The sequence below is a fragment of the Parasteatoda tepidariorum genome, chromosome 4 (assembly GCF_982258835.1).
Source record: "Parasteatoda tepidariorum strain Cologne lab strain chromosome 4, Ptep-v5.0, whole genome shotgun sequence".
NCBI lineage: Eukaryota > Metazoa > Arthropoda > Arachnida > Araneae > Theridiidae > Parasteatoda > Parasteatoda tepidariorum.
In genome coordinates, this window is record NC_141758.1 from 102,781,178 (window position 1) to 103,338,478 (window position 557,301).

The 557,301-nt window shown below is 30.6% G+C and overlaps 2 protein-coding genes and 415 non-coding genes across 421 annotated transcripts; 3 read left to right on the forward strand and 414 right to left on the reverse strand.

The window, feature by feature from the left end:
• Positions 1-2,049: 2,049 nt before the first annotated feature.
• On the reverse strand, positions 2,050-75,560 carry LOC107452498 (patatin-like phospholipase domain-containing protein 4). Of its 2 annotated transcripts, none has more exons than XM_087161842.1 (9): positions 75,426-75,560; positions 15,514-15,746; positions 13,733-13,798; positions 12,896-13,045; positions 10,742-10,859; positions 9,058-9,153; positions 6,112-6,247; positions 4,876-4,977; positions 2,050-2,810 (listed from the first exon to the last, which is right to left on the reverse strand). In XM_087161842.1, exons 2-9 carry the CDS (start codon positions 15,712-15,714, stop codon positions 2,804-2,806), a joined length of 876 nt encoding a protein of 291 aa, XP_087017968.1. In that variant the 5' UTR covers positions 15,715-15,746; positions 75,426-75,560; the 3' UTR covers positions 2,050-2,803. The 2 variants fall into 2 exon arrangements, with proteins under 2 accessions (XP_087017968.1, XP_042908193.2); XM_043052259.3 differs by lacking the exon at positions 75,426-75,560 and adding an exon at positions 53,832-54,187.
• Positions 75,561-85,467: 9,907 nt separating this feature from the next.
• Positions 85,468-85,540, reverse strand: TRNAA-AGC (transfer RNA alanine (anticodon AGC)). Its single transcript has one exon. It is a non-coding gene; the product is annotated as a tRNA-Ala (tRNA).
• A 2,444-nt stretch (positions 85,541-87,984) lies between these two features.
• Positions 87,985-88,057, reverse strand: TRNAA-AGC (transfer RNA alanine (anticodon AGC)). Its single transcript has one exon. It is a non-coding gene; the product is annotated as a tRNA-Ala (tRNA).
• Positions 88,058-88,433: 376 nt separating this feature from the next.
• TRNAA-AGC (transfer RNA alanine (anticodon AGC)) lies at positions 88,434-88,506 on the reverse strand. The gene has a single exon. It is a non-coding gene; the product is annotated as a tRNA-Ala (tRNA).
• A 156-nt stretch (positions 88,507-88,662) lies between these two features.
• On the reverse strand, positions 88,663-88,735 carry TRNAA-AGC (transfer RNA alanine (anticodon AGC)). Its single transcript has one exon. It is a non-coding gene; the product is annotated as a tRNA-Ala (tRNA).
• Positions 88,736-89,554: 819 nt separating this feature from the next.
• On the reverse strand, positions 89,555-89,627 carry TRNAA-AGC (transfer RNA alanine (anticodon AGC)). Its single transcript has one exon. It is a non-coding gene; the product is annotated as a tRNA-Ala (tRNA).
• Positions 89,628-90,000: 373 nt separating this feature from the next.
• TRNAA-AGC (transfer RNA alanine (anticodon AGC)) lies at positions 90,001-90,073 on the reverse strand. Its single transcript has one exon. It is a non-coding gene; the product is annotated as a tRNA-Ala (tRNA).
• A 602-nt stretch (positions 90,074-90,675) lies between these two features.
• TRNAA-AGC (transfer RNA alanine (anticodon AGC)) lies at positions 90,676-90,748 on the reverse strand. The gene has a single exon. It is a non-coding gene; the product is annotated as a tRNA-Ala (tRNA).
• Positions 90,749-90,904: 156 nt separating this feature from the next.
• TRNAA-AGC (transfer RNA alanine (anticodon AGC)) lies at positions 90,905-90,977 on the reverse strand. The gene has a single exon. It is a non-coding gene; the product is annotated as a tRNA-Ala (tRNA).
• Positions 90,978-91,796: 819 nt separating this feature from the next.
• On the reverse strand, positions 91,797-91,869 carry TRNAA-AGC (transfer RNA alanine (anticodon AGC)). Its single transcript has one exon. It is a non-coding gene; the product is annotated as a tRNA-Ala (tRNA).
• Positions 91,870-92,242: 373 nt separating this feature from the next.
• On the reverse strand, positions 92,243-92,315 carry TRNAA-AGC (transfer RNA alanine (anticodon AGC)). Its single transcript has one exon. It is a non-coding gene; the product is annotated as a tRNA-Ala (tRNA).
• Positions 92,316-93,586: 1,271 nt separating this feature from the next.
• TRNAA-AGC (transfer RNA alanine (anticodon AGC)) lies at positions 93,587-93,659 on the reverse strand. Its single transcript has one exon. It is a non-coding gene; the product is annotated as a tRNA-Ala (tRNA).
• Positions 93,660-93,814: 155 nt separating this feature from the next.
• TRNAA-AGC (transfer RNA alanine (anticodon AGC)) lies at positions 93,815-93,887 on the reverse strand. The gene has a single exon. It is a non-coding gene; the product is annotated as a tRNA-Ala (tRNA).
• A 376-nt stretch (positions 93,888-94,263) lies between these two features.
• Positions 94,264-94,336, reverse strand: TRNAA-AGC (transfer RNA alanine (anticodon AGC)). Its single transcript has one exon. It is a non-coding gene; the product is annotated as a tRNA-Ala (tRNA).
• Positions 94,337-94,492: 156 nt separating this feature from the next.
• On the reverse strand, positions 94,493-94,565 carry TRNAA-AGC (transfer RNA alanine (anticodon AGC)). The gene has a single exon. It is a non-coding gene; the product is annotated as a tRNA-Ala (tRNA).
• Positions 94,566-94,938: 373 nt separating this feature from the next.
• On the reverse strand, positions 94,939-95,011 carry TRNAA-AGC (transfer RNA alanine (anticodon AGC)). The gene has a single exon. It is a non-coding gene; the product is annotated as a tRNA-Ala (tRNA).
• A 373-nt stretch (positions 95,012-95,384) lies between these two features.
• On the reverse strand, positions 95,385-95,457 carry TRNAA-AGC (transfer RNA alanine (anticodon AGC)). Its single transcript has one exon. It is a non-coding gene; the product is annotated as a tRNA-Ala (tRNA).
• Positions 95,458-95,830: 373 nt separating this feature from the next.
• On the reverse strand, positions 95,831-95,903 carry TRNAA-AGC (transfer RNA alanine (anticodon AGC)). The gene has a single exon. It is a non-coding gene; the product is annotated as a tRNA-Ala (tRNA).
• A 595-nt stretch (positions 95,904-96,498) lies between these two features.
• Positions 96,499-96,571, reverse strand: TRNAA-AGC (transfer RNA alanine (anticodon AGC)). Its single transcript has one exon. It is a non-coding gene; the product is annotated as a tRNA-Ala (tRNA).
• Positions 96,572-96,950: 379 nt separating this feature from the next.
• TRNAA-AGC (transfer RNA alanine (anticodon AGC)) lies at positions 96,951-97,023 on the reverse strand. Its single transcript has one exon. It is a non-coding gene; the product is annotated as a tRNA-Ala (tRNA).
• Positions 97,024-97,173: 150 nt separating this feature from the next.
• Positions 97,174-97,246, reverse strand: TRNAA-AGC (transfer RNA alanine (anticodon AGC)). The gene has a single exon. It is a non-coding gene; the product is annotated as a tRNA-Ala (tRNA).
• A 150-nt stretch (positions 97,247-97,396) lies between these two features.
• TRNAA-AGC (transfer RNA alanine (anticodon AGC)) lies at positions 97,397-97,469 on the reverse strand. Its single transcript has one exon. It is a non-coding gene; the product is annotated as a tRNA-Ala (tRNA).
• A 150-nt stretch (positions 97,470-97,619) lies between these two features.
• On the reverse strand, positions 97,620-97,692 carry TRNAA-AGC (transfer RNA alanine (anticodon AGC)). The gene has a single exon. It is a non-coding gene; the product is annotated as a tRNA-Ala (tRNA).
• Positions 97,693-97,839: 147 nt separating this feature from the next.
• TRNAA-AGC (transfer RNA alanine (anticodon AGC)) lies at positions 97,840-97,912 on the reverse strand. The gene has a single exon. It is a non-coding gene; the product is annotated as a tRNA-Ala (tRNA).
• A 150-nt stretch (positions 97,913-98,062) lies between these two features.
• TRNAA-AGC (transfer RNA alanine (anticodon AGC)) lies at positions 98,063-98,135 on the reverse strand. Its single transcript has one exon. It is a non-coding gene; the product is annotated as a tRNA-Ala (tRNA).
• Positions 98,136-98,285: 150 nt separating this feature from the next.
• Positions 98,286-98,358, reverse strand: TRNAA-AGC (transfer RNA alanine (anticodon AGC)). The gene has a single exon. It is a non-coding gene; the product is annotated as a tRNA-Ala (tRNA).
• A 150-nt stretch (positions 98,359-98,508) lies between these two features.
• On the reverse strand, positions 98,509-98,581 carry TRNAA-AGC (transfer RNA alanine (anticodon AGC)). The gene has a single exon. It is a non-coding gene; the product is annotated as a tRNA-Ala (tRNA).
• Positions 98,582-98,731: 150 nt separating this feature from the next.
• TRNAA-AGC (transfer RNA alanine (anticodon AGC)) lies at positions 98,732-98,804 on the reverse strand. Its single transcript has one exon. It is a non-coding gene; the product is annotated as a tRNA-Ala (tRNA).
• Positions 98,805-98,954: 150 nt separating this feature from the next.
• On the reverse strand, positions 98,955-99,027 carry TRNAA-AGC (transfer RNA alanine (anticodon AGC)). Its single transcript has one exon. It is a non-coding gene; the product is annotated as a tRNA-Ala (tRNA).
• A 373-nt stretch (positions 99,028-99,400) lies between these two features.
• On the reverse strand, positions 99,401-99,473 carry TRNAA-AGC (transfer RNA alanine (anticodon AGC)). The gene has a single exon. It is a non-coding gene; the product is annotated as a tRNA-Ala (tRNA).
• A 150-nt stretch (positions 99,474-99,623) lies between these two features.
• Positions 99,624-99,696, reverse strand: TRNAA-AGC (transfer RNA alanine (anticodon AGC)). Its single transcript has one exon. It is a non-coding gene; the product is annotated as a tRNA-Ala (tRNA).
• Positions 99,697-100,291: 595 nt separating this feature from the next.
• On the reverse strand, positions 100,292-100,364 carry TRNAA-AGC (transfer RNA alanine (anticodon AGC)). Its single transcript has one exon. It is a non-coding gene; the product is annotated as a tRNA-Ala (tRNA).
• A 379-nt stretch (positions 100,365-100,743) lies between these two features.
• TRNAA-AGC (transfer RNA alanine (anticodon AGC)) lies at positions 100,744-100,816 on the reverse strand. The gene has a single exon. It is a non-coding gene; the product is annotated as a tRNA-Ala (tRNA).
• Positions 100,817-100,966: 150 nt separating this feature from the next.
• TRNAA-AGC (transfer RNA alanine (anticodon AGC)) lies at positions 100,967-101,039 on the reverse strand. Its single transcript has one exon. It is a non-coding gene; the product is annotated as a tRNA-Ala (tRNA).
• Positions 101,040-101,412: 373 nt separating this feature from the next.
• On the reverse strand, positions 101,413-101,485 carry TRNAA-AGC (transfer RNA alanine (anticodon AGC)). The gene has a single exon. It is a non-coding gene; the product is annotated as a tRNA-Ala (tRNA).
• A 147-nt stretch (positions 101,486-101,632) lies between these two features.
• TRNAA-AGC (transfer RNA alanine (anticodon AGC)) lies at positions 101,633-101,705 on the reverse strand. The gene has a single exon. It is a non-coding gene; the product is annotated as a tRNA-Ala (tRNA).
• A 150-nt stretch (positions 101,706-101,855) lies between these two features.
• TRNAA-AGC (transfer RNA alanine (anticodon AGC)) lies at positions 101,856-101,928 on the reverse strand. The gene has a single exon. It is a non-coding gene; the product is annotated as a tRNA-Ala (tRNA).
• A 150-nt stretch (positions 101,929-102,078) lies between these two features.
• TRNAA-AGC (transfer RNA alanine (anticodon AGC)) lies at positions 102,079-102,151 on the reverse strand. The gene has a single exon. It is a non-coding gene; the product is annotated as a tRNA-Ala (tRNA).
• Positions 102,152-102,524: 373 nt separating this feature from the next.
• Positions 102,525-102,597, reverse strand: TRNAA-AGC (transfer RNA alanine (anticodon AGC)). Its single transcript has one exon. It is a non-coding gene; the product is annotated as a tRNA-Ala (tRNA).
• A 150-nt stretch (positions 102,598-102,747) lies between these two features.
• TRNAA-AGC (transfer RNA alanine (anticodon AGC)) lies at positions 102,748-102,820 on the reverse strand. The gene has a single exon. It is a non-coding gene; the product is annotated as a tRNA-Ala (tRNA).
• A 373-nt stretch (positions 102,821-103,193) lies between these two features.
• On the reverse strand, positions 103,194-103,266 carry TRNAA-AGC (transfer RNA alanine (anticodon AGC)). Its single transcript has one exon. It is a non-coding gene; the product is annotated as a tRNA-Ala (tRNA).
• Positions 103,267-103,416: 150 nt separating this feature from the next.
• On the reverse strand, positions 103,417-103,489 carry TRNAA-AGC (transfer RNA alanine (anticodon AGC)). The gene has a single exon. It is a non-coding gene; the product is annotated as a tRNA-Ala (tRNA).
• Positions 103,490-103,639: 150 nt separating this feature from the next.
• On the reverse strand, positions 103,640-103,712 carry TRNAA-AGC (transfer RNA alanine (anticodon AGC)). The gene has a single exon. It is a non-coding gene; the product is annotated as a tRNA-Ala (tRNA).
• Positions 103,713-104,085: 373 nt separating this feature from the next.
• Positions 104,086-104,158, reverse strand: TRNAA-AGC (transfer RNA alanine (anticodon AGC)). The gene has a single exon. It is a non-coding gene; the product is annotated as a tRNA-Ala (tRNA).
• A 150-nt stretch (positions 104,159-104,308) lies between these two features.
• Positions 104,309-104,381, reverse strand: TRNAA-AGC (transfer RNA alanine (anticodon AGC)). The gene has a single exon. It is a non-coding gene; the product is annotated as a tRNA-Ala (tRNA).
• Positions 104,382-104,752: 371 nt separating this feature from the next.
• Positions 104,753-104,825, reverse strand: TRNAA-AGC (transfer RNA alanine (anticodon AGC)). Its single transcript has one exon. It is a non-coding gene; the product is annotated as a tRNA-Ala (tRNA).
• Positions 104,826-104,975: 150 nt separating this feature from the next.
• On the reverse strand, positions 104,976-105,048 carry TRNAA-AGC (transfer RNA alanine (anticodon AGC)). The gene has a single exon. It is a non-coding gene; the product is annotated as a tRNA-Ala (tRNA).
• A 373-nt stretch (positions 105,049-105,421) lies between these two features.
• On the reverse strand, positions 105,422-105,494 carry TRNAA-AGC (transfer RNA alanine (anticodon AGC)). Its single transcript has one exon. It is a non-coding gene; the product is annotated as a tRNA-Ala (tRNA).
• A 149-nt stretch (positions 105,495-105,643) lies between these two features.
• On the reverse strand, positions 105,644-105,716 carry TRNAA-AGC (transfer RNA alanine (anticodon AGC)). Its single transcript has one exon. It is a non-coding gene; the product is annotated as a tRNA-Ala (tRNA).
• Positions 105,717-106,087: 371 nt separating this feature from the next.
• On the reverse strand, positions 106,088-106,160 carry TRNAA-AGC (transfer RNA alanine (anticodon AGC)). The gene has a single exon. It is a non-coding gene; the product is annotated as a tRNA-Ala (tRNA).
• Positions 106,161-106,756: 596 nt separating this feature from the next.
• TRNAA-AGC (transfer RNA alanine (anticodon AGC)) lies at positions 106,757-106,829 on the reverse strand. Its single transcript has one exon. It is a non-coding gene; the product is annotated as a tRNA-Ala (tRNA).
• A 150-nt stretch (positions 106,830-106,979) lies between these two features.
• Positions 106,980-107,052, reverse strand: TRNAA-AGC (transfer RNA alanine (anticodon AGC)). The gene has a single exon. It is a non-coding gene; the product is annotated as a tRNA-Ala (tRNA).
• Positions 107,053-108,316: 1,264 nt separating this feature from the next.
• TRNAA-AGC (transfer RNA alanine (anticodon AGC)) lies at positions 108,317-108,389 on the reverse strand. Its single transcript has one exon. It is a non-coding gene; the product is annotated as a tRNA-Ala (tRNA).
• A 595-nt stretch (positions 108,390-108,984) lies between these two features.
• TRNAA-AGC (transfer RNA alanine (anticodon AGC)) lies at positions 108,985-109,057 on the reverse strand. The gene has a single exon. It is a non-coding gene; the product is annotated as a tRNA-Ala (tRNA).
• Positions 109,058-109,207: 150 nt separating this feature from the next.
• Positions 109,208-109,280, reverse strand: TRNAA-AGC (transfer RNA alanine (anticodon AGC)). The gene has a single exon. It is a non-coding gene; the product is annotated as a tRNA-Ala (tRNA).
• A 373-nt stretch (positions 109,281-109,653) lies between these two features.
• On the reverse strand, positions 109,654-109,726 carry TRNAA-AGC (transfer RNA alanine (anticodon AGC)). The gene has a single exon. It is a non-coding gene; the product is annotated as a tRNA-Ala (tRNA).
• Positions 109,727-109,876: 150 nt separating this feature from the next.
• TRNAA-AGC (transfer RNA alanine (anticodon AGC)) lies at positions 109,877-109,949 on the reverse strand. The gene has a single exon. It is a non-coding gene; the product is annotated as a tRNA-Ala (tRNA).
• A 371-nt stretch (positions 109,950-110,320) lies between these two features.
• On the reverse strand, positions 110,321-110,393 carry TRNAA-AGC (transfer RNA alanine (anticodon AGC)). Its single transcript has one exon. It is a non-coding gene; the product is annotated as a tRNA-Ala (tRNA).
• Positions 110,394-110,989: 596 nt separating this feature from the next.
• On the reverse strand, positions 110,990-111,062 carry TRNAA-AGC (transfer RNA alanine (anticodon AGC)). The gene has a single exon. It is a non-coding gene; the product is annotated as a tRNA-Ala (tRNA).
• A 150-nt stretch (positions 111,063-111,212) lies between these two features.
• On the reverse strand, positions 111,213-111,285 carry TRNAA-AGC (transfer RNA alanine (anticodon AGC)). Its single transcript has one exon. It is a non-coding gene; the product is annotated as a tRNA-Ala (tRNA).
• Positions 111,286-112,549: 1,264 nt separating this feature from the next.
• TRNAA-AGC (transfer RNA alanine (anticodon AGC)) lies at positions 112,550-112,622 on the reverse strand. Its single transcript has one exon. It is a non-coding gene; the product is annotated as a tRNA-Ala (tRNA).
• Positions 112,623-112,995: 373 nt separating this feature from the next.
• TRNAA-AGC (transfer RNA alanine (anticodon AGC)) lies at positions 112,996-113,068 on the reverse strand. Its single transcript has one exon. It is a non-coding gene; the product is annotated as a tRNA-Ala (tRNA).
• Positions 113,069-113,218: 150 nt separating this feature from the next.
• TRNAA-AGC (transfer RNA alanine (anticodon AGC)) lies at positions 113,219-113,291 on the reverse strand. Its single transcript has one exon. It is a non-coding gene; the product is annotated as a tRNA-Ala (tRNA).
• Positions 113,292-113,664: 373 nt separating this feature from the next.
• On the reverse strand, positions 113,665-113,737 carry TRNAA-AGC (transfer RNA alanine (anticodon AGC)). The gene has a single exon. It is a non-coding gene; the product is annotated as a tRNA-Ala (tRNA).
• A 373-nt stretch (positions 113,738-114,110) lies between these two features.
• On the reverse strand, positions 114,111-114,183 carry TRNAA-AGC (transfer RNA alanine (anticodon AGC)). Its single transcript has one exon. It is a non-coding gene; the product is annotated as a tRNA-Ala (tRNA).
• Positions 114,184-114,333: 150 nt separating this feature from the next.
• Positions 114,334-114,406, reverse strand: TRNAA-AGC (transfer RNA alanine (anticodon AGC)). The gene has a single exon. It is a non-coding gene; the product is annotated as a tRNA-Ala (tRNA).
• Positions 114,407-114,556: 150 nt separating this feature from the next.
• TRNAA-AGC (transfer RNA alanine (anticodon AGC)) lies at positions 114,557-114,629 on the reverse strand. The gene has a single exon. It is a non-coding gene; the product is annotated as a tRNA-Ala (tRNA).
• Positions 114,630-114,779: 150 nt separating this feature from the next.
• On the reverse strand, positions 114,780-114,852 carry TRNAA-AGC (transfer RNA alanine (anticodon AGC)). The gene has a single exon. It is a non-coding gene; the product is annotated as a tRNA-Ala (tRNA).
• A 150-nt stretch (positions 114,853-115,002) lies between these two features.
• TRNAA-AGC (transfer RNA alanine (anticodon AGC)) lies at positions 115,003-115,075 on the reverse strand. Its single transcript has one exon. It is a non-coding gene; the product is annotated as a tRNA-Ala (tRNA).
• Positions 115,076-115,225: 150 nt separating this feature from the next.
• Positions 115,226-115,298, reverse strand: TRNAA-AGC (transfer RNA alanine (anticodon AGC)). The gene has a single exon. It is a non-coding gene; the product is annotated as a tRNA-Ala (tRNA).
• A 373-nt stretch (positions 115,299-115,671) lies between these two features.
• On the reverse strand, positions 115,672-115,744 carry TRNAA-AGC (transfer RNA alanine (anticodon AGC)). Its single transcript has one exon. It is a non-coding gene; the product is annotated as a tRNA-Ala (tRNA).
• A 150-nt stretch (positions 115,745-115,894) lies between these two features.
• On the reverse strand, positions 115,895-115,967 carry TRNAA-AGC (transfer RNA alanine (anticodon AGC)). The gene has a single exon. It is a non-coding gene; the product is annotated as a tRNA-Ala (tRNA).
• A 596-nt stretch (positions 115,968-116,563) lies between these two features.
• On the reverse strand, positions 116,564-116,636 carry TRNAA-AGC (transfer RNA alanine (anticodon AGC)). Its single transcript has one exon. It is a non-coding gene; the product is annotated as a tRNA-Ala (tRNA).
• Positions 116,637-117,456: 820 nt separating this feature from the next.
• On the reverse strand, positions 117,457-117,529 carry TRNAA-AGC (transfer RNA alanine (anticodon AGC)). The gene has a single exon. It is a non-coding gene; the product is annotated as a tRNA-Ala (tRNA).
• A 379-nt stretch (positions 117,530-117,908) lies between these two features.
• TRNAA-AGC (transfer RNA alanine (anticodon AGC)) lies at positions 117,909-117,981 on the reverse strand. Its single transcript has one exon. It is a non-coding gene; the product is annotated as a tRNA-Ala (tRNA).
• A 373-nt stretch (positions 117,982-118,354) lies between these two features.
• Positions 118,355-118,427, reverse strand: TRNAA-AGC (transfer RNA alanine (anticodon AGC)). The gene has a single exon. It is a non-coding gene; the product is annotated as a tRNA-Ala (tRNA).
• Positions 118,428-118,577: 150 nt separating this feature from the next.
• Positions 118,578-118,650, reverse strand: TRNAA-AGC (transfer RNA alanine (anticodon AGC)). Its single transcript has one exon. It is a non-coding gene; the product is annotated as a tRNA-Ala (tRNA).
• Positions 118,651-119,246: 596 nt separating this feature from the next.
• On the reverse strand, positions 119,247-119,319 carry TRNAA-AGC (transfer RNA alanine (anticodon AGC)). The gene has a single exon. It is a non-coding gene; the product is annotated as a tRNA-Ala (tRNA).
• Positions 119,320-120,139: 820 nt separating this feature from the next.
• Positions 120,140-120,212, reverse strand: TRNAA-AGC (transfer RNA alanine (anticodon AGC)). Its single transcript has one exon. It is a non-coding gene; the product is annotated as a tRNA-Ala (tRNA).
• A 1,041-nt stretch (positions 120,213-121,253) lies between these two features.
• On the reverse strand, positions 121,254-121,326 carry TRNAA-AGC (transfer RNA alanine (anticodon AGC)). Its single transcript has one exon. It is a non-coding gene; the product is annotated as a tRNA-Ala (tRNA).
• A 373-nt stretch (positions 121,327-121,699) lies between these two features.
• On the reverse strand, positions 121,700-121,772 carry TRNAA-AGC (transfer RNA alanine (anticodon AGC)). The gene has a single exon. It is a non-coding gene; the product is annotated as a tRNA-Ala (tRNA).
• Positions 121,773-121,922: 150 nt separating this feature from the next.
• TRNAA-AGC (transfer RNA alanine (anticodon AGC)) lies at positions 121,923-121,995 on the reverse strand. Its single transcript has one exon. It is a non-coding gene; the product is annotated as a tRNA-Ala (tRNA).
• Positions 121,996-122,368: 373 nt separating this feature from the next.
• On the reverse strand, positions 122,369-122,441 carry TRNAA-AGC (transfer RNA alanine (anticodon AGC)). Its single transcript has one exon. It is a non-coding gene; the product is annotated as a tRNA-Ala (tRNA).
• A 373-nt stretch (positions 122,442-122,814) lies between these two features.
• On the reverse strand, positions 122,815-122,887 carry TRNAA-AGC (transfer RNA alanine (anticodon AGC)). Its single transcript has one exon. It is a non-coding gene; the product is annotated as a tRNA-Ala (tRNA).
• Positions 122,888-123,037: 150 nt separating this feature from the next.
• TRNAA-AGC (transfer RNA alanine (anticodon AGC)) lies at positions 123,038-123,110 on the reverse strand. Its single transcript has one exon. It is a non-coding gene; the product is annotated as a tRNA-Ala (tRNA).
• A 150-nt stretch (positions 123,111-123,260) lies between these two features.
• TRNAA-AGC (transfer RNA alanine (anticodon AGC)) lies at positions 123,261-123,333 on the reverse strand. The gene has a single exon. It is a non-coding gene; the product is annotated as a tRNA-Ala (tRNA).
• Positions 123,334-123,483: 150 nt separating this feature from the next.
• On the reverse strand, positions 123,484-123,556 carry TRNAA-AGC (transfer RNA alanine (anticodon AGC)). The gene has a single exon. It is a non-coding gene; the product is annotated as a tRNA-Ala (tRNA).
• Positions 123,557-123,706: 150 nt separating this feature from the next.
• TRNAA-AGC (transfer RNA alanine (anticodon AGC)) lies at positions 123,707-123,779 on the reverse strand. Its single transcript has one exon. It is a non-coding gene; the product is annotated as a tRNA-Ala (tRNA).
• Positions 123,780-123,929: 150 nt separating this feature from the next.
• Positions 123,930-124,002, reverse strand: TRNAA-AGC (transfer RNA alanine (anticodon AGC)). The gene has a single exon. It is a non-coding gene; the product is annotated as a tRNA-Ala (tRNA).
• A 373-nt stretch (positions 124,003-124,375) lies between these two features.
• Positions 124,376-124,448, reverse strand: TRNAA-AGC (transfer RNA alanine (anticodon AGC)). Its single transcript has one exon. It is a non-coding gene; the product is annotated as a tRNA-Ala (tRNA).
• A 150-nt stretch (positions 124,449-124,598) lies between these two features.
• Positions 124,599-124,671, reverse strand: TRNAA-AGC (transfer RNA alanine (anticodon AGC)). Its single transcript has one exon. It is a non-coding gene; the product is annotated as a tRNA-Ala (tRNA).
• Positions 124,672-125,267: 596 nt separating this feature from the next.
• Positions 125,268-125,340, reverse strand: TRNAA-AGC (transfer RNA alanine (anticodon AGC)). The gene has a single exon. It is a non-coding gene; the product is annotated as a tRNA-Ala (tRNA).
• An 820-nt stretch (positions 125,341-126,160) lies between these two features.
• Positions 126,161-126,233, reverse strand: TRNAA-AGC (transfer RNA alanine (anticodon AGC)). The gene has a single exon. It is a non-coding gene; the product is annotated as a tRNA-Ala (tRNA).
• Positions 126,234-126,612: 379 nt separating this feature from the next.
• TRNAA-AGC (transfer RNA alanine (anticodon AGC)) lies at positions 126,613-126,685 on the reverse strand. Its single transcript has one exon. It is a non-coding gene; the product is annotated as a tRNA-Ala (tRNA).
• A 373-nt stretch (positions 126,686-127,058) lies between these two features.
• On the reverse strand, positions 127,059-127,131 carry TRNAA-AGC (transfer RNA alanine (anticodon AGC)). Its single transcript has one exon. It is a non-coding gene; the product is annotated as a tRNA-Ala (tRNA).
• Positions 127,132-127,281: 150 nt separating this feature from the next.
• Positions 127,282-127,354, reverse strand: TRNAA-AGC (transfer RNA alanine (anticodon AGC)). Its single transcript has one exon. It is a non-coding gene; the product is annotated as a tRNA-Ala (tRNA).
• A 596-nt stretch (positions 127,355-127,950) lies between these two features.
• Positions 127,951-128,023, reverse strand: TRNAA-AGC (transfer RNA alanine (anticodon AGC)). The gene has a single exon. It is a non-coding gene; the product is annotated as a tRNA-Ala (tRNA).
• Positions 128,024-128,843: 820 nt separating this feature from the next.
• On the reverse strand, positions 128,844-128,916 carry TRNAA-AGC (transfer RNA alanine (anticodon AGC)). The gene has a single exon. It is a non-coding gene; the product is annotated as a tRNA-Ala (tRNA).
• Positions 128,917-129,066: 150 nt separating this feature from the next.
• Positions 129,067-129,139, reverse strand: TRNAA-AGC (transfer RNA alanine (anticodon AGC)). The gene has a single exon. It is a non-coding gene; the product is annotated as a tRNA-Ala (tRNA).
• A 1,048-nt stretch (positions 129,140-130,187) lies between these two features.
• On the reverse strand, positions 130,188-130,260 carry TRNAA-AGC (transfer RNA alanine (anticodon AGC)). The gene has a single exon. It is a non-coding gene; the product is annotated as a tRNA-Ala (tRNA).
• Positions 130,261-130,856: 596 nt separating this feature from the next.
• Positions 130,857-130,929, reverse strand: TRNAA-AGC (transfer RNA alanine (anticodon AGC)). The gene has a single exon. It is a non-coding gene; the product is annotated as a tRNA-Ala (tRNA).
• Positions 130,930-131,525: 596 nt separating this feature from the next.
• On the reverse strand, positions 131,526-131,598 carry TRNAA-AGC (transfer RNA alanine (anticodon AGC)). Its single transcript has one exon. It is a non-coding gene; the product is annotated as a tRNA-Ala (tRNA).
• Positions 131,599-131,748: 150 nt separating this feature from the next.
• TRNAA-AGC (transfer RNA alanine (anticodon AGC)) lies at positions 131,749-131,821 on the reverse strand. Its single transcript has one exon. It is a non-coding gene; the product is annotated as a tRNA-Ala (tRNA).
• Positions 131,822-131,971: 150 nt separating this feature from the next.
• TRNAA-AGC (transfer RNA alanine (anticodon AGC)) lies at positions 131,972-132,044 on the reverse strand. The gene has a single exon. It is a non-coding gene; the product is annotated as a tRNA-Ala (tRNA).
• Positions 132,045-132,417: 373 nt separating this feature from the next.
• TRNAA-AGC (transfer RNA alanine (anticodon AGC)) lies at positions 132,418-132,490 on the reverse strand. Its single transcript has one exon. It is a non-coding gene; the product is annotated as a tRNA-Ala (tRNA).
• A 373-nt stretch (positions 132,491-132,863) lies between these two features.
• On the reverse strand, positions 132,864-132,936 carry TRNAA-AGC (transfer RNA alanine (anticodon AGC)). The gene has a single exon. It is a non-coding gene; the product is annotated as a tRNA-Ala (tRNA).
• Positions 132,937-133,086: 150 nt separating this feature from the next.
• TRNAA-AGC (transfer RNA alanine (anticodon AGC)) lies at positions 133,087-133,159 on the reverse strand. The gene has a single exon. It is a non-coding gene; the product is annotated as a tRNA-Ala (tRNA).
• A 150-nt stretch (positions 133,160-133,309) lies between these two features.
• On the reverse strand, positions 133,310-133,382 carry TRNAA-AGC (transfer RNA alanine (anticodon AGC)). Its single transcript has one exon. It is a non-coding gene; the product is annotated as a tRNA-Ala (tRNA).
• Positions 133,383-133,978: 596 nt separating this feature from the next.
• On the reverse strand, positions 133,979-134,051 carry TRNAA-AGC (transfer RNA alanine (anticodon AGC)). Its single transcript has one exon. It is a non-coding gene; the product is annotated as a tRNA-Ala (tRNA).
• An 819-nt stretch (positions 134,052-134,870) lies between these two features.
• Positions 134,871-134,943, reverse strand: TRNAA-AGC (transfer RNA alanine (anticodon AGC)). Its single transcript has one exon. It is a non-coding gene; the product is annotated as a tRNA-Ala (tRNA).
• A 150-nt stretch (positions 134,944-135,093) lies between these two features.
• Positions 135,094-135,166, reverse strand: TRNAA-AGC (transfer RNA alanine (anticodon AGC)). Its single transcript has one exon. It is a non-coding gene; the product is annotated as a tRNA-Ala (tRNA).
• Positions 135,167-135,316: 150 nt separating this feature from the next.
• TRNAA-AGC (transfer RNA alanine (anticodon AGC)) lies at positions 135,317-135,389 on the reverse strand. The gene has a single exon. It is a non-coding gene; the product is annotated as a tRNA-Ala (tRNA).
• A 150-nt stretch (positions 135,390-135,539) lies between these two features.
• Positions 135,540-135,612, reverse strand: TRNAA-AGC (transfer RNA alanine (anticodon AGC)). Its single transcript has one exon. It is a non-coding gene; the product is annotated as a tRNA-Ala (tRNA).
• Positions 135,613-135,985: 373 nt separating this feature from the next.
• On the reverse strand, positions 135,986-136,058 carry TRNAA-AGC (transfer RNA alanine (anticodon AGC)). The gene has a single exon. It is a non-coding gene; the product is annotated as a tRNA-Ala (tRNA).
• A 150-nt stretch (positions 136,059-136,208) lies between these two features.
• TRNAA-AGC (transfer RNA alanine (anticodon AGC)) lies at positions 136,209-136,281 on the reverse strand. The gene has a single exon. It is a non-coding gene; the product is annotated as a tRNA-Ala (tRNA).
• A 150-nt stretch (positions 136,282-136,431) lies between these two features.
• On the reverse strand, positions 136,432-136,504 carry TRNAA-AGC (transfer RNA alanine (anticodon AGC)). Its single transcript has one exon. It is a non-coding gene; the product is annotated as a tRNA-Ala (tRNA).
• An 819-nt stretch (positions 136,505-137,323) lies between these two features.
• Positions 137,324-137,396, reverse strand: TRNAA-AGC (transfer RNA alanine (anticodon AGC)). Its single transcript has one exon. It is a non-coding gene; the product is annotated as a tRNA-Ala (tRNA).
• Positions 137,397-137,546: 150 nt separating this feature from the next.
• TRNAA-AGC (transfer RNA alanine (anticodon AGC)) lies at positions 137,547-137,619 on the reverse strand. The gene has a single exon. It is a non-coding gene; the product is annotated as a tRNA-Ala (tRNA).
• A 150-nt stretch (positions 137,620-137,769) lies between these two features.
• Positions 137,770-137,842, reverse strand: TRNAA-AGC (transfer RNA alanine (anticodon AGC)). The gene has a single exon. It is a non-coding gene; the product is annotated as a tRNA-Ala (tRNA).
• Positions 137,843-138,661: 819 nt separating this feature from the next.
• TRNAA-AGC (transfer RNA alanine (anticodon AGC)) lies at positions 138,662-138,734 on the reverse strand. The gene has a single exon. It is a non-coding gene; the product is annotated as a tRNA-Ala (tRNA).
• A 156-nt stretch (positions 138,735-138,890) lies between these two features.
• TRNAA-AGC (transfer RNA alanine (anticodon AGC)) lies at positions 138,891-138,963 on the reverse strand. Its single transcript has one exon. It is a non-coding gene; the product is annotated as a tRNA-Ala (tRNA).
• Positions 138,964-139,790: 827 nt separating this feature from the next.
• On the reverse strand, positions 139,791-139,863 carry TRNAA-AGC (transfer RNA alanine (anticodon AGC)). Its single transcript has one exon. It is a non-coding gene; the product is annotated as a tRNA-Ala (tRNA).
• Positions 139,864-140,019: 156 nt separating this feature from the next.
• On the reverse strand, positions 140,020-140,092 carry TRNAA-AGC (transfer RNA alanine (anticodon AGC)). The gene has a single exon. It is a non-coding gene; the product is annotated as a tRNA-Ala (tRNA).
• A 1,049-nt stretch (positions 140,093-141,141) lies between these two features.
• TRNAA-AGC (transfer RNA alanine (anticodon AGC)) lies at positions 141,142-141,214 on the reverse strand. The gene has a single exon. It is a non-coding gene; the product is annotated as a tRNA-Ala (tRNA).
• Positions 141,215-141,593: 379 nt separating this feature from the next.
• Positions 141,594-141,666, reverse strand: TRNAA-AGC (transfer RNA alanine (anticodon AGC)). Its single transcript has one exon. It is a non-coding gene; the product is annotated as a tRNA-Ala (tRNA).
• A 2,851-nt stretch (positions 141,667-144,517) lies between these two features.
• On the reverse strand, positions 144,518-144,590 carry TRNAA-AGC (transfer RNA alanine (anticodon AGC)). The gene has a single exon. It is a non-coding gene; the product is annotated as a tRNA-Ala (tRNA).
• A 1,054-nt stretch (positions 144,591-145,644) lies between these two features.
• TRNAA-AGC (transfer RNA alanine (anticodon AGC)) lies at positions 145,645-145,717 on the reverse strand. The gene has a single exon. It is a non-coding gene; the product is annotated as a tRNA-Ala (tRNA).
• An 824-nt stretch (positions 145,718-146,541) lies between these two features.
• Positions 146,542-146,614, reverse strand: TRNAA-AGC (transfer RNA alanine (anticodon AGC)). Its single transcript has one exon. It is a non-coding gene; the product is annotated as a tRNA-Ala (tRNA).
• Positions 146,615-163,790: 17,176 nt separating this feature from the next.
• Positions 163,791-163,863, reverse strand: TRNAA-AGC (transfer RNA alanine (anticodon AGC)). The gene has a single exon. It is a non-coding gene; the product is annotated as a tRNA-Ala (tRNA).
• Positions 163,864-164,247: 384 nt separating this feature from the next.
• Positions 164,248-164,320, reverse strand: TRNAA-AGC (transfer RNA alanine (anticodon AGC)). Its single transcript has one exon. It is a non-coding gene; the product is annotated as a tRNA-Ala (tRNA).
• A 156-nt stretch (positions 164,321-164,476) lies between these two features.
• On the reverse strand, positions 164,477-164,549 carry TRNAA-AGC (transfer RNA alanine (anticodon AGC)). Its single transcript has one exon. It is a non-coding gene; the product is annotated as a tRNA-Ala (tRNA).
• Positions 164,550-164,705: 156 nt separating this feature from the next.
• On the reverse strand, positions 164,706-164,778 carry TRNAA-AGC (transfer RNA alanine (anticodon AGC)). Its single transcript has one exon. It is a non-coding gene; the product is annotated as a tRNA-Ala (tRNA).
• A 156-nt stretch (positions 164,779-164,934) lies between these two features.
• Positions 164,935-165,007, reverse strand: TRNAA-AGC (transfer RNA alanine (anticodon AGC)). Its single transcript has one exon. It is a non-coding gene; the product is annotated as a tRNA-Ala (tRNA).
• A 385-nt stretch (positions 165,008-165,392) lies between these two features.
• Positions 165,393-165,465, reverse strand: TRNAA-AGC (transfer RNA alanine (anticodon AGC)). The gene has a single exon. It is a non-coding gene; the product is annotated as a tRNA-Ala (tRNA).
• Positions 165,466-166,072: 607 nt separating this feature from the next.
• On the reverse strand, positions 166,073-166,145 carry TRNAA-AGC (transfer RNA alanine (anticodon AGC)). The gene has a single exon. It is a non-coding gene; the product is annotated as a tRNA-Ala (tRNA).
• A 155-nt stretch (positions 166,146-166,300) lies between these two features.
• On the reverse strand, positions 166,301-166,373 carry TRNAA-AGC (transfer RNA alanine (anticodon AGC)). Its single transcript has one exon. It is a non-coding gene; the product is annotated as a tRNA-Ala (tRNA).
• A 614-nt stretch (positions 166,374-166,987) lies between these two features.
• On the reverse strand, positions 166,988-167,060 carry TRNAA-AGC (transfer RNA alanine (anticodon AGC)). Its single transcript has one exon. It is a non-coding gene; the product is annotated as a tRNA-Ala (tRNA).
• A 1,306-nt stretch (positions 167,061-168,366) lies between these two features.
• TRNAA-AGC (transfer RNA alanine (anticodon AGC)) lies at positions 168,367-168,439 on the reverse strand. Its single transcript has one exon. It is a non-coding gene; the product is annotated as a tRNA-Ala (tRNA).
• Positions 168,440-168,595: 156 nt separating this feature from the next.
• Positions 168,596-168,668, reverse strand: TRNAA-AGC (transfer RNA alanine (anticodon AGC)). The gene has a single exon. It is a non-coding gene; the product is annotated as a tRNA-Ala (tRNA).
• Positions 168,669-169,053: 385 nt separating this feature from the next.
• TRNAA-AGC (transfer RNA alanine (anticodon AGC)) lies at positions 169,054-169,126 on the reverse strand. Its single transcript has one exon. It is a non-coding gene; the product is annotated as a tRNA-Ala (tRNA).
• Positions 169,127-169,511: 385 nt separating this feature from the next.
• On the reverse strand, positions 169,512-169,584 carry TRNAA-GGC (transfer RNA alanine (anticodon GGC)). The gene has a single exon. It is a non-coding gene; the product is annotated as a tRNA-Ala (tRNA).
• A 614-nt stretch (positions 169,585-170,198) lies between these two features.
• Positions 170,199-170,271, reverse strand: TRNAA-GGC (transfer RNA alanine (anticodon GGC)). Its single transcript has one exon. It is a non-coding gene; the product is annotated as a tRNA-Ala (tRNA).
• Positions 170,272-170,427: 156 nt separating this feature from the next.
• TRNAA-AGC (transfer RNA alanine (anticodon AGC)) lies at positions 170,428-170,500 on the reverse strand. Its single transcript has one exon. It is a non-coding gene; the product is annotated as a tRNA-Ala (tRNA).
• A 156-nt stretch (positions 170,501-170,656) lies between these two features.
• On the reverse strand, positions 170,657-170,729 carry TRNAA-AGC (transfer RNA alanine (anticodon AGC)). The gene has a single exon. It is a non-coding gene; the product is annotated as a tRNA-Ala (tRNA).
• Positions 170,730-170,885: 156 nt separating this feature from the next.
• TRNAA-AGC (transfer RNA alanine (anticodon AGC)) lies at positions 170,886-170,958 on the reverse strand. Its single transcript has one exon. It is a non-coding gene; the product is annotated as a tRNA-Ala (tRNA).
• A 156-nt stretch (positions 170,959-171,114) lies between these two features.
• On the reverse strand, positions 171,115-171,187 carry TRNAA-AGC (transfer RNA alanine (anticodon AGC)). Its single transcript has one exon. It is a non-coding gene; the product is annotated as a tRNA-Ala (tRNA).
• Positions 171,188-171,343: 156 nt separating this feature from the next.
• TRNAA-AGC (transfer RNA alanine (anticodon AGC)) lies at positions 171,344-171,416 on the reverse strand. Its single transcript has one exon. It is a non-coding gene; the product is annotated as a tRNA-Ala (tRNA).
• A 155-nt stretch (positions 171,417-171,571) lies between these two features.
• TRNAA-AGC (transfer RNA alanine (anticodon AGC)) lies at positions 171,572-171,644 on the reverse strand. The gene has a single exon. It is a non-coding gene; the product is annotated as a tRNA-Ala (tRNA).
• A 1,072-nt stretch (positions 171,645-172,716) lies between these two features.
• On the reverse strand, positions 172,717-172,789 carry TRNAA-AGC (transfer RNA alanine (anticodon AGC)). The gene has a single exon. It is a non-coding gene; the product is annotated as a tRNA-Ala (tRNA).
• A 385-nt stretch (positions 172,790-173,174) lies between these two features.
• On the reverse strand, positions 173,175-173,247 carry TRNAA-AGC (transfer RNA alanine (anticodon AGC)). Its single transcript has one exon. It is a non-coding gene; the product is annotated as a tRNA-Ala (tRNA).
• A 156-nt stretch (positions 173,248-173,403) lies between these two features.
• TRNAA-AGC (transfer RNA alanine (anticodon AGC)) lies at positions 173,404-173,476 on the reverse strand. Its single transcript has one exon. It is a non-coding gene; the product is annotated as a tRNA-Ala (tRNA).
• Positions 173,477-173,632: 156 nt separating this feature from the next.
• TRNAA-AGC (transfer RNA alanine (anticodon AGC)) lies at positions 173,633-173,705 on the reverse strand. Its single transcript has one exon. It is a non-coding gene; the product is annotated as a tRNA-Ala (tRNA).
• Positions 173,706-173,861: 156 nt separating this feature from the next.
• TRNAA-AGC (transfer RNA alanine (anticodon AGC)) lies at positions 173,862-173,934 on the reverse strand. The gene has a single exon. It is a non-coding gene; the product is annotated as a tRNA-Ala (tRNA).
• Positions 173,935-174,089: 155 nt separating this feature from the next.
• Positions 174,090-174,162, reverse strand: TRNAA-AGC (transfer RNA alanine (anticodon AGC)). Its single transcript has one exon. It is a non-coding gene; the product is annotated as a tRNA-Ala (tRNA).
• Positions 174,163-175,234: 1,072 nt separating this feature from the next.
• TRNAA-AGC (transfer RNA alanine (anticodon AGC)) lies at positions 175,235-175,307 on the reverse strand. Its single transcript has one exon. It is a non-coding gene; the product is annotated as a tRNA-Ala (tRNA).
• A 385-nt stretch (positions 175,308-175,692) lies between these two features.
• TRNAA-AGC (transfer RNA alanine (anticodon AGC)) lies at positions 175,693-175,765 on the reverse strand. Its single transcript has one exon. It is a non-coding gene; the product is annotated as a tRNA-Ala (tRNA).
• Positions 175,766-175,921: 156 nt separating this feature from the next.
• On the reverse strand, positions 175,922-175,994 carry TRNAA-AGC (transfer RNA alanine (anticodon AGC)). Its single transcript has one exon. It is a non-coding gene; the product is annotated as a tRNA-Ala (tRNA).
• Positions 175,995-176,150: 156 nt separating this feature from the next.
• TRNAA-AGC (transfer RNA alanine (anticodon AGC)) lies at positions 176,151-176,223 on the reverse strand. Its single transcript has one exon. It is a non-coding gene; the product is annotated as a tRNA-Ala (tRNA).
• A 156-nt stretch (positions 176,224-176,379) lies between these two features.
• Positions 176,380-176,452, reverse strand: TRNAA-GGC (transfer RNA alanine (anticodon GGC)). Its single transcript has one exon. It is a non-coding gene; the product is annotated as a tRNA-Ala (tRNA).
• Positions 176,453-176,608: 156 nt separating this feature from the next.
• On the reverse strand, positions 176,609-176,681 carry TRNAA-AGC (transfer RNA alanine (anticodon AGC)). The gene has a single exon. It is a non-coding gene; the product is annotated as a tRNA-Ala (tRNA).
• A 156-nt stretch (positions 176,682-176,837) lies between these two features.
• On the reverse strand, positions 176,838-176,910 carry TRNAA-AGC (transfer RNA alanine (anticodon AGC)). Its single transcript has one exon. It is a non-coding gene; the product is annotated as a tRNA-Ala (tRNA).
• Positions 176,911-177,066: 156 nt separating this feature from the next.
• On the reverse strand, positions 177,067-177,139 carry TRNAA-GGC (transfer RNA alanine (anticodon GGC)). The gene has a single exon. It is a non-coding gene; the product is annotated as a tRNA-Ala (tRNA).
• Positions 177,140-177,295: 156 nt separating this feature from the next.
• TRNAA-AGC (transfer RNA alanine (anticodon AGC)) lies at positions 177,296-177,368 on the reverse strand. The gene has a single exon. It is a non-coding gene; the product is annotated as a tRNA-Ala (tRNA).
• Positions 177,369-177,524: 156 nt separating this feature from the next.
• On the reverse strand, positions 177,525-177,597 carry TRNAA-AGC (transfer RNA alanine (anticodon AGC)). The gene has a single exon. It is a non-coding gene; the product is annotated as a tRNA-Ala (tRNA).
• A 156-nt stretch (positions 177,598-177,753) lies between these two features.
• On the reverse strand, positions 177,754-177,826 carry TRNAA-GGC (transfer RNA alanine (anticodon GGC)). Its single transcript has one exon. It is a non-coding gene; the product is annotated as a tRNA-Ala (tRNA).
• A 156-nt stretch (positions 177,827-177,982) lies between these two features.
• TRNAA-AGC (transfer RNA alanine (anticodon AGC)) lies at positions 177,983-178,055 on the reverse strand. The gene has a single exon. It is a non-coding gene; the product is annotated as a tRNA-Ala (tRNA).
• Positions 178,056-178,211: 156 nt separating this feature from the next.
• TRNAA-AGC (transfer RNA alanine (anticodon AGC)) lies at positions 178,212-178,284 on the reverse strand. Its single transcript has one exon. It is a non-coding gene; the product is annotated as a tRNA-Ala (tRNA).
• Positions 178,285-178,440: 156 nt separating this feature from the next.
• TRNAA-AGC (transfer RNA alanine (anticodon AGC)) lies at positions 178,441-178,513 on the reverse strand. The gene has a single exon. It is a non-coding gene; the product is annotated as a tRNA-Ala (tRNA).
• A 156-nt stretch (positions 178,514-178,669) lies between these two features.
• On the reverse strand, positions 178,670-178,742 carry TRNAA-AGC (transfer RNA alanine (anticodon AGC)). Its single transcript has one exon. It is a non-coding gene; the product is annotated as a tRNA-Ala (tRNA).
• Positions 178,743-178,898: 156 nt separating this feature from the next.
• TRNAA-AGC (transfer RNA alanine (anticodon AGC)) lies at positions 178,899-178,971 on the reverse strand. The gene has a single exon. It is a non-coding gene; the product is annotated as a tRNA-Ala (tRNA).
• Positions 178,972-179,356: 385 nt separating this feature from the next.
• Positions 179,357-179,429, reverse strand: TRNAA-AGC (transfer RNA alanine (anticodon AGC)). Its single transcript has one exon. It is a non-coding gene; the product is annotated as a tRNA-Ala (tRNA).
• Positions 179,430-179,585: 156 nt separating this feature from the next.
• On the reverse strand, positions 179,586-179,658 carry TRNAA-AGC (transfer RNA alanine (anticodon AGC)). The gene has a single exon. It is a non-coding gene; the product is annotated as a tRNA-Ala (tRNA).
• A 156-nt stretch (positions 179,659-179,814) lies between these two features.
• TRNAA-AGC (transfer RNA alanine (anticodon AGC)) lies at positions 179,815-179,887 on the reverse strand. Its single transcript has one exon. It is a non-coding gene; the product is annotated as a tRNA-Ala (tRNA).
• A 385-nt stretch (positions 179,888-180,272) lies between these two features.
• On the reverse strand, positions 180,273-180,345 carry TRNAA-AGC (transfer RNA alanine (anticodon AGC)). Its single transcript has one exon. It is a non-coding gene; the product is annotated as a tRNA-Ala (tRNA).
• A 156-nt stretch (positions 180,346-180,501) lies between these two features.
• Positions 180,502-180,574, reverse strand: TRNAA-AGC (transfer RNA alanine (anticodon AGC)). The gene has a single exon. It is a non-coding gene; the product is annotated as a tRNA-Ala (tRNA).
• Positions 180,575-181,875: 1,301 nt separating this feature from the next.
• Positions 181,876-181,948, reverse strand: TRNAA-AGC (transfer RNA alanine (anticodon AGC)). The gene has a single exon. It is a non-coding gene; the product is annotated as a tRNA-Ala (tRNA).
• Positions 181,949-182,104: 156 nt separating this feature from the next.
• Positions 182,105-182,177, reverse strand: TRNAA-AGC (transfer RNA alanine (anticodon AGC)). The gene has a single exon. It is a non-coding gene; the product is annotated as a tRNA-Ala (tRNA).
• Positions 182,178-182,333: 156 nt separating this feature from the next.
• TRNAA-AGC (transfer RNA alanine (anticodon AGC)) lies at positions 182,334-182,406 on the reverse strand. The gene has a single exon. It is a non-coding gene; the product is annotated as a tRNA-Ala (tRNA).
• A 5,950-nt stretch (positions 182,407-188,356) lies between these two features.
• On the reverse strand, positions 188,357-188,429 carry TRNAA-AGC (transfer RNA alanine (anticodon AGC)). The gene has a single exon. It is a non-coding gene; the product is annotated as a tRNA-Ala (tRNA).
• Positions 188,430-188,585: 156 nt separating this feature from the next.
• Positions 188,586-188,658, reverse strand: TRNAA-AGC (transfer RNA alanine (anticodon AGC)). The gene has a single exon. It is a non-coding gene; the product is annotated as a tRNA-Ala (tRNA).
• A 156-nt stretch (positions 188,659-188,814) lies between these two features.
• TRNAA-AGC (transfer RNA alanine (anticodon AGC)) lies at positions 188,815-188,887 on the reverse strand. The gene has a single exon. It is a non-coding gene; the product is annotated as a tRNA-Ala (tRNA).
• Positions 188,888-189,272: 385 nt separating this feature from the next.
• TRNAA-AGC (transfer RNA alanine (anticodon AGC)) lies at positions 189,273-189,345 on the reverse strand. Its single transcript has one exon. It is a non-coding gene; the product is annotated as a tRNA-Ala (tRNA).
• Positions 189,346-189,501: 156 nt separating this feature from the next.
• Positions 189,502-189,574, reverse strand: TRNAA-AGC (transfer RNA alanine (anticodon AGC)). Its single transcript has one exon. It is a non-coding gene; the product is annotated as a tRNA-Ala (tRNA).
• A 156-nt stretch (positions 189,575-189,730) lies between these two features.
• Positions 189,731-189,803, reverse strand: TRNAA-AGC (transfer RNA alanine (anticodon AGC)). The gene has a single exon. It is a non-coding gene; the product is annotated as a tRNA-Ala (tRNA).
• Positions 189,804-189,959: 156 nt separating this feature from the next.
• TRNAA-AGC (transfer RNA alanine (anticodon AGC)) lies at positions 189,960-190,032 on the reverse strand. The gene has a single exon. It is a non-coding gene; the product is annotated as a tRNA-Ala (tRNA).
• A 156-nt stretch (positions 190,033-190,188) lies between these two features.
• Positions 190,189-190,261, reverse strand: TRNAA-AGC (transfer RNA alanine (anticodon AGC)). Its single transcript has one exon. It is a non-coding gene; the product is annotated as a tRNA-Ala (tRNA).
• Positions 190,262-190,646: 385 nt separating this feature from the next.
• Positions 190,647-190,719, reverse strand: TRNAA-AGC (transfer RNA alanine (anticodon AGC)). Its single transcript has one exon. It is a non-coding gene; the product is annotated as a tRNA-Ala (tRNA).
• Positions 190,720-190,875: 156 nt separating this feature from the next.
• TRNAA-AGC (transfer RNA alanine (anticodon AGC)) lies at positions 190,876-190,948 on the reverse strand. The gene has a single exon. It is a non-coding gene; the product is annotated as a tRNA-Ala (tRNA).
• A 25,845-nt stretch (positions 190,949-216,793) lies between these two features.
• Positions 216,794-463,414, forward strand: LOC107444341 (uncharacterized). 4 transcript variants are annotated; one of them, XM_071181675.2, is made up of 5 exons: positions 216,794-217,011; positions 266,634-266,734; positions 395,776-395,880; positions 429,863-429,908; positions 459,808-463,414. In XM_071181675.2, exon 5 carries the CDS (start codon positions 459,828-459,830, stop codon positions 461,289-461,291), a length of 1,464 nt encoding a protein of 487 aa, XP_071037776.1. In that variant the 5' UTR covers positions 216,794-217,011; positions 266,634-266,734; positions 395,776-395,880; positions 429,863-429,908; positions 459,808-459,827; the 3' UTR covers positions 461,292-463,414. The 4 variants fall into 4 exon arrangements, with proteins under 4 accessions (XP_071037776.1, XP_042902875.1, XP_042902876.1 ...); XM_043046941.3 differs by having other exon boundaries at positions 216,883-217,170; XM_043046942.3 differs by lacking the exons at positions 216,794-217,011; positions 266,634-266,734; positions 395,776-395,880 and adding an exon at positions 409,871-410,663.
• TRNAA-AGC (transfer RNA alanine (anticodon AGC)) lies at positions 241,519-241,591 on the forward strand. The gene has a single exon. It is a non-coding gene; the product is annotated as a tRNA-Ala (tRNA).
• TRNAL-UAA (transfer RNA leucine (anticodon UAA)) lies at positions 289,471-289,554 on the reverse strand. Its single transcript has one exon. It is a non-coding gene; the product is annotated as a tRNA-Leu (tRNA).
• TRNAL-UAA (transfer RNA leucine (anticodon UAA)) lies at positions 289,702-289,785 on the reverse strand. Its single transcript has one exon. It is a non-coding gene; the product is annotated as a tRNA-Leu (tRNA).
• On the reverse strand, positions 290,164-290,247 carry TRNAL-UAA (transfer RNA leucine (anticodon UAA)). The gene has a single exon. It is a non-coding gene; the product is annotated as a tRNA-Leu (tRNA).
• TRNAL-UAA (transfer RNA leucine (anticodon UAA)) lies at positions 290,395-290,478 on the reverse strand. The gene has a single exon. It is a non-coding gene; the product is annotated as a tRNA-Leu (tRNA).
• Positions 290,626-290,709, reverse strand: TRNAL-UAA (transfer RNA leucine (anticodon UAA)). The gene has a single exon. It is a non-coding gene; the product is annotated as a tRNA-Leu (tRNA).
• On the reverse strand, positions 291,089-291,172 carry TRNAL-UAA (transfer RNA leucine (anticodon UAA)). The gene has a single exon. It is a non-coding gene; the product is annotated as a tRNA-Leu (tRNA).
• On the reverse strand, positions 291,320-291,403 carry TRNAL-UAA (transfer RNA leucine (anticodon UAA)). The gene has a single exon. It is a non-coding gene; the product is annotated as a tRNA-Leu (tRNA).
• On the reverse strand, positions 292,013-292,096 carry TRNAL-UAA (transfer RNA leucine (anticodon UAA)). The gene has a single exon. It is a non-coding gene; the product is annotated as a tRNA-Leu (tRNA).
• On the reverse strand, positions 292,475-292,558 carry TRNAL-UAA (transfer RNA leucine (anticodon UAA)). Its single transcript has one exon. It is a non-coding gene; the product is annotated as a tRNA-Leu (tRNA).
• Positions 292,706-292,789, reverse strand: TRNAL-UAA (transfer RNA leucine (anticodon UAA)). Its single transcript has one exon. It is a non-coding gene; the product is annotated as a tRNA-Leu (tRNA).
• On the reverse strand, positions 293,399-293,482 carry TRNAL-UAA (transfer RNA leucine (anticodon UAA)). Its single transcript has one exon. It is a non-coding gene; the product is annotated as a tRNA-Leu (tRNA).
• TRNAL-UAA (transfer RNA leucine (anticodon UAA)) lies at positions 293,630-293,713 on the reverse strand. Its single transcript has one exon. It is a non-coding gene; the product is annotated as a tRNA-Leu (tRNA).
• Positions 293,861-293,944, reverse strand: TRNAL-UAA (transfer RNA leucine (anticodon UAA)). Its single transcript has one exon. It is a non-coding gene; the product is annotated as a tRNA-Leu (tRNA).
• TRNAL-UAA (transfer RNA leucine (anticodon UAA)) lies at positions 294,554-294,637 on the reverse strand. The gene has a single exon. It is a non-coding gene; the product is annotated as a tRNA-Leu (tRNA).
• On the reverse strand, positions 295,016-295,099 carry TRNAL-UAA (transfer RNA leucine (anticodon UAA)). The gene has a single exon. It is a non-coding gene; the product is annotated as a tRNA-Leu (tRNA).
• Positions 295,247-295,330, reverse strand: TRNAL-UAA (transfer RNA leucine (anticodon UAA)). Its single transcript has one exon. It is a non-coding gene; the product is annotated as a tRNA-Leu (tRNA).
• On the reverse strand, positions 295,940-296,023 carry TRNAL-UAA (transfer RNA leucine (anticodon UAA)). Its single transcript has one exon. It is a non-coding gene; the product is annotated as a tRNA-Leu (tRNA).
• TRNAL-UAA (transfer RNA leucine (anticodon UAA)) lies at positions 296,171-296,254 on the reverse strand. Its single transcript has one exon. It is a non-coding gene; the product is annotated as a tRNA-Leu (tRNA).
• Positions 296,402-296,485, reverse strand: TRNAL-UAA (transfer RNA leucine (anticodon UAA)). The gene has a single exon. It is a non-coding gene; the product is annotated as a tRNA-Leu (tRNA).
• TRNAL-UAA (transfer RNA leucine (anticodon UAA)) lies at positions 296,633-296,716 on the reverse strand. Its single transcript has one exon. It is a non-coding gene; the product is annotated as a tRNA-Leu (tRNA).
• On the reverse strand, positions 296,864-296,947 carry TRNAL-UAA (transfer RNA leucine (anticodon UAA)). Its single transcript has one exon. It is a non-coding gene; the product is annotated as a tRNA-Leu (tRNA).
• On the reverse strand, positions 297,326-297,409 carry TRNAL-UAA (transfer RNA leucine (anticodon UAA)). The gene has a single exon. It is a non-coding gene; the product is annotated as a tRNA-Leu (tRNA).
• Positions 297,557-297,640, reverse strand: TRNAL-UAA (transfer RNA leucine (anticodon UAA)). Its single transcript has one exon. It is a non-coding gene; the product is annotated as a tRNA-Leu (tRNA).
• On the reverse strand, positions 297,788-297,871 carry TRNAL-UAA (transfer RNA leucine (anticodon UAA)). The gene has a single exon. It is a non-coding gene; the product is annotated as a tRNA-Leu (tRNA).
• TRNAL-UAA (transfer RNA leucine (anticodon UAA)) lies at positions 298,481-298,564 on the reverse strand. The gene has a single exon. It is a non-coding gene; the product is annotated as a tRNA-Leu (tRNA).
• Positions 298,712-298,795, reverse strand: TRNAL-UAA (transfer RNA leucine (anticodon UAA)). The gene has a single exon. It is a non-coding gene; the product is annotated as a tRNA-Leu (tRNA).
• On the reverse strand, positions 298,943-299,026 carry TRNAL-UAA (transfer RNA leucine (anticodon UAA)). The gene has a single exon. It is a non-coding gene; the product is annotated as a tRNA-Leu (tRNA).
• On the reverse strand, positions 299,174-299,257 carry TRNAL-UAA (transfer RNA leucine (anticodon UAA)). Its single transcript has one exon. It is a non-coding gene; the product is annotated as a tRNA-Leu (tRNA).
• TRNAL-UAA (transfer RNA leucine (anticodon UAA)) lies at positions 299,405-299,488 on the reverse strand. Its single transcript has one exon. It is a non-coding gene; the product is annotated as a tRNA-Leu (tRNA).
• On the reverse strand, positions 299,867-299,950 carry TRNAL-UAA (transfer RNA leucine (anticodon UAA)). The gene has a single exon. It is a non-coding gene; the product is annotated as a tRNA-Leu (tRNA).
• On the reverse strand, positions 300,098-300,181 carry TRNAL-UAA (transfer RNA leucine (anticodon UAA)). The gene has a single exon. It is a non-coding gene; the product is annotated as a tRNA-Leu (tRNA).
• TRNAL-UAA (transfer RNA leucine (anticodon UAA)) lies at positions 300,560-300,643 on the reverse strand. Its single transcript has one exon. It is a non-coding gene; the product is annotated as a tRNA-Leu (tRNA).
• On the reverse strand, positions 301,022-301,105 carry TRNAL-UAA (transfer RNA leucine (anticodon UAA)). The gene has a single exon. It is a non-coding gene; the product is annotated as a tRNA-Leu (tRNA).
• On the reverse strand, positions 301,484-301,567 carry TRNAL-UAA (transfer RNA leucine (anticodon UAA)). The gene has a single exon. It is a non-coding gene; the product is annotated as a tRNA-Leu (tRNA).
• On the reverse strand, positions 302,408-302,491 carry TRNAL-UAA (transfer RNA leucine (anticodon UAA)). Its single transcript has one exon. It is a non-coding gene; the product is annotated as a tRNA-Leu (tRNA).
• TRNAL-UAA (transfer RNA leucine (anticodon UAA)) lies at positions 302,870-302,953 on the reverse strand. Its single transcript has one exon. It is a non-coding gene; the product is annotated as a tRNA-Leu (tRNA).
• TRNAL-UAA (transfer RNA leucine (anticodon UAA)) lies at positions 303,101-303,184 on the reverse strand. Its single transcript has one exon. It is a non-coding gene; the product is annotated as a tRNA-Leu (tRNA).
• On the reverse strand, positions 303,332-303,415 carry TRNAL-UAA (transfer RNA leucine (anticodon UAA)). Its single transcript has one exon. It is a non-coding gene; the product is annotated as a tRNA-Leu (tRNA).
• TRNAL-UAA (transfer RNA leucine (anticodon UAA)) lies at positions 303,563-303,646 on the reverse strand. The gene has a single exon. It is a non-coding gene; the product is annotated as a tRNA-Leu (tRNA).
• Positions 304,025-304,108, reverse strand: TRNAL-UAA (transfer RNA leucine (anticodon UAA)). The gene has a single exon. It is a non-coding gene; the product is annotated as a tRNA-Leu (tRNA).
• TRNAL-UAA (transfer RNA leucine (anticodon UAA)) lies at positions 304,256-304,339 on the reverse strand. The gene has a single exon. It is a non-coding gene; the product is annotated as a tRNA-Leu (tRNA).
• TRNAL-UAA (transfer RNA leucine (anticodon UAA)) lies at positions 304,487-304,570 on the reverse strand. The gene has a single exon. It is a non-coding gene; the product is annotated as a tRNA-Leu (tRNA).
• TRNAL-UAA (transfer RNA leucine (anticodon UAA)) lies at positions 304,718-304,801 on the reverse strand. The gene has a single exon. It is a non-coding gene; the product is annotated as a tRNA-Leu (tRNA).
• Positions 305,409-305,492, reverse strand: TRNAL-UAA (transfer RNA leucine (anticodon UAA)). The gene has a single exon. It is a non-coding gene; the product is annotated as a tRNA-Leu (tRNA).
• Positions 305,640-305,723, reverse strand: TRNAL-UAA (transfer RNA leucine (anticodon UAA)). The gene has a single exon. It is a non-coding gene; the product is annotated as a tRNA-Leu (tRNA).
• TRNAL-UAA (transfer RNA leucine (anticodon UAA)) lies at positions 305,871-305,954 on the reverse strand. Its single transcript has one exon. It is a non-coding gene; the product is annotated as a tRNA-Leu (tRNA).
• TRNAL-UAA (transfer RNA leucine (anticodon UAA)) lies at positions 306,102-306,185 on the reverse strand. Its single transcript has one exon. It is a non-coding gene; the product is annotated as a tRNA-Leu (tRNA).
• Positions 306,333-306,416, reverse strand: TRNAL-UAA (transfer RNA leucine (anticodon UAA)). The gene has a single exon. It is a non-coding gene; the product is annotated as a tRNA-Leu (tRNA).
• Positions 306,564-306,647, reverse strand: TRNAL-UAA (transfer RNA leucine (anticodon UAA)). Its single transcript has one exon. It is a non-coding gene; the product is annotated as a tRNA-Leu (tRNA).
• On the reverse strand, positions 306,795-306,878 carry TRNAL-UAA (transfer RNA leucine (anticodon UAA)). Its single transcript has one exon. It is a non-coding gene; the product is annotated as a tRNA-Leu (tRNA).
• On the reverse strand, positions 307,026-307,109 carry TRNAL-UAA (transfer RNA leucine (anticodon UAA)). The gene has a single exon. It is a non-coding gene; the product is annotated as a tRNA-Leu (tRNA).
• Positions 307,488-307,571, reverse strand: TRNAL-UAA (transfer RNA leucine (anticodon UAA)). Its single transcript has one exon. It is a non-coding gene; the product is annotated as a tRNA-Leu (tRNA).
• Positions 307,719-307,802, reverse strand: TRNAL-UAA (transfer RNA leucine (anticodon UAA)). Its single transcript has one exon. It is a non-coding gene; the product is annotated as a tRNA-Leu (tRNA).
• On the reverse strand, positions 307,950-308,033 carry TRNAL-UAA (transfer RNA leucine (anticodon UAA)). Its single transcript has one exon. It is a non-coding gene; the product is annotated as a tRNA-Leu (tRNA).
• Positions 308,181-308,264, reverse strand: TRNAL-UAA (transfer RNA leucine (anticodon UAA)). The gene has a single exon. It is a non-coding gene; the product is annotated as a tRNA-Leu (tRNA).
• On the reverse strand, positions 308,412-308,495 carry TRNAL-UAA (transfer RNA leucine (anticodon UAA)). Its single transcript has one exon. It is a non-coding gene; the product is annotated as a tRNA-Leu (tRNA).
• TRNAL-UAA (transfer RNA leucine (anticodon UAA)) lies at positions 308,643-308,726 on the reverse strand. The gene has a single exon. It is a non-coding gene; the product is annotated as a tRNA-Leu (tRNA).
• TRNAL-UAA (transfer RNA leucine (anticodon UAA)) lies at positions 308,874-308,957 on the reverse strand. The gene has a single exon. It is a non-coding gene; the product is annotated as a tRNA-Leu (tRNA).
• On the reverse strand, positions 309,105-309,188 carry TRNAL-UAA (transfer RNA leucine (anticodon UAA)). Its single transcript has one exon. It is a non-coding gene; the product is annotated as a tRNA-Leu (tRNA).
• On the reverse strand, positions 309,568-309,651 carry TRNAL-UAA (transfer RNA leucine (anticodon UAA)). The gene has a single exon. It is a non-coding gene; the product is annotated as a tRNA-Leu (tRNA).
• Positions 309,799-309,882, reverse strand: TRNAL-UAA (transfer RNA leucine (anticodon UAA)). Its single transcript has one exon. It is a non-coding gene; the product is annotated as a tRNA-Leu (tRNA).
• On the reverse strand, positions 310,030-310,113 carry TRNAL-UAA (transfer RNA leucine (anticodon UAA)). Its single transcript has one exon. It is a non-coding gene; the product is annotated as a tRNA-Leu (tRNA).
• TRNAL-UAA (transfer RNA leucine (anticodon UAA)) lies at positions 310,723-310,806 on the reverse strand. Its single transcript has one exon. It is a non-coding gene; the product is annotated as a tRNA-Leu (tRNA).
• TRNAL-UAA (transfer RNA leucine (anticodon UAA)) lies at positions 310,954-311,037 on the reverse strand. Its single transcript has one exon. It is a non-coding gene; the product is annotated as a tRNA-Leu (tRNA).
• On the reverse strand, positions 311,185-311,268 carry TRNAL-UAA (transfer RNA leucine (anticodon UAA)). Its single transcript has one exon. It is a non-coding gene; the product is annotated as a tRNA-Leu (tRNA).
• TRNAL-UAA (transfer RNA leucine (anticodon UAA)) lies at positions 311,416-311,499 on the reverse strand. The gene has a single exon. It is a non-coding gene; the product is annotated as a tRNA-Leu (tRNA).
• On the reverse strand, positions 311,647-311,730 carry TRNAL-UAA (transfer RNA leucine (anticodon UAA)). Its single transcript has one exon. It is a non-coding gene; the product is annotated as a tRNA-Leu (tRNA).
• On the reverse strand, positions 311,878-311,961 carry TRNAL-UAA (transfer RNA leucine (anticodon UAA)). The gene has a single exon. It is a non-coding gene; the product is annotated as a tRNA-Leu (tRNA).
• Positions 312,109-312,192, reverse strand: TRNAL-UAA (transfer RNA leucine (anticodon UAA)). The gene has a single exon. It is a non-coding gene; the product is annotated as a tRNA-Leu (tRNA).
• TRNAL-UAA (transfer RNA leucine (anticodon UAA)) lies at positions 312,802-312,885 on the reverse strand. The gene has a single exon. It is a non-coding gene; the product is annotated as a tRNA-Leu (tRNA).
• Positions 313,033-313,116, reverse strand: TRNAL-UAA (transfer RNA leucine (anticodon UAA)). The gene has a single exon. It is a non-coding gene; the product is annotated as a tRNA-Leu (tRNA).
• On the reverse strand, positions 313,264-313,347 carry TRNAL-UAA (transfer RNA leucine (anticodon UAA)). Its single transcript has one exon. It is a non-coding gene; the product is annotated as a tRNA-Leu (tRNA).
• On the reverse strand, positions 313,957-314,040 carry TRNAL-UAA (transfer RNA leucine (anticodon UAA)). The gene has a single exon. It is a non-coding gene; the product is annotated as a tRNA-Leu (tRNA).
• On the reverse strand, positions 314,188-314,271 carry TRNAL-UAA (transfer RNA leucine (anticodon UAA)). Its single transcript has one exon. It is a non-coding gene; the product is annotated as a tRNA-Leu (tRNA).
• TRNAL-UAA (transfer RNA leucine (anticodon UAA)) lies at positions 314,419-314,502 on the reverse strand. The gene has a single exon. It is a non-coding gene; the product is annotated as a tRNA-Leu (tRNA).
• TRNAL-UAA (transfer RNA leucine (anticodon UAA)) lies at positions 314,650-314,733 on the reverse strand. Its single transcript has one exon. It is a non-coding gene; the product is annotated as a tRNA-Leu (tRNA).
• TRNAL-UAA (transfer RNA leucine (anticodon UAA)) lies at positions 314,881-314,964 on the reverse strand. The gene has a single exon. It is a non-coding gene; the product is annotated as a tRNA-Leu (tRNA).
• Positions 315,804-315,887, reverse strand: TRNAL-UAA (transfer RNA leucine (anticodon UAA)). The gene has a single exon. It is a non-coding gene; the product is annotated as a tRNA-Leu (tRNA).
• TRNAL-UAA (transfer RNA leucine (anticodon UAA)) lies at positions 316,266-316,349 on the reverse strand. Its single transcript has one exon. It is a non-coding gene; the product is annotated as a tRNA-Leu (tRNA).
• On the reverse strand, positions 316,959-317,042 carry TRNAL-UAA (transfer RNA leucine (anticodon UAA)). The gene has a single exon. It is a non-coding gene; the product is annotated as a tRNA-Leu (tRNA).
• On the reverse strand, positions 317,883-317,966 carry TRNAL-UAA (transfer RNA leucine (anticodon UAA)). Its single transcript has one exon. It is a non-coding gene; the product is annotated as a tRNA-Leu (tRNA).
• On the reverse strand, positions 318,499-318,582 carry TRNAL-UAA (transfer RNA leucine (anticodon UAA)). Its single transcript has one exon. It is a non-coding gene; the product is annotated as a tRNA-Leu (tRNA).
• TRNAL-UAA (transfer RNA leucine (anticodon UAA)) lies at positions 319,423-319,506 on the reverse strand. Its single transcript has one exon. It is a non-coding gene; the product is annotated as a tRNA-Leu (tRNA).
• Positions 320,347-320,430, reverse strand: TRNAL-UAA (transfer RNA leucine (anticodon UAA)). Its single transcript has one exon. It is a non-coding gene; the product is annotated as a tRNA-Leu (tRNA).
• TRNAL-UAA (transfer RNA leucine (anticodon UAA)) lies at positions 320,963-321,046 on the reverse strand. The gene has a single exon. It is a non-coding gene; the product is annotated as a tRNA-Leu (tRNA).
• Positions 321,656-321,739, reverse strand: TRNAL-UAA (transfer RNA leucine (anticodon UAA)). The gene has a single exon. It is a non-coding gene; the product is annotated as a tRNA-Leu (tRNA).
• TRNAL-UAA (transfer RNA leucine (anticodon UAA)) lies at positions 322,041-322,124 on the reverse strand. The gene has a single exon. It is a non-coding gene; the product is annotated as a tRNA-Leu (tRNA).
• TRNAL-UAA (transfer RNA leucine (anticodon UAA)) lies at positions 322,734-322,817 on the reverse strand. Its single transcript has one exon. It is a non-coding gene; the product is annotated as a tRNA-Leu (tRNA).
• On the reverse strand, positions 322,968-323,051 carry TRNAL-UAA (transfer RNA leucine (anticodon UAA)). The gene has a single exon. It is a non-coding gene; the product is annotated as a tRNA-Leu (tRNA).
• Positions 323,661-323,744, reverse strand: TRNAL-UAA (transfer RNA leucine (anticodon UAA)). Its single transcript has one exon. It is a non-coding gene; the product is annotated as a tRNA-Leu (tRNA).
• Positions 324,046-324,129, reverse strand: TRNAL-UAA (transfer RNA leucine (anticodon UAA)). Its single transcript has one exon. It is a non-coding gene; the product is annotated as a tRNA-Leu (tRNA).
• TRNAL-UAA (transfer RNA leucine (anticodon UAA)) lies at positions 324,739-324,822 on the reverse strand. The gene has a single exon. It is a non-coding gene; the product is annotated as a tRNA-Leu (tRNA).
• TRNAL-UAA (transfer RNA leucine (anticodon UAA)) lies at positions 324,973-325,056 on the reverse strand. The gene has a single exon. It is a non-coding gene; the product is annotated as a tRNA-Leu (tRNA).
• Positions 325,663-325,746, reverse strand: TRNAL-UAA (transfer RNA leucine (anticodon UAA)). The gene has a single exon. It is a non-coding gene; the product is annotated as a tRNA-Leu (tRNA).
• Positions 325,894-325,977, reverse strand: TRNAL-UAA (transfer RNA leucine (anticodon UAA)). The gene has a single exon. It is a non-coding gene; the product is annotated as a tRNA-Leu (tRNA).
• TRNAL-UAA (transfer RNA leucine (anticodon UAA)) lies at positions 326,587-326,670 on the reverse strand. Its single transcript has one exon. It is a non-coding gene; the product is annotated as a tRNA-Leu (tRNA).
• On the reverse strand, positions 327,047-327,130 carry TRNAL-UAA (transfer RNA leucine (anticodon UAA)). Its single transcript has one exon. It is a non-coding gene; the product is annotated as a tRNA-Leu (tRNA).
• On the reverse strand, positions 327,382-327,465 carry TRNAL-UAA (transfer RNA leucine (anticodon UAA)). The gene has a single exon. It is a non-coding gene; the product is annotated as a tRNA-Leu (tRNA).
• On the reverse strand, positions 328,306-328,389 carry TRNAL-UAA (transfer RNA leucine (anticodon UAA)). The gene has a single exon. It is a non-coding gene; the product is annotated as a tRNA-Leu (tRNA).
• TRNAL-UAA (transfer RNA leucine (anticodon UAA)) lies at positions 328,997-329,080 on the reverse strand. Its single transcript has one exon. It is a non-coding gene; the product is annotated as a tRNA-Leu (tRNA).
• On the reverse strand, positions 329,228-329,311 carry TRNAL-UAA (transfer RNA leucine (anticodon UAA)). Its single transcript has one exon. It is a non-coding gene; the product is annotated as a tRNA-Leu (tRNA).
• On the reverse strand, positions 329,690-329,773 carry TRNAL-UAA (transfer RNA leucine (anticodon UAA)). Its single transcript has one exon. It is a non-coding gene; the product is annotated as a tRNA-Leu (tRNA).
• TRNAL-UAA (transfer RNA leucine (anticodon UAA)) lies at positions 330,152-330,235 on the reverse strand. The gene has a single exon. It is a non-coding gene; the product is annotated as a tRNA-Leu (tRNA).
• TRNAL-UAA (transfer RNA leucine (anticodon UAA)) lies at positions 330,383-330,466 on the reverse strand. The gene has a single exon. It is a non-coding gene; the product is annotated as a tRNA-Leu (tRNA).
• Positions 331,305-331,388, reverse strand: TRNAL-UAA (transfer RNA leucine (anticodon UAA)). The gene has a single exon. It is a non-coding gene; the product is annotated as a tRNA-Leu (tRNA).
• Positions 332,458-332,541, reverse strand: TRNAL-UAA (transfer RNA leucine (anticodon UAA)). Its single transcript has one exon. It is a non-coding gene; the product is annotated as a tRNA-Leu (tRNA).
• On the reverse strand, positions 332,920-333,003 carry TRNAL-UAA (transfer RNA leucine (anticodon UAA)). Its single transcript has one exon. It is a non-coding gene; the product is annotated as a tRNA-Leu (tRNA).
• Positions 334,075-334,158, reverse strand: TRNAL-UAA (transfer RNA leucine (anticodon UAA)). The gene has a single exon. It is a non-coding gene; the product is annotated as a tRNA-Leu (tRNA).
• TRNAL-UAA (transfer RNA leucine (anticodon UAA)) lies at positions 334,753-334,836 on the reverse strand. Its single transcript has one exon. It is a non-coding gene; the product is annotated as a tRNA-Leu (tRNA).
• Positions 334,984-335,067, reverse strand: TRNAL-UAA (transfer RNA leucine (anticodon UAA)). The gene has a single exon. It is a non-coding gene; the product is annotated as a tRNA-Leu (tRNA).
• On the reverse strand, positions 335,906-335,989 carry TRNAL-UAA (transfer RNA leucine (anticodon UAA)). Its single transcript has one exon. It is a non-coding gene; the product is annotated as a tRNA-Leu (tRNA).
• On the reverse strand, positions 336,828-336,911 carry TRNAL-UAA (transfer RNA leucine (anticodon UAA)). The gene has a single exon. It is a non-coding gene; the product is annotated as a tRNA-Leu (tRNA).
• On the reverse strand, positions 337,290-337,373 carry TRNAL-UAA (transfer RNA leucine (anticodon UAA)). Its single transcript has one exon. It is a non-coding gene; the product is annotated as a tRNA-Leu (tRNA).
• Positions 337,625-337,708, reverse strand: TRNAL-UAA (transfer RNA leucine (anticodon UAA)). Its single transcript has one exon. It is a non-coding gene; the product is annotated as a tRNA-Leu (tRNA).
• TRNAL-UAA (transfer RNA leucine (anticodon UAA)) lies at positions 338,087-338,170 on the reverse strand. The gene has a single exon. It is a non-coding gene; the product is annotated as a tRNA-Leu (tRNA).
• Positions 339,008-339,091, reverse strand: TRNAL-UAA (transfer RNA leucine (anticodon UAA)). The gene has a single exon. It is a non-coding gene; the product is annotated as a tRNA-Leu (tRNA).
• TRNAL-UAA (transfer RNA leucine (anticodon UAA)) lies at positions 339,239-339,322 on the reverse strand. The gene has a single exon. It is a non-coding gene; the product is annotated as a tRNA-Leu (tRNA).
• Positions 339,470-339,553, reverse strand: TRNAL-UAA (transfer RNA leucine (anticodon UAA)). The gene has a single exon. It is a non-coding gene; the product is annotated as a tRNA-Leu (tRNA).
• On the reverse strand, positions 340,392-340,475 carry TRNAL-UAA (transfer RNA leucine (anticodon UAA)). Its single transcript has one exon. It is a non-coding gene; the product is annotated as a tRNA-Leu (tRNA).
• On the reverse strand, positions 340,623-340,706 carry TRNAL-UAA (transfer RNA leucine (anticodon UAA)). Its single transcript has one exon. It is a non-coding gene; the product is annotated as a tRNA-Leu (tRNA).
• On the reverse strand, positions 340,854-340,937 carry TRNAL-UAA (transfer RNA leucine (anticodon UAA)). Its single transcript has one exon. It is a non-coding gene; the product is annotated as a tRNA-Leu (tRNA).
• Positions 341,316-341,399, reverse strand: TRNAL-UAA (transfer RNA leucine (anticodon UAA)). Its single transcript has one exon. It is a non-coding gene; the product is annotated as a tRNA-Leu (tRNA).
• On the reverse strand, positions 342,009-342,092 carry TRNAL-UAA (transfer RNA leucine (anticodon UAA)). The gene has a single exon. It is a non-coding gene; the product is annotated as a tRNA-Leu (tRNA).
• TRNAL-UAA (transfer RNA leucine (anticodon UAA)) lies at positions 342,687-342,770 on the reverse strand. Its single transcript has one exon. It is a non-coding gene; the product is annotated as a tRNA-Leu (tRNA).
• Positions 342,918-343,001, reverse strand: TRNAL-UAA (transfer RNA leucine (anticodon UAA)). The gene has a single exon. It is a non-coding gene; the product is annotated as a tRNA-Leu (tRNA).
• TRNAL-UAA (transfer RNA leucine (anticodon UAA)) lies at positions 343,609-343,692 on the reverse strand. Its single transcript has one exon. It is a non-coding gene; the product is annotated as a tRNA-Leu (tRNA).
• TRNAL-UAA (transfer RNA leucine (anticodon UAA)) lies at positions 343,840-343,923 on the reverse strand. Its single transcript has one exon. It is a non-coding gene; the product is annotated as a tRNA-Leu (tRNA).
• Positions 344,302-344,385, reverse strand: TRNAL-UAA (transfer RNA leucine (anticodon UAA)). The gene has a single exon. It is a non-coding gene; the product is annotated as a tRNA-Leu (tRNA).
• On the reverse strand, positions 345,330-345,413 carry TRNAL-UAA (transfer RNA leucine (anticodon UAA)). The gene has a single exon. It is a non-coding gene; the product is annotated as a tRNA-Leu (tRNA).
• TRNAL-UAA (transfer RNA leucine (anticodon UAA)) lies at positions 346,021-346,104 on the reverse strand. Its single transcript has one exon. It is a non-coding gene; the product is annotated as a tRNA-Leu (tRNA).
• Positions 346,252-346,335, reverse strand: TRNAL-UAA (transfer RNA leucine (anticodon UAA)). Its single transcript has one exon. It is a non-coding gene; the product is annotated as a tRNA-Leu (tRNA).
• TRNAL-UAA (transfer RNA leucine (anticodon UAA)) lies at positions 346,714-346,797 on the reverse strand. The gene has a single exon. It is a non-coding gene; the product is annotated as a tRNA-Leu (tRNA).
• TRNAL-UAA (transfer RNA leucine (anticodon UAA)) lies at positions 347,077-347,160 on the reverse strand. Its single transcript has one exon. It is a non-coding gene; the product is annotated as a tRNA-Leu (tRNA).
• On the reverse strand, positions 347,539-347,622 carry TRNAL-UAA (transfer RNA leucine (anticodon UAA)). The gene has a single exon. It is a non-coding gene; the product is annotated as a tRNA-Leu (tRNA).
• On the reverse strand, positions 347,770-347,853 carry TRNAL-UAA (transfer RNA leucine (anticodon UAA)). The gene has a single exon. It is a non-coding gene; the product is annotated as a tRNA-Leu (tRNA).
• Positions 348,001-348,084, reverse strand: TRNAL-UAA (transfer RNA leucine (anticodon UAA)). Its single transcript has one exon. It is a non-coding gene; the product is annotated as a tRNA-Leu (tRNA).
• TRNAL-UAA (transfer RNA leucine (anticodon UAA)) lies at positions 348,463-348,546 on the reverse strand. The gene has a single exon. It is a non-coding gene; the product is annotated as a tRNA-Leu (tRNA).
• TRNAL-UAA (transfer RNA leucine (anticodon UAA)) lies at positions 348,826-348,909 on the reverse strand. The gene has a single exon. It is a non-coding gene; the product is annotated as a tRNA-Leu (tRNA).
• TRNAL-UAA (transfer RNA leucine (anticodon UAA)) lies at positions 349,288-349,371 on the reverse strand. The gene has a single exon. It is a non-coding gene; the product is annotated as a tRNA-Leu (tRNA).
• TRNAL-UAA (transfer RNA leucine (anticodon UAA)) lies at positions 349,519-349,602 on the reverse strand. The gene has a single exon. It is a non-coding gene; the product is annotated as a tRNA-Leu (tRNA).
• TRNAL-UAA (transfer RNA leucine (anticodon UAA)) lies at positions 350,210-350,293 on the reverse strand. Its single transcript has one exon. It is a non-coding gene; the product is annotated as a tRNA-Leu (tRNA).
• TRNAL-UAA (transfer RNA leucine (anticodon UAA)) lies at positions 350,545-350,628 on the reverse strand. The gene has a single exon. It is a non-coding gene; the product is annotated as a tRNA-Leu (tRNA).
• TRNAL-UAA (transfer RNA leucine (anticodon UAA)) lies at positions 351,007-351,090 on the reverse strand. Its single transcript has one exon. It is a non-coding gene; the product is annotated as a tRNA-Leu (tRNA).
• On the reverse strand, positions 351,342-351,425 carry TRNAL-UAA (transfer RNA leucine (anticodon UAA)). Its single transcript has one exon. It is a non-coding gene; the product is annotated as a tRNA-Leu (tRNA).
• Positions 351,804-351,887, reverse strand: TRNAL-UAA (transfer RNA leucine (anticodon UAA)). The gene has a single exon. It is a non-coding gene; the product is annotated as a tRNA-Leu (tRNA).
• On the reverse strand, positions 352,035-352,118 carry TRNAL-UAA (transfer RNA leucine (anticodon UAA)). Its single transcript has one exon. It is a non-coding gene; the product is annotated as a tRNA-Leu (tRNA).
• TRNAL-UAA (transfer RNA leucine (anticodon UAA)) lies at positions 352,497-352,580 on the reverse strand. Its single transcript has one exon. It is a non-coding gene; the product is annotated as a tRNA-Leu (tRNA).
• On the reverse strand, positions 352,728-352,811 carry TRNAL-UAA (transfer RNA leucine (anticodon UAA)). Its single transcript has one exon. It is a non-coding gene; the product is annotated as a tRNA-Leu (tRNA).
• Positions 352,959-353,042, reverse strand: TRNAL-UAA (transfer RNA leucine (anticodon UAA)). Its single transcript has one exon. It is a non-coding gene; the product is annotated as a tRNA-Leu (tRNA).
• On the reverse strand, positions 353,421-353,504 carry TRNAL-UAA (transfer RNA leucine (anticodon UAA)). Its single transcript has one exon. It is a non-coding gene; the product is annotated as a tRNA-Leu (tRNA).
• On the reverse strand, positions 353,652-353,735 carry TRNAL-UAA (transfer RNA leucine (anticodon UAA)). The gene has a single exon. It is a non-coding gene; the product is annotated as a tRNA-Leu (tRNA).
• On the reverse strand, positions 353,883-353,966 carry TRNAL-UAA (transfer RNA leucine (anticodon UAA)). The gene has a single exon. It is a non-coding gene; the product is annotated as a tRNA-Leu (tRNA).
• Positions 354,114-354,197, reverse strand: TRNAL-UAA (transfer RNA leucine (anticodon UAA)). Its single transcript has one exon. It is a non-coding gene; the product is annotated as a tRNA-Leu (tRNA).
• On the reverse strand, positions 354,345-354,428 carry TRNAL-UAA (transfer RNA leucine (anticodon UAA)). The gene has a single exon. It is a non-coding gene; the product is annotated as a tRNA-Leu (tRNA).
• TRNAL-UAA (transfer RNA leucine (anticodon UAA)) lies at positions 354,576-354,659 on the reverse strand. The gene has a single exon. It is a non-coding gene; the product is annotated as a tRNA-Leu (tRNA).
• On the reverse strand, positions 354,807-354,890 carry TRNAL-UAA (transfer RNA leucine (anticodon UAA)). Its single transcript has one exon. It is a non-coding gene; the product is annotated as a tRNA-Leu (tRNA).
• Positions 355,038-355,121, reverse strand: TRNAL-UAA (transfer RNA leucine (anticodon UAA)). Its single transcript has one exon. It is a non-coding gene; the product is annotated as a tRNA-Leu (tRNA).
• TRNAL-UAA (transfer RNA leucine (anticodon UAA)) lies at positions 355,373-355,456 on the reverse strand. The gene has a single exon. It is a non-coding gene; the product is annotated as a tRNA-Leu (tRNA).
• On the reverse strand, positions 355,835-355,918 carry TRNAL-UAA (transfer RNA leucine (anticodon UAA)). The gene has a single exon. It is a non-coding gene; the product is annotated as a tRNA-Leu (tRNA).
• TRNAL-UAA (transfer RNA leucine (anticodon UAA)) lies at positions 356,170-356,253 on the reverse strand. The gene has a single exon. It is a non-coding gene; the product is annotated as a tRNA-Leu (tRNA).
• Positions 356,632-356,715, reverse strand: TRNAL-UAA (transfer RNA leucine (anticodon UAA)). Its single transcript has one exon. It is a non-coding gene; the product is annotated as a tRNA-Leu (tRNA).
• On the reverse strand, positions 356,863-356,946 carry TRNAL-UAA (transfer RNA leucine (anticodon UAA)). Its single transcript has one exon. It is a non-coding gene; the product is annotated as a tRNA-Leu (tRNA).
• Positions 357,325-357,408, reverse strand: TRNAL-UAA (transfer RNA leucine (anticodon UAA)). Its single transcript has one exon. It is a non-coding gene; the product is annotated as a tRNA-Leu (tRNA).
• Positions 357,556-357,639, reverse strand: TRNAL-UAA (transfer RNA leucine (anticodon UAA)). The gene has a single exon. It is a non-coding gene; the product is annotated as a tRNA-Leu (tRNA).
• On the reverse strand, positions 357,787-357,870 carry TRNAL-UAA (transfer RNA leucine (anticodon UAA)). The gene has a single exon. It is a non-coding gene; the product is annotated as a tRNA-Leu (tRNA).
• On the reverse strand, positions 358,018-358,101 carry TRNAL-UAA (transfer RNA leucine (anticodon UAA)). Its single transcript has one exon. It is a non-coding gene; the product is annotated as a tRNA-Leu (tRNA).
• On the reverse strand, positions 358,249-358,332 carry TRNAL-UAA (transfer RNA leucine (anticodon UAA)). Its single transcript has one exon. It is a non-coding gene; the product is annotated as a tRNA-Leu (tRNA).
• TRNAL-UAA (transfer RNA leucine (anticodon UAA)) lies at positions 358,711-358,794 on the reverse strand. Its single transcript has one exon. It is a non-coding gene; the product is annotated as a tRNA-Leu (tRNA).
• On the reverse strand, positions 358,942-359,025 carry TRNAL-UAA (transfer RNA leucine (anticodon UAA)). The gene has a single exon. It is a non-coding gene; the product is annotated as a tRNA-Leu (tRNA).
• Positions 359,173-359,256, reverse strand: TRNAL-UAA (transfer RNA leucine (anticodon UAA)). The gene has a single exon. It is a non-coding gene; the product is annotated as a tRNA-Leu (tRNA).
• On the reverse strand, positions 359,404-359,487 carry TRNAL-UAA (transfer RNA leucine (anticodon UAA)). The gene has a single exon. It is a non-coding gene; the product is annotated as a tRNA-Leu (tRNA).
• On the reverse strand, positions 359,635-359,718 carry TRNAL-UAA (transfer RNA leucine (anticodon UAA)). Its single transcript has one exon. It is a non-coding gene; the product is annotated as a tRNA-Leu (tRNA).
• TRNAL-UAA (transfer RNA leucine (anticodon UAA)) lies at positions 359,866-359,949 on the reverse strand. The gene has a single exon. It is a non-coding gene; the product is annotated as a tRNA-Leu (tRNA).
• TRNAL-UAA (transfer RNA leucine (anticodon UAA)) lies at positions 360,097-360,180 on the reverse strand. Its single transcript has one exon. It is a non-coding gene; the product is annotated as a tRNA-Leu (tRNA).
• Positions 360,788-360,871, reverse strand: TRNAL-UAA (transfer RNA leucine (anticodon UAA)). Its single transcript has one exon. It is a non-coding gene; the product is annotated as a tRNA-Leu (tRNA).
• TRNAL-UAA (transfer RNA leucine (anticodon UAA)) lies at positions 361,123-361,206 on the reverse strand. Its single transcript has one exon. It is a non-coding gene; the product is annotated as a tRNA-Leu (tRNA).
• Positions 361,585-361,668, reverse strand: TRNAL-UAA (transfer RNA leucine (anticodon UAA)). The gene has a single exon. It is a non-coding gene; the product is annotated as a tRNA-Leu (tRNA).
• Positions 361,816-361,899, reverse strand: TRNAL-UAA (transfer RNA leucine (anticodon UAA)). The gene has a single exon. It is a non-coding gene; the product is annotated as a tRNA-Leu (tRNA).
• TRNAL-UAA (transfer RNA leucine (anticodon UAA)) lies at positions 362,278-362,361 on the reverse strand. The gene has a single exon. It is a non-coding gene; the product is annotated as a tRNA-Leu (tRNA).
• Positions 362,509-362,592, reverse strand: TRNAL-UAA (transfer RNA leucine (anticodon UAA)). Its single transcript has one exon. It is a non-coding gene; the product is annotated as a tRNA-Leu (tRNA).
• TRNAL-UAA (transfer RNA leucine (anticodon UAA)) lies at positions 362,740-362,823 on the reverse strand. The gene has a single exon. It is a non-coding gene; the product is annotated as a tRNA-Leu (tRNA).
• On the reverse strand, positions 362,971-363,054 carry TRNAL-UAA (transfer RNA leucine (anticodon UAA)). The gene has a single exon. It is a non-coding gene; the product is annotated as a tRNA-Leu (tRNA).
• On the reverse strand, positions 363,202-363,285 carry TRNAL-UAA (transfer RNA leucine (anticodon UAA)). The gene has a single exon. It is a non-coding gene; the product is annotated as a tRNA-Leu (tRNA).
• Positions 363,433-363,516, reverse strand: TRNAL-UAA (transfer RNA leucine (anticodon UAA)). Its single transcript has one exon. It is a non-coding gene; the product is annotated as a tRNA-Leu (tRNA).
• On the reverse strand, positions 363,664-363,747 carry TRNAL-UAA (transfer RNA leucine (anticodon UAA)). The gene has a single exon. It is a non-coding gene; the product is annotated as a tRNA-Leu (tRNA).
• Positions 364,355-364,438, reverse strand: TRNAL-UAA (transfer RNA leucine (anticodon UAA)). Its single transcript has one exon. It is a non-coding gene; the product is annotated as a tRNA-Leu (tRNA).
• On the reverse strand, positions 364,690-364,773 carry TRNAL-UAA (transfer RNA leucine (anticodon UAA)). The gene has a single exon. It is a non-coding gene; the product is annotated as a tRNA-Leu (tRNA).
• On the reverse strand, positions 365,152-365,235 carry TRNAL-UAA (transfer RNA leucine (anticodon UAA)). Its single transcript has one exon. It is a non-coding gene; the product is annotated as a tRNA-Leu (tRNA).
• Positions 365,487-365,570, reverse strand: TRNAL-UAA (transfer RNA leucine (anticodon UAA)). The gene has a single exon. It is a non-coding gene; the product is annotated as a tRNA-Leu (tRNA).
• Positions 365,949-366,032, reverse strand: TRNAL-UAA (transfer RNA leucine (anticodon UAA)). The gene has a single exon. It is a non-coding gene; the product is annotated as a tRNA-Leu (tRNA).
• On the reverse strand, positions 366,180-366,263 carry TRNAL-UAA (transfer RNA leucine (anticodon UAA)). The gene has a single exon. It is a non-coding gene; the product is annotated as a tRNA-Leu (tRNA).
• On the reverse strand, positions 366,642-366,725 carry TRNAL-UAA (transfer RNA leucine (anticodon UAA)). The gene has a single exon. It is a non-coding gene; the product is annotated as a tRNA-Leu (tRNA).
• On the reverse strand, positions 367,104-367,187 carry TRNAL-UAA (transfer RNA leucine (anticodon UAA)). The gene has a single exon. It is a non-coding gene; the product is annotated as a tRNA-Leu (tRNA).
• TRNAL-UAA (transfer RNA leucine (anticodon UAA)) lies at positions 367,467-367,550 on the reverse strand. The gene has a single exon. It is a non-coding gene; the product is annotated as a tRNA-Leu (tRNA).
• Positions 367,929-368,012, reverse strand: TRNAL-UAA (transfer RNA leucine (anticodon UAA)). The gene has a single exon. It is a non-coding gene; the product is annotated as a tRNA-Leu (tRNA).
• On the reverse strand, positions 368,264-368,347 carry TRNAL-UAA (transfer RNA leucine (anticodon UAA)). The gene has a single exon. It is a non-coding gene; the product is annotated as a tRNA-Leu (tRNA).
• Positions 368,726-368,809, reverse strand: TRNAL-UAA (transfer RNA leucine (anticodon UAA)). The gene has a single exon. It is a non-coding gene; the product is annotated as a tRNA-Leu (tRNA).
• Positions 368,957-369,040, reverse strand: TRNAL-UAA (transfer RNA leucine (anticodon UAA)). Its single transcript has one exon. It is a non-coding gene; the product is annotated as a tRNA-Leu (tRNA).
• On the reverse strand, positions 369,419-369,502 carry TRNAL-UAA (transfer RNA leucine (anticodon UAA)). The gene has a single exon. It is a non-coding gene; the product is annotated as a tRNA-Leu (tRNA).
• On the reverse strand, positions 369,650-369,733 carry TRNAL-UAA (transfer RNA leucine (anticodon UAA)). Its single transcript has one exon. It is a non-coding gene; the product is annotated as a tRNA-Leu (tRNA).
• TRNAL-UAA (transfer RNA leucine (anticodon UAA)) lies at positions 369,881-369,964 on the reverse strand. Its single transcript has one exon. It is a non-coding gene; the product is annotated as a tRNA-Leu (tRNA).
• On the reverse strand, positions 370,112-370,195 carry TRNAL-UAA (transfer RNA leucine (anticodon UAA)). The gene has a single exon. It is a non-coding gene; the product is annotated as a tRNA-Leu (tRNA).
• TRNAL-UAA (transfer RNA leucine (anticodon UAA)) lies at positions 370,343-370,426 on the reverse strand. The gene has a single exon. It is a non-coding gene; the product is annotated as a tRNA-Leu (tRNA).
• On the reverse strand, positions 370,574-370,657 carry TRNAL-UAA (transfer RNA leucine (anticodon UAA)). The gene has a single exon. It is a non-coding gene; the product is annotated as a tRNA-Leu (tRNA).
• Positions 370,805-370,888, reverse strand: TRNAL-UAA (transfer RNA leucine (anticodon UAA)). The gene has a single exon. It is a non-coding gene; the product is annotated as a tRNA-Leu (tRNA).
• TRNAL-UAA (transfer RNA leucine (anticodon UAA)) lies at positions 371,496-371,579 on the reverse strand. Its single transcript has one exon. It is a non-coding gene; the product is annotated as a tRNA-Leu (tRNA).
• Positions 371,831-371,914, reverse strand: TRNAL-UAA (transfer RNA leucine (anticodon UAA)). Its single transcript has one exon. It is a non-coding gene; the product is annotated as a tRNA-Leu (tRNA).
• Positions 372,293-372,376, reverse strand: TRNAL-UAA (transfer RNA leucine (anticodon UAA)). Its single transcript has one exon. It is a non-coding gene; the product is annotated as a tRNA-Leu (tRNA).
• Positions 372,628-372,711, reverse strand: TRNAL-UAA (transfer RNA leucine (anticodon UAA)). The gene has a single exon. It is a non-coding gene; the product is annotated as a tRNA-Leu (tRNA).
• TRNAL-UAA (transfer RNA leucine (anticodon UAA)) lies at positions 373,090-373,173 on the reverse strand. The gene has a single exon. It is a non-coding gene; the product is annotated as a tRNA-Leu (tRNA).
• TRNAL-UAA (transfer RNA leucine (anticodon UAA)) lies at positions 373,321-373,404 on the reverse strand. The gene has a single exon. It is a non-coding gene; the product is annotated as a tRNA-Leu (tRNA).
• TRNAL-UAA (transfer RNA leucine (anticodon UAA)) lies at positions 373,783-373,866 on the reverse strand. The gene has a single exon. It is a non-coding gene; the product is annotated as a tRNA-Leu (tRNA).
• TRNAL-UAA (transfer RNA leucine (anticodon UAA)) lies at positions 374,014-374,097 on the reverse strand. The gene has a single exon. It is a non-coding gene; the product is annotated as a tRNA-Leu (tRNA).
• On the reverse strand, positions 374,245-374,328 carry TRNAL-UAA (transfer RNA leucine (anticodon UAA)). Its single transcript has one exon. It is a non-coding gene; the product is annotated as a tRNA-Leu (tRNA).
• On the reverse strand, positions 374,476-374,559 carry TRNAL-UAA (transfer RNA leucine (anticodon UAA)). The gene has a single exon. It is a non-coding gene; the product is annotated as a tRNA-Leu (tRNA).
• TRNAL-UAA (transfer RNA leucine (anticodon UAA)) lies at positions 374,707-374,790 on the reverse strand. The gene has a single exon. It is a non-coding gene; the product is annotated as a tRNA-Leu (tRNA).
• Positions 375,169-375,252, reverse strand: TRNAL-UAA (transfer RNA leucine (anticodon UAA)). Its single transcript has one exon. It is a non-coding gene; the product is annotated as a tRNA-Leu (tRNA).
• TRNAL-UAA (transfer RNA leucine (anticodon UAA)) lies at positions 375,400-375,483 on the reverse strand. Its single transcript has one exon. It is a non-coding gene; the product is annotated as a tRNA-Leu (tRNA).
• Positions 375,631-375,714, reverse strand: TRNAL-UAA (transfer RNA leucine (anticodon UAA)). The gene has a single exon. It is a non-coding gene; the product is annotated as a tRNA-Leu (tRNA).
• Positions 375,862-375,945, reverse strand: TRNAL-UAA (transfer RNA leucine (anticodon UAA)). The gene has a single exon. It is a non-coding gene; the product is annotated as a tRNA-Leu (tRNA).
• On the reverse strand, positions 376,093-376,176 carry TRNAL-UAA (transfer RNA leucine (anticodon UAA)). Its single transcript has one exon. It is a non-coding gene; the product is annotated as a tRNA-Leu (tRNA).
• TRNAL-UAA (transfer RNA leucine (anticodon UAA)) lies at positions 376,324-376,407 on the reverse strand. Its single transcript has one exon. It is a non-coding gene; the product is annotated as a tRNA-Leu (tRNA).
• On the reverse strand, positions 376,555-376,638 carry TRNAL-UAA (transfer RNA leucine (anticodon UAA)). The gene has a single exon. It is a non-coding gene; the product is annotated as a tRNA-Leu (tRNA).
• On the reverse strand, positions 378,371-378,454 carry TRNAL-CAA (transfer RNA leucine (anticodon CAA)). Its single transcript has one exon. It is a non-coding gene; the product is annotated as a tRNA-Leu (tRNA).
• Positions 379,963-380,046, reverse strand: TRNAL-CAA (transfer RNA leucine (anticodon UAA)). The gene has a single exon. It is a non-coding gene; the product is annotated as a tRNA-Leu (tRNA).
• A 49,593-nt stretch (positions 463,415-513,007) lies between the features above and the next one.
• On the forward strand, positions 513,008-513,080 carry TRNAA-AGC (transfer RNA alanine (anticodon AGC)). Its single transcript has one exon. It is a non-coding gene; the product is annotated as a tRNA-Ala (tRNA).
• Positions 513,081-542,074: 28,994 nt separating this feature from the next.
• TRNAA-AGC (transfer RNA alanine (anticodon AGC)) lies at positions 542,075-542,147 on the reverse strand. Its single transcript has one exon. It is a non-coding gene; the product is annotated as a tRNA-Ala (tRNA).
• Positions 542,148-557,301: the final 15,154 nt, after the last annotated feature.

Consider the following 557,301-nt stretch of genomic DNA (forward strand, 5'->3'; position numbering starts at 1 on the left):
TTGAGCATAAAACAAATATTAGAAAATTAATATAACAACATAAAGTCTTAGGTTTTATTTTATTTTTATAACCGTCGTTGAACAGCCGACCCAATTTTATGGGTTTACGACTACTAATTTTCAATTCTGTAGCCTTGTAATTTTGAACCTAATCCAGAAGACTAGGGAACTCCAGGATCGAGTATTGAGAGAAATTTGCCTTTGTGGAGGACTTTTTGATGGAGCTAACCCGCATTTGCATTACATGGAGAGGAAGACCACGAGAACCTCCCATGGTTAGTCTAACGGCAAGGGGACTCTAACCCATTATCCGTCAACCACTGAGGTTATTTCTGGTCAGCACTGTGGTCGGTGCAAGCTGGATGCGTATCGACTGGGATTCAAACCCGGTTCGCCTCAATTCGAAGGCGAACGCTCTATCCCCATAGCCATCGCGGCTCAAAGTGTTAATGTTTTGAGTGTTATTCCTTATTTGGCTATATTTGTGTTATTTTCTGGGTAGCATCTTGCAGGTCATAGCATGCTTATGGCGGCTTTCGAATTCATTTGTTGTTTATTTTGTTGAAATTTAAATTTAAAGAAAGTGTTATATTGTAAACACTACAAACGTAATAATATGGGATGGATTGATTTTTCAAGCTTAGGCGTAAATATCAATCGGAAGTAGTAACCCAGAATGTATGATAAATTTTTCCCACTAGCGCCCTCTCTGCTTAGCTTCACACAGACAACCATCCATTATTTATGAATAAACCTTAGCAGTACATGGCTATGTTAATTTTTTTTAATTTGATTGTATTTATACAGTTTTCTGAAACTTGATTTATTTTTCCTCAAAAAGAAGTTGGTATTTTAGCTGCAAAATTCAATATGATGGTGCTGACGTACTACTTGAATGTATGCTGTTCTGGTGCTCACTTATGTAGAAGCCATATTATGGTTGGTTGACTGTGTAAAGCTAAGTGCAGATGGCGCTAGGAGTTAAAATTCGTGGTAAGACTTCCAGGTTACTAATTCCAACTGATTTTTATGCCTAAGCTTGAAAAAACGCACCATCCAATATTATTACACTTGTGGTGTTTTCAATATAACGCTTTCTTTCAACTTAACTTTCAGTGAAAGTTACCTCAAGCTTGCTATGATGGTATTAAAAAAATAACACATAAAACATGGTTAGTTTTACATTTTATTTATGATATGATATTATGTTTGTTTTGGACTCACAACTAGTGAGAATTTATAAATTACAGAAAACTCTTATGAATGGTAAAATTACACGTAAATTTAAACACATCACAATAATTAAACTTCCTAGAATATTAGGCCTGTTCACACATCGCCTCGTAAGCATAACATAAGCGGAGGGATACACCAGAAGTTTTCTAAATTTCTTCCGGTTTTGGGAAGATTGCTATTGTTTGCATTCAGTCAACCATCCATTCCCCACAACCAGAGCCAGATTATACCTTTCGTAGGCCCTAGGCAATTAAAGATAAACTTGTGAATACTTTTCCTAACGTTCACTTTGCATTAAGAATATATTTGTCGATTCTTGGATCAAATGCAGAAAGATCTTTCTCCAGATTAAAATTGATAAAAAATTATTTGCGTTCAACAATGAATCAAGATCGTTTGGCATCGCTCGCACTTATGTCTATTGAATACGACATTTTGCGTAGTTTGGAATTCGACAGCATAATACAAGATTTTGTTGAATCCAAAAATCGCAAAAAGTTATATATTAGATCATAAGATTCTGCAAAATAATTTATTACCGAAATATATTATATTTTTATTTGTATCTTCATAATTTTGTGCAAAATACACTTGTTGTTTTTAAAGCTAAATTATTTTTGTCAACAAATTTTTTTCTCCCAAGATTTCGTAGGCCCTAGGCACGTGCCTAGTGTGCCTATAGGTTAACCCGGCCCTGCCCACAACAAAATTGATCCTATGCTATTTTATTGGAAAGTGCTTTTTCTCCCTCATCATCTCATCAGCAATTATATGTCAGTAAGAATTCTTAAGAAAATTACTCATAGAAACTTGTTTTACTTTTAAAACATTTATTGTTCAAATAAATGCAGTAAGAGCATTAGACAATGATGGCACAGCCAAATTCTTATATAACAGTTTCAAAAGAACACATTCAGTTTTGAGTTATAATTCATTAATATATGCAAAGTGTTAATAAAAGTTTGAAATAAAAAAATATTCAGTAAAGACTGAAATTGTTAATAGTATGCATTAAAATATAAGTAGACAATTTCTTAAAATGGCAATAACAAATAACTAACGTTTTCAAAGAGATCACAAACAAGAAAGACTAGTGGTTTGATTTAGCTAACTTTTAACAGCTCTATACAGAGTGGCTTAAAAAACCGACAAATTCAAAAAACACAGAAAAGCTGGAAATATATTCTTACTTCTTGATTTTATTTTAGCCATTCTGTATAAACATAAGTGCATTAATTTTAAATAATAGCAGTCTATGACAGTTTCATTGAAAAAATGAAATTTTCGACTAGCAATTTTTAGGGTTTTTATGCACTATACTTTTTGATCAAACCAACATGACACAAAAATAAATTTTGGCATAAGCAAAATAAAACATAATATGCTCAACATAAATCAACAAAATTGTTTTTGGAATGATTATTCATAAAATATAGCCACATAAGCAAAAAATGCTTGACGTCACTGATTCGTACGGCGTAGGTCTCAGCTTTATTCCAGTTGCAGTTCTCATATTGAATCATGCAAACACAAGTTTCAATGTGAAGATTTCTTCTAAAGTTCTGATTCATTTTCTAAAAATAAAATACATAGTTATCTACAGTAACACTCTACACTAGTTATCTACGATACTTCGCGTTCTAGGACTCCATCTTCATGGTTCGAGGGGGTGACCTCAAAAATGATAATTAGTGCAGAGGATATTTTAAGTTACGAAATCAGATATAAAAATGTCTATTTTCAAAATAAACATACCTTTTTTTCGATGAATTTGAATTTTTTTACTAAAAAAATATAGGGGTAGCCTCAATCTGCAAAAAATTGTACCTTAAGTTTGGACCCTTTATGTTAATTTTACTTTTTTGCGTTTTTCATCGTATCTCGAGAACTTTTTAAGTGAATTGAAAACATTTTGCTCACAATTATAAAATTAGTTTACATTTCGTAGCTTAATATATCATTTGCAAGAATTAATCAGCATATTTGAGATCATCTCCTCAAACCATGAAGATCCGATCATTAGATAAAAAGTTATGCGGAGTGGTCCATTTTTTGCACCCTGTACATCGCAACAATATAGAAATTCAAAAGTTCGTTGTAAATATGTCATAAGTTTTGGAATAAATAACAAATAGAGGTTTTAATCTTCTGTGTCTTTGTGAATAAAGACACAAGAACTACCTCAATGAGTGATGGATTTGGCCATTCACAACTAATTTGAAGTTTCAAACCGAGTTTCTAAGATCACCTGAACTGAAGCAAAAGTGCTTTGACTGCATATCCCTTACGAGGAAAATAGACTGCAAGCATTATGAATGGACGCAGATTGATCACTTATAACTAGAATTCACGAAATCATATAATAATGATTCGGAGGAAATACTGGTATATGTGCATACTACACTACCGCAATTCAGATTGAAGGGGAGATGGTGGCAGTAATCATCCAACCCCCTCAACTGTACATGGAATATTCCAATTACAAAATGACCATGTTTGATTAGATTAGATTCTTAACCACTAACAGCGTGCATAGCATTTTTAAAAAGTACTTAAAGTAAAAGTACTTTAAAGGTGCTTTTTTTATTGGGTGTTTTTAAAAAGTGTTAAATTTTCGCTTTTCGAAAATTAGTTTTTTTTTCTTTACCATGTCGATTTTTACCACACATTATGTAATAGCGTAGTCTTTACATTGTTCTATTCAAAGTTCTCACAAATCACTCAAACACAATGCATTTCGGCGTATCGTTGTTCCGTAGCGTATGAAAGTGCCAATCATCTTACATGTTTGATGAAATGCTTGCACGTCCACATGTTCATGTACTCATCTGGATTCAGTGGGAATTATTTTTGCACTCTCATGTGCAACTCGGCTGCATTTTCCTCTTTCTGAAATCGAACCGAAAAAATTTTCTATCTTTTTATAATGGCAAATATAATCAAGAAAAGAGTTCTTTGTCAGAAACTAGTTATTTTATCATGATCATGTAAAGTCTCTGAAAATTATTTTGGCATTTTTTTAATGTATATAGTGCTTAAAAATATTTTTAAGTGCTTAAACGGTGCTTATTTTATGTTGAAAGATTTGACTACGCACCCTGACTAAGATACGAGCACATCAAGTACACCTAGCCTTTAACACAAAGCACAAGGAATGGAGCCCTAGCCCAAGTTGTAGTAGGTGAAGTTGAAAACTAAATCCACCATATGAATGGACTGGCCAAATCATTCTCATTGTATATGAAAAGTAAGGCATATCTGCAACAAGCTCTATGTGCATCAGAGGAACCATAGAGGTTGAAGTAATACAATTTATCGACCTATAGTATGATTATGGTAATGAAGTCAGCATTGCGCACATGCTGCCTTTATTTCTCAGAAATTCTGGTACCCATCAGTCAGAAGCTATATGGGATTCAAGTCAGCACAGGGAATCAAACCCCTGTTCTTCGCAATGGCAATTCAGTGCCTAAATCGACTGCGCCGCAGCAGTTTGATACATTGTTTATTATTAAAATTTTGTTTATAACAAAAAGAAAAAATTAAAGCTATTAATTACTATTTTAAGGATTTTTTTTCGAAATTTAGAGAATATTGTTATGAATAATAATGAAATAATTTAAGTGTTTCACTACTTACTGTTGAGCTGATCTAGGCCCATATAATCCTCCCTTCAATACATTCAAGAAAGTCTTCCATCTGTCATCCAAACCAGCTCTCTTTTGAACTTTCTGCAAAATCCTGTAACAACAATTTAAAAATTTTTTCCATCAAGAATAAAAGCAATCAGTTTTATGAAAGTGTACTAGATGCAGTATCTCCTTGATATTGTATTGCACATTAGGACATCTTACATTTTAAGGCGATGGAATTCTGTCTTGCCATGCATTTGATCAAAAGTTAGATTAGATGTTGTATCAATGGGAAGGTGACCGGAATAGCCTGGTTGGTAGGGTGCTGGACTTACTCTCATAAGAACGGGAATTCAAATTCATCCGATGAAAGACCCCTTGCATAGTAAATAGTGACTGGTGCACGTTAAATCTGTCGAGTCACAAAGTCCCCCATGTTCCCATAACAAATTATACCACTGAGGGTACTGGATTAGAAATTTTATTTTATACTCGTTATTGAACAGCCGACCCAGTTTTTCGATTTATGACTACTAATGTTCAACTCCGTAACCTTGTAATTTTGAACCAATCCAGAATACGAGGAGGCTCCTGGATCAGTACCGCTAGAGGTATGATTTGTTATGGGAACATGGAGGACTTTGTGACCCGTCAGATTTAACGTGCATCAGTCACCATTTACTACACGGGGAGTCTTTGGCCAGCGGGGATAAAACCCACGATCTTTTGGACATAGCCCCAGTACCCTACCAACCAGACTATCCCGGCCCTAGATTAGAGATTGACCGTATCCTGGTTCAGGTCAAAGTTATGATTTGTGGATGTATGAATGAGTCCTCCCTGTAAACGGGTGTGGCAGAAGTCGAAATCTTGGCCATGGATGGCGCGATTAGAAAACAAAAAAAATCGCACCCCCGATTGCCTTAATGACCTACGTCAACAACGACATCAATAGGGAGAGGGTTGAAAATCCTATTAATCAACTTTTTTTGTGCATCCAGAATGTCTTTATTATTATTATTTTTCCTTGATAGCATGCTAAGGAAATTTTAATAGTTTTTATAAACAATATTGTCCTAATACATATTTAATTGTATATAAAATAATTTTGCTAAAATATTTTATGGTATAAAACTCAAAATATTGTAATAAAGGAAGAGATTGTCATAATTTCTTGTAATTCATTTTTTTAGCTATCACAGTGTTCTCTCCTAATTCAAAATATTCTTAAAATAAAACTTACATTGAAATGGCAATATATGCAACTTTTGCTGTAATAATGGAGGGCATGTTAAAGTAGTACAATATTTTCATCGAACGATACTGCAGAAGTCTGTATCCAAAATCCTTGTTAAATTCCACAATAGCTCGCTCAATTTCTGAAAGAAAAATAATTTTTTCAGGACATTTAAAAGTACAAAATGGATAATGACAAGTAAAACTCAATTGAAGAAGTACAAGTATTAGCTTTTATTACTGACTCAAAAAGAGTTATATACTACGCCTGAAAAAAAAACGTAATGCACTGTGCATTGAGGTTGTGCAACCATTTTTTATGTAAAAAATCCTATCACTATATTCACAATAACTTATTATAAAATGATAACCATTAATTGAATTTATTTAATCTAACTCAAATGTAGTCCCTCAATGGACTGATCAGTGGGGACCATTAAAACACTGGCTGCAGTCAGTAAGCGGGGGTGCCATCCCCTCTGCAGAGGATCAAAATTGTGATGGCATGTCTTTGGATCATCCTCAGGGATGTTTCTCAGACCGTCTCCATTAGCTCACAGCTCTAGTGTGATGTAATTAAAAAAGTACCTAAATCAAATGTAATTGATTTTTAGAGATTAATTTTTTCTTTCTTCCAGATATAACTTGGAAAAAAAAGGGACCAAGTGTAACATAAAATTTTGATATCAAGCAATATCAGGGTATCAGTGAACCTGGAAAGTCATGAATTTTAGTATTGGACAAAATTTGTCATGAAATGTCATGATTTTAACTATTTTTTAAAGAAAAATCGTGGAAAGTCATGGATTTAAGTCGACGAAAAATCTAATTTTCAAAATGGATTTTACCTCTCCCCCTAATTGTTCGAATATCTGAATGTGTAACAAAATCCCCACTCGCAGTCATGTTTTATTAAAATATAAAATGTTTTTATCATGTTCTTTAAAAATTATGGTGTTCTTTTTAAAAATAAAGAAAAGGCATTATTTCGAGAGTGAATTATCTTTTAAACTTCTGTGATTTCAGAATTTGTATTATTATTTTTATTTTATCAATTTAAAATTTTAGCTAAAGCAAGCCAGTCATTGACGAAATTTTTTATTCCGAAATGAGAACAGAAAAATCGAGAGTATTTCTTTCCTTTCCGATGAACAAGAAAAGCATCTTTAGAATGTAATTCTGCAGAAAAAAAATAATTGCTTTTGTATTTTTTTCAGCTATTTCATTGCTTTAACTCTTTCTTTACTCTGTTTTTTAAATTTAAAATCTATAAATATGAAGATGCAGAGTATAACAGTTTTGGTTATACCTATCATTTCAGTGAATGTTATTATAATGCTTTTTTAAATTTATTATTGTGTTTTTGTCGGAGAAAATAGTAACTTCGTTAAGTCATGAAAATTCTTGGAATTAGTCATGGAAAGTTATGAAAAGTCATGAATTTGAAAATCTAAAATGTAGCAGATATCCTGAATTTTTTAAATAGATTTTGACATGTACAATATTCAAATATGTTATTTATTTTGAGATCATTTGACTTATTCTTTAGATACTCTCATAGAACATTCTATGTTGATTTAAGAAAAATTGCAGTCATTATAATGTTCCAGTGGTGTGTTGGGAAAATTTGTGTAGTTCCATGATGTTGATTGTACAAAACGACTTTCTGCTTATTATTAGTAAAAACTAGTATTTTTATTAGTATGAATATTTAAAAAAAAAAACATAGATTTAGTATGCTGTATACATAGTAGTTCCTGATCATGTGTACTTTTTTATATATTGATACAATTTTATATTATATTGAAAAAATTTTAATTGAAATTTTTATTATTACTCTATTTTTGATTGGTAGACTGATGTCCATTTACCAGAAACCGCTTATTTAAAATGTATGCCTGTTTTTAAGTGTCAATCTATCAAAGTGACACATATACAGTGACTTCATTTTCAAGAGGTTCTGGAGAAGATTGTGCAATCACCGTAAATTTATTCGAAAATGAAAATGTATAGAAAATATTCCACAAACCAATATGAGATTGTTTGTTCTAAAAATGGTATTATTTTTGTCACTTTTATATTGGAATATGGCACAATAATACAAATTCATGACTTATGATGGACTGTACAACATCATCAGCAAAAGTGTTACAAATTCCGATTTGCGACTCTGAGATCCAATGGAAATTGGAAAAAGAAAGGGGGGGGAAGAAAGCTAAAACGATAAATCTTAAGTGATATGACAGGGTTTGAACTTTACACCTCATGAATACTAAGAACAAATATCCAAACTTCACCGCCAAGATATAACAAGAGCTTCAATAATTTTCTCCTTGTTATTCAGTAAAAAAAGTATTTTAATGAACAACTCAATGACTTCTATATAAATATCACATTTTAATCCATTGTCTCAAAATCTTTCTAAACAATTTTATGTTATCTTAAGTGGAATTTCCTTGTTATTATAGCTATATGAGGGAAACATTACTTTCTGCTCAGAATTCATCACATAAAAAAGAGGAAAATCTGGTTCACTAACTTTTTTCTAGGGCTTTATATTTTATTTTATTTCATAACCGTCGTTGAACAGCCGACCCAATTTTATGGGTTGACGACTACTGATGTTCAACTACACAACATTGTAATTTTGAACCTAATCCAGAAGACAAGGGAACTCCTGGATCGACTATCGGGAGAAATTTGCCTTCGTGGAGGACTTTTTGATGGAGCTAACCCGCGTTTCCGTTGCATGGAGAGGAAGACCACGAAAACCTCCCACGATAAGCCTGACGGCAAGAGGACTCTAACCCATGATCCGGATATTTCACGCCCGCACTGTGGTCGGTGCAAGCCGGATGCGGAATTCAAATCGACTGTGATTCAAACACGGTTCGTCTCTTTGGAAGGCGAATGCTCTCCTTTGTTTTATATTATAAAAATGAGAAATTTATACCATTCGTGATTTCAGGCTGAACTGTATCTTTCGGAGGTTTACAGCTTAAGTGATCTGGTTTTCCGCTACCTTGGCAATCAGGACAAGGTACTAAACCTGAAAAATTTTTAAAAATATATTAATACAAAAACAAGAAAGCCGAAACTGTTCATAGAAATCTCCTTTTAATTAACAAAACTTATATTTTTACAAAAATTAATTAGTGGATGATCCCTTTTTAAGCCGCATTAGAAAATCCATATTGACAACATCTGGCCCAAACCTAAGGGCTTAAATTGAGTTTTATATCTTTTGAAAACTGCATGATAGAAAATTATTGATGCTGTATTTACTCAAAATATAACAAAAAATTGGAAAATGATTTAAAAGAAGACTTGGAAAATTATGACACTCCTAAATTGGAGAAATAATAATGCATGCCTGAGAAATGCTTGTTTTGGTTTACTATATCATGAGTTCCATTTATGCAGAAAGGTATTCTATTTATTTCTCCATGTCTCTCGGGGAATTAATATGAATGTGCTTTCTTAATTTAAGCTATCTAATGAATATTTTTGAATACATTGAAATGTATTCTATAAAACTAGCAACCAAATGTTAAGATTACAAATACTTTTTCCAACTCTTTCAAAGTTTAAAATTTTTTTAAAGTTTGAACTTTAAAAAATATTTACATTCATAAAATTTGGTTATCTGTTCTATATAGAACCAAGTCATCCAATTTTAAGATAGAAAATATTTAACTATTTTATTAAAATACTTGAAATCTTCAAACTTAATTACTAGGTTTCATGAAACAAATTTCAATGAATAAAATGTAGCAAAAAATATTCTAAAATCGTAACTATCAATAGTTTTGCTTTTCCTTCAAGGTCATTTATTATTTTTAGGTTGAGCTTTGTTTGAGCTGCATGTTTTTCTAATGTCTGTGTCGTTTCAGAATCCTGCATCCTCTACATCACACAGCATTTCAAACCAAAACACAACTCAAAAGTTTCAAATAGAATATTTTAGAACACCCGTCATACAGCCCAGACCTTTAATTTTTTCCTTTACCTGAAAGAGCATCTTGCAGGGCAAAACTTTCGCGACAATAATGAGATCAAAACATACGTTGAAAAGGGGTTCGATAACAAGCAATAAAGTTCCATAGTTCCGAAAGCTTGTACCCACACTTAACAAATGCTTTGACAACAGCGGCAACTACATAATAATAAGGAAAACTAGGCATGTTACCAGTAAGTAATTTGTAATGTACATTTAATCAGTTTAAATTTTTTAAAGTGAATATGTGGCATTTGTATTTTTGCTTTTCGAAAACGCATCGTAATTCTTCCTAGTTTAACATGAGGGATCTTAAATAGATAAAGAGCAACATTTTTGTCACAAGCTTCTTTGTCAAAATTTCACTTTAATTAAATTATTTTGTGTACGTCAAACAAACAATAGTTTAAAGGATATTTAAACAAAATTTTCATGATAAAACTATTGCATGCTAAAATTTTTCAATGAATTCTTACGAAAAAAAAATCTGTATTTTTTTTTTGCCCCCATTGGTATTTGTTCTATAATTTTGCACAAATACTTCTTTTTGTTAAAAATAAAATAAAAATTAAAAGTATGTCACCAGATTATTGTAATTTATTTTTATACAAATTGATTATCAAAAGAAAATATTTCCTACCATTATCTCTTAAGAATCGTAGGGCATCATCAAAACCTTGCTGGCATATCTCTTTCTGAATCTCGGGAGCTGCAGGGAAAAGGACTCGGAACAGCATGTACATGTTTTTAGGAGACAGCTGAAAACATGTTTCTAAACTTAATTTTAATACTCAAATTCAAAATACAGTACAGAACCCGTTATCCGGAAACCAAAAAACCGGAACGAAATTCGATAAATTTTCCCGCCATTTTTTCTTTTTTTCAAATTTTTTTTCCTCATAAGATTTTAGGATTTTTCTTTCGTTTTTGAAAGATGTTTACCTTACCATCATTTTGGAAATAATCATTAGTGTATTACTTCATCGTTTTTCTTTTTAAGATTTCAAAATATTGTTTTGTTTTTTTTTAGTTGGGTTTAACAATTGAAAAAACGGCTTTTTGTAGCAATTCAGAAAACCGGAAAAATCAGTTATCCGGAATAAAGATGGTCCCGATCATTCCGGACAATCGGTTCCCTACTGTAGTTATTAAAATAATTTTAGCACAAATAATAGGTTTTGTAATTATTTGTTTAAAAACTGGTTTTCCCTTTTAAAATACATCCAGTATCAAAATTTTTGGAACTGGTGCCCCATGTCAAAAATAAAACACAGTGGAATAAAATTTGAAGGGAGGCACTGGCCCACCTTAGGCTCTCTGGTGATGATGTTGAAAAATTTAACTTGGTTAGCTTTAATTACTTGATTTGATTTGATTCAAAATAAAAATGCTTTTAAACTTTTTTCTTACATGAATGATCTATCTATAGATATATTTTTCTGAATGTTTGTTGAGGTTAATAGTTTTTAATTATATGAAAATTTTGTCGAACAAAATTCTTTTCAACTCTCAAGAAAAAATAAATAAAATTGGAACTATGAAATAATTTTTTTAACGTTAGGTAATTTTGTTGCTTGACTGATTTTTTTCTTTAATACAAAAATGTCTGAAATGTTTCAACAAAAGTTACTATTATTGTGAAAAACAAAACAAAAATTATGTTATTTCTAACCCCCAAAAATATAGAAAAAAAAAGCAAGAGCAATTTTTGTTTTAATTTTAAAAAAAACGGGTATAAAAAAGGTTAAAGCAAAATATTAAGAAAAAAGAATTTTTTAAATTTTATTTAGAAAAAAAATACAAGCAAAAAATTTTTTAAACTCAAAAAATTTTTAGATATGAAAAAAATACATGATTGCTTGCAAACAAACCGGATTCATGTTAATTTCCAGTTATTAAATGTAAACTTAACACGATTTTGGTGAAATATTTTTCAAAGTGGTATTAATTTGTTTTAAACCTCTCGAATATTTAAAAACTTCACTGCGTGATTATCAGGTGTTTTGATATATATTTTTGAATTTTTACCTGACATAGTGGTCAACAAATTAAAATATTAATGAAGTAAATAACGAGTTACATCAATAAATAAAGAACTAAATATTAAAAAGTAAATATTGATTTCATTAGAAATAATGGATACTACTCGAATATTACTGACGATTTGAAAGATAAGTTAAAAAAAGTACAGGAAAAAATGTATAGTTTGCTGTATTTTATGGAGAAAAAAAAACTAGGCTCTACGCTATACATTTTTACGAAATTTAAAAATTAGTAACTATGACCTACTAACTGAGAAAACTATAAAACAATGAAATCTGTTGCATGTTGTACAAACTGCACAACGCTGTTGCTGCAGACGATATTCATTTATAATCAAGAACATTGTTTATATTTTTTTCTCAGCCATCTGTTGACAAACTTAGTAACGAACTGCGTGGGGTAAATCCTAGTTTCCTAAGTGGAAGGCAGCAAATCATTCATTATTCATTCCTATTTCTCTCATTTTACTTTACTTTTTCAAATCATCGGCCATTATTTCCTATGAGCTGCACAATCGGTCTTCCCGATGAGCAGACCTAGTGCGTTCGCCAGAAGTGGTATCCACTCTTTCAGGACCACCACAATGGGTGAGATACCGTTGGCCATGTTAATTTGGACGTCTAGTTTTTGCCACACTAGATGGCAGCACCGAGACTAATTGGATGCTAAAGTGCAATCATCGGCCATTATTGTGGCCGTCATTATACTATATCAAACAGAAATAATTATGATATAAAAGAAGAGATCTTACACCAATACTTGTATTAGATAAAGTAAAAGCTTTTAGGAACATTCCATCGTTTTCTGGACATATGTCAGAATTTCCAGAGAAAGGTGCCACAGTCACGGTATATTTATTCAGCCAAGGTGAATTGTTGCTTAAAGCCGCATCTACGTATCTCTGAAAATATAGGAAACCAAAATTATTTGACAACACCTAGGTGTCAGAATACAATATTTAAATAAACTGCACACGTTTAAAGATATCTTTTCTTGGACACATTCCATTAACACAGCTTTTATGTTCCTAAATTTTTATCAGTTTTTTAGAGCAAATTTTCAGAAAAAAATACTGAATAAAATTAAATTTTTTTTATCAACAATTTTGCATGTAATTCTACAATTTGAACCAACTATATTATTTAATGCTAAAAAAATTTCATTTTGTATTGCTAGTTTTTGGTGAAAATATGAATTTTATCTTAATGGCAATGAAAATTATAAAAAACGAGACATTTTATTGTTTTTGTGATTCAGATATTTCTAAATATTACAAAAATATGCATATAAATTTTAGAAGATTACAATGATAACTTTTTTGGGTTATCACGTGTGCTAGACACATCACTTAAAGAGAATTAGTTTGAAACAAGTTTTCCGAAGAACTTAACCATGTAATTTTTTTTTTTCAAGCTGTGCCTAATTATTCTGAAAAAAAAAAAAAATTTAAAAAATTATATTATGCGCTGAATTGAATATTGAAAAAAAAAAAGGGGGGGGGGGAAACAGCAACTTAATTGTGTTCAGTCTCCTTAAATATATATTTTTTTAACCTTTAATAAAAGAATAAGTAAATTGCAGGTCATACCTCACCATCTATGCAGGGGGGCTCATAACCACAATAGAGAGGAATGAAACAGCTACACATTAATGACTAGAAATAAAAGAAGCATTAATAACAGAGATAATTAAGATTTTTCTTATCTAATAATAATAATAAAGCTTTTTTTTCCTAAGAAACCGTTAAAGAAATTTTTTTTTATTTTTTAAGAAAAATAAAGTTTTGCTTATTTTTTTTTTATGATTGTTTAAGTATCCTTCAGAAATTTATTCATTTCATTATTTGCGAAAGCTTGACTTAAAAATTCTTTAAGCAAAAATATTTAATAATGATAGGTGTAAAAAATGTTTCTTACATATCACAAGCTTGTTGGAATTGATTTGAATTAAATTTAAGCTGTCTTTTTTTTTTTCTCTCTCTCCCCTTAACTATATCAATGGCAGGCTTTATTAAACTTTTTGTTAGAACTGAGCGGCATATCGTTAAAGATCTTTATCTAATATAGTAATATCTATCTAACATTTTAAAATGAATTTTTAATAAGTATTCACAGAATATTCCATATCATACAATAAATATCAAATATATACTAGTTACCGATAATGATAAATCTCAAATATGATAATATCGCATATTTATAATATCGCAGTATCATTTTAAAACGATATAATGATCAATCTCATTTGGTTAGCGAAATATAGACCAATGTAAGAATAATATTAATTAAATTAAAGAAGAAAAGAACGAACGTTAAAATTCTGAAATCACGTGGCACAATTTGATAAGGTTGCCTTTTTATGTCGATGTCAAAGAGGTAAGTTGCTCATTTTTTAGCTACCAATAAATATTCATAGGGCAAACATTTTAGTAAACTCAACTAACTAGTTCGAAAACTTTTTTTTGACTCGCGCATACTTTAGAATTTTCGAAAATTGTAACAACTTTTTAGGCTTCTTCAAAATAAAATAAAAAATGAGTAAAGTAGCATTTTTTCAGTAATTTTCTATTTGATGAATAAAAAAAAATCCTTAAATTGCGTTTTTAGGTCGCTAACAAAAGTAGCGCTAATAATATATTGATTTTTGAACAAGAATTTCAAAAACGATCGCGAAGAGCGGTATTTTAAGAAGATTTTCTGTTAGTAGGTATTAATATAAATTATAAATACATAACCTTTTTAGAAGGCAGTAGAAGAAAGTTCTGACTATTTTTTGAGGGGAAAGAATGCAATAAATTTAGTTTTTTTATATATATATATCAATCGATAATAACTTCATAGTGTAATAAAGACAATTTGCTTTAAAAAAATTAAACGCAACAAATACAGCAAATAATATGTAAAATTTTCAAAGCATGTGTATAATATTTCCCTTTGAAATTTTTCACCCTTAATCATGTTTTAAAATTTCACTATATAAAAAAAAAATTTCTTTACAAAAATTGATTACTTCTTTTATTCTTAAATAAACTCTTGCACAATGCATATTTGTTTTGGACATTCTTTCACTGAAGAAAAAAATGTCTAAAGATTTCAATATTTTAACACCTTCCATTAGTACCCCTACATATTGGAATTCGAATGTTATAAATTCAGCGTTTTATCGAGATTTATTGAAATTAGTTTGAAAAATAGTCGAAACACTTTTTATGCTAGTTATGGTAATTTTGTTTTAATTAAGTTTAGGTTAGAGGCCGAGTACCGCTTTTTAACCAGCTGCAGGTTATCCCTATATTAAATGAATAATTAACGCATGTCAATTAAAATAATTGCAAACCAGTTTTTAAGAAGACTTTTCGAAAGCTCATACCCTTAGTAGCTCATCTCTGCTGCTGAAACTGTTTAAAAGAACATTTTTACCAGAATCGAAATGGGTTGCAGACGCATGTAATTTTCCATCGCAAATACTATGGGCATCAGGAGGAAGCATTGCATTCATGCTTTCATAAAGAACACCCATGATATTCAAATCAGGTGACATTGGACCTAGAATACCATTTCGAACTTTCATGGAAACATCGAACACGTATCTTGCACACACATCTGAAATGAAAAAAAAAATGAACGTTTATATATATTTTCTTGATTTACTAACAAATCAAAAATATGCCATTCAAATTATATATATGTAATATCAGGGCTACAACCCTGATGTCATGGGTTGATTTTAGCTCAAATAAACCAGTCGTGAACCAAAATACTCCTTTAACAGCTTTATTTATAGGTAGGTTGTTGGTGGTAACAGTTAGCACCCATTCTCCACACTGGAGGCGGGTGGACAGCACTCTCGGACAATTCCGACAGAGATTATCAGGATCACATCATGTTGAAAAAGACACGCAAAAACGATTGTTCCTGCATTATATACTAACGCAAAATGAGGTAAAAAGGCTCAAGTCGTGCATACCTTGTAACTCAACGCATCATCGATAATCATTTAATGCTTCCTAATATGGAAGTGAAAGAGGGAAAGATTTTGAATATATAAATCTAATTATAATTCATTGGTAGGTTTTCAGCCTTCAAGTTTCAAAATAGAATATTTCTACACCTATTCTTTACCAAAGACATTTTATGAAAACGAAAGAGTTTTAATGGTTTTATTAATACAAAAGTACTTATAATTTTTGAATTATATATACAGGGTGTTTCAAAATTATATTTACATCACCTGGCTTGAAATTGGTTACAGATTGGAAGTGATTAGGGCCACCAATGGTGCGCATGTTGAAGTGTACTAAACAAAACTTTATTAGTTGCAGTAATACATGCAAAAGACAGAATATAAATATCTTGTTTATTTTCGAAGTTATGAATTTTTGAAGTTGTAAAGAGAATTTTGGAACACCCTGTATATATATATATATATATATATATATATATATATATATATATATATATATATATATATCACAGGAAAGATGTAATATAGATAAAATCAAATTTGAAATCTTATACCTTTGTACTTATTGGATTTTTTAAAATTTTTTTTTTAGTTGCAAATAGACTACTCTGTTTTTGTATCGTTTAGTAGCAACTAGACTAATTGGATGAAGATATGGTATATTTAGTGCTATGAGTGAATAAAGCACAAATATAGGGAATAGAAATGGACATACTATAGTTTCGGTTCTGTAAAAATGTTCCTCAATTGTTGAATTGCTTAGTGTCCATTTTGTGTTACGACACTGTGAGAAAGTTTTATAATTTATTGAACCAGAACTATTTATAGTTTGTCTACGGTAAGAACTCCGCCTGCCACAAAATCTGAGGCTATATGCTGCTATGGAAACAAGAATAGCGTTTTTCATGGAGGATAGCTTCTCTTCACTCTAGGGCAGACATAATAGACCGAAGAAAAAAAATTTCCTTTTTGTCACGGACCCCAGCCAAAACCTGTCCTCAACAGTGACCCCACACCCCTACTTCAAATAGTTAGGCCACGTTACCATAGTCACCACCACGGCTCCAGACGAATGGCTCGGGGAGTTCTTACTTCAGACAAACTATAAGTGCGTTTTGTGCCAGTATTTGTGTTTTATTTACACTATTTTGATATATTTAGACGAACTGGCTTAATATCTTTTAGTCGCAACTAAACTAATCAGTATTTAATACGATTCAAAGTAGTTTGTCTTATCTGTTTTCATATCTTTCTTAGTAGCAATTGGACTGATCAGTTTTTATATTTATCAGTTTATCATACATATTATAATATATTATACTTATAGTAACTAAAATGTTCCCAATTCGACCATAAAGTTAGAGGGAATACCAAAGATTCTTATCAACAATAATATAATTAAATACATTAATTATATTAAATTTCTTTAAATTAAATATTATTTTTAAGAAAATGCAGAATATAGACCTGATAATGGAAATATCAATTTAAAAAAAATATATTAATAAACAAAATGCTAATACCGGACGTTAAGAAGTTAAATAATAATAAAGAGTAATTTATCAACTTTTTTTTGAAAGATAAGAGTTTTCAAATATCCAAGAAATAGCTGTCAGTTATTTTGAAATGGTATTTGAATAATTAGCATCCTCATACAATGAACGCTGGCATTAGAAAAGGAAATTTCAATCAGAACTGTCAAAAGCACGAGTTGAATCACATCGGAATGTCCAAACACGTTTTCAGCATTAATTAACCGAATATTATTTCATTTAAACGCAGTTATTTAAGATGGAAAACTATTTTCCTTATATTGCAGTTCTTAGCTTTATATTATGCAATTAAATTTTAAAGAAAATAATAACGTCTTTTTTGTTGCACAAAATGGGAACTGACAACACAATCAAATAATAATCTTTACACAATATAATAATTAATTAATCGGGAGTTTATTTTTTATGTTAGTTTAAACGCACTCTGTCGCATGTTCTAAAAATTATTCAAAATAAATAAAGTGTATGAAATTGATAATTTTGATGAACATAGTATGGGGACTTTCAAACATAACGTAAGCATGTTTTGGGCTCTTTTGTACCCCCCCCCCTTGTCATGAAAAATAAACAAATCAAAAACCCTTCGGATGCTAGGGTAACAAAATTATAAAGTAATAAAGTCACAACATCATCCCTTGTTTTTAAACTCTAGTAATCAAGATTAAATTTAAATTTTTTTAAAATTAACTTTTCGTGTAACAAAAGTTAGTTTACATGAATAAAATATGGCCAGGATAGCGTGGTCGGTAGGGCGCTGGGCCCATGTTCGTGGTTTCGAACTGAGCCGGCGAAGACTCCCCGTGTAGTAAAGTGACTGATGCACGTTAAATCTGTCGAGTCGCAAAAGTCCTCCATGTTCCCATAACAAATCAAAACCTCTGGGGGTACTGGATTGGAGATCGATCGTTCTCTGATTCAGGTCAAAGTTACGATCTGTGGATAAATGAATGGGTGCGACGTATGGTGTGGCAGAAGTCGAATTCTTGCCCATAGATGGCGCCACTGAAAAACAAGAAACGCACACTCTGCCTTAAATTTGCTCGGTTTCACCAAGCAGGCTTGCCCGTGTAGCAAGTAGCATTAGCTTGGCGAACGGCATTAGAAACAATAACATGAATAAAATAATCTTTATAGGAATCTTCTGAATCTTTTACTTCAGAGATCAAAGGTCTTGACCAAAGCATGTAGGAAAAAATAATAATTCTAAATTTTTCTTAATTTTAAAACTGTAACAAAGAATAGCGAACATTTAAAATTCTTTTGCATTTATAAAAATTTATAAACTGAAAATGAGGTAATATTAAAACATTTATCATACCCTTCCCACCCCCGTCGTGCAAATAAAAAAACTTTCCTCTCATTAGCATAATATTTGAACACATCCTGTTTCGTAATGACCTTCCTTAATATATATTTATCCTTGTCAAAATTGAATGCAAGAAAAGTAAGTTCCCAAATTAATATTTAAGGGAGAAAAAAAAAACTTCTTTAAAATCTGTCAAATCAAAGGATATAAAACGTTAAGACCAGTTTGATTGCTTAGAGAAATTTCGAGGTGCTTTCATTTATCCCTTTTCAACCACTGTTTTCTCAGGCAATAAAACTGATTTTCGATATTTTCAAGTTCCTATTTTCTTCAACCTGCATCAGCGTTACATGCATAGATAAATCACAATAACACCCCGCTGTTTACCCGCCAACAAAGAAACTTGCCTGTTTGTCCCTTTGTTGGTATTTAGCGTCAGAATCTCAAATTAGAAAAAAAAGTGTGATTTTTTTTTTTTTTTTAACTTACGTAGTGATTAAAAATTTTCAGGTTTAAAATCTTTACAATTGTTGAATAACAGGGTCATTAATAATCCGTTTTTCGAAACGTTGAAAGATATACTCATTATGATCATTTCAAAATCAGCATATTAAATGAGAGAAAAGGGAATAAACAACTTTATCTCTCTTAACTTATTTTGGAGATGAACTATTGTCAAGTCAGTTCTTATAAAGATAACTCTTATGAATTCATGGCTGACCACTTATTCGAAAGGTAAGATCTCTTTATCTGCAGAAATAATAAGAACAAGTAATACCGGCAATACAGCGATTGTTGTTAACATGTTCCAGGGACAAATTTAATTGGCTTAAACCTCGGGAGGAAAGGAAGTAAAAACATATAGAAAAAAGTTCACAATTCGACTTTTCGCAATGATATAACAAGCTAAAATGAAACAGTTAATTGAAAATTAAGACGTCAAATTTTATCCTAAACAATAAAAATAAAACTCCAAAAGCCTAAATTCTTCTCTCCCAGGGGATAGAGTGCTCGCCTCTCAATGCGGTGACCGGGGTTTAGATCCCAACGATAGCTGGTCGACCCTAAAACTGCATCAGGTTCGTGTCCACCATAGTGCTGGCATAAAATATCCTCAGAGGAAGACGGATCATAGATTAGAGTTTCCTTATCGTCAGGCTAACCATGGGAAGTTTTCGCGGTTTTCCTCTCCGTATTACGCAATTGAGGGTAGTTCCATCGAAAAGTCCTGCCATCAAATTTCTCCCAATACGTGATTCAAGAGTTCCAGTTGTCTTCTAGATTGGGTTTAAAATCACAAAGCAACGGAGTTGAACATTAATAGTCGCAAACTCAAAAATAGGCTCAGGCTGTCCAACGACTGCTATAAAATAAAATATTACGCATGAAGCCGCAGTGGGTCAGGGGTTAAAGCGCTCGCTTCCCAATGAGGTGACCCAGGTTCGGTCTCAGTATTGGCTGGTCGACTTGAATTCTGCTCCCGGCTAGTCGCACTGACCATAATGCTGACATAAAATATCATCAGTGGTAGATTGGATTAAACTACGCTTGCAGTCAGGTTAACCGTTTGGGAGGTTTCGTGATTTTCCTTTCCATATAACGCGAATGCTGGTTAGTTTCATTAAAAAGTCCTCCACGAGATTTGGTTTGTCACAATACTCAATTCAGTAGTTTCCTTGTCTTCTGGATCAGGTTGAAAATTACGAGGCAAATAAATTGAATAGAAATTGTTACTGACATAAAATATCATCAGTGGTAGATTGGATTAAACTACGCTTGCAGTCAGGTTAACCGTTTGGGAGGTTTCGTGATTTTCCTTTCCATATAACGCGAATGCTGGTTAGTTTCATTAAAAAGTCCTCTACGAGAATTGGTTTGTCACAATACTCAATTCAGTAGTTTCCTTGTCTTCTGGATCAGGTTGAAAATTACGAGGCAAATAAATTGAATAGACATTGTTGCTGACATAAAATATCATCAGTGGTAGATTGGATTAAACTACGCTTGCAGTCAGGTTAACCGTTTGGGAGGTTTCGTGATTTTCCTTTCCATATAACGCGAATGCTGGTTAGTTTCATTAAAAAGTCCTCTACGAGAATTGGTTTGTCACAATACTCAATTCAGTAGCTTCCTTGTCTTCTGGATCAGGTTGAAAATTACGAGGCAAATAAATTGAATTGAAATTGTTGCTGACATAAAATATCATCAGTGGTAGATTGGATTAAACTACGCTTGCAGTCAGGTTAACCGTTTGGGAGGTTTCGTGATTTTCCTTTCCATATAACGCGAATGCTGGTTAGTTTCATTAAAAAGTCCTCCACGAGATTTGGTTTGTCACAATACTCAATTCAGTAGTTTCCTTGTCTTCTGGATCAGGTTGAAAATTACGAGGCAAATAAATTGAATTGAAATTGTTGCTGACATAAAATATCATCAGTGGTAGATTGGATTAAACTACGCTTGCAGTCAGGTTAACCGTTTGGGAGGTTTCGTGATTTTCCTTTCCATATAACGCGAATGCTGGTTAGTTTCATTAAAAAGTCCTCCACGAGATTTGGTTTGTCACAATACTCAATTCAGTAGTTTCCTTGTCTTCTGGATCAGGTTGAAAATTACGAGGCAAATAAATTGAATAGAAATTGTTGCTGACATAAAATATCATCAGTGGTAGATTGGATTAAACTACGCTTGCAGTCAGGTTAACCGTTTGGGAGGTTTCGTGATTTTCCTTTCCATATAACGCGAATGCTGGTTAGTTTCATTAAAAAGTCCTCTACGAGAATTGGTTTGTCACAATACTCAATTCAGTAGTTTCCTTGTCTTCTGGATCAGGTTGAAAATTACGAGGCAAATAAATTGAATAGAAATTGTTGCTGATATAAAATATCATCAGTGGTAGATTGGATTAAACTACGCTTGCAGTCAGGTTAACCGTTTGGGAGGTTTCGTGATTTTCCTTTCCATATAACGCGAATGCTGGTTAGTTTCATTAAAAAGTCCTCCACGAGATTTGGTTTGTCACAATACTCAATTCAGTAGTTTCCTTGTCTTCTGGATCAGGTTGAAAATTACGAGGCAAATAAATTGAATAGAAATTGTTGCTGACATAAAATATCATCAGTGGTAGATTGGATTAAACTACGCTTGCAGTCAGGTTAACCGTTTGGGAGGTTTCGTGATTTTCCTTTCCATATAACGCGAATGCTGGTTAGTTTCATTAAAAAGTCCTCCACGAGATTTGGTTTGTCACAATACTCAATTCAGTAGTTTCCTTGTCTTCTGGATCAGGTTGAAAATTACGAGGCAAATAAATTGAATAGAAATTTTTGTAAATGTGTGTTTAACGCCAGTTATAAAGTAAAATATAAATTTAATAAATGCATTTAAATATATTTGGAAAAAAAGGAGGGCATTAAAATAGTATAGGGGAAAATGTAGTTTTCCAAAGCTTTCTACAATTCCACAGTCGTTTCAAAAATTCGTCGAAATTGCAAATAAGTAATCATACTTGAAGCATAGCTTTTTGACTTGAGAAGTTATATTAAGTTTGAAACACAGTATATAATCTGGTTTTAAATATAAAATATTGGTTTTGGATGTTAAGTGGAGCACTATGGTTTTAGTTTTCAATATTAGTTCAGCATCATACAATGTGATACCAATGAAAGATTGTAATCTGTTAGGTACTTGGTTATGTTAAATAAATGTTTTCTTATACTAAGTACAAAAATAGCAGTAAGGAAATTCACAAAAAGTAGTCTGTAAATTGATAACAATCCAATAATAGAGATTTTTTTATTATTATTGTTTCTTAAATATCAGTTTTTTTTTTATTATAATGTATCAATACAATTATAGCTGAAATTATTCCATAGCAATAGTTAGACTTTTTTCTGTCAAAATAATATTATTTTAAAATGATAGAAACAGGTGATTTTCTTCAAATCAGCGATTCCAAAAATGACAACAAAAAAAAACGAAGAAGAAAAAAATTCCTATTTTTTAATTTCGATATTTCAAATTTTTGAATGTATTAAGACAAATCAACCTACTTTTTTTGAACAATAATTTATTTCACGATAATAATTCAACAATATTTTTATTCAAAATAATAGTTTTTAAAACGAGAAAAAGAGTAAACGATTCTAAAAATTTATTTTTTTTAATCATTTTAAAACTAGTTAATTTAAGTTTTCACAGTTAAGTTTTTCTCAAAAACTCATGATTAAGTTCTGGTTTTTTGAATCACATTAAAACTTATGAACAAACTTTTTAAGATATTATTCTACAGAAAAATTTTAAAATTACTTTTTACTTCTAATTTGAACAAATTTCTCATAAAATCATTAATGATTTTCTATGCCTTAAAATAAAGAATCCACAGTTTAAAAAAATAAATAAAAACTAAGTTCATTTAGTATTATTTAGCATTAAGGGAAGCATTGTTTAGTATTAGCCTAAAGGGAAGTACACCCCCGTAAAATTCATATTAAAACGAAACCCAGCTTTAAATAAAGAGCATAAAGTGGAATAAAAATTTGCTGCCGTTGCAGCTCCTGGGTCAAGATGTGGCTCTTCAAAGTTTTAGCTTACTTAATAATTAGAATAAAAAATTAAGGTTGTAAATGGTTTAAGTATCTGGTTCGCAGTTAAAAGAACTCTGGTTCTATTCTATTTACTTAAATTCTGTTTATTTTAATTTCCTAATATTGTAAAATGTGTATAAATGTTGTAAAACATATTTAAGTGTAAATTAGAAAAAAAATATGAGGAATCTTTTTTTTTTTTTGTAAAATATAATAAATTTTATTTTATTTATTTATATTTTCATATCAGCAAAAATTTTGATTTTAAAACCCTCAATTTAATTTCTTAAAAATTATTTGTTTTAAGGAACTATTTAGCTAACGAAAAAGAAAACGTTATTTGAAATTAATAAGTGAATTAAATGGTTATTAAATAAAATGAGTAGTATTTTTAATTTAAATAAAAATGCGCTTTTGAAAGGCCACTTTGACCTAGAGGCAGGTTTTGTCTCGATAGCAATTTTAAAGATGTGTACTTCCCTTGTTATACTCTCGATTTGTAGTTTTTCATAAGAAAGAAAGAGTGGTGCAGAGTATCCACAACGCTTATAAAGCCACTATTTTATTTCAACAGTATTTCTCCCCATCAAAAGGCAATGCCTTATCAATACACGATATTCTTTTATACCCATTGTTTTAAAAATTACAAAACTAGATTTACTAAAACCACTTGTAACCTCTAAACAAATAATCGGAATATCATGAAATGTTAATAATTATCGTTTGAAAATTGCTACTATCCGGAAATCGTATTGATTCTTTTAGCAGTGATGACATTTATGTGACAAACCGCAGACTTAATGAGTGGTGAGTAATTTATTTGTGTTAAAAACATCGCTATACACCGCTGTAAGTGAAAAAAAAGACCATTGTGAAATAGGATTAAACTAATTCGCGACTGCATATAGTTCCGTTCTATTTCATTATCAAATTATACAAATATGCTTTCAAAACAATTTAAAAGTCAAACAGACAGAAATTTAATTCGAGCTATCTTTTTCGATATATATCATAGAATTATTGAAAAAAGTTTCACTTTCGTAGTCTTACTCAGGGCTAAAGAGAATAGAAGGGCTAGTTCACTCCGCTCTTAGAGCTGAAGCTACGATTTTCCTCCTCATGACGTCACTGTGTCCACAGATCTCGGAGATCGCAAGCTAAGATATTAATAACTTTGCATCTTTCTCTTTGTAAAAATTAGTTTAGACTTTTTCTGGTTATTAGCTTTCAAACTTTATGTAATTAACACATTATTTCCGTTCACAAACATAGTTCAAAAAACCTTTCTTGGCCTTATATTAAAAAAATTACCATTTTAAACTTATAAAAATGTTTTACAAGTTGGAGAAAATGACGCTATAAATACTTTATTTTAAAAAGTTCAGTTTTAACTTTAATTATTAAGAAAAATGAAAGCATATATCGAAACTTTTTTTTATCTACATATTCTTTTATAACAATAAGTTGAGTTAAATTTAGAATCCCTGATTTTAAAATATGCCGTTAATAGCAATTTGTTCACACTTAATCATTAGGAAACATCAACCTTAAACGCTAATTACTGAAACAAAATAATAATTTAGGTTCATAATGACATTAGAAATTTTACAATTGTTTATAGACATTTAAATTTACGATGATATAATTTATAGATATTTAAATTAAGAAAATGTAATTTTTAAAAAAAATCATAAATATTTAGAATAATTACATTAAAAAATATGTTATGAAATTAGGAGAGTTCCTACTATATACTATATATCTTATTTATACTTTTTATTTACATTTTAATTTTCTCTGACTTCATCCATTTTTTAATTTTTTTCACCTGCCTTTCTTTTTGAAGTAACGAGGCGGTTTCTACTTAGATAATGAATTTTTATAAAAGTTCTTAACGACAGAATAAACGTATTGCTGTTTTATATTAACTGTGTCATTTCGGAATCCATTCTTTACATAGTTGTTCATTTACTTCAGGGAACACGCGGAAAATTATATTTTTTCCTTTTGTTTTTATATCAAAATTTTTTCAAGTTGCAATCGCGAAAACTGGCATTTCGATAATAGTTTTAAATTCCTGTAAATTCACTGCAAAAACTAAAGAAAGTCATTATAGAAAATAACGAATGTCTTAGAATATCTCGCAAAAAGAAATGCTCCAATATTAGTTAGAGCTAGTGAGGCCGAACTTCTTGAAGTAAAAGTGCGAGCTTTGCGCCAAAGTGACGTCACTAGAGAAAATCGGAGGATTGGCGCGGCGAGAGCTACTTCAAAGGAGTGAACCAGCCCTTCTATTCTCTTTAGTCCTGAGTCTTACTGGATTCCTAGACTTTACGACATGTTTCTATAAACAAAGAGAAAGATCGCTCTTTAAAAAAATAACTACAATAAGTTGCAAAAGCATTGGATTTGACTGGACCACTAAAAATGGCACGTCTTACGCTGACATGCTTTTAATAAATCAAATGCTAGATAAAGAATTTTTATTTTTGCTTCGCAGTAGAAGGAAATCGTCTGCGAGAAACAATATTTATTATTCTTTCAACAGTTACTTTAAACAGAAAAACGTGTATTTGTTACGATTTTTAGATAAAATTTTTATTATTTGTTATTACTTCTTAATTGATTATTGTTGTTAATAAGAAAGCAAGTAAAAAGGAGGCCGTGCAACGTTGTTTCAAGAGTTGGAGATGTTGATATACGTTCGCGCTGGGAGCTTGGCATCCATTTGGCGAGCACTTGATGCAAACATGGTTCTTCTCTACATAGGGATAATGGTTTTTTCTTAAATTGCAACAAAGTATATCATAGCATATTTTACATTATATTGCCTGCATTACGATGGGAATATAATAATTTTAAAGCCTTCATTTTAACAATATGAATGATCCTATTCAATTTCTTTTCAGCTATTAGTTATTTTTTGCGAAATGCATCTCTTATAGTTCTTTTTTAAAAAAAATCATTCTAACATTTATTAATGTGGAATTTTTCATGCGCTATTCATTTAGTTAAGACAGGGAATTCAAGTGGATTGCGTATTTGCAATTCAATTGAGCTCTCGTCATCTTTAACCTAATAACCTGAGATTTCAAATTTCTTTTTTTTAAAAATAAATAAATAAAAATTGCTAAGCTTCCTTAAGATGAAACCTTGGAGTGAAAAATAATACATTAACATTCGTATTCCATAGCGTGTAAGATGTTAGAGCGTCTTTTATTAACACGGAATGTTACAAAATCCGTCATTTTCAACCTTCAGTTACTTATTTTTTTTCCTCGCTGCACGAAGCAATTCGAGCTTTAGATCCTTTAATGAGAGAATTTCGATTTCAATTCTTTTCGTTAAAAGTTTTTGCATTTTTCATTTTGTATTTAAATAGTCCTTGAAATAAATTTCAAGGACTTTTTAAATACCCCAATTAAAAAATTTCGAGTAATATAGTGATTAGATAAGTCTCATTTTCAAGCTGTACAGATCGGCAGTTTTTATGAAGAACAATACCATTATTTACGTAGAAAATTAAATGTTTCTGTATATTTTGCTGCTATCAAGTTGGAAAATTCCAGAAACTAGCTAAGTACCACCTTGGAAATAATACTAAGGAAAATAAGATATAAAAACGTCAAAGTCTGGTTTATGATTATATCTTTCAAAAAGAGATTATGCGATTACTTTGAAAGTTAAATTCAATAGTAAAATGCCGGAAGCGACGTAACGTAAACGATAATGCGTACTCCAAATAACTAAATTAGACTGAGTTTTAAACTAAACTTGATGCAAAATAAAAGACCTCTTAGTCATATTTGTCAGAAGATTTAATTGAATAGACATAGTTTAATGACACAAAAGTCAGATGTGGTTATGCTACACTGAACTACGGGTAATTGAAAAAAAAATTATCAACGTTGGATAAAAGTTTTTTGAGAGTAATTTTAAAATATTTCGGGGGGCTTTAAAATAAATAACAATTGAATTCAAAATATCGAAAATCAATAAGTTATTAATACAAAGTCTGTTAAAAGTTTTAGGGCACTTATTTTATCAAGAAGCGTCAAAATATAAACAGCATATTTGAGTTCAAAACAAATGAGGTTCAGTCGGTTTGAGTTCAATCATCAAATGTCGAATAAAAGTATTTTGGGGATTTATTTAAGAACCAAGAAGCCTTAAAATAAATAACATATCAGAATTCAGAGCCTCGAAAATTAATTAATAAATAATAATAAAATGCGGGACAGAGTTTTTTTTTTCTTTTTTGGAGATTTTCAGAATGAAGAAGCCTTAAAATAAAATATTAAAATTCAAAGCAATAAGAAAAGTTCAAAACAATAAAAATAAATAAACCATAAATAATACATTATGGGATAGAAGTTCTTGGTATTTATTTAGGAATTAGGTGCTAAAATAAATATTACATTTGAGTTCAAAACCTTAATAAAAATGTTCGAATAATTATAATACCATATGGTAACCATAGAACAATGAATAATTGATTATAGAATTAAAATAAATAGAATCGAAAAAAAGCAAAGCACAACGGAAATACTAAGTTCCGTTTGCTCAGCAATAAATGCTTTTGCTCAACAAAATAAAATAGAACAAAGATGGAAGGAAGTTCTCTTCCTTATTGATGGCGTGAGTCTTGACCTAAAAGTCTGAATGTCAACACCCTGCGGAGTTTTCAGAGAAATTCCGTTTTAAATCTGGCGAAAGTCTACCGAATTGATAGGTAATTTCAAAAGTGTTTTGTAACATGAAAAAAGTTGCACAACTGTTGGGGCTCCCTTCTTTATGCTTCAGTTTTAGTTTTTTAAGTTGAGCATCTGTTTCAGTCTGTTTTTGGTCAGTTACATCATTGGACTCATTAGACAGTGTGACAAGCGCATTTCGAATTGTTCTGACACTTAGTTCGGAAACAGCCGAAAAAGTTGAATCGGTTTTATTTTCAGCGAAGGGAGAAGGTGCACCATCCTGTTCTTTTTGTTATAAATAAACGATTTTGTGTTGAATTAAAATGTTTCAAAAACTAACTTTAAATTGTTAAATAACAAACAATACATCAAATAATCATTAACAATTGTTTTAATTAACAAAGTATTTTCAAACATTGTATTTTATTTAACTCTAACTGGGGCATTTTGAGCAGCACGATTAAACAAAATCTAGTAAGAATATTTTCTCAGTTTCTAAATATCAGTTATATTATACTTTAAAATGTTAACTTAAGTTTTATTTTCTGATCGAATTGTTTAAAATATTGATAAAAGAATTGTTATTGAATTAATAATAATTATGCCACGTCGAAACAATGATCAAATACTTCGTTATTAGTTAAGTGCTTAATGCTCTATTATTTCTTTTATGAAATTAAGCACTTCGAAAATATATTTCTTTCCATTGAAAAAAACATCAATGTTTCATTAGTGTTCATTCATTCACATGTGAAAGTGTGACCTAAGCGATAAATTATTGCTAATGTCTAGTTAAATTATTAGTTTTACGTGATTCTAAACACGTAATTCTTGTTAATTCACAATCACTGGAATCAACACCAATTGACGGACCCGCGAAGATTTGAAACCATCAAATTCGGAAAATTAGTTACGTTAAGTACCCTGTTTCTTGACAAAACTAAAGTAAAAATTTATTGCTACAAACTACGTTTTTTTTTTTTTTTTTTTTTTTTTTGTATCACACTACTCACTACACTACTATTTTTAAAAAAGTAGCACACTACCCTACAAACTACGAAACTATAACAGTAGTTTCACTATGTAGTGCGTTACTTCCGACCACTGATACTAGATATTGTGTATATCTTTCTAAATAATCATAATCTCCTTTGTGTAGTGGGTTCACTGAATTCGTTTCCAACTAAACTTCGTTTATTTCTTCCAAAAAACAGACCAACAAATTTTTGCAGACAAGGTTTGTAGAGAAATTATCAAGATTATCATTAAAACTACTCTTGAGGAACAAATGGAATTAATAAACAAAATTGACAATAACTAAAATTTTAACCTGCTTAATCTAACCACCTTGCCAAAACTTTTTTTTGGACCACATTGCCATTTTAGTGTTTTAATTTGACTTTTAACTTGACTTTGCATTTTATACATGCTTTAGGTTTGTTTACAACCTTTGGATTTTAATACATTTGGTAATTTACATTGCGATTGTATTTTATACATGGTTTTTAGATTGTTATACACCCCCTTTTAACTCTTACCTTTTAGTATCTATTGGTATTTTGTCCTCTGTTTTTTTGTACTTTAATTGAATTTACTGTGCTTTACTTGTTGTTCTTCATTTTAACTACCTGTTACTACTTCACCCTCACTATTTTGGTTCCACCAGCAGGATTCAAGCTGGCTTGATTGGCTGGATCCTTTCAATGCCCTATTGGCAAGTGTATACATCTGTGATTTTGTCTTAGTTTTAACTTTTCAATTTTAGCACTATATTCATTTATGTCATTTTATCCTTTCACCTTTTGGCGGTTTTATGAGCTGTATTTACGGCGGTTTTTGGTGAATTGTTAGATTTTTTGTCTTGTATTAAGGGTTCCACCAGCTCTGGCTCACAGCTCACTCAGTTTTTACTGGTTGTCTCAGGGTTCACAATTTTTGTATTATATATATATATAATTTTTTTATTCTATTTATATGAGGGTTAATAAGTTTTGTATTGTATATATACATATAATTTTTGTATTTTATTTATATAAGGGTCTGTTGACCTTTTAAATGATTCATTGTATTTGGCGTATGGGCCTATTGGCCTAGGCCGCTGTATATATATTAAATTAGTAGTCGTAAACCCAAATTTTGGGTCGGCTGTTCAACGACGGTTATAAATTAAAATGAAATCGACACAGGAAAAAATGTAAATAAATAAAATAATCTACAAAAATAAATAAATAAAATAATCTTTCAAGGATAGCGCAAAAATGAAACAAAGTAATAGCATTTCTATACTCAATTAAGTTACATTAAACTACTAGAAAAAGATTCATTTTATATTTAATAAAACTTCGAATAGAATGTTCTGAACCTTGAGCATCGGTAATTTTTCAACCGCACTGTAATTAATTTTTGTAACGGGCAACCATTTGACCTCGTGCGTTTAAAAAAAATGACATCAAAGCAAGAGTTAAACGTTAAGTTCGACAACCTGCATTTGTTTCATCTCTTCAAAAAAGTAACATAGATAATACGGATTTGTTTACCATTTGATAATATTTTATCTACATAGGTTTAGTTTGGACTTGCTTTCACGATCAAGGTTTCAGTTTCTAAAATAAAAAAAAGAAAGAATTTCACAGTATTTTGCTTGCAGTAGCATTTAGAAATGTTTAATAAGCAAAAAAAAAAAAAATATTGCATTAAGGGACATGACAGAATTTGCTAGACTTAGCTTGCTTTTTGACCGTAAGCAGAATTATTAAACATAAGTTAAAAATTGATATCCTGCATAATAAATCTATTAATACAGTATGCATCCATATAAATAACTAACTATAAAAAAATAACTAAAATTCTTTGAATAGATATTTTCAAATTTAGAATAAATAGATTTTAAAATAAATTCTTAGACAAAGATAAGCTAAATACAGACTAGACTAAAAATAAGTTAAATAAGCACAATAACGTACTTTGCCTTTTTGTAATAAGACATATTTTTTTTTTTCAAAAACAAGTTAAAGATGTCTGGTGCCGGTTTTAAAAGTTAAGATTCAGATTAAATCTTATCTTTTAGTTATATGGTCGTGTTTTTTACTTTTTTGTCTGAGATTAATTCGGACTTTTTTGTGAGAGGTCTGTTTTTGCGGAATTTTCAAAAAACCTACCCATAATTTAGTAAACTAGTGGGCTGTGCCCCCTGCTCGCTAACGCTCGCCAACCCCCAAAAATTGCTACGCAATCTTATATGGTTTGCTTCGCAAACCAAGCTCGCTTCGCTCGCTAGTAACTTAGGTACATTGCAAATGCACAAAAATTTAAGAATTCAAAACAATCATTCAAATCCATATCACAACTTTTTTTTTAAAAAAAATTACATCTTTTTAGTAAATACTTAATATTTTATATAATTATTTTAATAAAGTCATTAAAATAAATTTGAATTTAAATAAATGTCATGTAATTCGTTAAACCTATTAGAAATGTGCTATAGTATAAAATCTTAAGATAAAATTTCTAAAACTAATATCTCTTTAAAAAGGTTAAAATTTTGGCTATAATTAAGCCTATTAAAAATTGAAATAAGTGAATTGCAATGGAAAAACATTGAATTTCGGAAGAAATCTCACTTGGTGAGAATGCTCTCTCTTGTAAAAAAATACAAAATAAACTGACCTCAAATAAAACTCCAAGGACTTCGAATCAAATAATTAATGAAACTACTATCACGTTTAATATAAAAGAAAGATTTATTATCTAAACAATAAAATTACAGCATCGCAGTTCCAAAAAACAAATCTCACACTCTCTCAAAAAAACAATTTACCTTCTAATTAGTCACCATAGCAACCACAAAACTCTTCTCGTTACCATCTATAAACTGATATATAATAAATAAATTATTTAACAAAAAATACGATGCGCATAAGCACATAATATTTTACACTCTGGTTATTTCAGTTTCCGTTTTTATAAGCGCTATACGTTGAGCCATCTAATATAGATTTAGCATGTGACATTTTTAGCGGCAATCATTGGCTGATTTTCTAGCGTTGCCATTCGGGGAGTTGTAATGAGGCCATTTTTTATCGCCGTGTAAGAGAAATATATATATAGATATGAGAAAATGAGGTCCTATTTTTAGACAAATACACAAAAATCACGTCTTTCAGAAAATTAAAAAATATTTTTGCGTACCATTTTTGCATATATACAAATGCGACTTACTTCATAAACATAAAAGTGGCTTTCAGTATCAAAAACAACTATGAGAACTAAAAATGAGTAACACAGAGATGAACAGTGCGCAAAATAATAAAGATATCACCTTTTGTGGGGCAAGAAAATTTAAAAATGTATTTTTCAAAATTTAAAGTTGTTAATTACAACTAGCTTAGCTTAAAAGATAAAAGGACCGAGACCTGGTTGGTAGGGCGTTTAGCATATGTCAAAGAGGTCGTGAGTTCAATCCCCACCGGCTGAAGACTCCCAGTGTAGTAAATGGTGACTCTTGCTAGTTAAATCTGTCGGGTCGCAAAGTCCTCCGTGTTCCCATTACAAATCAATACCTCTGGGGGCACACTGAATTGGCGATTGATCGTTTTTTGGTTCAGGTCAAAATTACGATCTGTGGATGAATAATTGGGTCCACCCAATAAACGGGCTGTGACGTGTGTGTGGTTGAAGTAGTATTTTTAGCCATAGATGACGCGTCTGAAAAACAAGACGCATTCCCTCTACCTTGAATTCGCTTGATTTCACTAAGCAGACATGCTGGTATTGGCAAGTGACATTAGAAACAACAACAAAAGATAAAAAATATTAAAATTTTAATGGTTTCTATTATTGTGTGTATTGTAAGTACTTTTAACTGTTAAGTATCAGAAATATGTACTTCCTTTAAAGAAGCATGCCATATTTTTTCTCGGTGGATTTGAATATTTTACCATCAAAATATGGAGCGTAACCATTTGGAATATATACATATATATACACATATATACATCGAAAAGTTTTTGCACACGGTATTAAATTTGATTATCCAAAGATAACCAGACTTAATATTGTTCGCAAAAATTTAATATTTTTATAACATATGTTATATCTAAAAAATACTGAAACGAATTCTTACGCAACTTTAAACTATGTATTTTTCAATAAAAAATACAAAATTTGAGAGAAATCTGTTTATTAGGTTCTAAACTATAAAATTTCAAAAAAGAAAAAAAAGCCTATAATTCTATTTCGTAAGAATAATTTGTTCAAATTTTATATTTTGACATTTAAAATTAAATAGCTGAAAATGATGTAAAATGATGTCTTTCATGCAATAGTAAATTTTTTCGATTTTCAATGGAATTAAACATTAAATTTAAAAAAAAAATTACATGGAATTATATCTTTGGATAACCGAATTTTGTAGTAAATATAATTTAATATATATATAGTTTTCAATTAAAAAAAGTTTCAATAATAGGGGCTTAAAAGGGAGGGGGAAATTTTTTTTTTCCTCAACCAAAATATGTTTATCAAACAAAAATGAATCTTGTGCGGCTAGACAACTTTTATTTGTTTCTTATCTTTTTTACTAAAATTAAAACGAACACAAAGAGCTAATGATATAATTTTCAAAATCTTGTTTCTTATGTTCTGAGCACCTATTTACATTAGTTTGATAATAACTGTAGTTGAAAAATGAAATATCAAATATCCAACTTATGATGGCCATGCCCTTCTCCATATCCTCTGACGAGGTTCCTGCAAAATAACCTTCCAAACACCAGAGGGAAAAAGGAAAAGATGAAGACCTAGAAAATGATGGTTAAATAGAGTAAAGAAGTGGTTAAAGGACTGGGCAGTTAACGGATGGAGAAATAAAGCATAAAATAGATGGGGTAAACTAACTGAGACGGCATTGGTCGGTAACAGAAGAAGTGCTCTAGAGTGAAAAGTTTAAAAACAAATCGAATTTTTCTAAAACTTTTATTGGAACTTAACATTATGATCATTTTCTCACCTTTTATGAATCTGTTATAGTTACTTGTATGTATTGGTAGACAAAATTCTTTCACTTCTAATTAATGAAAATATTAAGTCATTACTTTACTAAGAAGTCAAAGAACGTGTGAAAAAATTATTTCCACTTAAAAAAATTATATATTAATTATATAAAAATTAATTACGTAAAAATTATTTATGAAATTTTTAAATACATTTGTGAAATTGCGCTAATTATATTAGTAGTTGGAAGGTATGTGTGTCGCCTTTAGCAGTTAGAAAATAAAATTGTTTGTGTAGTAATTAGTAGTAATTCATTACAGTTACAAAATTCTTTCATTCTAATTAATGAAAATATTAAGTCATTACTTTACTAAGAAGTTAAAGACCAATTGAAAAAATTGTTTCCACTTAAAAAAATTATATATTAAGGAAAAATTATATATTAAGGAAAGATTATTAATTATATAAAGATTAATTGCATGAAAGTTATTAAAAAAAAAAGAAATTGATACAGTACTAAAAATTATTAATGAAATTATTAAATGCATTTGAAAAACTACGCTAATTTAGTAGTTGTTGGAAGGTATGTGTGTCGCCTTTAGAAGTTAGAAAATAAAATTGTTTGTGTAGTAATTAGCAGTAATTAACTACAGCCTTTAAAGCTAAGTGACCAGTTTAATCACATCATTAATGATTCTAGAGTGACCAGTAACAACAAAAATGAGCTCACGCTTTCTCTTTACTATGATCCATTCCGTGGTATAAGAGACGAATTGACCCCATTGTGTTCTTTCTTGGCCACATTTCGGCCTACTTCAAGTTATGTCCATAATGAAACATAACTGTCCACTCTTCATTTCACTTCCTGTTTTTACTACTTGGCTAAGAGACATTTGTGAGGAATTCGAATGATTGGAGAGGTTCTAGAAAGATTTCAAATAACTACTCTTCATTTCATTCACTCACTTTTCCCGCGCCATCCAAGATTTTGGGTTAAATTTCTGACTTTTTGTGGTTATCTCGATATTTTTTTTAATTTTTGGCTTTTGATGATAGAGCCAGATTTCAGAATTTTATCAAATATATGAAATATTTGAGTCAAACCCCGCTATAGTGAACCTTCTAGGAGCCGAAATTTCTGTTCACTATAAGCGGGAGTTCACTATATCCGTTCCGCAAACAATTTTAACTAATAATTCCAAACACCTTTTTATTAATACATTATTTAAATAAATGACCCATAAAATGAAATACAAAAACTACTGAAAAATAATACGTAGTAAAGAAAAATGTGTTAACTTGCTTTTATTTTTTGTTACTCTTCGTCTTGTGTACAAAAAAAAAATTAGTGATCTTTAGCTGATGCAGGGAAAAATTTGTCCATACATCTGCAAGCGTTCAGGGATGAAAAAGTGTGATAAAAGAAGCAAACAAGAGAAAATACTTATTGCTACATTCCATTCCATAAATGGTTTCAAAATGAGTACAAGTATTTATTTTAAAGTAGACATTTCAAAATTATTTTTTAAAAAAACGAAAAATCAGTCGAAGACAGAAAAAAGTTCTTAATATCCAACTTCCTCACTTTTTTAGTTCACTATATTCACAAAAAATAACATTATACGTGCATAGCAAGGCACGGGACCGAACATTTCGTTCACTATATCCGGGAGTTCACTATAAGCCGTGTTCACTATAGCGGGTTTTGACTGTATATCAAATAGATCAAATCAAATATAATAACATAAATTTTACAAAGATTCAAGTATCAATGTTTCTCGAAGGAAAAAAAAAACAGCATTTAACAGAACCTTTAAAAAAGGGTGGAGAATAAGGGTCTTGCTTCATCAAATCAAGAAAAAATAGTGCTTAATGACTTTTAAAATTTTCATGGATTTTTTTCAGTAAACATTTAAAACAATGACGTAAAGCGGTTAGTAATTTTGGATTCATAATTTAATAATGCGCATGTGTCTGATTTTAGATTTTCAAAATTTTCTTTCATGATTGTACTTTAAAACGATGAAAACCGTGATAATGCTTAAAAAATTATTTTAACACAGCATTTTTAGAACTGTCATTATTTGAATAATCATTGGCCAAAAATCAGCATTCTTTGATAAACAGTTATATACTGTAATAATTTTTCTTTTTTTTAATGACCACCCGATTGACACTCGTCATTCAGGTATCAGTTGTAGATTTGTTGGTCACTCTTTCAGGAGCACCCTATTAGGTGGGCCAAAGTTGCTCCCACAGTAAGGACAGATAGTACAGAAATGAAAGAACATCTTTGCATTGTCAGTCCGGGATTCGAGCCTTGGACCTTTCTGGTGTGAGGTCAGCTCCCTGACCACTACACAGACAGGTCGGCATTTACTGAAATATAGAAAGGATTACTTTTCGTCATTTTGTTACTGTTGATTGACTGTGAATTGACGTAATATGCGAACGGATATATATTAATATAAATTACAAACGACAAATTTTCAAAAATCTAAAAACAGAAAAAATGTATAACAAGATGCCTGATTAATAATAATACTTAAGTACCTTTCTAAAAATGATGATGGCAAAATTATACAAACATAACTTAGTCTTAAAAATACTGTTGAATTTAATAAAGTCCGCTATTTATTTTCTATACTTATTGGTCCTGTATTTTAGATGTATTTAAAGGTATCCCCAATTAGAGTAAATATACATTATCAATTTATTGGTGAAATTTAAATGGAAGTATGATTAAAAGTATCTTTTATTATTTATTTAGCAAATTTAAACGGAAATTACACATCGAAAAGCAAAATTAATGGTATAATAGTACTTATACGTATAGGAGAAACATAAAAAATTGCCCTTCTATTTTTGACGCCAATGATGATTAGCTACATTTGGTAATAGCTAGGTTTTAATTGAAATGGAAAATTAAAGTATATTCCAAAAAGCAAAATTAATGAAGAAAAGGAGTTTACTTTTTAAGCGGAACCGTAAAAAATTACCATACTATTGCTATTTCGGTAATAAGTAAAAGTTAAAAAAATAAGTTGCACACTAAAAAGAAAAATTAACGAAAAAATAGTACAAATTCTTTTCAGAGAAGCGTAAAAAATCAAACTATTATAGATGCCAATGAAGATTAATTTATTTTTTGTAATAAAAAAAAATATGTTGTGTACTATTAAGTAAAATTAATAGAGTAATTGGAACTGAATAGTTTAGGAAAAACGGCCATATTGTTATTGATGCTATTGAAACTTAATTCATTTTGGTAATCATTACTAATTGACATTATGAAATCCACTTTCGTTTGAACGAAATGGGTCGTTATATCGAGTGTCGACGACTATACTTCTCTCCCACTTTAAGGAGCATCGAAAATCTCTCTGACCTCAATTGAAGGAAAAGTTCTATTGAAAAGAATTTGATAATCGGAACTCCAAAAGTCTATCAGGTTAAACTATTTTCTGCTTATGACGTGTTTGAAAGATCTCAAAGTTACACCAACAATACGATACAATTCATCATTATTTCAAAAGAAAAAGAATTCAAAATTGGAATAAGTCACGAATAAAGCTCGAAGACAATGGACAAAATTATGCTGCACAATACTCCTGTTCTAAGCTTGAATAATCAGCGAAGCCTGAACAGTTAAGAAAAAAAAAAGAGCAAAAAAGAAAGGATTGCTTATAAATTTGTAGGTATTCTACAGTAAAAAAATATCATATTTCTAATTTTTAAAATTATATTATCTTTTCCCCTTTATAGCGGTGCACTAGGCGTTCTACTCTTTGTTAAAATTTGTACGCAGTTGGCGTAGCTAGATTTTTCAAGAAAAAATAAGCACCTCTAAAGTATTTTTTAAGCACTCAAAAATTATTTTCAATCACTTTCCAAAAAAAATCATAGGATCTGTGCAGCAATGAAAATTATTTTTTTCTCCATCGCTTAAAGTTCTTGATTTATAGACATAAAAATCAATAAAATTTAAAAACATTTTCAGAAACTTTATGTAATTATGATAAAATAACTAGTTTCTGATAAATATTGAAGAGAAAATTGTGAAAATCATGCCTTTTTTGCAATTTAGAACGACTATTGATACAGCAAAGAAAAAATCTATTTTTAAAGGATAGAAAATTAAGCACTTTTTACAAACCCCGAATAAAAAAAGCACCTTTTTGAAAAACGAGAATCAAAAATAAGCACCTTTAAGCACTTTTCTTTTTTCGGAAAATGGAAGCAGGAAATTTTCAGGTTATAGGACTCAGTGCCGTAGCGAGCTTAAATCGCGCCCGGGGCACAATACCTTTTTAGCGCCCCCCCCCATTCGAAAACCATCTAATATTATAAGTAAAATATACTTGCAAAGTAATAAATAAATAAAGTAAAATAAATAAAGTCATAGGCTCAAGCTAGGCATTAAATTTGAGACAAAAAATGTAGTTGAGAAAACAAGACTAGATTTTGAAATGTATATGATCATCTAGAATTAGTTCAAAAAATACCTATTATTTATTTTACATATTTATAAAGAAATATTTTAAACACGCAGTTTTAAAACAATAAAAAAGTAAATATTTATTATCTCTAAGGAGATACATATATTTAATAATATGATTATAATACATTAATAAAACTAATTACTATGTTATAAATTTTCCACTTTTGATGAAGTTGATCATTTCAAATTTTTTCATACCCTATTCACTGAATAATAGAATCGTCGAGTAGATGTAGTAAGTAATCTTATTTGTTTTATTACTAACCAAGAATGCCTTGAACTTGAAAGGTAGCAACATACACTAAAATTTAAATATACACTAAAATTTATGCTAACATTAAACTTATAACATTTAATAACATTTCATTTTTATTCCAATCAGAGCGCGATGACAATGACGCAAAACTGAAAAATACAGGCACAAAATAACTTAAACGTTAATATTTCGGGTATTTACCTAACTTGTAGCGGAATTCCACAACCTGTCGCAAGTGTCACGGATATGTACAGTCACGGAAAAAAGTATCCGGAAAGTAACAAATAAAGAATCATTTATTTTTTGAAACAGATAATTCTCAGGTACAGAACAAATACGGCGTTTGTGTCCTTTCCTAGAAACAGCAAAACGCTGTATTTGTTGTGTGTCTGAGAAGTATCTATATTAAAAAATAGACCATCTTTTAGTTGTTATTTTCGGGATACTTTTTTCCGTGACTTTACATATAAGTACATTTGAGTGCTATTGTTATCGTTTTAAAATAACAAGCGTAAGCTACATTGCGTTTATAGAAACAAAAATAAATAGTGTTCTGAAAGAAAGAATGTTTGTACACTGTACAAACATACAAACACTTTGTACACTGATGCTTGTACTTTGTACACTGCAAATATTTGGAGATAATATATGTAACCACACAGCGTAGATGCCATAAGGAAGTGCTGACATACACAGGTCGAGTCAGCCCTGCCATTCGAAAAGACGTGTCATTTCTATTATGAATATATTATTACAATTTGATTAGTGTTCCTTTTTATTTACGAATTACATTTATTATATTTCACCGGCACTAAATTTAAAATATATTTTCCAAAAATAAATTATAATAAAAATAAAATTCATCCAACAATTTTTTTTGTTTTGCTGACCATTTGGCGCCCCTGTGTGTGTAGCGCCCGGGGCATGATGCCCCCCCCCCTTGCTCCCCCCTCGCTACGCCACTGATAGGACTCAATCATAATGGTTTCAAAGAGGTGACCTCAAATATGTCAATTAATTAGTGTAGACCATATTTTAAGTTACAAAATCAGTACTTTCTCTGAATACAGTACTTTCAGTACTTTCTTCAGTACAGTACTTTTTCTTTTCAACGTATTCGGATTTCTAACTCAAAAAATATAGGGGGTAGTCGCAATCTGTGAAATACGGTCCCAATAGTTTGGTCAGGAGAGCTGTCTAAAGTTTGGACCCCATCATATTAATTTTGCTTTTTGCGTATTTCATATCATCGTATTTCGAAAGCTTTTTCATCGAATTATAATATTTTTTATTTATTTTTGCACACAATTATAAAATTCTTTTGTCCGAAGATATTTCCATGCGGAAAATAACCTTTAATAATTATTTAGTATTTTTTATTAAAATTTATTTAACATGAGTCGACAAAAAAGGTATGTTTATTCAGAGAAAATACGTTTTTGGGTCTGAATTTCGTTAACTTAGGCGCTCATTCATTAGCAAAACTTATTTAGTGTAACAAACATGAGCAACAAACAGGGTAAAATAATGTTGTTGCACTTGAGATAAGAGGAAATAATCAGCGGAGCGTGGAACCATGACATATATTGATAGGAAATCACCACCTTAAAATGAAAGCTTACAAAATGGCATATTAGTGAGGGTCAAGATTGAAAATTGTGTTATCCTTAAAAAAAAAAATAATAATAAATAAATAAAAGAATAAAAAAAGGAGGGGAGTTATGGAAGCAAATTGATAAAGTTGATGTCTCCAAACATTAAAGTTTAAGTAAATTCGTCGTTAATATATATCTTATGAAAAATATATTAAAGTTTGACCTATAAATGTTGTGTAGCTAGCAAATTATTTGTTGCGCAATTTGCAATCCATTTCTTGCATAATTTGCAATCCATTTCTTGCATAATTTAAAATCTATTCGCCACATAACTTAAAATCTATTCGTCACATAACTTGCAATTTATTTGTTGCATAACTAGCAATCTATTTCTTTCATAACTTGCTATTTGTTGCATAATTTGCAATCTATTTCTTGCATAACTTGCAATCTATTTCTCGCATAACTTGCTATCTATTTCTCGCATAACTTGCAATCCATTTCTCGCACAACTTGCTCTTTGTTTCATAACTTGCAATCTACTTGTTTCATAGCTTGCAATCTATTTATTTCATAACTCGCGATCTATTAGTTTCATTATTAACAATCTATTTCTTGCAGAGCTTGCAATCTATGTTTTATAACTTGCAATCTAGTTCATTATGCAACAAATAGATTTAAGATCTATTTGCTGCATAATTTTTAGTATATTCTTTGCAATCTATTTATTGCATAATTTGCAATATACTTGTTGTATGATTTGCAGTTTATTTGATGGATAACTCGCTATCAGTTTGTTGCATAATTAGCAATCTGTTTGATGAGTTACTAGCAATTTTTATTGCATATTATTGTTGCATAACTTACAAACTGTTGTGTAACTCACAATCAGTTTGTTGCATTACTTTATTTTAAAAGTGTCTCATGTGGATCGTTTTATTTCGAAACAAAAGATTAAAATTAAAAATTAAGGAAGGTCTTTGAAAAACAACAATTACAGAATCATTTGATTAGAAAATTGTTTTTTTAAAATTCCATTTAAAGCATTATTTTATACTTAAAAATGTCTTCTTTTTTTTTGCGGCAATTTTTTCTACAGCAACAGAATGTAAAATAGGCAAAATTTTCAAACTCAATCTCAGAAATTGCACACAAAAAACAAAAACAATATGAGTGTTGATTTTCATTTTTATTTTAACAATCAGGCTGGTCTTTCAAGACTTGTGTCTTCATATGAAAAAAGCTTTTTAGTGAATGATACACTATTTTTATAACTGTTATGAGTTTGTAGTTATATAAAAACTCTTATGTGAGATTTTTCCATTTTTAGAAAACGACCTTCATACTTTTTATGAAAATCCTGCAAAATGTCAAATTCAAGATTTTTGGAGAAATGTTAGTGATTCAGATTTTTTTTTTATTTTTGAAAAGTTACTCCCACCCTGTGTCGTTTGGGATAGTAAAAATATGCAAAAATAAAGAATTATTCATTAATTTAAATCTGTGCAGGAAATTCTCAAAAAAATGTTGAGATTTTTTAAAACTCTTGTAATTTTTATTTTAATATTTATGTTGTTTGTTAGAAACTCCAGACAATTCTTTTCAATAACGAAGAATGCTTAGTTTAAAAGAAAGAACTTCGCTTTAAATTTAATCTAATCAAGCTGGAACCTTTCTTAATTTCTTCAGTTTAAGTGTCTGACACTAAGGCAAACCTATAATTCTAAACTACGTGCACCATCTTGTCGCAAAGAATTATCTGGGCTATAGAATGGAAAAATAACTTGCATATTTCAAAAGTTAGCAAACTATTTTTAAAAAATGAATTGAAGATTTTGCGAAATTTTTCAATTAAGAGGAAAATTATCAACATCAAAGAAATAATTCTAAATTTTTGCAAATTTTTATGAGCTTAAATAAATGCTTTGAAGTAACTTTATAGAAATCAAAAACGTATTTTAAAAAAATACTTTTTATTTTTAGAAAACTGTGGCGTTTCTTTCTATTGGTGATTTGCATCCTTTTCAGAATTAACATAGAGGGCGCTGGCTGAAGATAAGTTCAACTTGACCTAACAATCATGAATAACCTAACCATTGAAAATTCACAGCAAATATGAAAATAGCACAAACAAGTGCTATTTTATATAACGACAAAGCCTTCGAAGAACAACATATACAAGAAAAAAATACAACTAAGTACATGACATGAACAAAATTATCATATTATCTTTAATTCTTAAGATGCAAAATCTTTGAAAATAATTGGATTTAAAATTTGCACAATGTGCATGAATTGCACATTGCGCAAATGCTTGCTTTAACAAAAGATAATCGTAAAAATCTTAATCTCGGTAAATTCATGTAAAAACTCGAAAACGAGAAAAAAGAAATAAAAAGCTGTAGAGTGGATTGAAATAATTGTATGTCAACATTATCGCTTCTTATCCTTGTGTCAAAATAAATAAATAAAAAAGTTTCTTTTCTTGTTATTTCTTTTTGACTATAAGTGAGAGTTCGCGAAACGCATACTAAATGCACAAACTTTAAAAATAAATTTTACGTAACTTCCCCTTATTTCTGTATTTCATTAGTTAGCTATCTTAGCAATTCCTAAATAAGTAAATAGAGTATATAAAAACAAATCACGCACGTTATGTGTAAATTTCCTTGAAGAATTTGTTTTATATTATTATTAAATACAGGTTTTTATTATTATTATAATTTCTTTGCACGAAAAAGAAAAGAAGCTATAAACGTAATAAAAGAAATCCTACTTGGACCGGAAAGCTGCTTTAGTTTTAACTTCCTGAAATTTAGTGTCCAATAAAATTGGTTGCAATTTTATCACTAAAGAAAAAATAATTTATGATATTTATTGTTTAATTGCCTTTGCAAAGCAAGTGTCTATGTAAAAATATTATGGAGGAATAAAATGTATGGAGGAATATTTTAGTCAGCCTACCTAGGGATAAACCTTTTGATTTTTTTTCAGTCGGCTTTAGTTTTATATATATATATATATATATATATATATATATATATATATATATATATATATATATATATATATATATATATATATATATATATATATATATATATATTTTTTTTTTTTTTTTTTTTTTTTTTTTTTTTTAAATTAACAAGGTGGTCGACTACAAAAATATTTTGCGAACGACGAATTCCTTTTCGCTTTTCTGTGTCAAAGTTGCATTAAAAAAAATTAAGTCGGCCTATTAATATCGGTGATCGATGTTTTATTTTTGGTCGAGCTTGGTTCCTGATCATTTCTTCTTCAAATAGCCGACTGAAGAAACTATTTAACCATTAATATTTTTTTCTGCTTCTTAGGTCTATATTGTAATAATTTTCCTTCATTTTTTTTTTTTTAACCATGAATTATGCGTCATAATTTCGTTCGCTTCCGCATTTAGTTGGATTAATGCGCGTGAGCCGAACTTCTGTATAAATATAATTTTATGCTTTCACGAATTTGATTTTTATAAAGGGATCGGTTTTTCGTCGTAAGTAAACTACGCTATAACTAAAAATAGTCTATTTAACGTTAATTCTTCAAAGCACATTGATTTTTGATTTATTGAGAATACAAAGTATTTTTTTATTGTTTACTGTGTATTGATGCATTACGTCTACACAAACATTTTTGAAGTTAAGTAATTACAAGGGGAAAATTCAGGAGTTTCAAACGAGACATTTTTTATTATCAAAAGTATTATAACGTTTAAAATAAATTATAAAAAAAGTGCTAATAAAATATGAAACAATTAAAAATCTCTGAGGTTCTCTAAATTGACCATTAGTTGGGTTTAAAGCGAAATTGAGTCGGGTAATTTAGCATTTTGCCCCCCAAAATCTATCTTTTGCTACGGCCCTGCTATAGTGGGTTAGGTTTCCTGACCAAAATTGAAGAAATACACTATGAAATTATCTTCGAATATGCAAAAAATGCTGAAAATTAAAATTTATTAATTTTAATGTGCAATAATTAAATAAAAATAAAAAATGCAACTTAATTAAAATTCTTTCAAAAAATATATATTTTATGGCATTTCTGAATTCACTTTCATCTAAGTTGCTTATTTGTAACTAAAATTCACATTTTTTGCTATTATTTACAGCTAATTAGGTCTCAAGAGGATACTTAATAACGTACATTAATTTTAACTAACTATATTTTTCCAATAAATACAAAACGTAATTGGGTACTTGCAACTCGAGAAGAAGAATAAGTGTTTTGCCTAATCACGTGGTTGGGCATGGCGGGTTAACCTTAGAGCAATTATGATAAGTTTATTATAACGCTCAATAGATTTTCGGATCAGATTTAATTGGATACCTGTAAGCAACGTCACGTGTGTGCGTCGAACCTGATTGGCTTCTGAATCATTGCCTAAATAAATGTCACTATTTACCCTCGATGACGTCGTTATCAAGTATCCAATTAACTCTTCGCGTGTATATAACCAGGCAAAGAAGTAAACTCCATAAAGTAATTTAGCAGACAACAGAGTTTTATTCTAAAATTTTCCTTAATAAAATTAATTTTCTTTACACGCGATCATCGCCTTACACTTTAACCACATTTTATTAGAGATTTGGTATAAATTTTCGGATTCAATAGTTCCGAACCACCTCCTACACTGATTTTGACTTCTAACGTTTTTAAAATATAACATCTTATATTTTATATATCCAAATAATTCCCCAAACAACTCGTGTATTTCGTATAATACGATACAGATACGAAATTTTGCAAAAAAATTTTAGTTTTGGAGCAACAAATTCAAAACATACTTCTCTCTATCTTTTTTTTTATGACCAATGTTTTATCAAAGAAATTAATTTAAGCAATTTTACAAGCATAAACTTATCGTATTTTACAAAATTTATCGGGCGAAAGTGTATACATGCTGTAAAACGATTTATAAATTCAATTGAAAATTATAGAAGTCATCGTGGTTTCGCAGAACAGAAAAGTTCTTAAAAATGTTATTCATATGCTAGAAGCTCGGCAATAGTTAGAGAATCCTATTGTACCTCATGGACTTATTCAAATTAGGACTTCATTTTCGTCGGACTTCACTTTTTACACCTTATAAATATATAAAACATATGAACTGGCACCACTTAATAAAATGTTCTGCTCACTTTTGTTTAGACTTCATAATTATTCTAAGACCGTTTCAAGCGGAGTTGAATATCCGACAAGGTCAGCTGACATGAAGGTCAATTAAAAGCTTAAGGTTATTTAACTGCATTCAGTTTTTTTCCCCTTTGTCTATAATGGGGTCAGATACAAAGTGAGAACTAAATCATAACTGTTCTAAGATGCGATTATTTTGAGTTTAGTTAATTGTTCCTGCATCAAAAATAATCGTCTGCTTTTGAATAACTTCAAACGATTTTCTCCCACAGTATGCTACAGTGAAAGAACGGTTAAGGAAAAAAAGATCTACGAATTGCTATCTTTTGTGCGGAAAAGGGATTTCTTTCACGGATTAGTCGATAGGTTAACTATCAGATAAAGGAATTATTTTACCTTATTTATACCTATTTAATTTGGGAAAATTTTAGAAATGATCACTTTCTTATCTTGGCAGTCTATTTTTGGAGTGAGTAAAAGTTGAGAATATAAATCGATATTATCCTTAAATATTTTTAAATTGTTTCTAAAACTTATAAAGGTAAAACCTATTTTTATTCAAAAATTACCTTTTTAAAAAAGTACTTTTAAAAATACATGTTTAAATATTAATTTAATAATTAAATGTGTATAAATGATAAAATGGCGAAAATTGGCTGATAAAGTATGATACGTGCGATAAAGTGTTTCATTTATTTTCTGGTCATTCTATAGAAAGCTAAATGAAAAACCAGATAAACATGAAATGAAGCAGGCATTCTAAAGAACGCCAAATAAAAAATCGGATAAATATGAAATACTTCAGGCGCTCTACAGAATATCGATTTAATAAAAAAAAAATTTTTTTTTGAAGACATTTATTTAATTTTTAGAACTATCGATAAAAATGATGCAGACTCCCTTTGTTTTTTTTCCCCTTAATCAAAACAATAAAAACACATTTCTTATTATTATCAATGATGCTAGTAATAAAAGTTACAATAATCGCTAATAATAATTCATAAACAAATAATATATCTAAGTTAAAAAAAAAAAGATGGAGACAAGAAAGTATTATATTTCAACAAATTCGATGTGCGATACGACGCTCTATTTAATATATTACTAAACTCAGTGGCTAAACTCAGCCCATAGAGGGCCAAGGCCTACTGTGCCCATCTCAGTTTTCTTGACCTTAGGCTATGGGGTGCAAGAGCAGATGTTCCGGTTAGGTGGTCAGCCAAACGTTGGGCTTGGTACTCCTTTATCGACCCACTGAAGGGATGAAAGCCTGAGTCAACCTTGCCCGGCCCCGAGGATCGAACCCAGGACCTGTGGCACGGGAGCGCGAAGCTCTACCACTCAGCCACCGGGCGTATTTAATATATTAACTTCACGTTAATTAACATTCTAACTTATGTGGAGAAACTTAACTAACACGCCATTTTGCTTAGAAACGATCATCTGGCACTGACGCCATAGGTCACATGTGTGGGTATCCGTGATCTTCTTCGTCTTGAAGTGCAAGTACCCAATTATGCTTAAAATACAAATGATAGTTTTCTGCATATAATACTTTACAAATACTGTAAAAATTACAAGTAACTATAATACTTTACAAATACTGTAAAAATTACAAGTAACTATCTTTCACATTTGAATTGCGTGAAATTTAAAAGTGACCTAAAACGAGATAGTAAGGCTCGTTTAATTGATTGATTTATAACGTGTAATAAATAGGTGCATGAGACTAATGCAACAATACAGTGCCGAACTAAAGGTTAAATCATACTTACGTATTTAAAGTAACGAAATTAAAAGGTGCTAAAAACTATGTCTAACGAAAAATTAATTAGAAGGAGGACGTTGTTACTTACAAAAATGTCAAGGTCACTACAGGGGATAGGAATTTATCTGAATGAACTTCCCTGAGGTAACATTTTTTTTAACAAATGAGAAAAACAAAACCAATGTTAGATATTGAGATATCCGGTCTAATTATAACAACTGAGATATTTTTTTTAAAAAAAATCATGCCCTTTGTCTTTATTCCAACAACATATGAATTGCTACAGTTTCTGGTAAGTACAGATTTTAATTAATTTGCACAAACTGTAAAATTAATTTTTATGATGTAATTTTAAATAAAATTAAATTTTTTTAAGTGCATGAGAACAAGACGTCATCATTGGCGGAGGTTCCGGGGAAGAAGTGTAAATAAGGAACCTAAGCTACGCAGATAGTATAGTTTGTCTACGGTAAGAACTCCCCCTGCCACAAAGTCTGAGGCCGTCTGGTGCTATGGAAATAAGAACAGCGCATTTCAGGGAGGGTAACTCCTCTTCATTTTAGTGCTAACACAATAACTACGATCAAGATTCTACGATACAAATATACAATATGTCTCATTGAACGAAAATAAGCACGTGTAAATATCAGGAAAATTAAAATTCAAATTAATAATGAATATATTAATATCAAACACGAGCACTTGTAATTAGGATAAAAATTAAGATACAAATATAATTAGTCTCGTATTGAAAACATATACATGTGATTAGGAGAGATGTTAGGATACAAATATCCAATAGATTTCTTATGTCTTAAACCGAATACAAACATATATAAATGGGAGGGAAAATACGCAATTCGATAACAAATTATCGAATACAAACACATTTTGAAGGAAAATTAAGATACAAATTTGCAATAAATTTCTTATGTCTTAGATCGAATACAAACACTTGTATCGATATAAGACATAAGAAATTTATTGTAAGATTGTTTCTTAAGGAAAATTAAGATACAAATTTACAATAAATTTCTTATGCCTTATATCGAATACAAACACATTTTGAAGGAAAATTAGGCTACAAATTTGCAATAAATTTCTTATGTCTTATACGAATGCAAACACGTGTAAATGGAAGGAAAATTAAAATACAATTTACAACGAATTTCTTACGTCTTATATCGAATACAAACAGGTGTAAATGGAAGGAAAATTAAGATACACATTTATGATAAATTTCTTATGTCTTATATCGAATGCAAACACGTGTATCGATATAAGACATAAGAAATTTGTTGTAAATTTGTTTCTTAAGGGAAATTAAGCTACAAATTTACAATAAATTTCCTATGTTTTAGATCGAATACAAGCACTTGTATCGATATAAGACATAAGAATTTTATTGTAAGTTTGTTTCTTAAGGAAAATTAAGATACAAATTTACAATAAATTTCTTATGCCTTATATCGAATACAAACGCATTTTAAAGGAAAATTAAGATACAAATTTACAATAAATTTCTTGCATCTTATATAGAATGCAAACACGTGAACATGGGAGGAAAATTAAGATACAAATTTACAACAAATTTCTTTTGTCTTATATAGAATGCAAACACGTGAAAATGGGAGGAAAATTAAGATACAAATTTACAATAAATTTCTTATGTCTTATATCGAATGCAAACACGTGTAAATGGAAGGAAAATTAAGATACACATTTATGATAACTTTCTTATGCCTTATATCGAATACAAACACATTTTGAAGGAAAATTAAGTTACAAATTTACAATAAATTTCTTATGTCTTATATCGAATGCAAACACGTGTAAATGAGAGGAAAATTAAGATACATATTTACAATAAATTTCTTCCGTCTTATATCGAATAAAAACAGGTGTAAATGGAAGGAAAATTAAGATACACATTTATGATAAATTTCTTATGTCTTATATCGAATGCAAACACGTGTAAATGGGAGGGAAATCAAGATGACCTCCAGTAGGAGGAAATAACTACAATGCCAAAAGTGATCAATTAAAAAACATTAACACAGCCTAAAAAGCGGAATTTATCAGATGACCAAACAACATTGAGATAGAAAGACGTCAGACAATTATAATAAAAATGCACGAAAACGAGTAGGCGATCGGAACAGGCGGTTTTTTAATTCACATGATTAGCCATTCAAGACGAAATTTGTTTTTACGCAAGGCCGTTTAGTTTCGGTTTCGAATTACTTTCGTTCTGGATAAGCGAGTAAAACTGGAATTGGGAATCACCATTGTTTGTTTACTTACAGAGAATATTTCAGTATTATTACAGGGTTTACATTTGAAATTTTATATAATCTAATATGTAAGACGATAAAAAAAAAAAGATTTAGATTTATATCTTATTTTTTTCCTTCTTTTAATTCGTGAAGTCGGTAATTTTCCAATTAAATTGATAAATAACTTTAAAATCATTATTTTTTGATAACAATTTACTTGGTTTCCACCAAACTTGATTTATGTAAAATGGAACAAACAAAAAAAAACGATATTTGATGAAATGAATATTAAAAATGAGAGTCACTATTTTTTTTAAGAAATAAACTTAAATTATATATTGGTTCAAATCTTAAGTTAACAGCTAGAAGTTGCAAAGAAATATTAAAATAAACTTTCTGATAATTGCAAGTATGAATCAAAGTTAATAAAAAAAAATATATAGCAATTTCTTAAAACAAATTAATGTAGAAATATTTTTAAAAAAAATGCTATTTAAAATTTTTCCAAAAATAATTTTAGACAGAATAGTTCTTAAAACAAAATTCGGTCATTTGTTGACAAGAACAATTCTCAGATTAGAGAAATAGTTCGCTAAGATTTCGCAAACGTATACAAGAAAAGAAAACGGATCCACAATTAAACAATTTATATATATTTAAAAATCATTAAAAAAACAAAAATAATTCACTTAATTCAACCGATTAAAAAAAACAGCTGAAGAAAAATATATTCCATGAATTTTATAGTAAATAAATCTGAAGAAATTAAGATTATTTCACACTTTTAATCAAAATAATTATTTAGTGCATTTTCCTTAAGTCGTCTTTTTTTAAAAATTTATAATAATTAACTAAATTAACAAACATCTGGATTAACCTGAATAACCACCAGTGTTCCCCCTAGGCATTTTTAAAAGGGTTGCCCGCCCCGCCTGTCTTTTGACCCCTATAAATGCGCCCTCCTAATCTTTTTTATAAAAATAAACCGCCCTCCCTTAAAAGCACTGCCTTTTTATTTTATTTTTACAGGAAAAGGTTTTCTTAAATACCAATTTTGATGCAAAGTCGACTTCGATTTATTTAGCTATTTGTAATTATTTAACTTTAATTTCATTCCTTCATGTTAGTAAGATTTCTCTTACTAAGATTTTACTTAGATTAGATTTAAGTTGTCTAGTCCAAGATTTAGTCCAGTTAAGTTGTCTAGCCTAAGATTTAAGTTAAGTTGTCTAGTCTGAGATTTAAGTTGTCTAGTTATATAAATGAAATTCGCATGACATTCGGTCTCAGAGATATTTACATCTTTTATTTGTACATTAATAAGTTTTTAAATGATTTAAAATTTTACCATTATTTTTTAAATAAATACCTTTTATTTAAAAATTCACCTCTAAATGATTATTTTCTCATAATATTTCGTTTAAAATATTTTAAAAAAAAGCTTTCAAGTTGTTTATCCATTAATTCTTTTTTTAAGTTCACTTTTTCTTTGAAGAAAATTTATATACAGAGATTGTCTTTTAACTTGCCTTTAATTATTTTTCAAAAGTTTCAAATTTTTATGTTATTTTGATAAGGCGAGAGAATTATTGTGGGAAATATATACAAAAAATAGTATTTAAAAATCGAGGATCAAATGCAATAATTTTACAATTTTATTTTATAACCGTCGTTGAACAGCCGACCTAATGTTTTGGATTCGCGACCACTAATGTTCAACTCTGTAGCCTTGTAATTTTGAACCCAATCCAGAAGACAAGGGAACTTTTAGATCAAGTATTGGGAGACATTTGCTTTCGTGGAGGAATTTTTTAGACTTAACAAGCTCGCATTTGCCTTACATGGAGAGGAAGACCACGAGAACATCTCACGGTTTGCTTGACAGCAAAAAGGGGCTCTAACCCATGATCCGTTTACCACTGAGGATATTTTAGGTCAGCACTGTGGTCGATGCAAGCCGGATGCTGATTCGTATCGACCAGCCATTGCTGGGGATTCGAACCTGGTTCACCCGGCGAAAGCTCTATCCCCTAAGCCAGTGTTTCCCAAACTTATGGCTTTTGTTAACCCTTTCTAAATTTTTCGTAACGCTGTGTACCACTAATAAAAAAATGAATGTATTTTTTTTTTTTAGAAACATTTTTCTTTTTGGTACAAGATTTTGTAGATACTAACCAGTGATCCATATTCTATGTTAGTAATAAATATTATATTTTATAAAAATAATCAAAATAAGTAGAATTTATTACAAACCTTTACTATAAAGAAATTGCATAAAAGTTAAAAATCACAACTATCTGTTGACATCACCTACTAATTATTAGCTGTTAACTCTGCAAAAAATAGAAAATAGAAAAATACGCAATCGTAAATTTTCATGGCTAGCTTTGTTTTTAAATAAAATTTTTTGAAAATAAACTGTTCCCGTATCGCTGGGTGTACACGTACCACACTTTGGGAAACACTGCCCTAAGCCATCGAGGCTCTTCAAAATGCAGTTATTACATAATATTGCACATTTTGATTAATTTTAACGGTAGTAAGTGAGTGCGCTTCCTGGCAGAATCTACCTTTTCTGCGAGGAAGCACCCAGCCCTTTTTTATCCCTAGGGAGAACTCTTTAATCACTGCCCGGTATTTACTACATTGATGTAAATTTAAGAGCCATTGCCCAATATTCCATACACTCATGGTTTTCCCAATCAGACATTATTAATAATAACTAAATAATCCGGCTAAAGTAAAATTTGTGTTTCATAAAAATTGCTTTATTGAATAAAGAAAAGGTTATTTTTCTTTTTCATCAACTCGAAATATTTTCGAAACGAAAAAAAAAAAAAAAAAATGAAGAAAGAAAGCTAGGAAGAAATAATATGCTGTTTCTTTCCTTGCAATTTACGTTATCTATAGCAAAAAATATATTAAATTACAATCTTTAAACGATCAGGGAATCATTTAGATATCTCAGAATCAAGAAAATCTAAATAATATCAAGATAAAATACACTACAAATACATTTAAAGAGCAAAATCGTAATAGTTAACATTAATAATAGTTAGTACAGTCAAGTGTAAATAGGGATCTTAAATTTATAACAGGACTTTCTCGGTTTGGTAGATTCTTTTTCAGTTTGACAAGTAACATTCTGTCTGAAATTTTCCTGTTTTTCCAGATTTTTCAAACTTATCAGGAATCAATTTTTTCACGATATTTTCCTAAATTTACTAACTAGGTAGTAAAATATTATGGGGTATAAAATCAATAACTCAAATTTATACTTAAAGCTTAATGTAATTAGACTTTTTTTTTACACCAATATTACAATATTATTTTTAGCAAAACTATATTAATAAACGGGACAATTTTTTTTTGCTGTTTAAATGCGTTTTGTTCTTACGCACAAAAAAAAAAACTAAACTTGAAAAAAAAAAAAACTTTTAAAATGAATGAATTTCCTATTTACATGTTGCGTTTAAAAATTTAAAATTTGCATTAGGGAAAACATTTTTTTTTTCTGTAGAAATTTCAAAAATATAGTCTAAATCGAAATATTTTTTCTTTCACATAGAAATTAAATATTTTCCTGGCTGAGGTATCTGAATATTTCCCTCACTTTAGGATATAAAACAGCGTCAACAAAATTCCAGCTTATCAACGAAATTTTAAATATCTTCGACTTTGAAATCATAAATTTCTCTTAACTTTTCCATGCATCTGAAAAATGACCCAAATGGAAAAAAAAGGGTTTAAAATAGTATTTAGAAAAAATTCTATTCCTTTCTCAAAAATTTCAAAATTCTTCTTTTTAAATATTTTTTATTCTTCGATTTTACGAGGTAATCCAGATCTCTAGATATCTTGGATTTAGAATAAAGTCTTGTTGTTTTGAACGATAATTTTATAGATTCGAACAAAATTTTAAGAGATCATATTTACATCACATTTAGAACAAAATAATTAAACAAATTTAATTTATTATTCGGACTTTTATTTCTAATTAATAAAATATAAATAAAATTTATATTAACATACCCAAAGGCACATCACATAGAAAAGCACAAGCAACTAAAGCACCCACGGATCCGCCGGATATTTTATTTTTTAGAATTTGAGGACAATATTTTTTGATGCAACTGCACACTCCGACATGGTAAATTCCCAAATATCCACAACCATTCAGAGATAAATTAATCTCATTCACATTCATTGTAAAGTTATTGTTTGATACTTCCATTTCGTCATTTAAAAAAAAAATAAAAAAGTTTTAGTCGCAATTTAAAAAACAGCCGCTAAGAGCGAAATAAAAACAAAGTCACTGAACGATTGCTGACTCTACAAATGCACCGTTCGAAAACGATTTGCGGAGAATGAGGTTAGTCCGCAAGCAGCTGTTTTGTTGTTGAATGAAAGTGACGTAATTCATAATTCTGCGCATGCGCAGTCTTACTTGCGGAGTTCCTATCTTTCTTTTCTCTTTTTTTTTTTCAACCTCTCTCGTTTCCTTTATTTTTCGAAATTGAGTTTCAATACATAGCATAAAAATTATTTCGTTGCTTTATTATTTGAGAAAAGATTAAAAAGAAAAAGAAAAAAAAAACCCGAAGATATCACAATATTTTTTAGTTAGTGACAATGAAGACTAACTCACGAAAACCAAAGTAACTATTTTTTAATCACATGTTTTTATTAAATGCTGCGAAAGCAATTGGAATAAAAACGAAATAACTCCTACCTTAAAATCTTCTGTTTTATTTGAAAAGTAAATAATCGCAAAATGCCTGAAAAAAAATTTAAAAAATTAAAATTATGTCATATTTCCAAAATAAATTTTCCCCACAAAGTTAGTCCCGCAGTGGACTGATCGCTAAGACAAAGTTCCCAGAAGATCACCGAAGTCAAGCATCACTGGCTGTGGTCAGTGTACGAGTGGGAGACCACTTGGATCAGTCTGCGTAGGGACCGAGGGTGTGCGGTATGGGTCCTCGTTAAACTGTGCTACCGCAAAGTGCTCGACTTCGCGTGCAGGTCGTTGGGCTGCCGAAGCGGGGGTGCCATCCCCTTTGCAGAGGATCAAAATTGTGATGGCTTGTCTTCGGATCATCCTCAGGGATGTTTCCCAGACCGTCGCCAATAGCCCATTGTGCAGCTCTAGTGCGACGTAAATTAACTACAACAACAAATCCTACAAAGTTACTATGATTTATACTAATTACAAATAAATTACTTAATAAGTAATCACGCAACTTTAGCAGTTTTAAAATCAGTGCTTCCAGAGAAGTAAGGTATTTAATCCCATTTAGTATCGCTATTCAATTTCAGGTTACTGCGAAAAAAAAAAAAAAAAACTCTTGTTCCTAACTAACTAACATTTCTTTTCTTATTTTTTCTTAAAAAAAATTTCAAAATTGGGGTACTTATTGTAAACAAAAATGTATGCGAATTTTTAAAATTTCACTGACAGACATAGAGTGTTAAAATGTGTACTCAAATATGCGATTTGCAGTTTTTTCACTATACAACTCTAGCAAATAGAAAAGTAAAAACGTCTAAAAAAACAATGCTTTTATTTTCAATAAAAATAGAAAAGAAATAAGGAAAAGAAAAGATAAACAAAAAGGAGAAACCAAAGCAAGGAAATAAAGAAGAAAGGGAAGAAAAAAAATCGTTCTCTAGAATAGCATTCTACAGAACGAATTCCTTTCGCTTAAAAGTTAAAAAGGTATCTTAATACTTTAAAATGAAATACCCACATTTAATAAACTGTTAAAACTTGAATGGTTCGGTTTCTTTATCTTAAACATTTTATTGCAAATGAGGAAGAAAAACACGAGGGTGAAAGTTCCGAAAAACAAAAGCGAAACAAATATTTACAAATGCTATCGTTTTTTTTTTTTTATTGTTTTTTTTTTATCTACTTTCAGAATACCAAAATATAATAAAAAAATAATAACAAAAAAAAGAAGGTTTTAATAAGTTATTTCCTAGTTACAAAATGCTATACGCATTGTTTACAATGTTTAATCTTTTATCTATAACAAATTTAGCCTCATTTCCTAGATTTTAAATACTGTTATAAGTAAAAAGGGGGGGGGAATATAAAGAAAAATTACATAATCTGTAAAATGCAAAAATCGAGATGATGAAATACTCAAAACTCTGTAAAACAAATTGTTAAAACTTTTACACATTAAAGTTTTGCAGCATTAAAAATCATTTTTGTCATTATTATTTAATGTCGAAGTTCTCTTACAGCCAGAATAAAATATTCTTTTTCAGAAAATTTCTACTGGTTGAGCTTTTAATGCCTATTTTGCAAATTTACGGTTTTACACAAAAATTTTTAACCTGATTTATGGTTAACCAGATATAACCTATTAACTTATCGATATCGTTGTTCCCAGAAAAATAATCAGTATTGCTAACAATTTGGGATTGGGATCGTATTTTTTTTCACCTGACGATTTTACTTCTATTTCCAGAATTATAAATTCTAATGCAATGAATTATCGTATTTTATATTTATATATATATAATACTGACATACTGGACATTCTAGTCTTTTTTCTTCCGACTTGCGTATTTACAACTGCTGATGAACTTTTTTTTTTACATGCAATCCCGGGGTTCCGCCAAAAGGAACACGAGCATTTAAAGTTCCATGACCGAAAGAAATTGGGAACCATTGCTTTGAATTCCTACCTCGACAAATTTAAATGCACATAACAAGAACGTCATATTACGCGAAGACCGGTATTACGACTAGCTTCCAAATCATCATCAAAATTCTTACATTAAGGATGCAAAAACTAGAGTGATTAAAAAATTGTTTTCGTTCAGCTATAGAGGTAATTTGTTTGGATCGTAGGTTCCCAACGTGTTATCGCTCCTCGTTGGGCAGTGAAGACGCTCTTTAGCAAGATAGAGGATACTTTTATGGTGTGAAGGATTTCATGGGGATCATAAACAAACTATTTATGAAATTAGTATTGAGTGGGCATTAAAATTCTTTTTTTTTAAATTGTTGTCGTATTTTTTACATTTTTAACTTAGCATATACAAACACAATTATATTGCTACTAACTAAGGTAAACAACGTTAAAGAGCACATTAAACAACGTTAAAGAGCACTCATAAAGAGCACAACGTTAAAGAGAACGCCAATTATATTGATTTCTGAAATTGATTGTCGTAAAAAAGTAAAAATAATAATAACAATAAAAATTAAAACTCGACCAAAAAAATTAAATAAACTACTTTAACACCCACTTTTAATGTTGAACTGTGACATAATTTTCATGTGAATTTAAAATTTTGGTGTCTCTTTCTTGTTCTAATTTTGTTCTAAATTCTTTCTTGTTCTAATTTTGTTCTAAATTCTTTCTTGTTCTAAATTTTGCCTAAAAGGCTGATCTAGCTCAGTTCAACATGTATTTTTAAGTCAAAAATGTATTAATGAATTATTTAAAAGTATGTAAATCTTCATTAACTTTTTTCTGATTTTTAACTTGCTTTATGAACAAGTTTTGAATACCTGTGCGTTTTCACCTTTTTTTAACTATTCAAAAAAAAAAATAATTTTTTTTTAATGTAATTAACTTTGACATCTTTGATTTACTCATAAAATTATTTTACTCGTAAAATATCTCTTAATATACTCGTAAAATATCTGATAATATACTCGTAAAATACCCGGAAGACATTTTTTTAAATTATTTCCCGTTTCAATATAAAGAAAGAATTGAGAAGAAAAAAAACTTTGTTATTTCATACCTTATTTACTCTCAACAATTTTAGCACTTTTAGTTTTTAAAGCGAACATGTGTGGGTGACCCCCGCCTCAGTTATCTTCCTTCCCACAAAAAAGAAAGAAAAAAAATTGTTTTTCGAAATCCTGCAGCCCACTGCTATAGAATACACCTCATGTTATCCATATTTGCCTGCTTAGCATCCAATGTCATCAGTGACGTTGAAAGCACATTTATTTGTTAAAATAACATATAAATGTACTTTCGAATGTATATATTTTCTATTAACAACCAGCTTACTACAACGCCAATTCCATCTGTTACAGTGAGTTCCAAATGGGCCGGAATAGCCTGGTTGGTAGGGCGCTGGGCCCATGTCCGAGAGTTCATGGGTTCGAACCCCGCGGACCGAAGACTCCCCATGTAGTAAAGTGTCTGATGCACGTTAAATCTGTCGAGTCGCAAAAGTCCCCCATGCTCCCTTAACAAATCAATACCTCTGGGGGTACTGGATTGGAGATCGATCGTTCTCTGATTCAGGTCAAAATTACGATCTATGGATGGATGAATGGATGTACGAATGGGTCCACCCTATAAACGGGTGTGACGTATGGTGCGGCAGAAGTCGAATTCTTGGCCATAGATGGCGCCACTGGAAAACAAGAACAATCACACTCCCTCTGCCTAAACAGGCATACGCCAACAGCAACAACAGTGAATTGTCGTTGTAGCGAACTTTTTACTATATATCATAGTCATTTTTTTTTTACATGTCCATGTCCACAGGGTGCATAAGCTGGCAAAAGTCACCATGAACAAAGATATTATGGGATAAAATTACTGGCCACAGAGCGACTAAATATAACAAATGGCGATTATAAAATTTTCTGCCAGTTGCCACATGATTGCCAATTTTTTTATTTTTTGTTTATTTATTTATTTATTTTGTGCAGAAAATGCCTGCATTTTATTATTATTTTTCCTTAATAAATATGGAATTAATATGGATAATTTATAATATTCAGAACATTTCTTTCCTTCGCACATGTTTCTTGAAGATGCTTCTCAATTTAAGAAATAAACCTTGCATTGGGTACCATATTTTTAAAAATGCTCCAAAAATACCTTGCATTATAATTTAAAATTTTTTTTAGTCGTTTGAAATGTTCAATTTTTTTTAAAAAAAGGGCAACTTTTAAAATAGCTACAACTGACCACTGGCCATGTTGTAGCAAAATCTCGTAATTTCTTCCTGCAACAGATGACTCAATATTTTCATAATTCTTAAATTTAATTATAAGTTTCATACTATGCTGGCGTAGTAGTCAGAATGATTCTTAATTAATAATAATCAAATTTTAAAATTCATGGCTTCTAGAATTATTTCTAGCCTGTCATGAGAATTTTCCTTTCGTTTAGAACTTACGATTTTCTCATGCATAAACATTCCATTATTTGAATTTCGACATTTCTTGTTTTATCTTTCGACCATTGTTTTCTGTTTAATTTTTCTCCTGTGACCCTAATTCTATTTCAACTATTATGTTTCCCAATCTTTTTCTTTATAGAATTCGTTCGGTGGTAACTCTCGGGTTCAATAATTTTAACACCATGCCAGCTAAAAGCAACACATATTGTTTTTTTTTTCCTCGACGAAAGAAATTTGTTGAGTTACTTTAGTTTTTTCCCTTTACAATTTAATCGCTAACATATATGCAAATCAATTACCTTAATTTAACCCTAACTCTATTTTTTTGCTTCCGCAGTTCCTCGCAATCGCTTCCCGATCTGGAATAGTATATCAAAACAGCATCAAAAAATCAAGATATTGAAGTGGAATGATATTCGATCATAAATAAAAAAGTAAAAACGTGACTTAACTATTTAATTGCTTTAAAACTAATCAAAAAATTTGAACATTTTAAGCATAGCTCTGCAAAAAAACGTAATTGGACTAATAGTCCTTGCTTAACTGAATCACGCAAAACTAAGGACATGAAATAAAAAAAAAAAATAAATAAAACCATTTTCTCTTACTTTCGTTCTTTTTAGAGGTTAAGCATCCAAATCAGTCTCCATCAGTTACGACAACAATAAAATTAAATTACAAAAAACAGATGATTTCATGCATTCGATTTTCTATCTAAAATTAGGCTGCGTAATTTTATTCTTGTGAAGGAAAAAGTTAAAAAAATCCAAGAAAGTTTCTAAAACTTATAAAACGTTATTTATTAATCAGATAAAGCGAAGTTTTTATTCCCACCTTTTACTTTTTCAAAAAGTATTCATCTTTCGAGTGTTGCCCGATTATGAATTTTTTTTAAGAACAAAGTAAATAAATGAACAATAAAAAATACATAAAATTGAAAGTAGATAGCGTAATTAGTGCCCAAACCCGGGCTGAATGTGAACAAAACAAGCCGTGTACAGCGCTAGTCCTTCAATTCTAAGCTGACTCCCTTTGGAAAATGAATCGCTGCATTTCTTTTGCAGGTAGGAAATGCATCGTGTTCCTATTACTGATGTTCTGTTAAGATTAAGTGCCATTACTCAGTATACACTTGCCCGGTATTCCATACACTTATGTTTTTTTTTTTAAAAAAAAAGAAAGTGTAAGAACCTTTTATATGCATCACTGTTGTTTTTTCTAATACAGATTGTCTAAAACTCGCAGCCACCATTGGTAAAAAATATATTCAATTACAGAAGAAAAGGAATTATTGAAATTATATGAAAAATTAATACATAGTAGGTCAAACTCGAAACATCGGAATGCTTTTAAATGCATTTTGGAATTAGAAAGGTAATATTTTAAATACGATTTTTCCAAATTCTGAAATTGAAAATTGATTCTGTCTCCTGTATCTATTTCAGGAAAAAAGCATGCACGCCTCGACGCATCCCCTACCTTTCTAACCTAACAAACGAATGCAACCCATTACCCATTGAGAAGTAACTAAGATTGAAATACTAGCTCTGTGTGCAAAACCTTCAGGTTTTGAGTTTCATTTTGAGCACTAACTTAAACATATCTTACGGTATATATTCATAATTTTTAGTTATTCATTGGTATACAGTCATAATTTTCAGTTATTCATAGATATATATTCATAATTTTCAGTTATTCCTAGATATATATTCATAATTTTCAGTTATTCCTAGATATATATTCATAATTTTCAGTATATATTCACAGTTTTCAGTTATTCATAGATATATAGTCATAATTTTCTGTATATATTCCTAATTTTCAGTTATTCATAGATATATAGTCATAATTTTCAGTTATTCATAGATATATACTCATAATTTTCAGTATATATTCATAATTTTCAGTTATTTGATGTCTCATCTATCGCTGCGACCAGTGTCTCTATTTTATACCTTCTATATCCGAAGCAATATTGTTAACTTTCAGCTAATTATGATTACTACTACATTGTAATTTTTTATTATTTCCTGTAAATAATTTTAAGCTTCATAAAAAAGAACTCATGACTAAATAGAAAAACTCATTTTTATCACCTATCCACGCAATCACGTGCATATCAAGACTTCAATGCCATGTCATGTATTTCGTGGCAATTTCTGTTGTTGCCACCAATCTCAAAATATTAACTTAATTCCACTCATAACACAAAACGTTTTCATTTAAAAACGAAAACGATTGTTCTGCTTTTTCCCCCTATTTAATGAGCCTTTAAGTGAAGAATATAGGCCTATGTAAATTGCCATACAACAGTGAAAGTTTGTTTTTTTCGGCATTAATTAAGAAAGATTGCTTTTATATTGTTTCGTTGTATTGTTTCAGAAAAACGTTAATTCCAGAAAGAAACGATTTCTTTTCCTTCAATTATTTTTTATATACTACTTTAAATTATTGTTTTTGATCTTGAACTTTAAACATTGCCAGTTCAAATGTAAGTAAATAACAAAGGTAATGACTGCTTCGTTGCAACTATTTTCGGTTTTTTTAGTTAATTAATCTATTTTGATAATAATTGTGCTATGGTATTATGCTCACTAATTTATCTAGGCTTTTTTTAAATTTATGAAAAATAATTCTTTAGCACTTTTCAACAGTAAAACAAAACATACATAAACGGAAAAATTGTGTAACTATACATTTTATAGTTTCTTACAAAGAAAAAAAAAGGAGCCTTTGTTTCTGAACATGATTTTTTCCCCCAAAGTTGCCTCGATTTTCAGTACTTGCGGTTAGTTTCCTCCTAAAATTCTAATTTTGCAATCCTACGAAAAATCTTCCAAGGGAAAGCAGCAATTTTATTTTTAACGATTGCTACCTTTCGCTACTGAATGGGTGATTGTATACAATTGACTACAAACAATACAAAACACCTTGAGTTTAATAATTGTTATTATTGTTGAGCAGGCAAAACAATATCCGAATTTAAAAATCACTTTTATAATGATCGTAAACGATCTTAGCAGGATAAAAGGAAGGGGAAAAAAAACTAAACATAGATTTTCTAAATTATCACTTTCAACATAGATCTAAATTGTTGTGATTTTTCCTCAGATTACATAAAATCGATGCTACAAATTTCCAATATTTATTTACGTTATTGTTATATGGAGAAAGAAAAGCATTCTGTTTAAAACTGCAAGATCAAAACAATAATGGTTTAGTTCTTAATTTTTTAATCATCAACAATAAAGGACTTACATGTTACTTATGTTATAAAATATATTTTTAAAAACGATTAAGAACATTCAGAGTTCTTAATTATGAAATAAAGATGTAAACATTTCAAGATTAATAAACTTTAAAATATAATACACAATTATTTTTCAGAAGTTTTTAGCGAAATACTGAGATTTTTTTTAATATTTATTTATTGTTTTACTCTTATATTGAAAGAACGAGAGATTTAAATGGCTTAAATCCACGATTTTTAAGAGAATAATTTAAACTTGATGACGATTTAAATTCACGTCTTTGTTTCATTTCAAAGTTTGTCAAACCTTAATCAAGAGATCTAGATCAAGCATTTAATCAAGATTTGCGATATTTCTGTTACATATATTTAATGCTTTGACGCAGAATTTTTATTAAACACATTTTTCATACTTTTTAATTATATTGTATTAATTTAGGTCAAAATAAGTTGGTAATATTAAATTTAGCATTTTAATAATTTATGGTTATGAAATACAGCATGAAACATCGGTGTCTTTTTTTTGCATTAAAAGTAAAATAATCCAAACACTGCTTACTAAAACGATAATTTTCCAAATTTGCTCTTATTTTGATCTTCCAAAACATATTTTTGCCTGAAATTTAAGCATCAGAAAGAAATATATCATCTGCGTCAAACGATTTTATAGTTTTCCCGTCAAATATTGAGGAATAAAGCTAAGCTACTGTTCTTTTTACCAATATCTGAATGCAAAATAGTATTTCACTTGTTGAATTTCCCACATAAATATTTAAAAAAATCGTAAGACCTACGCTTGAAAATCTGAATAGAACAATATATAAACACATATAAAGAATTTTTATTCTTGTCTTTGTTTAAGTTCTTCCTGATACAATTACATCCCATGAATATCAAAATTACGAATAAAATCACCAAAGAGAATTCTTTCTCTCCCACAATTGTTCGAAAGCACAATACAAATTCCATGCTCAATATCACTTGTCCTAGTTTTTAAGCCTCGTTTTTTTCTTCTTTTTCGCCAATTTCTTTCAAGGCACACGACCTGTAATCTCCATTTTCGATTTCATAACAGAAGCGTAGTAATTCCATATCAGACGATATAAAATCTTTTTATCAGTGAGCAGTCACTGACCTCTTATTTCTTTTGATTTCTTTTTTATTCTGAGTGGCAACACTTTCCCTTTCTATGTGCCTCTTAATAATATCACGATCCCGCCTTGCTTATGTAATGATGTTGTACCCATAAAACCTTTAAGATAACTGTTTCTAAATGTCTTTTTTCTTAACTGTTCAAAAATTTGATTAACAGTTTCATCATTTTTCTCAGTTAGAGAAAAATGATGGTTCGTCTTGCAAGACTGGTAAGAGAGGCTGAAGTTGAATATTGTTTCAAAAAGTAGTGCTCATACCATATAAAACATCAAAGTTTGAAATTTTTTAAAAAAATATCCGGTGTGCTAATAAATAATATTTGGGTAAATTTTTCCCACCTAAATGAAAAGAAAAAAATGATAATGGTGGAGCTGCTAAATTAATTTAAAAAAAAAAAACATGATTACATTCATAAAAAAATCTTAGGTTTTAGTACGCTAGAATACTTAAAATACTGAACTTAGGAGCATCGTTAGATGTAAATACAATGTGCAGTGTGCAAAATAAATAAATAAAATAAAATAAATAAATGAAATAAAAAAAATAAATAAAGAAAGAAAGAAAGAAAATAAATAAAGAAATAAAAAAAAAATAAATACATAAAAAAATAATAAATTTAAAAAAAAAAATTGACCACCCTGAAATACTTTTGATCCTAATGATCAGATTTTCACATTCTAGGACTCAATCTCAAAGGTTCGAGGGGGTGTTCTCAAGTATTCTAATTATTAAAATCAGACGATATTTTAAGTTACGAAACCAGACACAAAAACATACTTTCTCAGAATAAACATTCTTTATTTCGACGGATTCGGATTTCTGATCCCCGAAATATAGTGGCTAGCAGCAATTTGGAAAAAACGGTTCCAATAGTTTGGTCATGAAAGTTTTTACCCCTTAATGTTACTTTTACTTTTTGCGTATTTCGCCATATCACGAGAATTTTTTAAACGAATTGAAAACTTTTTACACTCAATTATAAAGTTCGTTTATCGAAAGATAATTTCGTGCAAAAAGTAACTTTTGGTAAATATTTATTAATTTTATTTCTTATTTAAAAAGGGTCGAAAAATTTTTGAATGTTAAAGTGTGCAATTTTTTGCATCATTTTAAAGACCATAATTTTACATGGCAAAATACAAAATTTGTGCAAAATCGTCCGAATGGTTACTGAGAAATTGAAAAATTAAATTTTGAAAAAGTTATTTGAAAAGTCCTGAAACTTGAAAATCAGTTCATTAGATCAAAAGTTATTCAAGGTAGTCCGTTTTTTCTTTTTCTTTTTAGGGGCACTCTATAAACGTGGAATAATGTAAATGAAAATGTTAGAAACTATATCTGTTGCAAAAATAATTAAATTAATAGCACGAAATAAAGAGAAATGACGTGAAAATAAATAAAAGAAAAAAAAATCATATCCGTAAAAAAAAAAGAACACTTTAGAACATTTATGGGTCTTATTTGTATTTGTAACTAAAAATATCGTTTGTACTAAGCACTAACTGAACAGCATATTCCAGATTTCTGTTCAGGATGGTAACTTTTAGCGAATGAAAATCCACCGTTATAACAAAAATAATTTAACGTAGACTTTTTTTAAGTGCAAGTATATCAGCTGTCATGCTTTTAATTTTATTAAACCAGATGAAAGTTGAGAAAGTTATCTATAAAACGACCAGCGAATATAAAATGGATTTTGAGGAAACCTCATTTAAAGTTCGATCCACGATCAAAGAATATATAAGTATAAATTTGCCACGATGACTCATTTGTTGTCATTGTGAATAGCAGGTGTTCGATCCCTACCTCACATGAAGCCCACTCAGCTTCAGATAGATGGGTACCAGTTTGTTTGAGAAGTAAAGGCGGCCTGTACGCAATGCTTGCCACATTACTACAATCCTGCTATTCTACATGGTAATGAGGAGCCTTATTCGCCATTATCCCGTTGGAGATTAAAGCTCCACATTCCTGCAAGAGCCCACAACAGGCTGTTGCAGAAAATACTCTTCTATGTTTTGTTTTTGCATTTTAAGTTTGCAAAGATTTATTTAATCTAGCTTTTATTTATTTGAGTTTCACTTCAAGCTTTCAAGAAAAGTTTCTCTAATAGACATATTGTCAAATTAAAAATATAAAAAAGACATTTCTTTAAAAAAAATAAGCAATTAAAAAATTTCATTATTTCAAAAAATTGTTTTTAGACTGCTTTAATTAAATGTCATAAAAAATTAATTTTATGACAATTAAATGAATCTTAATTGAATGACATTTTAAAGACCAATATAAAATTTTATAGAATTAAGAAAGATAAATACAGTCAAACCCCGCCATATTGAGCCTTCAATGGACCGAAATTTTGGTTCACTATAACCGGGAGTTCACTATATCCGTTATGCGGGCAATTTAACTAATGGTTCCCAAACTCCTCCCTTTTATTACACATTATTTAAATAAATTACAGTAAAATATTATTTAGTAGCGAAAAATGTGTTATTTTTCATTACTCTTCGTCTTGCTTACAAAAAAAAATAATTTAGTAATCTTTAGCTGATGAGCAATCCTGACAGAAAATTCATATTGATCCCACTGCCACCTTACGGGTGCACTATCTGCTTGGTTTGTTTAGGGATGGGAAAGTGAGATAAAAGAAGCTTATCGATCTATAGATGGTTTTAAAAATCGGCATATGTATTTATTTTAAAGTAAAAATTTCAAAATTATTACAAAAGAAATGTAGAAAAAAATCAGTTAAAGACAGAAAGAAGTTCATTATATCCAACTTCCTCACTTTTTTGGTTCACTATATCCACAAAAAATAACATTATGCGTGTATAGCAAGGCACGAGACCTAACATTTCGTTCACTATATCCGGGAGTTCACTATAAACCGTGTTCACTATAGCGGGGTTTGACTGTAGTAAAATTTTTTAACTGGGTTTAAAAATTTAATTAATATAAATGAGCTGCGCATAATGCACTTAATAATCGAAAGCAATTTGCTACCAGAAGAAAAAAAGTTATATGTTAAATTGGTTGAATTTCTTACTTATTATCAAACAAATCTATAGAGGGGGGGGGGAATAAAAGTGGGAAAATGTCCAAAATGAATATGTCAAAGATCCATTAAAGAGGGGAAAGAAAAAAGAACGGAATTATCTGAAATGCAGTTCAAGAAACAAAGACAAAAAACATATTTATGAATAGGTTATAAAAACCTGACTAGATATTATATGTTTTGCTAAACAAATGCATCGCATATTTCTACCATGTTCTCATGCTGAATTGATCATTTTGCTATGATTTCAAGATGATTAACTGGTTTTGGTTGTAGGAGCTGGTTAATGCAAATCCCGTTAGACGGATGATTCAGCATGTGTTTTCTACCAACTCGTGCTTTTTGAGGCTGGTTTTAATTATTTATTTTTTTCCTCATTATTTCTTTAGAAGAAATTTATTTTATTATTTTTAATATTTTATTACTTTCCTTATCTTATTATCTTATTTTATCTGAGTTGTATGGTATTTTAAACTTCTCTGTTTTAATCGTTTTTTTAAATTAAGCAATTTACTTCTGCCAGTAAATATGGAATCAATTTTAATAGTGCATCTAAAATGTTGCAACAAAGTTACATTACATTCATTTTACTACAAGGATTTAAATACAACAGAAAAAAGTCTTTTTTAGTAACATCTGTTTAGAAAACTTCATGAAATATCCCCTAAAATCCGATATGGTTTTAAAATGTAAACAAAGAACTGATAATTGCCGCTCAGTACACAATTTTAAAAACATTAATAAAGATTTTTGTTGAGCATTATAACCTCATTTAGACAAAAAGAATTTTTTAAATTTTAATAAAACACAAAGTAAAAGGTAAACGTGATTTTTAATTTTTATTTCTAACTCTAAATTAACGTTTGAAAAAAAAAAAGATAAATAAATAAATACAATTAATAAATAAAACAAAATAATTATATAATAATTTTTTTTTACTTAAATATCGTTAATTTTCATTCATTTTTTACTCTTACTATTTATAATTTTTTTCGTTATAATATTTTTCTGGATATTTACACAATGATTATATAATTAATGATTGAAGGAATCTGAAAAATGAAGTGATTTGAGTAAAATCAATTAATTTTTTTTTTTTTTTCGTTTTACTCAAATGAAGATTTTCTTATTTCGTCATTTTTCCTCTCTTCAATTTTTTTGTATATTTTTAAATAAATAATTTATTATTATCACTATTTTAAATTCTGATATTTTCCTTGTTTCCATTGCTTTTAATTAAAAAGAATCAAGAAGAATTTTAAATTACACACAATTCTATCATTAGTTTATAGTTTTTGCCTTTTTTAATGTATTACTCATTTTTCAAACACTTTTAATGCACATTGATACTACTTTAGAAAGAAAAATTGCATCATAAAATTGTAAACAATACGTGAATTTTAGAGAGTCTACTATATGAATACGATAAAAAAAAAAGAATTCAAGAATCGTTTCAGAATAACAATAAAAAGTATTTTTTTCCACAAATAAATGATTGGAATGGAATAAATGAATTAATTAAATGAATAAAGTATTTAGTTACCGCTACACTTGATAAAATCCATAATTCAAATGGTAAAATTCGTTATTCAAAATTCTATATTCCCTGTCTATGTAACTATAATCAAATTCTTATCTAATAGAATTATTATTATTTTCTCTTCTCTTTAACATCTTAATCGGTTTAATATCAATTTTTAATGAGATAAAATAATAAATCAATCAAAATGTTTAACAAGCTTCAATAAGTTGCTGTCTTAGTATATAAACGTAAATTATTACAATTTGATCGAGCCCGGATAGCTCAGTCGGTAGAGCGTTAGGCTTTTAACCTAACGGTCCAGGGTTCGAGTCCCTGTTCGGGCGGAATATTTTTGCTGAAATCCCCAATAAAATCTATTATGCAAATACTTTCTTGCCTTTTTTTTTATTGTCCGCAAACGTATTAAAAAAGTGTTGAGGAGATTTTTTAAAAAAAATTATTACGCAATTATCATATTTTTATGAAAGATGAAAGGAGTTAGTCATATTTATATTAAAAAGATAATTCTCAATACTTAATATAACTGTCAGTTTTGACAATTTAGGAAATTACTTTTCAGCTTTTATTAATTACACTTGGCAGCTCATGTTTAAGTTAAAAAAAAAAATGATATTCCATTTTTCAGCTTTTTACTTTATACAAAATAAACGAAAAGGACAGTATTTTGTTCTCTTTTTGACAATGTTTTTAAAAATAATTTATTATTTCCCTTTTTCTAACTTTTAAATTTTGTTTTACAACATGCATTTACTTCTTCAGTTGTGTTAGATTAATAAATAGAAAATTAGATAAATACGAAGGAAGGATAAAGCTAATGATTGTAGCTCCTAGTAGCAAATTATTTTTATTCCTGCGGAAGTTTTTTTTTAGAAGAAACATGCAAGTTTTTGAACGTTAAGGCATTTAAGAATAAATAAAAAAAAATGTGTTTGATCGTATGCTTGTACAGTAAATTAATTTGATTATTTAAAAAATTCCTTCTAATTAATTTATAAATTTTGAGGTATATTCTTAATATGGAGCTTCATAAGATGGCAGCACATGTTCTTTTCATGTTCTGTAAATATTTTTTTTCATTTAAAAAAAATCATCATATAGGAAATATTTTAAAAAACTGCAAAAGAACGCGGCACGGTAAAAAAATTTTTTTAACTCGTTGTTTTAAAAATTATGCAAAAACTTTTACTTTTTTTTTTTTGCAAACCAGTTTAAATTCGTAATTTCACTGAATTAAACCTTTTAAAATTTAATAAATAATTTATAACAAAATATTTTTTCTTTTCCATTTTTAATATTGCGTTTTCAAAATTTTAAAATGCTACTTTAAGCTATATCAGCTTAAAATCTTACATTTCAAAAAATTACTCTTGATGCATAATTATAATGTTTCAAATGAAGTCCATATTTTTCATTACTCTCATTATCAATTAATTTAACAATTTTTGTTTCATTGTTATGTTTTTAAACTTTTTTCCACTTTTAATATATTACTTGTAATTTAATAAATTTTATGTTGATTGATAAAAAAGATATTGATAGGATGTTCTTACTTTCTAAAAATAAAATGAGCTATCAAATATGACTTCAAATTGTCTGAGTGAGAGAAAACACAAAAACTTTTTGAGTACTTTTTTTTTCTTTATTTATTTATATAAAAAAATCTCCATTAAGATTATTATAATTCTCTTTTTTTTTTTTTATCGAAACATCGTAACGCGTTTTTAAAGCTTAAGGAATTATTAATAAAGCATACCGACCTTTATCAGGGAGTTAAATGTTCTTTTTTCTTCATTTTTCTTAAATTAATTTTTTCTTAAAAATTAATGTTTGAGATAAGAGATAAAAAAAACTAATAAAAATTAATGAAAAAATCTTCTTGTCGAAAAAAAATAAAAAAAAAAAAATAACAGAATTGAAAATTGCATTAAATCAATTAGTGTCGCCATCTACTAAGATCTTTTAAAAACTTTCTACAGAAACATAATTTTTAAAAGTTAGAAACATTTTCATAGTGTGTTTATAAATAAGTTTATGCTTTTATGCAAAAGAAATTGAATTTTTCGAGATCCTTAAATAAAATTATTTACAAACTTTAATTGACAATTTTACTTATTTAGTTACAATTTAAATTTAATAATATTTTTTATTTAATATTATTAAATTATCATTTTTAGCATTATACAATCTTTTTTAATATCTAATCATCGCGATTTTTTAAATGGGGTAAATAAAAAATTTTTAAAAAATTGTTGTGAGAAACAGACGTCAGTTAATGACATTGAATTTATATTGCATTTGGTTTCATAAGAAAAAGATGGAAAAACCCCTTGTTTGGTGGTTTCTATCTATATCATTTGTTATTATTGATGTTTTAAAAACTCGAACAATTTATTTCATATAATAAACACAAGCTATTTATGTTACATTAAGAGAGAAAATGAAATGTTTTTTACTGTTTCGTGCACTTATGTTTACATAATATAATAAAACATACAATATAATATATTATATAATAAAATATATATATCATAAAGAAATATTGTAACGAAGACTTAAATTAGCAAATTTGTCTTTTAAAATACTTAAGAATTGAAATATTTTTCATTTGTATTTTTTATTTATTTATTTATTTATTAACCCCTTTACCAAAAACTAACGTTAATCGCATACAAAGCAAGTTATATATTCTACAAATAAATGACATACAATTCTTTATTTTTAATTATGCCCACTAGATGGTAGCACCAGTAATTTCAAAACTGTTGCTTTCTACCCTGTTCTGTCTTTCTCTTTGCTTAAAATTAATTCATAAAAAAGTTAACAAATATTAAGAAAAAAAAATACATGTCAACTAAAACATGGCGTCACATACATCAAGCAAACGAAACGTCTTATATTAAACATCTCGGAAAAGTAATTTTAAGCAAAAAATTTTATTGAAACAAGTTATATATATGAATGTAAGAAAATGTAAGTTAAAAAACTGAAAGCGTTCGTTAAATGTTCTTGATTATTTTTTCATTCGCATTAGATATTAATCCTCATTTTTTTTTTATCATTAAAAAGAGCTGATTTTATTGTACTTAATAATTTTTTCACGACCTCGTCCTTTTTATTATTTTTTTATTAATATTTGAAAAGTTAACCTTAATTAAGCAACAATTAAAAAAAAAAAAAAAAAAAAAAAAAAAACGATGACTAAGGAAAAAAAAGTTCAAAATTTCCTGTTATAAATCAGGTAGCTAATAGCAACTTATGCAATTTTTTTTCCAAAATTATATGCTGTACTAAAAAGTATTACATCACAATAGCATTTATATTTTACCAAATAAATTACTTTATTTAATTTTTATTTTTTATTATGGGATTTTATTGCATATTCTCTTATATATATTTTTTAAAACCAGCGTTGAACAACCAACCTAATTCTCAGTTAACGACTAGCAACGTTTAACTCCACAGTCTCAATTTTGAACCCAATGCAGAAGACAAGGGAACACCTGGATCAAGTATTGGGACGAACTAGTCTTGGTGGAGTACATTCTTATAGAACTAACCCGCATTTCAATTACATGGACAAGAAAACTTTCCTCGGTTAGTCTGACACCTAGAGGATTCTAACCCGTGAACCGTCTACCATTGAGTATACTTTACGTCAGCACTGTGATCGGATTGAGCCTGAAGCAGAATTCGTATCAACAGTCACAACTGGAATTTGAACCTGAGTCACGTCACCTGATTGGGAGGCGAATAATCTATCGCCTGAGCAAACGCTGCTCATTCCCTTACATTTTATTACCGTCGTTGAACAGCTGACCCAAACCTGGGCTTACGACTACTAATGTTGAACTCCGTAGCCATCTAATTTTGAACTCGATCCAGAAGACAAGGTAACTTCTTGATCAACGTATTAGGAAAAACTCTAGGTTTGCCTGTACTTGCTTTTTCTGTAAATTAGTTACGTAGGTGAAGCAAAATATATTCTATTCCGAACAGTTGTCGGAGGGTTGTTTAAAAATTTATCAATTCTTGTTAGTTATATAGTAGAAATTTTTTTTAAAAATTTCTTTTTGACACACCTTCAATTCCCATACCATTTAGAATATGGGAAGGTAAAACCCAGAGTAATGTTCTGTTAAATATGTGTAGAAACAGTGTTTGATTATCGCTTGCTTCGGATGGAAATAATTAGGGTTCTAATACTTATATTATACATTTCAATAGCATTAATTTATTTTTGTATAAATTTAAATATTTATATTTTATGATACTAAAGCGGTAAACAAGGAAAAACAACGACTGACCAATTGCATACTATCAGACAGATCTTGGAGAAAACCAAAGAGTATAACATTGACACATACCACTTATTTATTGACTTTAAAGCTGCCTACGACAGCATCAACCGAAGAAAACTACTTGAGGCTATGTTGGAGTTTAACATCCCAAAGAAGCTAATCAGCCTCACAAGAATGACACTCAAAAGAGTTTCGTGCAGAATAAAAATCTCGTCAAGTCTCTCTGAACCATTTTTCACCGAAAAAGGCCTCAGACAGGGTGATTCCCTTTCTTGCCTGCTATTTAACATAGCTTTGGAAAAGGCCATTAGAGACTCTGGTATCAACACAAATGGAACAATCTTACAAAGAACTGTCCAACTACTCGCTTTTGCTGATGATATCGACATAGTTGGAAGAACAAAGCGCTCAGTTATTGACGCTTTTGTAGCGCTTGAGAGTGCGGCGAAGGAGATGGGACTAGTTATAAATGCAGACAAAACCAAGTTTTTGATCGCAACAAATAAAACTCCTGATCGATCTCCTCTGGAGATAATGACTTACTCTTTTGAAACTGTTAACCAGTTCAAGTACCTAGGAACCTTGATCTCTAGCCACAACAACCTGAAAATCGAAATAAATAACAGAATTTCCATGGCTAACAGAAGTTTCTACGGCCTCAGAAACCAACTGAAATCCAAGTTCATCAGTGTGAAGACAAAGTTAAACATCTACAAAACTTTAATCAGGCCTATAGCTACGTATGGAAGTGAGTGCTGGACCCTAAGCAAAATAGAGGAGGAAAAACTGCTAATTTTTGAAAGAAAAATTTTGAGGAAAATCTTTGGATCTCTTCAAGAGAATAACGTATGGAGAATTCTTTACAACCAAGAAATTTACAAAAAATATGACAAATTCGGTGGGACCGACATTGTGAGAACTATTAAAGCATCACGCATTAGGTGGCTGGGCCACCTCTTCAGAAATTCTGATGACGTCCCTGCCAAAAAAGTGACTTTTTCCACAATTGAAGGGACGAGACGTAGGGGACGACCACCTACAAGATGGATAGACGACGTTGAAAAGGACCTCAAGCTGTTGGGAGTCAACCGATGGCGGGCCGTCGCACCGGACAGGGCCAGATGGAGGAAAATCTGCGAGTCAGCCTTGGCCTGTGAAAGGCTGTTGCGCTTATGAAGAAGAAGAAAGCGGTAAACACTTTAAATTAATTTCAATTTCCGAGGAAACTCAAGGGGGCCCTTCATGGTTCAAATTGTGGATATTTCAGAATTCTCGTGTCATTATTGGAATGTTCTTACTCTTATCTTTTATTTTTGGACAGGCAAAAATTTCTTTTTCATATTTTTTAAGAAAGTTACTATTCAGAATTAAGTTCTCTCTCTCTACATATTTTTTAATTTTCAGAAATTGGGTTAACGTGCAACCGCTCTGCTTATTGCACGTGAAATTGTTCAGAAATGTAGAAAAATGACAAAATGCCAAAAGATTGTTGCATCTAATTATAAGTACCAAATGACTAGCGATTTTAAAAACCAGTTGACGAAATACATCATTGAGATGTACTATTTACCGCTTTCTGTTTCGGAAGCCAACTAATTAATTCGCAGTAGATTTCACAAATATCTTCAAAGTCTGTCGAAAGATGGCGCCGCTGACCGCATAAACTTTACAACTATGTTTTTTGCTGCATGTTAGACTATTTCAACGGACATATTTGCACGATTATCATCTAGGGGGTAAAACTTCGCCAAAATGGTGATTTTTTTAAAAAGCATACGAACTACCATTCGATTCGAACTACATACGATTTTTCCATTCTATAACCAAAATTATGACAAGATGATAAATGTATCGCAAAAAACTGCAAGTTTGCCTTAAAAGACCTGAACTGTGGATTTTTTTCTTTATTTTTATTGGCGAAAGAGGTTCAAAAAACGGTCTTAATAACGTCGTTTCTTTCGCCAAGAAAAATAGAAAAGCTTCAGTTAAAGTACTTTAAGCTCAAGGCAAAGCTTAAATTTTTAACTATACTGCCAAGCGATTGAAAAAACAACAGATTTCGAGAAAAGTGGCTTGGCAACTATTTTCTTTCTGTTTGTAATGCTATGAAATAGAATTTCAAAAAACTGCTAAAACAAAATTTATTTTTGAAATTTTTATTTATTTATTTATTCATTTGCAGTAGGTAGCTTATTATGCGAAACTGCTAATTATATATATATATATATATATATATATATATATATATATATATATATATATATATATATATATATATATATATATATATATATATATATATATATATATATATATAAAAAAAAGCATAATTTTGAATTTTTTTGTCACTTTCATAGATTTTTCTGAATCTTCCGTTAATTTTTCTGCTAAGAAGAATTTTCTGGCTTTAAAGCAGATAAAAAAAATAGCATAAATATTAAGAAAAATAAATACTTGCTCTTAAGACATGAAAAAGAAATGCAATTTTTCAGGATATTTCTATCGATATAAAAATTATTGAACAATTCTTAATTTTACGAACAATGCAGAGTTGTAATAACTATTCAAGTATATGTACATATAAATCAGAACTGCTTTTCATCTTGTTCCGCAGTAGACAGATCGTAAAGACACGGTTCCCAGGAGAACACCGAAGTCAAGCATCACTGGCTGCAGTCAGTAAGGTAGTCGTTGACCACTTTGATCAGCCTGCGTAGGGACTGAGGGTGAACGGTATCGGTCTTCGTTAAATTGTCTATTGTAAAGTGCTGGACCTCACACGCAGGTCGTCGGGTTTCCAAAGCAGGGGAGCCATCCCCTCTGCAGAGGATCAAAATTGTGATGGCATGTGTTTGGATTATCCTCAGGGATGTTTCCCAGGCCATCGCCAATAGCTCATTGTGCAGCTCTTGTGTGACGTAAATAAAGTACCTACTTACCTTTCTTTCTTCTTCTGAAAATAGAGATTTTGTTCTATTTTCATAATTAGCAGACAGAGCGATGACTGAGAAGGAAAAAACGTAATCTAACAATAACTGTTATGCTAATAACCGTTATGAACTAGCAACAGTGAAAAAAAGACAAAAAACAAAATTGTATTAAAAAAAGTTGGAATAGAGCTTTAAATTGGTAAAAAAGGAAAGCTTACCGGACAATGCCACGTCATCATTCTAAAAAAAAATCTCCCTGACCTAAATTAAATATTAGATGTAGTTTAGACAATTTTTCATAGAAGATTAACGTTTATTTATGAACAGTTGAAGAAAAAGAGTGTCAAATTTGCTCTGTAAAAAATATTGGACAGTTGTCGAGCAGGTGCTATAAGATAACAATCTATTTTTGAAAGCATAATTTATTGCGACTCTTCTCTACTCCGATGACTTCATATAATGAACAGGTGATAAAGTTTTCTTGCCGTGTGAGTTTCAGGCGCTCATTAGTTTGAACGAATACTTGTAAAATTTTAGTCCAAATGCTTTTGTTTTGAAGTTATTAAAAAGCTTCTTACTTCGTTTCAGAGTTGAGTCGGTAAAAGAAAAATAATGGAATCGTTTAATACTCGTGAAATTGGACAATGAGTAATATATAATTGTTCTAAAACGGCGACGGATTGAATCAGTGAAAGAAAAATAATGGAATCGTTTTATACTCGTCAAATTATTCAATGAATAACAACATACAATTGTTCTAAAACGGTGTTCTAAAACGACAACGGATTGAATCAGTAAAAGAAAAATAATGGAATCGTTTTATACTCGTCAAATTATTCAATGAATAACAACATACAATTGTTCTAAAACGGCAACGGATTGAATCAGTAAAAGAAAAATAATGGAATCGTTTTATACTCGTCAAATTATTCAATGAATAACAACATACAATTGTTCTAAAACGACAACGGATTGAATCAGTAAAAGAAAAATAATGGAATCGTTTTATACTCGTCAAATTATTCAATGAATAACAACATACAATTGTTCTAAAACGGTGTTCTAAAACGACAACGGATTGAATCAGTAAAAGAAAAATAATGGAATCGTTTTATACTCGTCAAATTATTCAATGAATAACAACATACAATTGTTCTAAAACGGTGTTCTAAAACGGCAACGGATTGAATCAGTAAAAGTAAAATAATGAAATTGTTTAATACTCGCACAATGAATAATATATAATTTTTCTAAAACGGCTACTTTTATCTTACTTTTAGATTTCTGAAGGCATTTTCAAACAGCAACAGTTATTTTAAATGACAAATTGAAATAATTGTTCTAAAACGACGAATATTTTTCAAAAAGAAACAGTTATTTTAGTGACAAGCTTAAATATCCAGTTTAAAACAGTGATTTCGCTTAGTTACGTCTCTAAAACACTCATTTTTAAAGAAGAAAAGTTACTTGCGAAGTAACAAATAGTTGTTCCAATCTGAAAACTGTTAACTTCACGTGTCTTCGATCGATTAGTTCTTTTGAAAATTGTTCATATCAGTTGTTATTGGACAGAAAATATTACACTCTAAAAACTCTTAGTTAGTAAGCATAACAATCACAATAAATTTTTGAATAAGCATTCGGGACGGCTTGGAAAATGTTCAGAACAGTAAGAAAATATTACATTAGGAACTCAGTGTTCACTGCAACAACAACTGGTTAGAGAATAACGATTGCAACAATCAGAATCGTTTATGGAGTGTCATTAGAAAATAACGATAATTATGTTCTGTATTTGATGGAAAATGCTCATAACAATCGCTTTTAGTTCGTAACAATTGCTTTCGCATTTAGAATGGTTTGAAAGGTTGTGTCAATTCGTTGTGGTGACAATACGTCGCTGACAATTTGAAGGGAGACAATTCGTCTGGAGCACAATTCGTCTCAAAGATAATTCGTGGGTACATTTCTTCCTGCGACAATTTGTTCTGGTTACAATTCATCACGGCGAAAATTCGTGAAGGGCACAAATCATCGCGGCGAAAATTCGTCATGGGCACAATTCAGCGCGTCATCGCGGCGAAAATTTCTCGTGAGCACAACTCATCGTTGCAACTATTCATCTCGAGCACAATTCATCGCAAATTCGTTGCAACGACAATTCGTGGAGGGCACGATTTGTTGAGAGCATAATTTATCGCAGGCACAACTCTTCGTTGCGACAAATCGTCAATTTCTTGAGATTTGGATGAAATAGATACATTTACGAATAAAAAAACTCATGCATTGCAATCAAAAGCTAGCTAAATATTTAATTTGTGACCCTTAAAGTATTACCAAAGCACTTTGGGAAGGAGTGATTAATGATTTGTCTATTGTTACTTACTTCAGTTTCATAACTATATATTTTTACTCAAACTATTAACATTCCATGGTAGTTAACATTTCTCAATTCATCCAGAAATCAAATCGGCTAAAATTATCAACATTCTTTTAACACTATTTTATTTATTATACGACACCGAGACGGTTGGGTTTAAGGTTATTACGAAATAGTTTATGAATGATAGTTAAACGTTGTGGGAAATTTTGAAAATAAACAAAACAAAGAAAGTGTTAAAATCTTAGCAAACAATTAGTATTTGAAACTGTAGTTTTAAACAGCGCAGGTGCGGAGATAATAACATTTTCCTCCGCTATTCAATGACGATTACTCTTACTACCAGTTGTGCCTGCGGTGAATTGTGCAAGTGACAAATTGTCTGCTAGTAGTATTCAGAACGATTTAGAAAGTGTTTTGAATAATCGTTTCTGGTTAGTACAATAACTAAATAAACGATAACTGTATACGGAATGGTTAGTAATAATTGCAGGTTAGAGGATAGCTACATACGGATCCGTTCATATATTGTTTCTGTCATTCGCTACTGGTTATAAAATAAACAATAATTGAATTCAGAAATGCTTGTAACAATTGCTATAAATCGAAATATAAATAACGATTGTTGCATTCTGAGGGTTTAGGAGATTGTTGATAACAACTAAGACTGATTTGAAGAATAAATGATAGTCGCATTCGGGATGATTTAGGAACTGTTCTTAACAAATGATATTGGTTTGAAAGCAAATGATAGTTAGAAAATAAATAATCGTTGAATTCAATGAGGCTTAGAAATCATTCATATCGATCGTTATTAGAGTATTTGATTAGTTAGGTCAATTAGTTAGTTAAATTGATAAGTTAGTTAAAATTTTTGAAAATGAGTTTATTATAAATTTAGAATTCCTGTACTCTTAGCTTTCTAAAAACACTTTACTTTTGCTCGTACTACAATTATGTACAAAGTTATAGCAGTTTTTGTGCTATGTGATAACCGTTGAGAGACTAATGATTTCAAATATTTAAATGTGCATATTTCAAAATCAGATTTTTTCCCATTTTACACCACCTTAAATCCGATATCTCATATCGTTTTTAAAATAATAGTCTAAAATTTTTCTTGAGTGTTTATGATTATAGCACGCATGTTTTGAACCACAGACAATGAGAAAAAGAGGATTTTCATTTTTTATGCATGTTTTTTCTTTCTCAAAGATCAAAAATTTGGTTTTTAAACTACATTGATCCCTAACTCAGTAGTATATATACTTGCTTTTAAGGAAATAGTTCAAAACATAGTTCATACTAAACATAGTAGTCTACTAAATAAAAAAAATGCTTTATTTTTACCTAAAAATATGTATTTAAAAATAATAATAATAATTTTTTACTAGCTTTATTAATATTTTACTCATAATAAAACAAATAAACTAGTTTTTCAAAATTTTATATTAATATTTTTAAAAAAAAGTTGTCGAAACTAGTCGGATTCTTAATTGCAAACTATAATTATAATTATATTATATATATTATAATTAATTATAAACTATAATTGCACTCAGAACGGTAAGGAAATTATTTACAACAACCACAACTGATTAAAAAAACAGATAATAGTTCCATTCGGAATGGTTTCGAAGTTGTTTATAACCGTTACTACTGGTTAGAAAGTAAACAATAAACAACATTTGGAACGGATTATAAGTTGTTCATAAAAATTGATATTTTCGGAAAATAAACGATAGATGCCTGAAGAATATTTAAGAAATTATTTATAATAATTGTAAAGAAACAATAATTGAATTCGGAATTGTTAAGAAGTTGTTCAAAGTAATTACTGCTAGTCAGAAGACAAACAATAGTTTCATTCGGAATGGTTTAGAAATAATTTACAATAATTTTGACTGGTTAAAAAATAAACATTACTTGAATTTGGGCTGATTTAAAAGTTGTTCAAAGCAATAATAATTGTATAGAAACAATAGTTGAATTCGAAATTGTTTAGAAGTTATTCAAAGTAATTGCTACTGGTTAGAAGAAAAACGATAGTTGCAATCGGAATGGTATAGAAATTATTTACAATAATTTCGTCTAGTAAAAAAATAAACATTACCTGAATTCGGGATTGAGTCAAGGCAATTGCTACTGATAGAAAATATACGATAGTTACATTCAGAACCCTTTGGATATTCTTCATAACTATCACTAGTGGTTAGAATATAAAAAATACAGTTGCATTCGGATTGGTTTAGAAATTGTCCATTACTATTGTTTCTGGTTAGAAAATAAACAATAGTTGCACACCAAATCGCTCTGAAAATGTTCACGACAATTGCTTTTGGTTGGAAAATTAACGATTGTAATTCGGAATGGTAAATTAATCATTCATAACTATTGTTATTGCTACTAGTTATAAGACAACACCATAATTACATTTGGGTCGAGGAATTTTTTTCACAAAAGTACCACAAACGCAACTATAAAATTTGTATAGTAACAAAAACGTAATTAGTAACATAAAGAAAGTCAATTTTGACTATCGTGGAAATCAATTTTCAACATTAAAATCAAACTGCAACTACAATGGTTTCAGCATATTGATGAAGCTTTTGTGCGCAACTGGTAACGGCGGATAATTAATTCTTTTAACTAATAACCCCTTATCCATACGAATTATCAAAGATGATTAATAATAAGATGATAAAATTCGATAGGCGTCGTCCATCATATATCTTTTCTGTCCCCCCAATGAGTGCAAAATGGCATTATTAAGAATTCCTTGATTTACGGGTTTGAGATTATAAACGTCAGAATTTCTTCTCCAATTTGTAAGGAGATAATCGCTTTTCCAGCCTTAAGACTATAATTGAGCAATTTGTAAGTAGTCTTAATTGGGCAATTATGGTTTCATTTCAATCTTAATCCTCGGGTTCGAATTGTTGAACCATAAAATGGATCCGAATGCGATTTTAATTGATAGCTGATTCGAATTTCTTACCAATTGCCTGTAACTGAATAAATGCTGTGGTCGTTTAAGGTCCCATTTGCTATTAACTTGACGCGTTGACTACAAATTAACTGACTTCATCATTGATTGATTTATTGATTTTTAATTTCATTTTTTTTTATTACTGGGAATGAAGTGATCCAAATTTTGTATCATTTGATGAGCAGTCAAATGTTTTTTTTTTTCTTCCTTTTTTTTCGTAACGTAAGGGGGATGAAGTGATTCAAATTTTGAATCATTCGATGAGTGATCAAATTTTTGTATTATATGATTTTATGAGTGTATCATATGTAGATTTTTTTAAAATTCTTCTGTAATTCTGACTGCAATTTTTTTAAAATTCTGACTTACTAATTAATTTGACTTCCCTATTTATCATTTGAGCAGTAGTGATATTGCTGTATTAAATTACTTACTAATTTGACTTAATTTTGACATAATAATGACTTAATTTTGACTTAAATTAATGAACTTAAATTTGACTTCAACAAATTAATTGACACTCTGATTAATTAATTTATTAAATTTTAAATTCTGTTTTTTTTTTTCTTTTTTCGTAGTGGGAAAGAAGTGATCCAAATTTTGGAGTAGTCAAATTGTTGTATTCAATGACTTTATGAGCGTATAATAAATTGATTTTTTTAAATTCTTCTTTAATTCCGACATCAATTTTTTTTAATTCTGACTACAAATTAATTTGACTTCCCTATTGATTTATTTATCAAATTTCAAGTTCCGTTTTTTCAAAATTTATTTATTTCCTTTTTTGATAGTGGGAATGAAGTGATCCAAATTTCGTATCATTTGAGGAATAGCCAAATAGTTATTGATTTTTTTTTTTTTTAATTCTTCTTTAATTCTCTTTTTAATTTTAACTACCAATTAATTGACTTCCTTATTGATTTTAATTTCTGTTTCCCCCCCTCTTTTTTGTGGAAATAAAATCCAAATTTTGAATCATTTGATGAGCAGTTAAATTTTTGTATTAAAGGACTTCATAAGTGTATAATATATTGAATTTTTGTTGCTTTTTTTCCGTATTTTTATATAGGTAGAATACTACTACCCAATACCCTTGTCTTATTGTGATTATTGAAGATTATACCAAGATTTTATACGTTTTTATGTCATTGCTTTATTCTATTTTAATTTTTTAAAATTTTAATATTTTTTAATTTTAATTTTATTTTAATATGTTCTTTAATTGAAATAAATTTCCGCTCAAAAAATAGTGTTTCTGAAATAAAGCTTTCATGACATTTCTACAGAAACGTTTCCTATAAAACAGAAATGAATATAAATTCGTTGAGAAATTTTTTGAAATAAACTTATACTTATTTTACATAAATTGAAACTTTAAATTAGCAATTTAGTGATGATGAAGATTGCTCAGAGATCGTTTTTTATTTCATGTTGTTTCATTTTATTTTAACTATTATGTTTAATTTTTAATGTTATAATGTTTTTTTTTTAAATTTAATAAATTTCTGTTTAGGTTCGGATTAAAACTATTCAAATAAAATTATAAGAAATATGAATGTTTTTGAAAAACTTCCAAAAGAAGCTACATGTAATATGAAGTGAAATTAAAAAGTTAGTACTTAAAATATTGTTGAAGATTGTTTAAAATTTTTTTTTATTTTGTCTTGTTTTATCCTATTTCATGTTGTTTTATTTTATTTCATGCTGTTTTATTTTACTTTACATTGTATTTTATTTTTTAATAAGTAATTTAATTTAATTGGATTCCGGTCCATTTCTGAATAGTTTATCGAGCATCTTTAAAATTTATATAGAAATGTTTCTTATAAAACTGGTAAGAGTATGTTATTTCTGAGAACATTTCTAAAAGAAACTTATTTAGTGCAAAGTGAAACTTTTCCTGTTTCTACTACTGTGATTATAAAAGATTGCGCAAAGAATTTTTTTCTCTTTTCTTATTGTTGTTCAATTTTATTTGTAATTTTCGAACTTTTATTACACTACATTCGCTAAATAAAATAAATTTCGACTTCAAAAAAGCATTTCTGAAATTAAGTTTTTATGACAATTACGTTGGACTGTTTCATATAGAACCAAATAAGAGTATTGAGTTATAGATTATCTGATAGATACTTATACAGTTATTACAGTAAACTTTTCCAGTTTGAGTCACAGTGACTGATGAAGTTCATTTAGGGACTTATACTTCTTATTTTTTAAAGTTTCTTTAATGAGTTCTTTAATATAAATAACATTCTGATAAAAAAAAATATTGTTTCTAAAATTGCATATCTTGCGCAAATGAAAGCATAGCGTTTTGTGTTAAACTGAAAAAAAAAGGGATTTTTGGAGGACATTTTTGCAGGAAACTTATAACTTATGTAGTGCAATGCATAAGTGTGATTGATGGAGATTATTTAGAGATTTTTTATTTAATTTTATTTTACATATTTACCTTTTTCTTTTAATAGTTTAATTTAAATAAATATCATCTTGAAAAAGGCGTTTTTGAAATTGTTGACTGTCTATGAAATGAATGCTTGGTAGACCTCGCAGTTATGCATTTTTTAAAAAAAAAATAAATGAAAAGAAAAAGGACTTTTTGGGAAACTTTTTGAAACAAACTGATGCAAAGCATCAACGTGAAGGTTTCCACGCTTGAACTTGAAGTGATAAAGATTGTTTAGAGATTCTTTATTTTATTTTATTTTACATATTTGTTTTTTCCTTTTAATAGTTTACTTTAATTTAAATAAACATCATCTTAAAAAAGGCGTTTTTGAAATTGTTGACTGTCTGTGAAATAAACACTTGGTAGACCTCGCAGTTATGCATTTTTTTAAAAAAAAATAAGTGAAAAGAAAAAGGACTTTTTGGGAAACTTTTTGAAACAAACTGATGCAAAGCATCAACGTGAAGGTTTCCAAGCTTGAATTTGAAGTGATAAAGATTGTTTAGAGATTCTTTTTTTTATTTTATTTTACATATATGTTATTCCTTTTTAATAGTTTACTTTAATTTAAATAAATATCATCTTAAAAAAGGCGTTTTTGAAATTGTTGACTGTCTATGAAATAAACGTTTGGTAGACCTCGCAGTTATGCATATAATTTTTTTTTTTTTTTTTTTTTTTTTTTAGAAAATAAATGAAAAGAAAAAGGACTGTTTTGGGAAACTTTTTGCAACAAACTGATGCAAAGCATCAAAGTGAAGTTTTTCAAGCTTGAACTATGATTGATGAAGATTGTTTACAGATTTTGATTTTATTTTGCTTTGTTATTGCTTTTTCCTTTTATGTATATATTTTCAATTTCTTATCTTAATCTCTGTATTGTATTTTCAATGACTTAGCAGTATTCAAAAAATTTTTTTTTTCTTCCCTTAACTATAATCACAATTAATAACGTGAAAGCATTACTTATATATATTATATAAAAATAAATTTGTATCATATTAAACTGAACTGTGGGTTACATATATATATAATTTTTCAAGAAGGAAAAAAAATTAAAATATTGATAACGTTGTCTACCAATATAACCACCAAGTCTTTAAAATTAGTTGTTTACAAAAGCAAAACAATTACTTGATTTAAATAATTCTGTTTTAATGAAATGTATTTTTCTCCTCCTAAACACGTTCCCTTAACAAAGGTGAGCCTAAAAAATGAGAAAAAGAAAGAAATTTCCTCGAATTTAATGTTTCGAGCTAATTTTTTTTCAAAACTTTATTATCTTTAATAAAATTGGAATTACTAAGGAAATCGAAACAATGTTTGAAGAAAAATGAAACTTGGTATTTTTTCATATTATTTAAAAAAGCATGGAAATCGTTGATTTGTTTACTCTTTTATAATTATCTATGTTGGTGTTTTTTTTTATTATTATTTATTTTTACTGTTTGCCTTGGTTTTTTTTTTTTTTGATTATCTCCTTAACTCTCTAAACAATTTAGATTTTTTTTAATTTTATCGATCACATCAAAGTAGAATGCCGATTAATTTATAAAACTAATATTGCTTTCCACGCATTGATTATGTATAAGAATTTTGAAAATTATTGGAAAAATAAATGTAACGGAGATAGGGTGATAGATCTAGGCTGGACATTTTTTACAAATTTATCGAAAAACATATTATTATTTTTAACTCATGAAGTACTCTTTTCTAACAATAATTTGGGCATTTGCCTGCATTTTGGTTTATATATGGAACTACCAATTTTCTTAGTTTTTCAATAATAATTTTTCAAAAATAGGTTGCTGTTGTCTACTCTGCACGGTGAGGGAGGTTATGTAGACAGGTTACAGCGATGATGAGGTTAGTGTAGATAAATTTAATAACTTATTAAGTAGTCGTTTATAACAACTGTTTGTCGAATGCAAAAATGAAACTAATTTCAATCAAAGTGTTATTAATGAATGAATGATGACATGGTTGAGTAGAAATACTAATTTGTACTGCAATATTTCAGTTAGTTGGAAGGTACTACATTTACGTCACACTGGAGCTACACAATGGGCTATTGGCCGCGGTCTGGGAAACACCCCTGAGGATGATACGAAGACATGCCCTAGCAATTTTGAGCCCCCGCAGAGGTTATAGCTCCCCTGCTTTGGTAACCCGACAACCTGCGCTCGAAGTTGAGCATTTACGAATAATAATAATAGCCAAAGTATAACAATTGTTAGTACAATAGTATAATAATTTTGTCCACAAGAACGATAAATGTGAAAAAAAGATATGATTTTTAAAAAAAAGATTGAAAAAAATTTATGCTGGAAAGACAGATTTTCTGTCTGATGAGACAGATTTTCTGTCGGGTTGTTCACAAGTACTCATTAAGTGTGTAAAAATCTTAATTTAATATCGTTTTTAATTCTAAAAAGAAAGTGGAGGCGCCGGGTATCGATCCCGGTACCTCTCGCATGCTAAGCGAGCGCTCTACCATCTGAGCTACGCCCCCTACACCGAGTGTGGAAAGTATACATAAATGCAATCAAAGTAACAACAGGTGTGACCATTAATTAAATAGGCCACACAAGGGCAGTCGTCTGACAAGTTGAAAACGAAACTGAGGAAAGGTAAGGTAATTACGTAGTGAAGAAATTCACTTAAATAATGTATTCTTACTTTCTCTCTTAAATAGAGAGAAAAAAAAAATGCTTTATTTTATGTGTAAAGTTAGGATAAAAACATCCTTTTTTGTGTAGATATTTTCTTTCATTTAGTCTTTTTAATTTTTAATCGCATTTCATTGTCTCTAAGGTCCATTTCACATGAAATAAGGTTTTTTTCACTAGTAATATCCAGCTTTTGTCATTGTCGCGTTTTGTGCAAAAGTTATTCATGAGTATTAGGTGAAGTTAAAACTTATAGCTAGTCAGCACCCTCTATGCTAGTTCTGAAAATGGTGCAAAACGTTAGCATGGGGGAATGGCGCGAAAGTCGCAGTTCTGTGAAAATGATAACCATTTTTGATCTAATTTTTTTTATTACGTTTATATTTAAGAATTGCCAAATCTAGCTAAACTGGCAATTTAAAAAAAAGAAAAAAGAAAAAAGAAGAAGATTTTTTAAATATGTAAGTTATTTGAACTTTCTAAAACCAATAATAATTATTTAGTGGCCAGGTTGGTATAAGTAGTTTTTTTCAAAGGTTCCATGCAAGGAACCACGGAAAAGCAGTACGATGGTTTCTAGACTCCACCGCTGCAAAGTTAAGATTCTTTTTAACTAAAAATGATTTTTGATACCAGCAATTATGTTTGTATCTAATCAATAACTAATTATTTATTTAATATTTCTAGCATTATGAATTTATTAAGTAATTTGCCTGCTGAAAAAGCAAAAGGATATGCATCTATAAAAATTTGCATTAGTTTGAAATAAAAAAATCAAAAATATATACTTCTTCGATGACCATTCTTAACATTCTTAATAGGTCTTTTCGATTTCCACTTCCACCAAAACTCCAGCTAATGCATACAACTGAATGATTCTGAACTTGCATAAACTCCGCTCAGGATCAGTGAGGATAAAATCATGGACAAATTTCATTCTTTAATTTTTTTTAATAAATGTCGCTGAACAGCCGAATAAATTTTCTGTGTTCGCGTCTACTAATGTTCAACTCCGTAGCCATGCAATTCTGAAACCAATCCAAAAAAGCAAGGGAACTCCTGGATTAAATATTGGGTGAAGTTTGCCTTCATGGAGAACTTTTTGACGGAACTAACGCAAATTAGCGCTACATGGAAATGAAGATCACGAAAACCTCTCACTGTTAGCCTAACGGCAAGGCGACTCTAACCCACGATCCGTTTACAACTGAGGATATTTTGCGGTCAGCACTGTGGTCCGTACATGCCGGATGCGGAATTTGTATCGACCAGCCATCGCTGGGATTCGAATCCTGTTCACTTGATTGGAAAGCGAACGCAATATCCCCAGAGCCATCAAGGCTCATCTACGATAACAATTTTATAATATAGTCATCCTCAAAAAATCCAATCCAATCATCAATTTTGTGAAAGGTGTAAACTAATCGTCCCTCGCCCTTGATCTTCCAATCATTATTATGCACTGCATATCTTGCGCCATGGGTCGGATCTACGATCAGTAGATCCGGGATCCTTAATGCTCGCATAGTTTTGAGGTAAACGATCATAAAAGAGTCTATTTTCTTATTTCATAATAGTATTAGGTACATGCACAGTATATTACAAGATATGTAATTATTTATAATTTTTTGGTAATTTTTTTATTTACCTGTTTGATAGGAGCTGACACCCAGTTTAAAATAAACTATCTCTAAGCACATTGCAAATAGTATGCTACTGCCATTTGGTGTAAAAAAGGTTTAAATAAATATGATTCTGGGTATAAGAAATAAATAGTTTTAATTCTTTTTGACTCATTACTTTTGAACAATCCAAACCGGAAATACCACGAGCACAATAAACAGAAGGCGAAACTCCTGGTGGAATTGTTTAGTATATGAGTGCGATAAATGAAAAAAAAAAAAAAATATGATTTTTAAAAATATAGAAAATAGTTTATATTTTAGCAAAAGACTTGAGACTTGCAACTATAAGATAGATTTTCCGTCAGTCCGTTCAGAAGTTTTCATAAAGTGCGTAAAAATCCTAATTTTATATTGTCTTCAGTTCTAAAAAGTAGAGGAGGCGCCGGGAATCGATCCCTGTACCTCTCGCATGCTAAGCGAGCGCTCTACCATCTGAGCTACGCCCCCTTCTTCGGATCACCATAAATGTCAGTATTGAGATCATAATTAATATCAAGTGCATGTATTTTTCAAGTTATATATCTCCAGTAACAAAAATGTTCAATACCGTTTATAGGGATTTCACTTTTACACGAAAGAGTATAAGCAGATAATAAAAAGTGTGGAGGCGCCGGGTATCGATCCCGGTACCTCTCGCATGCTAAGCGAGCGCTCTACCATCTGAGCTACGCCCCCTTCTTCGGATCACCATAAATGTCAGTATTGTGATAATAATTAATATCAAGTGCATGTATTTTTCAAATTATATCTCCAGTAACAAAAATGTTCAATACCGTTTATAGGGATTTCACTTTTACACGAAAGAGTATAAGCAGATAATAAAAAATGTGGAGGTGCCGGGTATCGATCCCGGTACCTCTCGCATGCTAAGCGAGCGCTCTACCATCTGAGCTGCGCCCCCTTCTTCGGATCACCATAAATGTCAGTATTGTGATAATAATTAATATCAAGTGCATGTATTTTTCAAGTTATATCTCCAGTAACAAAAATGTTCAATACCGTTTATAGGGATTTCACATTTACACGAAAGAGTAGATCGATAATAAAAAGATGGAGGCGCCGGGTATCGATCCCGGTACCTCTCGCATGCTAAGCGAGCGCTCTACCATCTGAGCTACGCCCCCTTCTTCGGAACACCATAAATGTCAGTATTGTGATAATAATTAATATCAAGTGCATGTATTTTTCAAGTTATATATATATCTCCAGTAACAAAAATGATCAGTACCGTTTATAGGGATTTCACTTTTACACGAAAGAGTAGATAGATAATAAAAAGGTGGAGGCGCCGGGTATCGATCCCGGTACCTCTCGCATGCTAAGCGAGCGCTCTACCATCTGAGCTACGCCCCCTTCTTCGGATCACCATAAATGTCAGTATTGTGATAATAATTAATATCAAGTGCATGTATTTTTCAAGTTATATCTCCAGTAACAAAAATGTTCAATACCGTTTATAGGGATTTCACTTTTATACGAAAGAGTAGATAGATAATAAAAAGGTAGAGGCGCCGGGTATCGATCCCGGTCCCTCTCGCATGCTAAGCAAGCGCTCTACCATCTGAGCTACGCCCCCTTCTTCGGTTCACCATAAATGTCAGTATTGTGATAATAATTAATATCAAGTGCATGTATTTTTCAAGTTATATCTCCAGTAACAAAAATGTTCAATACCGTTTATAGGGATTTCACATTTACACGAAAGAGTAGATAGATAATAAAAAGGTGGAAGCGCCGGGTATCGATCCCGGTACATCTCGCATGCTAAGCGAGCGCTCTACCATCTGAGCTACGCCCCCTTCTTCGGTTCACCATAAATGTCAGTATTGTGATAATAATTAATATCAAGTGCATGTATTTTTCAAGTTATATCTCCAGTAACAAAAATGTTCAATACCGTTTATAGGGATTTCACTTTTATACGAAAGAGTAGATAGATAATAAAAAGGTGGAGGCGCCGGGTATCGATTCCGGTCCCTCTCGCATGCTAAGCAAGCGCTCTACCATCTGAGCTACGCCCCTTTCTTCGGAGCACCATAAATGTCAGTATTGTGATAATAATTAATATCAAGTGCATGTATTTTTCAAGTTATATCTCCAGTAACAAAAATGTTCAATACCGTTTATAGGGATTTCACATTTACACGAAAGAGTAGATAGATAATAAAAAGGTGGAGGCGCCGGGTATCGATCCCGGTACCTCTCGCATGCTAAGCGAGCGCTCTACCATCTGAGCTACGCCCCCTTCTTCGGTTCACCATAAATGTCAGTATTGTGATAATAATTAATATCAAGTGCATGTATTTTTCAAGTTATATCTCCAGTAACAAAAATGTTCAATACCGTTTATAGGGATTTCACTTTTATACGAAAGAGTAGATAGATAATAAAAAGGTGGAGGCGCCGGGTATCGATCCCGGTCCCTCTCGCATGCTAAGCAAGCGCTCTACCATCTGAGCTACGCCCCCTTCTTCGGAGCACCATAAATGTCAGTATTGTGATAATAATTAATATCAAGTGCATGTATTTTTCAAGTTATATCTCCAGTAACAAAAATGTTCAATACCGTTTATAGGGATTTCACATTTACACGAAAGAGTAGATAGATAATAAAAAGGTGGAGGCGCCGGGTATCGATCCCGGTACCTCTCGCATGCTAAGCGAGCGCTCTACCATCTGAGCTACGCCCCCTTCTTCGGTTCACCATAAATGTCAGTATTGTGATAATAATTAATATCAAGTGCATGTATTTTTCAAGTTATATCTCCAGTAACAAAAATGTTCAATACCGGTAATAGGGATTTCACTTTTACACGAAAGAGTAGATAGATAATAAAAAGGTGGAGGAGCCGGGTATCGATCCCGGTACCTCTCGCATGCTAAGCGAGCGCTCTACCATCTGAGCTACGCCCCCTTCTTCAGATCACCATAAATGTCAGTATTGAGATCATAATTTATATCAAGTGCATGTATTTTTCAAGTTATATATATATCTCCAGTAACAAAAATGTTTAATACCGTTTATAGGGATTTCACTTTTACACGAAAGAGGAGATAGATAATAAAAAGGTGGAGGCGCCGGGTATCGATCCTGGTACCTCTCGCATGTTAAGCGAGCGCTCTACCATCTGAGCTACGCCCCCTTCTTCGGATCACCATAAATGTCAGTATTGTGATAATAATTAATATCAAGTGCATGTATTTTTCAAGTTATATCTCCAGTAACAAAAATGTTCAATACCGTTTATAGGGATTTCACATTTACACGAAAGAGTAGATCGATAATAAAAAGATGGAGGCGCCGGGTATCGATCCCGGTACCTCTCGCATGCTAAGCGAGCGCTCTACCATCTGAGCTACGCCCCCTTCTTCGGAACACCATAAATGTCAGTATTGTGATAATAATTAATATCAAGTGCATGTATTTTTCAAGTTATATATATATCTCCAGTAACAAAAATGATCAGTACCGTTTATAGGGATTTCACTTTTACACGAAAGAGTAGATAGATAATAAAAAGGTGGAGGCGCCGGGTATCGATCCCGGTACCTCTCGCATGCTAAGCGAGCGCTCTACCATCTGAGCTACGCCCCCTTCTTCGGATCACCATAAATGTCAGTATTGTGATAATAATTAATATCAAGTGCATGTATTTTTCAAGTTATATCTCCAGTAACAAAAATGTTCAATACCGTTTATAGGGATTTCACTTTTATACGAAAGAGTAGATAGATAATAAAAAGGTAGAGGCGCCGGGTATCGATCCCGGTCCCTCTCGCATGCTAAGCAAGCGCTCTACCATCTGAGCTACGCCCCCTTCTTCGGTTCACCATAAATGTCAGTATTGTGATAATAATTAATATCAAGTGCATGTATTTTTCAAGTTATATCTCCAGTAACAAAAATGTTCAATACCGTTTATAGGGATTTCACATTTACACGAAAGAGTAGATAGATAATAAAAAGGTGGAAGCGCCGGGTATCGATCCCGGTACATCTCGCATGCTAAGCGAGCGCTCTACCATCTGAGCTACGCCCCCTTCTTCGGTTCACCATAAATGTCAGTATTGTGATAATAATTAATATCAAGTGCATGTATTTTTCAAGTTATATCTCCAGTAACAAAAATGTTCAATACCGTTTATAGGGATTTCACTTTTATACGAAAGAGTAGATAGATAATAAAAAGGTGGAGGCGCCGGGTATCGATTCCGGTCCCTCTCGCATGCTAAGCAAGCGCTCTACCATCTGAGCTACGCCCCTTTCTTCGGAGCACCATAAATGTCAGTATTGTGATAATAATTAATATCAAGTGCATGTATTTTTCAAGTTATATCTCCAGTAACAAAAATGTTCAATACCGTTTATAGGGATTTCACATTTACACGAAAGAGTAGATAGATAATAAAAAGGTGGAGGCGCCGGGTATCGATCCCGGTACCTCTCGCATGCTAAGCGAGCGCTCTACCATCTGAGCTACGCCCCCTTCTTCGGTTCACCATAAATGTCAGTATTGTGATAATAATTAATATCAAGTGCATGTATTTTTCAAGTTATATCTCCAGTAACAAAAATGTTCAATACCGTTTATAGGGATTTCACTTTTATACGAAAGAGTAGATAGATAATAAAAAGGTGGAGGCGCCGGGTATCGATCCCGGTCCCTCTCGCATGCTAAGCAAGCGCTCTACCATCTGAGCTACGCCCCCTTCTTCGGAGCACCATAAATGTCAGTATTGTGATAATAATTAATATCAAGTGCATGTATTTTTCAAGTTATATCTCCAGTAACAAAAATGTTCAATACCGTTTATAGGGATTTCACATTTACACGAAAGAGTAGATAGATAATAAAAAGGTGGAGGCGCCGGGTATCGATCCCGGTACCTCTCGCATGCTAAGCGAGCGCTCTACCATCTGAGCTACGCCCCCTTCTTCGGTTCACCATAAATGTCAGTATTGTGATAATAATTAATATCAAGTGCATGTATTTTTCAAGTTATATCTCCAGTAACAAAAATGTTCAATACCGGTAATAGGGATTTCACTTTTACACGAAAGAGTAGATAGATAATAAAAAGGTGGAGGAGCCGGGTATCGATCCCGGTACCTCTCGCATGCTAAGCGAGCGCTCTACCATCTGAGCTACGCCCCCTTCTTCAGATCACCATAAATGTCAGTATTGAGATCATAATTTATATCAAGTGCATGTATTTTTCAAGTTATATATATATCTCCAGTAACAAAAATGTTTAATACCGTTTATAGGGATTTCACTTTTACACGAAAGAGGAGATAGATAATAAAAAGGTGGAGGCGCCGGGTATCGATCCTGGTACCTCTCGCATGTTAAGCGAGCGCTCTACCATCTGAGCTACGCCCCCTTCTTCGGATCACCATAAATGTCAGTATTGTGATAATAATTAATATCAAGTGCATGTATTTTTCAAGTTATATCTCCAGTAACAAAAATGTTCAATACCGTTTATAGGGATTTCACTTTTACAAGAAAGAGTAGATAGATAATAAAAAGGTCGAGGCGCCGGGTATCGATCCCGGTACCTCTCGCATGCTAAGCGAGCGCTCTACCATCTGAGCTACGCCCCCTTCTTCGGATCACCATAAATGTCAGTATTGTGATAATAATTAATATCAAGTGCATGTATTTTTCAAGTTATATCTCCAGTAACAAAAATGTTCAATACCGGTAATAGGGATTTCACTTTTACACGAAAGAGTAGATAGATAATAAAAAGGTGGAGGCGCCAGGTATCGATCCCGGTACCTCTCGCATGCTAAGCGAGCGCTCTACCATCTGAGCTACGCCCCCTTCTTCGGATCACCATAAATGTCAGTATTGTGATAATAATTAATATCAAGTGCATGTATTTTTCAAGTTATATCTCCAGTAACAAAAATGTTCAATACCGTTTATAGGGATTTCACTTTTACAAGAAAGAGTAGATAGATAATAAAAAGGTCGAGGCGCCGGGTATCGATCCCGGTACCTCTCGCATGCTAAGCGAGCGCTCTACCATCTGAGCTACGCCCCCTTCTTCGGATCACCATAAATGTCAGTATTGTGATAATAATTAATATCAAGTGCATGTATTTTTCAAGTTATATCTCCAGTAACAAAAATGTTCAATACCGGTAATAGGGATTTCACTTTTACACGAAAGAGTAGATAGATAATAAAAAGGTGGAGGCGCCGGGTATCGATCCCGGTACCTCTCGCATGCTAAGCGAGCGCTCTACCATCTGAGCTACGCCCCCTTCTTCAGATCACCATAAATGTCAGTATTGAGATCATAATTAATATCAAGTGCATGTATTTTTCAAGTTATATATCTCCAGTAACAAAAATGTTCAATACCGTTTATAGGGATTTCACTTTTACACGAAAGAGTATAAGCAGATAATAAAAAGTGTGGAGGCGCCGGGTATCGATCCCGGTACCTCTCGCATGCTAAGCGAGCGCTCTACCATCTGAGCTACGCCCCCTTCTTCGGATGACCATAAATGTCAGTATTGTGATAATAATTAATATCAAGTGCATGTATTTTTCAAATTATATCTCCAGTAACAAAAATGTTCAATACCGTTTATAGGGATTTCACTTTTACACGAAAGAGTATAAGCAGATAATAAAAAATGTGGAGGTGCCGGGTATCGATCCCGGTACCTCTCGCATGCTAAGCGAGCGCTCTACCATCTGAGCTGCGCCCCCTTCTTCGGATCACCATAAATGTCAGTATTGTGATAATAATTAATATCAAGTGCATGTATTTTTCAAGTTATATCTCCAGTAACAAAAATGTTCAATACCGTTTATAGGGATTTCACATTTACACGAAAGAGTAGATCGATAATAAAAAGATGGAGGCGCCGGGTATCGATCCCGGTACCTCTCGCATGCTAAGCGAGCGCTCTACCATCTGAGCTACGCCCCCTTCTTCGGAACACCATAAATGTCAGTATTGTGATAATAATTAATATCAAGTGCATGTATTTTTCAAGTTATATATATATCTCCAGTAACAAAAATGATCAGTACCGTTTATAGGGATTTCACTTTTACACGAAAGAGTAGATAGATAATAAAAAGGTGGAGGCGCCGGGTATCGATCCCGGTACCTCTCGCATGCTAAGCGAGCGCTCTACCATCTGAGCTACGCCCCCTTCTTCGGATCACCATAAATGTCAGTATTGTGATAATAATTAATATCAAGTGCATGTATTTTTCAAGTTATATCTCCAGTAACAAAAATGTTCAATACCGTTTATAGGGATTTCACTTTTATACGAAAGAGTAGATAGATAATAAAAAGGTAGAGGCGCCGGGTATCGATCCCGGTCCCTCTCGCATGCTAAGCAAGCGCTCTACCATCTGAGCTACGCCCCCTTCTTCGGTTCACCATAAATGTCAGTATTGTGATAATAATTAATATCAAGTGCATGTATTTTTCAAGTTATATCTCCAGTAACAAAAATGTTCAATACCGTTTATAGGGATTTCACATTTACACGAAAGAGTAGATAGATAATAAAAAGGTGGAGGCGCCGGGTATCGATCCCGGTACCTCTCGCATGCTAAGCGAGCGCTCTACCATCTGAGCTACGCCCCCTTCTTCGGTTCACCATAAATGTCAGTATTGTGATAATAATTAATATCAAGTGCATGTATTTTTCAAGTTATATCTCCAGTAACAAAAATGTTCAATACCGTTTATAGGGATTTCACTTTTATACGAAAGAGTAGATAGATAATAAAAAGGTGGAGGCGCCGGGTATCGATTCCGGTCCCTCTCGCATGCTAAGCAAGCGCTCTACCATCTGAGCTACGCCCCCTTCTTCGGAGCACCATAAATGTCAGTATTGTGATAATAATTAATATCAAGTGCATGTATATTTCAAGTTATATCTCCAGTAACAAAAATGTTCAATACCGTTTATAGGGATTTCACATTTACACGAAAGAGTAGATAGATAATAAAAAGGTGGAGGCGCCGGGTATCGATCCCGGTACCTCTCGCATGCTAAGCGAGCGCTCTACCATCTGAGCTACGCCCCCTTCTTCGGTTCACCATAAATGTCAGTATTGTGATAATAATTAATATCAAGTGCATGTATTTTTCAAGTTATATCTCCAGTAACAAAAATGTTCAATACCGTTTATAGGGATTTCACTTTTATACGAAAGAGTAGATAGATAATAAAAAGGTGGAGGCGCCGGGTATCGATCCCGGTCCCTCTCGCATGCTAAGCAAGCGCTCTACCATCTGAGCTACGCCCCCTTCTTCGGAGCACCATAAATGTCAGTATTGTGATAATAATTAATATCAAGTGCATGTATTTTTCAAGTTATATCTCCAGTAACAAAAATGTTCAATACCGTTTATAGGGATTTCACATTTACACGAAAGAGTAGATAGATAATAAAAAGGTGGAGGCGCCGGGTATCGATCCCGGTACCTCTCGCATGCTAAGCGAGCGCTCTACCATCTGAGCTACGCCCCCTTCTTCGGTTCACCATAAATGTCAGTATTGTGATAATAATTAATATCAAGTGCATGTATTTTTCAAGTTATATCTCCAGTAACAAAAATGTTCAATACCGTTTATAGGGATTTCACTTTTATACGAAAGAGTAGATAGATAATAAAAAGGTGGAGGCGCCGGGTATCGATCCCGGTCCCTCTCGCATGCTAAACAAGCGCTCTACCATCTGAGCTACGCCCCCTTCTTCGGAGCACCATAAATGTCAGTATTGTGATAATAATTAATATCAAGTGCATGTATTTTTCAAGTTATATCTCCAGTAACAAAAATGTTCAATACCGTTTATAGGTATTTCACTTTTACACGAAAGAGTAGATAGATAATAAAAAGGTGGAGGCGCTGGGTATCGATCCCGGTACCTTTCGCATGCTAAGCGAGCGCTCTACCATCTGAGCTACGCCCCCTTCTTCGGATCACCATAAATGTCAGTATTGTGATAATAATTAATATCAAGTGCATGTATTTTTCAAGTTATATCTCCAGTAACAAAATATTCAATACCGTTTATAGGGATTTCACTTTTACACGAAAGAGTACATAGATAATAAAAAGGTGGAGGCGCCGGGTATCGATCCCGGTACCTCTCGCATGCTAAGCGAGCGCTCTACCATCTGAGCTACGCCTCCTTTTTCGGATTACCATAAATGTCAGTATTGTGATAATAATTAATATCAAGTGCATGTATTTTTCAAGTTATATATATATCTCCAGTAACAAAAATGTTCAATACCGTTTATAGGGATTTCACTTTTACACGAAAGAGTAGATAGATAATAAAAAGGTGGAGGCGTAGGGTATCGATCCCGGTACCTCTCGCATGCTAAGCGAGCGCTCTACCATCTGAGCTACGCCCCCTTCTTCGGATCACCATAAATGTCAGTATTGTTATAATAATTAATATCAAGTGCATGTATTTTTCAAGTTATATCTCCAGTAACAAAAATGTTCAATACCGTTTATAGGGATGTCACTTTTACACGAAAGAGTAGATAGATAATAAAAAGATGGAGGCGCCGGGTATCGATCCCGGTACCTCTCGCATGCTAAGCGAGCGCTCTACCATCTGAGCTACGCCCCCTTCTTCGGATCACCATAAATGTCAGTATTGTGATAATAATTAATATCAAGTGCATGTATTTTTCAAGTTATATCTCCAGTAACAAAAATGTTCAATACCGGTAATAGGGATTTCACTTTTACACGAAAGAGTAGATAGATAATAAAAAGGTGGAGGCGCCGGGTATCGATCCCGGTACCTCTCGCATGCTAAGCGAGCGCTCTACCATCTGAGCTACGCCCCCTTCTTCGGATCACCATAAATGTCAGTATTGTTATAATAATTAATATCAAGTGCATGTATTTTTCAAGTTATATCTCCAGTAACAAAAATGTTCAATACCGGTAATAGGGATTTCACTCTTACACGAAAGAGTAGATAGATAATAAAAAGAAGGAGGCGCCGGGTATCGATCCCGGTACCTCTCGCATGCTAAGCGAGCGCTCTACCATCTGAGCTACGCCCCCTTCTTCGGATCACCATAAATGTCAGTATTGTTATAATAATTAATATCAAGTGCATGTATTTTTCAAGTTATATCTCCAGTAACAAAAATGTTCAATACCGTTTATAGGGATGTCACTTTTACACGAAAGAGTAGATAGATAATAAAAAGATGGAGGCGCCGGGTATCGATCCCGGTACCTCTCGCATGCTAAGCGAGCGCTCTACCATCTGAGCTACGCCCCCTTCTTCGGATCACCATAATTGTCAGTATTGTTATAATTAATATCAAGTGCATGTATTTTTCAAGTTATATCTCCAGTAACAAAAATGTTCAATACCGTTTATAGGGATGTCCCTTTTACACGAAAGAGTAGATAGATAATAAAAAGGTGGAGGCGCCGGGTATCGATCCCGGTACCTCTCGCATGCTAAGCGAGCGCTCTACCATCTGAGCTACGCCCCCTTCTTCGGATCACCATAAATGTCAGTATTGTTATAATAATTAATATCAAGTGCATGTATTTTTTAAGTTATATCTCCAGTAACAGAAATGTTCAATACCGTTTATAGGGATGTCACTTTTACACGAAAGAGTAGATAGATAATAAAAAGATGGAGGCGCCGGGTATCGATCCCGGTACCTCTCGCATGCTAAGCGAGCGCTCTACCATCTGAGCTACGCCCCCTTCTTCGTATCACCATAAATGTCAGTATTGTTATAATAATTAATATCAAGTACATGTATTTTTCAAGTTATATCTCCAGTAACAAAAATGTTCAATACCGTTTATAGGTATGTCACTTTTACACGAAAGAGTAGATAGATAATAAAAAGATGGAGGCGCCGGGTATCGATCCCGGTACCTCTCGCATGCTAAGCGAGCGCTCTACCATCTGAGCTACGCCCCCTTCTGCGGATCACCATAGTTGTCAGTATTGTTATAATAATTAATATCAAGTGCATGTATTTTTCAAGTTATATCTCCAGTAACAAAAATGTTCAATACCGGTAATAGGGATTTCACTTTTACACGAAAGAGTAGATAGATAATAAAAAGAAGGAGGCGCCGGGTATCGATCCCGGTACCTCTCGCATGCTAAGCGAGCGCTCTACCATCTGAGCTACGCCCCCTTCTTCGGATCACCATAAATGTCAATATTGTTATAATAATTAATATCAAGTGCATGTATTTTTCAAGTTATATCTCCAGTAACAAAAATGTTCAATACCGTTTATAGGGATGTCACTTTTACACGAAAGAGTAGATAGATAATAAAAAGATGGAGGCGCCGGGTATCGATCCCGGTACCTCTCGCATGCTAAGCGAGCGCTCTACCATCTGAGCTACGCCCCCTTATTCGGATCACCATAAATGTCAGTATTGTTATAATAATTAATATCAAGTGCAAGTATTTTTTAAGTTATATCTCCAGTAACAAAAATGTTCAATACCGTTTATAGGGATGTCACTTTTACACGAAAGAGTAGATAGATAATAAAAAGATGGAGGCGCCGGGTATCGATCCCGGTACCTCTCGCATGCTAAGCGAGCGCTCTACCATCTGAGCTACGCCCCCTTCTTCGGATCACCATAAATGTCAGTATTGTTATAATATTTAATATCAAGTGCAAGTATTTTTTAAGTTATATCTCCAGTAACAGAAATGTTCAATACCGTTTATAGGGATGTCACTTTTACACGAAAGAGTAGATAGATAATAAAAAGATGGAGGCGCCGGGTATCGATCCCGGTATCTCTCGCATGCTAAGCGAGCGCTCTACCATCTGAGCTACGCCCCCTTCTTCGGATCACCATAATTGTCAGTATTGTTATAATAATTAATATCAAGTGCATGTATTTTTCAAGTTATATCTCCAGTAACAAAAATGTTCAATACCGTTTATAGGGATGTCACTTTTACACGAAAGAGTAGATAGATAATAAAAAGATGGAGGCGCCGGGTATCGATCCCGGTACCTCTCGCATGCTAAGCGAGCGCTCTACCATCTGAGCTACGCCCCCTTCTTCGTATCACCATAAATGTCAGTATTGTTATAATAATTAATATCAAGTACATGTATTTTTCAAGTTATAGCTCCAGTAACAAAAATGTTCAATACCGTTTATAGGGATGTCACTTTTACACGAAAGAGTAGATAGATAATAAAAAGATGGAGGCGCCGGGTATCGATCCCGGTACCTCTCGCATGCTAAGCGAGCGCTCTACCATCTGAGCTACGCCCCCTTCTGCGGATCACCATAAATGTCAATATTGTTATAATAATTAATATCAAGTGCATGTATTTTTCAAGTTATATCTCCAGTAACAAAAATGTTCAATACCGTTTATAGGGATGTCACTTTTACACGAAAGAGTAGATAGATAATAAAAAGGTGGAGGCGCCGGGTATCGATCCCGGTCCCTCTCGCATGCTAAACAAGCGCTCTACCATCTGAGCTACGCCCCCTTCTTCGGAGCACCATAAATGTCAGTATTGTGATAATAATTAATATCAAGTGCATGTATTTTTCAAGTTATATCTCCAGTAACAAAAATGTTCAATACCGTTTATAGGTATTTCACTTTTACACGAAAGAGTAGATAGATAATAAAAAGGTGGAGGCGCTGGGTATCGATCCCGGTACCTTTCGCATGCTAAGCGAGCGCTCTACCATCTGAGCTACGCCCCCTTCTTCGGATCACCATAAATGTCAGTATTGTGATAATAATTAATATCAAGTGCATGTATTTTTCAAGTTATATCTCCAGTAACAAAATATTCAATACCGTTTATAGGGATTTCACTTTTACACGAAAGAGTAGATAGATAATAAAAAGGTGGAGGCGCCGGGTATCGATCCCGGTACCTCTCGCATGCTAAGCGAGCGCTCTACCATCTGAGCTACGCCTCCTTTTTCGGATTACCATAAATGTCAGTATTGTGATAATAATTAATATCAAGTGCATGTATTTTTCAAGTTATATATATATCTCCAGTAACAAAAATGTTCAATACCGTTTATAGGGATTTCACTTTTACACGAAAGAGTAGATAGATAATAAAAAGGTGGAGGCGCAGGGTATCGATCCCGGTACCTCTCGCATGCTAAGCGAGCGCTCTACCATCTGAGCTACGCCCCCTTCTTCGGATCACCATAAATGTCAGTATTGTTATAATAATTGATATCAAGTGCATGTATTTTTCAAGTTATATCTCCAGTAACAAAAATGTTCAATACCGTTTATAGGGATGTCACTTTTACACGAAAGAGTAGATAGATAATAAAAAGATGGAGGCGCCGGGTATCGATCCCGGTACCTCTCGCATGCTAAGCGAGCGCTCTACCATCTGAGCTACGCCCCCTTCTTCGGATCACCATAAATGTCAGTATTGTGATAATAATTAATATCAAGTGCATGTATTTTTCAAGTTATATCTCCAGTAACAAAAATGTTCAATACCGGTAATAGGGATTTCACTTTTACACGAAAGAGTAGATAGATAATAAAAAGGTGGAGGCGCCGGGTATCGATCCCGGTACCTCTCGCATGCTAAGCGAGCGCTCTACCATCTGAGCTACGCCCCCTTCTTCGGATCACCATAAATGTCAGTATTGTTATAATAATTAATATCAAGTACATGTATTTTTCAAGTTATATCTCCAGTAACAAAAATGTTCAATACCGGTAATAGGGATTTCACTTTTACACGAAAGAGTAGATAGATAATAAAAAGAAGGAGGCGCCGGGTATCGATCCCGGTACCTCTCGCATGCTAAGCGAGCGCTCTACCATCTGAGCTACGCCCCCTTCTTCGGATCACCATAAATGTCAGTATTGTTATAATAATTAATATCAAGTGCATGTATTTTTCAAGTTATATCTCCAGTAACAAAAATGTTCAATACCGTTTATAGGGATGTCACTTTTACACGAAAGAGTAGATAGATAATAAAAAGATGGAGGCGCCGGGTATCGATCCCGGTACCTCTCGCATGCTAAGCGAGCGCTCTACCATCTGAGCTACGCCCCCTTCTTCGGATCACCATAATTGTCAGTATTGTTATAATTAATATCAAGTGCATGTATTTTTCAAGTTATATCTCCAGTAACAAAAATGTTCAATACCGTTTATAGGGATGTCCCTTTTACACGAAAGAGTAGATAGATAATAAAAAGGTGGAGGCGCCGGGTATCGATCCCGGTACCTCTCGCATGCTAAGCGAGCGCTCTACCATCTGAGCTACGCCCCCTTCTTCGGATCACCATAAATGTCAGTATTGTTATAATAATTAATATCAAGTGCATGTATTTTTTAAGTTATATCTCCAGTAACAGAAATGTTCAATACCGTTTATAGGGATGTCACTTTTACACGAAAGAGTAGATAGATAATAAAAAGATGGAGGCGCCGGGTATCGATCCCGGTACCTCTCGCATGCTAAGCGAGCGCTCTACCATCTGAGCTACGCCCCCTTCTTCGTATCACCATAAATGTCAGTATTGTTATAATAATTAATATCAAGTACATGTATTTTTCAAGTTATATCTCCAGTAACAAAAATGTTCAATACCGTTTATAGGGATGTCACTTTTACACGAAAGAGTAGATAGATAATAAAAAGATGGAGGCGCCGGGTATCGATCCCGGTACCTCTCGCATGCTAAGCGAGCGCTCTACCATCTGAGCTACGCCCCCTTCTGCGGATCACCATAATTGTCAGTATTGTTATAATAATTAATATCAAGTGCATGTATTTTTCAAGTTATATCTCCAGTAACAAAAATGTTCAATACCGGTAATAGGGATTTCACTTTTACACGAAAGAGTAGATAGATAATAAAAAGAAGGAGGCGCCGGGTATCGATCCCGGTACCTCTCGCATGCTAAGCGAGCGCTCTACCATCTGAGCTACGCCCCCTTCTTCGGATCACCATAAATGTCAATATTGTTATAATAATTAATATCAAGTGCATGTATTTTTCAAGTTATATCTCCAGTAACAAAAATGTTCAATACCGTTTATAGGGATGTCACTTTTACACGAAAGAGTAGATAGATAATAAAAAGATGGAGGCGCCGGGTATCGATCCCGGTACCTCTCGCATGCTAAGCGAGCGCTCTACCATCTGAGCTACGCCCCCTTATTCGGATCACCATAAATGTCAGTATTGTTATAATAATTAATATCAAGTGCAAGTATTTTTTAAGTTATATCTCCAGTAACAAAAATGTTCAATACCGTTTATAGGGATGTCACTTTTACACGAAAGAGTAGATAGATAATAAAAAGATGGAGGCGCCGGGTATCGATCCCGGTACCTCTCGCATGCTAAGCGAGCGCTCTACCATCTGAGCTACGCCCCCTTCTTCGGATCACCATAAATGTCAGTATTGTTATAATATTTAATATCAAGTGCAAGTATTTTTTAAGTTATATCTCCAGTAACAGAAATGTTCAATACCGTTTATAGGGATGTCACTTTTACACGAAAGAGTAGATAGATAATAAAAAGATGGAGGCGCCGGGTATCGATCCCGGTATCTCTCGCATGCTAAGCGAGCGCTCTACCATCTGAGCTACGCCCCCTTCTTCGGATCACCATAATTGTCAGTATTGTTATAATAATTAATATCAAGTGCATGTATTTTTCAAGTTATATCTCCAGTAACAAAAATGTTCAATACCGTTTATAGGGATGTCACTTTTACACGAAAGAGTAGATAGATAATAAAAAGATGGAGGCGCCGGGTATCGATCCCGGTACCTCTCGCATGCTAAGCGAGCGCTCTACCATCTGAGCTACGCCCCCTTCTTCGTATCACCATAAATGTCAGTATTGTTATAATAATTAATATCAAGTACATGTATTTTTCAAGTTATATCTCCAGTAACAAAAATGTTCAATACCGTTTATAGGGATGTCACTTTTACACGAAAGAGTAGATAGATAATAAAAAGATGGAGGCGCCGGGTATCGATCCCGGTACCTCTCGCATGCTAAGCGAGCGCTCTACCATCTGAGCTACGCCCCCTTCTGCGGATCACCATAAATGTCAATATTGTTATAATAATTAATATCAAATGCATGTATTTTTCAAGTTATATCTCCAGTAACAAAAATGTTCAATACCGTTTATAGGGATGTCACTTTTACACGAAAGAGTAGATAGATAATAAAAAGACGGAGGCGCCGGGTATCGATCCCGGTACCTCTCGCATGCTAAGCGAGCGCTCTACCATCTGAGCTACGCCCCCTTATTCGGATCACCATAAATGTCAGTATTGTTATAATAATTAATATCAAGTGCAAGTATTTTTTAAGTTATATCTCCAGTAACAAAAATGTTCAATACCGTTTATAGGGATGTCACTTTTACACGAAAGAGTAGATAGATAATAAAAAGATGGAGGCGCCGGGTATCGATCCCGGTACATCTCGAATGCTAAGCGAGCGCTCTACCATCTGAGCTACGCCCCCTTCTTCGGATCACCATAAATGTCAGTATTGTTATAATAATTAATATCAAGTGCAAGTATTTTTCAAGTTATATCTCCAGTAACAAAAATGTTCAATACCGTTTATAGGGATGTCACTTTTACACGAAAGAGTAGATAGATAATAAAAAGATGGAGGCGCCGGGTATCGATCCCGGTACCTCTCGCATGCTAAGCGAGCGCTCTACCATCTGAGCTACGCCCCCTTCTTCGGATCACCATAATTGTCAGTATTGTTATAATAATTAATATCAAGTGCATGTATTTTTCAAGCTATATCTCCAGTAACAAAAATGTTCAATTCCGTTTATAGGGATGTCCCTTTTACACGAAAGAGTAGATAGATAATAAAAAGGTGGAGGCGCCGGGTATCGATCCCGGTACCTCTCGCATGCTAAGCGAGCGCTCTACCATCTGAGCTACGCCCCCTTCTTCGGATCACCATAAATGTCAGTATTGTTATAATAATTAATATCAAGTGCATGTATTTTTAAGTTATATCTCCAGTAACAGAAATGTTCAATACCGTTTATAGGGATGTCACTTTTACACGAAAGAGTAGATAGATAATAAAAAGATGGAGGCGCCGGGTATCGATCCCGGTATCTCTCGCATGCTAAGCGAGCGCTCTACCATCTGAGCTACGCCCCTTTTTCGGATCACCATAATTGTCAGTATTGTTATAATAATTAATATCAAGTGCATGTATTTTTCAAGTTATATCTCCAGTAACAAAAATGTTCAATACCGTTTATAGGGATGTCACTTTTACACGAAAGAGTAGATAGATAATAAAAAGATGGAGGCGCCGGGTATCGATCCCGGTACCTCTCGCATGCTAAGCGAGCGCTCTACCATCTGAGCTACGCCCCCTTCTTCGTGTCACCATAAATGTCAGTATTGTTATAATAATTAATATCAAGTACATGTATTTTTCAAGTTATATCTCCAGTAACAAAAATGTTCAATACCGTTTATAGGGATGTCACTTTTACACGAAAGAGTAGATAGATAATAAAAAGACGGAGGCGCCGGGTATCGATCCCGGTACCTCTCGCATGCTAAGCGAGCGCTCTACCATCTGAGCTACGCCCCCTTATTCGGATCACCATAAATGTCAGTATTGTTATAATAATTAATATCAAGTGCAAGTATTTTTTAAGTTATATCTCCAGTAACAAAAATGTTCAATACCGTTTATAGGGATGTCACTTTTACACGAAAGAGTAGATAGATAATAAAAAGATGGAGGCGCCGGGTATCGATCCCGGTACATCTCGAATGCTAAGCGAGCGCTCTACCATCTGAGCTACGCCCCCTTCTTCGGATCACCATAAATGTCAGTATTGTTATAATAATTAATATCAAGTGCAAGTATTTTTCAAGTTATATCTCCAGTAACAAAAATGTTCAATACCGTTTATAGGGATGTCACTTTTACACGAAAGAGTAGATAGATAATAAAAAGATGGAGGCGCCGGGTATCGATCCCGGTACCTCTCGCATGCTAAGCGAGCGCTCTACCATCTGAGCTACGCCCCCTTCTTCGGATCACCATAATTGTCAGTATTGTTATAATAATTAATATCAAGTGCATGTATTTTTCAAGCTATATCTCCAGTAACAAAAATGTTCAATTCCGTTTATAGGGATGTCCCTTTTACACGAAAGAGTAGATAGATAATAAAAAGTGGAGGCGCCGGGTATCGATCCCGGTACCTCTCGCATGCTAAGCGAGCGCTCTACCATCTGAGCTACGCCCCCTTCTTCGGATCACCATAAATGTCAGTATTGTTATAATAATTAATATCAAGTGCATGTATTTTTAAGTTATATCTCCAGTAACAGAAATGTTCAATACCGTTTATAGGGATGTCACTTTTACACGAAAGAGTAGATAGATAATAAAAAGATGGAGGCGCCGGGTATCGATCCCGGTATCTCTCGCATGCTAAGCGAGCGCTCTACCATCTGAGCTACGCCCCTTTTTCGGATCACCATAATTGTCAGTATTGTTATAATAATTAATATCAAGTGCATGTATTTTTCAAGTTATATCTCCAGTAACAAAAATGTTCAATACCGTTTATAGGGATGTCACTTTTACACGAAAGAGTAGATAGATAATAAAAAGATGGAGGCGCCGGGTATCGATCCCGGTACCTCTCGCATGCTAAGCGAGCGCTCTACCATCTGAGCTACGCCCCCTTCTTCGTATCACCATAAATGTCAGTATTGTTATAATAATTAATATCAAGTACATGTATTTTTCAAGTTATATCTCCAGTAACAAAAATGTTCAATACCGTTTATAGGGATGTCACTTTTACACGAAAGAGTAGATAGATAATAAAAAGATGGAGGCGACGGGTATCGATCCCGGTACCTCTCGCATGCTAAGCGAGCGCTCTACCATCTGAGCTACGCCCCCTTCTGCGGATCACCATAATTGTCAGTATTGTTATAATAATTAATATCAAGTGCATGTATTTTTCAAGTTATATCTCCAGTAACAAAAATGTTCAATACCGGTAATAGGGATTTCACTTTTACACGAAAGAGTAGATAGATAATAAAAAGAAGGAGGCGCCGGGTATCGATCCCGGTACCTCTCGCATGCTAAGCGAGCGCTCTACCATCTGAGCTACGCCCCCTTCTTCGGATCACCATAAATGTCAATATTGTTATAATAATTAATATCAAGTGCATGTATTTTTCAAGTTATATCTCCAGTAACAAAAATGTTCAGTACCGTTTATAGGGATGTCACTTTTACACGAAAGAGTAGATAGATAATAAAAAGATGGAGGCGCCGGGTATCGATCCCGGTACCTCTCGCATGCTAAGCGAGCGCTCTACCATCTGAGCTACGCCCCCTTATTCGGATCACCATAAATGTCAGTATTGTTATAATAATTAATATCAAGTGCAAGTATTTTTTAAGTTATATCTCCAGTAACAAAAATGTTCAATACCGTTTATAGGGATGTCACTTTTACACGAAAGAGTAGATAGATAATAAAAAGATGGAGGCGCCGGGTATCGATCCCGGTACCTCTCGCATGCTAAGCGAGCGCTCTACCATCTGAGCTACGCCCCCTTCTTCGGATCACCATAAATGTCAGTATTGTTATAATATTTAATATCAAGTGCAAGTATTTTTCAAGTTATATCTCCAGTAACAAAAATGTTCAATACCGTTTATAGGGATGTCACTTTTACACGAAAGAGTAGATAGATAATAAAAAGATGGAAGCGCCGGGTATCGATCCCGGTACCTCTCGCATGCTAAGCGAGCGCTCTACCATCTGAGCTACGCCCCCTTCTTCGGATCACCATAATTGTCAGTATTGTTATAATAATTAATATCAAGTGCATGTATTTTTCAAGTTATATCTCCAGTAACAAAAATGTTCAATACCGTTTATAGGGATGTCAATTTTACACGAAAGAGTAGATAGATAATAAAAAGGTGGAGGCGCCGGGTATCGATCCCGGTACCTCTCGCATGCTAACGAGCGCTCTACCATCTGAGCTACGCCCCCTTCTTCGGATCACCATCAATGTCAGTATTGTTATAATAATTAATATCAAGTGCATGTATTTTTCAAGTTATATCTCCAGTAACAAAAATGTTCAATACCGTTTATAGGGATGTCACTTTTACACAAAAGAGTAGATAGATAATAAAAAGATGGAGGCGCCGGGTATCGATCCCGGTATCTCTCGCATGCTAAGCGAGCGCTCTACCATCTGAGCTACGCCCCCTTCTTCGGATCACCATAATTGTCAGTATTGTTATAATAATTAATATCAAGTACATGTATTTTTCAAGTTATATCTCCAGTAACAAAAATGTTCAATACCGTTTATAGGGATGTCACTTTTACACGAAAGAGTAGATAGATAATAAAAAGATGGAGGCGCCGGGTATCGATCCCGGTATCTCTCGCATGCTAAGCGAGCGCTTTACCATCTGAGCTACGCCCCCTTCTTCGGATCACCATAATTGTCAGTATTGTTATAATAATTAATATCAAGTGCATGTATTTTTCAAGTTATATCTCCAGTAACAAAAATGTTCAATACCGTTTATAGGGATGTAACTTTTACACGAAAGAGTAGATAGATAATAAAAAGATCGAGGCGCCGGGTATCGATCCCGGTACCTCTCGCATGCTAAGCGAGCGCTCTACCATCTGAGCTACGCCCCCTTATTCGGATCACCATAAATGTCAGTATTGTTATAATAATTAATATCAAGTGCAAGTATTTTTTAAGTTATATCTCCAGTAACAAAAATGTTCAATACCGTTTATAGGGATGTCACTTTTACACGAAAGAGTAGATAGATAATAAAACGGTGGAGGCGCCGGGTATCGATCCCGGTACCTCTCGCATGCTAAGCGAGCGCTCTACCATCTGAGCTACGCCCCCTTCTTCGGATCACCTTAAATGTCAGTATTGTTATAATAATTAATATCAAGTGCATGTATTTTTCAAGTTATATCTCCAGTAACAAAAATGTTCAATACCGTTTATAGGGATGTCACTTTTACACGAAAGAGTAGGTAGATAATAAAAAGATGGAGGCGCCGGGTATCGATCCCGGTATCTCTCGCATGCTAAGCGAGCGCTCTACCATCTGAGCTACGCCCCCTTCTTCGGATCACCATAATTGTCAGTATTGTTATAATAATTAATATCAAGTGCATGTATTTTTCAAGTTATATCTCTAGTAACAAAAATGTTCAATACCGTTTATAGGGATGTCACTTTTACACGAAAGAGTAGATAGATAATAAAAAGATGGAGGCGCCGGGTATCGATCCCGGTACCTCTCGCATGCTAAGCGAGCGCTCTACCATCTGAGCTACGCCCCTTTTTCGGATCACCATAATTGTCAGTATTGTTATAATAATTAATATCAAGTGCATGTATTTTTCAAGTTATATCTCCAGTAACAAAAATGTTCAATACCGTTTATAGGGATGTCACTTTTACACGAAAGAGTAGATAGATAATAAAAAGATGGAGGCGCCGGGTATCGATCCCGGTACCTCTCGCATGCTAAGCGAGCGCTCTACCATCTGAGCTACGCCCCCTTCTTCGTATCACCATAAATGTCAGTATTGTTATAATAATTAATATCAAGTACATGTATTTTTCAAGTTATATCTCCAGTAACAAAAATGTTCAATACCGTTTATAGGGATGTCACTTTTACACGAAAGAGTAGATAGATAATAAAAAGACGGAGGCGCCGGGTATCGATCCCGGTACCTCTCGCATGCTAAGCGAGCGCTCTACCATCTGAGCTACGCCCCCTTATTCGGATCACCATAAATGTCAGTATTGTTATAATAATTAATATCAAGTGCAAGTATTTTTTAAGTTATATCTCCAGTAACAAAAATGTTCAATACCGTTTATAGGGATGTCACTTTTACACGAAAGAGTAGATAGATAATAAAAAGATGGAGGCGCCGGGTATCGATCCCGGTACATCTCGAATGCTAAGCGAGCGCTCTACCATCTGAGCTACGCCCCCTTCTTCGGATCACCATAAATGTCAGTATTGTTATAATAATTAATATCAAGTGCAAGTATTTTTCAAGTTATATCTCCAGTAACAAAAATGTTCAATACCGTTTATAGGGATGTCACTTTTACACGAAAGAGTAGATAGATAATAAAAAGATGGAGGCGCCGGGTATCGATCCCGGTACCTCTCGCATGCTAAGCGAGCGCTCTACCATCTGAGCTACGCCCCCTTCTTCGGATCACCATAATTGTCAGTATTGTTATAATAATTAATATCAAGTGCATGTATTTTTCAAGCTATATCTCCAGTAACAAAAATGTTCAATTCCGTTTATAGGGATGTCCCTTTTACACGAAAGAGTAGATAGATAATAAAAAGGTGGAGGCGCCGGGTATCGATCCCGGTACCTCTCGCATGCTAAGCGAGCGCTCTACCATCTGAGCTACGCCCCCTTCTTCGGATCACCATAAATGTCAGTATTGTTATAATAATTAATATCAAGTGCATGTATTTTTAAGTTATATCTCCAGTAACAGAAATGTTCAATACCGTTTATAGGGATGTCACTTTTACACGAAAGAGTAGATAGATAATAAAAAGATGGAGGCGCCGGGTATCGATCCCGGTATCTCTCGCATGCTAAGCGAGCGCTCTACCATCTGAGCTACGCCCCTTTTTCGGATCACCATAATTGTCAGTATTGTTATAATAATTAATATCAAGTGCATGTATTTTTCAAGTTATATCTCCAGTAACAAAAATGTTCAATACCGTTTATAGGGATGTCACTTTTACACGAAAGAGTAGATAGATAATAAAAAGATGGAGGCGCCGGGTATCGATCCCGGTACCTCTCGCATGCTAAGCGAGCGCTCTACCATCTGAGCTACGCCCCCTTCTTCGTATCACCATAAATGTCAGTATTGTTATAATAATTAATATCAAGTACATGTATTTTTCAAGTTATATCTCCAGTAACAAAAATGTTCAATACCGTTTATAGGGATGTCACTTTTACACGAAAGAGTAGATAGATAATAAAAAGATGGAGGCGACGGGTATCGATCCCGGTACCTCTCGCATGCTAAGCGAGCGCTCTACCATCTGAGCTACGCCCCCTTCTGCGGATCACCATAATTGTCAGTATTGTTATAATAATTAATATCAAGTGCATGTATTTTTCAAGTTATATCTCCAGTAACAAAAATGTTCAATACCGGTAATAGGGATTTCACTTTTACACGAAAGAGTAGATAGATAATAAAAAGAAGGAGGCGCCGGGTATCGATCCCGGTACCTCTCGCATGCTAAGCGAGCGCTCTACCATCTGAGCTACGCCCCCTTCTTCGGATCACCATAAATGTCAATATTGTTATAATAATTAATATCAAGTGCATGTATTTTTCAAGTTATATCTCCAGTAACAAAAATGTTCAATACCGTTTATAGGGATGTCACTTTTACACGAAAGAGTAGATAGATAATAAAAAGATGGAGGCGCCGGGTATCGATCCCGGTACCTCTCGCATGCTAAGCGAGCGCTCTACCATCTGAGCTACGCCCCCTTATTCGGATCACCATAAATGTCAGTATTGTTATAATAATTAATATCAAGTGCAAGTATTTTTTAAGTTATATCTCCAGTAACAAAAATGTTCAATACCGTTTATAGGGATGTCACTTTTACACGAAAGAGTAGATAGATAATAAAAAGATGGAGGCGCCGGGTATCGATCCCGGTACCTCTCGCATGCTAAGCGAGCGCTCTACCATCTGAGCTACGCCCCCTTCTTCGGATCACCATAAATGTCAGTATTGTTATAATATTTAATATCAAGTGCAAGTATTTTTCAAGTTATATCTCCAGTAACAAAAATGTTCAATACCGTTTATAGGGATGTCACTTTTACACGAAAGAGTAGATAGATAATAAAAAGATGGAAGCGCCGGGTATCGATCCCGGTACCTCTCGCATGCTAAGCGAGCGCTCTACCATCTGAGCTACGCCCCCTTCTTCGGATCACCATAATTGTCAGTATTGTTATAATAATTAATATCAAGTGCATGTATTTTTCAAGTTATATCTCCAGTAACAAAAATGTTCAATACCGTTTATAGGGATGTCAATTTTACACGAAAGAGTAGATAGATAATAAAAAGGTGGAGGCGCCGGGTATCGATCCCGGTACCTCTCGCATGCTAACGAGCGCTCTACCATCTGAGCTACGCCCCCTTCTTCGGATCACCATCAATGTCAGTATTGTTATAATAATTAATATCAAGTGCATGTATTTTTCAAGTTATATCTCCAGTAACAAAAATGTTCAATACCGTTTATAGGGATGTCACTTTTACACAAAAGAGTAGATAGATAATAAAAAGATGGAGGCGCCGGGTATCGATCCCGGTATCTCTCGCATGCTAAGCGAGCGCTCTACCATCTGAGCTACGCCCCCTTCTTCGGATCACCATAATTGTCAGTATTGTTATAATAATTAATATCAAGTACATGTATTTTTCAAGTTATATCTCCAGTAACAAAAATGTTCAATACCGTTTATAGGGATGTCACTTTTACACGAAAGAGTAGATAGATAATAAAAAGATGGAGGCGCCGGGTATCGATCCCGGTATCTCTCGCATGCTAAGCGAGCGCTTTACCATCTGAGCTACGCCCCCTTCTTCGGATCACCATAATTGTCAGTATTGTTATAATAATTAATATCAAGTGCATGTATTTTTCAAGTTATATCTCCAGTAACAAAAATGTTCAATACCGTTTATAGGGATGTAACTTTTACACGAAAGAGTAGATAGATAATAAAAAGATCGAGGCGCCGGGTATCGATCCCGGTACCTCTCGCATGCTAAGCGAGCGCTCTACCATCTGAGCTACGCCCCCTTATTCGGATCACCATAAATGTCAGTATTGTTATAATAATTAATATCAAGTGCAAGTATTTTTTAAGTTATATCTCCAGTAACAAAAATGTTCAATACCGTTTATAGGGATGTCACTTTTACACGAAAGAGTAGATAGATAATAAAACGGTGGAGGCGCCGGGTATCGATCCCGGTACCTCTCGCATGCTAAGCGAGCGCTCTACCATCTGAGCTACGCCCCCTTCTTCGGATCACCATAAATGTCAGTATTGTTATAATAATTAATATCAAGTGCATGTATTTTTCAAGTTATATCTCCAGTAACAAAAATGTTCAATACCGTTTATAGGGATGTCACTTTTACACGAAAGAGTAGGTAGATAATAAAAAGATGGAGGCGCCGGGTATCGATCCCGGTATCTCTCGCATGCTAAGCGAGCGCTCTACCATCTGAGCTACGCCCCCTTCTTCGGATCACCATAATTGTCAGTATTGTTATAATAATTAATATCAAGTGCATGTATTTTTCAAGTTATATCTCTAGTAACAAAAATGTTCAATACCGTTTATAGGGATGTCACTTTTACACGAAAGAGTAGATAGATAATAAAAAGATGGAGGCGCCGGGTATCGATCCCGGTACCTCTCGCATGCTAAGCGAGCGCTCTACCATCTGAGCTACGCCCCCTTCTTCGGATGACCATAAATGTCAGTATTGTTATAATAATTAATATCAAGTACATGTATTTTTCAAGTTATATCTCCAGTAACAAAAATGTTCAATACCGTTTATAGGGATGTCACTTTTACACGAAAGAGTAGATAGATAATAAAAAGATGGAGGCGCCGGGTATCGATCCCGGTACCTCTCGCATGCTAAGCGAGCGCTCTACCATCTGAGCTACGCCCCCTTCTGCGGATCACCATAATTGTCAGTATTGTTATAATAATTAATATCAAGTGCATGTATTTTTCAAGTTATATCTCCAGTAACAAAAATGTTCAATACCGTTTATAGGGATGTCACTTTTACACGAAAGAGTAGATAGATAATAAAAAGGTGGATGCGCCGGGTATCGATCCCGGTACCTCTCGCATGCTAAGCGAGCGCTCTACCATCTGAGCTACGCCCCCTTCTTCGGATCACCATAAATGTCAGTATTGTTATAATAATTAATATCAAGTGCATGTATTTTTCAAGTTATATCTCCAGTAACAAAAATGTTCAATACCGTTTATAGGGATGTCACTTTTACACGAAAGAGTAGATAGATAATAAAAAGGTGGAGGCGCCGGGTATCGATCCCGGTACCTCTCGCATGCTAAGCGAGCGCTCTACCATCTGAGCTACGCCCCCTTCTTCGGATCACCATAAATGTCAGTATTGTTATAATAATTAATATCAAGTGCATGTATTTTTCAAGTTATATCTCCAGTAACAAAAATGTTCAATACCGTTTATAGGGATGTCACTTTTACACGAAAGAGTAGATTGATAATAAAAAGATGGAGGCGCCGGGTATCGATGCCGGTACCTCACGCATGCTAAGCGAGAGCTCTACCATCTGAGCTACGCCCCCTTCTTCGGACCACCATAAATGTCAGTATTGTTATAATAATTAATATCAAGTGCATGTATTTTTCAAGTTATATCTCCAGTAACAAAAATGTTCAATACCGTTTATAGGGATGTCACTTTTACACGAAAGAGTAGATAGATAATAAAAAGGTGGAGGCGCCGGGTATCGATCCCGGTACCTCTCGCATGCTAAGCGAGCGCTCTACCATCTGAGCTACGCCCCCTTCTTCGGATCACCATAAATGTCAGTATTGTTATAATAATTAATATCAAGTGCATGTATTTTTCAAGTTATATCTCCAGTAACAAAAATGTTGAATGCCGTTTATAGGGATGTCACTTTTACACGAAAGAGTAGATAGATAATAAAAAGGTGGAGGCGCCGGGTATCGATCCCGGTACCTCTCGCATGCTAAGCGAGCGCTCTACCATCTGAGCTACGCCCCCTTCTTCGGATCACCATAAATGTCAGTATTGTTATAATAATTAATATCAAGTGCATGTATTTTTCAAGTTATATCTCCAGTAACAAAAATGTTCAATACCGTTTATAGGGATGTCACTTTTACACGAAAGAGTAGATAGATAATAAAAAGATGGAGGCGCCGGGTATCGATCCCGGTACCTCTCGCATGCTAAGCGAGCGCTCTACCATCTGAGCTACGCCCCCTTCTTCGGATCACCATAAATGTCAGTATTGTTATAATAATTAATATCGAGTGCATGTATTTTTCAAGTTATATCTCCAGTAACAAAAATGTTCAATACCGTTTATAGGGATGTCAGTTTTACACGAAAGAGTAGATAGATAATAAAAAGATGGAGGCGCCGGGTATCGATCCCGGTACCTCTCGCATGCTAAGCGAGCGCTCTACCATCTGAGCTACGCCCCCTTCTTCGGATCACCATAAATGTCAGTATTGTTATAATAATTAATATCAAGTGCATGTATTTTTCAAGTTATATCTCCAGTAACAAAAATGTTCAATACCGTTTATAGGGATGTCACTTTTACACGAAAGAGTAGATAGATAATAAAAAGATGGAGGCGCCGGGTATCGATCCCGGTACCTCTCGCATGCTAAGCGAGCGCTCTACCATCTGAGCTACGCCCCCTTCTTCGGATCACCATAATTGTCAGTATTGTTATAATAATTAATATCAAGTGCATGTATTTTTCAAGTTATATCTCCAGTAACAAAAATGTTCAATACCGTTTATAGGGATGTCACTTTTACACGAAAGAGTAGATAGATAATAAAAAGGTGGAGGCGCCGGGTATCGATCCCGGTACCTCTCGCATGCTAAGCGAGCGCTCTACCATCTGAGCTACGCCCCCTTCTTCGGATCACAATAAATGTCAGTATTGTTATAATAATTAATATCAAGTGCATGTATTTTTCAAGTTATATCTCCAGAAACAAAAATGTTCAATACCGTTTATAGGGATGTCACTTTTACACGAAAGAGTAGATAGATAATAAAAAGATGGAGGCGCCGGGTATCGATCCCGGTACCTCTCGCATGCTAAGCGAACGCTCTACCATCTGAGCTACGCCCCCGTCTTCGGATCACCATAAATGTCAGTATTGTTATAATAATTAATATCAAGTGCATGTATTTTTCAAGTTATATCTCCAGTAACAAAAATGTTCAATACCGTTTATAGGGATGTCACTTTTACACGAAAGAGTAGATAGATAATAAAAAGATGGAGGCGCCGGGTATCGATCCCGGTACCTCTCGCATGCTAAGCGAGCGCTCTACCATCTGAGCTACGCCCCCTTCTTCGGACCACCATAAATGTCAGTATTGTTATAATAATTAATATCAAGTGCATGTATTTTTCAAGTTATATCTCCAGTAACAAAAATGTTCAATACCGTTTATAGGGATGTCACTTTTACACGAAAGAGTAGATAGATAATAAAAAGATGGAGGCGCCGGGTATCGATCCCGGTACCTCTCGCATGCTAAGCGAGCGCTCTACCATCTGAGCTACGCCCCCTTCTTCGGATCACCATAAATGTCAGTATTGTTATAATAATTAATATCAAGTGCATGTATTTTTCAAGTTATATCTCCAGTAACAAAAATGTTCAATACCGTTTATAGGGATGTCACTTTTACACGAAAGAGTAGATAGATAATAAAAAGATGGAGGCGCCGGGTATCGATCCCGGTACCTCTCGCATGCAAAGCGAGCACTCTACCATCTGAGCTACGCCCCCTTCTTCGGATCACCATAAATGTCAGTATTATTATAATAATTAATATCAAGTGCATGTATTTTTCAAGTTATATCTCCAGTAACAAAAATGTTCAATACCGTTTATAGGGATGTCACTTTTACACGAAAGAGTAGATAGATAATAAAAAGGTGGAGGCGCCGGGTTTCGATCCCGGCACCTCTCACATGCTAAGCGAGCGCTCTACCATCTGAGCTACGCCCCCTTCTTCGGATCTCCATAAATGTCAGTATTGTTATAATAATTAATATCAAGTGCATGTATTTTTCAAGTTATATCTCCAGTAACAAAAATGTTCAATACCGTTTATAGGGATGTCACTTTTACACGAAAGAGTAGATAGATAATAAAAAGATGGAGGCGCCGGGTATCGATCCCGGTACCTCTCGCATGCTAAGCGAGCGCTCTACCATCTGAGCTACGCCCCCTTCTTCGGATCACCATAATTGTCAGTATTGTGATAATAATTAATATCAAGTGCATGAATTTTTCAAGTTATATCTCCAGTAACAAAAATGTTCAATACTGTTTATAGGGATGTCACTTTTACACGAAAGAGTAGATAGATAATAAAAAGGTGGAGGCGCCGGGTTTCGATCCCGGTACCTCTCACATGCTAAGTGAGCGCTCTACCATCTGAGCTACGCCCCCTTCTTCGGATCACCATAAATGTCAGTATTGTTATAATAATTAATATCAAGTGCATGTATTTTTCAAGTTATATCTCCAGTAACAAAAATGTTCAATACCGTTTATAGGGATGTCACTTTTACACGAAAGAGTAGATAGATAATAAAAAGATGGAGGCGCCGGGTATCGATCCCGGTACCTCTCGCATGCTAAGCGAGCACTCTACCATCTGATCTACGCCCCCTTCTTCGGATCTCCATAAATGTCAGTATTGTTATAATAATTAATATCAAGTGCATGTATTTTTCAAGTTATATCTCCAGTAACAAAAATGTTCAATACCGTTTATAGGGATGTCACTTTTACACGAAAGAGTAGATAGATAATAAAAAGATGGAGGCCCCGGGGTATCGATCCCGGTACCTCTCGCATGCTAAGCGAGCGCTCTACCATCTGAGCTACGCCCCCTTCTTCGGATCACCATAATTGTCAGTATTGTGATAATAATTAATATCAAGTGCATGTATTTTTCAAGTTATATCTCCAGTAACAAAAATGTTCAATACCGTTTATAGGGATGTCACTTTTACACGAAAGAGTAGATAGATAATAAAAAGATGGAGGCGCCGGGTATCGATCCCGGTACCTCTCGCATGCTAAGCGAGCGCTCTACCATCTGAGCTACGCCCCCTTCTTCGGATCACCATAAATGTCAGTATTGTGATAATAATTAATATCAAGTGCATGTATTTTTCAAGTTATATATATATCTCCAGTAACAAAAATGTTCAATACCGTTTATAGGGATTTCACTTTTACACGAAAGAGTAGATAGATAATAAAACGGTGGAGGCGCCGGGTATCGATCCCGGTACCTCTAGCAGGCTAAGCGAGCACTCTACCATCTGAGCTACGCCCCCTTCTTCGGATCACCATAAATGTCAGTATTGTGATAATAATTAATATCAAGTGCATGTATTTTTCAAGTTATATCTCCAGTAACAAAAATGTTCAATACCGGTAATAGGGATTTCACTTTTACACGAAAGAGTAGATAGATAATAAAAAGGTGGAGGCGCCGGGTATCGATCCCGGTACCTCTCGCATGCTAAGCGAGCGCTCTACCATCTGAGCTACGCCCCCTTCTTCGGATCACCATAAATGTCAGTATTGTTATAATAATTAATATCAAGTGCATGTATTTTTCAAGTTATATCTCCAGAAACAAAAATGTTCAATACCGTTTATAGGGATGTCACTTTTACACGAAAGAGTAGATAGATAATAAAAAGATGGAGGCGCCGGGTATCGATCCCGGTACCTCTCGCATGCTAAGCGAACGCTCTACCATCTGAGCTACGCCCCCGTCTTCGGATCACCATAAATGTCAGTATTGTTATAATAATTAATATCAAGTGCATGTATTTTTCAAGTTATATCTCCAGTAACAAAAATGTTCAATACCGTTTATAGGGATGTCACTTTTACACGAAAGAGTAGATAGATAATAAAAAGATGGAGGCGCCGGGTATCGATCCCGGTACCTCTCGCATGCTAAGCGAGCGCTCTACCATCTGAGCTACGCCCCCTTCTTCGGACCACCATAAATGTCAGTATTGTTATAATAATTAATATCAAGTGCATGTATTTTTCAAGTTATATCTCCAGTAACAAAAATGTTCAATACCGTTTATAGGGATGTCACTTTTACACGAAAGAGTAGATAGATAATAAAAAGATGGAGGCGCCGGGTATCGATCCCGGTACCTCTCGCATGCTAAGCGAGCGCTCTACCATCTGAGCTACGCCCCCTTCTTCGGATCACCATAAATGTCAGTATTGTTATAATAATTAATATCAAGTGCATGTATTTTTCAAGTTATATCTCCAGTAACAAAAATGTTCAATACCGTTTATAGGGATGTCACTTTTACACGAAAGAGTAGATAGATAATAAAAAGATGGAGGCGCCGGGTATCGATCCCGGTACCTCTCGCATGCAAAGCGAGCACTCTACCATCTGAGCTACGCCCCCTTCTTCGGATCACCATAAATGTCAGTATTGTTATAATAATTAATATCAAGTGCATGTATTTTTCAAGTTATATCTCCAGTAACAAAAATGTTCAATACCGTTTATAGGGATGTCACTTTTACACGAAAGAGTAGATAGATAATAAAAAGGTGAAGGCGCCGGGTTTCGATCCCGGCACCTCTCACATGCTAAGCGAGCGCTCTACCATCTGAGCTACGCCCCCTTCTTCGGATCTCCATAAATGTCAGTATTGTTATAATAATTAATATCAAGTGCATGTATTTTTCAAGTTATATCTCCAGTAACAAAAATGTTCGCTACCGTTTATAGGGATGTCACTTTTACACGAAAGAGTAGATAGATAATAAAAAGATGGAGGCGCCGGGTATCGATCCCGGTACCTCTCGCATGCTAAGCGAGCGCTCTACCATCTGAGCTACGCCCCCTTCTTCGGATCACCATAATTGTCAGTATTGTGATAATAATTAATATCAAGTGCATGAATTTTTCAAGTTATATCTCCAGTAACAAAAATGTTCAATACCGTTTATAGGGATGTCACTTTTACACGAAAGAGTAGATAGATAATAAAAAGGTGGAGGCGCCGGGTTTCGATCCCGGTACCTCTCACATGCTAAGTGAGCGCTCTACCATCTGAGCTACGCCCCCTTCTTCGGATCACCATAAATGTCAGTATTGTTATAATAATTAATATCAAGTGCATGTATTTTTCAAGTTATATCTCCAGTAACAAAAATGTTCAATACCGTTTATAGGGATGTCACTTTTACACGAAAGAGTAGATAGATAATAAAAAGATGGAGGCGCCGGGTATCGATCCCGGTACCTCTCGCATGCTAAGCGAGCACTCTACCATCTGATCTACGCCCCCTTCTTCGGATCTCCATAAATGTCAGTATTGTTATAATAATTAATATCAAGTGCATGTATTTTTCAAGTTATATCTCCAGTAACAAAAATGTTCAATACCGTTTATAGGGATGTCACTTTTACACGAAAGAGTAGATAGATAATAAAAAGATGGAGGCCCCGGGGTATCGATCCCGGTACCTCTCGCATGCTAAGCGAGCGCTCTACCATCTGAGCTACGCCCCCTTCTTCGGATCACCATAATTGTCAGTATTGTGATAATAATTAATATCAAGTGCATGTATTTTTCAAGTTATATCTCCAGTAACAAAAATGTTCAATACCGTTTATAGGGATGTCACTTTTACACGAAAGAGTAGATAGATAATAAAAAGATGGAGGCGCCGGGTATCGATCCCGGTACCTCTCGCATGCTAAGCGAGCGCTCTACCATCTGAGCTACGCCCCCTTCTTCGGATCACCATAATTGTCAGTATTGTTATAATAATTAATATCAAGTGCATGTATTTTTCAAGTTATATCTCCAGTAACAAAAATGTTCAATACCGTTTATAGGGATGTCAATTTTACACGAAAGAGTAGATAGATAATAAAAAGGTGGAGGCGCCGGGTATCGATCCCGGTACCTCTCGCATGCTAACGAGCGCTCTACCATCTGAGCTACGCCCCCTTCTTCGGATCACCATCAATGTCAGTATTGTTATAATAATTAATATCAAGTGCATGTATTTTTCAAGTTATATCTCCAGTAACAAAAATGTTCAATACCGTTTATAGGGATGTCACTTTTACACAAAAGAGTAGATAGATAATAAAAAGATGGAGGCGCCGGGTATCGATCCCGGTATCTCTCGCATGCTAAGCGAGCGCTCTACCATCTGAGCTACGCCCCCTTCTTCGGATCACCATAATTGTCAGTATTGTTATAATAATTAATATCAAGTACATGTATTTTTCAAGTTATATCTCCAGTAACAAAAATGTTCAATACCGTTTATAGGGATGTCACTTTTACACGAAAGAGTAGATAGATAATAAAAAGATGGAGGCGCCGGGTATCGATCCCGGTATCTCTCGCATGCTAAGCGAGCGCTTTACCATCTGAGCTACGCCCCCTTCTTCGGATCACCATAATTGTCAGTATTGTTATAATAATTAATATCAAGTGCATGTATTTTTCAAGTTATATCTCCAGTAACAAAAATGTTCAATACCGTTTATAGGGATGTAACTTTTACACGAAAGAGTAGATAGATAATAAAAAGATCGAGGCGCCGGGTATCGATCCCGGTACCTCTCGCATGCTAAGCGAGCGCTCTACCATCTGAGCTACGCCCCCTTATTCGGATCACCATAAATGTCAGTATTGTTATAATAATTAATATCAAGTGCAAGTATTTTTTAAGTTATATCTCCAGTAACAAAAATGTTCAATACCGTTTATAGGGATGTCACTTTTACACGAAAGAGTAGATAGATAATAAAACGGTGGAGGCGCCGGGTATCGATCCCGGTACCTCTCGCATGCTAAGCGAGCGCTCTACCATCTGAGCTACGCCCCCTTCTTCGGATCACCATAAATGTCAGTATTGTTATAATAATTAATATCAAGTGCATGTATTTTTCAAGTTATATCTCCAGTAACAAAAATGTTCAATACCGTTTATAGGGATGTCACTTTTACACGAAAGAGTAGGTAGATAATAAAAAGATGGAGGCGCCGGGTATCGATCCCGGTATCTCTCGCATGCTAAGCGAGCGCTCTACCATCTGAGCTACGCCCCCTTCTTCGGATCACCATAATTGTCAGTATTGTTATAATAATTAATATCAAGTGCATGTATTTTTCAAGTTATATCTCTAGTAACAAAAATGTTCAATACCGTTTATAGGGATGTCACTTTTACACGAAAGAGTAGATAGATAATAAAAAGATGGAGGCGCCGGGTATCGATCCCGGTACCTCTCGCATGCTAAGCGAGCGCTCTACCATCTGAGCTACGCCCCCTTCTTCGGATGACCATAAATGTCAGTATTGTTATAATAATTAATATCAAGTACATGTATTTTTCAAGTTATATCTCCAGTAACAAAAATGTTCAATACCGTTTATAGGGATGTCACTTTTACACGAAAGAGTAGATAGATAATAAAAAGATGGAGGCGCCGGGTATCGATCCCGGTACCTCTCGCATGCTAAGCGAGCGCTCTACCATCTGAGCTACGCCCCCTTCTGCGGATCACCATAATTGTCAGTATTGTTATAATAATTAATATCAAGTGCATGTATTTTTCAAGTTATATCTCCAGTAACAAAAATGTTCAATACCGTTTATAGGGATGTCACTTTTACACGAAAGAGTAGATAGATAATAAAAAGGTGGATGCGCCGGGTATCGATCCCGGTACCTCTCGCATGCTAAGCGAGCGCTCTACCATCTGAGCTACGCCCCCTTCTTCGGATCACCATAAATGTCAGTATTGTTATAATAATTAATATCAAGTGCATGTATTTTTCAAGTTATATCTCCAGTAACAAAAATGTTCAATACCGTTTATAGGGATGTCACTTTTACACGAAAGAGTAGATAGATAATAAAAAGGTGGAGGCGCCGGGTATCGATCCCGGTACCTCTCGCATGCTAAGCGAGCGCTCTACCATCTGAGCTACGCCCCCTTCTTCGGATCACCATAAATGTCAGTATTGTTATAATAATTAATATCAAGTGCATGTATTTTTCAAGTTATATCTCCAGTAACAAAAATGTTCAATACCGTTTATAGGGATGTCACTTTTACACGAAAGAGTAGATTGATAATAAAAAGATGGAGGCGCCGGGTATCGATGCCGGTACCTCACGCATGCTAAGCGAGAGCTCTACCATCTGAGCTACGCCCCCTTCTTCGGATCACCATAAATGTCAGTATTGTTATAATAATTAATATCAAGTGCATGTATTTTTCAAGTTATATCTCCAGTAACAAAAATGTTCAATACCGTTTATAGGGATGTCACTTTTACACGAAAGAGTAGATAGATAATAAAAAGGTGGAGGCGCCGGGTATCGATCCCGGTACCTCTCGCATGCTAAGCGAGCGCTCTACCATCTGAGCTACGCCCCCTTCTTCGGATCACCATAAATGTCAGTATTGTTATAATAATTAATATCAAGTGCATGTATTTTTCAAGTTATATCTCCAGTAACAAAAATGTTGAATGCCGTTTATAGGGATGTCACTTTTACACGAAAGAGTAGATAGATAATAAAAAGGTGGAGGCGCCGGGTATCGATCCCGGTACCTCTCGCATGCTAAGCGAGCGCTCTACCATCTGAGCTACGCCCCCTTCTTCGGATCACCATAAATGTCAGTATTGTTATAATAATTAATATCAAGTGCATGTATTTTTCAAGTTATATCTCCAGTAACAAAAATGTTCAATACCGTTTATAGGGATGTCACTTTTACACGAAAGAGTAGATAGATAATAAAAAGATGGAGGCGCCGGGTATCGATCCCGGTACCTCTCGCATGCTAAGCGAGCGCTCTACCATCTGAGCTACGCCCCCTTCTTCGGATCACCATAAATGTCAGTATTGTTATAATAATTAATATCGAGTGCATGTATTTTTCAAGTTATATCTCCAGTAACAAAAATGTTCAATACCGTTTATAGGGATGTCAGTTTTACACGAAAGAGTAGATAGATAATAAAAAGATGGAGGCGCCGGGTATCGATCCCGGTACCTCTCGCATGCTAAGCGAGCGCTCTACCATCTGAGCTACGCCCCCTTCTTCGGATCACCATAAATGTCAGTATTGTTATAATAATTAATATCAAGTGCATGTATTTTTCAAGTTATATCTCCAGTAACAAAAATGTTCAATACCGTTTATAGGGATGTCACTTTTACACGAAAGAGTAGATAGATAATAAAAAGATGGAGGCGCCGGGTATCGATCCCGGTACCTCTCGCATGCTAAGCGAGCGCTCTACCATCTGAGCTACGCCCCCTTCTTCGGATCACCATAATTGTCAGTATTGTTATAATAATTAATATCAAGTGCATGTATTTTTCAAGTTATATCTCCAGTAACAAAAATGTTCAATACCGTTTATAGGGATGTCACTTTTACACGAAAGAGTAGATAGATAATAAAAAGGTGGAGGCGCCGGGTATCGATCCCGGTACCTCTCGCATGCTAAGCGAGCGCTCTACCATCTGAGCTACGCCCCCTTCTTCGGATCACAATAAATGTCAGTATTGTTATAATAATTAATATCAAGTGCATGTATTTTTCAAGTTATATCTCCAGAAACAAAAATGTTCAATACCGTTTATAGGGATGTCACTTTTACACGAAAGAGTAGATAGATAATAAAAAGATGGAGGCGCCGGGTATCGATCCCGGTACCTCTCGCATGCTAAGCGAACGCTCTACCATCTGAGCTACGCCCCCGTCTTCGGATCACCATAAATGTCAGTATTGTTATAATAATTAATATCAAGTGCATGTATTTTTCAAGTTATATCTCCAGTAACAAAAATGTTCAATACCGTTTATAGGGATGTCACTTTTACACGAAAGAGTAGATAGATAATAAAAAGATGGAGGCGCCGGGTATCGATCCCGGTACCTCTCGCATGCTAAGCGAGCGCTCTACCATCTGAGCTACGCCCCCTTCTTCGGACCACCATAAATGTCAGTATTGTTATAATAATTAATATCAAGTGCATGTATTTTTCAAGTTATATCTCCAGTAACAAAAATGTTCAATACCGTTTATAGGGATGTCACTTTTACACGAAAGAGTAGATAGATAATAAAAAGATGGAGGCGCCGGGTATCGATCCCGGTACCTCTCGCATGCTAAGCGAGCGCTCTACCATCTGAGCTACGCCCCCTTCTTCGGATCACCATAAATGTCAGTATTGTTATAATAATTAATATCAAGTGCATGTATTTTTCAAGTTATATCTCCAGTAACAAAAATGTTCAATACCGTTTATAGGGATGTCACTTTTACACGAAAGAGTAGATAGATAATAAAAAGATGGAGGCGCCGGGTATCGATCCCGGTACCTCTCGCATGCAAAGCGAGCACTCTACCATCTGAGCTACGCCCCCTTCTTCGGATCACCATAAATGTCAGTATTATTATAATAATTAATATCAAGTGCATGTATTTTTCAAGTTATATCTCCAGTAACAAAAATGTTCAATACCGTTTATAGGGATGTCACTTTTACACGAAAGAGTAGATAGATAATAAAAAGGTGGAGGCGCCGGGTTTCGATCCCGGCACCTCTCACATGCTAAGCGAGCGCTCTACCATCTGAGCTACGCCCCCTTCTTCGGATCTCCATAAATGTCAGTATTGTTATAATAATTAATATCAAGTGCATGTATTTTTCAAGTTATATCTCCAGTAACAAAAATGTTCAATACCGTTTATAGGGATGTCACTTTTACACGAAAGAGTAGATAGATAATAAAAAGATGGAGGCGCCGGGTATCGATCCCGGTACCTCTCGCATGCTAAGCGAGCGCTCTACCATCTGAGCTACGCCCCCTTCTTCGGATCACCATAATTGTCAGTATTGTGATAATAATTAATATCAAGTGCATGAATTTTTCAAGTTATATCTCCAGTAACAAAAATGTTCAATACTGTTTATAGGGATGTCACTTTTACACGAAAGAGTAGATAGATAATAAAAAGGTGGAGGCGCCGGGTTTCGATCCCGGTACCTCTCACATGCTAAGTGAGCGCTCTACCATCTGAGCTACGCCCCCTTCTTCGGATCACCATAAATGTCAGTATTGTTATAATAATTAATATCAAGTGCATGTATTTTTCAAGTTATATCTCCAGTAACAAAAATGTTCAATACCGTTTATAGGGATGTCACTTTTACACGAAAGAGTAGATAGATAATAAAAAGATGGAGGCGCCGGGTATCGATCCCGGTACCTCTCGCATGCTAAGCGAGCACTCTACCATCTGATCTACGCCCCCTTCTTCGGATCTCCATAAATGTCAGTATTGTTATAATAATTAATATCAAGTGCATGTATTTTTCAAGTTATATCTCCAGTAACAAAAATGTTCAATACCGTTTATAGGGATGTCACTTTTACACGAAAGAGTAGATAGATAATAAAAAGATGGAGGCCCCGGGGTATCGATCCCGGTACCTCTCGCATGCTAAGCGAGCGCTCTACCATCTGAGCTACGCCCCCTTCTTCGGATCACCATAATTGTCAGTATTGTGATAATAATTAATATCAAGTGCATGTATTTTTCAAGTTATATCTCCAGTAACAAAAATGTTCAATACCGTTTATAGGGATGTCACTTTTACACGAAAGAGTAGATAGATAATAAAAAGATGGAGGCGCCGGGTATCGATCCCGGTACCTCTCGCATGCTAAGCGAGCGCTCTACCATCTGAGCTACGCCCCCTTCTTCGGATCACCATAAATGTCAGTATTGTGATAATAATTAATATCAAGTGCATGTATTTTTCAAGTTATATATATATCTCCAGTAACAAAAATGTTCAATACCGTTTATAGGGATTTCACTTTTACACGAAAGAGTAGATAGATAATAAAACGGTGGAGGCGCCGGGTATCGATCCCGGTACCTCTAGCAGGCTAAGCGAGCACTCTACCATCTGAGCTACGCCCCCTTCTTCGGATCACCATAAATGTCAGTATTGTGATAATAATTAATATCAAGTGCATGTATTTTTCAAGTTATATCTCCAGTAACAAAAATGTTCAATACCGGTAATAGGGATTTCACTTTTACACGAAAGAGTAGATAGATAATAAAAAGGTGGAGGCGCCGGGTATCGATCCCGGTACCTCTCGCATGCTAAGCGAGCGCTCTACCATCTGAGCTACGCCCCCTTCTTCGGATCACCATAAATGTCAGTATTGTTATAATAATTAATATCAAGTGCATGTATTTTTCAAGTTATATCTCCAGAAACAAAAATGTTCAATACCGTTTATAGGGATGTCACTTTTACACGAAAGAGTAGATAGATAATAAAAAGATGGAGGCGCCGGGTATCGATCCCGGTACCTCTCGCATGCTAAGCGAACGCTCTACCATCTGAGCTACGCCCCCGTCTTCGGATCACCATAAATGTCAGTATTGTTATAATAATTAATATCAAGTGCATGTATTTTTCAAGTTATATCTCCAGTAACAAAAATGTTCAATACCGTTTATAGGGATGTCACTTTTACACGAAAGAGTAGATAGATAATAAAAAGATGGAGGCGCCGGGTATCGATCCCGGTACCTCTCGCATGCTAAGCGAGCGCTCTACCATCTGAGCTACGCCCCCTTCTTCGGACCACCATAAATGTCAGTATTGTTATAATAATTAATATCAAGTGCATGTATTTTTCAAGTTATATCTCCAGTAACAAAAATGTTCAATACCGTTTATAGGGATGTCACTTTTACACGAAAGAGTAGATAGATAATAAAAAGATGGAGGCGCCGGGTATCGATCCCGGTACCTCTCGCATGCTAAGCGAGCGCTCTACCATCTGAGCTACGCCCCCTTCTTCGGATCACCATAAATGTCAGTATTGTTATAATAATTAATATCAAGTGCATGTATTTTTCAAGTTATATCTCCAGTAACAAAAATGTTCAATACCGTTTATAGGGATGTCACTTTTACACGAAAGAGTAGATAGATAATAAAAAGATGGAGGCGCCGGGTATCGATCCCGGTACCTCTCGCATGCAAAGCGAGCACTCTACCATCTGAGCTACGCCCCCTTCTTCGGATCACCATAAATGTCAGTATTGTTATAATAATTAATATCAAGTGCATGTATTTTTCAAGTTATATCTCCAGTAACAAAAATGTTCAATACCGTTTATAGGGATGTCACTTTTACACGAAAGAGTAGATAGATAATAAAAAGGTGAAGGCGCCGGGTTTCGATCCCGGCACCTCTCACATGCTAAGCGAGCGCTCTACCATCTGAGCTACGCCCCCTTCTTCGGATCTCCATAAATGTCAGTATTGTTATAATAATTAATATCAAGTGCATGTATTTTTCAAGTTATATCTCCAGTAACAAAAATGTTCGCTACCGTTTATAGGGATGTCACTTTTACACGAAAGAGTAGATAGATAATAAAAAGATGGAGGCGCCGGGTATCGATCCCGGTACCTCTCGCATGCTAAGCGAGCGCTCTACCATCTGAGCTACGCCCCCTTCTTCGGATCACCATAATTGTCAGTATTGTGATAATAATTAATATCAAGTGCATGAATTTTTCAAGTTATATCTCCAGTAACAAAAATGTTCAATACCGTTTATAGGGATGTCACTTTTACACGAAAGAGTAGATAGATAATAAAAAGGTGGAGGCGCCGGGTTTCGATCCCGGTACCTCTCACATGCTAAGTGAGCGCTCTACCATCTGAGCTACGCCCCCTTCTTCGGATCACCATAAATGTCAGTATTGTTATAATAATTAATATCAAGTGCATGTATTTTTCAAGTTATATCTCCAGTAACAAAAATGTTCAATACCGTTTATAGGGATGTCACTTTTACACGAAAGAGTAGATAGATAATAAAAAGATGGAGGCGCCGGGTATCGATCCCGGTACCTCTCGCATGCTAAGCGAGCACTCTACCATCTGATCTACGCCCCCTTCTTCGGATCTCCATAAATGTCAGTATTGTTATAATAATTAATATCAAGTGCATGTATTTTTCAAGTTATATCTCCAGTAACAAAAATGTTCAATACCGTTTATAGGGATGTCACTTTTACACGAAAGAGTAGATAGATAATAAAAAGATGGAGGCCCCGGGGTATCGATCCCGGTACCTCTCGCATGCTAAGCGAGCGCTCTACCATCTGAGCTACGCCCCCTTCTTCGGATCACCATAATTGTCAGTATTGTGATAATAATTAATATCAAGTGCATGTATTTTTCAAGTTATATCTCCAGTAACAAAAATGTTCAATACCGTTTATAGGGATGTCACTTTTACACGAAAGAGTAGATAGATAATAAAAAGATGGAGGCGCCGGGTATCGATCCCGGTACCTCTCGCATGCTAAGCGAGCGCTCTACCATCTGAGCTACGCCCCCTTCTTCGGATCACCATAAATGTCAGTATTGGTATAATAATTAATATCAAGTGCATGTATTTTTCAAGTTATATCTCCAGTAACAAAAATGTTCAATACCGTTTATAGGGATGTCACTTTTACACGAAAGAGTAGATAGATAATAAAAAGATGGAGGCGCCGGGAATCGATCCCGGTACCTCTCGCATGCTAAGCGAGCGCTCTACCATCTGAGCTACGCCCCCTTCTTCGCATCACCATAAATGTCAGTATTGTGATAATAATTAATATCAAGTGCATGTATTTTTCAAGTTATATATATATCTCCAGTAACAAAAATGTTCAATACCGTTTATAGGGATTTCACTTTTACACGAAAGAGTAGATAGATAATAAAACGGTGGAGGCGCCGGGTATCGATCCCGGTACCTCTAGCAGGCTAAGCGAGCACTCTACCATCTGAGCTACGCCCCCTTCTTCGGATCACCATAAATGTCAGTATTGTGATAATAATTAATATCAAGTGCATGTATTTTTCAAGTTATATCTCCAGTAACAAAAATGTTCAATACCGGTAATAGGGATTTCACTTTTACACGAAAGAGTAGATAGATAATAAAAAGGTGTAGGCGCCGGGTATCGATCCCGGTACCTCTCGCATGCTAAGCGAGCGCTCTACCATCTGAGCTACGCCCCCTTCTTCGGATCACCATAATTGTCAGTATTGTGACAATAATTAATATCAAGTGCATGTATTTTTCAAGTTATATCTCCAGTAACAAAAATGTTCAATACCGTTTATAGGGATGTCACTTTTACACGAAAGAGTAGATAGATAATAAAAAGATGGAGGCGCCGGGTATCGATCCCGGTATCTCTCGCATGCTAAGCGAGCGCTCTACCATCTGAGCTACGCCCCCTTCTTCGGATCACTATAAATGTCAGTATTGTTGTAATAATTAATATCAAGTGCATGTATTTTTCAAGTTATATCTCCAGTAACAAAAATGTTCAATACCGTTTATAGGGATGTCACTTTTACACGAAAGAGTAGATAGATAATAAAAAGATGGAGGCGCCGGGTATCGATCCCGGTATCTCTCGCATGCTAAGCGAGCGCTCTACCATCTGAGCTACGCCCCCTTCTTCGGATCACCATAATTGTCAGTATTGTTATAATAATTAATATCAAGTGCATGTATTTTTCAAGTTATATCTCCAGTAACAAAAATGTTCAATACCGTTTATAGGGATGTCACTTTTACACGAAAGAGTAGATACATAATAAAAAGATGGAGGCGCCGGGTATCGATCCCGGTACCTCTCGCATGCTAAGCGAGCGCTCTACCATCTGAGCTACGCCCCCTTCTTCGGATCACCATAATTGTCAGTATTGTTATAATAATTAATATCAAGTGCATGTATTTTTCAAGTTATATCTCCAGTAACAAAAATGTTCAATACCGGTAATAGGGATTTCACTTTTACACGAAAGAGTAGATAGATAATAAAAAGAAGGAGGCGCCGGGTATCGATCCCGGTACCTCTCGCATGCTAAGCGAGCGCTCTACCATCTGAGCTTTGCCCCCTTCTTCGGATCACTATAAATGTCAGTATTGTTGTAATAATTAATATCAAGTGCATGTATTTTTCAAGTTATATCTCCAGTAACAAAAATGTTCAATACCGTTTATAGGGATGTCACTTTTACACGAAAGAGTAGATAGATAATAAAAAGATGGAGGCGCCGGGTATCGATCCCGGTATCTCTCGCATGCTAAGCGAGCGCTCTACCATCTGAGCTACGCCCCCTTCTTCGGATCACCATAATTGTCAGTATTGTTATAATAATTAATATCAAGTGCATGTATTTTTCAAGTTATATCTCCAGTAACAAAAATGTTCAATACCGTTTATAGGGATGTCACTTTTACACGAAAGAGTAGATACATAATAAAAAGATGGAGGCGCCGGGTATCGATCCCGGTACCTCTCGCATGCTAAGCGAGCGCTCTACCATCTGAGCTACGCCCCCTTCTTCGGATCACCATAAATGTCAGTATTGTTATAATAATTAATATCAAGTACATGTATTTTTCAAGTTATATCTCCAGTAACAAAAATGTTCAATACCGTTTATAGGGATGTCACTTTTACACGAAAGAGTAGATAGATAATAAAAAGATGGAGGCACCGGGTATCGATCCCGGTACCTCTCGCATGCTAAGCGAGCGCTCTACCATCTGAGCTACGCCCCCTTCTGCGGATCACCATAATTGTCAGTATTGTTATAATAATTAATATCAAGTGCATGTATTTTTCAAGTTATATCTCCAGTAACAAAAATGTTCAATACCGGTAATAGGGATTTCACTTTTACACGAAAGAGTAGATAGATAATAAAAAGAAGGAGGCGCCGGGTATCGATCCCGGTACCTCTCGCATGCTAAGCGAGCGCTCTACCATCTGAGCTTTGCCCCCTTCTTCGGATCACTATAAATGTCAGTATTGTTGTAATAATTAATATCAAGTGCATGTATTTTTCAAGTTATATCTCCAGTAACAAAAATGTTCAATACCGTTTATAGGGATGTCACTTTTACACGAAAGAGTAGATAGATAATAAAAAGATGGAGGCGCCGGGTATCGATCCCGGTACCTCTCGCATGCTAAGCGAGCGCTCTACCATCTGAGCTACGCCCCCTTATTCGGATCACCATAAATGTCAGTATTGTTATAATAATTAATATCAAGTGCAAGTATTTTTTAAGTTATATCTCCAGTAACAAAAATGTTCAATACCGTTTATAGGGATATCACTTTTACACGAAAGAGTAGATAGATAATAAAAAGATGGAGGCGCCGGGTATCGATCCCGGTACCTCTCGCATGCTAAGCGAGCGCTCTACCATCTGAGCTACGCCCCCTTCTTCGGATCACCATAAATGTCAGTATTGTTATAATATTTAATATCAAGTGCAAGTATTTTTCAAGTTATATCTCCAGTAACAAAAATGTTCAATACCGTTTATAGGGATGTCACTTTTACACGAAAGAGTAGATAGATAATAAAAAGATGGAGGCGCCGGGTATCGATCCCGGTACCTCTCGCATGCTAAGCGAGCGCTCTACCATCTGAGCTACGCCCCCTTCTTCGGATCACCATAAATGTCAGTATTGTTATAATATTTAATATCAAGTGCAAGTATTTTTCAAGTTATATCTCCAGTAACAAAAATGTTCAATACCGTTTATAGGGATGTCACTTTTACACGAAAGAGTAGATAGATAATAAAAAGATGGAAGCGCCGGGTATCGATCCCGGTACCTCTCGCATGCTAAGCGAGCGCTCTACCATCTGAGCTACGCCCCCTTCTTCGGATCACCATAATTGTCAGTATTGTTATAATAATTAATATCAAGTGCATGTATTTTTCAAGTTATATCTCCAGTAACAAAAATGTTCAATACCGTTTATATGGATGTCACTTTTACACGAAAGAGTAGATAGATAATAAAAAGGTGGAGGCGCCGGGTATCGATCCCGGTACCTCTCGCATGCTAAGCGAGCGCTCTACCATCTGAGCTACGCCCCCTTCTTCGGATGACCATAAATGTCAGTATTGTTATAATAATTAATATCAAGTACATGTATTTTTCAAGTTATATCTCCAGTAACAAAAATGTTCAATACCGTTTATAGGGATGTCACTTTTACACGAAAGAGTAGATAGATAATAAAAAGATGGAGGCGCCGGGTATCGATCCCGGTACCTCTCGCATGCTAAGCGAGCGCTCTACCATCTGAGCTAAGCCCCCTTCTTCGGATCACCATAAATGTCAGTATTGTTATAATAATTAATATCAAGTGCATGTATTTTTCAAGTTATATCTCCAGTAACAAAAATGTTCAATACCGTTTATAGGGATGTCACTTTTACACGAAAGAGTAGATAGATAATAAAAAGGTGGAGGCGCCGGGTATCGATCCCGGTACCTCTCGCATGCTAAGCGAGCGCTCTACCATCTGAGCTACGCCCCCTTCTTCGGATCACCATAAATGTCAGTATTGTTATAATAATTAATATCAAGTGCATGTATTTTTCAAGTTATATCTCCAGTAACAAAAATGTTCAATACCGTTTATAGGGATGTCACTTTTACACGAAAGAGTAGATAGATAATAAAAAGATGGAGGCGCCGGGTATCGATCCCGGTACCTCTCGCATGCTAAGCGAGCGCTCTACCATCTGAGCTACGCCCCCTTCTTCGGATCACCATAATTGTCAGTATTGTTATAATAATTAATATCAAGTGCATGTATTTTTCAAGTTATATCTCCAGTAACAAAAATGTTCAATACCGTTTATATGGATGTCACTTTTACACGAAAGAGTAGATAGATAATAAAAAGGTGGAGGCGCCGGGTATCGATCCCGGTACCTCTCGCATGCTAAGCGAGCGCTCTACCATCTGAGCTACGCCCCCTTCTTCGGATCACCATAATTGTCAGTATTGTTATAATAATTAATATCAAGTGCATGTATTTTTCAAGTTATACCTCCAGTAACAAAAATGTTCAATACCGTTTATAGGGATGTCACTTTTACACGAAAGAGTAGATAGATAATAAAAAGATGGAGGCGCCGGATATCGATCCCGGTATCTCTCGCATGCTAAGCGAGCGCTCTACCATCTGAGCTACGCCCCCTTCTTCGGATGACCATAAATGTCAGTATTGTTATAATAATTAATATCAAGTACATGTATTTTTCAAGTTATATCTCCAGTAACAAAAATGTTCAATACCGTTTATAGGGATGTCACTTTTACACGAAAGAGTAGATAGATAATAAAAAGATGGAGGCGCCGGGTATCGATCCCGGTACCTCTCGCATGCTAAGCGAGCGCTCTACCATCTGAGCTAAGCCCCCTTCTTCGGATCACCATAAATGTCAGTATTGTTATAATAATTAATATCAAGTGCATGTATTTTTCAAGTTATATCTCCAGTAACAAAAATGTTCAATACCGTTTATAGGGATGTCACTTTTACACGAAAGAGTAGATAGATAATAAAAAGGTGGAGGCGCCGGGTATCGATCCCGGTACCTCTCGCATGCTAAGCGAGCGCTCTACCATCTGAGCTACGCCCCCTTCTTCGGATCACCATAAATGTCAGTATTGTTATAATAATTAATATCAAGTGCATGTATTTTTCAAGTTGTATCTCCAGTAACAAAAATGTTCAATACCGTTTATAGGGATGTCACTTTTACACGAAAGAGTAGATTGATAATAAAAAGATGGAGGCGCCGGGTATCGATGCCGGTACCTCACGCATGCTAAGCGAGCGCTCTACCATCTGAGCTACGCCCCCTTCTTCGGATCACCATAAATGTCAGTATTGTTATAATAATTAATATCAAGTGCATGTATTTTTCAAGTTATATCTCCAGTAACAAAAATGTTCAATACCGTTTATAGGGATGTCACTTTTACACGAAAGAGTAGATAGATAATAAAAAGATGGAGGCAACGGGTATCGATCCCGGTACCTCTCGCATGCTAAGAGAGCGCTCTACCATCTGAGCTACGCCCCCTTCTTCGGATCACCATAATTGTCAGTATTGTTATAATAATTAATATCAAGTGCATGTATTTTTCAAGTTATATCTCCAGTAACAAAAATGTTCAATACCGTTTATAGGGATGTCACTTTTACACGAAAGAGTAGATAGATAATAAAATGGTAGAGGCGCCGGGTATCGATCCCGGTACCTCTCGCATGCTAAGCGAGCGCTCTACCATCTGAGCTACGCCCCCTTCTTCGAATCACCATAAATGTCAGTATTGTTATAATAATTAATATCAAGTGCATGTATTTTTCAAGTTATATCTCCAGTAACAAAAATGTTCAATAACGTTTATAGGGATGTCACTTTTACACGAAAGAGTAGATAGATAATAAAAAGGTGGAGGCGCCGGGTATCGATCCCGGTACCTCTCGCATGCTAAGCGAGCGCTCTACCATCTGAGCTACGCCCCCTTCTTCGGATCACCATAAATGTCAGTATTGTTATAATAATTAATATCAAGTGCATGTATTTTTCAAGTTATATCTCCAGTAACAAAAATGTTCAATACCGTTTATAGGGATGTCACTTTTACACGAAAGAGTAGATAGATAATAAAAAGATGGAGGCGCCGGGTATCGATCCCGGTACCTCTCGCATGCTAAGCGAGCGCTCTACCATCTGAGCTACGCCCCCTTCTTCGGATCACCATAATTGTCAGTATTGTTATAATAATTAATATCAAGTGCATGTATTTTTCAAGTTATATCTCCAGTAACAAAAATGTTCAATACCGTTTATAGGGATGTCACTTTTACACGAAAGAGTAGATAGATAATAAAAAGGTGGAGGCACCGGGAATCGATCCCGGTACCTCTCGCATGCTAAGCGAGCGCTCTACCATCTGAGCTACGCCCCCTTCTTCGGATCACCATAAATGTCAGTATTGTTATAATAATTAATATCAAGTGCATGTATTTTTCAAGTTATATCTCCAGTAACAAAAATGTTCAATACCGTTTATAGGAATGTCACTTTTACACGAAAGAGTAGATAGATAATAAAAAGATGGAGGCGCCGGGTATCGATCCCGGTACCTCTCGCATGCTAAGCGAGCGCTCTACCATCTGAGCTACGCCCCCTTCTTCGGATCACCATAAATGTCAGTATTGTTATAATAATTAATATCAAGTGCATGTATTTTTCAAGTTATATCTCCAGTAACAAAAATGTTCAATACCGTTTATAGGGATGTCACTTTTACACGAAAGAGTAGATAGATAATAAAAAGGTGGAGGCGCCGGGTTTCGATCCCGGTAACTCTCACATGCTAAGCGAGCGCTCTACCATCTGAGCTACGCCCCCTTCTTCGGATCTCCATAAATGTCAGTATTGTTATAATAATTAATATCAAGAGCATGTATTTTTCAAGTTATATCTCCAGTAACAAAAATGTTCAATACCGTTTATAGGGATGTCACTTTTACACGAAAGAGTAGATAGATAATAAAAAGATGGAGGCGCCGGGTATCGATCCCGGGACCTCTCGCATGCTAAGCGAGCGCTCTACCATCTGAGCTACGCCCCCTTCTTCGGATCACCATAATTGTCAGTATTGTGATAATAATTAATATCAAGTGCATGTATTTTTCAAGTTATATCTCCAGTAACAAAAATGTTCAATACCGTTTACAGGGATGTCACTTTTACACGAAAGAATAGATAGATAATAAAAAGATGGAGGCGCCGGGTATCGATCCCGGTACCTCTCGCATGCTAGGCGAGCGCTCTACCATCTGAGCTACGCCCCCTTCTTCGGATCACCATAAATGTCAGTATTGTTATAATAATTAATATCAAGTGCATGTATTTTTCAAGTTATATCTCCAGTAACAAAAATGTTCAATACCGTTTATAGGGATGTCACTTTTACACGAAAGAGTAGATAGATAATAAAAAGATGGAGGCGCCGGGTATCGATCCCGGTACCTCTCGCATGCTAAGCGAGCGCTCTACCATCTGAGCTACGCCCCCTTCTTCGGATCACCATAAATGTCAGTATTGTTATAATAATTAATATCAAGTGCATGTATTTTTCAAGTTATATCTCCAGTAACAAAAATGTTCAATACCGTTTATAGGGATGTCACTTTTACACGAAAGAGTAGATAGATAATAAAAAGGTGGAGGCGCCGGGTTTCGATCCCGGTACCTCTCGCATGCTAAGCGAGCACTCTACCATCTGAGCTACGCCCCCTTCTTCGGATCTCCATAAATGTCAGTATTGTTATAATAATTAATATCAAGTGCATGTATTTTTCAAGTTATATCTCCAGTAACAAAAATGTTCAATACCGTTTATAGGGATGTCACTTTTACACGAAAGAGTAGATAGATAATAAAAAGGTAGAGGCGCCGGGTATCGATCCCGGTACTTCTCGCATGCTAAGCGAGCGCTCTACCATCTGAGCTACGCCCCCTTCTTCGGATCACCATAAATGTCAGTATTGTTATAATAATTAATATCAAGTGCATGTATTTTTCAAGTTATATCTCCAGTAACAAAAATGTTCAATACCGTTTATAGGGATGTCACTTTTACACGAAAGAGTAGATAGATAATAAAAAGGTGGAGGCGCCGGGTTTCGATCCCGGTACCTCTCACATGCTAAGCGAGCGCTCTACCATCTGAGCTACGCCCCCTTCTTCGGATCTCCATAAATGTCAGTATTGTTATAATAATTAATATCAAGTGCATGTATTTTTCAAGTTATATCTCCAGTAACAAAAATGTTCAATACCGTTTATAGGGATGTCACTTTTACACGAAAGAGTAGATAGATAATAAAAAGATGGAGGCGCCGGGTATCGATCCCGGTACCTCTCGCATGCTAAGCGAGCGCTCTACCATCTGAGCTACGCCCCCTTCTTCGGATCACCATAATTGTCAGTATTGTGATAATAATTAATATCAAGTGCATGTATTTTTCAAGTTATATCTCCAGTAACAAAAATGTTCAATACCGTTTATAGGGATGTCACATTTACACGAAAGAGTAGATAGATAATAAAAAGATGGAGGCGCCGGGTATCGATCCCGGTACCTCTCGCATGCTAAGCGAGCGCTCTACCATCTGAGCTACGCCCCCTTCTTCGGATCACCATAAATGTCAGTATTGTTATAATAATTAATATCAAGTGCATGTATTTTTCAAGTTATATCTCCAGTAACAAAAATGTTCAATACCGTTTATAGGGATGTCACTTTTACACGAAAGAGTAGATAGATAATAAAAAGATGGAGGCACCGGGAATCGATCCCGGTACCTCTCGCATGCTAAGCGAGCGCTCTACCATCTGAGCTACGCCCCCTTCTTCGGATCACCATAAATGTCAGTATTGTTATAATAATTAATATCAAGTGCATGTATTTTTCAAGTTATATCTCCAGTAACAAAAATGTTCAATACCGTTTATAGGGATGTCACTTTTACACGAAAGAGTAGATAGATAATAAAAAGGTGGAGGCACCGGGTTTCGATCCCGGTACCTCTCGCATGCTAAGCGAGCGCTCTACCATCTGAGCTACGCCCCCTTCTTCGGATCTCCATAAATGTCAGTATTGTTATAATAATTAATATCAAGTGCATGTATTTTTCAAGTTATATCTCCAGTAACAAAAATGTTCAATACCGTTTATAGGGATGTCACTTTTACACGAAAGAGTAGATAGATAATAAAAAGGTGGAGGCGCCGGGTATCGATCCCGGTACCTCTAGCAGGCTAAGCGAGCATTCTACCATCTGAGCTACGCCCCCTTCTTCGGATCACCATAAATGTCAGTATTGTTATAATAATTAATATCAAGTGCATGTATTTTTCAAGTTATATCTCCAGTAACAAAAATGTTCAATACCGGTAATAGGGATTTCACTTTTACACGAAAGAGTAGATAGATAATAAAAAGGTGGAGGCGCCGGGTATCGATCCTGGTACCTCTCGCATGCTAAGCGAGCGCTCTACCATCTGAGCTACGCCCCCTTCTTCTGATCACCATAAATGTCAGTATTGTGATAATAATTAATATCAAGTGCATGTATTTTTCAAGTTATATCTCCAGTAACAAAAATGTTCAATACCGGTAATAGGGATTTCACTTTTACACGAAAGAGTAGATAGATAATAAAAAGATGGAGGCGCCGGGTTTCGATCCCGGTACCTCTCGCATGCTAAGCGAGCGCTCTACCATCTGAGCTACGCCCCCTTCTTCGGATCACCATAAATGTCAGTATTGTGATAATAATTAATATCAAGTGCATGTATTTTTCAAGTTATATATATATCTCCAGTAACAAAAATGTTTAATACCGTTTATAGGGATTTCACTTTTACACGAAACAGGAGATAGATAATAAAAAGGTGGAGGCGCCGGGTATCGATCCCGGTACCTCTCGCATGCTAAGCGAGCGCTCTACCATCTGAGCTACGCCCCCTTCTTCGGTTCACCATAAATGTCAGTAATGTGATAATAATTAATATCAAGTGCATGTATTTTTCAAGTTATATATATATATCTCCAGTAACAAAAATGTTCAATACCGTTTATAGGGATTTCACTTTTACACGAAAGAGTAGATAGATAATAAAAAGGTGGAGGCGCCGGGTATCGATCCCGGTACCTCTAGCAGGCTAAGCGAGCACTCTACCATCTGAGCTACGCCCCCTTCTTCGGATCACCATAAATGTCAGTATTGTGATAATAATTAATATCAAGTGCATGTATTTTTCAAGTTATATCTCCAGTAACAAAAATGTTCAATACCGGTAATAGGGATTTCACTTTTACACGAAAGAGTAGATAGATAATAAAAAGGTGGAGGCGCCGGGTATCGATCCCGGTACCTCTAGCAGGCTAAGCGAGCACTCTACCATCTGAGCTACGCCCCCTTCTTCGGATCACCCTAAATGTCAGTATTGTGATAATAATTAATATCAAGTGCATGTATTTTTCAAGTTATATCTCCAGTAACAAAAATGTTCAATACCGGTAATAGGGATTTCACTTTTACACGAAAGAGTAGATAGATAATAAAAAGGTGGAGGCGCCGGGTATCGATCCCGGTACCTCTAGCAGGCTAAGCGAGCACTCTACCATCTGAGCTACGCCCCCTTCTTCGGATCACCATAAATGTCGGTATTGTGATAATAATTAATATCAAGTGCATGTATTTTTCAAGTTATATCTCCAGTAACAAAAATGTTCAATACCGGTTATAGGGATTTCACTTTTACACGAAAGAGTAGATAGATAATAAAAAGGTGGAGGCGCCGGGTATCGATCCCGGTACCTCTCGCATGCTAAGCGAGCGCTCTACCATCTGAGCTACGCCCCCTTCTTCGGATCACCATAAATGTCAGTATTGTGATAATAATTAATATCAAGTGCATGTATTTTTCAAGTTATATATATATCTCCAGTAACAAAAATGTTCAATACCGTTTATAGGGATTTCACTTTTACACGAAAGAGTAGATAGATAATAAAAAGGTGGAGGCGCCGGGTATCGATCCCGGTACCTCTCGCATGCTAAGCGAGCGCTCTACCATCTGAGCTACGCCCCCTTCTTCGGATCACCATAAATGTCAGTATTGTGATAATAATTAATATCAAGTGCATGTATTTTTCAAGTTATATCTCCAGTAACAAAAATGTTGAATACCGTTTATAGGGATTTCACTTTTACACGAAAGAGTAGATAGATAATAAAAAGGTGGAGGCGCCGGGTATCGATCCCGGTACCTCTCGCATGCTAAGCGAGCGCTCTACCATCTGAGCTACGCCACCTTCTTCGCATCACCATAAATGTCAGTATTGTGATAATAATTAATATCAATTGCATGTATTTTTCAAGTTATATATATATCTCCAGTAACAAAAATGTTCAATACCGTTTATAGGGATTTCACTTTTACACGAAAGAGTAGATAGATAATAAAAAGGTGGAGGCGCCGGGTATCGATCCCGGTAACCTCTCGCAGGCTAAGCGAGCGCTCTACCGTCTGAGCTACGCCCCCTTCTTCGGATCACCATAAATGTCAGTATTGTGATAATAATTAATATCAAGTGCATGTATTTTTCAAGTTATATCTCCTGTAACAAAAATGTTCAATACCGTTTATAGGGATTTCACATTTACACGAAAGAGTAGATCGATAATAAAAAGGTGGAGGCGCCGGGTATCGATCCCGGTACCTCTCGCATGCTAAGCGATCGCTCTACCATCTGAGCTACGCCCCCTTCTTCGGAACACCATAAATGTGAGTATTGTGATAATAATTAATATCAAATGCATGTATTTTTCAAGTTATATCTCCAGTAACAAAAATGTTCAATACCGTTTATAGGGATTTCACTTTTATACGAAAGAGTAGATAGATAATAAAAAGGTGGAGGTGCCGGGTATCGATCCCGGCACCTCTCGCATGCTAAGCGAGCGCTCTACCATCTGAGCTACGCCCCCTTCTTCGGATCGCCATAAATGTCAGTATTGTGATAATAATTAATATCAAGTGCATGTATTTTTCAAGTTATATCTCCAGTAACAAAAATGTTCAATACCGTTTATAGGGATTTCACTTTTACACGAAAGAGTTGATAGATAATAAACAGGTGGAGGCGCCGGGTATCGATCCCGGTACCTCTCGCATGCTAAGCGAGCGCTCTACCATCTGAGCTACGCCCCCTTCTTCGGATAACCATAAATGTCAGTATTGTGATAATAATTAATATCAAGTGCATGTATTTTTCAATTTATATATATATCTCCAGTAACAAAAATGTTCAATACCGTTTATAAGGATTTCACTTTTACACGAAAGAGTAGATAGATAATAAAAAGGTGGAGGCGCCGGGTATCGATCCCGGTACCTCCTGCATGCAAAGCGAGCGCTCTACCATCTGAGCTACGCCCCCTTCTTCGGATCACCATAAATGTCAGTATTGTGATAATAATTAATATCAAGTGCATGTATTTTTCAAGTTATATCTCCAGTAACAAAAATGTTCAATACCGTTTATAGGGATTTCACTTTTACACGAAAGAGTTGATAGATAATAAACAGGTGGAGGCGCCGGGTATCGATCCCGGTACCTCTCGCATGCTAAGCGAGCGCTCTACCATCTGAGCTACGCCCCCTTCTTCGGATAACCATAAATGTCAGTATTGTGATAATAATTAATATCAAGTGCATGTATTTTTCAATTTATATATATATCTCCGGTAACTAAAATGTTCAATACCGTTTATAAGGATTTCACTTTTACACGAAAGAGTAGATAGATAATAAAAAGGTGGAGGCGCCGGGTATCGATCCCGGTACCTCCTGCATGCAAAGCGAGCGCTCTACCATCTGAGCTACGCCCCCTTCTTCGGATCACCATAAATGTCAGTATTGTGATAATAATTAATATCAAGTGCATGTATTTTTCAAGTTATATCTCCAGTAACAAAAATTTTCTATACCGTTTATAGGGATTTCACTTTTACAAGAAAGAGTAGATAGATAATAAAAAGGTGGAGGCGCCGGGTATCGATCCCGGTACCTTTCGCATGCTAAGCGAGCGCTCTACCATCTGAGCTACGCCCCCTTCTTCGGATCACCATAAATGTCAGTATTGTGATAATAATTTATATCAAGTGCATGTATTTTTCAAGTTATATCTCCAGTAACAAAATGTTCAATACCGTTTATAGGGATTTCACTTTTACACGAAAGAGTAGATAGATAATAAAAAGGTGGAGGCGCCGGGTTTCGATCCCGGTACCTCTCGCATGCTAAGCGAGCGCTCTTCCATCTGAGCTACGCCCCCTTCTTCGGATCACCATAAATGTCAGTATTGTGATAATAATTAATATCAAGTGCATGTATTTTTCAAGTTATATCTCCAGTGACAAAAATGTTCAATACCGTTTATAGGGATTTCACTTTTACACGAAAGAGTAGATAGATAATAAAAAGGAGGAGGCGCCGGGTATCGATCCCGGTACCTCTCGCATGCTAAGCGAGCGCTCTACCATCTGAGCTACGCCACCTTCTACGGATCACCATAAATGTCAGTATTGTGATAATAATTAATATCAAGTGCATGTATTTTTCAAGTTATATATATATCTCCAGTAACAAAAATGTTCAATACCGTTTATAGGGATTTCACTTTTACACGAAAAAGTAGATAGATAATAAAAAGGTGGAGGCGCCGGGTATCGATCCCGGTACCTCTCGCATGCTAAGCGAGCGCTCTACCATCTGAGCTACGTCTCCTTTTTCGGATAACCATAAATGTCAGTATTGTGATAATAATTAATATCAAGTGCATGTATTTTTCAAGTTATATCTCCAGTAAGAAAATGTTCAATACCGTTTATAGGGATTTCACTTTTACACGAAAGACTAGATAGATAATAAGAAGGAGGAGGCACCGGGTATCGATCCCGGTACCTCTCGCATGCTAAGCGAGCGCTCTACCATCTGAGCTACGCCCCCTTCTTCGGATCACCATAAATGTCAGTATTGTGATAATAATTAATATCAAGTGCATGTATTTTTCAAGTTATATCTGCAGTAACAAAAATGTTGAATACCGTTTATAGGGATTTCACTTTTACACGAAAGAGTAGATAGATAATAAAAAGGTGGAGGCGCCGGGTATCGATCCCGGTACCTCTCGCATGCTAAGCGAGCGCTCTACCATCTGAGCTACGCCACCTTCTTCGCATCACCATAAATGTCAGTATTGTGATAATAATTAATATCAAGTGCATGTATTTTTCAAGTTATATATATATATCTCCAGTAACAAAAATGTTCAATACCGTTTATAGGGATTTCACTTTTACACGAAAGAGTAGATAGATAATAAAAAGGTGGAGGCGCCGGGTATCGATCCCGGTAACCTCTCGCAGGCTAAGCGAGCGCTCTACCGTCTGAGCTACGCCCCCTTCTTCGGATCACCATAAATGTCAGTATTGTGATAATAATTAATATCAAGTGCATGTATTTTTCAAGTTATATCTCCTGTAACAAAAATGTTCAATACCGTTTATAGGGATTTCACATTTACACGAAAGAGTAGATCGATAATAAAAAGGTGGAGGCGCCGGGTATCGATCCCGGTACCTCTCGCATGCTAAGCGATCGCTCTACCATCTGAGCTACGCCCCCTTCTTCGGAACACCATAAATGTGAGTATTGTGATAATAATTAATATCAAGTGCATGTATTTTTCAAGTTATATCTCCAGTAACAAAAATGTTCAATACCGTTTATAGGGATTTCACTTTTATACGAAAGAGTAGATAGATAATAAAAAGGTGGAGGTGCCGGGTATCGATCCCGGTACCTCTCGCATGCTAAGCGAGCGCTCTACCATCTGAGCTACGCCCCCTTCTTCGGATCGCCATAAATGTCAGTATTGTGATAATAATTAATATCAAGTGCATGTATTTTTCAAGTTATATCTCCAGTAACAAAAATGTTCAATACCGTTTATAGGGATTTCACTTTTACACGAAAGAGTTGATAGATAATAAACAGGTGGATGCGCCGGGTATCGATCCCGGTACCTCTCGCATGCTAAGCGAGCGCTCTACCATCTGAGCTACGCCCCCTTCTTCGGATAACCATAAATGTCAGTATTGTGATAATAATTAATATCAAGTGCATGTATTTTTCAATTTATATATATATCTCCAGTAACAAAAATGTTCAATACCGTTTATAAGGATTTCACTTTTACACGAAAGAGTAGATAGATAATAAAAAGGTGGAGGCGCCGGGTATCGATCCCGGTACCTCCTGCATGCAAAGCGAGCGCTCTACCATCTGAGCTACGCCCCCTTCTTCGGATCACCATAAATGTCAGTATTGTGATAATAATTAATATCAAGTGCATGTATTTTTCAAGTTATATCTCCAGTAACAAAAATGTTCAATACCGTTTATAGGGATTTCACTTTTACACGAAAGAGTTGATAGATAATAAACAGGTGGAGGCGCCGGGTATCGAACCCGGTACCTCTCGCATGCTAAGCGAGCGCTCTACCATCTGAGCTACGCCCCCTTCTTCGGATAACCATAAATGTCAGTATTGTGATTATAATTAATATCAAGTGCATGTATTTTTCAATTTATATATATATCTCCAGTAACAAAAATGTTCAATACCGTTTATAAGGATTTCACTTTTACACGAAAGAGTAGATAGATAATAAAAAGGTGGAGGAGCCGGGTATCGATCCCGGTACCTCTCGCATGCTAAGCGAGCGCTCTACCATCTGAGCTACGCCCCCTTCTTCGGATAACCATAAATGTCAGTATTGTGATAATAATTAATATCAAGTGCATGTATTTTTCAAGTTATATCTCCAGTAACAAAAATTTTCTATACCGTTTATAGGGATTTCACTTTTACAAGAAAGAGTAGATAGATAATAAAAAGGTGGAGGCGCCGGGTATCGATCCCGGTACCTTTCGCATGCTAAGCGAGCGCTCTACCATCTGAGCTACGCCCCCTTCTTCGGATCACCATAAATGTCAGTATTGTGATAATAATTAATATCAAGTGCATGTATTTTTCAAGTTATATCTCCAGTAACAAAAATTTTCTATACCGTTTATAGGGATTTCACTTTTACAAGAAAGAGTAGATAGATAATAAAAAGGTGGAGGCGCCGGGTATCGATCCCGGTACCTTTCGCATGCTAAGCGAGCGCTCTACCATCTGAGCTACGCCCCCTTCTTCGGATCACCATAAATGTCAGTATTGTGATAATAATTAATATCAAGTGCATGTATTTTTCAATTTATATATATATCTCCAGTAACAAAAATGTTCAATACCGTTTATAAGGATTTCACTTTTACACGAAAGAGTAGATAGATAATAAAAAGGTGGAGGCGCCGGGTATCGATCCCGGTACCTCCTGCATGCAAAGCGAGCGCTCTACCATCTGAGCTACGCCCCCTTCTTCGGATCACCATAAATGTCAGTATTGTGATAATAATTAATATCAAGTGCATGTATTTTTCAAGTTATATCTCCAGTAACAAAAATGTTCAATACCGTTTATAGGGATTTCACTTTTACACGAAAGAGTTGATAGATAATAAACAGGTGGAGGCGCCGGGTATCGAACCCGGTACCTCTCGCATGCTAAGCGAGCGCTCTACCATCTGAGCTACGCCCCCTTCTTCGGATAACCATAAATGTCAGTATTGTGATTATAATTAATATCAAGTGCATGTATTTTTCAATTTATATATATATCTCCAGTAACAAAAATGTTCAATACCGTTTATAAGGATTTCACTTTTACACGAAAGAGTAGATAGATAATAAAAAGGTGGAGGAGCCGGGTATCGATCCCGGTACCTCTCGCATGCTAAGCGAGCGCTCTACCATCTGAGCTACGCCCCCTTCTTCGGATAACCATAAATGTCAGTATTGTGATAATAATTAATATCAAGTGCATGTATTTTTCAAGTTATATCTCCAGTAACAAAAATTTTCTATACCGTTTATAGGGATTTCACTTTTACAAGAAAGAGTAGATAGATAATAAAAAGGTGGAGGCGCCGGGTATCGATCCCGGTACCTTTCGCATGCTAAGCGAGCGCTCTACCATCTGAGCTACGCCCCCTTCTTCGGATCACCATAAATGTCAGTATTGTGATAATAATTAATATCAAGTGCATGTATTTTTCAAGTTATATCTCCAGTAACAAAAATTTTCTATACCGTTTATAGGGATTTCACTTTTACAAGAAAGAGTAGATAGATAATAAAAAGGTGGAGGCGCCGGGTATCGATCCCGGTACCTTTCGCATGCTAAGCGAGCGCTCTACCATCTGAGCTACGCCCCCTTCTTCGGATCACCATAAATGTCAGTATTGTGATAATAATTAATATCAAGTGCATGTATTTTTCAAGTTATATCTCCAGTAACAAAATGTTCAATACCGTTTATAGGGATTTCACTTTTACACGAAAGAGTAGATAGATAATAAAAAGGTGGAGGCGCCGGGTTTCGATCCCGGTACCTCTCGCATGCTAAGCGAGCGCTCTACCATCTGAGCTACGCCCCCTTCTTCGGATCACCTTAAATGTCAGTATTGTAATAATAATTAATATCAAGTGCATGCATTTTTAAAGGGAGATATTTTTCTCTAGTTTCAAACATGTTTTATACCGTCTACTAGCATTTCACTTTTACACGAAAGAGTAGATAGATAATAAGAGAAAGAGAAAAAAAGATTTTTTATTTTATTTATTTTATGGTTATGATAGGGTAAAAATGTAAACTTTTTTTTAGAAAATTTAAAATTTATTTAATTGCATTTCATTGTCTCTGACTATCTATGGTATTTATTTTCCTATTTTCCCTTAATATGTTTCCATTAATATTATTATTATATGTTTCTATTAATATTATTATTAATAATATTTTCTATTAATATTATTATTATTAATATTTTCTATTAATATTATTATTATTAATATTTTCTATTAATATGTATTTTCTATTAATATTAGGTGAGGTTAAAACTTACAGTTAGTCTGTACCCTCTTTGCTAATTCTGATAATGGTGCGAAACGCCATTATGAGGGAAAGGCGCAGTTTTGTGAAGTTAATCTGGCGCTGCAATTCTGGGCTCATAAAAATTTGCAAAAATTGGGAAAAATTAATTAATTTTTGTAATTATTATCTAGTTAGAAAAATCTCGCTAAATTTGCAATTTAAAAAAAAAATTAGTTTTTTAAATATCTGAGTTATTATTCCATTCTAACGCTCAGATAATTATTTATTTAAAGTTGGTATACCCAGTTTTGTAGCTTTAAAAACGTTGCATCACGAGGCTCTTTTTAACTAAAAATGATTTTTGATAGCTGCAATTATGCTTATATCTAATCAATAGCCTATTATTTATTTAATATTTATATTATTATGAATATATTCAGTAATATTAAAGCGATAAAAAGCAATTATTGAAAAAAATCGAAAAACCATGTATTAAATAAATAATGAAAAGGATACTCATTTAAAAGATTTGCGTTAGTATTTCCCATAAAAAATTTTTTATTTAAAATGAAATTTTTTTTTTTCATTTTTAAGAGTTCTTTTCGGTTTTCATTTCCACCAAAACTCCAGCTAATACATACACCAAAAACTGATTCTGAACTATCATATATGCCTTTCAAGATCAGTGAATTCCTTGTGAGTCAGAAAATCAAATTTTATTTTAAGACAATTACTGATAAAATCATTCAAAAATTCTTTATATTTCATTTTATAACAGTCGTTGAATAGCCGACCCAATTTTGGGTTTACGACTACCAATGCTCAACTCCTTAGCCTTGCAATTTTGAACCCAACACAGAAAACAAGTGAACACCTGGATCATAACCCCCAGAGATATTGATTTGTTATGGGAACTTAAACGACTTTGTGACCCGACAGATTTAACGTGCTCCAGTCACCATTTAAAACACGATAACTCTTCTGCTGGCCGGATTAGTTTCATATTATTTTTGCTCGCCTTCAAATGAGGTGAACCAGGTTCGAATCCCAGGCTCGGCTGGTCGATTCGAACTCCGCATCAGGCTTGCACCGACCAGAGTGCTAACGTAAAATATCCTCAGTGGTAGAGGGATCATGGGTTGGAGTCCCATTGCCATCAGGTTAACTTTGGGAGGTTTTCGTGGTTTTCATCTCCATGTTAGGCAAATGCGGGTTAGTTCCATAAAAAAAAGTCCACCACGAAGGCAAATTTCTCAAAATGAGTTCCCTTGTCCTCTGGATTGGGTTCAAAATTACAAGGCTTTGGAATTGAGCATTGGTAGGCGTGAACTCAAAATTGGGTCGGTTGTTCAACGACGGTTATAATATGAAAAAATAAATAAATAAAATGCCAGAGAAAGTAATTCAGCCTAAAGTGCCGGGATCCAGTTTCAACCGCCTATTAGGTTTTGTTCAATTCTCTTTCTTACATGTGAAGAGGCAAATTCACCTCCTTTCTTTATATTTTGAGCTACTATTTTGATTTGAAATGTTTTTTATTGATTAGATTGCTTTTGCTTTCAGATTGTAGAGTTAAGTGAGAGTTTTTGCAAGACGCAAGAGGAGAAGAAAAAATGAAGTTCTATTGCTTTTGATGACATCGTTAATCCTAAATATTGATTTCAATAGTAAGTTCTCAAGAAGGGACGGTCATTACAAATAGGAGGTCAACAGAAGGGACGTTATTTTGAAGTGCATGAAAGGATTCCTAATAGTTGAAAAAAGAAACAATGTACAGAGGAAGATAATTTTACCAATGTCTTCCCAAGCATAAATTGATACACGGAGAAAAAATATTCTGGTAAAATAACCGTACTGTATGATAGTTACATTTCCGGTAAATGAAACATAATTCCGGTTGATAAAACCTAAATATATGGAATTTAAATAATTCGTTTGGTAATTTTTCAGTTCATATGATAAAGTCTAGCGGAAATTCGGATTTTCAAAATTATAGTTCTTCCTTTTCCACACATTCAGTAAAAAATGCAAAACAGAAGAGAACATTTAACCGAATAAATAGTTTTTATCGCATGCCCTAAGGTATCGTGATAAAATTACCAAATTTTACCAATCATTATAAAACTATTTTTTTGTGTTAATTTTGCGAAAATTATTACCAAAGCTCTTTAGTAAAAATAACCGAGCTTTTTGGTGTACCCATGGAGCCAGAAACAAGGTATTATATTCTGAAGGTTTTGACATTATTTTTCTCTTTGTGTAATCATAAAGGTTTAAACGCGAAGAAGGAATGATATTCAAGTATTTATTAACAACAGTTTAAGAGGATCCTGCGTATCAAATGATTCTATAAAATTTGCAATGCAGAAATCGTTAGAAAAGCGAAACGGAAACCGATTGATCTGGAAATTAAAAAAACGTAAATGGAAATGGATTGGTTAAAGTAAAACAAGTGATTGATCGGAACCCTCAGGGCAATAGGAAAAGAGGAAGACCTAAAAATACTTACCTCGGGACGATTGTAAATTAATTGAAAACAATGGGAAAAACATGGAAAGTGGCAATCCAAAATAGTGATTATAATATAATGCAACACAAATTGAGCCGTGATGGCTCTGGGGATAGAGCGTTCGCCTTCCAACGAGGTGAACCTGGTTCGAATCCCAGCAGTGGCTGATCGATACGAATTCCGCATCCGGCTTGCACCGACCACAGTGCTGATGTAAAATATCCTCAGTGGTAGACGGATCATGGGTTAGAGTACCCTTGTTCTCAGACTAACCGTTGGAGGTATTCGTGGTTTTCCTCTCCATGTAACGCAAATGCGGGTTGATTCCATCAAAGACAAATTTCTCCCAGTATTTGATTCAGGAGTTTCCTTGTCTTCTAGATAGGGTTCAAATTTACCAAGTTACGGAGTTGAATGCTCCAAAATGGGGAGAAGAGGAATATGTATGTATGTATGTATAAAGAATGATACTTCCTTCTCCTTCGATTGATTCCAGAAATGAATTAAAATGTCTTCCACTTTGCCTTTTTTCCTACAATTTTGTAACCTTAATAAGAAAAAAAATGTATTTCACTTAAAAAAAAGAAGAAAAAAGGAATTCTTTTGATGGTGGCTAGTAAATTTATCATATAGAACTTCTCCGAACTAGTTATGTCGAACTTTTTCGGTATATTTACACTATGTTTTTGGTTTTATGGGAACACGGAAAAAAACACCCAATTTTTATTTGGTAATGATTTTGATAAAATTAACACAGAAATATGGCTTTAGAATAAGTATAAAATTTAGTAGTTTTATCATGATACCTTAGAGCATGGTATAAAAATCATTTAATCAGTAAAATTTGCGTTTTAGTTGTGTATTTTTTACTATACGTACAGGAGTAAGAACTATAATTTTGAAACAAGAATTTTCTGTAAACCGTTTCCATACGATATTTAAATGCCGAATGTTTTTTTTTATTAACCAAAGTTATGTTTTTTTCTTCCTTTATTTCTTTTTAAATCACAAAATTATACAATACGTTAATTTTACCAGAATTTCTTTCCTCCGTTAATGTTGTGTATTAATATTTAAGAAAATGTTGACAGTAAATAAGAGGCAAGTATTATTAATAATATGCATATTTGTCATTCAATAACTAACTTAATTATATATAACTAACTTTATTACATGTAACTATATCCGTTTAATATAAAATTTATGTAACAAAGTGCTGTTCATTTTGATGGTGTATCTCTTTCAATGTATCGGGGAACTTGCTAAATAAAATCTTAAAACCATGTCAAAAAATAATAATACAATTATCTTTACTTTGACTGATAATATCTATGAAAACTGTGAATAACATGATGTTGCATGCATTGATTATTTAAAATTCATTTAAAATTATGCAAAAAATATGATTAGTATACATAAGTTTATTAATAATAAATTAATTTAAAATTTCATTGCATTGCGTTTCATATGAAGTGTCTTATCAAACGTTACTACAGAGAAAAAAATAAGAGAGAGAATAAGTATATAAGTAAAAAGTTCATTTTAAATTTCGTTGCATTGCCTTTCATATGAAGTGTCTTAACGTTACTATACAGTAAAACAATAAGAGAGAGAATTAGTATATAAGAATCAACGAAAGAGAATAAGTATACAAGTAATAAGTTCATTTTAAATTTCATTGCATTTCATTTCATATGAACTGTTTTGACAAACGTTACTACACAGAAAACAAATAAGAGAGAAAATAAGTATATAAGAATCACAGAAAGAGAATCAGTACATAAGTATTAAGTTCATTTTAAATTTCGTTGCATTGCCTTTCATATGAAGTGTCTTAACGTTACTATACAGTAAAAAAATAAGAGAGAGAATTAGTATATAAGAATCAACGAAAGAGAATAAGTATACAAATAATAAGTTCATTTTAAATTTCATTGCATTGCGTTTCATATGAACTGTTTTGACAAACGTTACTACACAGAAAACAAATAAGAGAGAAAATAAGTATATAAGAATCTCAGAAAGAGAATCAGTACATAAGTATTAAGTTCATTTTAAATTTCGTTGCATTGCCTTTCATATGAAGTGTCTTAACGTTACTATACAGTAAAAAAATAAGAGAGAGAATTAGTATATAAGAATCAACGAAAGAGAATAAGTATACAAGTAATAAGTTCATTTTAAATTTCATTGCATTGCGTTTCATATGAACTGTTTTGACAAACGTTACTACACAGAAAACAAATAAGAGAGAAAATAAGTATATAAGAATCACAGAAAGAGAATCAGTACATAAGTATTAAGTTCATTTTAAATTTCGTTGCATTGCCTTTCATATGAAGTGTCTTAACGTTACTATACAGTAAAAAAATAAGAGAGAGAATTAGTATATGAGAATCAACGAAAGAGAATAAGTATACAAGTAATAAGTTCATTTTAAATTTCATTGCATTGCGTTTCATATGAACTGTTTTGACAAACGTTACTACACAGAAAACAAATAAGAGAGAAAATAAGTATATAAGAATCACAGAAAGAGAATCAGTACATAAGTATTAAGTTCATTTTAAATTTCGTTGCATTGCCTTTCATATGAAGTGTCTTAACGTTACTATACAGTAAAAAAATAAGAGAGAGAATTAGTATATAAGAATCAACGAAAGAGAATAAGTATACAAATAATAAGTTCATTTTAAATTTCATTGCATTGCGTTTCATATGAACTGTTTTGACAAACGTTACTACACAGAAAACAAATAGGAGAGAAAATAAGTATATAAGAATCACAGAAAGAGAATCAGTACATAAGTATTAAGTTCATTTTAAATTACGCGGCGTTGCTTTTTATATGAAGTGTCTTAACAAACATTACTACACAGAAAAATAAATTCTGGTTAAATTACCGTACTGATGATAAGGAAATTTCTGTTAAAAAAAATAAATTCTGGTACTAAAATCAAAATATACGGAGTTTTAATTATTCATTCGGATATATTTCAGTTCAGATGGAAACGAATTAGCTGAAATTCTTGTTTCAACAAAATTTTAGCTCTTATAACCACACATTTAGTAATAAATACAAAAAGAAAAATAAATTTAACCGAATAAATGCTTTTATGCCATGTTCTAAGATATAATAAAATTACCGAATTTCACCACATTCACCAAATTTTATCATGTATTACAAAACCATAATTTATTGTTATTTTTACAAATTCGAAGCCAAAACACTTCGGTAAAAATTACTCCTCTTTTTGGTGTAATTTTAAATTTTACCATATTCTGGTCGTTTGACAAGACTTCTTTCGCAGTGTTTAAACTTAGAAACAATTAAAGTTGCTTCTTTCGTTTTTTTCCAATGACCACCTGGGTAATGGCCTAGGTCATACAGGCACCTGAAGGGCAGATTTGCTGACCACTCTCTTAGGGGCACCATATTAGGTGGGCCAACGTTGCTCCCACAGTAATGACAGATAGTACAGAGAAGGAAAGAACATCCATGCCTTGCCCGGGATTCGAACCCAGAACTTTTCTGATTCAAGGGCAGTTCCCTAACCCCTACACAGGCCGGTCTGCCAATCCTGTTTGCTTCGTTCTAAAATTTATAATAATAAATATTTTCTTAATAAATTTACTTAATAAATTTATAATAAACTTTCCTTTTTAATTAAATTTTTCTAGTATTAACCCAAATTGTGTTAATCAGCGATGAAGGACCAAGACCATGTTATGGATTTCTAGATTACGAGCAACTACAATTAAGAAAGATTGATACATGTTCGTTTAATTCTTATTTTTAATTATCTTTGGCCTATTCCAGTATTTGGTAGTGAGTATTTGGCCTATTCTAGTTGTAGTCATTTAACTGTTGTTTACTTTAAATGTGATTGAACTAATGAATAACTTTTTGCTTTCTCAGTATATGTTACGTAGTAGTAGTTTTTTTCATAGTTGTAGTTTTTTAAATAGTAGTTTTTTTCCTTATGTTACATTAATTGCTCCATTTGACCTAATTTTTGAATTTCAAATCATCGTTTTTTAAATTAATAGTTCTATTTTAATTATTCATTGAAATTAGTTGTTACATTTGAATTATTTGTTGTATTTATATTATTTGTTAGATACACACTAAATACTTCATTAATTTGAATTAAGTATTGTTTTTGATTAATTGTTGTGTTGAAAAAAAATCATTGTGAATTTATTGCTGTGTTAAAATAAATTTTTGCGATAGTTGTATTTTAACTAGTAGTTGAAATTTACGATACTTAAATATAGGTTGACTGATGCATTCCGTAAAATCGTATGAAAATGTGTAGGGGAGAGTCGGGTAGCCCCGCTCACTTAAGGAGTATTGCTTATATTTCTGTATAATACTGAGTAATAATCAACATTCTTGTATGTTTCTATTGTTTTATCATCTAATTAAATAATGCAAAAAGAATAAACCAAAAAAAGAATAGTTAAACTTAAAAAAATAGAAATTTAAAAAAGCATGTTTTTCAGCTCTTTTCAAAATGCGTCGGGTAGCCCCGCCCAGTTACAAAAATTGTGTTTTTCGGCTATTTTTTCAGGTGTAAATGAGAATGACCAATGTATTGACAATAGATAAACCTCATTTATCATTTTTATCACAAAATTATTTTATTCATTACATATTTATATACTTTTAGTGAATTCTATCATTTAATAACAACAAATGTCATACTTTTTATCATTATTAATCTATATTAATATATTATAATATTAATATATGTTTAGATTAAATATTTAACGAAAATAATTTAATTTAAGTAACAATAATTAATAGTTTTTCAATATAAACTTATTTGGTTGATCTCTTCTTATAAACTTAGTATAAAATACTTCTTATAAAATTACAAATTCACTTTGTATTTTACAAAATAAAATTACAAATTCACTTTGTATTTGTACAGAAGCATTCAAATGCTTCTGTAGATTGATTCGTTCACAAATAAGTGAAAATAAATAAGTAAGCAAATAGCTTATCATAATATTTATGGTTTCTTGATATTAAATTTAATTTGGATATATCAATTACATTTTAAAAATATTTAGTTTTTCATTTTTAAATTTATAAATTCATGTTTCATATAATATTAAAACATATATTTGTTGTTAAAAATGCATATAACATTCAAATTTGAAGCAATAAAATAATAATCTTTGCAACAGTACATTTATCGACGAAATAAAATTGGGCGGTGATACCCGACATTCATGTGAGCGGGGTTACCCGAAATCCAATTTTTTTGTAAATTTGTAATTACTCGAGCAATTTTTTACATACAAATTTCTTTCTTTGTGCCAATTAAACTTAAGACTACATACTTTAATGCTGTATGTATAGAAAAAATTATTTTTTTAGTATTAAAAGGAAGTTTAATCGAAACATTCAACCAATTTTTCTTAAGTTCATGACTACTGTATTCAACATATTTTCAAAACTATTGTTTACCATGTTACCAGCTGCATAAATACTTGAAACTTTGAAAACAATCTTTTTGTAATATAACAATTAATGTCCGATGGCCCATTGACTTGAAAAAATATTCTATACATATGAAATTGACAGTGGGCGGGGCTACCCGACTCTCCCCTACATTAAATCAGAATTGCTGCATTTCTTTTCTTTTTTTGTTATTTCACGCTGATTGTGCATATTGTAATTTTGTCCATTTGCACTTAAATGCAGCGTATTTTACGTATTGATTGAAGAAATTTTTTATTTCTAATTAAAAGCAATTATTTTATCGTAATAAAAAATTTTATTGCATAAAATCATTACATCATTTTATTGTAATAAAAAGTAATAAACAATATTGTAATATTGTAGCAAAATGTTTTTGAAAGTTGTTTAAGAAATACTTGAACATAGTATGTAATTGAAAATAAATTTTACAAAAAAATTATTTCAAATACGTCAGTAATTTCCTAAAGTTTTGAATAAATTCCTTTTTATACTATTGTAACATTATTTAACTGATTTTTAAAGAATGTTACAATTTCCTCAGATAAAGTATTGTTTCTTTCAAACCAATAAAAGATAATATATTACAAACATTGGCATTGATGGAGGAACACTAAATCAAAGTCAATGCATATTTTTAGTTCCCGATTTTGCATTTTTTTTATTTGCTCGAAGACCATAATGGCTCCACAGACAAGCATTTTACAGTAATCCCACAAATTTAATTTTATAGTTTTAAATTGATTATACATGTTTACTGTGATTCTGAGGATACCCAAGTCAAAAACCACAAAGGCTTTATAGTCATGTGTTTATATTATTCGTGAAATTTTACAATTTTACAGTGATTATACATTTATACAGTGATTTTAAGTGCATGATTTTACATTTTTTTCCCATTTATTTATGCGAATACAAAAGTCCTGCTTTTTGTAATAATTCCACGTGTTAAATTTTACAGTTTTTTAGTAATTATGCATTTATAAAGTGATACTACTTTAGTGATGTGATTTTACATTTTTTTATTTACATGAAAACCATCACGTTTTATTATTCTTACGTTTTATAGTGATTCTGCAAATCATATTTTACAGTGATTATACCATTTTACTGTGATTCAACGTACACAATACTAAAATTTTTTTATTTGTCCAAAGACCATAAACGGCTTTAAAATCACTCTTCATACAGTCATTTTAGACCGCGAAACTTTTTCTTAGTAAAATTACTGCTATGTATAATAGGCAGAAAAATACTATAATTCTGGTTAATAAAACATTTCTGGTAGAAAAATACTATAATTCTGGTTAATACAAACATTTCTGGTAGAAAAATACTATAATTCTGGTTAATACAAACATTTCTGGTAGAAAAATACTATAATTCTGGTTAATACAAACATTTCTGGTAGAAAAATGCTATAATTCTGGTTAATACAAACATTTCTGGTAGAAAAATACTATAATTCTGGTTAATACAAACATTTCTGGTTGAAAAATACTATAATTCTGGTTAATACAAACATTTCTGGTAGAAAAATGCTATAATTCTGGTAAATAAAATCAAATATACGGTATTTAGACCATTCATTTGGTCATTTACCGTTCGTGTGGGAACGGCTTACCGGAAATTCTGGTTTTTAAAATTATGGTTTTTATAACCGTACATTTTGAAGAAAATACAAAGTTAAAAAATAAAATTAACCGAACAAATGGTTTCTAATTTTACTCTTAGGAATCAAGATAAAATTGCCACATTCACCAAATTTGATCCCATATAATAACACTATATATTATTCTTAATTTTATCAATATCATTGCCAAAGGGCTTCGATGAAAATTACCGAATTTTTTGGTGTACCCATAGAGCCAGAAACACTGTAATTTCAACCATATTCTAGTAGCTATGGTTATAACCATGTATTTTTCCCCCTCAGTGTCGGTGTTAAATTTTAGAGTTTTTATTTTTCACTTGAAAAAGGGGGAGCGTCTAATCCTTACAATTAATATAAATCTCTGAAGCATTTGAAGCAGTAGCAGATGATGCTGTAAAGATTTCGGAAGTGGATCCCTGCTCTTGGGCCTCCCCGTTTGAAGATCAAGGCCATCTCGGCACGTGCACACATCTGTTCTGTTCGAACAACAACGGATGTTCGAATTCAGTTGAATGCTGCCTGCTTGTTTTTGCTGGCAGCAACCATTTCATAGTTAGAAGATAAATTAATCACTGATGGGATTAGGTGTCCTATTTTTAGGAATAAATCATATCTGATAAGGATTTATTCTCAAGGATTTTACTTCGTTATTGCGGGATCGATGCGTGATCGGAATTATTGTGGATTAAGGAAAACTGATAAGATGGTGAGTTAATTATTTTTTCTCGTTATCCATGTGTTGTAGAATTTTTTTAAAAATAACTTATTATTTTTCGCCTCATAGCATATCAAAGATTCATTTAGATTTAAGCTTCATATTGTGCTTATAAACTTGGTTTTATATAAGAGCTTATTCTTCTGAAGTTTAATTTAATAAATATAATTGAAAAAAATTATCCGAGTTTATATTTTATTCATTATTCCATTAATGTGTCCGCAGTATTATAGTGGTTTAATTAAAGAAAATTTAGTGATTATTATTTTCCTTGTTTTAATTTTATATGCAAGAGGAAAACTTTATAAATAGCTTTTTTCCTCATTTTTCCCTTTAATGCGCAAAAGCTTTACTTTTATTAATGGTATATAATTTATGATTTTTATGATTCATTGATTTATTTTGATGAAAAGCTTTATTTTATGTTTATAAACTTTTTTCGAAGGATCCATAAATGTATTCCTTAGAAACTAAATAAATTTTCAAAAAATGGATAAGAAACAGTTAAAAAATTTATTAGAGTTTCTATTTATACTTATTATTTTTTTAATAAATGACTGCAATTTTAGTCAATTATAGAACATTGTTACAGTTAGTAATTTTTCTCATTGTAATTTTTCATGCATGTGGAAATCTAATTGGCGGTTTTAATAGCCATGGCTCAGCTAATTAGTAATCAGCAATTTTAATAGCTCATTTTTTTACCCGTTTCACTTAATTATTTATTATTATTATTATCATCATATCAAAGTTTTATTTTGATAAAATGCGTTATTTTGTGTTTATAAACTTGTTAAGCTCTAAAAATAGATTTATAAGCGATTCAAATAAAAAAATCAAAATGAGATTTTATCTTTCACTCATTATTTTAAGAAAGTGTGATCAGAATTAAGGAACGTTGTTGATCTAATTATTTTCCTTTTATTAAGTCTTTTTGTTTATATAGGATTCTAAAAAATATCTTTTTTTCGGGTTTCGCATTGTTTTCAACATATCATTGACTTATTTTATTAGAAAGTTTCATTTTGTACTTATAAATTTGATATACAAAAGGTTTAAAAATGAAAGTTAAGTTTAACGATATTATGATATATTTATATATTTATTAAGTTAAATTAAAAAATGAAAATATCAAAATTTATAGAAATCTGTATTTTATTAATATTTTTGTAAATACTTGTTCAAAATGACTGATGATTAAAAAAAAAAAAAAAAACTGATATGACGATAAGAATGATTTGTTTTCCTTCTTCATTATATTGTTTTGTTTACGGCACATTGAACATACTTTAAAAAACTTCTTTTTTTTTTAGATTTAAAGTACTTTTTACGAGGCTTTAAATAGATTTTAATTTAACAATTGAAAGTTCTTAAACTTTAAAGGAATAAAGAGTGATTTTGTATTTGATTGATTTGCACTATAAAAGTGATGAGGGAAATTAAGAAAAATTGTTTTATTAATATTGTTCTATTCATTGCAGTTTTTCGAACGTAGGAAAATTTTTCAAATTTTTCATGCCTTAGAGACTTGTTTTGCATATAATTATTAAAAGGCTTATTATTATTATTTTATAATCCAATGCGGTTATTATTTAGATTTCATGATTCGTTTTACAAAGCTTTTACTTGGTTTGGGGCAATTTCTCTAAATTAAGTACAGCTATTTTAAACTGTACCACAAATGTTTTTAAAATGTATAAAAAAGTACATAGGCTAAAAAATTTATATAAAAGATGTTGATAAAAATTAATATTGTTTTTTTTTTCTTGACTAAATTAAATGTTATGCTGAACAGTAAAGCTGAAATCGAATGTCTTTTAATTTACTTTTTTTATTCGTATCTTTAATTTAATTTAAATAAGTTTGTGAGGTAAAATGGTATTGATGATTGATCTTACTAATAATACGTAAAATATTAACATTGTTTGATAAATTTTAGTAAATATTGTACGTTGTCATATAGTTACGACAGCACTATAAAAAATAATTTTTAAAGCAATTACCTTTATAAATTAATGTACACTGCACAGAAAAAAAAGAAGAAAAAAAGTGGAATATTTTGAATAATTTTTGATTTAATGATCGGATCTACACTTTTTAGAACTCAATCTTAATGATTCCAGGGGATAACCACAAATATGCTAACTAATTAGTGCTGACAATATTTCAAGTTATGAAATCAAACACAAAAAACGTACTTTTTCTGAATAAACATACCTTTTTTTCACATATTTGTATTTCGGACTCATTAAATAGAGGAGGTGGCAGCAATCTGGGCTGGGAAATATGGTCCCCATAGTTTGGTCAAGAGAGCGATCTTAAGTTTTAACCACTTAATGGTTAACTTTACTTTTTGAGTATTCCGCCATATCTTGAGAACTTTTTTAGGGAATTGCGAATTGAAAAATTTTTGAACACAATTTTAAAATTCCTTTACACAAAGATAATTCCATTTAAAAATTAACTTTTTAGTAAGTATTTTTTAATTTTATTATTTCATTAAATAATAATCGAAACAATTTTGAATTGTAAGGTATACAATTTTTACATCACTTTAAAGTATGCAATTTCGCATGGCACAATACAAAATTTGAGAGAAATTGGTTATAAATAAATAAATATATATATATTCATAATTTATTTTAATGTTTGGCAATTCCGCGAAATTTTGAAAAGTTTGAGTATTTAAATTATTCTTAAATTTTTCTTGACAGTTACAGTTTAAAATTAAACTCTTAACCGTTACTTATTGGTTACAGATTACTCTTTTATACATGAACACTATATTGTATGCTGCAGGATTAATTAATTTATTAACTGTAGCAAGTATTTTTAAACAATATGAATAACTGAGCTAAACGTGCATTGACTAAAGATACAAGTTAAAGTTACTAAAGATAAAGATAAAGTTACTGAAGGTACAACCAGGGACTAATATGGGGGATATGCTTTCACGTCTATGGGTATAACTAAGAGACACAAGTTAAAGTAAGTCGTTTTGTTTTTCCACCTGTTTCTTGCCTGCTGAAATAACTCTTTCTAGTAAATAATGCGCAATTTTTATAACTGCTGTGAATTAGCAATAGTTATTCATAATTGTTAGGTCAAATTTATCTTATTTTTATCCCTCTATGCTATTTTTAAAAATGGGCAAAACATCAAAGTGAAACAGTTTTGTGAAAATATAAAAAAGTTTGCGATCTAATTTTTTAGCATTTAACCATTTATCGTAAAAATATACAAGAGGTGCCCCTTTTGCATATTTTTTTTTACGCTCTAACTGCAAATAAAAATTTATTTTGGAATTTTCAATTAATAATGAACAGGCTAACAGTTATTAAAAAAAATTCTGCTAGATTCTAGGAATTATATTATAGTTTATAAAATTATTATTTTTTTCATTCATATTCAAAAATTTATCCAAAATTTATTTTGTGAGTTAAGGAAATTTTTAAGGATGAATAACTGTTTCTCTTAGATCTAAATAACTGCAAATTTTAAAAAATATTGCTTGGAAGTGATCCATGTTTGGAAGATTTTACCTTTAACACAGAGAAAGATACCAGTGTGTGTCTTAACTTAATTATTAAAATGTTAAACTTAATTATTAAAATGTTAAAGACAACTGGTAACTTACTTATTAAATGCTTAGTTATTAAAATGCTAAAGATAATATTTTTCACCTATTTTGACCAAAATTCATACAAAATATTTGAAAAAAGTAAGAAAAATATGTTTAATACAAATTCTGAGTCAAAGGGTTAAAAAGTTCCTCTTATGCTGCTTATCTGGCTGATAAAAATTAGCAGAAAGTAATAATTATTCATTGATGTTGATAATTTTCATTTAGATGAGAAAATTCTTACCAAATTGATTTTATTAAAAAAACTTAGCAACTTTTGAAATATTTAAATTATTTGTCTAAAGCTAAGATTATTCCATACGACAAGATGGTATTTAAGTTTAAAATTATAGCTTACGTGTTAGGTACATTAACACACATTTTTCTTGACCAAAGAGCTTTTAAAAACACTGTTAAATATGTTAATTAAGTTCGAGTAAATTGAAGAAAATAAATCTTTTTTTTTTAATAACACTTATTACTCCTGGTCAATTTTTTGACTATAATTTAAAATAAATAACACAAAGGGAAAATAAGAGCTGTACTTAGGAGTAAATCTTTCAATAACTGAAAATAATCTTTTTCAAACTATTAAAGTATATAAAAATTAAAAAATATAAAAATTTAAAATATAAAAATTTAAAAATATAAAAATTAAAAAATATAAAATTAAAAAATTTAAAAATTAGAAAATATAAAAATTAGAAAATATAAAAATTAGAAAATATAAAAATTAAAAAAAATAAAAAATTTAAAAATATAAAAATTAATAAACTGAACCCGCGTAATATTAAAAAATGGGTACTTAATCGGTAATAGAGAACCATGAAGCTAAGTTCACCATACGTTATAGTGCAAGATTATGGTTAACACGGGTCACAAATGATCGTTATTGCGCATAGGTATATCAAACACAGCGATATCTCCATCATTAAAAATAACAGTACTCATCGAGTACGAAAATATCGTGATCATTATCGATAACTTAAATTCTGGAATTCAATAGTATCGTGATAATAGGTAACGCAATACATCAAAAAGATAATATTGCGAATAAAAACATAACGATAATTATGGCACATATAAAGACAAAAATATTGTAAGTATTGATTAATTTCTTTTTATCAGCAACGAAAATATTTATCAATGTAATTAGTTAAACTAGAAAAACAAAAATATAACTGGATAAACAAAAATATAAATTAGTTTAACTGGAAAAATATCGCGATATATATATATATCTAAATATCGATATTTTTTACAATGAATCGCGATATTAAAATTCAGCACTTTTCGGATCTAGGAACCAATGTTCCTGCAGGCGATAACTCGGAAAAGCAATCGCCGATGCACAATCCCTATAACCGAAAAATACCAAACCATGTTCTTATTTTAATCATCAAGGACAATCAAGGACAAGTCAAATTTTATAGAAAATAATAGTTTCACAGAACTAATATGTATGCTGAATTATTAAAACAAAAATATATGGTATTAAGATTTATTTTTTACAGAAAAATTGCACAAAGTGAAAGATACATAAATATGTGTAAACAGTAAAAATGTAATAATAGGTAAATTACAGATTATAAAGGAGAAAAATATTTCTTGGGTGTAAATAGGGGTCCTATTTTTGCGGGGAAATTCTTCCCCACAACAACCCCTTCTATAGCGCCTTCTTCCGGTATTTCATTTCCGTTTCCCTATTGGTTTTTTTCTTCCAAATAGTAGTTTCAAGGTTATTATGTCACTTAATAAAGAAATGTATGTTTGGTAAAAAATAATTATTGATAAATAATCATATTTTGTAATAAATGTCATTTTCATTTCATATGCTTTAAAATAAATTAGGATATGCATTAGTATAAAAAAAAAAAAAAACGTTAAATTATAAATAAATTTGCCTTTTATGTACAGTGCGAAAAAAGATGGTACACTAAGAATAACTTTTGATATAATGATCGGGTCTGCACGTTTTAAGACTCAATCTTAAAGGTTCCGGGGGAGGGGATGACCTCAAATATGTTAATTAATAGGAGAAAAACGATATTTCAAGTTATGAAATCAGACACAAAATCGTATTTTTCTCTGAATAAACATACCTTTTTTTATACGGATTTGGATTTCTGACCCCTAAGATATAGGGAGTAGCAGCAATCAGGGGAATATGGTACTAATAAACTGGTTAGGAAACAAATCTAAAGATTGGACGACTTAATATTAATTTTACTTTATACGTACTTCAAGCAAAGTAAATTAAAAAAAATTTGCGCACTATTATAAAATTCTATATTCAGAGATAAATCATTGCAAAAAATAAATTTCATCAAATATTTATTATTCATATTATTTTATTTAATAATAGTAGGAAAAAAATTAAGTTTAATGTCACACAATTTTTTGTATCATTTTAAAGCATATAATGTTACTTGGAACAATACAAAATTTGTGTGAAATCGGAAGAATAGTTCCTGAAAAAGTCAAATTTCAAATGTACGACTTTTCTAAGATTCAACTGATTTTGCCAAAATTTTTTGTACTTAGAAATGTAAAATTAGATACTTTTAAAGTAATATAAAAAATTGTGTAACTTACAAGTCAAAATTGTCCAGAATGACAGTATTGTGATAATCATTAATATCAAGTGCATGCATTTTTAAAGTGAAATATTTTTCTCTAGCTTCAAAAATGTTTTATGCAGTTTAATAGTATTTCACTTTCAGACGAAAGAGTAGATAGATAATAAAAAAGTGGAGGCGCCGGGTATCGATCCCGGTACCTCTCGCATGCTAAGCGAGCGCTCTACCATCTGAGCTACGCCCCCTTCTTCTGATCAACAGAAATGACAGTATTGGGATAATAATTAATATCAAGTGCATGCATTTTTAAAGTGAAATATTTTTCTCTAGCTTCAAAAATGTTTTATGCAGTTTAATAGTATTTCACTTTTAGACGAAAGAGTAGATAGATAATAAAAAAGTGGAGGCGCCGGGTATCGATTCCGGTACCTCTCGCATGCTAAGCGAGCGCTCTACCATCTGAGCTACGCCCCTTCTTCTGATCAACAGAAATGACAGTATTGTGATAATAATTAATATCAAGTGCATGCATTTTTAAAGTGAAATATTTTTCTCTAGCTTCAAAAATGTTTTCTGCAGTTTAATAGTATTTCACTTTTAGACGAAAGAGTAGATAGATAATAAAAAAGTGGAGGCGCCGGGTATCGATCCCGGTACCTCTCGCATGCTAAGCGAGCGCTCTACCATCTGAGCTACGCCCCCTTCTTCTGATCAACAGAAATGACAGTATTGTGATAATAATTAATATCAAGTGCATGCATTTTTAAAGTGAAATATTTTTCTCTAGCTTCAAAAATGTTTTATGCAGTTTAATAGTATTTCACTTTTAGACGAAAGAGTAGATAGATAATAAAAAAGTGGAGGCGCCGGGTATCGATCCCGGTACCTCTCGCATGCTAAGCGAGCGCTCTACCATCTGAGCTACGCCCCCTTCTTCTGATCAACAGAAATGACAGTATTGTGATAATAATTAATATCAAGTGCATGCATTTTTAAAGTGAAATATTTTTCTCTAGCTTCAAAAATGTTTTATGCAGTTTAATAGTATTTCACTTTTAGACGAAAGAGTAGATAGATAATAAAAAAGTGGAGGCGCCGGGTATCGATCCCGGTACCTCTCGCATGCTAAGCGAGCGCTCTACCATCTGAGCTACGCCCCCTTCTTCTGATCAACAGAAATGACAGTATTGTGATAATAATTAATATCAAGTGCATGCATTTTTAAAGTGAAATATTTTTCTCTAGCTTCAAAAATGTTTTCTGCAGTTTAATAGTATTTCACTTTTAGACGAAAGAGTAGATAGATAATAAAAAAGTGGAGGCGCCGGGTATCGATCCCGGTACCTCTCGCATGCTAAGCGAGCGCTCTACCATCTGAGCTACGCCCCCTTCTTCTGATCAACAGAAATGACAGTATTGTGATAATAATTAATATCAAGTGCATGCATTTTTAAAGTGAAATATTTTTCTCTAGCTTCAAAAATGTTTTATGCAGTTTAATAGTATTTCACTTTTAGACGAAAGAGTAGATAGATAATAAAACAGTGGAGGCGCCGGGTATCGATCCCGGTACCTCTCGCATGCTAAGCGAGGGCTCTACCATCTGAGCTACGCCCCCTTCTTCTGATCAACAGAAATGACAGTATTGTGATAATAATTAATATCAAGTGCATGCATTTTTAAAGTGAAATATTTTTCTCTAGCTTCAAAAATGTTTTATGCAGTTTAATAGTATTTCACTTTCAGACGAAAGAGTAGATAGATAATAAAAAAGTGGAGGCGCCGGGTATCGATCCCGGTACCTCTCGCATGCTAAGCGAGCGCTCTACCATCTGAGCTACGCCCCCTTCTTCTGATCAACAGAAATGACAGTATTGTGATAATAATTAATATCAAGTGCATGCATTTTTAAAGTGAAAACTTTTTCACTAGCTTCAAAAATGTTTTATGCAGTTTAATAGTATTTCACTTTTAGACGAAAGAGTAGATAGATAATAAAAAAGTGGAGGCGCCGGGTATCGATCCCGGTACCTCTCGCATGCTAAGTGAGCGCTCTACCATCTGAGCTACGCCCCCTTCTTCTGATCAACAGAAATGGCAGTATTGTGATAATAATTAATATCAAGTGCATGCATTTTTAAAGTGAAATATTTTTCTCTAGCTTCAAAAATGTTTTATGCAGTTTAATAGTATTTCACTTTTAGACGAAAGAGTAGATAGATAATAAAAAAGTGGAGGCGCCGACCCCGGTACCTCTAGCATGCTAAGCGAGCGCTCTACCATCTGAGCTACGCCCCCTTCTTCTGATCAACGGAAATGACAGTATTGTGATAATAATTAATATCAAGTGCATGCATTTTTAAAGTGAAATATTTTTCTCTAGCTTCAAAAATGTTTTATGCAGTTTAATAGTATTTCACTTTTAGACGAAAGAGTAGATAGATAATAAAAAAGTGGAGGCGCCGGGTATCGATCCCGGTACCTCTCGCATGCTAAGCGAGCGCTCTACCATCTGAGCTACGCCCCCTTCTTCTGATCAACAGAAATGACAGTATTGTGATAATAATTAATATCAAGTGCATGCATTTTAAAGTGAAATATTTTTCTCTAGCTTCAAAAATGTTTTATGCAGTTTAATAGTATTTCACTTTTAGACGAAAGAGTAGATAGATAATAAAAAAGTGGAGGCGCCGGGTATCGATCCCGGTACCTCTCGCATGCTAAGCGAGCGCTCTACCATCTGAGCTACGCCCCCTTCTTCTGATCAACAGAAATGACAGTATTGTGATAATAATTAATATCAAGTGCATGCATTTTTAAAGTGAAATATTTTTCTCTAGCTTCAAAAATGTTTTATGCAGTTTAATAGTATTTCACTTTTAGACCAAAGGGTAGATAGATAATAAAAAAGTGGAGGTGCCGGGTATCGATCCCGGTACCTCTCGCATGCTAAGCGAGCGCTCTACCATCTGAGCTACGCCCCCTTCTTCTGATCAACAGAAATGACAGTATTTTGATAATAATTAATATCAAGTGCATGCATTTTTAAAGTGAAATATTTTTCTCTAGCTTCAAAAATGTTTTATGCAGCTTAATAGTATTTCACTTTTAGACGAAAGAGTAGATAGATAAAAAAAAAGTGGAGGAGCCGGGTATCGATCCCGGTACCTCTCGCATGCTAAGCGAGCGCTCTACCATCTGAGCTACGCCCCCTTCTTCTGATCAACAGAAATGACAGTATTGTGATAATAATTAATATCAAGTGCATGCATTTTTAAAGTGAAATGTTTTTCTCTAGCTTCAAAAATTTTTTATGCAGTTTAATAGTATTTCACTTTTAGACGAAAGAGTAGATAGATAATAAAAAAGTGGAGGCGCCGGGTATCGATCCCGGTACCTCTCGCATGCTAAGCGAGTGCTCTACCATCTGAGCTACGCCCCCTTCTTCTGATCAACAGAAATGACAGTATTTTGATAATAATTAATATCAAGTGCATGCATTTTTAAAGTGAAATATTTTTCTCTAGCTTCAAAAATGTTTTGTGCAGTTTAATAGTATTTCACTTTTAGACGAAAGAGTAGATAGATAGGGGAGAGTGGGGTCAATTGTAACATTTTTTACTTAACTATTTTTAACTAACAAAAAATCCGATATATTATTAGTATTAATTGACAGACGAGTAAAGTAGACTATCCTCTACTAGAAAAAAAAATAAATACCTGATTTTAAATATTATTATATTAGTTATTAACAATTTTTGACAGTCGTGCAGTTGTTACAATTGTCCCCACTTACGGGGTCAATTGTAACAGTTCATAAATTCAACTAAAACATAGTTAATTATACATATTATCATAGTTGTGATATATTTTTTTATTGATCAAAATAGTAGTGATATTTTAGGAGTAAAAATAATAATGAGCAGAAACCTAAAGGGTTAAACTTTTAACTTTAAGGGGTTAAAAATTTTAATTTATGCTGTGAAAGGTGACAAATAAAAATAATGCACATGCAACATAATATAATTGATATAGGAAACTATTGGTGGTTCTTAAAGAGTTAAGTAATGGTTTGTAAACATAAGATTATTTATTTTCAGCTGTTACAATCGTCCCTTTACTTATTGTTACAATTGTCCCAAAGACGCCATTTCAGCTTCATTTGTTAAAAACAATGCTAGTTAATTAGCAAAACTAATCTTTTTTTTTATTGAAATGTTAATTAAAGTGTCCACTTTCATATTCGGTTACTAATTTTTATTTGCTTAAACAAAATTACTTTGTTACAATATAATATTCTAATACCAAAAAAAGCACTTGCGTGGCGTGAAAATATCTTTTGTGATGTAACTCTTTCAAAAGTACATAAAAATGGTTGCCATCAGGGGTGTACATGTAGATTTATTAAATACACCCTGTGCGCCACCTAGGAACCAAATCTAGAACCCGACACTCGAAATTTTAGCTCTGTTACAATCGTACCCTGTTACAATTGACCCCACTCTCCCCTAATAAAAAAGCGGAGGCGCCGGGTATCGATCCCGGGAACTCTCGCATGCTAAGCGAGCGCTCTACCATCTGAGCTACGCCCCTTCTTCTGATCAACAGAAATGACAGTATTGTGATAATAATTAATATCAAGTGCATGCATTTTTAAAGTGAAATATTTTTCTCTAGCTTCAAAAATGTTTTCTGCAGTTTAATAGTATTTCACTTTTAGACGAAAGAGTAGATAGATAATAAAAAAGTGGAGGCGCCGGGTATCGATCCCGGTACCTCTCGCATGCTAAGCGAGCGCTCTACCATCTGAGCTACGCCCCCTTCTTCTGATCAACAGAAATGACAGTATTGTGATAATAATTAATATCAAGTGCATGCATTTTTAAAGTGAAATATTTTTCTCTAGCTTCAAAAATGTTTTCTGCAGTTTAATAGTATTTCACTTTTAGACGAAAGAGTAGATAGATAATAAAAAAGTGGAGGCGCCGGGTATCGATCCCGGTACCTCTCGCATGCTAAGCGAGCGCTCTACCATCTGAGCTACGCCCCCTTCTTCTGATCAACAGAAATGACAGTATTGTGATAATAATTAATATCAAGTGAATGCATTTTTAAAGTGAAATATTTTTCTCTAGCTTCAAAAATGTTTTATGCAGTTTAATAGTATTTCACTTTCAGACAAAAGAGTAGATAGATAATAAAAAAGTGGAGGCGCCGGGTATCGATCCCGGTACCTCTCGCATGCTAATCGAGCGCTCTACCATCTGAGCTACGCCCCCTTCTTCTGATCAACAGAAATGACAGTATTGTGATAATAATTAATATCAAGTGCATGCATTTTTAAAGTGAAATATTTTTCTCTAGCTTCAAAAATGTTTTATGCAGTTTAATAGTATTTCACTTTCAGACGAAAGAGTAGACAGATAATAAAAAAGTGGAGGCGCCGGGTATCGATCCCGGTACCTCTCGCATGCTAAGCGAGCGCTCTACCATCTGAGCTACGCCCCCTTCTTCTGATCAACAGAAATGGCAGTATTGTGATAATAATTAATATCAAGTGCATGCATTTTTAAAGTGAAATATTTTTCTCTAGCTTCAAAAATGTTTTATGCAGTTTAATAGTATTTCACTTTTAGACGAAAGAGTAGATAGATAATAAAAAAGTGGAGGCGCCGGGTATCGATCCCGGTACCTCTCGTATGCTAAGCGAGCGCTCTACCATCTGAGCTACGCCCCCTTCTTCTGATCAACAGAAATGACAGTATTGTGATAATAATTAATATCAAGTGCATGCATTTTTAAAGTGAAATATTTTTCTCTAGCTTCAAAAATGTTTTATGCAGTTTAATAGTATTTCACTTTTAGACGAAAGAGTAGATAGATAATAAAAAAGTGGAGGCGCCGGGTATCGATCCCGGTACCTCTCGCATGCCAAGCGAGCGCTCTACCATCTGAGCTACGCTCCCTTCTTCTGATCACCAGAAATGACAGTATTGTGATAATAATTAATATCAAGTGCATGCATTTTTAAAGTGAAATATTTTTCTCTAGCTTCAAAAATGTTTTATGCAGTTTAATAGTATTTCACTTTTAGACGAAAGGGTAGATAGATAATAAAAAAGTGGAAGCGCCGGGTATCGATCCCGGTACCTCTCGCATGCTAAGCGAGCGCTCTACCATCTGAGCTACGCCCCCTTCTTCTGATCAACAGAAATGACAGTATTGTGATAATAATTAATATCAAGTGCATGCATTTTTAAAGTGAAATATGTTTCTCTAGCTTCAAAAATGTTTTATGCAGTTTAAAAGTATTTCACTTTTAGACGAAAGAGTAGATAGATAATAAAAAAGTGGAGGCGCCGGGTATCGATCTCGGTTCCTCTCGCATGCTAAGCGAGCGCTCTACCATCTGAGCTACGCCCCCTTCTTCTGATCAACAGAAATGACAGTATTGTGATAATAATTAATATCAAGTGCATGCATTTTTAAAGTGAAATATTTTTCTCTAGCTTCAAAAATGTTTTATGCAGTTTAATAGTATTTCACTTTTAGACGAAAGAGTAGATAGATAATAAAAAAGTGGAGGCGCCGGGTATCGATCCCGGTACCTCTCGCATGCCAAGCGAGCGCTCTACCATCTGAGCTACGCCCCCTTCTTCTGATCAACAGAAATGACAGTATTGTGATAATAATTAATATCAAGTGCATGCATTTTTAAAGTGAAATATTTTTCTCTAGCTTCAAAAATGTTTTATGCAGTTTAATAGTATTTCACTTTTAGACGAAAGGGTAGATAGATAATAAAAAAGTGGAGGCGCCGGGTATCGATCCCGGTACCTCTCGCATGCTAAGCGAGCGCTCTACCATCTGAGCTACGCCCCCTTCTTCTGATCAACAGAAATGACAGTATTGTGATAATAATTAATATCAAGTGCATGCATTTTTAAAGTGAAATATGTTTCTCTAGCTTCAAAAATGTTTTATGCAGTTTAATAGTATTTCACTTTTAGACGAAAGAGTAGATAGATAATAAAAAAATGGAGGCGCCGGGTATCGATCCCGGTACCTCTCGCATGCTAAGCGAGCGCTCTACCATCTGAGCTACGCCCCCTTCTTCTGATCACCAGAAATGACAGTATTGTGATAATAATTAATATCAAGTGCATGCATTTTTAAAGTGAAATATATTTCTCTAGCTTCAAAAATGTTTTCTGCAGTTTAATAGTATTTCACTTTTAGACGAAAGAGTAGATAGATAATAAAAAAGTGGAGGCGCCGGGTATCGATCCCGGTACCTCTCGCATGCTAAGCGAGCGCTCTACCATCTGAGCTACGCCCCCTTCTTCTGATCAACAGAAATGACAGTATTGTGATAATAATTAATATCAAGTGCATGCATTTTTAAAGTGAAATATTTTTCTCTAGCTTCAAAAATGTTTTATGCAGTTTAATAGTATTTCACTTTTAGACGAAAGAGTAGATAGATAATAAAAAAGTGGAGGCGCCGGGTATCGATCCCGGTACCTCTCGCATGCTAAGCGAGCGCTCTACCATCTGAGCTACGCCCCCTTCTTCTGATCAACAGAAATGACAGTATTGTGATAATAATTAATATCAAGTGCATGCATTTTTAAAGTGAAATATTTTTCTCTAGCTTCAAAAATGTTTTATGCAGTTTAATAGTATTTCACTTTTAGACGAAAGGGTAGATAGATAATAAAAAAGTGGAGGCGCCGGGTATCGATCCCGGTACCTCTCGCATGCTAAGCGAGCGCTCTACCATCTGAGCTACGCCCCCTTCTTCTGATCAACAGAAAGGACAGTATTGTGATAATAATTAATATCAAGTGCATGCATTTTTAAAGTGAAATATTTTTCTCTAGCTTCAAAAATGTTTTATGCAGTTTAATAGTATTTCACTTTTAGACGAAAGGGTAGATAGATGATAAAAAGTGGAGGCGCCGGGTATCGATCCCGGTACCTCTCGCATGCTAAGCGAGTGCTCTACCATCTGAGCTACGCCCCCTTCTTCTGATCAACAGAAATGACAGTATTGTGATAATAAGTAATATCAAGTGCATGCATTTTTAAAGTGAAATATTTTTCTCTAGCTTCAAAAATGTTTTGTGCAGTTTAATAGTATTTCACTTTTAGACGAAAGAGTAGATAGATAATAAAAAAGTGGAGGCGCCGGGTATCGATCCCGGTACCTCTCGCATGCTAAGCGAGCCCTCTACCATCTGAGCTACGCCCCCTTCTTCTGATGAACAGAAATGACAGTATTGTGATAATAATTAATATCAAGTGCATGCATTTTTAGAGTGAAATATTTTTCTCTAGCTTCAAATATGTTTTATGCAGTTTAATAGTATTTCACTTTTAGACGAAAGAGTAGATAGATAATAAAAAAGTGGAGGCGCCGGGTATCGATCCCGGTACCTCTCGCATGCTAAGCGAGCACTCTACCATCTGAGCTACGCCCCCTTCTTCTGATCAACAGAAATGACAGTATTGTGATAATAATTAATATCAAGTGCATGCATTTTTAAAGTGAAATATTTTTCTCTAGCTTCAAAAATGTTTTCTGCAGTTTAATAGTATTTCACTTTTAGACGAAAGAGTAGATAGATAATAAAAAAGGGGAGGCGCCGGGTATCGATCCCGGTACCTCTCGCATGCTAAGCGAGCGCTCTACCATCTGAGGTACGCCCCCTTCTTCTGATCAACAGAAATGACAGTATTGTGATAATAATTAATATCAAGTGCATGCATTTTTAAAGTGAAATATTTTTCTCTAGCTTCAAAAATGTTTTATGCAGTTTAATAGTATTTCACTTTTAGACGAAAGGGTAGATAAATAAAAAAAAAGTGGAGGCGCCGGGTATCGGTCCCGGTACCTCTCGCATGCTAAGCGAGCGCTCTACCATCTGAGCTACGCCCCCTTCTTCTGATCAACAGAAATGACAGTATTGTGATAATAATTAATATCAAGTGCATGCATTTTTAAAGTGAAATATTTTTCTCTAGCTTCAAAAATGTTTTATGCAGTTTAATAGTATTTCACTTTTAGACGAAAGAGTAGATAGATAATTAAAAAGTGGAGGCGCCGGGTATCGATCCCGGTACCTCTCGCATGCTAAGCGAGCGCTCTACCATCTGAGCTACGCCCCCTTCTTCTGATCAACAGAAATGACAGTATTGTGATAATAATTAATATCAAGTGCATGCATTTTTAAAGTGAAATATTTTTCTCCAGCTTCAAAAATGTTTTATGCAGTTTAATAGTATTTCACTTTTAGACGAAAGAGTAGATAGATAATAAAAAAGTGGAGGCGCCGGGTATCGATCCCGGTACCTCTCGTATGCTAAGCGAGCGCTCTACCATCTGAGCTACGCCCCCTTCTTCTGATCAACAGAAATGACAGTATTGTGATAATAATTAATATCAAGTGCATGCATTTTTAAAGTGAAATATTTTTCTCTAGCTTCAAAAATGTTTTATGCAGTTTAATAGTATTTCACTTTCAGACGAAAGAGTAGATAGATAATAAAGAAGTGGAGGCGCCGGGTATCGATCCCGGTACCTCTCGCATGCTAAGCGAGCGCTCTACCATCTGAGCTACGCCCCCTTCTTCTGATCAACAGAAATGACAGTATTGTGATAATAATTAATATCAAGTGCATGCATTTTTAAAGTGAAATATTTTTCTCCAGCTTCAAAAATGTTTTATGCAGTTTTATAGTATTTCACTTTCAGACGAAAGAGTAGATAGATAATAAAAAAGTGGAGGCGCCGGGTATCGATCCCGGTACCTCTCGCATGCTAGGCGAGCGCTCTACCATCTGAGCTACGCCCCCTTCTTCTGATCAACAGAAATGACAGTATTGTGATAATAATTAATATCAAGTGCATGCATTTTTAAAGTGAAATATTTTTCTCTAGCTTCAAAAATGTTTTATACAGTTTAATAGTATTTCACTTTTAGACGAAAGAGTAGATAGATAATAAAAAAGTGGAGGCGCCGGGTATCGATCCCGGTACCTCTCGCATGCTAAGCGAGCGCTCTACCATCTGAGCTACGCCCCCTTCTTCTGATCAACAGAAATGACAGTATTGTGATAATAATTAATATCAAGTGCATGCATTTTTAAAGTGAAATATTTTTCTCTAGCTTCAAAAATGTTTTATGCAGTTTAATAGTATTTCACTTTTAGACGAAAGGGTAGATAGATAATAAAAAAGTGGAGGCGCCGGGTATCGATCCCGGTACCTCTCGCATGCTAAGCGAGCGCTCTACCATCTGAGCTACGCCCCCTTCTTCTGATCAACAGAAAGGACAGTATTGTGATAATAATTAATATCAAGTGCATGCATTTTTAAAGTGAAATATTTTTCTCTAGCTTCAAAAATGTTTTATGCAGTTTAATAGTATTTCACTTTTAGACGAAAGGGTAGATAGATGATAAAAAGTGGAGGCGCCGGGTATCGATCCCGGTACCTCTCGCATGCTAAGCGAGTGCTCTACCATCTGAGCTACGCCCCCTTCTTCTGATCAACAGAAATGACAGTATTGTGATAATAAGTAATATCAAGTGCATGCATTTTTAAAGTGAAATATTTTTCTCTAGCTTCAAAAATGTTTTGTGCAGTTTAATAGTATTTCACTTTTAGACGAAAGAGTAGATAGATAATAAAAAAGTGGAGGCGCCGGGTATCGATCCCGGTACCTCTCGCATGCTAAGCGAGCCCTCTACCATCTGAGCTACGCCCCCTTCTTCTGATGAACAGAAATGACAGTATTGTGATAATAATTAATATCAAGTGCATGCATTTTTAGAGTGAAATATTTTTCTCTAGCTTCAAATATGTTTTATGCAGTTTAATAGTATTTCACTTTTAGACGAAAGAGTAGATAGATAATAAAAAAGTGGAGGCGCCGGGTATCGATCCCGGTACCTCTCGCATGCTAAGCGAGCACTCTACCATCTGAGCTACGCCCCCTTCTTCTGATCAACAGAAATGACAGTATTGTGATAATAATTAATATCAAGTGCATGCATTTTTAAAGTGAAATATTTTTCTCTAGCTTCAAAAATGTTTTCTGCAGTTTAATAGTATTTCACTTTTAGACGAAAGAGTAGATAGATAATAAAAAAGGGGAGGCGCCGGGTATCGATCCCGGTACCTCTCGCATGCTAAGCGAGCGCTCTACCATCTGAGGTACGCCCCCTTCTTCTGATCAACAGAAATGACAGTATTGTGATAATAATTAATATCAAGTGCATGCATTTTTAAAGTGAAATATTTTTCTCTAGCTTCAAAAATGTTTTATGCAGTTTAATAGTATTTCACTTTTAGACGAAAGGGTAGATAAATAAAAAAAAAGTGGAGGCGCCGGGTATCGGTCCCGGTACCTCTCGCATGCTAAGCGAGCGCTCTACCATCTGAGCTACGCCCCCTTCTTCTGATCAACAGAAATGACAGTATTGTGATAATAATTAATATCAAGTGCATGCATTTTTAAAGTGAAATATTTTTCTCTAGCTTCAAAAATGTTTTATGCAGTTTAATAGTATTTCACTTTTAGACGAAAGAGTAGATAGATAATTAAAAAGTGGAGGCGCCGGGTATCGATCCCGGTACCTCTCGCATGCTAAGCGAGCGCTCTACCATCTGAGCTACGCCCCCTTCTTCTGATCAACAGAAATGACAGTATTGTGATAATAATTAATATCAAGTGCATGCATTTTTAAAGTGAAATATTTTTCTCCAGCTTCAAAAATGTTTTATGCAGTTTAATAGTATTTCACTTTTAGACGAAAGAGTAGATAGATAATAAAAAAGTGGAGGCGCCGGGTATCGATCCCGGTACCTCTCGTATGCTAAGCGAGCGCTCTACCATCTGAGCTACGCCCCCTTCTTCTGATCAACAGAAATGACAGTATTGTGATAATAATTAATATCAAGTGCATGCATTTTTAAAGTGAAATATTTTTCTCTAGCTTCAAAAATGTTTTATGCAGTTTAATAGTATTTCACTTTCAGACGAAAGAGTAGATAGATAATAAAGAAGTGGAGGCGCCGGGTATCGATCCCGGTACCTCTCGCATGCTAAGCGAGCGCTCTACCATCTGAGCTACGCCCCCTTCTTCTGATCAACAGAAATGACAGTATTGTGATAATAATTAATATCAAGTGCATGCATTTTTAAAGTGAAATATTTTTCTCCAGCTTCAAAAATGTTTTATGCAGTTTTATAGTATTTCACTTTCAGACGAAAGAGTAGATAGATAATAAAAAAGTGGAGGCGCCGGGTATCGATCCCGGTACCTCTCGCATGCTAGGCGAGCGCTCTACCATCTGAGCTACGCCCCCTTCTTCTGATCAACAGAAATGACAGTATTGTGATAATAATTAATATCAAGTGCATGCATTTTTAAAGTGAAATATTTTTCTCTAGCTTCAAAAATGTTTTATACAGTTTAATAGTATTTCACTTTTAGACGAAAGAGTAGATAGATAATAAAAAAGTGGAGGCGCCGGGTATCGATCCCGGTACCTCTCGCATGCTAAGCGAGCGCTCTACCATCTGAGCTACGCCCCCTTCTTCTGATCAACAGAAATGACAGTATTGTGATAATAATTAATATCAAGTGCATGCATTTTTAAAGTGAAATATTTTTCTCTAGCTTCAAAAATGTTTTATGCAGTTTAATAGTATTTCACTTTTAGACGAAAGAGTAGATAGATAATAAAAAAGTGGAGGCGCCGGGTATCGATCCCGGTACCTCTCGCATGCCAAGCGAGCGCTCTACCATCTGAGCTACGCTCCCTTCTTCTGATCACCAGAAATGACAGTATTGTGATAATAATTAATATCAAGTGCATGCATTTTTAAAGTGAAATATTTTTCTCTAGCTTCAAAAATGTTTTATGCAGTTTAATAGTATTTCACTTTTAGACGAAAGGGTAGATAGATAATAAAAAAGTGGAGGCGCCGGGTATCGATCCCGGTACCTCTCGCATGCTAGGCGAGCGCTCTACCATCTGAGCTACGCCCCCTTCTTCTGATCAACAGAAATGACAGTATTGTGATAATAATTAATATCAAGTGCATGCATTTTTAAAGTGAAATATTTTTCTCTAGCTTCAAAAATGTTTTATACAGTTTAATAGTATTTCACTTTTAGACGAAAGAGTAGATAGATAATAAAAAAGTGGAGGCGCCGGGTATCGATCCCGGTACCTCTCGCATGCTAAGCGAGCGCTCTACCATCTGAGCTACGCCCCCTTCTTCTGATCAACAGAAATGACAGTATTGTGATAATAATTAATATCAAGTGCATGCATTTTTAAAGTGAAATATTTTTCTCTAGCTTCAAAAATGTTTTATGCAGTTTAATAGTATTTCACTTTTAGACGAAAGAGTAGATAGATAATAAAAAAGTGGAGGCGCCGGGTATCGATCCCGGTACCTCTCGCATGCCAAGCGAGCGCTCTACCATCTGAGCTACGCTCCCTTCTTCTGATCACCAGAAATGACAGTATTGTGATAATAATTAATATCAAGTGCATGCATTTTTAAAGTGAAATATTTTTCTCTAGCTTCAAAAATGTTTTATGCAGTTTAATAGTATTTCACTTTTAGACGAAAGGGTAGATAGATAATAAAAAAGTGGAGGCGCCGGGTATCGATCCCGGTACCTCTCGCATGCTAAGCGAGCGCTCTACCATCTGAGCTACGCCCCCTTCTTCTGATCAACAGAAATGACAGTATTGTGATAATAATTAATATCAAGTGCATGCATTTTTAAAGTGAAATATGTTTCTCTAGCTTCAAAAATGTTTTATGCAGTTTAATAGTATTTCACTTTTAGACGAAAGAGTAGATAGATAATAAAAAAGTGGAGGCGCCGGGTATCGATCCCGGTACCTCTCGCATGCTAAGCGAGCGCTCTACCATCTGAGCTACGCCCCCTTCTTCTGATCAACAGAAATGACAGTATTGTGATAATAATTAATATCAAGTGCATGCATTTTTAAAGTGAAATATTTTTCTCTAGCTTCAAAAATGTTTTATGCAGTTTAATAGTATTTCACTTTTAGACGAAAGAGTAGATAGATAATAAAAAAGTGGAGGCGCCGGGTATCGATCCCGGTACCTCTCGCATGCCAAGCGAGCGCTCTACCATCTGAGCTACGCCCCCTTCTTCTGATCACCAGAAATGACATTATTGTGATAATAATTAATATCAAGTGCATGCATTTTTAAAGTGAAATATATTTCTCTAGCTTCAAAAATGTTTCCTGCAGTTTAATAGTATTTCACTTTTAGACGAAAGAGTAGATAGATAATAAAGAAGTGGAGGCGCCGGGTATCGATCCCGGTACCTCTCGCATGCTAAGCGAGCGCTCTACCATCTGAGCTACGCCCCCTTCTTCTGATCAACAGAAATGACAGTATTGTGATAATAATTAATATCAAGTGCATGCATTTTTAAAGTGAAATATTTTTCTCTAGCTTCAAAAATGTTTTATGCAGTTTAATAGTATTTCACTTTTAGACGAAAGAGTAGATAGATAATAAAAAAGTGGAGGCGCCGGGTATCGATCCCGGTACCTCTCGCATGCTAAGCGAGCGCTCTACCATCTGAGCTACGCCCCCTTCTTCTGATCAACAGAAATGACAGTATTGTGATAATAATTAATATCAAGTGCATGCATTTTTAAAGTGAAATATTTTTCTCTAGCTTCAAAAATGTTTTATGCAGTTTAATAGTATTTCACTTTTAGACGAAAGGGTAGATAGATAATAAAAAAGTGGAGGCGCCGGGTATCGATCCCGGTACCTCTCGCATGCTAAGCGAGCGCTCTACCATCTGAGCTACGCCCCCTTCTTCTGATCAACAGAAATGACAGTATTGTGAAAATAATTAATATCAAGTGCATGCATTTTTAAAGTGAAATATTTTTCTCTAGCTTCAAAAATGTTTTCTGCAGTTTAATAGTATTTCACTTTTATACGAAAGAGTAGATAGATAATAAAAAAGTGGAGGCGCCGGGTATCGATCCCGGTACCTCTCGCATGCTAAGCGAGCGCTCTACCATCTGAGCTACGCCCCCTTCTTCTGGTCAACAGAAATGACAGTATTGTGATAATAATTAATATAAATTGCATGCATTTTAAAAGTGAATTATTTTTCTCTGGCTTCAAAAATGTTTTATGCAGTTTAATAGTATTTCACTTTTAGACGAAAGGGTAGATAGATAATAAAAAAGTGGAGGCGCCGGGTATCGATCCCGGTACCTCTCGCATGCTAAGCGAGCGCTCTACCATCTGAGCTACGCCCCCTTCTTCTGATCAACAGAAATAACAGTATTGTGATAATAATTAATATCAAGTGCATGCATTTTTAAAGTGAAATATTTTTCTCTAGCTTCAAAAATGTTTTATGCAGTTTAATAGTATTTCACTTTTAGACGAAAGAGTAGATAGATAATAAAAAAGGGGAGGCGCCGGGTATCGATCCCGGTACCTCTCGCATGCTAAGCGAGCGCTCTACCATCTGAGGTACGCCCCCTTCTTCTGATCAACAGAAATGACAGTATTGTGATAATAATTAATATCAAGTGCATGCATTTTTAAAGTGAAATATTTTTCTCTAGCTTCAAAAATGTTTTATGCAGTTTAATAGTATTTCACTTTTAGACGAAAGGGTAGATAAATAAAAAAAAAGTGGAGGCGCCGGGTATCGATCCCGGTACCTCTCGCATGCTAAGCGAGCGCTCTACCATCTGAGCTACGCCCCCTTCTTCTGATCAACAGAAATGACAGTATTGTGATAATAATTAATATCAAGTGCATGCATTTTTAAAGTGAAATATTTTTCTCTAGCTTCAAAAATGTTTTATGCAGTTTAATAGTATTTCACTTTTAGACGAAAGAGTAGATAGATAATAAAAAAGTGGAGGCGCCGGGTATCGATCCCGGTACCTCTCGCATGCTAAGCGAGCGCTCTACCATCTGAGCTACGCCCCCTTCTTCTGATCAACAGAAATGACAGTATTGTCATAATAATTAATATCAAGTGCATGCATTTTTAAAGTGAAATATTTTTCTCTAGCTTCAAAAATGTTTTATGCAGTTTAATAGTATTTCACTTTCTGACGAAAGAGTAGATAGATAATAAAAAAGTGGAGGCGCCGGGTATCGATCCCGGTACCTCTCGCATGCTAAGCGAGCGCTCTACCATCTGAGCTACGCCCCCTTCTTCTGATGAACAGAAATGACAGTATTGTGATAATAATTAATATCAAGTGCATGCATTTTTAGAGTGAAATATTTTTCTCTAGCTTCAAATATGTTTTATGCAGTTTAATAGTATTTCTCTTTTAGACGAAAGAGTAGATAGATAATAAAAAAGTGGAGGCGCCGGGTATCGATCCCGGTACCTCTCGCGTGCTAAGCGAGCGCTCTACAATCTGAGCTACGCCCCCTTCTTCTGATCAACAGAAATGACAGTATTGTGATAATAATTAATATCAAGTGCATGCATTTTTAAAGTGAAATATTTTTCTCTAGCTTCAAAAATGTTTTATGCAGTTTAATAGTATTTCACTTTTAGACGAAAGAGTAGATAGATAATAAAAAAGTGGAGGCGCCGGGTATCGATCCCGGTACCTCTCGCATGCTAAGCGAGCGCTCTACCATCTGAGCTACGCCCCCTTCTTCTGATCAACAGAAATGACAGTATTGTGATAATAATTAATATCAAATGCATGCATTTTTAAAGTGAAATATTTTTCTCTAACTTCAAAAATGTTTTATGCAGTTTAATAGTATTTCACTTTCAGACGAAAGAGTAGATAGATAATAAAAAAGTGGAGGCGCCGGGTATCGATCCCGGTACCTCTCGCATGCTAAGCGAGCGCTCTACCATCTGAGCTACGCCCCCTTCTTCTGATCAACAGAAATGACAGTATTGTGATAATAATTAATATCAAGTGCATGCATTTTTAGAGTGAAATATTTTTCTCTAGCTTCAAATATGTTTTATGCAGTTTAATAGTATTTCACTTTTAGACGAAAGAGTAGATAGATAATAAAAAAGTGGAGGCGCCGGGTATCGATCCCGGTACCTCTCGCATGCTAAGCGAGCACTCTACCATCTGAGCTACGCCCCCTTCTTCTGATCAACAGAAATGACAGTATTGTGATAATAATTAATATCAAGTGCATGCATTTTTAAAGTGAAATATTTTTCTCTAGCTTCAAAAATGTTTTCTGCAGTTTAATAGTATTTCACTTTTAGACGAAAGAGTAGATAGATAATAAAAAAGGGGAGGCGCCGGGTATCGATCCCGGTACCTCTCGCATGCTAAGCGAGCGCTCTACCATCTGAGGTACGCCCCCTTCTTCTGATCAACAGAAATGACAGTATTGTGATAATAATTAATATCAAGTGCATGCATTTTTAAAGTGAAATATTTTTCTCTAGCTTCAAAAATGTTTTATGCAGTTTAATAGTATTTCACTTTTAGACGAAAGGGTAGATAAATAAAAAAAAAGTGGAGGCGCCGGGTATCGGTCCCGGTACCTCTCGCATGCTAAGCGAGCGCTCTACCATCTGAGCTACGCCCCCTTCTTCTGATCAACAGAAATGACAGTATTGTGATAATAATTAATATCAAGTGCATGCATTTTTAAAGTGAAATATTTTTCTCTAGCTTCAAAAATGTTTTATGCAGTTTAATAGTATTTCACTTTTAGACGAAAGAGTAGATAGATAATTAAAAAGTGGAGGCGCCGGGTATCGATCCCGGTACCTCTCGTATGCTAAGCGAGCGCTCTACCATCTGAGCTACGCCCCCTTCTTCTGATCAACAGAAATGACAGTATTGTGATAATAATTAATATCAAGTGCATGCATTTTTAGAGTGAAATATTTTTCTCTAGCTTCAAATATGTTTTATGCAGTTTAATAGTATTTCTCTTTTAGACGAAAGAGTAGATAGATAATAAAAAAGTGGAGGCGCCGGGTATCGATCCCGGTACCTGTCGCATGCTAAGCGAGCGCTCTACATTCTGAGCTATGCCCCCTTCTTTTGATCAACAGAAATGACAGTATTGTGATAATAATTAATATCAAGTGCATGCATTTTTAAAGTGAAATATTTTTCTCTAGCTTTAAAAATGTTTTATGCAGTTTAATAGTATTTCACTTTTAGACGAAAGAGTAGATAGATAATAAAATAGTGGAGGCGCCGGGTATCGATCCCGGTACCTCTCGCATGCTAAGCGAGCGCTCTACCATCTGAGCTACGCCCCCTTCTTCTGATCAACAGAAATGACAGTATTGTGATAATAATTAATATCAAGTGCATGCATTTTTAAAGTGAAATATTTTTCTCTAGCTTCAAAAATGTTTTATGCAGTTTAATAGTATTTCACTTTTAGACGAAAGAGTAGATAGATAATAAAAAAGTGGAGGCGCCGGGTATCGATCCCGGTACCTCTCGCATGCTAAGCGAGCGCTCTACCATCTGAGCTACGCCCCCTTCTTCTGATCAACAGAAATGACAGTATTGTCATAATAATTAATATCAAGTGCATGCATTTTTAAAGTGAAATATTTTTCTCTAGCTTCAAAAATGTTTTATGCAGTTTAATAGTATTTCACTTTCTGACGAAAGAGTAGATAGATAATAAAAAAGTGGAGGCGCCGGGTATCGATCCCGGTACCTCTCGCATGCTAAGCGAGCGCTCTACCATCTGAGCTACGCCCCCTTCTTCTGATGAACAGAAATGACAGTATTGTGATAATAATTAATATCAAGTGCATGCATTTTTAGAGTGAAATATTTTTCTCTAGCTTCAAATATGTTTTATGCAGTTTAATAGTATTTCTCTTTTAGACGAAAGAGTAGATAGATAATAAAAAAGTGGAGGCGCCGGGTATCGATCCCGGTACCTCTCGCGTGCTAAGCGAGCGCTCTACAATCTGAGCTACGCCCCCTTCTTCTGATCAACAGAAATGACAGTATTGTGATAATAATTAATATCAAGTGCATGCATTTTTAAAGTGAAATATTTTTCTCTAGCTTCAAAAATGTTTTATGCAGTTTAATAGTATTTCACTTTTAGACGAAAGAGTAGATAGATAATAAAAAAGTGGTGTCGTAGTTGTTTCATCCTCGGGACCAGGTTTTCATTTTCCCTCCCCTTCGACTCAAAAGCCTCATATGATTCTACTGCTTAGCCCGTAAACTAGCTTGGCGCGATTATCGCCGCTTTTACACCAAATGTTTATTGCCGATGAAACTTATAGAATAAAATATATAACGAGGATGAGCATGACGCTCTTCCTCACATTTGGGTGGTGCGCTTGTAACCTTTTCAGCAATTTCTTGGGGGAAAAAAAGATTATAAGATCATGTACTTACTTTGTTTGAAACTGAAAGGGGAACTAACAGTATTATGTTTTCAACAATCAAGAAGTTAGAGACATGTTTCTTTAAATTTTGTTTTTAAAAATTATATTTTTTAAAATAAAAGCTTGTTTTTTAAAAGAAATTTAATAGGAATTTCCTGTTTTTAAAAATATAAGCATTCTTATTGAAGGAATTTTTATTTTTAATAACATTATTTATAAGTTTAAGGAAATTCTTAATTTCAAAAATCTAAATTGATTTTTTAAAATCATTATTTATTTTTATTACTGGTTGAAGGGAATTATTATTATTATTTTTTAAATATTGCTTTTTTATTTAAAGAAAATCAAATTTTTATTATTATTTATAAGAAAATTCTTATTTTGTTGAATATTATTTATTTTCAAAAAACATTCTTTGTTTTAAAAATATTTAATTGTTTTTTAAAAACCTTATTTGTATTTAAAAACATTATTTTCTATATTTAAATTTTTCTTAAAAGAAATTCTTTATTTTAAAATATAATTTATTTTTTAAAACTATTACTTGTTTGGGGATTTTAATTGCATGGTACATTTATAAGTAAAAAATTTTATTTTTTAAATCTTATTTTACTCTTCCTGTTAGCGATTTTTCTAGTAAATTTTATTCAAACATTTATTTGATTACATGATTACCTCTTCTAATATTAATTAATATTTTATATTAATATTTTTAAAATATGAATATATATATCTTAATATTTTTAAAAACTATTATCTTCATTTATATCGAAACACAGCTAAATTAAGTTAATAAATTTTTAAAAAAATTGTGGTTAAATATTTAAACTTTTAATCAAATTAGACTTTGAGTTTTCTATACATGGGATGTCAGAAACTGTGCAGTGAATACCTCTTGATCTAAGGGTTATAGAAACATGGTTAAAATTGCAAATATTTTTCAAATTAAGTTAGTATCATATAATAGTTATGAATGCGTGACTTGTTTAAGTAAGTTTTTAGAAAAGTAACCTTTTTAAACCTTGTTTTAATGCTTAAACCTAAAATCAGAAAAATGCTCATTAAGTACTTTTATACAATAGTCTGTAAATAAAGTTTTTTAAAAAAAAATGGTAAAATTTACCCCAAAAAAGAATTTAAAAAATCTTTTATTACTTCCTCACAAAGAAATACGAGAAAGAAGTCGTCTGCATAACATTTTAGAAACCACAATAAAAACTTTCTCACTAACATGGTTGCAAACTTAACTGAACTGCAAACTAATGAAAATTAAATTGAACTTCACTAAACTGAATATTTCAATCTTATGATAAGAGCCATGATGGCTCAGGAAAAGAACGTTCGCCTTTAAATTAGATGAACAGGTTTCAAAAGCGGTAGACGGATCAAGGGTTAGTGTCCCCTTGCCGTCAGCCTAACCATGATATGTTTTCGTGGTTTTCCTCTCAATGTAACGCAAATACGGATTAGTTCCATCAAAAAGTCCTCGACGAAGACACATTTCTCCCAACACTTGGTTCAGGAGTTCCCTTGTCTTCTGGATTGGGTTCAAAATAACAAGGATACGGAGTTGAAGTGGGACTAAACATATGATCAGTTAATCCTTTTTTCTTAACTAAAAATGAATGGATTTTTAGCAATAAATAAAAATAAATATTATTTCTTCATTTTGACAAGTTTTTTTTTATAATTAATCCCCTAATCAGTCAATTTTGACATCTAAAAAATACTATTTATTAATATACTCTAAAAAAACTATTTAAAAAACTGTTTAAAAAATAAAAATCTATTGACACATTTATTTCGCCAATCTTCCTATTTCTAAGCTAAGAAAATTGTACTACTCATGAAGTGAAATCATGAAAGTTGCACCTACTTATTTTATTAAGAAATTACGAAGTTTATTAAGAATTTATTAAAATATTACGACATATCTTGATTGTCACAATCAAAATATATGTCAGTGAATAAGAATTAATCTAAAATAATACAGCATAAAGTAAAATTAATACTTGACTCATGAACATCATGTGCTTTTATCACGCACTTTTAAATATACGAGTGTTTTACAAAGTTTTGAAATATTAAAAATTCCAACTCACAAAATTTTTTCCCAATTGAAATTCGAAATAAAATACTCTTAGATCAAAAAATCATGACAAGTAAACAAGCCTTTATTAATATGTAATATTAATATATAATATAAATAAGGATGTAAAATAAGTATTTGGATAATGAATTAGAGCTGATAAAAATGAAGTTAAGATTAAGGTATGAGTAAGAATTAGCTTAGGTAAAGCCATATTCGACAGGTCTCTTAAAAAAAAAAAATTTTTCTAGTATGTTTTAGTCTTACTCTGTAATACAAGCTTGATTGTTAAGATACAGGGTGCTTATAAAGTCCCGGACCCATTTTGATGTCTAATAACTCATAAAATAATAAAGATAGATTAAAATTAATAACATAAATGGTTAGATAGACTCAAAAAGTTTCATGATCCCTGTCAATGAACTTCCACGTGTGCCCCCTTCGTCGCACGGAGAATATCAAGTCGATAGTCGATATCAAGTCGATAGAATATCAAGTCGAAACCTACACCGATGGTGTTCCCACCTTATCGTGGTGGTGTGGTTTGTGTGTGTTGTCGATCCCGAGAGCTATGCCGGCGGTAGCTTAGCTACTGGCAGGGTCACCCAAGCCGGACAGGTCGGAGGGGAGACACCAGACCAAGAGGAACACCCTGGTCCTCCAGGTTGGGGGTTGGGCGTGGGGCTAACTACCCCACCCCGGAAAAAAAAACTCAAGTTAAGAAACCTCAACAAAATGCAAAACCCGACATTGCCATGGACAGAGGGAGCTGGAGAAGGCGTGCTGTTGAGGCAGCCAAGGCCTGCAAAGGGCTGTTGCGCTCCTGAAGAAGAGAAGTCAATTTCACGCCAGGTAGCGGCAAGCATGTCGATGTATGCATTCTGCTTAATATCCGCTCGAATAAAACATCACATAGAAAGTAAACATAACATTGCAATAGTTGCCAAAAAAAAATACAATTAATAAGCAGACGATATTTAGAAAAGTACAGATATTTAGACAGGAAAATGAAATTATCTGAAATTAACCACACGTGTAGACGATATTTACAAAAGTAAAGATATTCAAACCTGAAAAGGAAAATATATGAGTTATTCCATCAATAAATGCCATAAGTTTGTTTATATCTTCATTATTTTATGAGTTAAACAGCAAAATGGGTCCGGGAATTTATAAACACCCTGTATATATAGAATTCAATCAATTTGATTTAAATCAAGCAATTATATGTCATTTAAGTTCAGATTTTCTAATAAAATAATTTAAAAATTTTACCGCTGAAACCCTTATTAAAAATTATAATATTGAAGAAATCTTAACTATTCAAAAAAAGAAGAGAAAGAAAATAATAATAATTTAATAACTGCTCAAATTTGTTTTAAATTGTTTTAATATTTGCTTAAATATTTAAAATAATTCTCATATGATTGCAAAAAAAGAAGAATATAGTCCGTAATACAAGGTTGATTGCTAATATATAGAATTCGATCAATATACCACTGAACCTCTTGCTAAAAATTATAATATTAAAGTGATCTTAACTATTCAAAAAAATTTAAATAATTATTTAAATTCTTTTAAATAATTTTAATATTTGTTTAAATACTTAAAATAAGTCCCATATCTCTATAAAATATATCAAAAAAGTGAAGTTAACTATCTATTAAATATCTGATGTAAAAATAATTTTAATTGACTGAATGCTTCAAATGATTTCAATCAATGACAATTAAATAAAAAATAAAGAATTAAATAAATTTATCCAACTTTAAAATGAATATTAATCCAAACCTTCATTAAGTTTATATGCTATGTTTTAGTTACAGAAAATAACATTCTTTGGGAAAAACTGACCAAGCTTTGATGTCCTAAAAAATTTCTTATGAAGTTTTCTTATGATTTCTAGAAAAAAAAAATTTAAAAATAAGATTCCTTAGTTTTAGAATTTTTTAAGTACGATGTTCCTCTAAAGAGAATAAATCAGAATTAAAAAAGAATAAATTTTACAAATTATTAATATCGAGTTGCTCAGATATATATTAAATTTAATGCAATAAGTACTATTCATGAAAAAGTATGATATAATTTAATTTAAAGACTAAACCTATTGGGTGCTGCTATGTCGATTGAGAATATTTCTTTTTCTTTTCAATTTCTTAGAATTATTGCATTTAATAATGAACATATAAAGCAGAAAAAAAGATTTTGTATTAAACAAATTGCTTTACTTTTACAGATAATTCCACACTTCCAACCAAAGCTCCCATTTCGGGACAGACGAACTGGGAGTCATTATCAAGTGGTAGTAATAAATTTTTTGAATTAGCTGGTATTAAGGAAAGCTTATTACCAAGCATTTTCTGCAATTAATGTTTTTAGCATTGTGTTAAAAAAAAGCGATGGAAAAAAAACCACTATTTTCGTATTTTACTTATTTTTATTATAAAAATCGAATACAAACAATTGAACTTCTGGGGTTGTATCTAATATAAGGTTTTTACCCTCTCTTGATGTTTGCACGAAATATAATGTCATAATATATTTAGCCAAGAAAAATAAACGACTATTGAAGATAAGTTTTGCGATTTGTGAGAAAGAAAGGGATCTGCATCTTTTTTTTAGATTAATATTTTGGCAAAATAATCTGCTGCGAACTCGTACGTTTGTGGAATGAGTATTTATAAACATCAATTTCTACTTATGATATCGATATTGCTAGCTAGGAGTGCGATTTTCCATTATTTTGCAGTTTCGATTTCTCGAGCACGCGCAGTCAACTTTTGCAGGAGAATAGGGGTATATTTTTACGTTATGAGCTGCCAAGTTGCGATTCCCCACATTGGCGAAATTTGTATCTAGTCCTTGGCATGACAATGACTGCAAACATACACTAACCCCTTTGCCCTACCCAGCCACTCCCTTTCAGCGATTGGAAGGGGGGTGTCAAACACGATGCGAGGATGAAAACTACATGTAACCAAAAAAGTGGAGGCGCCGGGTATCGATCCCGGTACCTCTCGCATGCTAAGCGAGCGCTCTACCATCTGAGCTGCGCCCCCTTCTTCTGATCAACAGAAATGACAGTATTGTGATAATAATTAATATCAAATGCATGCATTTTTAAAGTGAAATATTTTTCTCTAACTTCAAAAATGTTTTATGCAGTTTAATAGTATTTCACTTTCAGACGAAAGAGTAGATAGATAATAAAAAAGTGGAGGCGCCGGGTATCGATCCCGGTACCTCTCGCATGCTAAGCGAGCGCTCTACCATCTGAGCTACGCCCCCTTCTTCTGATCAACAGAAATGACAGTATTGTGATAATAATTAATATCAAGTGCATGCATTTTTAAAGTGAAATATTTTTCTCTAGCTTCAAAAATGTTTTATGCAGTTTAATAGTATTTCACTTTTAGACGAAAGAGTAGATAGATAATAAAAAAGTGGAGGCGCCGGGTATCGATCCCGGTACCTCTCGCATGCTAAGCGAGCGCTCTACCATCTGAGCTACGCCCCCTTCTTCTGATCAACAGAAATGACAGTATTGTCATAATAATTAATATCAAGTGCATGCATTTTTAAAGTGAAATATTTTTCTCTAGCTTCAAAAATGTTTTATGCAGTTTAATAGTATTTCACTTTCTGACGAAAGAGTAGATAGGTAATAAAAAAGTGGAGGCGCCGGGTATCGATCCCGGTACCTCTCGCATGCTAAGCGAGCGCTCTACCGTCTGAGCTACGCCCCCTTCTTCTGATGAACAGAAATGACAGTATTGTGATAATAATTAATATCAAGTGCATGCATTTTTAGAGTGAAATATTTTTCTCTAGCTTCAAATATGTTTTATGCAGTTTAATAGTATTTCTCTTTTAGACGAAAGAGTAGATAGATAATAAAAAAGTGGAGGCGCCGGGTATCGATCCCGGTACCTCTCGCGTGCTAAGCGAGCGCTCTACAATCTGAGCTACGCCCCCTTCTTCTGATCAACAGAAATGACAGTATTGTGATAATAATTAATATCAAGTGCATGCATTTTTAAAGTGAAATATTTTTCTCTAGCTTCAAAAATGTTTTATGCAGTTTAATAGTATTTCACTTTTAGACGAAAGAGTAGATAGATAATAAAAAAGTGGAGGCGCCGGGTATCGATCCCGGTACCTCTCGCATGCTAAGCGAGCGCTCTACCATCTGAGCTACGCCCCCTTCTTCTGATCAACAGAAATGACAGTATTGTGATAATAATTAATATCAAGTGCATGCATTTTTAAAGTGAAATATTTTTCTCTAACTTCAAAAATGTTTTATGCAGTTTAATAGTATTTCACTTTCAGACGAAAGAGTAGATAGATAATAAAAAAGTGGAGGCGCCGGGTATCGATCCCGGTACCTCTCGCATGCTAAGCGAGCGCTCTACCATCTGAGCTACGCCCCCTTCTTCTGATCAACAGAAATGACAGTATTGTGATAATAATTAATATCAAATGCATGCATTTTTAAAGTGAAATATTTTTCTCTAACTTCAAAAATGTTTTATGCAGTTTAATAGTATTTCACTTTCAGACGAAAGAGTAGATAGATAATAAAAAAGTGGAGGCGCCGGGTATCGATCCCGGTACCTCTCGCATGCTAAGCGAGCGCTCTACCATCTGAGCTACGCCCCCTTCTTCTGATCAACAGAAATGACAGTATTGTGATAATAATTAATATCAAGTGCATGCATTTTTAAAGTGAAATATTTTTCTCTAGCTTCAAAAATGTTTTATGCAGTTTAATAGTATTTCACTTTTAGACGAAAGAGTAGATAGATAATAAAAAAGTGGAGGCGCCGGGTATCGATCCCGGTACCTCTCGCATGCTAAGCGAGCGCTCTACCATCTGAGCTACGCCCCCTTCTTCTGATCAACAGAAATGACAGTATTGTCATAATAATTAATATCAAGTGCATGCATTTTTAAAGTGAAATATTTTTCTCTAGCTTCAAAAATGTTTTATGCAGTTTAATAGTATTTCACTTTCTGACGAAAGAGTAGATAGGTAATAAAAAAGTGGAGGCGCCGGGTATCGATCCCGGTACCTCTCGCATGCTAAGCGAGCGCTCTACCGTCTGAGCTACGCCCCCTTCTTCTGATGAACAGAAATGACAGTATTGTGATAATAATTAATATCAAGTGCATGCATTTTTAGAGTGAAATATTTTTCTCTAGCTTCAAATATGTTTTATGCAGTTTAATAGTATTTCTCTTTTAGACGAAAGAGTAGATAGATAATAAAAAAGTGGAGGCGCCGGGTATCGATCCCGGTACCTCTCGCGTGCTAAGCGAGCGCTCTACAATCTGAGCTACGCCCCCTTCTTCTGATCAACAGAAATGACAGTATTGTGATAATAATTAATATCAAGTGCATGCATTTTTAAAGTGAAATATTTTTCTCTAGCTTCAAAAATGTTTTATGCAGTTTAATAGTATTTCACTTTTAGACGAAAGAGTAGATAGATAATAAAAAAGTGGAGGCGCCGGGTATCGATCCCGGTACCTCTCGCATGCTAAGCGAGCGCTCTACCATCTGAGCTACGCCCCCTTCTTCTGATCAACAGAAATGACAGTATTGTGATAATAATTAATATCAAGTGCATGCATTTTTAAAGTGAAATATTTTTCTCTAACTTCAAAAATGTTTTATGCAGTTTAATAGTATTTCACTTTCAGACGAAAGAGTAGATAGATAATAAAAAAGTGGAGGCGCCGGGTATCGATCCCGGTACCTCTCGCATGCTAAGCGAGCGCTCTACCATCTGAGCTACGCCCCCTTCTTCTGATCAACAGAAATGACAGTATTGTGATAATAATTAATATCAAGTGCATGTATTTTTAAAGGAAAATATTTTTCTCTAGCTTCAAAAATGTTTTATGCAGTTTAATAGTATTTCACTTTTAGACGAAAGAGTAGAGAGATAATAAAAATGTGGAGGCTCCGGGTATCGAAAAAATATTTATTGAAATTTTGCGTTTGCGCACCTTTGACCGAAAATGGGTTAAATGACCTTTTTCGAAATCTGAGTACTCTTGCTCACCCCTCAAATGCTTCTGCACCAAAATCTTTTCCAAGTTCTAATAAGAATTCTTTTTAAAAAAGGAAAAAAAGAAAATCGGCTCTAGTTGACTACTACCGACAAGTGTATTTTGTACAAAACTTAATTGTCGAAGTGTTATGCAATAAGTTCCGTATATACTAATAAAGATGTAAAATATCATATTGCTATATTCGGTGATTATTTTAACTGCACCCATACTAAGCAGTTTCAATACCGACACTTCGGAAATAATTGTTTTACGTCCCCTTGAGAAGGATATGTACGGAGAAATTTACTTGATAGGGATAAATTTTGATTGTCATGAGTTGGACGCAATCAATAGCATCATGCCATGTGATGTTAAAGACATTTTATCTTTATTCTAATGGGATGAACTACAAAAAACGAGCTCGGTTTGCTCCGATAAGGGCAACAAATAACATAAAATAAAAAAAAACTGAAATTTTTTAGCTTTATTAATTGAAAACTTAGTGAAAGAACCAGGCAAGTGACATTTTCAGAACGAAAAGAAGAAATTGTAACCGATCTATTTTATTACCAATTTATTATAAGACGGGAATAATAATTCTTTGCTTTATTTACCACTGCTAAATTTAAAATAAAATTCATGCAAGCATACTAATAACTAATGTGAATTAGTTATGGTAAGATTAAAGTAAAATTAAACATGCCCGCATTGATATAACCACTTTATGTTATTTTCTCTGATTGAGTACTTCCCCTAAAAATGTCACTTACTTGGTTCTTTCATCAAGCTCTTTAATTGTGTCGGTATATACCTTTTAGTTTAGAGTATTATTTCGTAGTGTTTCTCAGTATTAATTTACCCCGAACGAAAACGGGTATTCAGCTAGTTGTATACAAATTACTGGTGTAAAGTCACTAGGAGATAATTTGTGATTCACTTATAATTAGTGATAAGAAATTGACTCATAATTAGCGATAATTATATCGAAATCAATACATTGAAAATTAAAAATACTTATGGTTAGGAATGAAATTTACAAATACGTCCATGAAGATTTATATACAATACAAATGAATAATAACAATTGAATCATAACAAATGAATATATCGATACAAATAATATCCAGTGAATATATCGATACAAATAATATCCAGTGAATATATCGATACAAATAATATCCAGTGAATATATCGATACAAACAATAACAAATGAATAATTCTATTCAAGAAGTAAAAACTATGGCGATACTTTTCCAAGAAAAAAAAAACGGGTGTCTCCCCCCGAAAAAGAAAGATCCGTTTCAAGAAGATCCGTGACGAATCAAGAATGACATTTGGCGACGTGAAGTATTTAAAGGAGAACGTGAGATAAATCTTCTTCTGGACACATGTTTTTTCTCACCCCATTAGCTACAGTCCTAAACAAAAATGTGCTACTAAAATTACTTTCACAAAAACAGGTGGCTAAAAAGAAAGGATTCCCCTTTAGGAACTGTGGAGCCATAACAAAGATACAAGGCTTGTCTGCCATTTAGGCTTGAAATACATGCACTGAGAAAAAAGTACTGTCAAAACTACCAGAATTTGGTAAAATTTACAGTGTTTCAGGTTTTTGGAGAGCAAAAAAAGATCTGTGATTGTTGCCGAAGTGCTTTGGTAATGATTTTGGTAAAATTAATGCGGAAATTTGGCTTTATAATAGGTGGTAAAATTAGATAATTTTATCTAGATACCTTAGAGAAGTGATTCTCAACCACTGTGCAGCGGCACTTTTTTGTGCCGCCAAATTCTTAAAATGTGCCGCCAAATATTAGAAATGATACAATAAAAATTATAATGCTCTTTTTATTATGAGTAAAGTTTAAATTAAAGAAAAGTGTATATATATATATATATATATATATATATATATATATATATATATATATATATATATATATATATATATATATATATATATATATATATATATATAATTTATAATTTTTCCACGCTTTAACCACGTGAACATCTTTGTCAGCGATTGTCTTGTCTCTGACAATCTTAAAATGAGTTAAAATAAGATGGAAGTGTTTAAATTGTCTTGGACACACAATTTAAAAAAATGTTGAAATAAGTAGGAAATGTAACGACTGTTGAAATTATTAATTAAAGCAAAGGAAAGCAAGCTAAATATTAACTTTCAAACGGAAATAAAAGCTAATCATTAAAGTAAGCTATTCAATTAATAAACAAATTAACAATGGATTACTGAAAAACAAATATATAAAAAACAAATTGACAAAGGACAACTAACAAGAAAATAAGCTAACAATTAATAATTAGCAAAAAGACTAGTTAACAAGAAATCACAAGAAAATAACAGTTAATGTAAAAAAAACTAACAGTTAAGACCTACAGAAAACAAGTTAACAATTAATAACTAGCAAAAAAAAAAAAAAAAATAACTGTTACTAACTAATAAGAGATTAGTTGAAAGAAATAATTATTCCCTTAATAAACGTGCTTTTGTAGTGTATATTATTTTATTTCACATTCAAAATTATGATCACAAACTATTTAAGACAGTGTATTATAAGTAATTAAACAACTTTTAATCTAATTTTTTTCATTGTGTGCCGTCAAATTTCGAAATCGTTAAAAGTGTGCCGCAACAAAAAAAAAGGTTGAGAATCACTGCCTTAGCATGACATAAAAAACCACAGATTCGGTGAAATTTACTTTCAGTTTTGCATTTCTTAGTGAATGCTTGGTTATAAAAACTATAACTTTGAAAACCCGAATTTCCAGAAAAACTGTTACCATATGAACGTAAAACTTACGTAATGAGTACCGTATATTTGGATTTTTAATTCCTAAGTTATTTTATCATTACTAATATATGGTTATTTTATCAGATATTTTTCTCTGCATGGGATTAGTTTGTCTTTAATGTATTTCGAGTATTAAAAACGAATTTAATTGTCCTGATTATCCGTACTTGAATTGTCTTGTTTATCCGATTTTATAAAAAGTATTAATCCGATATGTTCTGAAACCGAAACGTACGTAACTGATGCGATAAACCATAGCTAATATTCTATTACACTAATAATCAAGCGGTTTGAAATATATAGATTCAACTTGCTTTTGGTACCTTTTAAATTTTGAAAAATACAGTATTAACCGGTCTAATTGTCATTAAACCGGTCTTGATTGTCCAATTTTATGAAAAGTATTGAGCCGATATGCTTTCAAACCGAAACGTACGTAATGGATGCGATAAGCCATAGCTAATATTCTATTATAATAACAATCATAGAGTTGAAATACATAGAATAAATTTGCCTTTGATATGTTTTAAATTTTAAAAAATACAGTACTCGCGTTGAACATTCTTGATTGTCTAATTTAGTAAAAATAATTAAGCCGATATGCTTTTGAACCCAAAATTTTAACAGAGTGAGTCAAAATTGCTTTTTTTTAATGAAATTTGGAATGATTTAGAGCGGAAAAGTTGTCTTTAGCACTTTAAATAAAAATGGCTTAATTTTTTTTTTAAAAATCGGTTAATATCTTCCGTGGGCGCATGGTACTTATAATTAATAAAAACTTGGAAAATAATTTGTATTTTTTAAATTTTTTTTAAGTTAAGACTTTTGAAATAAACATGTTTTAGTTTTTCTTGTTTGTGTCATAGTTTGAATAGCCTAAATAAATAAAATTTTGATTAATGTCTATGTGTTTTGCGTTTGTGCAAAGTTTTAGGAGGGAAAAAAAAGCAGTTTTCCAGTTTTTCGTAATTTTCATTTCACTTATTATGCTTGGTCAGAACAAGGCATAACTGATGTTCTGTGAACTTCAGTGTTGCTCTGAGATCATCTCTAGCTCCATTTTCACATACTTTATTCGAAGCTTCTGTGTGGCATATCTTCTGCCAATGTTGCGACACTTAAGTGAAAATGATATAAAATCACTCATCAATTCTGGCGCCAAATTGAGTAGAGAAAAACTAAAGTTTTCCTGACACTTGCTGGCTGTAGAAAGGTATTGTTGAACAACCTGCCCAATTGTTTGGGTTTACGACTACTGATGTTCAACTCCATAGCCTTGTAATTTTGAATCCAATCCAGAAGACAAGGGAACTCCTGGATCAGGTATTGGGAGAAAGGTTTCCTTCGTGGGGGACTTTTTTTTTAGGGAACTAAACGACATTCGTGTTACATCGAGAGGAAAATACCAAAAACCTGCCACGGTCAGTCTTGCTGCAAGGGGGCTCTAACCCATGACCACTGTGGATATTTTACGCCAGCACTGAGGTCGGCCAGCATTCGTATCGACCAGCCATCGCTGGGATTCGAACCCGGTTCATCTCATTGGAAAGCGAACGCTCTATCTCTTGAGTCATCACGGCTCTATGGAAAGACATGTAAAACTTGGAATAAAACATGCGAACATAGATGGAAATATCTGAGCAACACTAAGATTCAGTGAAACTTCATTTTTCCAAAAACTCAGAAATCGAATTTGCAGTGGATATTAAAAAAGGAGCCTAAACAGTGAAATAAACCAGAGAATCCTATTCCATTGAAAATGTTTGTAATCATCTGTAAATATAATGTAAAAACTACATAGAAATAATCATTGTGTAGGATGTAGATGGATCTCGACGGGTCACGTGGTGTGTTTCATGGTTATTCTGATCAGGCATAATGCAAGAACACAAGCACAGTGAAAATTACGAAAAATTGGAAAATATGCGTTTCCTAAGAAAACATTGCGCGAATGTAAAAAATTACATTATTGATCTAAGTTTAGTTCATACAGGTTATTCAAACCATCCAACAAGCATAAAAAACTATAGCGTAATTTTTTTCAAACGTTTTTGACAAATTTAAATTTTTTTTTTTTATAAAGAAATGAATTTTTTAACATTTTATTAATTTTAAGTTCGTTGCGTGAACGGAAGATGTTGACTGCGTTTAAAAAATTTCATGCTGTTTTTATTCTTTGTACAACATACAACTTTTCCGCACTAAAGCGTTCAAAAATGAATTAAAAAATTGACTTTTTTCGATCCATTCTAACGTACATAGTGATACTATAATCCATTGCCATTTTCATATTATTCTTATCATCATAGAGTTTGAACTATATAAAATAAATTGCTTTTGGTACGTTTCAAATATTAAAAAAATACAGTAAGCGAATTGAACTGACTTGATTGCCGAATTTTACAAAAAGTATTAAATCAATATGTTTTTAAACTCAAATGTACATAGCGGATACCGTAATACGTAGCTAATAAAATATTATCCTAATCATGATAGAGTTTGAAACATACAGAACCAACCTGCCTTTAGTACGTAGTAAATTTTAAAAAATATAGTACTTTTCATTAAACCACCTTGTTTGTCAAATTTCATAAAATGCATTTTAAATTTGACAAGATTTTAAACGCAAGCGTACATAGCAGATGCTGTAATCCATAGTTATTCTAATATTATCTTAATTGTCATGGAGTCTAAAATATACCAAAACAACTTACGTTTTGTATGCTTCAAATGTTTACAAATCCAGTACAAGCTTAAATCGTCTTGATTGTCCTATTTAAGAAAAATAGATAAAAATAAGGCGTAATGTTTTTAAATCCAACATATAGTATAACCCACAGTTAACATCATCCTCATAGTTAAGTTTGAAATGTATAAAATAATTGCTTTTGGTACGTTTCAAATTTTGAAAAACTGCAGTAAGCGCATTGAACTGACTTGATTGTCCTATTTTATAAAGAGTGTTAAACCGATACTTTTTAAAATCCGAAAGTACATAACTTATCTATATTTCATAGCTAAAATCATATCTCAATCCTCGTATAGTTAGGTTTAAATATATAGGATTGCCTAGTTACATTTCAATTTTTAAAGACAAAATAAAAAGGTACACTCACCTCGTAATACAGCAATTGAGCAAATTAAAAAAATAAAAGTATAATTAATTAGATAAACTTTTAAACACGAATTCAAATAAAGGATAATATAACGCATGACTAATATCCCTATTATTCTAATTAAGGAATATTCAGAATCAGCCTATGTTTCGAAACTTAAAAATGAATTACAAAAGGTATAGTACTCGAATTATGCCATAATGATAATCCGAATTTATAGTATAAAATCGATAAATTCAATTATGAATAAAGGATGACACTGTTCAATAAGCAGGTAACAGTTCAATGGACAGGAATAGGGAGGTGTTTTATTTACGAATCATATCGCGCTATTTACTTAGGAATCTTGATCCTAAATGATAATCATAAAAAGAGAAAATAGATGATGAATGATGATTTGTTTTAAACTCATAAATTTGAATTTCTTTTTTAAACCTTTCTGTCTCATTTTAGTAGATTTTAACAAATGCAATGTTATGCTTCGAGAATTCAAAAGTGTATACAAAATGATAAACTACTCAGTGGAGGATATGCGTGACCATTTGACCTTTAGAAAGCTTACTAAGCTATTAAAGGTGCAATAAAATAAAATGTAATTATACAGAACATAGATTATAATAGTATAGAATATATAGCATAATATTATAGGATATAGAATATAATAATATAGAAATATTTTAAAGCAAGGTTTTAAATCAGACAAATGTTATCATAACTTAAAGTGTTAAATGATATCTTTTTACACTGCAGTTATCCATAAAAGCTGTCAAAAAAATATTGACTTGCAAAATGATAAGCTAATCAGTGGAGGATAACCTTGACCATTTGACCTTTAGAAATCTTGCTAAGCTATTGTAGGTGCAATAATATAGAATATAATAATACAGAACATAGATTATAATGGTATAGAATATATAACATAATATTATAGGATATAGAATATAATAATATAGAAATAATTTAAAGCAAAGTTTTTAAAGCAATCAGAAAAATATCATAACTTATTAAAGTGTTAAATGATATTTTTTTACAATGCAGTTATCCATAAAAACTGTTAAAAAAATATCGATACAGAAACTTGTTGATATTCTTATCTTGTTATAAATTGGAAACATAAATCATTTTACTAATAGCACTTGATTATAAAGCTCGAACTCCAGATTTTAACCGTTTTCATGTATAATAAATCATAAAAGTGATCAATGTTTCGATTTACAGCAATATGTTATAAACCAGAGATCACCTGGTTACCCGCGGGTCACATCGGCCCTCCCAGCCTTTTTTTGTGGCCCGCGAACTAAAATATATTAGTTGTCATTTTTGCGGACAATTTTCGCAAAAAATCTATATTGGTTTAAAGTATTTTTCTTCGTTGAAAAAAAAACTATTCTTCGTTTCTGTGAAATTTGGTGCAAAAAATTTATTTCTCAGGTAAAAATCTACTTCTTATTTTAATTTGTAATTCAATACTTTTGTTTTGTACAACTTGATAAAAATCTGACAGTAATATTTAATGTTCCTTCAAACATAAAAGAGTCCCATAAAAAATTTTAATAAAGTTGCGGCCCGCCATTTGACTGGTGTACTTAATTGCGGCCCCCGGCCTAATGTAAGTTGGAAACCCCTGTTACAAACTATACGCCTTATTTATATATCTATATATATATATATACAAAAAAAAGAGAAAAAATATAAGTTTTGCGTACTCGCATGTATTTTTCTAGTACTTAAAACTCTTTTATTAAATAACAATAAGCAACGTTGCAGAACTAATCGTGAACCATTAGTCATGTTAACGAACACAATACATTTACTTTTAACTACTTGTTAACGCATCAAGCCATTGATGTGATCTTAAGAGATAAATAGTTTTTTTTCCCCCCTCCTTTTTTTTCTTCTTTTTCTTTTTAAAGCTTACAGTAGTTTTTTCTCAACCCCTGCAGTATTTTTTTTCTTCTTTCGTTTTCTTCACTGTCTTCTGATATTTTTAAGAGAAAGGGACAAAGAATTGTACTTAGTGTTCCTAATATACCTGAGTAGTAAAAAAAATCAAAATCTGTATTCCACGCTTTTTATGCTGTCTGGAAAAAGCACTATTATTTGCATATCTTATAATAATAATAGTAGTAATGATCAAGTGTTTTTGTTGTTGGAGGGGGGCGGTGTTTAAAAATTACAAAATGAAAGACTTGAACCGCGTTGGTTCTCTTAGAAATTTCAATTCGATAACCTCTATTTAATTTAGTAAACACGTGTTTCTCCACGGCTATTTTTATTTATTTATTTGCTTTTTTTTCCTACGTAAGTTTTAAGTCAGTGTTTCTCAATATGTGGTACGCGTACCCCTTGGTGTACGGGAACAGTTTAGCGGGAGTACGCGTTCTTTATGCGAAATATCTTGCAACTTATTTAAAAACAAAGCTAGCAATGAAAATTTACGATTACGTATTTTTCTATTGGCTATATTTTGCAGAGTTGATAGTTAATAAAAAGTGGTGTTAACCCAGTTGTGATTTGTAACTTTAGTAAAATTTTTTTTTATCACAGCAAAAACAATATCATCCTTCTCACTGATTCAAATAAACTTATTAACAAAACTTAGTACCAAAAAAGAAAAATAAACACATTTTTAAAAAAAATACATTCATTTTTTTATTAGTGGTACACAGCGTTACGAAAAATTCAGAAAGGGTACACAAAAGTCATAAGTTTGGGAAACGCTGCTTTAAGTTAACATTAACTGAAATTTAAAAATGTGCATTTACAAACGTGCAATGTTTAGAATTATAAATTGATTAACTTTTTCATAAAATTGTTAAGAAGTACAAGGTTAGTAACAAGTGATAACAAAATAAGAATTCGCTTTGAAAGTTTCATGTAGTTATGTATTTACTTGTACAAAATTATAGAATAGAATGCACGGTTTTATGAAATTCGGACAAATTCACTAACATAGACGATAATCAAAAATTTCTGTTTAAGGTTACTAATAATATGTGTAAAAGAAAAGGATCTCATTCTATTGAAAACAATAAAAAACTGAAGGAAATTTTTTTTTTGCAGAAATATAAACAATTTATTCATAAACGCGCCAAAACAGCAACCTGTGATAAGATTCTTTTTGTTTTTTCCCTTTGGAAGGAGAGGGTTACGTTCTTCTTTCGCCAAGTAAATGCGACAACAAAAAGAAGAAAAAAATAGATGTATGTACTGCAGAGGGATATATATTTAGGTAGAAAGAAAGGAGGCAGACTCCGATTTAAAGAATTAACTCCTGAAACGCGTCTTCTATTTTGCTTTAGCACACATTTCCACAGGGTTGCCAAAAGAAGAAGCCAACGCATCGCCAATATCGATCCGACTTCATCTCCTCGCGCGAAGTCAACAAAAAAGTGGGAGTAAAAAAATTAATTGCGAGTAAAAGTAATTTTTAATGCAAACTGCGCTCCAATTAAAAAGAAGCGTTTTTATTTTCTTGCTTTTTAGGGGCCAATCAGACGACGAGGGTGGGTTCATTAAAGAGTATCTCGCATCTAATTAAAGCTTATCGTTGAATCCTATTATTTTCACCCTTTTTTTTAAAAATCTTTTTTAACACTCGGCAAAATGAGGCAAATGGGTGGGAGTGTGCCAGATAAAACTGCACCTCTTACTTACCGCATGACTGAATTTAAACAACAAATGAAATTATTTTTTTCATCCCCTTCTATTTATTATTGGGACTAAAGAAAAAAAAATTAAAAAAAAAAGTTTAACCGTGCTTGACAATGATAACATCAGCTTCATACAACATGATAATAAATTAGAACGCTTAATTATAACTTTTACATTGTAGTAGAAAAAAAAATCCTACTTCTATTTAATGAACTAGCCAATCGCATGGCTTTATGTTTCTTTGATGTCTAAATTACTGTTTTGTTATAAAATTTGGAAATTCGTAAAAAAAAGGAAAGTTTTTTTTAAAATAAATAAATAAATAAAATCAAAAATAATAATCACCTTAGAGATAAAACTATATTTTTTGGAGAAAAAAAATTCGTATTCATATTTAACTTTTTTTTTAATAACTTTCTTTTCTAATTTTCTATCTGCCTTTCAGTGATTTACTAATTCCCAAATCTAATATAAAACAAATTTAAAAAAAATTAACGAACTGTAATTGATACATTAAAAATAAATTTAAATGTAAAAAAATTTAATTCTGAAATTCTCAGTCGCAATGCCATGAAATGCAATGGTGCTATCAAAAAGAGCTTTACACACCACACTAACATGTGCTTTACACATCTCTCTCTTGTTATACATTTCATTATTGAAACGGAGCAATAGAAAATCTAACTCAAAAGCAAAGACATTCCAAATTGAATTACAACTTGTCAATTGAGTTCGAATTTCTTCATTTTAAGCTATTCAACACACTATTATATATATACATATGTAGTTACCTATAGGGCCACATTGTGGGCCCCCTATTTAGCCTATAATTATTTCCTCTAGTAGGGTACATTAATAACCTGTAATATAATACGTGGTCTAATTTGAATATTATGGGTCAATATAAGAGGAGATACAGGGCCATGTTGTAATACGGAATATTGACTTTGAGTTTCCTCATTTTAACGCTATTCAACACACTATTATATATATACATACATAGTAACCTATAGGGCCAGGGCCCCATATTAGACCTATAATTATTTTCTCATGTAGGTTACAGTAGTACCCGGTAATATAATACGTGGTACAGTTTGAATATTATGGGTCAATATTAAAAGGAGATATGGGGCCATGTTGTAATACAGAATATTGACTTGGAGTTTCCTCATTTTAACGCTATTCAACACATTATTATATATATACATACACAGTAACCTATAGGGCCAGGGCCCCATATTAGACCTATAATTATTTTCTCATGTAGGTTACAGTAGTACCCGGTAATATAATACGAGGTACAGTTTGAATATTATGGGTCAATATTAAAAGGAAATATGGGGCCATGTTGTAATACAGAATATTGACTTGGAGTTTCCTCATTTTAACGCTATTCAACACACTATTATATATATACATACATAGTAACCTATAGGGCCAGGGCCCCATATTAGACCTATAATTATTTTCTCATGTAGGTTACAGTAGTACCTGGTAATATAATACGTGGTACAGTTTGAATATTATGGGTCAATATTAAAAGGAAATATGGGGCCATGTTGTAATACAGAATATTGACTTGGAGTTTCCTCATTTTAACGCTATTCAACACATTATTATATATATACATACACAGTAACCTATAGGGCCAGGGCCCCATATTAGACCTATAATTATTTTCTCATGTAGGTTACAGTAATACCCGGTAATATAATACGAGGTACAGTTTGAATATTATGGGTCAATATTAAAAGGAAATATGGGGCCATGTTGTAATACAGAATATTGACTTGGAGTTTCCTCATTTTAACGCTATTCAACACATTATTATATATATACATACACAGTAACCTATAGGGCCAGGGCCCCATATTAGACCTATAATTATTTTCTCATGTAGGTTACAGTAGTACCCGGTAATATAATACGAGGTACAGTTTGAATATTATGGGTCAATATTAAAAGGAAATATGGGGCCATGTTGTAATACAGAATATTGACTTGGAGTTTCCTCATTTTAACGCTATTCGACACATTATTATATATATACATACACAGTAACCTATAGGGCCAGGGCCCCATATTAGACCTATAATTATTTTCTCATGTAGGTTACAGTAGTACCCGGTAATATAATACGAGGTACAGTTTGAATATTATGGGTCAATATTAAAAGGAAATATGGGGCCATGTTGTAATACAGAATATTGACTTGGAGTTTCCTCATTTTAACGCTATTCAACACATTATTATATATATACATACACAGTAACCTATAGGGCCAGGGCCCCATATTAGACCTATAATTATTTTCTCATGCAGGTTACAGTAGTACCCGGTAATATAATACGAGGTACAGTTTGAATATTATGGGTCAATATTAAAAGGAAATATGGGGCCATGTTGTAATACAGAATATTGACTTGGAGTTTCCTCATTTTAACGCTATTCAACACACTATTATATATATATACATACATAGTAACCTATAGGGCCAGGGCCCCATATTAGACCTATAATTATTTTCTCATGTAGGTTACAGTAGTACCTGGTAATATAATACGTGGTACAGTTTGAATATTATGGGTCAATATTAAAAGGAAATATGGGGCCATGTTGTAATACAGAATATTGACTTGGAGTTTCCTCATTTTAACGCTATTCAACACATTATTATATATATACATACACAGTAACCTATAGGGCCAGGGCCCCATATTAGACCTATAATTATTTTCTCATGTAGGTTACAGTAGTACCCGGTAATATAATACGAGGTACAGTTTGAATATTATGGGTCAATATTAAAAGGAAATATGGGGCCATGTTGTAATACAGAATATTGACTTGGAGTTTCCTCATTTTAACGCTATTCAACACACTATTATATATATACATACATAGTAACCTATAGGGCCAGGGCCCCATATTAGACCTATAATTATCTTCTCATGTAGGTTACAGTAGTACCCGGTAATATAATACGAGGTACAGTTTGAATATTATGGGTCAATATTAAAAGGAAATATGGGGCCATGTTGTAATACAGAATATTGACTTGGAGTTTCCTCATTTTAACGCTATTCAACACACTATTATATATATACATACATAGTAACCTATAGGGCCAGGGCCCCATATTAGACCTATAATTATCTTCTCATGTAGGTTACAGTAGTACCCGGTAATATAATACGTGGTACAGTTTGAATATTATGGGTCAATATTAAAAGGAAATATGGGGCCATGTTGTAATACAGAATATTGACTTGGAGTTTCCTCATTTTAACGCTATTCAACACACTATTATATATATACATACATAGTAACCTATAGGGCCAGGGCCCCATATTAGACCTATAATTATCTTCTCATGTAGGTTACAGTAGTACCCGGTAATATAATACGAGGTACAGTTTGAATATTATGGGTCAATATTAAAAGGAAATATGGGGCCATGTTGTAATACAGAATATTGACTTGGAGTTTCCTCATTTTAACGCTATTCAACACACTATTATATATATACATACATTGTAACCTATAGGGCCAGGGCCCCATATTAGACCTATAATTATCTTCTCATGTAGGTTACAGTAGTACCCGGTAATATAATACGTGGTACAGTTTGAATATTATGGGTCAATATTAAAAGGAAATATGGGGCCATGTTGTAATACAGAATATTGACTTCGAGTTTCCTCATTTTAACGCTATTCAACACTATATTATATCTATATATGCTATAGGGCCAGGACCCCCTATTAGACCTATAATTTTTTCCTCTGGTAAGGTACGCTAGTACCCGGTAATATAATGCGCTGTACAGTTTGAATATTATGGGTCAATATTAAGGGGAGATAGAGGGCCATGTTGTAATACAGGAAGCAATACAATATGTAAAGGAATGAAGAAGTATAAGAGGTATTGTTGACTTCGGTAACTCTTAGCCCCCTCTATATATGACAACAGTAACACGCGAGTCAAAATTAAAACTTTCCAAGATTAAATTATCATTGATGGATCATATAGACAGAATGGAGGAGTCCATGAAACATAGATATGACTTGATAACTTTTGACCCAATACTTGTGGTAATAGTCACACATGAGTCAAAAATAAAGATATTCCAAAATCAAATAACAATATTCAATATTCCTGAAGGAATGATGGAGTGCGAGACACAAAGCTATGATCCTAACTTTTAACCCTATTTTGGGGGCAATTGTAACATACGAATTAAAATTTAGGCATTATAAAATTAAATAACAACTTATTGAAGGAATATAGGAGTAAAAAAGACTTTTAACCCTATTTTTGGGGGCAATAGTAATACAGGGTGAAATTTTGAGGCATTCTAAGATTAAATAGCTTATTGAAGGAATATAGGAGTAAAAAAGACTTTTATATTACTTCTATGACTTTTAACCCTGTTTTTTAGGGCAATAGTAACACAGGAATTAAATTTCAAGGCATTATAAAATTAAATAACAACTTATTGAAGGAATATAGGAGTAAAAAAGACTTTTAACCCTAGTTTTGGGGGCAATAGTAACACAGGGTGAAATTTTGAGGCATTCTAAGATTAAATAGCTTATTGAAGGAATATAGGAGTAAAAGGGACTTTATATGATTTCCATGACTTTTAACCCAATTTTTTGTCGCAATAATATCACATTAGTCAAAATAAAGGAGTTGCAAGATTAAATAACATATGATATGTACAAAATATAATTTTCGAATGGTTGAGTTCCTGCAGAAAAATAAAAACTGAATTTGTTTATTTAATGTAGTCATATGACTATCATTATTAATTAGCCCCACTTGTTAGAAAGTTTTTATTAATTTTTGAACTCTCAATTGCTCAAAATCCCTAATTGTTTTCATTTGTGGAACAAAATACTCATTATAAAAACATAAAAATGACTGCGACTAAAAGGAAGAAAAATCAAAGTCTTCTAATTTTAGTTTCAACTCTGAATGAAAACTTTGATTGAAAACCTTTTTTAGTATTCAATTGTAAACAGTGGTTTAATGAGACTTAAAGAATTTAAAATAAACAATTTAATGCATTAATATTTATTATTCAGTTAAACTGATTTCAATATGATAATATTTCATTTTGTATGATCAAATCTGTATTGAGTCATTTTGATATGTTAAAGCATTGTTATAAAAAATTTTCCTATTAATTGTACTTTTGTCTTTTATTGAACTTGTATACTTATGTATTTCTATATATTATGTACATTTGAAGCTTTGTAAAATTGTGATTCAAGATATTTGAAATTTTAAATGTTTGTTGAAAAAATTTAAATGTATTAGTAAATTTAAATATGCTATTTTTTCCTATTAATTGTACTTTTGTCTTTTATTGAACTTTTGTACTTATGTACTCTTTTATATATTATGTATATTTGACACATTGTAAAATTGTGATTTAAAATATTTGAAATTTCAAATGCTTATTGAAAAAATTTAAAGAAGTAAATAGTTGAAAGAAGTAGAAGTGAATAGTTTTTTTTTTTTTGAACTGTTACGTTTCATGCAAAAAATTGTTTGAAGTTTTCTGAATACATTCTTCCCAAAGTGTTTAGAAATATGATAGTTTAGTAAATTGGTCATAAAATGTCTCTAACATTTATTGTTCTCACTTATTTACATTTTTATTTTCAAATCTACAGAAGAAAACTCCCCAAAACCTATCCATTAAAAGATTATTATTTTGTTTTAAAATTTATACATATTTTAAAACAAAGCTGCTTAAAAATTTTAAGAACTAAACTACACAAAAAATATATTCTGTTCAGTTGAGCGTGCTATGAAGTGAAAGTATTGAACCTTCTGACGCTTTTTCCGTCTTAAATTTTAGCTTCAACCGTTATAATCATTCTAAGAATCTTGGAAGAAGAAAAAAAACTATAAATGCACATACGCTTTTATTTTTTTCTAATAGAAACAAATTTGAAATTAAAATTTATCCGCCACTTAACGCAGAAATTTGTAATTAAATTGCCCTTCGGTATCTCACTTAACATGGGTAAGCTATGTTTGCACAAATTCTATATTTACAAACATTCACTTAATATTCCAAGGCATTAAACTAAGAAAATACATACTGCATAACCCTTTGACTCAAAATTTCTATTAAATTGATTTTTCATACTTTTTTTTCATTATTTTGTGCTAATTTAGGTAAAAATAAGTGAAACATATTACAGTGGAGCATCGTTTATACGACGATCACTTATACGACGTTTACATTTATACGACGTTTTAGTGTGGTCCCAAATCATTCCTATTCATTTTAATTTAAAAATATATCGTTTATACGACGCACAGAATCGGTTATACGTCGGTTTTTAGATTTTGTTCACGTTTATTTAATTTTTTTATTTTTTCTTGTGTATTTTAAAAAAGGGAGAAATTTGCCAACATGAATGATACAGAAAAGGGTGCCAACAAGAATTCTTGGATGACGACCGTAATTTTTACTAGATGACTGATAAAACTAGACAATGTAAAAGCTAGACAAAGTAGACTAGACAAGAGACAAAAACGAAAAATTTTGCTATTCATAGACCAATGTCCAGCGAACCCATCGATACTAATTATTTTGGAAATTGTAAAAGCTCTCTTTTTTCCTGCAAATTGCACAAGTGCGCTTCAGCCATTAGATTTGGCCGTGATTAGAAATCTAAAATTGCACCATAGAGAGCAGTAAGTTCAACTCGCTATTCAAAGCATTGTAGAGACTAATAGCAAGAACATATAATTAAAGGTAGCATACATTCAAATTACTCACTGCAATTTTTCTTCTTTGGTTATTTGTTTGTTTTGCTTTGTCTAATTTAGAAATTTATGTAAATCAACACGTTAAACATTAAAATTAACTGAAAACAGAGTTTCAGTTTTAGAAGTAAAAATCTATTATACGACGTTATCGTTTATACGACGTTTATCGGTGGTCCCTTCGGCGTCGTATAAACGATGCTCCACTGTATATTTATTTGTTCGTTCTAAAGCCCAGATAATACTTTACGGCAAAATAACAAATACAGTTTGAAATTAAAGCTTTGCTACAAGTGTAAGTCACTTAAACTGTCGCTTTTTTATTTTTCTTGGTGAAACGACCTTCGAAAAACCTTGTTAAAGGTAAAATCTTTCACACACGGTGCACTTCCATACAATAATTTTTCAAATTTGCACTTATTTGTAGTTGTTTAGATTTAATAGAAACATTTATTCAGTATTTAAATTTCTTTAATTTACAAAAGCAATTATCACGAAAGTTTTGATTATGAATGAAATTTTTTTTTCAAACTACTTTTTTCGAGTTTCTTATTTTAGAACAAATATAATTTCCATAATCTAAGCAGAATATTTTATTATCAATTAGACTGTTTTTTTTTCATAATTAAAAAGTACCAAAATATATTTTTGCTCGTAATTAGAGCATCAGAAAAGAAAAGTGCATGATAATTCATTATAGCATTCATTATAGCATTCATTATAGTTTTGATTATGAATGAAATTTTTTTTTCAAACTACTTTTTTTGAGTTTCTTACTTTAGAACAAATATAATTTCCATAATCTAAGCAGAATATTTTATTATCAATTAGACTGTTTTTTTTTTATAATTAAAAAGTACCAAAATATATTTTTGCTCGTAATTAGAGCATCAGAAAAGAAAAGTGCATGATAATTCATTATAGCAAGATGGCACATACAGCTTAAAATTAAAGCCTTGCTTCTAGTGTAAATCACTTAAACTGTGGCTTTTTTATTTTCTTTGGCGAAACGAGCATCGAAACACCTTGTTAAAGGTGAAATCTTCCGAACACGACGCACTTTCATACAATAATTTTTCAAATTAGTACTTATTTTCAGTTGTTTGGATCTAATAGAAACATTTATTCAGTTTTGAAATTTCTTTAATTTACAAAATCAATTATTGATAAATTTTTGAATATGAATGAAATTTTTTTTTTCAAACTTCTTTTTTCGAATTTTATATTTTTGTACAAATATAATTTTGATAATCTAGCAGAATATTTTTAGTACCTATTAGACTGCTTTTATAATTAGAAAATGCCAAAATATATTTTTGCTTGCAACTAGAGCATCAGAAACGAAAAGTGGATAAAAGAGACACCAGTATCCCATCCGCGTCAAAGGGTTAAAAATATGCCGTTTTTCTTATGAAAAAAAATGTCATCTTCAAAATGAATTTTTGGATTGCAAAGCCAATTTAATAATTATTTTTATTTATTTTTTTTTTTTTTAAAAATCCGATTTGGTGATATATTTTAGATGATAAAACCGATTTAACAGTCTATTTTAGGTCAATAAGCCAATTGTCATGAAATAGATTTGATTTTTAATTTTGAGGATAGTCGATCATCTCATGCTTTGCTTTAAATGTAACTATCACTTAATATCACTTAATGTAATATCACTTAAACTGCGGCTTTTGCTTTTTTATCTTCCCTGAGAAAGATCTTCGAAAAGCCTTGTTAAACTCTGCCGAACACGGCTCACTTCCAAACTATAATTTTTCAAATTCGTACTTATTTGCAGATATTTAGATCTAATACAAACAGTTATCATCATTGAAATTTAATTTATTTACGAAATCAATTGCTGATACATTTTTTAATATGAAAAAAAAAAAAAAAAAACTACTAAGTACTTCTCTTAGACTTTATATTTTAGAACAAATATTATTCTGATAATCTAATAGATTTTTTTTTTAGTATTTATTAGACTATTTTTTACATTTAAAAATACTGAAATACATTTTGTTTGTTATGAGAGCGTCAATAAAAAAATTATATATAAATGACACACCAGTGTCAAATCTTCGTCAAAGGGTTAAATTCTGAATATGAACCTAATATATTAAAACATTCAGTGTAGAATTGCGATGAATGGAGCTAAAATGACAAATTAGGATGCATAATTTCTTATAAATTTATTGCCGAAAAGAATGGAGTATATTAGCATAACGTTTTTCAGAATTCATGTTCCCAATTTGAAAGTGAAGATATTATTACTTTTAAGGGACGGAGGAAGGAGAATGAAAATTAAAACTTTTGTAACATGTTTTTACCAAATTAGAAACTTTTTTAAAATATACACTGTAAAAAATTTCAGAAATTCATTTCAATTCTACAAAAATGTATCCGAAAATCTAAGAGAACCTCATCATTTCATCTCATGTTTCCGATGAATTGAGAAACATTTCTTTTATTTTCAAAAATAGGAAGCTGAATCCCATTGACGCCGATCAAGTTTTGAAGTGAAGCTTAGCTACCACTACAACTGTTAAATTCCAATTCACTAGTATATAAGACATGTTAATTCGATTTTATCTTGAGTCACTTTTTGATAGATGATGGTTATTAAGAAACGTTTTTGAAAACTACATGCACCGTAGCTGCCCTGTATATTCAGAAAAGTTTCGATTATTAATATTTTCTTTTTACTGTATACTTAAACTAGAGAATTTCAATTATTTATGAGACAAAAAAGTTAAATATAGCAGGGAAAAAATGCACATTTATTAATCTTAAATACACGCTTCAAATTGTATACCATAAAACTATGCGCACTGTTATCAAATTCATAATCAAAAATTGCATATAAATAGTAAAAAAATTGTTACAAAACATTAAATTGAAATATAAAAAAATTAAAAATCACAATTAAATTTTTTTTTTTTAAGTTTGAGCAAATTAAAATATCAATGAATCACCAATGATACCAATGAATATCAACCAAATTCTCACAGAAAATAATTTTAAAAACTTTTATATATTAAAGAACGGTCTGAAATTTTGAATTTTTGTGTTGTTAATTATATAAGAGTAAATAGTAGTGCGATTAGGCATATAATATGGAATATATAATGAAACAGCTGAAAAAAGAAGAAGAAAAACTATTGAGCCAATTGCGTAAGCGTAAACATGATATTAAATAATCGAAATGTAAAGGATAGTAATTATTAATAATTTAATTAAGAAAAATAAGCCTTCCACTTCACCAATTCAATAATGTAATACTGTTAAACATCATGAAAAGAGTCGACGATTTAACTTAAAATGTGCGACGTATCATAAAACGGTTAGAAATATAAAACGGTTAATTATATAAGAGTAAATAGTTGTGCGATTAGGCATATAATATGGAATATATAATGAAACAGCTGAAAAAAGAAGAAGAAAAACTATTAAGCCAATTGCGTAAGCGTAAGCATGATATCAAATAATCGAAATGTATTCAGATTGCCAACCAAATGTAAAGGATAGTAATTATTAATAATTTAATTAAGAAAAATAAGCCTTCCACTTCACCAATTCAATAATGTAATACTGTTAAACATCATGAAAAGAGTCGATGAGCTAACTTATAATGTGGAACATATCATAAACGGCTAATATTTGAAAAATTGAGCTAAATACGTAAGAATCATGATAAATAATCTAAATGGGTAAAGATGGCAGACCAAATGCAAAGAATAGTACATTGTGTATAATTTAATTAAGAAAAAATTAGTCTTCAGTATCTCTAAGTCATTAAATACTGTTAAATATTATGAAAAGATTTGATGATTTAACTTAAAATGTGCGACGTATCATAAAACGGTTAAAAATATAAAAAGGTAGCGAAATACGTTAGAATGATAATAAGTAATCTAAATATATTCAGATGGCAGACCAAATGCAAAGGATAGTATATTTTGTTTAATTTAATTAAGAAAAAATTAGTCTTCAGTATCTCCAACTCTGTCATCTAATACTGTTAAATATAATGAAGAGATTTGATGATTTAACTTAAAATGTGCGACGTATCATAAAACGGTTAAAAATATAAAAAGGTAGTCAAATACGTTAGAATGATAATAAATAATCTAAATATATTCAGATGGCAGACCAAATGCAAAGGATAGTATATTTTGTTTAATTTAGTTAAGAAAAAAATTAGTCTTCAGTATCTCCAACTCTGTCATCTAATACTGTTAAATATAATGAAGAGATTAGATGATTTAACTTAAAATGTGCGACGTATCATAAAACGGTTAAAAATATAAAAAGGTAGTCAAATACGTTAGAATGATAATAAATAATCTAAATATATTCAGATGGCAGACCAAATGCAAAGGATAGTATATTTTGTTTAATTTAGTTAAGAAAAAAATTAGTCTTCAGTATCTCCAACTCTGTCATCTAATACTGTTAAATATAATGAAGAGATTAGATGATTTAACTTAAAATGTGCGACGTATCATAAAACGGTTAAAAATATAAAAAGGTAGTCAAATACGTTAGAATGATAATAAATAATCTAAATATATTCAGATGGCAGACCAAATGCAAAGGATAGTATATTTTGTTTAATTTAGTTAAGAAAAAAATTAGTCTTCAGTATCTCCAACTCTGTCATCTAATACTGTTAAATATAATGAAGAGATTAGATGATTTAACTTAAAATGTGCGACGTATCATAAAACGGTTAAAAATATAAAAAGGTAGTCAAATACGTTAGAATGATAATAAATAATCTAAATATATTCAGATGGCAGACCAAATGCAAAGGATAGTATATTTTGTTTAATTAAGACAAAATTTACTCTTCCACATTATTTTAAAATTACTCACTCTACAATTTATTGTTAAAGATATGAATACTCTGTAAGCTAAAATTGTTACATAAAACGGTTAAAAATGGAAAAAAAAAGTTGAGACAAATTCGTAGTTATGATAATAAATAATTTACATGTATTTTAATTTAATAGATAACAAAAAAAAAGCAAATAATGGCTCATTGTATACGATTTTGGTTATAAAAATCAATCTCCCGTCCATGCTGTTGAGCATTTTATCACAGCGAACTATTCTGAAATTAGTCGATGATTCGGTTGGCTGGTGCAGTTGTATGTTGCACTATATGTTACTTATATCAAGGAATAAAAATAGAAGAAACTGCAATGAGTCTATAATTTGCCATACTATGCAAATAATTATATTTTTCTTAACGTTTTTACAATAAAAATTAATTATAGTTCAATTTTTCCTACTTGCGATAACTATTGCGCATTTTAAGTATTTAAAATTAATGTGTTATTTTGTCATATATAATGTGTTATTATTATATTATTATGTGTACAGAAGCTAATTTAAATGTACAGTTTGGAAAAAAACACATAAAGTTAAAAAGTAGATATAACCTACTTTCTCTTGATTAATTTCGAAACTGTTTTTGAGTTTGAATGAAATATGTTTTTCATGAAATTTTGCGTAATAAGATAATATTATTGGATTATTTAATAGTGAAGAAACACCACTTTCAGTTTTAAGACATTAATTTGGAATGATAATCATTCCAAACAAAATCTCCTTAGAAACAAAAAAAAAAAGAAGAAAAAAAAAGAAAGAAAAGGCAAGGTACTTCCTCATAGAAAAGGGAGTTTTGAGTTTTCACTTACTTAGTACTGTTAAAATTTATTGAAATGTACAATATTATGTAAAACGGGATTTTAGCCTCAGCAATTTTTAAATTTCCCTCTTATACTATTTCATGCGTATATTTCAAAAAGTAATTCTTACTCGTTATCAAAATAAGAGAAAATTTGTAATTTATAATTAACTTGTAATTAACAGACAATCACTGTGCACAATTTTCCTTAAAAAAAGTGAACTAGAAATAATGATTAATTGATAAAGAACCTAAAAGCTTTTTTCTATAATTTAAACTGAAAATTATGCGAAATTCATTTAAATGGGCATTTTTTTTTAAAAAAAGAAAGGTATTTTTTTAAAACATAATTTTAAATGCAAAATCACTTAAAAAATTTATTAATATACCCACACAATAAAGAGACACTTATGAAAGTTTAACCAGTTGAGAACAATCCTACCAAAATAACTATTTGTAATTTAGAAATCAGAATTAAACCTATAAACACAGATAATTTTAACAGTGTGTAATTATTATTTAATCAGTGCGTTAATTTTTTTAATGGAATATGAATAAAAAGGCAGTGTTTTTAAGGGACGGTGACTTATTTTTACAAAAAGGGTAAAAAGGGCTCATAATAGGGCAAGCAGGGTGGGCTTCCCTTCTAAAAATGCTTGGTGAGAAGAATGAAAATAAAAACCGTAATAAATAAACATATTTAGTTTCAAGTCTTGAAATTAGGAACAAAGAATTTTTTTACGTGTAAGCAATCTTTAAAACTTTTATTTCTATTAATTCTGATGACAATCAAAAATATCTGGATCATTATGTGAGAAAACTGGATGTGGACCATGTGATTATCTGCCCGATTAGAATGCACAATCCTGTCATATTTGATTTTTTATGTGCATAGATTTCTCAAAATTGGTCTCTCATCCTCTCTAACTAGGTAATCTAAAGCGATTAAATATCGTGAAAACAATTGATAATTTGGTTAATCATATTTTTTTTTTTTTCTAACAGTCGTTGAACATCCGACCCAGTTTGTTGGGTTTACGACTACTAATGTTCAACTCTGTAGCTTTGTAATTTTAAAACCAATCCAGAAGACAAGAGAGCTCCTGGATGAAGTATTGGGAGAAATTTGCTTTCATGGAGGGCTTTTGGGTGGAACTAATCCGTATTTGCATTACATGGAGAGGAAAACCACGAGAACCTCCCATGGTTAGCATAACGGTAAGGGGAATCTAACTCATGATCCGTCTACCACTGAGGATATTTTAGGTCAGCACTGTGGTCGGTGAGAGCCAGGTGTTTAATTCGAATTAACCAGCTATCGCTTTGATCGAACGCAGGTCACCTCATTGGGAGACGAGCGCTCCATTTTTTCTTAACTTTCTTCGTGTCTTCTTGTATTATATATATATATATATATATATATATATATATATATATATAAATACAAGAAAACATAAAGAAAGTTAAGAAAAACAATAAGTATCATTTATTGCGCTTAAGCTGCAAGTAAACAGCACTCTTTAGATAAGTTCAAAATGAAGAATAAAACAAAGAAAAATTATAGACATATGAAAAAAAGGGGGTGGGAAATAATAAGTAAAAAAATAACAAACAGCATATTATTAAAAAAAAAAAAAAAAAAAAAAAATATATATATATATATATATATATATATATATATATATATATATATATATATATATATATATATATATATATATATATATATATATATATATATATATATATATATATATATATATATATATATATATATATATATATATATGAAATTTTAATTAAAAAACCGGAAAAAAAGCCAGAAAAAAAAAAGATATAATCTTTTCTTCAGCCCACACGATTATATCCGCAAAAAACAGAGTGCTTTCTGATATTGTATCTGATATTGTGATATTGTTAATATATTTTGCTTTGGCTTTATTGATACAATATCAGAAAGCACTCTGTTTTGTGGATATAATCGTGTGGGCTGAAGAAAAGATTATATCTTTTTTTTTTCCTGGCTCTTTTTCCGGTTTTTTAATTAAAATTTCATATATATATATATATATTTTTTTTTAATAATATGTTGTTTGTTATTTTTTTACTTATTATTTCCCACCCCCTTTTTTTCATATGTCTATAATTTTTCTTTGTTTTATTCTTCATTTTGAACTTATATATATATATATATATATATATATATATATATATATATATATATATATATATATATATATATATATATATATATATATATATATATATATATATATATATAAGGCATATAACGAATATAATATATATATATATATATATATATATATATTAAAGGCCTCATTAGGTCAGTTTTAACATATGCTTGTGAAACATGGACACTGACTCGTGCAGATGAAGAAATGCTGAGCATATTTGAGAGAAAGATATTACGGTGCATTTTTGGAGGAATTAATAAAAACGGTCAGTGGTTAAGAAGATCAAATTTAGAACTCTATCGATCATATAAAGAACCAGACATCATAAGATTCATTAAGGTCCAAAAGATAAAATGGGCAGGCCACTTAGTAAGAATGGAAGAAGACCGTATTGTGAAAAAGATTTTTGATGCCCGGCCGACAGGAACACGTAGAAGGGGCAGGCCAAATCTCAGATGGCTAGATACCCTGGAGAAAGATTTATCTAGACTAAAAATAAAGAATTGGAAGTCCATTGCCAAAGGAAGGACAGCTTGGAAAAAACTACTGGAGAAGGCCAAGGCCCATCCTGGGTTGTCGAGCCAATGAGGAAGGAAGGATATATATATATATATATATATATATATATATATATATATATATATATATATATATATATATATATAATACAAACAAAAAGAATGAAATAATAGAAAGAAAAAAAACAGCAGCAAAACATTTTTATGTTATTTTTGATTTTAATCCAAATAAAATAATAGTGAAGATAAAAAATAGATAATGGATCTTCTCTTTTCATAAAAATTCAGGTGAGAAAGGGTTAATAAGTCACCCCTCTTACGGTTTTATCATACTATTTTTGAAAAAAATAATTCTTAAATATAGTTACTATCTTTTCAAAAATGTTTTCTCTCATCCAGTTCAGTAAAAAACTAATTTAATATATTACTCAATGCATAAGGCATAATAAAATCTAACAAAAGAATGCTGAGTAGGAAAATGAATTAAAAATTTTAGCTTCTGTTTGCATTATTAGATATGCGAGCAAATGAATAAAAATAAATATCTACGCAGTGCGAATAATTTTGTCGCTGCAGAAAACTGGAAAATCAGATTAAAATAGCAGGAAAAAAAAAGCATCCTCTTTCTGCACATCAAAGAGCGAAATGAAATTATTTTATAAAACATATCTTAAAACGTAAAGATCGATGCATAAATTTGTTTCTGTTTCCATAATTCTCTAATTCCGCCTCCATTTTCGCGCGAAGACAAAAGACAGCTTTTTTCTGCGAACCGAGAAAGGTAAACCTTTTCAACTGCGAACTGCTCCTCATTTTCCAGAAACTGAAAGAGAATACGAGATGCGACGCTAAAAAGGAAAAAGAGAGGAAAAACCTTTATCTGCATGAACATTCCTCGCGGAGCTTGCAGATGAAGAGCGGACGACAAAAAATAAAGACCAGAGTGGCCGAGAGAGGGCGCGCGTAACAGCCGTTAGAATGTGTTGTTCGTAGAAACCGTGGAGTGAAGAAACATATCAGAAGAAACATGGAGAGGTAAGGATTGGGATCGAAAAACTCGTTTTTGTGGGATGTTTTGTGTCTGTTTCTTGTATTTTTGGCAATCTCTATCTTTGATTCAAGAAAATCACTTCAGTTCAAACTTTTGAGGAATTAATATCGTCAGGAATCAAAAATGAAAACGATTTTTTTCAGGTAAGAGATATCGTTTTAAGCACGTGTTTGAACTTTTTTTTTTGTTTTGTGGCGCTGTTGTAGTAATTTTTTTAGTGTTTTTTTTTTACTCCCCTTTGTATCTTACCCCCTCATTCATTTATTTTTTGTACCTCTTGACTCCTCCTTATGTACTATTGTTCCTCTAATTATTTTTGCATGATTTTTTTTTTTTATAGTTGTATTCTTTTTTAGTTATACAATGAGAAGAAATAAATAAAGTTCAAAGCATTTTTTTAGCGAAAAAAACAAAACAAAACAAAACATCACTTTGAATGAGTATGTTTCTTTTAAAGTAGATAATTTTATTATTTTATTTCATCATTGTTATAGTTGTTTATTTCGCAAAAAGAAAAAATATTTTTTATAAATATGATAAAAACAAGAACACTCATTATAATTTGTCATAACAACAAAAAATATTTTTTTTTATTACAGAAAAGATGACACGGTTTACATAAAAAAAAATTAATGATTATTGCTATAAGAAAAATATTTGGTGGTTTACGAAAGGCTTGATTTATTATGAAATAAAATTCTGAAGGAATTCACAATCGTAACCGAATAGATTTAAAATTGAATTTCAAAATAAAGTAACTTTATTTTTGTTGAATTTTATAAACATTTAAAAATTTAATTGAAGCAAATATTTTAAATAATAGTCACCAAATATTAGTGTTTTATTTACAACACTACTTGTTACTTGTTGCCTTAACACAGCTTACAAAACAACACTAATAAAGTACTGTTTACCTATAAAATATTTAATTGTCCATATTTGTAACTATATGAATAGTCTATAAATTACGAAAAAAGAATGAATACTAATATAAATTTATTTATATGGTTTAAGTAATTAATAGTCGCAAAACCAAACAATGTCTCCTTGGTATTTCATTTCTATAAATTTTTTTTTCAAATTATATTTTTTCTATTTTATTAATTTTTTTTCTTCAAATTTTTGAGTCAGATATACTACTCTTTTGTTTATTTTCGGCATTTTTGAAAAATCCTGTAGTATTCACATCAAATATACGTTTATACATTTCATTCATCAAAAACCCGTCGAATTAATTTTAAATATGTATTTTTGCCGCTACTTTTTGTGGAAACAATAAATTATTTTTACTCTGTATAGGGAATTTTAAATGTAATAATCGAAGTACAAAATCAGTAAAGTAATTATGATTATTTTATTTAATCCATTGACTAACTATTATTTATCTCCATCGACAGCACATTAGAGGCATACTTTTATCTCTTTGTTGCTTAAAGAATAGTAGATAAAAAGTGGTGAACATTTAGAAATAAATAGCTAAATATAAACAAATCTGCAATTCTCCTGCCAGCTGTTTAAGCCAATGGGTTAATCATTAGAATATTAAAATTACTAAAATGATTAATTTAAATAATCGGAAACATCTTTTTTAGATCACATAAAGTGAAAAAGGTCATTGTTTTTACGCTCTTTAAAATCTTAAATATTATTTCGGAAATTATTATTTTATATTAAACGTGATTTTTAATTAATAATTTCTTGTGAATGTCCCCCTTTTATTAATAAAAATAATCATTACATTTTATTTAATATTTTGCTTAGTTCTATTCCACTGTTGTTTACCGTGAAACTCTTTTGTTTTGAACGAGCAATAACTACGAGCAACTGACAATAATTAATGAAAATAATAAAAATATAAATACTTAACGACCTCTTAAATCGATTTATAATTTTTCAATACTATTTATTCTTCCACAAATTTATTTAACATTCAAAGTGATCCTTTGGTTAGGTTTTGAAATTTGATTATACGAGATAGTTGAATAATTGTTGTGAGATTTTTTTATTTAATTATTAACAGTAACTAATGAACTTTTCTTTCCAAATCCTATTGTTCATTTTTAAATATTTTATTCAACATTACATTTTTTGTCATTATGCCATAGTATCTAAGGGTAGTAGATAATATTTACCTACAAAAAAGGGGGGAATATACTCCTGTCAGCACATACTAAAATTTTGATTTTTTTGTGAGTGATTTTATTTACACATTTTTGATCTGTAATAATAGTTCAAGCAAATGTCTTTATCATTTGATTGACTGTTATTCTTTTGTTTATGCTGCTGTTTACTATCAAACTCTTTTGTTTACAATGTAAACAAATGATCAGTTGATGATATTTGTAATAAATGAACTAAAATAAAAATATCAACAATTATCATAAAGAGATTTTTAAATTCTTTAGTTGCATTTCGTGAATTAATATTACATTTAATGCGGTCAGGTAGCTTAATTATGAAATTTGATTATACGGGATTTTAAATCAATTACTATAAGTATTCAAACTTAGTAACCTTTCTTTCCAAAACATATTATTTATTTTTACATATTTTATTCAACATTGCATTAATTGTCATTGTGTTTTAATACTTAAGATTAGTATATAATATTTGTATACAAAAAAGAAGGAAAAAGAATGCTCTAAAGTTTTTTTTTTCCCCCTCGTGAATTTATTTACATCATTTTTGATGGTTTATAATAAGCAATATCTTAATTATTTAATAATCATTAAATTTACTACCATTCTTTTGTTTATTATTATTCCCCTGCTGCTGTTTACTGTAAAAACCATTTTGTTTTCAACAAATACTATATTGATTTTTTTCCTCATGAATTTATTCACTCAACCTTTTGATCTATATTATTATTCAAACAATATCTTCATTTAATAATTATTTATCTTAATAACGAATCCATTTTTTGATATTGTTGGATTATTATAAAAATAATACCCATTGTTAATTAGTAATAAAGTTTTGGCAAACAAGTTATTTTCAACTTAGTCTATTCTAAACTTGATATTAAAGCACTGAGTTTAGTTTTTTTAGTTTTGGTTTTGTAATAATCAGTAACTGATTTAGTATTCAATATAAACTAATTATAAAACCAAATAATTTTTTTACACAGTGTATTTATACTGAATTAAAATAATTATACTGAATAAAATGCGAAAAACTATTGTATAGTTATTATGTAAATTCTATAGTTTTCATGCAGTTATAGAATTCATTAAATAACTAATAAATAATGTAAAAAATATTTTTTTATGCTAGCTTGGATTTATTTATGTATTTATCTTCAACCTTAAGTTAAAGCTTAAATAAACTTGTTTTAGAAATATTGTAGAAATATGCAAAAGTAACCTAAAATGACTACAAAAATAGTCAGAATTAAAGGTTATAATCTTTAAAATGAAATGTAAATTTTGGTTGCGTCATTAACTAATAAAACACATGAATCAATTTATAAGTTTTCTGTAGTCTGAGGTTTTCATTTTACTTAATTTATTTTATTTTATTTATTTATTTACGTTTTTTATTTTATTTTTTTATTTATTTTATTTACTTATTTATTTATTTATTTTATTTAATTACTTCATTTATTTATTCATTTTGTTTAATTATTTCATTTCTTTCCTTTTTTAATTAAATTATTTCAATTATTTATTTATTATGTTTAAATAAGCATACAGTTGTTTACGTAACTAGGAAAACAATGCGTGCTTTATAATTCTAATAAGTCATAAAAACCAATAAAATTAGCAATTTATAGTTCAATGTTCATCTATAGGATATACAATATTTACATTTATAAATACAGACTTTTAACGTATTTATTACATGTGTTTACACTGATAATTACCCATTTCATCAGATATTTGTATATCTAAAGATGTCCTTTAAAAAAAAAAGATAACAAATATTTTCTAACTTTAAATTACATTAACTTTTACATTATTATATTAACTATAACATTAACTTTTAAATAACATTTTTCTTGTTTTCTTTTTCAGTATTTAGTTTTAATACAATGAGTTACATAATATATTTTTGAATAAATATATTTATTTATAAATATATTTATAACTAGTTTTGTCAATCATAAAAAAATAAACTATGACCACGTGATTATTTGTAATATTTGATTACAGGTAGAAGCTTTAATGTAGTTTAGTTTAAATGTGCAACAGCTTTTACTTCAAATTTTTTGTTCTACTAAAGATCAGAACTATTTTATCCTAATTATTAGTGTCTTTTTAAATTTGACAAAAAACTAAAAAAAGAAAAGAAAAATTATATATTTTTTTATATACATTAATGGATTTAAGGTTTTCGTTTATTTACGTGGATTTTGTTTATTTGAATGTTCTCTAATTTCGTTTGCCTAATGTTTCTAAATTAATGCATTATTATATTTATTTGTGTTTTTTCATTCTTACATGTTTAATGCACGTAAGTAGTTTGTAGAAAGTTTTATTATTATTATTATTTTTATCATTGTTTTTATTATTATTATAATAAGAATTAAAAATCTGTTTCTGTTCTTATTTGCTTTCAGTAAAATAATAGATGTTGCTAGTTTTCGTAAAAAATAACTAGTACTCATGGTTGTTTATTATTGGAAGCATGAAACAGTTATAATTTCTTTGCCTTAACTTTATGTGAATGGTTATTTATTTTATATGCATGAACATTTTATTTTCTGATTAGTTTAGTTGTAATACAATATACCTTAGTTGTAATGTTTTCGAATTATAAATCAGAGTTTAAATAAGTGATAACGATATTATTTATATTATTATTTTTATTTATATTATTATTATTTTTATCATTGTTTTTATTATTATTATAATAAGAATTAAAAATCTGTTTCTGTTCTTATTTGTTTTCAGTTAAATACTAGATGTTACTAGTTTTCGTAAAAAATAACTAGTACTCATGGTCGTTTATTAGTGGAAGCATGAAACAGTAATAGTTTCTTTGTTTTAATTTTAATTGAATGGTTGTTTATTTTATATGCATGAAAATTTTATTTTCTGATTAGTTCAGTTGTAAAACAATATACATTAGTTGTAATGTTTTCGAATTATAAATCAGAGTTTAAATAAGTGATAAAGATATTGAGTGCGGATGAAAAAAGAAGTATTATTAGTATAACACACTGTTATCTATCGATACATTCAGCGTTTGTTTAATTAATAAAGATATTTATTTTTACTCGTATATGAATACACGATTCTGAAATTATTTTACACTTTACTCACTCGTAAGAAAGTTTTTATAATATCTCTTTGCATTTACGGTGTAAATATTAACTAGATTTTGACTAGACGTGACACATTTGAATTATTTTTACACGTTTCTATGAGATTTATATTCCCCCCTCCCAAACAAAAGCTAAACTCTTATTTATTTCTTATATTAGATAGTAATTATAATTTTTAAGACATTCAAGTTACGACACATTTCTCTTAATAAGATTATGCTTATTTCATCACATTTTCGTGTAGTACAGTGTCTTCTTTAAATTTTGAAGGAAAAAAAAAGTAATTTTTTTAATTTTACAGATGATATGTATTTCGAAATACATATTTCTCTTATTAGGCCTACGCTTATTTTGACATCTTTACGTGCGACACAGTGTTCGAAAAATGATGTTGAAAAGATTTGATTTATTTCTTGCAACAAATTGATTTCAATTTGCAAGACTATAATTTACTTCTTTTAACATATTCATTTCAATTTTTAAGGCATTCATCTTGTAGCACGTTTTGCTTATAAGGTTTATTTTATTTTGAAACATTTTCATGAGGCAGTGTGTTCCAAATTTGATAAGAAAGAATCGTCATTTTATTTCTTATAAATATAGTAATTTTAGTTCGATCATTGTTGATATTTGCGTTCTGCCAAAGTCACATTTTGCGTATAATGCTTAAGCTTGTTTTGATATATTCTCATAAGGCTAATACTTAACCTTTCAAAGCATTAAACCTATCTTGTTTAGGCTTAAGCTTATCTTGCTGTCCTCTTATAAGGCTTGTACTCAGTATTTCAAAACATAAGCCAAATATTTCTTTCTTTTAATTTTTATGACCTTCGGGTTATGACACATTTTGCTTATTAGGCTTAAGCTTATTTTGCTATATTTTTATAAAGCGTGTACTCAATCTTTCAAAACATGAGCTAAACATTTATTTTTTAAAAATTTTGATGACATTCGGATTATGATGCGATTTACTTATAAGACTTTTGTTCAGTTAGACGCATTTTTATGAGCTATTATAATCAACTTTTGAAAAATAAGCCATACAATAATTTATTGTTATTATTATTTGTTGAGGTTGTGATTTAAATTTTCAAAATAATTGGCCTTGAAAAATATAGATCCTTCTTTTCAATTCTTCCTTCAGTTCCACGTAATAAAGAGCCCTGAAATCTTTTAGTTTTAAAAATTAAAAATTCCAACATTTGCAATTAAAATTAGTATTTTTCTGTGAGTGTTCTTCCCGGTTTAAAACTATTTTATTTTATTTAGTAATTAATATTTTAATTAACTTGCATAATTTTAGCAAAAAAATGCTGTGAATGGTAGGTCGAATACCTCCTAAAATCATGATACAGGTGGTGGGGTAATTTATATGGCCACCAACTTGACTACCTAGGGAGCATCTTTGTTCTCTAACAATAACTTGTTGTAAAATTCCTGACCAAACTAATAGAAGAACGGTTGCAATAATCTTATCAATAGGATTTGATGACTACTCAGAAACCCTTTTTAAAGGCGGGAATTTCTCAAGCAATAATTCTTCCCACTGGCCAGTGGGCAAAAGGGGTCACCTGACGTCCCCATTCATTCCCAGTCCACCCCTTTTAAACATCTGCTGGTCATATATTTACATCTCGCAATCGTTCCTTTCACCTTTCGCAACTCTTTTCGTCATCGGGTTTGTGTCTATGCGGGAAAGAAAGGTCATGGCGAAGGACATTCCTAGCCCCTGAAGGCACCCCTTTCCTTTTTTAAGCCACCCGTTTTCGAACCCTACTTTTTTTTTTCTTCTTTGCCTCCCCCTTGCTTTGCTGGAAAAAGAAAGTTCTTTCAGCAGAGCCTTGTTTCCTCCTGTTCTAAATAGTGCGCCACGAGGCCTTTTGGAATCAGTTTCTTGAGTTTTCCTGTTTATCACTTGGTTTGGTAGATTCCGCCTTATTCCCCAGTTACGATTTTTTTTCTTCTTCTTCAGACTGACGGAAATAGTGAAAATGGAGGTTAGGATAATACTGTTATCCTACATAAATACTCGGGATAAGAGAATGGATTATGGTATAAAATAATAAACTAAATGTTGGAGTGGATTTGTAAATTAAATAATTGTGTTGAACTATAAATAAAATAATATTTGATATGTTCATGGTGTGTGCAGTTGTGAATAAAATGTTTGTTTAAATATCTATGGCGCAACTACCACTATAATTATTAAATACCAATTCCCTAGTATATAAGACATGTTAACTTGATTCAATCATGAGGTGCCTTTTGATAGATGAAGGTTGGCATAGTCCATTATTAAATCCCTTCATATCAACGCTGTTTTATACATAACGTACTACTTTAAATGTTTCCGCTAATTTGTAAATAGTAAAATAACAGTTTAAAGGTTCAGGTTACTAATTGAAATAATGTTCTCAATGTCCATGTTGATTTACATATAAAATAATATTCTGATTGGCACTTTAGTTTATATACAAAAAATTATTCTAATTGACACATTAGTTTGTAAATAAAATAATATTCTAAGCAATTGCACTGATTTTTTAGTAGTTAATTAGTATTCTAAATGTCAACGTTACTAAATAAAATCACGGACTGACGGAAGTAGTAAAAATGGAGGTTAGGATAATACTGTTATCCTACATAAATACTTGGGATTTATGAATGGATTATCGTATTAAATAATAAACTAAATGTTGGAGCGGATTTGTTAATTGAATAATTATGCTGAACTATAAGTAAAATAATATTCGAAATGTTCATGGTGTGTGTAGTGTAAATAAAATAAAATAATTCTTTAAGTATCAACACTGTTTCATACATAAAGTACTATTTTAAATGTTCACGCTAATTTGCAAATTGTAAAATTACGGTTTACAAATTCAGGTCACTAGTTGAAATAATATTCTAAATATCGATTTTGATTTGTATATAAAATAGTATTTATTCTAACTGACACATTAGTTTGTATATAAAATAATATTTTAAACGTTTGCGCTTATTTTTTAGTTGTTAATTAGTATTCTGAATGACAACGTTACTAAATAAAAACACATTCTAAGTGGTCACGTTAATTCGTTAATCAAATAACATTCTATTTGTTCAAATTTATTTTTAAATAATACAACATTATAATATTCTAAATAGCCACGTTATTAAAATAATTTTGTAAATATTCACGGTTACTAAATGAAATATTATTCTAAGTGTTTACGTTGATTGTGAAAAATCTAAAAAGCCATTAATTTTTAAAACATACAAGCAATTGCGAATTAAAATAAAACAACATTACATAATTTTAGTCAAATAAAAACATAATATTTTGAGAGTACGAATTTATCCGAATAATAATCTGAGTAATTTAATCATAAGCATTTAAATAAGAATATTCTTTACTTCAATTCTCATCTCATCATATTCACAAATTTAATAATACTTTGAATTAGTATTTTTTAATGCATAATATTCAAATTTGAATTATTCTATTAAAGGAAATTAATCCTGAAATTATATGAAATTATTTTAAACGTCAATATTACAGAAATAAAATGTAGTAATATTTTAAGGATATGAATTGGTCGAATGCACGAATAATTAAATAATAAAAATTTGAACAAGAATACTTTTTTCTTCAATATTCATCTCACATACAAAAATTTAATAGTACTTCGAATAATTTTTTTTTATTTTAATAAATAATCGAATTTGAAATATTGTATTAAATGTAATTGTAAATATTTGAACTAGAAATATTAAATAAATTATATTCGAAATCAAAATTAAATATAACGAATTTTTCTACATAATATTTTAACAAATTTTATACTCATGTTTCAAACATACTCAAAAGTAATCAATACTAATTTTACCAAATTCAAACATTTAACAATAATTTAATATATTACTTTTTTATTAATAATATTAGAAATTGAAATATTCTATTAAATGAATACCTTTATATAATAATTATAAACATTTCAGTTCGAACTGTTGCATTCAAGGAATGTTAGAAATAAAATTAGAAAATTTCATGTTAATAATAACATTTTATAAGAATAATAAAATTATTCGAATAATTAGCCATATACTTTTATTTAAATGATAATAAATATATCTATTTTAAATAATTATAATAAATACTATTTTAATAAAAGACTAAGACTTACATAATGGAAGTAAACATTGTCCAATGTTTGTAAATACAATTGAAGTTGATCTGAAATGAAATTTAAATAAAAATTACTTATTGGTACTGTTTTAGTTCTTTAAATTTAGCTCCTTAATTAAAATTCGCCCTATAATTATGAATTATAATTTGAATAATAAAATAATACTATCGAATCAGAAATTTTATGAAAATTAAACAATGAGTCGCCGTAACAGTAATTTAACACTTTATTATTAAAGTTGCAATCTCAATAAAGAATGATTAAACAATACCCAATTGAATCTAAGATTAAATGGAAAATAAATAATTTGAAATGCAACAATCATAATTTTTGATAAGATTCAAATCTTTATTCTTTCAATAAGTTAGTAGTATAATGAAATATTAATAGTTATTTAAACTGAAAAATGCATTAAATTATTATAATTATTGTTTAAATCAAAAATATTTATTATTCTTTAAATAAAATTACATCTATGATAATTCAAATAATTTTATTGTTCATATAGAATGTTGTTTTGAAATACAAAATATTCGAGTTTGAATTTGCACACTATTAAATCAAAATTTCACATTCAATTATTAATTATAAATTTATTATTAATAATGTATATAATTATGTATTTAATAAAAGTTTTGTATAACTCTGTTCTGTCGGTCATGAGACTAACAGATAAGCTCTCTAGGCTATAATATGTACCTAGCTGCAAGGAACTAAGGGGCTTCATTAGGTAGGCTTTAATGGTGCTATAAAATTCTGGTTGTTTAACCGTATTAAGTGAAAACAGTTAATAAATGATTTTTCTTACAGTTGAATACCATCTTATTTATGGGCATTTGACTGTTTTCTTTGAATATGGTAAAATTACAATTAAATAAATTGTTATTTAACCGTTTTATTTACGAAATTTCCAATAGTGTATAGAAGAAAAAAATTAAACACCATTTAATGATATATTTTAAGTAATAAAATATTTTATTAAAAAATGGTTTCCTTTAAAAAAAATTTTACACTATTTAGTGATGATTTTTTAAAAAAAGTAAAAATTGTTTTATAACTAAATAGTTTCAAATATATATTTTTTAAAAGAAATATTAAATAATTTGGCATTATTTTAGAGTTGAAGTAAAATTAGATGATACTTTTATAAGTATAATTAACGTAATTTCTATCCGTAATTTAAATTTATTTACTTGTATCATGTGTGGCAATTTATACATACCGTTGTTCTTTTCGAATTTTTTTTATTTTTACATCCATCCATTCCATTTAAGGTGCATAGTTACCGATAAATAAATTTATTATAATTATCTTTAATAATTAAAAAAATTGATTTATCTGCATTCTCTTAAATAGCAACATAGATTATGAATTGTTGATTTTGACTGTTTTGTTTGAAAATGCAAAATTACAATGAGATAAATTGTTATTTAACCGTTTTATTTACGAAATTTCTAGCAGTGTACACAAGAAAAAAAATTAAACACCATTTAATGATATATTTTAAATTAGAAAATATTTTATTAAAAAATAGTCGTTTTTAAAAAAAAAATTTACACTATTTAGTGATGATTTTTTTAAAAAATAAAAATTGTTTTATAACTAAATAGTTTCAAATATGTATTCTTTTTAAAAAATGTAAAGTAATTTGGCATTATTTTAGAGTTGAAGTAAAATTAGATGATACTTTTATAAGTATAATTAACGTAATTTCTATTCGTAATTTAAATTTATTTACTTGTATCATGTGTGGCAATTTATACATACCGTTGTTCTTTTCGAATTTTTTTTATTTTTACAACCATCTATTCCATTTAAGGTGCATAATTACCAATAAATAAATTTATTATAATTATGTTTAATAAATAAAAAAAATGATTTATCTGCATTTTCTTAAATAGCAACATAGATTATGATACAATTAAATTAAAAATTAATTATAATTTATTTTTTTAAATTTACTCATAACCTAACATAACCTATAAACTCATTGAAAATAAGCTAAATATTTAATAAATGAAAACTTAGTTTTTTTTGGCTTTATTCCAGCGCATTTAATTGTAACTGTAAAGAAACATTAATAATTTTTTGTAGGAGACTTAAAACATTTTACGGACATATTATTTTTATAGTATCTCTCTCTCTTAACTGTCCAGAAAGATACTATTCAATTAGCAGGACCCCTGATAGCTCATTCCTTCGAAAACTATTATTTATTTTTCCTTTAATTAAATATAATCTGTATAATTACGATGTATTTATTGAAGCTAATTCTTCGGTGACTCTTAATCTTCAGATCAAAAAGAGCATTAAAAATCCCCTTTTTCTTTGATTTTACTTTTTTTCTTCAGTTATTTTTTGTTTGAATAAGAAGTGATTAACGGATAATTATGCTCTGAATTTTTCTTTTAATGGAGATCCTTCACAAGTGGAAAGATACATTGTGGGTTTTCAACTTAATTAAAGAAAATTTTTATGATTCATAAATAATTTTGAAAATTATTAGTAAATTATAAGTTATTTTATATTAATTTTTTTTTGTTGATATTTTTAAGCATATTTTGTTAAGTATTCAAAAATATTATGTATTCAAAACTGAACTAATTACAAACCGCCACCCACGTAAAAAAAATTGTAATATTATTTTTACTTTAACTTTGACTTTTTTTTTCCAAACTTGTACTGTATTGCAATTCTAACAATTTTAGTATTTAAGAATTTAAATTCAAATAAATCAAATAACTTTGCATAAAACAAAATTTACTTGCATAAAATAAAATTTTATATCTTAAGTAAAAACTATTTACTAAATTTTGAAGCCCTTTAAAGAAACTTTGTTTGACTTATTTCTGCAAATTTAAACTTTTATGAAAAAATTAGTAATTTTTTCAAATCTCATTTTTAAAAATTTTTTTTTCGTTAAATGAAAAAATCAAAATATGAATTTTTCGTGTCATGAGTAAACAATGTCATTGTTCGCACGCACCTTTCCCCTTAGTAAGCAAAAGTAAGCATGACACAAACCCCTTCCCCGTCCTATTTGAATATTCCTATTTGAAAGTTCGTGGCATCTGTACTAATTAAAAAAGTTAAGGTTATTATCATTTGCAATTACCATGTTTAAGATTTTGAGTGATTAATTTATAATTTTTTTTTAACCATTATGCTGTCTTTCACGTAAAACACAAATTCCTACAGCACATAATTATGTTTCAGCAAATTATGTAGTTAATTTAAGTATTTAGATTTTAATATGAATATGAATTAACTTTTTGAGATCAATGTTCTTAATTACTCTACTGAGGTACATTTTACCTTTGAATATTTGACTGTTAATAGGCACATTTGAGTTACATTATTATTGAAGTTATCATACTTCCCTGCTAATAAATATGAATTATCATTATTAGATTTAAGTAAAGAATTGTAATTTTAGGCAAAATGTTAAAAGTTCCACTAGGTAATTCCATCTGTTAACTATACAATTCTATTACTATGTTAATTGTTTCTAAATTATCTTAAATTTACTACAAAGTTGTAAAAGTTTAAAAAAATTTTTTTTTTAATTTTTAAAATAGCTTTTTATTAAAGATATGTTTCTCAAGAATTTGATTAAAATATACAGGTAACTTTAAAAATACCATATAGATAGCTTTTTTAAAGGAAAAACGAAGAAAAAACAGTATATCTTAAGCTTTCGTGATCGGCTTCACTCTAAAATAAATAAATAAATAAATGAAAATAAATCAATAAATTTTAATAAAATAAATAAATAAATAAAAATAAAGTAAAATAAATAATAATAAAAATAAATAATAAAAATAAATAAATAAATAATAAAAATAAATAAATAAATAGTAAAAATAAGTAAATAAATAATAAAAATAAATAAATAAATATAAACAAGCAAATAAAAATTAAATAAAATAAAATAAATAATTAGCTACAAAAAGTAAGGAATTAACTACATGTGACATTTTTTAATAATCTTTTGCTTCTCCTTTAAAAAATCTTTATATATTTTTCCTTGTTTTCTCTATATTTTTAACTTATGTTATGAGCTCTATGTACTTGCAGTTTATGAGCAGTAAATAAACTTATTATTAGTTTTCTTAATTTTCTTGGCTTATCTCTCTTTTCTTTCATCCTTTTTGTCTTTATTACTTTAGGTTATTATGTATATCTATATAATATTTAAACTAATCTTTACTGAAAAATGGTTACACGAAATTCGATAAAAGTAAATGCCTTTTTCAAGAATGTCGTAGAAAAACACATTACCTTAGAGTAAAAGAAATAAAGAATTACTTTACGGTACTCGGTTTTAAAGTAAACGGAAAAGCAAATTGTCTGCCCCATAGTGCCATACTTATCCACAATATATATATATTTTTTTAACATTTATTAAGAAAATGGTTAGAGGAAATTTGATAAGACCAATAGCCACTTTGAAAAAAAGATCGTTGGAAAATTTTTTTTAAAGCAAATTTAAACAATCGAGCACGGTTTTATAGTAAAAAAGTAAACTTTAACTGCCACAAAAAGTACCAGACTTCTTTAAATATATATCTTATAATATATATTTAATCCGATAAAAAGCAAGACTGGAATTTTAATGCTCTTATTGAAGAAAGTTAAAAGCTCAGCCAAAGAATTCATCGTGGCCACTACTGAAGCCTATTATGTGGATCTTTGATGAAGTAAATACGTCAGTTGTTGCCACACACTCTTACAAAAATGTCCATCGTAAAACTTTTTTACGAGGTTTGTAATGGAATCTCAGGAGAGCTTTCCTCTTGTTTGTTGTTTTATTTTTTTTCCCTCCATCGCGCCATTTTGAAGTTTCTTTCTCAAAAATGACCGTGTCTTGAGACAAGAATATTTTCTAGTTAAAAGTGCAAATATTTGTGCAAGACTTTTTCTTCTGCCCTTAGGTGCAAGAATCCTGACTGAGTGTGTACTTTTCCACCAATGCTTGCCACCCTTGCCAGTTTCCGCCGACATTAAAAATTTTTCCAACCATTGGCGCCTTCTATCAAATTAACTTCACCTCAGCCTTTTATTTTTAATTTTGGCGAGAAATTCAACTACACAACTTTTATGAGACTTCCTTAGGTTGGCGGGATAAAAGGGGTTGTGGATTAAAAAATATTAGTTCCTCTCGCTAATCAGTTAAAACAACTCTTATTTTTTTTTAATCAGCAAGAAGGAAGAAAAAGGAAAGAAGATAAAGTTTCTAATTTGGCCGTTCCCGCGGCAATATTGTGTCTTGTGTGGTAATTTTGGAGGGGAAAATATACAGATTGAAGTTTACCTTAAAAATTAATAGCTGATACATTAATTAACGGGTGATTGAATGAAAAAATTGAATTTTAAACCATTTATGTTTAAAAAAAATATTTATTTGGAAACAAATATTTCCAAAACACATTATGCACGCATTTAAATTATCATAAAAACTTAGACGAGTTATAAAGATAAGGGTTGATAGATAAATAACTTTTAATGTATGGTTCGAAAAAAAATGTAAAGAAAATGCTGTTTGAATTTTTGACACTTTTATTAAGTGATTAAAACATTTTTCTATTAGGATTGAAAATTTAATTATGAATTTTAATGTGTGCGTTAAAGTCAGTCTTATTTTAAATTTAGTTGTGTCTTAGATCTGGGAATGCTAGTCAAAAGTTGAACATTAAATTTTCTTTAACATTTATTGTTAGAGCGATCAAAATAGGAAAGAAAAAAAAAAGAAAAAAAAGACAGCTGAGGAAATTTTAATAATATAAGTTCAATAGAATAAAAAGAAATTCTGGTTCGAATATTTGAAATATATGTTCGAATATTCGAATATTGACCTCAAAGTCCTAAAACTTAAGAACTGGAGGGGGAACTGGACAGAGGGAGCTGGAGAAGGCGTGCTGTTGAGGCAGCCAAGGCCTGCAAAGGGCTGTTGCGCTCCTGAAGAAGAAGATATTTGAAAAAGTTTGATAAGTTAAAAATACCATCGAAAAAGATAAAGATAATGCTTTAATAAATGCAACAATATATTATATAAATTATGATAATGATCATACATTTATAAAACTTTCATTATTACTTCCCATCCTGCTTTTCAAATGAAAATAAAGCGTTAAGATTTCTGAATTTGACAATAATTGTGACAAAACTGATTTTTTATTTTATTTAGCGTAAAGAATATAAATTCTATGTTTGATAGATTGATATTTGAATAAAATTCTGTATTTGATAAGGGCAATTCAATAAGTTTTCTTACTGATGAAGATTAGGAAAATATACACGGAGAAAACAAAATTCTAATAAAGCTACCGTACTGTTCGGTAATGACATTTCTGGTTTAAAAAAAAAGAAAAACCTTGTTAATTAAATCAAAATATACGGTATTTAAACCATTCATTTGATAATTCTTACGTTCACATGATAATGGTTTACCGGAAATTCTGGTTTTTCGAAATTATAGTTTTTACTACCTCACAAAATATAAATCTGAAAAGTAAATGTAACAGAATAATTTGTTTTTAGATCATGCTCTTTAAAGAACGGTTTTTAATGAAACCCTAATTGATCAACCTTCTTTCGGTGGAACCCCAACATCATAGATAAAATAAATAAAGACTATTGAGAACGTATTTACCAATAAAAGACTTTATTTTAAAAACGCTTAAGAAAAACAAACTTTTTTTCATCGTTTTATCATTAATAATCTTAAACCAGTTTTTATGTTCGACGGTTAATGTCAAGAAGCCGTGTCTAGTCATAGTGATAAATTTGTTTTAGGTGTAATGTATGCTTGTTGCTGAAAATGAACAAAATAAGCAGAAATGTACTTTTGTTTGAAATAAAAACTAAAATTAACTGCTGAAAAGTTGCGTTAAAGATAGTTTTTAGAAAAACGTTTCTTTAATAAAAAATTTGGTAATGATATTTTCATTTGAAAAGCAGGATGGGAAATAATAATGAAAGTTTTATAAATGTATGATCTTTTCATAATTTATACAATATATTGTTGTTAGAAAAATTGCATATATTAAAAGATTAGCTATTTCTTTTTCAATGGCATTTTACTTTAAACAATATCGTAAGGGCAACCGAAATATAAAATAAAAAATGGATTGTTGATTAAATCTAATCAAAGTTTTCAAATTTTATTGGCTAAAACAAATGTCCTTACTCTCGCAATCCCTTTAATTCTTCCATGGAACCTCAGAGTTCCGCGGAACACTTGGGAACCGCTGCTCTAAAGTTTCATGATGAAATGACTAAATTTTACCACATTTGCCTAGTTTTATTGCATATTATAAAACCATACTTCATTGTTAATTCTACCAAAATCATAACCAAAGCGCTGCAGTAATAATTAACCGAACTTTTTTGTGTTCCTTCAGAACCAGAAACATATTAAATGTTATCATATTCTAGTAGTTTTGACCATTCTTTTTTTCTCAGTGTATGAGGATTAGGAAACATTCAGACAGGTTTATGTATAACATAATAAGAATAATCTTTTGCTTTTTTTATATCTTACTTTTATTGTATTTATCTACTATTTCATCTTAAAACACGAAATATTAGAAACTCCGTTTTGATGGATTGACTACTAAGGACATATCAACAAATCTTCTAATTAATGACGATAAGGAAAAATATTAGTGTTGAGAACAAATTCGTACACGTTTATGTGTAATAAGATAGTAATTTTTTTTATATTTCATTTTATTCGTATTTTTTTACTCGTCTTAACATATAAAAGATAAATAATTCTGTTCTTATGGATCAATTAATTAGGACACGTAGGTATTTTTACCGAAGTTGATAATTAATAATCGTTGCGAACAGATTGAGGTACGTTCATGTGCTGTAAGATAACAATAATTTTTTATAGTTTTTTTTTTGTATACTTGAATAATTTTTTGTCACCTCATAACACAAAAGATTAAAAATTAAATAAAATTAATATATTATTACAATAAAGGCACCTACATAAGCCATCACTTACCGATACAAATATGGAACATTAGTAAGTTTTAAGAACAAATTCAATTGCATTTATGAAGTAATAATTTTCTTATTTAGTTTTAATATTTAATTTCGATTCCTTTTTACTCATCTTAAAGCATAAAAGATAAATAATTTACGCTTTATAGATCACTTGATAAATAATATAATAGATAAATAATGTCTCGATAAATATCATTGATAATTAATTTATTTTTTATAGAATAAAGGCGGATAAGTTTTCCAACAATGAGGGTTAAGAAATTTTATGAACATTATAAAAAAATTCAGGCACGTATAAGTAAAAAGAAAAATAGAATTTTTTTGTATTTCACTTTATTTTTTTAATTTTTTTTCTCGTCTCCTAAAAAATTTTAAAAATTCTGATTTTTCGTTTGCCTGATAAGTTCAATGAAGATAATTTATAATAGTTGTGAACGGAGGGAGACACATTTATGTATTATTAAAAATAGAGTTATGAATAATATAACGCAGCATTATTTTTTAAATATTTTTTTAATCCATTCTTTTTTTAATTATTTATTTATTTTTCGTGTTAAACCGCAAAACAATAAAGTCTAATTTATAATAAAGACAGATGAATATGAATAAGACATCTTACAGATACCGATTTAGAAAATTTCTCAGTGTTTTTAGAATAAGTTCCGACGCGTTTATGTATAATGAGATAACAATAATTTTTTAAATTTTTTTGAGTTTTACGTCCTTTGTATTTATTATTAAAATTAGCTTCAATCGCTAACTGCAGAAAAACTATAAAATAACGATAATTTTACCTTTTTTTTAACAAAAAAAATCTTTTATTTTTTAAAAATTTTCTTTATTTATTTGGTTTAAATTTCAATTTTATTTTTCTTTCCACTTTAGAACACGAAGCCCAATATAATTTCTTAAATTTTATAGATTAAAAAAAAAACAATATAAAAAAACAAGATAAATACATAAATAAATCTTTTACAGATAAAGATAAGAGGAACATACATAGGCAATAAAAATAACTATAACCACGTTTATTTATTATAAAATAACTATAAAACTTATCAGAATATGTTTGGAACAAATTATTTCTACTTCTTTCTCTAATTTAATACAAATTTATGCGTACATAAAGAAAATAAAATGAATTATCTCCTTTCAGCACGTTTATTTGTTCGATTGCGACACATAGAATAATTGTGAAGTTCGCCTGTAAAAAAGACATAAAATATTTATTGTGCGAGCCTTCGAACAATAAACTACTGTTTTCCTGAAATATGGCTAAGCCTTTTTTTTTTTTTAAATTTCTTATAAATTATTCAAAATTAACTAAGAAAAATCTACCTGTTTATGAATGCTGCATAAAAAGAATCTGCTTTTTATCTAATTCAATTGAATAGCTTAGCAAATATTCTAAATAATTTTATTTTAATTCAATTATATTATTTCTACTCGCATTAATTTGTTTTAATCTTTAATTTTCCCGTCATCCATTGAAATGTTTTCTCGCAGACTTTCCGAACGCTTTGTTTACACAATATGCGTAGAAAATAATACATTCTTTTGTGTCACTCTTTCTGTTTACATTGCTCGGAGTTTCAATTTTTATTCACGAATTAAAATTTTAAATTTATTTTTTGATTTGATAATTTTAATAATTTAATGACACCTTCATATTTTTTATTTGTATACTGATTTATAACTATTGAGATCATTTAACGATTGTAGAATAATTATTATTTGACTTACGTGAAAATTTCAATTTACTGCAAGTTAATTTAAACTTTTTAATGTATCTTTTTATTTCTAAATTTTAATGGTTTACTCACTTTGCAACTTACTAATTTACAGATCTTTTAGGCTGGTTGATGAATTGATTGATTGATTGATTGACTAATATAAATATTTATTAATACATATTTCATCATACATTTTATAGTAATTGATTGAAACTGATTGATCACTTAACGTATATTTTTCCCTACACTTATACACTTAACGTATATTTACTATACATCATAAAATTGCAATAAATCTCCTTTTATGTTCTAAAAATTCAATCATATACTAAATGTGATAAATTTAATTTTCTTTAGATTCTAAAAATTTAGATTATTTATATTTTTTAAAGCTAGCTACTTTTAATTTGTAAGAAAATGTAATTATTTACCTACTACCATATTCTAAATCATATCATATCATCATCCAGTGATCTACTACATGTGATAAAACTACGAAACATTTACCTTCAAATTATAAAATTTAAATCATTTATATTTTTGTAAAATGAAAAAAAATTGAACATTAAAACAAAAATTTTTTTCTAACTATTTGTTAAAAAATATGATTATTTAATACTACGTGTAACTGTTACGAATTAATTTAAAATCAACCAGAAAAATGTGCTATCAGCAAAAACATTCTTAATTAAAAGCTTTTGGAATATTTAATCCTGACAAAATTAATAAAATAAGAATCAGAACTTTTTGTGTCGAATCTAATTAAGTAAAAAACATAGATTGTAAATGAAAAATAAATCTTACTGTTTCCGAAGATTTTATCCATATAGTTTGTTTTTAAATAACCGATAATCGGATGACCGATTGTATAAATCAAAAGAAATCTTAATGCAATGAAACTTGTTTTATATTACTTCAGGGCGGATAGTTTTCCGGTTGCAGTTAATTAAGGAGGAGAAATTTTGTCACGCAACAAAAATATTTCTTTATTGTTTCAATAAAAGAAAAACGTTTAGGATTATTAGTCGTTTGCAAACAGATCTAGTTTCGGAGAATAAATCAGGCTACATAAATAATTATTCTTTGTTAAGAATCTTTTATAATTCTAATTTTTAAATGAAGATGTAAAATATCATGCCAATTACTTTGTTTCGTTCATTAAATTAATTAATTTCTTGGTAAGAGTAAAACAACATGAACTATCATATTTGTTCTTAAGCTTTTTTAACTCGTTTCTTTTGAAAAAGAAAATATGAAAACGATAACAATGAATGAAAGATTTCAGTTTAAAATAGTTTGATTTGAAGCTACCTATGAAAAAAAAAAACAATTAATTTAATCTTAAGAGACTTCTGTTATAAAACTAATTATGCAAACCGGAAACAATTAACATTTATTAATTGAATCAGAATTCAGTTACAGTATTTAATACTCAAAATATATGCAATAAAGTTCTTAACCTATTAATTTATCATTGCTTGTTTTATTAATCGTATAATGAATTAATTCTCATTTATATTTAATGCCAGAAGTGTTTAAAATAATTTCTCTTGTAAATTTAATCTGAATAATCTAATAAATAGAATAAATTTAAAAGAAATTTAAAATTTGTTGTTAAAATTTTTATTTTTTAAATAAGATATTTTAAATAATACAGTAATTTCAACCTTTTTTTTTGTGTGTATATTACTGAATATCTAGTAACTCAATTTTGCTTCATTTTTCTTTAGCTGTGTTGACTCTCTTCATTACATTTTTTTAAAAAATAATATTCCAAATTCCTTTATTTCTGCTATTTCATTGCTAATTGCTTAAAATGCTTATTAAAATTTATATAAGTGATCTTATTAAGCTGCCGTTTCCTCATATATATATATATATATATATATATATATATATATATATATATATATATATATATATATATATATATATATATATATATATATATATATATATATATATATATGTTTTATTAATGTTACTTGTTTTATATTATTAGTTAATGTCCACTATTTTTTAATTTTAAAACGTTTTACTTTTTATTTAGTAATCTGCTACAACTTTTTGGTTGAAAAATAGGAAACTTGCTATTTAATTAAGTCATTGTGCTATATTATGGAACACCTAATTTCTAACTTTACTTTGTAGAACTACAAGCTTGCTTAATTTACTACAGCTGCGCTTTAAACTGCATCGAAATCAATGCACAGATTTTTTAAAATTTTTATTTATAATTCTGCATCAATTTATTTTCTTTGAATTTTTTAAAGTTACTGAAGTTAATAACCAGCGATGCAGAAACATAAAAATTTTGATTTTTTAGTAAAACTCTTTGCCAAAAAGATTATCAATCCAAGAGACTAGAAAAATTTAAAACTGTCATTTCAAAGTACTCCAAAAATATCAAATCCTAGCTCCAAATTTCTTCCAAACACATAAAATTTGCTTTTCTAAACTGTTTCAAAAATTGATTTGGTTCAAAGTACCAAACATCTAATCACATCGCTGATAAGCTCCTCTACTTTTTCCTACTCTGAATGAAAAATCACATTAACCCTTTAACTTACATGAGTGAACTGCTACAATAATGAGTCAACTGCTCATTATTCAAGAACATTAAATTAGACAGATTTAATCTAACAATTAAAAACAAAAAATCGATACACACTGCATCAGTTCTTAAATGCCTAATAAAGTGTAAAACAAGCCCCCAATGTTATACAAAAATGAATAAAAATGTATCAAACATTTTTTTCTCTAAAAAACAGAGAAAAAAAAATTAATTACAAACGCCACATGTCCTCTTTATATATATTATTGCCCTTTTCCACAGCGCGTTGTCCGTATCACTCAACAATAATTGGGTGTGAAATTAGTCGAATTTGCATTAACGCCAAAATCATTACAGTTATTAAGCTTAATTAAGGAAATAGGAGTCATTTAGTGTCGTCTCAAAATGTCTTTCCTGCGCTTGATTAAGGCGCACATAACGAATTAATTTGCGGAGTTTTTAACTAGAAGAGTGGCAACAGTGGATTAATGCGTAATGAAAACCATTGGACTGAGAATTCCAACTTGAAAAGGGAAATCAGCAAAAGGACGAAGACACTTTTTTTCCTTTTCTCTCTTTTTCGGCTGACAACTACATTTTCCTTTTGTTAGTTTATATGGTGTAATTTGCACCATCTGTTTCGATTAAAAAAATAATGTTAGATATAATTATTTGGAATTATCAGAATGGTCGCTGTGGGATTGTGTATCATAAAACATGTAAATCTCCACCAATAAACAAATTGTTACTGTTTATTCAGTTGAATACTTTTCAAAAAGTTACTGAGGAAAAAAAAAAATCGTGGTTTAAAAATAACAGATGTTTGAAATCATTTTACTAGAAAATTATTAAATCAAAGGCGATAAAATTAGGTTGCTTGGTAGCCAAACATATAAGACTCAGAAAAACGGTGTCAAAACTTTAAAATAAATGCAAACATTTTACAAAAAATATTAATTCTATGTAAATTAAAGTAACTTAGCGAGCACTTAAGCAATTTAAATATATACATAATATTGTCTTATGATATTTATTTTAAATAAATAAGTGGATAATAAATAATAAATGTATAGATGATAATTTTTTTTTTAAATAAATAGAAAATATTTTCTTTCTCCCTTTTTTTCGGTTGGCAATTACATTTTTCTTTTGTTAGTTTATATGGTGTAATTTGCACACACAAGACTCTAAAAAACGGTGTTAAAACTATGGAATAAATTCATACGTTTTTAAAAAATATATTAATTCCATGCAAATTTAAATTACTTAGCGAGCAACTTATACAAATTAAATCTATAAATATTTAACTTAAATTATAAAGTTTGTTTTTTCCTTACTTTTTTTAAGCGAATGCTTGAAATTGCTGATAATATTTTGAAATGTTCCGTAAGTAGTCTTTTAGTAATTGAAATAAAATTAAAAGTTTACTTAAAAAAAAAAAAAAAAGGACTACATTGAATTACTTACCTAAATTTTATATTTTAGTACATGTTTTATTGTTTTCAGTTTGCCTAAAAATATTTAACCAAAAATCTCCAATATTTTCAAATCAGCTTGATACTTTTTAGACTAATTATAACCAGCACTCAGTTGTTATTACTCAAGCTGTGAGCTCATTTAAAACGGTATAAAATAAATCGAGCTAATAAGGCAATGGATTACATATTTTCTAATCAGCCTCAAGGTAAATGGGTTCATTGAAGTAGGCCAAAATATAGCACGCTGATTAGAAAATACTACCCTATATATTTTGCAATTAGCCTAGCGCATTACGGCTGCTGTTCGCTAAGGACCGGATGTTCCAATTAGTCTATGACGTGTATTATCATTTATCATGAGTTGGGCATAGGCGTGTATTAGATATATGTAAGTATAAAAGAGCTGTGGGTCTTTTGGGATACAGCTTTCGCCTCCCAATAAGGTTCACCCAGGTCCAATCCCAGCAGTGGTTGCTTGATAAGAATTCGGCTCCCGGCTTGCACCGATCACAGTTTTGACGCAAAATATCATCAGTAGTAGACAAATCATGGGTTAGAATCCCCCTGAAGTCGGGCTAACCGTTGAAGCTTTTCGTGGTTTTCCTTTCCATGTAATGCAAATGGGAATTTGCTCTATCAAAAAGCTTTCCGAGAAGGCTAGTTTGCCGTAATGCTAGATCATGAAATTCTCTTGTCTTCTGAGTTGGGTTCAAAATTACAAGGCTACGGAGATGAACGTTGATAGTCGTAAACTCAAAATTGGGTCGGTTGTTAAACGCTGGTTATAAAATAAATAAATAATTAAGAAAATAAATAAATAAATAATTAAGAAAATAAATAAACAAAAAAATATATATGTATATATATGCATAAAACTTTTCTGCGGCTATAAACTATAAAAACACTAAATTTTTTTTTTTGATCAGAAAAAATTGCATTGCACAGCAATTTTGACCTCAAACAATTAAGCAACGACTAATAATTTAAAACAGCCAATAACGAAGTAATATTTAAAATAAATAGATAATTCATAAGCCATCAGCTAATTAATGCTGATAAGTATGTGTTTCATTACAAAGTAATTTTGAAAGTAATTCACACACGTTTAGAATGCTTAATTTATCATCATTTAAAGTGGGTTAAATTTCGTTACTAAACACTACGTCAATCACGATGATGTCGTTTCTTCATTTTCCTTTACCTACCTGTTATTCGGGCTTTTTCTCGACCTATTTAATTAGCAATCACACCTGTTCTTACTTTATTGAAAACGAAGGGGGCGTAGCTCAGATGGTAGAGCGCTCGCTTAGCATGCGAGAGGTACCGGGATCGATACCCGGCGCCTCCAATTTTTTAAAAATCTCTCATATCTTTAAAGCTGGTCCTAAATAATTCAAATTATTGGTTCCAAACCTTTTTTCGATTCATCGCCTACTTTGAAAGTTAAATAATCCTCTTAAAAAAGGAAGAAAAAAAAATATAAATAATTTACTAAATAAACAAATATAAATAATTTAGCAAGTATAATTAATAAAACTTTATACCGTTTTATCCTATCTCTTTTTATTTCTTAAGGTAATATGCTAAGAATTTTTTAAACTTATTTTCTTAGATTCTTTATGAGTGTATCATTTATGTGTGTTACATATCTATTAAATACTAATGTTATTTATTTTATCTTTTAAGTGAGATTTAATTTATTAAAAAAAAATCATAATTATTATATATTAAAAACCTACTCTTGATTTCTCTAACTTTTTTAAGATTATCAATTATAAAAGTTCTTGCTGTCATTTATTAGCTATCCAAAACAAATACACTACAACCTTATCAAACTTGTCTCCTTCATAAATAAAGTTTTTTTGTCTTCGCATAAAAACCGAAACTAATGATTAGTATATCAAAAACTGATCGAGAGGACCCCTCCTTTTTTTTTTTACTTCATTCTATTGTTACTTAAACACGTGTCAAAAAAAAGTGAAGTTCTTGAAATGACTTTTGACTTGATGCTTGTTTTTGTGCTGTCAGAAAATATGCTAATAACAAAAATTAAGTTGTACTAATTTTTATAAGTTTTTTTACTGTATTATCTCAACTTCCTGTCACTCAAGTGTAAAGTCGGGCTACTGAAGTAGTCTTTATAGAAAGAGAAAGAGATAGCGGATATTGATAGGAAAGATAAATAGCATTATATAACTTTTCTTTGTATAAGACGTGAAATGTCTTTTTCGAAATCACTTAAAGAAAATAGCAAAATAGTTGCATTTTATAAATATTTGCCAACATTTATATTACAAATCTGAATTTCTATTTGTTCTCTATTATCCGTAACCGCTTTCTGATAGTTATTTCTGAAGTCTAATCGATAATTTCGATTATAACATGTTTTTATACTTATTATTTGACAGTTATATGTAATTATTTTTTGTTAATTAATATTTATTTTAATTTCATATCAGTCAATTTGCTTAATGTGAAAGTTAGAAAGTCGTCTTTTTATAAAATAAAATTTAAAAAAAAATTTTGATATTAACATAAATGATATTTATATTTAAGCTGGTTTGTTTTGTTAAATCTAAAATTTCGTTATCAAAAAACTCTACAAATATTTTGTATGCATATTATACAAATTTGAATTTCAAATTTACATAAAATAAAGTAGTTTGTCTATGTTATTCGCGAAAGCTTTCTCCTAGTTTTTGATGCTTGTTTATCAATCATCGCAAATATTATACATTTTATTATCGATTATTTTAAAATTATATTTAATTTTATTAATTTTATTAAATTAATTTTTAATTTTATTAAATTATATTAATTCTATTTATTATTTTTTTATTCATTTCTGTCAGAAATTTAGTTTTTTGTATTTAATAATTTTATTATAATTAACTTTAATGTTATTAATTTTTATTACGTTATTTTATATGTTTTATTATGCATTCATAGTTTATTGTTGTAAAATGGTAAAAAGTACTGTCACCGTGAGTGCCGACACGTTTAACGTGAAATTCATTTTTGCCGTGAATTATTACAGAACAAAAAATACCGTAAATTTTACAGTAATATCTACTGTAAAAATCACTGAATCACTGTAATTAAATAAATATTACTGCAATAACTACGATGTAAAATTTTATGGATTTTACGTGGAATTTTTTCCAGGACAGAAGCTTTTGAAGCATGCGGATTAGCTTTTAAAGATTTTTTATTCAATTTACGTAGTTTTTATAATAGCATGTAGATAAGGTTATATATATTTAAAGATCATATAGGGGAAAAAAATGGTTGCTATTGCTGTCTTGGAGTAAACTACGCCTCTTTAAGTTTTAATTCATTTACTTATAAAATAATAAATATTTTTAGCACTCACGATTTCTTGGTACAATGGTAAGCTATCTGTATTCTATCTGAGAGAGTGGGGTTTCAAACCCCATTTTAGACATTTGATTTATAAATCTGGATTTTTGATCTAAAAGAGATTGAAAACTATTTAGAATGTTTTGTTCAATATATAAATTATAATTTTTTAATTTAAATTTATTTCTTTACAAAATGTTAACTTTACATTATAACATGAAAAATTATGATTTAATGAATTATAAATGAATTATGAATGATTATGATTAATATTTGTAAAAATTAATTTTTTACAGATGGTTAAATTGGTTGAATTATTATTTCTGAAAATATTTGGAAAATACTCTTGACTACAGGAAGTAAATAGAATTTAAATAATCTTAATAAATACACTATCATTTTTGCAGATTTCTTCAATATATTTTTATGAAAATACTGTTGAGTCACAAAATTAGATATACAATATTTTTACGGGAAAAAAATAATAATTTTTTGTTTCAAAACCTGCAATAACAAAAAAATGAATAAGTAAATAAGCAAAATTTCTATGAACACGAAACGAGAACTTAACTATTTTCCGCCATGAAAACTGAAATTAATCATAAATAACTAAATTTAATTAAAATAATGATACTGAACAACTAAAAACAATTACTTAATTTCATATACCTGCATGAGAATTTTTTTATTTATTTAAGTATTTATATGTTCGCATATTCAGTAAAGTTTGAAAACGCCTAGAGTTGGTCTTAAGATAACATGACTCAATTATTATCATTTATATACTTTAAACAATCATTTTGCTGAGAATTTATTTCAATTTCATATGTTAGATTGTACGTATTATTTAATTCTTAAGAAATCAAATGTTATCAGGCAATATTTTTAACAATCAAATATTAAAGAGACATATTTCTTTATTTTAAATTTAAAGGAAATAAGAAAATAATTTTCGCATAACTGAGCAATCTTTACAATTTTAATTACTAATTCCTAACTAAAGCAAAAAAAAGAAAATTGTATTTGCTAATTTTTCTTTGTTTAAATGTAATGCACAAAACCTTAATTGCATAACAAATGTATCAACATAATAACAAATAGGTCAAAAAATCTTAATTAAAAGAAGGCTGCCATTTTTCTTATCTTTAAACGTATTACATTTTTAATAGAATAAGCATCCTTACATTTTTAATCGCGAAAGAATAATTAAACAAAAAAATAGTTTAGAAAAGGGTATGATAGAGTTAAAAGAGTATTTAAACAAATTATCAAAATATAATCAGCCTAAATAATTTATAAATTAGCATTTATTTTGTTATAGGGCTGTCGTAATTATAAAAATGCTTATGTATTACGTAAGCGAGTACATCTAGTTTTTCCAACGTAAGCTCAAATTTTGTTGACAGAAACTACACTCATTAACCAATTTGTTTTAATTTTCTCTTTAATTATCATTATCTAATCATTTTTTTTAAAGTATTATAATTCATTTTAAATACTTTTGGTAGTCTTAAGAAATTTGAAATATGTACTACGATAGTATAAAATAAGATTGTGACTATTTAAATTAATTTCAGCTTTCCACCCCGTTTTAGATTTGTATTCGAAATATTTTTACTATGCAGATTGTCTGTTAGTAAAACGAAAACGAAATTTCTTAACTCTAAATATTTTTTTTATTGTGCACTATGTTTTTAAACAACTTATTTACATTAATGAAAATGGCATTTTAAATAAACTGAATGGATATTTGAAACAAGTAACCGCTTCTTCGCTACGCCTGATAGAGTGACGAGGGCTCTGTTCAATTTAGGCGATTTTTTTTTGCGTAAATTAATTCTAAAATTTAAGACACGGATTTCTCTACTGTGCTTAACGCAGTCTAGCCGCGTTTGGCACTATGCCAACCAAACGTCAGTGCTAATGAATATCGGATGTTCACGCTATAATCAGGTGTTGTTTCAATGCTTAAATATTCAAAACATCTGTCATTTTATAGTTGAATAATAAAAAATAAAAAAAAAAATGTATTTTTTTCGCCAATTTTTTGTTCGGTTCTTACAGTCATGGATAATCAATGTCCGGATAATCAAGATAAAACCATATCCTCTTCTCTTCAACTCGTCAAACACTTTCTTTTATCTCAATACAAAAACCTTATCCGGTATGGAAATATAATTAATTTTTTCTACCTAGATTAATTGTGGAGATAAAAAATAACTAGTTTTTTTATATTTTTTATTCCCTTCACCTGAAGTAAAGATATAAGGTGCTCGTCGTTCCACGCCAGAGAATTGTTTTCGTTTGATCTGTCTTGACCTTACAGGTTTTTATTTTCCTTTTTTTTTTCTCTTCTAAGAAAGTCAGAAGAGAAAAAAGATATTCTTTGTCAAGCCTCTGAATGGGTCGCTATTCAGTGTGCCTGGCGATCATTTGTCAAGGCACCTGGGCGTGTTTTAAGCTGTTAAAAGGAAAAGTAGGCACAGCTGAACTCACCTCATGGCAGTTCAAAATAACCCTTGACCAATGGTCAGTTTCCTGAAGACCTCATATTTGGCATAAATCATATTTTTGACGGCCAACCCTTTCCCATAATTTAACTCTCGCAGCCAATTCTGGTTCACCTGGAGGTTAATATTTGTAGATAATATTAAAAGTTATCCGAATATGTTATTTGACTCCTATATTTATTTCTCATATTCTACTATTTTATCTACAATTTGTATTCTACTATTATATTCTTCTCTCATATTCTACTATTTTATATTCAGCACATTAATTCAAAAATTTATTTTATTGGAAAAATGATAAAGGAAATAATTAAAAAAATATTTAAATGATAAAAGAAATATTTTTAAATGATAAAAGAAATATTTAAATGTTAAAATAAATATTTAAATGATAAAAGAAATATTTAAATGTTAAAAGAAATATTTAAATGATAAAAGAAATATTTAAATGATAAAAGAAATATTTAAATGATAAAAAAATATTTTTAAATGCTAAAAGAAATATTTAAATGATAAAAGAAATATTTAAATGATAAAAGAAATATTTAAATGATAAAAGAAATATTTAAATGATAAAAGAAATATTTAAATGTTAAAAGAAATATTTAAATGTTAAAAGAAATATTTAAATGATAAAAGAAATATTTAAATGATAAGAAATATTTAAATGATTAAAGAAATGTTTAAATAATAAAAAAAATATTTTTAAATGTTAAATTAAATATTTAAATGATAAAAGAAATATTTAAATGTTAAAAGAAATATTTAAATGATAAAAGAAATATTTAAATGATAAAAAAATATTTAAAGATATCGAAATTTGAGATTTGACGCTAACCAGAAGCCACACTACTTTTATGTATTTAATACTTTAATTATAAAGTTTGCTTTTTTCAAAATCTTTGTGAAAGAGATATAACAGATATTAAAAGTAATCGGAATCTCCGATTTTGAAACTAAATAAGTGCGATTCTATTATTTGGTGTATAATATTTTAAAACCAAATTTTGAAAGAAATATTTTAATGATGAAAGAAATATTTAAAAAATATCGGAATTTGACATTTAACGCTGACCAGAAGCCACACTACTGTTTTATATTTAATGCTTTAATTATGAAGTTTACTTAATTTCAAATCTTTGTAAAAAAGGTATAACAGATATTAAAAGTAATCGGAATCTCCGATTTTGAGACTGAACAGGTGCGATTCTATTATTTGGTGTTTAATATTTCAAATTACAAATTTTTTGTAACTTGTTAAAAGTAATGTTACAAAAGCATCAATAGGTACCAGACTCTAAAATTTGAAGCTGAACAACTGTCACGCTGTTATTTTATATTTAATACTTTTAATTCAATTTGTTTTCTTCTAAACTTTAGTAAGAGACACAAGGTTATTATACTCAAATTTTGTTTATAAAATACCTTTAAACAGTTTTTTTTTAATAATATACTGTCATTTTAGGGTGATGTTTTTTCATAAGTTTAACGTTATTATTTAAAAAAATTAGATTCCATAATCATTAAATTGCATCTTGTTTCGAATTCCTGTATGAGATATCGTTGATAAATGACATGCTATTTTCAATTTAATTATTAGAAAAATCTTTCAATTATATGCTATTTGTTTTTTTTAATCAAATGGTAATTGATTTGTATGAGGTGTTAATAATTGAAGTGTATGCAATTTTTTATTATCAAAAGTGCAATGCATGTACTTTTTTAAAATTATTAATACGGAATTAAATTTGGTTAAGTTGTTTGTGAACTTTTGAGTAGATATAACAGTCTCACATAAATGTCACCTTATACGGAGAAGAAAATTCTGATAAAATTTGCCCAATGTAACGGCAATAGTAATGGCATTTCTTGCATTATAATAATAATAATAATAATAATAATTCTGGTAAAAAGACCAAAATGTACGGTATTTAAGTCATTCATTTGGTCATATTTCTGTTCGTATAGTAACGGAATACCGGAAATTCTGGTTGTTCATATTACTATACATTTAAAAAATATATAAAATTGAAAAGTAAATTTAACCGGAAAAAATAGTTTTCATGCCTTGTTTTATAGAATCATGGAAAAATTAATAAATTTTACTACGTTTGCAACCAAACAGCATAGTAAGAAAACCATATTTTATTATTTTACTAAAAGTCATTGCTAGCGCAATTCGATAAAAATTTCCAATGCTCCCATAGAGCTAAAAACGTGGTAAATTTAACTATATTCTAGCAGTTTTGCCTATATTTTTTTTCCATTAATTTCACAATTTTATTTAAATTAAAAAGTGTTCGAATTGCACATGCGCGTACAACATGAGTTTTACCAAAATTATTTAATATTATTATTTTTTTGCAAAAATTATTCACATATTGTTTTTTTGATGTGCATGAGTGCTTACTACATTTAAACATCGTTATAAAAGTTCTCTATGTTCTAAATGAATTGTTTAATCCATAAATATTTAAATTGCAGCACTAAACACATTTTTATAGCAAAAGGATTTATAGAAAAACGAAAGACAACTTTATATTATTAATACATTAATAAATATTCGAACTCATCGAAAATGTATTTCGTTAAAATATCATGTATAAAATATTTACTAAACAATTATGGACATTGTACTTTTTTTTTTACAAAAACACTTGCGTCAATATAAGGTCAATGAAAAATAAACATTATTTAGAGATACCAAAATTATCATGCGTTAAAATTTTATTTAGATTTATTTATTATGATTCGTTATATTATCATTTTTACGTATTATAAAATTTTTCTCCGTGACAAAAAGTCCTTTTGGTACACTAAAGGTTATAGCAATATTTTTGTATAATAACTTTTTAGCGACGCAAAAAGTTTATGTATCAATATTATTTTCATAGGTTTTGATTGCTCTGCGGAAATGTCGTCATACAGGTTTTAAAACTATTTTCGATAAATTTTTCTGAAACTTACATCAATGTATGATAGCAAAGAAACATATAGTAAATATTCATAAAATAAACATATTGTAAATACACATAAAATAAACATATAGTAAATATACATAAAATAAACATATAGTAAATGTACATAAAATAAACATATAGTAAATATACTTAAAATAAACATATAGTAATACAAAAAATGTTTCCTTTTAGCTCGAAAATGTTACTATAAGCAATCTATCAGCTATATATATAATTTTAAAAACTTTCTATGTAAGTTATAGAAAAATAAACATTAAATATTTATACGAAAATTATGATGCGTTTTTTTTTTTTTTTTTGTCTTCGAAAGTGTTACTATAAATAATCTATGAGATATTAAGTCATTTTATGTTACTGGAAAATAAACATTACAGACCAAAACAAAAATTAGAATATCTCTTTTTTTTCTTTCCCCTCAACAATGTTACTGTAAGCAATCTATGAAATATTTAAGTTATTTTATATTAATAGAAAATAAACGTTATAGAACAAAACAAAATTGAGATACTTTTTTTTCTTTTCTCTCATCAATGTTACTATAAATAACCTATGAAAAATTTTTTAACTCTTAAATCAATGTACGTTATTGTTAAATAAACATTATATAGTAATACGAATAGTTTTTTTTCAAATGAAGCACTTTCTAAACTTAAATAATTCCAAACTCAATAAAACTAAAGTCATCGAAAAATAAACATTAAATAACGATATGTCTTTTATTCCTAACCATTTCTCTCCCCCCCCCCTTTTTTTTTTTACCTCTTTTTCTTTTCAAAGAGGCAACACGGAGTGGCAGCGGAAAAAAAATATGTGACGCTCCTTATTTTTTTTACTCCCTCTTTCTCTCTTTTATTTCGTTTCAAAACTCTAAAAAGCTTTTCTGAGGTGGTCAGTTCTTGTGGACGAAGGAAAAGTTCAAAGGTCAAACCTACTTTCTTTCTATTTACTTCATATACGATTTCTAATTCATTTTTTTATTTTTTATTTTAACATTTTTTTTCCATCTAAGTAAAATGATGAAATCAAAAAAGATCCAACTTAATTTTAATTCGGATAAAATAATTTTTATATGACATTATCATTTAAGGGTGCAGTAGAATCTCGATTTTCCGTTTGCTGTTGGAAAAGAGGAAGCGGAAAATCAAAATCGTCGAGAAATCAGTACACCTTTTCAAACCGATTTTTTAATTGTATAAACATTGAACAGCGATTTAAATTATTTAAAATAACTAGCAATATAATAATGTCTAAAAAACACTTACTTGCTTCGTATTTTGGATCAAAAATAAAAATAATACAATATCACAAAAATGCAAAAGTTTTTTTTTTCTTTTTAAACAGAAAATTAATTTAATTGAATTGAATTCGTTGTTCAGTTGTTTTAAACTATACTAATAAATAATAAAATATTATTAGAGTATTATTGTTTAAAAAATATTTTACATAAGCATATTGGTAATCAGCTTGCTTATACTTCAATAAGGGAGAAGCCACAAAAAATTTCTCCAAATTATTTAGCTATATTTTAATAGCCTTTTATTAATAAAATGGAATACTTATAAATGTATATAAAATATCTTTTTCTAAATAGTTCTTTTTCTCTCTTTTTTTTTTCTTTTGATGCTCATCACACTATTGTATTGGCATATTTTTATTTGGTTGCATTGATACAAAATTAGAAAGCACTATTTTGCGGATATAATCGTGTGAGCTGACGACAAGATTACAACTTCTCGTTTTTTGTGTTCAGGCTTTTTTTTTTCCAGTGATTTTTTTATTTTAAAGCATTTTTTTCCACTTTTTCCTTTTGAATTTTTATTTTTGTATTTTTATCTTATAATATGGGTTCTACTTATTAGCAGCTCATGCGCAGCTAATAAAACTTAATAAATCTTAAATTCTTAATTTTTCTTTGAAAGTTTCAATATATATATATAAATATATATTTTTAAGTTAAAAAATTAGAAAATATGGAAAATAATAAATATTAATGACAAGCAAGGAATAAAAATTATTAAAATGAAATTATTTTTTAAAAATATTTCGAAATTGTTTTATTTAGCTAAAAAAAAGGAAATCCGCAAAACAAAATAAGGAAAAGATATAATCTCATCATCAGCTCACACGATTATATACTCAAAAAGAAGTGCTTTCTAATATGGTATTAATATAGCCAAATCAAACTATATCAATACAGTAGTGTGAGGAGCATTTAAAAAAATTGAAACGAAAATGGAACACATTAAGTAAAAAATATATACGAAATAAAACATATTAAGCAAAAATCATAATAAGCATAATAATAAATCTTATTAATTTTCTTAGCTTTTTTTCTTTTTCATTTTTGTCTTTATTGAACTATGTATATATATATATATATATATATATATATATATATATATATATATATATATATATATATATATATATATATATATATATATATATATATATATATATATAAAGAAAGAAGAAAAATTATAGACATATGAAAAAAAGGGGGTGGGAAATAATAAGTAAAAAAATAACAAACAACAGTTTATTAAAAGAAAAAAAAAATAAATAAAAAATAAAATGTCAATTAAAAAACCGGAAAAAAAAGATATAATCTTTTCTTCAGCCCACACGATTATATCCGCAAAACAGAGTGCTTTCTGATATTGTATCAATAAAGCCAAAGCAAAATATATTAATACAATAGTGTGAGGAGCACTCAAAATTTTTTTTTATAAAAATAACAACAAATAAAATAGATCACAAAAATTAAAAATAAGTAAAAATAACATGTAAAAACAGATAATAAAATAAAATAAAAAGAAAAAACATTATTGTTAGAACTTATTGTTTTTCTTAACTTTCTTAGTGTTTTCTTGTATTTATTTATTATATATATATATATATATATATATATATATATATATATATATATATATATATATATATATATATATATATATATATATATATATATACATATATATATATATATATATATATTATGTAAATTATTATTTTTCAAACTATTTTAAAGATACACTGACTATGAAAAATAAACTATGAATATATATATATATATATATATATATATATATATATATATATATATATATATATATATATATATATATATATATATATATATATATATATATATATATATATATATATATATATATATATATGTATGTATATATATATATATATATATATATATATATATATATATATATGTATGTATATATATATATATATATATATATTGAGGAGGTTCAATCACCTATAAATGTTTTTCTTTATTTTTCTTTAGCTGTTGCCAGAAATGATCATGCTCTTAAAAGTTATTATAGAGAAAATAATTATTATTAAATAATTTATGTATTGCAAGAAAAATAAAATTGACTAGTATAGTATATATTTTCAAAACCCCTTCAGCAAAGAATGGAACAACCTTTTTTCCATTTCCTCTTTCTTTCTTATGCCTTATTCCATTTTTATTATTCCGTCAAACCACTCCTTTCTTAAAGTGTTTTTTTCTCTCTTCTTTTTTTTTCTTTTTTTTCTTTTTCTGATACCTTTATCCAAACCCCATGACTGCACTTTTTCCTATTCTATTTATCGCCAATATTGTTTGCTACCGTTTCCACAGGCCTTTTATATTCTGTGACAGGGCCATCTTTTCACCAATTCTTTCTTTCATTACTTTGCTATTCCAAAAGAAGTAAAATATTTAGGTCTTTTGATGGCGTATTTTAGGAACAACTTAGTGAACTGGAATCAAGCGAATAAAAAAAAAAATTTCGTACCATTTATGTCTTATTGGTATCTATATATATATATATGACGATACATTTATATGAATTGTGTCGAAAATATTTATATCTCCTTTTGTTGTTGTTAAATTCATATTTCGTTTTGTTTGCTTGTCTTATAAGTTTTGAAAATGCTGTAATGTTAAGCTTTTAAAAAGGAATTATTGAATTTTCTAAATAATTAAAAAAAAAGTTAATACAATTAAGAATAAGAGTTTTAATAAGCTTTTTAGAAATTTTAGAGTGTGTTAAACCATTGTATTGCTGCTACCTTAATTTAACGCAGCGTTGATTTAACCATATCATCCTACTTCTTAAACTTCATCCTATGATAATACGGTTCATCTCGAGGTTTTCTGATTAACTTTATTGTTATTAGGATTGCAGCAAATTTCCACTGTATTGTTTCAAGGTACCAATATTACGTTTCTACTTAAAATCAAAAAATATTTTTTTATGAGGGCCTTCTAAATATTTTACTTAATGGTGAATAGATTCATGTTTTGCTTTTCCTTTTTTTTTTTTTTTTTTTTTTTTTTTTTTTTTTTTTTTTACACTGGTGGAGATTGAGTGTGAGAAATGCTTCCGTGTTTACACGAGACATTGAATTTTCCTGATTATCAAATCAAGAAAAAGAAAATTAAACAAAAAAAAATACACTATGAAAAAAATTTCAAACTTAGTATAAAAGTCAAATATAGGGAGAAAAAAAAATTCCAAAAAAATTATTTCAATGAGTTTTAGAGCAACAGAAAAAAAATGCAAAATATTTTTAAAGAGGGTTCAACCTAAAATTTTATGAAATAAATTAACACATAAATATGGTTGAATACAATGTTACATTTTTTACTTGAATTTAATCCTAAGATTAGATTAGATTACAGTAAGAATCAAAATTAAAGTATAAAAATGGAGTCTTGGTACTTTCTTACGTAAGCATGCGAGGGTGCTTTGATTTGCTTACTTTTGCTGACAAAGGGGAGGAGTGTTCAAAATTGTCGAGAACATGTTTACGTAATATTTGATCACAATTTTTCAAAATTACTCAGACTGTTCTGGAGTTACATTTAGTAATTTAATTTGATTATTATTTTACTTAAAATATATTAATTATTGAATTTTTTAATAAATAATAGTGTACAAAAATAGTTCGTTTTAGAAATGTCGAAATATTCCGTTCAGTTTATATTTTAAAAAACAATTATATTTTCCGCTTTTTCCTCATATTCCTTTATTGTTCTTCATTAAGAATGATTTTCTGTTCATTCTTTTATAGAAATTTTCCCACTTGAATTTTGAAATATGAATTCACTAATTTTTACTTCTAGACATCCTTCTTAAAATTTTTAAAAGTGCTTCTTAGTTGTAACAAATATTTTAAGTTATCAACTTAAGTTTTGACGGGGAAGACTAAAGCCATGTTGTATGTTTTTGATAGGCAATTTTGATGTATGTTCGAGCACATTTCATGGTTGTTTAATTCAGTCTAGTCTAGACAATAATTGTTTTTCTCGATGTGAGTAGAAATAAATGGGCTTTACGCCAAAATTCGAATAATGAAATGTTTTTCTAAGAAACCTTGGAATGTCATAATTTCTCTTCGTGTTCCTGTATATAGTTTGTCAAGTCGCATGACTTACATGATTTATAAATAATCTCACGTAACCTTAAACATATTAGACTGCCCTCCACATTTTACGGCTTGTTCACTTAAAATATATGTATTTATACATTGGTAGCCTAAAAAGGTTTTTAAAAATGACAAAAAAAAGTCTCTATAAACCATCAAAACTAATCATAAACGAACAAAATCATCTTTTATGTTCAAAAGTATGTTTTCGGTTTTTTTTTTTTTCAATTTTTTATTTTATTGCTTTTTAACGAAAACATTAAATATAAAATTACGTTGATTGAAATATATATAGAAATTTTTTTTATTTATATGAAGATATTATATGTGGATATTTATTTGATGTATATAATGTTAATTAATATATTTTATATTTATTTAAAAAAAACATAAACAATTACTTTCAGTTATGAATGTACTTAGAAATAAAGTATTAAATTAAATAAATGTGCAATTTATGAATAAAATAAAATGTAAATAAATACATGATAGAGACCAAAATGAATTTGTTAGCTTTTACTTAAAATCTTCAAGATGGCAGATTGTCTGAAAGCAAATTTTTATGTTTTGAAAAATTCTGTTCTACACCTATAGATACTTGCCATCGAAGGATATTTAACCTGAAGAACTTTAATACAAAATTTACTCTAATTTATAAAGAAAAAAATTGACAGACATAAAAAATGTTCTTAAAAGAAAAAATCTTAAAAATTCATTAAAAAAATGCTTTAAAAAGGAAGATTAAAAAAATAACCAATAAAATAAATATTTCACATGAGTATAAATATTCTTTTTCATGCAATATTAACACTGTTTTAATGCATAACCCTTAATATTGCAAGGCACCAATACATAATTATTTCTTCTTCTTTTTTTCTGTCACAGATAAAGATTTAAAATATTTTATATTTATGTAATTTTTAATTCCAAAACTTTTTTTTAAAAAAAAGTCACTAATTTTTATTGTCCGAATATAGGTGTTACATAATATTAGATGTTTAGTATATAAACATCTAAAAAGAGAAAAACAAATTAAATACGTAACTTTACCATTGAATACATAATTTTTAATTTTTTTTCCTAATGATTTTTTTTCGATTTTTTTTAAAATTTTCTGAAAATTTCTTAAAAACTAAATGTATCTGCAAATCTTTTTATTAATGCTGAGATAATTTACAATCGAGAAATGAAGGGAAGTTTTTTTTTTCTGTCTAATTATATTTTATTCCAAATATATTTCAAATTTCGCTAACCCTAATAATCCTTTGCTTCTTTTGTTAAAAGATTTTATTTAGAGTGAAAAAAAAATTCTATACAGACTTATCGCATTTAACTTTTTTGATTCGCAAATATTTTTTGATTTTTACTAACCCTAGCAAATCGTTTGCATCTTTCTTCTTTTTCCTTTTTTAAAGTATTTTAAGTTCCAGTTTTTTTAAGTGTCGAGTTTCTTTTCCGATGTCCTCTGATTATCTTTTAAAAATAAATACACCTGGAATTTTTTTTTTTTAAATGTAAAGAGAATTCATGTTTGAGGAATGAAGAAGAAGAAAGAAAATTTCCAGGCGAATCATATTTAATTTCAAATATTCTTCAAATTTCACTAACCCTAATAATCGTTTGCTTCGTTCTTCTTCTAAAATATTCTAAATTTTAGTTTTTATAAGCATCAAAACCTTCCTTTCTGAAGATCATTTAAAATTCCAGGATGGATTTACCCTCTTGACGTATCGACAGTAGAAAGTTAAAATATTTCCGCCATTCGAACAAAATGAAAGTGCTTGCTTCATTAGTGGCTTTAATTAGTAATCTCTAGAGTAAATCGTGAAACGAGGAAAAGAAGAAAGGAATATCCAAAAAAGAAGAAAGAAAGAAAGAAGAATTCCTTCATAATTAGGCAACAAAGAAAATTTCCATTCTCCTCTTGCAGGATATACTGGGGTTCTTTCAAATTAATTACCCTCAAAATGTTTATCCGAACAGAACGAAAAGTTTCCTTTTCTCGCTGCCTGTGAACTAAAATTAAATCAATACAACCACCCCTTAGAGAAAGAAAATCAAAAATAGTCAGTTTCAACTAATTGTTAAGCCCCTGCCGAACTAGCAACAAAAGCGCAGTTCTGCTTATATGCATTAAAACTAAACGAGCGCTCGCTCTTTCAAGAGCTTCCAGAAAAACAAAAAACACGTGCTTTTTCCCGTTTCTTCTCTCCCAAGTAACCCTTTCGTTCCGTATTCTGGCGACAGGAGAAGTCGACGATAACAGCTCCGTTCTGGAGCAACCCCCCCCCTCCCCCAGTAATGTTGTAGAGGCTGAATTCGCCTTTGGCTTTTTCTTTAAGAAAACGCCTGCCGCGCTCTTAGCTTCATCGATCTACTTTGGGAAAGATAGGGGTAAAATGGTAAAATGCGGATCGCGTGGGGGTAATGGGGGTATACGGAAAAGAGAAATAATGCTTTTGGAGAGATTTGTCTTCCTTCACATATTTCCTTTTGCAAATATATATGAAAAGGGGGGGGGGGTTGAGAGATTCCCCCCCCCACTCCGCTAACTTTCTGCGGTCGATTCTGGAAAGCAAATAAGACGGAAAAGGCGAAATCACATCGACCCAATCGTTTTTTAAACGACTATACATTTTGGGAAAAGGAAAATATGTATGAGACGAAAAGAATAAAACGAAAGAAGAAGTTTTTACTTTCTATCTATTCCGATAATGCCGAATGGAAGGCAGCAGACACATACCATGCCATTGATTTTCGCGTTTTTGAAGTTACAACTTAAAATTATCTTAATTTTCTCTTCCTGGCCATTTTTATTTCCACAGGAAATTGATAAAAGACTTTGAATAGACAAAAGCCGATCAGATTCGTAAGAGGAATAGATTCCTTTTAAAGAATTTTTTAATTTTTATCTTATTTGAATTGTAAAAGGTTTATCATTATGCGGTACTTTGCTTTGTTTCATTGAATTTAAATCTGATTTCTAAAGATTTGTGAGAATGTTTGTTGAAAAGATTTTCGTGATTTTTAAAGCTATCGTTTACGGTAGTTTGTTACGTTTTAAATAAATAATTTTGAAAATTAATTTTAAAAATAATTTTTGTAAAATGAGATTTAAAAAAAATTCAGAAATTATTGTATAGGATTGTGTAAATTTTTTTTTTCAATTAGGTTACCAGGTTGTATTTTTTATTAACTTGGAGCTAACTATGAAACGAAACACACTGCGAAAAAAAAATATGGTCAAAATTACCAGAGGATGGTAAAATTTACCTTGTTTCTGGTTTAATGGAAACACCAAAAAGCTCGGTAATTTTTACCGAAGTGTTTTGATAATGACTTTTTAAAAATTAATAATAAAATAATTTCTCATGAAAAGTGTTAAAATCTGCTAAATGTGGTAAAGTTTAGTAATTTTATCAAGTTACTTTAAAGTGCGGTAGATAAACCATTTTTTCGATTAAATTTGCTTTTCAGTTTCGTATTTTTACTAAATGTGTGGTAATAAGAGCTAGAAGAATTAGAATTTCTGAACCAGACTGAAACAAATAAATAAATAAAAAAGGGAGAAGAAAATTAATTTTGGCCAGTTCCAATAACGATTATCTCAATTTGATTGATTACGACTATATATTATAATTTAAAAAATAATTTAATATATATATATATATATATATATATATATATATATATATATATATATATATATATATATATATATATATATATATATATATATATATATATATATATATATATATATATATATATATAATTTTTGAAAATGGGATACACAGTTTTTTAATAATTATATAGGATTCTTGGATTTCTGATAACATGGTTGAATTGCTAACCTTTTTAATCCAATCACCAAGTTTGTATTTTTTTATTTATTTTTTATTAAAATTGGGATAACCGTAGGCCTTTTCTCTTTTTTGTTCCTATATAACACACACATAGTATAGTGTTTAATTTTCTTGTTTGGGCTTAAAAATAATGAGTGAACAATTCGAATTTTAATTTGAAAATCGACGTTACACAGGCGATGGTGAATATATATGTATATATACACACATAATTTCACAATCAGGCATTGTTCATCAGTATCATGTGAAGGGAAAAAATGAAGCAAATAAATAATTGGAAATGAAATAAATGAATAAAAAAATTTATGAAAAAATAATTAAAATAAATGCTACAGTAAAATAAAATAAATGATTAAAACAAATAAAATTCTAAAATAATTAAAATAAGTAAATAATATTCTTTCTTTATTTATAAATTTTTCCACTAAGCATTTTTTGTACTTAAAATGATGACGGTTGAGATTTTTCAAGGCAGATATTAAAATTTTCTTAAATAAAACGAAAAATAAATAATTTTTGAAAATTATTTAAATTTCCTTTGTTTATTTAGAAAACAATGCGTACATTTGTATATTTGTAATTTAAATGTAATGTTTTTATATTATTATAATCATTAATTTATTATTATATAAATATATATTTAAATTTTTTAACATTACTTTAAATATCTTCCCTATTATTAAAATGTTAGGCTTTTAGAAAAATTGAATAATTGCTTGTTAATGAAAAAAAAAAAATTCCTTCATAATACAAATTTATGCAAAATAAATTTGCAGAAAAATTACTTTAAAAAAAAGGTCACTAGATCACTATATTTACAAACTATTTTATATCCCCAAGATGCTTTTGTGTTCCAAATTGCCTTCCTGTTGAAAAGGAGAGAAAAATCTTATGCAAATTTCTAAAGAATTTAGGGAATGTGCGTGGCATTATCACTCTCTTTGTCTGTTGGGCAGTTCATCGTTTTAACAATGCTTCCTCATCGGAATGCATGGAATTTTTTCTGAATTTTATTTACCTTATATTTTTTAGGATAAAATTTATTATATAAAAACAAAAAGGTTTTGAATTAGCTCACATCATGCATAAGGTTTTGATAAAATGTAATAAAAAGCAATCAATTATCCTGTTATTCAACTAAGCAGCTTTGAATCGCATATTTTATTTAACAAAAGAGAGAATTATAATTTAATTTTGTTTTTTCTTTTTTCTTCCATTTTTTTTTATTTGGTTGTATAGTTCTATTTTCATAAATGAAAAAAAAAATAATTATGTATTTTTCTTCTGTAAAATTATAATGCATTTATTATAATGCAAAATTATAATGCATATATTAAAAAAAAATATTGTCATAATAAAATCAATAAGTCATTCTACTCCTTCTAATATCAGATGCACTTAAAATTTGGCGAATCTTTCCAGATTTTAAAATTAACTGTTAAAAATTATTTATATAATGTTCACCAGTAAAAATATTTGTAAGTGCTATATTATATAACATTAATCATTATAGTAATATAATATTATTATAGTAATACAATATTATTATAATAATATAATATTATTATAAAAATAATATAATAAATAATATAATGAAAAATGTGTATTTTTTCCTTGTGAAAATTATAACACTTAAAAAAAATAGTACGTCATAATTTCATTAATAAGTCACTTTATTCTTTTTAATATCAGCCTCGCTAAAATGCGGCAAATCTTTCTTTCTAAATTTAGTAATTTTTTATAAATATTAATTGTGTAATATTTACTGGTAATAATAATTATAAACATGATATGATATAATGTTATAAATATATAGAGTTACTCCTTGGAGGCAAATTTCTCCCAATATTTGATAGAGGAGTTCCCTCATCTTCTGGATTGGGTTCAAAATTACAAGGCCACGGAATTGCGTCAGCTGCTCACGACGGTTATAAAATATTTAAAAAAAATATTCACCTTCAAACATCTAATAGTTGCTCTACAGCACTTGCTATCACGTTTAATAAGCGACCTACCACTATTTTACACATAAATTTAAATATACACTAATTATTCTCCGAATTTACGTAGCTCCGAAAAAAACCAAATTAACTTGATACTTAATACCAAATTAACTTGAACTTTGTTTTAAGTTACTTGAAATAAAGTAAATTCACATAATTTTTAGAATATTTTAACACTAATTTTAACACTAAATTCGAATTAAGTATTACGCTACGGTCTTTGCAGTGTAGGCTTAAAAGAATAGAAGCTGATCGAAATTTTACGTTATAAAATCAGTTAATATACTTCACAGAGATTTAAAAATTAAGCAAATTATCCTTATTACACAACTAAAAACATAGATGAATATTCAGCAGCGAATTTTTGTCAATGTAAACGAATATCCTCGTTGAAAATAACAACAAACCCTCACCAGACTAGTCAAAATTTCAAACAATCTACTAGCGATATTTTACTTAACGTCTCTTGAATTTTTGAAATTTTAAGCGTGTCAGCTATAACTATTTATTTTCCGAAGTGAAAAATAATTCTCGCATGGTGACAAAGCGTGAGATTTTGGTTTACGATCATTAAATTTCAAATGTTTAAATTAATCAAATTAGTGTTTAGAATTAAATTTTAATTATATATACACATTAAACTGCGAATTTTTGTTACTGTTAATAAATGTAAGCGATAAAATCACAATGAACTTTCGGTAGCTCATTCTAGATCAGCGATTACCAACTGGCGGCCCGCGAAGCCTTTTATTTGTGGCCCACGAACTAAATATATTAGTTGTCATTTTTTGAGGACAATTTTCGTAAAAAATCGATATGGGCTTAAAATACTTTTCTTTTGTTAAAAAAAAACCCCTAATTTTTTCGTTTCTGTGAAATTTAACATACCAGCAGCGCAAAAAAAATTTTTTTCTCAGGTTTTGCATCAAAGAAAATATTTATTCAAATACAAAAATAATCGTATATGTTGCTTAGTAGTAATCTGCTTCAAATTTTATTTGTAATTCAATATTCAATACGTTTGTTTTGTACAACTTGATAAAAATCTGACAATGATATTTAATGTTCCTTCAAACGTAAAAGAGTCCTATATAAAATTTTGATGAAGTTGTGGTCCGCCATTTGACTGGTGTTTTTAATTGCTTCCCGCGGCCTCGTGTAAATTCGAAACCCCTGTTCTAGTTGGTAAACTAACGATATGCTACTTGGTTTTTCTTGATATTCTCGCATCACTATTGGTGTTTTCCAAAGACAAAATAATTCTCCTATAGTGTAAAAACTTGAGAGTTTGGTGTAAGATCATTCAATTTTAAATATTTGGATTTAAATTATACCCTTTAAATCGTGTATAAACCCTCGATTTGGGGTCAACCCAGAATAAAGTGTCCCTTCGCACAATTTTTTGGGTTGTTCAACATCATACTAGGACAGATATTACACTTATCAGTTTGCTTATCAGTTCAGTAGGCTTATCCATTTGGGATGGGGATATGTAACTAACCTTAAACTACATTACTTTTTGGTTTGTTCAATATCATACTCCCAGAGATATAACACTTAACAGTTTGGGGTGAGGTTAATAACTAACATTAAACTACAGAATTTTTCATATTGTTCAACATTATATTCCAAGGGATATTATAGCTATCAGTTTACTTATCAATTTACTTATCAATTCAGTAAGCTTATCAGTTTGGGGTGGGGATACATAACTAATATTAAACTACAGAATTTCCGGGTTGTACAAGATCATACTCTGCGAGATATTATAGTTATCAGTTTACTTATCAGTTCAGTAGGCTTTTCGGTTTGAGGTGGGGATATGTAACTGACATTACACTATGCTATTTTCAAGACAAGACCAAGTAATATTCAAATTCATAAATTTATAACAAAATAAAAATGAACGAATCAACCCAAACCACTAATAGTTGCTCAACATATTACCAATGCATAATTTATTTTTGTACTAACTGTCTCAACTGTAACAAATTTTGGTGTCACCATTTTTGGCATTGAGATAAACTAAATTTTTTTGCAGTACACGAAGTCCCTTTTTTTATTCACCAGAAGGGGATATATAACTAACATAAATGAACTACCTAATTTTTAAGATCAGACTACGTAGTATTCAAATTTATAAATTCTGACAAAATAAAAATTAACGAATGAACCCAAACCATTAATAGTTCCTCAACATATTACGAATTCCTAATTTATTTTTGTGCAAACTGTCTCAACTGTAAAAATTTTGGTGTTAAGATAAACTAAATTTTTTTGCAGTGCACGAAGCCACGCTTTTTATTTACCAGTTCTCTGTTATAGTTTTATTTATTTATTCATTTTTTTTCCTTGTTTGTTTCCTGACAACATGTATTTTCATGCACATTGGAATCAATTTGTGACTTCATCGCAAAAAAATTTTGATTAAAAAAAAAGCACATTTTCAGTAATATATTCACCCTAATTCTTTCAAAACAATTTTTATTTCGCTAATTTTATATAATTTTTTGTAAGATAACTACAGTTCTATAATTAAAAATGTAGTTAGTTTACCTAACACCTAAATGGTGGAAATTTCGACATTTTTTTTTTACCGTGTACATCTTTTCAAAAACTTGTAACCAAAAAAAAAAATAAATAAATAAATAAATAAATAAATAAAATGAAAAAATCTCAACTACTGTGAGAAGACGTAACCAAATTTCTCTCATAGCTAAGCCTAACATAAACATTTTTTCGTATAAGTTTACATTATTTATTCCCTAAATGCTTTTTAATTAACTCCCTGTTGTAATTTAATAATTAAATAATTTTGAAAAATTAAGAAAATTGTTTTTGTTCTCTACCAAATGTGTAAGTTATTTTTTCATAATAATTCTTAACACTCCCTTATTTTTTATGTATATCTTTTTTCATAGTTGTAGTTTATAGATTTAACGACCAATTAAACTTTCTTTAAACCAGACACCAGCTTGCTTGACCCCCTTCAAACTTGAAATTTTATATTTGGCTTTCGTTAAGTTTTGTGTTTCTCTTCATTTTTCTCATTATAATATATAAATTCAATTCTGTGCTTAATGATGTTTGAGCTCCAAGAAATGACGCACTCTTATTTCTTTCACTTTGTATCAAATCTGTGAAAAGCAGAAATAGTAAACCGGGGGTTGTTAAAATAGCCTATTTTCGGCTACTTCGGACTCTCCTTTCATCCTTATCAGTAAAATTGAGCTAATCACAACTCTCATGCTTTCGTCAGAAAGTCTCAAATCACTCTGATTCCTCTTTTTGCTTGAACTTTTACTTTGACTTGAAGTAATCTAATTATAGGATTTAAATTGAAACAAAAGATGTAACTTTGTATTCGTCAAAATTAACGTTTTAATTCAATTTATAAAATTCTGGGTAATATGTATATATATATATATAATCATAAAATCAATTCAATTAACTTAGTCAATATTGATACATAAGAGGTAAATAAACATATTGAAACTTTAAATCATTAAGTCAAATTGGAAAAGTGCACAAGACAGCTGAAACCAATTTTTTTTAAATATAAAATGGAAATAAGACATAAATAAAATCTTAATAATTAAAATAAAAATGAAAATATAAATGCGTGTTTGCAGAACAGAACATCAGGGGACACACTGCCTGCAAAACACACAGGAGCCTTTCTGTTAGTGGATTATATTATAATTTTGAAAATCTGAGTTTCTGGTAAACCCTTACCATATGAGTTGAAAAATTATCCAATGAAGGGTTTTAAAATTTCTTATTTAGATTTTTATTACCAAAATTACTTTTTAAACCAAAAATGTCATTACCATACGGTACTGTAATTTAACGAATTTTTTTCTTCGTGTGTACCAACAGCCTTTTGTATGAAGGTGTGGGAAAAACGAAACAACTATCTGATTCTTAAATCCACATTCTAATTTTTGAAATAAAATTAGTTCGTAACTGCAGTAAATGCACGGTAAAGAAAATATTAAAAAGAATTCAAATAAGGCTTAAAAAATTTAAGGAATTAAGTACTATAAAATTATTTAATGCAATTGATAGATATTTTAAAACTAAAATATAATTATCCTAATTACACAACAAGGAACAAACACACATTTTGTAACGACAAATTTTTGCTTCTGTAGATGTAAAGCTACGTGAAAGAGAACAACAAATTCACGCCATTTCACACTCGAATATTATCTACTGGTGATTTTTTAAATGCGCCAAAATTGGTGATTTTGGAAGCGGATGTTATTTAGTAATGTTGATAATGCTCGCCAGTTTAGTGTAAGCATTCTCCTTCATTTTAGTTTATATTTTATTACATTTTTAGAAGTACTAAGTAAAGAATTTTCGTATATCTTGACGCTGAAAATGGTGATAACTACTTTACATTAGTGTGGTGGTCCACTACAACAAGAATGTTTTTTTCCACTACTTAGTGTAAAGTAATCATTCAATTTTTTTTCCTTCTTCTTTTATTAACACTAAACTTTATACATTAAGATAAGATACACATAAGGATCAGTAAAAATATTTTTACCATTCAATATAAAGTAAGAATCGTTAATTTCGAATGCATATATACACTAATTCTTAAAATAAAATTAATTTATAAATCAAATATAGGAGGCGTAGCACAGAGAGAGTATAAAGATGAATTCGAAATAGGCTTAACAGAACGGAAGATAATAATCAAACATAGGAGTAGCTCAGAGAGATTATAAAAATGAATTCGAAATAGGCTTAACAGAATAGAAGATGATACAAATTATACGTGATAAAATTACTTAATAGTGCAGTTCCCGGAGATTTAAAAACTAAAATGTAATTATCCTTATTACTTATTATACTACTAAAAACATGCACTGTAAAAAATGTGGTGTAGTATCTCTCTGAATTTGACGTTGAACAACCCAAAAAATTGTTTGAAGGAATTGTTTTATTCCGAGTTACACCAAATCGAGAGTTCATTTACAATTTAATTGAAATCTAAACACTTGAAATTTAATTATCATATACCAAAGTTTCTTGCTTTGTAACCATACGAGAATTATTTTCACTTCCGAAAGTAGATAGTTACAGTTGGCGTGTTTTGAATTTAAAAAATTTCAAGAGACGTTCAGTAAAATACTGCTAGTAGATTGCTTACAATTTGGAATGGTCTGGCGAAAGTTTCTTGTTATTTTCAGCGCGGTTATTCATCAACAAAAACAAAAATTCACCTCTAAATATGTATTTATGCTTTTATTTGTGTAATAAGGATAATTATATTTAATTTTTTAAATCTCTGAGAACTGTATTAAATAATTTTATTACGTACGGTTTCTTCTCGCTTTCGTTGTGTTAAGCCTAATTAGAATTTGTGATTCTTTCTGTGTGTACGCAAATGTTTATTTTGCGATCTAATTTTATTTGAAGAATAAGTGCATACATTTATTCTAAATTAATGATTCTTACTTTATATATTAATAAAAAAATAACTTTACTGACTCTTATGTTTTTTTAACTTTACTGTAATTATGCATTTAAGGGTTATTCATTAACAAAATGATGGCTGCTACTTTGCATCAATTAGTGTAAAAGTACATTGGTGAAGTAAAACATAGTTCCAAGAGTTATAACATTTCTCTACACCACTTTTGTGTAAAGAAGTTGCCTTCACTTTTGGGGTTTAACAGCATACTTTTTGTTTTGGTTGATGTATAGCAGCGTCCACGATTTCCACTAACTGCTTTTCCAGCTTAATTCGAACTTGTAATCAAATGAAAACAATCTATAAACGATATTCAAAAAGTTCGTCAACATCAGTATTTTCGGAAGAGAAAATAAGTCTCGTTTTGTGTAACTGAGTGAGTGTTTGATGTAAGCTTATATAAGCGTGAGTGTTTGTTTAGTTCCATTGTAAGAGTTTAGATTTAATTTCCGATCTATAAATTATTTATGATAGATCGATTTGGTGTTGATCTAAAATAAAGTGTTCCTTCATCCTTCATATAATTAATTCGGAGGCATATTACACTCTATGTTTTAAATTGTGCTAATTTTAGTAATTAGGAATAATTATTGATTTTATCTGCGTCTTTGAAAATAATAAAGGACTAACGAGTAATGTATAACTGAAAAATAATTATGTGTTTCTTCCCCCCTATATCTAAACACTTGTCATTGTGTTTAAGCATTATGAGCATTCAAAGTATAATTTTGCTCTTTTTATAGGTGATGATTAGGAAATCAGCAAGAAAAAGGAAGTCGCCAAATCAGCAACATCTGATATTACAAGCAACTTGAGTTTTGAGTTGTTAGTTAGCCGCATACAGGTAAAGTTGATTTTTACTATTTTAAGACTGTTTATCTTAAGTTCTGGTGCCGCATGAGATATTCCGTTTTTATGAGAAAATTTTTTTTAAATTCGCTATTGTGAGTTTCCAGCATTCATAAGTGTTTGCTAGTTTACAATCCGTACTAATAGTGAAAATGGCGGAAAATATCAATGAAGAAAAATCGCAATTTTGAGAAAATTAAATAAGTTTGTGTTCTAGTTTTTTCCTGTAAAAACTGTAGTGTAATATCTCTCCAAATAAGATGTTAAATTACCGAAAAACTTCTGTGACGCAGCACTAAACGGCCGAGCCTGACTAAGACAGGGGCATATGGAGCATTTGATCCGCCCCACCCCCATCAGATGGGGCCCCCAAATTGAATAGAAGGTTTATTTCAGGTTTCCCTCTTTAATGAACTTTTTTTTAAAATGAAAGAATAGTACAGTGTAAAATCCGTCAGTTTTATGTTATTTTATTTATTAATCTATTGTATAAACATAAAAAATCTATATTTCGTAAATCCATGGCTTTCTAGTGCGGAATTCAGCTAAATTTTCGCAATTACGAAGGACAAATTTGGCCACTCAAAAAACTTGTTTTTTTTTGCAGATCGCAAAATGTGATGTGTTTACAAAAATACAGGCTTCTGATTGGCCTAATTGAGTCATCGTAATTGAGAAATTTAGCTGAGTTCCGCCCTACCGTCAACAAGGATTTGAATTTTTCGCAGCTATATGACAAAATTAACAATCAAAAAATTGCATTCGGCATAATGGACTTAGAGATGTCAGAAAATCAATAAAATGGACAGAACCATATTTGGTCTTCTGTTCTTCATTACTGAAATAGTGAAGCTGAGGGGGGCCCCCAAAGAAGTTTTTGCCCCCGACTCCAATTTGCCTAAGTCGAGCCCTGCTTTACGGGTGTTATTTGGTGTTCACGGGTTAACACCATGCCGAGCTCTCATATGCACAAAAATTTTGATGTGTAGTTGTTATACACTTTTTTGGTGTTGAGGTAAACTAAATGCATTTTTAAGTACAGAAAAGTAGTTATCGTGCAGAGAATTTACATGAAATTAACACAATAACAATTGTTCGAAAAAATTAGTGGCAATATATCACTAAATATATACTTTTTTTTAAACGAACGTTTTTTGAAATGAGGCCGTAAGATTCGTTCAAAAGAGCAGAAAAATATGTCATCATCATCATCATCATCAATGGCTTGACAGCCCAGGGTGGGCCTTGGCCTTCTCAAGAAGTTTTTTCCAGGCTAAACTTTTTTTTGCCATCTATCCATCTCAAATTGGCCTGCCTCTTTTTCGCGTGCCAACTGGTCTGGCATTGAAAACTTTTTTTGTGTTACGGTCTTCGTTCACTCTGATAACGTGGCCGGCTCATTTTATTTTTTGTCGTTTAATAAAGTCAGTAATGTCAGGTTCATAATATAAGTGAATATGTGTTGAAAAATATGCGTTGTCGGTAAGTAACTAAAAAAAAAAAAAAAAAAAAAAAAAGAATGAGTAAATAAATAAAACCAGTGAAAAGTAAATAATAAATGTGATTACATGCACTGTAAATTTTTCTATTTCACCTTTTGTTAATTTTTAGTTTACTTTAATTACATTAATTTTTTTCTTCTAAAAATGAGGAGTTTTTAGCGTCTTACGTAAGCATTGCTTAAAACTCTCCTCCCACTGGTCAACGAAAATAACCTTTCCACTTTTTAAGGGGTATACGTAATATTTGAACCATTCTTTATTACAGCACGTTTAATATCCTTGCTTACTAGAAAAGTTTAAAATAATTTTAGCGAAAAATTATGTTCTCAAACAAAGCTTCAATAAGGTATGGAAATAAAAGTAGAAGTTAAGAATTTTTCTTTCTAACATAAAAAAATAAATAAAAATGAATAAATAAATAAAAACTTTTAAAAAAAGAAAGAAATTTAAGGAAAAAATATTAAATAAAGAAAGAAATAATCTAAAGTCGTAGCAATCTTACTCAAAGAAAAAATATATCAGTGAGCTTTTTAAAAGTACTCTTTGTTAAGTTATATATATACATTAAAAGCTTAACTCAAACTAATTCTGAAAGATAATATTTATTATAATTTAAGAATTAAATAATTTTAAAAAATTCGGATTTACAGAAAAAACCTAGAAGCTTTGGATTAAAATTTTAATTGGCTTCTTCATGAAATTTCTTTTTTAAATTTTTTTAATTTTGCTTTTACTTTTTACTGTTATTAATATTATTGTTATAATTTTAGTTTCACTATTATAAATTTGTGAATTACATCCCTCAGAAAGCTTTTATTTAAATATTTGTAATAAAAAATATAAGTTTCTGTTTTTTTTTTTAATTAAAATTTTTTTTTTTAAACAAGTTTGCTATTTTTGATAGTTTTTCTAGTTATTTTTTAAAAATTGTTTTTCTTTTTTATTTATTTCCTTGTTTATAAATATATTATATATTATATATATTTATTTATAGATTGTTTATGTTTATTAATACATAAAAAAGTAGTACGAAATGTTTATTCTCTTTATGTCTAATAATAACTTGAAAGTAAACGTAATTCTAGATTAAAATTGAATAAATAAGCATAATTTTATTTAATTGATATTTCTTCGATAAAAACAATTTAAAAGAGTTTACTGCTTGATATAACGTATGCATATTGTAACAACTGTAGCTAAAATATTATCCTGAAGTTAAAGACCAATCCATAGGGATTTACGAAACATATTCATATTTTGTCATATGTTTATTTATTAAAATATGAATAAATAGATTTAATTTTGTTCCATTGTTGAATATTTAAAATGCAAACAAGAATAATTGTGTATCGGATTGAAACAAAAAGGTGATATTTTCCAACAATTATAAAGTAATTGATTCTCCAAAATTAGTAAAACTGCGTCTAAAACAAATTATTTTCCCCATTAATTGAATAATATTTTACTTTGAATAAAAAATATTTATATAACATATAATATTTGAAAGTAGTTACTGATAAAACTAACCTTTCTAAACCGATTTGTGTATATATATATATATATATATATATATATATATATATATATATATATATATATATATATATATATATATATAAGAACAGAAAGAAAAAAGAGAAAAACGAAGAAAATTATTTACTAATAGTATAAGGAATTTAGAATTATTTACTTCTCATTGCACCTAAGCTGCAGGTATATGGAACTCATGAAATAAGTTAAAAATATGGAGAAAACTGGGAAAATAATAAGATTAATCTGAAGAGGGGAAGAAAAATAAAATATCATTAAAAATATTTAAAAAAAATTATAATTTAAGAAAAATTCAAAAAACTGAAAAACAAATTAAAGAAAAGATGTAATCCCTTCATCAGCTCACACGGTTATATCCGAAAAAAGAAGTGCTTTCTAATATTGTATCAATATAACCATTATTATTGTTAAAGCTAGATCTATTGGATTGTTCGGAAAGTAACCATTTCCTTTTGAAAATCAGAGACGATTTCTTTTTATAGTGAATAAATATTTTATTAAAATTATGTATTGTCCATTCTGTTCCGATCTTTTTTTTATTTCTTTGGCATGATTCCTAGCTCATAAAATTTTTGTTATTTACTAACAGCAAAAAAAAAAAAAAAAAAAAAAAAAAAAAAAAAAAATGCAAGTGACTTTTGACCTTGAAGCAAAGTTATTACCATCTGGACATTTTTGTAGAGGCCCGAACAAATATTATAGACAAAAATGGATAATTGTAGGCTTCAAAAATAGATAATTTTCTTGACGTTTGAGTAGCAAAGCACAGACGTCTAATGCGACCGCATTTCTTTTCATTAGTACACGGGGAACTCATATGTCGAGCTTTGAGTAAAAACCTAGACAAATTTAAACTCTCAACAATCTGAGGAGTTGTTATATGCCAGTTTGCATCAATTTATGTCTTTATTTGGACTCTTCATCATTCTAAACTGGATTAGTACATCTTCATGCATGCTAATCCACATTTTGAAAACCAGTTTTGGTTTTGGCGTACTGTCGATACATCTTCTCCATACACATGAGATAATATTTTTTTTCTTGCTTGAACAGTATTTCGTCGCTTTGAAACTAAACCGTGGTAACTCAAAAAAGCAAGTTTTTCAGGAGAGCGATTTCTAACTTTTCAAGAAGGTGAATTGCGCCAAGGCGATAACGATTTATCTGCTCTCTAAATTAATTTTATGGAACTTATGAAGATAACACGTTGTTTCTCTAAAAGGGTGATTTTTTTTAAACTCAAAATGACCCAAATATCTCATTTTTTGATTTTTTCGGTTTAGTTTCAAAGCGACGATTTTTACCTTGGCGCTTTTTATTTTTTATATTTGAAAAGTCACCAACCGAAATCTGAGTAAAATCTATCTAACTAATTCACAAGTAAGCTTTCCTATATTAGCTTTCAAAATTTATAATGATTATACGACTCAAGTGTGAAGTTGGCTATGAAAAAATAGAATGAAATCCTCTTTCGGGGGTAAAAAAAAACGAACTTATTTTGAAAACAACACAATAAAACAATTTTTTTACTCCCTACACAATTGATAAGCGAATCATATTTTGAAAATTTAAATAAAAAATGTTCATATCTATAACGTATTTAAATCTCTCGCATCACACTTGTTGATGTATTTAAATCAAAATTTTATTTATCTTAGGGTTTAATAATATTTGCTCTAAATTTTTCTTTTTATAAGATTGTTTTAGTTACATACATAAAAACATTAAAGTAGAACTTAAATATCTGTGCATGTAATATAAGAGATAATTTAAGAAATGAAATAGTTATAGCTGATAAAATATTCAGCATAAAGTTATTTGAAATAGTTTTTTAATTTTTTGAATGACTATTTTGCTTGTTGTCTTAAAAATAGTTTTAAAATTATATCTTTAGGAAAAGGATAATATTATTTGGAATATATTATTTAGTTATTGACTGTAATAAAAATATCATGGTGATGACTTCGTTTTCTAACTAAAGATATTTATTTAAAAAAAAAATCTATTCAACTATCTATTCTACATAGTTATTTAAGTTTTTTCGTTGTTGAATTGGAATAGTTTCTGAATTTTAAGAATAACCCCCATTCTTAAAGTTTTTATTTAGTGGAAATGTTTAAATATTTTGAAAAAGAAATTAAACTGATAGAACCTTAGTCATAATTACATAGTTATTAGTAAACAAGCGAAAGTAAATAAATAAAGTTAACTATATGCATGTATTAGCTCTTAAAAAATTATTAAATATATTAAAAAGTTAATTAGAAAAATATTAAAAAATACATTTATAAAAAGATAAATATTCGAGACGTTATATTAAGTAAAATATTGTAACGAGTCCCACATGAATGTTGATGCATAATATATTTAACATAAAATTTTACTTGTTTTAATTTATAACTTTTATTTATTGAAAATAATAATAATTTTACACTTGTTTGGAAATAGAATTTTTTTTTATCAAATGATTCATGGTAAAGAGATTCATAATCTTACAGGCAGTTATAATTATATTTACAAATAAAAAATATTTAAATGAAATTTGATGCATTACATAACAATATGTTTTTAGATTACTAAGATTATGTTATGAAGTTTAGTTACAAGAAATCAAACTTATGAAAGAAAAAAATGTTCTTGTTTTTAAAGAGGCCGTTCAAATGTTATGTAAGCACGTAACGGGGGTTGTGATGTGCTTATTTTTGCTGACGAAGGAGAAGGAAAGGTATAATTATTTAAAATCGCATTATTTTCAATTTTTTTTTCAAACTGTAAATTTAGAAAAAAATTGAAACAAAAAAAATTGAAACAAAAAAAAAAATTACACTTAGAAAAATTTTAAATTTTAATTTAAAATTTTAAATAAAATTTTGGAAATATTTGAGGTCAAGTTTGATCAAAGAAAATGTCGAAGAATAAAATTTTTCTAAAAGTTCCAGAGGTCAGGAGTTTTTTACCACTGAAAGAAAGCACAAAAAATTTTCAAAAGGCATTCTACTGAAAATTATATAAAATAAATTAACACAAATTTTGTTTTATACTAAGTTAATTTTTTTTTTTTTTTTTTGCTTTTTTGCTTTTCTTTTCTTTCTTTTTTTTTCATTTAATCCTAGATTACTAACGTAAAAGTTAAAGTTCAAATAAAAGCAAGGGGAATGTTGAAATTTTCTTACGTAAGCATGGGAGAGAATGGGTGAATTGCTTATTTTTTGTTGATATGTAGGGAGGGAAATTCGCTAAAAAATGTTTGAATAACTCCATGGATATTCTTTGCCGCTGTTATCAAAGATATTACATTTAAACCCAAATATTTCTGATTTATTTCGTAACTAAGCAATGTATATATATTTCTTTTACACGAATGTATTATCATATGCATTATACAAAAACAAAATAACTTTCTAATTTTTCAAATTATTTATATTGAAATGCTTGCTTACCCTAAAGATAAAAATTTATACCGCACGCAAGATTTCCTCTGCCATATCATAGTATTTTTAGAAGAAAATATTATATAAAATCTGAAATAGAACATTGTTCATGCAATAAATCAGAAAGGAGATTTCTTTTGCCATATTATAGTATTTTCAGAAGAAAATATGAAATAGAGCATTGTTCATGCAATAAATCAGATAACATTTAAAATCATTGAACAATCATTCAAATAATTATAAATATTTTAACAATCTTAATATAATTAGAAAAATTAAAAACAAAAAAATCGCACAAGATTACTAAAAAAATGTTTGAAAAAAATCACATATAATTATTAGAAAAATTTAATAATAGTGCCGGGTAAAGTAAATAAAATTTAAATAAGCATATATGATAACTAGAAAAGATAATAATAAGAATAATATTAATTAAATTTCACAATTGTTTAGAAAATTTAATTTCAAAGCAATAAAAGTTTGCTTAAAACAAAATTGCTCTTGTTTATTTTATAACTTTATGTTTAAATATTATTCGTTTTAAGTTCTTAAACTTAAAGTAGATAAGTAGTTATATAAGTTATATGAAAAATCTAAAAATACAAATAATTCTAATTGTAAAAAAAATATAAAGTTGACAAATATAGCTAGTACTATACAGATAGGTACAGAAAATTAAAAGTTTTACAAGTATCAATTTTTATTTAGCTAGTTATTAAATCTTTAATAAATTAAAAGTGTGTATTTGAATATACGTGGGATTTTAATTGTTATTCATTTTATTCCTTGACAAAGCTAGGGAACAAATATAAAAAGTATTATTAAAAATGTAATATATTATATATGAAAATGAAACTTCAATGTAAACCTAATAGCTTTTGTAAGTTATATAATAAATATATGTTAAAATATATACTGATATAAGAACTTAAAGGGGAATCATTATCACAAATATAGAACGTAATAAGTATGATAATATGTATTAAAATACAACGTGTGTTAACGTAAGCAAATTGAATTATACAGAAAATATTTTTATAATCCTTATTAAAAAAAAAACCTGTAGTTTACTAATATAACTAACACAATTAATTTTATTAGGCTCTAATAAAAATAAACGTTTATTAGTGTTCAAATTATGTATTTGAATCTAGATAAAATTTGAAATGTGAATCCATGGCACAAGTTTAGGTAGCAAGAGTTAAGGCTTAATTTACTAAATATAGTAATATATTAATGCAGACCTAATTAAGTATGCAAGTAATGAAATAAATGCATATACAATATTGTATTTACTTTTTAAAAAAATAAATAAATAAAAAATAAATGAAAAAAAAAAAAAAAAAAAAAACTCAAAGTAAAACCAGTACTATACAGTCTTAATCTATACAATCTATCTTAGTCTATACAATCTTAATTTTTATTAGAGCTGATCTGTATTGTACTAGTTGCTGTATCTGTAATGAATTTAAATTGAAAATTTTGTATTCGAATATCGATGAAATTTAAAATGTGAATCATTGCCACAAAGTCGAGCAAAGTAGAAAATTATATAATAAATACAGTAATACATATTTTAATTAACGCATATTATCGGAAATCTAATAAGTTACGCAGGTAATATAACAAATACTAGCTAGTCCCATTTTGAATAATAAAGCATATTGTTTTATAAGTATATATCCGTAGTACTAGATATTATGCTTGCAGTAAATTAAAATTAAATATTATTCCTCACACCGTAGGTGAAATTTGGAATGTGACTCAATATCAGAGAGCTATTATAGAACATTATTTAATCAGTCCAATAATTTATATTAAGATAAACCTTATAAATTATGTACGTAACATAATGAATACGTAAGTGTAATAATATATATATTTAAAAAAAGCTAAGTTTGTTAGCATAACTAGTAATAAGACATAAATTCTTAATAATTAAAAATAAAATATAATATATAAATGCGTGTTTGCAGAACAGTACTTCATCAGGGGACAACACACATTTACATATTATATTTTATTTTTAATTATTTTTAATTATTAAGAATTTATGTCTTCTAGTTTATATAATACAAATTTGGTTTCAGTGTGTTTATTTTTCTCTTAGTTATCACCATTGACCTAGAAAATTGTATTGATTTTACATAACTAGTATTGCATAACTAGTACTATTCACATAGGTACAAATAAAACTTACTGTTTTATAAGTATCTATTCATATAGTACTCAATATTATACCTGCCACAGACTAAAAATTATGAATTTGAATACATGTGAGATTTGAAATGTGTAAAAAATCACTAACTCAGGAAGCCAGTACAAATAACCAGTACAAATTTATTAAAAAATGTTATAAATGAAAATATAGGTTTTCAAACATAGGTGAGATTTGGAATATAGATCAGTGTTAGGGAGCAAATATAGAATATAATATTATTGATGTATGTTAACGTATTATACCTAATAAGTAGGCAATAGTTTAAATGCATAAGTATAATAATTTGAGTTAAGAAAAAACTGAAAGCTTGCATTAAAAATAAGTATTATCCAAATAAGTACTAATAAAGCTTAATATTTCACGAGTACTTATTCGTATAGTACTATTATTATTAAGCCTGCCTTATTAAGCAAACCTATTAAGTTACGTAGGTAATGTAATAAATGTATGTAATATATTGAAAAAAAAAAAATCTTGTACTTTTCACAAATATAACCAGTACTGTTAAATAAATAATCCCAAAAAATTAAAGTGGTAAGATGTTACAAGATTAAAAACTTCATTCTCTTCAAAAATATAAATAGGAAAAAACAGTCGACATGTTTTAAGCACTTCTAAAATGGGATCCTATTTTTGAGTTCTTGAAATATGTCGACTGTTTTTTCATATTTATATTTTTGAAGAGAAAGAAGTTTTTCATCATGTAAAATTAGCACTAGTCAGATAAATATTAATAGGATTAATAATTTTATTAGTATCTATTTGTATAGTACTAGTTATTATAACCGTGGCAAATGGAAATGATGTATTCGAATATAGGTGATGTTTAAAAAGTGAATCAATGTCACAAAGTCAGGGAGCAAATATAGAAAAAACCCTAAATTTACCTACTATAGACTAAAAATTATGAATTTGAATACATATGAGATTTGAAATGTGTAATAAATCATAAACTCAGGAAGCAAGTATAGAGCGTGACGTAGAAGATATTAAAAATCTTAAATTTTGCGAATAAAACCAGTACAAATTTATTATAAATGTTATAAGTAAAAATAAAAATATAGGTTTTAAAACATAGGGGAGATTTTGAATGTAGATCAGTGTTAGGTAACAAATTTGATCTAATAATGTATGTTAACGTATAATACCTAACAAGTAGGCAATAGTTTAAATGCATAAGTAAAATAATTTAAGTTAAGAAAAACTTGTAAGTTTGTATTCACAATAATTAGTATCCAAAGAAGCACCAATAAAACTTAATATTTGACCAGTACTTATTCGCATAGTACTATTATTATTAAGCCTATTTATTAAGCAAACCCATTAAGTTACGTAGGTAATGTAATGAATGTTTATAATATATTTTTAAAAAAATCTTAAGCTTTTCACAAATATGACCAGTACTATTAAATAAATAATCCCAAAAAATTTAAAAGGTGAGATGTTACAAGATTAAAAACTTCATTCGTTTCAAAAATATAAATAGGAAAAAACAGTCGACATGTTTCAAGCACTTCAAAAATGGGCTCTGAGTTCTTGAAACATGTCGACTGTTTTTTCCTATTTATATTTTTGAAGAGAAAGAAGTTTTTAACCATGTAAAATTAGCACTAGTCAGATTAATATTAATAGGATTAATAATTTTATTAGTATCTATTTGTATAGTACTAGTTATTATAACTGTAGCAAATAAAAATTATGCATTCGAATATAGGTGATGTTTAAAAAGTGAATCAATGTCACAAAGTCAGGGAGCAAATATAGAAAAACCCCTAAATTTCCCTCCTATCCGGGAATAGTGTTTCCTTTCAAAAATTCTCCGTGTAAGCTTACCCCTTTTTTGACCTCCAAAATTTTAAAGGTCACGGTAAATCAGTCGCAAGCCAGGCACACGACACCCCTTCACAATAGGGCGAACCCGCGATACCTCTAATAGACGAGCATCTAAAAAAACACTTTCACTCTTTTTTAAATTGCACCCAAAAAAAATTACTCCTTCATAAAATGCACTTACAGTACCCCCCTTTTGCGCGTGTCGTTGCACAACCCTTTAGGTACCTCACCTTAGAATATCCCTTTGTATAGGCAGCAAGACCCCTTTCGTGCACAAGTGGCATCAAAGGGGTAAAAAAAGGGATGGAAAGGTTGAAAATGGGGACGAATGGGGTAAGAGCAGCTGCTGACCTTGAGTTAACGCACATTGCATTTGTCCCATTTCCCCGCTAACATGCATCTCTTATTCTGTTCACCCTTTTCTGCTATTCCTATTGGCTTGCAATCTAGCTTTAACCCTTCCCTCCCCACATCTCTGACAGACGGCACGCGCTTGGTTCTTCATTGGACTCACCTCCTCCAATCACAGTGCGAGAAACACTTCTTTCCCCCTGCAGTAGCACGTGGATAGTTTTTTTTTTGTAGTGTTTTGTTTTTTTCTCTTGCTGATTTCTTCAACAGTTGCGATTTCTTCAGCGGTTTCGGGCTTTTTTTTTTTTTTTTTTTTTTTTTGAAATCTTTGCTGCCGTAACGACGATAAAAGGGCGTTTAAAGTACTTTTTTTTTTTTAAATATATTTTTGTATTTTGTGCCCCATCTGGATTATTTCTTTTCACCGTATTTCTTTTATTTGAGTTTGTTTTAATATTTTTATTATTTTTTTCTTCTTCATGTTATACCCTATTTGAGGGTGACGCGTGGCAAGCTTTGACGACTGGCCTTGAACTTGATAAAATTAAAGACAAACTAAATTTTTTTTTCGGTTAAAAAAATCTCAATGTTATTTAAAAGACACCATAACAGTTTCTTTTTTCATTTTTTTAATTTTTTTATTATTATTTCTTATTTTTTTCAGAAATTATTTTTTTGGAAATATTTTCGCTAAAAAGTAAATAAAAAGCTTGTAAAACAGAATTGGAATATTCAGATTGAAAATTAAATGAATGATTGGAATAAAATTTTGAAAACAGAAAATAAGCTGAAACATAAATTCATTTTTAAAAGACATCAGAGTTGTTCTTTTTTAAAAATGAACAACTTTTGTTACACAAAATTTGTCAATGATTAAAGAAAAACAAATAAATAACGTCACAAAATTTTAAACAATAATTTAATACTGAATGTAAAAGACGGAAAAATCGATTCAGATAGCTGTATCGTTAGGTGCGTTGAAATTCAAATACAATAAAGTTTTCAAATAAAGGGCTATTTAAATATTACGTAGGCATGTTCTGGGGATTTTGTACTTCCCCTTGTTAGCAAAAATAAGCAAATCACAAATTTCCTAGCATGTTTACCTAAAAAAAAAACCATTTCAGCTACGGTGGCTCAGGGGATTGAGCGTTCGATTCCCAACGAAGTGACCCAGGTTCGAATCCCAACGTTGGCTGGTTGGTATGATTTCTGCTCCCGAATCATACCGATTGCAGTGTTGACTTAAAATATTCGCAGTATCAAATAGGTCATGGGTTAAAATCCTCTTGCCAACGGGCTAACCGAGCGAGATTTTCACAGTTTTTTCCTCTCTCCATGTAACGCAAAAGCTGGTTAGTTGCATCAAAAAGTCTTCCACGAAGGTTAATTCGTCCAAATGCTTTCTTCAGGAGTTCCCTTGTCTTCTGGATTATGTTTAAAATTACAAGACTATGGAGTTGATCATTGATGGTCGTAAACTCAGAATTGGATCGGCTGTTTAACACTGATTATAAAATAAAAGCACATCCACTTGTATTTGACATTAACCTTAGTAATATAATTTTAGTATTAGATTAAAATAAAAAAATAAAAAAAGGCAGGATTATGCAAGAAACAAAATTCATGCTTTCATTAATTTTTTAATATTTTGCGTAGAATATTCTTTAGGATTTTTTTTTGTGTGTTTTATTAGTGCGGTCGAAATCCTTAACATCTGAAACTCTTGTTAGAATTTTTTTTCCCAACTCATCCTTTCGCATTAGTTTGATTCTTATTTCAAATTCTAAAATTTTTGCTAGTATAAATTTTTACTCTTTTTTTTCTTGTTTCAATTTTATTTTGTATTAAAAAAATTGAATGAAGATGATTTTTATGTCTTATTCCTCACACCCCTCACCCGCCCATCAAAAAAAGTAAGCAAATTACTAATCTCATATCCAGTTTGATGCTGGCGTAATATTTTAATGGTACCTTATTTTTCATAAAATTACACAATCATTCTAAGGTAATTTTTTTAAACAAAAAGCTGATAACACAATATTTAGGAGCCCTCAGAATGCAATGCAATAACGATGATAATCTATAGAATGCAATGCAATAAAAATAATAGTGCATGTAATTTAAATGACAGCCTAGTGTGTCTTTCATATTCACTTGAAATTTATTCATAAATTACTTTAAAAATATTTCGTTAAATATGATTCACATTGAAAAGCTAGGCGTGTTAACCTTATTAAGAAATGATAAAAAAGAAATACTCCTAATAAAAATTGAATTAAACTATTGTTTTAAAAAAAATGAACGCAAAAAAATTAATATGAATAATTTCTTAAAATTTCTCTACTTGAAAAGTGAAAAACGTACCCACTGCTGGTTATATATTTGTCACAAAATTCATAAGGAATGGGGGGTGAGCACTATACATAACACAGATATACTGCAAATATAGTGGTCACTACATTCGAAATGTAACATCAAAATTTGTTGTTGGAAAAAAAGTAACGTATCTGTATATAAGGTAACTTCTACCTTATATTAAGGTATATTATTATAAGGTAATAATAACACCATAAAAGAGCAATTAGTATATCTAGCCTAGAATGTTTGATTAGCAGTTCAAAAATTTAAATGCAAAATTAATTAGAATTTTTTATGGGTTAAAAATCTGAAACTAAAAATGCTGAAATCGAAATGCTGAAATTAAAATTATATGCACAACGAAAATTTGCATTTATGTAGATTAAAAAAATCAAAACGGTATCAAATTTGGATGAACTTTCATCTACTTATGATTACAACGAGCTATGAATAATTTAAAATATAAATTATAAATATTGTATTATGTAAAAAAAAAAAAAATTCCTTATGTTTATATTTGTAACATGATAAAGTAAAGATTAAAATGTGTACAGTGTGAAAAATAAAAAACGGATCACCCTGAATAATTTTTGATCTAATCATCGGATCTTCACTCTTTAGGACTCAATCGTAATGGTTCGAGGGGGTGACCTCAAATATGCTAATTAATTTGTGCAGACGATATTTTAAGTTACAAAATCAGACATAAAAACTTACTTTCTCTGAATAAACATACTTTTTTTTTCTCTCACGGATTCGGATTTTTGACTCCCGAAATTTAGGGGATTGTCACAATCTGGAAAATATGGTCCCCATAGTTTGGTCAGCAGAGCGATCTAAAGTTTGGGCCCCCTTATTTTAATTTTTTTTCTGGTATTTCACCATATCTCGAGAACTTTTTAAGCGAATTCAAAAATCTTTGCATACAATTATAAAATTTGTTTATCCAAAGATAAATCAATTCAAAAAACAAATTTTAGTAAATATTTTCAATTTTTTATTATTTTACTATGCAGTAGTCGAAAACTTTCTCAATTGTAAGGTCTAAAATTCTTAACATCATTTTAAAGTATTTGATTTTACATGGCAAAATACGAAATTTGAGCGAAATCGGTTGCATAGTTCCTGAGAAATCAAATTTTAAAAATATCGTATATATAAAAGACCATTTCTGCTGAAAATTTTAAAACGAACCACATTTCTGAATGGATAATTTTTTTAAATTTAATTTTGAATGTGCATTGATCGAAAATAAGATATACTCTATATAAAGCAATTTTTATAAAGATAAACTTAAATAAGAAAAGAGACAGAAAAATTGCCTAAATTTTTTTGAGCAATTTAAATTTCTATAAACACGAAAACAAAAGAAAATCCTTTAATAAATCTAACAAATATAAGAAAGCAACGAATAAGGTTATTTCAGAAATGTTTGAAAAATATATTTATTTTCAGAAATATATTTTACTGTTTATTACAACGATGGCTTCCATATATATTATGTTGTTAAAACTAGATAATTTATAGCACCTAAGTCAAAGCTATAGATTGAATTTAATCGATCATATATTCGATTAATGATAGTTTCGAACAATCCAAATTTTCCCAAACAAAGGATTTATTTTGAAATCTATCGACATTAAGCAATATGTATTGGGCAATATTTAATAGCTGTCAGATACATTGAATTGCAGGAATTCCGAAGAGTTAAGCTGACCGTCAAAGAATAGGAATCAATGCTTAAAATTATAATATATGAGTGTAATATATAATAATAAATATATATGAAAAATAAATAATTATATATGACTTAAGAAGAATTCGAGGCAAATGACAGGGGTATTGTATGTATTTGACATTGCGCAGCCATTGTTTTCATTGCCATAATTTTAGAATTTTGACAATAATAGCAAGGAAATGGAATGTGTGTTCAAGCAAAAAGGAAACAGGGGAATTCCATATCTTCTAAAATATGTAGTAATAAAATTTTGAAATTTTTACTGTTGGTTTTGATAACTTTAAAATTTCTTTACCTTTTATTTATGTTTCTTCGTAGAATTATACACGTTAAATTGTGTTTCCCGAAATTTTAAAGCAGCACGAATAAATAATAATGATAATAATAGTAATAATAATAATAAAGCACTATTTAAGTGTTTTAAAAGTTGAAACAAAAGTATAATTTTAAACTCTTACTTTCAAGAATTATAAGAATTATCCAAGCTTTATGATGAACAAATCACTGAAATTTAGGGGGAAAAAATCATTACTTTTATTTAACAAAAAAAAGGGGGGGGGGAGAACTCCGATTTGTTGGGATTTAATTCTGTGGGATTCGGTGAAACCCATCATGCACAGTCTTGGTGAAAATTCTTATAATCAATTTTATTTTATTTTATAACCGTTGTTTAACAGTTGACCCAATTTTGAGTTTACGAATGCCAATGTTCAACTCCGTAGCGTTGTAATTTTGAACCCAATTCAGAAGACAACGAAACTAACTCTAGGATCAAATATTAGAAGAAAATTTGCCCTCGTGGAGAACTTTTTGAGGAAACTGACTCTCCTTTACGTTACACGTGGAGGAAAACCCCGAAATACTCACATGGTTAGTCTGACCGCAAGAGGACTCTAACCCACGATCCGTTTACCACTGCAGAGATGCCAACTTGCTCCGGACAGCAAATAGTATATATTTTAAAGTGGTAGTTTAACAATTGTGATTCGTGGTTTCATAAATTCAATTTAGTAGATTTTTATCCACCACTATTTCTAAATAATTCGTTGGCTTATATAATTCACCACATTATAATACTTATGTCATGCTATACCTTTTAAAAAGCAAGCAAAAATAGTCAAATATTTCCAAAATTTACTTTGTAGCTATTTATCGTTTTTTTTAATTATTTTGGCGTGTCCGGAGCAGTTGGCATCTCTGCCACTGAGGATATTTTGCGTCAGCACTGTGGTCGGTGCGAGCCGGGTGCGGAATTCGCATCGACCAGCCATCCCTGGGATTCGAACCCACTTCATCTCATTGGGAGGAAGCGCTCTATCTCCTAGACCACAATGGCTCTCCTTATAATCAAATAATAATTTTTTTATGCATAACAATGCAGCGCGGTAGTAGCTTTTAAAATATATAAAAAAAGAATTAGATAGCAATTTATTTTATTTTTTTTATTTTTTATTTTCACAAAACTGTAGTTTTCTTCAGATTGATATTTTACGCTTATTTCATAGTTAGCATTAAGGGCGTTGGCTAAAAATAGGCAAAGCTTGACTTACCTGTTTTTAAGTATATATATATGCGCAAAATAAAAAGAAAGTGAACTCCCTCATTAACTCTTAATCTAATGATCCGATTTTTAAGTACTAGAATTCAAATCTTAATATGTTAAATTTGCGCAGACGATATTTTAAATTACGAAATAATGCACAAAAACATACTGAATTAACTTATCTTTTTATTCATCGGATTTGATTTTTAACTCTTAGAATATTACGGGGAGAGGTGTCACAATCTGGAAAACAAAGTTCCAATAGTTTAGGTTGAAGAGTAGTCGTAAACTTAGACACAATTCTTTGAATTTAATATTTTTATCTATATGAGGAAAACCGTCATCGTTAAATTAGCATGATTAAATCTCCAAATTAGTGATTATACACTCGTCATCGCCAAATTAGCGTGATTAAATCGCCAAATTAGTGATTTTACACTCGTCATCGCCAAATCAGCATAATAAAATCGCCAAATTAGCAATTTTAAAACCTTCGTCGTCAAATTAGCATAATAAAATCGCCAAATTAGCCAATTTTAAAAATATGTAATATTTTTTTAAAGTACATTTAAAATCATATTAGTTTATTCTTTATGTCCAGTCTCTTCAGCAAATTAAATTTTATTTTATGAAGTTATAACATAGCTGAGAGTTTAAGAGACTGCAACTTTTAACTATCTACAAACTACTTAGTAAACGACATAATTGAGGGACATGAGAAAAACGACATGGTTCAAATTTAGCGAATCAATGAACGATGGAATCAAACCAGCAAATCAGCGAATCGATGAATCAGCTTGCGTTTGTTTATTTAACCCACACCCACCATGCTTAGGAACAAAGAAAATTGACCTCTTAATGAATGAACAATCTAAATAAGAAGTTAGAAACCAGAAACAAGCAAATTCTAAAGATATGTATGTAAGCAAAAACAGCACTTCATCAGGCCTTTCTGTAGTCAGCTGTTAACCCTTTCGGGACGGATGAGTCATAAATGTATTCATAAGAAATTAGTATCAGGATGTTAAAAATTAAAAAGCGGTAGTTTTGACACAGCTAATTTGACAGACTTATTTTGCTTTCCCTTTAAATCTAACACTTCCAATCCATGTGTGTTAAAAGTGTAACTATACAATTTTTAATGCGATTTTTAGTGGTGAATTAAATAAAGCAAACTATCATTACCCCTTTCACAAATAAACTGCTATAAAAGTAGTTCGGCTGCCAGTTTTATCTTTTTTAACCTGATTATCGCCATCCTGAGAATGCATATAGAACTCGTCCGTCTCGAAAAGGTTAAACCGAAACTGACTGTGGTCTGAGAAACAAACAAAAAAACCAAAAAAAAAAAAAACCTGATGAAATGCTGTTTTTGTTAACATACATATCTTTAGAATTCCGTTTTTGCTTGTTTTTCGTTTCTAACTTTTAGTTTAAATTGTTTATATAAGACAAATTCGGTTTTAGCTGCTTTTAACGCTTTTCCATTTTGACTTACTATTATTTTAGGGTTTTTTCTTAAAGTTTCTTTTCTTCTTAATACTAGCTTAAATCAATTTCATACTTTATTTTATCGCTTTATGAATACTAATAATGTAATAGTAGTGAGAAGATTGATGAACAGGAATATTGATTCATCGATTTTCAGTGCCTCTTAGATTGACTTGTACATATTTTATTGCAAAATTTTATTATTTAAAATTGATGCAGTGAATGGGTTAATAGAGTTGCTTTCTTTTAATTGTAAAATAAATACATTTCTCTCTTTTTGAGTAGAATAGCTGAATTTGAATCGAAATTGACAACAGATTCATGCGGATAAAAGTAAGCTCACCAATTAAGGGTTATGATAGGAAATCCGTTAAGTTAACTTATTTACTGTACCAAATAACATTTTCATTGAAAGACTGTAACTAGTTAAAAAGGTACACACTCATGGTAAGTGGTAATTACTTCATATTCGATTTTAAGACTTTTATGTAATTAAATGGCTTAATTTACTCAATGATATTGGATATCGCTTAAAATTTCTAATCTAACCATGTGCTGCGCCAGTTCTATCGTTTGCAGAGAAAAACGTTCAAACCATGCCAAACTTCGATCTTATGATAACATGTATCTATTTTATCTAAAGATACGAGCAATTCTAAAAGAAGTCTAAGATAGAATATTCCAGATGGAGATAAAGATAACAGGGCAATAATATGTTTGCGTTAAAATAAATATGCACTGTATACATTTATCTTAACTCGCACAAAATCGTCAGACTTGAACGAAAAGTGAATTCTCATTAAATATGATAAATCGCTAATAAAACGGTTTTCTTGTTAACAGTTTAGTTATGGTACGAAGAGACTATCTCTTTTAACGACCATATTTCCTGCGCGATCGCATCAGCATCTCCTATTTACTTACGACAACAATACGAACAAAAACCCATCTTCCTCAGTCGGTACCGCTTTTGATGTTAATATTCATGGCGACGCGGCAAAACAAGACCATTTTAATGATCATCGTTTTCTTTTTGAGAATGGGATTAGAGAGCGATAGACATACTCCGAGTTTAAACAATTGTCTTCCAGTACCTTTTTTCTCTTTTCAATGTCCTTGCGGAATTGCCAGTGCGCGTATAAAATGCCCCATAAATCACGTGGAGTGACGGGTCGAATTCAAATCATTCGCCTATTTTCGTCGTAATTCTCCGCCTCCTTACGAAGCTTACAAGGATATTACGTCATATTTTCTTCCTGTGGCTAGTGTCTTTTTCTATTAGTACATCTACCTGTGATTATGTCGGAGGACAGCCCATAATGTATGGTAATGCGATCGGATCAACCAGCCATGACCATGCTTTGATAATTCCGTATATTTTGGTTTTGAAAATGCTTTGTTTAAAGCCTTGTTTTTTTCTTCATGTACCTTAAAAAAAGGGTTTATCGCCGCATCTTTTTCTTAGAAAACATGTGTGGAAGTTTCTTCTGTTAATGATTAAGTGTGAAACTTTAGTATTGGCTTGATAAGCTGGAGAGAGCATTAACACTTTCGTTTTGATTTGAAATAAAACAATTAACTTTGGAAATCTTTGTGACATTCGTTTATTTGAAAAGAATCAGTGTATCCTTGTTTATTAGTGCATATTAATTTATCCTTGGGAATTAGTGTATTCTTGTTTTTTCATGTACTTTAAAAAAAGGGTTTATCCCTGGATCTTTTTCTTAGAAAACACGTATGGTGGTTTCTTCTGTTACTGTGTGAAACTCTAGTACTGGCTTGATAAGATGGAGAAGGCATTAAGACCTTCGTTTTGATTTGGAATTAAACAAATAATTTTGGAATTATTTGTATAATTCGTTTATTTGATAAGAATTAGTGTGACGATTGAAATCGAAATACACATCTTAAAAAAGTGTCTTCTTTTCTGCATCCTTTTAACTAGTAAAAAAAAAAAAAAAAAAAAAAAAAAAAAAACACTTGTCAGGAGGAGGGCTCGAATCCAAGCTCTGTTCGGATAATTAAACTCTTGCCCTCTTGCATTTTATGTTAAATTTCTAATTTATGCATTCTTGATATTTTTTCTACTTAAAAAACTTTTGATGACAGAGTATCCTTAGACAGCAAAATGTTAAAAAAAATTTTAAAACTCTTTGGAAATTTTCTTAAAATTTTGAAGTATAACGCTAAGCAATTTGTGGTTTGGAGAAAGTCATAAAAATTTCTTACTTTCTTAGAATATACGCTTCTGCACGTTTCATAGTTTTAAATGTTTGAAAATCAAATTTTTAGACAATTTAAACTGATGAAAACAATTTAGGATAACACTAAATTTTTTCCCGATCAATCGCATATAAAGATACTTGTAACAAAAATAAAAAAGCACGCAACATTATACAATTAGCAAACTATCAGCAAGTGTTCATAGTAAAATTTATTAGCAAATATTTGCCGCGAAATATTAAAAAGCAATCTAAATTACCGCAAGCAACCATCTATTTTACATAAACAAAGACATATAATCAAATGCAGTAGATATCCACTATCAGTTTTGTGAAAATTAAATAAAATAGGAAAAGCAATAAGAATTTTCCATCAATCTCATCGATGAATGAAATCGGATAACTTGGAACTGGCGCCTTAGACCACTAGGCCATTTTGACTTACTTTTATTCTTTAAATTATAGTTAATTTATCAATAGCTTCAGACATGAGTTTTCTTTAAAAGAAGTCGTTTGATATTACATATTATTCCTACAAAAGTGTTTTTCTTTTAATCTTACATCATCTTAACTAGTAAAAAACTATCCCTTGTCAGAAGTGGGGTTCGAACCCACGCTCTCTTTCGAGAACCAGAGCTTAAATCTGACGCCTTAGACCACTCGGCCATTCTGACTTAGTTTTATTCTTTAAATTATAGTTAAATATCAATAGCTTCAGAGATGTGGTTTCTTTAAAAGAAGTCGTTTGATATTGCTTATTATTCTTACATAAGTGTTTTTCTTTTAATCTTACATCATGTTAACTCAGGGCTAAAGAGAATACAAGGGCTAGTTCACTCCGCTCTTAGAGCTGAAGCTACGATTTCCCTCCTCATGACGTCACTGTGTCCACAGATCTCGGAGAACGCAAGCAAAGATATGATAACTTTGCATCTTTTTCGTTGTAAAAATAAGTTAGACTTTTCTGGTTATTAACCTTCAAACTTTACGTAATTAACACATTATTTCCGTTCATAAATATAATTCCAAAAAAACTTTCTTGGTTATTATATAAAAAAATACCATTTTAAACTTATAAAAATGTTTTGCTAGTTGGTGAAAATGACACGATAAATACCTTATTTTAAAATGTTCAGTTTTAACTTTAACTATTAAGAAAAATGAAGGCATATATCGACACTTTTTTTATCTACATATTCTTTTATAAAGATAAGTTAAGTTAAATTTAGAATCCCTGATTTTAAAATATGTCGTTAATAGCAATTTGTTCATACTTAATCATTAGGAAACATCAACCTTAAACGCTAATTACTGAAACAAAATAATAATTTAGGTTCATAATGACATTAGAAATTTTACAATTGTTTATAGACATTTAAATTTACGACGATATAATTTATAGATATTTAAATTGAAGAGAATATAATTTTTAAAAAAAATCATAAATATTTAGAATAACTACATTAAAAAATATGTTATGAAATTAGGAGAATTTCAACTATATACTATATATTTTATTTATACTTTTTACTTACATTTTAATTTTCTTTGACTTTATCTATTTTTTAATTCTTTTCACCTGCCTTTCTTTATGAACTAACGAGACGGTTTCTATTTAGATAATGAATTTTTATAAAAGTTCTTTACGACAGAATAAACGTATTGCTGTTTTATATTAACTGTGTCATTTCGGAATCCATTCTTTACATAGTTGTTCATTTACTTTAGGGAACACGCGAAAAATTATACTTTTTCCTTTTGTTTTTATATCAGAATTTTTGCAAGTTGCAATCGCGCAAACTGGCATTTCGATAATAGTTTTAAATTCTTGTAAATTCACTGCAAAAACTGAGGAAAGTCATTATAGAAAATAACGAATGTCTTAGAATATCTCGCAAAAAGAAATGATCCAATATTAGTTAGAGCTAGTAAGGCCAAACGCTCCCTTCTTGAAGTAAAAGTGTGAGCTTTGCGCCAAAGTGACGTTACTAGAGTGACGTCGGAGGATCGGCGCGGCAAGAGATACTTCAAAGGCGTGAACCAGCCCTTCTATTCTCTTTAGCCCTGAATAAAAGCAATACCTTGTCAGAAGTGGGGTTCGAACCCACGCTCTCTTTCGAGAAACAGAGCTTAAATCTGGCTCCTTAGACCACTCGGCCATTCTGACTTACTTTTGTTAACTAGTAAAAGCATGTAACTAGTTGATGTAGCATGTAGAATGTAACTAACTGATGTTAACTAGTAAAAGCAATACGTTGTCAGAAGTGGGGTTCGAACCAACGCTCTCTTGCGAGAACCAGAGCTTAAATCTGGCGCCTTAGACCACTCGGCCATTCTGACTTACTTTTATTCTTTAAATTATAGTTAAATATCAATAGCTTCAGAGATGTGCTTTCTTTAAAAGAAGTCGTTTGATATTACTTATTATTCTTACAAAAGTGTTTTTCTTTTAATCTTACATCATGTTAACTAGTAAAAGCAATACCTTGTCAGAAGTGGGGTTCGAACCCACGCTCTCTTTCGAGAACCAGAGCTTAAATCTGGCGCCTTAGACCACTCGGCCATTCTGACTTACTTTTATTCTTTAAATTATAGTTAAATATCAATAGCTTCGGAGATGTGTTTTCTTTAAAAGAAGTCGTTTGATATTACTTATTATTCTTACATAAGTGTTTTTCTTTTAATCTAACATCATGTTAACTAGTAAAAGCAATACCTTGTCAGAAGTGGGGTTCGAACCCACGCTCTCTTTCGAGAACCAGAGCTTAAATCTGGCGCCTTAGACCACTCGGCCATTCTGACTTACTTTCATTCTTTAAATTATAGTTAAATATCAATAGTTTCAGATATGTGTTTTCTTTAAAAGAAGTCGTTTGATATTACTTATTATTCTTACATAAGTGTTTTTCTTTTAATCTTACATCATGTTAACTAGTAAAAGCAATACCTTGTCAGAAGTGGGGTTTGAACCCACGCTCTCTTTCGAGAACCAGAGCTTAAATCTGGCGCCTTAGACCACTCGGCCATTCTGACTTACTTTTATTCTTTAAATTATAGTTAAATATCAATAGCTTCGGAGATGTGTTTTCTTTAAAAGAAGTCGTTTGATATTACTTATTATTCTTACATAAGTGTTTTTCTTTTAATCTAACATCATGTTAACTAGTAAAAGCAAAACCTTGTCAGAAGTGGGGTTCGAACCCACGCTCTCTTTCGAGAACCAGAGCTTAAATCTGGCGCCTTAGACCACTCGGCCATTCTGACTTACTTTTATTCTTTAAATTATAGTTAAATATCAATAGCTTCGGAGATGTGTTTTCTTTAAAAGAAGTCGTTTGATATTACTTATTATTCATACATAAGTGTTTTTCTTTTAATCTTACATCATGTTAACTAGTAACAGCAATACCTTGTCAGAAGTGGGGTTCGAACCCACGCTCTCTTTCGAGAACCAGAGCTTAAATCTGGCGCCTTAGACCACTCGGCCATTCTGACTTACTTTCATTCTTTAAATTATAGTTAAATATCAATAGTTTCAGATATGTGTTTTCTTTAAAAGAAGTCGTTTGATATTACTTATTATTCTTACATAAGTGTTTTTCTTTTAATCATACATCATGTTAACTAGTAAAAGCAATACCTTGTCAGAAGTGGGGTTCGAACCCACGCTCTCTTTCGAGAACCAGAGCTTAAATCTGGCGCCTTAGACCACTCGGCCATTCTGACTTACTTTCATTCTTTAAATTATAGTTAAATATCAATAGTTTCAGATATGTGTTTTCTTTAAAAGAAGTCGTTTGATATTACTTATTATTCTTACATAAGTGTTTTTCTTTTAATCTTACATCATGTTAACTAGTAAAAGCAATACCTTGTCAGAATAAGGGGTTCGAACCCACGCTCTCTTTCGAGAACCAGAGCTTAAATCTGGCGCCTTAGACCACTCGGCCATTCTGACTTACTTTTATTCTTTAAATTATAGTTAAATATCAATAGCTTCGGAGATGTGTTTTCTTTAAAAGAAGTGGTTTGATATTTCTTATTATTCTTACATAAGTGTTTTTCTTTTAATCTAACATCATGTTAACTAGTAAAAGCAAAACCTTGTCAGAAGTGGGGTTCGAACCCACGCTCTCTTTCGAGAACCAGAGCTTAAATCTGGCGCCTTTGACCACTCGGCCATTCTGACTTACTTTTATTCTTTAAATTATAGTTAAATATCAATAGCTTCGGAGATGTGTTTTCTTTAAAAGAAGTCGTTTGATATTACTTATAATTCTTACATAAGTGTTTTTCTTTTAATCTTACATCATGTTAACTAGTAAAAGCAATACCTTGTCAGAAGTGGGGTTCGAACCCACGCTCTCTTTCGAGAACCAGAGCTTAAATCTGGCGCCTTAGACCACTCGGCCATTCTGACTTACTTTCATTCTTTAAATTATAGTAAAATATCAATAGCTTCGGAGATGTGTTTTCTTTAAAAGAAGTCGTTTGATATTACTTATTATTCTTACATAAGTGTTTTTCTTTTAATCTTACATCATGTTAACTAGTAAAAGCAATACCTTGTCAGAAGTGGGGTTCGAACCCACGCTCTCTTTTGAGAACCAGAGCTTAAATCTGGCTCCTTAGACCACTCGGCCATTCTGACTTACTTTTATTCTCTAAATTATAGTTAAATATCAATAGCTTCAGAGATGTGCTTTCTTTAAAAGAAGTCGTTTAATATTACTTATTATTCTTACATAAGTGTTTTTCTTTTAATCTTGCATCATGTTAACTAGTAAAAGCAATACCTTGTCAGAAGTGGGGTTCGAACCCACGCTCTCTTTCGAGAACCATAGCTTAAATCTGGCGCCTTAGACCACTCGGCCATTCTGACTTAATTTCATTCTTTAAATTATAGTTAAATATCAATAGCTTCGGAGATATGTTTTCTTTAAAAGAAGTCGTTTGATATTACTTATTATTCTTACATAAGTGTTTTTCTTTTAATCTTACATCATGTTCACTAGTAAAAGCAATACCTTGTCAGAAGTGGGGTTCGAACCCACGCTCTCTTTCGAGAACCAGAGCTTAAATCTGGCGCCTTAGACCACTCGGCCATTCTGACTTACTTTTATTCTTTAAATTATAGTTAAATATCAATAGCTTCGGAGATGTGTTTTCTTTAAAAGAAGTCATTTGATATTACTTATTATTCTTACATAAGTCTTTTTCTTTTAATCTTACATCATGTTAACTAGTAAAAGCAATACATTGTCAGAAGTGGGGTTCGAACCCACGCTCTCTTTCGAGAACCAGAGCTTAAATCTGGCGCCTTAGACCACACGGCCATTCTGACTTACTTTTATTCTTTAAATTATAGTTAAATATCAATAGCTTCGGAGATGTGTTTTCTTTAAAAGAAGTCGTTTGATATTACTTAATATTCTTACATAAGTGTTTTTCTTTTAATCTTACATCATGTTAACTAGTAAAAGCAATACCTTGTCAGAAGTGGGGTTCGAACCCACGCTCTCTTTCGAGAACCAGAGCTTAAATCTGGCGCCTTAGACCACTCGGCCATTCTGACTTACTTTTATTCTTTAAATTATAGTTAAATATCAATAGCTTCGGAGATGTGTTTCCTTTAAAAGAAGTCGTTTGATATTACTTATTATTCATACATAAGTGTTTTTCTTTTAATCTTACATCATGTTAACTAGTAAAAGCAATACCTTGTCAGAAGTGGGGTTCGAACCCACGCTCTCTTTCGAGAACCAGAGTTTAAATCTGGCGCCTTTGACCACTCGGCCATTCTGACTTACTTTTATTCTTTAAATTATAGCTAAATATCAATAGCTTCGAAGATGTGTTTTCCTTAAAAGAAGTCGTTTGATATTACTTATTATTGTTACAAAAGTGTTTTTCTTTTAATCTTACATCATGTTAACTAGTAAAAGCAATACCTTGTCGGAAGTGGGGTTCGAACCCACGTTCTCTTTCGAGAACCAGAGATTAAATCTGGCGCCTTAGACCACTCGGCCATTCTGACTTACTTTCATTCTTTAAATTATAGTTAAATATCAATAGCTTCGGAGATGTGTTTTCTTTAAAAGAAGCCGTTTGATATTACTTATTATTCTTCCATAAGTGTTTTTCTTTTAATCTTACGTCATGTTAACTAGTAAAAGCAATACCTTGTCAGAAGTGGGGTTCGAATCCACGCTCTCTTTCGAGAACCAGAGCTTAAATCTGGCGCCTTTGACCACTCGGCCACTCTGACTTACTTTTATTCTTTAAATTATAGTTAAATATCAATAGCTTCAGAGATGTGTTTTCTTTAAAAGAAGTCGTTTGATATTACTTATTATTCTTACATAAGTGTTTTTCTTTTAATCTTACATCATGTTAACTAGTAAAAGCAATACCTTGTCAGAAGTGGGGTTCGAACCCACGCTCTCTTTCGAGAACCAGAGCTTAAATCTGGCGCCTTAGACCACTCGGCCATTCTGACTTACTTTCATTCTTTAAATTATAGTTAAATATCAATAGCTTCGGAGATGTGTTTTCTTTAAAAGAAGTGGTTTGATATTTCTTATTATTCTTACATAAGTGTTTTTCTTTTAATCTAACATCATGTTAACTAGTAAAAGCAAAACCTTGTCAGAAGTGGGGTTCGAACCCACGCTCTCTTTCGAGAACCAGAGCTTAAATCTGGCGCCTTTGACCACTCGGCCATTCTGACTTACTTTTATTCTTTAAATTATAGTTAAATATCAATAGCTTCGGAGATGTGTTTTCTTTAAAAGAAGTCGTTTGATATTACTTATAATTCTTACATAAGTGTTTTTCTTTTAATCTTACATCATGTTAACTAGTAAAAGCAATACCTTGTCAGAAGTGGGGTTCGAACCCACGCTCTCTTTCGAGAACCAGAGCTTAAATCTGGCGCCTTAGACCACTCGGCCATTCTGACTTACTTTCGTTCTTTAAATTATAGTAAAATATCAATAGCTTCGGAGATGTGTTTTCTTTAAAAGAAGTCGTTTGATATTACTTATTATTCTTACATAAGTGTTTTTCTTTTAATCTTACATCATGTTAACTAGTAAAAGCAATACCTTGTCAGAAGTGGGGTTCGAACCCACGCTCTCTTTTGAGAACCAGAGCTTAAATCTGGCTCCTTAGACCACTCGGCCATTCTGACTTACTTTTATTCTCTAAATTATAGTTAAATATCAATAGCTTCAGAGATGTGCTTTCTTTAAAAGAAGTCGTTTAATATTACTTATTATTCTTACATAAGTGTTTTTCTTTTAATCTTGCATCATGTTAACTAGTAAAAGCAATACCTTGTCATAAGTGGGGTTCGAACCCACGCTCTCTTTCGAGAACCATAGCTTAAATCTGGCGCCTTAGACCACTCGGCCATTCTGACTTAATTTCATTCTTTAAATTATAGTTAAATATCAATAGCTTCGGAGATATGTTTTCTTTAAAAGAAGTCGTTTGATATTACTTATTATTCTTACATAAGTGTTTTTCTTTTAATCTTACATCATGTTCACTAGTAAAAGCAATACCTTGTCAGAAGTGGGGTTCGAACCCACGCTCTCTTTCGAGAACCAGAGCTTAAATCTGGCGCCTTAGACCACTCGGCCATTCTGACTTACTTTTATTCTTTAAATTATAGTTAAATATCAATAGCTTCGGAGATGTGTTTTCTTTAAAAGAAGTCATTTGATATTACTTATTATTCTTACATAAGTCTTTTTCTTTTAATCTTACATCATGTTAACTAGTAAAAGCAATACATTGTCAGAAGTGGGGTTCGAACCCACGCTCTCTTTCGAGAACCAGAGCTTAAATCTGGCGCCTTAGACCACACGGCCATTCTGACTTACTTTTATTCTTTAAATTATAGTTAAATATCAATAGCTTCGGAGATGTGTTTTCTTTAAAAGAAGTCGTTTGATATTACTTAATATTCTTACATAAGTGTTTTTCTTTTAATCTTACATCATGTTAACTAGTAAAAGCAATACCTTGTCAGAAGTGGGGTTCGAACCCACGCTCTCTTTCGAGAACCAGAGCTTAAATCTGGCGCCTTAGACCACTCGGCCATTCTGACTTACTTTTATTCTTTAAATTATAGTTAAATATCAATAGCTTCGGAGATGTGTTTCCTTTAAAAGAAGTCGTTTGATATTACTTATTATTCATACATAAGTGTTTTTCTTTTAATCTTACATCATGTTAACTAGTAAAAGCAATACCTTGTCAGAAGTGGGGTTCGAACCCACGCTCTCTTTCGAGAACCAGAGTTTAAATCTGGCGCCTTTGACCACTCGGCCATTCTGACTTACTTTTATTCTTTAAATTATAGCTAAATATCAATAGCTTCGAAGATGTGTTTTCCTTAAAAGAAGTCGTTTGATATTACTTATTATTGTTACAAAAGTGTTTTTCTTTTAATCTTACATCATGTTAACTAGTAAAAGCAATACCTTGTCGGAAGTGGGGTTCGAACCCACGTTCTCTTTCGAGAACCAGAGCTTAAATCTGGCGCCTTAGACCACTCGGCCATTCTGACTTACTTTCATTCTTTAAATTATAGTTAAATATCAATAGCTTCGGAGATGTGTTTTCTTTAAAAGAAGCCGTTTGATATTACTTATTATTCTTCCATAAGTGTTTTTCTTTTAATCTTACGTCATGTTAACTAGTAAAAGCAATACCTTGTCAGAAGTGGGGTTCGAATCCACGCTCTCTTTCGAGAACCAGAGCTTAAATCTGGCGCCTTTGACCACTCGGCCACTCTGACTTACTTTTATTCTTTAAATTATAGTTAAATATCAATAGCTTCAGAGATGTGTTTTCTTTAAAAGAAGTCGTTTGATATTACTTATTATTCTTACATAAGTGTTTTTCTTTTAATCTTACATCATGTTAACTAGTAAAAGCAATACCTTGTCAGAAGTGGGGTTCGAACCCACGCTCTCTTTCGAGAACCAGAGCTTAAATCTGGCGCCTTAGACCACTCGGCCATTCTGACTTACTTTCATTCTTTAAATTATAGTTAAATATCAATAGCTTCGGAGATGTGTTTTCTTTAAAAGAAGTCGTTTGATATTACTTATTATTCTTACATAAGTGTTTTTCTTTTAATCTTACATCATGTTAACTAGTAAATGCAATACCTTGTCAGAAGTGGGGTTCGAACCCACGCTCTCTTTCGAGAACCAGAGCTTAAATCTGGCGCCTTAGACCACTCGGCCATTCTGACTTACTTTTATTCTTTAAATTATAGTTAAATATCAATAGCTTCAGAGATGTGTTTTCCTTAAAAGAAGTCGTTTGATATTACTTATTATTCTTACATAAGTGTTTTTTTTTTAATCTTACATCATGTTAACTAGTAAAAGCAATACCTTGTCAGAAGTGGGGTTCGAACCCACGCTCTCTTTCGAGAACCAGAGCTTAAATCTGGCGCCTTAGACCACTCGGCCATTCTGACTTACTTTTATTCTTTAAATTATAGTTAAATATCAATAGCTTCGGAGATGTGTTTTCTTTAAATGAAGTCATTTGATATTACTTATTATTCTTACATAAGTCTTTTTCTTTTAATCTTACATCATGTTAACTAGTAAAAGCAATACCTTGTCAGAAGTGGGGTTCGAACCCACGCTCTCTTTCGAGAACCAGAGCTTAAATCTGGCGCCTTAGACCACTCGGCCATTCTGACTTACTTTCATTCTTTAAATTATAGTTAAATATCAATAGCTTCGGAGATGTGTTTTCTTTAAAAGAAGCCGTTTGATATTACTTATTATTCTTTCATAAGTGTTTTTCTTTTAATCTTACGTCATGTTAACTAGTAAAAGCAATACCTTGTCAGAAGTGGGGTTCGAACCCACGCTCTCTTTCGAGAACCAGAGCTTAAATCTGGCGCCTTTGACCACTCGGCCATTCTGACTTACTTTCATTCTTTAAATTATAGTTAAATATCAATAGCTTCGGAGATGTGTTTTCTTTAAAAGAAGTCGTTTGATATTACTTATTATTCTTACATAAGTGTTTTTCTTTTAATCTTACATCATGTTAACTAGTAAAAGCAATACCTTGTCAGAAGTGGGGTTCGAATCCACGCTCTCTTTCGAGAACCAGAGCTTAAGTCTGGCGCCTTAGACCACTCGGCCATTCTGACTTACTTTCATTCTTTAAATTATAGTTAAATATCAATAGCTTCGGAGATGTGTTTTCTTTAAAAGAAGTCGTTTGATATTACTTATTATTCATACATAAGTGTTTTTCTTTTAATCTTACATCATGTTAACTAGTAAAAGCAATACCTTGTCAGAAGTGGGGTTCGAACCCACGCTCTCTTTCGAGAACCAGAGCTTAAATCTGGCGCCTTTGACCACTCGGCCATTCTGACTTACTTTCATTCTTTAAATTATAGTTAAATATCAATAGCTTCGGAGATGTGTTTTCTTTAAAAGAAGTCGTTTGATATTACTTATTATTCTTACATAAGTGTTTTTCTTTTAATCTTACATCATGTTAACTAGTAAAAGCAATACCTTGTCAGAAGTGGGGTTCGAACCCACGCTCTCTTTCGAGAACCAGAGCTTAAATCTGGCGCCTTAGACCACTCGGCCATTCTGACTTACTTTTATTCTTTAAATTATAGTTAAATATCAATAGCTTCGGAGATGTGTTTCCTTTAAAAGAAGTCGTTTGATATTACTTATTATTCATACATAAGTGTTTTTCTTTTAATCTTACATCATGTTAACTAGTAAAAGCAATACCTTGTCAGAAGTGGGGTTCGAACCCACGCTCTCTTTCGAGAACCAGAGTTTAAATCTGGCGCCTTTGACCACTCGGCCATTCTGACTTACTTTTATTCTTTAAATTATAGCTAAATATCAATAGCTTCGAAGATGTGTTTTCCTTAAAAGAAGTCGTTTGATATTACTTATTATTGTTACAAAAGTGTTTTTCTTTTAATCTTACATCATGTTAACTAGTAAAAGCAATACCTTGTCGGAAGTGGGGTTCGAACCCACGTTCTCTTTCGAGAACCAGAGCTTAAATCTGGCGCCTTAGACCACTCGGCCATTCTGACTTACTTTCATTCTTTAAATTATAGTTAAATATCAATAGCTTCGGAGATGTGTTTTCTTTAAAAGAAGCCGTTTGATATTACTTATTATTCTTCCATAAGTGTTTTTCTTTTAATCTTACGTCATGTTAACTAGTAAAAGCAATACCTTGTCAGAAGTGGGGTTCGAATCCACGCTCTCTTTCGAGAACCAGAGCTTAAATCTGGCGCCTTTGACCACTCGGCCACTCTGACTTACTTTTATTCTTTAAATTATAGTTAAATATCAATAGCTTCAGAGATGTGTTTTCTTTAAAAGAAGTCGTTTGATATTACTTATTATTCTTACATAAGTGTTTTTCTTTTAATCTTACATCATGTTAACTAGTAAAAGCAATACCTTGTCAGAAGTGGGGTTCGAACCCACGCTCTCTTTCGAGAACCAGAGCTTAAATCTGGCGCCTTAGACCACTCGGCCATTCTGACTTACTTTCATTCTTTAAATTATAGTTAAATATCAATAGCTTCGGAGATGTGTTTTCTTTAAAAGAAGTCGTTTGATATTACTTATTATTCTTACATAAGTGTTTTTCTTTTAATCTTACATCATGTTAACTAGTAAATGCAATACCTTGTCAGAAGTGGGGTTCGAACCCACGCTCTCTTTCGAGAACCAGAGCTTAAATCTGGCGCCTTAGACCACTCGGCCATTCTGACTTACTTTTATTCTTTAAATTATAGTTAAATATCAATAGCTTCAGAGATGTGTTTTCCTTAAAAGAAGTCGTTTGATATTACTTATTATTCTTACATAAGTGTTTTTTTTTTAATCTTACATCATGCTAACTAGTAAAAGCAATACCTTGTCAGAAGTGGGGTTCGAACCCACGCTCTCTTTCGAGAACCAGAGCTTAAATCTGGCGCCTTAGACCACTCGGCCATTCTGACTTACTTTTATTCTTTAAATTATAGTTAAATATCAATAGCTTCGGAGATGTGTTTTCTTTAAATGAAGTCATTTGATATTACTTATTATTCTTACATAAGTCTTTTTCTTTTAATCTTACATCATGTTAACTAGTAAAAGCAATACCTTGTCAGAAGTGGGGTTCGAACCCACGCTCTCTTTCGAGAACCAGAGCTTAAATCTGGCGCCTTAGACCACTCGGCCATTCTGACTTACTTTCATTCTTTAAATTATAGTTAAATATCAATAGCTTCGGAGATGTGTTTTCTTTAAAAGAAGCCGTTTGATATTACTTATTATTCTTTCATAAGTGTTTTTCTTTTAATCTTACGTCATGTTAACTAGTAAAAGCAATACCTTGTCAGAAGTGGGGTTCGAACCCACGCTCTCTTTCGAGAACCAGAGCTTAAATCTGGCGCCTTTGACCACTCGGCCATTCTGACTTACTTTCATTCTTTAAATTATAGTTAAATATCAATAGCTTCGGAGATGTGTTTTCTTTAAAAGAAGTCGTTTGATATTACTTATTATTCTTACATAAGTGTTTTTCTTTTAATCTTACATCATGTTAACTAGTAAAAGCAATACCTTGTCAGAAGTGGGGTTCGAATCCACGCTCTCTTTCGAGAACCAGAGCTTAAGTCTGGCGCCTTAGACCACTCGGCCATTCTGACTTACTTTCATTCTTTAAATTATAGTTAAATATCAATAGCTTCGGAGATGTGTTTTCTTTAAAAGAAGTCGTTTGATATTACTTATTATTCATACATAAGTGTTTTTCTTTTAATCTTACATCATGTTAACTAGTAAAAGCAATACCTTGTCAGAAGTGGGGTTCGAACCCACGCTCTCTTTCGAGAACCAGAGCTTAAATCTGGCGCCTTTGACCACTCGGCCATTCTGACTTACTTTCATTCTTTAAATTATAGTTAAATATCAATAGCTTCGGAGATGTGTTTTCTTTAAAAGAAGTCGTTTGATATTACTTATTATTCTTACATAAGTGTTTTTCTTTTAATCTTACATCATGTTAACTAGTAAAAGCAATACCTTGTCAGAAGTGGGGTTCGAACCCACGCTCTCTTTCGAGAACCAGAGCTTAAATCTGGCGCCTTAGACCACTCGGCCATTCTGACTTACTTTCATTCTTTAAATTATAGTTAAATATCAATAGCTTCGGAGATGTGTTTTCTTTAAAAGAAGTCGTTTGATATTACTTATTATTCATACATAAGTGTTTTTCTTTTAATCTTACATCATGTTAACTAGTAAAAGCAATACCTTGTCAGAAGTGGGGTTCGAACCCACGCTCTCTTTCGAGAACCAGAGCTTAAATCTGGCGCCTTTGACCACTCGGCCATTTTGACTTACTTTTATTCTTTAAATTATAGTTAAATATCAATAGCTTCGAAGATGTGTTTTCCTTAAAAGAAGTCGTTTGATATTACTTATTATTCTTACAAAAGTGTTTTTCTTTTAATCTTACATCATGTTAACTAGTAAAAGCAATACCTTGTCAGAAGTGGGGTTCGAACCCACGCTCTCTTTCGAGAACCAGAGCTTAAATCTGGCGCCTTAGACCACTCGGCCATTCTGACTTACTTTCATTCTTTAAATTATAGTTAAATATCAATAGCTTCGGAGATGTGTTTTCTTTAAAAGAAGCCGTTTGATATTACTTATTATTCTTTCATAAGTGTTTTTCTTTTAATCTTACGTCATGTTAACTAGTAAAAGCAATACCTTGTCAGAAGTGGGGTTCGAACCCACGCTCTCTTTCGAGAACCAGAGCTTAAATCTGGCGCCTTTGACCACTCGGCCATTTTGACTTACTTTTATTCTTTAAATTATAGTTAAATATCAATAGCTTCGAAGATGTGTTTTCCTTAAAAGAAGTCGTTTGATATTACTTATTATTCTTACAAAAGTGTTTTTCTTTTAATCTTACATCATGTTAACTAGTAAAAGCAATACCTTGTCAGAAGTGGGGTTCGAACCCACGCTCTCTTTCGAGAACCAGAGCTTAAATCTGGCGCCTTAGACCACTCGGCCATTCTGACTTACTTTCATTCTTTAAATTATAGTTAAATATCAATAGCTTCGGAGATGTGTTTTCTTTAAAAGAAGCCGTTTGATATTACTTATTATTCTTTCATAAGAGTTTTTCTTTTAATCTTACGTCATGTTAACTAGTAAAAGCAATACCTTGTCAGAAGTGGGGTTCGATCCCACGCTCTCTTTCGAGAACCAGAGCTTAAATCTGGCGCCTTTGACCACTCGGCCATTCTGACTTACTTTCATTCTTTAAATTATAGTTTAATATCAATAGCTTCGGAGATGTGTTTTCTTTAAAAGAAGTCGTTTGATATTACTTATTATTCTTACATAAGTGTTTTTCTTTTAATCTTACATCATGTTAACTAGTAAAAGCAATACCTTGTCAGAAGTGGGGTTCGAACCCACGCTCTCTTTCGAGAACCAGAGCTTAAATCTGGCGCCTTAGACCACTCGGCCATTCTGACTTACTTTCATTCTTTAAATTATAGTTAAATATCAATAGCTTCGGAGATGTGTTTTCTTTAAAAGAAGTCGTTTGATATTACTTATTATTCATACATAAGTGTTTTTCTTTTAATCTTACATCATGTTAACTAGTAAAAGCAATACCTTGTCAGAAGTGGGGTTCGAACCCACGCTCTCTTTCGAGAACCAGAGCTTAAATCTGGCGCCTTTGACCACTCGGCCATTTTGACTTACTTTTATTCTTTAAATTATAGTTAAATATCAATAGCTTCGAAGATGTGTTTTCCTTAAAAGAAGTCGTTTGATATTACTTATTATTCTTACAAAAGTGTTTTTCTTTTAATCTTACATCATGTTAACTAGTAAAAGCAATACCTTGTCAAAAGTGGGGTTCGAACCCACGCTCTCTTTCGAGAACCAGAGCTTAAATCTGGCGCCTTAGACCACTCGGCCATTCTGACTTACTTTCATTCTTTAAATTATAGTTAAATATCAATAGCTTCGGAGATGTGTTTTCTTTAAAAGAAGCCGTTTGATATTACTTATTATTCTTTCATAAGAGTTTTTCTTTTAATCTTACGTCATGTTAACTAGTAAAAGCAATACCTTGTCAGAAGTAGGGTTCGATCCCACGCTCTCTTTCGAGAACCAGAGCTTAAATCTGGCGCCTTTGACCACTCGGCCATTCTGACTTACTTTCATTCTTTAAATTATAGTTTAATAACAATAGCTTCGGAGATGTGTTTTCTTTAAAAGAAGTCGTTTGATATTACTTATTATTCTTACATAAGTGTTTTTCTTTTAATCTTACATCATGTTAACTAGTAAAAGCAATAACTTGTCAGAAGTGGGGTTCGAACCCACGCTCTCTTTCGAGAACCAGAGCTTAAATCTGGCGCCTTAGACCACTCGGCCATTCTGACTTACTTTCATTCTTTAAATTATAGTTAAATATCAATAGCTTCGGAGATGTGTTTTCTTTAAAAGAAGTCGTTTGATATTACTTATTATTCATACATAAGTGTTTTTCTTTTAATCTTACATCATGTTAACTAGTAAAAGCAATACCTTGTCAGAAGTGGGGTTCGAACCCACGCTCTCTTTCGAGAACCAGAGCTTAAATCTGGCGCCTTTGACCACTCGGCCATTTTGACTTACTTTTATTCTTTAAATTATAGTTAAATATCAATAGCTTCGAAGATGTGTTTTCCTTAAAAGAAGTCGTTTGATATTACTTATTATTCTTACAAAAGTGTTTTTCTTTTAATCTTACATCATGTTAACTAGTAAAAGCAATACCTTGTCAGAAGTGGGGTTCGAACCCACGCTCTCTTTCGAGAACCAGAGCTTAAATCTGGCGCCTTAGACCACTCGGCCATTCTGACTTACTTTCATTCTTTAAATTATAGTTAAATATCAATAGCTTCGGAGATGTGTTTTCTTTAAAAGAAGCCGTTTGATATTACTTATTATTCTTTCATAAGTGTTTTTCTTTTAATCTTACGTCATGTTAACTAGTAAAAGCAATACCTTGTCAGAAGTGGGGTTCGAACCCACGCTCTCTTTCGAGAACCAGAGCTTAAATCTGGCGCCTTAGACCACTCGGCCATTCTGACTTACTTTCATTCTTTAAATTATAGTTAAATATCAATAGTTTCGGAGATGTGTTTTCTTTAAAAGAAGTCGTTTGATATTACTTATTATTCTTTCATAAGTGTTTTTCTTTTAATCTTACATCATGTTAACTAGTAAAAGCAATACATTGTCAGAAGTGGGGTTCGAACCCACGCTCTCTTTCGAGAACCAGAGCTTAAATCTGGCGCCTTAGACCACTCGGCCATTCTGACTTAATTTCATTCTTTAAATTATAGTTAAATATCAATAGCTTCGGAGATGTGTTTTCTTTAAAAGAAGTCGTTTGATATTACTTATTATTCTTACATAAGTGTTTTTCTTTTAATCTAACATCATGTTAACTAGTAAAAGCAATACCTTGTCAGAAGTGGGGTTCGAACCCACGCTCTCTTTCGAGAACCAGAGCTTAAATCTGGCGCCTTAGACCACTCGGCCATTCTGACTTACTTTTATTTTTTAAATTATAGTTAAATATCAATAGCTTCGGAGATGTGTTTTCTTTAAAAGAAGTCGTTTGATATTACTTATTATTCTTACATAAGTGTTTTTCTTTTAATCTTACATCATGTTAACTAGTAAAAGCAATACCTTGTCAGAAGTGGGGTTCGAACCCACGCTCTCTTTCGAGAACCAGAGCTTAAATCTGGCGCCTTAGACTACTCGGCCATTCTGACTTACTTTCATTCTTTAAATTATAGTTAAATATCAATAGCTTCGGAGATGTGTTTTCTTTAAAAGAAGTCGTTTGATATTACTTATTATTCTTACATAAGTGTTTTTCTTTTAATCTTACATCATGTTAACTAGTAAAAGCAATACCTTGTCAGAAGTGGGGTTCGAACCCACGCTCTCTTTCGAGAACCAGAGCTTAAATCTGGCGCCTTAGACCACTCGGCCATTCTGACTTACTTTCATTCTTTAAATTATAGTTAAATATCAATAGCTTCAGAGATGTGTTTTCCTTAAAAGAAGTCGTTTGATATTACTTATTATTCTTACATAAGTGTTTTTCTTTTAATCTTACATCATGTTAACTAGTAAAAGCAATACCTTGTCAGAAGTGGGGTTCGAACCCACGCTCTCTTTCGAGAACCAGAGCTTAAATCTGGCGCCTTAGACCACTCGGCCATTCTGACTTACTTTCATTCTTTAAATTATAGTTAAATATCAATAGTTTCGGAGATGTGTTTTCTTTAAAAGAAGTCGTTTGATATTACTTATTATTCTTTCATAAGTGTTTTTCTTTTAATCTTACATCATGTTAACTAGTAAAAGCAATACATTGTCAGAAGTGGGGTTCGAACCCACGCTCTCTTTCGAGAACCAGAGCTTAAATCTGGCGCCTTAGACCACTCGGCCATTCTGACTTACTTTCATTCTTTAAATTATAGTTAAATATCAATAGCTTCAGAGATGTGTTTTCTTTAAAAGAAGTCGTTTGATATTACTTATTATTCTTACATAAGTGTTTTTCTTTTAATCTTACATCATGTTAACTAGTAAAAGCAATACCTTGTCAGAAGTGGGGTTCGAACCCACGCTCTCTTTCGAGAACCAGAGCTTAAATCTGGCGCCTTAGACCACTCGGCCATTCTGACTTACTTTCATTCTTTAAATTATAGTTAAATATCAATAGCTTCGGAGATGTGTTTTCTTTAAAAGAAGTCGTTTGATATTACTTATTATTCTTACATAAGTGTTTTTCTTTTAATATAACATCATGTTAACTAGTAAAAGCAATACCTTGTCAGAAGTGATTCGAACCAACGCTCTCTTTCGAGAACCAGAGCTTAAATCTGGCTCCTTAGACCACTCGGCCATTCTGACTTACTTTTATTCTCTAAATTATAGTTAAATATCAATAGCTTAAGAGATGTGCTTTCTTTAAAAGAAGTCGTTTGATATTACTTATTATTCTTACATAAGTGTTTTTCTTTTAATCTTGCATCATGTTAACTAGTAAAAGCAATACCTTGTCAGAAGTGGGGTTCGAACCCACGCTCTCTTTCGAGAACCAGAGCTTAAATCTGGATCCTTAGACCACTCGGCCATTCTGACTTAATTTCATTCTTTAAATTATAGTTAAATATCAATAGCTTCGGAGATGTGTTTTCTTTAAAAGAAGTCGTTTGATATTACTTATTATTCTTACATAAGTGTTTTTCTTTTAATCTTACATCATGTTCACTAGTAAAAGCAATACCTTGTCAGAAGTGGGGATCGAACCCACGCTCTCTTTCGAGAACCAGAGCTTAAATCTGGCGCCTTAGACCACTCGGCCATTCTGACTTACTTTTATTCTTTAAATTATAGTTAAATATCAATAGCTTTGGAGATGTGTTTTCTTTAAAAGAAGTCGTTTGATATTACTTATTATTCTTACATAAGTGTTTTTCTTTTAATCTTACATCATGTTAACTACTAAAAGCAATACCTTGTCAGAAGTGGGGTTCGAACCCACGCTCTCTTTCGAGAACCAGAGCTTAAATCTGGCGCCTTAGACCACTCGGCCATTCTGACTTACTTTCATTCTTTAAATTATAGTTAAATATCAATAGCTTCGGAGATGTGTTTTCTTTAAAAGAAGTCGTTTGATATTACTTATTATTCTTACATAAGTGTTTTTCTTTTAATCTTACATCATGTTAACTAGTAAAAGCAATACCTTGTCAGAAGTGGGGTTCGAACCCACGCTCTCTTTCGAGAACCAGAGCTTAAATCTGGCGCCTTAGACCACTCGGCCATTCTGACTTACTTTTATTCTTTAAATTATAGTTAAATATCAATAGCTTCAGAGATGTGTTTTCCTTAAAAGAAGTCGTTTGATATTACTTATTATTCTTACATAAGTGTTTTTCTTTTAATCTTACATCATGTTAACTAGTAAAAGCAATACCTTGTCAGAAGTGGGGTTCGAACCCACGCTCTCTTTCGAGAACCAGAGCTTAAATCTGGCGCCTTAGACCACTCGGCCATTCTGACTTACTTTTATTTTTTAAATTATAGTTAAATATCAATAGCTTCGGAGATGTGTTTTCTTTAAAAGAAGCCGTTTGATATTACTTATTATTCTTTCATAAGTGTTTTTCTTTTAATCTTACGTCATGTTAACTAGTAAAAGCAATACCTTGTCAGAAGTGGGGTTCGAACCCACGCTCTCTTTCGAGAACCAGAGCTTAAATCTGGCGCCTTTGACCACTCGGCCATTCTGACTTACTTTCATTCTTTAAATTATAGTTAAATATCAATAGCTTCGGAGATGTGTTTTCTTTAAAAGAAGTCGTTTGATATTACTTATTATTCTTACATAACTGTTTTTCTTTTAATCTTACATCATGTTAACTAGTAAAAGCAATACCTTGTCAGAAGTGGGGTTCGAACCCACGCTCTCTTTCGAGAACCAGAGCTTAAATCTGGCGCCTTAGACCACTCGGCCATTCTGACTTACTTTCATTCTTTAAATTATAGTTAAATATCATTAGTTTCGGAGATGTGTTTTCTTTAAAAGAAGTCGTTTGATATTACTTATTATTCTTTCATAAGTGTTTTTCTTTTAATCTTACATCATGTTAACTAGTAAAAGCAATACATTGTCAGAAGTGGGGTTCGAACCCACGCTCTCTTTCGAGAACCAGAGCTTAAATCTGGCGCCTTAGACCACTCGGCCATTCTGACTTACTTTCATTCTTTAAATTATAGTTAAATATCAATAGCTTCAGAGATGTGTTTTCTTTAAAAGAAGTCGTTTGATATTACTTATTATTCTTACATAAGTGTTTTTCTTTTAATCTTACATCATGTTAACTAGTAAAAGCAATACCTTGTCAGAAGTGGGGTTCGAACCCACGCTCTCTTTCGAGAACCAGAGCTTAAATCTGGCGCCTTAGACCACTCGGCCATTCTGACTTACTTTCATTCTTTAAATTATAGTTAAATATCAATAGCTTCGGAGTTGTGTTTTCTTTAAAAGAAGTCGTTTGATATTACTTATTATTCTTACATAAGTGTTTTTCTTTTAATCTTACATCATGTTAACTAGTAAAAGCAATACCTTGTCAGAAGTGGGGTTCGAACCCACGCTCTCTTTCGAGAACCAGAGCTTAAATCTGGCGCCTTAGACTACTCGGCCATTCTGACTTACTTTCATTCTTTAAATTATAGTTAAATATCAATAGCTTCGGAGATGTGTTTTCTTTAAAAGAAGTCGTTTGATATTACTTATTATTCTTACATAAGTGTTTTTCTTTTAATCTTACATCATGTTAACTAGTAAAAGCAATACCTTGTCAGAAGTGGGGTTCGAACCCACGCTCTCTTTCGAGAACCAGAGCTTAAATCTGGCGCCTTAGACCACTCGGCCATTCTGACTTACTTTTATTTTTTAAATTATAGTTAAATATCAATAGCTTCGGAGATGTGTTTTCTTTAAAAGAAGCCGTTTGATATTACTTATTATTCTTTCATAAGTGTTTTTCTTTTAATCTTACGTCATGTTAACTAGTAAAAGCAATACCTTGTCAGAAGTGGGGTTCGAACCCACGCTCTCTTTCGAGAACCAGAGCTTAAATCTGGCGCCTTTGACCACTCGGCCATTCTGACTTACTTTCATTCTTTAAATTATAGTTAAATATCAATAGCTTCGGAGATGTGTTTTCTTTAAAAGAAGTCGTTTGATATTACTTATTATTCTTACATAAGTGTTTTTCTTTTAATCTTACATCATGTTCACTAGTAAAAGCAATACCTTGTCAGAAGTGGGGATCGAACCCACGCTCTCTTTCGAGAACCAGAGCTTAAATCTGGCGCCTTAGACCACTCGGCCATTCTGACTTACTTTTATTCTTTAAATTATAGTTAAATATCAATAGCTTTGGAGATGTGTTTTCTTTAAAAGAAGTCGTTTGATATTACTTATTATTCTTACATAAGTGTTTTTCTTTTAATCTTACATCATGTTAACTACTAAAAGCAATACCTTGTCAGAAGTGGGGTTCGAACCCACGCTCTCTTTCGAGAACCAGAGCTTAAATCTGGCGCCTTAGACCACTCGGCCATTCTGACTTACTTTCATTCTTTAAATTATAGTTAAATATCAATAGCTTCGGAGATGTGTTTTCTTTAAAAGAAGTCGTTTGATATTACTTATTATTCTTACATAAGTGTTTTTCTTTTAATCTTACATCATGTTAACTAGTAAAAGCAATACCTTGTCAGAAGTGGGGTTCGAACCCACGCTCTCTTTCGAGAACCAGAGCTTAAATCTGGCGCCTTAGACCACTCGGCCATTCTGACTTACTTTTATTCTTTAAATTATAGTTAAATATCAATAGCTTCAGAGATGTGTTTTCCTTAAAAGAAGTCGTTTGATATTACTTATTATTCTTACATAAGTGTTTTTCTTTTAATCTTACATCATGTTAACTAGTAAAAGCAATACCTTGTCAGAAGTGGGGTTCGAACCCACGCTCTCTTTCGAGAACCAGAGCTTAAATCTGGCGCCTTAGACCACTCGGCCATTCTGACTTACTTTTATTTTTTAAATTATAGTTAAATATCAATAGCTTCGGAGATGTGTTTTCTTTAAAAGAAGCCGTTTGATATTACTTATTATTCTTTCATAAGTGTTTTTCTTTTAATCTTACGTCATGTTAACTAGTAAAAGCAATACCTTGTCAGAAGTGGGGTTCGAACCCACGCTCTCTTTCGAGAACCAGAGCTTAAATCTGGCGCCTTTGACCACTCGGCCATTCTGACTTACTTTCATTCTTTAAATTATAGTTAAATATCAATAGCTTCGGAGATGTGTTTTCTTTAAAAGAAGTCGTTTGATATTACTTATTATTCTTACATAAGTGTTTTTCTTTTAATCTTACATCATGTTAACTAGTAAAAGCAATACCTTGTCAGAAGTGGGGTTCGAACCCACGCTCTCTTTCGAGAACCAGAGCTTAAATCTGGCGCCTTAGACCACTCGGCCATTCTGACTTACTTTCATTCTTTAAATTATAGTTAAATATCAATAGTTTCGGAGATGTGTTTTTCTTTAAAAGAAGTCGTTTGATATTACTTATTATTCTTTCATAAGTGTTTTTCTTTTAATCTTACATCATGTTAACTAGTAAAAGCAATACATTGTCAGAAGTGGGGTTCGAACCCACGCTCTCTTTCGAGAACCAGAGCTTAAACCTGGCGCCTTAGACCACTCGGCCATTCTGACTTACTTTCATTCTTTAAATTATAGTTAAATATCAATAGCTTCAGAGATGTGTTTTCTTTAAAAGAAGTCGTTTGATATTACTTATTATTCTTACATAAGTGTTTTTCTTTTAATCTTACATCATGTTAACTAGTAAAAGCAATACCTTGTCAGAAGTGGGGTTCGAACCCACGCTCTCTTTCGAGAACCAGAGCTTAAATCTGGCGCCTTAGACCACTCGGCCATTCTGACTTACTTTCATGCTTTAAATTATAGTTAAATATCAATAGCTTCGGAGATGTGTTTTCTTTAAAAGAAGTCGTTTGATATTACTTATTATTCTTACATAAGTGTTTTTCTTTTAATCTTACATCATGTTAACTAGTAAAAGCAATACCTTGTCAGAAGTGGGGTTCGAACCCACGCTCTCTTTCGAGAACCAGAGCTTAAATCTGGCGCCTTAGACCACTCGGCCATTCTGACTTACTTTCATTCTTTAAATTATAGTTAAATATCAATAGCTTCAGAGATGTGTTTTCTTTAAAAGAAGTCGTTTGATATTACTTATTATTCTTACATAAGTGTTTTTCTTTTAATCTTACATCATGTTAACTAGTAAAAGCAATACCTTGTCAGAAGTGGGGTTCGAACCCACGCTCTCTTTCGAGAACCAGAGCTTAAATCTGGCGCCTTAGACCACTCGGCCATTCTGACTTACTTTCATTCTTTAAATTATAGTTAAATATCAATAGCTTCGGAGATGTGTTTTCTTTAAAAGAAGTCGTTTGATATTACTTATTATTCTTACATAAGTGTTTTTCTTTTAATATAACATCATGTTAACTAGTAAAAGCAATACCTTGTCAGAAGTGGGGTTCGAACCCACGCTCTCTTTCGAGAACCAGAGCTTAAATCTGGCTCCTTAGACCACTCGGCCATTCTGACTTACTTTTATTCTCTAAATTATAGTTAAATATCAATAGCTTAAGAGATGTGCTTTCTTTAAAAGAAGTCGTTTGATATTACTTATTATTCTTACATAAGTGTTTTTCTTTTAATCTTGCATCATGTTAACTAGTAAAAGCAATACCTTGTCAGAAGTGGGGTTCGAACCCACGCTCTCTTTCGAGAACCAGAGCTTAAATCTGGATCCTTAGACCACTCGGCCATTCTGACTTAATTTCATTCTTTAAATTATAGTTAAATATCAATAGCTTCGGAGATGTGTTTTCTTTAAAAGAAGTCGTTTGATATTACTTATTATTCTTACATAAGTGTTTTTCTTTTAATCTTACATCATGTTCACTAGTAAAAGCAATACCTTGTCAGAAGTGGGGATCGAACCCACGCTCTCTTTCGAGAACCAGAGCTTAAATCTGGCGCCTTAGACCACTCGGCCATTCTGACTTACTTTTATTCTTTAAATTATAGTTAAATATCAATAGCTTTGGAGATGTGTTTTCTTTAAAAGAAGTCGTTTGATATTACTTATTATTCTTACATAAGTGTTTTTCTTTTAATCTTACATCATGTTAACTACTAAAAGCAATACCTTGTCAGAAGTGGGGTTCGAACCCACGCTCTCTTTCGAGAACCAGAGCTTAAATCTGGCGCCTTAGACCACTCGGCCATTCTGACTTACTTTCATTCTTTAAATTATAGTTAAATATCAATAGCTTCGGAGATGTGTTTTCTTTAAAAGAAGTCGTTTGATATTACTTATTATTCTTACATAAGTGTTTTTCTTTTAATCTTACATCATGTTAACTAGTAAAAGCAAAACCTTGTCAGAAGTGGGGTTCGAACCCACGCTCTCTTTCGAGAACCAGAGCTTAAATCTGGCGCCTTAGACCACTCGGCCATTCTGACTTACTTTTATTCTTTAAATTATAGTTAAATATCAATAGCTTCAGAGATGTGTTTTCCTTAAAAGAAGTCGTTTGATATTACTTATTATTCTTACATAAGTGTTTTTCTTTTAATCTTACATCATGTTAACTAGTAAAAGCAATACCTTGTCAGAAGTGGGGTTCGAACCCACGCTCTCTTTCGAGAACCAGAGCTTAAATCTGGCGCCTTAGACCACTCGGCCATTCTGACTTACTTTTATTTTTTAAATTATAGTTAAATATCAATAGCTTCGGAGATGTGTTTTCTTTAAAAGAAGCCGTTTGATATTACTTATTATTCTTTCATAAGTGTTTTTCTTTTAATCTTACGTCATGTTAACTAGTAAAAGCAATACCTTGTCAGAAGTGGGGTTCGAACCCACGCTCTCTTTCGAGAACCAGAGCTTAAATCTGGCGCCTTTGACCACTCGGCCATTCTGACTTACTTTCATTCTTTAAATTATAGTTAAATATCAATAGCTTCGGAGATGTGTTTTCTTTAAAAGAAGTCGTTTGATATTACTTATTATTCTTACATAAGTGTTTTTCTTTTAATCTTACATCATGTTAACTAGTAAAAGCAATACCTTGTCAGAAGTGGGGTTCGAACCCACGCTCTCTTTCGAGAACCAGAGCTTAAATCTGGCGCCTTAGACCACTCGGCCATTCTGACTTACTTTCATTCTTTAAATTATAGTTAAATATCAATAGTTTCGGAGATGTGTTTTCTTTAAAAGAAGTCGTTTGATATTACTTATTATTCTTTCATAAGTGTTTTTCTTTTAATCTTACATCATGTTAACTAGTAAAAGCAATACATTGTCAGAAGTGGGGTTCGAACCCACGCTCTCTTTCGAGAACCAGAGCTTAAATCTGGCGCCTTAGACCACTCGGCCATTCTGACTTACTTTCATTCTTTAAATTATAGTTAAATATCAATAGCTTCAGAGATGTGTTTTCTTTAAAAGAAGTCGTTTGATATTACTTATTATTCTTACATAAGTGTTTTTCTTTTAATCTTACATCATGTTAACTAGTAAAAGCAATACCTTGTCAGAAGTGGGGTTCGAACCCACGCTCTCTTTCGAGAACCAGAGCTTAAATCTGGCGCCTTAGACCACTTGGCCATTCTGACTTACTTTCATTCTTTAAATTATAGTTAAATATCAATAGCTTCGGAGATGTGTTTTCTTTAAAAGAAGTCGTTTGATATTACTTATTATTCTTACATAAGTGTTTTTCTTTTAATATAACATCATGTTAACTAGTAAAAGCAATACCTTGTCAGAAGTGGGGTTCGAACCCACGCTCTCTTTCGAGAACCAGAGCTTAAATCTGGCTCCTTAGACCACTCGGCCATTCTGACTTACTTTTATTCTCTAAATTATAGTTAAATATCAATAGCTTAAGAGATGTGCTTTCTTTAAAAGAAGTCGTTTGATATTACTTATTATTCTTACATAAGTGTTTTTCTTTTAATCTTGCATCATGTTAACTAGTAAAAGCAATACCTTGTCAGAAGTGGGGTTCGAACCCACGCTCTCTTTCGAGAACCAGAGCTTAAATCTGGCGCCTTAGACCACTCGGCCATTCTGACTTAATTTCATTCTTTAAATTATAGTTAAATATCAATAGCTTCGGAGATGTGTTTTCTTTAAAAGAAGTCGTTTGATATTACTTATTATTCTTACATAAGTGTTTTTCTTTTAATCTTACATCATGTTAACTAGTAAAAGCAATACCTTGTCAGAAGTGGGGTTCGAACCCACGCTCTCTTTCGAGAACCAGAGCTTAAATCTGGCGCCTTAGACCACTCGGCCATTCTGACTTACTTTCATTCTTTAAATTATAGTTAAATATCAATAGTTTCGGAGATGTGTTTTCTTTAAAAGAAGTCGTTTGATATTACTTATTATTCTTTCATAAGTGTTTTTCTTTTAATCTTACATCATGTTAACTAGTAAAAGCAATACATTGTCAGAAGTGGGGTTCGAACCCACGCTCTCTTTCGAGAACCAGAGCTTAAATCTGGCGCCTTAGACCACTCGGCCATTCTGACTTACTTTCATTCTTTAAATTATAGTTAAATATCAATAGCTTCAGAGATGTGTTTTCTTTAAAAGAAGTCGTTTGATATTACTTATTATTCTTACATAAGTGTTTTTCTTTTAATCTTACATCATGTTAACTAGTAAAAGCAATACCTTGTCAGAAGTGGGGTTCGAACCCACGCTCTCTTTCGAGAACCAGAGCTTAAATCTGGCGCCTTAGACCACTTGGCCATTCTGACTTACTTTCATTCTTTAAATTATAGTTAAATATCAATAGCTTCGGAGATGTGTTTTCTTTAAAAGAAGTCGTTTGATATTACTTATTATTCTTACATAAGTGTTTTTCTTTTAATATAACATCATGTTAACTAGTAAAAGCAATACCTTGTCAGAAGTGGGGTTCGAACCCACGCTCTCTTTCGAGAACCAGAGCTTAAATCTGGCTCCTTAGACCACTCGGCCATTCTGACTTACTTTTATTCTCTAAATTATAGTTAAATATCAATAGCTTAAGAGATGTGCTTTCTTTAAAAGAAGTCGTTTGATATTACTTATTATTCTTACATAAGTGTTTTTCTTTTAATCTTGCATCATGTTAACTAGTAAAAGCAATACCTTGTCAGAAGTGGGGTTCGAACCCACGCTCTCTTTCGAGAACCAGAGCTTAAATCTGGCGCCTTAGACCACTCGGCCATTCTGACTTAATTTCATTCTTTAAATTATAGTTAAATATCAATAGCTTCGGAGATGTGTTTTCTTTAAAAGAAGTCGTTTGATATTACTTATTATTCTTACATAAGTGTTTTTCTTTTAATCTTACATCATGTTCACTAGTAAAAGCAATACCTTGTCAGAAGTGGGGATCGAACCCACGCTCTCTTTCGAGAACCAGAGCTTAAATCTGGCGCCTTAGACCACTCGGCCATTCTGACTTACTTTTATTCTTTAAATTATAGTTAAATATCAATAGCTTTGGAGATGTGTTTTCTTTAAAAGAAGTCGTTTGATATTACTTATTATTCTTACATAAGTGTTTTTCTTTTAATCTTGCATCATGTTAACTAGTAAAAGCAATACCTTGTCAGAAGTGGGGTTCGAACCCACGCTCTCTTTCGAGAACCAGAGCTTAAATCTGGCGCCTTAGACCACTCGGCCATTCTGACTTACTTTCATTCTTTAAATTATAGTTAAATATCAATAGCTTCGGAGATGTGTTTTCTTTAAAAGAAGTCGTTTGATATTACTTATTATTCTTACATAAGTGTTTTTCTTTTAATCTTACATCATGTTAACTAGTAAAAGCAATACCTTGTCAGAAGTGGGGTTCGAACCCACGCTCTCTTTCGAGAACCAGAGCTTAAATCTGGCGCCTTAGACCACTCGGCCATTCTGACTTACTTTTATTCTTTAAATTATAGTTAAATATCAATAGCTTCAGAGATGTGTTTTCCTTAAAAGAAGTCGTTTGGTATTACTTATTATTCTTACATAAGTGTTTTTCTTTTAATCTTACATCATGTTAACTAGTAAAAGCAATACCTTGTCAGAAGTGGGGTTCGAACCCACGCTCTCTTTCGAGAACCAGAGCTTAAATCTGGCGCCTTAGACCACTCGGCCATTCTGACTTACTTTTATTTTTTAAATTATAGTTAAATATCAATAGCTTCGGAGATGTGTTTTCTTTAAAAGAAGTCGTTTGATATTACTTATTATTCTTTCATAAGTGTTTTTCTTTTAATCTTACATCATGTTAACTAGTAAAAGCAATACCTTGTCAGAAGGGGGTTCGAACCCACGCTCTCTTTCGAGAACCAGAGCTTAAATCTGGCGCCTTAGACCACTCGGCCATTCTGACTTACTTTCATTCTTTAAATTATAGTTAAATATCAATAGCTTCAGAGATGTGTTTTCTTTAAAAGATGTCGTTTGATATTACTTATTATTCTTACATAAGTGTTTTTCTTTTAATCTTACATCATGTTAACTAGTAAAAGCAATACCTTGTCAGAAGTGGGGTTCGAACCCTCGCTCTCTTTCGAGAACCAGAGCTTAAATCTGGCGCCTTAGACCACTCTGTCATTCTGACTTACTTTTATTCTTTAAATTATAGTTAAATATCTATAGCTTCGGAGATGTGTTTTCTTTAAAAGAAGTCGTTTGATATTACTTATTATTCTTACATAAGTGTTTTTCTTTTAATCTTACATCATGTTAACTAGTAAAAGCAATACCTTGTTAGAAGTGGGGTTCGAACCCACGCTCTCTTTCGAGAACCAGAGCTTAAATCTGGCGCCTTAGACCACACGGCCATTCTGACTTACTTTTATTCTTTAAATTATAGTTAAATATCAATAGCTTCGGAGATGTGTTTTCTTTAAAAGAAGTCGTTTGATATTACTTATTATTCTTACATAAGTGTTTTTCTTTTAATCTTACATCATGTTAACTAGTAAAAGCAATACCTTGTCAGAAGTGGGGTTCGAACCCACGCTCTCATTCGAGAACCAGAGCTTAAATCTGGCGCCTTAGACCACTCGGCCATTCTGACTTACTTTTATTCTTTAAATTATAGTTAAATATCAATAGCTTCAGAGATGTGTTTTCTTTAAAAGAAGTCGTTTGATATTACTTATTATTCTTACATAAGTGTTTTTCTTTTAATCTTACATCATGTTAACTAGTAAAAGCAATACCTTGTTAGAAGTGGGGTTCGAACCCACGCTCTCTTTCGAGAACCAGAGCTTAAATCTGGCGCCTTAGACCACTCGGCCATTCTGACTTACTTTTATTCTTTAAATTATATTTAAATATCAATAGCTTCGGAGATGTGTTTTCTTTAAAAGAAGTCGTTTGATATTACTTATTATTCTTACATAAGTGTTTTTGTTTTAATCTAACATCATGTTAACTAGTAAAAGCAAAACCTTGTCAGAAGTGGGGTTCGAACCCACGCTCCCTTTCGAGAACCAGAGCTTAAATCTGGCGCCTTAGACCACTCGGCCATTCTGACTTACTTTTATTCTTTAAATTATAGTTAAATATCAATAGCTTCAGAGATGTGTTTTCTTTAAAAGAAGTCGTTTGATATTACTTATTATTCTTACATAAGTGTTTTTCTTTTAATCTTACATCATGTTAACTAGTAAAAGCAATACCTTGTTAGAAGTGGGGTTCGAACCCACGCTCTCTTTCGAGAACCAGAGCTTAAATCTGGCGCCTTAGACCACACGGCCATTCTGACTTACTTTTATTCTTTAAATTATAGTTAAATATCAATAGCTTCGGAGATGTGTTTTCTTTAAAAGAAGTCGTTTGATATTACTTATTATTCTTACATAAGTGTTTTTCTTTTAATCTTACATCATGTTAACTAGTAAAAGCAATACCTTGTCAGAAGTGGGGTTCGAACCCACGCTCTCTTTCGAGAACCAGAGCTTAAATCTGGCGCCTTAGACCACTCGGCCATTCTGATTTACTTTTATTCTTTAAATTATAGTTAAATATCAATAGCTTCAGAGATGTGTTTTCTTTAAAAGAAGTCGTTTGATATTACTTATTATTCTTATATAAGTGTTTTTCTTTTAATCTTACATCATGTTAACTAGTAAAAGCAAAACCTTGTCAGAAGTGGGGTTCGAACCCACGCTCTCTTTCGAGAACCAGAGCTTAAATCTGGCGCCTTAGACCACTCGGCCATTCTGACTTACTTTTAATCTTTAAATTATAGTTAAATATCAATAGCTTCGGAGATGTGTTTTCTTTAAAAGAAGTCGTTTGATATTACTTATTATTCTTACATAAGTGTTTTTCTTTAAATCTTACATCATCTTAACTAGTAAAAGCAATACCTTTTCAGAAGTGGGGTTCGAACACACGGTCTCTTTCGAGAACCAGAGCTTAAATCTGGCGCCTTAGACCACTCGGCCATTCTGACTTACTTTTATTCTTTAAATTATAGTTAAATATCAATAGCTTCGGAGATGTGTTTTCTTTAAAAGAAGTCGTTTGATATTACTTATTATTCTTACATAAGTTTTTTTCTTTTAATCTTACATCATGTTAACTAGTAAAAGCAATACCTTGTCAGAAGTGGGGTTCGAACCCACGCTCTCTTTCGAGAACCAGAGCTTAAATCTGGCGCCTTTGACCACTCGGCCATTCTGGCTTACTTTTATTCTTTAAATTATAGTTAAATATGAATAGCTTCGGAGATGTGTTTTCTTTAAAAGAAGTCGTTTGATATTACTTATTATTCATACATAAGTGTTTTTCTTTTAATCTTACATCATGTTAACTAGTAAAAGAAATACCTTGTCAGAAGTGGGGTTCGAACCCACGCTCTCTTTCGAGAACCAGAGCTTAAATCTGGCGCCTTAGACCACACGGCCATTCTGACTTACTTTTATTCTTTAAATTATAGTTCAATATCAATAGCTTCGGAGATGTGTTTTCTTTAAAAGAAGTCGTTTGATATTACTTATTATTCTTACATAAGTGTTTTTCTTTTAATCTTACATCATGTTAACTAGTAAAAGCAATACCTTGTCAGAAGTGGGGTTCGAACCCACGCTCTCTTTCGAGAACCAGAGCTTAAATCTGGCGCCTTAGACCACTCGGCCATTCTGACTTACTTTTATTCTTTAAATTATAGTTAAATATCAATAGCTTCAGAGATGTGTTTTCTTTAAAAGAAGTCGTTTGATATTACTTATTATTCTTATATAAGTGTTTTTCTTTTAATCTTACATCATGTTAACTAGTAAAAGCAAAACCTTGTCAGAAGTGGGGTTCGAACCCACACTCTCTTTCGAGAACCAGAGCTTAAATCTGGCGCCTTAGACCACTCGGCCATTCTGACTTACTTTTAATCTTTAAATTATAGTTAAATATCAATAGCTTCGGAGATGTGTTTTCTTTAAAAGAAGTCGTTTGATATTACTTATTATTCTTACATAAGTGTTTTTCTTTAAATCTTACATCATGTTAACTAGTAAAAGCAATACCTTTTCAGAAGTGGGGTTCGAACACACGGTCTCTTTCGAGAACCAGAGCTTAAATCTGGCGCCTTAGACCACTCAGCCATTCTGACTTACTTATTATTCTTACATAAGTTTTTTTCTTTTAATCTTACATCATGTTAACTAGTAAAAGCAATACCTTGTCAGAAGTGGGGTTCGAACCCACGCTCTCTTTCGAGAACCAGAGCTTAAATCTGGCGCCTTTGACCACTCGGCCATTCTGACTTACTTTTATTCTTTAAATTATAGTTAAATATCAATAGCTTCGGAGATGTGTTTTCTTTAAAAGAAGTCGTTTGATATTACTTCTTATTCATACATAAGTGTTTTTGTTTTAATCTTACATCATGTTAACTAGTAAAAGCAAAACCTTGTCAGAAGTGGGGTTCGAATCCACGCTCTCTTTCGAGAACCAGAGCTTAAATCTGGCGCCTTAGACCACTTGGCCATTCTGACTTACTTTTAATCTTTAAATTATAGTTAAATATCAATAGCTTCGGAGATGTGTTTTCTTTAAAAGAAGTCGTTTGATATTACTTATTATTCTTACATAAGTGTTTTTCTTTAAATCTTACATCATGTTAACTAGTAAAAGCAATACCTTGTCAGAAGTGGGGTTCGAACCCACGCTGTCTTTCGAGAACCAGAGCTTAAATCTGGCGCCTTAGACCACTCGGCCATTCTGACATACTTTTATTCTTTAAATTATAGTTAAATATCAATAGCTTCGGAGATGTGTTTTCTTTAAAAGAAGTCGTTTGATATTACTTATTATTCTTACATAAGTGTTTTTGTTTTAATCTAACATCATGTTAACTAGTAAAAGCAAAACCTTGTCAGAAGTGGGGTTCGAACCCACGCTCTCTTTCGAGAACCAGAGCTTAAATCTGGCGCCTTAGACCACACGGCCATTCTGACTTACTTTTATTCTTTAAATTATAGTTCAATATCAATAGCTTCGGAGATGTGTTTTCTTTAAAAGAAGTCGTTTGATATTACTTATTATTCTTACATAAGTGTTTTTCTTTTAATCTTACATCATGTTAACTAGTAAAAGCAATACCTTGTCAGAAGTGGGGTTCGAACCCACGCTCTCTTTCGAGAACCAGAGCTTAAATCTGGCGCCTTAGACCACTCGGCCATTCTGACTTACTTTTAATCTTTAAATTATAGTTAAATATCAATAGCTTCGGAGATGTGTTTTCTTTAAAAGAAGTCGTTTGATATTACTTATTATTCTTACATAAGTGTTTTTCTTTAAATCTTACATCATCTTAACTAGTAAAAGCAATACCTTTTCAGAAGTGGGGTTCGAACACACGGTCTCTTTCGAGAACCAGAGCTTAAATCTGGCGCCTTAGACCACTCGGCCATTCTGACTTACTTTTATTCTTTAAATTATAGTTAAATATCAATAGCTTCGGAGATGTGTTTTCTTTAAAAGAAGTCGTTTGATATTATTTATTACTCTTACATAAGTTTTTTTCTTTTAATCTTACATCATGTTAACTAGTAAAAGCAATACCTTGTCAGAAGTGGGGTTCGAACCCACGCTCTCTTTCGAGAACCAGAGCTTAAATCTGGCGCCTTTGACCACTCGGCCATTCTGGCTTACTTTTATTCTTTAAATTATAGTTAAATATGAATAGCTTCGGAGATGTGTTTTCTTTAAAAGAAGTCGTTTGATATTACTTATTATTCATACATAAGTGTTTTTCTTTTAATCTTACATCATGTTAACTAGTAAAAGAAATACCTTGTCAGAAGTGGGGTTCGAACCCACGCTCTCTTTCGAGAACCAGAGCTTAAATCTGGCGCCTTAGACCACACGGCCATTCTGACTTACTTTTATTCTTTAAATTATAGTTCAATATCAATAGCTTCGGAGATGTGTTTTCTTTAAAAGAAGTCGTTTGATATTACTTATTATTCTTACATAAGTGTTTTTCTTTTAATCTTACATCATGTTAACTAGTAAAAGCAATACCTTGTCAGAAGTGGGGTTCGAACCCACGCTCTCTTTCGAGAACCAGAGCTTAAATCTGGCGCCTTAGACCACTCGGCCATTCTGACTTACTTTTATTCTTTAAATTATAGTTAAATATCAATAGCTTCAGAGATGTGTTTTCTTTAAAAGAAGTCGTTTGATATTACTTATTATTCTTATATAAGTGTTTTTCTTTTAATCTTACATCATGTTAACTAGTAAAAGCAAAACCTTGTCAGAAGTGGGGTTCGAACCCACACTCTCTTTCGAGAACCAGAGCTTAAATCTGGCGCCTTAGACCACTCGGCCATTCTGACTTACTTTTAATCTTTAAATTATAGTTAAATATCAATAGCTTCGGAGATGTGTTTTCTTTAAAAGAAGTCGTTTGATATTACTTATTATTCTTACATAAGTGTTTTTCTTTAAATCTTACATCATGTTAACTAGTAAAAGCAATACCTTTTCAGAAGTGGGGTTCGAACACACGGTCTCTTTCGAGAACCAGAGCTTAAATCTGGCGCCTTAGACCACTCAGCCATTCTGACTTACTTATTATTCTTACATAAGTTTTTTTCTTTTAATCTTACATCATGTTAACTAGTAAAAGCAATACCTTGTCAGAAGTGGGGTTCGAACCCACGCTCTCTTTCGAGAACCAGAGCTTAAATCTGGCGCCTTTGACCACTCGGCCATTCTGACTTACTTTTATTCTTTAAATTATAGTTAAATATCAATAGCTTCGGAGATGTGTTTTCTTTAAAAGAAGTCGTTTGATATTACTTCTTATTCATACATAAGTGTTTTTGTTTTAATCTTACATCATGTTAACTAGTAAAAGCAAAACCTTGTCAGAAGTGGGGTTCGAATCCACGCTCTCTTTCGAGAACCAGAGCTTAAATCTGGCGCCTTAGACCACTTGGCCATTCTGACTTACTTTTAATCTTTAAATTATAGTTAAATATCAATAGCTTCGGAGATGTGTTTTCTTTAAAAGAAGTCGTTTGATATTACTTATTATTCTTACATAAGTGTTTTTCTTTAAATCTTACATCATGTTAACTAGTAAAAGCAATACCTTGTCAGAAGTGGGGTTCGAACCCACGCTGTCTTTCGAGAACCAGAGCTTAAATCTGGCGCCTTAGACCACTCGGCCATTCTGACTTACTTTTATTCTTTAAATTATAGTTAAATATCAATAGCTTCGGAGATGTGTTTTCTTTAAAAGAAGTCGTTTGATATTACTTATTATTCTTACATAAGTGTTTTTGTTTTAATCTAACATCATGTTAACTAGTAAAAGCAAAACCTTGTCAGAAGTGGGGTTCGAACCCACGCTCTCTTTCGAGAACCAGAGCTTAAATCTGGCGCCTTAGACCACTCGGCCATTCTGACTTACTTTTAATCTTTAAATTATAGTTAAATATCAATAGCTTCGGAGATGTGTTTTCTTTAAAAGAAGTCGTTTGATATTACTTATTATTCTTACATAAGTGTTTTTCTTTAAATCTTACATCATGTTAACTAGTAAAAGCAATACCTTTTCAGAAGTGGGGTTCGAACACACGGTCTCTTTCGAGAACCAGAGCTTAAATCTGGCGCCTTAGACCACTCAGCCATTCTGACTTACTTATTATTCTTACATAAGTTTTTTTCTTTTAATCTTACATCATGTTAACTAGTAAAAGCAATACCTTGTCAGAAGTGGGGTTCGAACCCACGCTCTCTTTCGAGAACCAGAGCTTAAATCTGGCGCCTTTGACCACTCGGCCATTCTGACTTACTTTTATTCTTTAAATTATAGTTAAATATCAATAGCTTCGGAGATGTGTTTTCTTTAAAAGAAGTCGTTTGATATTACTTCTTATTCATACATAAGTGTTTTTGTTTTAATCTTACATCATGTTAACTAGTAAAAGCAAAACCTTGTCAGAAGTGGGGTTCGAATCCACGCTCTCTTTCGAGAACCAGAGCTTAAATCTGGCGCCTTAGACCACTTGGCCATTCTGACTTACTTTTAATCTTTAAATTATAGTTAAATATCAATAGCTTCGGAGATGTGTTTTCTTTAAAAGAAGTCGTTTGATATTACTTATTATTCTTACATAAGTGTTTTTCTTTAAATCTTACATCATGTTAACTAGTAAAAGCAATACCTTGTCAGAAGTGGGGTTCGAACCCACGCTGTCTTTCGAGAACCAGAGCTTAAATCTGGCGCCTTAGACCACTCGGCCATTCTGACTTACTTTTATTCTTTAAATTATAGTTAAATATCAATAGCTTCGGAGATGTGTTTTCTTTAAAAGAAGTCGTTTGATATTACTTATTATTCTTACATAAGTGTTTTTGTTTTAATCTAACATCATGTTAACTAGTAAAAGCAAAACCTTGTCAGAAGTGGGGTTCGAACCCACGCTCTCTTTCGAGAACCAGAGCTTAAATCTGGCGCCTTAGACCACTCGGCCATTCTGACTTACTACTTTTAATCTTTAAATTATAGTTAAATATAAATAGCTTCGGAGATGTGTTTTCTTTGAAAGAAGTCGTTTGATATTACTTATTATTCTTACATAAGTGTTTTTCTTTTAATCTTACATCATGTTAACTAGTAAAAGCAATACCTTGTCAGAAGTGGGGTTCGAACCCACGCTCTCTTTCGAGAACCAGAGCTTAAATCTGGCGCCTTTGACCACTCGGCCATTCTGACTTACTTTTATTCTTTAAATTATAGTTAAATATCAATAGCTTCGGAGATGTGTTTTCTTTAAAAGAAGTCGTTTGATATTACTTCTTATTCATACATAAGTGTTTTTGTTTTAATCTTACATCATGTTAACTAGTAAAAGCAAAACCTTGTCAGAAGTGGGGTTCGAATCCACGCTCTCTTTCGAGAACCAGAGCTTAAATCTGGCGCCTTAGACCACTTGGCCATTCTGACTTACTTTTAATCTTTAAATTATAGTTAAATATCAATAGCTTCGGAGATGTGTTTTCTTTAAAAGAAGTCGTTTGATATTACTTATTATTCTTACATAAGTGTTTTTCTTTAAATCTTACATCATGTTAACTAGTAAAAGCAATACCTTGTCAGAAGTGGGGTTCGAACCCACGCTGTCTTTCGAGAACCAGAGCTTAAATCTGGCGCCTTAGACCACTCGGCCATTCTGACTTACTTTTATTCTTTAAATTATAGTTAAATATCAATAGCTTCGGAGATGTGTTTTCTTTAAAAGAAGTCGTTTGATATTACTTATTATTCTTACATAAGTGTTTTTGTTTTAATCTAACATCATGTTAACTAGTAAAAGCAAAACCTTGTCAGAAGTGGGGTTCGAACCCACGCTCTCTTTCGAGAACCAGAGCTTAAATCTGGCGCCTTAGACCACTCGGCCATTCTGACTTACTTTTAATCTTTAAATTATAGTTAAATATCAATAGCTTCGGAGATGTGTTTTCTTTAAAAGAAGTCGTTTGATATTACTTATTATTCTTACATAAGTGTTTTTCTTTAAATCTTACATCATGTTAACTAGTAAAAGCAATACCTTTTCAGAAGTGGGGTTCGAACACACGGTCTCTTTCGAGAACCAGAGCTTAAATCTGGCGCCTTAGACCACTCAGCCATTCTGACTTACTTATTATTCTTACATAAGTTTTTTTCTTTTAATCTTACATCATGTTAACTAGTAAAAGCAATACCTTGTCAGAAGTGGGGTTCGAACCCACGCTCTCTTTCGAGAACCAGAGCTTAAATCTGGCGCCTTTGACCACTCGGCCATTCTGACTTACTTTTATTCTTTAAATTATAGTTAAATATCAATAGCTTCGGAGATGTGTTTTCTTTAAAAGAAGTCGTTTGATATTACTTCTTATTCATACATAAGTGTTTTTGTTTTAATCTTACATCATGTTAACTAGTAAAAGCAAAACCTTGTCAGAAGTGGGGTTCGAATCCACGCTCTCTTTCGAGAACCAGAGCTTAAATCTGGCGCCTTAGACCACTTGGCCATTCTGACTTACTTTTAATCTTTAAATTATAGTTAAATATCAATAGCTTCGGAGATGTGTTTTCTTTAAAAGAAGTCGTTTGATATTACTTATTATTCTTACATAAGTGTTTTTCTTTAAATCTTACATCATGTTAACTAGTAAAAGCAATACCTTGTCAGAAGTGGGGTTCGAACCCACGCTGTCTTTCGAGAACCAGAGCTTAAATCTGGCGCCTTAGACCACTCGGCCATTCTGACTTACTTTTATTCTTTAAATTATAGTTAAATATCAATAGCTTCGGAGATGTGTTTTCTTTAAAAGAAGTCGTTTGATATTACTTATTATTCTTACATAAGTGTTTTTGTTTTAATCTAACATCATGTTAACTAGTAAAAGCAAAACCTTGTCAGAAGTGGGGTTCGAACCCACGCTCTCTTTCGAGAACCAGAGCTTAAATCTGGCGCCTTAGACCACTCGGCCATTCTGACTTACTACTTTTAATCTTTAAATTATAGTTAAATATAAATAGCTTCGGAGATGTGTTTTCTTTGAAAGAAGTCGTTTGATATTACTTATTATTCTTACATAAGTGTTTTTCTTTTAATCTTACATCATGTTAACTAGTAAAAGCAATACCTTGTCAGAAGTGGGGTTCGAACCCACGCTCTCTTTCGAGAACCAGAGCTTAAATCTGGCGCCTTTGACCACTCGGCCATTCTGACTTACTTTTATTCTTTAAATTATAGTTAAATATCAATAGCTTCGAAGATGTGTTTTCCTTAAAAGAAGTCTTTTGATATTACTTATTATTCTTTCATAAGTGTTTTTCTTTTAATCTTACGTCATGTTAACTAGTAAAAGCAATACCTTGTCAGAAGTGGGGTTCGAACCCACGCTCTCTTTCGAGAACCAGAGCTTAAATCTGGCGCCTTAGACCATTCGTCCATTCTGACTTACTTTCATTCTTTAAATTATAGTTAAATATCAATAGCTTCAGAGATGTGTTTTCTTTAAAAGAAGACGTTTGATATTACTTATTCTTACATAAGTCTTTTTCTTTTAATCTTACATCATGTTAACTAGTAAAAGCAATACCTTGTCAGAAGTGGGGTTCGAACCCACGCTCTCTTTCGAGAACCAGAGCTTAAATCTGGCGCCTTAGACCACTCTGTCATTCTGACTTACTTTTATTCCTTAAATTATAGTTAAATATCAATAGCTTCGGAGATGTGTTTTCTTTAAAAGAAGTCGTCTGATATTACTTATTATTCTTACATAAGTGTTTTTCTTTTAATCTTACATCATGTTAACTAGTAAAAGCAATACCTTGTCAGAAGTGGGGTTCGAACCCACGCTCTCTTTCGAGAACCAGAGCTTAAATCTGGCGCCTTAGACCACTCGGCCATTCTGACTTACTTTCATTCTTTAAATTATAGTTAAATATCAATAGCTTCGGAGATGTGTTTTCTTTAAAAGAAGTCGTTTGATATTACTTATTATTCTTACATAAGTGTTTTTCTTTTAATCTTACATCATGTTAACTAGTAAAAGCAATACCTTGTCAGAAGTGGGGTTCGAACCCACGCTCTCTTTCGAGAACCAGAGCTTAAATCTGGCGCCTTAGACCACTCGGCCATTCTGACTTACTTTTATTCTCTAAATTATAGTTAAATATCAATAGCTTCAGAGATGTGCTTTCTTTAAAAGAAGTCGTTTGATATTACTTATTATTCTTACATAAGTGTTTTTCTTTTAATCTTGCATCATGTTAACTAGTAAAAGCAATACCTTGTCAGAAGTGGGGTTCGAACCCACGCTCTCTTTCGAGAACCAGAGCTTAAATCTGGCGCCTTAGACCACTCGGCCTTTCTGACTTACTTTTATTCTTTTAATTATAGTTAAATATCAATAGCTTCGGAGATGTGTTTTCTTTAAAAGAAGTCGTTTGATATTACTTATTATTCATACATAAGTGTTTTTCTTTAAATCTTACATCATGTTAACTAGTAAAAGCAATACCTTGTCAGAAGTGGGGTTCGAACCCACGCTCTCTTTCGAGAATCAGAGCTTAAATCTGGCGCCTTAGACCACTCGGCCAGTCTGAGTTACTTTTATTCTTTAAATTATAGTTAAATATCAATAGCTTCTGAGATGTGTTTTCTTTAAAAGAAGTCGTTTGATATTACTTATTATTCTTACATAAGTGTGTTTCTTTTAATCTTACATCATGTTAACTAGTAAAAGCAATACCTTGTCAGAAGTGGGGTTCGAACCCACGCTCTCTTTCGAGAACCAGAGCTTAAATCTGGCGCCTTAGACCACTCGGCCATTCTGACTTACTTTCATTCTTTAAATTATAGTTAAATATCAATAGCTTCGGAGATGTGTTTTCTTTAAAAGAAGCCGTTTGATATTACTTATTATTCTTTCATAAGTGTTTTTCTTTTAATCTTACGTCATGTTAACTAGTAAAAGCAATACCTTGTCAGAAGTGGGGTTCGAACCCACGCTCTCCTTCGAGAACCAGAGCTTAAATCTGGTGCTAGACCACTCGGCCATTCTGACTTACTTTCATTCTTTAAATTATAGTTAAATATCAATAGCTTCAGAGATGTGTTTTCTTTAAAAGAAGTCGTTTGATATTACTTATTATTCTTACATAAGTATTTTTCTTTTAATCTTACATCATGTTAACTAGTAAAAGCAAAACCTTGTCAGAAGTGGGGTTCGAACCCACGCTCTCTTTCGAGAACCAGAGCTTAAATCTGGCGCCTTAGACCACTCGGCCATTCTGACTTACTTTTAATCTTTAAATTATAGTTAAATATCAATAGCTTCGGAGATGTGTTTTCTTTAAAAGAAGTCGTTTGATATTACTTATTATTCTTACATAAGTGTGTTTCTTTTAATCTTACATCATGTTAACTAGTAAAAGCAATACCTTGTCAGAAGTGGGGTTCGAAGAAGTCGTTTGATATTACTTATTATTCTTACATAAGTGTTTTTGTTTTAATCTAACATCATGTTAACTAGTAAAAGCAAAACCTTGTCAGAAGTGGGGTTCGAACCCACGCTCTCTTTCGAGAACCAGAGCTTAAATCTGGCGCCTTAGACCACTCGGCCATTCTGACTTACTTTTATTCTCTAAATTATAGTTAAATATCAATAGCTTCAGAGATGTGCTTTCTTTAAAAGAAGTCGTTTGATATTACTTATTATTCTTACATAAGTGTTTTTCTTTTAATCTTGCATCATGTTAACTAGTAAAAGCAATACCTTGTCAGAAGTGGGGTTTGAACCCACGCTCTCTTTCGAGAACCAGAGCTTAAATCTGGCGCCTTAGACCACTCGGCCTTTCTGACTTACTTTTATTCTTTAAATTATAGTTAAATAACAATAGCTTCGGAGATGTGCTTTCTTTAAAAGAAGTCGTTTGATATTACTTATTATTCTTACATAAGTGTTTTTCTTTTAATCTTGCATCATGTTAACTAGTAAAAGCAATACCTTGTCAGAAGTGGGGTTCGAACCCACGCTCTCTTTCGAGAACCAGAGCTTAAATCTGGCGCCTTAGACCACTCGGCCTTTCTGACTTACTTTTATTCTTTAAATTATAGTTAAATATCAATAGCTTCGGAGATGTGTTTTCTTAAAAAGAAGTCGTTTGATATTACTTATTATTCATACATAAGTGTTTTTCTTTAAATCTAACATCATGTTAACTAGTAAAAGCAATACCTTGTCAGAAGTGGGGTTCGAACCCACGCTCTCTTTCGAGAACCAGAGCTTAAATCTGGCGCCTTAGACCACTCGGCCATTCTGAGTTACTTTTATTCTTTAAATTATAGTTAAATATCAATAGCTTCGGAGATGTGTTTTCTTTAAAAGAAGTCGTTTGATATTACTTATTATTCTTACATAAGTGTGTTTCTTTTAATCTTACATCATGTTAACTAGTAAAAGCAATACCTTGTCAGAAGTGGGGTTCGAACCCACGCTCTCTTTCGAGAACCAGAGCTTAAATCTGGCGCCTTAGACCACTCGGCCATTCTGACTTACTTTCATTCTTTAAATTATAGTTAAATATCAATAGCTTCGGAGATGTGTTTTCTTTAAAAGAAGCCGTTTGATATTACTTATTATTCTTTCATAAGTGTTTTTCTTTTAATCTTACGTCATGTTAACTAGTAAAAGCAATACCTTGTCAGAAGTGGGGTTCGAACCCACGCTCTCTTTCGAGAACCAGAGCTTAAATCTGGCGCTAGACCACTCGGCCATTCTGACTTACTTTCATTCTTTAAATTACAGTTAAATATCAATAGCTTCAGAGATGTGTTTTCTTTAAAAGAAGTCGTTTGATATTACTTATTATTCTTACATAAGTATTTTTCTTTTAATCTTACATCATGTTAACTAGTAAAAGCAATACCTTGTCAGAAGTGGGGTTCGAACCCACGCTCTCTTTCGAGAACCAGAGCTTAAATCTGGCGCCTTAGACCACTCTGTCAGTCTGACTTACTTTTATTCCTTAAATTATAGTTAAATATCAATAGCTTCGGAGATGTGTTTTCTTTAAAAGAAGTCGTTTGAAATTACTTATTATTCTTACATAAGTGTTTTTCTTTTAATCTTACATCATGTTAACTAGTAAAAGTAATACCTTGTCAGAAGTGGGGTTCGAACCCACGCTCTCTTTCGAGAACCAGAGCTTAAATCTGGCGCCTTAGACCACTCGGCCATTCTGACTCTCTTTCATTCTTTAAATTATAGTTAAATATCAATAGCTTCGGAGATGTGTTTTCTTTAAAAGAAGTCGTTTGATATTACTTATTATTCTTACATAAGTGTTTTTCTTTTAATCTTACATCATGTTAACTAGTAAAAGCAATACCTTGTCAGAAGTGGGGTTCGAACCCACGCTCTCTTTCGAGAACCAGAGCTTAAATCTGGCGCCTTAGACCACTCGGCCATTCTGACTTACTTTTATTCTTTAAATTATAGTTAAATATCAATAGCTTCAGAGATGTGTTTTCTTTAAAAGAAGTCGTTTGATATTACTTATTATTCTTACATAAGTGTTTTTCTTTTAATCTTACATCATGTTAACAAGTAAAAGCAATACCTTGTTAGAAGTGGGGTTCGAACCCACGCTGTCTTTCGAGAACCAGAGCTTAAATCTGGCGCCTTAGACCACTCGGCCATTCTGACTTACTTTTATTCTTTAAATTATAGTCAAATATCAATAGCTTCGGAGATGTGTTTTCTTTAAAAGAAGTCGTTTGATATTACTTATTATTCTTACATAAGTGTTTTTGTTTTAATCTAACATCATGTTAACTAGTAAAAGCAAAACCTTGTCAGAAGTGGGGTTCGAACCCACGCTCTCTTTCGAGAACCAGAGCTTAAATCTGGCGCCTTAGACCACTCGGCCATTCTGACTTACTTTTATTCTCTAAATTATAGTTAAATATCAATAGCTTCAGAGATGTGCTTTCTTTAAAAGAAGTCGTTTGATATTACTTATTTTTCTTACATAAGTGTTTTTCTTTTAATCTTGCATCATGTTAACTATTAAAAGCAATACCTTGTCAGAAGTGGGGTTCGAACCCACGCTCTCTTTCGAGAACCAGAGTTTAAATCTGGCGCCTTAGACCACTCGGCCTTTCTGACTTACTTTTATTCTTTAAATTATAGTTAAATATCAATAGCTTCGGAGATGTGTTTTCTTTAAAAGAAGTCGTTTGATATTACTTATTATTCATACATAAGTGTTTTTCTTTAAATCTTACATCATGTTAACTAGTAAAAGCAATACCTTGTCAGAAGTGGGGTTCGAACCCACGCTCTCTTTCGAGAACCAGAGCTTAAATCTGGCGCCTTAGACCACTCGGCCATTCTGACTTACTTTTATTCTTTAAATTATAGTTAAATATCAATAGCTTCGGAGATGTGTTTTCTTTAAAAGAAGTCGTTTGATATTACTTATTATTCTTACATAAGTGTGTTTCTTTTAATCTTACATCATGTTAACTAGTAAAAGCAATACCTTGTCAGAAGTGGGGTTCGAACCCACGCTCTCTTTCGAGAACCAGAGCTTAAATCTGGCGCCTTAGACCACTCGGCCATTCTGACTTACTTTCATTCTTTAAATTATAGTTAAATATCAATAGCTTCGGAGATGTGTTTTTTTTAAAAGAAGCCGTTTGATATTACTTATTATTCTTTCATAAGTGTTTTTCTTTTAATCTTACGTCATGTTAACTAGTAAAAGCAATACCTTGTCAGAAGTGGGGTTCGAACCCACGCTCTCTTTCGAGAACCAGAGCTTAAATCTGGCGCTAGACCACTCGGCCATTCTGACTTACTTTCATTCTTTAAATTATAGTTAAATATCAATAGCTTCAGAGATGTGTTTTCTTTAAAAGAAGTCGTTTGATATTACTTATTATTCTTACATAAGTCTTTTTCTTTTAATCTTACATCATGTTAACTAGTAAAAGCAATACCTTGTCAGAAGTGGGGTTCGAACCCACGCTCTCTTTCGAGAACCAGAGCTTAAATCTGGCGCCTTAGACCACTCTGTCATTCTGACTTACTTTTATTCCTTAAATTATAGTTAAATATCAATAGCTTCGGAGATGTGTTTTCTTTAAAAGAAGTCGTTTGAAATTACTTATTATTCTTACATAAGTGTTTTTCTTTTAATCTTACATCATGTTAACTAGTAAAAGCAATACCTTGTCAGAAGTGGGGTTCGAACCCACGCTCTCTTTCGAGAACCAGAGCTTAAATCTGGCGCCTTAGACCACTCGGCCATTCGGACTCACTTTCATTCTTTAAATTATAGTTAAATATCAATAGCTTCGGAGATGTGTTTTCTTTAAAAGAAGTCGTTTGATATTACTTATTATTCTTACATAAGTGTTTTTCTTTTAATCTTACATCATGTTAACTAGTAAAAGCAATACCTTGTCAGAAGTGGGGTTCGAACCCACGCTCTCTTTCGAGAACCAGAGCTTAAATCTGGCGCCTTAGACCACTCGGCCATTCTGACTTACTTTTATTCTCTAAATTATAGTTAAATATCAATAGCTTCAGAGATGTGCTTTCTTTAAAAGAAGTCGTTTGATATTACTTATTATTCTTACATAAGTGTTTTTCTTTTAATCTTGCATCATGTTAACTAGTAAAAGCAATACCTTGTCAGAAGTGGCGTTCGAACCCACGCTCTCTTTCGAGAACCAGAGCTTAAATCTGGCGCCTTAGACCACTCGGCCATTCTGACTTACTTTCATTCTTTAAATTATAGTTAAATATCAATAGCTTCGGAGATGTGTTTTCTTTAAAAGAAGTCGTTTGATATTACTTATTATTCTTACATAAGTGTTTTTCTTTTAATCTTACATCATGTTCACTAGTAAAAGCAATGCCTTGTCAGAAGTGGGGTTCGAACCCACGCTCTCTTTCGAGAACCAGAGCTTAAATCTGGCGCCTTAGACCACTCGGAAATTCTGACTTACTTTTATTCTTTAAATTATAGGTAAATATCAATAGCTTCAGAGATGAGTTTTCCTTAAAAGAAGTCGTTTGATATTACTTATTATTCTTACATAAGTGTTTTTCTTTTAATCTTACGTCATGTTAACTAGTAAAAGCAATACCTTGTCAGAAGTGGGGTTCGAACCCACGCTCTCTTTCGAGAACCAGAGCTTAAATCTGGCGCTAGACCACTCGGCCATTCTGACTTACTTTCATTCTTTAAATTATAGTTAAATATCAATAGCTTCAGAGATGTGTTTTCTTTAAAAGAAGTCGTTTGATATTACTTATTATTCTTACATAAGTCTTTTTCTTTTAATCTTACATCATGTTAACTAGTAAAAGCAATACCTTGTCAGAAGTGGGGTTCGAACCCACGCTCTCTTTCGAGAACCAGAGCTTAAATCTGGCGCCTTAGACCACTCTGTCATTCTGACTTACTTTTATTCCTTAAATTATAGTTAAATATCAATAGCTTCGGAGATGTGTTTTCTTTAAAAGAAGTCGTTTGAAATTACTTATTATTCTTACATAAGTGTTTTTCTTTTAATCTTACATCATGTTAACTAGTAAAAGCAATACCTTGTCAGAAGTGGGGTTCGAACCCACGCTCTCTTTCGAGAACCAGAGCTTAAATCTGGCGCCTTAGACCACTCGGCCATTCTGACTCACTTTCATTCTTTAAATTATAGTTAAATATCAATAGCTTCGGAGATGTGTTTTCTTTAAAAGAAGTCGTTTGATATTACTTATTATTCTTACATAAGTGTTTTTCTTTTAATCTTACATCATGTTAACTAGTAAAAGCAATACCTTGTCAGAAGTGGGGTTCAAACCCACGCTCTCTTTCGAGAACCAGAGCTTAAATCTGGCGCCTTAGACCACTCGGCCATTCTGACTTACTTTTATTCTCTAAATTATAGTTAAATATCAATAGCTTCAGAGATGTGCTTTCTTTAAAAGAAGTCGTTTGATATTACTTATTATTCTTACATAAGTGTTTTTCTTTTAATCTTGCATCATGTTAACTAGTAAAAGCAATACCTTGTCAGAAGTGGGGTTCGAACCCACGCTCTCTTTCGAGAACCAGAGCTTAAATCTGGCGCCTTAGACCACTCGGCCATTCTGACTTACTTTCATTCTTTAAATTATAGTTAAATATCAATAGCTTCGGAGATGTGTTTTCTTTAAAAGAAGTCGTTTGATATTACTTATTATTCTTACATAAGTGTTTTTCTTTTAATCTTACATCATGTTCACTAGTAAAAGCAATGCCTTGTCAGAAGTGGGGTTCGAACCCACGCTCTCTTTCGAGAACCAGAGCTTAAATCTGGCGCCTTAGACCACTCGGAAATTCTGACTTACTTTTATTCTTTAAATTATAGGTAAATATCAATAGCTTCAGAGATGAGTTTTCCTTAAAAGAAGTCGTTTGATATTACTTATTATTCTTACATAAGTGTTTTTCTTTTAATCTTACATCATGTTAACTAGTAAAAGCAATACCTTGTCAGAAGTGGGGTTCGAACCCACGCTCTCTTTCGAGAACCAGAGCTTAAATCTGGCGCGTTAGACCACTCGGCCATTCTGACTTACTTTTATTCTTTAAATTATAGTTAAATATCAATAGCTTCGGAGATGTGTTTTCTTTAAAAGAATTCATTTGATATTACTTATTATTCTTACATAAGTCTTTTTCTTTTAATCTTACATTATGTTAACTAGTAAAAGCAATACCTTGTCAGAAGTGGGGTTCGAACCCACGCTCTCTTTCGAGAACCAGAGCTTAAATCTGCCGCCTTAGACCACTCGGCCATTCTGACTTACTTTTATTCTTTAAATTATAGTTAAATATCAATAGCTTCAGAGATGTGTTTTCTTTAAAAGAAGTCGTTTGATATTACTTATTATTCTTACATAAGTCTTTTTCTTTTAATCTTACATCATGTTAACTAGTAAAAGCAATACCTTGTCAGAAGTGGGGTTCGAACCCACGCTCTCTTTCGAGAACCAGAGCTTAAATCTGGCGCCTTAGACCACTCTGTCATTCTGACTTACTTTTATTCCTTAAATTATAGTTAAATATCAATAGCTTCGGAGATGTGTTTTCTTTAAAAGAAGTCGTTTGAAATTACTTATTATTCTTACATAAGTGTTTTTTTTTTAATCTTACATCATGTTAACTAGTAAAAGCAATACCTTGTCAGAAGTGGGGTTCGAACCCACGCTCTCTTTCGAGAACCAGAGCTTAAATCTGGCGCCTTATACCACTCGGCCATTCTGACTCACTTTCATTCTTTAAATTATAGTTAAATATCAATAGCTTCGGAGATGTGTTTTCTTTAAAAGAAGTCGTTTGATATTACTTATTATTCTTACATAAGTGTTTTTCTTTTAATCTTACATCATGTTAACTAGTAAAAGCAATACCTTGTCAGAAGTGGGGTTTGAACCCACGCTCTCGTTCGAGAACCAGAGCTTAAATCTGGCGCCTTGCACCACTCGGCCATAAAAATTACTTTTAATCTTTAAATTATAGTTAAATATCAATAGCTTCGGAGATGTGTTTTCTTTAAAAGAAGTCATTTGATATTACTTATTATTCTTACATAAGTCTTTTTCTTTTAATCTTACATTGTGTTAACTAGTAAAAGCAATATCTTGTCAGAAGTGGGGTTCGAACCCACGCTCTCTTTCGAGAACCAGAGCTTAAATCTGGCGGCCATTCTGACTTACTTTTATTCTTTAAATTATAGTTAAATATCAATAGCTTCAGAGATGTGTTTTCTTTAAAAGAAGTCGTTTGATATTACTTATTATTCTTACATAAGTGTTTTTCTTTTAATCTTACATCATGTTAACTAGTAAAAGCAATACCTTGTCAGAAGTGGGGTTCGAACCCACGCTCTCTTTCGAGAACCAGAGCTTAAATCTGGCGCCTTAGACCACTCGGCCATTCTGACTCTCTTTCATTCTTTAAATTATAGTTAAATATCAATAGCTTCGGAGATGTGTTTTCTTTAAAAGAAGTCGTTTGATATTACTTATTATTCTTACATAAGTGTGTTTCTTTTAATCTTACATCATGTTAACTAGTAAAAGCAATACCTTGTCAGAAGTGGGGTTCGAACCCACGCTCTCTTTCGAGAACCAGAGCTTAAATCTGGCGCCTTAGACCACTCGGCCATTCTGACTTACTTTCATTCTTTAAATTATAGTTAAATATCAATAGCTTCGGAGATGTGTTTTCTTTAAAAGAAGCCGTTTGATATTACTTATTATTCTTTCATAAGTGTTTTTCTTTTAATCTTACGTCATGTTAACTAGTAAAAGCAATACCTTGTCAGAAGTGGGGTTCGAACCCACGCTCTCCTTCGAGAACCAGAGCTTAAATCTGGCGCTAGACCACTCGGCCATTCTGACTTACTTTCATTCTTTAAATTATAGTTAAATATCAATAGCTTCAGAGATGTGTTTTCTTTAAAAGAAGTCGTTTGATATTACTTATTATTCTTACATAAGTATTTTTCTTTTAATCTTACATCATGTTAACTAGTAAAAGCAATACCTTGTCAGAAGTGGGGTTCGAACCCACGCTCTCTTTCGAGAACCAGAGCTTAAATCTGGCGCCTTAGACCACTCTGTCATTCTGACTTACTTTTATTCCTTAAATTATAGTTAAATATCAATAGCTTCGGAGATGTGTTTTCTTTAAAAGAAGTCGTTTGAAATTACTTATTATTCTTACATAAGTGTTTTTCTTTAAATCTAACATCATGTTAACTAGTAAAAGCAATACCTTGTCAGAAGTGGGGTTCGAACCCACGCTCTCTTTCGAGAACCAGAGCTTAAATCTGGCGCCTTAGACCACTCGGCCATTCTGAGTTACTTTTATTCTTTAAATTATAGTTAAATATCAATAGCTTCGGAGATGTGTTTTCTTTAAAAGAAGTCGTTTGATATTACTTATTATTCTTACATAAGTGTGTTTCTTTTAATCTTACATCATGTTAACTAGTAAAAGCAATACCTTGTCAGAAGTGGGGTTCGAACCCACGCTCTCTTTCGAGAACCAGAGCTTAAATCTGGCGCCTTAGACCACTCGGCCATTCTGACTTACTTTCATTCTTTAAATTATAGTTAAATATCAATAGCTTCGGAGATGTGTTTTCTTTAAAAGAAGCCGTTTGATATTACTTATTATTCTTTCATAAGTGTTTTTCTTTTAATCTTACGTCATGTTAACTAGTAAAAGCAATACCTTGTCAGAAGTGGGGTTCGAACCCACGCTCTCTTTCGAGAACCAGAGCTTAAATCTGGCGCTAGACCACTCGGCCATTCTGACTTACTTTCATTCTTTAAATTATAGTTAAATATCAATAGCTTCAGAGATGTGTTTTCTTTAAAAGAAGTCGTTTGATATTACTTTCTATTCTTACATAAGTATTTTTCTTTTAATCTTACATCATGTTAACTAGTAAAAGCAATACCTTGTCGGAAGTGGGGTTCGAACCCACGCTCTCTTTCGAGAACCAGAGCTTAAATCTGGCGCCTTAGACCACTCTGTCAGTCTGACTTACTTTTATTCCTTAAATTATAGTTAAATATCAATAGCTTCGGAGATGTGTTTTCTTTAAAAGAAGTCGTTTGAAATTACTTATTATTCTTACATAAGTGTTTTTCTTTTAATCTTACATCATGTTAACTAGTAAAAGTAATACCTTGTCAGAACTGGGGTTTGAACCCACGCTCTCTTTCGAGAACCAGAGCTTAAATCTGGCGCCTTAGACCACTCGGCCATTCTGACTCTCTTTCATTCTTTAAATTATAGTTAAATATCAATAGCTTCGGAGATGTGTTTTCTTTAAAAGAAGTCGTTTGATATTACTTATTATTCTTACATAAGTGTTTTTCTTTTAATCTTACATCATGTTAACTAGTAAAAGCAATACCTTGTCAGAAGTGGGGTTCGAACCCACGCTCTCTTTCGAGAACCAGAGCTTAAATCTGGCGCCTTAGACCACTCGGCCATTCTGACTTACTTTTATTCTTTAAATTATAGTTAAATATCAATAGCTTCAGAGATGTGTTTTCTTTAAAAGAAGTCGTTTGATATTACTTATTATTCTTACATAAGTGTTTTTCTTTTAATCTTACATCATGTTAACAAGTAAAAGCAATACCTTGTTAGAAGTGGGGTTCGAACCCACGCTGTCTTTCGAGAACCAGAGCTTAAATCTGGCGCCTTAGACCACTCGGCCATTCTGACTTACTTTTATTCTTTAAATTATAGTCAAATATCAATAGCTTCGGAGATGTGTTTTCTTTAAAAGAAGTCGTTTGATATTACTTATTATTCTTACATAAGTGTTTTTGTTTTAATCTAACATCATGTTAACTAGTAAAAGCAAAACCTTGTCAGAAGTGGGGTTCGAACCCACGCTCTCTTTCGAGAACCAGAGCTTAAATCTGGCGCCTTAGACCACTCGGCCATTCTGACTTACTTTTAATCTTTAAATTATAGTTAAATATCAATAGCTTCGGAGATGTGTTTTCTTTAAAAGAAGTCGTTTGATATTACTTATTATTCTTACATAAGTGTGTTTCTTTTAATCTTACATCATGTTAACTAGTAAAAGCAATACCTTGTCAGAAATGGGGTTCGAAGAAGTCGTTTGATATTACTTATTATTCTTACATAAGTGTTTTTGTTTTAATCTAACATCATGTTAACTAGTAAAAGCAAAACCTTGTCAGAAGTGGGGTTCGAACCCACGCTCTCTTTCGAGAACCAGAGCTTAAATCTGGCGCCTTAGACCACTCGGCCATTCTGACTTACTTTTATTCTCTAAATTATAGTTAAATATCAATAGCTTCAGAGATGTGCTTTCTTTAAAAGAAGTCGTTTGATATTACTTATTATTCTTACATAAGTGTTTTTCTTTTAATCTTGCATCATGTTAACTATTAAAAGCAATACCTTGTCAGAAGTGGGGTTCGAACCCACGCTCTCTTTCGAGAACCAGAGTTTAAATCTGGCGCCTTAGACCACTCGGCCTTTCTGACTTACTTTTATTCTTTAAATTATAGTTAAATATCAATAGCTTCGGAGATGTGTTTTCTTTAAAAGAAGTCGTTTGATATTACTTATTATTCATACATAAGTGTTTTTCTTTAAATCTTACATCATGTTAACTAGTAAAAGCAATACCTTGTCAGAAGTGGGGTTCGAACCCACGCTCTCTTTCGAGAACCAGAGCTTAAATCTGGCGCCTTAGACCACTCGGCCATTCTGACTTACTTTTATTCTTTAAATTATAGTTAAATATCAATAGCTTCGGAGATGTGTTTTCTTTAAAAGAAGTCGTTTGATATTACTTATTATTCTTACATAAGTGTGTTTCTTTTAATCTTACATCATGTTAACTAGTAAAAGCAATACCTTGTCAGAAGTGGGGTTCGAACCCCGCTCTCTTTCGAGAACCAGAGCTTAAATCTGGCGCCTTAGACCACTCGGCCATTCTGACTTACTTTCATTCTTTAAATTATAGTTAAATATCAATAGCTTCGGAGATGTGTTTTTTTTAAAAGAAGCCGTTTGATATTACTTATTATTCTTTCATAAGTGTTTTTCTTTTAATCTTACGTCATGTTAACTAGTAAAAGCAATACCTTGTCAGAAGTGGGGTTCGAACCCACGCTCTCTTTCGAGAACCAGAGCTTAAATCTGGCGCTAGACCACTCGGCCATTCTGACTTACTTTCATTCTTTAAATTATAGTTAAATATCAATAGCTTCAGAGATGTGTTTTCTTTAAAAGAAGTCGTTTGATATTACTTATTATTCTTACATAAGTCTTTTTCTTTTAATCTTACATCATGTTAACTAGTAAAAGCAATACCTTGTCAGAAGTGGGGTTCGAACCCACGCTCTCTTTCGAGAACCAGAGCTTAAATCTGGCGCCTTAGACCACTCTGTCATTCTGACTTACTTTTATTCCTTAAATTATAGTTAAATATCAATAGCTTCGGAGATGTGTTTTCTTTAAAAGAAGTCGTTTGAAATTACTTATTATTCTTACATAAGTGTTTTTCTTTTAATCTTACATCATGTTAACTAGTAAAAGCAATACCTTGTCAGAAGTGGGGTTCGAACCCACGCTCTCTTTCGAGAACCAGAGCTTAAATCTGGCGCCTTAGACCACTCGGCCATTCTGACTCACTTTCATTCTTTAAATTATAGTTAAATATCAATAGCTTCGGAGATGTGTTTTCTTTAAAAGAAGTCGTTTGATATTACTTATTATTCTTACATAAGTGTTTTTCTTTTAATCTTACATCATGTTAACTAGTAAAAGCAATACCTTGTCAGAAGTGGGGTTCGAACCCACGCTCTCTTTCGAGAACCAGAGCTTAAATCTGGCGCCTTAGACCACTCGGCCATTCTGACTTACTTTTATTCTCTAAATTATAGTTAAATATCAATAGCTTCAGAGATGTGCTTTCTTTAAAAGAAGTCGTTTGATATTACTTATTATTCTTACATAAGTGTTTTTCTTTTAATCTTGCATCATGTTAACTAGTAAAAGCAATACCTTGTCAGAAGTGGGGTTCGAACCCACGCTCTCTTTCGAGAACCAGAGCTTAAATCTGGCGCCTTAGACCACTCGGCCATTCTGACTTACTTTCATTCTTTAAATTATAGTTAAATATCAATAGCTTCGGAGATGTGTTTTCTTTAAAAGAAGTCGTTTGATATTACTTATTATTCTTACATAAGTGTTTTTCTTTTAATCTTACATCATGTTCACTAGTAAAAGCAATGCCTTGTCAGAAGTGGGGTTCGAACCCACGCTCTCTTTCGAGAACCAGAGCTTAAATCTGGCGCCTTAGACCACTCGGAAATTCTGACTTACTTTTATTCTTTAAATTATAGGTAAATATCAATAGCTTCAGAGATGAGTTTTCCTTAAAAGAAGTCGTTTGATATTACTTATTATTCTTACATAAGTGTTTTTCTTTTAATCTTACGTCATGTTAACTAGTAAAAGCAATACCTTGTCAGAAGTGGGGTTCGAACCCACGCTCTCTTTCGAGAACCAGAGCTTAAATCTGGCGCTAGACCACTCGGCCATTCTGACTTACTTTCATTCTTTAAATTATAGTTAAATATCAATAGCTTCAGAGATGTGTTTTCTTTAAAAGAAGTCGTTTGATATTACTTATTATTCTTACATAAGTCTTTTTCTTTTAATCTTACATCATGTTAACTAGTAAAAGCAATACCTTGTCAGAAGTGGGGTTCGAACCCACGCTCTCTTTCGAGAACCAGAGCTTAAATCTGGCGCCTTAGACCACTCTGTCATTCTGACTTACTTTTATTCCTTAAATTATAGTTAAATATCAATAGCTTCGGAGATGTGTTTTCTTTAAAAGAAGTCGTTTGAAATTACTTATTATTCTTACATAAGTGTTTTTCTTTTAATCTTACATCATGTTAACTAGTAAAAGCAATACCTTGTCAGAAGTGGGGTTCGAACCCACGCTCTCTTTCGAGAACCAGAGCTTAAATCTGGCGCCTTAGACCACTCGGCCATTCTGACTCACTTTCATTCTTTAAATTATAGTTAAATATCAATAGCTTCGGAGATGTGTTTTCTTTAAAAGAAGTCGTTTGATATTACTTATTATTCTTACATAAGTGTTTTTCTTTTAATCTTACATCATGTTAACTAGTAAAAGCAATACCTTGTCAGAAGTGGGGTTCGAACCCACGCTCTCTTTCGAGAACCAGAGCTTAAATCTGGCGCCTTAGACCACTCGGCCATTCTGACTTACTTTTATTCTCTAAATTATAGTTAAATATCAATAGCTTCAGAGATGTGCTTTCTTTAAAAGAAGTCGTTTGATATTACTTATTATTCTTACATAAGTGTTTTTCTTTTAATCTTGCATCATGTTAACTAGTAAAAGCAATACCTTGTCAGAAGTGGGGTTCGAACCCACGCTCTCTTTCGAGAACCAGAGCTTAAATCTGGCGCCTTAGACCACTCGGCCATTCTGACTTACTTTCATTCTTTAAATTATAGTTAAATATCAATAGCTTCGGAGATGTGTTTTCTTTAAAAGAAGTCGTTTGATATTACTTATTATTCTTACATAAGTGTTTTTCTTTTAATCTTACATCATGTTCACTAGTAAAAGCAATGCCTTGTCAGAAGTGGGGTTCGAACCCACGCTCTCTTTCGAGAACCAGAGCTTAAATCTGGCGCCTTAGACCACTCGGAAATTCTGACTTACTTTTATTCTTTAAATTATAGGTAAATATCAATAGCTTCAGAGATGAGTTTTCCTTAAAAGAAGTCGTTTGATATTACTTATTATTCTTACATAAGTGTTTTTCTTTTAATCTTACATCATGTTAACTAGTAAAAGCAATACCTTGTCAGAAGTGGGGTTCGAACCCACGCTCTCTTTCGAGAACCAGAGCTTAAATCTGGCGCCTTAGACCACTCGGCCATTCTGACTTACTTTTATTCTTTAAATTATAGTTAAATATCAATAGCTTCGGAGATGTGTTTTCTTTAAAAGAATTCATTTGATATTACTTATTATTCTTACATAAGTCTTTTTCTTTTAATCTTACATTATGTTAACTAGTAAAAGCAATACCTTGTCAGAAGTGGGGTTCGAACCCACGCTCTCTTTCGAGAACCAGAGCTTAAATCTGCCGCCTTAGACCACTCGGCCATTCTGACTTACTTTTATTCTTTAAATTATAGTTAAATATCAATAGCTTCAGAGATGTGTTTTCTTTAAAAGAAGTCGTTTGATATTACTTATTATTCTTACATAAGTCTTTTTCTTTTAATCTTACATCATGTTAACTAGTAAAAGCAATACCTTGTCAGAAGTGGGGTTCGAACCCACGCTCTCTTTCGAGAACCAGAGCTTAAATCTGGCGCCTTAGACCACTCTGTCATTCTGACTTACTTTTATTCCTTAAATTATAGTTAAATATCAATAGCTTCGGAGATGTGTTTTCTTTAAAAGAAGTCGTTTGAAATTACTTATTATTCTTACATAAGTGTTTTTCTTTTAATCTTACATCATGTTAACTAGTAAAAGCAATACCTTGTCAGAAGTGGGGTTCGAACCCACGCTCTCTTTCGAGAACCAGAGCTTAAATCTGGCGCCTTATACCACTCGGCCATTCTGACTCACTTTCATTCTTTAAATTATAGTTAAATATCAATAGCTTCGGAGATGTGTTTTCTTTAAAAGAAGTCGTTTGATATTACTTATTATTCTTACATAAGTGTTTTTCTTTTAATCTTACATCATGTTAACTAGTAAAAGCAATACCTTGTCAGAAGTGGGGTTTGAACCCACGCTCTCGTTCGAGAACCAGAGCTTAAATCTGGCGCCTTGCACCACTCGGCCATAAAAATTACTTTTAATCTTTAAATTATAGTTAAATATCAATAGCTTCGGAGATGTGTTTTCTTTAAAAGAAGTCATTTGATATTACTTATTATTCTTACATAAGTCTTTTTCTTTTAATCTTACATTGTGTTAACTAGTAAAAGCAATACCTTGTCAGAAGTGGGGTTCGAACCCACGCTCTCTTTCGAGAACCAGAGCTTAAATCTGGCGGCCATTCTGACTTACTTTTATTCTTTAAATTATAGTTAAATATCAATAGCTTCAGAGATGTGTTTTCTTTAAAAGAAGTCGTTTGATATTACTTATTATTCTTACATAAGTGTTTTTCTTTTAATCTTACATCATGTTAACTAGTAAAAGCAATACCTTGTCAGAAGTGGGGTTCGAACCCACGCTCTCTTTCGAGAACCAGAGCTTAAATCTGGCGCCTTAGACCACTCGGCCATTCTGACTCTCTTTCATTCTTTAAATTATAGTTAAATATCAATAGCTTCGGAGATGTGTTTTCTTTAAAAGAAGTCGTTTGATATTACTTATTATTCTTACATAAGTGTGTTTCTTTTAATCTTACATCATGTTAACTAGTAAAAGCAATACCTTGTCAGAAGTGGGGTTCGAACCCACGCTCTCTTTCGAGAACCAGAGCTTAAATCTGGCGCCTTAGACCACTCGGCCATTCTGACTTACTTTCATTCTTTAAATTATAGTTAAATATCAATAGCTTCGGAGATGTGTTTTCTTTAAAAGAAGCCGTTTGATATTACTTATTATTCTTTCATAAGTGTTTTTCTTTTAATCTTACGTCATGTTAACTAGTAAAAGCAATACCTTGTCAGAAGTGGGGTTTGAACCCACGCTCTCCTTCGAGAACCAGAGCTTAAATCTGGCGCTAGACCACTCGGCCATTCTGACTTGCTTTCATTCTTTAAATTATAGTTAAATATCAATAGCTTCAGAGATGTGTTTTCTTTAAAAGAAGTCGTTTGATATTACTTATTATTCTTACATAAGTATTTTTCTTTTAATCTTACATCATGTTAACTAGTAAAAGCAATACCTTGTCAGAAGTGGGGTTCGAACCCACGCTCTCTTTCGAGAACCAGAGCTTAAATCTGGCGCCTTAGACCACTCTGTCATTCTGACTTACTTTTATTCCTTAAATTATAGTTAAATATCAATAGCTTCGGAGATGTGTTTTCTTTAAAAGAAGTCGTTTGAAATTACTTATTATTCTTACATAAGTGTTTTTCTTTTAATCTTACATCATGTTAACTAGTAAAAGCAATACCTTGTCAGAAGTGGGGTTCGAACCCACGCTCTCTTTCGAGAACCAGAGCTTAAATCTGGCGCCTTAGACCACTCGGCCATTCTGACTCTCTTTCATTCTTTAAATTATAGTTAAATATCAATAGCTTCGGAGATGTGTTTTCTTTAAAAGAAGTCGTTTGATATTACTTATTATTCTTACATAAGTGTTTTTCTTTTAATCTTACATCATGTTAACTAGTAAAAGCAATACCTTGTCAGAAGTGGGGTTCGAACCCACGCTCTCTTTCGAGAACCAGAGCTTAAATCTGGCGCCTTAGACCACTCGGCCATTCTGACTTACTTTTATTCGTTAAATTATAGTTAAATATCAATAGCTTCAGAGATGTGTTTTCTTTAAAAGAAGTCGTTTGATATTACTTATTATTCTTACATAAGTGTTTTTCTTTTAATCTTACATCATGTTAACAAGTAAAAGCAATACCTTGTTAGAAGTGGGGTTCGAACCCACGCTGTCTTTCGATAACCAGAGCTTAAATCTGGCGCCTTAGACCACTCGGCCATTCTGACTTACTTTTATTCTTTAAATTATAGTTAAATATCAATAGCTTCGGAGATGTGTTTTCTTTAAAAGAAGTCGTTTGATATTACTTATTATTCTTACATAAGTGTTTTTGTTTTAATCTAACATCATGTTAACTAGTAAAAGCAAAACCTTGTCAGAAGTGGGGTTCGAACCCACGCTCTCTTTTGAGAACCAGAGCTTAAATCTGGCGCCTTAGACCACTCGGCCATTCTGACTTACTTTTAATCTTTAAATTATAGTTAAATATCAATAGCTTCGGAGATGTGTTTTCTTTAAAAGAAGTCGTTTGATATTACTTATTATTCTTACATAAGTGTGTTTCTTTTAATCTTACATCATGTTAACTAGTAAAAGCAATACCTTGTCAGAAGTGGGGTTCGAAGAAGTCGTTTGATATTACTTATTATTCTTACATAAGTGTTTTTGTTTTAATCTAACATCATGTTAACTAGTAAAAGCAAAACCTTGTCTGAAGTGGGGTTCGAACCCACGCTCTCTTTCGAGAACCAGAGCTTAAATCTGGCGCCTTAGACCACTCGGCCATTCTGACTTACTTTTATTCTCTAAATTATAGTTAAATATCAATAGCTTCAGAGATGTGCTTTCTTTAAAAGAAGTCGTTTGATATTACTTATTATTCTTACATAAGTGTTTTTCTTTTAATCTTGCATCATGTTAACTAGTAAAAGCAATACCTTGTCAGAAGTGGGGTTTGAACCCACGCTCTCTTTCGAGAACCAGAGCTTAAATCTGGCGCCTTAGACCACTCGGCCTTTCTGACTTACTTTTATTCTTTAAATTATAGTTAAATACCAATAGCTTCGGAGATGTGCTTTCTTTAAAAGAAGTCGTTTGATATTACTTATTATTCTTACATAAGTGTTTTTCTTTTAATCTTGCATCATGTTAACTAGTAAAAGCAATACCTTGTCAGAAGTGGGGTTCGAACCCACGCTCTCTTTCGAGAACCAGAGCTTAAATCTGGCGCCTTAGACCACTCGGCCATTCTGAGTTACTTTTATTCTTTAAATTATAGTTAAATATCAATAGCTTCGGAGATGTGTTTTCTTTAAAAGAAGTCGTTTGATATTACTTATTATTCTTACATAAGTGTGTTTCTTTTAATCTTACATCATGTTAACTAGTAAAAGCAATACCTTGTCAGAAGTGGGGTTCGAACCCACGCTCTCTTTCGAGAACCAGAGCTTAAATCTGGCGCCTTAGACCACTCGGCCATTCTGACTTACTTTCATTCTTTAAATTATAGTTAAATATCAATAGCTTCGGAGATGTGTTTTCTTTAAAAGAAGCCGTTTGATATTACTTATTATTCTTTCATAAGTGTTTTTCTTTTAATCTTACGTCATGTTAACTAGTAAAAGCAATACCTTGTCAGAAGTGGGGTTCGAACCCATGCTCTCTTTCGAGAACCAGAGCTTAAATCTGGCGCTAGACCACTCGGCCATTCTGACTTACTTTCATTCTTTAAATTATAGTTAAATATCAATAGCTTCAGAGATGTGTTTTCTTTAAAAGAAGTCGTTTGATATTACTTATTATTCTTACATAAGTATTTTTCTTTTAATCTTACATCATGTTAACTAGTAAAAGCAATACCTTGTCAGAAGTGGGGTTCGAACCCACGCTCTCTTTCGAGAACCAGAGCTTAAATCTGGCGCCTTAGACCACTCTGTCAGTCTGACTTACTTTTATTCCTTAAATTATAGTTAAATATCAATAGCTTCGGAGATGTGTTTTCTTTAAAAGAAGTCGTTTGAAATTACTTATTATTCTTACATAAGTGTTTTTCTTTTAATCTTACATCATGTTAACTAGTAAAAGCAATACCTTGTCAGAAGTGGGGTTCGAACCCACGCTCTCTTTCGAGAACCAGAGCTTAAATCTGGCGCCTTAGACCACTCGGCCATTCTGACTCTCTTTCATTCTTTAAATTATAGTTAAATATCAATAGCTTCGGAGATGTGTTTTCTTTAAAAGAAGTCGTTTGATATTACTTATTATTCTTACATAAGTGTTTTTCTTTTAATCTTACATCATGTTAACTAGTAAAAGCAATACCTTGTCAGAAGTGGGGTTCGAACCCACGCTCTCTTTCGAGAACCAGAGCTTAAATCTGGCGCCTTAGACCACTCGGCCATTCTGACTTACTTTTATTCTTTAAATTATAGTTAAATATCAATAGCTTCAGAGATGTGTTTTCTTTAAAAGAAGTCGTTTGATATTACTTATTATTCTTACATAAGTGTTTTTCTTTTAATCTTACATCATGTTAACAAGTAAAAGCAATACCTTGTTAGAAGTGGGGTTCGAACCCACGCTGTCTTTCGAGAACCAGAGCTTAAATCTGGCGCCTTAGACCACTCGGCCATTCTGACTTACTTTTATTCTTTAAATTATAGTTAAATATCAATAGCTTCGGAGATGTGTTTTCTTTAAAAGAAGTCGTTTGATATTACTTATTATTCTTACATAAGTGTTTTTGTTTTAATCTAACATCATGTTAACTAGTAAAAGCAAAACCTTGTCAGAAGTGGGGTTCGAACCCACGCTCTCTTTCGAGAACCAGAGCTTAAATCTGGCGCCTTAGACCACTCGGCCATTCTGACTTACTTTTAATCTTTAAATTATAGTTAAATATCAATAGCTTCGGAGATGTGTTTTCTTTAAAAGAAGTCGTTTGATGTGTTTTCTTTAAAAGAAGTCGTTTGATATTACTTATTATTCTTACATAAGTGTGTTTCTTTTAATCTTACATCATGTTAACTAGTAAAAGCAATACCTTGTCAGAAGTGGGGTTCGAAGAAGTCGTTTGATATTACTTATTATTCTTACATAAGTGTTTTTGTTTTAATCTAACATCATGTTAACTAGTAAAAGCAAAACCTTGTCAGAAGTGGGGTTCGAACCCACGCTCTCTTTCGAGAACCAGAGCTTAAATCTGGCGCCTTAGACCACTCGGCCATTCTGACTTACTTTTATTCTCTAAATTATAGTTAAATATCAATAGCTTCAGAGATGTGCTTTCTTTAAAAGAAGTCGTTTGATATTACTTATTATTCTTACATAAGTGTTTTTCTTTTAATCTTGCATCATGTTAACTAGTAAAAGCAATACCTTGTCAGAAGTGGGGTTCGAACCCACGCTCTCTTTCGAGAACCAGAGTTTAAATCTGGCGCCTTAGACCACTCGGCCTTTCTGACTTACTTTTATTCTTTAAATTATAGTTAAATATCAATAGCTTCGGAGATGTGTTTTCTTTAAAAGAAGTCGTTTGATATTACTTATTATTCATACATAAGTGTTTTTCTTTAAATCTTACATCATGTTAACTAGTAAAAGCAATACCTTGTCAGAAGTGGGGTTCGAACCCACGCTCTCTTTCGAGAACCAGAGCTTAAATCTGGCGCCTTAGACCACTCGGCCATTCTGACTTACTTTTATTCTTTAAATTATAGTTAAATATCAATAGCTGCGGAGATGTGTTTTCTTTAAAAGAAGTCGTTTGATATTACTTATTATTCTTACATAAGTGTGTTTCTTTTAATCTTACATCATGTTAACTAGTAAAAGCAATACCTTGTCAGAAGTGGGGTTCGAACCCACGCTCTCTTTCGAGAACCAGAGCTTAAATCTGGCGCCTTAGACCACTCGGCCATTCTGACTTACTTTCATTCTTTAAATTATAGTTAAATATCAATAGCTTCGGAGATGTGTTTTCTTTAAAAGAAGTCGTTTGATATTACTTATTATTCTTACATAAGTGTTTTTCTTTTAATCTTACATCATGTTAACTAGTAAAAGCAATACCTTGTCAGAAGTGGGGTTCGAACCCACGCTCTCTTTCGAGAACCAGAGCTTAAATCTGGCGCCTTAGACCACTCGGCCATTCTGACTTACTTTTATTCTTTAAATTATAGTTAAATATCAATAGCTTCAGAGATGTGTTTTCTTTAAAAGAAGTCGTTTGATATTACTTATTATTCTTACATAAGTGTTTTTCTTTTAATCTTACATCATGTTAACAAGTAAAAGCAATACCTTGTTAGAAGTGGGGTTCGAACCCACGCTGTCTTTCGAGAACCAGAGCTTAAATCTGGCGCCTTAGACCACTCGGCCATTCTGACTTACTTTTATTCTTTAAATTATAGTTAAATATCAATAGCTTCGGAGATGTGTTTTCTTTAAAAGAAGTCGTTTGATATTACTTATTATTCTTACATAAGTGTTTTTGTTTTAATCTAACATCATGTTAACTAGTAAAAGCAAAACCTTGTCAGAAGTGGGGTTCGAACCCACGCTCTCTTTCGAGAACCAGAGCTTAAATCTGGCGCCTTAGACCACTCGGCCATTCTGACTTACTTTTAATCTTTAAATTATAGTTAAATATCAATAGCTTCGGAGATGTGTTTTCTTTAAAAGAAGTCGTTTGATGTGTTTTCTTTAAAAGAAGTCGTTTGATATTACTTATTATTCTTACATAAGTGTGTTTCTTTTAATCTTACATCATGTTAACTAGTAAAAGCAATACCTTGTCAGAAGTGGGGTTCGAAGAAGTCGTTTGATATTACTTATTATTCTTACATAAGTGTTTTTGTTTTAATCTAACATCATGTTAACTAGTAAAAGCAAAACCTTGTCAGAAGTGGGGTTCGAACCCACGCTCTCTTTCGAGAACCAGAGCTTAAATCTGGCGCCTTAGACCACTCGGCCATTCTGACTTACTTTTATTCTCTAAATTATAGTTAAATATCAATAGCTTCAGAGATGTGCTTTCTTTAAAAGAAGTCGTTTGATATTACTTATTATTCTTACATAAGTGTTTTTCTTTTAATCTTGCATCATGTTAACTAGTAAAAGCAATACCTTGTCAGAAGTGGGGTTCGAACCCACGCTCTCTTTCGAGAACCAGAGTTTAAATCTGGCGCCTTAGACCACTCGGCCTTTCTGACTTACTTTTATTCTTTAAATTATAGTTAAATATCAATAGCTTCGGAGATGTGTTTTCTTTAAAAGAAGTCGTTTGATATTACTTATTATTCATACATAAGTGTTTTTCTTTAAATCTTACATCATGTTAACTAGTAAAAGCAATACCTTGTCAGAAGTGGGGTTCGAACCCACGCTCTCTTTCGAGAACCAGAGCTTAAATCTGGCGCCTTAGACCACTCGGCCATTCTGACTTACTTTTATTCTTTAAATTATAGTTAAATATCAATAGCTGCGGAGATGTGTTTTCTTTAAAAGAAGTCGTTTGATATTACTTATTATTCTTACATAAGTGTGTTTCTTTTAATCTTACATCATGTTAACTAGTAAAAGCAATACCTTGTCAGAAGTGGGGTTCGAACCCACGCTCTCTTTCGAGAACCAGAGCTTAAATCTGGCGCCTTAGACCACTCGGCCATTCTGACTTACTTTCATTCTTTAAATTATAGTTAAATATCAATAGCTTCGGAGATGTGTTTTCTTTAAAAGAAGCCGTTTGATATTACTTATTATTCTTTCATAAGTGTTTTTCTTTTAATCTTACGTCATGTTAACTAGTAAAAGCAATACCTTGTCAGAAGTGGGGTTCGAACCCACGCTCTCTTTCGAGAACCAGAGCTTAAATCTGGCGCTAGACCACTCGGCCATTCTGACTTACTTTCATTCTTTAAATTATAGTTAAATATCAATAGCTTCAGAGATGTGTTTTCTTTAAAAGAAGTCGTTTGATATTACTTATTATTCTTACATAAGTCTTTTTCTTTTAATCTTACATCATGTTAACTAGTAAAAGCAATACCTTGTCAGAAGTGGGGTTCGAACCCACGCTCTCTTTCGAGAACCAGAGCTTAAATCTGGCGCCTTAGACCACTCTGTCATTCTGACTTACTTTTATTCCTTAAATTATAGTTAAATATCAATAGCTTCGGAGATGTGTTTTCTTTAAAAGAAGTCGTTTGATATTACTTATTATTCTTACATAAGTGTTTTTGTTTTAATCTAACATCATGTTAACTAGTAAAAGCAAAACCTTGTCAGAAGTGGGGTTCGAACCCACGCTCTCTTTCGAGAACCAGAGCTTAAATCTGGCGCCTTAGACCACTCGGCCATTCTGACTTACTTTTAATCTTTAAATTATAGTTAAATATCAATAGCTTCGGAGATGTGTTTTCTTTAAAAGAAGTCGTTTGATATTACTTATTATTCTTACATAAGTGTGTTTCTTTTAATCTTACATCATGTTAACTAGTAAAAGCAATACCTTGTCAGAAGTGGGGTTCGAAGAAGTCGTTTGATATTACTTATTATTCTTACATAAGTGTTTTTGTTTTAATCTAACGTCATGTTAACTAGTAAAAGCAAAACCTTGTCAGAAGTGGGGTTCGAACCCACGCTCTCTTTCGAGAACCAGAGCTTAAATCTGGCGCCTTAGACCACTCGGCCATTCTGACTTACTTTTATTCTCTAAATTATAGTTAAATATCAATAGCTTCAGAGATGTGCTTTCTTTAAAAGAAGTCGTTTGATATTACTTATTATTCTTACATAAGTGTTTTTCTTTTAATCTTGCATCATGTTAACTAGTAAAAGCAATACCTTGTCAGAAGTGGAGTTCGAACCCACGCTCTCTTTCGAGAACCAGAGCTTAAATCTGGCGCCTTAGACCACTCGGCCATTCTGACTTACTTTTATTCTTTAAATTATAGTTAAATATCAATAGCTTCGGAGATGTGTTTTCTTTAAAAGAAGTCGTTTGATATTACTTATTATTCTTACATAAGTGTTTTTGTTTTAATCTAACATCATGTTAACTAGTAAAAGCAAAACCTTGTCAGAAGTGGGGTTCGAACCCACGCTCTCTTTCGAGAACCAGAGCTTAAATCTGGCGCCTTAGACCACTCGGCCATTCTGACTTACTTTTAATCTTTAAATTATAGTTAAATATCAATAGCTTCGGAGATGTGTTTTCTTTAAAAGAAGTCGTTTGATATTACTTATTATTCTTACATAAGTGTGTTTCTTTTAATCTTACATCATGTTAACTAGTAAAAGCAATACCTTGTCAGAAGTGGGGTTCGAAGAAGTCGTTTGATATTACTTATTATTCTTACATAAGTGTTTTTGTTTTAATCTAACGTCATGTTAACTAGTAAAAGCAAAACCTTGTCAGAAGTGGGGTTCGAACCCACGCTCTCTTTCGAGAACCAGAGCTTAAATCTGGCGCCTTAGACCACTCGGCCATTCTGACTTACTTTTATTCTCTAAATTATAGTTAAATATCAATAGCTTCAGAGATGTGCTTTCTTTAAAAGAAGTCGTTTGATATTACTTATTATTCTTACATAAGTGTTTTTCTTTTAATCTTGCATCATGTTAACTAGTAAAAGCAATACCTTGTCAGAAGTGGAGTTCGAACCCACGCTCTCTTTCGAGAACCAGAGCTTAAATCTGGCGCCTTAGACCACTCGGCCTTTCTGACTTACTTTTATTCTTTAAATTATAGTTAAATATCAATAGCTTCGGAGATGTGTTTTCTTTAAAAGAAGTCGTTTGATATTACTTATTATTCATACATAAGTGTTTTTCTTTAAATCTTACATCATGTTAACTAGTAAAAGCAATACCTTGTCAGAAGTGGGGTTCGAACCCACGCTCTCTTTCGAGAACCAGAGCTTAAATCTGGCGCCTTAGACCACTCGGCCATTCTGACTTACTTTTATTCTTTAAATTATAGTTAAATATCAATAGCTTCGGAGATGTGTTTTCTTTAAAAGAAGTCGTTTGATATTACTTATTATTCTTACATAAGTGTGTTTCTTTTAATCTTACATCATGTTAACTAGTAAAAGCAATACCTTGTCAGAAGTGGGGTTCGAACCCACGCTCTCTTTCGAGAACCAGAGCTTAAATCTGGCGCCTTAGACCACTCGGCCATTCTGACTTACTTTCATTCTTTAAATTATAGTTAAATATCAATAGCTTCGGAGATGTGTTTTCTTTAAAAGAAGCCGTTTGATATTACTTATTATTCTTTCATAAGTGTTTTTCTTTTAATCTTACGTCATGTTAACTAGTAAAAGCAATACCTTGTCAGAAGTGGGGTTCGAACCCACGCTCTCTTTCGAGAACCAGAGCTTAAATCTGGCGCCTTAGACCACTCTGTCATTCTGACTTACTTTTATTCCTTAAATTATAGTTAAATATCAATAGCTTCGGAGATGTGTTTTCTTTAAAAGAAGTCGTTTGAAATTACTTATTATTCTTACATAAGTGTTTTTCTTTTAATCTTACATCATGTTAACTAGTAAAAGCAATGCCTTGTCAGAAGTGGGGTTCGAACCCACGCTCTCTTTCGAGAACCAGAGCTTAAATCTGGCGCCTTAGACCACTCGGCCATTCTGACTTACTTTTATTCTTTAAATTATAGTTAAATATCAATAGCTTCAGAGATGAGTTTTCCTTAAAAGAAGTCGTTTGATATTACTTATTATTCTTACATAAGTGTTTTTCTTTTAATCTTACATCATGTTAACTAGTAAAAGCAATACCTTGTCAGAAGTGGGGTTCGAACCCACGCTCTCTTTCGAGGACCAGAGCTTAAATCTGGCGCCTTAGACCACTCGGCCATTCTGACTTACTTTTATTCTTTAAATTATAGTTAAATATCAATAGCTTCGGAGATGTGTTTTCTTTAAAAGAATTCATTTGATACTACTTATTATTCTTACATAAGTCTTTTTCTTTTAATCTTACATTATGTTAACTAGTAAAAGCAATACCTTGTCAGAAGTGGGGTTCGAACCCACGCTCTCTTTCGAGAACCAGAGCTTAAATCTGGCGCCTTAGACCACTCGGCCATTCTGACTTACTTTTATTCTTTAAATTATAGTTAAATATCAATAGCTTCAGAGATGAGTTTTCTTTAAAAGAAGTCGTTTGATATTACTTATTATTCTTACATAAGTGTTTTTCTTTTAATCTTACATCATGTTCACTAGTAAAAGCAATGCCTTGTCATAAGTGGGGTTCGAACCCACGCTCTCTTTCGAGAACCAGAGCTTAAATCTGGCGCCTTAGACCACTCGGCCATTGAGACTTACTTTTATTCTTTAAATTATAGTTAAATATCAATAGCTTCAGAGATGAGTTTTCTTTAAAAGAAGTCGTTTGATATTACTTATTATTCTTACATAAGTGTTTTTCTTTTAATCTTACATCATGTTCACTAGTAAAAGCAATGCCTTGTCAGAAGTGGGGTTCGAACCCACGCTCTCTTTCGAGAACCAGAGCTTAAATCTGGCGCCTTAGACCACTCGGCCATTCTGACTTACTTTTATTCTTTAAATTATAGTTAAATATCAATAGCTTCAGAGATGAGTTTTCCTTAAAAGAAGTCGTTTGATATTACTTATTATTCTTACATAAGTGTTTTTCTTTTAATCTTACATCATGTTCACTAGTAAAAGCAATACCTTGTCAGAAGTGGGGTTCGAACCCACGCTCTCTTTCGAGAACCAGAGCTTAAATCTGGCGCCTTAGACCACTCGGCCATTCTGACTTACTTTTATTCTCTAAATTATAGTTAAATATCAATAGCTTCAGAGATGTGCTTTCTTTAAAAGAAGTCGTTTGATATTACTTATTATTCTTACATAAGTGTTTTTCTTTTAATCTTGCATCATGTTAACTAGTAAAAGCAATACCTTGTCAGAAGTGGGGTTCGAACCCACGCTCTCTTTCGAGAACCAGAGCTTAAATCTGGCGCCTTAGACCACTCGGCCATTCTGACTTACTTTTATTCTGTAAATTATAGTTAAATATCAATAGCTTCGGAGATGTGTTTTCTTTAAAAGAATTCATTTGATACTACTTATTATTCTTACATAAGTCTTTTTCTTTTAATCTTACATTATGTTAACTAGTAAAAGCAATACCTTGTCAGAAGTGGGGTTCGAACCCACGCTCTCTTTCGAGAACCAGAGCTTAAATCTGGCGCCTTAGACCACTCGGCCATTCTGACTTACTTTTATTCTCTAAATTATAGTTAAATATCAATAGCTTCAGAGATGTGCTTTCTTTAAAAGAAGTCGTTTGATATTACTTATTATTCTTACATAAGTGTTTTTCTTTTAATCTTGCATCATGTTAACTAGTAAAAGCAATACCTTGTCAGAAGTGGGGTTCGAACCCACGCTCTCTTTCGAGAACCAGAGCTTAAATCTGGCGCCTTAGACCACTCGGCCATTCTGACTTACTTTCATTCTTTAAATTATAGTTAAATATCAATAGCTTCGGAGATGTGTTTTCTTTAAAAGAAGTCGTTTGATATTACTTATTATTCTTACATAAGTGTTTTTCTTTTAATCTTACATCATGTTCACTAGTAAAAGCAATGCCTTGTCAGAAGTGGGGTTCGAACCCACGCTCTCTTTCGAGAACCAGAGCTTAAATCTGGCGCCTTAGACCACTCGGCCATTCTGACTTACTTTTATTCTTTAAATTATAGTTAAATATCAATAGCTTCAGAGATGAGTTTTCCTTAAAAGAAGTCGTTTGATATTACTTATTATTCTTACATAAGTGTTTTTCTTTTAATCTTACATCATGTTAACTAGTAAAAGCAATACCTTGTCAGAAGTGGGGTTCGAACCCACGCTCTCTTTCGAGAACCAGAGCTTAAATCTGGCGCCTTAGACCACTCGGCCATTCTGACTTACTTTCATTCTTTAAATTATAGTTAAATATCAATAGCTTCGGAGATGTGTTTTCTTTAAAAGAAGTCGTTTGATATTACTTATTATTCTTACATAAGTGTTTTTGTTTTAATCTAACATCATGTTAACTAGTAAAAGCAAAACCTTGTCAGAAGTGGGGTTCGAACCCACGCTCTCTTTCGAGAACCAGAGCTTAAATCTGGCGCCTTAGACCACTCGGCCATTCTGACTTACTTTTAATCTTTAAATTATAGTTAAATATCAATAGCTTCGGAGATGTGTTTTCTTTAAAAGAAGTCGTTTGATATTACTTATTATTCTTACATAAGTGTGTTTCTTTTAATCTTACATCATGTTAACTAGTAAAAGCAATACCTTGTCAGAAGTGGGGTTCGAAGAAGTCGTTTGATATTACTTATTATTCTTACATAAGTGTTTTTGTTTTAATCTAACGTCATGTTAACTAGTAAAAGCAAAACCTTGTCAGAAGTGGGGTTCGAACCCACGCTCTCTTTCGAGAACCAGAGCTTAAATCTGGCGCCTTAGACCACTCGGCCATTCTGACTTACTTTTATTCTCTAAATTATAGTTAAATATCAATAGCTTCAGAGATGTGCTTTCTTTAAAAGAAGTCGTTTGATATTACTTATTATTCTTACATAAGTGTTTTTCTTTTAATCTTGCATCATGTTAACTAGTAAAAGCAATACCTTGTCAGAAGTGGAGTTCGAACCCACGCTCTCTTTCGAGAACCAGAGCTTAAATCTGGCGCCTTAGACCACTCGGCCATTCTGACTTACTTTTATTCTTTAAATTATAGTTAAATATCAATAGCTTCGGAGATGTGTTTTCTTTAAAAGAAGTCGTTTGATATTACTTATTATTCTTACATAAGTGTTTTTGTTTTAATCTAACATCATGTTAACTAGTAAAAGCAAAACCTTGTCAGAAGTGGGGTTCGAACCCACGCTCTCTTTCGAGAACCAGAGCTTAAATCTGGCGCCTTAGACCACTCGGCCATTCTGACTTACTTTTAATCTTTAAATTATAGTTAAATATCAATAGCTTCGGAGATGTGTTTTCTTTAAAAGAAGTCGTTTGATATTACTTATTATTCTTACATAAGTGTGTTTCTTTTAATCTTACATCATGTTAACTAGTAAAAGCAATACCTTGTCAGAAGTGGGGTTCGAAGAAGTCGTTTGATATTACTTATTATTCTTACATAAGTGTTTTTGTTTTAATCTAACGTCATGTTAACTAGTAAAAGCAAAACCTTGTCAGAAGTGGGGTTCGAACCCACGCTCTCTTTCGAGAACCAGAGCTTAAATCTGGCGCCTTAGACCACTCGGCCATTCTGACTTACTTTTATTCTCTAAATTATAGTTAAATATCAATAGCTTCAGAGATGTGCTTTCTTTAAAAGAAGTCGTTTGATATTACTTATTATTCTTACATAAGTGTTTTTCTTTTAATCTTGCATCATGTTAACTAGTAAAAGCAATACCTTGTCAGAAGTGGAGTTCGAACCCACGCTCTCTTTCGAGAACCAGAGCTTAAATCTGGCGCCTTAGACCACTCGGCCTTTCTGACTTACTTTTATTCTTTAAATTATAGTTAAATATCAATAGCTTCGGAGATGTGTTTTCTTTAAAAGAAGTCGTTTGATATTACTTATTATTCATACATAAGTGTTTTTCTTTAAATCTTACATCATGTTAACTAGTAAAAGCAATACCTTGTCAGAAGTGGGGTTCGAACCCACGCTCTCTTTCGAGAACCAGAGCTTAAATCTGGCGCCTTAGACCACTCGGCCATTCTGACTTACTTTTATTCTTTAAATTATAGTTAAATATCAATAGCTTCGGAGATGTGTTTTCTTTAAAAGAAGTCGTTTGATATTACTTATTATTCTTACATAAGTGTGTTTCTTTTAATCTTACATCATGTTAACTAGTAAAAGCAATACCTTGTCAGAAGTGGGGTTCGAACCCACGCTCTCTTTCGAGAACCAGAGCTTAAATCTGGCGCCTTAGACCACTCGGCCATTCTGACTTACTTTCATTCTTTAAATTATAGTTAAATATCAATAGCTTCGGAGATGTGTTTTCTTTAAAAGAAGCCGTTTGATATTACTTATTATTCTTTCATAAGTGTTTTTCTTTTAATCTTACGTCATGTTAACTAGTAAAAGCAATACCTTGTCAGAAGTGGGGTTCGAACCCACGCTCTCTTTCGAGAACCAGAGCTTAAATCTGGCGCCTTAGACCACTCTGTCATTCTGACTTACTTTTATTCCTTAAATTATAGTTAAATATCAATAGCTTCGGAGATGTGTTTTCTTTAAAAGAAGTCGTTTGAAATTACTTATTATTCTTACATAAGTGTTTTTCTTTTAATCTTACATCATGTTAACTAGTAAAAGCAATACCTTGTCAGAAGTGGGGTTCGAACCCACGCTCTCTTTCGAGAACCAGAGCTTAAATCTGGCGCCTTAGACCACTCGGCCATTCTGACTTACTTTTATTCTCTAAATTATAGTTAAATATCAATAGCTTCAGAGATGTGCTTTCTTTAAAAGAAGTCGTTTGATATTACTTATTATTCTTACATAAGTGTTTTTCTTTTAATCTTGCATCATGTTAACTAGTAAAAGCAATACCTTGTCAGAAGTGGGGTTCGAACCCACGCTCTCTTTCGAGAACCAGAGCTTAAATCTGGCGCCTTAGACCACTCGGCCATTCTGACTTACTTTCATTCTTTAAATTATAGTTAAATATCAATAGCTTCGGAGATGTGTTTTCTTTAAAAGAAGTCGTTTGATATTACTTATTATTCTTACATAAGTGTTTTTCTTTTAATCTTACATCATGTTCACTAGTAAAATCAATGCCTTGTCAGAAGTGGGGTTCGAACCCACGCTCTCTTTCGAGAACCAGAGCTTAAATCTGGCGCCTTAGACCACTCGGCCATTCTGACTTACTTTTATTCTTTAAATTATAGTTAAATATCAATAGCTTCAGAGATGAGTTTTCCTTAAAAGAAGTCGTTTGATATTACTTATTATTCTTACATGAGTGTTTTTCTTTTAATCTTACATCATGTTAACTAGTAAAAGCAATACCTTGTCAGAAGTGGGGTTCGAACCCACGCTCTCTTTCGAGGACCAGAGCTTAAATCTGGCGCCTTAGACCACTCGGCCATTCTGACTTACTTTTATTCTTTAAATTATAGTTAAATATCAATAGCTTCGGAGATGTGTTTTCTTTAAAAGAATTCATTTGATACTACTTATTATTCTTACATAAGTCTTTTTCTTTTAATCTTACATTATGTTAACTAGTAAAAGCAATACCTTGTCAGAAGTGGGGTTCGAACCCACGCTCTCTTTCGAGAACCAGAGCTTAAATCTGGCGCCTTAGACCACTCGGCCATTCTGACTTACTTTTATTCTTTAAATTATAGTTAAATATCAATAGCTTCAGAGATGAGTTTTCTTTAAAAGAAGTCGTTTGATATTACTTATTATTCTTACATAAGTGTTTTTCTTTTAATCTTACATCATGTTCACTAGTAAAAGCAATGCCTTGTCATAAGTGGGGTTCGAACCCACGCTCTCTTTCGAGAACCAGAGCTTAAATCTGGCGCCTTAGACCACTCGGCCATTGAGACTTACTTTTATTCTTTAAATTATAGTTAAATATCAATAGCTTCAGAGATGAGTTTTCTTTAAAAGAAGTCGTTTGATATTACTTATTATTCTTACATAAGTGTTTTTCTTTTAATCTTACATCATGTTCACTAGTAAAAGCAATGCCTTGTCAGAAGTGGGGTTCGAACCCACGCTCTCTTTCGAGAACCAGAGCTTAAATCTGGCGCCTTAGACCACTCGGCCATTCTGACTTACTTTTATTCTTTAAATTATAGTTAAATATCAATAGCTTCAGAGATGAGTTTTCCTTAAAAGAAGTCGTTTGATATTACTTATTATTCTTACATAAGTGTTTTTCTTTTAATCTTACATCATGTTCACTAGTAAAAGCAATACCTTGTCAGAAGTGGGGTTCGAACCCACGCTCTCTTTCGAGAACCAGAGCTTAAATCTGGCGCCTTAGACCACTCGGCCATTCTGACTTACTTTTATTCTCTAAATTATAGTTAAATATCAATAGCTTCAGAGATGTGCTTTCTTTAAAAGAAGTCGTTTGATATTACTTATTATTCTTACATAAGTGTTTTTCTTTTAATCTTGCATCATGTTAACTAGTAAAAGCAATACCTTGTCAGAAGTGGGGTTCGAACCCACGCTCTCTTTCGAGAACCAGAGCTTAAATCTGGCGCCTTAGACCACTCGGCCATTCTGACTTACTTTTATTCTGTAAATTATAGTTAAATATCAATAGCTTCGGAGATGTGTTTTCTTTAAAAGAATTCATTTGATACTACTTATTATTCTTACATAAGTCTTTTTCTTTTAATCTTACATTATGTTAACTAGTAAAAGCAATACCTTGTCAGAAGTGGGGTTCGAACCCACGCTCTCTTTCGAGAACCAGAGCTTAAATCTGGCGCCTTAGACCACTCGGCCATTCTGACTTACTTTTATTCTCTAAATTATAGTTAAATATCAATAGCTTCAGAGATGTGCTTTCTTTAAAAGAAGTCGTTTGATATTACTTATTATTCTTACATAAGTGTTTTTCTTTTAATCTTGCATCATGTTAACTAGTAAAAGCAATACCTTGTCAGAAGTGGGGTTCGAACCCACGCTCTCTTTCGAGAACCAGAGCTTAAATCTGGCGCCTTAGACCACTCGGCCATTCTGACTTACTTTCATTCTTTAAATTATAGTTAAATATCAATAGCTTCGGAGATGTGTTTTCTTTAAAAGAAGTCGTTTGATATTACTTATTATTCTTACATAAGTGTTTTTCTTTTAATCTTACATCATGTTCACTAGTAAAAGCAATGCCTTGTCAGAAGTGGGGTTCGAACCCACGCTCTCTTTCGAGAACCAGAGCTTAAATCTGGCGCCTTAGACCACTCGGCCATTCTGACTTACTTTTATTCTTTAAATTATAGTTAAATATCAATAGCTTCAGAGATGAGTTTTCCTTAAAAGAAGTCGTTTGATATTACTTATTATTCTTACATAAGTGTTTTTCTTTTAATCTTACATCATGTTAACTAGTAAAAGCAATACCTTGTCAGAAGTGGGGTTCGAACCCACGCTCTCTTTCGAGAACCAGAGCTTAAATCTGGCGCCTTAGACCACTCGGCCATTCTGACTTACTTTCATTCTTTAAATTATAGTTAAATATCAATAGCTTCGGAGATGTGTTTTCTTTAAAAGAAGCCGTTTGATATTTCTTATTATTCTTTCATAAGTGTTTTTCTTTTAATCTTACGTCATGTTAACTAGTAAAAGCAATACCTTGTCAGAAGTGGGGTTCGAACCCACGCTCTCTTTCGAGAACCAGAGCTTAAATCTGGCGCTAGACCACTCGGCCATTCTGACTTACTTTCATTCTTTAAATTATAGTTAAATATCAATAGCTTCAGAGATGTGTTTTCTTTAAAAGAAGTCGTTTGATATTACTTATTATTCTTACATAAGTCTTTTTCTTTTAATCTTACATCATGTTAACTAGTAAAAGCAATACCTTGTCAGAAGTGGGGTTCGAACCCACGCTCTCTTTCGAGAACCAGAGCTTAAATCTGGCGCCTTAGACCACTCTGTCATTCTGACTTACTTTTATTCCTTAAATTATAGTTAAATATCAATAGCTTCGGAGATGTGTTTTCTTTAAAAGAAGTCGTTTGATATTACTTATTATTCTTACATAAGTGTTTTTGTTTTAATCTAACATCATGTTAACTAGTAAAAGCAAAACCTTGTCAGAAGTGGGGTTCGAACCCACGCTCTCTTTCGAGAACCAGAGCTTAAATCTGGCGCCTTAGACCACTCGGCCATTCTGACTTACTTTTAATGTTTAAATTATAGTTAAATATCAATAGCTTCGGAGATGTGTTTTCTTTAAAAGAAGTCGTTTGATATTACTTATTATTCTTACATAAGTGTGTTTCTTTTAATCTTACATCATGTTAACTAGTAAAAGCAATACCTTGTCAGAAGTGGGGTTCGAAGAAGTCGTTTGATATTACTTATTATTCTTACATAAGTGTTTTTGTTTTAATCTAACGTCATGTTAACTAGTAAAAGCAAAACCTTGTCAGAAGTGGGGTTCGAACCCACGCTCTCTTTCGAGAACCAGAGCTTAAATCTGGCGCCTTAGACCACTCGGCCATTCTGACTTACTTTTATTCTCTAAATTATAGTTAAATATCAATAGCTTCAGAGATGTGCTTTCTTTAAAAGAAGTCGTTTGATATTACTTATTATTCTTACATAAGTGTTTTTCTTTTAATCTTGCATCATGTTAACTAGTAAAAGCAATACCTTGTCAGAAGTGGAGTTCGAACCCACGCTCTCTTTCGAGAACCAGAGCTTAAATCTGGCGCCTTAGACCACTCGGCCATTCTGACTTACTTTTATTCTTTAAATTATAGTTAAATATCAATAGCTTCGGAGATGTGTTTTCTTTAAAAGAAGTCGTTTGATATTACTTATTATTCTTACATAAGTGTTTTTGTTTTAATCTAACATCATGTTAACTAGTAAAAGCAAAACCTTGTCAGAAGTGGGGTTCGAACCCACGCTCTCTTTCGAGAACCAGAGCTTAAATCTGGCGCCTTAGACCACTCGGCCATTCTGACTTACTTTTAATCTTTAAATTATAGTTAAATATCAATAGCTTCGGAGATGTGTTTTCTTTAAAAGAATTCATTTGATACTACTTATTATTCTTACATAAGTCTTTTTCTTTTAATCTTACATTATGTTAACTAGTAAAAGCAATACCTTGTCAGAAGTGGGGTTCGAACCCACGCTCTCTTTCGAGAACCAGAGCTTAAATCTGGCGCCTTAGACCACTCGGCCATTCTGACTTACTTTTATTCTTTAAATTATAGTTAAATATCAATAGCTTCAGAGATGAGTTTTCTTTAAAAGAAGTCGTTTGATATTACTTATTATTCTTACATAAGTGTTTTTCTTTTAATCTTACATCATGTTCACTAGTAAAAGCAATGCCTTGTCATAAGTGGGGTTCGAACCCACGCTCTCTTTCGAGAACCAGAGCTTAAATCTGGCGCCTTAGACCACTCGGCCATTGAGACTTACTTTTATTCTTTAAATTATAGTTAAATATCAATAGCTTCAGAGATGAGTTTTCTTTAAAAGAAGTCGTTTGATATTACTTATTATTCTTACATAAGTGTTTTTCTTTTAATCTTACATCATGTTCACTAGTAAAAGCAATGCCTTGTCAGAAGTGGGGTTCGAACCCACGCTCTCTTTCGAGAACCAGAGCTTAAATCTGGCGCCTTAGACCACTCGGCCATTCTGACTTACTTTTATTCTTTAAATTATAGTTAAATATCAATAGCTTCAGAGATGAGTTTTCCTTAAAAGAAGTCGTTTGATATTACTTATTATTCTTACATAAGTGTTTTTCTTTTAATCTTACATCATGTTCACTAGTAAAAGCAATACCTTGTCAGAAGTGGGGTTCGAACCCACGCTCTCTTTCGAGAACCAGAGCTTAAATCTGGCGCCTTAGACCACTCGGCCATTCTGACTTACTTTTATTCTCTAAATTATAGTTAAATATCAATAGCTTCAGAGATGTGCTTTCTTTAAAAGAAGTCGTTTGATATTACTTATTATTCTTACATAAGTGTTTTTCTTTTAATCTTGCATCATGTTAACTAGTAAAAGCAATACCTTGTCAGAAGTGGGGTTCGAACCCACGCTCTCTTTCGAGAACCAGAGCTTAAATCTGGCGCCTTAGACCACTCGGCCATTCTGACTTACTTTTATTCTGTAAATTATAGTTAAATATCAATAGCTTCGGAGATGTGTTTTCTTTAAAAGAATTCATTTGATACTACTTATTATTCTTACATAAGTCTTTTTCTTTTAATCTTACATTATGTTAACTAGTAAAAGCAATACCTTGTCAGAAGTGGGGTTCGAACCCACGCTCTCTTTCGAGAACCAGAGCTTAAATCTGGCGCCTTAGACCACTCGGCCATTCTGACTTACTTTTATTCTCTAAATTATAGTTAAATATCAATAGCTTCAGAGATGTGCTTTCTTTAAAAGAAGTCGTTTGATATTACTTATTATTCTTACATAAGAGTTTTTCTTTTAATCTTGCATCATGTTAACTAGTAAAAGCAATACCTTGTCAGAAGTGGGGTTCGAACCCACGCTCTCTTTCGAGAACCAGAGCTTAAATCTGGCGCCTTAGACCACTCGGCCATTCTGACTTACTTTCATTCTTTAAATTATAGTTAAATATCAATAGCTTCGGAGATGTGTTTTCTTTAAAAGAAGTCGTTTGATATTACTTATTATTCTTACATAAGTGTTTTTCTTTTAATCTTACATCATGTTCACTAGTAAAAGCAATGCCTTGTCAGAAGTGGGGTTCGAACCCACGCTCTCTTTCGAGAACCAGAGCTTAAATCTGGCGCCTTAGACCACTCGGCCATTCTGACTTACTTTTATTCTTTAAATTATAGTTAAATATCAATAGCTTCAGAGATGAGTTTTCCTTAAAAGAAGTCGTTTGATATTACTTATTATTCTTACATAAGTGTTTTTCTTTTAATCTTACATCATGTTAACTAGTAAAAGCAATACCTTGTCAGAAGTGGGGTTCGAACCCACGCTCTCTTTCGAGAACCAGAGCTTAAATCTGGCGCCTTAGACCACTCGGCCATTCTGACTTACTTTCATTCTTTAAATTATAGTTAAATATCAATAGCTTCGGAGATGTGTTTTCTTTAAAAGAAGCCGTTTGATATTACTTATTATTCTTTCATAAGTGTTTTTCTTTTAATCTTACGTCATGTTAACTAGTAAAAGCAATACCTTGTCAGAAGTGGGGTTCGAACCCACGCTCTCTTTCGAGAACCAGAGCTTAAATCTGGCGCTAGACCACTCGGCCATTCTGACTTACTTTCATTCTTTAAATTATAGTTAAATATCAATAGCTTCAGAGATGTGTTTTCTTTAAAAGAAGTCGTTTGATATTACTTATTATTCTTACATAAGTCTTTTTCTTTTAATCTTACATCATGTTAACTAGTAAAAGCAATACCTTGTCAGAAGTGGGGTTCGAACCCACGCTCTCTTTCGAGAACCAGAGCTTAAATCTGGCGCCTTAGACCACTCTGTCATTCTGACTTACTTTTATTCTTTAAATTATAGTTAAATATCAATAGCTTCGGAGATGTGTTTTCTTTAAAAGAAGTCGTTTGATATTACTTATTATTCTTACATAAGTGTTTTTGTTTTAATCTAACATCATGTTAACTAGTAAAAGCAAAACCTTGTCAGAAGTGGGGTTCGAACCCACGCTCTCTTTCGAGAACCAGAGCTTAAATCTGGCGCCTTAGACCACTCGGCCATTCTGACTTACTTTTAATCTTTAAATTATAGTTAAATATCAATAGCTTCGGAGATGTGTTTTCTTTAAAAGAAGTCGTTTGATATTACTTATTATTCTTACATAAGTGTGTTTCTTTTAATCTTACATCATGTTAACTAGTAAAAGCAATACCTTGTCAGAAGTGGGGTTCGAAGAAGTCGTTTGATATTACTTATTATTCTTACATAAGTGTTTTTGTTTTAATCTAACGTCATGTTAACTAGTAAAAGCAAAACCTTGTCAGAAGTGGGGTTCGAACCCACGCTCTCTTTCGAGAACCAGAGCTTAAATCTGGCGCCTTAGACCACTCGGCCATTCTGACTTACTTTTATTCTCTAAATTATAGTTAAATATCAATAGCTTCAGAGATGTGCTTTCTTTAAAAGAAGTCGTTTGATATTACTTATTATTCTTACATAAGTGTTTTTCTTTTAATCTTGCATCATGTTAACTAGTAAAAGCAATACCTTGTCAGAAGTGGAGTTCGAACCCACGCTCTCTTTCGAGAACCAGAGCTTAAATCTGGCGCCTTAGACCACTCGGCCATTCTGACTTACTTTTATTCTTTAAATTATAGTTAAATATCAATAGCTTCGGAGATGTGTTTTCTTTAAAAGAAGTCGTTTGATATTACTTATTATTCTTACATAAGTGTTTTTGTTTTAATCTAACATCATGTTAACTAGTAAAAGCAAAACCTTGTCAGAAGTGGGGTTCGAACCCACGCTCTCTTTCGAGAACCAGAGCTTAAATCTGGCGCCTTAGACCACTCGGCCATTCTGACTTACTTTTAATCTTTAAATTATAGTTAAATATCAATAGCTTCGGAGATGTGTTTTCTTTAAAAGAAGTCGTTTGATATTACTTATTATTCTTACATAAGTGTGTTTCTTTTAATCTTACATCATGTTAACTAGTAAAAGCAATACCTTGTCAGAAGTGGGGTTCGAAGAAGTCGTTTGATATTACTTATTATTCTTACATAAGTGTTTTTGTTTTAATCTAACGTCATGTTAACTAGTAAAAGCAAAACCTTGTCAGAAGTGGGGTTCGAACCCACGCTCTCTTTCGAGAACCAGAGCTTAAATCTGGCGCCTTAGACCACTCGGCCATTCTGACTTACTTTTATTCTCTAAATTATAGTTAAATATCAATAGCTTCAGAGATGTGCTTTCTTTAAAAGAAGTCGTTTGATATTACTTATTATTCTTACATAAGTGTTTTTCTTTTAATTTTGCATCATGTTAACTAGTAAAAGCAATACCTTGTCAGAAGTGGAGTTCGAACCCACGCTCTCTTTCGAGAACCAGAGCTTAAATCTGGCGCCTTAGACCACTCGGCCATTCTGACTTACTTTTATTCTTTAAATTATAGTTAAATATCAATAGCTTCGGAGATGTGTTTTCTTTAAAAGAAGTCGTTTGATATTACTTATTATTCTTACATAAGTGTTTTTGTTTTAATCTAACATCATGTTAACTAGTAAAAGCAAAACCTTGTCAGAAGTGGGGTTCGAACCCACGCTCTCTTTCGAGAACCAGAGCTTAAATCTGGCGCCTTAGACCACTCGGCCATTCTGACTTACTTTTAATCTTTAAATTATAGTTAAATATCAATAGCTTCGGAGATGTGTTTTCTTTAAAAGAATTCATTTGATACTACTTATTATTCTTACATAAGTCTTTTTCTTTTAATCTTACATTATGTTAACTAGTAAAAGCAATACCTTGTCAGAAGTGGGGTTCGAACCCACGCTCTCTTTCGAGAACCAGAGCTTAAATCTGGCGCCTTAGACCACTCGGCCATTCTGACTTACTTTTATTCTTTAAATTATAGTTAAATATCAATAGCTTCAGAGATGAGTTTTCTTTAAAAGAAGTCGTTTGATATTACTTATTATTCTTACATAAGTGTTTTTCTTTTAATCTTACATCATGTTCACTAGTAAAAGCAATGCCTTGTCATAAGTGGGGTTCGAACCCACGCTCTCTTTCGAGAACCAGAGCTTAAATCTGGCGCCTTAGACCACTCGGCCATTCTGACTTACTTTTAATCTTTAAATTATAGTTAAATATCAATAGCTTCGGAGATGTGTTTTCTTTAAAAGAATTCATTTGATACTACTTATTATTCTTACATAAGTCTTTTTCTTTTAATCTTACATTATGTTAACTAGTAAAAGCAATACCTTGTCAGAAGTGGGGTTCGAACCCACGCTCTCTTTCGAGAACCAGAGCTTAAATCTGGCGCCTTAGACCACTCGGCCATTCTGACTTACTTTTATTCTTTAAATTATAGTTAAATATCAATAGCTTCAGAGATGAGTTTTCTTTAAAAGAAGTCGTTTGATATTACTTATTATTCTTACATAAGTGTTTTTCTTTTAATCTTACATCATGTTCACTAGTAAAAGCAATGCCTTGTCATAAGTGGGGTTCGAACCCACGCTCTCTTTCGAGAACCAGAGCTTAAATCTGGCGCCTTAGACCACTCGGCCATTGAGACTTACTTTTATTCTTTAAATTATAGTTAAATATCAATAGCTTCAGAGATGAGTTTTCTTTAAAAGAAGTCGTTTGATATTACTTATTATTCTTACATAAGTGTTTTTCTTTTAATCTTACATCATGTTCACTAGTAAAAGCAATGCCTTGTCAGAAGTGGGGTTCGAACCCACGCTCTCTTTCGAGAACCAGAGCTTAAATCTGGCGCCTTAGACCACTCGGCCATTCTGACTTACTTTTAATCTTTAAATTATAGTTAAATATCAATAGCTTCGGAGATGTGTTTTCTTTAAAAGAAGTCGTTTGATGTGTTTTCTTTAAAAGAAGTCGTTTGATATTACTTATTATTCTTACATAAGTGTGTTTCTTTTAATCTTACATCATGTTAACTAGTAAAAGCAATACCTTGTCAGAAGTGGGGTTCGAAGAAGTCGTTTGATATTACTTATTATTCTTACATAAGTGTTTTTGTTTTAATCTAACGTCATGTTAACTAGTAAAAGCAAAACCTTGTCAGAAGTGGGGTTCGAACCCACGCTCTCTTTCGAGAACCAGAGCTTAAATCTGGCGCCTTAGACCACTCGGCCATTCTGACTTACTTTTATTCTCTAAATTATAGTTAAATATCAATAGCTTCAGAGATGTGCTTTCTTTAAAAGAAGTCGTTTGATATTACTTATTATTCTTACATAAGTGTTTTTCTTTTAATCTTGCATCATGTTAACTAGTAAAAGCAATACCTTGTCAGAAGTGGAGTTCGAACCCACGCTCTCTTTCGAGAACCAGAGCTTAAATCTGGCGCCTTAGACCACTCGGCCATTCTGACTTACTTTTATTCTTTAAATTATAGTTAAATATCAATAGCTTCGGAGATGTGTTTTCTTTAAAAGAAGTCGTTTGATATTACTTATTATTCTTACATAAGTGTTTTTGTTTTAATCTAACATCATGTTAACTAGTAAAAGCAAAACCTTGTCAGAAGTGGGGTTCGAACCCACGCTCTCTTTCGAGAACCAGAGCTTAAATCTGGCGCCTTAGACCACTCGGCCATTCTGACTTACTTTTAATCTTTAAATTATAGTTAAATATCAATAGCTTCGGAGATGTGTTTTCTTTAAAAGAAGTCGTTTGATATTACTTATTATTCTTACATAAGTGTGTTTCTTTTAATCTTACATCATGTTAACTAGTAAAAGCAATACCTTGTCAGAAGTGGGGTTCGAAGAAGTCGTTTGATATTACTTATTATTCTTACATAAGTGTTTTTGTTTTAATCTAACGTCATGTTAACTAGTAAAAGCAAAACCTTGTCAGAAGTGGGGTTCGAACCCACGCTCTCTTTCGAGAACCAGAGCTTAAATCTGGCGCCTTAGACCACTCGGCCATTCTGACTTACTTTTATTCTCTAAATTATAGTTAAATATCAATAGCTTCAGAGATGTGCTTTCTTTAAAAGAAGTCGTTTGATATTACTTATTATTCTTACATAAGTGTTTTTCTTTTAATTTTGCATCATGTTAACTAGTAAAAGCAATACCTTGTCAGAAGTGGAGTTCGAACCCACGCTCTCTTTCGAGAACCAGAGCTTAAATCTGGCGCCTTAGACCACTCGGCCATTCTGACTTACTTTTATTCTTTAAATTATAGTTAAATATCAATAGCTTCGGAGATGTGTTTTCTTTAAAAGAAGTCGTTTGATATTACTTATTATTCTTACATAAGTGTTTTTGTTTTAATCTAACATCATGTTAACTAGTAAAAGCAAAACCTTGTCAGAAGTGGGGTTCGAACCCACGCTCTCTTTCGAGAACCAGAGCTTAAATCTGGCGCCTTAGACCACTCGGCCATTCTGACTTACTTTTAATCTTTAAATTATAGTTAAATATCAATAGCTTCGGAGATGTGTTTTCTTTAAAAGAATTCATTTGATACTACTTATTATTCTTACATAAGTCTTTTTCTTTTAATCTTACATTATGTTAACTAGTAAAAGCAATACCTTGTCAGAAGTGGGGTTCGAACCCACGCTCTCTTTCGAGAACCAGAGCTTAAATCTGGCGCCTTAGACCACTCGGCCATTCTGACTTACTTTTATTCTTTAAATTATAGTTAAATATCAATAGCTTCAGAGATGAGTTTTCTTTAAAAGAAGTCGTTTGATATTACTTATTATTCTTACATAAGTGTTTTTCTTTTAATCTTACATCATGTTCACTAGTAAAAGCAATGCCTTGTCATAAGTGGGGTTCGAACCCACGCTCTCTTTCGAGAACCAGAGCTTAAATCTGGCGCCTTAGACCACTCGGCCATTGAGACTTACTTTTATTCTTTAAATTATAGTTAAATATCAATAGCTTCAGAGATGAGTTTTCTTTAAAAGAAGTCGTTTGATATTACTTATTATTCTTACATAAGTGTTTTTCTTTTAATCTTACATCATGTTCACTAGTAAAAGCAATGCCTTGTCAGAAGTGGGGTTCGAACCCACGCTCTCTTTCGAGAACCAGAGCTTAAATCTGGCGCCTTAGACCACTCGGCCATTCTGACTTACTTTTATTCTTTAAATTATAGTTAAATATCAATAGCTTCAGAGATGAGTTTTCCTTAAAAGAAGTCGTTTGATATTACTTATTATTCTTACATAAGTGTTTTTCTTTTAATCTTACATCATGTTCACTAGTAAAAGCAATACCTTGTCAGAAGTGGGGTTCGAACCCACGCTCTCTTTCGAGAACCAGAGCTTAAGTCTGGCGCCTTAGACCACTCGGCCATTCTGACTTACTTTTATTCTCTAAATTATAGTTAAATATCAATAGCTTCAGAGATGTGCTTTCTTTAAAAGAAGTCGTTTGATATTACTTATTATTCTTACATAAGTGTTTTTCTTTTAATCTTGCATCATGTTAACTAGTAAAAGCAATACCTTGTCAGAAGTGGGGTTCGAACCCACGCTCTCTTTCGAGAACCAGAGCTTAAATCTGGCGCCTTAGACCACTCGGCCATTCTGACTTACTTTTATTCTGTAAATTATAGTTAAATATCAATAGCTTCGGAGATGTGTTTTCTTTAAAAGAATTCATTTGATACTACTTATTATTCTTACATAAGTCTTTTTCTTTTAATCTTACATTATGTTAACTAGTAAAAGCAATACCTTGTCAGAAGTGGGGTTCGAACCCACGCTCTCTTTCGAGAACCAGAGCTTAAATCTGGCGCCTTAGACCACTCGGCCATTCTGACTTACTTTTATTCTCTAAATTATAGTTAAATATCAATAGCTTCAGAGATGTGCTTTCTTTAAAAGAAGTCGTTTGATATTACTTATTATTCTTACATAAGTGTTTTTCTTTTAATCTTGCATCATGTTAACTAGTAAAAGCAATACCTTGTCAGAAGTGGGGTTCGAACCCACGCTCTCTTTCGAGAACCAGAGCTTAAATCTGGCGCCTTAGACCACTCGGCCATTCTGACTTACTTTCATTCTTTAAATTATAGTTAAATATCAATAGCTTCGGAGATGTGTTTTCTTTAAAAGAAGTCGTTTGATATTACTTATTATTCTTACATAAGTGTTTTTCTTTTAATCTTACATCATGTTCACTAGTAAAAGCAATGCCTTGTCAGAAGTGGGGTTCGAACCCACGCTCTCTTTCGAGAACCAGAGCTTAAATCTGGCGCCTTAGACCACTCGGCCATTCTGACTTACTTTTATTCTTTAAATTATAGTTAAATATCAATAGCTTCAGAGATGAGTTTTCCTTAAAAGAAGTCGTTTGATATTACTTATTATTCTTACATAAGTGTTTTTCTTTTAATCTTACATCATGTTAACTAGTAAAAGCAATACCTTGTCAGAAGTGGGGTTCGAACCCACGCTCTCTTTCGAGAACCAGAGCTTAAATCTGGCGCCTTAGACCACTCGGCCATTCTGACTTACTTTCATTCTTTAAATTATAGTTAAATATCAATAGCTTCGGAAATGTGTTTTCTTTAAAAGAAGCCGTTTGATATTACTTATTATTCTTTCATAAGTGTTTTTCTTTTAATCTTACGTCATGTTAACTAGTAAAAGCAATACCTTGTCAGAAGTGGGGTTCGAACCCACGCTCTCTTTCGAGAACCAGAGCTTAAATCTGGCGCTAGACCACTCGGCCATTCTGACTTACTTTCATTCTTTAAATTATAGTTAAATATCAATAGCTTCAGAGATGTGTTTTCTTTAAAAGAAGTCGTTTGATATTACTTATTATTCTTACATAAGTCTTTTTCTTTTAATCTTACATCATGTTAACTAGTAAAAGCAATACCTTGTCAGAAGTGGGGTTCGAACCCACGCTCTCTTTCGAGAACCAGAGCTTAAATCTGGCGCCTTAGACCACTCTGTCATTCTGACTTACTTTTATTCCTTAAATTATAGTTAAATATCAATAGCTTCGGAGATGTGTTTTCTTTAAAAGAAGTCGTTTGATATTACTTATTATTCTTACATAAGTGTTTTTGTTTTAATCTAACATCATGTTAACTAGTAAAAGCAAAACCTTGTCAGAAGTGGGGTTCGAACCCACGCTCTCTTTCGAGAACCAGAGCTTAAATCTGGCGCCTTAGACCACTCGGCCATTCTGACTTACTTTTAATCTTTAAATTATAGTTAAATATCAATAGCTTCGGAGATGTGTTTTCTTTAAAAGAAGTCGTTTGATATTACTTATTATTCTTACATAAGTGTGTTTCTTTTAATCTTACATCATGTTAACTAGTAAAAGCAATACCTTGTCAGAAGTGGGGTTCGAAGAAGTCGTTTGATATTACTTATTATTCTTACATAAGTGTTTTTGTTTTAATCTAACGTCATGTTAACTAGTAAAAGCAAAACCTTGTCAGAAGTGGGGTTCGAACCCACGCTCTCTTTCGAGAACCAGAGCTTAAATCTGGCGCCTTAGACCACTCGGCCATTCTGACTTACTTTTATTCTCTAAATTATAGTTAAATATCAATAGCTTCAGAGATGTGCTTTCTTTAAAAGAAGTCGTTTGATATTACTTATTATTCTTACATAAGTGTTTTTCTTTTAATCTTGCATCATGTTAACTAGTAAAAGCAATACCTTGTCAGAAGTGGAGTTCGAACCCACGCTCTCTTTCGAGAACCAGAGCTTAAATCTGGCGCCTTAGACCACTCGGCCATTCTGACTTACTTTTATTCTTTAAATTATAGTTAAATATCAATAGCTTCGGAGATGTGTTTTCTTTAAAAGAAGTCGTTTGATATTACTTATTATTCTTACATAAGTGTTTTTGTTTTAATCTAACATCATGTTAACTAGTAAAAGCAAAACCTTGTCAGAAGTGGGGTTCGAACCCACGCTCTCTTTCGAGAACCAGAGCTTAAATCTGGCGCCTTAGACCACTCGGCCATTCTGACTTACTTTTAATCTTTAAATTATAGTTAAATATCAATAGCTTCGGAGATGTGTTTTCTTTAAAAGAAGTCGTTTGATATTACTTATTATTCTTACATAAGTGTGTTTCTTTTAATCTTACATCATGTTAACTAGTAAAAGCAATACCTTGTCAGAAGTGGGGTTCGAAGAAGTCGTTTGATATTACTTATTATTCTTACATAAGTGTTTTTGTTTTAATCTAACGTCATGTTAACTAGTAAAAGCAAAACCTTGTCAGAAGTGGGGTTCGAACCCACGCTCTCTTTCGAGAACCAGAGCTTAAATCTGGCGCCTTAGACCACTCGGCCATTCTGACTTACTTTTATTCTCTAAATTATAGTTAAATATCAATAGCTTCAGAGATGTGCTTTCTTTAAAAGAAGTCGTTTGATATTACTTATTATTCTTACATAAGTGTTTTTCTTTTAATCTTGCATCATGTTAACTAGTAAAAGCAATACCTTGTCAGAAGTGGAGTTCGAACCCACGCTCTCTTTCGAGAACCAGAGCTTAAATCTGGCGCCTTAGACCACTCGGCCTTTCTGACTTACTTTTATTCTTTAAATTATAGTTAAATATCAATAGCTTCGGAGATGTGTTTTCTTTAAAAGAAGTCGTTTGATATTACTTATTATTCATACATAAGTGTTTTTCTTTAAATCTTACATCATGTTAACTAGTAAAAGCAATACCTTGTCAGAAGTGGGGTTCGAACCCACGCTCTCTTTCGAGAACCAGAGCTTAAATCTGGCGCCTTAGACCACTCGGCCATTCTGACTTACTTTTATTCTTTAAATTATAGTTAAATATCAATAGCTTCGGAGATGTGTTTTCTTTAAAAGAAGTCGTTTGATATTACTTATTATTCTTACATAAGTGTGTTTCTTTTAATCTTACATCATGTTAACTAGTAAAAGCAATACCTTGTCAGAAGTGGGGTTCGAACCCACGCTCTCTTTCGAGAACCAGAGCTTAAATCTGGCGCCTTAGACCACTCGGCCATTCTGACTTACTTTCATTCTTTAAATTATAGTTAAATATCAATAGCTTCGGAGATGTGTTTTCTTTAAAAGAAGCCGTTTGATATTACTTATTATTCTTTCATAAGTGTTTTTCTTTTAATCTTACGTCATGTTAACTAGTAAAAGCAATACCTTGTCAGAAGTGGGGTTCGAACCCACGCTCTCTTTCGAGAACCAGAGCTTAAATCTGGCGCCTTAGACCACTCTGTCATTCTGACTTACTTTTATTCCTTAAATTATAGTTAAATATCAATAGCTTCGGAGATGTGTTTTCTTTAAAAGAAGTCGTTTGAAATTACTTATTATTCTTACATAAGTGTTTTTCTTTTAATCTTACATCATGTTAACTAGTAAAAGCAATACCTTGTCAGAAGTGGGGTTCGAACCCACGCTCTCTTTCGAGAACCAGAGCTTAAATCTGGCGCCTTAGACCACTCGGCCATTCTGACTTACTTTTATTCTCTAAATTATAGTTAAATATCAATAGCTTCAGAGATGTGCTTTCTTTAAAAGAAGTCGTTTGATATTACTTATTATTCTTACATAAGTGTTTTTCTTTTAATCTTGCATCATGTTAACTAGTAAAAGCAATACCTTGTCAGAAGTGGGGTTCGAACCCACGCTCTCTTTCGAGAACCAGAGCTTAAATCTGGCGCCTTAGACCACTCGGCCATTCTGACTTACTTTCATTCTTTAAATTATAGTTAAATATCAATAGCTTCGGAGATGTGTTTTCTTTAAAAGAAGTCGTTTGATATTACTTATTATTCTTACATAAGTGTTTTTCTTTTAATCTTACATCATGTTCACTAGTAAAAGCAATGCCTTGTCAGAAGTGGGGTTCGAACCCACGCTCTCTTTCGAGAACCAGAGCTTAAATCTGGCGCCTTAGACCACTCGGCCATTCTGACTTACTTTTATTCTTTAAATTATAGTTAAATATCAATAGCTTCAGAGATGAGTTTTCCTTAAAAGAAGTCGTTTGATATTACTTATTATTCTTACATAAGTGTTTTTCTTTTAATCTTACATCATGTTAACTAGTAAAAGCAATACCTTGTCAGAAGTGGGGTTCGAACCCACGCTCTCTTTCGAGGACCAGAGCTTAAATCTGGCGCCTTAGACCACTCGGCCATTCTGACTTACTTTTATTCTTTAAATTATAGTTAAATATCAATAGCTTCGGAGATGTGTTTTCTTTAAAAGAATTCATTTGATACTACTTATTATTCTTACATAAGTCTTTTTCTTTTAATCTTACATTATGTTAACTAGTAAAAGCAATACCTTGTCAGAAGTGGGGTTCGAACCCACGCTCTCTTTCGAGAACCAGAGCTTAAATCTGGCGCCTTAGACCACTCGGCCATTCTGACTTACTTTTATTCTTTAAATTATAGTTAAATATCAATAGCTTCAGAGATGAGTTTTCTTTAAAAGAAGTCGTTTGATATTACTTATTATTCTTACATAAGTGTTTTTCTTTTAATCTTACATCATGTTCACTAGTAAAAGCAATGCCTTGTCATAAGTGGGGTTCGAACCCACGCTCTCTTTCGAGAACCAGAGCTTAAATCTGGCGCCTTAGACCACTCGGCCATTGAGACTTACTTTTATTCTTTAAATTATAGTTAAATATCAATAGCTTCAGAGATGAGTTTTCTTTAAAAGAAGTCGTTTGATATTACTTATTATTCTTACATAAGTGTTTTTCTTTTAATCTTACATCATGTTCACTAGTAAAAGCAATGCCTTGTCAGAAGTGGGGTTCGAACCCACGCTCTCTTTCGAGAACCAGAGCTTAAATCTGGCGCCTTAGACCACTCGGCCATTCTGACTTACTTTTATTCTTTAAATTATAGTTAAATATCAATAGCTTCAGAGATGAGTTTTCCTTAAAAGAAGTCGTTTGATATTACTTATTATTCTTACATAAGTGTTTTTCTTTTAATCTTACATCATGTTCACTAGTAAAAGCAATACCTTGTCAGAAGTGGGGTTCGAACCCACGCTCTCTTTCGAGAACCAGAGCTTAAATCTGGCGCCTTAGACCACTCGGCCATTCTGACTTACTTTTATTCTCTAAATTATAGTTAAATATCAATAGCTTCAGAGATGTGCTTTCTTTAAAAGAAGTCGTTTGATATTACTTATTATTCTTACATAAGTGTTTTTCTTTTAATCTTGCATCATGTTAACTAGTAAAAGCAATACCTTGTCAGAAGTGGGGTTCGAACCCACGCTCTCTTTCGAGAACCAGAGCTTAAATCTGGCGCCTTAGACCACTCGGCCATTCTGACTTACTTTTATTCTGTAAATTATAGTTAAATATCAATAGCTTCGGAGATGTGTTTTCTTTAAAAGAATTCATTTGATACTACTTATTATTCTTACATAAGTCTTTTTCTTTTAATCTTACATTATGTTAACTAGTAAAAGCAATACCTTGTCAGAAGTGGGGTTCGAACCCACGCTCTCTTTCGAGAACCAGAGCTTAAATCTGGCGCCTTAGACCACTCGGCCATTCTGACTTACTTTTATTCTCTAAATTATAGTTAAATATCAATAGCTTCAGAGATGTGCTTTCTTTAAAAGAAGTCGTTTGATATTACTTATTATTCTTACATAAGTGTTTTTCTTTTAATCTTGCATCATGTTAACTAGTAAAAGCAATACCTTGTCAGAAGTGGGGTTCGAACCCACGCTCTCTTTCGAGAACCAGAGCTTAAATCTGGCGCCTTAGACCACTCGGCCATTCTGACTTACTTTCATTCTTTAAATTATAGTTAAATATCAATAGCTTCGGAGATGTGTTTTCTTTAAAAGAAGTCGTTTGATATTACTTATTATTCTTACATAAGTGTTTTTCTTTTAATCTTACATCATGTTCACTAGTAAAAGCAATGCCTTGTCAGAAGTGGGGTTCGAACCCACGCTCTCTTTCGAGAACCAGAGCTTAAATCTGGCGCCTTAGACCACTCGGCCATTCTGACTTACTTTTATTCTTTAAATTATAGTTAAATATCAATAGCTTCAGAGATGAGTTTTCCTTAAAAGAAGTCGTTTGATATTACTTATTATTCTTACATAAGTGTTTTTCTTTTAATCTTACATCATGTTAACTAGTAAAAGCAATACCTTGTCAGAAGTGGGGTTCGAACCCACGCTCTCTTTCGAGAACCAGAGCTTAAATCTGGCGCCTTAGACCACTCGGCCATTCTGACTTACTTTTATTCTTTAAATTATAGTTAAATATCAATAGCTTCGGAGATGTGTTTTCTTTAAAAGAATTCATTTGATACTACTTATTATTCTTACATAAGTCTTTTTCTTTTAATCTTACATTATGTTAACTAGTAAAAGCAATACCTTGTCAGAAGTGGGGTTCGAACCCACGCTCTCTTTCGAGACCCAGAGCTTAAATCTGGCGACCATTCTGACTTACTTTTATTCTTTAAATTATAGTTAAATATCAATAGCTTCAGAGATGTGTTTTCTTTAAAAGAAGTCGTTTGATATTACTTATTATTCTTACATAAGTGTTTTTCTTTTAATCTTACATCATGTTAACTAGTAAAAGCAATACCTTGTCAGAAGTGGGGTTTGAACCCACGCTCTCTTTCGAGAACCAGAGCTTAAATCTGGCGCCTTAGACCACTCGGCCATTCTGACTTACTTTCATTCTTTAAATTATAGTTAAATATCAATAGCTTCAGAGATGTGTTTTCTTTAAAAGAAGTCGTTTGATATTACTTATTATTCTTACCTAAGTGTTTTTCTTTTAATCTTACATCATGTTAACTAGTAAAAGCAATACCTTGTCAGAAGTGGGGTTCGAACCCACGCTCTCTTTCGAGAACCAGAGCTTAAATCTGGCGCCTTAGACCACTCGGCCATTGAGACTTACTTTTATTCTTTAAATTATAGTTAAATATCAATAGCTTCGGAGATGTGTTTTCTTTAAAAGAAGTCGTTTGATATTACTTATTATTCTTACATAAGTGTTTTTCTTTTAATCTTACATCATGTTAACTAGTAAAAGCAATACCTTATCAGAAGTGGGGTTCGAACCCACGCTCTCTTTCGAGAACCAGAGCTTAAATCTGGCGCCTTAGACCACTCGGCCATTCTGACTTACTTTTATTCTTTAAATTATAGTTAAATATCAATAGCTTCGGAGATGTGTTTTCTTTAAAAGAAGTCGATATTACTTATTATTCTTACATAAGTGTTTTTCTTTTAATCTTACATCATGTTAACTAGTAAAAGCAATACCTTGTCAGAAGTGGGGTTCGAACCCACGCTCTCTTTCGAGAACCAGAGCTTAAATCTGGCGGCCATTCTGACTTACTTTTATTCTTTAAATTATAGTTAAATATCAATAGCTTCAGAGATGTGTTTTCTTTAAAAGAAGTCGTTTGATATTACTTATTATTCCTACATAAGTGTTTTTCTTTTAATCTTACATCATGTTAACTAGTAAAAGCAATACCTTGTCAGAAATGGGGATCGAACCCACGCTCTCTTTCGAGAACCAGAGCTTAAATCTGGCGCCTTAGACCACTCGGCCATTCTGACTTACTTTTGTTCTTTAAATTATAGTTAAATATCAATAGCTTCAGAGATGTGTTTTCTTTAAAAGAAGTCGTTTGATATTACTTATTATTCTTACAAAAGTGTTTTTCTTTTAATCTTACATCTTCTTAACTAGTAAAAGCAATACCTTGTCAGAAGTGGGGTTCGAACCCATGCTCTCTTTCGAGAACCAGAGCTTAAATCTGGCGCCTTAGACCACTCGGCCATTCTGACTTACTTTTGTTCTTTAAATTATAGTTAAATATCAATAGCTTCAGAGATGTGTTTTCTTTAAAAGAAGTCGTTTGATATTACTTATTATTCTTACAAAAGTGGTTTTCTTTTAATCTTACATCATCTTAACTAGTAAAAGCAATACCTTGTCAGAAGTGGGGTTCAAACCCACGCTCTCTTGCGAGAACCAGAGCTTGAATCTGGCGCCTTAGACCACTCGGCCATTCTGACTTACTTTTGTTCTTTAAATTATAGTTATATATCAATAGCTTCAGAGATGTGTTTTCTTTAAAAGAAGTCGTTTGATATTACTTATTATTCTTACAAAAGTGTTTAATCTTACATCATCTTAACTAGTAAAAGCAATACCTTGTCAGAAGTGGAGTTCGAACCCACGGTCTCTTTCGAGAACCAGAGCTTAAATCTGGCGCTTTAGACCACTCGGTCATTCTGACTTACTTTTATTCTTTAAATTATAGTTAAATATCAATGGCTTCAGAGATGTGTTTTCTTCAAAAGAAGTCGTTTGATATTACTTATTATTCTTACATAAGTGTTTTTCTTTTAATCTTACATCATCTTAACTAGTAAAAGCAATACCTTGTCAGAAGTGGGGTTTGAACCCACGCTCTCTTTCGAGAACCAGAGCTTAAATCTGGCGCCTTAGACCACTCGGCCATTGAGACTTACTTTTATTCTTTAAATTATAGTTAAATATCAATAGCTTCGGAGATGTGTTTTCTTTAAAAGAAGTCGTTTGATATTACTTATTATTCTTACATAAGTGTTTTTCTTTTAATCTTACATCATGTTAACTAGTAAAAGCAATACCTTATCAGAAGTGGGGTTCGAACCCACGCTCTCTTTCGAGAACCAGAGCTTAAATCTGGCGCCTTAGACCACTCGGCCATTCTGACTTACTTTTATTCTTTAAATTATAGTTAAATATCAATAGCTTCGGAGATGTGTTTTCTTTAAAAGAAGTCGATATTACTTATTATTCTTACATAAGTGTTTTTCTTTTAATCTTACATCATGTTAACTAGTAAAAGCAATACCTTGTCAGAAGTGGGGTTCGAACCCACGCTCTCTTTCGAGAACCAGAGCTTAAATCTGGCGGCCATTCTGACTTACTTTTATTCTTTAAATTATAGTTAAATATCAATAGCTTCAGAGATGTGTTTTCTTTAAAAGAAGTCGTTTGATATTACTTATTATTCCTACATAAGTGTTTTTCTTTTAATCTTACATCATGTTAACTAGTAAAAGCAATACCTTGTCAGAAATGGGGATCGAACCCACGCTCTCTTTCGAGAACCAGAGCTTAAATCTGGCGCCTTAGACCACTCGGCCATTCTGACTTACTTTTGTTCTTTAAATTATAGTTAAATATCAATAGCTTCAGAGATGTGTTTTCTTTAAAAGAAGTCGTTTGATATTACTTATTATTCTTACAAAAGTGTTTTTCTTTTAATCTTACATCTTCTTAACTAGTAAAAGCAATACCTTGTCAGAAGTGGGGTTCGAACCCATGCTCTCTTTCGAGAACCAGAGCTTAAATCTGGCGCCTTAGACCACTCGGCCATTCTGACTTACTTTTGTTCTTTAAATTATAGTTAAATATCAATAGCTTCAGAGATGTGTTTTCTTTAAAAGAAGTCGTTTGATATTACTTATTATTCTTACAAAAGTGGTTTTCTTTTAATCTTACATCATCTTAACTAGTAAAAGCAATACCTTGTCAGAAGTGGGGTTCAAACCCACGCTCTCTTGCGAGAACCAGAGCTTGAATCTGGCGCCTTAGACCACTCGGCCATTCTGACTTACTTTTGTTCTTTAAATTATAGTTATATATCAATAGCTTCAGAGATGTGTTTTCTTTAAAAGAAGTCGTTTGATATTACTTATTATTCTTACAAAAGTGTTTAATCTTACATCATCTTAACTAGTAAAAGCAATACCTTGTCAGAAGTGGAGTTCGAACCCACGGTCTCTTTCGAGAACCAGAGCTTAAATCTGGCGCTTTAGACCACTCGGTCATTCTGACTTACTTTTATTCTTTAAATTATAGTTAAATATCAATGGCTTCAGAGATGTGTTTTCTTCAAAAGAAGTCGTTTGATATTACTTATTATTCTTACATAAGTGTTTTTCTTTTAATCTTACATCATCTTAACTAGTAAAAGCAATACCTTGTCAGAAGTGGGGTTTGAACCCACGCTCTCTTTCGAGAACCAGAGCTTAAATCTCGCGCCTTAGACCACTCGGCCATTCTGACTTACTTTTTTTCTTTAAATTATAGTTAAATATCAATAGCTTCAGAGATGTTTTTTCTTTAAAAGAAGTCGTTTGATATTACTTATTATTCTTACAAAAGTGTTTAATCTTACATCATCTTAACTAGTAAAAGCAATACCTTGTCAGAAGTGGAGTTCGAACCCACGATCTCTTTCGAGAACCAGAGCTTAAATCTGGCGCTTTAGACCACTCGGTCATTCTGACTTACTTTTATTCTTTAAATTATAGTTAAATATCAATAGCTTCGGAGATGTGTTTTCTTCAAAAGAAGTCGTTTGATATTACTTATTATTCTTACAAAAGTGTTTTTCTTTTAATCTTACATCATCTTAACTAGTAAAAGCAATACCTTGTCAGAAGTGGGGTTTGAACCCACGCTCTCTTTCGAGAACCAGAGCTTAAATCTGGCGCCTTAGACCACTCGGCCATTCTGACTTACTTTTTTTCTTTAAATTATAGTTAAATATCAATAGCTTCAGAGATGTTTTTTCTTTAAAAGAAGTCGTTTGATATTACTTATTATTCTTACAAAAGTGAGTTTCTTTTAATCTTACATCATCTTAACTAGTAAAAGCAAGACCTTGTCAGAAGTGGGGTTCGAACCCACGCTCTCTTTCGAGAACCAGAGCTTAAATCTGGCGCCTTAGACCTCTCGGCCATTCTGACTTAATTTTATTCTTTAAATTATAGTTAAATATTAATAGCTTCAGAGATGTGTTTTCTTTAAAAGAAGTAGTTATAACTTAGTGTTCTTAATCTTTTAAAGAGTTTTTTCTTTGCTCTCACATTATTTTTACGAGTAAAAATATCTCTTTGCCAGGATCACAGTTGTTCGATGCTACTTTATATTCTAAATAATAAATGAGTTTATTCTTTCTCACATCTTTTTAACGAGTAAAAACTAGTCGTTGTTATATGCAGGGTTTGAACCCACTCTCTCTTTACTAAACGTGAGCTTAAATTTCGCTCTATAGGCTACTGTACATTCCAGACGCTTCCTCACTTGTGTAAATTTTTTTTTATATCCGACGTTGATTAGTCGACCGAACACCAATAGCTTTGGCCTGCCATTTTCCCTCTCTGTTTCCTTGTAATTCTGATTCCAATCCAGAAGACAAGGGAACTTCTGGAACAGTCCTTCGCCCCAACCAGACTGTCCCCGCCCTCACTCTTTAAATTATTCTTAATTATTCATAACACTTGTAGTAAACGTTTACTCGAAAATTGAAAAGAAGTTACGAAGTAGTTAGACGTAGAGATGTAGTTATAAAGTTACTCCAAAAAAACATCATTATTAAACTACCTTTAATTTAGTTTAATATTGGCAGCTGATTTTTTTCTTTCATATTATGGGATCCATCAATTAATTTGTAATATTTCAAATTCAAAGCGTATGTTATATAGTTTTTCATATTATAGATTTAAAAAAATTCATTGATTCCAAATCATTGAAAATTAGTTTAATATGGGATAATTTAAAATTTTAAAATACGTTGCTTCTGTCTCATATTTTCTTTTTTGATTTCTTTTTTTATGATAGAGCGATGTGGGGGATTGAAGAAAAACTAGGAAGTTCTAAAATCAGAAAAGAAATAGAAGTAGCTGAATAAGTAAAAAAACATTTAGGGGTGAATTCCGAAAAGGGAGGCTTTTCTTTCTTATCTTTATGTAAAGGTGTGCCCTCTGGTGGTAGATCGAACAACTAGTTTGCAAAAAAATAATTTGGTAATTTTTTTTTCCCCTTTGTCCGTTCTCTAAGTTTAAGTTAGTCTTTTATTGTAATTATTCCTTTATTGAAAAAAATGTCAATCTCTTAGCATCAAATTTTTCAATATTTTATCTTATGTAATTTTGGTGGAAAATGTTTTGTTCGTTCAGTGTTTTGTTCTTCTATGATCAATTAATTATTATTTTAACTTCAAAAATTTTGATTACAATTTATTTAAATATTTATTGTCTTGTTGAATAAATATAATTTTGGTAACATAGCTTTTTTGATTCGCTAAAAATGTCTGCTATGCATGAATATGGGTACATTTTTTGAAACTTTTGTTTCTTAAAGGCGTGTATGTTTCGATACATATATTTTTCATAACATCGATACTTTCATAACTATACAAAATGTTGTAAATTTATTCAAAAATAATATCTTTTTTAAATATTTTTTTCAAATAATTCATTAAAATCCTTTTTTTACATTTCTGATTTCGTAATTTTATTTTGATTAATTTTTAATAAAAATATCCGCATTCTTATTTACCTTACGCATTTTTTGATATTAGCATTAAAGATAAATAAAATTAAATGACATATTTTTTTGCAATACCTTTTAAATTAAAATGTAAGAGAAACAGTTGAAGAAAATTAAAGAAAATTGTCTGTAATACACACACTCAATATTTCATGCAATTATCTTTTTTATATTTTGAAATAATTTTCGTTTTAAAGTTGGAAAAAAAAACAAATTTTTTTTATGCTTTCATTATATTTTCAACTTCTTTTATGAATTCTAAGTGCTTGCAGCTTAAAGTTCACAGTAAATAAAATTCAATATTATTTTTCATAATTTTCTTCGTTAACATCTTTCTGTTTTTATTCTTTTCTCCATTGTTTCTTATATATATATATATATATATATATATATATATATATATATATATATATATATATATATATATATATATATATATATATATATATATATATATATATATATATATGATATGATATGATATAAAGGGATAAAGGCAATGTGAACCGTTTTATGTGAAAAAAGTTAATATGCATTTTCCCTCGTTTTTAACAATTTGAATACCATAATTTTTATGGTTATTTCACTGTTTTGGTTGAATTTAGGGGAATAACAATAAAATAAATTGTTATTAAATCAATTTTTTGCGGGAAATATTATATATAGTATAAATAGTAGTATTCATTCTAAAACAGAATTAATTACCGCCTTTTTAATTACTATATTCACCACCATTTCATTGGTGTTTCAATGGAAACCTTTTAACCTGTCGAAATATTCGCTCAGCACTTCCTTTATTTTACCTGCCTTTCTTAACGAATAAAAAAAAGCATAGCCAAAAATAAATTAGTATGTGTAGTACGATGACAAGTAAATAAATTATTGGCTTCCTCGAAAACTAAGCACTCCCAAGAAATCAAATTTGATTGCTACCTTTGTTTAGCGACAGAATGTTGTTACAACTTATCTACCGTTAAGATTTTTGGGTTGGGCTTACTTATGTTTCCAACACTTGTTTTAAACAATGTAAGAGATTAGCTTCTGTGGGTAATAATCTATTTGATACTCTTATTAGAGGTTTATGATGTGATTATTATCTTTCCGTGAGGCCCCTGATGAAATATCTTGTATTCTTTGACTCTTTTAAGTGATCTTTAAATGATAAAAATATATATATATATTTACACCTAGCACGCTTTAATTGGATTTAACTTTTCGTTTTGTATTTAAATTGTAAGGAATCAAGCTACATTAAGGAAGCAGTTCCTTTTTATAAAAAGCGGTTCATTTCGCAATCACACGTAAACTAAAGAAAATTAAATTAAAATAACGATAATTTGTTTCTAATAATATTGCAAAATAAATGAAAAACCAGTAACGCTTTAGTATTAGCTTTAAATTCAAAACAAGAACAATTATCATAAAAAATATACAACTATCTGATGTTGCATGAATTGCGTTGAGCGTTTATTGTCAATTTATCTCGTTATATGTTTGTTTATTCATGCTTTTGTTGGCAAGATGTTTTTTAAAATATTTTTTAACTTTATAAAATATATAATGAAAACAAAAACTCGATTAAAAATAAGTTAAATAAATTTTTACGTCTGTTATCAAATGTAAAATTATGTTTATAATAATAATATGTAGATAAAAAATAAATTGAAAGAATTACAGCATTTTAAAATATTGGCTCTGTTACAATGTTTATTATGAAGTTAAATTATCAATCGAGCAGTCAGTAGTAACTGTTGTAACAACCATTACGTTCTAGAGCAATGAAGACATTGACATAATTATTATTAAAATTTACAGCATTAAGAATGATGTTTCAAATTTATTTATACAATAGAAATGTTCGGATAACGAATAAATTGAAGCAACTAATATATTGTTAAATAATTATAATTTTGAATAAATTATAGCAGTGTTACAAAATTTAAAAATCAATTGCAGTCCCTTATAATTTTTGTAGCAATTGTTCTATTGTTGTAACACTTACTACATTCAGGAAAAAATTATAACAATTATGATTATTACAATTTTAAAATATTCGTAACATTGCTATAATATAGAGATAATTATTGCTATTTTCTTCGACAATCATTGCATTTAAGCGTTAGGCATAAATATTTACATTTTCTACGAATTAAAAATATGTACCAATCTTTATAAAATAATCCAAAATGTAAGACGAGCTCCTCATTCTGATAATGAAAATTTGCCCCATATACATTACCCTGCAATAGTAGAACAGGCACTTTCGACTTTTGCTATTTTTTTTTTTGTTTTTTTTTTTTTGAATTATTCAATAAATCCTTAGAAGACTATTTTGTAATCTTAGAAAGGCAATTTTTCATATTATAAGAAGCTTTCAGGGGTATTATGGATCGACAATAAATTAAGAAAGAAAACAAGTATTTTTGAACACCCTATGCCAAATAATCAAGCATTAAGCTTGTTACTAATATCGACTACTTTGGTTGTTATTTGTAACGACTGCATAAAATTCGTAAATGTAGCTTAAATATTTATGATGATATTGTAAATAAAATAAAAAAAAACTTCTTTTTTTTTGTCTCTACAATTTTTTTTGTTACTTTTTTTTAAAAAATAATTAGTAATATTAAACGAATTTTTTGAAACAGTTTAAAATTACGAAAATTACATAAAAATAAGAGTGATTTTAAATTACAAAGTTATTGTATTAAGATTTTTAAAAAAAATTGCTAAAACATGCGCAAGATGTATTTAAAGTAGTTCTTTTGTACTGCACATGCATTGTTTATACTGAATAGTATTTGGCAACTAATGAAAAAAAAAACTGATTCAAATATCTTAAAAACTCAAAAAGTTTCAAGCAATTTTCGAAGTAGTAGTACTTTTGTACTTCTTAAAAGAAAATTAAAAAGGATAAGGTGTTTTCCACGCATTTAATTTTGTTCTTGCTGTCCAGTTATTATAAAGTAGTGTAATATGTAATACTACATAATATGATTTGTTGATAATTTAGATACGATCTTTCCTTAATTCTAATCTTCAGTTTGATTTCTAGATTGGTTTGGGGAATTCAAAGTCGCAATCAGTGCAAAATTTATACTTCATTTTGTGACCAACAGCTTTATTTTGTATAAAATGCCATTTCATCAAAATATACAACGCCGAATCTTCAAAAACTTCATGTTTTGTTTATTTTACTATGCGCATTAGTAAGTGAATATTTTGACAAAACAATTCTTACTTTTTTTAATTTCATAATTTCAAAAAATAATACTTGCAATTATTATACTAAATAAAACCAGAGCATGCAGAAGCGTTTTAAAGTATATGGCGAAAATAAAGAATTTTTCTTTTTAAAAAAAAGCTGTTTCGAAAATCGATTAAGTTGTTTCTGAGAAAACTAACTTCTAAGTTTATCAATTTAACGTAACCTGGATTATAACAATAAAAAAGTTTGCAAATCTATCAGTTGTTAGTCGCGTCGTTTTTCTAAACAATAATAATACGAGATATTAGTTCCACTATAATGATAAATATCAGTATCATGAAATATTTAAAATGCTAAAGATTAAAATTAAGCGATATTAGTTGTTTTATCGCGTTTAAGATTTTTAATACGAGATATTAATTTGAAATAGTAGATATTAAAAACACAATGTGAGCAGAAAGTAACATTATTTCATATGCACTAAATGTAATAAATGGAAACAAGAAAATAAATTTCGAAATCCTGGTAAATCATAAAATATGTCAGTGATTTATTATATGAACACACTGTATAGTGTCAACTTTATAAATATTTGCTGTATTACGCATACATATTTGCTTGCTTATAGGAGGGGAGAACAGAAGAAATATGGCCTAACTCCCATAATAGGGTGCTATTATTCATAGGGGAATAACTTGCATGATTGGCCGTTTGGGAGCATTACTACTATTTTTAATAATTTATAAATATTTTAACTATACGCTAAATTCTTTATTTATGTTCTATTAATGTTTTAACAACGCTTAAAGCCATCCGGAATTTCCCCCAGTTTTGATTCAGAAATATTATATTTTTTTTCCTAATAAGTTTTTAAGTTTCCTAATAAGTTTCAAGACAAAATTTTTTTTTAAAAATTTAAACTATCAAGACACAGTAATAATGAATACATGAAAACTTATTTTTTATATACGTTTAGGTGAGCTTTATTAATCATATCAATAATATTTTTAATTATTTATTGACATTAATTATTATATTATATTATTAATATTATATTAATTATTTATTTTTCCTAATAAGTTTTTAGTTTTTATATACTTTTAGGTGAGCTTTATTAATCACATCAATAATATTTTTAATTATTTATTGATATTAATTATTATATTATATTTATAGACATTATATTAATTATTTATCTTCAATTATTTATTTCACTTAATAAGTTTTTAATTTTTATGTACTTTTAGGGTAGTTTTATTAATCACATCAATAATATTTTCAATTATTTATTGATATTAATTATTATATTATATTTACTAATATTACATTAATTATTTATCTTTAATTATTTTTTTTCCTAATAAGTTTTTAATTTTTATATACTTTTAGGTGAGCTTTATTAATCACATCAATAATATTTTTAATTATTTATCTTTAATTATTTATTTTTCTTAATAAGTTTTTAATTTCTAGATACTTTTAGGTGAGCTCTAACAATCACAAGAATAACATTTTGAATTATTTACTGATATTTTAATAATAGGCAACCAAACATCACCTGAAGAAACCCAAGACTTTCCATAATTTTTATTGAGATTTTATTTTTCGTGGTAATTATCTTGTTTTTACCTACCATTATAGAAGCTTAAACAGTCATATCAAAACTATTTATTAGTTTATTATAGTTTAAATCGAATTCTAACAAACAACACTTAAAACTATTTGGAATCTTTCTTAATTTTTTTTAGATTTTTATCCTTAGTAATTTTATTGTAAACGCTAGGGTTAAAAAAACAAAGTCCGCTTATCACAAAAATTCCGATAAAATTTTAAATATTTATTTGCTTATTTCTTTTTGTCTAATGAAAAATTATTATTCATTATTATTTATTTAAGCTCCGAAATGACTGCGCTTCAAACAATAATTTTTAAATGCATTCCTCATTTATAAATATTTAAAACGTTGCGGATGTTCTGATCTTTAGTTACAGCTCCAAAATCGATCGCACTTGAACACAAAATTTTTTCAAATCACGCATGCACGCACATAAAGGCAGCAACTGACAGAAATCGCTTCGTTTTGTCAAAATTTCGCCGCCGAAATAACCGCCAAAACAAACGAAACAAAAACTAGAAAAAAGACGCGCATCTTCCCCCTCTCTCCTCCCTCCAAAAACTCGGAAAAATTTCTCAGCACTTTTTGCTATAGACGGAGTAGGCGAACATGCGCACGCGCATTTTAATCCTTCCCTTCGAAAAAACTTTTACGCGAAGAACTCTTCATTTTAAACCCTTTCGCTCTTTTCTGAAAAAGAACAAAAACTTCCTTTCCTAGCTTCCCCCCGAAGAGAATTAAAACTCCTCGCCAAAATTCCCCAACACATACACCTTCCACACACTCATACATTACGAAAAGGAAAATTCGGAAGCACCATTAATACTGGTCGATACAACGAAGAGTAAAAATGCGCCAAAAATTAAAAAGAAGAAGAAAAAGAGGGGGGGAAGGGAGACTCTTTTCCGGGAAAAATAAGTGAAAAAGGGAAAAACTTTAATTAACGTTTTCTGGTCTCTTCGCCTTTCTGAACGCTAATGAAATAAGATCGATACTGGTTGAAAAGAGTTTATAATTCGTCGCCGGTGCAAATGACGTTGGCGGGAAAAATAAATAAATACGTCGCTTAAACCAGACTAATTGCGCCTATTTTCAAAGATCTTTTTTGTCAAAAATGCGCTCGCGTTGTGGATTTTTGATCTTTTCTCGTGATAAAAGAGAGAAGTTGGAATAAAAATTTTCGAATTGTTTCTGATGGCGTGGTAATGTATTCAGAAACTGCGTAATCCTTATTTGCGATTTTTAAAACTCCCTTTCATTTAGTGTGTTTGTTTCAGTTTTAAATTTTTATTTCAGTTTATTTGGCCGCAATGGACTTGAAGAAGAAATAATGTTTGTGTTCGAAATGCAATCTGCGTTTATTTTGTTTTAGCAGTTTATTTAAGAGTGTCTGTAAAAGAGCAAAAATAACACTAAGCCTTCATCTTCATTAGTTTTGAGACTAATGATTTTACAAATGAATTTCACAAATTTCTGGAAAATAGATTATTCATTATTCATAACATGAGATGTTTTTGAACTAAGAAGTCTTCGTATTTGATTTTCTTGCTTTAGTTATTTTTGAAATAGATATAACATTTTGTTTTACTGAAATAAATAAATGAGTAAATAAAATAAAAAATTGAAGAAAAAAATTCTTAACAACATTAAAATAAATAAGTGAATTTATTTGTGTTTTGTGAAAATGAAATTGTGATTTTTTTTAAATTTCTCCGTTATATTTTTTTAATTCTATATTTTTTTTATCAGGACAAAAATTTTTTTTTAATTTAAGCTATCATGACACAGTATTAATGAATACATGAAAACTTACTTTTTATTTGCGTCACTATTCACTTCACACAGAACACAGTGTCAATTTCCGGCAAGACAGGAAGTCACATTCAAAAATTATTACAAAAATTTTTATTTCAGTTTATTTTGCCGCAATGGACTTGAAGAAGAAATAATGTTTGTGTTCGAAATACAATCTGCGTTTATTTTGTTTTAACAGTTTATTTAAGATTGTCTATAAAAGAGCAAAAATAACACTAAGCCTTCATCTTCATTACTTTTGAGACTAATGATTAGGTTTTCACAAATTTCTAGAAAATAGATTATTCATTATTCATAACATGAGATATTTTTGCATTAAGAATTCTTCATATTTGATTTTCTTGCCTTAATTATTTTTGGGATATATATAACATTTTGTTTCATTCAAATAAATAAATAAAATTAAAATTAAGAAGAAGCTCTTAACAGCATTAAAAATAAATAAATAAAATAATTTATAATTTGTTAAAAGAAAATTAAGATTTTTTTTTTTAAATTTTTCCGTCAGATTTTTTTGATTTCATCTGTTTTTTTATCATGACTATTTTTTTTTTTATTTAAGCTAAAACTATCAAGTCACAGAATTAAAGAATATATAAAAATTTACTTTTTACTTGCGTCACTATTTACTTTTCTCAGAACACTGTGCCAATTTACCATAAAATGTTAGTATATTAATAAGCCAGAAAATCACGCTTAAATACTGCTATTGTTAATAAAAATAATGATAGGTTTAAAATATAGAGAAAACATGGTAAAAATATAAAGATTTTTTAAAAGAGAAGAAGAAAATATTATTCAAATAAACTGTATTTTAAATTTTTAAAAAAAATATTTTTTAAAAAAGCCGGAGAACAGAATAATTTTTTTTATTAAACTTTTTTTTCAGGCTTTTTTTAATTTTTTAAATTTTAAATATTTTTTATTTAAAAAAAAAATTTTTAAAAAGAATTTATTTTTTTAAATTTAAAATACATTTCATTTGAATAATTTTTTCTTCTTAATTTTAAAAAATATTTATATTTTTCCCATGTTTTCTCTATAGTTTTAACTTACTTTTTGTTAGTTATATAGTTTTGCAGTTTTAGTTAGTTATAAAGTTTTATAGTTTAAGTTAGTTAGTTAAGTTGTAATTGAGTTGTGATTCGTGAAATTTCTAGTTTATCTGATGGTGCCATCTATCGTGAGAAAAGGGAAATTCTAAACTTTTTTTGTTTCAATCTACTATGTGGGTTACCATCTATGCGTGAATGCAAGTTTCGTGTTCAGATAGTCCAGGATCACCAACCGAGGAGTGCTCACCCTGAAATCGTCTCATGCGTTGAAGAAAAAATGAAAGAAATATTGTGAAATCACCGCTGAGATTCGAATTCCCGGTCATGAGATTGACAGATTGGCCCTCTCGGTTGAATTAATTACTCGCTACAAGAAACTAAGTGACTTTATTAGGTGTTTTCCACTCACTATATATGGAGGGTGTTTTCAATAAGCATGTATGTAAACAGCAACAATCTCGAGCTCTTGACCTGCTCGACTTCCGGTTAGAAAGTTTGCAGCTGCTTACTACAGCTTATTCTGTGGTGACGATGTTTTCAAACAAATAATTCTGTTTTCAATAAAAGAAATAAATTATGTAATTTCTGGGCTAAATCTGCTGCATTTCATAAGATATTAATGATATTAAGTAATTCTGATGAGTTTTTTAAATGAAAAATTATTTTAGTTATATTTTTATAGGTTGTTAAAAAAGATGGCATGGGTGCTAGATTTAGTAAGAACTCGCTTTTTTTTTTTGGCAGTCCTGATTTGGCCTCTTTTTACTTGTTTATTATTGTCCATGCACCATCATACGTTAGTGTTAGCAAATTGTTCGAGTTGCAAGACGAAGCTCCTTTTGCAAATTATCATTGAGGTTTAAATTTCGAAGTTGGTATATTGTTGTCAAGGTAATAAGGGATTTATAACGATATTTTTTTTTTTTTTTTTTTTTTTTTTTTTTTTGGAATTGTTAAACTGCACAGCGAGAGCTTTTTCAATTTTTAGACTTAGAACTCAATCACGCAAATAATAAGTGAGGCAGCAATTACAAGTATACAAGAAATGCTACTCAAGAGACTCAAAGTACAATGAACGTGTGTTATAAGCCAAATGGCTTCAAAAAACATTGGAAATAGTGACCCGGAAGTATAGGCAGCAAAGTGCCTGCAGCTCCCCCAACTGTTGAAAACACCATTCATATATAAGATTAAATAAGCACCCGATATTGGAAAATAAAAATATGAATTCGTAATCCTTATCTCAGCCTACTCTCCTTATCTTAGCTTAGCTTCTAGCTTTCGGAGAACGTGAGCTCGATTCTATATTAAATAGCTGTGGACTAAGTTGAAGCGGATTAAATTCTGTTTGTTCTGGTCCAAAATGTAAGAATATTAATTGAACAAGAAAAATATTGTATTAGAATACTTTTGATAAATTATTCTACAAAAGTTGAATCCAGTCATATATATATATATATATATATATATATATATATATATATATATATATAAATACAAGAAAACACTAAGAAAGTTAAGAAAAACAAGTTTCTTGAGTGCTCCTCACACTATTCTATTAATATATTTTGCTTTGGCTTTATTGATACAATATCAGAAAGCACTCTGTTTTGCGGATATAATCGTGTGGGCTGAAGAAAAGATTATATCTTTTTTTTTCCGGCTTTTTTCCGGTTTTTTAATAAACGTTTCATTTTTTTTTCTTCTTTTTTTTTTAAATAAAATGTTGTTTGTTATTTTTTTTACTTATTATTTCCCACCCCCCTTTTTTTCATATGTCTATAATTTTTCTTTGTTTTATTCTTCATTTTGAACTTATATATATATATATATATATATATATATATATATATATATATATATATATATCCGCTAATAATTTGATAGATTAATTCGTAAATTAATATTAATACTTTAATAGTATTTAATCTGTAATACATGAATTAGTATTGGTATTTTCTTTTCTAATATTAATGGGGCAAGAAGAATATTTTACTGAAATGTTTTGGATAAGTAGTTCTACTAAAACTTTATCCAGTCATATTTAAAAAAAAAAATTTAAGTATAGTTTTTCTTTTAAATGTAACAGTGATAATTACTGAACATACAGCAATAGTTATTGTGCTGTTAATAAATTTAAATAATTAAGCCGTAAATTAATATTAGTTTTTCACATCTTATATTTTTTTCATTAACATTTAAAAAATAGGAAAGAAAATAATTTTAATAGTACTGCTACCAATAATAATATATGATCCATAAAATGGAATGAAAACAACGGAAAATTTTCTCCATATATCACTAAAGTAGGTAAAATAACAATAAAGCAATATTAATTCTGGCGAGCAGCATTTTAGTTTCGAAAAGTATTTTAAATGATATCATAAATTGCAATTTTATTCTACGAAGAGAGTGAGAAATAAAAAAGATTATTTTCATTTCATTGTTTGCAGATTCTAAAATAATACATCCAAATTTCTCCGCCAGTAGTGTTGGTTTCGTTATATTATATTCCAAATGATTGAAGGTGGAGAAAAAAAAAGCTATTTGTTTTTAAATCCTTGAGCAAATACTTACCTGCAGCTCAGTTTAACCCTTTAATTTCTTTTTATTATCGAATACGATATAGGAAATGAAAACTCTTTTAATTAAATATTTGCGTCAATGTTTCTCCGAATTAAAATTAATTTCGAAAGAGGGATTATTAACCGAGGCTGTATTTGCACAATCTGCGATTTGAAATGTAAGAAATATTTTAATATTTATATATCATCTCGTGCAGCAGAGTAAATATCATGAAAGGTTAAAAACGAATTGTGCAAATCAAATAAGATTTAAATGCGAATTAAAATTTTTATCGATGTCAATTGAATAGAATTAATTTAATTCGTAAATACAACTTTTAATCTTTGAACTGTATTCTGATGCAATTCCGATAGCGTCATATCTTTAATTGTTTACTCTAGTTTGAATAAAAGTTTTTTTTTTTTCTTCCTCTAACAGATTGTTAAATTTGAACATTTAAAACATTTCGATACCTTCTTACAGATTAGTATTTACGAATCGTATTAATTTTAAATAATTTTTATTACGACTTCCAACTGTTTGTTTAATTAAATTAAAAACACTTTTGTGTTAACACGTAAATGTATTATACACTTAAATTAAAAACAAGTGAATGCATTTATCTGTTAGCTATAACATGTATATTGAAAAATGAAATCAGTCTGTGAGCAAATTAAATTTAGCATATTGTCTTTTGGAGATACAGGGCTTAATAAAATAAAATTGATTGGCAATAAATAATTTAAATATTTCTATAACTCAAAGTTTTAATCAACGAGTTTTCAAATAATAAATTAAAAGAGTAGGTTGTAGTTAGTCATTATTAAGTTAACATGATTTTGTTTAGGACGTAGACCGGTCGCGGATATTGAGCTTATTGGAGTTAGATTAAATTTTGTTGCAAGCATTTTGCAAGGAAATGTAAAATAGTGATAATAATTGAAAGAAAAAAATAATATTTTTATAGTATTAAATAATATTTTTATAGTATTTTTATTTGGCAATATTTTTTTTTGAAAAAATATTCCTGCGCGATTTTTTTTTTCCTTTTAAAGTGTATTAAAATGTTTAGAAATTTATTTCTAAAAAGAATTTAAAAATTGCTAAAAAACGTAATAAATTTAATTGATTAACGTTAATTGCAATAGACAATATGCATCTTTTCCTGATTTTAATTAAAGAAACCAATTATTTTGTTAACAAATAAAGGTCTTTTAGAGCAAATTCTAATAGAAATTTTCGAACCCAAAATTTTTTTTTTAAAATATAATAAAATAAATTTAGAATTGAAATAAATTAATTTTGGGAAATAAATTAATAACTGAAATAGGCAATGTAAGCCAATTTCAGATTCATTTTTAAATAATAGGAATAATAATTTCATAATAGCTTTAAACGTCACCGTTAGTTTGTTTACAGTTTGGTACGAGTTGGCATACTTGTAATTGTCTTTTATGCATCCAAACATCATCAGAAACGAAAATTCGTGTATGTTTGTTTTTAATAGTTTAATAAGTCCATTTCGGAATAGCCTGCTTGATAAGGCGTTGGACCCATGTCCAAGAGGTCATGAGTTCGATCCCAACAGGCCGGAGACTTCCCGTGTAGTGAATAGTGACGGGTGCACTTTAAATCTGTCAGGTCACAAAGTCTTAAAGTTCCTATAATAAATTTTATCTGTGGGGGTACGGAATGAGAGATTGATTGTTTTCTGGTTCAGGTAAAAATTACGACCTGAAGATGTATGAATGGGTTAACCCTTTAAAAAGGGGCTGTGACGTGTGTGTGGCTGAGAACGTACTTTTGGCCATGGATGGCTCCTCTGAAAAACAAGAAACACACCCTCTGCCTTAAATTCGCTTGGTTTCACCAAGCAGGCTTGTAGGTATTTGGTAAGTGGCTTAAGAAACATCAACAACATATTTCAATTTTTAAATCTCTTTGAACTGTATTAAATAAGTTTATAATGCATACTAATTGTGTTTTATTAAATCTAGTTCGAATTCATCTTAATATTCTTTCTGTGCTACACGTGTGTTTATTATACAAACTAATTTTATTTTAAAAACTAGTGTCTTTATTTATGCATCTTAATTTAATGATTTTTACTTTATATTGTATAGTAAAAATAACATTACTGAAACAAAATAACATTACTGTATTTTGTTTTACTATAATTAAATATTTTAATGTTACTGAACATTGCAAAATGGTGGTAGCTATTTTATATGAATGGTGTAAAAGACGATTCGTAATGTCTCACTATATTAGAAACTATCCTTGGTCCTTAGTGTAGTGGAGTACCCCTTTGGTATAATAATTGGAACTACTTATGGTGCTACGATTAAGTAAAAAGCATGCCCACAGCAGCCTGTGGAGGATAAGGCTCCACAATTTCATGACCAACGGCATGATTGTGGTAATGTTGTCAGCACTGCGCGCATGCCGCCTTTACTTTCCAAACAAGCTGCTACCCATCGATCTGAAGCTGGTTGTGCTTGAAGCTGCCTCTGGGATGTTGTTAAGATACATTTACATGTTTACAGTGTAAAAGAAGTTGGAGTAAAATTTTTAAAGCCGAAGTTTCTTTGGGAATTTTTTAGTTCTTTGCCGAAAGAATTTAGTTCATGTTTTTTTTATATGTATTACTGTAATACATGTTTTTTATATGTTTTTACATTTACATGTAAATAAGTGTTTTTTTTAAATGTATTATTTTTTTACAAGCTTTGTTTGCTTTTACAGTTCAACTTCAATGGAGAACTACAGATTTGAGGAAGGTCATTATGATTTATTTACATATTAATTTGTTTTCCGTGGAGGAAGCATCGAGGTTGCTACCATTTAGTTGTAAGTAGCATTTATTCATTTATTTAGTTTTACTTAGTTTGTTTTTATTTCTTTTATCCCTGGATGTTTACATTTATTTGAGTTTCACATCTTAACCGTAATTGCTAAGTTAACCGTAATTACTCTTCAAAAAACTTATAATATAGAAATAAGTAAACGAAATAAGTAAAACATTATTAGCAGCATCATAGTTTAGTTGCATATTGCTAAATTACTGAAGTAAATGATATGAGAATTTTTTTTATTCTGAAATTTATTTTAAAAATATTAATAGATTGATTACATCATTGAGCTGCGTCTTTGTTTTACTCATATAACTCCTGATCCTTGTTTTATGAAACAAACTACGGAGAAATATTTTTGTATTATTCAATAAATGAAAAATTGTAAGGTCGTGCTTCATAATAAACGTGGAAGGGTGGACGATTCTCTTATTTTGCAATTAACCGTAATGTAATTAACCGAAACGTCATCTTACAACCTCAGCGTAATCACTTGTAACACTATCTTGTATACATAGAAAGAAGCAGCACTTATTGTTATAACAGAAGCTTCATCTAACAACCTCAGCGCAATCACTTGTAACACTATCTTGTTTACATAGAAAGAAGCAGCACTTATTGTTATAACAGAAGCTTCATCTAACAACCTCAGCGTAATCACTTGTAACACTATCTTGTATGCATAGAAAGAAGCAGCATTTATTGTCATATCATATGCTTTAAAAGACAAAATAAAGTTTTTAACGTCCCTTTATGGATGAAATGTACATAGTTGCCAACTCTACTGAATTTTCCAGTAGACTACTAGATTTTTCCAGTTTCTTCTGGTCTACTGGTTTAATAAAAATTCTCCTGGTTTTTGTACATTTTAGAAAATTCCCTAAAATTGAGTAAGTTTCTTGAAAAATCCCTATTGAAATAGAAATTGTGCACCAGATTATTGCTTGCTCAAATATTAAAATAAGTATTATATATAATAAAGCTAATAAAAATCAGTTAAAAATTTTTTTGTCCCAAAATGTTGTCCCGCAGTGGACTGATCGTAAGATACGGTTCCCAGCATCACTGTCTGCGGTCAGTAAGCGGGTGGGTGACCATTTTGCAGCCTGCGCAGGAGCCGAGGGTGCGCAACATCGGCCGTCGTTAAACTGTTTCACCGTAAAATGCTCGACTTTGAGCAGGTCATCGGACTGCCAAAGAAAGGAAGCTATCCCCTCTGCGGAGGATCAAAATTGTGATGGCATGTTTTCGGATAATGCTCAGGGATGTTTCCCCGACCGTCGCCAATAGCCCATTATGCAGCTCTAGCGCGACGTAAATGAAATACCTATCTAAAATGTCAGTTAATTTTAATTCAAAATTCTCTGTTTAAATTAATTAAAAAATGTTTTAACTATTTTTGATGCATTAAATACCTATTACTATTCAAAATTATCAGTAAACATAATACATAACATTTCAAGTTTACTTAATGTTCAACATAACTGGAAAATATAGCAGATTTTGATGACGTTAAAAATCCCTAAAATTCCCTATGCGTAAAATATTTAGTACATTATGCAAGAATTATCATGAAATTTACATTATTTCATAAGATCTACTGGATTTTTTCTTATCAATGGTGGCAGTTATGAATGTAAATATATAGGAATTAAATCTTTGTGGACAAAAAAAAATTAAAAGAAATTTAAATTTTCCGTTTTTTTTTTTTAGACACCTTGAAATATTTTATACCAATTAGAATACAATTTCCGAAAACCATTGATAATTCGTTTTCTGTACAAAATATTTCCGTTAGGAAAAAAAAAAACACTAAAAGAATGTAAACTAAGAAATAGTACTCGTTAACTAGTGGGAAATGTATCTTTTCAGCAGCTGCTTATTGTAGGTTACAGAGGGTGGGGGAGGATAGAAAAAAAAAGGCCCTAAATTAACGACAAAAAACTACTTCCCCTGTTTGTGGACTGTGTGTGGAGGAGTATGAAAAAATAAAATAAGGTTAATGATGAGCACAAAATAAAGTAAAAAAAAAGAAGGTAGAATAGTACAAAACATTACCCAAAAGAACACACGCTTTGTGCATTTTTCACAGCTGTTTTTAGCACTGGACCCCCCCCCCCTCCCTCCCTTCCCCATTGGCGGATTCCAAGAATAAATCATTTTCCATTTGAATCACGTAATTTCCCAGAAAGCTTTTTTAGTCGTGATTTAGAATAATGTGTGTCGCACGTAATTTTTAGCCGTTTTACCAAATTGTTGAGAATGTTTCTCCCAAAATATGTTTTCCACATTTCGCAGTTTTCTTCTTCTTTTTTTTAAAATAAATTTTGCGGTTTTAGCAACTATCATTAGCTGCTTAAAAATGCTCTTTTTTTATTGTTGTTGTTGTTGTTGTTTGAAAATGAATTAATTCCAAAAGGAATCAATTGATTGCTTTTCAAATTGTTGTTTCATTTTTATGATTATGATTCATGCATAAATTGTGTCCGGATTATGCGAATGTTTCTGATTTAAATAGCAAGCCTTTGTATGGTGAAACACTTGATCCGAGAGTAATGTACGGCGTTTCACTACAACTGTTTGATGTAAAGTAATTGTTGCCACTTTTTTGACGTTGAGATACAATCAAATTTTTTCCAGTGAAAAATTTTGATGTACAGTTGCTTCCATCAAATTTTTTGCAGTGAAAAATTTTGATGTACAGTTGCTTCCATAAAATTTTTTGCAGAGAAAAATTTTGATGTTCAGTTGCTACCTTCAAATTTTTTGCAGTGAAAAAATTTGATTTACAGCTGCCATCAAATTCTTTACATTGAAAAATTTTGATGTACTGCTGCTACCCTTTTTGGTGTTTGAGTAAACTAGATACACTTTTAAATACAGAACTGAAGTTATCGTGCAAAAAATGACATAAAATTGACAAAATAACAATTATTTGAAAGCATTAATATGATATACAGTCTAATCCTTTTTTAGCGAATTACGAGAGACCGAAATATAATAACGAAAATTCGTTATTTCAATATTACGAATTTTAGCGCTAAGCAAAGTTATTTTGTTACATAGGAATTTTTCGTCAAAAAATTAATAAATGCTTTACAAATTTGATATAGTATTTGTATTCCGCATTTAGGAAAATATCAATACAATATTTCAGAAGCTCACAAAAACTTGACGGACAATGAGTAAAACGGACAATGATTTTATCAGCACTACTTATCAGACAAATGTGGATCTCAATTTATTTTTTTATTTTTTATTTATTTATTTATTTATTTATTTATTTATTTATTTGTACAAATAACTTAGAACAAGTAGGTATTATTAAGCTTCTCCAAATTATCTGCATGCTCAAACAAAGTGTTGGAAAAGTTTTTTTGTGCGAATTAATATCACTTCACAGCTTCCAAATTGGACAAGGAAACTATGTAGGCACAGAAACATTTTATTCAAAGCTTTGTTTACTTCTAAAGAAAGGCAAAAATGTCTCGATCAGGATAGAATTGTTGCTTATTTTTGTCTTCATTAAATTGGATGATCCATTTTGTAATAGCGGGGATTCGAAAAGTATTTGTTACTTTGAAATTTTCGCTTTTTCGGATTCCGCTAAAATGGAATTTTGGCTGTATTACTAAATACATGCTTGTTTTTTTAAACGAAATATTTTTGCAATGAATTGATTTTTCTCCGCATGAAAATACGTGTTTTCAGTAAGCAAACAAATGCAAAATAAATAAATAAATAAAACCATAACGGTTAGAAAATAAATAAAAACGTGACTATATGAAAAGTGAAAAATCTAAATTTTCCTCAACACTAAAAATGGTGGCACTATACACACCAAAATTTTTACAGTGTAAAGGTGTAAATACTCAACACGAAATAAGAAATAGCTGAAAATGTTGGTTCTTAGAGACATTGGAATAAATTTCGGATCATCAACTTCAGAAAACATAGTTCATGTATACTTGAAGAAAGTGTTTATGAAACACATTTTCTCATTAAAAAACATTTCTTTTAAAAATCCCGGGCAAGAAAAAATTAAATTCCATTGACGCAGCTGGGCAGACGTTTTGATCTCCAATAGAAAGCAATACTGATAAAACTTTATAAAAATGATTTTTTATTTATTTTATTTCCAATGCCGACCTGTATTTACATTTTATCAATTCAGGCATTTTAGATTTCAAATTTGTTGACCACTCCTTCAGGGTCACCATAGTAGGTGGGCCAACGTTGCTCCCACAGTAAGGATAGATAGTACAGAAAATGAATCAACATCTATGCCTTGGCCGGGGTTCGAACCCAGAACCTTCCTAATGCATGGCCAGTTCCATGACCCCTACACAGTTCGGTAGGCAATTTAAAATAAGTTGAAGCTATTACTTTTGTGTGTATATGAGAATTTTGAGAATCAAAGCGCCACCTACAGTTTTGAAAAAAAATTTAAAAAATCTTACAAAATGCGACTTTTGTGTTTTGAGAAAGCAACCCGCTATAAATTTGTCCCAGGACCCTCAATGTCTGGTCCGGTCTTGTCAAAAGAAATCTCAAAGGAGTCATTTCAAGATATTTCTTTTTTCACCATCTTGGGAGTCAGTGCGCTCCATTTAAATTGAATCGATTCGTAAAATAATAAACTTTCAACGACTAACTATTCCGCCAGACAACAATACGAGTTACACATGAAATTATTTAAAGCAATTGAGCACCCAAATAAGAAGACAACCTCAACGTAAGAAGTGTCCACTTGACATTGCTTTATCTCCGACTTCCGATCTGAAACCCGGAGCTCTGATCCAGTAGAGATGATGGGAAAGGGGAGAGAAAAACTACCCTTTCATGGAAAAACCCTATCCTAGAGAAAGTTTTTTTTTTTTTTTTCATGTGCAAATCGGAAATCTCCCAAGGTCTCGAGAAGAAAAAAAACTTTCTTCCTTCTCCTTCTCACGCGTCATTTCCTTTAATATAACCCGACCACCATCAGTCCCGTTACACACTTGTTGTACCCCCGAAAAAACACCTAGTCCCGTACCCAGATGGTTTTAAACCCTTATATTTTTTTGCCCCTTTTTTCCTCAAACCTTTTCTCCTGCATCCCTTTCTCAACCTCAAAGCACCTATATTTTTTTTTACACCTAAACTGTCTTTGGGGGACAACGAACCCAGGATCCGAAGAACAAAGACGTCGAACTTTTTTTTATATATTCTTGCCCCTCCGGTGTTACGTCCGTCGCTGTGGAGACGGGAAATGATTTTTTCTTTTTCGGGAAGATCTCTCTACCAGATTTTTTTCTAACCATCCTTTTTTCACATTACCCTCTCGGAAAGACACCTGGTTTGATGAAGGATGGACGGACGAGAAGATGGGGCAAGGACCTCCCAATCGATGGTTTCAGGGGCGCCCTTCGGTAAGGGCTGCTTTTTTTTTTTTATTGGTACTATTTTTTTCTATTCCATCACAAAAGCTTGCGTAGATGGGAGGCGTCCACCCTTCAAGCTGTCCAATCATAACATACGAGTAACGGGAATCACTTGGCGAAGATCTTTCATGGTCCATGGATTCGGTTTAGAGATCTGGCACGTGCCTTCATCCTAAATCAGGTAGTTTGGTGCCAGTGTCTCATCAATTACCAGTTTGGTTCGATTTCGTGTGTTCGGGATATTTTGGCTCTATCTGTGATAAGGTAAAGAGAACATCGGCAAATTGGAATTAATGGTCACAGTTGCTGGGTAGAAACACGTAGAATATAAATTAATGGAAAAAGTAGATGGACGAAATCAAAGCAAGGATGTGCAACAAGTTTTAAAATCTTTTTCAATCATTAAAAAAAAAAAAAAAAAAAAAATGTCACATCAGTAGTGCATCGATAATTTCCATACCTTCATTTAAAGATACCGATATTGGATTTCATTCTCACTTTTTAACATTTTATTTTTGAGCAGAAATCCTTAAATTAACATTTTAAAATTTGCATTTTTGATTTTGGTGCTGGTTAAAAGAGGGATTCTCAAAATTGTGCAAAAATATGTGAAAATAGCTTCGAAACAGTAAATAGTCGAATTTGAAAACCCCATTTATTCAAAATTGGAACAGCATATAAGATGTTCCTTGGCTGGTAAGGTACCAAGGATCTTCGGAATCGCAGTAGGATGCTCTAAACACTAGTTGTACACCCCAGTCCAGGAAGAGTTTGGAAGCTTTATATAATCGACGTGGAATGACACATCATGACATAATAATTCTCAATTTCAATGGTAGAAAAAGTTTTAATTTGGAAAATATGGTCTCATTAGATTATTCGGGAAATCACTAATTTTAATTTCATTTTTGCTTATTTCGCTATATCTTAAAAACCTAAAGGCGAATAGAATTTATAAAGCTTCCTGACTCTTGCTATACTGGTTTGTTCAACTATGCTGGTTAGAGCACGCTACTACGAACAAGGAGGTTCGTAGCTCGAATCCTGCCGGCAGTCAACGAACACCTCTATAATAGAATTTTTCCTATTTTGGGGGGGGGGGGGGATTTAAATAAATTATAAAAGACGAATGCTTAAAATTCTATTCAAAATAACAAAATTTATTGCAATTTAATTCAAGATAATGATAAAATTAGTTTTTTGATTAATGCTTTTTACATTAGTTAATAACATATTTTTTATGCTGACAAATAAAAGATTATTTAAGGTATCCGACTACCTTAAAAAAGAGGATTTTCACAAAAAATCACTTTTTTATTTTATTGCTTTATAATAATGCCCAATTTTTCTAGTTTTAAAAACTGTTTTGTTTTTGAATGCACGTCAAGCAGAACTTTAGTTATAGCTATTTTAGTAACAGATGACAGCTGTCTAACTTACCGGAAATTACAAAATTGAAGCCGGTAGTAGGTAATAGTTTCGGATCCATTTCTATTTGTGTCTTTATTTTTCTTAGATATTTAATTTTTAAAAGCTCTTAAACTCACGGCTAATAATCTGAATTATATTTTAATTAGATTTTACGTTTCGTGGTTACTGTTTGTGGGTAACATGAAAAGTTAGCATATTTTCTGATAGTTTGTTTACATTTGAAGCGTACTTTTTGTATCTTGATTTTGATTTGTTTTGAAGAAATTTATTGATTTCTTTCAAAAAAATTTGTTATTTATTTTGATGAATTTATTGAAATGGGTAAAGGACGTACTTCTCAATCTAAGAAACGTAAGTATTACGGTAATCAACATGCCACCAAAAGCGATAATTTGAGTAAAGTTGATTATACCATTTATTCAAAATTGTGTAAAGCAGATGAATCTATTACTTCAAGCTCTTCAAAATTATCGATTTCTATGGATGTCAATAAAGAACTGATGCCTTTGGATAAAAACAATCTGTGTGGCAATCGAATAATTGATATTGAGATCCTAATGGTGATATTAGCTTCATTATGTTGTCCGGTTTGCTATGATAACAATTTGCATTTAGAAGAAAATTCTAGATTTGAGCTATTATAAATATTATAAAAAATATTTTTTACTTCTAATTATTAATAAAAACTATATTTAGACATATATATTAAAGTGTGAAAATACAGTAAGATGGTTGTTTAATAAAAAATTGTTCCTGTGTTAAATGCTTTATAAGTAGTAGACTTTTGATGTTATTCACTAAATACTTTAAAATATCGCTAAATAATACGTTAAAATATCGCTATGTTAAATAAAACTAAGAAAATGTGTGAAGGAATGTGCCCCCTATAAAATATAATAACTTCCTACTGACAAACATTCATAGTTTTTAGAAAAAATTTAATTATAAACTTTAATTGTGTTTTTCTCAAAATGACAATTTTGCTGTTTTTTGTCTACGGAAAACAAGATAACTCAACTAATTATAATAAATTTGTCTTCAAACTTTCAGAGATTGTTTCTTGTATTGGTGGTTATGTAACAGACCTCCAGAATTCAGATAACTGTATTATTTTTTGTTTTATGAGATATTTTGCAGTAGATAATGTGAAGAAAATGTGAAAAAAAATGGAAAAATATGCTTAACACTCCATAAATTTTTTTGATTTCATGCTATCATTTAAGTTGAGGTTCATAACACTTCAGAGGGTTATACGAAACGGCTCAAAAAGTTTGATAGCTGCATGTACAATAGTTTTTTGTGTAGAGTGTTTTCCGTTAATGAGTTATTTTCATTAAAATTATCTAAAAAATACTCTTTAAACAAAAAATTTCCTGTATATTAAAATTTTCTCTATTAAATATGTTTATTTAAATTAATATACAATATAAATTGCAATAATGTTGTGAAAAATATTTATTTTTCAAAAATTTTGTCCCGAAGGTAGTCGGATACCTTAAAAAAAAAAAACTCAGATACTTTTTTTTTTACTATTCGTAAGATTCAAAATTTGTCAACATTTTAGGCATTGTTTTATCCCTAAATTAATATTGTAAATGTAAAATTCTTGTTAGTTAAATAGAAACCAGAATAACTTAAAAATTGTCATGATTTTTGAAATTAACTTCTTATTTTTTATTTATTTATTTATTTTTGTATTAATATTAAAATTGTAGTGTAATAGCTCTCCGAATTTGTTGTTAAACAACCCCAAAAATAATATAAAGTGAAACTTTATTGCAAACTAAAATCAAATCGAGTGTTTACATATACTTAAAGGCTGTTCTTAGATCTAAGCACCAATACTGAAAAATATTACACCATACTCACGTGCATTTGTGCATTACTTGACCATTATTTTGTGCATTACGAAAACACCAATTTGATATATTTTGATATCGTTGGTAAATTGTTTGCAATCTAGTTCGAAATGGAGTGCGATTTTTGTTGTTTAGCACATACTTATAAATCTGTTTTGTTGTTTAGCACATTTTAAATATCTCTCAATTGTATTAAATATGTTTTATATATTTAATTTTAATCTTCATTCATGTTTAAGCCTAATTCGAATTCATTTTAATGTTCTATATTACGCTTGATTTATTAATTATATTTTTAAAATTAGTTTCTGCTAATCGTTTTTACTCTAAATTGTATCATAAAAATAGCTTTACTAACACTAGTGAGCTTGTGACACTTGTTACGTAATACTAAAATTTTAAACATACAATACAAATTTTAGTGTTACTGAACATCGAAAACGGGGCAACTACTTTTCATCAAAAGTAGAGAAACAAAGGTTTTTTAGGTTTTTTAAAGACGCGTGTTTAAAGTATTCAGACTCCAATTATTAAAAAATATGCCTTGTAATTTCATAATTTTATTAATAAGAAAAAATAGTAAACAATTTGGATAAATAATAAAGAAAAATTTATGTAAATTATAAATATACTATTCTTTTGAAATGCGATTAAAGTGTACGGGTGTATATTTCATACTCTACGTTTGAAAAGAAAGTGTACCGAATTTTCATAATTTTATAAATCCGAAAGAATAAGCAATAAGAAAAAAAATAATAAAAAACGTAAATCAGTTATGTATATTCCACCTCCCCCCCCCTTTCTAATAAAGAGTTGTTTTTTTTTATGTCCCTTGTCCTTGGGTACTACATTAAACCACTGTTCGTTTTAACTAAATTATCTAATCCATTATAAAAAAATTAAAAATAAAAATATAAGCGGTGCCTTCTTTCTTCTTTTAAAAACAAAATGAAGGTTGTAAAAAATGACCATATTTTATCTTTACTAACCCCTCTAGTTATTTACTTAGAGAATTTTTCATTATTTACTTTTAATTTTTTTTCCGAAATTTTCCAGAGCATACACAAGGTTACTTGTTTACTTCAAATAATCCTAGACCGGTCGTTACCCTTAAAACCCCCTCCTAGTTCCTTTTTACCGTGGGTAGGGAAAAACTCGCAATTTTTTTTTTCTTCACCCCATCTTTTAGGGCAGAGTAAAAAAAAAATATATTATCACCCCTTGTGCTATATATTTGAGGGAAAAGGGAAGGGTGCTATTTAGGGGTTTAGCATCCTTGGAAGGGGGTACTTGGAAGAAAATGTTTCGAAAGTAATGAAGTTCATTATTAATAAGATGTCTGGGTATTATCAAGACAGTTACCGCTCCTTTTTTTTTTCTTTTAAAAGAAAAAAAAGAATTTTTCGTGGTAAACAACTTGCCTCCTTTCTTGGCCTCCCTGCGTGTTTTCTTAAATTGCACTTTTCTATGGAAAATGTTGTGAAGATTGTCACGAAAAGAAAGATAAAAATGGCTTCAATTTTTGCTCTCGTTTTACAATGGATTGAGAATGGAAATAGTTTGATATTTTCTTTATAACACATTTATGACTGAAATGTCTTGTTTAGTTTTCTTTTTTTTTCCTTGTTTAAAATTTTAGCTGACAAATTTGAGGTAATTTTCACTCCTCGATTTCTGTTTAATACTCTCGACGTTGAATCGTGGTTTATCTTAAAATACCTGGACGTTTAAAAAAAAGAAAAGAAAAAGGAACAAGTATTAAATATTAATTTTAATACAATGTTAGGAATTTTCTAAAATTATGGCATCATTAACAAAGAAAATAACTGTTGAATTTTATTATTCATTATTGTTTTTTTCCCCTCATAATTTTCATGACGTTGAATAGAGACCTATCTTTAGATACTTAGACGTAAAAAAAAAAAAAAAAACTTCATATGTTCAAGAAAAATTAAATGTTAATATTAGTACATGTTTGGCAGTTTTAGACATTTCGGCTTTATTAACGAAGAAAATAAAGCTTATAGATATTAATATTTATGAGGGCAGGGCTGATTGTGCTCCGGAAAAATCCGGATTTTTCGCTAACAGTGATCCGGAAGTTTCCGGAGATCGAAGGTCCAGACGTTTCAAAAAATCATTGATCACAGAAGTTTCCAGAAATCAAATATTCAAAAGTGGAACTTAGAAACACAGTTTATTTTGTTTGTAAGGGAGTGCCAGATACATTTTTTTTATCAGTAAATAGTTATAATCATAAACTCAAGAAAGTAAGACATATTTGTAAATTTTAATTACTTCTCCTAGAAAAACCTAGTCTAAATTTTTTTCTAATTTTTCAATTTAATTTTTTTTTTTTTTAAACTCGGGAAATTTTTCGGAATTTTGACTTGGGCTCACAATCACCCCTGTGAGGGTTATTATTTTTTTTAGTGATTCTTACTAAGTTGAATAGAGACCTAGACACTTAGATGTAAAAAAATGAATAAGAATAAAAATAATATTAATTAAGTATTAAACTCAGCTACGAGAAAAAAATTTCCCAATAAGCGTAGAAAAATGGCAATTATGCTTTAAGATTAATTATTGCTTTGTGCAATATTTACGATACTGCCATATTTGATGTACCCATATGCATTACCAATAGCCGGTAACTTGTGTAAATCAGAACCTGACATTGTTCTACTTGTTGGCGAACTTTGCTTCATGGTACCAATAATTGCTGATTTTTTTAATAACATTCATATTTTCATCTAAAAGATAATAAAGTTTGAGAATTAAAGTTCGTTATCAAAAGAAGATATGAAAAATTAATTATGAATAGTTGGTATTAAAAGGATTCAGTATTAGAGTTTAATAAATTTAAGCTCCTTGAAATTGAAATGCCGTTCGGATGCATAAGAATAAGCATATTTATGTTAAAAATCCATCAATGTTTCCATCGATGAAATTTGGTATTTTCGATATTCTACCAGAACCACATATCTCCCGAATGTTTACAAACAACCCCTTGCCCACTTGTAAACTGTTTGGGAAAAAAACACACACAACCAAATCGGCACTCCTGTTCTCCAGTTATATATATTATGCTATTTTTCATTTCAAGATATGCTGGCTCCTAAAAATTGGTCTTTGTTCTTAAAGGTTTTGCATTTTTGTACCATAAACCATGCGCATAATTTAGCAGAATTCCAGTTGAGTAATTAGAGACAAGAGTCAGGTTTTAATTTCATATTATACTTTAAGTATAGGCTTAAAATTAAAATTTGTTTATCGGCTTATTAATTCTAATGTTAAAAAAAAAAAAATGTGGACTGGTTGTAATGAACACCTGAAGTGTCCAGGAATCCCAGTCACCGTGGCTCCTGAAAAATTGCAGTCGGTGTCCAATATTTAAGTGAAATTTAACACAAAAGCTTCCATAACATTCTGCCGTTTGAAAATTGGACCTAATTTCTGGATAGTTTGCATTTTTGAGGACTCCTATAATTTTGGAGATTTCTAACTTTCTCAATAGCCAGGTTTCTTATTTCGCTTTTTACTTTAAGAAAGTCTCATGATTAAAATTTGTTGGCTGGTTTCATGGACTATAATGCATTTTGCATAACTGCCCACAAAAGGAGAAAAAACATAAGCAGTTCGAGGGTATAAAATTTTTAATTCTTTTTTACATTTGATGCCTATTCCCATTACTATTTAATTCTCTAATTGGTTTGACAAGCCGTGATGGCTCAGGGGATAGAGCGTTCACCTTCCAATGAGACGAACCGGGTTCGACGTAAAATTTCCTCAGTGGTAGATGGATCAGGGGTTAGAGTCCAATCACGCTAACCGCGATATGTTCTCGTGGTTTTCCTCTCCATGCAACGCAAATGTGAGTTAGTTCCATTAAAAAGGCTTCTACGAATGCTAATTTCTACTCAATGCTTCATCAAGAAGTTCCCTTGTCTTCTGGATTGGATTTAAAATTATAAGACTACGGAGTTGGACATTAGTACTTGTAAATCCGAAAAATTGGGTCGGCTGTTCAACGACAGTTGTAAAATAAAATAAAGTTGGTTTGTAATGTGAACTCATAACTAAACAATCCTAATTGAACAATTGAATGAAAAATATTTTTCAAACTACGAACCAGATTTTATACCTATCCATACTATTCGTGAGGAAGTCTACTAACATTGATGAATATGATATTTAAGTCGTGGTTGATCAGGTAATAAAGGGCTTGCGCCTGATTTAGACGGATTAGTTTCGAATCCGCGTATTAGCTGGCATCAGCTTTCACACTGTCGGCATAAGTTTCCCCTATTAAGACGAGTTAGCTCCAATGCTATTAACTAGGTGTTTCCTTGTCTTCAGGGTTCGAATTTACTAAAATATGTAATTGGATGTAAAATCTTCACATGCGCAAAATATTAGGGATTGATTGCATGATCAATGCTAATGGCAAAATATATTTCTCTTCCTACTGGTTTAAACTTATAAAAACTAGACTAATTATTTCATTTAGGGACCGTTCACATATGATATCACGCTTGATGGGGGGGGGGGGAGAAAATATAAAATTGGGATAGTTTGTGACGAGGGTGAGGGAGGGGCACCAAGAAGTATGATATCATCACATATTTTGGTTAAAATCAAAATATTTTAAATCAGCGGATTAAATATTTTTAGATAATTAGTTAGTTAGTTTTTTTTTTTTTTTTTTTTTTTTTGCATATTTTTCATTAAAATAAGTACATATCTAACCATCGTTGTTGTTATGCTCATTAATATCGTTAAAGCACATAATTAAAATTTAAAAATTAAATGTGTAATATGACCTATAATATGTGTGATGAACGGTTACTAAATATGTTATGTCATATTGGGAGACATGTGACTAGAGAGGTAAGGGAATATGAAGTGTGACACTTTGTAAAAAGGGGGAGGAGAGGGTCAAAAATATTAAAGAAGAGTGACACGACATCATTTTTGGACAGTTCCCTAATTAAAAATTATACATAAGTATGAGAACCAGTCATAATGCAGATCAGCACTCTTCATTTCTGTTTTCAAACAGTTGAACTTATTTTGTTCATTTAAATATAGCCTCTCACTATTTCTCATTCCTTCTTTCCAAATTCTAGAATACTTTTCTGTTGTTCATTATTCTTCTGGGGTCTAAGTTATTTAGCCCGTCCCCTTTGAAGAAAACCCGGCCATAAAGTGCAACGACCCTTGGTTCTTCACCCCAAAAAACGGGATGCCCCAACCTTACTCTCAGAAGATCCCCGACCCCCTTTAAAAAAGAACTTTTTTTTTTCTTCTCCATCCCACTCCAGATAGAATCTTTTTTGCGTCCGAGAAGTGAGGAGTTCTTTGCCCCTGGGTCCTTCTATATTTCCCACAAAACACTCCCCCGCTGATTTTTCTTCCATTCCTTCCCCCCCAAGACCACCCCAGTTTTGATCAAAATTGCGCAATAGGCATTGATCATCATCTATTGTTGATGGCACTGTTACGCAATGTTCTACTTTCTGCCTACCCAATCCCAGAAGCTCCTACCTGCCGATGTTGGCATATGTGACCATTTGGCCCGATAATGATATTTTTTCAAGGTTTATTCCCCCTTTTTTTATATCCTTTCCTGCCCAAGTAGTGTGTTTTATTGAATGTCACCGCATTTCCGAAAGTTGCGCCACTGAAAACTGTGCCAATGAATGTGCAATAACCCGAACCCATCATTCTGTAGAATTAATCCTTCACAAACGCGTCTGGGTGCCGGTCAACCCGTTGGCTACATACGCTGAAGACAGAAACACGTTTTCGCTTCCAGTGATTCGATGTCGCAGGGAATTCTGTTTGTTGATATGTTTGCGCACGTTGTTTGTGATTTTATAACTGCTGTTGGAATATATTTGCTTTGAACATTAAAAGAATTAGAATTTTTGTTTTGTTCGAATAGAGTAAGTTATGAGTATTCGAATGAACATTGTTTATAGTTATCGAGTTGTAGTGCTGTAAATAGCACTTAGCTTTTCTTCATTTTCAAATTTGAAAAAACAAATTGAAGAACTTATATTTAGGTAAGTAGTTTTTCTTTTATATTGATAATTCAATTAATATTCTAGTAATATTTTAACAACAAACAAAATATATTTCTTTAAAAAAAAAATTTTTTTTTTTTGGGGGGGGGGATTTAGTTTAAAGCATTATTTAACTTAGAATTTTATTTCGTTGATCTCAAATTATAATTTATCGATAAAGAAAATAGGCTTAACTTTTTAACGCAAAATTTTTTTATTCTAAAAATATTTTTATCGCAAACAAGTTATATTACAGTATTATTTATTTTTTAAATGATGAGAGTTTGGAATTTTTATTTAATGATAAAAAATATATTATTTACTCTTTAATTTTCGTAAATTTTGAAATTTGAGTTAGTCAATTAAAGGATTATACTCTATTCTTTATAAAAAATGCTCATGTTTTATGCTTCAAATTTAATTATAAATAAATAAATAATTTTAAAATTAATGTTGAAAAATGTCTTTCCGTTAACTAATGCGTGTGAAATTTTTTAATGAAAATAATTCAATCATACAGGCATTTTTAAAATTTCTTTTATAAAATAATAAACAAGGTATATTTTATTTTCATGTTTTTTTCGCATTTTGTCTTTTTAATTTAATGTTATGCGAACTAAATAATTATGTTAAACACTTTTTTTTTTAATTTTGGAAATTAGCTTTTCACTCTTTAATTTTAAAAATTAGCTCCTTCGCTTTGTAATTTTAAACAGTCAGAAAAGAAAAGATAAAAAAATTGACTTCTAAATCACACACAAATGTTTTAAAAGTTCGAGAAAAAAAATTATAATAAAGGGGAAAAAAGATTAAATATTTTTGTAGATATTTTATTAATTATGCGGAACTAGATATACTTATCATTGCATTCATTCAATAAAAGTGTTATTTTAGTGCAGATTATTTGTTAATTACAGCGGAATGAAGTGCAATTATCTCCTACCGATTAATTCAAGAAAAGCGTCACTGTTAATAATTGATTCCAGTTTTAATTTTTGTGATTCAGAAAATTAAGCATAATTTAATTGATTTGATAAAATTTTTTTCATGCTAATTGTGTTAAAAAATATAGTAATATATTTATTGTATAAATCTCAATTTTAAAAAAAATTGAATTTTTATCTTTTATTTAAATAAAATTTGACTTGCATTCTGAATAAATTAACTTTATTAATTTGTCGCACTTTTGATTAGTCAATTTTCTTAATTATTCTTTTTTATTTAAATCAATTTCTCAATATCGTTTTATTTAATTAAGAGCAAAAGCTCATTATATTTAATATTCAAGCCTCTCGTTATTTGCAAATATTCTATAAAAAAAAAACAAGGGTTATTTGATTTATGTAAGATTTATTTTTTATATTCTTTGAGGTTTAAGTTTAGGTGATTAATTTAGATTTTTTAGGAAATAATTAGAGTCTATGATTTTTCCATTTTCATTGCAAATACTCGTATATTGCATTTTTCGTATAAATAAAAATAAAGTATTTTAATCAAGTTTTTTTTTTTTTTTTTTTTTTTTTTTTTTTTTTTAATGTTAAAATATTTTCTCTCGTTGAAAAAATTATTAAGTTTTTTTTTTTAACTGTGTACCATTTTGTTATTAATATTTATTTAAAAAAATTTAAAAATATAAAATTAAATTAATAAAAATTGGTCTTGCTGGCTTTGATTTAAATGTATGTATATCATATTTATGTAAATGTGTAAACGATAAAATCATATTAAATGCAATCATAATCGATAACTACTGATTCAAATCCCACCTAATTTCTACTGTAGAACTTATGTAAAATTGTAATAAATACTAAAGACTCTATTTCTAAATATCTCGTCATAAAGGCCTCTAAGAACTATTTACTCTCATAAATGTGAACTGTTTCATATTTCTGAACTGCTCTGAACGATATTATTATAAATTACAATCAATTTAAAAAAAACGAAAGTAGACTATTAAGATGCTCTACCTAAATTTTATTTTATCAGTCAAAATTAAATTTCAACTTTTGATATTAAAATTAAAAAGTTATTTTTTGTCATTGTTTATATCCAATAGTAATTAGTAGAGCCGTGGTGGCTAAGGGGATTGCGCGTTCTCCTTCCAATGAAGTGACCGGGTTCGAATCCCAGCCATGGCCTGTCGACACGAATTCTGCACTCGGCTCGCAATAATCACTGCGCTGACGTAAAATATCCTCTGTGGTAGGCGGATCAAGGGTTAAAGTCCCCTTGCTGTCAGACTAACCATGGGGGGCTTTCTTCGCCATAAAACACAAATGCGGGTTAGTTCCCCAAAAAGTGCTCCACAAAGGCAATTTCCCCCATACTTGATCCAGCAATCCTCTTGTCTTCTGGATTAGGCTCAAAATTACAAGTCGATGGAGTTGAACATTGGTAGCTGTAAACTGAGAAATGGGTCGGCTCTTCAAGGACGTTTATTAAAAAAATAGTAACTAATAATTATAATTTATAGTTATAACAGCGCTATATTGTTAGAAAAAATAGTTATAAATAATATTATAGAACTTCTAGATCTGCATAAATTTGAAAGCAGATCATCCTCTAATAAAAAACTGAAAGTACATCACTTTTGTTGACATTTTTAAAACTAAATTTCATATTTCTTTTTTGTAAATCTAAAATAAACCGAACAAATTACTTCCACTAAAATTCAAGCTCTAGAATTCAATTCATATAGTACTTTATATTATATAATTCAAACTTTATTAGTCATCATAATTCAAATATTGTGTTTTCCCTATATATATAAAAAAATTAAAATTGTACAGATACCATTAAAATGCAACGAAAGTGAAATGGATAAATAATGCAATAGTGTAATTAAAATGTTAGTTTAAAATAAATGATTTGTGCTCAACAGTATACCTCTTATTTGTAATATCTTTAATAGTATCTAATTTTTATTAACAGTGAGAATTGTTATAGAGTTCAGCTTTCCAACGTAGAACTCGCATAATCATGTACGTATCTTCTGTGAATACTCTTAGAGAGGCATACGTACGTCAACGTGTGGAATACTACGTGTAAATGTTAAATGTCTCTAACTACTACATTAATCAAAGCTGTTAAGGCTAGCCGATGCTTCGTTATGAGAAAAACATATAAAAGTCATTTCTATGAATTTCTTTATTAAAAAAAATTATAAGTTATTTAAATTCTAGGAGCAATTAAATTCAAGCTTCTAGCATTTAAATGCTAGACGCAATTAATTTAAATGCTATTAAATGTTATTAAATGCAAGTTATTTAAATGGTAGAAGCAATTAAATAACGTTGAACTTTATTCTGGAGAAAAAAGTATTGAAGACTAATTTTTCTGCTGGCATTATTGTTTCTAAATTTATTTTAGTTTTGTTTGTTTCAAATTTAAAATTTACGAAATAATTTTTTTATTTTTATTAAGAACATTTCAATGAAAGGCTGCAGTTAGATAAAGTATTGTTTTTCACTTCGGCGCTAGTATTTGTTTCGGTTTAATTAAATCCTTCTGCATCTTATGCGATATTTATGTTTCCTATTTTAAAGACGAAAGTAAATACTTCTTATTAATTTGTATTAATTTAAGCGCGAGCTTTTTTTTTGTTTCTTTCTTTTTTTCCTTTATTTTTTCTTTTTTATTGCTAAATTAATTCCATTTTATTTTTATTTCGAACTTAGCTTTAACCACAACTGCAGATTTTTAAAAAAATAGATTTAAAGTGGTTTCCTTAAAAATTTATCCTTATTTTCACGATACCGTTTTAGAAACATTTTTTTCTAGAATATTTCTAATTCGAAGAATATATTTATTAAAATTTGAAATTAAATCTTTGCAAACTTTATTATCTTTTTCATAAGACAGTTTTGTGTGCATATCATGGACGTCGTTAAAGACTGTCTGTGAAGGCGCAGCGTTTTCAAAGTAATTTTAAATCACTGAAAATTATCTCCAACATGTAAGCTATAAGCAAATAAGCCATATTTTGATGAAAATAATTCGTAAAATTTTCTTTTTTTCCTCCTAAGAGAGTCATGAGTTAACTAATTGGTATTAATTTGTTCCATTTAAATTTGTTGCTAGATTCTAATCGAAGCATTTTAATTTTACTAACGTAGGATTCACGCGAGATGTAATTATATTATAAAAGACAACTTTTATTCTTTTGATTATTATAAAAAAATTTGATTTTCCTTTTATTAAATCATAAAGTATACAGCACTGTGTGTACAGTGCTATCGTATAATATACATTGAGGAAAGAGCTTGGTCAAAATTGCTAGAATGAAGTAAAATTTACCGTGTTTCTGTCTCTATGAGAACACCAAAATGTTCTGAAAATTTTACCTTTGTAATGATTTTGAAAAATTGAAAATAAAATATGGTTTTATAATGTGTAATTAAATTTGGTTAAATTTGTTATTTTTATCATGATACCTTAGTGCATGGCATAAAAAACCGTTTATTTGGTTAAATTTGATTTTCAGTTTTGTATTTTTTACTAAATGTGTGGTAATGAACTATAGTTTTCAAAACCATAATTTCCGGTAAAACATATGAACGGAAAAATTACCAAATGAATGGTTAAAATACCGTATATTTTGGATTTACTAACCAAAAATATACCTTTCTTTCATCAGAAATTTCATTACCAAGTAGTACGGTAATTTTTTTCTCCGTGCGGGTTTAGTAATTTTATATCGAATAAATGGTCTCAATGGTTTTGTTATCATATATACAATCCTGCACTTTATGTACCTAAATCGATTTCTCATTGTCAGTTTTGCATAAATATGGCTGAGTTCCGTTCAGAAATCAATTTTTTTATTTCGTAAGTTTTCAGTAACCGTCATTGAGCAGTCGACCCAATTTTTTGGGTTACGACTTTAGGTTTTGGGGATATTTGAGATTATATTAGTTGTATTAATTTTTAAAAAAAATTTAATTCTCAGTTCATAATTTTAAAAAAAAAAATTCTGCGAAAGATATGTATTATCACTTATCACCGGGTAAACATATATATGTAAATATTCTTTTTAAAAAGAAAACTGAAGCAATATCTTGTTTAACTATTGAAAAAAGGTCATCGAAGAAGCTCAGTTTTAGCATTATCGGTATATGCCCTCCCCTTTTTAAGGGCAGAAAATATTATTTTGATAAGTGTAATATTATATCAAAACAAAAATAATAATTTCAACCTGTAGCAGTTTTCGTTTGAGAAGATTGAAAGCAAAATCAAACGGAAGGTTTTTTTTTTTGTATTTAATGATGCCTCTAGGCTCATTGGTTGAATGATAAAAGAGAAATTTTGTGGTTGGCCTACTGTGAAATCCTTGACCTTTTACAAGAATAGTATTCCTGAAATCCGGTTTAATCGAGGAAAAATGTGGACCGGAAATATTTTCTTGATACAGGAATTTTATTCCAATAATGAATTTCTTTTCCGCGGTTGATATTTAGACACGCCTTTTTTTGCGGTTTAGTTCATAACAGTCGGTGGTTTCATTATTTCTTATAAAAATTAGTTCAGTAATTCTTTGGGTATTGCCATACCACGGAAGAAAATTTTCGTCGCAAATTATCTTTCACCTTCATTAGTAAGTTAAAAGAAAGAAAAAGTAAGTTCAGGCTGACCTGGAGTAAGTCATAAAGTTTCAATTGCTGAAAGAAAGAAAAAAGAGCTTCAAAATATTAAAATGCAAACAAATTATTAGAAGCGAACTTCTCCGTTGCGTAATCCTAAGTTATCATCTCATCATTTATTTTCATTTGTACATTTTAAAAATTTTCTTTTCAGTATTTGAAACTTCATGGTTTGCTCTAGGTTCGTCGGAACTCACTTTTTTCTACACTTTAAATTTCAAATTAATAATGAAGGAGGAGAAAGAAAATTTGAGAAGGAAATTTTCTTCCGTGGTTTCGCGGCAAACTTTGAAGTAAAATTTTCAAGTAACCATTTCATTATTATTAGTATTCTATCATTACTACACGGAAAAAAAATTCCGGTAAAATTACCGTACATGGTAATCATAATTCTGGTGAGCAAAAAAAAAAATATTGTAATTCTAAAAATAAAAATTAAATGTACGGTATTTAAACCATTCATTTGATAATTTTTCTGTTCATTTGATAACTGTTCGCCAGAAGTTATGGTTTTTTAATTAAGTTCTTAATACCACACATTTACTAAAAAATACATAGCTGAATAGTAAAATTTATTCGAATAAATAGTTTTTATACCATGCTCTAGGTATCATGATAAAATTGCAAAATTTTATTTACCGCCTTTACCAAATTCTGTATCACGCATTATCATACCATATTTAATTGTTAATTATGCGAAAATAATAACAAGGCGTTTCAGATTTTTGGTGTTTTCAAAGTACCAGAAATACTGCAAATTTTACCTTGTTCTGGTTGTCTTGACAATATTCTTTTCAGTGGAATATTCTATTATAATTATTAATAATAATATTTATTTTTAAATATAAAAGGAATATTATTAATTAATATTCTTAATACTCTTAATAATACTTAATACCAAAAATATCCTAAATATATCGATAAAAACTTATCCCGACTGAATTTGGCTGACAAAAGGGGGGAGACGAAGGGAAAAAGTTCTAAATGTGCTTTCATTCATTTATTTATTTCAAATTTTGCGCACATAAACTGATATTGAAAATTTATATCATTTTATTTATATATTTTGATTTCCTTTTTTTCTTATTTCTGATATTCTTCGAGACATGTAAAATACAATTTCGTCACCCCATTACAATTTGGGAAATTTTGCGCACGGTAATTTAGATTTTCGATTGATTTATTCTGAAACAAATACACCAATGCAATTATAAAATGATAATTTTTAAAGGTAGTATAGCTTTGAGTTTTCTTCTGTTTTTTGACCTTTGATAAATATCTTTGTTTTGTTTATTAAGTGTCACGTTTAAAGAATTTCTTAGCATAATCTAATTTTATTTCAGTTTAAATTTGTTAAATGATACCTTCGGGCTCTTATGAAGGAAAACTGTCATTAGCATACAAGTAATTAAAACCCTATCCTATGTATGTCAAAAATTACATTAGTTGCATACATGTTGTTGAAATTTTAAGTAAATCCGATAAAAGAAAGGAATTATTGAGCCCATCAATATTTTTATCAATATTTTAGGGTTGCTCTATTTTTCTCAATTATATGAGTTTCAACTAATAGAAAAATGTTCTCACGTGTTTAAACAGCTAAATTAAGTAGTAATAATCGTAATAATACTGAACAAGTAAATAAAGTAATAATTTAAAGGTTGTTTTTAAATAAATAATAAGTTTCCTCCATTGAATAATGGATGATTTTTCATTTATATTGAACTGGAAATTAATGTAGAATATTTAAATAAACTAATTTTACTATTTTTGATACTAGTTGTATGCTTGTGAATGCTATTTTAAAAATCGCTACAGCAACTTCAAAATCCGATAAACGTTACATACTTACGTAATTGTATAAAAATAAAATGCGTATGCTAATTCTTTTCTAGTGGGTCTGTCATTTTAACTGCGGTAAGTTAAAATGCAAAGTTTTTAAAATCCTTTTATTGGGTGGTAGTCCAAGAGCACACTAAAGAAAATTATTAATTATATTATTAAAATTTGTTTATAATTTAGAAGATTTCGCCCACAATGCCCTTTTTCTTTAAAAAAAAATGTAATTTCCGTAACTATTTTTTTAATATTTAATATTCCGTCATATATGAGAATTTAAAGATCTTTATCTTTAGTTGAGATTAATTTTTTTTAAAAAAATATCCTTTTCCATTTAAAAATTTAAAATAAAATAAAATTATATATAATGTAAATTTATACATTAAATAATGTAATTATAAAAATTATGTATTTATTAAAATTGCACATTATTATTTTGTTTCTATTAAAAATGTAGTTAAGCAAATAATACAATGCACGATAAGCAAACATGTTTCCTTTTTTGTGGTAAACAACATTAACACAAACATTGACATATTGCAACCGGATACACCAACAAACCCCACACTTATATTTCCCCACCGCAAAACATAACAGCGCAAACTGACCCATAGCAGGTCACCGACCTGACCAACACACCCCTTTATGTCCGCAACAAGTATTATTTTCCTCAAACTATCGGGTGGGTGAGGAAAGAAGAAAAAAAAGTCCTAATCCACTCCCAAACCGTAAGCAAATGCTGTTTACGGAAAGGCAAGGTACCTAACGGGGTAAGAAAAACATTATATCCTCAACTCATAAAAACAGTCTTAACATTGTCTGACCCAGTTACCTTGAAAAATAAAAACGAAAACCGCATCCGTCTGATTTTCACCCCTTTCGCACATTCGAAACGGGTTCTGAAGTTTGCAACTCTGTTTTTTTTTTCTTCCAAAAGAACAAAGAAAAAAAAACCCAGTGTCTAGGTGTGCTTTTTCAACGGTTTTTTGGCAGAGAAGGGTTGCGGTTTAGGCACCCCTTTTTTTTATATTTTATTCCCCTATCCACATCCTCCCAGTTTACTTTTTGTATTGCTAAGCAACGGATTCAAAGCGGGGTGAGTCCGTGAGTCAGTATGGATGGGTTGTGAGCGTTCCTCTTAACTTTTATTCGGGATGCTGCAGACGATGTTGTTCAAGATGCTGCAGACGATGGACGATCTCCAAGCTCTTGGGGATGGGTGTTAGAAGTGGGTTGTACACCTGAAGACGCGAGCGAAGATCTTCATGATAAACATGACTGTTATAGGTGAGATTTTGATGATGTTTCGGTTGAAATTAAGTAAACAGAGTTAAGATTTCATAGGATTGGCGCACTTGTGTATTGGCAGAACGTTCGAATTAGGGATAGGAGTAATCGCTGCGAAACCAATTTGTTATTGATTAAACTGAATATCATGTATTCTAGTTTTGTACAAGCATTTTTTTAGTACTTTTAAACTACGAAAAGCTGCTTTCCATGAAATTTGTAACTATATATCCTTGTTTCCTACAAGCATTATATTATTATTTTTTAACTACGAATTATTAATTTTCATCTATGTAACTAGAAACTTCTAATTTCGTGCAAGCATTATTTTATTACTTTAACTACGAAAAATTACTTTCCCTGAAATTTGAACATATATATATTCTAGTTTCGTACAAGCATTATTTTATTGTTTTCTAACTACAAATAACTGCTTTCATTATTTTTTATCTATAGAACTGGAAACTTCCAGTTTCGAACAAGCGGTATTTAATTGCCTTTTAACTACGAAAAGCGGCATTCCATGAAATTTGAAACTATATATTCTAGTTTCGTACAAAGTATTATTTTGTTATTTTTTAACTACAAATAACTGCTTTTATTATTTCTTATCTATTAACTAGAAACTATCTATTCCAGTTTTGTTCAAATATTATATATTTTTTTTAACTACGAATAACTGTTTTTATTAATTTTTATCTATGAAACTGGAAACTTTTAGTTTCATACAAGCATTATTTCATTATTTTTTAACTACGAAAAACTACTTTCATTAATCCACGAAACTCGAAATTATATATTCTTGTTTCTTAGAAGTATTAAATTAATATTTTTAACTATGAATAACTGCTTTTGTTAATTATTTCTTACCAGTATTATTTTTTATCCACGAATTAGGGATAGAAGTAATTATTTCGAATTAGACTAGTAATAAACAAAACTTTAGATTATGTGATAAATACAATTATTATTTTACTATGAATCAGGTAAATTATGTTTGCAAATTAGATTTGTAATAAATTAACTAGAAATTGGTGAATATGGCGAAACAATTATTCATTCACTTATTTTTCATTATGGTTTAGGGATAAAGTGTGATCATTATAAATTAGAATTTTAATGTGTGAAACTAGAAATTCTATTATAAATACTATTTTATTGTAATAATACACCTATAATTTTTTTTATTATAAATTAAGGGTTAAATTACCAATTTGAATTGTAATATAGAATACTAGAAGATATGATGCAAATTACAAACTTTATTTTATTACTTTTTTTTACAACGAATTAGGAATAGAAATATTCATTGTGAATTATATTTGTAGTAAAATAAAACTAGAAATTATATGATAAATAAAGTTATGCTTTTATTACTTTTTATTACGATTTAGTGATAAAGTAGTTCGAATATAGATTTGTAGCACTAAAAATTAAAATTATGTAATTATTATTATTATTATTTCGACTATGTTTTCTCAAAGCTTTTTTGTATATACTTTATAGTTTAAGTAAACAATACCAGGATTTCTCCATCTTTTTCTCTTTTAATAATAATATATTCTGTTTAGTATAAAATATAAAGTATGTATTTTTACTTTAATTAAATATTTTTCGTCTACAAATATTTCGATTAAAATTTCTTGAATAAACTTTAAAGAATTGAATATTTTATTTTGTGGAAAATATATGAACTGCATTTAGTTAATTATTAACATAGCGTCAATCTATTCTGCAAGATTGATCTGCTTTAGAATTTATTTTTAACATTAAAACTTTCAAATTAGTTATTTGAATCTTATGAACTAGTGACAAAAACTAGTTAATTATAAATGTAAAACTCCAAAGCAATTAGCAATTCAAAGCTTATGGATCTGGAAGTTTAAAAAAAATGTTTGTGAAAATTAGTGATGTAAATCGTACAGCTCACTATTCATAACTTAAAATTTAATTATCTGTATCTTATGAACTAGTGAGAAAAACAGTTATATAATTAATATTGTTTAAATTACAAATGTTACATTCTTAACCAATTTGCATTTCAAAGCTTATTGATCTGGAGATTTAAAAAAAAAAATTTTAAAAATTAGTGATGTAAATCATACAGCTCACTATTCATTATCAAGTCTAGGAAATTGACTAAGATAACTGTTTTTGTGCTAGTGTAATTTAGTATTAGTACGTATAAAAATCTAAAAAGTGAAAGTTAGAATTAGCTCAGAGAAAAGAATATTTCTGCTTTTTTTTGCTTAAGTAGATAAAAACAAATAAACATCAATTTACATGTAATTTCTTTGCTTTGAATGTGGCTGTTGTTTACAAATGACTAAAATATATTCCTAAAGAAATTGTTTAAAACTCACATAAAATAAAAGTATTTTTTTGTTATTTACTTATTAATGTAATGTTTTTGTTAATGTTAATGAAAAAGTGAATGTAATTTTTTTTTATTTTTAATTGAAATATCATCTAAACTTCTTACTCCTAATTTTGAGTTTTGTTTGACAAAATATAAAAATCACGATGCCATTTAATGTCTTGGGAATAATCATTGATGATAGTTTATTTATGATAGTGTTTCAGAAAAGGTTATTTATCTACTTTTTTTCAAACTTGCTTTGTTTGAAAAAAAGTAAACTTAAGCTTTTAGACCAAGTGTATGAATAAATACTAACAATTGGGAGCTAGCGTAAGTTTTAATGGAAGTTAACTGAAAAACAATACAGATCATTCAATTGTAGTTTTCATAGCATCACATTATATAGATGATGAAATATTTAATTTATTTTTGTTTCCTTCTTTTTCTAAATGCTATTAAAATCATATTTTAAAATTGTTTGTGACAAATTTAATTCCATTTTTTTTAATTCTCTAAACATGTGAATAATTAAAAAAAATTAATTAAAATTAATAAAAATTAATTAAATAAAAGCAACGTATTTGTCTATTTGATTTTGAAAAAAAAATTTTTTTTTTCGTAGATTTAAAAAAACTTTCACAGATGATTTTTTTTTAAATATTATAATTTCCTAAAAATTATAACTTCGTAGAAAAATTGTCAAACATAAAAATAATAATAATTAATATACTTAATTCAATTATTATTTATTACTCGTGCAATTTCTTTGGACTTAATATTTCCGTACTTTTCATACATGTGTTTACTTAAAAGTATGTAACAAAATACAAAAAAATAATGACAATAGTAATAATAATAATAATAACTTATTAACAAGCATACTTTTTTAAATAACTTTGATCCAAATGCCAAAAATTTGAAAATCGCAAAACATTATCTGTATTTTTATTTAAATAATAATTTTAATGGAAATGTCCTAGTTGTATTTTATTATATTATGAAGAATGTTTTGTTTTACAAATCCTTAAAAGAAAAATTATAATGAGGACTAATTGTTTCACGCATCGCTTACTAACATTAGTCCATCTATGTAGGCCTAGGTTTAACTCATTGCTTTTTTTAAATATCTTCCTTCTGCATTGCTCATTTTCTTTCAAAATATTTTTTATACAGATTGTCAAAATCAAATATCAAAGGCTAAAACTTATTTCGTAAAAAAGTAAATAAATAAACAAATAATTTCAAAAATGGGATTTTAAACGCAAAAACTTTAATCACATGCCTAAATTCACATGAACACTCTTATAAACATTCCTTAATAAAAATATTTCGGAAGAAATATTAAATTTTTACGATTAAAGAATAAATATTTCAAGAAATATTAATATTTAAAAAAATTATTTAAATGCAAGTGTGAGCTCAGCTAATATTCTATATAATAGATAAATTTCGTACCAACATTATTTTTTCGTCTTTTTAACGCGCATAAGTTTAAGATTTATTTTTTAATAAATTGCAATCGATATAAATGTACATTTGTTTATCTTCAAGCAATTTTAAGTTAAAAAAATCTTTTTAAAAAAAGTCAAAAATAGAGTGTTTTAAATGAGTATGTTGGATATTTTTAATGCCCATATCCAAGCATGAAGAACAAAACTTGCCTGAGATAAATGCAGCCTTATCATTTATTTTATCCCTCTTAATATTTATAAGCTTCATGTCTTTTATTTGTGGTTTGGCGGTCAGCGTATGCTTGACCGACGATTGATGATGGGTTTTCGCGCCAGTGACTTATTATTAGAGAGACCTTTTTCTCACTATTCCACATCTGCTTCCTCTTCTAGCAACAATAACAACTAATTTTCATATCTAAGCGGGGAAAAAATATATTCACAATGATGGTTGATTGCTTTTTTGGACTTAAAAAATACTAGACGGTTCGTTATTTCAAACCACTGAATAGTGTTAGTTTTCTCGGATTATCATTGTACTTAATTTAAAATATTAAAATATTATATGTTCAAGCGAATTTCTTTTTAAATGATGGTTGATTGCTTTTTTGGACTTGAAAAATACGTGCGTTATTTAAACCACTGAGTAGTGTTGATTTTCTCGAATTAGCATTGTACATTATTTTAAATATTGTATATTTAAGCGAATTTCTTTTTAAATGATGGTTGATATCTTTTTTGAACTTAATTTGTGCGTTATTTTAAACCCCTGAGTTGCGTTAGTTTTCTAGAATTAACATTATACATAATTTGAAATATTGTATGTTTTAACGAATTTCTTTTTAAATGATGGTTGATTGCTTTTCTGGACTTAAATTCGTGCGTTATTTTAAACCCCTGAGTTGCGTTAGTTTTCTTGTACATTGTACATAATTTGAAATATTGTATATTCAAGCGAATTTCTTTTTAAACGATGGTTGCTTGCTTTTTTGGACTTAAAAAATACTAGATGGTGCGTCATTTTAAGCTACTGTGTTTTGTTAATTTTCTCGAATTAACATTGTATTAATATGAAATATTGTATGCTTAAGCGAATTTATTTTTAAATGATAGTGCGTGATAGAAGCTTAAATCAGTTTATTTTGTTGTTATTTAATGTTGAAAATGTTAATGGGATTCTGCACAAATGTTTCATTATTCTCATTGAAGACGATTACTGAATCATAAAATAATAATAATTATAATAATAATGTTTTAAAAGCACACCAAAAAATTTTGAAAATTAAAATTTTGGGCAACAATGTATAAAAAATCCAATCATCGATGCTATGTTAATTATCCTTTGCAACGGACAAAAAAGTACAAAAGGTTACTCTTTTCTCCTAAAATGTAGAAGTGTTTACAATTATTCCCGATTCCGTACCCCTTACATGGAATTATTTACGCAAACGTTCTGCAATCATTATTGAAAGGCAGTTATTTATGCACACATTCTGCAATCTTAACTTCATGACCAACGGTATAACGGGGCAATTTGATCAACAGTATATAACTTACCGCCATTTTTTTCGGCATGCTGGTACCTATCAATCTGAAATTGGGTTAGCTTCAAGCCATTACCGGGTATCAAACCCCAGTTCAACAATTATATTTTTGAAACTTGATTTATTAACATAAATTATCGTCTGCACAAATTAATTAGCAAATTTAGGTGCACTCTACTAAATATTTAGAATACGAATTAGATATGATTGTTAGATCCAAAGTTATTCTGGATGATTTATTTTGATGTTGGCCATTGTACACTGACAATCGTTACATTCATGCAAGCATAGAACAAAACTTTTTATATAATGTTGCCTATATTTATTTTTATTTTATTTTTTAAATTCCACTATTTACACGGAGAAAAAAAATGGTAAAATTACGGTACTGTGCGGCTGAGACATTTCTGGTTAAAAAATAAAAAATAATTCTGGTAGTGGAACCAAAATGTACGGTATTTAATAAATTCAAATATTAACAGTTTCCGTTCATAAGGTAACGGTTTACCGAAAATTTTCGTCTAAAAAAACTATAGTTCTTATCAGCAGTATATATAACGGAATGAATGGTTTTTATGCCATGCTTTAAGGTATCATAATAAAATTACTTAATTTCAACACATTTTTCAAATTCTGAAACACGCTATAATACAATATTATATTGTTATTTTTACAAAAATCATTACCAATGTTGGTAAAAATTATCAAGCGTCTTGGTGACGTCATAGAGCCAGAAACGCTGTAAACACGGTTGACAATACTTTTTTCTCTGTGTAGAAATAACATATTTTTTTAACAGAGAATCTCTATTTATATTTGACTATAGGGAGATTAGTAATTTTATTCTAAGAGATATCTTCTGAATTAGATTTACCCCTCAACAGGTGAACTGTTACCAAAATCTATAAGTATCTTTCTTAAGATCGTTTTATCACCTGTCAGTATTCCCATGCTGTTACATCCCTATCCTGATCTAATGCTTTTTTTTATTTATTAGGTTGTAATGTTTTTTATTATTTCCTTTTGGAACACACTTTTTGCTTTTCAGAAGAAATTTTTTTTTCAAGAAATGTCTTATTTAAAAATAATATTTACTTACACGAATCTTCCTCAATTTTAGGTATCTGTGAATTCCTCAATTTTCTGTATAAGCAAATGTAAATACTGTAGTTCATTTGCAAAAACGTATTTTCAACAACAAAAAAATTTATTATTTTAGTTCATAGTCCTTTGTGTTAATTCAGGGCCACCATTAAATCAAATATAACCGGAAGCTAATATTTATCTGATACATATATACTTTTATTGACATAACATTTTAGACAAGTAATGATACGTTTTTCTGCAAGAATCCAGTTATCTAATTTTGTTATAACCGTTATCATTTCATAACAATAATAATTACAGTTATTATGATTCTCATTATCATAATTATTTTTACAACTATTTTAGTTGTACCAGAGATTAGGCTTCTGTTTTCTACAAATTTGTTACTTGTAAATATTACATAAGATTTATTTCCAATTAGGACATTATTTACATATTTTCACAAAAAAATAAATGATCTACATTTTATTTTGTTATTTCAATTTTTTTTATTCAAAATTTTCACATTTGAAATTAAAGAAGATATAACGAGCCAATATTATCTAAAATCATTTTATATTTTACATAAAAATATATAGCTATTACGATGCATTCCACTATTTCGTCATGAATTAATATTCTCAAAGAAAGACAGAACCATATAATTGGTTCCTCGAATTTCAATATTGTGTTAAGTTGCTGCCATTAGGCGTTGCATTTTAGCTCAAGCAGAACTATAGTATTGTGTTATAACGTAAAAATAAGTATGGCAATATGTTATAATTTGACACCATATTAAGGTCATCAAATTTGAAAGCTTTTTCCATTTTCCAGTATTGTACTTTGTACTACGAATTAGTATTAACAGAACTATGTATAAACAATTTTCTAACTCGAAAAAAAAAAAAACTTCTTATTTTTATATTGCTTAGAATGAGTATGGCGGAGTACGGCGGGAACTTGGCCGAGGGATTATTGGAACCATTAAGCCATCTTCCCAATTTGGCCGCCAACAGCTGAACCATTACCAAAACTATAGTGGTCATTTTTCTTCAGACCCCTTTATCACCCGTCGGTTTTTTCACCCCTACCCTTTCTCTTTACCGTCAAAAACACAATTTATAAGCATGATACACATGTGTTGTTTGTTCTCCCAGTAATTCTTTTTTTCTTCTCACTGCGTGCAAGCTTCCATTCTTCGAAAAACACGTTTTTCCTAAATGAACTGAGGACACCCCTTCCCCACGGGAAGCAATTTTTTCTCCATCTTCCTTTCTCTCCCCACACTGGGGTTATTTTGGGGTTATCCTCCCATTTCGGGGACTGATTGATGCGGGATTTTTTTTCCTTCGACTTGTTTTTCCCCTAAGTACGATTCGGGGATCAAGTCCGGCTATTGGAAAAACCTCTTATGGATGTCTGGCCAAAGTCCGGACGATAAGGACATTGATCAATGTAATTATTCGACCGTGGAAATTCGGTCGACCGGCAGTAATATTATCATTCGTTAATGCTTACGCTGATACTGCGTTAATGCTTACGCTGATAAATATCATTATAGAGTAGGTTTTTTTTTAATGAGATTCAGTGAATTAGTACTCACTGTCATCTGAAACTAATCAGCAAAAACTACTGTTATTGTTTACACTTTTATTTTACGCAAATGTTAATGTCATTATTTACATTTTACTTCAAAAATATGTTAAATATCTGCTTGTATTTTATCTGAAGAAAAGTATTAATCACGAAAACAGAAATTTTGATGATTTATTTTGGTAAATGAACAAAATTACTTGCACTCACTGCAAAATTACTTGCACTATTTACTCATATTATCATACGCTAATGCCAATGTTGTTAAATATCATAGTCGGTTTCTTTTTAATGAGATTTGGAGAATAAGTATTCATTGTAATTTTAAACTAATCACCGAAACTACTGCAGTTGTTAAAAAAAAAGTTTACTGTTATTTGCACTAATGTATTAAATTTTAACAAATATTTACTTGCTTGAAAGAAAAGTATTAATAACGTCAATAGAAATTTTGATGATTTATTTTGGTAAATGAACAAAATTACTTTTTTTTTATCTACTCACATTATCATACGCTAATAGTTGATAAATATCATAGTCGGTTTCTTTTTAATGAGATTTAGAGACTAAGTATTCATTGTAATTTTAAAGTAATCACCAAAACTACTGCAGTTGTTTAAAAAAAAATTACTGTTATTTACACTAATGTTTTAAATTTTAACAAATATTTACTTGCTTGAAAGAAAAGTTTTAATAACGACAACAGAAATTTTGATGATTTAATTTTGGTAAATGAACAAAATTACTCTTTTTTTATCTACTCACATTATCATACGCTTATGCCAATGTTGATAAATATCATAGTCGGTTTCTTTTTAATGAGATTTAGAGAATAAGTATTCATTGTAATTTTAAAGTAATCACCAAAACTACTGCAGTTGTTAAAAAAATTTTTTACTGCTATTTACACTAATGTATTAAATTTTAACAAATATTTACTTGCTTGAAAGAAAAGTATTAATAACGTCAATAAAAATTTTGATGATTTATTTTGGTAAATGAACAAAATTACTTTTTTTTTTATCTACTCACATTATCATACGCTAATAGTTGATAAATATCATAGTCGGTTTCTTTTTAATGAGATTTAGAGACTAAGTATTCATTGTAATTTTAAAGTAATCACCAAAACTACTGCAGTTGTTAAAAAAAAAAAATTGCTGTTATTTACACTAATGTATTAAATTTTAACAAATATTTATTTGCTTGAAGGAAAAGTATTAATAACGTCAACAGAAATTTTGATGATTTAATTTTGGTAAATGAACAAAATTACTCTTTTTCTATCTACTCACATTATCATACGCTTATGCCAATGTTGATAAATATCATAGTCGGTTTCTTTTTAATGAGATTTAGAGAATATGTATTCATTGTAATTTTAAAGTAATCACCAAAACTACTGCAGTTGTTAAAAAAAAATTACTGTTATTTACACTAATATATTAAATTTTAACAAATATTTACTTGCTTGAAAGAGAAGTTTTAATAACGACAACAGAAATTTTGATGATTTATTGTTGGTAAATGAACAAAATTACTTTTTTTTTAATCTACTCACATTATCATACGCTAATAGTTGATAAATATCATAGTCGGTTTCTTTTTAATGAGATTTGGAGAATAAGTATTCATTGCAATTTTAAAGTAAACACCGAAACTACTGCAGTTGTTAAAAAAAAATTACTGTTATTTACACTAATGCATTAACTTTCAACAAATATTTACTTGCTTGAAAGAAAAGTTTTAATAACGACCACAGACATTTTGATGATTTATTTTGACAAATTAGCAAAATTATTAATAATTTTGCTTTGGTCTACATACGTTATCATGTGTTAGAGACAATGCTGATAAGTGAACAATTACTATTATTGTTTACAAGAATTTATTTAAATTACTTTCGAATTAATGTTGAAGAATGATAAACAGGTATTTTTTATTCAATTATAATAGAGAAGTCAGTAGTTAAAGTACTGCCTTTTAAAATACTGCAGCTATTTCGTACTTAAATATAAATATACTAGTTTGAATGAATTAAATTACATTCACACAAAAAAATACAAATGACAATTATTTTGTCTCTAGTTATTTCTTACCGTGCATTTTTTGTACAAATTCCCAAAATCAATTTAAAATTTACATCAACATCAAAACTAACATTAAGATTACGAAAAATTAATTCAGCATAATTCTGTTGAGTTAGACAGCACTAGCTATTATTGAGTGTATATATGCATGGATAATTTTATTGATTGCGTAAAAACTACCTACATTTTCTGCTCCATAATTTAGCTTGTTTACTTGCATTTGCATTTATTCCATATCACACAAATTTTATTTACTGCTTATGTGTTGCATTTATTTATTTTTATATATATTTATTTTATTTATTTTGCAGGGAAACAAGAATTCAGATGTAGCCTTCAAGGTGGATCCAGAAAAAAGTATGTTTATGAACTAAACAAGTATTTTATTCTATATTGCATAATTTTAATATTTTTTCTTAAAGTTAAGTTAAAAAATTTTAAACTGAATAATTATTTCATAGCTCTGTGAAATAATTTCCAAATAGAGAAAAGTTTAGAGAAAAGTATTGGCCTATTAGTTACTAGTTGTTATTACCTCTAATTAAAATTAATTTTTACGTTCAATTATTATAATAAGTAAAAAGGAATGACTTCTCAAATCTATTAACTTGTTTCCTTAATTTATTTTTCTAATAAAATTATAAACTGTTAATGAGGCTAGTTGCAATTTGCAAATCTCTTCTGCCAACTATGTTTTTATTCATCATAAAATCATCACTCACTTTCGGATTTATCACTAAATGTATATGAATTGAAATTATTATCACAGAAAAAATGTACGGTTATAATAAAACATCAAATTTTAATAGAAATTGGAGAGAAAAAAGGGAAGAAAAGGAAGAAAGTTCACTTTTTTAACAATGTTTATGTAATACATTTGTTAATTTTATCAGGATACCTCAGAACAGGGAATGAAAACCTTTGATTTCATTAAATTAACTTTTTTTTTTGTATTTTTTTTTTTTCGTCATACATGGAAAACAGATTTTTTTTTTTACTAGAAATGCTCTTACGACAGTACGACAAATGCAGTACGACAAATTTACTAGGATTTCTTTTTCCATGTGCAGACGTTTTTTTTTTTTTTTTTTTTATTTTTTTTTTTTTTTTTTTTTTTTTTTTTATAAGGATTCTAAAAATATTCATTAAAGGCAGTCTTTACGAAACACCCTATATTTATAAATATAAAAATAAATAATATAAATATAAAAATAAATAATATAAATATAAAAATAAATAATATAAATATAAAAATAAACAATATAAATATAAAAATAAATAATATAAATATAAAAATATTATTTATAAAAAAAAAATAAATTTCCACGCCAATTTTCGGTTTAAAAAAATCAAGATTTTTTTTTTTTTTTTTAAATTGTCAAGACGAAATTACGAAAAAAATTCACAAGTTTTTCTCTTTTATAGAATTCTAAATATTTTACGGCGTACCAAAGAACAATGCAAAACTTCTAATAAATAAGAAAAAAAAATTCTTAAATCTATTACTAATAATTTCGAGGCATTTTTTATTGCTATCTCAGAAGAAGGAATAGACAATAAATAAAATTCACTATGAAATTATGAACAGAATACTGTCATGTAAATTTCATCTATCTCTCAATATCTCATTATGGATAAAAATATTTTAATCGTCGTATAACCACCCATTATTTCATCAAAAAAATTGCAATATCTTTCCTCTATATATTTTTCCCTGTATTTACCTATGTCATAACCTACAAATCACTCTTATTTATAAATAAACTCAAAAATAATCCAGAAAAAAAAATAATTAAAACATTTAATAACGTACATTCTGTTTTGTTTACATCAGGAAAGACCTGGAAGGGCTTAGGTCGTACTACAGAAAAATGTCAAAATCGGAAGATTAGCTTGAAGCTTGCATGGAGAAAAAAATAAGAAAGCTTTTTACAGGTTCGAATCGAAACTAAAATAAACAAAACGAAAGTAAAGAAACTAAAAGGAGTGATAGATAATAGAAAAGGAAAATATATAGTGGGAAAATTTATGAGCATCACAAATACTTCCAGAGGCATTGGAATAAGTCGTGTAATTTCTATTTGTCCATCAATCTTTATTGCTTCAAACAAGAGCAAAAAGAAACCCAAAATGACATGTACACAACCACTTTAATAGAGCAATTTAGTCGAAACGTCACAAAACAGCTAAAACTTGTTGTCGGACAAAAGCACCTCATCTTGTTCTCACATTTAAGCCTTTTTTTTCTTCTTTCTCCTCTCCTTTTGGTGCAAAAGGGGGCATTGACAGGCACGAGCTTTTGACACCACACCACTTACGGTCCGTCTTTCATGAACAGTTCATCAAACTCCACCTTGTGCACATCACTATAGATAGCCGTGAGAAAAGCATGTATTATTCTCCGTTCGATTACGACAGATTTCTTCTTTTCTTCGGCATCAATAAAATAACAATGTAGGGATGGAGCAGGGGAAAAAAAATTATTAATAATAAATCCCAGAATGCATCAGTATGTCAGTGGCTTTTAGTTTTTTTTTTTTTTTTTTTTTTTTTTTTCATTATTATTATCAGGCTGGCTTTTTTTTTCCTCCTAGGGGAGGGGATATAAGAAAAACGAGGAAATAGGGGCAGGGGTCCGGAAGCCACCGGGGTAAAGGAGAAGCAATAATGACTGTGGGAAGGAAGAAAATGCAAGGAGAAGGAGAGAAAAAATCTAATCGGAGGGGGTTAAAAAAAAAAAAGAAATCCGGATACCTTTACTACACAACAGGAAAGGGTCGAATTCACTAGTGACCCAATTTCGGTTCATCCAGATGATGGTGAAGAAAAAAACATAAGAAGGGGGTGAAGAAAAAGAAAGATTTTTCAAGGATAGATTTCTCGTAGACTATCGGTCGTTGACCGAATGAGATAACTTTTGCTTTTATGATTGCTTCCCCTTGAATTTCGGGGAAGTGCAGCATACCTGTTTCTTTTTAATAAAATCATTATAAATGCACTCCTCTTTGACTATTCATATGAACGTCTTTTGGCGATGTTTATGGAATTATAGTTTTATTTAGAAAAAAAAAAAGAAGCTCAGTGTCCAGTTTATTGGAAGATGTAGTATCTTTTATTGATTAATTTATTTTACTTAATGATAAATTTTGCAATTCGGTGTTTTATCACTAAAACCATTACTATGGAGCACTATGTGAGAAAAAATATACAGCATACAATTTTGAATCAATATACAGCATGCACTGGTTGTATATTTAAGAAGTATACAACCAGTATACAGCATGTATAACGGTTGTACATTTAATCAATATACAGCATGTTTATCAGTTGCACATTAAATCAATATACAACATGTATATCAGGTGTATAAAGATTCAATATACAGCATGCATATCGGTTGTATATTGAATTAATATACAGTATGTATATCAGTTGTGCATTGAATCAATATACAGAGTGTATACTGGTTGTATATTCAATCAATATACAGTATGCACCGAAATCACCACCCTTAATATATATTTAAAAAATTATTGTCAAGAATGATGTCAAATAGTATACAGTAACATTGGGGATCGCAAATTAATATTAAAACAATATTTATCGATCAACATTTAAACAATGAGATTGAGATGGACTAAAAATATCGAAACTCGTTTCACTGCCGGATGAAACAGTGAAGAGTTTAAATGTTATATATTAAAAACACACTTTGAAGTTTCATGAGGCAATCTAATAAGTTTTAGTTTTTTAACCATGTCTTTCTATTAGACTTTGTTAGCGCTTACGACCCTAATGTTTATACTTTTTTGAATTTATTTTTCACAAAGATTCTAAAAACGTACATCAATAGAGTTGATAACGAAACATCCTGTGTAAGAATCTAACCGTATTTGTTGACATTTAATTAGAAAAAAAAATTATCGCTTAATTTGATAGAAATAAAAGTTTATATATTTTGTTTCCTAAATAATTTGGGACTGAATGCTTGAAAATAGATAATGGAAGAACCTGCTATCAATCTTTAATTGGAAAATTTTTCTTTAAGGCAGAAGCAAAGCATTTTCGTTTCCTTTTTACTAATTTCCGAAATTAATTTATTTTATTTCCCTCTTCTCTAACTTTAGTTTCAAATGTCATAAAAAATGAAAATAAATTTTCAATTTTAACTATCTCCTCTCTATATAAGTATAAGTACCTCTTATTTTGGTCCAAAAATAAATATTTTTTAATCGTTAAAATCTTTAGTTGATAAAGCAAAAAAATAAGATTTATATAATAAAGCGTTAATAAATACGATGATATACAAGGTAAATTCAATAACTTGTAACAGTTATACGCGACTACCTGGTATCATGACTGTTTAATATAAACAACAATACTTAATATTTTTACTTAATATACTTAAATTTTTAAAATACTTAAAATTTTTATTTATTTATTTATTTTTTAAATTTTAAATGAATCTATTGAACTTACATCGTCATACATAGAGAAGTTGTGAATCCCTATTTTTTTCAGTTTTGTACAATTTGAAACAATCCATACCCTTAAAAGTACAAAAAAAAAAGATTTTTTTTCCTTTTAGAAAACAATGGTGCATTCGCAAATTTTTGGCTAATTTATTGCATTGCTGTTGTAGCTTGTAACTTCAAAATTTAATGGATTTGACGTATTAGCTCAGTTCAATAACTGAAATACAAAAAATTAAAATTAAAAAAAAAATATTTTAAAACAAAGCTTGTTTAAAATATACGTTTGTTTAAAATAAACTATTTTTAAACAATAAATTCGATGTAAGGAACAAAAAATTATCAAAATTGCCTTTGTAATGTGACCTTAAAATTTGATAAATAGAATGTTACTCATGAAAACTTCTACAATCACAAAAATATTTTTAGAGTGGTGCAATTTTTGAAAGACCAGTATGAAAATAAACAAAACCACCATTTTTTGGAAGGATTCCCGGATACTTCCGCTTCCTTTATCAACTAAATATTGACTGGAAGAGAAGAATATATTTTTTTTTTCTCGAAGGTTCACCTGCTGTTAGGTAAGGAAAGGGTTACGCAACCTGTTTAGTATTCTTAACCCTTTCGACTCCTTAAAATGCACCTGTATTCGAGAAGGAAGGGATTTCATTTCTTTTCTTCACCTCTCCTTTATTATCAGTTCCAGGAAGTGAATAAAAAATTCTTGTCTTTAATATTTGGATAAAATAATTTTAAAAAATGATATTTCGTGGCTAGTTTCATGGAAAATAATTTCCAAGCATTTTTCTTGATCAAAAAGTAAATTTGTGAAGGGAGTATGTAATTTTTAAAAAAGAAATAATTATTAATGAAATTATTGTCGAAATAAATAACAAAAAAAGAGATCTTTGCTTTAAATTTCGTTTTTTCTTTTGTGTATGTGTCTTAAAATTTTTATTAGTTTCAAAATAACGCTGGACCTTAATCCTGAAATATTCAAAAAATAGCTTCGTCTGAAAAAATGAATTTACAAATCGATATTGTTAATTTTATCTAGAAAAAGTTTTGATTGATAATGTAACAATGATTTTGGCGATTTCAAGATTCATTTTCCCCAAAATTAAATTTTTACTGTTGTGAAATGCTTTTTTTTAAATTAAATTTATAAACATAAAATTTTTGCATAAATGATGTTATTTAAAAGATTTCTATGAATTGTTTTGTTGAAGTAATCAAAACAAATTTTTTTGTTGTGGTTCGAAGGCATCGAAAAGAATAAAATTAACATCCCTCTAACACTGGTTGCGTTAAACGAATACTGATCTTTGATTCCTGCAATGCATTTGTAGACAGAGTTCTGCAGACATTTGTGAAGCGAGGAATAATGTTTAATTTTTTTTTTCCATTCATACATGAGCAAAGAAAAAAATTTAGGTAAAATTGCAATACTGTATGGTAATAATATTTTTAATAAAGAAAAAAAAAACGATTTTAGTTAATGAATTTTAACGTACGATATTTAAAGCATTCATTAGGCAATTTTGCCATGCATATATGATAACGGTTCATAATAAATTCTGGTTTTCAAAATAATAGGTTTTATTACCTCTTATTTAGTAAAAACTGAAAAGTAAATTGAAGAATTATAAAATTACATCCGTACTGAATTTGTCAATTATTAAAAATTCATCTAATAAATATTTAAAAATATATTTTGATTCAAATATATGAATAAAAGAAAAATTCTTCATCGATGTCAATCAAAATTATTCCTCGAATTTTGTGTCCTTTCAAATCTTTCACGCATACTAATAGAGGGTAGTATGAAATTTGTTTATTTTTTTTCTGAAATCAGGATTGAACATATCTTGTTAAAGACATTTTTTTTTATAAATTTAAGTGATTCAGATGTAGAAAATTAACAATAAAATAAGTAGATAAATAATTTTAATAGTAGAATTTGTTTTCGCCTGCGCTCCAGGTCCAAACTTTCGGATTAAGTTTTATCTGTGAAATAATATTACCAACATTATTTTTAACTTTAACTTTCATTTATAATTCAACTAGTTATTACTATTATTGACATAAAAATGATCAGTTTAAAATATTATAAAAAACAAAATTGTGTATTCTTATTTCTATTCGTAATTTTTGTTTATGCTGCTCTTCTTACTTAAAACCTACTAAACAAGATTTCTTAACAAAACACATCCTTCACTGTAGAAAAATAATAAGCATAACATTTAAGGATAAAAATTGCATAAAATGTAATTTTGTAATGTTTTAAAAATTTTATTTTTCCGTATTACTCAGCGTAATTGGTGATTATTGACAAGGCACTTTTTTTTTTTAGCCCAATAAACAAGATCTACGAACTTAGCACCCATTTCCATTAAACTTCCAACGCATGTAAGCCCAAGATACCAACCAACAGGTGTTTTTAATAAAAAATAATAATAAAGTAACATAAGGAAAACGGAAATTGAAGAAAGTGTTTCGGAGACTTTACCCATCTCAGCAGGTGTTCAAAGGATTAAGTGCTTGGGCGCGTGTCTTCGCCCGGGGCGGCCACCCGTTTTTTTCTTATCTTTTTCTCTCTAATTTTTTTTTCTTATTAAAACAGTTGTTTTTCCTTTACTAGACTTAAGTATTAAAGGCGTTTCAGTTTCAGAGAATGATTTATTTATTATTTTCCCCTTCTCTTTTTTTTCTTTTTTTCTCACCTGTCAGCGTGAAAGATTTGATAATGTGTATAAGTGCCTTTGGCCACCCAAACTTAAAGTAGTAAAGTGTTGATTACAGATTGTTAACATGAAATTGATTTGAAACACGTGCCTTGGTTTATTATTATTTTATTTTCTATTGTTCTACTTTTTTTTCGAATGGGAAGAGTGAATTTTTTGATGTGCCCTCCCCCTTTTTTTATTGTGTTATGGTTTATAGTTGAAAATCAATAATAAAAATAAATTTCGATTGCTGTTGAATTTTTTCCTTACCTTCTAGAATTCTAAGTCAAATTAATTTAGAAGGGGGAAAAAGAACGATTCACTCTTTACTAATAATTGACATTTTTTAATATTGTTTTCGAAATCAAATGTTACAAGTTGGTGAAAATTCAAAATTTTGGGCTATAAAAATAACAAAAAGAAGAAAAAAAATAATGAATATGCTTTGTAACATTGAAAATATAGATTACCACAACTGTAAGAAATTTAAAATTTTATTCAAAATTTTTTGTCTACTCTATTTAATAGTTTTATCCGAATCATAATATAATTGTTGTAGTCGGGAATCATGCAAAGAGGAAATTTTTGGTGCGCCTTAAGGATTCTGTCCTGAGAGAAAAAATTTTTTAACTCCTAACATATTTTTATGATTTTATTTAAATGCTCGTATCATACAGATAACTTCGAGAAAATTATTTTTGCATTAGTAAATTGGGGGATAAGTCATATCTAACTATACATCAAAATCTAACGATGGTGTCGTAGTTTTCCATTGTTGTCGGTGCATTTTTATTGGCCGAAAATTCACATGGTAGGATCTAGTTTTCCCAATTTGATTATCATATTGGTCAGGTTGTCATCAGCATAAAATTGAAATAAGCCATAAAGGTATTGTTTTCCTATAAATATTTTTCGTATCCTTAATTTTTGGTATTAACCTGTATTGTTATTATTACGTTTTTGATTTTGTTTGTCTTCAAAATTAAAACTTTAAAGGGATTGTTTTTATTATCAGAATAACATAATTCTACGTTACATTTTAAGATAAAGTTGTTTAAATTGGTGTCTAAATTTTAGTAACTGTTTTACTGATATGCGTTGCAGTTAAAGAGATTCGTTAATTAATTTAGAACTTAACTTTTAGTCTCATGCACAAAATGATGAATCTGAAAATTGTATTTGAAATATGTCCGTCCGTTTAGTGAGCAAAAATATTAAATTACAGTTGTAAACTCATTAAATTTCCTATAACAATATACTTTCAATTTTAAATATTATTACAAAAAATGATTTCTTAGAAAAATGATTACTTAGTAGATGTCCACTAATAGATCTTAACTGTAGCATGTGGGAAATATATGGACTTGGGAAGTGGTGACACAAGTGTTCTTTTTTGTACATATATTTTAAGTTGAATAGTTTCAACTGTTTTTTTTGCCAAGAAACAACAATTATTGCAAAGCAATCATCGGGATTGGTGAACCATCAGCGAACAAGGAGCTTAGCCCCCTAGTATCATCATTAGAGCCCGGATTTTGATGACCTAAAAAATCTCAACTAATGCCCTTAAAAAGTGCAAAAAATGCCCTTAAAAAGGACCAAAATTGCCCTTAAAAATGCAAAATTTCGCAAAAAATGCCTTAAATTAAGCAAAAATATTGAATTAAATAAATATTTCGGTCTTTAAAATTATTATGAGTAATTTAAAAAATATAAAGCAATGCAATACTTCATTAAAGTTTTAAAAAAATGTTTTATAGCCTAAAATAACAAAAAAAGGAAAATATATTGACACCAAAATATTTTTATTTTGTATAGAAACTTTAATGGATATAACAACTTCCATCTCATAATATTACTAAATATCAGAATTATATTGAATTATTAAATGTTTCTTGATAATTTTAAATGTAAGCGAGCGTCTCTTGTCTGAAAGTAAATTTTCATTCCTGCAGAAGCTTCTTTCAACGTCTACTGATGTTATAGGTGTGTACTTGAAAAAGACGGTCTCACTTACTTACAATTCTTCTTCAATTAGAAAAGATTTTGCTTCACCTGTTAATATTCTATAGATTTTCTTCATTGTTTGGAAGCCAGTGTAATAATGAAAATTGATAAAAAATAGTAAAAATTGGAAAAAATTAACAAAAAAACTTTAAAAAAATGCATTAAAATGCAAAATACGCCCCAAAATTTAAAGAAAAATGCCCTATAAATCTAAAAAAATGCTCTAAAAGACAAAAAATGTCCAAAAATGCAAAAAATGCATAAAAATGCACATGTCATCAAAATCCGGGCCTTAATCATCATATTTGTTTTGGTTTAGTTGCACGTATATATCCAAAGAAGCAATTTATCCATGGCCAAAAAATCTGATAACCTTTAAATTTAAAGCTGTCTTGATACCCTGTGAAGTCAATAAATAAAATAATTTCATTTTTATCTTGAATAAGTATTTTTTACTTATTTATTTATTTGTTCAATTAAATTTGCTGATGACCATCTTATTACTAGTACTCAGATATAGGTTCAGCGTTGAATCATAATGTTAATACTTTGAAGCGTAATACAGTGCACGTTTGCTGCAATTTTAAGAACAAAGTGTTTGAATATAATCCGATTCTGGCCCTAGTTCGATTCCGGGAAGGAATATTTGTACTGTAATATTGTAAGACTTATAATATTTCAAAGTTATTGAAAATTTAGCATTAGCATTGATTCAACAAACTTCAGAATACAAATATAAACTGTTAAATCCAGCTCATTGTAATTTTGAATATGCTGCAATTTCAAATGAAATTGCAGCATATTTAAAAATCAAATGAAATTCTGTTCCATTTAAAGCTAAGCTAACTTGTGAGCTAATGCAATGAAAGCAGGAGCGAATTTAAGGGTCTCCTCATTTAGGACTTCTCATAAAACAGTAAAATTTTTATATATAGTAGATAATAATAACAATAGTACTTTTCATAAATTACGATTTGGTTTTCAGTCAGAATAGCATTTATAAGAACTATGCAATAAAAAAAGAAACTGAAATTTTTTTGAAAAAAAGCACTAATATCCTTTAATAATGCCGTAACACTCCTTATTATGGATTCAACAATTTTTTTTAAAACAAAGTCACACTTATACTAAATTCTTCATTTTTATTCTAAATTCTTCATTTTTATACTAAATTTTCTTCGTTTATTCATTATTATTATTATTATAGTTTATATATTATTCGTATGTTTAAAGTTACATTGACTTCTGTTTATTTTCTGTTTATTCTGTTTAGTAATATAATTATAAATAAATTGTATATAAATTATATATAAATAAATTATATATAACTTGCATTTTCTGCTTTTAGAAATGCATATTTTCTTAACTGCCAAAATGTTTTTTTTCAAGAAGCAGTAGAATAATAATAATAAGTCTTAACTCAATTGAAATGGTTAAAAAAAAATGCATAACATTATTAATCAATACTTTTTTTCAGCATTTCAAAACACCAAATTTCTGAATTACTTTAACTAATTTTAAATGAAGTTTAAGTTTAAAAACTCCGAACAATTTCAAATAAGTTTAGTAAATGTATTAGTAAAGAGCTGATAAGGGTTTAATAGAAATACTGAATTCTGCAAAACTTATGTTACATTATTGCATAGTATAATCTTTTCATTCAAACTATGCAATACTTTTGGCATTAATTCATTGAATTATTTTATTTAAAGTAAAAATTTAAACTGAGTTCTGAATTTGAATTATATTACTCCAGATAAATTTCTCTCTTTCATTACAACTGAATACACTCTGTCATAAATTAGAAATAAATAAATGAATAAAATTCTAAATTAATTTTTTAAATTGATTTATTTAAGTGTTTGATATAAATTTATAATATAATTTATTCCAATTTAACTAAAAGGCTTAACAATTTTTTCTTAAAATATAAAATAAAAAAAAGTATGACATGTGTATAATATTTTTCTGAATTATGTTGTATGAAAGCATTAAAATTTTCTCACTTAATAATAAATTAAAAGAAAACTGCCAAAGTCAAAAGTATTTTAACTCTTTCTTACAACAGAATACCAATAAAAACAAAATTTTCCTGCTTTTTCCCGAAGTTAAAATATTCTAATTAGCAGCCGTGAATATATTGTAATATTTAATGACTCCCCCCTTTTTCCGAGGAGCAAGATATATTTAAAATTGAATTAATTATCTCCCCCGCTCCCCTAGCTAATTTCCACCATTTTCCTCCCCTTTCCTCATATATCTACGCTCTACCTATACATCGTTGAAACAAATAAAAAAGAAGGAATAAAATATAATAAAAAATATTTAATAGCCTGATGCGAGGGAGGTTCCGTCACCCTGCATAGCCCGGGTAACAAATGATCATGTGTGTATTCAAAGGGTTAGTGAAAAAGAACGAGTATACGCCCTTTGTGGACAATGATTGGCTTTTGCAACCCTTTCGCCCATCCTCTCATTGGTCGCCGCCTAGTTTACAGCGTTACCATGACAATCGTTCATTGGTTGGACACCTTTTTCTTCCACCATTTTTTTTAGTTATTAATGATTATACCGGAAATAGTACTTAGCTTATTTTAGGTAGTTCATTTCTCGGTATGGGTGGTAATCTATTTTTGGCAATTCTCTTCAATTTTGGCTTAGTTTTATTATTTTTTTATATTTTTCTTTCTCTTTTTCCGTTTGCGTTGCATGCCGAGTGTTTTAATTGAAATGAAAGTTATTTATTTATTCAGTAATCGTTTCCAAATGTGAGAAGTTTGAAGGGTAGATCATTGTATTTGGGCTTATGCTTGAATTTCTAAAAAAAAAAAAAAAAAATTTCTCAGAAGATGTGGAAGTTAAATTAGAGGAATTATAATCTTAATTATAAAAAAATAGTTCTCAGAATTTAAAAAAAATAATAATAATAATCTGTATTAAGTTAAGAAAGGACAGTGTTTTCGATTCAAACTCATGAAATTAATTTAGTCGAAATTGTTTAGTGCAATAACGAAAAAAAGGAAATGGAATTGTTTGCCCTTTTTTAAACCCACCTTTTTTGAAGCTGTAATGTAAATTCCAATTGAAACAAAAATAAAAATAAATATAATAAAAGCAATAAAGATTACTAAATTAGATTAGAATAGTATAAAATAGTTAAAAAATACGTCAATGATTAATTGGAATGATATTGCTTCATTATTTAGTAATATTAATGGAATACTATTTATTATTAAGAGAATTATATTAAGAGTAAGAATATTATACGTTAATTCAAAAATAATGGCTTATACTTGAATTTCTAAAAAAATTTTCTTTCTCAGAAGCTGTGGAAGTTAACTGAGAGAAATTAAAATCTTAACTATAGAAAATAGATCTCAGAATTAAAAAAAAGAATCTCAGAATTCAAACTCATGAAATCAAAAAATTTTAATCAAAAAATTTTAATGCAATAATAAAAAAGGGAAATGAAATCGTTTGTACTTTTTTAAACCCACCTTTTTTAAAGCAGTAATGTAAATTCCGATAGTAACAAAAATAAAAATTAATATAATAAATGCAATAAAGATTACTAAATTAGATTAGAATAGTATAAAATAACACAACAAAAAATTAATTTGAATGATATTGCTTCATTATTTAGTATAATATTAAAAGAATATTATTTATTATTAAGATAATGGGAATAAGAATTAGGAATATTATACATTAATTATATTATAAACATTAATTATATTATTAATTATACATTAATTATATTATAAGAATATTATAAAAAAAGTGTAATAAAGTGTAAAAATAATTTATTTATTATGTTGCAGTTTGCATGTAATATAAATAAAATAGTGATATCGCTTGTAAGCAATTGGATTTGGTGTTATTAATTTCTTGTTGTTGTCCGTTATTGAAGTCTCTCGATTATATAAAAGAAAAACTTGCTTGGCGAACATTTTAATTGTCAGTTTTTCATTGAAAAAAAAAAAAAGATCTTTAATAAACAGACGATCCAGATATCATTAGCTGTGTATAGAATCATTTATCTCAGCAGTAATTTTTACATTTACTCTAATATTTCTTTGATATTATAGCCGTTGTTATATATGTATTTAAATTTTGATATTATGATTTAAAATTAAGGGCTTCATACTAAAAGTGCAACCCTACATCGCGAATTTTTTTTTTTTTTTTTTTTTTTTAGAAATTATCGTGCGACATTTTTGATACATACTTAAAAAAGCAGTGAACTCGAAATAAATTATTTATTTTGAACTGTGTATGTCATCTTGCTATGAGGAATTATCTAGGCTTTCGAAAGAACAAACAACTAAAATACTTTATAAAGCTATTATACATTTTTAAAAATCGCCAATTTGTGGACATTGTTTTGTACCTAAATGAAAATCATTAAAGTTTAAATGATAATTCTAAACTTTTACATTTTTCTAAGAACCAAGTAACTTTTCAAATAGCTAAAAATTAGATCATGCACACTTTTCATTTTCATAAAATGGTTTAATTGCAACTCTAAAAGAAGACTATCGCAGATACACAGACACTTGACCTATGAATTCAGCGCAAGCTTATCGTTTATAAGCAAGAGGGCGTGTTAAAATCAAGCTATGTTTTACGTAATTGAAGAATATGTAATGAAAGAATTGAAATCTTTGTGAAAGAATATAGAATGTGTCTCTTTTGAGAATTGATACTTGACGTTCTTGACGCACGCGAAAAAGAACGGAAAGAACGGTTGTTAACATAAACAAATACCACGTTTTAACTACCAATCAGAATCGAAATACTCAAACTACGTCACTTGCAGGTATCCCATTATGGTTTTCCGAAATATTGACATTGTGCACGATTTTCATTATTATAGAGGGAGCTGGTTAAAGGCATGCAAACCTAATAGTTGAAAAACTACTACAAACTGACAACAGTTATAAAAATAGTAAATGATTACCTAAAAAGCGTTATTTCATGTGGTAACTGATTATTCGGAAAATAACCTAAATGATGATTAATGATTTTAAAAAATTTTATCCTTTAAATATTGTGTTAGTATTTTAAAAATTCTTCGCTGTGAAGAACGTAAATTGTTGACGATGTTTTGCCGATTTTTACTATGTTAGTGTTAGCCAATAATATGCAGTTTCATTTATTTTGGAACAAGCACTAAAAAAGTTACTTTGAACATTGACCTAAAAATAAAAGTAAAATAAAATAAAATTCGATTTGGTCATCGTGATTAAACTCCAATGTCCCGAAATCCAAATAATTCTAAATTATTTAATTTAATATATAAAATCTAAACAAAAACATTGAAAGCATTCTTTTAATAAAAGTAATAGTAAAAAAATTGTCATAGGTAACGATGAAATACTAAAGTAATATACTCCCTGAAATATTCTAATAATTTAAGAAATTCGAATATTTGATATTTATCATATATTTGAGTAGAAATATTTATATTATGAAGCTGTAAAATATTTTTTAAAAAAATATTTCAGTGTTATTTTTATTAACTTATATTAAAATTTAATTTCATTCAGAAATAAAATTTACATATATGCATTAGATAATAACTTAAAACTAAACGGCTATGTTAGTTTTCAATTGTTATTCTAATATTTTGGAGTTGAGGTGATTTTTAAAAGTAAATATTGCCTTGCTAATAGAATCGAACTTTTTAAAAAATAGTTCGATTGTATAAGAAATAATTTCCTATAACTGATATTAAGTAGTAGACTTTATCCTATCTACCTCATTTTAGAATCAAATATCATTTTTAAATGCTCAGATTATTGATGCATATTTTATTTTCTAATAGTTTCAAAAGTAGATCTTATATACTGAAAGAGATATCTTTTAACAGAAAGCTGTAGTCAGTGATTAAATACTTTTATTTTAATAGAATGTTATGATGTTTCTGCCTCTAATGTAATTCTAAAGATGATTTTCTTAAACTAAGAAAGCATGTTATGTCCGATAGAAAAAAGTTGAACTAAATATCAATAGCAAAGCTTAGCTTTATATTATGTGATGTAATTATTTTGTATTTGTTTTATCTTTTTATATTAAATTTCTTAAACGCTGCTGTTTTGGTTGTTTAACTTTATGGTACGTTTTGTTTTGCTGCGTAAAAAGTGAGAAACTAATAAACTTGAAATTTTACGTAGAAAAATGTGCAGGAAATACAATGCAATAAAAAAGTTAACATTCCATAATTAGTACCGGGATAAATTATTGTTAAACTTGTAGTTAAAAATGTCACGTTGACCGCTAAGCAGTTCACAGTAATGCAATTACAAAAGTTGACGTGCTGAAAGCCCGCTTTTTATTTATGAAGTAGACGCAAGCTTTTTTTTTTTTTAAATTTAATTTTAATTTATTTATTTATTTTTATTATTATTATTTCTATTTGTTTTAAAGTTATTACAAATTCTTATTCGCCAATCTTCTTCTATTTTTTTTTCTTCTTTTTTTTAAAAAAATTTTTTTTATTTATCAGTTATTGTATAAACATTTATGCCTCGGAGATCTTCATATCCTAAGCTCAAATTAGATTAGATGCTTAAAAAAAAAGAGAGGCTAAAATTTAATATAATAATAATAAATAATGACAGATTAAGATATTATATGTTTCTTTTAGTGATCTTAAACGTGTATATTGAAATTATTAAAAATATCAAAGTCACAAGGGAGATAAAAACCGTTTCCAATTGAACCGTGATGCAATATAAGGCTATCGTTACAGATAATCAAAGAAAATTACTTCTCATTGATCACTGCTTATTGTGACGCATATTCTGTATTCCTAAGTTTAAATACTGCAGGTAGAGTTGATTAGTTTTCAAATCTTGGCAGATATTCTGTCGTTTTGTTGCGATTAACGTATTAGCAAAATTTGCTTACATAAAATTATAAAAATCATATAATTTATAAGGAAAATGATAACTTTTTTTATCGTTTCTATGATAACTTCTTTATTGTATGACTAAGAAGCAATTACGGGAGTTAGTGGACGGAGAGAACAGGGGCAAAAATTCCTAGTTAATTAAAAATATATATATTTTAAGAAAAATGAAAACACTGCAAATTTATGTTAGTATCATTTTCACTATATCAGCCTTTTTTTGAAACTATATTTGATTTCAACCTGATATCTGTATTGATTCTGATTTTGCCCCAAAACCTTTTCATTTTAAAAATATTGAATATTTTTCGATATGTAAGATATAGTTCAATATTTACACAGACTACTTCAGATTTCGCGATGAAATTTGCGTCGATAAATACGTTTTCTTAAAAGAGTTGAGCAAATATTTTGAAATTACAAAAATGACGACGATTCAGAAACTCGAAATGAGAATTATTTATACTGTCTAATAAATAAAAATTAAATTTTGCTGGTTGTATTATTGCTACTAGTTTATTTTAAATCCAGCTTATGTAACTTTATGTAAAATTTCGTAAAATATTTTTATTATGTTTCAAATAAATTGGCATTAGCTTTGCTAGCTCATATTTGGATTTAAGAAGCTGCTTAGTTTTTATATAATTTTTTTTTTTTTTTTTTAAATGGTTGTTTTTTCACGGGATTAGTATGGACATGCTATTATTATTTTGGAATTCTCTCCTAATAAAGTTAGCTACAGTTTATTTGGAAGACTACAGTCGTTCGTAATTAATTTCGTTAAAACGAGAATTGTAGTTTTGATCCATTTTCCTAATACTAATACAATCATAAAATCGGATTGTGAATCTTAACCAAACTTGAAATCTGAATTACATTATTACACTAATGTATGGTTAGTAATATTATATTTAAATAATATTAATAATTATATGCAATCTTAAAGTTTTAATATTAGATAAAATATTATATATTATTATATTATAAATATTATATTACATACAATCGTAAAGTCGATTTTAGTAGGAAAGTGAATCTTAACCAAACTTGAAATCTGAATTCTATTATTATACTTAGGTACGGTTGGTAATATTATACTTAAATAATATTTATAATTATATTCAATTATAAAGTCGTAAGATTATATACAATATAATATATAGGTAATATTATATACAATCATAAAGTCGATTTTGCAAGATTGTGAGTCTTAATCTAACTTGAAATCTGAATTCTATTATTACATTAACGTATGGTAAAAATAATTTATCAGTTAATTAGCTTGAATCTTAAATTACTAGAGTTATCTTTGAGTTTTAATTTCAGTGCATCAAGCTTTTACAAAAACATCAGGTTTTGAAAACAGTCTTTCGAACAGTGCATGGTAGGTCATAGTTAGCATTTAATTTGAAATCTTTGGTTAAAACAACGTGTAATTTAACTTTTAAGAAGTCAAATTATTAGAATTTACTTCAAATAGAATTTTTAATGTACCGATTCCTTACTAACATTTCGTAACTTTTAAAAACGGCTATTCGAGTTATGGATCTAAATGTACTGGTAATTTTAATTATTACTCGCTTTAACAATTTATTACTTAACTAACACTGCCTCTAACTTTCAAAAACGATATTTTCTGTCTCTAAATATTCGTCTGATTTAAAATTTAAGAATGGTGTTGTAAAAAAAAATAATAGTACGATTGGTTGGAAACTGAAAGTTTTTAGAATTAAGTTTTTTAGTCCATTCTTGATTTGTTCTCTAAAATCAATGTAAAATTTATGTATTAGTTTTAATGTCCTGCTGTGTTTTCACATAAAAGTGGGTCACTATATCTGTAGGAAAAGGGAGGAAAAACAACCACAACAAAAACAATTTTTAAAAAAATTCTCATAACATAGACATCCTATGATATCCCATTTACGGGAGTAAATAAGACTTTTTAAAATTTATTCGTTAAGAAGATGAATTCATGAAATGAATTTATTCATAAAGAATCACTTAATTATATATTTTGATGACTTTTCCTTGGTGTCAGTATAATAAGCAAATCGGAAGGCTTTTTTTCATTTATTTTTCTTTATTTTTATTCAATACAATATTACAAATTATTTTTGCAATTCACATTTGATATTTTCTCTCTAAAAAGTTATTTAGTGTCGTACGAAAAACAATGGATTTCTGACAATGATGTTTTTTTTTTTTACTTCATTATTTACTGGTAATTTATTTAGCTGGAGGCTTTTAAATTCTTACTCCGTCTCCCTCTCTTTTCACTTCTATTTATAGTATTCTACCCCATATTCTTATATAGGGAACAACTAAGAAACATAGACAACCACACGGAGAGAAAAATTTCAGTAATATATATAGCTAATAAAATAGTTAATAAAACCAAAAAATCATAGTTCTTACCACACATTTAGTAAAAATACAATTAATTTAAGTTAATTTGACTGAATAAATTGTTTTTATTCCATGGTCTATGGCAGTGTTTCCCAAAGTGTGGTACGCGTACCCCCAGGGGTACGGGAACAATTTAGTGGGGGTACGCGCTCTTACGCGAATATCTTCAGGGGTCTGTCCAGACATTCTGTGAAAGGTCCGTTTTTCGTGAAATGGTGAAAAAATTACTCAACAGTCTTTCAACCAGGGTCCGCTTTTATGAATTTGTGCAAATAGGGTCCGTTATTGCAAAAAAAAAAAAAAAAAACACTTTTTCAAGACGTTTTTAAATTGTAAAGACATACAAGATTATGCTCAACACTGTAAAATTATAATTAAAAAAATTAAATTTTAAAAAATAAACAACAATTGCTGCTTCTAAATTAGAGATGCAACATACAAATATTTGGTATTTAGCCTATACTGCTGAACGCAGAATATTAATTTCGGACGAATCGTCTGCCGAAGACAAAACTTAATTCGTTTACATCCATCTTTCTTGTTTTCTGCCCTGGGAAGGGTTTATTCGATTAACAAAATAATAATGAGGATAAACAAATTTGTGAAGGGTCCGATTAAACGAAAAATCATTTTGTGAAGGGTCCGTTTTTAAGTTAAAATATTTTGTGAAGGGTCCGTTTTTATGAAAAGATATTTTGTGAAGGGTCCGTTAATGGACCCAAATTTCTTCTAAACAGACCCCTGATCTTACAACAAAAGAACATTTCAAAAAAATTTTATTTAAAAACAAAGCTATCCATGAAAATTTACAATTAAGTATTTCTCTATTGGCTATTTTTGGCTGAGTTAACTGTTAATAATTAATATTGTCAAAAGTCAGTTGTAATTTTTTACTTATGTGCAATTTTTTTAGAGTAAAAAATACATAAACTTTTTATTAGGGTACAAAGCGTTATGAAAAATTTAGAAAGGGTACACAAAAGTCATAAGTTTGGGAAACACTGGTCTATGGTATCATAATAAAATTACCAAATTTTACCACATTTTGACTCGCATTATAAAACAATATTTTATTTTTAATTTCATCAAAACCATTAGCAAAACAATTTGGCAAACAATTATTGAGCTTTTTGATGTTAACACAACCAGAAACAGCCGAAATTTTACGATATTCCGATAGTATTGACCATATTTCTCTTTTCTTAGTGGATGTTATTTTACATGTTTTTAAAATTCTTGTTGACATTGAAGAAAAAAAAGACATTCACATTGAATATATAAGCTAGGAAAAACCAAAATCGCTAGCAAAATCAAATATAATCGCTATTGAGGATGGCAGTGCTGAAAATATAAATCCAAGCTTGATAGCTAAAGAAAGCAATTTATTTATATAAATGCTGAGTCATAACATTGGTTTCAGAGCTTCATCTGAAATTTAATTGTTATTAACTATTATTAGACAGGTATGTAAAAGAATTTTAAAATTTTTCTAAAACTAATAAGTATTAAAATTTTCTTAACAACTCATAACCTGGAACATCGGGCTACATAATGATAACCACAATTTTCTTTGTGCTGTGCAAATATCTCGAGATTTAATGAAAATTGTATTTTACTTACTTCTCATCCATGCATTTTAATACTATTGTAGATTCTGTGTAAATTTAAGAGAAAAACAATGTTTGAGTTTGAAATTCTTGCTAAATTGTAAGGAACTATTTTCTTCTTGTAAGTAAGGCATTTAATGGCTTATTAAAATCGGGGGTAAAATAACAATAAATGAATGAATTTATTCTTAATGAAATTATACGCATTAAAAATCTCAAATTTCTCTTGATACATGGATTTTATTACAATTTTAAGTAATATGTAAATTTAGATGAGAAAACTAAATATTAATTTAAATTGAAATTCTTGCTTAATTATAAATCAATTTTTATTTCTACTGTATTTTTTTATGCTTTCAGCGGGATTTTGACAATTTTAAAAGAATTTAGTGAGATTATATAGTTTATGAAAAATGGGCTCATTACAGTAAAAAATATGGCTCCAAATACCATGCTGAGCAAGAGAGCACTTTTTTCTAGGTTAACATCAATTCAAGCTTTCATATATGTTTTATAGGGTGTAATTTAAATCTAAACAATTAAAATTGAATAATCTTATATTAAACTCGAGCGTATTCACACCAAACAAGAATTATTTTCATTCCCTAAAACACCAATCTTGGCTCGTTTTGATTACCAAAAATTCAAGATCCGCGAAGTAGAATATTGCGTGTAGTTTATTCACAATCTAGAATGATCTGGAAAAAGTTAGTTGTTGTTTTCAACGCTGTTACTCATCAATAGAAACAAAAATTCACAGCGAAATACGTATGTTTATTTTAAGTTGCGTAATAAGGATAATTCTATATCAACTTTTAAATCTCTGAGAACTGTTTTAACTGATTTTATAATATATCATTTCAATTCGTTCTGCTAAGCCTAGTTCGAATTCGTCTTAAAATTCTCTCTCTGCTACGCGTATGTTAGATTTACAAACTAATTTTTATTTTACGAATTACTGTATACATGCATTCTAAATTACTGATTCTTACTTTATAATGCATTGTAAAAAATAACTTTACTGACTCTTATATGTTTCTTATCTCACTGCAATTATAAATTGTAATGTCACTGAATTATGAAACTAATGGCGACTATACAACAAACACTGTAAAATAGAACATTGATGTAGTAAAACACTAGATCCAAGAGTTATGCATGGTGTTTCACTATACACTTTGGAGTAAAATAATAGATACTATTTTAAGCGTTGAAATACACTAAAATTTTTTTACTGCGTAATAACGACAAATGTAAATCAACTGGAACCGCGATAGCTCAGGGGATAGAGCGTTAGCCTTCCAATGAGGTGAACAGGGCTCGAATCCCAGCGATGGCTAATTTATACAAAATTCCGTATCCGTATTTCGTATCAGACCGACCACAGGGCTAACATAAAGTATCCTCAGTGGCAGATGGATCATGGGTTAGAGTCAGGCTAACCGTGATCGGTTTTCGTGATTTTCTACTACATGTAAAGCAAATGCGTGTTAGTTTGATCAAAAATACACCACGAAGGCAAATTTTTCTTAATACTTAATCCAAGAGTTCCCTTTTCTTCTGGATTGGGTTAAAAATTACTAGGCTATGGAGTTGAACATAACTTAGGTCGGCTGTTCAATGACTGTTATAAAGTATAAATCATCTTTAATAAAAATTACATGTCAATTTCTCTTAGCACGTATTTTAATACAATAAGTTATACGTAAATTTAAGCTAAAAACTTAATTAAAAACTTTTTATTAATTATAATGAATTTTTTTTTTTTTTTTTTTAATTTCTGTGATTTTTTCTCTCTCGTTTCTAACGGCATTTTTTTGCTATCCTTAAAGGATTTTTTTTAAGGCTCTAATAACAATAAATAAATAATAAACCAACAACAAAAGAATTTGGCAGCTGTCGCTCACTTAATCATTTCGCATTCATGGTATTTCTTACAAACAGTGCTTTTACTGACGTATCATTAACTTCTGTTTCGGTCGACATCTTCAGCTTCATCCTCCATCGCATGGGGGAGGAGAGATCGAACAACTGAATAAAACTCCCTATTAAGAAAACATCGATATCACAGAAGCCCTATAACGATAATGCCATGGTAGGAGGGTGGCAAAAGCCAGCAAGAATGATTGCTATCACCAGAGAAAAAAAAGAAAAAGCTATCATTAAGACAGTTTTATATTCCCAGGTGCTTAGGGATGCTTCTTTGGGTGTAGACCGCGGCGAATTTCGGGTATGATATAATTGTTTTGGCGCAGATGTCGGTAGATTTGGATGCTAAAAGAATCCCTCACGATGTTGTGGCCTCTGTATTTTACTCAACGCTCGCTTAATTTAGTGGTTCGTGTGATAAAGCTATCTTTTAAACGGTTTTATGACGATATTCCCTTACTTGGTGCAAGTTGTTTTGCTGTAACTCATGTAATTTTTTTCTCTCTCTCCAGTCCTTATGATATGGAATGTTATCTTAATCATTGTTGAATCAAATTTATGGAATCGTTAAATCACGATAAAATGCTTTGAGTGTATCATATTTTAGCTTTAATTTGGTTCGCAATCAAGCGAACATTTTTATTTTAGCTCTTATAAGTTTTGGCGGACGTTAGATTAAAAAAGCGTTAGGAGAAGCGTTATATTAAAAATAAATATCAAATTTTAAACAGGGTATAATTGTCTTAAGATGTTTACTTTCCGAAAAAAGTGCTGATACGTTTTATTTTCTTAAAAATTTTATTTGAATTTTTTTCTTCTTATAAACGAATTTTTTTTAGTATTTTTGTTCAAAGGTGTTCGCCGAAGTCACATTTTAGCTTAACCGTTACACTGACTTCTCCTTAAGTCCCGAAGATCAAAGGCATTACTTAGGGTGGAAGTGGTCAAATTCATTCTTGAGGCTTAGAAATTTAAAGAAAAATTGCTAATTTTTACCGGTTCTAGGACTATTTTAAACTTTATGAATTTGATAACCTTGCCTCCCCACTAGCAATTGTATTAGTGCAGCTTTAAAGCGACTTTAATTGCCAAGACCAATGGGAGTTGAATACTTGTCCACTATCTCATTAACTAAAGTAAAAAGGAGCTTTTCTACTTTTTAAAGAGAGAAAAAAACATTTTTTTTTTCTGTAAATTTAATTACACAAATATTGAATGAAAAATTGTGATCTTGAAAGAGGCTGTGTCCCTTAATGTATAAAATGCGAGGAGGCTGACCCCCTTCCCCGGTTCCACGTGAAAAATTGAATAATTTGAAGCCGAAACAGTCTCCTCCCCCCCCCCACACACAAACATAAGGCGCAGATAAATATTATGTTCGCATATTTTGGACTGATTCCCATTTTCCAAGAAATTTATTTTAACTGAGTGTGCTTACGTAAAATACAACTCTTCATAAAGAGCGTAAATTTTCAAGGTGTAATCACGTGTAATTTTTGACATGTAAATACATGAAATAACAATACATGGATTTTCGACAATGAGGGGAATTTAGTGTGTGACGTAGTTGTTACGCAAACCTTACTCATATTAGCAAAACCAAGCTTCTTTTCTTAGGTTCTTATTTACTACGTCAAAAATTTTAATCTATCTTAACACCTTGGTGTAGTAAAACATCAGGAATGAGTGTAAAGTAGTTGCTACCATTTTTACTGTTCAGTTATACTAAAATTTATAGTGAAAAATATTATAAGATGCACAGAAGAATCCATATAATTATTTTTATGATAAAATGTAAAGTAAGATTATTTTCGGATGCTCATACGCACAATAATTCTTAAAATATATTTAGTGTTTAAATCTAATTCACACGCATCTCAAAAAGTATATTAAAACGTCTTCGAGTTAGGCAGAGCAGAACAGAAACAGATAAAAATTATTTACTATAAAATTTTTTAATACAATTGAGAGATATTTAAAAGTAAAAATATATTTATCCTTATTACTTAACTGAAAATATATATAAAATTTGTAAGGGTGAATTTTTCTTTCAGTAATTGTATAGCAGCGTGTAAGACGATAGCATTAAGACATGCCATTTCGGGCTCGATTGTAAATTAAGTTCTGTTGTCATCTGACGATATTCCAACGTATACCAAAATTTTTGTTTTTGGAATCAAAAGTAATGAATGGTCTGAATACGCGTGAGCATTTGTTGTAAACATTCTCCATTATTAGTGTTATAATCTGACTTCATTTAAAGTACACGCGTACGTTTGATTCAATGTTTAACTTGTAATAAAGTGCTCGTTCACACAAATTTAGGGGTTCTTAAACACCAAATTTGGGGAGATATTACATTACAGTGTTTAGAGTGTAATATTTGAATGACTACTCATGATAGAAAAAACAAAACTTAGTTTATAATTTCTGAATTTGTAAACAGGAAATAAGATTTTGAAATAAAATCAATCAAGGAGTTCTAATTCATTACAAAAGGGAATAGTGTCAAGGTAATGAATAACATTTTTAGTTTTTGGTTAAGCAACGCTCATCTACAATTGAAAAAAAAAATATTGCTATTAGTGAGTATTTTAGAAAAGATAATTTTAAGAAATGTGTTTTTTTTCTTGACATTAATTTGGATTTTAAATAATTCTTTTGTCTTTTTCTTTGCATCTTAAATTTTAAACATAGTTCGAATTTTTTCAGTTAAAGCAAAAAGTTTTCTTACAGATTTTTTTTTTTTTAAATTTTAAAAATCAAAAGATTGACTTTGGGGGTAAAGAGATAAAATTCAAAGTTACATATTAATGAAATAACAATTTTAAATTATTTATCTTTCTCAACTACTTAGTATATAACGTTTTTTATGAGGGAAGTTTGGCTTTCATAAGGAAGCTTGTTTTAGTAATTTTTAAGTTAGTTTCATGAAACGTAATATTATCTTATAAACAAAATATAGATTTTTAAAAATCTGTGACTTGGCGGAATGAGGCCATGAAAAAATTTGAAAATTGCTTGCTGGCATGTTTTCAAGAATTGTTTCCAGGTATACTTTTTGTTTGTAATTTTCCATTTCATTTCAAAACATTTAAAATAGCATACACAATATCATTGGAAGGTTATTTTCTGGAAGAATATTTTCTTTTTCTTCTGGTTATTTTTCTGATGATTTCTATTCATTTAATATTTTTTATATTATATGTTGCGGAAAATTGTATTTGGTAGGATTTTTTTAGTAATTTGATTTCCAGACAATTGAAATATTAACATACAAAATATCGCTGAAAATTTTTCTTCAAGTAATTTTTCAGTTGATTCAGACATTTAATGCTATAATTAATTAGTAATTTACGAATTATTATTAATTAATTGAAACTAGGGGAGATTTAAAATGAAAACTAACGGAAAAATTTTAAATATAATAATTTAAACTGTTTGAGACAAATCTACGCAGCATGCTCCTGGTGGGGTCTTGTAACGCAAAAATTCTCCATTTTCTAAACTTACTCATTTAGGCCCGCCTATAGGCTTCATTAATTACATTCTAATTGTTATTTGGCGTTTGCCCAAAATATTTTCTTTGACTATTGGCTTAATGTCGCTAAAACAGCCAATGGTTTCGATTGCTTGCCGCAAACACAGAATAACAAGTCAACGTACCGAACTTTCGAGGCAAAATACAGCTATCTGTCATTTGTCTTCGAATTCTCTCCCCCCTTCTTGTCTCTGAGAGAGTCTCTCAGTTAGTTGTTTAGCGCAAAGCCACTGGTATTTAAGGACTAAAAATAGGCAACCGGAACGTCTAGACGCAACATATCTGTCTACGCAACTCACCTCTCAACAAAATATTTTTCTAACATTTTTTTTTTAATTGTTTTTCTTTCTCAAGCCACGTGACTTAGTCTGTTTTCTAACTTTCTTTCCGATGTTTTCAGCAATTTTACCAGTTTATTTTCTTTCTTTTCTTCGTCTTTTTTCTAAATGTATGTATCGAAAATATCCTGATGAAATATTTACAAAAATTATTTATAATTAAGCAAAATTATTATTAAAAAACAGAATTTATTATATTTCTTTTATTTCTTAAAAAAAATTAGTCTTCCTTTAAGATATTTTTACCATTTTAAGTTGTTAAAGCTACTTCCCCAAATTTATTAAAATCAGACTGGTTAAATTAAACTAAGAAAAAAATTCCAGTTAAACTATAGAACTGCATGGTAATTACTCTTCTAGTTAAAAATAAATAAATAAAAAATGAAAACAATCCCGGTTACTATAACTAAAATATACGGCATATAAATCATTAATTTTTGGTAATTTCCCCGCTCATATGGTAACGATTTAACAGAAATTCTGGTTTTTAAGACTATAGTATTTATTACCACACATTTAGTGAAAAAATACAAAAGTGAAAATTAAATTGAATCAATTAAATGCTTTTAATGCTATTCTCTAAGTTATCAGGATAGAATTATCACATTTTACCATATTTATCAAATTTTATCACATATCATAAATTCTTATATTATTGTTAATTTTACCAAAATCATTACCATAACGCTTCAATAAAAATTACTGAGCTTCTTGGTGTTCACATAGAAGCAGAGAAATACAGTAAATTGTACCATGTTTTGTTAATTTTTACCATATTATTTTTCTTCTCAGTGGAAAAAAATCATTTTAATAAATTAAAACATAATGAATATATTTTCGGTTCCTATTTTCTGTCCCTAACTTAATATTTACTGCTAATTTTACTTTGATTTTAATAAACAACGTGATTGTTGTGGCATTAAAAAATTAACAATCCAATCCATTCTTTCTTTGTATTTAAACATTAAGATCATAGTATTCATTGAAGTAAAATAGTATAAAGACCGGTAAGAAAAATAATGGCACAAGTGATAAAAATTTCAAAATAATTTGATGATATTATGAAAATTTCAAGATATTTTGACTATAATCAGAAGAATTCCATTTTTTTCTCAGTTATAAAATTACGGCTTGTGTAATACGATCAATCTTAACAAACATTAAGAATTTTCAACAATAATTAAGAGAATGTGAAAGCACAATAGAAAGAGGAACGTTGTCTGAGGAGGAGAAATTAGCTTGGAAATAGAATAACCCTAATGTACCGTATATTTCTGTCGTAATAAATTCAATAATAAATATACCGTATTTTCTGTCGTAATTAATTTAACAGATTTAACTAAATATTGAAAGTGAGTGATTATTATTGAAACATTTTATGCATAATTATTCTCTCCAGAAGAAAAGAGTTCACTGTTTATCTAGTTTGTATGTTACTCTTTGCAAAAAGTAATTACAAAAGTTTCTAAAAATCAATTTTTTGGGAAAAAATTTCGTTTTGCTGAAATTTTAGAGACAATCATTAATTTTTGTAATAAAATACAATATATGATTACATTGATTAATGTTTGCTTACATAAATTATTAAAATTAATCTTAATTAAATTATTTCTTCGTGCATAGTTTTTTGTTCTTATCAGTACAAAAAAAGGGAACATCAAATAATAACCGTTACTAATTTGATCAACTTGCTAGTATAAAGTATTAATTTAATGTGAAAATGTTGTTCATTTCTTACTAATTGAACTAATGACTGTTGCTCATTTCTAACTAACAACCTTAAACATTCTTAGAAAAATTTTGTTGCTATTTCGAATTTTCCTGTTACAATTCTGATTAAAACTAATGGTTAAAATTAACGAAAATCCTCGGTATCATAGCCAACTATTTTTGTTTATTTATTTTTAATTTCTAGAGAAACTTATAATTTTTTAACTTCCGTAAACTATTAAAAACGAAACAGAAATCCCGGTTCAATTCAAAAACATTTGCTAACTGTCATGATAAAAAAAAAATTTATTGTCTCCTTTATATTCGAAATAAATTTAGGATGAATTAAAATGGCTCCATCCACCATTTAAATTGCTGTATCATGTTTTTAAATTTTTTTTTGAGAATAAAATAATAATAACATTTTATTAATCATTAATGAGACTTTTAAACCTTTAATTAGAAATAAATATGTTTTTTGGCCAATACATCTTTTAAATTGTTCTCTAATTAACAATAGCTAACAATTAACTAATATATTTAATTGTTTTCTAATAATTCTTTTATAATTAATTTTATACTATTTCATATGCTCACTTGTTTATTTGTGTGTTTGTTCTTGTGAGCATATTTTTTCTTAATTATTATGTTTTAACATATTATTAAAAATTGATGTGTTGATTTGCTGTTTTACTTTACTTAAAAAATTTTATAAAATGTGTAAGATTGAAAGTGCTGTGCTTGTTTTTAAAATAGTATTAACTTAAAATATATATAGGGGAAAGGTAATTTTAAATTAATATTTTGAAAGTGCTATATTATCCGGTTTGATAAGAACATGTTATTGCTGATCATTTGCAAAGAACAATTATTAAACATGCCAGTCCCTACACGTATAAGCGTATTTCTAACAAGGATGTTAAAAAAGCTCCATGGTTTTTAATGTGAAATTTCGTAACATTTTTTCTAAACATTCGACTTTTCTGAAATTTGCATAACTTGTTCTTCGACTATGCGTTTCCTAATTCATATTCATTAAGATAGTTTGTGATTATATTTAAATTGGGAAATAAATTTTTAATTTCAAAATTACTCATTATGTTAGAAATTTCGGACATTGTTGTTGTTGGGATCATCGGAATTGTTGAATCATAATATCGTTCAAATTCATTACAACCTTAGTATGGTGTAACATAATATATGTTCCATATTATTGTATTTTATAAACTTGATTATCCGACACTAGGGTTCTACTTAACACTTTATTAAGCTTAAAGCTTTATTAAGCTTATTATGACTCAAGGTACCGATATTATGGTTCAATGTTTAACCGATTTTTCTGAGGGTGTTTCGATATAAAAAGACTGGTAATCCAATATAAAGCTGTCCCGCAGTGGACACGGTTGAACTTAGAACCCAGTAGAACTTGCAGCTGTCAGTAAGCGGGTGGGTGACTACTTTCATCAGTCTGCGTAGGGACCGAGGGTACGCCGTGCCTGTCCTCGTTAAACTGTTCTACCTTAAAGTGCTCGACTTCACGCGCAGGTCGTCGGGCTACCAAAGCAAGGGAGCCTTCCTCTCTTCAGAGGATAAAAATTGCAAAGGCATGTCTTCGGATCATCCTCAGGAATGTTTCTCAGACCGTTGTCAATAAATAGCTCATTGTACAGCTCTAGAGCAACGTAAATAAAATTCCTACCTAAAAAAATAAAGCTAAGAAAAAAATTTTAAATGAAGTCATACTAACTAAAGTTTTGAAGCCATTAAAATAAAATCTATTGTAAGTAACCTTTAAAATTCAACAAAAATTTTGTTTTTTTGAAGCCTTGATTCTAATATGTTTTCTTAAATACTTAAAGGAAAATTGACATTTCCCCCCTTCCAACACTTTTAATTTTAGAGTAATTGTTATTTTACATAAGGCTTCTGTTAATACGCCTTATTTTAAAAGCACCGCTAATTAACCAAAGCATTTTTAATTAGAAAAAAAAATTTTAGCGCTGTACTAAATATAAAAATTAAAGATAAATCGCTGTTCTATGTTCCCCATTAATGAGCCATTTTTATTTCTTATCAAATTTGTTGGCGTCTCGCGAAAAAGAGGCTCTGTCACGCGAGCGTGAAACTAAAAAAGGGGGTCGAGAAGGGGTTGAAAAATAGATTAAAGAAGTTGAGGCAAAGCGCGACTTAAGGCCGTGGAGTAAATATTTCTCATCAAGCATTTTTCTAATGTGTATCCTTCCCTATTCATCATCGCTTAGAGAAAGAAGAGATTTTCCTTCCCCCCATCCCCCCTTTTTTCTCGAATGTTTGCGCTGACGGGAGGCAAAGTTGAGTTTCTTTTGTTTTCCTTCCCACCCCCGCACTTTGAATTACTTTTTACGTTTCGCGCCAGCCAATTAAAAGCGTAGCGTATCGGCGGTTCTAATGAGGGTGCGGCATAAGCAGGTACAGAGGATCGTTTGTTTCGCATTGATTCGTTAAGCATTAGCATAATTTTATTCTGCGCTTCTTTCTCTCTTTTTTTTAAAAAAATAAATAATAAAAAAGAAGCACTAATGAGATTCCTTGTTACTTACTGCTTCTTCTTCTTCTTGCTGTCCGTAGGTTAACCGTGGCCGCTGACTATGAAGGACGGGCCGGAGGTTGCGGAAGGAGTGAAGACTGCAAGCAGCGCCACCAACGGTGGAGGCGACAAGTGCGATATGAGATCTTTGGACGAGCAAAGTCGCCGTAACGGCGTGGCCGAGGTGGCTGTGGACATCAATGCCCTGCCTGTTGGCGGCACCTTAATCACAGACGCCGCCAGCACCAATGGAGACAGCGACAAAACCAAAAACGGTGTCCCAAAGAACGGCGAGAAGCAGTTCTTCTGCAGGATCTGTAACCGAAGCTTCGGTTACAAGCATGTCTTGCAAAACCATGAACGTACACATACAGGCGAAAAACCATTTGAGTGTCCTGAGTGCCACAAACGGTTTACGCGGGATCACCACCTCAAGACTCACATGCGCTTGCACACGGGTGAAAAGCCATATCAATGTTCCCACTGCGATCGCCACTTTGTGCAAGTTGCTAACCTCAGGCGACATCTTCGAGTGCACACGGGTGAGCGGCCTTATGCTTGCCAAATGTGTGAGTCCCGTTTCTCAGACAGCAATCAACTGAAAGCTCACATGCTCATTCACCGAGGTGAGAAACCCTTTCAGTGTCAAGAGTGCCTGGGACGATTCCGTCGCAGACATCACCTGATTCATCACAAATGCCCTAAAGATGAATCCAACTTGGGCAAGTCCAGGAAAGGCAGACGACCCAAAGTTTACGAGCAAATCCATACTTCCGACCATGAAGATCACGAAGATCTTGATGGTGAACTTCTGCCTGACATTTCGGATAACGAGGAGAACATGGTTGACACCAACAACTCCTCATCAGAAGCTGAGCAACCATCTCCTCCGTCTGTTCATCCAGTAGAAACTATTATCCACCACAATAATCATCACAACAATCATCACAATGAGATAATGGTAATAACCAATGGCGTTACCAATGGTACACACGGCATCAACGGTACAAACGGAACCAATGGTACCAACGGTAATCGAAGAAAACCAAGTAGAACCATTCGCATTTTAACTCCCCAACAACGCGAGCTTTTTATTCGAGACAAATTAACCATGCAAACGCAAGCTATAGACATGAGGTTGTCTCCGTCCTCTGTCGAGGTGCAACCAGTGACAGTTATTGTTCCAAATAGGTTTCTCTCGACTGTCGAGGGGGTCCTCGATCTGTCTAGTTCGAGGAGTGACTCCGAAGTGGAGGCTATCGAGGATGACCTCCGCCACCATCGTAATAGCTGTGAATGCCACCTTCATCCATTTGCCACAAGACCACTGTCCCAGAGGATTGCTGACCAGAAGAGCAAAATAATAGGCATCGCAAAGCCTCTAAACGGAACAGGTAGGACCGCGCACCATAGTGATGATTCAAACGAATCGCATTTAAACGGCGGAAGACACTTAAGTGATGATGACAACAGCATAGGTGCTATAGCACTGACCACTAAAAAACTCCACGTGGCGACTGCATGATGGCATTTTGCATAGGTGATATTTTGGTAGATGTTCCTGTACCACATTGATTGAGTGGACACTTTACAAGTCGCGGCGGCTCTTTGGAAACACAAATCAACCAAAAGTTGCACCGAAGAGTTTTCGATAAACATTGTCACACCAACTGCAGTTAGAGCATTTCACCCTTATGATTGGGTTTATGATCGCTAAATCAAAACAACCTTAATTCGCTTTTAGCTTTACTTTATCTAGCTTTATTGGCTATAATTCCATTAAGGTTTGGGTAAATTTAATATGTTATATTTTATGTGTACGCAATATTTGATTAGAGAGAAATGGGCTTAAGGTTATTTGTGGTAAATGGCTTATAATCAAGATTTAAATGTTTAATTATTATTATTATTATTCCAGACTTATTCACTTACTTAAGTAACCCAAAACTGTTGCGAATGTAAACATTTATGGTGTAAATTTGCCTGAGAACTTGGTTGATTCTTTTTAAATTCCCATGCTTAGTATATTTCAAAAGTTGAAGAATTAAGGGCAAAATCTTTTATAGTTTAATATTTTCAAATTTTACACAAAACTGTGATTAGGATATTAAATCAGATTCAATCTGTTGCTATTGTGTTCTTTATATAAGAGAAAATTACTTAGATCTAGTGATTCCACCTCTTTTTGACAGTTAATATAACAGTTTTTTTTAATTGTTTATGTAAGGTACTTTGAAGAATTAAGTGCAAATTTTAATTTACCAGTATCAATTTTTAAGAATTTTTACACAAAACTGAGACAGGATCAAGTTCAATTTCGTGTTGCTCTGTTCTTTATCTGAAAGAATAGTCTATTTGATTTTGAGATACAAGCTAATTTTGACCGTTGTCTTTTAACTGTTTATGTTAGGTACTTTTTAACAATTGTATACAAATTCCTTTACTAATTTAGCATTTTTAGAATGTTAGCACAAAACTGTGATTAGAATATAGAGTCAAGTTTAATTCGTTGCTACTCTGTTCTTTACGAACTCAAAAAGAATATTCACTTGGATTTTTACAGTTCTAGCTGATTTTGTTAATTTAGAGCCTGTTTAATATGTTGTTGATTTGTTGTTCCTAGTTGATTAGTTGAGATTATGATATTATATATTTAGTAATCAAATATATCAAAGTCTTTGGTTTTAATGTTCCTAAAATGCTCTGACTGCAGTTGGTAATTAAAGTGACGTCATTTAGCATTTGAAATACTGGTGAAAAAAAGATAAAGATGTAAATCACGTATTTGTAAAAATATTAAGTAAATAATGACATAAACTCGAATTTATCATTTAGTCTGCTGATAACGAAGAAAGTTGTTCTTGAAACACAATTCTAAAACTATGAACTCAGTGTTACAACGTAAATATCACAATTATATTTTTTATCATCTGCATCTTTTTAACTCAACGTTACTTCTCAACTATTTTGCTTTTTTTACATTTACATCTAACTCTTATTTAGGATAAGTTGGGTGTCAATTCTACAAAAAAAAATTTTTCAATTATATTTTTTGCCATATTCATCAAAAAAATTTTTTCAGTAAGCATTAATTTTTTTTACATTTGCATCAAAATTGCATTTAATTTTTAGCCAATTTAAACCTATTGCTCAGTTTTACAGTATAATTTAGCAAGTGTTGCCATTTTGAATATAATTTTGGTGATATTTAAACTGGTGATGTCCTTACAAAAATGTTTTGAGAAAATTGATGTTAAAAAAAAAAAAAAAACTTAGTTTATTTGAAATAATAAATTTGTTTAAGTAAAGCAGACGCTATGAAATTGCAATTTTAACTTATAAATATCATGTTGTATGTGATGTAAAAAATGAGAAACTTTTCATAATCTACAGATGAAATTTTTACACTTAAAAAAAATTTAATGAAGAATAAATGTTTTGCTCAAAACTTATTTAATCAAGAAGTTGTACTTGCTACTAAGTTAAAATTATTCAAGTTTTTTTCTTTTTACCTAACAATTTTTTAATGTTTCAAATAAGAACTTATTGAAAAGAAAAAATGATATGCGTTGATTATTCGGAAACAGTTTATAATTTTGACGTGTCTTAGACTTTAAATATGTAAAATAAAAATTTGAAGAAGAAAAAGAAGCTGTTTTTCAAATTGATGTTTAGATACACCGTCATCATAATCATGTTTGTTTGAAATTTATTAATGTTTTTTATTGTATATCCGTGTAGGATTATTAAGTAGGAGGTATAGCTGAATTTTTCAAAGTGAAAATTGGATTCCAAATTTTTTAAAGTCAAAAATTGGAAATCATAAAATTCGGCGGTGCCAAACAATTTTTGCTTTTAAAACTTTGCTAAGAATCGATCAATTGCAATTTCGTTTCATTAAATATGGTATAAAAGTTCCTCAATTGTTATTTTTGTCGTTACATGTGAAAAATAGAAGTCTCACCTTTTCTGACAAAAATAAATTAAAGGAAAATACAGAATGTTTTTCGTTTGCAAAATTTAATTGCTTAAATTATTTGTATAATATAATACTTTTGCCCCTTGCTTTTATGTTTATCAAAAATATTTTATTGGAATTTGAATTATTGTTCAGATTTTGCGTTAAAAAACAACTAGTTTTTGTTGTAACAAATTAATCTTTAATAATTTTGAAGAAAAAAAATCTCTTCATTACTTATTTCCTTAAATATTTTTTTAAAAATATCTTTTATACTCTAAATGTTTATTCTTTGAATGTATTTATTTGTTTACAAATATGTGAATTATAAGAAAACTTAAAATTTCGAAAAATAATATGAAAAAAAAAATCTGTTTAACTGAATGATTAAAACGAATTAATTTTTTTCTGATGTTGAAATTCTGTTTAATTTAATTCTTTTTAAAAAATATCATTTTGAAGTAATATTATACTCTGAGTTATTTGAATATTCTAATTTATTTATTTAATTTTTTATTAATAAATTAGCAAACTTAAATTCTTTTAATAAATTTTTTAAAAAAGATGCTCAAAAAATTACTTTCACTAAACAAATTTTCCTTTAACGATTTCAATTATTGTCCATATACTGAATTTAAAAAACTACTTTAAAAATAAAACAAATGACTTATTTTATATTTAATCTATTTTTATACTCTATTTATAAGTAATAATACATTTAAAATTGTTATTTGAATAAACCTTATTTATTAGTTTTATTTTTAAAAAATAATTGTTTTAAATTCTTTTAAAAAATTGATAAATATATGAACAAATTTTCTGTTAAAAACAAAACTAATATATTTAATCAAAAAGTAAGGTTTACGAATTTTTTGAACAAAAAAGGTTAGATTTCTATTTTTCAAATGAGAGTTGTTTGTGCTATGTGTATAGATGTAGTTATAGTGTGTAAAAAAATAAGAAAAAGAGTTGTTTTTATCATTTTTTTTTAAATTTTTGCTATTACAACCGGCATCTACCTTGAATGCAATTTATTTTAGCTGCTATATAAATTATGTAGCTATTATTAAAATTTATCATATTCATTATTTACTTATGTATTATTTCATTTATTATTTTAGTTGAAAAATCTTTGATTAGCTTTGATTGCTATTGCATATTTTTGTTGGAGTGGACAGGAAAGAAAAAAGAATTGAATACTTTTTTTTTTATATTTGTGAACTTTCTAAGGATTTAATTGAAGAGTGTGTTTAACTTTTAAAGAAAACTATGTAAGTACTTATTGAAAAAGAAAGAAATATTTGTATGGATATATTTTTGACCATGTGTATATTTCCTAAAGCTAAATATTTGCCAAAAATAGCAAAAGGGTAACTGGAGCTTTGTTGTTAAAAACCTTAAAGTAGAAAAAATAATAATTGCAAGAATGTACACTAATTGAAACTAAAGCCAAATGTTTATCTATCACTAAACTTTCTTAATTTCAAGATTACTATTGAAGTTTAATTATCCTGAATTTTCACACCATTTATACTGAAATCTTAGATCTTTCCTTTAAAGTTGACTCTTTTGTGTCACTGTTGAACTGAAATCTTTAACTTGTCTTTGAAGGTGATTATACAAGTCACTTTAACTTGTCATTTGAAGATGAATATACATCTCACTTTTACATTAAAATCTTTAATCTGTCATTTGAAGATGATTATGCATCTCACTTTTACACTAAAATCTTTAGCCTGTCATTTGAAGGACACTATATAATATCATTTTAAAACTAATATCTTTAAACTATCATTTGAAGGAGACTATATGATATCATCTTAGAACTGAAATCTTTAACCTATCATTTGAAGGAGACTATATAATATCATCTTAGAACTGAAATCTTTAACCTATCATTTGAAGGAGACTATATAATATCATCTTAAAACTAAAATCTTTAAACTAAAATCTTTAAACTATCATTTGAGGGAGACTATATGATATCATCTTAAAACTAAAATCTTTAAACTATTATTTGAAGGAGACTATATGATATCATCTTAGAACTGAAATCTTTAACCTATCATTTGAAGGAGATTATATAATATCGCCTTCATACTGAAATTTTTGTTATATCTAATTTAAGGGTAACTATATGAGTGCCACCTTTATACAAAAATCTCTCATTTAAAAGAGATTATATATTTTTTTCTTTTAAAACACTCTTCAATTGAATTTTGTTTACTGAAATTATACGTTTTATTGAAATATATCCCGATAGTTCCTTATTTTGTCAAAAAAGATTATTTCTAGGTTCCTTACGACATTTTCTTAAAGCAATGAGATGAGAAATTTGTTTTTCCATTAGGTATGTTTTGTGTATGCTTATGGCATGTATTTATTGAGAATAGTTCCTTATTGGACGAAATTGTGATTATTTTCATAAAAATTCACTTGAGTTTTGTTTTTGCACTTTGTGTATAATAACGTAGTTCTTTAATTGCACAAAAATAATTTATTTATTGTGTAAAAAGCTTTTATTCAATTTCTGAGTGATTTTATTTCGTTCATTTGTCATTAACACTATTTACAAGCATTTAAGGTTAAAAATTTGCAATAATAGTTAAGCAAAGCTTTTATTTTGCTTAAAAGTTCCTTTCTAGTTAAAAACTACTGCATTAGTTGTAACGGAAACCGGGAAAAATGTTTAGTAGTTTTAATTTTATTTAAAAAATTCCTTTACCTGTGTAATAATTCTGTTTTATTGAGAAAAAAATGAATCAATTGATTCAAATTTTTAATGATGTATGCCCTAAAAATTACTTCAAAAAAGGCAAAACTTTTATTTTGCCATTAATTTTTTTTTTACTCTTCTTTTATTGACTTTCTTCTTCATTTGTGACAGAAGATGTTTAAAATATTTCTGTTGGTATAATTATTTAATTAATTTAAATGTTTTTATTTATTGAAATAATTTACTAACTATGCATGCATTTAAATTTCCTTTTTATACATGAACTAAAATTTTTTCTCTCATTTTACTTTACTATACTAACTTTTATTTTACGTAAATGATTGTTACTTTTTTACCGTTTAAAAAATGATAAAATAGCTTAATCACTTAATTTTTTGCAAATCATTCATTATTTCCAATTGCTACAAAAAAAAGATAAATGTATTTTTTTTTTTTGTTAAATATATTGTTAAATTATGAGGATAAATTTTCAGTTATTTATAATATTTATAATATAATATTTAAAAATTTAACTAGCCTTTATTTACCAAATCAAGATTAATCAGAACCAAACTGAATTATCGTTGAAATCATATCAAAAATATTATATTTCATAATTTTCCTAACATTTTTGGTTCAGTTAATTAGTATGATTCCTTTTTTTGAAATTGTTGTCAACATTAATGTTGTAGCTCAAATCCCCTTCCCGAGCATGTATTTGTATGAAAGGCCTCTCACATTTGATGTTAATTCGTTCATCAGTTCACAATACGTGTAATTGTTTGAGCATTTGCATATAACAAAGTTCCTACAGAATCTGCGAGTCTTTGAGCAAATGTTACATATAGGACTGGAGAAGTCTCTGCATTTTCTGTACAGCGAAATTCAAACCCTGAAGACAATATTTTTGTATTCATTCATTTAAATTTCATTCATTCACAATTTGTTCAATGGTCATAATATTTTCCGTTAAAATAAAGTCTTAAATTGGAAATCGAAGTTTGTCCCGCAGTGGACTGATCGTTAAGACACGGTTCTCATCAGATCACCAAAGTCAAGCATCACTGGCTGCGGTCAGTGTGCGGGTGGGTGACCCACTTGGATCAGTCTGCGTAGGGACCGAGGGTGTGCGGTATTGGTCCTCGTTAAACTGTGCTACCGTAAAGTGCTCGACTTCGCGCGCAGGTCGTCGGGCTACCGAAGCGGGGGTGCCATCCCCTTCGCAGAGGATCAAAATTGTGATGGCATGTCTTCGGATCATCCTCAGGGATGTTTCCCAGACCGTCGCCAATAGCCCATTGTGCAGCTCTAGTGCGACGTAAATTAACAACAACAATAACAACTGGACATCGAAGTTAAATACTAAAGTAAAATAATAGTATAAATTTATAAATAGTTAAATAAAATTAAAGTAATAATATAAAAAATAATATAAATAAATAATATAAATAAATAATATAAATAAATAATATAAATAAATAATGTAAATAAATAATATAAATAAATAATATAAATAATTATATAATAAAAATACCTCAAATTTAATCTAAGGTCATCAATACTATGGGGGTAAATTCGCAAATTAGAAATTCACAAATAGGCTGTATGAAAATAATACTTTTACAATTAGAAATTTCCTGGACTGCTAAAAACAATTTTTCGCAAACTATTTTGTTTTAATACAATTTTGGAAAAGGGATGTAAGTCGAACCAACTTATAAAATAAAAATTACAATTTATTTTCAATAGATTTCAAAACTTTTATATGAAGTGAAATGAAAAAAAAAGGAACGGTTTTATTTAGTTGTAATGACAGAATTTTTTTAATCGTTTTGAATGCTTAAAACAAATTTTAAAAAAAATATCCCCAATTAAATTTATTATTACTTGTTTTCAATTCTACTACATATTCTGATAACAATGGCGTTTTTTAGGTAAAACGTTTTGTTATTAAAAGAGAAAAAAAAAACATAATTACATGTCTTTTTCAAACGTTTTATGACAGCACACATAAAAAAAAACTGATTTGATTTAATATTTTTGATATTTATTTATTTAATTTGTTATCAATTTTGTATCATTTTATCTGTCTCTGTGGACAACTTTTCCAGATTGAAATGATTGAATAAGAATCATTTCTCCTATTTTAAGATTCAAAATGAAATTATAGTCTATTTTGAAAACTTGTTATATTTAAACACCGTCTTTATGAGTAAGGGTTTGGCTGTACCTAGGACTCGCAGATCTCTGCTCCCTTATTAGTGTAATTGTGATATAGAAATCGTTTTTGTTACGTTGTTTTACTTTCCAAAAAACTTTTATCATCAATTAATTTTTCTCTCATATTGTATAGTGTAATGATCTATTTATGTTTCTCCCCTTCAATGTTGTGAGTGTATATTGTAGTCAGAATTTTACATCTTCCTTTACCAATAGAAGGTGGAATTCGTTTTGCATAACGATATTCATTGACAAAAATTTTCATTGCTCTGGAATTCAAAAATCTTCACATCATCAAATAATACATTAAAGAGCGTGCACTAAACTGTCAGCCTACCCCTGGTGTATATTTTGCAGCCTCTTGCGCATCCATTTGTTAGACCTCGAGCTTTTGCGAATTTCGAATATTTATGTGTACATGTTGGGTGACCACCTTTAACTTATGCTTTTAAAATGCTTGTCAAATCAATCAAATGTGTTAGGCGTCATAAATTAATATTTGAGAAAAAATAGAAAGAAATTTAAAAAAAAAATGATTTATTGAAATCTAACGAATCATTATTGAGAAAGTCAAGATTGAAAAATCAGAACCTGTTTGATTGAGGAAAAAAAAAAGAAAGTATAAGAAATGTTCCATCCATTTACTGATGGAACACTAGTTTAAGTTTCATGAGCAAACTGGTTTTGATAGTTTTCATTTCTTCTTAATTAATTATATGTATATATTAAGATCTATATTTTTCCCCTTTTTGTATATTGATCGGATTTAAACCGATTTTTACAAAATACTAACAGAAATTCACAACTGTAATAGTTTTTGCGGTCTTTTAAAAAGTGCAGGTGGCTCTCCTAGAATTAATTCAATCCCTTTCAGAAATATTTCACCTTAAAATAATTAAATAATAAATTGATGAAGAAAAAAAAAACTTTTTGCACTGTTCCAGTTATTTTCCGACTTGATTTTATCGTTCAATTCTCAGGGAAATTCGCATAAAAAATTAAATCTTTTACGAATAAAAACTCACCAAGGCTAAGCTCGAAACATTTTGCGTCTCTTCAGCATGAAATAATTTTTGTGATAAATGAATTTCGTTGCACAAGAGATTCTACCATGTTGAATATCATTTTAACATCTGTATGAGTATTTTTTAAAAAAAACTTGAATTTTATTGGTGATAAATTATAGAAATTTTAATGTGACACTGACTTTTGAAAACTGGCAAAGCAGCAAACAGCAGCAGCAGCGTTTGATGAAAAACTGTTTGTGAATGAATTAATTTATCCGTGGTGCATCATCATCCTCTTCTCACGAATATCTCAAATATTGTCTACCTTGTACACTTCCTCCTAGAATATTTCTCCTGGCACACACACAAGGCATATTGTACATATTGAAATGCAGGAAGGATATTTTTAAACCATTTTTTAAGGAATAAAGATTGCCGCTTCTTCAAAATATCTCTTTGTTTTTATTTTGAGTCATTTGTTGATTTATGTTGCATTGCGTTGGTGAGTGACAAAGTTCCTCCGATTCTCCCCACAATTCACTTTATTTTATTAACCCAATCAAAGTTCGTAAAGTCCTCGTAAAAAAAGTCGATAATACTTTTTTGGTGTAACATTTTATTTAGAAATTCAAACGCTACGTTGATTAATTTTAAATGTATCTCTTATGATAAATGTTATTTTATGGAAATTACAAGTTAGTTAAATAATTTTATAAAACACAAAAATTGTTAAAAAGCTATGGGAATTGATGCATTATCACTTTTTCTATTTTTTCAAGGATTGTACGAACCTTGATGTTAAGGGGAGTGTCTAAACTATACAAAACTTAATCTAATTCTTATTTAATTTCAAAGCTCATTATCAAGTACTTTTTCTAAAATAAAAGCTCTATTAACAGGAAATTCACAGTTTTTTTCTAATTCATTAAACTTGTTTTATATTCATTATCTACATAAGCTACATAGTTGAAGAACATAGAAATATGCAAATTTTTATGTTTCATCTTCAGCGAATGAAATTTGTTTTTTAAGTTAACGTAATTTTCAAGTTTTTTTTTTTTTCTTTTTTAAAATTTCTACTTGAAAGGAGCTTTATCGAAAACCTAACATAAAATTTTTTAACACCAATTATTACTTCTAAGCAATATACTTGCTATGTGAGCTGCACAACTGTATAAAATTTTTCTAAATTATATTTCTATTATATTTTTTTTAATCTTTAACCAAACCAAAATGATAACGATAATTGTATGGTTACTACTTTTCATTTCAAGGTTCTATGCTTATAGAACTTATAAGCAAATATTTTTGCTGAAAAAGGAGCATATACTTTTATTAAAACACACAGCAAACAATTTGGATGCTGCAGAAAAATATTTTATGAAATTATGAATTTTTCTAATATCTTAAAAAAAAAGGGGGCATGCTTTTGAATTAACAATTTTCTAAGACATAATTTTGATATCGATGCACCAAACGTTGCTCCGTCGATAGAAAACGATGCGTTTCACTCCATCTCTCTTAAAGTGACGATAATATTACACAAACATCCTCAATGTAAAAGAGAAATGCAAAATAATGACTTTAAACTCACAACTAGTTTCCTAAGTCAAAAAACATCAATAAAAATCTTTAAAAAAAACATGTTTTTCATCGTAAAAGCCATAATCACAACAATAATCCCAGCCAGCAGCCTGTGTACTGGTGTATTACTACGACTTAACAGTCAGGTAATAGAAAAACAGAAGAGCCTCCGCATCCTCTACTCCAAAAGCATCTCCCCGTTGCCATAGCAACGCGCGATTAAAAAAAAAATTGTCTTTTGCGTAAACGGGAGGGAAGAAAAAGGGATTTCGACTTCAGTCTTCGAAACAATCGAAGTCGAGATAAGACTACTTTATGACGGAAGAATCACTTAGGAATGTAGGGGAACAAAAGCCCCGACAGAATAAAATAGAAGGCTGGATTTAGAACGCTTGTCTTAGGGAAAGAAGAAGAAATATAATTCGGTTTATGCGTTCGAAGTTCTAAAGGAAGTATTGTTCACTCCTTACGGTTATAGCGAGTAAATAGGAGGATGAAAAAGATGTGGGATAGGAAATAATATTTGCGATTAGTTTAGGGAATTTTTTTATATTTTTATCCTTGCCTTCCTTTTATTGTTTTATTTTAGTAACTTCCTTAGAAAAGATTTTTTCTTCTTTTTTTTTACAGTTAGTTAAAAAAGCCTTTGCTGAAGTTAGAAAGAATCTTTTTAAATCTAGATTTTTTTCGGGATATATTCATTCAAAGAAAACATTTACATACAACAAAGAGACATGAATAGCTTTTTTTTTTCTTTTCTAAATACTTCTCTGTAACAGAAGTTAGAAATGTTATGCTAATTATAGCCCTCATTAATTTCGATACATATGTTTTTCATTAAATTTTTTCATCGAAAATATGCAAAATACGGTTCGTTAGTGTAATAACGTACGTAGCCGTTTTTCGTAAATCTGCTTCCATTTATTTTTTTCAAACATTAGTTTTATGAAAGAATAAAAAAATCTTTTTATTGTGTTGTCGAAAATTCGAAAATTTTACTGAATGGGTAAAAAAACACATAATGTTGTTCTTAAATAAATAAAAAAATTTGAGATTTAATAAAGAAATTATGATATATTAAAATTAATGAGTGTTAGATGAAGATGGTAGGAAATTTTAAAACTCAAATCCTAGCAATTAAATTTTATCTACGTATAAAATGATAATGTTAATCATATTTAACAAGTTAAAATGCTTTGATGTTCAGTTTAAAGTAAACGCAATATTTTTGTTAAATATTTTTATTTATTTATTTATTTTGAATAAGAAAGAGTAAATGGAGCAAAACTTACTTCTTGTGCTGATTTTGAATCATTAATATGAATCTGAATTTAACAGTCTAATTCAACTATATTTCTTTTTCAAACTGTACACAAATAATTTAGTGTTTTAACAGAAATATTTCAAATAAAATGTAACAACATTTCGATCCCCTAAATGTTTTTAAATAAATTTTTCACTCATTCTAAGTCAAACTACGAATTGGAAAAAGTAAAATAGGAATGAAAGAATGGGGTTTTCAGTTAAACTAATTTCATAACAATTACTTAAAATTATTTTTAAATTAATATAATCGAACGAATTTAAGTATAAACCAAAGGCCTTTTTAGGCCCGCTAGCGACGAAATAGCGAAATATACAAGTAAAAAATATTAAAATATAATGACTAATCGACATGTGTTACATAAGTGTGGCGAATACATGTGATAGTAATTACTAAAACACACTGTACTGGAAAAATTAAAATTATTTTTTAAAAATAAAGTAAATAACTTTATTGTATTCACTCATACTGTAAAAAAACTCAAAAACAAGATATCAAGGTTAACAAGCCTCAATAGGATTTTTAATCTTAGATTAAATGCTCGACCAGCATCCAAAGTTCAGTACAACGCTAACCACATGCAGATCACAGACAAGGGATTGCACGATACAAAAAGGGGGTTTCTCAAAATTGATTAAAAATGTGTCAAAATCGCTCGATAATAAATAATAATCTAATTTCAAATTTAAACAGCGTATGCTCATTTTTGAGTAAAATACTTTGTCTTAAAAATGCGTGCGTGAGAGTGATATTCGTTATCCATACCTGCCAACAATACTGGATTTACCAGTAGTCTACTGGTTTAATAAAAATTCTTCTGGTTTTTACACATTTTAAAATAATTCCTTAAATGGAGTAATTTTCCTAAAAAAAATCCCTATTGAAATAGAATTTTTACACAATTTATTGCTTGCTGGAATATTTAAATAAGTATTAAATTACTATTACATAATTACAAAGTTTTTTAATTGTTCTAAAATTTTGAGTTTATTCTTATTCAGAACGTTCTTTTTAAATTAGTTAAAAAAATGTTAACTATCCATAATAAATTATTGACCTTTTATAGTTGTTAGTACTATATCATACAGATCATATATATTTATTTGAGTAAATATTGCAAATCATTTATAGGTATAAAGATTTTAATAAAATTCCCTACACGTAGAATGCTTAGTATATTATGCTACAGTTACCATAAAATTTATATTGTTTCGTAAAATCTATGGATTTTTTTTCTCCTAACTATATGTTTGCGGCTATGGTTACCTGTCAGCACGGTTCGAATCAAAAACTACAGGGCTGGTTGTAAGATGTTCGAATCACCATACGCGTACAGAGCTGCCCGGGGTCGATTAGGAAGCTTTACATGGCCATCACAATGACACACCATCACATACATTTCATTCGTTTAAAAATTAAATCATAGAAAAGTAAGTAAAAAGTGACAGTGAAATTACCGATATCCTCACTTAGCCATTTACCATATTTTTCAACTGAAATTGGAAATAATTACGTCATGATGTGTTATTGCGGCGGCCATGTAAATTGTCCCTGGCTTGAGGTGTAAAATGCGCCAAAAAGAAAGGAAAAATGGACTATCCTGTATAACAGGGGTTTCCAACTTACATGAGGCCGGGGGCCACAATTAAAAACACAAATCAAATGGCGGGCCGCAACTTTATCAAAATTTTATGTAGGACTTTATTACGTTTGAAGGAACATTAAATATTACTGTCAGATTTTTACCAAGTTGTACAAAATAAAGGTATTGAATTACAAATTAAAATAAGAAGTAGATTTTTAAATATATCTAATTGCATATTAAAAAATTCGGGCTACAATAACTTTAATGTGCACCTACGTATTAAACAATGTGCAACAGATATCTAATTGTTTAGGTATAAAACTTTAAAAAGGTTGGTGCTAAAATTTGCATAGTAGCACACAAAATGTTCAATGAGAAAATTCAGGTTTGTCTGCTGCAACCACCAGAGAACAAATACTTACATTTTAAATTTACAAATGTGTGTGTCAATATTTTCGTCCAAAATGAGTGGTTTGAAAAAGTTAAATCGAATAATTTCTTCGAGAAAATTTCTGATACACACATGCTAAATTATATTCACAAAATACAAAAAAAAAAATGAAATAAAAAAGAGCAGCATACACAATTATTTTTGTATTTGAATAAATATTCTCCTGGATGCAAAACCTGAGAAAAAAATTTTTTTTTGCACCGTTGATATGTTAAATTTCACAAAAACGAAGAAATTAGGTTTTTATTAAAGAGAAAAGTATTTTAAACCCATACAGATTTTTTACTAAAATTGTCAGCAAAAAAATGACAACTAATATATTTTAGTTCGCGGGCCGCCAGTTGGAAACCACTGCTGAATAACGTTTGATCTAATGATTGGATCTTCACGTATGACTCAATCTTAACGGTTCGAGAGGTTGACCTCAAATATGCTAATTAATAAGTGCAGACAACATTTTCAACAACGAAATCAGACACAAAAACGTACTTTCGCTGAATAAGCATACTTTAGTTTTCAACTGTTTCGGATTTCTGACCCCGAAATATCGAAAGTTGCCGCAATCTGGGAAATGTGGTCCTTGGTCTGGAGTGCGGTCCAAAGTTTGGACAGCTTAACGTTAATTTTACTTTTTGTGCATTTCGCTATATCTCGAGTTCTTTTTAAGCGAATCGAAAAAGTTTTTCACACAATTATAAAATTCGTTTATCCAAAGCAACCTACTACGAACCCAGAGGTATTTGTTTCGAATTCTGTCGGCAGCCAACGAATACATTTCTCCCTTAGTGAGACTATGCATTTTGCTCAAAAATGAGTATATGCTGCTCTAATTTCGAATACTTGGGCTTTTCAAATTCAATTACATACTATTTATTGATCTATTTTGCAAAAAGTTTGCTCACTTTTGAGAAATTCTCTTTAACAGTGCAGGTACCTTTGATCTAAACATTCGGAATAATCCATAACCTTGTAATTTTAAACCCAATCCAGAAGGCAAGGGAACTCCTGGATTAAGTATTGGGAGAAATTTGCCCTCGTGCAGGTCTTTTTGATTGAACTAGCCCGCATTTGCTTGGAGAGGAAAGCCACGAAAACCTCCCACAGTTAGCCAGATGACAGGGGAACTATGATAAATTCCATGATCCGTCTAGCACTGAGGATATTTTACGTCAGCACTGTGGTCGGTGTCGGCCGGGTGCGGAAGTTGTATCGACCTGCCATCGCTGGGAATTCAAACCCGGTTCACCCCATTGGGTGGCCAGCGCTCTATCCCCTAAGCCACCACTGCCCAAAAATTATTTAGCGATAACTTACATACAACTTCATACGAATGTATTATTTTATAATTATAATTTTTTAAATACGACTGTTGAGTAAATTTTAACCGCGACCAATATCGTTGGTTAATGCTGATCTGGAGTTATGAGGTAGATTTCAATATTTTAATTTTGGATTAAAATAAGTTCAAATTATCACTGAGATCAAGTTTTTAAATACTTGAATTATATTTTTACAAATACATTTATTATCTACAACATGAACTTACTAAACTTTGTTTTTAATTAAGCATTCTTGAAAATAATATCTTTCCGAATGATGGTTTTGAAAATGGTAAATAATACAGGAAAAAATTAAATTCAGAAAGTTCAGGTATCTGAATATCTCAAAGTGAAAATAAACCAATTGATTCGAAAAAAATTCACTAATTTGAAATAAATCGACCTACCTATCTCGAAAATCGTTTGAAGGAATTATTAAAAAGATATGTTTTACAGGCAATCTTCTATAATAGATGGGTGCATATTTTTTTATGATACACACTTTGTAGTTTAAGAGCAACTTTTTAAACGTTATAAACCTGAAAATATTGCTTAAATCATCTCAAAGCATCTTATAGTTTTTTTTTTAAATTAATAGAATATTAAAAGTAAAAAATATCATAATTTAAGTTTAAAAACTTCTCTTCTGGGAGCTTCAGTTTAAAACTTATGTTATATAAAAGTGTTTTCTTATGAATGCGCGGAGAAATAAATTTGCTAAAACAACTGCTTCGTATGGTTATGACATTTCCAATAAAAAAATAAATTAGAAAAACATTATTCTGCTTAATAGGTATAGATATAATATGGTATGATATTCGCTCTTATAGTAATGGTCTACAGGAAATTACTGTTTTCTAAACTATGCTTGTCACACATTAACTTAAATTAAAAAAGAAAAAAAAACTAGTACTAAATTATATTACCACGCATTTCATAAGAAAATGCAAAACTGAAAAGTAAATTCCACCAAATAAATCGTTTTATGGCACATTCTAAGGTATCGTGATAAAATTTCCATATTTATCAAATTTTACCGCAAAGTCATTACCAAAGCGCTTCGGTAAAAATTACACACGTCTTCGTGTTCCCATAGAGCCAGAAACACACTGTCAAATAAATAAATAAAACTTGCTATATAACGGAAAATTTCTGGTAGAAAAATTGTCAGAGATTATCCGTCGACTTCAGAATAAACGCGTTGGCAGGAATTTACTGATACAAAGCACTACAGAAAATATTTGTGCTCATCAGATATTTATCGTCCCACAGTGGGCCAGTATCCAAGGTTTCGTAGACCAAAATTGGTATTACGATAAAATTTGTTTCAAAATTTGGGGGGATTTTATGTTCAGGTAAATTGAATTCATAGTTGAAATTTTGAAATACACTAAAAATACTCCAAAAAATAAAATGGCGGCTGAAATATGACGAGCAAAAATAAAAATAATAATATAGTAATTAAATATAGCAATGAAAATATAATAATTTTCGTAATTTTATATTAAAAATGAAAAGCAAATTATATTTCCGAAGTAATATTACAAAATAACGCGAATTAATTACAAAATAAGGCGAAAACATGAAAAAAAAAAACATAATTTTTGTTTTTCGGTACATTTAGTCCACCTTTGCAATACAGGCAAATTCGGGCAGGTTTTTTCGAAGGAAGAAACATCAAAGAAGACAACAAAAAAAAGTTTAACTAATTACCTCGTGGAAATTTTTGGAACTACGGTTTGGAAGTCATTTAAACATTGTAAAATGTTAAATGATAAGATATAAACTATAAGTTTGTCAAGAGTATTAACTAATCCAACAAATTGAAAAATTGTACTATAATTTCAGACTAATTACTCTGATAAAAATGTAACAGTATGGTAAAATTCCTATATATATTTCTGGAATAAAAATTTTAAAGTTACATTAAAAAAATTTTTTTTAAACATATTTTTCATTACATTGTACTCTTGTCGGTCCAAAAAGTAAATTATAATGTTTGGAATGATGATGAATACTTAATTTGGGCTATATTAAAACTGCCAACACATATTTTAGTTGAAAATTTAATTTTTGACTTTTGGCCAAAGATCATGGTCTTCTGGCCCACAGTGCGTCCGTCGGAGTAAGGTTCACGTCTGAAAATTTTATCCTGAAGGTAACTGTATATTCTCTGGTTTGCATAACGAAGCACATTTTTAAAATGTTGATTATTTTCTTAATAATTCCATTTCTTGAGTGATCTTCCATGATTTTTGAGCTATTGAAATCCACCACGTTTGAAGAAATCGTCGGAATTTTTTTTTTTTTTACATCGTTAAGTTTAGACGTCCCAAAGCAAGATTTGAACTCCGAGGCCCACATTTTCCTGTTATGAGGACCACTCCTTGAAAGTCTAACAGGCCTATTGACATCTGTTTCAAAGTATCAAATTATTTGTTGCCGCCTTGTTACCAAAGTTATTCATGTTCAAAACTTAAAATAATTGTATCCACCAAATGCAATCTGTATCAATGGCTACAGATATCATTTCTTAACAGAAAAAAATACCTCTTTTGACGTATAACGATGTAATTTAACAGTAAATTTAGAGAACAGAAATTTTCTGCAGGAAAAATACAGAATTATTATATTTTTAATAGAAGTTTTTTACAGTTTTTTAAGCCTTTCTTTTTTCCATACTGTTTTTCTCAGTATTCTGAGATATCGAAAATACTGCAAAACATTACGAACCGAATACTGTTACTGATGAAAAATTACTGACAGTTAAATAGTTATCTACATATCAAAATTAACACGTTATGTGTCAAAATGCGTTAATTAAACACATAAATTAAATTAAAACGTTGCGTGCCATAAACAATTACAAATAAAAACTGCAGTAAAGCGTTATTTATCAAAAATAGTTATAAAACGAAATCAAATTAAGGCGTTACATGAAGAAAAAAAACTTATAGTACATATTTGAATTTAAAAAAAAAAAATGCTTCGCCTTGTGAACGGAACTGTTTATGTCCAGAAAGTTTATTCCGGTTTGATACATTTATAATAAATTAAAACTTAATTATTCCGAGAAAAATGTTCAGAATAATCAAAAATTAAAAAAAAATCATTCTAACATACCTTTGTCTTTCAAATATAAATGCTTGTATAGTTTTATGTTCAATTTCTTTTTGCAAATCAAAGTTTATCATATTTTTCAAATGATATTTAATTTATGTTTGCAAGCAAAAATACGTATGGCTATTTTGTATTCAGTTTCTTTTAGCAGATAAAAAATCTTTTGCGTTATTTTTGGGTTCAATTTTTCTTTTTACAGTTACAAATGCTTATAGCAAGTCTTTTTGCAAATATAAATTTTTTTTCAGTTCTTTTTTTATTTTCTCTCCTCAATAAGTGACAATGTTTTTTTCATAGATAATAAAAAATCTTCCAGCATGCTTTTAATATCAACGTTTTTATTAATGACTAGGTCCTTTTGTGTACCATATGCATAAAGAAGCAACAATAAAGCAGTAGTTTATTATTATTATTTTGCTGAAAATAATAGATCCTGATAGCTGCACTTGACTTCAACTTCTTGTGTTGTTAGTTCTCAAAGCACTAAAAAAGAGAAGTATATAAATATTTCATAATTTGCTAAAAATATATAAAAAATAGCATTAAATGTCATAGTAATATATAAATAAATAAATTAAATTGAAATAAAATAAAATACTTTCAGGTTAAATTTAAATGTAAAAAAAGTATTTTAAAATGGGGCAACGAGTTGTAATTATTATATTTTTTTTTCATAGTGAAATATCAATAATCATACAATAAAAATTTAAATAGTTAGAAAAAGTTAGATTTTATGAACCACTAGGTGGTTCTGCTCCTTGCATACTTTATTCACCAACCCTCAAGATTCCAAAGATCCCTCTTTTTTTCCCCCTCGACGCTAAAGAAATTGTTACTTCCATAATAAAAGAATATTCGTTTGAAAGCTATTAAAGTGTTTTATTGTACTGTTACAGATTGGGTTTCTCAGATTTAGTTCCCGTTTCCGCTGGGATAAATGTTAAGCTTAATCACGTTGGTTGGATACCATTTTAAATTCATATACAATTTTGTTTTTTAAACGCTTAAGTAAGTTTTGGTTACTTCATAATATAGTTTTAAATGCTTTGTGTTAAAAAGAGTATTTTGCAGTGGTGCGTAAATTTAATTCCTCATAATATTTAATATTTTTACATATGTTGACACATTTTTACACGAAAGTAAATAAAACCTGCTCACGATTGGTAAAATGGTTAATAAGTTTAGACATCGATTTTAACATGTTTATCACAAAATGTTGTTTTATAAGGTAATATATTATTTATATATGTAAAAGAAGCACCACTTTCAGTTTTAAGCCTTTAATTTAGAATAAAAAACATAATAAAAGCGGAATATTCTAAGAAAGGATGATACATGTTACTAAACCATATGTCATCGACTTATAACTTTTATTGACCTCATATTGAGGACGATCAAATAAATTTGGACCTTTATGTGCGAAAACTGGATCATGACATGTGGTTTTCAGACATGTCGAATGTACCGACAGCAATGGTCTAATGTCGCTACGTTTTCATGTTATACAAAGATATGTACGAAGTTATAAATTATAATCGACAAAAAAACACTATAAAATCAGAAAATGTTAAGAAAGGATGTTATTAAATATGTTATCGACCATCCTTGAAATTACGGATAAATGATGCACGTTTCACTGTTGAATAATACCAATATAACTTTTATTAATTTTATATTAAAGGCAAATAAATATAGCTGGACCTTCATGTGAGAAAACCGGATCATGCCATGTGGTTTTCAGACATATAAGAGTATATCGACAGCAATGGTCTAATGGCGTTACGTTTTCATGTTACACAAAGACATGTACTTAGTTATTATGTAAAGTCATAATTTAAAGTAGATAAATAAAACTAAATATTGCGAATATCTTCCTGACACTGCGTAACGAGTAATTTAGCTTTTCCAAAATGGCTGGAAACAAGCAACTCAAGAAAATGTTAAACAAGGATTTTAGGAGTAACGAATACAGAAAGCAACTAATTTATTTTTATGCATTTATTGAAAATTATGATATCAATTTTGAGTGAAACAAATATAATTGAGGAAATAACCTCAAGAGGACGTTTTTATTGCGGGAGAAAAGCTTCATGGCAAATTCTATTTCACTTACAGTAGTGATTTAAATTTTAAAGTAAAAAGTGTTCATGTAAATCTAGAATAAACCGTTAAGTATCAAATGGTGAAAAAATGTTTAACAAACCTCAAAATGCTGAAAAATTATGGCAGAATTACTCATCCACTGAGCAATCCCGAGTTTTCCTGCCATAATTTGCTTACATTTCGTGAATTTCTTTTTTCAGCTTTTAAAACTTCACAGTTTACTCTAAGTTTACCTGAATTCATTTTCTCTCTGCACAGGCATGCCAGTTTCCCCAACTTTTAACCGGAATAGTTCCTAAGTATTTAAAGTGGTAGCAGAATTCCTGTTCCAACATTTAAAACGATTTCGACCACAACAACGTGTAAATAATTTTAAAATGGTTACAAAATATAGGAAAAGCAAACAATATTGTCTTTAGGAGATGGCGAAGCTTTAGGAACTTTGATTACTCAATTAACATTTAGGAACTCGCTATACCAACGGAGGAGCTAATTCAATTTCATCTCTAAAAGTGATTTGAAACTTATAGTTATAGAAAATAGTCAGTTCAGGCAAAACCTAGAGAAAAAACTATGAAGTTTCAAAAACTGAAGAGAAATTTTCTAACTGTCACAATGAAAATAAATTATGAGAAGATATTATCACGAAATGGGCAAATTCTCTTCGAATAATATGCTTGTATTTTGATCTTTTCAAATTTTCCTTTCAGCAATTGGTACTTCAGAACTGCATAAAATCTTTCTTTTCTTTATTTTAAATTAGTTATGAAGGTGAAACAGATATTTTTTCCTGCAGTTATATGAGCTTTTATGATATGAACTCAAATGCATTATTAAGTATTCAATTTTATTTAACAACAAAAGGTTAAAATTTAAAATTTGTAATATTTATTCAAAAAATAATTCCCTTTACAGAATCTGTTGTGGAACCGATCAATAAACTAAGGTTCGAGTCCGGAAAATTCTGTGGAGTGAAGTTTATCTTGGAGTGATGCATATCAAGGAGTCACGTATCATGGCAAATTATTCAATAGTGCATAAGAGTTATACATTTTCTACAAGTCATATCGGGTTACAAATTGCTTTAAAGGAATTGAAGTGTCTAAAATATATTTGATTTTTATCAACAACAAAAGGTAAAAATTAAGAATATAATTTTAGAAAATAATTCCCTCAAAACTATTCTGTCAAAAAAAAATGGTTCTGTTTGTTCATTTAAATAGCAATTTTAGATTTTTATTAGACTTGTGGTTACAAATTATTCAATAATAATCGTTTGTAAATTAACTTAAAAGTTTGTTTTAACTCATTTTCTATTGAGAACACAAATTCAGATTTTTTCTTCCACGCTTTAAAATCTGGAGACAATATTTTGAAAACGCTATTTTGGGGAAAAGTAGGGAAGTGAAGTTATCATAATTTACAGACGAATTATTAAGAAAGGCAGATTTCACAGAAATAACGCTTTATGCATGCATGACTTATTTTTAGAATAAATTCCTTTATAAAATGAGACAAATATTTGTCCATCTGAAACGAGCATCCTGAATTTGTAGAAAAGAATACAAAATGGTGGCAGATGAAACAACAAATAAAATAATTTATACCGGATGTAATTAGCATTTTTCTATTCTTTCCCTAAGCGCAAACCAGATAAAAGCTTGTTATATGATAAGAAGAAACTCATAAATTATCATCTAAATGCTTAACATAAAATGATAGTGCCCTAATTACTTAATTTATTTGAAATATCATATAGTGGGTGTTATTTAAGCGATTCAAGGGATTTCGTTGTGAAAAAATTATTGAAACAATTTGTAATAAGCATTTTCAGAAAGGTATTTTGGTATTATGTGTTTGTGTGTTTTTAGATTTTTGAGTGATCACATTAAAAGAACTTTTAAAAATTGTGGTCAGTTTAAAAAAATATAAAGTAAATTTTTGGAAAATTTTAAAAAGCAGAAATATTTGCATATTTGTTCAAGTTACTAATTGCAAGCTTCTTCCAAACAGTTGCAATCAGCAGGACATTTTTTTTGACATAAAAGCTTTTAATAAATGTATTGTGCTAAATCATCCAATTTTGTTTAGAACAAAGAATAAATAAATAAAACAATTATTAATTAAGAAGAAAAAAAATTGGATAGCTTGTGAAAAATTACCCTCACCATTCTGGCATTTTTTTAAGAAAATCATGTATGTTAATTAATTTTTTTGAATAAATATTCCAAAATATATTTTTCATTAACTAGTGTTATACCTTTGCTCTTAGAATTTAAATAATACAGAGAATACGTTAATAACTCATTTAATAATGCAATATCATCAAAAACTAACGAATGCAAATTCATTATCATATTATAATTTTTATTTTATCATTGACATAAACTCAAAGCCTTTAGTATATTAAAACATGTATAAAAATTAGCACGAGTATATGTATAAAATTAAACTTCATTCGACTAAAAGAGTAAATTGTACATGATATTTTAAAAAATTGAAGTGAATACTGGTAAAAAGTTCGAAGTGAAATAAAATTAAATTCTGGACCATTATCTGTGGAAAGTATAGCAACAGCAATAAGTTGTCAAAAAAAAAAAAGGCTTTAAATTCAAACCATAATTTGTAATTTATTTTCTAAGTGAGTTCCTTGACTTAATAAGAAAACTATTAAACGTATATACTGCATCTGTAAATGCAGAAAAAAAGGATAATTTATTTCTTACATTATTAGCATATTCTATTCTTTTTTAAATATAAATCTGCAAAATGCTGCACTAAAGATATTAAATGTTTCAACATTATAAAGGCGTTTTCCTATAAATTAATTTAAGGCAATTCTATCATTTATTAATGCTATATCTGCAGATTTTAAAAATATTAAATTCTGTCAAGAGAAATATGAAGTTTTAGAAACTTTTGTTAAAATAACATACTTACTTCAATTTTTTGTAATTTTTAGAAATTATTTTATTTTTGAGCAATTAAACTAGCTGATATTATGAGCCCAATATACTGCGTTACGCTACAAAGCACTCAGTTCCTAATGCATGAAAATCCTTTTAAATTTAAGAAAAAACTAAAAGTTGCGGAAATCGTAAATGACAGCAAAAGATATTCTATAAAAAAATTTTAAAGCTGTTTTTCTGAGCAATATGATTTTTAAATTTGACATTAATAAATGATAAAAGTACTCTTAAAAAATAATAATTTTCATATTTTTAAAAATATCAATGTATATTTATTCATGTTTAAGTCTGTTATTATTAAAAAAATGTAGTACATTTTTAGTGGTGTGTACTGTAGAAAAGATATAGTAACATACAGCATAAATGAAAAACATAAAATATTAAATGTTTATTTTTTTTCATAAAAAATGTATTTTTTTTTATGTATTTTTTTTCTTAAAAAATAGCTAAAATGCGAACATTATTAAATTAAATCTGAAATAGACGCAATTGCAATATGCTTAATGATATTGTCTCCTAATGTGATAGATTTAATTTTTGAAATGAACTTATATAATATTTGAGACTTTCTGACTTTATAAGCAACCTCTTCTTCTTCTTCTAGAAAATAATAGAATGAATTTCACTACAGTCAAATCACAGGTTTGAAACAGCAATTCTGGAATATATCCAACGAATTATATCCAATGGATATTAAAATAAACCGAAAGTGGAATACATGGCTCCCGTTGGTCAAAGACCTTTAAAATTAAACAAGAACTACCATAAAGTAATTATCCGTGGTTCTCTGAACCAGCAACCATATAAAGAAGTGGTATGCTGTTTTAATTTTTGTCTGCGTTTATGTCTAAAATGGCATATTTTATCATAATTACAAATTTTCAATCTTCGCGCTGGTTGTTGGCCTACCAAAACATGGGAGCCATCCCCTCCACAGAGGATCAACATTGTGAAGATTTGTCTTCGGATCATCCTCCGTCATGCTTCCCAGGCTGAAGCCAATAGCCCATAGTGAAATATCCTAAATGGTAAATGGATCATAGGTTAGAGTCCCTTTGCCGTCATACTGACCGTGGGAGGTTCTTGCGGTCTACCTCTCCGTGTAACGCAAATGCGGGTTAGTTACATCAAAAATCCTCCACGAAGGCAAATTTTTCAAAATATTTGACCCCGGAGTTCCTTTGTCTACTGGATTGGGTTCAAAATTACAAGGCTATAGAGTTGAATATTAGAAGTCGTAAATCCAAAAATTGCCGGTAATAAAATAAAATAAAATAGCCCACTGTGCAGTTCTAGTGTGACGTAAATAAACGACAAATAAACAAATTTTCTCCATCGAAATTTTTTTAATTGTAATTCACTTTATTAATTGTTTTTTTTAACAATATATAGATATATTTAATGTAAGAACGAATTAACAAACTGACGGTGGAACATTTTAATAACTGATCTTTCAGACTAGCGACTTAATTTTCTTTTTTTCTTCTTGTGAAACTAAGCAAAAAATAATTCTGACAGAAACATCCGTCGCCTATTTCATACTTTTCAAAATACTACTTCTTAATCCTATAAGTACTGCATTCAAAAGATACTTATTAAAACAACTTAAATTAGTTTAGCACATCATAGTATAATTGTTTTTATTTTAATTCCCTTCATTATTGTGTTTTTTAGATAAATATAGATATATATAGATATATTAAATGTGGACACAAATAAACAAACTGACGGTGGAACATTTTAATAACTGATCTATCGGATCAGAGACAAAATTTTCTTTTTTTTTTCTTCCTCTTGTGAAACTAAGCAAAAAATAATTCTGACAGAAACATCCGTCGCCTATTTCATACTTTTCAAAATACTACTTCTTAATCCTATAAGTACTGCATTCAAAAGATACTTATTAAAACAACTTAAATTAGTTTAGCACATCATAGTATAATTGTTTTTATTTTAATTCCCTTCATTCATTGTGTTTTTTAGATAAATATAGATATATATAGATATATTAAATGTGGACACAAATAAACAAACTGACGGTGGAACATTTTAATAACTGATCTATCGGATCAGTGACAAAATTTTCTTTTTTTTTCTTCCTCTTGTGAAACTAAGCAAAAAATAATTCTGACAGAAACATCGGTCGCCTATTTCATACTTTTCAAAATACTACTTCTTATTCCTATAAATACTGCATTCAAAAGATACTTATTAAAACAACTTAAATTAGTTTAACACATCATAGTATAATTGTTTTTATTTTAATTCCCTTCATTATTGTGTTTTTTAGATAAATATAGATATATATAGATATATTAAATGTGGACACAAATAAACAAACTGACGGTGGAACATTTTAATAACTGATCTATCGGATCAGTGACAAAATTTTCATTTTTTTTCTTCCTCTTGTGAAACTAAGCAAAAAATAATTCTGACAGAAACATCCGACGCCTATTTCATACTTTTCAAAATACCACTTCTTAATCCTATAAGTACTGCATTCAAAAGATACTTATTAAAACAACTTAAATTAGTTTAGCACATCATAGTATAATTGTTTTTATTTTAATTCCCTTCATTATTGTGTTTTTTAGATAAATATAGATATATATAGATATATTAAATGTGGACACAAATAAACAAACTGACGGTGGAACATTTTAATAATTGATCTATCAGATCAGTGACAAAATTTTCTTTTTTTTTCTTCCTCTTGTGAAACTAAGCAAAAAATAATTCTGACAGAAACATCCGTCGCCTATTTCATACTTTTCAAAATACTACTTCTTATTCCTATAAATACTGCATTCAAAAGATACTTATTAAAACAACTTAAATTAGTTTAGCACATCATAGTATAATTGTTTTTATTTTAATTCCCTTCATTATTGTGTTTTTTAGATAAATATAGATATATATAGATATATTAAATGTGGACACAAATAAACAAACTGACGGTGGAACATTTTAATAACTGATCTATCGGATCAGTGACAAAATTTTCTTTTTTTTTCTTCCTCTTGTGAAACTAAGCAAAAAATAATTCTGACAGAAACATCCGTCGCCTATTTCATACTTTTCAAAATACTACTTCTTATTCCTATAAATACTGCATTCAAAAGATACTTATTAAAACAACTTAAATTAGTTTAGCACATCATAGTATAATTGTTTTTATTTTAATTCCCTTCATTATTGTGTTTTTTAGATAAATATAGATATATATAGATATATTAAATGTGGACACAAATAAACAAACTGACGGTGGAACATTTTAATAACTGATCTATCGGATCAGTGACAAAATTTTCTTTTTTTTTCTTCCTCTTGTGAAATTAAGCAAAAAATAATTCTGACAGAAACATCCGTCGCCTATTTCATACTTTTCAAAATACTACTTCTTATTCCTATAAATACTGCATTCAAAAGATACTTATTAAAACAACTTAAATTAGTTTAGCACATCATAGTATAATTGTTTTTATTTTAATTCCCTTCATTATTGTGTTTTTTAGATAAATATAGATATATATAGATATATTAAATGTGGACACAAATAAACAAACTGACGGTGGAACATTTTAATAACTGATCTATCGGATCAGTGACAAAATTTTCTTTTTTTTTCTTCCTCTTGTGAAACTAAGCAAAAAATAATTCTGACAGAAACATCCGGCGCCTATTTCATACTTTTCAAAATACTACTTCTTAATCCTATAAGTACTGCATTCAAAAGATACTTATTAAAACAACTTAAATTAGTTTAACACATCATAGTATAATTGTTTTTATTTTAATTCCCTTCATTATTGTGTTTTTTAGATAAATATAGATATATATAGATATATTAAATGTGGACACAAATAAACAAACTGACGGTGGAACATTTTAATAACTGATCTATCGGATCAGTGACAAAATTTTCTTTTTTTTTCTTCCTCTTGTGAAACTAAGCAAAAAATAATTCTGACAGAAACATCCGGCGCCTATTTCATACTTTTCAAAATACTACTTCTTAATCCTATAAGTACTGCATTCAAAAGATACTTATTAAAACAACTTAAATTAGTTTAGCACATCATAGTATAATTGTTTTTATTTTAATTCCCTTCATTATTGTGTTTTTTAGATAAATATAGATATATATAGATATATTAAATGTGGACACAAATAAACAAACTGACGGTGGAACATTTTAATAACTGATCTATCGGATCAGTGACAAAATTTTCTTTTTTTTTCTTCCTCTTGTGAAACTAAGCAAAAAATAATTCTGACAGAAACATCCGTCGCCTATTTCATACTTTTCAAAATACTACTTCTTATTCCTATAAATACTGCATTCAAAAGATACTTATTAAAACAACTTAAATTAGTTTAGCACATCATAGTATAATTGTTTTTATTTTAATTCCCTTCATTATTGTGTTTTTTAGATAAATATAGATATATATAGATATATTAAATGTGGACACAAATAAACAAACTGACGGTGGAACATTTTAATAACTGATCTATCGGATCAGTGACAAAATTTTCTTTTTTTTTCTTCCTCTTGTGAAATTAAGCAAAAAATAATTCTGACAGAAACATCCGTCGCCTATTTCATACTTTTCAAAATACTACTTCTTATTCCTATAAATACTGCATTCAAAAGATACTTATTAAAACAACTTAAATTAGTTTAGCACATCGTAGTATAATTGTTTTTATTTTAATTCCCTTCATTATTGTGTTTTTTAGATAAATATAGATATATATATATAGATATATTAAATGTGGACACAAATAAACAAACTGACGGTGGAACATTTTAATAACTGATCTATCGGATCAGTGACAAAATTTTCTTTTTTTTTCTTCCTCTTGTGAAACTAAGCAAAAAATAATTCTGACAGAAACATCCGTCGCCTATTTCATGCTTTTCAAAATACTGCTTCTTAATCCTATAATAACTACATTCAAAAGATACTTATTAAAACAACTTAAATTAGTTTAGCACATCATAGTATAATTGTTTTTATTTTAATTCTTTTCATTCATTGTGTTTTTTAGATACATATAGATATATATAGATATATTAAATGTAGACACAAATTAACAAATTGACTGTGGAACATTTTAATAACTGATCTTTCAGACTAGCGACTAAATTTTCTTTTTTTCTTCTTCTTGTGAAACTAAGCAAAAAATAATTCTGACAGAAACATCGGTCGCCTATTTCATACTTTTCAAAATACTACTTATTATTCATATAAATACTGCATTCAAAAGATACTTTTTAAAACAACTTTCATTAGTTAAGCACATCATAGTATAATTGTTTTTATTTTAATTCCTTTCATTCATTGCGTTTTTTAGATACATATAGATGTATATATAGATATATTAAATGTAGACACAAATTAACAAATTGATTGTGGAACATTTTAATAACTGATCTTTCAGACAAGCGACTAAATTTTCTTTTTTTCTTCTTCTTGTGAAACTAAGCAAAAAATAATTCTGACAGAAACATCGGTCGCCTATTTCATACTTTTCAAAATACTACTTCTTATTCATATAAATGCTGCATTCAAAAGATACTTATTAAAACAACTTTCATTAGTTAAGCACATCATAGTATAATTGGTTTCATTTTAATTCCTTTCATTCATTGTGTTTTTTAGATACATATAGATATATATATAGATATATTAAATGTAGACACAAATTAACAAATTGACTGTGGAACATTTTAATAACTGATCTATCGGATCAGTGACAAAATTTTCTTTTTTTCTTCTTCTTGTGAAACTAAGCAAAAAATAATTCTGACAGAAACATCGGTCACCTATTTCATACTTTTCAAAATACTACTTCTTATTCCTATAAATACTGCATTCAAAAGATACTTATTAAAACAACTCAACTTAGTTTAGCACATCATAGTATAATTGTTTTTATTTTAATTCCCTTCATTATTGTGTTTTTTAGATACATATAGATAATATATAGATATATTAAATGTAGACACAAATTAACAAATTGACTGTGGAACATTTTAATAACTGATCTATCGGATCAGTGACAAAATTTTCTTTTTTTCTTCTTCTTGTGAAACTAAGCAAAAAATAATTCTGACAGAAACATCGGTCGCCTATTTCATACTTTTCAAAATACTACTTCTTATTCATATAAATGCTGCATTCAAAAGATACTTATTAAAACAACTTTCATTAGTTAAGCACATCATAGTATAATTGGTTTCATTTTAATTCCTTTCATTCATTGTGTTTTTTAGATACATATAGATATATATATAGATATATTAAATGTAGACACAAATTAACAAATTGACTGTGGAACATTTTAATAACTGATCTATCGGATCAGTGACAAAATTTTCTTTTTTTCTTCTTCTTGTGAAACTAAGCAAAAAATAATTCTGACAGAAACATCGGTCACCTATTTCATACTTTTCAAAATACTACTTCTTATTCCTATAAATACTGCATTCAAAAGATACTTATTAAAACAACTCAACTTAGTTTAGCACATCATAGTATAATTGTTTTTATTTTAATTCCCTTCATTATTGTGTTTTTTAGATACATATAGATAATATATAGATATATTAAATGTAGACACAAATTAACAAATTGACTGTGGAACATTTTAATAACTGATCTATCGGATCAGTGACAAAATTTTCTTTTTTTTCTTCCTCTTGTGAAACTAAGCAAAAAATAATTCTGACAGAAACATCCGTCGCCTATTTCATACTTTTCAAAATACTGCTTCTTAATCCTATAATAACTGCATTCAAAAGATACTTATTAAAACAACTTAAATTAGTTTAGCACATCATAGTATAATTGTTTTTATTTTAATTCCTTTCATTCATTGTGTTTTTTAGATACATGTAGATATATATAGATATATTAAATGTAGACACAAATTAACAAATTGACTGTGGAACATTTTAATAACTGATCTTTCAGACTAGCGACTAAATTTTCTTTTTTTCTTCTTCTTGTGAAACTAAGCAAAAAATAATTCTGACAGAAACATCGGTCGCCTATTTCATACTTTTCAAAATACTACTTATTATTCATATAAATACTGCATTCAAAAGATACTTTTTAAAACAACTTTCATTAGTTAAGCACATCATAGTATAATTGTTTTTATTTTAATTCCTTTCATTCATTGCGTTTTTTAGATACATATAGATATATATATAGATATATTAAATGTAGACACAAATTAACAAATTGATTGTGGAACATTTTAATAACTGATCTTTCAGACAAGCGACTAAATTTTCTTTTTTTCTTCTTCTTGTGAAACTAAGCAAAAAATAATTCTGACAGAAACATCGGTCGCCTATTTCATACTTTTCAAAATACTACTTCTTATTCATATAAATGCTGCATTCAAAAGATACTTATTAAAACAACTTTCATTAGTTAAGCACATCATAGTATAATTGGTTTCATTTTAATTCCTTTCATTCATTGTGTTTTTTAGATACATATAGATATATATATAGATATATTAAATGTAGACACAAATTAACAAATTGACTGTGGAACATTTTAATAACTGATCTATCGGATCAGTGACAAAATTTTCTTTTTTTCTTCTTCTTGTGAAACTAAGCAAAAAATAATTCTGACAGAAACATCGGTCACCTATTTCATACTTTTCAAAATACTACTTCTTATTCCTATAAATACTGCATTCAAAAGATACTTATTAAAACAACTCAACTTAGTTTAGCACATCATAGTATAATTGTTTTTATTTTAATTCCCTTCATTATTGTGTTTTTTAGATACATATAGATATATATATAGATATATTAAATGTAGACACAAATTAACAAATTGACTGTGGAACATTTTAATAACTGATCTATCGGATCAGTGACAAAATTTTCTTTTTTTTCTTCCTCTTGTGAAACTAAGCAAAAAATAATTCTGACAGAAACATCCGTCGCCTATTTCATACTTTTCAAAATACTGCTTCTTAATCCTATAATAACTGCATTCAAAAGATACTTATTAAAACAACTTAAATTAGTTTAGCACATCATAGTATAATTGTTTTTATTTTAATTCCTTTCATTCATTGTGTTTTTTAGATACATGTAGATATATATAGATATATTAAATGTAGACACAAATTAACAAATTGACTGTGGAACATTTTAATAACTGATCTTTCAGACTAGCGACTAAATTTTCTTTTTTTCTTCTTCTTGTGAAACAAAGCAAAAAATAATTCTGACAAAAACATCGGTCGCCTATTTCATACTTTTCAAAATACTACTTATTATTCATATAAATACTGCATTCAAAAGATACTTATTAAAACAACTTTCATTAGTTAAGCACATCATAGTATAATTGTTTGTATTTTAATTCCTTTCATTCATTGCGTTTTTTAGATACATATAGATATATATAGATATATTAAATGTAGACACAAATTAACAAATTGACTGTGGAACACTTTAATAACTGATCTTTCAGACTAGCGACTAAATTTTCTTTTTTTCTTCTTCTTGTGAAACTAAGCAAAAAATAATTCTGACAGAAACATCGGTCACCTATTTCATACTTTTCAAAATACTACTTCTTATTCATATAAATACTGCATTCAAAAGATACTTATTAAAACAACTTTCATTAGTTAAGCACATCATAGTATAATTGTTTTTATTTTAATTCCTTTCATTCATTGCGTTTTTTAGATACATATAGATATATATAGATATATTAAATGTAGACACAAATTAACAAATTGACTGTGGAACATTTTAATAACTGATCTTTCAGACTAGCGACTAAATTTTCTTTTTTTCTTCTTCTTGTGAAACTAAGCAAAAAATAATTCTGACAGAAACATCGGTCGCCTATTTCATACTTTTCAAAATACTACTTCTTATTCATATAAATACTGCATTCAAAAGATACTTATTAAAACAACTTAAATTAGTTTAGCACATCATAGTATAATTGTTTTTATTTTAATTCCTTTCATTCATTGTGTTTTTTAGATACATGTAGATATATATAGATATATTAAATGTAGACACAAATTAACAAATTGACTGTGGAACATTTTAATAACTGATCTTTCAGACTAGCGACTAAATTTTCTTTTTTTCTTCTTCTTGTGAAACAAAGCAAAAAATAATTCTGACAAAAACATCGGTCGCCTATTTCATACTTTTCAAAATACTACTTATTATTCATATAAATACTGCATTCAAAAGATACTTATTAAAACAACTTTCATTAGTTAAGCACATCATAGTATAATTGTTTTTATTTTAATTCCTTTCATTCATTGCGTTTTTTAGATACATATAGATATATATAGATATATTAAATGTAGACACAAATTAACAAATTGACTGTGGAACACTTTAATAACTGATCTTTCAGACTAGCGACTAAATTTTCTTTTTTTCTTCTTCTTGTGAAACTAAGCAAAAAATAATTCTGACAGAAACATCGGTCACCTATTTCATACTTTTCAAAATACTACTTCTTATTCATATAAATACTGCATTCAAAAGATACTTATTAAAACAACTTTCATTAGTTAAGCACATCATAGTATAATTGTTTTTATTTTAATTCCTTTCATTCATTGCGTTTTTTAGATACATATAGATATATATAGATATATTAAATGTAGACACAAATTAACAAATTGACTGTGGAACATTTTAATAACTGATCTTTCAGACTAGCGACTAAATTTTCTTTTTTTCTTCTTCTTGTGAAACTAAGCAAAAAATAATTCTGACAGAAACATCGGTCGCCTATTTCATACTTTTCAAAATACTACTTCTTATTCATATAAATACTGCATTCAAAAGATACTTATTAAAACAACTTTCATTAGTTAAGCACATCATAGTATAATTGTTTTTATTTTAATTCCTTTCATTCATTGCGTTTTTTAGATACATATAGATATATATAGATATATTAAATGTAGACACAAATTAACAAATTGACTGTGGAACATTTTAATAACTGATCTTTCAGACTAGCGACTAAATTTTCTTTTTTTCTTCTTCTTGTGAAACTAAGCAAAAAATAATTCTGACAGAAACATCGGTCACCTATTTCATACTTTTCAAAATACTACTTATTATTCATATAAATACTGCATTCAAAAGATACTTATTAAAACAACTTTCATTAGTTAAGCACATCATAGTATAATTGTTTTTATTTTAATTCCTTTCATTCATTGTGTTTTTTAGATACATGTAGATATATATAGATATATTAAATGTAGACACAAATTAACAAATTGACTGTGGAACATTTTAATAACTGATCTTTCAGACTAGCGACTAAATTTTCTTTTTTTCTTCTTCTTGTGAAACTAAGCAAAAAATAATTCTGACAGAAACATCGGTCGCCTATTTCATACTTTTCAAAATACTACTTCTTATTCATATAAATACTGCATTCAAAAGATACTTATTAAAACAACTTTCATTAGTTAAGCACATCATAGTATAATTGTTTTTATTTTAATTCCTTTCATTCATTGTGTTTTTTAGATACATGTAGATATATATAGATATATTAAATGTAGACACAAATTAACAAATTGACTGTGGAACATTTTAATAACTGATCTTTCAGACTAGCGACTAAATTTTCTTTTTTTCTTCTTCTTGTGAAACTAAGCAAAAAATAATTCTGACAGAAACATCGGTCACCTATTTCATACTTTTCAAAATACTACTTATTATTCATATAAATACTGCATTCAAAAGATACTTATTAAAACAACTTTCATTAGTTAAGCACATCATAGTATAATTGTTTTTATTTTAATTCCTTTCATTCATTGCGTTTTTTAGATACATATAGATATATATAGATATATTAAATGTAGACACAAATTAACAAATTGACTGTGGAACATTTTAATAACTGATCTTTCAGACTAGCGACTAAATTTTCTTTTTTTCTTCTTCTTGTGAAACTAAGCAAAAAATAATTCTGACAGAAACATCGGTCGCCTATTTCATACTTTTCAAAATACTACTTCTTATTCATATAAATACTGCATTCAAAAGATACTTATTAAAACAACTTTCATTAGTTAAGCACATCATTGTATAATTGTTTTTATTTTAATTCCTTTCATTCATTGTGTTTTTTAGATACATATAGATATATATATAGATATATTAAATGTAGACACAAATTAACAAATTGACTGTGGAACATTTTAATAACTGATCTTTCAGACTAGCGACTAAATTTTCTTTTTTTCTTCTTCTTGTGAAACTAAGCAAAAAATAATTCTGACAGAAACATCGGTCACCTATTTCATACTTTTCAAAATACTACTTCTAATTCCTATAAATACTGCATTCAAAGGATACTTATTAAAACAACATTCATTAGTTAAGCACATCATAGTATAATTGTTTTTATTTTAATTCCTTTCATTCATTGCGTTTTTTAGATACATATAGATATATATAGATATATTAAATGTAGACACAAATTAACAAATTGACTGTGGAACACTTTAATAACTGATCTTTCAGACTAGCGACTAAATTTTCTTTTTTTCTTCTTCTTGTGAAACTAAGCAAAAAATAATTCTGACAGAAACATCGGTCACCTATTTCATACTTTTCAAAATACTACTTCTTATTCATATAAATACTGCATTCAAAAGATACTTATTAAAACAACTTTCATTAGTTAAGCACATCATAGTATAATTGTTTTTATTTTAATTCCTTTCATTCATTGCGTTTTTTAGATACATATAGATATATATAGATATATTAAATGTAGACACAAATTAACAAATTGACTGTGGAACATTTTAATAACTGATCTTTCAGACTAGCGACTAAATTTTCTTTTTTTCTTCTTCTTGTGAAACTAAGCAAAAAATAATTCTGACAGAAACATCGGTCGCCTATTTCATACTTTTCAAAATACTACTTCTTATTCATATAAATACTGCATTCAAAAGATACTTATTAAAACAACTTAAATTAGTTTAGCACATCATAGTATAATTGTTTTTATTTTAATTCCTTTCATTCATTGTGTTTTTTAGATACATGTAGATATATATAGATATATTAAATGTAGACACAAATTAACAAATTGACTGTGGAACATTTTAATAACTGATCTTTCAGACTAGCGACTAAATTTTCCTTTTTTCTTCTTCTTGTGAAACAAAGCAAAAAATAATTCTGACAAAAACATCGGTCGCCTATTTCATACTTTTCAAAATACTACTTATTATTCATATAAATACTGCATTCAAAAGATACTTATTAAAATAACTTTCATTAGTTAAGCACATCATAGTATAATTATTTTTATTTTAATTCCTTTCATTCATTGCGTTTTTTAGATACATATAGATATATATAGATATATTAAATGTAGACACAAATTAACAAATTGACTGTGGAACACTTTAATAACTGATCTTTCAGACTAGCGACTAAATTTTCTTTTTTTCTTCTTCTTGTGAAACTAAGCAAAAAATAATTCTGACAGAAACATCGGTCACCTATTTCATACTTTTCAAAATACTACTTCTTATTCATATAAATACTGCATTCAAAAGATACTTATTAAAACAACTTTCATTAGTTAAGCACATCATAGTATAATTGTTTTTATTTTAATTCCTTTCATTCATTGCGTTTTTTAGATACATATAGATATATATAGATATATTAAATGTAGACACAAATTAACAAATTGACTGTGGAACATTTTAATAACTGATCTTTCAGACTAGCGACTAAATTTTCTTTTTTTCTTCTTCTTGTGAAACTAAGCAAAAAATAATTCTGACAGAAACATCGGTCGCCTATTTCATACTTTTCAAAATACTACTTCTTATTCATATAAATACTGCATTCAAAAGATACTTATTAAAACAACTTTCATTAGTTAAGCACATCATAGTATAATTGTTTTTATTTTAATTCCTTTCATTCATTGCGTTTTTTAGATACATATAGATATATATAGATATATTAAATGTAGACACAAATTAACAAATTGACTGTGGAACACTTTAATAACTGATCTTTCAGACTAGCGACTAAATTTTCTTTTTTTCTTCTTCTTGTGAAACTAAGCAAAAAATAATTCTGACAGAAACATCGGTCACCTATTTCATACTTTTCAAAATACTACTTCTTATTCATATAAATACTGCATTCAAAAGATACTTATTAAAACAACTTTCATTAGTTAAGCACATCATAGTATAATTGTTTTTATTTTAATTCCTTTCATTCATTGCGTTTTTTAGATACATATAGATATATATAGATATATTAAATGTAGACACAAATTAACAAATTGACTGTGGAACATTTTAATAACTGATCTTTCAGACTAGCGACTAAATTTTCTTTTTTTCTTCTTCTTGTGAAACTAAGCAAAAAATAATTCTGACAGAAACATCGGTCGCCTATTTCATACTTTTCAAAATACTACTTCTTATTCATATAAATACTGCATTCAAAAGATACTTATTAAAAGAACTTAAATTAGTTTAGCACATCATAGTATAATTGTTTTTATTTTAATTCCTTTCATTCATTGTGTTTTTTAGATACATGTAGATATATATAGATATATTAAATGTAGACACAAATTAACAAATTGACTGTGGAACATTTTAATAACTGATCTTTCAGACTAGCGACTAAATTTTCTTTTTTTCTTCTTCTTGTGAAACAAAGCAAAAAATAATTCTGACAAAAACATCGGTCGCCTATTTCATACTTTTCAAAATACTACTTATTATTCATACAAATACTGCATTCAAAAGATACTTATTAAAACAACTTTCATTAGTTAAGCACATCATAGTATAATTGTTTGTATTTTAATTCCTTTCATTCATTGCGTTTTTTAGATACATATAGATATATATAGATATATTAAATGTAGACACAAATTAACAAATTGACTGTGGAACACTTTAATAACTGATCTTTCAGACTAGCGACTAAATTTTCTTTTTTTCTTCTTCTTGTGAAACTAAGCAAAAAATAATTCTGACAGAAACATCGGTCACCTATTTCATACTTTTCAAAATACTACTTCTTATTCATATAAATACTGCATTCAAAAGATACTTATTAAAACAACTTTCATTAGTTAAGCACATCATAGTATAATTGTTTTTATTTTAATTCCTTTCATTCATTGCGTTTTTTAGATACATATAGATATATATAGATATATTAAATGTAGACACAAATTAACAAATTGACTGTGGAACATTTTAATAACTGATCTTTCAGACTAGCGACTAAATTTTCTTTTTTTCTTCTTCTTGTGAAACTAAGCAAAAAATAATTCTGACAGAAACATCGGTCGCCTATTTCATACTTTTCAAAATACTACTTCTTATTCATATAAATACTGCATTCAAAAGATACTTATTAAAACAACTTAAATTAGTTTAGCACATCATAGTATAATTGTTTTTATTTTAATTCCTTTCATTCATTGTGTTTTTTAGATACATGTAGATATATATAGATATATTAAATGTAGACACAAATTAACAAATTGACTGTGGAACATTTTAATAACTGATCTTTCAGACTAGCGACTAAATTTTCTTTTTTTCTTCTTCTTGTGAAACAAAGCAAAAAATAATTCTGACAAAAACATCGGTCGCCTATTTCATACTTTTCAAAATACTACTTATTATTCATATAAATACTGCATTCAAAAGATACTTATTAAAACAACTTTCATTAGTTAAGCACATCATAGTATAATTGTTTTTATTTTAATTCCTTTCATTCATTGCGTTTTTTAGATACATATAGATATATATAGATATATTAAATGTAGACACAAATTAACAAATTGACTGTGGAACACTTTAATAACTGATCTTTCAGACTAGCGACTAAATTTTCTTTTTTTCTTCTTCTTGTGAAACTAAGCAAAAAATAATTCTGACAGAAACATCGGTCACCTATTTCATACTTTTCAAAATACTACTTATTATTCATATAAATACTGCATTCAAAAGATACTTATTAAAACAACTTTCATTAGTTAAGCACATCATAGTATAATTGTTTTTATTTTAATTCCTTTCATTCATTGCGTTTTTTAGATACATATAGATATATATAGATATATTAAATGTAGACACAAATTAACAAATTGACTGTGGAACATTTTAATAACTGATCTTTCAGACTAGCGACTAAATTTGCTTTTTTTCTTCTTCTTGTGAAACTAAGCAAAAAATAATTCTGACAGAAACATCGGTCGCCTATTTCATACTTTTCAAAATACTACTTCTTATTCATATAAATACTGCATTCAAAAGATACTTATTAAAACAACTTTCATTAGTTAAGCACATCATTGTATAATTGTTTTTATTTTAATTCCTTTCATTCATTGTGTTTTTTAGATACATATAGATATATATATAGATATATTAAATGTAGACACAAATTAACAAATTGACTGTGGAACATTTTAATAACTGATCTTTCAGACTAGCGACTAAATTTTCTTTTTTTCTTCTTCTTGTGAAACTAAGCAAAAAATAATTCTGACAGAAACATCGGTCACCTATTTCATACTTTTCAAAATACTACTTCTTATTCCTATAAATACTGCATTCAAAGGATACTTATTAAAACAACTTTCATTAGTTAAGCACATCATAGTATAATTGTTTTTATTTTAATTCCTTTCATTCATTGCGTTTTTTAGATACATATAGATATATATAGATATATTAAATGTAGACACAAATTAACAAATTGACTGTGGAACACTTTAATAACTGATCTTTCAGACTAGCGACTAAATTTTCTTTTTTTCTTCTTCTTGTGAAACTAAGCAAAAAATAATTCTGACAGAAACATCGGTCACCTATTTCATACTTTTCAAAATACTACTTCTTATTCATATAAATACTGCATTCAAAAGATACTTATTAAAACAACTTTCATTAGTTAAGCACATCATAGTATAATTGTTTTTATTTTAATTCCTTTCATTCATTGCGTTTTTTAGATACATATAGATATATATAGATATATTAAATGTAGACACAAATTAACAAATTGACTGTGGAACATTTTAATAACTGATCTTTCAGACTAGCGACTAAATTTTCTTTTTTTCTTCTTCTTGTGAAACTAAGCAAAAAATAATTCTGACAGAAACATCGGTCGCCTATTTCATACTTTTCAAAATACTACTTCTTATTCATATAAATACTGCATTCAAAAGATACTTATTAAAACAACTTAAATTAGTTTAGCACATCATAGTATAATTGTTTTTATTTTAATTCCTTTCATTCATTGTGTTTTTTAGATACATGTAGATATATATAGATATATTAAATGTAGACACAAATTAACAAATTGACTGTGGAACATTTTAATAACTGATCTTTCAGACTAGCGACTAAATTTTCCTTTTTTCTTCTTCTTGTGAAACAAAGCAAAAAATAATTCTGACAAAAACATCGGTCGCCTATTTCATACTTTTCAAAATACTACTTATTATTCATATAAATACTGCATTCAAAAGATACTTATTAAAATAACTTTCATTAGTTAAGCACATCATAGTATAATTGTTTTTATTTTAATTCCTTTCATTCATTGCGTTTTTTAGATACATATAGATATATATAGATATATTAAATGTAGACACAAATTAACAAATTGACTGTGGAACACTTTAATAACTGATCTTTCAGACTAGCGACTAAATTTTCTTTTTTTCTTCTTCTTGTGAAACTAAGCAAAAAATAATTCTGACAGAAACATCGGTCACCTATTTCATACTTTTCAAAATACTACTTCTTATTAATATAAATACTGCATTCAAAAGATACTTATTAAAACAACTTTCATTAGTTAAGCACATCATAGTATAACTGTTTTTATTTTAATTCCTTTCATTCATTGCGTTTTTTAGATACATATAGATATATATAGATATATTAAATGTAGACACAAATTAACAAATTGACTGTGGAACATTTTAATAACTGATCTTTCAGACTAGCGACTAAATTTTCTTTTTTTTCTTCTTCTTGTGAAACTAAGCAAAAAATAATTCTGACAGAAACATCGGTCGCCTATTTCATACTTTTCAAAATACTACTTCTTATTCATATAAATACTGCATTCAAAAGATACTTATTAAAACAACTTTCATTAGTTAAGCACATCATAGTATAATTGTTTTTATTTTAATTCCTTTCATTCATTGCGTTTTTTAGATACATATAGATATATATAGATATATTAAATGTAGACACAAATTAACAAATTGACTGTGGAACACTTTAATAACTGATCTTTCAGACTAGCGACTAAATTTTCTTTTTTTCTTCTTCTTGTGAAACTAAGCAAAAAATAATTCTGACAGAAACATCGGTCACCTATTTCATACTTTTCAAAATACTACTTCTTATTCATATAAATACTGCATTCAAAAGATACTTATTAAAACAACTTTCATTAGTTAAGCACATCATAGTATAATTGTTTTTATTTTAATTCCTTTCATTCATTGCGTTTTTTAGATACATATAGATATATATAGATATATTAAATGTAGACACAAATTAACAAATTGACTGTGGAACATTTTAATAACTGATCTTTCAGACTAGCGACTAAATTTTCTTTTTTTCTTCTTCTTGTGAAACTAAGCAAAAAATAATTCTGACAGAAACATCGGTCGCCTATTTCATACTTTTCAAAATACTACTTCTTATTCATATAAATACTGCATTCAAAAGATACTTATTAAAACAACTTAAATTAGTTTAGCACATCATAGTATAATTGTTTTTATTTTAATTCCTTTCATTCATTGTGTTTTTTAGATACATGTAGATATATATAGATATATTAAATGTAGACACAAATTAACAAATTGACTGTGGAACATTTTAATAACTGATCTTTCAGACTAGCGACTAAATTTTCTTTTTTTCTTCTTCTTGTGAAACAAAGCAAAAAATAATTCTGACAAAAACATCGGTCGCCTATTTCATACTTTTCAAAATACTACTTATTATTCATATAAATACTGCATTCAAAAGATACTTATTAAAACAACTTTCATTAGTTAAGCACATCATAGTATAATTGTTTTTATTTTAATTCCTTTCATTCATTGCGTTTTTTAGATACATATAGATATATATAGATATATTAAATGTAGACACAAATTAACAAATTGACTGTGGAACACTTTAATAACTGATCTTTCAGACTAGCGACTAAATTTTCTTTTTTTCTTCTTCTTGTGAAACTAAGCAAAAAATAATTCTGACAGAAACATCGGTCACCTATTTCATACTTTTCAAAATACTACTTCTTATTCATATAAATACTGCATTCAAAAGATACTTATTAAAACAACTTTCATTAGTTAAGCACATCATAGTATAATTGTTTTTATTTTAATTCCTTTCATTCATTGCGTTTTTTAGATACATATAGATATATATAGATATATTAAATGTAGACACAAATTAACAAATTGACTGTGGAACATTTTAATAACTGATCTTTCAGACTAGCGACTAAATTTTCTTTTTTTCTTCTTCTTGTGAAACTAAGCAAAAAATAATTCTGACAGAAACATCGGTCACCTATTTCATACTTTTCAAAATACTACTTCTTATTCCTATAAATACTGCATTCAAAGGATACTTATTAAAACAACTTTCATTAGTTAAGCACATCATAGTATAATTGTTTTCATTTTAATTCCTTTCATTCATTGTGTTTTTTAGATACATATAGATATATATATAGATATATTAAATGTAGACACAAATTAACAAATTGACTGTGGAACATTTTAATAACTGATCTATCGGATCAGTGACAAAATTTTCTTTTTTTTTCTTCCTCTTGTGAAACTAAGCAAAAAATAATTCTGACAGAAACATCCGTCGCCTATTTCATACTTTTCAAAATACTACTTCTTAATCCTATAAGTACTGCATTCAAAAGATATTTATTAAAACAACTTAAATTAGTTTAGCACATCATAGTATAATTGTTTTTTATTTTAATTCCCTTCATTATTGTGTTTTTTAGATAAATATATAGATATATTAAATGTAGACACAAATTAACAAATTGACTGTGGAACATTTTAATAACTGATCTTTCAGACTAGCGACTAAATTTTCTTTTCTTCTTCTTCTTGTGAAACTAAGCAAAAAATAATTCTGACAGAAACAACGGTCGCCTATTTCATACTTTTCAAAATACTACTTCTTATTCCTATAAATACTGCATTCAAAAGATGCTTATTAAAACAACTTAAGTTAGTTTAGCACATCATAGTATAATTGTTTTTATTTTAATTCCTTTCATTCATTGTGTTTTTAGATACATATAGATATATTTATTGTAGATACAAAGAAACAAACTGACTGCATAACATTTTAATAACTCATCTATCTGACCAGTGACTAAATTTTCTTATTTTCTCCCTATGAATCTGAGCAAAAAATAATTGACAAAAACATCGGGTGCCTATTTTCATACTTTTCAAAATACTACTTATTACTCCTGAAAGTACTGCATTCAAAAGATACTTATTAAAACAACTTCCATTAGTTTAACACCTGATAGAGTATCATTATTTTTATATTAAATTCAGGCGCAGGATGTCACTTTATCTTAATCAGGTACATTTAAATACTTTGTCGCATAATAAGCAGTTCTGACCATTGTTTTGAAAGGAAAAAAAACAACAATTTTGGAGTCGGAGTAGAAATAGTCACTTTTACAACCACTTAGATTGTTTAATGTTAACGTCATATCGATCATAATTAGTCTGAAGCTTGTCTATGGGCAATTGAAAAGCTTGCCTATAGAGACAACTATACATGAATGTTATTTTTACCCAGAGAATTGATTTTCCATTCTGGTTATAACTTCTACAGGAAGTGTACATATTCATTATATTAAAAGTTATTCAGGATTTTTTGCTTTTTTGATTTTGCTGTGGACGCACAAGCAGCATTATTAAGGAAATGCTTAATTATCTATGTGTAGGTGATTTAAACTTGACATTAGAGAATATTAATACGAAAAATATTCACATAATAATAATAAGAATCAAGATCTACTTTCGGAATAAAAATGGTATGATGCATTACCCACATTATAAATTTTAAAAAACCATAATTATCATAAGAGATTCACTCTTTTCAAAAAATTTTAAAAAATTCACCAATCGTCCGCTCTATTGTTTCTTTAATATGGACAGTGGAAATATCATTTTTGGTAAAAAAAAAAAATCTCATTGGAAGACACTTTTTGGGCACTTTTTGACAAATGTGGGCATTTTCAGAAAACTTGTCGCACATATTTTAACATGAAACTATATTTAAAAGATTCATTCCTTTCAAAAAATTTAAAAAAATTCTCAAATTGTCAGCTCTAATGTTTTTTTAATATAGACTTTGGAAATATCGTGTTTTGGTAAAGAAAATAATAATCATTTTGAGACATTTTATGGGATCTTTTTGACAAATGTGAACATTTTCCAAAAATTTGACTCTCATATTTTAACATGAAAACAGTTTTAAAAGATTAGCTCTTTTCAAAAAATTTTAAAAAATTCACGAAGTGTCCACTCTATTGTTTTTTTTCATATGGATTGTGGAAATATCGTGTTTTGGCTAAAAAAAAAATCATTTAAAGACATTCCTTGAGCTCTTTTTGACAAATGTGGGCATTTTCAGAAAATTTGACTCTCATATTTTAACATGAAAGCAGTTTTAAAGGATTCGCTCTGTTCAAAAAATTTCAAAAAATTCACAAAGTGTCCACTCTATTGTTTCTTTCACATGGATTGTGGAAATATCGTGTTTAGGTAAGAAAAAAAATCATTTAAAGACATTATTTGAGCTCTTTTGGATAAATGTGGGCATTATCAGAAAATTTGACGTACATAATTTAGCATGAAACCAGTTTTAAGCATGTAACTCTTAAGATAATATTTTCCAGGAAGCAGTTTACGTACAAAAAACTATTTGACAAATATGTTTATACTATAAATATATCTTCGTGCAACGAAAATACAATATCCACTGCTTATTCAGATCACATTGGTTCTGGAGATCTTTGATTTTGTAAGGTGGCAGATCGTATTAACCGGCAAATAAATTACTCTTAAAAAAGGCAAACTAGGAAAAAAGGTGAAGAACTTTGTGAATACACAAAACGACGAATCATTTACTATATGCATATTCATAAGTTCATTCAACTGTTTTAGTTAACATTTGAAATTTTGATAAAATATTAATAGACTAAAATAGTTTTAAATTGTTGTTTAATTAACAGAACTTGAAACTAAATATTTAACATCGTTTAAAAAGGTTATGAAAGTTTTTTTAACTTGTATGAAAGTTAATTTTGTAAAGTGTTAAATCAAATGTCAATCGTATGCTTTTCAAATTTATCAGAATGCCCTTTCATAGACCCTTATTTACCCTGCAATTAATTTCCCCAAGAAGTGTACTCTCCACCTAAACTCACACTGTTTTTTTTTCTTCCCATTTCTGCACTTTTGTGGGTGGTAAACTGGAATTTTTTGATTATATGATACACATTTTTCTACGTTTAAGAAGGAAAATTCCATATTTTCAGCGAAAAACAGGATGTCCTTTTTAAAGCATATGCTCTCCAAAAGATTTATTTTGATTTCATAAAGGGTGAGGATATTTTCAAAGGATGAGTTTAACATGTTTTGAAGTTGTAATGGCTCTGTTTTTGGCAATTTCACTTTAAAAAGCGGCTGATTTTTTTATTTTATTTCAGTGGTTTTATTAGCATTGTTACTTCAACAGTATTTCTTTGAACAAATTCCAACTGCAATAATCAAAGTCAAAATGCCATAATTATTTTTTCAACCATATAGAATTTAATAATTGTACGCTAAAAGGTAATTTATCAATTTTTATATGTTCTTAAAACAATAAAATCTAACTACATAACAGATAAAATAATAATAATTTCTAAACCTCTATTTTCAAACTTTATAAGGACAGTTCTATTTTTATTTGTAGCAGCTTAACCAATCAAAAAGCGTTTTAAAGTTATTGCCTATTATTTTGAAGTCCCTGATTGGTCCCTGATTGTTTCCGAAAAGAATTTATATCTCGCATTTCAAAGCTGATGTGGATAATAATTTAGCAACTTGTGATCATATAAAGTAATAAATATCTGATTTATAGCTGTTCCATCATTAAAAACGGAAATCAAAAAATATATATATTATTTATGATCAGTACTATGAGCTTGGCTTTATCTTTCTATTTGTGATTTTCAAGAGATTGAAATAAATTTGAAGCGTTTTATTCTTTTGAGGATATATATTGTTTTAGTAGTTTGACCGATAGTATAAAAATCCTTCTAAATATAACATAACGTAACTACTGTAAGGAAATACAGCATACTGCTGAGACATTCTGTGTTATAAAATGTGATTGGGCCCATTGACCTGAAAAGTTCCTACGTGAAGAAAACAACCACAGAAAACACAATTGTCTGCTTATTGGAGTAAAATAATTGCCACAACTTTAATTTAGTCAAGGAACTTGTCTGGTTGTTAAAATCATACTTTAAAACCCTTTTACTGTGCTTCCAAATTTTAACGGATATGTTTATTGCTATTATAGTAATAAAGATTAAAAAAAATTAAGAAAGTAACTGAATTTACTGACCATTGTGATTTTCGATAAGCAAATATGAGAATTGCTCATGATGGTTGCGCGATATAAACACAACGCACAAATATGAATACTTAGCATTATGGCATTGTTCTACTGTTTCAAAAATTTTGAATTTATCAATGAATTTTTAAAATAAAGTGTTAAAACAGGCAAAATTTAAACTAATATTTAGATCATTCTGAAATTTATTTAGTTGTGCTTCGCTCCAGCCCCCCGCTTCAGATTTTCCCGAGCTGCACATGTGCAATTTTTATTGGAACAAATCGTTTTTCGATGCAAAAGAAGTAAACTTAAAGGATGCCAAAGTAAACTTTGGATAATATTTAACGGCTATTTCTCGAAAGTTACGTCTTCACATCAGTATTTTGTATCTGTTTGGTCTCAAAAAACCATCAAACTATTTTTTCCCCAAATAAATCGATACATTTTTGTAATAGTACACATATCTCAGATTTCTCTAAAGCGGAAACTTAAAAAAAAATATAACTAGTATAACTATTACTACAAACGATAACTTAAAAAAATTATAACTTGCTCTACTTAAACATAGTAAGGGCAAATTTTATCCCATAAAAACTCTATTTTAATTATAGAATTGCTTTGTTTAAAACGGAAAGTTTCAATAGTTTTTCGTATAATTTCATTATTGAAGAAATGTACAATTCGCAATAATTAAAGATCAATGTAATGTAGAAAATATTTATATATCTGTTGGTTTAAGATAATAACATGCATCTATTATCTAATATCCCCTCTGATCAATATTTAATTAGAATTTGTGAAAATAACTTGTAATCAAGTAATAATCTCGAAACAAAAACACAGTAAATATTCTGCTCAATATTTTTGTAACAAAATAATTTAGTGGACATTTCCTCTTTTCACCGTTTAAAAATTCTAAGATATGATTAGAATTTTGTTGATTGGAATCCATCTTTCTTAAATTCACAATTATACAGGAATCAATAATTGTGACGCTACCAAACTCCACCTTGCTAGATTTGCTACTCTGCATTTGCTGTTAATAGTAAACAATCGCACGATCACTGAATACACCACCATAAAAATTTGATAATGTAAAATTATTATTTGAGTTTCCTTTTCACGATGTTACTAAATTCTCAATAAAGTTGCTGGACCGAATCCTGTGGAAAATGCTTAATGCTTGAACCATGTTAATAATTGGTGGACGTTTCCTAAGTATTAAATTTCGAATCTTGTGATTTTTTAGAGCATCCGTAATTAAAGTAAAAATTGCCGATCGAAAATCTAAATTAAGTATTTTAAAATCTGCATTTGCAGTCGTAAAAAGTAGGCTGTTCCAAAGGCACACGGAAATCAGAAACATTATTTTAAAAAAAGCAATCAATCAGGACTGAGGCATTTAAAGAATTATTCTAACACTTAATTGTTTTAACTCATAAAAATATGCAGAAATCGACAAAATATTCAAAAAATTTTAAAATTTTCGTTTAAGTTAAAAGCGAATTTCATAAAATAGTGTAGACAGTAGATATCAGATAATTATTCAGAAATCTTGAAAAACTTAAATATCTCTTTGTAATTTTGATGCATTATTTAAGTTTTTATTTGCTGATTTGACAAGAAAAAACTTAGTTACTTGATATAAATTTAGGTATCAAGATTCAATAGTCATTGTCAACCTATTAATTTGCTAATAAAATGAGAGAGAAAAGTAAATTTTAAAAAAATCTATTTTCTTAAATAATTTAACGATTCTAAGTAAGGTAAAAAATATGCAGAACAAATAATAGAGTATATATAATGCAAAAATACTGAAATTCTAGCAGTTTTTTTTTTATTTCATTGTCCTTTTCAAAATGCAGTCGGTGTTCAATGTAGTCCGTCCACCATGCGAAAACTGGTGAACGCAGGGTCACCATATCTTGAAAAATACGAAAATTAATGTAAATGTAATAATAAAATATCAGGAATATAACGCTGGATATATTTTAATTAATAAATCGCAATGGACTTAATGGCAAATGCACTGAACTGTCATTTTGAGGAACTGGAGTTCGATTACCACCTTTGCTGCAAAGAAGAGGCGGCTTGTGCGCAGTGTTGATCATATTTACACAATCATGACATTAGTCAAAAAATTGTGGAGCCATAATCTTCTTGACCCTCCTGGCCTCCAATGGGCTGTTGCGAAAATTCTTTACTTTTATATTTATAATAATATAAAACTGTAATAATGATGCAAATAACTAATAATTTCTGAATCAGTTTTGTTCTAAACCATGCCCTATTTTCAAGAAAATTAATTGTAATGAGGCAACAAGTAAAATTTCTTCAGAGTAAAAGAAAAAGTAAAAATCAAGAAGAAATCGAAAACAACAGGAAAGTAAACCCCCCAGAAAAACTAACTTTTTCGCAACAATAAGGAAAAATTTTTTCAAAGAAAATAAGAATGATTCATAAATTAATTCTACGCTTTAAAAAGAAATTTTTCTAAGATTGTTAATACATATACCAGTCTTACAGGTCCGTAGAATATTTTCTTTTGATTATTAATAAAGCAAAGCGTGTTTGATGTATTTCGCTGACTTTTTGACCGTAGAGTCAGACAAACAAGAATCTAGGGAATCTTCCTTTAATCAAAATGAACTCAAGATATTCTGCGCTTATTGTGCGGAACCATCAGAAGAATAGAGATGATTTAAACAATATTTCAGAAGCTTTTGCTATCAAATGACTGATTTCAATGAAAGCATTTTTTATTTTGATCGTGCAGTACTCCTTTTGAAATAATTTAAATTGTTTTGGAATTAATAAATAAAATTAATAGAAATTTTGTTTTTACTATCATAATCACATAAGCTTAGAAGAAACATGTTCAGAATACCACTGAAATTAATGAAAAATTTTGAAAGATTTAGAAAATATTGCATATTTCTAAAAATACATTAACTGCTGCTTATTCTCGTTACTGATGCAAAAATATGTCGTTTTGAATATTTAAATTACCAAAATTATCGTTTTAAAAAATTTTTACATAACATAATTCCTAACATAATTGCTGCATAGTGTTACTGCAAGTAAATAAATTTAGTACTAAAAATAATTGGATTCAATATTGAACTCATTGTTGCAGCTAATAAGTATATAAAAACTGATTAAATTGATAGATTTTCAAACATTTTTTAAGGGCACGTTACACACCAGGGGAGGAATCATTCATGACAGATTCTGTTTCTTCTACACTAGTAATGTGAAATTTAAAGTATGTAACAATATAGTAAAAGTAAAAGTAATATAGTATAATATATAATAATAAAGTATATATAACAAATGTGTATAAAGAGATATAACAAGAGTGAAATAATAAGCTTCAAATGCTGTTTTTTTCCTTCTTTTTTTTTTTTTTTTAAATCGAAATAAAAGAAGATCAAAATGTAAATAAATTTTGGTGGTAGGATTGTGTGGTCAAGATCACGTGGTGGGTAAGTCTTACCATAATTAGTTTGAATTTTGATATCATGTTTTATTCTTGGTTTAACTAAACGTATTTTTTCTATACTTTAAATTTTAATTGCCAATGGAGGCAAAACAGAATGTGGTATGAAGTAATAATAATCAAATAACATAAAAAATAAAATGTTCATTTTGTAATTTCAGAAGTTATATGATATGTTAATATTTGTATGCTTTTACTTTCGATATATTTCTTCATACTGAAATGCAAAATTATAACTGCTTTTTGTACGAACGGAAAATGACAGGAAGCGAAGCTAAAACAGGCTCTTAAGGAATCCCGTGAAATCTACTAAATTTATCCCTTTCCTCTATTCTGTTAGATGTTTTTTTCTGTAGGACGTTTTATCGCCTTACATCGAATCCAGAGGGTAAAATGTGAAGAAATTGGTTTTATTGCAAGGAAATAATAATTTAAACTACTAAAACCTAAAATATTAATTTAAACTATTAAACAAATTTTTATAGTAGCAGGAGAAAGAGAATGGAAATGAATAGAAAAGAGTAACAAAAAATTATTTTTACTGCAGGAAACTAAGTGTGTAGGAAAGAAACACGAGCGACTTTAAATAACAATTTAAATTACTAAACAAATATATATACTAAGCATCTCAGTTGCATAGAGTACCACGAAATTATTTTTACTGCAGGAAACTAAGCTTATAGCGGAGAAACAAGATCGACTTTAAATAATAATTCAAAATACAAAACAAATTTTTATACTATTTATCTCAGTTGCGTAGAGTAATTAGAAATTATTTTTACTGCAGGAAATTAAGCGTATAAGGGAGAAACAAGATCGAAATTAAATAATAATTTAAACTACTAAACAAATATTTATACTATGCATGAGTTGCGTAGAGTAACAAGAAATTATTTTTACTGCAAGAAACTAAGCGTATAAGGGAGAAACAAGATCGACTTTAAATAATAATTTAAACTACTAAAAAATATTTATACTATGCATGAGTTGCGTAGAGCAACAAGAAATTATTTTTACTGTAGGAAACTAAGCGTATAAAGGAGAAACAAGATCGACTTTAAATAATAATTTAAACTACTAAAAAATATTTATAGTATGCATGAGTTGCGTTGAGTAACAAGAAATTATTTTTACTGCAGGAAACTAAACACATAAGAGAGAAACAAGATCGACTTTAAATAATAATTTAAACTTCTCAGCAAATATTTATGCTATGCGTGAGTTGCGTCGAGTAACAAGAAATTATTTTTATTGCAGGAAAATAAGCGTATAGGTGAGAAACAAGATCTATTTTAAATAATAATTTTAACTGTAAAAATTTGAGTATTATACATCAATTGTGTAGGGTAAAAAAAAAATTATTGCTGAAAACTAAACATATAGAGGAGATTTGAGATCGGCATAAATAAAAAAATTAAACACAACAAAGTAATAGTTAATAGGAGAAGTAAGATCGACTTCAAATAGCAATTTAAATTACTTACTAAATAAACTTTAATATTTTTTCCTTATATTACATCCCAGTTACATAGAGTAGAAAGAAATTACTTTTTTTAGTGTTTCCAGTAATTAAATAAATAGGGGAGAATTATGACTAATTTTGAAATAATTTAAAGTACTAAACTATTTTCCCATATTTTTAAACTATAAATAGATCAGTAACGTAGAAAGAAATTGTTTTTAGTACAATAGGTGTAGAGGGAAATAAGAATCTATTTTAAAAAAGTAATTCGAACTACTAAACAATTTTACGTATTTTTAGTGACTTTCACAGATTTCTTACATAACACTTTTTTTGTTTCGTTGAAACACGATTCAGTTTACGAAACTTTTCTAAATGACAAAAATGAACATAATTATTAGCGATCAATTTTCTTTCAATTCACTATCACGTTTGAAGATAACTTTTTAAACTGTACCTAAATCCATAGCATAAATCAGAAAGTATATTTCCCTTTTTAAAAAAATATTATTTTAAAAAAATATTATTTTAAAAAACTAAAGGTAAAATGATAAACATAGAATAGTGTTTTTAAAGTTTATTTGTTAAAAATACAATGAAATAAATTTTTTTAATTGAATAAAAAATTTTAGTTTTTTTTTTTTTTTTTTTTTTTTTTTGTAAACGTATTATAACATTATTATTTTCGGTGGTACACTTTAACTATCTGGAAGCGAAATAATTATTTAATTATTTTTATTGAGACACCGTAAAATTTGCCTTTAACCGTTTAAATAAAAACAAATTTGTTTATTCCAGAAAGATGAGCAATCTCCTATTTTTAATCTATGAATGATAATTAATTCAATCTTATTTAGATATTCTGATATATTTCTTTAAGCTTACTTTTAATAATGCATAATTTACTCATTCTGTTAAAGTTAGTTTTATAATTGTAATTGATTTAAACATAAGCACTGAATTTGATGGAAAACTAGTTCCGTCAGTTCCGGAGAAAGAATTAGCGTTCTTCTGCTGAATTCTACCTTTCTCTTGGTTTGCCTTACTGACCTATTTTATATGCATTCAATAAGAGCATTATTAAGCATTACGTATTAGTAAGATATATGATAGCGGTTCAGCTGCAAGTGCATGGGGGCGTAGCTCAGATGGTAGAGCGCTCGCTTAGCATGCGAGAGGTACCGGGATCGATACCCGGCGCCTCCACATTTTTAACAATTACATTTTTAATGCAAATTAACCCCTTTAAGAAAAGATAATATTTAATTCAAATAAAAATTGCAGGCTTGAATAATTGCCATTTAAACACATGCTTTAGTTTGACAAAAATTTCGAAAATTATAAGCTCGGGATTGAGTAGTGGTAAAGTAATACTGCTAGAATTTATTTGCATTTAGGTATTTTATGAAATTTTTTTTTCAGCATTTCATTGATATTTCTAGATATACTTACTTGAACTACCTTTCCTCGAAATTTTAAATTACTGATGGAGGTGAGATAGAATTTGTCATGAAAAGTTTCTCCCGTGTTATAGTGTCCTTTTCAAAAACAAACTTCATTTACTTCTATACGAAATAGTTTGCTGTTTTATCAGGTGGAATAAATTGTGAGATTTATAACAAGCATATAATGCAACATAAACAGTTTTTACTCTCTAGACGTTTTGTTAGGCGTCAAAGAAAGAGTTGGAGCTGTTTCGTCAGTTCTACCTGTGGCACGGTTTACGTTACTGACCTATTTAATTAGCATTCAAGATCTGATATTTACTGGGACAATAAATTACAGTTTAGTTTCAAAGACGTAGGGGGCGTAGCTCAGATGGTAGAGCGCTCGCTTAGCATGCGAGCATGCGGGATCGATACCCGGCGCCTGCACTTTTTTTCTATCAATTACATCTTTAATGCAAAACCATGCTACACAAAGGTACTATTTAATTCAAATAAAAATTGTAGGCTTAAATAATTGCCATTTAAACACATAGGTTACTTTAGTTTGACAAAAAATTTAGAAAATTACTAGCACGGGATTATGTAGTGGTGAAGTTATACTAATAATTTATTTAACTTACTAAATAATTTGTTTAACTTACTAAATTCTTTTAACTACAAGTTATTGGCATTCACGAACTGATTCAATCATGAGACATTTCGTTACGATGTAGCTATTAGTACAAGTGGCGAAGCTAAGATGGTAGAGTGATCGCTTAGCCTGTAAGATATACCAGGATTAAATACCCGGCTCCTACAAATTTTTTTTAAAAAAATCTTTCTTTTTTATGAGCAAGAAATCCTATTAAGCAATAAAACAATATTTAACTTTTCTATAACTTACGAGATAAGTTTCTTTTTTTAAAACTTTTGGTATTAATTGGCATACCACATTTTTACCGTCGTTAGACTTTGCGGGGCCCATTAAATATATTTTCTTCAGTTCCCCTAAGAAAACTAAATCAACTATGGATTTAAGTTCCTTCCACAATATAGAAATAAAAATGATTTTCTGTTAAGTTCTTGAATTTTATTTCTGAAAACAATATACTATTTTAATAAGGCTAATTTTATACTATCGTCACTATATTTTTACACTCAACATTATTAGCCCCCTAAGAAAGAATTAAATTTGCGTTAAATGGATCTTATTTTAGCAAACATCTAAAAATGTTTTAACACTTTTTATCTATTCCTTTAATTCTGATTTGATAGGGTTTTTTTTTCTTGTGTGGGGGCACCCAGAATAGAGGAGAGTACAATCTTTATTTGCATTTTATTTATGCGATGAAATAGAAATTAAAGCTATGAATTATTTAAAAGTAAAAACAAATTCTTACAAATTTAAATATTTCAATTATTAAATTTTTTAATATCACTGGCTTAAAGCCCTTTTAAGCTAGCGACGGCTCTGTATTATTGCTGTTTAAGACTCGTGCAAAAACATGATTTTGGGCAAAATTTTAGAAATTGAGTTTATTTTTAATTTTGAATTGTTGTACTCTTAGTTTTCTAAAAATACTTTACTTTTGTTTGTACTTTAATATTTACAAAGTTATTACAGTTTTTGTGCAAAATGATAACAATGGATAGACTAATGATTTTAAGATCAGATATCAAAATCAGATTTTTTCACATTTTATACTACTTTAAATACTATTTTTCATGTTGTATTTAAAATAATTGTCTACAATTTTTCATGAGTGTTTATGATTATAGCATAATACAGACAATGGGAAAATACAGACAATTTTAAAATACAGACAATGGGAAAAAGTAGAGTTTCTTTTTTTATACAGGTTTTTTTCGCAAAGACAAGTTCGGAGATTTTTTAAAATTTGCGTTTTTAAACACATTAATCCCTAATTTAGTAGTATATACACTTGCTTTTAAGGTAATAGAGCAAAACATATTAGTTGATAGCCTTCTAAATAAAATCTTCAAAGGAATTTTTGTTAAAGTGATAGAAATTTTCGTACAGTGTTTAGTGTATATTCAAAAAAGACCTTATTTTTACCTTAAAATGGCCATTTAAAAAGTAAGAATAATATAAATATTATTGTTTTGATAGTTTTGTTATTTTAAGTTTCTACACATAATAAAATAAATAAGCTAGTTTTTTTAAAATTTTATATTAAGAAATGTTGTCGAAACTAGTCGGATTCCTTAATTGGAAAAGCTAGGGAGCGTGACTCAATTTTTTTAAGGCAATAAGTATTTCGTACGATCCTCTTTAGTCAAAAAATAACAATACAAAGAATAAGTAAAATTTTTTACAAATATAATCTGCACTTATTTGAATAATATCGAGTATGCTAAGTTTTCTGTTTTACAAAAGGAGTTAGTAGTATTTATACAAAGTTAGTTTACAGGAATTGAACCTTTCTACATCATTTAAATTAAATGAACAAAAGGCATTATATTTCCAATTATTTATTTTGCTTCAGTTTTTTTTTTTAAGAATATTAAATAGTAGGGTTTTTTCTATAAGTTGAAATATTTGTAGATAAAATTCTTTGATGCATTAAGTTCAATTTAATGGTTTTAAAAGAATAATTTATGCAAATCGATTAGAAATAGATAGAAAAGTAAATTTACGTTACGCATAATTTGGTTCTGCTGTGTTCCGCTGCTATGAAAGTTATTTTCAACCTTATTAAATCGATTAGATGACTGCATAAAAATTATATTTAAATAGTTTTGAGCATAGATGCAGAAACTTATATAGAACATGGCAATTTTTTTATAATTTGGTGCTATTTGATGTTCAACTGGAAAAAAGAATTTCTTTTGAAGGTGTAAAAGACTTTACGCAATTTTTCTTACACCATTATCATAAGCAAACGTTGATAAGCAGACATTAATTTAAATTCGAAAACATAATTTACGAGAAAAAAAAATATTTTAAAGTAATGAGTTGAAAGCGAACTAAAAATGCAGAAAACAAAACATGCATCCTAAAGTATTTTTTGAAACATTACACTTAGAAAACAAAAAAATTGAATTTTATTGCTTTACAAGTGTACTAACTACTCTAAATATTCTACATTTCATTCCAAAAGGGTTATAAAAACAGTTAATAAAAATATTAAGTTATTGGTTAACTAAATGACAACGCCTCTATTTTTATGTTAGGTCCGACACCTATTTACATTTTGTAACTACGTAACGGAAATTTATGTAAGGCAACACTTATTTACTGATAAAAAAAAAATTTCATTTTAAATTTTGTTTCATTGTATCTCGGATTCCCTCAAGTGTTTTTAAATTTATTTTATCTCTGTATGATCAAAGAGATAGTATCCAACGTCTCTACTTCCCACTTGTATACTTCAAAAAAATGTATTTATTCAAAATTAACGACATTTTCTACAGTTTTAAGGAAACCGTTTCTTAAAAAAATGCTTCAGAAGAGCGATTGGTCAAATTAAGAAAATAAGGAACTCTTTACTCATTTAAAATTATAAATTTCACCAAAAGCTTTCAACTCAATACTACAAATCTATTCATTCAAATGATAAATCTTTATGTCACGTGAGCACACTAAGCTCTGTACCATCCCGGTCTAACAGTAAAACTGATTTTAAAATCAGCCAAAATATATTGGGGAAATCTTAGAATACAATCAGATGACACAAGGGAGAAAGCCGTTTCGTCAAATATTCGAGATTTGGCATTCATAAATCACTAAACTTGATGACTAAATGATTTTCAAAAATATACCGAAATTCAAATAATAATTGCTAAAATATTCGAGATTTATTTCTGAGAGTTACACCAATCTTAAAGGAATGTTGAGCAATTCAGGATTTTCCAGAAGGAATTCAGGATTTGAAAGACCAACCAACGGATCATCGAAGGCATCAATAATAGTAATAATAGTAATAATAATAATAATAATAATAATTAGAAAAGAAGAAGAGAACGTAGATTTAGCAGAAAAAGAGATAGTAGGAAAGGAAAAAGAAGAGAAAAAAAAAAGAAAAAAGAATTTTCATTTTTTTCCTCAGATAACGTAGTGTATGATAAATACTTATAAACTTTTGAATTATAATCCATTCGATATTGATGTTTTGTTTATCTTTGAAAGCGGTCTTCTACAATCAGTATATTTATAAATTATATTTTTTGTCGTTTTATTTTGAAAGTTATTTAAGTAGAAGAGCGATTTTTCATTAATCTGACTTTGAACTTAGCATTCTCTTAACTAACTCAACAAAACAAAATTTCTATTAAAACGGCCACAGATTTATGATTATTTTTATTTCACCTTCAAGAAAAGCAATAAATTTCTATTCTTGAAGAAGAAAACTGTGTGGGAATGTTTACAGCTTTTTAACTGTGATGTGTCCTCGCATAGATTTGTGTTTTTGCTTCATGGTATTCATTTTTTATGATTTATGATTAAAATAATTCAATATTCATATAAAGCTTCGAAGGAAAATAATAAATTCATACTTTATGGTTATATGATCCTTGAAATTAAATCTAAAGAAATTTAAAATATCCTTACATTTTATGTAATTTTAAATGATAAAAGATACCAAATATTTATACTGATAATACTGAAGTAAAATTATAGAAAAAAAACATTGTTTTTCATTTGCATAGCCTAACAAAAAAAATAAGTTTATGATTATCTATTGTATGACCTTTGAAATTAAATCTAAATAAAATTTCTTTTTTAAATCCACGTACATTTTATGTTATTTTAAATGATTAAACCTAATAAATGGTCATACTTAATAATGGTGTAAAAGTATAAATGATTTTTGTTTTTATTGAATGGTTCATTAAAATTTAAAAAAATAATAATATTTCTTTTACAAACAATATTTTTTAATAATACAGTTTTTTACAGTATAATTTTTTAATACACTTTTTCTAAGTTTGAGAAAAACCATAATTTCATGAATAAGAATGAAAGAATAATATAATTTATTTACATTTGCATTTTTTATTACATTTCATATTGTATATTACATTTTATAGTTTTTTACAATATAGATTCTAAAATATAGTTTTTTTATCAAACATTTTTTTAATTAATAATATAATTTCAATGTATTGTATATTTAAAGAGTAATTTGATTTTTTTAAATGAGTTTTTTGTGGACATTTGTGGTAAAAGTAATACATTTCTTATTAATTTTAGAAAAAAAAATTTTTCAATCAAATAAAATGAATAATTTCTTAGAAATCCCGATTAAAACTTTTTTTGGGAAACTATGTCTTAATAGAATACAAGAATGGTCAATACAATTAGAAATTCTTAAGATTTACGAAAACTATTGGGTGAGTGGTCGCAAACGTTACACCAATAGTGAATCATTTTAAATCCAGTAGAAATATAATAAAGAAATAAATGATTTTAAAAAAGGCATATAATTTTACGCATTTATGCCTTAATACTTTTACAGAATTTTAATCTGCACAATTTCATAAATAATATAAAGTCTTATAATTTCTTTCAGCAAGCAACTGTGTCTGCAAATGTTTACAACTCCCATATTTTGAAGCATAACGCCAACTGCATTTTTCCTGTGCCGGTAAGTTTCCGACAAAAAACAAAACTCGATTTTTATTTGTTAAGTCTTTCAAAAATAGTTGCATCATCCGTTGTCTTTTCACATACGATGACTGCCGATAGATATTCTCGAAATATCGACTTGGTGGTAAATATCTATCGAATAATCAGCGTTTGGGTCTGGTCTGGATTCCGTTGCAAGTTAAGAAAAGATCATTACTGTACAGAATTTAAGTAATCATCGGCAACTGCATGTAGTTCCGTTTTATTTAGCTATCAAATTATATAATTATGCTTTCAAAACAATACAAAAGCTTTTAAAAGTTAAAATCGTCGGACAGAAATTTAATTCGAGCTATCTTTTACGAGATATATCATAGAATTATTGAAAAAGGGGTTGTAGTTTTATAGTCTTACTGAAATCCTAGATTTGGCAACATATTTCGATAAATAAGAAGAGCATCCGTTTTTGAAAAAGGAACAACTATATGAAGTTGCAAGAGCATTGGCTTTCATTGAACCAAAAAATGGCGCGTCTAACGCTGCATACTCTTAACAAATCAAATGCGAGATAACGAATTTTTGCTTTTGTTTCGCTGTAGGAAATCGTCTGCGAGAAGCAATATTTATTATTCTTTCATCAGTTTCTTTAAATGCTAGCCAGAAAGGGGTATAATTGTTACGATTTTAGATATCATTTTTATTAATTCTTATTACTAGTTAATTCAATTATTCAATTCGATTAGTTTCCATTACTTCAACATTAGTTTTCATTAGTAGAAAATTAAAACTAATTATTCAATTAGTTTTATTTTTCTCATTTCACACGATTTAAGAAAGAAAGCAAAAAGACGGCTGCGCTACGTAGTTTCAAGATTTGGCGATATTGATATGAGTTCGCGCTGGGAGCTTGGCATCCATTTAGCGTGCACTTCAATGCAAACAGGCTCTCCATAGGGATAATGGTCTTTTCTGAACTTGCAACAGAGTGTAGTGTCGTATTCCAATAGTGAGGATTTTTCTTTCTTTTTTTTAAAAATGTAATATCTAAAAAAAGTTACATTTATATAGATATTTATTCATTATATCGATAATTTTTAAGCAAGTACAGTAATTAAAATAAAAAATGAGCCCTTTAATAACATCTAACCAGAGGCTAGAATTTCACGTACTTAAATCCCCTCTTTTGAACAAGCATTCAAGGGCTTAAGTCTAATTATGCTAATCAATTTTTGCAGATTATGTTAGATGCTGCTAAATTCCAACACAAAATCGAACTTTTTTGTAGGAACATACCGTTCCGCATTCAACTGTTAAACATTTAATTTATTTAGACAATCCAAAATTTCATTTTTTTGCCTTCACATTATTTAAAATAGATCTCTTTCTATTCCAAACTAACAAAATTATTGAAAAAAAAATTTTCCTTTAACATTTGAATATTTTTTTTTAATTGAAAGCTGATCTTTATTTTTAAAAGAGACTTACTTTTAAAAATACGTGAGTTTTCTCAAAGTTGACTAGTTGGTAACATTTATTTTCAATGGAATTTGAATAAGCTATAATCACGAAACGAAAATATAGACTGGAGAACAATTCGGAGCCACGTTTCGCATCCTACATAAGTAAAACTTAATAATTAATGCGTACATTTTGCAACAATCTTAAAAGCACAGAACAAAAAGATTTATGCTCATTAAAATGGTTATGGATTTTAAAATTTATTATACGGGAAAATCAACTGTATACTTTTCGAACATTAATAGCACATACTTTAGTAAGGTAATTATAAAGGAATAGACATATTGGCATTTCTGTATTCCCTTATAATTGATAAAAAAAATTATAATATAAAAAAAAATTATTTGCAATTTATAGCTGTTATTTCAACACATGAAGTAACGGCTATAACTTTATTATGCTGCAATAAAATTCATTTGTTATTCTAAATAACGAAATGTTTTCAAAAGGCTTTTTATATTTGCCAATAATATATAGATTAAATTAAGTAATCATTCATTTAAATCCTTTATTTTAGATTATGTGGCTAAATTGTTAAAAAAAATTTTAACCTTTTACTGATGAAAGGAATATATTTGTTTGTTCTTATCTTTATGTTTTATGTTTTTGTCTTCATGACCCCTCTAAAACATCTCTCTCTCTCTCTCTTTCTATATATATATATATAAATATATATATATATATATATATATATATATATATATATATATATATATATATATATATATATATATATATATATATATATATATATATATATATATATATATATATATATATATATATATATATATATATATATATATATATATATATATATATATATATATATATACACACTAAGTAACTTTTGATGTAATGAATGGATTTTCATATCCGATCATTGCATCAAAACTCAATCGAATCTTAGTGGTTTCAGGGAGCATTATCTTAAGCATGCTAATTGATTAGTGTAAACGATATTAAATCACGTATAGGGGGTGGCCGCAATCTGGGAAATATAATTCAATAGTTTGGTCAGGAGAGTGGTTCAAAGTTCGATGTTAATTTTACTTTTTGCGTATTTAGCTATATGTCAAGAACCTTCTAAACGAATTTTCAGCACACAATTACAAAATTCTTTTTATCAAAAAGGAATGAATTTAAATATTAATGTAATTTCTCTCTCTTTCTAAACGGTAGAAATTTTCGTGCATCTGAACCTCAAAAATGGTGGCTTTACACCAAAATAGCTAGTTCTAAAGCCAAAATCAATAGTAGTTCCTGCTACAGTGTAACTTTAAGATTGTTCTTTTTTTTCTAATTGGCATAAATTTGACGCAACCATTATTAGTATTCAATAATTTTATAATAACCTTAAAATACATATAAGAGTCACTACATTGTAAAAACAGTGCTGCAATATCTTTCAGAGTATAATGGTGAATAGCACAAAAAATATGTGAAAGGGCACTTTATTCCGAAGTAACATCTAATCGAGCGTTTATATTGATTTAAAGGGTTTAATTTATATCTAAGCATACAAAACTGAATAAGCTTTACCAAACTATCGCGCTTTCACACCACACGAAAATTATTTTCACTTTCGAAGACAACAAAACTGGTGTGCATTGAATATCAAAAATGTTAGAAACGCTAAGTAGAATATCACCATTTATTTGTAATCTAGAATGAGCCGGCGAGTGTTGGTTGATGTCCTCGATGCTACGAGTAATACTCATCAATAGAAACGAAAATTCGCCCTTAAAATATGTATGTATGATTTCTGATTTTATAATAAGGATGATTATATTTCAATTTTTAAATGTCTGAGTACTGTTTTAATTGATTTTATGATGCATAATTTTAATCCTTTTTCCCTCTGTTAAGCCTAGTTCGAATTCGTCTTAACATTTTTTCTCTCTGCTACGCGTATGTCAGATTTACAAACTAATTTTTATTTCATGAATTACTGTATTTACGCATTCTAAATTACTGATTCTTACTTTAAGGATTCTTACTCTTAATAATATTTAATAACTGATTCTTACTTTTGTAAATCTCTGAGAGCTGCATTAACGGATTTTTGATGTATAATTTCTATCTGATTCCGTTCTGCTAAGCCTTATTTGAATTCGTCTTCTGTGCTTTGCGTATTTGAGATTCACAAACTAATTTTATTTTAAGAATTACTTTATAAATGCATTCTAATTTAAAAATTATTGTTTTATCTTGTATTGAAAAGATAACTTTATTGACTCTTATATGAATCTTATCTTACTGCTATCTTAGTGTTATTTGAGCAACAAAAATGGTGGCGGTTACTTTGCATGTAGTGTATAAGAACATTGGTGAATTAAAACACTTGATCTAAAAGTTATGTATGGCGTTTTACTACACCGCTTTAGTATAAAGTAATTACCACCATTTTTGACGTTGAGTTACAGAGTAAATTTACTTTTACGATGTAATATAAAATTTGAATAATCAAATTAGGGTGCTCTTATTCTTTAGAAAATTAGTTTGTTAATCAAATATACGCACAGTACATGCTGTAAAAAAATAGATACTCAAAGTTTCAGAAACTTTCTTCATTTTTGACGAAACAATCGTCACTTCTTCGAGGATACGTATTTCATCAAAAGAAAAGAAACATTTCGTCATTCTAGTTTCGATCGTCTAGTTTTAATTCTAGTTTCATCATTGTTGTTAACAATTACCCAAAATGCATGAGGCTCCGAGTTGAGAAAACATTTTCGTCATATATTCGACATATATTCGAGAGTTTGCATTTTGTCTCAAATCGCGTAATTTCGTGACGAGATTATTCTCAAAATTAAATAAATACAGCTCAAAAATTGCTGATTCATCAAAAGTGAGCGTTTTATTTCTGAGAGGGCAGAGAGAATATTAAGATGCTTTCAAACTAGGCATAGCAGAACAAAAATGAATCACAATAAAATATTATAAAGTTATTTAAATAAATTGTCAGATATTAAAAAATTTAAACGTAATTATCATTCTGACGCAACTAAAATATACAAACATTTGGAAACGATGATTTTTGCTTCTGTAGATGTATTGCAGCGTGTCAAAGAACAAATAATACGTGCCCCATAGTATAAGATTGGAAAGAATCTACTGACGGAATTGCAAGTGACGACATTACTAGTGTGACGATAACAAGTGTGTCAAAATAAGTGTTTCCAGATCTAATTCACATGTGGTGCGAATATACACAGCTTGGTTCACAATTACCCCATTATTGATGTTTCTAGATATGACTTCTCTCTTAAAAATGTACATGAACGTTCAGTTTGGTGTTAACTTGAACAGAATGCTCAAACTTGCCTTGTACAAAAAACAGTGAACAAAACTAACTTGAAACAAAAATTGTGCTAAGGTGTTAACTTCCGTAACATAATTGTTTGAATCGCTCAACTCTAAATTTGACGAGATACTGCAACACAGTTCTTACATTGTTGAAACTATTTATGTCTAAAAAGAAACGAGTTCGTGCTTCTAATTTCTAGCATTGCAGAATTAGTTTCATTTTTGCAGGGCAAAGGAACGAAAACTGAAGTACAGCTAAAAATAATAAAACGTCACTTTATGATATAATTTAAAACTGTTTATATAGCTTTGGTGATTAATAATAAATTTGAAAAATAAATTAATGGTAATTTGTAAAATTAATTGCAAAAATGCTCCGTATAACACTAAGTGAGTAGCCATATTTTCCTTGTCAAAATTTAAGTTTGGATAATCAATTTTAGAAAGAAAAATTTTAAAGGGAGGAGCCTTATCTTACAGAATCACAGTCGTAGAAACTAATTATGTCCAAAAATTCTCTTAACTCAAACTGCACATTTGCAAAGAATACGGGTGATTCTCACGAAATATGAAAATTCACTGTCCCTTGCACCAAGATCTAATACTATAATACTAAAAGAACTTTTTTTAAAAAAAATTAATAAATTGCATTGCTGTTAGCATTTTAAAATGACTTTGCACTATCATTGGCTGTTTTGTATGGTTAAAAAATTTAATTGAACTTCAAAATGTCATTTTCCTGGCATGTCCCAAACAATGTTTCCAATAATAACAAGCTTCAAAACTTCCCATAAATTTTTCAATATCTAATTTTTTTTATCTCAACCGGTGTAAGCATTTCTAGAATATACGCAGAGGATATTTTTTACAAAAACTTCGTTTATAATATTTTTCTGTCAATAATTTGTTTGTCCCAAGAAAATCTGTAATTTTCCTGGCTACTTTTATTTTGTGGTTTATAACCGTAAATAGATAGAGCCAGCAATCAATATCCTATGTTAATAGATTGATTAGATACCCTCCTATATGAACATGTGTTGTTGCATAAATAAAGAACCAATTTTCTGGTTTAAATCTATTTCAAAAACTTTTTCAAGATGAGTAGATGTTTCTGTTGTCATTTTCCCGGATTCTTGAAATCATTAATAACGTAAACAACGTAGATCTATCTGAGTTATTTTAAGAAATCCTGTTGTTTTCTGCAGAATGTAAACGTCCTAGGCCAAAATATTAAATTAAAGTCAAGTTATATGATATAAAATGGCGAATTTGTCATTATCCTGGCATTCAAAATTTGGTGAATTTCTATTTTTTTTTCTCGAGCAAATGTCAATAAACTACACTGCTGTCTGTAAGATATTAATAAATGTAACTGAAGAAGCATAAAAAAAAATTAGATTATTTTGAAGACTTTTAATTTGAAGAAATTTTTTGGTCCGAAATGTCATGCTTAAAAAGAGTCACCCATACAACAAATGAGAATTTTTATTCACCATATAAAGACCACTTTTGTCCCTCACTCTCCTAAAATATTCATTGAGGGATTTAAGTTATATTTAAAAAGAATGCAAGCATTTCAATCCGATCGATTTAAATGTTAACCGATTGTACAGTAAGCCCCCCCCCCAAAAAAAATGAATCACCCTAAATAACTTTTTATCTAATGATTAGATCTTAACGTTCTAGGACTCAGTCTTAATCAGTCGAGAGGGTGATCTCAAATATGATAATTAAATCAAGCAGACGATATTTTAAGTTAAGAAATCAGTCACAAAAACGCACTTTCTCCAAATAAACATAATTTTTTTTATGGATATAGATTTTTGACCCCCAAAATATAAAGGTAGCCGCAATCCGGGAAAAACGATCCCTATGGTTTGGTCAGGAGAGCGATCCCAAGTTTGGACCTCACAACATAATTTTTTTTTTTTTTTTTTGTGCATTTTGCCTTACCTCGAGAACTTTTTAAATGAATTGAAGCATTTTTGTACACAATTATAAAATTCGTTTACCCAAAAATAATTCCGTGCAGCAAAAAAAATTATAGATAATGTAATTTTTTTTAATAATAGCCGAAATTTTTTTTTTATATGTATACAATTTTTTAAATCATTTTAAAGTATGTAATTTTATATGACAAAATACAAAATTTAAGCAAAATCGATTCCAGAGAAATTGAATTTTAAATATACGACTTTTCTGAAATTCGGTTTCTCAGGAACTATTCAACCGATTTCGGTTAAATTTTGTATTTTGCTGTGTAAAAATAGATATTTTAATGTGATTTAAAACATTGCATACTTTGAAAAATTCAAAACTTTTTCGACTATTAATAAGTCATTAATAAATATTAACTAAAATTCATTTTTTGCACGGGGTTATCTTTGGCTAAACGAATTTTATAATTGAGTGCAAATTTTTTTCACTTCGCTTAAAAAGTTCTCGAGATATGGTGAAAACCCAAATGACGCAAAAAAGAAATTTAACATTAAGGGGAATAAATTTTAGATCGCTCTCCTGACCTTATTCCCCGGATTGCGATTATCCCCTATATTTTGGGGCTCAGAAATCTGAAACGGTTGAAAAAAAAGTATGTTTATTCAGAGAAAGTACGTTTTTGTGTCTGATTTCGTAACTTAAAATATCTTCTGCACTATGAGGAAAATTCATTTTTTTTCTTTAAAATTAGTAGCATAAGTTTCTCATGCCGGTGAAATTGCATGATAGCATAAAAGAAATTATTTAACCTAAAAGGTTCTGAATAATAAAACACGTAAAAAGTAAAATTGAACAGCTCTCCTGCCTAAAATTTTGGGACTATATTTTCTAAATTTCACCCCCCTCCTCAAATTTTGAGGGTCACAAAAACCGGATCCATTGAATGTTTATACAGAGAAAGATCATGTTTATGTCTAAATTTGTAACATAAAATATAGTCTTCCAAACTAATGGGCAAATTTTGTTAACTAAGAAATACATAAAGATCATAAACAATATTAGCTTATGAATTATTTAAGTAAACCGAAAACATTTTGTTTTATCTTTTATGTACGAAATATACGAATTCATTTGAGCATGTTTGTGCTGAAATAAAAAATAAACTATTGTTGTTGTCTAAAAATTTCTTAATAAAATTTTATAATTGGAAGATATTGATGAAACTTAAAGCTTTCCTTAAATCAGTGGAAGCGTTGATCTACAATTCCTAAGGAATTTCACTGGAACAGAATTTTCAGAAAGTAGCCTTTCTCAAATAAAATTTAATTTAATTTTATGGTGCAATACAAATACGACCATCAACCAATCACGAAATTTAATATCAAAATCTTGACAAATTTAAGAACTATTTGATATCAGGAATAATGGAGTTTTAAAAAATAAGACTTTTTCTTCTTTATTAGATTTATAACATTTGATTACAGTTACATGTGCATTTGTTATTCGTATAATTTCACCACAAAACTTCTCTAATTTAGAAATTTTCATGACTATTTTATCTTTTTTTTTAGAAAATGATTTTATTTGTTGATTTATTTGTTTGTATTTAATTCTTAAGAGTGCTTAAGAATTACTGGGCATTCTTGATAAAGAATTAAGAAATTGAACATTTTAAAATAAATAGCTGTTCTATAAAATTCTTATTATGTGTCTCAGATATATATTATCATTTGAAATTTATGTATTTTTAATTGCGAAAAAATTGCTGGTAAAATTGTGGTACTGTATGGGAATGACATTTCTGGAAGAAAAAAAAGAACATAATTTTGGTTAATAAAACCAACATATACGGTATTAAAACCCGTCATTTGGCTATTTTTCCGTTTATATTGCAACGAGTATGGTAAATTCAGGTTTTCGATAGTATAGTTCCTATTACCACACATTTAGAAAAAAAAATACAAAACTGAAAAGTAAATTCATCCTAATAAATGGTTTTTATGTCATGCTCCAAGGTATCCTGATAAAATTATCAAATTTTACCATATTTACGATATTTTATTTTGTATTATACAACCATTTTATTGTTATTTTTATCAAAATCATTACCAAGGTGCTTCAGTTAAAATTACCGAAATTTTTAGCGTTTCCCTAGATCCAGAAATACGGTAAATTCTACCATATTCCAGCAGTTATGACCATACGTATTGTAGTTTAAGAGAGTGATTGAAATTCCTATTTAATATTTAAACTACCGATTAATATCATTTCAAGAACAATTAGAATTATACAATTAGAACTATTCAATGTATAACATTTCAAGAACAATTAAAACTATTCAATCTATATACATTGCAATATTGCATTAGTATTTCCTATCATGCTTTTCAAATCAGAATAACTAAATATTCATAACTAGACTAGATATAGCACTAGGACTATAAATTCAACTGCCGTACATAAAACCTAATTTTAGATTATCACTGATAAAACAATGAAAAATCATCATTCCTCTAATTAAATATTTTAAAAATAGTCTTCTATGGCTAGTAACGTTCACAATTATCTCAATAAACTTCATTACATCATTTCATTCGACTTAACTCAGTCGGGGTTCCGGCGAAAGAATGGTGATTATTTAGGGTTCCGTAGCCGAAAAAGAATTGGAAATTGCTGCTCGATGAGACAAACGACTCTTGTTTTTTTTTTGTTTGTTTTTTAAATTTTAATAAATTCAATTTTTTCAACGTTAAGTTTCTGTGAGAGCTAATAATATCGAGGGTTTTTCAGATCTCACTAACTTAAATATAAAACCTTTCTTTAAACCACTAAATAAATTAGGTTAACTATGTTATTTCATATAAAGAGAAAATTCTATTCCTATTCTATCTCAGATATCTATTTTTCAAGGAAAGATTTCTTTCGCGGTTTTTTTTCCACCGTGAAGAAAACATACCGTAGATAGAATAAGATAATAAAAGCTTGTTGAAATAATGAAACATAAAAGTTCTGGTCAAAATATACTGCCGAGTAGCGGCTAACCACAACATCCTCTCTTTCACTAGCTACAAAATTTTGCGTATAATTATAAATCGTTTTTGCAAGCAATTTTTTTTTAGAATTTCAAACGTTAAATTAAGGTTGAGTAAAAGCATCTTCAAACATTTCTTGAAATTTTCTTAACATTCTAGAAACAAAGACAAATAAAAAAATCTTCAATGCACGGAAAATTATAGTTTTTTTTTTTTATTCATTTTATTTTTGTTAAATTATGAACTTAGAACATATTGCAACTTCTGTAAAGAGATTTAGATTTAGGATTAATACCTGGGGAAGATTATGATTCATACCTTAGTTGGGGAAGTAAAAAGCAAATTTAAGCGCAATGACTAGAGAAAATGAGCAAAAAAGCAGTTTTATATTGAAAAAATGCCTCAACATTTAACTGGTTCTCAATAACTTGAGTTTGTTTTGAAAAAAAGCACAGTAAGTTAGATAAAAGAAATGCAATGGAATCACAAGTGACTGATAATGTGAAACCATCTATCAAATAAAAAGGGTTAGACAAACGAATGACGTATGTTATAAACTTATACACGTTTGTAAAAATAAATTATACTCAAAATAAAATAAAAATTAAGCAATCCAATATATTTTTCCTTTATGCTGGAACAGGTGATTCACAAACAGTGTCTTAAAGAGAAACTATAAAACGTGAGATAATGAAATCTTTGTGACCACGTGATTGAGGGTGATAGACTTGCTATTGTACATAGACATTGCTTATGAATCATTGATATTAAAAATAAAAAAAAGCGAATTTGAATAGCATTAGAAGCCATTGAAAGTGTGAAACTACAAAACATGTGGGACGACTTGTATAATGATTAAAATGCTGAGTCATTGTAACAATATGGTTACACCATTGAATATTTGAAACTGAAACATAATAGGCATGTCTTTCTTTAATTTCATGAGTAAATTAGTGTATCATATATAATAGTTTTGAAAATATAAAGATTTAGAATCCATTCATTCATTTGTGCTAGCTATAGTTAATGGAGAATAATATAACTTTAAATCCATAGAGTAAATAATTTAATATATTCTCATTGAAAATATTAAATTATTAATATATTCAATAACTTCGATAATAGGTTCATTTAATGATATTCAATAGTTGAATATAATAGATATTGCTAATTAAATAGAGTTATATTTTAATTAAATAAAACATTCCACTAAAATTTAGAGCATAGACTGTTTTCATGAAATAAAGATTTTTAAAAATTCTCCATCCATAACATCATAAAATGAAACGTTCCCAAAAATATAAAGCTTTATATTTATTTAACGTTTCGGCTTCTAAAATATTCAGAAGATTATTTTAAAAACATAAATAAAATTATTTATATTTAGGTAAAAGACATTTTAATAAACTATAAGAAAGCTATAGATGTTTGCCCTAATCTCAAAACAAGGCTAATTTTCTCAACAAATAGTCACATTTTAAAAGATAAAAGGAATGACAAAAGAAAATAACTTTATTTCAAGCAATTGTTTTAAACCTTTTTGCATTTCGGTTGACTGTAAAATTAATATTTCTATCATGTAAGAGAATTAGGTAAAAAGAACATTCATCATATTTCTGTAACAGAAAATTACGTCACCTGAGGCACAAGAATTGAGAAAAAAGGTGATTGTAAATAAACAAAAAATAGACTTAACTATCTAGAAACTAATTTTTAAAAATCTATTTTTATACCAAGCAAAAATCTATAAAATGTTTGCTGTTTTTTTTTTTTCATTTCAGTTATTACCGTAATTATAAAAAATGCTGCAAAATTGTACCCATCCTGTAAAATAAGTTTTTAAAAAGATAAATAAATATAAAAACAATCTGTTTCAAGGGAGCATATTTTGATCATAAAATTAATGATATACTTCCTAGGGACGCACAAAATAGAAAGAAAAAGTGCTTTTAAACATGATATTAAAAATTCGCAAAAATACTAGTTTTTAAGTGATGCTTTCATATCTATAATATATTCTACTCAGCAATCTAACATAATACTGTGTTAATTTGGAGGACTGGAAGCGAATTTGTTAAAATGATAAAAATGGTCATATGAGAATACGTATTATATTTATGATTAATAACCTTAAATTTCTTATTTTCAAAGGAATGATATAATTTTCAAATAAATGGAAATGCCTTAAAAACGAAAACAAAACAACTTAAATTAACAACAATAAATGAAAATGCAATGCATACTTGGAGAATAGCAACAAATTACAATCAGTTTAATGATCATTGAATCGGTGATATCTTTTTACAAACAGTTCACTCTTAGAAAATGTTTTTACAAATCACTCTCTCAAATTTTTACAAATTTACAATGAATAAAATAAAAATCTCTCAAGAAACTGCTAAATTAATAAGAGAAAACTTATTCCACTGTAACATTTAGAACACTTATTAGTTTTTATAATGCCAGATGCAAAAGTATTTTGATTAATTAGCTTTGAAAGTTAGAGAAAAAAAATTGTCTGCTTTCTCTTAAAAATAGCTACACAACTCAACATTTTATAAATTTACAGTAAATAAAGTCAAACTTTTATGAGAAAGTTATTGAATTATTTACTCTGTTCCATTTCATGTACATTTATTAGCGCTTTTAATATCAGGTGAATAAGTGTTTCATTTAATTAGCTTTGAGAGTAATAAAAATCGTCTGCTTCAGATAAAATAGTCAAACTGCTTTTTTTAACTAACTAAAACGATCTTTTGCACACATGAAATACATGCAAATGTTTTGCTTTAAAAGATCGTTTGAAACAACTTTATTCTCATTCTATGATAAAGCTATGAATAACCTATAAAATTACTAAATTAACGATGTATTTTCGAAAAACTTTTGAGATGTTTATTCACGAATAAAACGTCACGAATTTTTAAGTCTGGTGCATTAAATCAAGTACTTTTTGTATGCTTGTTCATTATTATTCTATTTATTGAGAACCGAAATAATTGTCAGCTTTAATAATTAGTTTATGCAGACATTTAACATTTTTAGAACCAAAATATATTTTTACTTAAATTTTGAATTAAAAGTCAGCAGCCATTTGCTTTAGAAAAATATGAATTTCTTATAAAATAGTGCAGAAGTATAAAGTTGTTTGCAGCAAAATATAACATTTTTATTGCTCTTTTACATGTTTAATTGAAATCTATTATATTGAATATAATTTCATATAATAAAGAAAAATATGCAATTATTGAAACTTTAAATAAATTTCCCTACCTACTCTACTCTAAAAATTTTATTAATAAAACCACTCAAATTAATATTAATAACGTTCTAAAATTAATGAAATAATCAGTAAAAAAACTATATTAAAATATATTTTAAAGCAAAATCAGAGCAGTAACTAATGTAAATCTAAGCTCCAAGCAATAAGTGATTAACCAAAAACTGCATTTATTCGCTGTTAATTATGGAAAGTAGGAAACGCAACAAAGCTAGAGGTGGTTTTTACGCATGACTTCTTATTTCTTATTTGATTACTTATTTTTCGAAAAAAAGCTAGTTTTTTTTTCTGATACCAGAAGGAAACTCAGGGCCTGAAGTGAGTCATAGAAAAAAAAAGGCCACAGTAGTTCGAATATTTAAGAATAAAAGAAAGCAAGTGACTTTAAAAAAAAAAAGCTTTGCGCATATAAAACCACCAAAACTATTAATACTTAATATACCATTTCTGAACTAATAACGCTTTGAAACAGCCAGTAGAAAGATATATACTTAACCCATAATAGTTAACACAGTTAAAAATTACTCGAGTTTGCAATACCATTGGGTGAGTAGTTATTAAAATTTAAAATATATTTTCTTGTTTCATAACGATGAAAGATGATTTAAACTGTTAACCTCAAATAAAGATGCGTAACCCTATTTCCACACATAGAAGTAATAATCATAGCTGCTATAAAAATTGAGAAATTCATTAACATTGCATTGATTTACATTATAATTCATTTGCATTATAATTTACATTAATTATTGATAATGCCAGCTCCGGCAAATAAAGTTTCAGAAACAAAACAAACTTGACTTATTGATAAAGCCCATGTATACAAAGATAAAGATCAAAAAAGAGGACGTATGTATGATACCATTCATAAAAACTACGATTTTTGATCAATGGAGCAATTACAAAAATATCACCTTTACAAATATTACATGATTGGCATGATGGTTGAGATGAAATGCAGAAATACAATGCCTAGGCATGATAAGTATCAAATTATAGACCTGATCTTGGGGAAGAGTAATCCACTCTGCAAGCAATGCTTTCTGAAGTTCCGGTACACATGTAGGAGATGGTTGATGGGCTACAACATGCCAGCCAATCATATCCCACACATGCTATATCGGATTCAAATCAGGTGAGAATGCTGGCAAATTTCATACGGGTTTCCTCAGATTAAAGGCATTCGTTTACGATGCTTGCCTAGATAGGGCTGGGGGTGTTAGCCATAAACACATATTTTGCACCCATGAAGCCCCTAAACAAACGTACATGCTGTTCCGATAAATTTGGCTTGTCATGGTTCCGATTTGAATATGCAGACCTGTTCTGCAGCCCAGTGCTCTGACGCCTACCTTTAACGAGCAATCCTGCACCTCCGTAATGGTGTCGTTTAATGTCGTCTTGGTGGTATGGGTACCTGGTACTAAACCTGGACTCGACGGAAAACATCACACAATCCCACTGTGACGATGCCAGTTGCCGTGAGTTGCCAACCAATATTTCTACCTCATAAGAGTCATTCGTAGGCGTCCTCTGTTTCATAACAATTCGGTTTATTTCAAAAATTCCATTTCCGTGTGATTCTGAATTATCCTTAACCTATGGACGTGAGTGTACATGGAAACTATAATTTTAATTCAAGAGTAATTTTCACTCGTGTTTTCTCATCATTTTCACAGAAATGATACCAAAAATAACAGCAGTCAAATCGAAGATGATAAACAACAATAATTAATAATGTACGTCGAAAAATATAACTTTTTTATGGGAAAATTGTAGGCTGTAGATAAAAACATTGAAGTAAGATAAAACTTTCAGAACAAGGAATGGTAAAAATAACGGTTAACAACTAATTTAAGTATTTGCTGAAGGGAAAGGGTTAAATAAGGATGCAAATTTGAGGAGCGCGAGATGTAATCTATAAAAGTAAAAGGCCGCTTACAAATCTACTCTAAATAATTCTAACAATGTTTTTAAACTAATAACTTATTTGAAATAACTAGTAAAAAATAAATTTATTTATAATAAATTTTCCCATAAAATAAATAAATAAATAAATAAAAATTAAAAAAAAACTTATCTAAGCCACTAGTGATTGTTAGTGGATAACCGTAACATTATTTCGTCATCCAGAAGATATATATTAAGCAGTGATGAAAAAAATAGATGGAACTGTTATATAATCAGAAAGGTAGTTTTTACTCATATATTCTAAATATTTTTATTGATATGATGACGAAAAATAAGAGCAATAAAATAAGTGACTGTAAATAACAGTTATTTATCGGAGAATGGGACACTTTTTGTCGAATGCCGGAAGATAATTCGGGCTCATAAAAGTCGAATACAACTTTGAGGATAAGGAATGGTAGAAATAACAGTAAACAAACGATCTAAGCATATGCAGTAAGAAAAGGGTTAAAGTTTCATTCAGAAATTAATAATTATTCTGAAGAAAAAAAAAACATCAGCAACAAAAACGTTTACAAAATACATTTTTAGTGTAAGTTCGAGGGAAAATATGTTAATTTAAATTACTAATTACTAGAGTAACCCTATTTCCTCGCATAGAAGAAATATTTCAAGTAGTGAGGAAAATTGAGGAACGCATGGAAACCACCATATACTCTGAGACGTAATTTTTACTCATGTCGTCTCATAATTTTCATAAAAACTACACCAAAAAACGAGAGAAATAAAACAGTAGACTGTAAATAATAGTTGATGAGGTTTGTCGGAGAAAAGTGGGTCTTTTTTTGCTGTACGATTAGAAACTTCGGGATCTGAAATTAACTATAGAATAAGGTATAACATTAAGAGAAAAGTATGGTAAAATTAACAGTAAACAAACGATCTAAGGATTTTCAGTAGGAAAAGGGTTAAAGTTTTGTTTGGAAATTAATAATTCTTCTGAAAAACTTACTTAAAATATATTTTCTAATTATTTCAGAGTGAAAAATGTTAACATTACTTGTCAATCACAAGTGATTATTCGCAACCTTATTTATTTGAAAACTCAGCCACACTTGAAAGAAAATTTTTTAGAAATGATAAAAACTATACCTGGCAACTATCATATAAATTGAGCGATAACTTAGAGTACTGTCTTCGCATAAATTTAGAAGTGATGCTAAAAAATAGAAGACGGTAAGCAATAACTAAAAATGTTTGTTGGGAAAAGTGGATTCCGATTTCGCAGTAAATCGGAAAAAAGTAAAAGTAAGGTACAATATTAAGTATAAAGAAGGAGGAAAATATCAGTAAACAAGTGACCAAAGCATTTGCATTATAAAAATGGTTAAAGTTTCGTTCAGAAATTAATAATTCACAGAAATTGTAGTAGGAAAAAAACTTAACTCAAAATATTTTTTCACCTTAAATCAATGTTAATCTAAGTTGTTAATCGTTAGTGGTTACGTGTACCTTTATTTCCACACATACAAGATACATTTCTAGAAATGACGAAAATTGAGAAACACAAGGATGATCCAAGAAATGTTTCAAGCAATGATGAAACACATGGAAACAGTCATATAATCCGAGAAGCAAATTTTTTTCCTCGTGTCTCCTTATTATTTTCTCAGAAATGATATCAAGTAGTGAGAGCAATAAAACCAAAGACGGTAAACAATAATTAATTATGTTTGCGGGGATGTCTGAAACTAACCACTGAAGTAAGATAGAATTTTAAGAGCAAGAAGATGGTAAAAATATCTGCAAAACAAACGACTAAAAAAAGGGTTAAAATTTTGCTGTAAAACTAATAATTTCTCTAATAAAACTAGTAAAAATACTTACTTAAAATATATTTTCACTATAAGTCAAAATGTTTTAATCCTTGCTGCAAATGATTAGTGGTTAACCACATTTCTTCACGCACAAGTAACATTAGTAGCAATGATGAAAACTAGGAAATACATGGAAACCGCATAATCGAAGAGGTAGTTTTCACTCATACCTTCTCATCATTTTCACCAAAAAGCTAAAGAATAAAAAATATAAAAAAGCTAAAACATTTCTATTCCGCAGTAAATAATAGTTATTTATTTGTCGGAAAAAGTGGGCCTTTTTTTTTCTAATGCCGGAAGGAAATTCGGGGCCATAGAAGTAAGTAAGAGGCCACATTAAGAGTAAGGAATGGTAAAAATAAAAGTAAGAAAGCGACCTTGAGAGTAAAAAAAAAGAATAAAAAAACTTAAGCGAACAGGTAGATAGGGCAGCTGAAGTGGGTAAAGAATTCTCTTCTGTGCAAAAGAGAAAGGGTTACAGTTTTTTTTTACAAACAGGAGGAAGTGAAAGTAAAGGGTGAAAAAAAAAGCGATAGGGTAAAAAGTGAAAGGGTTGTTTCATTCAAGGTCCCGAAATGGTATTTGCTCTATATTTGGAAAGGATACACGGGGCTCCGAAAGGGTTAATAATTTTTTTCCTAGTTTTTCCAACGAAGTTTTGAAGATCGTTCAAGGGCAAGTTATTATTATTTTTGAAATTAAGCGAAATTAGACTAATTATATGATTATTTAAGACATATAAGTGAAATGGACTCCTAACCAAGCAAGATTTCTTTATTGAGCATTTCCCAAAAAGTCGATGAACTGCATTTTTTGAGATAGATAAATAATCAATAAATTGGCCATGACATTGAAGGGTGCTCCAAGGTCGAAGAATAAATTTATCGTTACGTCCCACGCATTGTGGTTTATTTTTGACTACAATGTACCAAGTGCAGGGATCAGGATTCAGTGTTTGATAGGAAATTCGAAAATCTGGTGCGTATATATTTCTGTCAAAAATAATAAGTAATTAATGTTTTTTACGTAATGATAACGCTTGGTAAAATTAAATTTTGAAATGCTAAAATATAATTAAAAATTTAAATAGCACTAAAATTTTAATAAAATAATCTTAAATGCTACGAATTTTGAATAACAAAAATACTAAACTATCATGAAAAATATTTACACACTAAATTATTTGAATTTAAGTTATATAAAAATAAATAAATTTTAAATAAAGCTTTAACAGAAAAATAATTATATAATTGCATCTTCCTACCCATTTTAAACAAACATGACTCCAAAATAAATTGTTGAAGGAGAAAAACGCTCTGTTATTCTTACTTTTTAATTTTAATAAGTTATAATCAATGTTGATTAACTAGGGATTGTTTAGGCTATTGATTTAGGCCTGTATAATTTTTTTTTATATCTTATTGTGAACTGCAGGAAGTACCAGAACCTCACTTTAATACACCTAATAAAATATTAAATTTCTATACCAGCTACAGCAACAAGTTACAGTTTTGAGCAAATATTTATTGGCTATGCTAACGAACAAAATGTTTTAGTTTTTATTTACGTATTTATATTAATTTAAATATTTATTTGGAGAAGAGTGGTTTTGAAATGTTTATCTTACAAAGCTGGAGATGATAAATGAATAAATAAGTAAAATTTTATCACGCTTAAATTTTATTCAATTAAGTTAAAATTTTATTTTAGAAAACAAATATTTATTCAGATTTTGATTTAACTAAATTGAATATAAACGAGTCAATTTAAAATGCATTTCAAAAAGTAATCATAATAGAATTATAATATTAGATTAACTTAGGATTTTCCATTTTGCCTTAAAAATTGTTTACAAATATAATCAATTACAACAAGAACTTAGGAAATACAAAATGTGTCTTTGGAACAAATAAATATAACTTTCGTAACACTAAAAGTCACCAATAGCACAGTGGGTAATATATGAAAACACGTGTTTCGAAGTGTACAGGTAATCTGCTTACATCTGTTTAAAAAAAGAAGTTGAAGTAATTTTTTCACAATGAACTCCATTATCAAAACATATTATTCTAAATGTTAAACTCAAGACCTTGCATTTAAAATCGTCTGCTCGAAATTCAAAACTAATGTTTATGAAATCAAAAACCAAACGATTTTTAAAAATCATTTAATACTAAGTTTGAAAAGTCTTCTGTTAAAATCTTTTTACAGATGTAGCGTCTACGACAGAAAGGGTGAAGAAGAAAGCTAACTTTTTAATTCGGAATATAGATTATGTGTTAATTATTAGAATGATAATTTACATTACTTTCTTAGAAAGATTTGGTACAGGTAAGTTGTCAATGTTAAATATTTTTAAATACTAAAAGCTCTCTTCGTTATTTTTATTACTATTTATCATTTTTAAAAATGTTAATTTTTTGGGTTAAAATTGTGATTTTAATAATTCAAAAGCTAATCTAATAACTAATTTAATTCTTTCATATAATCCTGATGGCAAAAAAATGCAATATAAATTACGAGCACGTATTTCAATCGTATGTTTTCTTCTTCTTTCATTCCGCTTTCTTTTCTATCGGTTTTACTTTTTTGTAATCAATGTTTTTGGTAGAATTTATATATTTCTGTTCCTATTATAGATTTTTTTAATCCTGTGATGTCCATTTCCGTATTTTTTTTAACCATTTTTATTTCGTATTTTTTGAGTCATGAGTCATTTTTGTATTTTTTTTTTATTTCAATATTTTTTTTAAATCAATGTTAACGGTATAATTTTAACATTTCTGTTCCTTTTATAGTTTTTTTTAATACTATAATTTCCAACTTAATTTTTTTATTTTTTATGAAAAAGCAGTTTTTAAATTTTTTGTATTTTTTCATTTTGTATTTTTTTTTAATTTCAATATTTTTTTAAATCAATGTTTTCGGTAGAATTTTAACATTTCTGTTCCTTTTATAGTTTTTTTTAATACTATATTTTCCAACTTAATTTTTTTTTATTTTATGAAAAAGCAGTTTTTAAATTTTTTGTATTTTTTCATTTTGTATTTTTTTTTAATTTCAACATTTTTTGAAATCAATGTTTTCGGTAAAATATTAATATTTCTGTTCCTATTATAGTTTTTTTAATCCTGTAATGTCCAGTTCCATATTTTTTTAATCATTTTCATTTCGTATCTTTTGAGTCATGAGTCATTTTTGTATTATTTTATTTCAATATTTTTTTATTTCAATATTTTTTTATTTCAATATTTTTTTAAATCAATGTTTTCGGTAGAATTTTAACATTTCTGTTCCTTTTATAGTTTTTTTAATACTATAATTTCCAACTTCATATTTTTTTTATTTCTTTTTTTTTATGAAAAAGCAGTTTTTAAATTTTTTGTATGGCTGAAAATGACAGAAAAACAATAAAGAAATTCCATTGATCTAATTAACCTTTTTGGTTAAAAACTAATACTTATACATATTATACATTGATAATTACGGACGAATTTGGTATATTTTTTGATTATTGAAAATTATTTTTTGCCGATACAAGTAAATAATGAATTAATTTTATTTACCCTCAAAAATCTTCGCATGCACAAAATTGTAAAAATCAGTAAAACCATGCTCTCAAAAATCAATTATAATAAAATTATCTAAAAAAATTAAAATTTATGTTTTTAAATAGACTGAAAAGTTATAATTCTATTTTTACCACACATTTAACGAAAAATGTAAGGAGCATCACTTTCGAAATATATGGGTGCAATTTTCGGTGGTGATAGAAGTTGTGACAAAAGTGATGCACCTTTCGTTTTTGTTTTAGATTTTATAGCAAAAAAAAAAATAGTGTTATTTTTCAGCAATTTTTAATTTAGTTCAGTTTTGTGTTCGTAAGAATTTATTTAAGTCGTGCAATGGTCGAAATAATTGCCATCAAATTTGCTTTTACTATTTAGAAAACAATTGTATTTTGTATATTTACCAGCTCAAGGCCCCACTTGAGTACTCATCAAATTTGAGTACTCAATATAATCGGAGAGTGAATAAATTAAGTTTTTGACAAAATGTTATTTGGAGATAAATTATGTTTGAAACGACCATAAAAATATCAAAACTTATATTGTCAGCAGACGCACATAAGATTTAATCCCTTTAGCTAGTCAGAAAGTGGTTGAATTTTTAATGATAAAAAGTCCTATTTGGCACAAACATTTTTCATTGAGGTCCAGAAATGATAGGAATTTGTAAAGTCATTCAGCAAAGAGCTTTAGTCAAAGTTTGAATATTCTCACTAATCAAAATTTTAATTCTCGGTAATTAACACTTAACGATAACATTGTGATCGATTCGGTTTTTAAAACTTACCTTAACAGCAGTCATAGATCCCAAGTAGAGATTTGAAAGCTCTAGTTGGTCGGAAAATGTTCAAAATTTAGATTATAAGATTCCACACTTATAGATACAAGTGCGTGTGTAATTTGAAAGTGTGGTAAAATTTTCTATTATTTCAGAAAAATTGCCTAGTATGGTATAAAATGTAAACTAATTGAGTCAGACGTGTAAACTAATTGAGTCAGACGTGTAAACCAGTTATAAACTGCGTTCTTAAGAACCAGGTTTTTTTTCTTTCAAATTGGACAAATGAGAAAGGTTGGATAATTGTCTTTTTTTTTTTCTTTAAATTTTCAGGATATGTTTATTGCCAGTTTATTGCCAGTAATATCAAACATATATATTTGCGAAAATTTTGTTTTTGCTTGTTTTGGAAGTCTAAACTAAAATTCCTCTGGAATTAAAAACCCATCTATTTACATGCGGTAATATTTTTTTGTAAAATGAGTAAACCACTGAACTGTCAATTATTTTAGCCCTTATTACTTCTAGTCTAACTAATAAGATATAAAAGCTTTCAGAGACCTCTGCATCGAAGGTCAAAAGGCATAGAAAAATCTTCGAAATAAGGCTATTTTCTAACTTTCAGCGCCAAAATCTACTTGTGTCAACAGTGAATCCCAAATAGATGTATTTTTATGAATACAATAAGAAGTACCTAAAAAGTCAATATATATATATAAAAAAAAAGGGGGGGGGGGTAAACGCACTACCCTGAATAAATTTTGATCCTTTGATCGGATCTTCAGGTTCTAGGACTCCATCTTAATGGCTAGAGAGGGTGACCTAAATTATGCTAATTGAATAGTGCAGACGATATTTTAAATTACGAAATCATACAAAAAAGACGTACTTTCTCTTAATAAACATACCTTTTCTCGATAGACAAAATGTAGGGGATAGCTGCAATCTCAGAAATATGGTCGCCATAGTTTTGTCAGGAGAGCGATCCGAAGCTTCGACCCCCTAATATTAATTTTATTTTTTTGTATATTTCGCCATATCTCGAGAACTTTTAAAGCTAAATGAAAAATCTTTGCACAATATTATAAAATTCGTTTATCTAAAGATAAAAAAAAATAAATGAAAAAATTAATTTTAGTAAATATTTACTGTTTTTTATCATTTTATATAGTAACAATCGTAAAACTTTTGAATTGTAAGGTACGTATATATATTTTTACATAATTTTAAAGTATTTAATTTTACAATATTTGGGCGAAAGCCGCTGAACAGTTATTGAGAAATTAAATTTTAAGTACACGACTTTTTAAAAAATCCGATTTCTATGAAACTAAAAAGTTCTCGAGATATGACGAAATACGCAAAAAATAATATTAACATTAGGGGGTTTAAGCTTTGGATCGCTCTCCTGATCAAACTATTGGAACCATATTTCCCAGTTTGCTGTTACCCCCTATATTTTGGGGATCAAAAATCCGAATCCTTAGGGAAAAAAAAGGCATGTTTATTAAGAGAAAGCACGTTTCTGTGTATGATTTTGTAACTTTACTAACACCAATTAATTAGCATATTTGAGGTCACCCCCTCAAGCCATTAAGATTTAGTCCTACAACGTGAAGATCCGATCATTCAATCAAAAGTTATTCAGGATGGTCCGTTTTTTATTTTGCACACTGAACATTAGGCATGACATTAAAATGTACTTTAAAGTACTAAGAAGATTAAATTTTGATCCATAAGGTCATAACTGATTTTGTCAAAGCTTGACACAAAAGAAATTCGCTAGATAAGAAGCTTTAAGTATAGCTGAAACTAAATCAACTTCAGATCCATGGTTATTGATTCATCTATTATATAATGTAACCTTATATTTTAAGGCTCGTACCTGAATAATATTTAATATTTAAATATATTGTATCACATGACGCAATAATTAATTTACAACGTTTTAGTTCCAAAAAAGATAAGTGGAGGCGCCGGGTATCGATCCCGGTACCTCTCGCATGCTAAGCGAGCGCTCTACCATCTGAGCTACGCCCCCTACGTCTTGCAAATTAAACTGTTATTTATTCTCCCAATAAATATCAGATTTCGACTGCTAATTAAATAGGTCAGTAACGTAAACCGCGTCACAGGTAGAACTGACGAAACAGCTTCAGCACTTTCTTTCACGCCTAACAAAACGTCTAGAGAGTAAAAACTATTTATGTTGCATTATATGCTTGTTATAAACCTCACAATATATTCAATATTTCAACTCTCGTTAGAATAAATAAAGATGACTAAAACGAAAAAACATTGTAGAATTACAAATTTGTCAACATGGATAAAAATTCCACAAAAAATAACAAACAAAAAAATTACCAGGATAAAAATTATTTATAAAAAGATACAGCCCTGAAAGTGCTCTGTCATGCTTGGCTGATATGTGTGTGTAACAAACATGACATTTTGGTTTGTATAGTTTAGTTAGTTATGATTAAAAGGATTATATTTAATCAAATTACTTTTATAATATATATATATATATATATATTCGACAAAGTCAAAAATATCAAGTATCCTACCTTGCCTGATTCCTAAAAGAACTGAATCCTATATATATAATCTCAAAATAATAGTACAGTGTTCGTATAATTTTTCACGGCATTTACAGCCTTTAGTAAAATAATCTGATTAAGCTTGAATATTATTATTAATAGTTTGCAGAAAATGTGTACAAAATGTTCTTATGACAATTCACCAAAAATTAGCTCTTAAACAACCAGAAAATTAACTGCTAAGCTATAGGGGCTAAGCAATGGGGAAAAAATAAGAAAAAAATTATTTTTTATTGAAATAGATACATAGATTGCATTCGATAAATACTTCAATTGCATTCGATAGATAAATCAAATAAAATAAAATATGAGCCAGACACATTCTTTCAATTTCTTTTTGATTTTCTGTGGGATAGGGAGCAAAATAAAAAAGAGAAATTCCGAATTAACTTTTAAACTTAGGATTTCACGCATTGGGTCTCAATCTTAGTGTTAAAACTCACTTATGTTTTGTTATAAAAACCTAAGATTAAGATAATGAACTTTGCGTATCCACATGTTCTTATATAGCAATCGAAATCCACCCAAACCAACAAACAAAATTATTCGTATTACTAAAGATTTCAAAATCAAAAATGTTGTTATCGAATACATTCTACTACTTCATATTTAAATATATTGTATCACATATGACGCAATCATTAATTTACAACGTTTTAGTTCCAAAAATGATAAGTGGAGGCGCCGGGTATCGATACCGGTACCTCTCGCATGCTAAGCGAGCGCTCTACCATCTGAGCTACGCCCCCTACGCCTTGCAAACTAAACTGTAATTTATTCTCCCAATAAATATCAGATCTTGACTGCTAATTAAATAGGTCAGTAACGTAAACCGCGTCACAGGTAGAACTGACGAAACAGCTTCAACGCTTTCTTTCACGCCTAACAAAACGCCTAGAGAGTAAGAACTATTTGTGTTGCATTATATGTTATAAACCTCACAATTTATTCTATACTTCAATATTCCAACTTTTGTTAGAATTAATAAAGGTGACTAAAACGCAAATATTGTATAATTCCAAATTTGTTAACACGGATAAAAATTCCAAACAAAATAACAAACAAACAAAAAAGCAAAATTGCATTTAATATATCCATCGATTAAAAAAAATGAGTCGGACACATTCTTATAATTTCTTTTTGATTTTCTGTGGAATAGAGATCAAAATAAAAAAGCGAAATTCCTAATTAACTTTTAAAATAATGATCTCCCGCACTTGGAGTCAATCTTAGTGATTCGAGGACCTTTTCCTAAATTTGTCAATAATTAATTTGTGCTGATGACATACCAAGTTACGACATCAAATATAAAAAAAAGTACTTTCTTTGAATTAGTCTACCTTTTTGTTGGCGTATTTGGATTTTTGACCTTCAATACATGAGGGAAGGTCGCAATTAAAAAAAAATATGGTCTCAATATTAGTTTAAGCAAAAGCACAGTCAAAAGTTTGGATCCCTAAATATTAATTTCACTTTCAGCAAATCTCACTGTATCTAGAAAGCCTTTCAAGCAAATTGAAAAAATTTTGTGAGCAATTACAAAATTCGCTTACTCAAAGATATAGAAATTAATTTTCAATAATTATTGATTATTTTGTATTATTTAATAATAATTTTTAATGCAAGGTAATTTAAGGTACAAATTTTTTTTTCATCATCTTAAAGTTTGTAATTTTGAAAGGCAAAGTTCAAAATTTAAAGGAAATCGGCCAAGTTGCTCTCGAGAGACAAAGCCTCTAAAATTTGCTTTTTAAATTTTGATAACTTATAAATTATTAAACCTTCTCCGTTCGCACCTTCTTATTCTCTTCGTTGGTATCCGAAAAAACGAGTATTTAAAAACGAGTACTTAAAAACAAGTATTTTGACAGAAAAACTCACGTTTTTTTTTCACCTTATAGTAATTCCCAATTCTTCCAGTTTTCATAACTATTTTGTTTTTGAATGTGCGTCAAATAGAACTTCAGTTAAAAACCTTTTAGTTATAGACGATAGCTGTCAAACTTACCGGAAATTACAAGAACGAAACCGGAAGTAGGTAATAGTCTCGGTTTTATTTCTATTTCTGAGAATATTTTTCTGAAATATTTAATTTTTAAAAGCTCTTAGACTCTCGTCTAATAATTATATTTTAATAAGATTTTACGGTTCGTTGTTTCTGTTTGTTGGCAACGCATGTAAAATTTCCTATTTTCGCAGTTGCATTATCTTTAATTCATCAATACATAAAAATATTTAGTGTTTTTTCCTAATTATAAACAAAAACAATATTTAGATTCCTTTATACATAGAAATTAAAGTATAAAAATATTATGAGATTGTTGTTTCATTCTTCTTGTGTTGAACGCTGAATAAGTTATAGATTCTAGACAGTATTCACGAACTATTTTAAAATATCGTTACAGAGAACTCCAGGCATTAAATATGAAAATAAAACTAAGCAAATGTATGAAGGGTTGCGCCACCTATAAAATACAATATCTTTCAGCTGTCAAACGCTCATATTATCCATCTAAAATGTAATTATAAACTATTATTGCATTTTTCTCAGAATGAAAAATTTTATACGTTTCTGACTACGAAAAGCAAACTAACGGAAATAATTATTAAAAATTTTTCTTCATACTTTCAGTGAATATTTCTAGTACTTGTGGTTATGTAGCTGACCTCCAGAATTCAGATAGCTGTATTATTTTTTGTTCTAAGAGATATTTTGTAGTTAATAATATTAAAAAAAATTTTAAAAAAATTTGAAAAATATGCTTAACACTCTATAATTTTTATTAATTTTATGATATAATTTAAGTTGAGGTTCAGATAGTTATACGAAACAGCTCAGAATTTTTTTTGTTGTATGTATAAGGGTGATTCTTACGAAATATGACATTTACTGTCCCTTGCTCCAAGATCTAATACTATAATACTAAAAGAACTTTGAAAAAAAAAATGATAAATTGCATTGCTGTTAGCATTTTAAAATGACTTTGCACTAGCATTGACTGTTTTGTATACTTAAAAAATTTAATTGAACATCAAAAAGTCATTTTCCTGGCATGTCCCAAACAATATTTCCAATAGTACCTAGCTTCAAAACTTCCCATACATTTTTCAAAGTCGAATTTTTTTTCATCTTGTCCTATGTAAGCATTTCTAGAATATATGCAGAGGGTATTGTTTACTAAAACTTCGCTTAAAATAATTTTTTCTGTCAATAATTTGTTTGTCCCATGAAAATCTGTCATTTTCCAGGCTACTTTTATTTAGTGATTTATAACCAAAATAGATAGCGCCAGGAATCAATATCTTATGTTAATAGATTGATTAGATACCCTCCTATCTGAACGTGTCTTGTTGCATGAATAAAGAACTAATTTTCTGGCTCAAAATCTATTTCAAAAATTTTTTCAAGGTGAGTAGGTTTTTATGCTGTCATTTTCATGGCTTCTTGAAATCATTAATAACAAAAACTACAAAGATTTATCTGAGTAATTTTAAGAAATACTGTTGTTTTCTGCAGAATATAAACGTCTTCGGCCAAAATATCAAATTAAAGTAAAGTTATATGCTATAAAATGGCGAATTTGTCATTATCCTGGCTGTCATTTTCCTGGCTTATGATTGCCAGGACATTGAAGTGTTACCAGAAATTCTTTTTAACTGCTAATACTGTAAAAGGGTAAAGCAAATATTAACCTAATACCAAGTTTATGCATGATTGTAATATGCTTGGATGTAATCAAAATTATTTATTTATTTAAATGATTGATTTTTACACACAATTTTATTCTGCACGTATCAATAACAAAATTTTTTTGTTTCTTTCTACAGTGGATAAAAAGAATTAATTTAAGCAATTCATGGTCCATCTAACATAAAGGCTTAAGTTGAGTTTCTTACTATTAACTTAAAATGACTGTTTTTTACACTTCTAAGGTAACATGTCATTTTCCTGGCATTCAAGATTTGGTGAATTTCTATTTTATTTTTTCTCTCTAGCAAATGTCAATAAACTACGACACTGCTGTCTATAAGATATTAATAAACGTATCCAGTGTTACACTATCATGATACGCACATTTTAACCTAAAAAACTAAATTTATATATAAAATTATAGCTGTATTTATTATGCAAAGTAATTTAAACATACATTGCCGCGTGCATTCTTAAATTTAATTGCTACTGATAAAATCCGTTAAGTTTGCCTGAGTTTTTTGTTTGAAATGCAAACAAAAAGGGATTTAACTGCTTTTTATAAAATAACTTTTAGAGAAAGCGGTAAAACATTACATAAAGCAGTGGCTTCGAAAATCATTTTAAGGTCATTTCCCTCATAAAATGCGTTAACAAGTTTGAAATGTTCTGAAATATTTTGGGAAATAGGGAAAGTGGATCCCAAAGAAAATTTCGTTAAATAGAAAGTTCACTTCGCTATTTCGAAGTTATTTTGCGAAGAAATTTCCAAAATGCTCTTGGTTCCTCGAAAAAATTCGCAAAATGGAAGTTCGTTAAATAGAAGTACGACTGTATATTGTTATAACAAATTTGATGAGTTCTCAACTGTATTTTAATATTTTTGTTTACTGAACGGATAAATGTATTTTAAATATAATTTTTGCATTCATCACTTTATGAATGAAACTGACAGTTAAGTTCTAACTCATTTAACGAATATCTTTAACTATAATTTATAATAGTACATTAATGTAATTTGCACCAAAAAATAATAATTGTAAAACAGTTAATAAGATCCGAAACCGATTTAAATAATTTTATTTTAAAATGCAACGCAAAATTACATTATTCTAAAAATAATAATAATAAAAGTAATCCTCCCAAACTCTTAATTTTAGAAATTACACAACATCAAAGACGTAATAAACAGTATAAGTAAGTATAACCTTTAAACAAGGGGTACAAAAATATTTATAGGAAAGCAATATTTTTATGACTTTGGTCAGTTTTATGCTGATGGCAACCAAACCAATATGAAAATTAATGTGGTAAAACTGGATCCTACCATGTGATTTTCCGGTCAATAAAAATGTATTGACTACAATGCTAAACTGTGACACTATCATTAGATTTTCATCTTTTGTAAGAAATGTATTTATTTACACTAATATATATAAAACTAGTGGGCTGCGCCTCCTGCTCGCTAACGCTCGCCAACCCCGAAAATTGCTACGCAATCTTATATGTTTTGCTTCGCAAACCAAGCTTGCTTCGCTCGCTACTAACTTAGGTACATTGCAAAGGCACACAATTCTAAGAATTCAAAACAATCATTCAAATCCGTATAAAAACTTTTTTTTTTTTAAATTACATCTTTTTAGTAAATACTAAGTCATTAAAATAAATTTGAATTCAAATAAATGACATGTAATTCGTTAAACCTATTAGAGATGTGCTATAGTATAATTCGTGATATAAATCAAAAATCGTCAAATAAATTCGTAAGATATAAATTCATGAAAAAAAGCGGTTTCGACAAAATACTAAAATAGAGATCTATCGACAAAGACTACTCACTTCTGCCTATCTTTGCATGAGATATGAGATAGTATGAGATTTGAGAGTATGATTTAGTATGAGATTGCCGCAGCTGATGCTCTCTGGTTATTTCAGTTTCCGTTTTTAAAAGCGCTATATGTTGAGCCACCACAGCTAGATTTGGCATGTGACATTTTTAGCGGCAATCATTGGTCGATTCACCGTGTAAGAGAAATAGTAACGTAAACAAAACAAAGCAAACGTTACCACCGGCGGAAAAGAAATACAGTCAAAATTTGGGAGCCACGTAAGAGAATTATATATATTAGATATAAATTGCAGCAATGTTGGGAAAAGTATCTGATTTTTCAAAAATTTTGTATCGAGTGTAGTCGGATACCTTAGAGAGGGACAAACCAATAAATCATTATTGCTTAAGTGCTAGACATAAATTAATTTGCAATGAAATTGAGGAACACTAAACTGACAAATACGTAAATTAATTTCCAGTATAGATCTGATAAAGCCTGATAATATTATGTATATTGCATACCCATTTAACTCTTAACGGACTTCTAAATAACAAAACACTTTTACTTACTGGGTCCAATATGGCGGCAAAAATCACTTAAATTTTTTAATCACGCTTATTGTTGTCATATTTGTAATCAATTTAATTGTAATTATTTATATAAATATAATTAATTACTGGATCCAATACGGAGGCAAAAATCACTTTATATTTTACTCACTCTTATTGTTGTCATATTTGCAATCAATTTAATTGTAATTATTTATATAAATATTATTACTTACTGGGTCCAATATGGAGGCAAAAATCACTTTATATTTTAATCATGCCTATTGTTGTCATATTTGCAATCAATTTAATTGTAATTATTTATATAAATATAATTACTTACTGTGTCCGATATGGTGGCAAAAATCACATTATTTTTCAATCACGCTTATTGCTGTTATATTTGTAATAAATTTAATTGTAATTATTTATATAACTATAGTTAATATTATAATTCTACTTGATGGGAAGTAAAGGGTCAATATGTTTAAATTGCACTCCACTTGCCGTAATACATTTTTACACTCGGCTGAAAAAGTTTTAAAACTTTTAAAGTCAGTTTTCAGAAGTCTTTTCAATTCTGACTTTCTTGAAGTTTTCAACTTCCTTCAATTTATTCTTTTAGGAAGTTTTTTTAGCTTTGGAAGCAAAGAGAGTTTGGTAGTATTTTATAAATATCTGTGAAAGTGGTTTTTAGAGAAATAGTTGAGTTTTAACCCGTTTATATAAATAGTTTAGAGAGTCACAACCCAATATGCAATGAAAATGAACCCGAAATAAATTATCTGATTCTTGGACTCGATAATTCTGTTATTTTCCCCAGCTGTTTAGTTTCTTTAATTTTTATACTATATCCACGTTCCTTAGGAGCTCTATACTAATCTTCCCTCTTATTGTTTCGCTTATATTCTTCTGATTTATTTAGTTATTTATTTAATTGCTCCTCAGACTTTGCAACAATATTTAATTTCGTTATACGGAATGCATACTATTACTTGACTTTGGCGGAATGTAGCCCCTGATAACTTTTACATTTGATATTTAATTCAAACAAATTCTTTCGCAATTTAGTTTCTTGAGCCTTGGAGGCTCAGGGGATACAAAGTTCGCCTTCCTATGGCGATTCGAGTCCCAGCCGTGACTGGTCGATACGAATTCCGCAACCGGCTTGCACCGAGCACAGTGCTGATGTAAAATATCCTCCGTGGTAGACGAATCATGGGTTAGAGTACAATTGCCTTCAGGCTAACCGTGGGAGGTTTTCGTGGCTTTCCTCTTCATGTAACGCAATAGCGGGTTAGTTCCACTAAAAAGTCCTCCACGGAGGCAAATTTTCCCCAATACTTGATCCAGGAGTTCCCTTGTCTTCTGGATTGGTTTCAAAATTACAAGGCTACGATGTTGAACATTAGTAGTTATAAACTCAAAATTAGGTCAGTTGTTCAACTACGGTTATAAAATAAAATAAAATAAATTTAGTTTCTTTATTTTAATTTTTAAATTTAAACTTAAATATTTTTTTTTTCAGATATACATTTCGCTTTCAAACGCTTTTATTTTTAAAACATATTTTAAAATAAACGTTCTTTGCTTCAAAGTTAATAGAGATTTTTAAGAAAAAAAGATTTTTATTTACACATTTATTACACATTGATTAAGGGCACTTGAGTGTATTGCCGTAAACAGATCCTGAGTAGATTATATATGATCATTTTTTGAAGAATTAACATAGCATGACACTAACATTTTAAATTTTTATAATATAATAATATTGCATAACGTTATAGACAGCTTGCCCCCTAAGTGGTAACCCAGAATCAAATCTTAGCAATGACGATTCATTTCGCGTACAGCTTCCGGAATACACCGTTCTCAGTGATAACGAAAATCATTCCACTAATAGGCGGATCATGAGTTATCAATCTGTGAATTTCGTGGTTTTCTCTCTTATTTAGCGAAATAATTCTCTATGAAGGTGAGTTGGCCCAAATGATTCCATGGGCGCTCCATTGTCTTTATAGAAGGCTTCAAAATTATAAGAAAACGGAGGTGAACGTTAATATACTTGCAGATCTGGAATGACCAGCTGTTTGGATATAAAATACAATATTTGAAATAATAACCTTAGCTGAAGATTAGTAATTATAACTTACTATTTATAAAATCAGTGTTGTGGTTGAGGGCCAAAGACAAATATTTTTCTCATATTATATTTGTGTACGATATTGAAGGCTTCGCAGTATCAGAAAATTTAAAAAAGAAAAGAAAATTATGGAATTCTGAAACTGAGTAGTGCCTAGTTATTATCAGTGGCCACTTTTTAAAACATTGGGTTACTTTTTCAAAAATTAAAAATTTTAAAACATTAAAAAAAACTGTTGAATTAGTTGAAAATAATATGTGAAATTTTTTGAGGAATGAGCTCGAAATAAAAGTAATTTACATAATATTATAAAATATTCACAGTTAAATATTTATTTAAAAAAATTATAATGAAATGCACAGGTAATGCACTTCGACAAAAATGGCAATTGGCAGCAATTTTTAAATCGCCATTTGGCATATTTAGTTGTCCTGTGGCCAGTGGCAGCTTTTAATTTTGCTCTATGCAGATTTATAAAATTTTTTTGTATTGAAATGAGGTTAAAATATTTCTTTCTTTTTTTGGTACAATTTATAACCGTTGTACTTCACAGTTTCATGTTAATATGAAAATATAACGACGAATTCTTTTTTTTTTCAATCTAAAATGTTTACGTTTAAATTTTAAATAAGGTCACATTCATCGTTCTATATCTCTACATAGTGCCAATTCCAACCACAAAGTCTAGACTGTTACAAACCTTTTAACTAAGCGTTCGACAAAATGACCTCATATCTCTAATCATATCCTAAAAAAATCCATCCTTCGTTTTAAAATAAAATAATAATATTTTTAACAAAGAGGGGGGGGACATTAATATATTAGATTTATAGGACTACTTTTGTAGTCAATGGCCAAGGCCAAATACCTTTTTTTAAGTTCCCTTCTGATGAAGCCATTAAATGATCCGGAGGGATCTATAAAATTCTTATTCTATGTTTATAGATTTAGGTTATAACGTTTTTCAACGCAATAGTTCAACAATCCAAATCTGAAGATAATCTGAATGGATTGTACATTTGAAGGCCAACAACCTGTCGCCAAGTGATGCCAAATATATGTTAAATCTGAACATTTGAAAAGAGCATTCGAATTCGGAATGAGGTTACAGTGTTAACTCATTGGGAATGTCCAATCATCCGTGCAGCACCGATTTCGATCGAAAGGTCCAGTCAACTGCATTTCTTTTTTTTTTTGGCGACATATTAGAAGAAATGTCGGCGAAACTTCCCCACAATCATAGAAATCCACCATCTATTAGCTCTAAATGGCACCGAGAAAAAGCACAATGATAACACCTCCATCTGTTGTGCCTTAATAATAAGTACCACAATAACAGAAACGGGCCCCCGCACAATGAGCAACAAAAAAAAATATATAAATAAATACCATTCCAGAAAATCGAAAGAGAAAAAATTCTAATGAGGTAAAAACCGTCAACGCCGAAATCCCTCTTCTTTTGGACGACAGAGGAAACGCAGATGGCATCTAAACAGCAGGCTCTAGATTTGGAAAAAAGCAACAGAAAAAAATGTTCTAAACACATAACAGACCGAGGGTAGTGGGGGTAAAATAGCCCCTCTACTAACCCCTGGAAAAAATATAGAGGGGAGCACGTGGGCTGTATTACGAAGGGATGATCGAATGAAAAAAAAAGAAAGAAAGGAATTGGGCCCTCACCCAGGGTTGAAGAACACATGAAAATCGTTCTGATGTAACAGAAGCAGCCGGTTCGTTCGGTTTTTGAATGTGGGTCGACGGATGGGGGCCCAGATGAGGGATTAGTTCCCTTTTTTTTTTCGAACTTTTGGTGTAGCCCGTGCGTTAGGGGCTATTGCAGGGTTTGCGATGGCACAGTGCAGCTGTAGTAAAGAGGCTTGGGTGTATGCAATTTTCATTAATGAGCAGTGCGGACAGCTTAAATTGATTTTGAATATTGTGGTTCTAAAATGCATGGTTATAATTTAAAGAGGAAAATATAATGCTTGAGAAATCTGCAAGGTGTTGCAATTGGATAATGTTGATGTCTAAGGATATGGCTCGTTTAAAGAAAATTCTGGGGTTTTTTTCTCTATTTATTTATTGAATTTTATTTTTTACCATAGAAAAAGAACGTTTTTTTCCTTCTGAGTTAAACAATATTAGCTCTGAGATTCAAGTTTTAAAAAATGACAGGAAGGGGATTTTTTGCTTAGGAATAAATAAACTCATAAATGCTATAAAAAATAAACAAGTATTTCAGTTAATTTAATACAATTAAAATGCATTAATTGCTACATAAAAACATGATACATTTTACTTTTTGCGCATTTTACGTATAGCTGGGATATTTTTATGGTGTATTTCTTAACATTTTGGACTGATAACGAAATCTGCAAGTCCCAAACAATAAAATATGGCTCATAACATTGTCAAAAAAAGTTAATTGAGCTAAATTCCCAGCCTTTCTTATAATTTTTCAGAACAAGGAGTAGGGTAAAATTATTATATTTTTACATCTACGCTAACTATTTATTTTTATTATATTTTATTATTATATTTTTACTTATTAATTAATATATTATAAAATTGCTATATTATTATATTTTTACACATTATATTTATACATACACGCTTTGTGGAAAGCATGTCAACAGAAAAAAAAATTTAAAATACTATTTTTTAAACAATAAAGTAATATCAAGTAATATCCAATATATTGGCGGCTGAGTCTCATGAGTTTTAATGCATTAAAAGTGCATTATCGCTTATCTAATTTCCACGCAACTCATTTTTTACCTTTCCATAAAAAGCATTACAATACTGTACTTCATTGTATTACTCGCTTAACTTCTGCTTTCATTCATTATTAATTAAAATTGCTGTCATTCATAACTAAATCAAACATTTGTCATGAAAAAAGGACAAAATATCCTTTTAGTGTTTTGTCGAAAAATTAAGTATTTGACCACAGCATGCAAAAGTAGAAGACCTCAAATTCAATGATTAACTAATATTTTCAATTAGTTTTATGGGAGCCGTGATGGCTCAGGGGATAGAGCGTTCGCCTTCCAATGAGGTGAACCGGGTTCGAATCCCAGCTAAGGTTGGTCGATACGAATTCCGCATGCGGCTTTCACCAACCACAGTGCTGATGTGAAATATCCTCAGTGATAGACAGATCTTGGGTTGGAGTCAGGCTAACCATGGGAGGTTCTCGTGGTCTTCCTCTCCATGTAACGCAAATGCTGGTTAGTTCCATCAATAGTCTTGCAGGAAGGCAAATTTCTCCTAGTACTTGATCCTGGAGTTCCCTTGTTGTAAACCCAAACATTGAGCTGGCTGCTCAACAACGGTTATAAAATGAACTAAAATTAGTTTTATGGTTACAGCTTCAAAGCAAAGAGTTTCAGTTGTTTGTTCGATCTTCTCCACATATATTTAAGCTATTAATTATTGCTGGAGATATCCCATTCTAAAATTCTGACGATCTAGATTTTAACATGACAAAAATACTAAATCAAGTCAGTTGAAGTTATACAAGAAATTTTTTATTTATTTAAAGCAACAGAAAAATTAATTACACTATTAGCAACAATAAATAATAATTATTGTCTAGCTTTAAAAACACCAAAGGTGATAGAGAGAGACTTAAATCAATTTTCTGTTTGATGAATCGTTGCTAATCTGAGGAAAGGTCAGTTTATAGGCCACGAGTCAAATAATTAACCGGTGTTTGCAATTAGTTTCATGATCTCAGATCCGAAATCGACTTAATAGTATCAGCAAAGAGCTTTAGTTTGAATTGTTTAGTTGATTTTTCTCTACCTATGTTTAAGTCATTATTTACTAATGGAGATGCCCCTCGCTAAAGATTCTTGACTCTCGGGTTTTTGACGAAACAAAAATTGAAGTAAAAAAATCAATTACAGTTTTATTTTACTAAATGTTATCTATTTTAAAAGTGCTTAAGTTAACGGAGTAACTCTTATTTGTATTCCTGGCTGCCCTTCCTTCAGAAAACGTGATCTGGTTAACTCAAACGCGTCTCTTCTATGGGATAGTTGCAAGTGACGTTGTGTGGGTATCTCGATCTTGATTGGTTGTTGAAGCGTGGCATTTGTTTACATTAGCAACTGTTCTTTCCAATCTAATTCGACTATACCAAACTCGTCAAGTATCAATTCTCTTAACACTAGATTGCCTAAGGAAGTCATTTTGACTGCTTTTAATTTCAATTAGAAAAAACAATGATGTATACAATGACACAATTTCTTAGAATTTTGTGACTTTTTGAACAACATATAATTTTTTTTATTGTTAATATTTACTAATAACTTGTTACATAACTGGAAATAATATAAAAAATGCTAAAAATTAATTCTAAACAAATTTATTGACGCATTCACAATCTAGTCAATTTGACTGCTTTTCGCCAATATAGTATGTTATATAATTTTCTGTATTTCTAGCGTTAAGTGACACAATCTAAATTTTTCCACAAAGGATCTTTCATTATATATTTACACAGAGACTTAACACAAAGACAGGCACGAAGCCACGTGGAACATAAACAAACTAATTATGCATCAAAGTTGGCAGGTACACGAAACAAAAATATATCACAGTTACAATAAAATACATAACCAAATAATAAATCTAAGTTAGGTAAAAGAAGAAGACGAGAAATAATTATATTTTAACTCATTCGATGAGCAATACAGTTCTGTATTCAATTAACTTATAGTTAATTTACGTGTTAACTCATTTGGAGAAACATATCTCAGCTTCAATACGCCATTTTGATGATAAAGATCAGCTGGCGCTGATGACATAGGTCACATGTGTGGGTATGGAAGGTTTTCTTCTTTTTGAAATGGAAGTATCCAATTGCATCGATTTATCCAAAAACCAGTCGTCACTATTTTTTCAAAATTGATATTCTTGCATTTTAAAGCTTGGCTAACATAGATACTATAGCAAAGATATAAGAAATTCATATCCTCCTACTTGGCAGAATATATTTTGTGTAGTGAAATCTCAATTTGATTCGAAAACCTGGTCATGTGTTGTTCTCGGAATAACTTGGAAATATACCTGTAAACAGCTGCCGTTGTTGCGCATGAAATTGTTTGCAAAACCTAAAAATTGATTATTTAGTTTTGGCTTGTTTGTAAGTGTGAACTGTAAAGGAGGTGAGACAGCAAATAATATGATACTTAATCTCAAAAGCAGGAGGCCGAAGCATTATAAGAAAAAAATTGTAATTGAAATGCTCCTATGAAGAAGCAAGAAAGACGAGAGTGTTACATTATGGACATAGCCTGATTGGTAGGACACTGGGCCGATGTCCAAGAGGTCGTGGGTTCGATCCTCGCCGGCCGAAGACTCCCCGTGTAGTAAGTGGTGACTGATGCACGTTAAATCTGTCGAGTTGCAAAGTCCTCCATGTTCCCATAACAAATCATACCTCTGGGGGTACTGATCCAGGAGTTTCCTTGTCTTTTGGATTAGGTTCAAAATTACAAGGCTACGGAGTTGAACAGTAGAAGTCGTAAACCCAAAATTGGGTCTCAGCTGTTCAATGACGGTTATAAAATAAAGAATAAAATAAATATTTTGAAGCCGAAAAAGCTGCTCGTATCATATGAGCAGTGTATTGAGAGTGCCATAGTTGAATGAACCGCTCCTGATTGGTATGACAAGTTCGACTTCCAGTGTCCTCTTGAGTTCGACAAATGCGATTAAACGCATGAAAGTTCACATCAAACAAGAAAGGAAGTGGTTGGTAAAACAGATTACTCCTACATTTAAACTTTTAAGAAATTTAAGAATCTACGGAAGTTTAGTTGCGATTGATATTTTGAAACATTAAACATAAATTAGAGACAACGTAAAAAGGAAGAAAAAAGAAACTGTGCCCATTTTTTTCTTCAAATTAGAGACATTTTTAATGCTTTTTAAGACATTCTTTTGCTGTTAAAAACAATATTAGAGATTTCTAGGTCGTCAAAACCCAGCCTCTAAATGACTCAATCATCCTAAATTAAAACCAATCTGCAAGCGTGGTACACAAAATTTATTCCGTGCTCTAAGTCATTTCTTATTTCGGAACAAGTTTCGACGCATTTTTGTTCTGACAGTCGAACGTTATTCAACGTCTAATATCTATATTAGAAACAGCTTTCTATTTGAATTTCAATTTCACGCAATTGCAACGTGTTTCAATTCACCCAAACCAACATTGAACGATGGAACGGTGTCCATTCTATCACATTTGATAAATGACCCTTATTATTATAAGGGAAGACCGCCAATTCAGGTGGGCCTCAAAGCCAAGGTGCTGCAATCATCAATTGACATTTTTTTATGTGTCTTCAATTATAGAATAGTTTATTGGCG

Bases quoted from the DNA above. Each gene is read 5' to 3' on its own strand.
- LOC107452498 (XM_043052259.3), bottom strand. From the start codon at position 54,033: ATGGAAGTATCAAACAATAACTTTACAATGAATGTGAATGAGATTAAT. The intron at 9,154-10,741 runs GTAGGAAATATT...AAAATTTTTCAG, and splicing joins ACGATTCTTAAGAGATAATG to GTTTAGTACCTTGTCCTGAT. The intron at 4,978-6,111 runs GTAAGTTTTATT...TTGTTGTTACAG, and splicing joins GCATATATTGCCATTTCAAT to GATTTTGCAGAAAGTTCAAA.
- LOC107444341 (XM_071181675.2), top strand. From the start codon at position 459,828: ATGAAGGACGGGCCGGAGGTTGCGGAAGGAGTGAAGACTGCAAGCAGC.